General features: G+C 28.5%; 6 protein-coding genes across 14 annotated transcripts; 3 read left to right on the forward strand and 3 right to left on the reverse strand.

Annotated features, from left to right (window-relative positions):
* Positions 1 to 14477: 14477 nt before the first annotated feature.
* Positions 14478 to 15571, forward strand: LOC123296613 (pathogenicity cluster 5 protein d-like). Its single transcript, XM_044878160.1, has 2 exons — positions 14478 to 14553; positions 15329 to 15571. The coding sequence occupies exons 1-2, from the start codon at positions 14523 to 14525 to the stop codon at positions 15481 to 15483; spliced, it is 186 nt and encodes a 61-aa protein (XP_044734095.1). The 5' UTR covers positions 14478 to 14522; the 3' UTR covers positions 15484 to 15571.
* A 21517-nt stretch (positions 15572 to 37088) lies between these two features.
* On the forward strand, positions 37089 to 173176 carry LOC123296983 (probable G-protein coupled receptor Mth-like 1). 2 transcript variants are annotated; one of them, XM_044878721.1, is made up of 6 exons: positions 37089 to 38153; positions 57483 to 57561; positions 124910 to 125094; positions 155576 to 155714; positions 169942 to 170128; positions 172184 to 173176. In XM_044878721.1, the coding sequence occupies exons 1-6, from the start codon at positions 37112 to 37114 to the stop codon at positions 172373 to 172375; spliced, it is 1824 nt and encodes a 607-aa protein (XP_044734656.1). In that variant the 5' UTR covers positions 37089 to 37111; the 3' UTR covers positions 172376 to 173176. The 2 variants fall into 2 exon arrangements, with proteins under 2 accessions (XP_044734656.1, XP_044734657.1); XM_044878722.1 differs by having other exon boundaries at positions 169957 to 170128.
* On the forward strand, positions 40227 to 41440 carry LOC123296984 (succinate--CoA ligase [ADP/GDP-forming] subunit alpha, mitochondrial-like). The gene has a single exon (XM_044878723.1). It carries the CDS (start codon positions 40339 to 40341, stop codon positions 41359 to 41361), a length of 1023 nt encoding a protein of 340 aa, XP_044734658.1. The 5' UTR covers positions 40227 to 40338; the 3' UTR covers positions 41362 to 41440.
* Positions 173177 to 181954: 8778 nt separating the features above from the next.
* Positions 181955 to 186454, reverse strand: LOC123294865 (protein MTO1 homolog, mitochondrial). Its single transcript, XM_044876043.1, has 8 exons — positions 186171 to 186454; positions 185955 to 186073; positions 185596 to 185788; positions 185249 to 185538; positions 184171 to 184474; positions 183448 to 183946; positions 182252 to 182537; positions 181955 to 182094 (listed from the first exon to the last, which is right to left on the reverse strand). The coding sequence occupies exons 1-8, from the start codon at positions 186361 to 186363 to the stop codon at positions 181993 to 181995; spliced, it is 1986 nt and encodes a 661-aa protein (XP_044731978.1). The 5' UTR covers positions 186364 to 186454; the 3' UTR covers positions 181955 to 181992.
* Positions 186455 to 187137: 683 nt separating this feature from the next.
* LOC123295167 lies at positions 187138 to 190008 on the reverse strand. 5 transcript variants are annotated; one of them, XM_044876407.1, is made up of 3 exons: positions 189828 to 190008; positions 188670 to 188706; positions 187138 to 187732 (listed from the first exon to the last, which is right to left on the reverse strand). In XM_044876407.1, exons 1-3 carry the CDS (start codon positions 189880 to 189882, stop codon positions 187165 to 187167), a joined length of 660 nt encoding a protein of 219 aa, XP_044732342.1. In that variant the 5' UTR covers positions 189883 to 190008; the 3' UTR covers positions 187138 to 187164. The 5 variants fall into 5 exon arrangements, with proteins under 5 accessions (XP_044732342.1, XP_044732341.1, XP_044732343.1 ...); XM_044876406.1 differs by having other exon boundaries at positions 187138 to 187738; positions 189828 to 190004; XM_044876408.1 differs by lacking the exons at positions 188670 to 188706; positions 189828 to 190008 and adding an exon at positions 188550 to 188599.
* A 6620-nt stretch (positions 190009 to 196628) lies between these two features.
* On the reverse strand, positions 196629 to 423338 carry LOC123295290 (protein-tyrosine sulfotransferase). 4 transcript variants are annotated; one of them, XM_044876580.1, is made up of 7 exons: positions 423320 to 423338; positions 402147 to 402174; positions 342674 to 343025; positions 306701 to 306831; positions 203692 to 203995; positions 202255 to 202508; positions 196629 to 198653 (listed from the first exon to the last, which is right to left on the reverse strand). In XM_044876580.1, exons 3-7 carry the CDS (start codon positions 342827 to 342829, stop codon positions 198314 to 198316), a joined length of 1185 nt encoding a protein of 394 aa, XP_044732515.1. In that variant the 5' UTR covers positions 342830 to 343025; positions 402147 to 402174; positions 423320 to 423338; the 3' UTR covers positions 196629 to 198313. The 4 variants fall into 4 exon arrangements, with proteins under 4 accessions (XP_044732515.1, XP_044732513.1, XP_044732514.1 ...); XM_044876578.1 differs by lacking the exon at positions 423320 to 423338 and having other exon boundaries at positions 402147 to 402186; XM_044876579.1 differs by lacking the exons at positions 402147 to 402174; positions 423320 to 423338 and adding an exon at positions 370799 to 370851.
* Between the last annotated feature and the right edge of the window lie 153378 nt (positions 423339 to 576716).

The following is a 576716-nucleotide window of genomic DNA, read 5'->3' on the forward strand; positions in this document are numbered from 1 at the left end:
CGCCCAACTGATGAAATCGTTGTAAATATCAGACATGCCATTTGAGCCATAATAAATGGCCACAATATGGTAGTCCTGAATTATAAAACAGAAAGATTGATCAAATTTCCATCATTATAGCGTATGTTTTGACGATTTATATAATCACGACTTTATATTTTGCTCAATACTTCCTTTTCTCAGACCTTTACAAAAATGTGCTTGTTTTTTGTTAAATTGCTAAGGAAAATATCAAAGATATATCCGATTTTTATCACTTTCCCCTATAAAAACCTTTTTTATTGATATCAATTGAAATTTATACCTAAAACATTTCTTGAAAGGCATCTCTTTTTGTTTTCCAAAGTCTTAAACTTTGATAATAGGATAATATTTCAAATTCAAAACTTTCCTAATAAATCTCACTTTCTAGCAGAAACTTTCTTTAAAACATAGACAGAAAATAACATCAAAATTCCCTGAAGGGAATTAAAAAACTAAATTGGTTTTGATATATTGGAATAAAAAGTAATGGTATAGACATGTACTGTTCCTTCGGGATATTCGCAGAAAATAGTAAACAGTAAACACATCTTTTGGCATTATTACTATATGCTTGCAATATTCGCTCCGAGCGTGAATTTCGTTTCCATGACAACGATACACTACTTTAATTATAGAATTAATGGATGCATATATAATTGTGTGGATTGCATTGAAAACTTACATTTAAAATTTAATATTCTTGTTTCACAAATTTAAATAAATAATTACGATAATTAACATTTGAAAAATAATATTTGTACAATTTGATTTCTTATTTTCACAATTTTTAATGCATTAAGTTTAATTAATTAGTGTTTTTCAATCATTTTAATTTGACAGTTTCTATATCATTAACATGTAAATAATTGCAAATTAGTCATAACAGCCCACTTTATCTCCAAAATTTTTCACTTAAAGCGCTGGCATCGATTTTATTATCCCCACCATGACTACGCACACAACGAATACATATATATTGTACATGTGCTTGCAAGAGCTCTAGTATCATTGACCTCATTTTCTTCGTTCGTTCGTCAAAGTTTTTTCCACTCTTGTGAAAATTCTTCTCTTGTCAATAATAATAATGATGAGGATTTTTCATCAGTATAAATTTTTTTTTATTACTGTTTTGTTTCAAAAGCTTTTAAAAAGTTTCGTTTAATTTATTTTACATTTTTTTCAATTTTCTTGACATAAAAAAGGCGTGTGCCTTTCGCAAACGAAATAGTATTGAAATATAATTTTTATTGTTTTAACTCTCCGGAAAAACAAGTATCGTGTTATAAGTTTGAACGCTCTATGTGACTGTCTATATGCAGTTTAATTCTGAAATGGGTTTCACGATTTTTTATTTATTTTTGAAGCCGTGCGGCTTGGAACGATTTGAAACCAATTATGTTTGATTAAACTCTGATCAACCCTGGAAGATCTCATGCTGTCTTTATCAATGCTTGGGTTGCGGTTATTTATTGCTTTCTGTTTCATCAGCAAGGTTTGTTGAATATTACAGAATTTAAAATGGAGCGATCTTTTCCAATATGCAGGTAGCATTCTTTTTGTGGCCTATATTTGTTTTAAAGAGTAAAATATATGTACATTTATATTGCTAATTAAATAATGTATTGCTTCTCTTTTATTTCCTTGCGCTTCCACCATAAAAATAAAATAGGGCAAAACTCTTACTTTTCGTTATATGCTTGCACTTGTATGCCAGTGATGTTTTCTTCGAAAGTAGGTTAGAAAAAAAGTAGTTTCCGCTTTTATATTTACTTTATGGAAAATTAATTTAGACCAAATCTGTCGAAAAGTGCATTCATTCTGGAAATACCTTAACAGATGAAATAATATTTTCCTAATACCGGTTCTTAGACCATTAAATTCCAATTTACGTTCATATTGTTAATAAAAAAAGGCTTATTAAAATATTTTAATTAAAAATGCATGAAATTAATATAAAAGTCAAATTACTAAAATACAAAATATTTAATTTATTGAGTTATTTAATTTATTTCTATTTATTGAGTAACTTTAAAAGTAACCCTCTATAGCTAGTGTAAGTATTAAGTAAATTAATACTATAAAAGGTATTAATTATAGCAAATTATATGATACAGAGATATAAATTGTTCTCCATCCCCATTTTATCGCATATGATATTAATAAAGAAGCCACAAAATATACTGAATTTAATATAAGCAAAAATAATTACCTAAATACAAAAAAATTAGGTGAAATTTAATATATGAACGCGTAAATTAATATCTATTCAGAAACCTCTGAAATTATCAAAGGTGAAAGTGTAAAGACTCTGAATGATTATAATTGTTTAGTTCTATAAAAATATAAATCGTATTTATATATTATACATACAGCACCTGGATGACCGAGCTTTGCCCCACAAACTCCCTGAATACTAAATTTAATGAAAGTTGTTGGAGTCGGAAACGGCTCCAACGGCTCGTTTTCAAAGGTAGGCACAATTGTGCTTATCGTAGGATTAATTTGGAAAACGCAGATTCATTAGTTGAGAATAAGACAAAAATTTTAATATAAAGTAAATTTTGGCCAGCAAAATTTGTTTTTCAACAAAATACGTTTAGAATGATCGATTTCATACTTTGTATTTATCTTTTTTTCAAAATGATTTACAAAGCATTTGTAGTTTCTACCAAAAACTTTTACTCAAGGTTTTCGTTTAATTTCCTCAAGTTCGAATAGAATTCATAATCGAAATTGGAAACGAAAATAATAAATAATATTATACGCTCACTTATTTAATAACTATCTTGAATATGGATAAACCATTATAATTTATGAGGCCCAAGGACCATTATTGTATTACATAATCTTATTAATTTAGAATGTATTCACTCAACTAAGCCCACAATCTTGATTATAATCTATTAAGCTTACCTAAAAGCATATCATTATGTAAATAAGTATACCATCCTATCTTTAATTGGACTATTATCTACTGTATTAGGATTGCATTGTCTTATTCTTTTAATAGAACGATTATCACTTGCCTAAATATTAAACGGAATTTCTGTTTAATCTGGCAAGTATAGTTGAAAAATTTGTTCAAAGCTCCACAAGTTTGTGAGGAATAACTTTTAGAAATATAGTGATGTATAAATTAAAATGAAATTATGAGAAATAAATAAAAGAAATCACAGGGAATCAACTAAAGTGTACAATAGATAAAGTAAAGTAATTACAGCAGGTAATTATAATGAGAGCGACCGAAAATTTAAAGATAACTTTAAAAACTTTCCATGTTATAAAGAAAACTACTTCGTCACCGTTCACTTCTTCGTCACTGTGTGCTATGGCAAAATAAATTCGGAAATTTTCGTTGATAGACATTATATATTTGCCAAATTGTGATTGTAAATCAGTTATATTAAAAATCTCATTTAGTTTAAAACCTAAAGCACAGTGTTCATACAACCCCCAAAAAACAATAAAATACAGAAACACTAATCCAAACATATATACAACAACTTATTTTATATTCATTCATCCACGACAATAATCATGTAATGAATGTTTATTATTGCACTAGAAAGAAAATACCCATTGAAAAATTAATGATACAATCAATTCTTTTTCTTTATTAAATACAAATCTTTTACATTTACACGCACTACTGCGCAAATATATCCCGTTTTCGATTATGATCTCCAATGATTAGAGATTTTGGGGCTCGAAAACTGCGATTTATCTGTTATTGAGTTTCATTTTGTAATTTATATGTTAGAGCTATAGTTGAATTTGTTTTTCAAACATTTCCTATCTTAAGAAACCAATTTTTTTTATGCTTAGATATTTTCATCATCATTATTAGCTTATGGATGTTTAATCAAGTTTCGGACTTACGCCAGTATCGAAGTGACTTTCTTCCCTTACGCAGATAACATAATTGTGGCGATCTAGAAATACTGGCGGCTATAGAGGCCTCAATTATAGGGCGGCTAACCGTATGATAGCGAATGTTGAGAGGCAATCACATTTATATATCAATCACAAAAGAGTATCTATAAGAGTATCTATCCTCTTACTTCCTCAGTGGATATAGTGTATGCTATAAACAAACACATAATTTAAAATATAAACAATAGGTACCTGTAAAACGGTGATGTTTACGAAAAAATGTTTCAAACAAAAGTTGTTTATTTTTTTAAAAAGAAACATTTTTTACATTTAAACTTTTGTTGTATCTCTTTTGAAGCTAACACGCGAACACGCAATAAAAGTTTCTGCTGGATATCTCCTTTCTTTGTTTTTGAGTTTTCGTGTCGACAGATAGACAGTCAGGCAAACGGACTGACAACCAAAAATGGATAAGTTATTCTAATCCAATTATGAGAGAAATTATAAACCAATCGTATTTGAAGTGTAGCGTTTCAAAGGAGGTAAAATTCAAAAATGAAAAATTTCTATTTTTAACTTCGATTTTGATGAAAATTGATAAATATCTTATTATTCAATTAAAATTTCATTAATATTTTTTAAATAGATTTTATAGTTTTTGAGATATTTTCTACCAAATGACATCGTATATTCAAGAAAATACTCTGAGCTATAAATCTGTGTCCAATTACATTTTACCAGAGTCACAACACAACTTGAGACATGAAGAATTTTTTCGCATCATTGACAACAAAATCTATATGTATCTACATAAAAATATTGTCATCTGATTCTGAAATGCATTTTAATACTTCTTATACACTTAAAGCACTCAAAAGAGCTACCATATTATGTAGTTATTGTAACTACTGTGCATTGTGCAGTATTATAAAAATATACAAAGGATTTCTATCAAGCTTTTCTCATTTCATGTACCAAAACATAGAGAAATATCAGTTAGTTACCATGACAACGTGTACAATAATTGTAGTGATCGTGGTGAATACAAGGAGGATTTACTTCTAGTATAGTGTATGTAGTCGAAGAAACGAAATACTAAAAAAGGTCAAAGTTCGAAAAATTTGAATAGTAAGTCGGATTTGAATGCAGTTTTTCGCATTCGATTCGTTAGAGCATCTGGAAATTTTGTGTGACTTACATTGATTTATAAGAAAAAAATATGCATTAAATTAACCGTAAATATACTAAATTCACAATTCGGTTAATAGTGATGAAAATTATTCCAAACTTGTTACTCGGAAGCTCCCAGGTACCTGGTGCCCGATTCTGTCGCGATATTCGTGTTCATAGACCTCAAAAACCCTCGAGTAATGAATTTGAACCGATTATATAACGATTTTCCCGAAAACTCTTGATACCGTTTACCCTGGGTACCCGGCACCTCGGAGACAATTTGTGACACAATATTCGTGTTTAGTTAAGTTAGTTAGGTTAATTTAAAATGCAATTATAAAATGCATATTATTTATGCAAATTTCATATTTTTAATTTACTATAAATCAATTTTGGCCACAAAATTTTCTGACGCTTTAAAGAATCGAATACCGAAAACCGTATTCAAATCTGATTAACTGTTCAAATTTTTCGAACTTTGTTGCATCGTTTCTGCGACTAATGGTATGTGTATAGTAGTTAACTGTTATCGTAGGTGGAGAGAGAAAATATTTGGTTTTAGAATTTTTAACGGGTACCGTCAAACAATGGTACAAGAGTTGATTATCGGTGGTTCGATTTTCTAAGCATGAGGGCTAGCAAAGTCAATAGATAATTTCTTTAAATTTCTAGTATAATTTTTGAGAGACGGTATTTTTAAGATCTAAAACTTTATCGAAATTTATAATTAGTAGAAAAACATTAATAGTTTAGTAAAAAACGAGAACATTTATCGATATTTTTTCTTATTGGATTTATTTTTTATACCATCTCAGAAAAATGAATATATTAACATATATAGGCAATTTTTTATACATATATGTAGAACTATAACTAAAAAATTATTAAAATTCATTAAAATCATTTGTATTAGAAAGAAATTAGACAATAAAAAATGTTTCACAGTAATCATTTTTATTAGATTTTTATTCAATGCTCTCAGGAAAAGCAATAAAATAAACATATAACATGAAACTTTTCTCCTCAGTCCTGAAAATTGGAAAAATTGTACTAATTCTTCACCATTCCAAGCTTTAAATAACGTGTTTTAAAAACCTGGAAATGAGGATGGTAAAACTAGATAAATTCTTTGAAGAAAATGATACGCTAGCACTTCTTTCCCATTCAAATTGTTTAATAACGTGTTTTAAAAACTCGGAAATGAGGATGGTAGAACTAGATAAATTCTATCAATGAAATTTTTTTAGATTATGAATTATGATACGTTAATTAGGATTTGCATTAATTGAAGATTTAGGTAAGACTATGCGTATACGACACTCACTTGACCTCCCCCTCCTAAATTTTCAAAACTGATTTAGACTTACTCCAACTTCATTTAAAAGAAAATCAAGCTTTTTATCCGAAATTTTCTTGGCGCTCGTACATCCTATGCTTATTTAAGTTTATGGATGTTTACGGCTTCACATTAAGCAATAACTGATTCTAAGGGACGGATAAACCCATGTCGGGGCCCATAGGCTATACAACTGTACAATACAATGATCCGCCAGTGCTCATCCGACAAATTTTGGTTCGAAAGGAATGTGCCTAAGGTACCCTAAAAAACTTCTACTAATAATATTCCCAATTTGATAATCTGTCCACTGTTAACGTTCGTTTTGACTTTTGAGAGAGAATGAGACACTGATTTTTCATTTTAAAATCTGACAAATAATTATGGGCGTAACCTATGATTAATCGTCTATTATAGAGGAATTAAAATCTATTTATTTATTTAAATCAAAATTTATTTAAATAAAAAGTAGGATGTATGTATTTACAACAAAAAAATCTTACAATATAAATAAGCAATACACCAAAATTCTACTTAATTTAAATTACTTTTAAATGGATCTCACACTTCACCTCTCTCTTGCTATGCTATGCACATGAATTTAATATAAATATTTTGAATTATAAAATATTCAAAATTAAATTAATGATTATTTATTTAAATGAAGATCCATTTTCATACTAAATATTTATTAATAAAATAATAATATTTAAAAATTTCTACGCATTTATTGGAACTATGTTTGTTATTAGACAAGGAAATTTATAACACAAAAAACGTTAAAACGTGGATCGAGATACGGGTTTTTGAATTAGGTTCTCGAAGCTATTTATAAACTTTTTGAACATTGCAAATTATGGGGAGATAATTTTCCTTGTTTGTGAATTAAAAAATGAATGATTTAAGTAAATAATCATTACTTAATTTAATCATTTTTTGTACAATTTGTAAAGTAAAAAATTTTGAATTTTTTCAAAATAAAAAATATTTTGTATTTTTAGATCTGTTTCAAGTAAAAAAGTACTTTTATGATTTTTTCTCTCGCCGCTTAGTTTTCGAAATAAAAATTATTTAAAAATTAAAAATGCAATACACGCTTTTCATTTAAGAAAAATGTGTTATTTTTTCAATCTCTGAGAGAATTCGCTTAGCTAACGCAGCTCCTGCACTACGAATTTTTTTTTGAGTAAGGGAGAGTGTCTTTCAAGAAAACAACCTGTAACCCGGGATGAAACATTTCCAAATTAAATGTACTATTTTAAGCAAATAAAGTTATAAGTTTCTCCGTTGGACTTGCTCCTATAGAGTTGATGGATTCATGGTTTCGAACCTAACTTGTCTGTTTGTAGATTTCTGCAGGTGCAAATAGGGGTAGTATAGAGATCGCCCTCCATACGGATAAATGGAATCAGTAGTACGGATAAGTGTGGTCCAATAAGTGCGATCATTTTTCGAACAATAATAGTTAAATTTTGAATATAACCTGTGTTTTTTTCTTGCTAACATGAAAACACACAACTTTGTTTTCTAAATGCTCTATAATGTACACGATAATATGATAAAAAATAAACTATGAAATTGTTATGCCTATTGTTTCACGATATTTTAATGGATATTATATAGGTGAACGTGATTCACGAAAAAATTCAGAACTAATTTTTTTTTTTTTTGAAAAAAAAAGATAATGTATCAACTATTGTAATGAAAGAAAAGTATATTTTTAAGAGAATACAAAATTCGAAAATAAAAAATGTTCTCATACCTTTGAAGAATTATTCAAGATTTTTTGAATTTTACTTAAAAATTGCAAATGTTTGGGGAAAAATACATTGAATAAAATTTGTTAAGCATAAAATTTTCAATCGATTTGTATATTTTGATTGTGCCCAATCTTTCGCATTTTCGGAAAAATCACTATTTAAATAAATATATACGAAGCATTCATAGTTATATTTGTATAAGCCGGAAAAGACTATATATTCATATCGATTGAAAATTTTGAGCTCTCCAATTGTGAAATTGAGTATTTTTTCTCCAAAATACATAGTTTTTGAATGAATCTTAATAACCAGAGGAAAAACGCGGAAAATTATATTTTAATATCAATTTTTCCGAAAATGCGATATAATTGAAATATATATATCGGTTGGAAATTTTATGCTTAACAACTTTTATTCAAAGTACAGAAAATTGTACATTGATGTAGATTTTTCAAGGAATATGAAAGGTAAGAAAAAGTTTATATATACAAATCGATCGGAAATTGTACCCCAGATAACACCGCCTATTTTTTCTCTAAAATGCATTGTTTTCGAGTAAATTGAAAAAAATTGTGGAAAATCGTTGATTTTTTCGAAATCAACCTTTTTTTTTGTGTGAATATTTTTATTCTACCGATAAAAAGCTAAAAATTGACATAGGTTGCATTCCTGTACCCAAAACTTCAGTAAATTTCACCTAACTTGATGGGAATACTAGTAAAATGCACACCACAACTTAGTCACAAAATAGTTTTGTGACATTCAATGCTAACAATGTTTTTTCCCTCAAAAACTGTAAGCCCGATTGAGTGCATGAAAAACCGATACAATAAAATTAATTATAAAATCGGAGGTGAGCTGAGTTTGACATAAAAATAAAATGATAAACTTTTGTGTCATCATTGGCATTGCTTTTTAAAATATTAGGTATATTAATCGTGAAAATTCACTTTGAAAATCATATTTGCAACCGACACTGCTAAATTAATACATTTTTTAAAATGAAGTTACTGTCGATGTTTATGATTGTTGGTAAGTTATTGATTTACATACTTAAAAAAAAGGCTAATTTTTTTATTAAATATTCTGTTTGCTGTTGCAGTTGTTTTAATTTCTAGTGTAATGTTCAGTGGAGTTGCCGGCACCCATAATTCTGGAGGAGACAAAGGACAAAAAGATGGCAGTGGCTCAGGTGACAATTATCTTATCCAGAATTCAGGGACTAATAGTTTTAACGGTGGAAGTGATTGAATAGGTCAAGAAAAAATTAAAAATAATGTATAACAGTTTAGTTTTCAATGTTGTAAGCTTTGAATAAAAGCAAATTCATTAATAAGATTTAATTGGATAAGTTATTTAAAAACCTCAAATTTACCCAATTTCTATTCTTTTACTATAATGCAGTTTTCTTGGAATGAAAATGTCAAATATATATAAAAACAAGTGAAAACAAAGAATTGATTGAGTTAATTGTTGAAATACCATGTATATACTGTGTTGATTACACTGTCACATTACACATACATGCATGTCACACATATATATTATATAACTGATATGCCCATATAATACTATACAATTTGCGCATAATTTGCGCTCTCACGGGTAAACAGTGGCGTTTACGAAAAAATGTTTCAAACAAAAGTTGTTTATTTTTTTATAAGAAACATTTTCACATTTAAACTTTTGTTCTATCTCTAACGATTTACAAGATGGATACTACGGACCCAAGACCCAATTGACCTATGTTGCTCATTTACGAACTTGACCTCACTTTTTACATCCTCAGCACGCTAAATTTCAGCTGGATATATGTCTCTTCTTTTTTTAGTAATCGTGATGACAGACGGACAGACGACAAACAGACAGACAGACAAGTGAAAATGGACTAATTAGATGATTCTATGAACACCTATACCAAAATTTTGGTCATAGCATCAATATTTTTAAGCGTTACAAACTTGGGACTAAACTTAATATACTATGTATATTTCATATATACATGGTGTAACAATTTAAATATCCTTTGCCCATTCAGAGTTAAAACAATAAAAACTTGGCAAAAGATGTTCTTCGATTAGATCTGGTGAACCACTGAAAAAAAGACCTTATACACGGTAAGAAATGCATGGCGTTTATTACAATGTTGGTATGGTATAGGGACGAATACTCAAAAAATATCTGATAATACTCAATAATAATTCTGAATGGCCATCTTTTCTGATAAACTTAATTCTCATCTTTTTTGATATACTCAATGAATTATGACTATTTGCATAAATTTTAGCTGTGTAAAACAATCTCTTCAAGTGTTATGGAAGGGGAATAAGTGAGATCAAGAGAGGTGGAGGCTATAAAGCGGTGGTATTTACTTTTAAGCTCAGTGAAGCGGGTGGTTATCAAGCTAGTATATTATAAATATGAAAGTAAGTATTATAAATGTGTTAAATAACACATGAGTTATAAATTATAAGGATATATTAAAAAAAATTCAAAAATTAAATTTGATCTAACAGTTAAAAATAGTAAATGTAAAAAATACATGGCCATCTCTTCTGATATACTCAATGAATTATGAGTATTTTATTAAAAAAAATTTAAACTCTACATTTATTTTACCTGCGTCTTTACCAATTTTTAGTATTTATGTAAATTTCGATCAATAATTTTCTCATAAACACGAAAGTCTTCATATCTCTTTCAGGGCTGAGCGATTTTTCAGACTTGATTTTTTCGAACAGCCAAATGACATCTTTAATCAATTCGGCTCGAGCATTTAAAGTTGAACGATACTTGACACCTTATGACCGTGCTCGAAAATCGAGAAAGAATAATCTAATTTCTATGTCATATCCCGATTTCTTCAGCTCAGGCTGCAACAGACGGGCACCCATTCGGCACTTGTACTTTCAGCGTTTTATCATATCGTCCAGAAAAAAACTTTTTTAGATTTTGTTGTCAGCGGAAGAGCTACTATAACACATGATGACTTTGCCACGTAGAGCTGTTAAATTGTTTTAGATCCACTGTTAACTATAATTGTGAAAATTGCCAGGCACATTATTTTATGCATAACACAAATAGGTATCTATATACATGTCTAGTCATTTTAATAGTTCCGTACCGAAAAGAATAATTGCTGCCATTGGCGTATTTTGTAATATTTCTTCGTGAGAATATTAAACAATGTTCTCCGAATGCCATAGTTTAATGTACCATTAGTTTTAATAAAGCTAGTTTACGAATTTATTCCCCACCCCTCTCCCATTCAAGATGGTTACTCACAGTTATTAAACATATTGTGCGATCATCATTTACAAAACCGCCAATATCTTCGAAATCGCATGGAAGTGAAACGGAAACCAAAATTTTTGCCTTTTTGCTAAAGAAAAATTAGTTAAAAATATTATTGAAATCTATGAGAACATCGAATTCTTAAACTAACTTCTAAACATACAAGTCACAAAAAGTTAGATAAAAGAATTTTTCTAGAAAACTTTACATTCTTTAATTCGATAATAAAACTATTATTCCTAAAAATAGGAGCTGAAAATCCATGCTGAAAATTCCCACAGAATATGGATTATATCAAATATCACAAAAAAGAGTCAAATAATAAATTTAAATAATTCATCAACAAAAAATTTCGAAGTTTTCCTTTGTTTAAAAACAAATAATAAAATACTTTCAAGCGATAGTGAGTCTCGCGACGAGTATGTAGAAGCAAATAAGAATAAAGTACAATTTTTTTTTGAGTAAATATCACAAAAATAGAAGTATATTGTGTTGGACTACGAAGCCCTCTATTCGATTCTCACTTTGCCGATTTTTTTCTAGTTAATTCGTCGAGGTTGCTGACTTTCAAAAATCAATTGTATAGTGATGTTTCCATTTCATTGATGATAGAGAATTGTTTGGTGTTTTACTTGGTCTGATTTTTGATAATTAAAAACCATTTTTAGGTCAAATTAATAGGTTAAACTTAACATACCTACAGTGCTTATAATTATGGAACCATTACGGATGACTACTACTTTCAAAATAAAAATATCTTATTCTCTCTAGATTTTTATTAAATTTTTATTACAGAAATAAAATTTAATTTTAGAAAGATATTTGCATTCAATCTTTGAGTAATAAATTCGCTTAACAAAAAGGTTTCGAACTAAAGTTGCCAGAATTTTTATAAGGAACAACTACTATCCTTTTTTTCGAGTTAGGATACCAGTATTCTTTTACAAAACGGACCATAAGGTGGAAAATATTATTTTGGTAATGTCAAATTACTACATAAATTTAACTTTACTAATATGACATTCCCAAAATTGTGTTCCCCTCCATAGTTTCCGACTTTGTTAAAGACTATCGGAACCACATAATAACTTGATTTAAAAGAAAAGGTTTGTTAACTGTGGCGGATTAAACAGCCTGCCTGAATAGAATAGGGGCCCTGGGTGATTAAGGAAGAGTAAAAAATAATGTTGGGAAGGCAAATTGTAATTTTTATGAGAAAACCTGCACACGCGGGGTCACAAAGATGATGATGAAGACTAAAAAAAAATCAGCCAGGGTAACCGGAGAATTGCACTGTCTGTTACATAGGTTAAAGGAACAAACTAAGTGAACTATCATAACTAATAAGAGACAAAGAACAATTTTTATTCGAAACATTTTTTAGAAAAATTTTAATACTTACACGGGAGAAAAATTTAATATTTGACAGCTGGCAAAGCAAAAATTGATTTGAGAAAAATCGCGATTAAGATTTTGAGAATTTTCGGATCAAGTGTTTGGCTGATTTTCGCCTGGCAAATGTTTGATCCTTCTTAAGCGATGGCTTTCAAACGGGAATATGCAAAGTATGTGCTCCATTGAATTGCGCACGGTTGTGTTTCTATAAAAGGCACGATATAAAGATAAAAATTGACAATAATAATTTTTATGCCACTTGTTTCAATGAATAATTTCATGAATAAATTTTAATAAACGTGATCTTTATTCATGACCTATAATCACGATATAATTTTGGTTCTATATTTAATTTTTTTTTTACAGAAAACAAGATAATGTTGTAAACTATAGTAATCGAAACGGAGGAAAAGTTTTTTGTACCTTCCCTCAAAATTTGGACAGAAACAAACAATTTTTGTTTGAAACATTTTTCTTTACTCAATACATTTGCCACAATTTTATACCTAGAAAAAATTAAAAAAAAAAAAACATGTACTTACAATAGATCATGGATAGAAGAATAATTTAAAAAAATGTACAAATGAAACCAGCTTTTGCCCACTGCTTCGCTTGTGATAATAATTCATTTCAATAGAATCCATAAATGATTCTTGTCGTGAATCATTGATTCATTTACAGATCGTGCTTTTACTTCACTTATCCCCTCCATAAACATCCACTCGCAATATAGACACAATGACATTTAGTCAGGCCACTAAATATCAACTTCAACTGCCATTCCCTAGGGAAATAATGCGGCCTTTGGGCGTGGAGCTCGCTGGGCACCCTAATAAAATGAATTAAAAAAATGATACAGTCAAATTTTGTCCCAAACCATGAGCACATATATGAATTTTACATTTCTAACTTAAAAAATAATCAAAAACTTTCACTCCCTACTTTACCTCCTTGAAGAATGCATTTTTTGAAAATCCTACTGTAAGCTTTTGTTATGAACCATGAGCTCTTATATATCTTTTTTTATATTTTTAACTTCAAAGTTTCATACAAACAAATTCTTATTTTCATCCCTTAGGAGATGAATTTCCAAAAATTCCTTCTTATTGCATACTTACGTCATTTATGGAACGTTTGTTCTAAATTTCATTCCCAAAATTCTAGACTCAGCGGTTTCAGATGTGCGTTGATCGATCAGTCAGATCGAGATGCACTCTATGACATCCCATTCTATGATCGCATTTTGATACATGGAGTGTCGATATACTCAATTCTAAATTCAGCTATGTGCACCGTGTTTTTTTTTCTTCAAAAAATGAAGGCACATTGTGTTTATTATCCCGTTTTATTGGCGGTCGGTAAAAATGATTTTTCATTTATTATTCGAGTCAACTAAGGCTGGGAACACATTATAACAATTTCTAATACGAAATTCTTGCAAGAATAATGCTTACGAAAACAAATTTTACTTTCTTATACGAAATTCTTATCATGTTTTACCAGCCTAAATGTGGGATTGAGCTAGACATAAAAATACAATGATAAACTTTTGTGGCATTATTGGCTGGATTTTTTAAAATACTATATTAATCGGGAAAATGTATTTAGAAAATCATACTTAACAACACTGCTTCTAAGTAACTTGTGATTCAAATACAACTTTTAAAATGAAGTTATTGTCGATATTTATGATTGTTGGTAAGTTGCTTATATTATACTATTGCTTTACATGTAAAATATATAAAAACTAGAGTGATACCCACTCGCTTCGCTGGGTTTAAATGTAAATATTGATAAAGATTGCTCTCACTTATCCCCTTTCCATAACACTCGAAATAATGGAAAGGATTGTTTTACACAGGTAAAATATATGTATGGTTTTATATTTTTTTAAATGTATAAATGTCGTAATTATTCATTGAGTATATCAGAAAAGATGGCCGTGAAATATTTTATATTGACTATTTTAACAGAAATCTGTAATTTATGGCAATGCCAAATGACTACTTTTACAGAAATCTGCAATTTGTGGTAAGGTCAAATTAACTTTAATTAAAAAATTTTTTTTTTTTTAAATTATTAATATATCTTTATAAACTATATCTCATGTGTTATTCTGAAGTATGAGCTTTATTGCTGTATAATTTCATTAAAAACCATTCGCTAGTTTTAGCGTGAAAGCGTAACAAACAAACAAACATGCTTACTTTCGCATTTATAATATATAGAGATTATGGCTTTCCCATAAGAGCAAATATAAATTTACGGTAACTCATTTTCTGAATAACTTACATAATTTTCAGAAAATCTAACAAAGAAAGACAATCAAAGGAAAGATTATTTAGATTTCGAAATTTTAAAAGATTGATTCCAAATCAGACCATCCCTAATTTACATACATAAACTCTTGTTTTACAAGATTTTCAATTGGAAATATTGGTATAAGATCTAAATACTTTTTTGTTTGTTGCAGCTGCTTTAATCTTTGGAATTATGTCCAACGGAGTTGTTGCTACTCTTGGAGGTGGTGGTGGTGGAGGTGGTAGTGGAGCTGATAACGATAACGGTAGTACCGGTTCCAATTCTGCCAACTTGAACTCAGGAAATAGCAATAACATTAGCAATTGAATAGATCAAAGAGAGATTGAAAACGGTATTTAACCGTTTAGATTTCAATGTTTTGAGCTTTCATAAAAATAAATTCAATATAAAATTATTTTGATTGATTTAAAAACCTGAAATTTCCCTAACAATATTTCCATTCTTTTACTGTCAGCAGCTATTGAGATGTGTATTTCAAATAAATAGGATAATTTTTATTCTATTTTGGGCTAAATAAATGAAGAGATCTATGCGGTCGCTAATGACTTACCCGTTAAAAGCGACCTTAAATAAAATAAGTAAAAAAAAAATGAAGATAACAATTAATAAAAAAATGCAAATAAATCGAGCACTAAATTTTACATACTAAACCGGCGTTGAAAATTCATCCTAAAAGTAGTGGAAATCGAAGGCCTTGAATTTCAATCATATGAAATTCAAAGTCATTTTAAAGGCCATCACTTAGTACAAATCTGTATCAGACACTAAAACATTCGTAATAAAACTTTTTTCTAAAATCATCATTTTTCGAACAGGTGACTTTTAGGCTCCGATCTGCTTTACATACCCTGTATACCGGGTACAATTAATTTTATTAATACTATAGTTTGATACAATTAATAAGCCGGAAAAAAGTGTCGAGAGTGGAAAAGTGTGGAAACAGCATGGATTAAAATGAAACTATTTGTAACGTGTTTATAGAACCCCAAGAAACATTCAGCCAACTTAACCTAGTCATAAGGGGTATAGGGTTCCAGCGGGGTGCAAATTTTTTTGAAATGCTTATTTTGGCTAAATATTTATTTATGAATCCGATGTCAGATTCGCACCATTGCACCATGGCACCATTTTCGGAAAACTTGGCAGTACTCTTGTTATCAGACATTGGATTTGTAATAAGGGAACAAAAATACCCCTTAGAGCACAGTTTAGACGATAAATATTTAGTTTGCCGTTTTTGTACCAAAGAAAAAGAAATTCTTTACCAAAAATTGCACGATTTTCGAAATTGCATGAAAACGTGATAGAATCTGTGTAATCGGATACGTATTCAGCAACCAAAAATACCTGCTATATGACAATTTTAAGCCAAAATAAGATTTTCAAAAAAATTTGGGCTGCATATTCTCCTCGCTCGAGCCCTATGCCCCGTTATGAGTAGGTTAAATTGACTGAGTGTTTCTTGGGGTCTAAGGTGCTGTAGTAAATATAAAAACAATTAAACACTTGTAGTTTAAAATAGAAACTGACATTTCAGCAATAAAAACCAATTCAATATCGATTGTGGTTTCCTCGCAAATGGATCTAACTTTCTAATTTCTAATGGAAATCTAACAATGTTTTGAAGCATTGAATATGCCTCTAAACTTATTGAATAAAGCCTGTATACCAGAAATCAATATTATTTTTCAAAAATTGCCGAATTAGAGCCAATTTGTAAATTTAAACAAGTGTAAACTTTGGAGTTAATATTGATTTGTCTATAGGTACGTTCCCAAGCAAATCCAGAACTAAAAGAGTTAGTTAAACTCCATGTCTATTTTTTAGTATTTTGCATATTGTATTCTGTTTAGAGTTTTCAAAGCCCATAAATTAATATTCGATAAAAATTAATTAAAAATATATAAATGTTTAAATTTTTTTTTGTAACATATTAAAAATATTATTTTATGCAACACAGTAGGAAATCAAAAAATTTAAATTACCGGAAACATTGAAAGATCTTTCCCTTAATAAATTACATGTTCCCCTAAATTATTATTATCGAACAGCCATACATTATTATTTGAAATAAACTATGTATACTCAATACTGTATTTACGAATCACGTCTCCTACATGCGTAAATATACGTACGTACATCTTTGTATGAAATACTTTTTTTTATACCATGTATATGAAATATACCAAGGTATACTATGTTTAGTCTCAAGTTTGTAACGCTTAAAAATATTGATGCTATGAACAAAATTTTGATATGGGTGTTCATAAAATCACCTAATTAGTCCATTTCCGGTTGTCTGTCTGTCTGTCTCTCGTCTGTCCGTCTGTCATCACGATAACTCAAAAACGAAAAGAGATATCAAAAAGCGAGGTCGAGTTCTTAAATGAGCAACATAGGTCAATTGGGTCTTGTAAACCATTAGAGATAGAACAAAAGTGTAAATAAAAAAAACTGTTCCTTATAAAAAAATTAACAACTTTTGTGTGAAACATTTTTTCGTAAACATCACTGTTTACTAGTGAGAGCGCAAATTATGCGCAAATTGTAAAGTATGTATTATACGGGGGTATATCAGTTATAAATGGGTGAAATGTATGTATGTGGAATGTGACAGAGTGATCAACACTGTCTATACATGGTATTTCAACAATTAATTCAGTCAATTGTTTGTTTTAACTTGTTTCTGTATACAAATAAATCGATTTTCATGCTTGCAATAATTATTGCTTAATCCCCTTTTAATAAAAAAATATATTTACATATAGAAAATATGATTGAAAGAAAGTATTTAGAATATACTACAGTAAAAGACATATTTGAGATCGTCGTTTATATCGAAGTCTTCATTTTAGAGGTGCTGAGCTCTAAATTTTCCAAATTTATGAAAAATATACCTTAAATGTTAAATCTGCAATTACTGCCAGGCAAGTTAATAAAAAAATTTTATTTTTTGATATTTTGTAGGTATTTAGTCATACTTTGACCTAAGGGGGCTCATTTTGGTCGCTAACTCCGTCAATTGTCTGCGGCGATCCATCAATTTTCAAAAACAAACAGGCAGGGACGCGTTTCTATTATTAAAACAAATTCGAAAAAAATATCATTAATAAAAGTGGAGGGGGAGAGTCGGAAATAAAATCAGTAAAAATTTAGAAAAATTGCATTTTCTTTTATCCTCGCCGAAGTACGGCTTTTCCATTTCCTATATTAACGACGTTGTTTTATCTACAAATAATGTACGTTACGAGGAGGAACTGTAGAAAGTGGTCCACAAACAACAAGTGAGAAATTGGAAATTTTTTTAAAAGTTGATCTTATAATGTTACAAATTGTTGCTATGCTCTATCTAGCTACAAAAATAACAAACCACAAAAATCGCTTTTCCTGGAGTTAAATGCGGGCGAAAATTCCGTGCCTTCAGCTAGGGAATTAAGAAAAAAATTATTTTTATTTCTTAATACGTACATGTCAGCTGCGATCTTTTTTTATCGGGGACAAAATAATTTGGCCCACTTTTTTGGCCTTTATTATCTATATAATTCAAAATGCTACATTTATGTGGCAGTATATAAGTTTTACTGCTGTTGGGAAATAACGTTCAATATGTCAGCTCTTCTATGGGCATTATAACGACTTTACTAATTGTATTCAAACACAATTTTTGATTTTACTTTTGCAAACTTCCAATCATCATAGTAATTTACGAAAGTATGATTTTTATTATGATTATTATAATTATAAAAATCCTAAAATTATGTATTTGTTATTTTAATCGAATTGTCCTCATTTTGTTGCAAATGAGAATAATAGAAATATATCAATATATTAACATAATAATAAATACTAAACATCTCATCATTATACAGTTAAACTTATTTAAACATCCAAAAATTAAATCATGATATAATAATTAATAATGGACAACTATGCCAAGTTTCATTAAATTCTGAATGCAAAGTCTATTACCGATAGTACTACCTTAACTAATTTAAGGATTTTTTTTAAGTTCGGGGAGATTGCCCGATTATTGAAATAAATAAATATGTTTACTTCAAAAGTAGACATATTTAACATAGGTGTTACGGAAAAAACGGTTGATGGATGATTTGTGTTCATAGATTTCTCCAAAACTAGTCGGTGGAAATAAAAAAAACTATTTAAATTAACGTTAAAACCTTAGTTATTTAGGTTTCGATATTTCGAAAACCAAGGCAGATATCGAACATTTTTATTCTTAGTTTTCGTCTACAATCATGAAGTTATTACAAAATTCATCATCAAAGTTGAAAATAAGGTACAAATAATTTCAACCAAAAGTCTAAATTTGTCTTGGCGCACGTACTACCTTAAGAACATTTCAGACATAATTTGTAGCTCTAAAGCAAAGATACGGATACGCATCCACAGATCTTGACACTAATTCATACCCGTATTCTTGGATCTACATTTTTACGGTTAAATTCGTCGGAAAATCACTAGTAGAGTGGTGCAAAAATTGCATGTTTTGAATGTGTCTAAATGTTATGTACATGATTTCGGGTGTTTTTACAACGTAATCATTGTTGTAATTTTTCATTAATCCATTTTTAAAGATATTTAACTATATTTTTATACAATAACAACATTTATTGTATAAAATATCATTATTATAAATAAAATATAATATGATATAATATAATATTATAATACATATATTAAATGTATTCTAATTTATAATAATATTATGGTATTATTATATTCATTCAATTCGAACAGCTGGCCTATTTAAATAAATACATCTCTTGTGCTGACTGACACTCTAAGCAAAAATAAATATATTATAAATATTTTTATTCAGCACAAGCATCATATTAATAATATACAGTGAATCCCGTGCATATAGTTTATCTAAGAAATTTGCTGACAAAGAAACATTTTTCTATATTATACTTATTAGGTATAAAGCCAGCGTACGTTTTTTGGAAATGTTTGTAGCAAGTAAAAAGTTTATGTAGGTCTAGTCCCAGTCCCTTTTCTCACAGAAATTGCCATCGTTGTCTCAACCATCACATCACTAAACTTTTACATACTGCTTTAGTGAACTGTGGTTATTGATTTTATGTAATTTTATAAGGAATTTTTAAACTTTGTATATATGAAATATATATCAAGGTATACTAATTTTAATCCAAGGTATACTAAGTTTGTAACGCTTAGAAATATTGATGATACGAATTAAATTTTGGTATAGGTTTTCATCAAATCACCTTATAAATCCATTTCTGGTTGTCTGCACGTCTGTCATCATTATGATAACTCAAAAACGAAAAAAGATATCAAGCTAAAGTTTTCACAGGACCCAAAAGTAAGTTTGAGCTCGTAAATGAGCAACATAGGGTTTTGTGTCTGTAGGAATCATCTGTAGTAAATCGTTATAGTTAGAATAAAAGTTTAAAGGTAAAAAATGTTCCTTATACAAAAATAAACATTTTTCTGTAAACATAACTGTTTACTCACGTGTGCGCAAATTCGGCAAAACTTAAAAACTATGAAAGAAGAGAAAATTTTCTGGTAGCTTTAACTAGTGGTCTTGTGAAAGTTGTGAAAATTTTAGAAAATGCTTTCGAAAACCAAATAATGCAAGCACTGGCATTCAACACTTTCTATACAGCGTATTTCAACAATTAACTCAATCAATTGTTTGTTTTCACGTGTTTTTTAAGTAATATTAAACTTTAGTTCAATGTCTAATATTTTTCTTTAATAAAGTTTTACTTGTTTTTTATCATTTCTTCAAGTTTACATGTTTTTTCATTTCTTTATTTGAAGAAAGTAGAAAGACTTAAGGGGGAATTTAATGACTTGGTGAAAACAGACTCTAGCACTACAAATGTAAGTCCATAGTAAATAGCTTTCGACATAGTCTATCAACTTTTATTGATTTCACGACTAACCAATACAACGCAACGTGATAGTTCGATAAACCGGTTTCGCTGTAATGTCATAAAAGTTTTATATTAAAATTTTTATCATTTTTAACAAATCTTTAAGAGTAGGTACTGATTTCATCAAAAATATAATAATATGAGACTAAACTTGATAGATATAATTTCTAAAATTTTTTTGAACTAAATCATATTATGTTGAACAAGTTTTAATATTTACAGAATTTTTGCAAAAAATTTTAGGTAATTTTTTTTTCTTTTTATGATTATATTGAAGAAATAAATTGAGCGTGAAATCCAAACAATATATCGTAATAAGATATCGAATTCCATAGTGGAATATTTTAATAAAAAAATAATTTTTTTTATTGAAATATTTAAAAATTGATGATGGAATTTAATATTTTATGATTGATATAATAATAACCTACACAATTTAGGACATGCAGGAGCAAAAATTCATATAAATAAATAAGACGAAAAAAAGTTTAGAATAACTAAATATTTGTAAATGTTATTTTTGGTTGGATGTAGGGCAAGTTGTCCTATAATGATCCCCTTAAAAAAAATATATAATTTATAGCCAAACTATTCGAGATTTGTCTAACGTCGAAATATTTTTGGTTTCTTTATTCAAGTGTTGCAACATTGGCATGCCAATTTCTTTTGATTTGCTCAAATTTTTAGAACTATTCAATATTTCTCAAAAAGCGTCGTTTTACTGACCTTACTGACCTTATTCTTACTGAAGAATAGGTGGATAAAATGACTTATAAAATCATCTATATCAACACATTCAAGACCCGCGGGCCCGCCACACTATGAGGTGTCATTTTACTTATTAAAATTTTACACACAAAATAGGGATCATTTTAACGTATATAAAGGAGATCATTTTATCCGTAACGACATATTTGAATATCAATAAAAAAACTGACCTTAAAATTTATTATACGTCTATCAAAATGTGTTATAACACATCTTGTAAACCGTTAGAGATTGAACAAAAGTTTAAATGTAAAAAAATTTTCCTTATAAATAAACAACTTTTGTTTGAAACACATTTTAATAAACGTAACTGTTTACCCTTGAGAACACAAATTAGTCGCAAATTATATAGTATGTAATGTATTGTATGGGAATATCAGTTAAGTGTGTCTGACATGCATGCAGATATGTATATTTGGCTATCTTTCTTTACTTATATGACCTAAAAACAAACGATTGCGTAATCAACACTATCTTTACATGGTATTTCAACAATTAACTTAGTCAATTGTTTGTTTTCACTTGTTAGTAGTATTAATTACTAAAAAATTTATTACCATTTATCCGTAAATTATTCCCTGGTCACAGTGTCTAAAATCACAATCTGTATAAAAAATTATTATTATTTTTTTCAAAAATTAAAAAAAATAAAACAATAATATTACAAAATTATGGTAGTTTAATGACTTATATTTCTATCAACAAAGTTGAAATCTCATAAAAATACAGGTGTTTTATATTTTAAAATTTATTCAACTAGAAAAAATTTTTGTTTACTGTTCAAAATTGTGATTTAAAAAAAAAAAAAAAAAAAAAAACTCTTATATTATTAGATAATTTTTTTTTATTGAAGTGTCAAAAACATTAACATGTTCGTATATGAATGTCATAAGATGTTTTGGTAATAAAATTATAAAAATCTATGTATAAATGAAATATTTATGAATTATAAATGTCCATATTGGTGGCTCCTTCCACATTATTTCGTTGCGTTGCGTTGATTCCAATATTGTATTTATTTATTTTTTTGGTGAAGTTGGTAAATGTGAAAGCATTTTTATTGGAAATAAAAAAGCTATGAAATATCTTTTTTGGAACTTGGTCGTAATAAAAATATTTTGATATTTAATCAGATATATTTCTTATCCTAGAGTACAATAAAAAAATTTTTAATTTTAAGACTAAAATACAAAAGTAATTTTGAGGTTTTAGAAAAACGATTTTTCTTTGTATATTCTGGGAAATTATATACTCCTTCTGCTTACAAAGGAAGCTATAAATTGATCTTGTACGAAGAAGCAATATATTATTTTCTAATGTTTTACAAATTTTTAAAATTATGAAAAATTTACGACTTTGATGATTCAAATTCAAAACATCATTTTTTTAGGAAAACGTTTTTGAGTGTTTCATAGAACTCAGTTAATATTGAAAGATGTAGAAAATTATGATATGTCGACGATTAAACGCATACATTTCTCGAGGAAAACATTTGAAAGTGTTTCGTAGAAATTTAGTAAATTGAATTTTAAGGAAAATGTATTTAAATAAGCAAAAAGCGAAGATAGCAAAACGCATTTTGTATAACAGTTTATAAATACAAATGATATTTTTTGAATAAAATTTGTTCAATTTAATAAAATGAATATTAATTTTAATACAAACATTCGTAGGTGTCATTAAAAACGAATGAAAATTAATTCAGGACCGCATTAACAATGAGGCCAACGTAACAAACAAGGTACTTAAAGATTAGGTCACTAAAGATAATCCGCCGTAAAAAGTTAAATTTTCTCAGAAGTGGGATTTTTATGCCTCTTTGAATATATACTCTCTACCCTCTCATCTAAATGAAATGAAGAAGTTTTTCTGCAGAACGGTATACCTATGTTATAGGACAGCAATTCTTATAGCAACACTTGGGCGTCAGCAGCTCTCTGACAACATATACATAATACCAATAAATATTAGTTCAAAAAATATTTTATAGGCTGATATTGCTCAGAGTAAAGTTATTATAAAATATTATTTTTTTTTAATTTAATGCAATTATTTTCTTCCTTTCAGTTCAGCTAGATACAAAAGTGTGTTTTTTAGTGTTTTAAACTATTATTTATTTTGTGTTTTTTAGTTTTTTAGTACAAATATGGTGGGAGCGCATGTGTCTATTTTGAGATATGAAAATCGTTAATCCTGAAAATCCTGATCAGTGTAATCAAATAAACTTATTAAACTATTGTATTGTCATCTGTCCTTGATAAGTATGTCAAACTTCGAGTAAATCCGACGTTTACAAGGGGGTCAAAATCATGTTTAAAGTTTCCGTTACATACTAACATACAAACATACTAACATACGTATGAAGCTAATAAAAGCGTGTTAAAAATACTCAACGTGACATCATTTTACAATACTATAATAAGTAGCAGCAGCTATAGGTTGTTCCGTTTGCATGTTGTTGCTCTGGTAACAGTGAATTTTTATGTCTTTGAGAAGTCATTAATTCACAAATTATAACAAAATTTTTTGGTACTACTCTAGCCCAGTTCTTAGGGCTTAGCATAATTGTGCCACACACCGATTTATAGAAGTATATGCCGATGCACACTGGGGCTAAAAGCTTTAATCCGGCACTGTATGTGATTTATAAATTCTCTATAAATTTTTATATCCTCATTTTATTAATAGTAACGAAACATTGATACTAAGCAGATGAATACAAATTTTATACAAAATGACTTAACGTACCATAAGTGTAATCTATTCGTTTCTAGACATACCATAGATTTATTCAAACGTAAAATATATAATAGCTATTTACAAATTATAAAAAAAATTATATAAGTGAGAAACTTTTAATCAAATTTATATATCCGAACTTACTAGTTTTATGGATTGCCATAAAAATCGTTTCCTCTTGCAATTTATATTTAATTTTTAATTAGTTACATTTTCCTGGAAATATTACAAAACTTGTTTATCGTATTTTAAGTATATACTACACTTTAAAGAAAAAAAATATTAATCAATATTTTGCGTTTCAAGTATTTTTGGAACATACCTCTTTCAAGGACTAACCAAAATCTACACTAAACAGACACATAGGATTAAGGTGCTACTCCAATATACTCTCAAGTCTCAAAGTTTTGTCATACCAATCAAAAATTCAAGACCGTTTTTTAAAGAAAAAAAAAAGAAAATAGCATTTTAAATTAGAAAGTTGATCCTCATAAAAAAAACTAACAATTTTTGTTTAAAAGATTTTTTCGAAAAACGTTAGCTTTTGGAGGAAATAACTAAAGAATATGTCATTAATGCATTGAATCGAAAGAAAATACGCTTTAAGTTTATCGACAATTGTAGGTCAAAGTCATGGACACAGGAGAGTCCTTGACAACTTTCGGCTACAGCATTTTTTCGTTGTTAGCATGTTTTCTTTCGATTAAATCCAATAATGACATATTTTAAGTCGTATTTCCTCCGAAAGCGGACGATTTTGGAAAAAATAGTTTAGACACAAAATTTTGATTATGAGTATTAACTTTTTAATTCAAAGTGTTATTCAATTCTTACTGTTAAGGATCTAAATAGGACATTAAAAACCCGGAAGAACTATGCTCAATCTGATGTCAGAACATTATCATCAAACCTCCATCAAACTCAGCAACTTTTGTAAAAGATATTTTTTAATTGGTTAACTACAAAACGAGCTATTAGCCATTATAGATCGAGCACCATGTATATTTCATACGGGCTATTAGCCATTGTAGATGGAACACCCTGTATATTTCATACGGGCTATTAGCCATTATAGATTAAACATCCTGTATTCAGCCACACCCTGTATATTTCATATGTACAGGATATAAAAATGAAAAGTACGGCCGACTTTTATAAGCTGTTCACATATGAATAGCAAACAATTGAAAACAAACAATTGTCTGAGTTAATTGTTGAAATATCATACATAGACAGTGTTGATTACTCTATCACATTACACATACATACATGTCACACATACATAACTGATATTCCCATATAATACATACTATACAATTTACGCCTAATTTGTGCCCTCAGGGGTTAACAGTGATGTTTACGAAAAAATGTTTCACACAAAAATTGTTTATTTTTTTATAAGAAACATTTTTTACATTTAAACATTTGTTCTATCTCTAACGGTTTGCAAGATGGGTCCTATGGACCCAAGACCCAATTGACCTATGTTGCTTATTTACGAACTCGACCCCCCTTTCGTCCTGAGTATGCTGTAAAAATTTCTGTTTAATATCTCTTTTCGTTTTTGAGTAATCGTGATGACAGACGGAAAGACAGACAACCGTGACTAATTAGGTGATTTTATGAACACATATACCAAAATTTTGTTCATAGTATCAATATTTTTAAGCGTTAAAAATTTGGGACTAAACTTAGTATACCTTGCATATTACATATATGCATGGTATAATTAGCAACTAATAAATCTCATATAATTTAGACAATGGCCAATAATATTCATTATTATTTCTTATTTCTTTTATTTTAAAATTAATATTCATTTTATGAAATCAACAAATGTCAAAATGTCTATCAATTTTTCATATAAATAAATTTAATTTATGTAAATTGATCACCACAAAACCAACACATTTGTAAGCTTGTTAAAATTTTCAAATAATCATAATAGATATTGCCTGTCGCCTATTCATATATTTGTCACTATAGAATATAGATGATATTTATGCCTTCATTAGTGCTCGAAAAAAAATTTTATGTTCTATAAATCACGTGTTTCTCTAATGATATCCGTTTGACATAAAATGTGTATTCCGTATAATGTAAATGTTACATATGTCGAAAAATTTAGACCAATAACAACTATCTATTGAACATTAACAGCGTCAGCAATCCTAACCAAAAATATTTTCTTATTAAGATAATTGCATTGGACTCATGCGTACTTTTAATATGAGAACCAGGTACAGTTTTTGAAATTTATAGGACTTATAGATCTTGCGTAATATTGAAACGAAAGGCCATGGAAATGGGTGGAGGAAAAGGCATTTGAGACTAATAAAATTATAAGGCATACCGTTGTCAAAGGCCATGGCCGACATGTTTTCTATCCAGAATTAATCATAAGAAAATAACTTTTTTACACAGATAAAATTATAATATCATGGCATTAAGGGGATACGAACGCCAGGGCAATTTTGGATAAAATGCTTGATTATTATTTATATGAAGTTGGACTAAGTCTAAATCAATTCTGAAAATCTTAGAGGGATTGCCCGATTATTTAAATAAATAAATGACTTCAAAAGTAGGCATATTTAACATTGGCCCTATGGAAAACGGTATATAGATTATATGCTTTCATAGATTTCTCCAAAACTTGTCGATGGAAATTAAAAAAAAAAACTATTTTAATTTAAAGTTAAAAAATTAATTAATTATTGAAAACCAACAAAACCCGTTGTACTCAACTAATTAAGGATGTTCAATTCAAATTCGGTTCATCCGTTTAGTAACGATGCTACAGACAGACACACAGATAAATACGTCAAACTTATAACACCTCTCTTTTTCTGTCGGACCATTGTTCAGAATAAAAGGAATTCCAGAATATACATTTTTGGGCATTCATATTGTAACATTTTCGGTAAGTCTATGTATGAGATGCTTGCTTCGGCTACCAGGAAAGTATATGAATATCTTTACAAGTAACTTACGACAATTTACCTACAACTTAAGGAAAAATCGACAGATAAAATGAAACAAAACATAATTAAGTTATGGTGGAAGCGACGGGAATTATCAATAACGTGACATATAGATATCTTCAATTCATTTATCTGCGCTTCCACCAAAATAACGCTCCCGTATAAAGTAGAACAAAGTTGAGACTATTAATATGGCCAAATAGATTTTTGTGAAGCAAATACTCTCTTTTTAACCGACTTCAAAAAAGGAGAAGGTTCTCAATTCGACTGTATTTTGTTTTTATGTTTGTTTCCTGTTTTTTAAGTTTTTTTTCTTAATTTTTTCTACATAATTTCTGAGAGAGGAATCTAGCACGTAAAAGTGTGGGACTACTTGTATAATAGTATCCAAACCTGCGGTAACAGATCGTTTAAAAAAAAGAAAAATCTAAGTTCACGCTTGATTAAAGTTTTATAAATATTAAAAGGTCATTTGCCAATAATTATTATACACGTTTCAAACTAACTAATAATAATAACAATAATTTTGAATGATTGTAATCATTTCTTTCAACTGAAAAATGAAACATTTATAACTTTTATTATGTTTTCCTTGTGTTGTTTTTAAAAATGTTACAAAGTAAACAACACTTTTTGTTGTCACTAAAAACAAATCGTTATCCAGATTATTTACAATAGTTATTTTTGTTTGTAAACTAATGTATTTCAATGATTATATTCGTATATTATTCTGGTTCTTCTAAAAGGTTTTAAGGATATCAGATTTTTTTCCCTAAAAATAGTTGGGAAATATTTCTGGTATTCGTAAGAGCACACTTTAATGTTTAATGTTAATGTTACTGTTTCCATGTCCAAAATCACCATTTTACTGCTCAAGGCGAATATTCGTACATAATATTGATACGTTGAGATTGTCCCATGCAATTAGAGTCAGGATTGTAACATATTTGTATTAATATATTGTAAAAGAGATATTATTTACCTGAGATGCTTGTATCCTAAAACGGTTGTTGTTTATCTTCAGATTTATTTTTATTAAGGAAAATTCCTTACAAAAAATAAACAACTTTTGCTTGAAACATTTTTTCGTAAACATCACTGCTTACCGGTGAAAGTAAAAATTAGGCGCAAATTATATAGAATGAATTATATGGGAATACTCTTTAAAGGTAACATCGAGTTCGTAAAATGCCAAAATTGGCAAGTACAGATTATTTAAACATTTAATTCCATTGGTATAGTTTTGCATTTCTTGATTTTCAATTTATTCATTTATAATAATTTGTTCTGAACTGTTGATTTTGTCCTTCGCTTTTCATGAGTTCATTCAATAAATTGGCATATATAGGACTCTAAAAATATGTTTTTACTGACAACTTTATTAAAAAAAATTATATTAATAAATAAAATACACTAATAATATAAATTTTATTGCAATTTTATATTATTATATTAAACATATAATAGTCGGCGCCATTGTAATTGGTACAGAGAGTTTGTACAATAACTATAAAAACTACAGAACAATATTACATCATTTTAGATATTTTTAGAGATTTTCTGGAAGATAATTTGAATATTCTCTTTGCTATTCAATTTTTCTGGCACAAAAATACGAACGTTCGATAAGTCTTGCAAAAACTAAACTATTTATTAGTAATTAATTTTCAAAATAAAGTTTCTAATAAAATCTATCTACTTGTGATACGCGTTCAAACTACGATTTAAATATCATCAGATGACTCACGCTATAACATTTAAGAACTTGACATCAGTAACAAACCTTCGCACTTTCAGCGGGTTCTAGATTAATGATGACAATATCGAGGCTATAAGATGGGTAGTCCATTACGATCGTTAGATAGGTACAAACGTCATCGTTTTGAAAGTACAAACTCCCCAGAAGCGAGGTTGATTCAGTTTTTCCAGGTTAGAGGTGCATTAAGGAAAACAAAACTTTGTGTATCAGGTAGCATTGGCAGTCTTTTGCGTGTTTAATTTTAATACAGTGTCTTAGTCAGACATTTCAAAATCTACTTGAGCACTTCCATTTCAAAAGTTGTGGAAAAAGCCAAGTCTTTTATTTTTATTTAATATCTGAGTATGATATGTTTGTTAAATCTTAATATTGACCGACCTTACCAATCTTACAGTTTCGCTGTTATTTTTAGCAATCGCTCCCCAGAAAAGCCAGGAGACTTTTAATCAATAATTAATATTATCATCAAGGTAATATATACATACTGCTTTAAAATTCTTGAACGATAAATCTTTCTTCAGCATTTCTGAAGTTTTCTATAAACGAATTTGAGGGACAAAACACATCATAACTTATTTCACTTTTTTGTCCACATGTTCTTGTTGTTGACTTTGAAAATTTGTTTGCTTTTTGTATAAAATTAAAAAAAATTATTTGTAAAAAGTCAAATAAAATAAATTTAATTTATATTTTCCTGTAAATAAATTTAATTTTTCTTATTTGCGTAAGTAACTTAAATATAATATATTATTTATTACAAATAATTATTTCATAATAGTAAAATTTTAATTTTCATATTTTATTGATATTTAAACTTTATTATTTATTGATTTGTTTTGAAAATAAGTGCATATTATTATAGTTCGAGAATCAATTACTTGAAAGTTAATTATTTCGCCTCTAGCTATTAATATATCTGTGAAATGTTGGGGAAAATCTCAATAATGTATCCAATTTGTGCCGAATATTTTATTTATTGTATAAGGAATAACTATGTTTCTGAAATTTTGTTTGTTGAACTATTTTTTCAAAGAATTTGATCAAAATGATAATTAAAACTATTTTCAGAGTCGAAAAAGGGCATTGAAGGTACCAACGCCAATTTATTTCAGTTCAAAATAATTATATTAGTAACAAATGGGTACCAAGCTTGGCCCAAGAAGAATGAGGCAAATTTTTCGATTTTTTGCAATTTTTTTAAGGAACCCCTTTGAAAAAATCGAGAAAATCGAGAAAAAAATTTTGTTCTGGAATTTGATGAAACTCAGCGGATGGGGTAATTTTGATCCAAAAAGTATAAAAATCGGGTTAATTTAATGATTGAATGTAGAGTTTCTGAGATATCGCAATAATTGTATCGATTTTAGTCCATATTTCAAAAACTATTCGACCAGTCAATAATTGCACCCGATTTTTGTACTTTTTGGGTCAAAATTACCCTATATACTGAGTTTTATCGAAATTGAAGATTAAAAAAAATTTTCGATTTTTTGCAATATTTTTAAAGGTTTGAAAGGGTTACCCCTTTGAAAAAATCGGGAAAAAAAATTTGGGTTGGAATTTGATGAAACTCAGCGGATGGGGTAATTTTGATCCAAAAAGTATAAAAATCGGGTTAATTTAATGATTGAATGTAGAGTTTCTGAGATATCGCAATATTTGTATCGATTTTAGTCCGTATTTCAAAAACAATTCGAACAGTCAATAATTGCACCCGATTTTTGTACTTTTTGAAAAAATTGAGAAAATCGGGAAAAAAATTTTGTTTTAGAATTTGAAGAAACTCAGTGGATGGGAAAATTTTGATCCAAAAAGTATAAAATTCAGATTAATTTAATGATTGGACCTGTAGAAAGTTACAATATCAGCGAGTATCATGGGTAACAGTTCACCACCGAAAAATTAAAATCCATAAAATTGTGAACAAAAGGGAGGAGGGCTATAACATGATAGTCTTTGTTTTAAAAATTGCCCAGCAAATCTGGCGGGTATCTGCTTGTAATAATACATAGCTACTTACATAAAATCAGAAATATCAGAAATAGCGAAATAAAATTTTTTATGTTTTGTAGAATAATAAATTGAAAATAGCATTGCATTGTGGTCATTTTGATAGTTTGGTGGATGTTTTCTATGATTGATCTATGTTCAAAACGCATTTAAATAAATAAATAGAATATTAAAATATTAATTTCCAGATTATTTTCATTCCTTTGATTTGACATAATAATTATTTAATTATGACGTAAATATCAATCATTAGCATTTATATTTTTTTGAACACTTCGAGATATACTGCTCGCTGACATTGTAACTTTCTATATGTTCAATCATTAAATTATCCTGATTTGTATACTTTTTGGATCAAAATTACCCCCACCAACGAGTTTCATCAAATTTCAAAAGAAAATTTTCATTTGCGTTTTTCTTCACTTTTTCAAAGAGGTACAGCTTAAAAAAATTGCAAAAAATCAAAAAATTTTTTTTATTTCCGAATTCGATAAAACTCAGTATATAAGGTAATTTTGACCCAAAAAGTACAAAAATCGGGTGCATTTGTTGACTGGTTGGATAGTTTTTGAGATACGGACTAAAATCAATCCAAATATTGCGATATCTCAGAAAATCTGCATCCAATCATTAAAGTAACCTGATTTTTATACTTTTTGGATCAAAATTACTCCATCCACCGAGTTTCATCAAATTCCAAAACAAAATTTTTTTCCCGATTTTCTCGATTTTTTTAAAGGGGTACCCCTTAAAAAAAATGCAAAAAATTGAAAAATTTTTTTTATCTCCAATTTCGATAAAACTCAGTATATAAGGTAATTTTGACCCAAAAAGTACAAAAATCGGGTGCATTTGTTGACTGGTCGAATAGTATATGAGATATAGACTAAAATCCTTAAATGAACCTGAATTTTGTACTTTTTGGATCAAAATTACTCCATTCACCGAGTTTCATTAAATTCCAAAACCAAATTTTTTTTCCGATTTTCTCGATTTTTTCAAAGGGCTTGTACCCCTTAAAAAAGCTTCCATTCTTATATATATAGATTATTACAAAGACGAGTACATTATTCGTACTTGATTAACATCTAACCTTAAAAAGATAAAAAACTTAAGCCTTCTGTATAAGTTTTTATAATAAATAAGATTAAGACCTCAAAATACGTCATAAAAAATTTTATATTGATTTTCGGGGTGAAAACTATAAACTTTTACCAGATACTTAACAAAAAAAATCCAAAAGAAAGATTATTACTCAATCTGATCACAATCAAATTTTTGCAAACAAATCAAATGTTTGTGATTAATAAATATATCAAATAACCATCAAATTAGTGTACAGACTTAAATAAATAAAGAGATGAGATACAAATTAAACAAAGATCGATGAAGTAGTTAATAGTTTGTTTTTACATAAAAGAGACATAATAATGCTTTTTTTTTTATTAATATTTTGTTCTTTACAAAAAAAATTGGTTTCATACTTATTTTATTATTATAGATCTACCAGAGCAATTTAATTTCAATTTCATTGTAAAAATGTTCGTAAGGAAACGTATTTGAACTTTCTAAGATTTTGCTGGGACAAAAGTGAGTTTAAAATTTATGAAATATTGTAGATGCTGGCAAAAATGCATAATAAGGTATTTGATAGATTACCTAGGTGCTCTAGGTTAGGTAAGGTTAGAGTGGCTGTCCTGGGGTGAGACACACTTAGACCATAGGGTCCATTGTGATACCGTAAAAGGGTTGGCCCATCCTCGGCCACTATTCCATGAACCATTTGAAGCTGTTTAAGAACAGCAGGAGGGCTTTGACGTCGACTGACTTTATGTCGGAGAGGTCGTCAAAGAGAGGCTGGTCAAGTAAGTCCATCTCCTCATGACATGAGCTGGGCAGTGACAGAGAAGATGAGACATTGTCTCCTCCTCTTCACCACTGTGACAGCTCCTGAAGTAGTCGTGATACAATGCCAGGCCTAAGCGTTCAGCAATCTTGCCACCCAGCCAGTGTCCTGTGATAGCCACAACATATTTGCGAACAGAGGCCCTTAGAAGTGATATAAGAACTTCGGAACGCCTGCGATTGTACTCAGACCATATCTGTCTTGTAGTACCACAAGTACGTTCTACCCTCCATCTAAAATTGGCATTTTTCAGGATATCCTCCATCAGGAGCAACTTGCAGTTCGCAAATGAAACTCCCGGATATTTATTGATGCTTGTGTCCGGCAGCATTGTGCCATTTCTGGCAAGCTCGTTGGCTTCACAATTTCCTGGAATGTCCATACGAATAAGCTAGCCCCATAAAATAATCTATTTTTCTTTACTAATTAAAAAAAGACCAATAACATCTTCATCAGCCCGAATTTAAATTAATATTTTTTAAAAATTACCGGTGTCACAATAGTTATTTACGCTACAAGTGGAGTAAGAACATTATTAAAATACGTATGTGAAATTTGCATAAATAGCACGAGTTTGCCAATCACAGAAGTTCGTTAATAATGATACGTAATTTTATCGTCCATAATTTTAGAAGCACACTATATATCCATATTTCATAGTAATGTCATAAACTAGTTTTTGCAATCAGGTTAAGTGGTTATAACTCGGAATTATTTTTAATCATAAATTCAAATGATTTTAATACATAGTATACTTGTTTAAAACACAATATGCTATAAAAACATGACCTATGTTCATATTTAATATGTTATCATTGAATTAAAAATTATTCTTTTAATGGATTTTATTATGTGCTGATAACAATTGATTCACATCAATCAAAAAGAAATACACACTTAATATTGTATAATAATTATTATTCATATTCTATACCTCTATGTACATTTTATCAATTTAATTACTCAGACCTCATTAAGCATGTATGAGCATGACAATAATGTTTGATTTAAAAGCTTTATAGGCAGGCTTTTACTCAAAGAATTAAAATTAAAATTTCAGCATAGGTATCCGTGCAAATTTTTAAGAAAAAAGTCATTGAAAATTTAAAATACATTGGCTCATATGGAGGAATCTCAAAAAACGACATATTTTGAAAGTTTCTGATAATTTTCACTTGGAATGAATGAAAACAAATAGAAAAAAACTTTTAAATAGAAATAAACATATAAGCAATGACATAGAAAAGAAAAAACCAAGTGTCTCCGTCCATATAAGGGATGTAAGAGCAGAGTAGATTCAGAGTGGAAATATTTTTATCTTATTTTCAACTTTGATGATAATTTTGTTACAACTTCATGAATGTAGACGAAAAATAAGAATACAATTTTGTGCCTTGGTTTTCAAAATATCAAAAGCTAAATATTTAAACAAAATTTTCAATTTTCGATATTTTGAAAATTATATATAAAAATAAGTAAAGCGAACAAAGTTAATTATTTAAAGCTGCTACACAGAAGTCATTGTTATCGAATATTCCACACCAAATCATAATTTAACATAAAATTGCATTCATTTAAAATTGTATACATCTATTTTTAATTATGATGATTTCTATTAAATATTTAAGACCCCAATTATTATTACAATTTTAATAATTGAATTTAGTTCATTCACTTGATAAAATAAAAACAATGTTTTATCGATGTTAATGTTTTTATTAAAATTCATGCATCTTTTAACTAAACTGCTTTTATCAAACAAGAAAACTGTATTAAAATTATTTTTGTATCAATATGAGAAATCAATAAATTACATAACATTGTAATCGCGTGGTGTAACAATAATTAATTTTTCGTGGGTTGACAAAATTGCAATTTTTGCTTTCATGATTATTATTATACCATGTATATATGAATATACCAAAGTATATTGTCTTTAGTGCCAAGTTTGTAACGCCTAAAATATTGATGCCTATTTAGTCGATTTCCGGTTCTCTGTCTGTCCACCTGTGGACACAGTAACTCAGTAAAAACGAAAAAAGATATCAAGCTGAAATTCTTATAGCACGCTAAGGCGTAAAAAGTGAGATCATGGTCGTAAATGAACCACATAGGTCAATTGGGTCTTGGGTCCGTAGCACTCATCTTGTAAACCGTTAGAGATAAAGAAGTTTAAATGTAAAAAATGTACCTTATAAAAAAATTGACAACTTTTGTAAGAAACATTATTCTGTAAACATCAATGTTTACTCGTGAGAGCGCAAATTGTAAGAAAAAAAGATACTCTTATCACTTTGTTAGTAAGATTGGCTATTTTTCTTTACTTACATGAAGTAAAAGTCAAACTGCGTAATCACCACTGTTTAAACATGGTATTTCAACAATTATCTCAGTCAATTGTTTGTTTTAATTTGTCTTATTATTACTTTAGCTAAATTAATAAGGTAGAATTTATGTTTATGACTTCATTTAAGAAATTATCAAATTTCAGTTTATAGAATTCGCGCGGTTGACCATTGTCCAATATAGTTGACGTGGACTAAATAATTTATTGTGATTGTTTGGAAATGCCTAGTCGTTTTATATTTCAATTCAATTCTGTTTTTTCAAGTTTTTTTTAAAACCATAACGACTCTTACAAAAATTGCATTTTCACTGCTCGGTACTAAGAAGATGTTTCACTCGCATCTAAATGTTTCCCCATTTCATACAAAAAAATATTGAATTAGAGACCTTTGCTGATTGATGAAATCATTATCGAGGGAAATAAATGTGGATGTTAAGAATAACACTAACTATTGAAAATATTATCCTAAGCCCTTAGATTCTAAATTAGCTCTACTTTACTTCTATGTATATACCAAATCGAGAAAGTTCTTTGAAAATATCGTCATTATTGAAATAACGGCTTGATTGGAATTACAAATGGGATTTTTAAGCGATAAATTTCATTTTTTTTATTAGATAAAATAAGATTTGTAAGTAAAAAATGAGTTCAAATTAATCCATTGACAAACTGGAGGCATGGCACCAAATAATATTTTGTTCTCGTAACTAAACGTCATATTCGAGATTATCTACGAATTTATTATATTGAAATGGTTGATCTATAAAGAAAGGTAAGAAATACACAAGAAGAACAGATGATAGTTTTTGTATACATTCAGACATACACATGTGAGTAGAGTAGTATATGTGAATTAAAATGGAGTGGGGAGCATTCAACCTAACTACCTTCTTTCACATGAATACACACTATTGTAGCCAAACAATCTCTCATATATACAAACAAAATGCCACTATAGTATCTAAAAACAAGTTCTTGGACACATAATACACATACTTACTTATTGCAAGTAGAGGTAGACTAGAGTCACTAGTAGAGTACTCAGTCATATCACCAGAGAATCTCTTCTATTTAGTTTAGTTACTGAATAGCTTTTGATGACCACTAAACCATAGTTTACTTTCATGGCAGAGACTACGGCGTTTGTTGTGAACAGAGCATAGTTAAAGTTTACAACCGGCACAAATCATGAATATGAATTCAACTACGATTGTTTTTTAAAAACAGACATTTAAGTTTATGCAATTGACATTTAAGTTGGTGCGATTGTGTTTTGTTTTTTTTTTTAACTTGACATTTAAGTTTGTGCGATTGTTTTTTTGTTTAAAAATGATTTAAGCAGTGTGTTTTTATAAAAAACGGTGTCAGTGTGTATTGCATGTGTTTTTAATGCGGTGTATGTATGCATCTCTGCGGATGACAGAGACTCAATAAGAGATAAAATATTCAAACACGTGGTTTTTATGTTGTTATTACTTTTATAAACTTTAAAATATGACAAAAATAATGCAAGAATTATATCAATTAAAATATTTTCCATTATTAATATTATTTTTAATAATTAATCAATGTGAAACTGTTACAAAAACTACAAAAACAATAGCGATATCACGATGCTGTCATCGTGGTGAAATTACCAAAATTTTCGATAACGATTTACAGTGTATACAAAATATCGACAGTGAATGGAAACCTCGTATTTATTCGAAACGAAAACAAGCGTCATTATCACGTACACCATCGAGTTGGACTATTGTGGAAGCTAGTCGTCCTGATTGTGGATTTTATAATGCAACAGTTGTAAAATCCGATAATTATGTATTTTTAGAGAGTGGAAATATTTTTTATAATGATGTGAAAATACCACGGGATCGGTTTTGTATTGAAAATGATGCTGCGTTAATATGTTTAGAAGATGCGATAATGCCTCAAAATATTTACGCTGGTTCAGATCAGCATACACAAGAAGTACGAGTGAAGAAATGCTGTGGTCAGGGAGGAATTTATAGCCCATCGAAAAAAAGTTGCATCGTGCATACGTCACATGAAGCTATTACACTAGATTCGAAACAAAATGTTTCCTACCAAATGATTGGAGGTTTTCCAATTTGTCCCAACGATTCAGTCGGTTTTGTAAAACATGGTCAAGTGAATTTATTTGACCTAATGCCAGATGGAAGCTTTCACGGTAAAATTGGTTCTACAATCCTTCAAACCGGTTTATATTGTGTGGAATATTTTTTGGATATTGATGATACAAAAATTCCACATATTTTAGCATGTCCGGATTTATCCGCGGAATATAGTAGTGAGTCAAGTGATTGGAGCTTAAAATTATATGCGATTGGTTTAATTATTTCAGTGATATTTTTAATTGCTACGTTAGCTACCGGTTTCTTGTTACCTTCTAGTCATCATGTGTTACACTGGCGGTGTCAAACTAATTATGTGACGTGTTTGTTAATTGGTGATTTTTGTTTAGCTGTTACAAAATTAGCTGGACATAAATTAGTTGGTACTGCTTGTCTAACAATTGGTAAGATTTATTCATTTATTCATTATAATATTTATTAGATTTATTTATAATTATGAAAATCGATTTCAGTATAAAAACCCAATAGAATTTATAAAAAATGCATAATCGTTCAACTTAAACTTATATTATATTTGAGATATGAACCGAAATTTTTAAAACGTGTGTGAATTAAGGTAGTACTATCGGTAATAGACTTTGCATTCAGAATTTAATGAAACTTGGTATAGTTGTCCATTATTATATCATAATATTAACCAGTTAAATTGTTAGAGGCCTTCAGAGAACTGAAAATCTGAACGTCCAGTTTATGTGTATTAAAATAAAATCTGTGATTTCCCATAAGGATCAATGTTTAAATATCTTCAAAATATCTTTTTTTCAGTTCTCTGAAGGTCCCTAAAAATTTAACTGGTTAATTATGATATAATAATGAACTACTATGCCAAGTTTCATTAAATTCTGAATGCAAAGTCTATTACCGATAGTACTACCTTAAGAACTTCTATCATGGTTTCATTCAAAAAATCAAACATTAAAATAAGTTTTTGATTTCGGTTTTAACTTTTATTTAGTTTTATCGAGAAGGGCTAGGTTTCTCAACATGTGGGATAGATGGAATGTTCTGTATTTTTGAAGGGTGCAATAAATTATTCGTGGTTGAGTGGATACATAATATATGGATAAAATTTTTATGGATTTTATGAAAGTAATAAAAATCTGTTTTTATCCCTTTTGTCAGTAATAAAATTATTTCCGAAAAATGTACCCTCATGCATAATTTCTATTATTGTAATTATTGTGATTTGCTTTCTCTTTTCACAATAAGTAAGTGAAGAAATTTTTTATATGAACTTTTTTGGAAATATTTATAATTTTAAATCTATGTCATATTTTATACTTTTTGCTATTAAATATTATTTTTTTTATATAAACAGTTTTTAACAATTAATAATTGAGGCTTAGAATCAAAAAAATCTGTAACTACTCTTCAGAACTTGATAAAAGATGTTCAATGATTATTTTAAGATTTTCAAAAGCTCAAAAATTGACATTGTGATGTCAATTTTTCGCTAGCTATCACTTTTAATTCCGGAACCAGGACTCCACATTCTTGAAACCTGTTTGAGCTAGGTTAATTTTGATCACAAATTTGAAAAGAATGACCCAAATTTAGTAGGCTTACATACTTGGTTTATCAAAATTGGATAAAATTTGGATGTGATAGAGCAAAATAAATTTTTTTGGATTCTGATGACGTCATAAAGTTAAAAAATTCGATTTTTTGATAGCACAAGCAAATTTGATCCGATCTTATTGGAATTTTTTTTGAAATCCACTAATTTTGGGTCATTATTTTCATCTGCGTTGTCAATTTTTCGGTACCTATCACTAATGGGCTTAATTCCGGGACCAGGACTCCAAATTCTTGAAATCTATTATAGCAAGGTTAATTTTGATCACAAATTTGAAAAGAATGACCCAAATTTAGTAGGATTACATACTTGGTTTATCAAAATTGGATAAAATTTGGATGTGATAGAGCAAAATTAATTTTTTTGGATTTTGATGACGTCATAAAGTTAAAAAATTCGATTTTTTTGATAGCAAAAGCAAATTTGATCCGATCTTATTGGAATTTTTTTTGAAACCCACTAATTTTGGGTCATTATTTTCATCTGCGTTGTCAATTTTTCGATAGCTATCACTAATGGGCTTAATTCCGGGACCAGGACTCCACATTTTTGAAACCTATTAGAGCTAGGTTAATTTTGATCTCAAATTTGAAAAGTATGACCCAGATTTAGTGGGATTACATACTTGGTTTATCAAAATTGAATAAAATTTGGATGTGATAGAGCAAAATTAAATTTTTTGGATTCTGATGACGTCATAAAGTTAAAAAATTCGATTTTTTTTTTGATAACACAGGCAAATTTGTTTCGATCTTATTGGAATTTTTTACTTTTTGAAGTCGGTCTTTTTTTTTGTTAAAAGTTTTTTTTTCCGAACAGTTGGCCTTGTTTGAGGTGACAGAAAATTTGTTTTCCATTTGAAATATTTTTTAATGGTGATAATATTTTTGACACTTTTTTCGTCTCAAAAATTGGACTCGATGGTTTGTGACCCATGATTAGTACTAAAAAATTTAAATTGTCGTGCTTGAACTGTGATGAAAATTCTCTAAATGGCACAAAAAATCTGTAAACGATTATTGACAAGTCCATATTTCAAAAATTTTCGTAATTATTCAACGTCATGTTCTGGAAGTGTTGGTGGAAGTCCTGCGTACAATAAAACTCGACCACAATTAAAAACTTGTAATTTCACAAAAGTTCTTGTACAAGGTTTCACCGGTAAACAAGGTACATTTCATGCTAAAGAATGTATGGAGTTTGGTACGGATATTGTGGGTGGTGTCACCCCAAAAAAAGGTGGTCAAACACATTTAGGCAAGCCAGTATTTAATACAATCAAAGAGGCAAAAGATGCTACAAAAGCTAACGCATCTTTAGTATTTGTTCCACCCGCATTAGCTGCATGCGCTGTATGTGAAGCAATTGAAGCTGGTATCGAATTAATTGTGATCATAACCGAAGGTATTCCTCAACAAGATATGTCAAAATTACGTACACACTTAGTGGCGCAAGATAAAACACGTGTACTTGGACCAAACTCACCGGGATTAATATCAGTTTTATCACCTTGTAAAATGGGTATTATTCCATCTCAAATTGTGAAAAAAGGGAAAGTAGGAATTATTTCCAGATCGGGTACATTAACTTATGAAGCTATAATGCAAACTACAGTAACGGGTCTGGGTCAAACTTATTGTTGGGGTATAGGAGGCGATCCATTTAATGGAACAAATTTTATCGACTGTTTGGATGCCTTGTTAACCGATGACGATACGGAAGCGATTATATTAATTGGTGAAATCGGTGGCCAGGACGAAGAATGTGCAGCTGAATATTTGAAAGAACATAATGTGGGTCGATGTGCTAAGCCAGTCGTTTGTTTTATTGCGGGTAGTACAGCGCCAGAAGGTCGACGTATGGGACATGCGGGGGCATTGATTTCTGGAGGTAAAGGTAAAGCTGCTGATAAAAAGAAAGCTTTAGCTGATGCTGGATGCATCGTTGTTGATTCTCCGGCTGAAATGGGTTGTACTTTGCTCTGGGAAATGAAACGTTTAGGTATTGCAAAATAAGCAAAATCATAAATCAAATGCGAATCATTTTGAGTTAATGTTTATCTAGTTTTATGTGACCTAGTTTCATAAAATTGTAAATGAAAATGCTCCAAATAATAAATAAAACTTTTGAGATAAAACCATTTAAAAAATCTTTGCTTCTTTGCAAAGAAATTTTACTGATAATTTGAGAATTATCAAAAACACTCCACTTCAATAAAATTTGATACTTTGATAAAAAACTAAAACTTTTCTGAAGTTTTGTTTATGCTAAATTTTTTATTTTTTATTAATATTTTCTGAAATATCCTAAATTTTATGTCTTTCTATTATTTCAAATTCTTAATTTTTTACGAGAAATCTGAAAATGTAATTTCCAAATTTCAAAATGGTTTTACGATGTTTTGTGTGTCCTAAATATATTGCAGTTTTCTTTTACCCTGTTACTATTTTTTGGTTATCTTCTTTGCAAATTGGTGATTATTTCTCACGGCACATGTTTTGTATGTATGCGTTGGTGATTATGATTGAATTACATACACCAGTCGTTATTTTAGCTTTTAATAGAGACCTGTGTTGCAAAATAATGTAGTCGTGAGCAAGGAAATTGTGTCACCAAGTAGGTATCTACCAATGTCTTAGATTATTCTTATACGCATTCACTAACTGCTTAAAAGCAGATATACGTGTGATATTTAGATTATGAAATTCGCTGATAAACGTAATTTTATTATATTTAAAGAATCACTTTCTTTGTTCTTGAATAATACGTCTAATAATAATTAATATATTTTTCTTCAAACGAGTCTAATTAAAATTCACTAAATATTCAATTTGTTATCAAAAAAATGTATTAATTTGATAACTGGTGTTTTTTTGATTATTTTTATTGAATAGAAAGAATTCTAAGCCGATTTCTTTTTATGAAATATAAATACAATGCCTTAATTTATTTAATATATATTTAATTAAAGAATAATGTAATTATTGTTTGAAGATCTCTGTTTAATGAATTATGATGTGTTTAACTGACTTCAGCAAATTTTTTATTTATATTATACCAAGCGATTAAAAAGTCTAAAAGACCTTTTTTTAAACCTTATACACTTAATTGTTAAGGCTTTCTTTTTTCTTATTCTACATAGATTCTGAAATTCGACTACAACCCATTAACCATCTTGATAATACAAATTTTGGGAAAACCTTGTAAAAACTTGACAAAGGGCGTTACCCAAGTTGAAAACGTTAATTTTGACGATTGAATCCATGTTTTGTCAACATTGATTTCTCGACTATTTCCAAAAGAAAATATTAGAAAAAAGCAATCAGTAATTTTTTTGGATTTTTTTAATATTTAAGGCCCTTGAAATCGCTTTTTCAGTAGAAAACAGAACTTAACAATACAAATTTCTGATAACTAACATATCTTCTGATATTCAAAAATTAATTGTTTTTGACGAGATATATTTGAGCGCAAACTTTTTGATCGCACTGTATAATGAATACTTAATTCAGTTTTAATATTATATTATTTTATTTTAATTGATTATTTACACGTTAATTGACCTCTTCAACTTGTACAATATAGAAGATCTATTATTATTATTATTCCGACTGATCATTTATTAATTAGTTCAAAGTATTTATTAAATTTAAATAATTATTATATTTAATGCATTTTTAACGACCACACACAAATCATTAACAATTGTCGTCAATTTGTCATTTTTTTCATTTTAATTACAATGCAATACTTTTATTACGTCTCTAGCTTAACCCTTTTTGATTTGTATTGGCTGAAATATCGGTTATTCTCTATTACGTATAGACAATCACAACTCAGATTATTACGAAGACGAAACTATATTCAAAACACTTTACAAGAACTTAGTTACACAGACTTACAGCATTTCCCAAAGATTAACATTACAAGTCCATAATTGATCAAGAAATTATATTGTAAATTGTAACTCGTATTATTAGTTCTCTCTTAATTTATTTGTTATAATTTTTTAACTGTGCTCCATAAGACATGTTGATATAAGGTAACCTTATCTTTTCCATTATCATTTTTTTATAATTTTTTTTAGAAGCCGCAGAAAATATTTCCAAAATATAAGGTTTAGTTGACTTCTAATCATACTCCTAAACGTAAAATGAATCCTTTCTTGGGTTAAAATTACTTGTTACCTCAATTTCAGAACAAAAACTTGTTTGTGATTTTTTCGGGTTTTTTCTAGGAGGTCGGTACGGTAGGTTTCTTTAAGGTGTTTCGATAACAAAAAACTGAAATTATGTGTGTCAATTAATAAGTATTTAATATGCCCTCTGTATAAATTTCAAGTAGATTGTCTGTAATAGTACAAGATCCGAATTAAGGTCGACCTTCACCTATCTGCTTACCGAATGAAAGTTATTTTTTATGGAATGTAAAATATTTACAAATATCCCTGTTGTGGGTTGCCTTAAAAAATATGGTCCAGACAACTTTTAATAAAAATATCAAAACTGGGAAAGCTTGTAAACATTATTTTTTGACTGATTTTGTGGACAATCATATAGCACCGTATTTGCAATAAAATTATCTTTATTTATATATGCGAGTCAATGAATTAACAGATGAACGTAATTACTATTCACAACCTGTATAAATGCGATTAAAGTGAACGAAAAAAGGCAGACAACATAGCTGCTGCATATTCTTTATGGCTTTTACTTTCGAGTAGATCAAAATTCGTAAGATTTGCAAGTCAGTGAAAAATTTCTAAAAATTTTACTCTTGATATTTTCACTAAAAGTAGTCTGGACCACATTTTTTTAGGCAACCCATTGCAGGGATATTTGTTAACATTTTATATTTCATATAAAATAACTTTCATCCGGTAAACAGATGGGTGAAGGTCGATCCTAATTGGGATCTTAGACTATAAGGTTTACGATAAATTAATTATTATTAAAACTTTTACATGGTGGTATATGAAGAAGTCGTAATAAATGTTGGTTTTTTTAGTCAATAAGTGCTTTTAAAAATGTTACCATTTACATAAAAAACTTTTATCAATATTCCTAAAGCTTTAAAATCATACCAAAATTTAGAACTGTGCATAAAAATGAAAAACTTTTTTTGATAAAACACTGACTTTGCTAGTTAATTTCTCCTAAATCGTACAGAGAATGGATATTAATTTTTCACAAAAGACATTTAAAAGGATGATTAATTGGTAAATAAAATTTCAAATTTTTTTGATCATTTTCATTTTTTTGGTATCGAAATACCTTTAGAGGAATAAACTTCTTAGGGAATTGTAGAATATCGAGCAATAATAAATTTTGATAATAACTTTGAACAGTAAACATTCAAAAGTCGGGCTGATTTGATGGTTGGAAAGATAATTTTTGAAGAATCGGCGTAAATTCCAAACGTATCTTGGTTCTACGAGCGATTAAAATCTCCAAAATCCAAATATTAAAATTTTGTACGTTTACGGATTAAATCCTAAAACATCGGGTGGAAGTGCACCCTAAAGATCACGAAAAATTTGTTTCTGAATTAGATTAAAATCAATTTTAAGGGTTGGTAATTAGTACCCTAAAACGTGATCATACGAAGAAAACAAAATTTAAAAAAAATTTCAAAAAATTAGTTTGTCCAAAAACTTATCTTTCACTGTTTGAAAAGTATGATAAAATTACATTGGAAAATTGAAAAAGGGACCACCCTGTTCTAATAGAACAACTTGATTAATTTATGTCAAATTTTTTTTCCACTTTAAAGAAAAAATTTAACTACAAAAATTTGGCAACAACTTTCATCCTAAAAATATGAAATCTTATATATTTTATACAAAAACTATTGAAATAATCTTTCTATATAAAAAATAAAAATGTTTATTGATTTCTTGGAAATTATCCCAACATTTAAAAAAAAATTGAAAATGAAATTAATTTATATGCCTCGTGTGCGTATATTACGCCGTATAACAACTTAAACAACTTATTAAATAAAAGAATATTTAGTTTTATTGGAACCGGAATCATAAATTTATTATTATGTAATTTTAAATTTTTTTAGTTTTATATTTCGAATATTTTATAGATATTAAAATTAAAAGGTATTTATTTAATAGTTAAAAAAAACCCATAGTCATAGCTGATATAAAAAAAATGGTTTTTTTAATAAAATATTTAATTCATGGCGATGACCATACAGGATGGCCGCTGAATATTCGTAAAAGAAACAAAGCGAAATTTCTATTCTTTTTGTCCACCATTTGGAGTATTATAAAGATAAGTTGGTAATAACGAAAAGCTCCAAATGTGACTCGGCTGTAAAATTTACGAGTAGAAATATTTGCATATTCCGTATGACATTTTTTTTCTTGTCCTTGGTATTTAAAGTAAGGATGGCAAAACTGAACTTCAATATCGCTATATCGATATTCCGTATATACTACCGGTAAGTTCAGCGCTGGATGTCGATGCTTTTATTATTATTAATGCTATTCAAATCCGATATTTCTTAAACAATGTCGATATTTGCTATCCGTAATAAAAAATAAGTCATTGACCACATATTATCTAAAAACAAAGTTTCATTTTACAACTTTCGACATTTGTAGAAATTTTTAAAATTTTATTTTCATAAAATGGATATTCGAGCCGTGCCTGAAAACTCCCTCCAAAATTCCTCATAGCCTCGATAGTGGTTACAACTTTGGAGAGGATCTATCGCATTTGTCGATATTCGTTTGTGTTTGAGGGTAAATATGTCTAAAATTATTGGAGATGTTTGAAATGCACTTTTTATCGTTATTTTTATAAATAGAAAAAGGAGAAAATGAAGTGCTACTTATCTTTCGAGTTGTACCTCATTTTATTTAAAACAAATTTTATATTAGTATTTTTAAATTGCGCCGTAAATTTCAAGATAAGGACACTCAAATTTTACACTTCAGGAGCTGGGTGGAATAAGGGCGTAGATGTTCTGATGCCCTTTTTACTCCGATTGTTTATGTGTTTTTTATGCTAAACGTCTCAATCCTCCAAATGACAGAACAAAGGGATCATAGGCTATCTGTATCAGATATCTTGAGATATCTCAAACACGCATCTATTTAACAATACTATTAGAGAGGGAGCAAATTGTTCGAAAACAACTTTTGTTTGAAACATTTAGTCAAAAATTCCAAGGATGTGTCAAGGGATTTAGTCACAAATCCGAAAGAGTACGCAAAATTCGTGTTGCCTTTAACTTCAAAGGGGATTTTTGTAATGTTTCAATCGCAAAAATTAATATATTTTAAGGAGCTTATATTTGTTGGCCGACTACAATCTGTAAATCATTTTATTTAAACATCCTGTATATCTTTCCAATATTTCCTAAACACCTTGTAAATATTAGGTACAGTGTCGTCTTGTTAAAACATTTAGTGAAAACAGGATATAATATATTATTTCTCAATATTATAAAATAAAAATACACACAAGTACACTAATCGTCTTAAATGTATGTATTATATCTCTACATATATTTAATGACGTCTTGTAAAGTGAAAGTTGTAATAATATTTTAAAGAGATGAAGATTTTTTTTAAATTAATATAGTAAAAATACCATTCATACAAAGTGTATTTTGAATGTAGGTGGCATAAAAGATAATAATTATATGGTTTTTTCTTTTTTATTATTCTTTAAACGATTCTTAAAAATATTTTTTTATTCGTACAATAATGATGTTATATTGTCGAACCCGGACATACATTTTGTTTTACTTTGCGTATTTTTACATACTGCAGTGAGGATATTAGGCCGAAATAGTACTGCTTATTGGAACGGAAATTATGAAAAATTATATTCTTCAAAATAAATAAAAGTTTTTCGATATTTTTTTTTTTTTTTTAGGCAAATATTTTGCTAAATTTTGAGGCATTCGATCACTATTACCTGGATTATTTTTGAAGTAAGAGGCCATCCATAAATAACATCACGAAAACTATATGATTTTTTGACCCTTCCTCCCTGGTGTGAAGTCAATTTTTTTTTAATATATAAAAAAAATTAAATTAAAACAGCTATTGAACAATTTTTTATACCTCGTATTTATGAAATATATACCAAGGTACTACCTATACTTATTTTGGTCCCAAGTTTGTAACGCTTAAAAATACTGATGAAACAAACAAAATTTTGGTATATGCATAAAATCACTTAATTAGTCCATTTTCGTTTGCCCGTCCGTTATTACGATAACCCAAAAACGAAAAAAGATATCAAGCTGAAATTTTATAGCATGCTCAAGACGTAAAAAGTGAGTTTGAGTTCGTAAATGAGCATCATAGGTCAATTGGGTCTTGGGTTCGTAGGAATCATCTTGTAAACCGTTATAAATAGAACAAAAGATTTTAAATGTAAAAAATGTTCCTTATAAAAAAATATGCTACTTTTGAAACATTTTTTATTAACACCACTGTTTAGCCGTGACGGCGCCAATTAGGAAAGACTTTGTTTTCCATTTTCTCCAAAAGTTTAAAAGATAGGAAGTTGAAAATTTGCAGGTAGCTTCAACTAGTGGTCTTGTGAAAACACTGACATTCAACAATTTTTACACAGAGGTATTTCTGGAAATTGTTTGTTATTTACTTAAGGTGCCCCTTCCAGCCACCATCTTATTATCATTAACGGAGAATGTCTTAAGGGGAGCACAGCTTATTTTGTTTTGTTACTTATCTGTTTATAATACCAGTGAATTTAATTAAAGATATTTTTCGAGGAATTTGTTCAAAATAGGAAGCGGATATTTCAACTTTTCGAATCTAATTAAAAGACGAACAATGCATACAAATTACGTAAGAATTACACAAAACTTAATTTGTAATTATATTTTAATCTGAAGATAATCTTAAGAAAATAGAGTTATAATAAAAATATTCTTTCACTTCCAATTAAAACACAAAACCTTGATAAGATTTTTAATATTCTATCACAGAAGCAAGGACATTTTATAAATAACATTAATTATAATATTTCTGACAAGGTCGATCTGTCCATATGTAATATTTTTGAGTGTAAAAAGAGAAACACAAGAATTTTTATTTATTAATAAGACCATATTATTTACAATTTTACACGTTTAATTTTACACTTCTTACCTGACCTAAAAATATTCAACATTAAAAAGAATTTTATTAAATTATATTTTTTGATAAATCAATTAATTTTTTTTTTTTTATTAAAAGATAATTAACATTTTTTTGTTCAATAAAAGTTTCATAACAATTTTGTTTTATTGATAGCTCAGCAAGACTAAAGTTAATAATCATTTTTACCTTATTTCTAATTCATTTCTTCTGCGAAATTTTGTTTGAGTAAAAAAGTATTACAAATCACTCTTACTCTAAGAGATAGAACAAAAGTCTAAATTTAAACAAGTGTCAACAAGTAATTTACTGAGTTAATTATACCCCATAAGAAAATTGCAAAAAATCGAAATTTTTTTTGCGTTCGATATCGATAAAATACATTATATAAGATAACTTTATCCCAAAAAATCCAAAAATCGGATTTATATAATGGTTGGATGGATGGCTTTTGAGATATAGTCCAAAATTGCACACAAAGAGCGATTTTCTCAGAAACTATGCATCCAATCGATACATTAATCCGATTTTTGTATTTTTTGGGTCAAAATTACCTTATATACAGAGTTTTATCGAAATTGAAAACAAAAAACCGATTTTTTCGATTTTTTCTTGCACACAAAGAGCGATTTTCTCAGAAACTGTGCATCCAATCGATACATTAATCCGATTTTTGTATTTACCTCAAAGATAGTGCTTATTTAATGATTGGATGCGTGGTTTTAATTTAAATTTTAATTAAAATTTTTTTTTTTTAATTTCCACCGATTAGTTTTGGAGAAATCTTTGAGAACATATTATCCATCTACCGTTTTCCCAAAAGACCAATGTTAAATATGCCTACATTTGAAATCTTTTAATTTAAATAATCGGGAAACCCCCGCCCGTAAAATTTTCAAAATTGATTGAGGCTAAGTCCAACTTCATATAAACAAAATCAAGTCTTTATCCAAAATTGCCCTGGCGCTCGTACATCTTTAATAAACAACTTTTGTTAGAAATATTCTTTTGTAAACATCATAGTTTACCCATTTTGAGGGCGAAAATTAGGACAAAACTTTCTTGTCCATTTTCTTCAAAACCATAAAAGATATTGAGCAGATAGTTTCAACAAGTGGTATTGTGAATGATTCTCGAATACCAAAGGAAAATACTTTAGAAATTTTCGGAAATTGTTTTTTAAACCTTCTTCTAATTTATTAAAAATAATGCAAACTCTGACATTCAACACTTTCTTTACAAGATATTTCAACAATTAACTCAGTCAATTGTTTATTTTACTTGTTTATATTACCTACCCATTATAAAAGAAATTAAGAGTAAATATAAGGCAATTTTAAATAAAACATTTAGTTAAATTATCAATATTTTATTTAAATATAATAATTACTAATTATTAACGAACATAAACAAATATATGAATATATAGATTGTAAATATAAGTATATGTAAAATTTTCTCTTTTCTGTAATACAGCTGCTTGTCCTACTTTGAGAACATACAATTTTTTTTTTTTATTATGAACATACAAAGAAAGACAAATTCATAAAATGGTGTAATAATTAATTATTTATAGTCATATTAAAATAATATGGATTTCTTACATTCTAATTAATTAATTAAAGTAAATTTATTAAGATAATATTGTGTGTTATTAAGACGGTTCTGTACACATTTTCCAATGGTGTGAAATCATTATTTGATTGGCGTGAAACTTTATAATTTTTTTAAGACTCCTCTTAAATACTCATTGGGGGGAAAAATATTTATAAAGAAAAGCGAATTTCCAAATTAGAATGGTTAAAGTTACATTTGAATTTCAAGCACTGCGATTATACTCTTTACTCTATCGATTTGTTCAAGTGCGAGCTTTGGTTGCCGTACCCGAAAAAACTAAAAAATTGGCGATGATCTTCAAAATCGATTCAGTTTAGAAAAGACATGACATATAAACAATTACCATGGAAATGAATGGTCAAATAAACCTGGCTCCATTCAGTTCGAAAAGTGAAATGGTAAAATAATTCAGTAATTCAAAACAATAATTCAAAAGAACAAAGTCAACTCAAATATTTCAATTAAAATATTTCCAAAAATTTGTACCAAAAAACGATAGCTCTCTAAGTATTCTTTCATCTCATCCATCCTTGACCATCACTTTGATATTGATTTAAGAAGGAATGTTTTAAGTTTAAAGCGTTTATCTGTGCGTCTGTGTGTTTCTCAGTGGCATCGTAGCCCCTAAACGGTCGAACAGACTCGATTGAGAACATTTTCTAGCAAAATTCCAAAAATCTTTTTACAAGGAATAATTCGCATTTGTCGGGAGTTTTTTGTTTCTAGTGACATTAGCGGGCATATTTCCACCGTGTACCTTGGAGTCGGTATGATTGTAAACATATGTTCTTATGAACGTTTTCTATAAAATTGGCTCAAGAATTTGCTCTTCTTTTTTTTCTCATTTATTTAGGAAACACTCTGTATTATAAGAGACAGAATTTGTAGAACTTGACAATGACATAGACCAGCAAATATGTAACTAATGTACAATTTCCATGAAATCAAAGGTATATATAAATACTAGCTGTGAACTACCCGCTTTGCTGGGCAACATTCCCACTTTCACCCCTCCCTCCATATTCCATATCATTTTCTAGGTTACTATCTATCACCTTACTAAATTTCATCAAAATCCGTTCAGCCGTTTAGGCATGATAGAGCAAAACTCTCAGCAAAAACCATAAAAAAATCACTAACTCAATTCAGTTTTCTGTCTACTTCCCACCCCCTAAGTACGATGACGTGATCATTTTGATCTTATATCCGTTTTTAGGTAACCATCTATTACCTTACTAAATTTCATCAAAATCTGTTCAGCCGTTTAGACGTGAAAGAGCAAAAGTCCCAACAAAAACGACTAAAAATCACTAACTCAATTTAGTTATCTGCCTACTGCCTACCCCCTAAGAACGATATCGTGATTATTTATTATAGCCTATGACCATTTCTAGGTTATCATCTATCACCATACCAAATTTCATCAAAATCCGTTCAGCCGTTTAGGCGTGAAAGAGTAACAGACAGACAGACAGACAGACAGACAGAGTTACTTTCGCATTTATAATATTAGTATGGATTACAATGATTTTTTTTTTTTGATAGTTGAACATTAAAACAAACCTATGTTTAGGTACCTCTAACTAGTGCTATGACCTTCATAATATAATAAATAATAATGAACTGTGAAGTTATGTGCATAATAATTTATACAAAGGCGTTGTTTTGTGTCCCACTTGACAAACGAACGACTCACATCGTTAAACAAGAACCAACTCGACAATAATAATTTAATTTATGGGCTATTTGAAAAATTAGTCACTGTGGATGCAAAACAATGCGTGATATAAGTGCTCTAGCAAGAAATTATGAAAATCATTCCACAAGAAGCTTTTTGCGTGATATTTCCTCAGAAAAATTTTGGGGCTAAAATTTACCTTTATGCAACATTTTTTTAGGTATGTTTAAAATTTATTTCAAAACAGGTAGATTTCCAAAATGATATCATTAAAAAATACTTCTTTTTATCCGACTGTCAAGGAGTATGTTGTATGTGATGTTTGTAAATTTCTTTGTTACTTCTTATCTTCGAAACGGCTCGATGGGTTTCGATAGTTCCCCAAGTCTTTATATTTAGGTGTTTGAAAAATAAACGGCGGATTTTTGGCGCGAAATAGTAATACGTTAATATGTAAAAAAAACCACCAAATCTATCGAGTAGAGTATCAAAATAAAGCAAATTAAACTAGCAGATAACCGCCCGCTTCTTGGACAATTTCTCCATTAAAAACAAAGACTATCACGTTATAGCCCTCACTTATTCTGCCTTTTGTTCACAATTTTATAGATTTTAATTTTTTGGTGGGGAACTTTTACCTTTTTTGAAAATGAAGTTTTGCCCATGATGCTCGCTGACATTGTAACTCTCTATAGGCCCAATCATTAAATTAACCTGATTTTTATACTTTTTGGGCCAAAATTATCCCATCCACTGAGTTTCATCAAATTCCAAAACAAATTTTTTTGTGATTCTCTCGATTTTTTCAAAGGTACGTACCCCTAAAAAAAATTGCAAAAATAGAGAATTTTTTTTATCTCCAATTTCGATAAAACTCATGCATTTGATGACTGGTCGAATAGTTTTTTAGATACTGACTAAAATTAGTCAAATGCATATGCAAAAATATTGCGATATCTCAGAAACTCGGCATCCAATCATTAAATTAATCTGATTTTAATTCTTTTCGGATCAAAATTACCTCATCCACCGATTTTCATCAGATTCCAAAACAAAAATTTTATTAGCGTTTTTCTTGATTTTTTGCAAAAAATTGCAAAAAATCGAGTTTGTTTTCGACCTTAAATTATATTCCTATGTCAAAATTTGCTTACTAAATGGACGTTTGTTTAGTTATTACTTTCTTTTTTACTTAAAGAAATTATTTTCTCCAATTTATTGCCTAATTACTATTTACGATAGCTCTAATATTTAAGATTTTAACGTGCTACTTGCTTTCTATGTTCAAAATATTTGAATTATCAATATATTATTACTATAGTAAACGGCACGATATAAAAATAAAAAGTAGACTATAATAATTTGTGTGTCTGGTTTCACGATATTTTAATGAATATTATATTTATTTACATGCACAATCAATAATCATTGCACAAGGCGAGAACAGTTTTTTAAATATTATTTTCGTGAAAACTCTTTTTGAATTAAATCATTTTTAACACTGTTAAATTAAGTTATATAAATATAATTTTTAAAATGAAGAACTTAACGTGTCTAATTATTGGTAAGTTTATGATATAAAAAAGTATCATCTGCTGCTTTTTTTTTCAAATATCCAAAATAAAGCCTAAAAATTTCAAAAAATGCTTTTTGTTGTTGTAGTTATTTTAATTATTGGAATACTGTTCAATGAAGTTAAATGTCATTTAATAGATTTCTCTCAAAATAATAAGATTAATTTCATTTCTGAGAATAATAATCATTCCAATAATATTTACCAGAATTCGGGGAAAATAAATGGATGATTACGTTAAAAAAAAAATAACAAAAGTATTTAATAATTTATAGTTTAAAGTATTTTTATCTTTCCTTGGCAAAAATAAATTTATTATTGAGATCCTTTTGAATAATTTAAAATCCTCAAATTTTTCCTTGAAATATTTAATAAATTTTTTAGGAAATTTATAATATAAGTAAAATGAATACTCATATTCTGTTTGTTGCAGCAATTTTAATTTTTGGAACAATGTTCAATATAGTTAAATGTAGATTTTGGGGAGGGGCTATTGCTCAAAGCAATGGTGCTACAAGTATTGCAATGACAGATAGTAACGGTAACAATTATGCTTATCAAAATTCAGGAAGAAGAAATTAAAAACAGTTTTTTATGTGGTAAATGTTCTAAGTTGATTAATAAAAAATTATTTAGATAATTTGGAATTATTTAAAATCCTCTAAATATTCCGATAATATTTTTTATGCTTTTAGATACTATTTTCAAACTTTCTGATTGAAAATGGAGCTATTGGTGTTGTGTCGATGCGGGGATTTGCTTAAAGTTGTTTTTTGAATACTTATTAAATCTTATATACCGAATTTAGTAACTATTACCACCGAAAATTAATTTTTTTGGCTATAAGCTTACATTCTTTTTGTGATAACAGCTACCGATTCTGAATCCATAGAGTATATCAACTCCATACGGTATTTAAATTCCTTAAAGTAGGTTAAACTCTATAAAAATTACAAACAAATTCGAAAATTTTTGGATTATTAATAACATATGCCCAGGCCATAGTCGAACCAGAAGAAATTAGGAAACTCAGCGCTAGGCAGATCCTGGGTTTCAGTACATCAGTTGGTTATAATAGCCACTGAAAAGCGTAGCGGGGATAGAGTACAAGGGTCTATTTGGCTAGGTGCTCTGAACCATTGCTTCGAGGCCCAATGCTCGAGCATGGCCCGCTAACCTCCATACCCATACTCATACCCAATAACATTTGTGAAATTTATAAAAGCTAAAAATCCGACGACAAATGCTGTTTTGTCCTTGTAGCTTTCGCCAGACTAAACCGATTTTTTCGAAACATAGCTTAGAACACTCTCCAGTAAATTATCTTTCAAACAGAAACAATTATCAAAATCGCTTCATTCGTTTAGGAGCTACGATGCATAGAAGACAGACACATAAAATAAACGGTCAAACTAATAACAACCCACTTTTTGTGTCGGGGGTTAAAAGTAAGCAAGTATCACATGAGTATCTAACATCGGTATCTCACATAAAAAAAAATGAAAAATTAAAAACATAACTTTGACTATATTCGGAGAAGCTGCTAATGGACATCACGAGATTCTTACAAAGTTTTTCTCTTGCTTTAAGATGTTTTAAAAAAAAATCTGAAATTTTGCAGTTAATTTTATTCAAGTTCATAAAACAAAAATTGGACGAAATCTGAGTCTGATTACTACTATTTCGATTGTTCTAGTTATATTTTCAAAATATATTAATTATTTTTTTCATACCAAATGCACGATATAAAGATAAAAAATAATCTATAATAATTTAATGTGTGCACACATTAATCGTCATGGACGATTAATAATCACGACTCAGGTCGGAAAAAGCCATTCATTTTGAAAATTGTACTTAACAATACTGGTAAAGAAGTATAAAATATAATTTTTTTGTTGAGTAAAATATAATTTTTCTAATGAATAAATTGTTATCAATGTTTCTGATTTTTGGTAAGTGATATAAATCATGTGTTTCAAACACCTGAAATAAGGCCTAAAAATTACACAACAAATATTCTATTTATTTTAGACATTTTGATTTTTGGAAATAGTTTTATTGAAGTTAGATGTCAGTTTTGGCCGCCTGCATCACCTTGGCCGATATGGGGTATCACCCAAACCAATGAAATTAATTTTATTACAAAGGTAAATAACAATTCTGGTAATATTTATCAGAATTCAGGAGACCTAAAGGGATTGGAAAATTAAACAACTTTATAGTTTGAATAATTTATTTTTTTAAATGAAAATAAATTTATTTATAGAGAATCTTTTGAATTATTTAAAATCCTTAAGTTTTCCTTGAATTATTATTTAATATTTTCCTAATCACTAGTTTGATATGTTTATTGAGCTTATATAAAATGAAATGTAAAATATAAATATAAAATGAAGATAAAAAGATGAACACAATAGGGTATTCTTATCGTTAGTCAAAAATGACTTATGAAATTTGAAAAAAGCTAAAATTTATGTAAAAATATACTTTAATATATTCTGATTTTGAATCATAAAAGCATATTTTTCTTTTATAATATTAAAATAAAAAATCGTAATTTTTAAACTGTAAATCACGTGACCTAAAACGCGGGCGAACCCTGATGTGATGTCATATCGGTATGAACCATAGACCATCAGTTAGTTCAATGTAGACAGCTGGGTATCATATACTCATAGGTAATAAATATTTGTATTTATTATAATTAGTTGTCTATGAATATATCTGTCAAACTTATCTGTGTTATTTCGTATAATGATACCGATATTACGTCACCAAATTGAATGACCGCTTTTTTAACAGTTTAAAAAAAGGATAAAGTTTAATTTAAGTTTTGGGCAAGAAAGCGTGTGTACTTTTCCCAAATAAATTTTTGGTGGTTTTTTTATTAGCAAAATCAACATTTTGAAGTGCTTTTCAAAAATAGTAGAATACCCTATTGAAGAGTAATAAAATCAATCGTCTAGAAGGCCCTTTAAAACAATATTTAAAACACATTTAAAAAATCTTATTATATTATTAAAAAAATATTCATAATTTATGTGAATGCGTACCATTTATATTAAATCTTTTTTTCATTTAAATAGAAGGTTGATGACATTTGCGTTTTATTCAGTATATTTATTAAGTAGCACATACTTAATTATTAAAATAATACTTCCTTGCTTACTTAAACTTAAGTACATATTACTTTTAATGTACCGAATTTGTATGTGTAATATTATTAAAAACGTCTTTTGAATGCGCGAAGGCGTTCTATCATAACTTATATTATATTTTTGTTGATTGAATCAACTAACAACTTCTAAATTATTACAAATTTCATAATAAAGTAATTTTTTTATTTTAATTTCTTTGGAACTAGAGTTTGTCTTTTATCTAGATTAAATTTGTCAATTTTAATTTGCAGCGGTAATATGTATTTATATAATTCGTTAGTTTTAAGTAGGAAATCCGATTCACAGTGGAGAGTATTTATAACAAATTTCTGGTCAAAAGTCAGAAAACTAAACTTTTTTCTTTTGCATTGAAAAACAAAACTCCAAACACAAACTGTATGACGATTAATGTGGCACATTCATAGGATTGTATGGATGCATATATAATTGAATGGGTTGCATTTATGACTTACATTGAAAATTTAATATTATTGTCTCACAAATTTAAATGAATAATTATGCTAATTTACATTTGAAAAATAATATTTGTGCAATTTGATTTCTTATTTTCACAATTTTTAATGCATTAAGTTTAATTAATTAGTGTTTTTCAATAATTTTAATTTGATATTTTCAATAATATTAACATGTAAAGAATTGCAAATTAGTCATAACAGCCTCCTTTATCGCCAAAATTTTTCACTGGAAGCGCTGATATCGTTTTTATTGTCCCTAATATGACTACGCACACAACGAATAAAATTCATGATAATTACATCAAAAACGATGAAAAACATGGTAGTATATGACAAGCGATTTCCAAATGATATGACAACAAGCGATTTCCATAAAGTTGAGAAAAATAATTTTACATTTTTCTGTTGTATGCGTAGACATAAGATTATCCCTAAAGTAAAACCAATTTTCCCGGTTTTTTAATTTTAGTAATCTAATTTTTTAAATTTTTGTTACAGCATCCGTTATGCATTTCTTCTTCTTGGCTGCTTTTTTCTGGCTGAATACAATGTGCTTTAATATTTGGTGGACATTCCGGTAAGTTTTTAACTTGATATCTTATTTATTTTTGGAAAAAACTATTTCAATTTTATGTAACCTACAAACTTTTAAATTATTTTACAAATATTTTTATTAAAACTCTAAAAATATTGTTTAATATAATAAGAATTTTAGAATTTTAATAGAATTTTTAAATAAATAAAGAATATATTATTTATATTTTATTAAAATGACTTTAGTAAATTTTTATCTAAAAAAAATTAAATTTCATAAATTTCTGAGTGTGTCAACAAATAATAATATTTATTTTAATTATTTAAATAAATATTATTTTTTATATATTTTTACATTGGAATTAATTATTAATAATAATATTTGTTTATTTTAAGAAATTAAGAAGAAATTCAGTATTTGAAAATATTTTAAAATTACATAAACAAATTCCTATAGAAATTTTTTTAATGCATAATTTTAAACCAGTAACTAATTGAAAAAATTACTGGGTGACGGGGAAATTATCATTGGCACGTTCACGTTATTCCTTAAGCTAAATTGTGTTAATAAGTTTAATTACTCCAGTAGTTATTCAACTAATTTGTTGGGATGACCGTGCCAGGTCTTTATCAAGTGAATCTTCGGCAAAAAAAGCATTTTTAAAAAATAATTAAGAGTTTTAAATCCATTTATGTTGATTCTGCTATTTTTAGATTTAAACTTACGGATCAAAATAATATACCTCCAGATATGTAAACAATGTTTACCAAATTTCATAAAAATATGTTGAATCATAACACGGAAATTCTTAAGAGTTTATCATTGTGTCTTTTGCAGACGAAGCGTTTTACAAACATATGATAGTTTAAACTTTTCTTCATTCAATTTACTAATTATTTTCGTACTTTTGTATAGTGTTTATTGCAGATATTATTAGATATTTCGATTCAATATTTGAAATTACGTTGCTCACTATATAGACACTAAAAAATTCTAGTTGATTTTATGTCAACATATTATATTACGCCAATAATATATGTTGACATAAATTTTTTTATTATTTAAATAATAATTATTTTTTAAATAAATTTTTCTAATTAATTTTTTTTAATATTTTAAACATTATTTTACTTTGGTTACAAAAAATATGAGTCAGTATTTGAAGAAGAAAAGAAAATTGAAATATTAAATACAATTGTTTAATTTGACCCTGAAGGAAAGTTTTCTTATCACTTTAAAGAATGTTAACATTATCATCGGTTCACTTTCATTCAATTTTTTTTTACGATTTTTATAAGAAAAACAAATTTTAATAATTTTTTTGTAAATAATTAATTTTTTGAAATGGATTATTTTTCAAACATTTTATTACGAAAATTTTTTTTTCGGATACTTTTTAATTGAATGCTTATTTAACAGCTTATTGGGGAATTGTTTACGTTGTAAATTTTTATGCACTAATATTTATTTTCGACCAATTATAATTGATTGATTTATAATGCCTATTGTTTGGACAGTTTCGATTATTTATTAAAGTTATTAAACATTACAAAAATAATAAATTAAATTGACAATGAATGCAAATTAAATGAGTATTAGTCTAAGAGCTGTTTCGATAAGGTTGATTGGTTCGCTATAGCGGTTGTCTGCGTGAATACGCTTAAACCCATAGGCACAATACGGCAGTTCTACACTTATTTTGAGAAGCCGAATTGAATCCAGGCGGTATAAAAGCTTGCATTATATATATTCAAAGAAATTTTAGGAATGAACTATAAACAGTTACCTGGAATGCCAGTAAATATGAGTTTATGAAATTTCAAAATGGACGAAAGATAAATAAATTCAATTTCACTTCCTGTATCTGGGGATAGGACAGATAGCCTCTCCTAGGAATTAGATTGAGAAATAAAATTTTTGTGTAGGAGTCAAAATCATATATACCTATTGAATCTTTTTGGCAGAAATTGCAGACAATTATTTCAGAACGAGGCCATGCTTTTGTTGTTTTATTTTGTATCAAATAGGAGTGTAGAAAAAGTTAACCTTAGGATGTAGTGTTGGTTAAATCGAGTTTAGAAAAATACTCAAAATTAGGCAGTGGAACTTAATATAGCTCTAAGACTATGATTCGCGTTAGACTATAATAAGTTTGAACTTATATCAATTTAAAAGGTTAATTAATTTTAGAATCTTTCTTTATTATTCTAATAAATAAACATTTATCATTATTAAACGTAATCATTGATAAATAAAAATATAAATTTAAATAAATTCACTTTGTTTGTGCATTTATTGGATTCCGTATCAAAAAGTTTCGCTTTTATCACATTATTTATCCAATATTCCACTTAACACCCAACCAAGAAGAGAACAGTTCAGTACCCACACCGTTTTGTACCTAACCGTTTCACCTATAACTTATAATGCGCGGCATACCTCTTTGCCTCCCGTGCTTTCAAAGTGGAAATTTCTTAAAGCAAGCGAATCCATAGTTTCTTGGAAAAATCAATAATCTTAATAAGCAGAATTTTCACATTGGAATTAAAAATAGTATTCATTAATCGTATTTACGTGCACAAAAATTAATCGCTTGCGATCGTTTATGAAATGGAAGTTTAAATGGATAATATTTTTTGGAAAAGAACATTGTCGTTACCGCGAATATGCGTTCATTAAGATAAATTAATTCATTTTTTAAAAGATGACTTCATTTTTTGAATGTTTTTATGACGTATAGCAAACACGATAAATTTATTTGAATTTTTTTGAAATTTTTAATACTTTTCTTAGCCAAAATTATCTGAAGCCGACGAGTTTGCTAGAAATGGCACACCAGCATCAATAAATATCAAGTTGCTCCTCAAAGAGGATATCTTAAGAAGGGCCAATCTTAGATAGAGGGAGGAACGTACTTGAGGTACTACAAGACGGATATGGTCTGAGTACAATCGTAGGCGTTCCGAAGATCTTATATCACTTTCAAGGGCATCCTGGGCCTGGAAGTGTATCACGACTACTGCAGGAGCTGTCACAGTGGTGAGGAGGAGGAGACAATGTCTCATCTTCTCTGTCACTGCCCAGGTCTTGTCGTGAGGAGATGAACTTACTTGAGCCAGCCTCTCTTTGACGACCTCTCCGACCTAAAGTCCGTCGACGTCAAAGCTCTCCTGCTGTTCTTAAACAGCTCCAAATGGTTTATGGAGTAGTGGCCGAAGATGTGCCAAACCTTTTTCGGTATCACAACGGATCCCATGGTCTAAATGTGTCCCACACTACGACAGCCACTCTAACTTAACCTATCCTAGCCAAAATTCAGAAAGTCTATCCATTAAGCTTCCATCTTAACTCCGTTTTTAAATTAATTAAATAAATTATTACATATTAAATTCTTATTTTTTATTTTGATTTTATTTCGAACCACTGTCATGTTGCACAAGTTGAATGCACTCTTAATCGATTTTCCATTTTATTTAGTGAAGTGCATATAAAAGCCAATATTCATTCCTATTGTTTGAAATAATCAAACAATTCGTCATTCATTATAATGTTTAAACTTTGTTTTATTTTTGAAAATATTATTATGATAAAGACATAATTCATCATCACCTTTTCAATAATACATGTGTGCTGTATGTGCCTGGCTGCGTTGCCTTGTTTTGTTGATTGATGATAAGTATGCACAAATATATGATGGATGCTTCGCTGCTTGAAATAATAAAATCATTTATTATTCATATTTCTAAATATCTATGTCATATTTCATAACTATTTGTAATATATATTCGAAAATTAATATATTTAAGAAAAGTATATAGGGTGTCATTGAAATTCATGTAGAATTCATAAAAATTGTCTCTTAGTGGATAAAAATAAAGAAGAAATAATAATGTTAACGAAGAAGACTCTTAAAAATAAATTTTATTGCAAATAAGTATGCATTGAAGAAGGTTGATTTACCTAAAATACAGCGAAAGAAGGAAGTTTCCATCTTTTATCAATCATTGTCTCACTGGGCATTTAGGAATAGAATCGGCAAATCACTTTGTTATTTTTCGACTACTTTCGTGTAATACAATTTAAACGGTAAACTTTTCTTCTTTTTTTTACCATTTGCCAATCTCTTAGCTTTTTTCAGACATTCGAAATTATTTCTTTTGTTCTACAATTGGAGATCATTAAGGTTACATTCTCCTATAGCATCAAACGCCTAAATCCAAGGCTCTGATCTGATTAAATAATTTAATTGAAATTCAAGTCTATTCAACCGTAGTGTGCTCAATTGGTTAAAGCGTTATCAATTTCAAACTAATTGAAGAACTGAAATTATCAGCGCAAAGGTGGGTAAAACACATATATGGTATCTAACCTAATTCTAATCGTCCACTGAAATTTTGAATGAGTTCATAATTGTTTGACTGATAACTTACCAAACTTCTGGAATTTGCATGTTGTATTTGACCATCTGAACAGATAGTCGATCTGACAGCTATCGATGGATGGATCACTGAATCCGGAATTATGAGGTAGGTGATGCAAAGAGGCCCTCGTGCTACCTCTTAGCAGTAATTATTAGTTTGAATGTGAAATTTATACTTTTATTATTAGGAAATCGTAGCTGTTTTGTAGAAACAATAATCATGAGCAAATCGCAATATTTTTGATAACCCGTTTGGAATAGACGAGTTTCATTGATCTTTGTTATGCAGAAAACGGTTCAATTAAACGATGGGATTTCTGTATCTTCAACTCTATTTAATGCACGGCTGAATTTAAACTGTAAATAAACATCGATGCCTTCCGCTGTCTACGATGAAAAATGGCTCGCTTTTGTTGAACAACTTTTTTGACATTTGCTTTAAAAAAGAAAGAAATGCTTAGCGTTTGACACTCTTTATATATATTCCATTAGTGAATCTTTAAGTTTATATCAATAATTGATGAACTAATTTTGTTTTCATAACTAGAACAAAGTTATTAAGAGGAACAAAAAGTAAAACTGATGTGTTTTACAAAACGAATCTTCAGTTTTTTTTTATTCGTCATCAATACTAAATTGATATCTAATGATTGACTAAGCGTTTTCAATTTCAAGTATGAAAACATTTCGATAATAAAAATGTTATTTTAACAAGAGAAATGTTTAAGTTATTTTAATTTAAAAAAAATTGGTAAAAAAAGTTTCGCGAAAAGTAACAGATCTCTGGTGTTTATACTTTTTTGAAAAGACTTCCGTCGCATGTTATAACAAAGAACAGTTCTCATAAAATTCGCACTTGAAACATAGCTAAGAACACTCTTCATTAAATTAATTTTCAAACAAAACCAAAAATATAAAAATCGGTTCAACCGTTTAGGCGTTACGATCCTACAGACAGACAGACACATACACACTTAGCGGTCAAACTTATAACACCCCTTTTTTTAGTTCCGTAGTTAACGAGAAAATTAGTGTGTCCAATTTTTATAAGAGATTTAACTCTTGATCCCAAAGATGCAAAAATCTGTTTCGTATGATGTGATTGTAGGCGAAGTTTTCGCGGTATCTTCCAAAATCAACCCTTTTGAAGATCTATTTCAGGCAACTTCTATGATTTTCTAAAAAATTTAGGGAAAGTATGATAAATTTTAATGGATAATTGATAATCATTTGAAAGTTTTTTCTGGAGATCAATATGTTCTTTTTGAGGTGGTAACCGAATATTTTATAGATCGGGAGTATATTGTTGTAATTAAGAGTTGGTTTGGTTGAGTTTGTCGACTATAGAGGAGTTGGTTGGTTTCTGAAGTTTTTAGTCTTTGCGTTCAAAAAATGGTACACAATCATAGAAATTTTTTTCGGTCTATTTTTTTCTAAATCCGTTTCAAGTACGTGGATATTCGTATTTTTGGAAAATTATTCGTAATCCAAAATACAGCGTTTAATACCAGCGTTTTTTGAAAAATGCGTTTGTATACGTAAAGTAGTTCGATTCTCAGAGACGCTTCTTTATTCCATTGTACAAAAAAACCGTATATTTTAAAGTTTTCCGAACAATAGATCTTGCTAGTTTTATTATTATAAAAATTAACCTAATTATCTAGTTAAGTTTAAATTAACCTAAATCAGTGTGAATTTTTTCATATAAAAAAAGTTAAAATAAAAACTACACGAAAAAAACAGTCAAAATTAACAGTTATTTATATTTTAAATATTCTTATAAAATTAATTATTATAAAAGTAAATTGAATTTGGTGTAAATTGCACCGGATATTAATCAATTTTTGTTGGATATTTAAATAATAACTTTTGTATGTAATGAAATAAAAACAATCGTCAGAGTCCACACGCAAATATTGCTAAGTCATGGTTTTCTAATTGAAGAAATAAAATGAATTTTTATTTATTTTTGATATGGTGCTAATATTACATTGAGTCGATAATCTAATCAATGAAATAAGACAAGTTAACATTTATTACGCAAGAATTGATTTTGGAAGGTCATCCCTTTATTACTCGGAACTTTTCTCCTGCTCTTTTAGCAAAAAGTCTATTGTGATTTTTTCATAAAGTTTTCCGTTTTCGAGATATTAACAGTTTAATGTTTGGAAAAATTTTAAAAAGTCCATTTTAAAAGCTGAAGAACGGGGCTAAAATTAGATTACAGAGCAAATCAAAATCCTAAAATAATGTTTGAACATCCTTAAATAAAGTTCTGAAGAGTAATTACAGGTTACTTCATTCTAAAGTTGTTTTTTTTTCGATTCTTAAAAGATGTTTAATTCCCATTAATACCAATGTCTAACAAGAGGTAGCTTTACTTGGTTCAAAAACTGACATTTGACTGTTTCTGTGTAGGGAGGGGGTATACAAAAATTATGATAGTCTGGCTACATCCGGAATATTAATCCATAAGTTTTTCTGATCAATTGACAAAATACGGTTCCCATATTTTTCACACTCAACTCCATCCACTACCTGCACTATGTTTGTTTAAAAAACAATAATTTCTTCCTTTAATTTAGTACTGACTAAATTTTACTAAATATTTTCTACAGGTCAATTCGTTGTGTGCATAGTCGTGGTAGGGGACAATAAAATCGATGCCAGCGCTTCCAGTGAAAAATTTTGGCGTCAAAGCAGGCTGTAATGACTAATTTGCAATTCTTTACATGAAAATGTTATAGTGAATGTCAAATTAAAATTATTGAAAAACATTAGTTAATTAAACTTAATGCATAAAAAATTGTGAAAATAAGAAATCAAATTGCACAAATATTATTTTTGTGTAAATTATCATTAATTATTTATTTAAATTTGTGAGACAATAATATTAAATTTTCAATGTAAGTCATAAATGCAATCCATTCAATTATATATGCATTCATACAATTCTATAATTAAAGTAGTGTATCGTTACCATGGAAACGCCTCCAATAAAACTCGCACACGATGCGAATAGAAGCTAGTTGCTGTTATATTGCGTGAGTCTTGTCGACATGTTAAGGGTCTCCAGAAAATAGTATTCTGTCAAAATGTCTGAAACATTACTTCTTGGAGATTATTACTGGACTCAAAACTCTATGGCCCCAGAACTCAAAAGTCGAATAGTTTGCGAGATATAAGTTAAATTTTGGAAGTTCTCGAGATATTTGCTAAGAACGATTTGTCCCTATTTGATTTGTTTTCCTAATGCTATTAGTTCTTGTTTGCTATCAGATTCATATTCAAATCTGCAAAATTCAACATAAGAAAATCTTTTTCACAAGGTTATATTTAAACGTATATAGTTTCTTTTACATCAATTAAAATTAGTTCAAGAAAATAACCTTCAACAAAATTATAAAATGCTTCTTTTTTTTTTATATATTATTTATTCGTAGAAACCACAAGATTATATAAAAAAAATATTCATCGTACGTTTCAAGTTTCCTAATAAACAGATTTAATTAATTTAATACTTACATGACATTGATAAAGAAACGCATTGATGTTCATCAGAACATGTAGTGACTTACCAACTAACAATAATTATACGTAATGCTTTAAAGTTAAAAATATGTATTCCATATTTGCATATCAACAAAGATCAAGTGTTAAGGTAGTACGATCACCAAAAAGGCAAGTCTACACTTGTGGTTGAAATTATTTGTACCTTATTTTCAACTTTGATTATGAACTTTGTAAAAACTTCATAGTAGACGAAAAATAAGAATAAATGTTTTCGATATCTGCCTTGGTTTTCGAAATATCGAAAGCTATATAATTATACACAATTTTCGCTTTTTTGAAAATTACTCCAGATTTCGAATAATTTTATTTATACTTTTCGGTTTAAATTGTCAAGTCATAATTCATCATCAAAATTGAAAATATATATTTGTTTAAATTTCTGTCTTTACTACCGTGCTCATACATGCTTAATTAGTCGGGCAAAACGGATTTTTTTGAAAACATATAACCCATCTATTGTTTTACCATAAGACCAGTGCTATGCTTACATTTTAAGTCCTTTATTTATTTAAATAATTGGGCCACCCCCATAAAATTTTCCGGCTTAGTCCAACTTCATATAAAAAATCAAGTCTTTTATCTAAAATTGCACTTGGTGCTTGTACCTCCTTAAGACATTTCAATGTTAATTATTGTATTTTTATAGAGTTGTTTAACATTAAGGATTTTAATCATAAAACGTACAGATATTTTAATTAATAAAGCGATTGAATTTCATTCCATTTTTATTAAAGGGGCGTTTTCGAGTGAACTACCTTTAACAATTAAATAAACAAAACAATAGATTAATATTTTAGAATTGAAATACTAGATCGTGTGAAAATTTATAAATAATTTCTCATAACAAATAATATCTCGAGAAGATAAATATCTTGAAGCAAATACAATAGCTAATAAAAATATAATTAAATACATAAATTTTGTGCATGTATATGAAATATACCAAGGTATACTAAGTTTAGTCCCAAGTTGGTAACGCTTAAAAATATTGATACTATGAACAAAATTTTGGTAAAGGTGTTCATAAATTAACCTAAAACGAGTCCATTTACAGCTGTCTGTCTGCCTGTCGCCTGATCAAATCGATTATCACGATAACTCAAAAACGAAAAGAGATATTAAGCTGAAATTTATAGCGTGCTGAGGACGTAAACAGTGAGGCCGAGTTCGTAAATGACCAACAGAGGTCAATTGGGTCTTGTGTCCGTAGGACTCATCTTGTAAACCTTTTGGGATAGAACAAAAGTTTAAATGTAAAAAATGTTCCTTATAAAAAATGAACAACTTTTGTTTGAAACATTTTTTCGTAAACATCACTGTTTACCCGTGAGAGCGGAAATTATGCGCAAGTTGTATAGTACGTATTATATGGGAATATTAGTTATACATGTGTGACATGTATGTATGCGTAATAAGACAGAGTAATCAACACTGTCTATACATGGTATTTCAACAATTAACTCAGTCAATTGTTAGTTTTCACTTGTTTTTTTTTCTAAAACGCATAGAAATTTTTTTTGCCTTAGTATATTGAACAAAATTAAGTATGGAATGTTAATTTTTTTTATGTATTTAATGCATTTTTTGTTTTTTTTTTTTATTTCTTGGTTATAAATTAATAAATAATTATTTTTATATATTGTTTAAATTATGTCAGTATGCTGTGATTATGAATAATGAGAATTATTAAATTAATTTTATATGAAAAAAGTAGGTTATTTGGTTTTTTAAGAAGATGATGATTAATTTTTTTAAATGGTAAAAAGAATGATGAAGATTAACTTTCAGTAATAATTATCGAGTTTGTTTTTTTACCAAGTATTAATTTTTAAGTATGTTTTTTTTTTATGTGATTAAAATTTAATTGATATCTGCATACCGTTAAAATAACTTTCTCATCTTTTTGAGTGGTGAATTATCTGAAAGAGAGAATTAATAAATTTTTGGTGTTTTTTATTAGCAAAATCAACATTTTTTCAAATATAGTAGAATACCCTATTATCAAATTTAATTTCGAACTACACCTACGCATATGATCATTGTCAAAAATACATTCTTTTATCATTAAAAAAAAAATTTTATTTGAAAAGAATATTAACCTGAAATAAAAATAATTAAATATTGTATATAAATAAAAAATTTTAAAAATTTATTTCATACTATACAGATTTATGTGTGTTAAATCAGTATTCAGAACGCATGGTGTGCAGTGACCTCATAATATCTTAAGTACACAAGCAAAGTACTTATTATTACTTTTAAAATATTAATTCATCACTTAAATATTACGACCTTATTGTCATCCATAGTCAATTATTCAAATCTTTACAATTCAAACTCCTATTCATAGCTAAAATATACTTTATTTATTTTTAATTAGTAATTTAATATTAGATATAGTCAATTCAGTAATAACATCATATTATTTTATGATGAATTATCGGATTCGAAAGCGTATTTTATGATCCAGGACATAGATTTGTTTTTTATTTTAATAAAAACTGCACAGTTAATTCATTTAGAATCGGTTTCATTGTACATTAATAAAACAATCTCAGAAACTTTATCTAAAACCTTTTTTTATTCGTTTTTGAAATAGAGGGCGCAGAAGATGGTGCGCTCAGCTAGCTAAACGTACCTTAGTGCAGGATCAATATTTATAAATATAAGATATTAAATAATTATTTAAGTAGTATTTAATGAATAATTAAATAAAAAACCGCATAATCGACTGAGATAGACGACTGACCCTGTCTGTTATACGGTTCTTTTACATAATTATTCATTGAATACTACTTAAATAATTATTTAATACCTTATATTTATAAAAACTGACCCAGCCTAAGTACGTTAAGACCTGAACACTTTATTTTATAATAAATTTAAATAGGATTGAAGGCAAAAAAAAAATCGGTAGGTCGTCGATAATTACTGAGATATTTTCTAAGATTCCATACGAAAAAGCTATTTTTGATCGATTTCAGACATTTTTGTAACAAGAGAGTCTTAGAAACATGGACAGACTATGTTTTTAATCGCAGACATTAAACTAAAATAGTCTAAAATACTCTTCAAAAGTTTAAAATATTAATGAAGCAATTATAATTTGATATGCCATTAAACACTTCATCAATGCAAATGCAACTCCATGACTCCGTTATTTTAATGAACTAATCTTAAATATTTAACACAAGCAAGTGTTTCTATAATTTCATTAATAAATTTAATGACTAATATTAAGTAGTAGTTTTAGTGTAATCTTTAAAATACTTCAATCCAAAATTTGATAATATACTTGAAAACTGTACAAAATTTTATTATTGTAATGGAGTTTTACAACTTTGAAACAAAATATTTATTTATTAAGCGGAATTACATATCATTATGCAATTTTTAAATTTATTCAAAGTACAATGTCCGATGCACGATGTCTCTTGCGTAACCTCATAAATAAAGTTTTCAAAGGGATGTTTATAAGTTTGAAATAGTGAAAATAGTGACTAATTGCACTATTTGCTAGTGAGATACATATACTTCTCACTAGCAAATAGTGATGAATAGTCAGTCACTACATAATAGTGATTTGGTATATTTTTCACTATGACGTTTTTAGGGAAAATCTTTTTTGATATAAAATTTTTTTAAATGTTAAATAAATACAAAATTTTTTTGAAAGTTCTAATCGGAAAGGGATAAATTGTAGATTTGATCACAAATATTTTCGACCGGTAATTGAAGCAAATATTTTGCTTAGCTAAAATTTTACAAAAATAAGAAAAATTGCATTGTTATTAATAAAATAAGAAAATAAAACAAAAAAACATTAACAACATCCGTTTCTGTCGATGCATGGCGGCACATGTGAAACACCTGTCAACAGTATGTAATTTACAAATTGCCACCGCTGACTGAGTGACTTGTTTTGATATTTATTATTGGAATATATGATAAATTACAAAAGTAATTCTCTCTTCTCTAGTTCATGTCTTTTATGTTAGTTATCTAATCATTTTTTAATCGACAAATATCAAAACCAGATTTTATGATCGTAAAATGAAATAATGTTTTTTTACTTTACTTTACTGTACATATATACACACAAATTGGGCAGTTGAATGAAATGACTTGTCGAAAAATTAGGTAAAACTCCGGAAAAGGACCTTAATTTAAAGTAATATAAAAGTGTTGATTTAAAGTTAGTTTTTATAAAATTTATGAAATACCCAGAGTCAATAAAAATCCATGAGTCGGATTTCATTAGAATATTTCTGATTTTTTCTCATTTTTCAGTTTACGAGTTTTTATCCCACAAAAATTGTTTGAAATTTACTTCGAAGTGTTAGTTTTGATTTTCTATCGTTATGGCTCATCCCGTTTTTATAGTTGATAATTATCTTTAAAAAAGTATTACTTGCTCCCGTGGTGTGTATACTATTTTGCTTCCCGATGGAAGCGGAAATCAACAACTTTAGTTGACACTTTTTGGACTAAAATAAGCTCCATTTGAATGCAGCCTATTTGTCTCACTTATTCTAGGAAAACTTAAAATGTTATGGGGAATACATCTAGAAAAAAAAGTAAAAAATGCTAACTGTAACACTTTAAAACCCTATTTTTATTTTAGTGTGTTATGAAAAAAAAAATTAAAAGCCACAGGTACACTTGATATCACAAAAGGTAATTTCTTTTGTATACCTTACCTTGTTTGTTAATTCTCATATTTAATTACAGTTCGTGTTATACGCATCCACATTCGTTCGTAGTCGGTCGTTACCTATAATTTAATACCTTTTAAAAAGTAGACTATTTTTTGAAGAACTAAAGAGTTAGTAAGTAGTGTAGACATGCAGACAGACTATAAGTAAAATTTATATGCATCATAATCAACTTGAGAGTCTCTGTTTAACTTACTCTGTTAAACGGACATACAGAGAGACTGACTTGAATCGACTTGTGTGTGTATATTATTATCGGTGAGATGTGAAGTTTTTAATGTGGGTCACCTGTCAGACAAGTAAAAATGACTGACTTCGTGAAGCAGTTACCATGTGTTTCAGTATAAATGAAACAGTTAATATATCCGGATTACAACCTACGATTTTGTAACCAACTACCTTTGATCCAAGAGAAAATGAACAAGGAAATTGTATTTTGGATAAAATAGTGACATATCTGTTTTGAAGCGGGGCTAAAATGTATTCGAATATTGACTAAGATGAGGGGCAATTTGCCAGTAAATTGTGTGAATAACATATCGGAAGATCTTTATCTAATTTGTTGTTTTTTATTTGTGCCTTAATCTTATTTAATTTCCAATCGTTTGCCATAGAATTCATGCAGTAAACGTTGCAACACAAAATCGTAGCTGGTTCGGAAAACAAACACTCTTTCGGTATATTAGTTACGTGAAAATATCTCAAATTTGGCTTCATCTTGCAAAATTAATATATTTTGAAGCTCACTCTAAAGCAAAATCGAGAAACTGTGGTAGCCTTATCTGTAATCATTTTGCGCTCAATATCTTCTGCAGTTTAAGTTCAATTCTGGAATATTTATTAAAATTTTTGGTACTCATCTCTTTCTCCTTTTGGATTTTCTCCTCTAATAACTCCGAAGAAAACTCCGTTTATTTCATTAAATTCATAACTGTTAAAGGGAGAAAACTTCGTGGCGGAAGGCATTAGTCCAGCTTCGCAATTCCTCATTAGATGTTCCTGTCGATTCGTTTTGTCCTTCCACAATTGTGAATATCTCTGCCTTGCAATCTTGTTATTGTACTTTTATCTTAATCTTACTCGTTAGCAAGACCTTAAAGCCTTTGAAAACCAGGACTCATGTGTAACTGTAACAAATACATAGATATAGTTTTTGCTCATTTTCAGTGTATTGAACTTAGTCAATGGCAAAATTACTTCTGGATTTAATAAGAAAAAAACTTTCTTTCATTTGGCGGAGGTTGGGGAGAGGAAATAATACAAAAATTACTTTCATTGTATGAAGGAACGGAAAGGTTAAAAAGAGAACGGGCTTGGTACCTATTTTTGAATTAAAATAATATCTGTTTAAAAAAATTGGTATTATTTTAATTTTTGGATTAAAAAAATTACCGCTCCCTACGTAAGGACACCATGTGAAGATACTAGAAGTGTTTGAAGCTATGATAATTGATACTTGCTTCTTTCACAGAAACCATTGCTGTTCAAAAACAGCAATGTTTTTCAATCAATTTTTTACTAAACACACTGTATAAAAATAATTATAGTAGTAAAGTTAACAAAAGTTAATGTTAGCACAAAATACACTTGAAGTACGAAGAAGCAATGAGTGAATAAACTGCATCTAAGTAAAGAAGAACAAACAATCATCACTTAAGGCACTTACTTATAGGTATACCTTCTTAGCCCGTATCATTATTATTATTAAAGTAAACTTGTTTCTATAGTTTTTTTATTGAATCGATTGGATTCACGATGAACGTACAACGTGCACCGCAATTGACCTAACATTGAACGTTCGGCCCAGTCAACTAGTTATAATATTGTTGAATCATTATAGTAATATTTTTATAAATATTTTTAGATCCTATTATATTTTAGATCCTTTTTTAACAGCTTACAAATGTGTAAACAAAAGATTAATTTAAAAAAATGAGTTGGTTTTAATAATATATGTGATGGTCATCTTTTGTCTGTGAATATGAATAAATTTTTTTAATGGTGTTCATTTCTTGGAATTGAAAGTTTATTTTTTATTTTTTGATGAGGATTATAGAGCATTGTTGATTGGCGATGAAAGATAAAGGGTAGATAATAGGATTAGTCAATTATTGGGGTTAATCTTAAATTAGTTTTGGTCGTAAACATCACCATATTTAGCTGAAATTGTAAATAAATCTTTTACTTAATTGATGTTATTCGCTAATTTTCCTAATCAGTTTGGAAAAGAAATTTGTTTTCGCAAGAGAAAATTGAAAAGCCTTCAAAATAATTTTAAAGGATGTAATACGCGATTCATGAGAAAAATTATTGGGCTAAATTTTTTTAGTTCCGTTGTGTCCCCTTAGACTAAGCAAGTAGACTATCATGAAAATTATAATTATAAAAATATTATATTCGACTGATAATATTCGAGAGATACTGCAGTTTATGAAAACCTACTTCGACAGTATTTAAATAACAATATTCAAAAAACTAAAAATACGAAAGTTTTTGGTTTTATATTGCTGTAGCTTGCCTGATGAAGTTGGAAAATAAAAGGCCAACGAAACGTTGCAAATTTTGAAAATATTACATACAGATTATTTATTTCAAGTTTCCTAGAGTTAACTTTTATTGTTTGTAACATAAATAAGATTCAGAATATAAATTGTTTATTTTTGAACTTTTCATTATCTTTTTTTGTGGTATTTTACTTTTTAAAAGTCTAGCCTCACTGACGGCAATCAGAAATTCATTGGCTTCAATGAGGCTGGTATTTGACATGACAGAATTCATTCATTTTCTCATCACAGAACCCATCGATATCATACTGTTAAATTATCAGGTCAATATTGTGACTAGGAGAAGATGTCTTATAATGATCCCTATAAGAAAAAATGTAATTTATAGCCAAACTATTCAAGATATGTAGAACGAAATTTTTGGTTTCTTTATTCAAGTGTTGCATGCCAATTTCTTTTAAATTGTTCAAATTTTTAGAACTATTCAATATTTTAAAAGGGCTTGTTTACTAACCTTGTAAAAATGTGTGGGTAAAATGATCCCATTGAATTGTTTACCAAACAGTTGGCCACATGATGGGTCGATCATTTTACCTATGGCAATTTTACACAATAAATAGGGATCATTTTATCGTATATGAAGGGGATCATTTTACACGTAACGTCATATTTGATTATCGTCATAAAAACTTACCTTAAAATTTATTATACGCCTATCAAAATGTGTTTTAATATTATTAAAAGTCAACAGAAGCCAAGAATAAAACAACTAATGGACGAAAACTAACACAAATAAGAAAATTTCGTTGAAATTTATCTTACCATCGATCATAAGCAGTAAAATTAATATTTTTCCTACGAATCACAAAATAGCTTATACATCGCCATAAGTCTTTGTTGATCGATTCATTTGATCACTTGGAAACCATCTATTGATAAATATGGTAGGTGGCTTTAATGGTTAGCTTAAAACAACGAGGGATCATTATAGAGAACTTCTCCTACAAACAAAGCATTCTTAATCCTAATTTTTAATCTAATCTTGAAGTGTTAACTCTAATCATATTCCGTTTAATTTTATATTAAATAATAAACTATTTCCGAGATGACGATTATTGAGAGGTCGTAATCAACACTGCCTCTAAAACACACAACAATAAAAAAAAATAAAAGAAATCACAAAAAAAAAACTTGAATACAGTTTCCATATCCGTTTGCTTGTTCTAAATATAGGACAGACATAAAAAAGCAATAGCCTTTTAAACATTTGAATAATGCAAGAAATATGAATTATTGTAATATGTTTAGTACTAACATAACAATAATACAAGTAACTTACTTACTGCTGGTTGGTAATATAATATAATAAGTAATTTGAATGAACAAAGAGGTTATGTTATAAATTATACTCACAAAAGAAAGTAGACTATTGGTCTTATAATAATAATAAACAATAATTCGTTTTTTATTTTTAATATCTTTTATTATATTATTTATTATTATGAATTACATTGTTATAAGGAGACTTAATAGTTTATATACTTAACGTGAATTGTATATAGCTTTAAAATTGCCTTACAAATATTAGCTGATCCTGAATTCGAAGGGAAACATGTAAAGGGATATGGAAAGTTCGAGATGATTGTGTTTCTATTTATTTTTAGAAACTTGTGGCCGCGGTAGTACAAAGAGACCACTGAATCATCAAGAAGAATTTGATCTGCATAGCCACTGGAGCTATCACAGGAAACTGTAATAAAAATAATGCCGAGGAGGAGCATAAATGACAATTTCAGCTTGCATAAATGCATTGGCAATAAGCATAAATCACAAGCTTTACATGCTTCAATGCGAAACTTTAAGAGTGTTTACTGAGTTTATTAATATAAAGCAAAACAATGGGCCTCGAACCTCCACATAAGTGGCTCTTCTGATCTTACTTCAATCTAATCTAACCTGGCTGATCTTGCGAATTAAATCTTAAACTTTCAAGCCTTGCGCTGCCTTTTTCATACTCTATGATCTTTTTCCAGCATACTATACTGTGGCTTGATTTGTTTTATTATTCATTTGAAGAGTTTGTTTTTAACTATGTGAGCGAGCTTAGAGTTTAGTATCCAAAAAAACTAAAAATTGGCGATGATCTTCAAAATCGATACAATTTGGAAAAGGCATGACATATAATTTTAACATATGAATAATTACTATCTAAAAGTCAACTCAAATATTTCAATTTCAATTAAAATATTTCCAAAAATTTGTTCCAAAAAATGATGGCTCTCAAAGTATCCTTTTCATCTCATATGATGTCCTCGACCATCACTTTGATATTGGCATATTGGCTAAAGTAGGAGTGTTTTAAGCTTAAAGTGTTTATCTGAGCGTCCGTGTGTTTCTCAGTGACATAGTAGCCCTTAAACGGTCGAACCGGCTTGATTGAGAATATTTTATAGCTAAGTTTTCAAAAATCGGTTTACAAAAAATAAATCGCATTTGTCGGGGATTTTGAAATTGTGTAAATTTCACTTGTTTATTTCGACTATATAATTGTATTATTAGAATTAACATTTTATCACCTCCAATCTCCTTAATAAATATAATATTTTATTATTATTATATATTATTATTATATTATAATAAATTTAACTTTAAATAAAATAAAATAAAAAAGAGAATTGACTGCATATTATAAAATTTTTTTTTTTAAATTTTCTTTTCTTTTTTTTAATGATTATTATTTCAATTTTTTGTTTCTGAGATTTATGACTATTGTGTTTGTTTTTATGTATGTTAAGAGTTTCTTAATTTTATTTTCATTGCGCACAGTAAAGTCATATTTATGTTTATTTATTGTGTACATATTATAATCATAAATAAATAATAATTCATTCCATTTTAATAAATATTTAGGTTAATTTTGTAATTGGTTATGCTTCCATACTATTATTATATTATTATATATTTTTTAGAAATTACTAATCAATTTTCTATCAATATGTATAATTATATTTTAACAGCATGTATGGTATATACACTATTTATTGATTTTTTAGTGTGTTATTTATATATGCTGGCTGTAGGTATTTAGATTGATTTCAGTATTGAACCGTAATAATTATTAATTATGATTTAATTGAGTTTGGCTTGGTAAGAATTTAAATATTTAGCACATATATTTTTATCGAAATAAGATATTTAAATCGGAAAAATATTTTATTAATACCCACAGAAAAAAGTGTGTGAATTTTAATACGCTGTAAAAAAAATTCCACCAATATATCCAAGTTATCTATCGAATCGCTTCGATGGGATAATTTTGATTCAAAAAGTATAAAAATCAGGTTAATTTAATGAATGGATGTAGAGTTTCTGAAATATTGCAATATTTAGATCGATTTTGATCCGTATCACAAAAACTATTCGACCAGTCATCAAATGCACCCGATTTTTGTACTTTTTGGATCAAAATTCCCTTATATACTGAGTTTTATCGAAATTGGCGATAAAGAAAATTTCTCAATTTTTTGCAATTTTTTAAGGGGTACGTTCCTTTTTGAAAAAATCGAAAAAAACTTTTGTTTTAGAATTTGATGAAACTCGGTGGATGGGGTAATTTTGATCCAAAAAATATAAAAATCAGGTTAATTTAATGATTGGATACAGAGTTTCTGAGATATCGCAATATTTGGATGGATTTCTTTATTACACCGTTTCCACATATCGAAAATTTTGTATACTATAATATTCCGATTTGTTTGTTCGTACGTGTAAATGTATATCTAATATTTATTTTAAAAGTGTTAAAACAATACATAATATTTATCCTATTCAATCTATACATATTTACACAAAAAGTATTTTGCTAAAAATATTTTTATAAAATGCAAAATTTTTGTTTGTGAACGACATATGTTCACATACCGTTAATTTAATGTTACACTTCTATAATTTTTGTTGTTGTCTACACATGCCTGTTTTTGCATACAAAATAATGTTTGTGTATTTTAGTTGCCCTATTATTTTCCCAACCCTCTTGCAAAATATTCAAACGCCCTATATTATATATATTAAATGTATATTTGATAAATAGTTAAACAATAGGTTTCAAAAATCAAACCGTTTTTAATGCAACTCAAACTTGACCCTATAAATGTCTTAAGTTACAACGTGAAAGTATTTATTTATAAGATCTTTGAATGAACTAAAAAGTAAAAGATTTATGTCGGGTTTTCTGATCTTTTTATGCTAATTATCATTTTTATGAGACACATTGCTCGCACGTGGGAGCTGAATGTCCTTGATGGGTTGAATCGAATTATCATCTGACTCATGTGTCTGGCTGATGTAAACACAGACATCCATACCTGGAAATAAAAAAAAATTACAAGCCTGAATTGTTATTACACATTAAGTGATTCTTAAAATATTAAGTCTTGCGTCTTGGGACAAATTGCTTATCTCTTCTGTTGAATTTAGTTTTCCGAACTATACACTATTTTGATTTGTTGTTGTTTACTTATTTCGCAAGTACATATCTTACCTGTATAATACGACAAGTTACGACGCTACTTCCTCCGCTGACGATGTCGGACTTTGTCTCTTTCGTTTTACATTGAACTGGATACTTATATAAAACCCGAGAGACAATATCTGGGAAGGGATTTTTTAATATGTATTTGGAACAAATAAAATATATAAAATTTTAAATATCCCCGAAAATTTTGAGAAACCAAATAAACAAATATTAACAATTTTATAAGGTTTTCAGAAGTTCTTCTGAAATATAAATAGCTCTTAAAATTGTTGAGGCGCTAAACTTGTTTAGAAGTCACAATTAAGTTTTTAAAAAGATGAAGAACGAAGAAAAGAATGCTAATTTACGGTAACTTCTAAAAAATTTGCATAATTTTCAAACAATCTTTTTAAAAATTTTATTTACTTCTTACAGGTTATGACCAATTTTAAATTTTTAGTTTTTAATGGCGTTTTTTTTTTTTTTTTTTGTACCGGCCTAACAATCTTAATGTGCGAATGACCTGAACTGATTAATTTCTTTTAATATTGGATACGGAATGCTAAATAAAATATCTGGTGCCATATGTTTGTAAAACATTTACTTAAAAAATTTTTTACAAAAATATTTATTAATGTACATTTTTTAGCTTTTAAAATATGAATAATTCTAATAAAATGAATTATTTTTTAAAACCATTCTAAATTAGTTCTTTCTTTTTGCCATGTGCACTCATCATATAAAGTAAATTCATTTTTCTTTAAAATTATAGGGCTGATAGTCATATTTCACAACACCAGCTGCCCGGGAGTATTAGAAGGAATCAATATTCTATTACATTATTGGTGATGTATTTCTTTTAAATAACTCAGACTTTAGAAATATGAAAAATAAAAATTAGAAAGATTTGAGATATGTAATATCTTTGGATCATTTGGCATATTAAATTAAACAGTTTCTTTGTCCTTCTCACAAGATGGACAAAACTATATGCCATAACTATGTCATTTTTTAATTAACTACTTAACCGATTTTAAAAACTATTTCAACTATAATAAGTTACAATGCAGAGTTTCAGAGATATCACAATGTTCGGTTCGATTTTAGCCCGTATTTGAAAAACTATTCGACCAGTCGTCTAATGCACCTGATTGTACTTTTTGGGCCAAAATTACCGTATATACAAAGTTTTATCAAAATTGGAGATACAAAAAATTTCTCGATTTTTTGCAATTTTTTTAAGGGCTCGAGAAAAATGCAAAAAAATTTTTGTTTTGGAATTTGATGAAACTCTTTGGTAAATCTTATCTTTTTGAATAAATTTTCAAGGGCAACCATTCAAATTTTATCGCTTAGTCATGATATAAAAATAAATTTTCCTATTTTCCTGTATTATTTTTCGAAACCGTTTATAATTTCAAACCATCAAATATTTTACGACTGTATTCAATCATAAATACGAGTCGTTAATAAGTCAGATGCATACACAATGTATTAGAAATTATTAATTATTTTTAGCTAAAGTAAAAGATAAACAACTTAAGTATTATTTCATTACGAAATGAAACCTGTCGAAAAACGCACGCTGTTTTTTTAATCAAAGTTTTCTTTATGAAAATTACATGCACCAAATAAAAACAAAAACCTAATTTACATTATAAATTATCTGGCTTAAATATGGAAAAAGATCAGAATCGAAAGTTGTATAACAAAGTAGGATTTAAAAATGTATTGACGCGTAAGGGTGTCACTCTTCCATGCATGAGGAGCGTTACCACAAGATATATTAATAAAAAAATAAATAAATATCAATTAAATTTGACATTACCATAAATTACAGATTTCTGTAAAAGTAGTCATTTGACATTACCATAAATTACAGATTTCTGTAAAAATAGTCAATATAAAATATTTCACGACCATCTTTTCTGATATACTCAATGAATAATTACGACTATTATACATTTAAAAAAATAGAAAACCATACATATATTTTACCTGTGTAAAACAATCCTTACCATTATTTCGAGTGTTATTAAAAGGGGATAAGCTTGTTTCGCCAAGGCAGCGAATTTTCATAAAATATGTATTAATGATTATGTTTATAAGAGTTTTCATTAAGAAAATTTAAATTACCGTAACGAAGAAAGTCAATATAAGTAATCAATATCCAAGAAGTATTTTTATATTATTTATGTCAATAATATTATATTAAAATAATATTGTAATTTTAAGTTTATAATTAATAAATTGAGAATTTTAATTAGAAATAAGTTTATTACATAACATACTAATAAAATAATCAACTCAATTGTAAGTAAGTGTTTTTATTAAATATATTAATTTACTTAGTAAACACGCCGAATAAATAATCCTTTTATTAATCGCGGATAGTAAATATTGTTCATTATCATTGGACAAACCTTGTTTCAATAAAATTTACAAACATTTCCAGGTAAAATAACTAATACAAGTTATGCATAATTTTATACATTTCTATTATTATCTAATTTTGTTTTTCTTTTCTTTTCAGGTAAGTTTTTATTAATATTCAACATCATTTTAAAGGGAAGTTACTGTAAGTAAGTTTACATTTTTCCATGTTTTTATTAATTTGATTTCATGTACCACTGTTCGTTTCAAATTTGTAATTAACGTTCAACTAACTTTCCGATGAGGTAAATTTCATATCGACTTCGTTGAGGTGCTGATAGAAGCATATTAACGGCAATATGATCTGAAAAGAATTATTATTACTTATTATTGTTGTTTACATCTAATCATGCACACAATATTTACATCATGGTCTTTTCGACTAATTTTGATATATAATATGTTACACATTCGTAAACTAAATTGACAAATATCTTGCCTAGTAATCTTAGTTAAAGAGAATTGAAAAAAATACACTCGAACCAGGACTCGAACCCGGACCTCTTGGATTCATGTCAAGTGCCCTACCAATTAGGCTATTCGAGTTCTAGACACGAATGCAATTTTTTCAACTCAATGAATTTTTAATTTGTTTATCCACTTATTTATTTATTATTATTACTTATTATTGTTGTTAACTGAAAAGAATTATTTAACATTCGGTCGAGCCGTTTCGAATATTTTTTTTTTTATTCTTTTAAATTTTTTATAATGCTGGGAAGTTAATCGTGTGGTTCTACCCATTAGTTCTAGTTTTACCCACTTTTTGTTCACTCAGGTAACTGATGCCTTTAAAAGTTACCTAAAACAAAATCTGAATTTTTTGTCTGAAATTGAAGTGTGTGTTTTTAAATTTGTCTTTAATATTTATAATGAGTATATTTTAAAATAGATATATGAATAAACTGTTTCTAATCTTTTTGGCGCCATTATATATTTTATAGGAAAAGATTAAAAGATTTACCTATATATTCTGAACTCTTTACAATTTTACATATTAGTTATGGTCTTGCATCACTGTAAAAAATTCCATTATCCTTTATTTTTAGTTCTTTTATGTTGCAACTGTAAAAAAATGGGTACTAGCCATCAATCAATCAATATTGTTTGAAAAGAAAAAACAGGTAACATTTTTTTACAATTTCTAAGACTTTTTTTGCTAACGCTGAGTGCAATTCAGCCTAAGCTGTTGAAAAAATCAACCTATCATGTACTTAATAATGAAGGGAGTAATTTTGTATCCCTGTAAATGCGTAAATGTGCTATTTATGTGCCTATCTTTTACTTTTCGTGAAATTCCAAATATTTAAGGTAGTACTATCGGTAATACACTTTGCTTTCAGAATTTAATGAAAGGCGTAGTTGTTCATTATTATATCATAATTAACCAGTTAAATTTTTAGGGGTCTTCAGAGAACTGAAAATCTGAACGTCCAGTTTTGTGAAATAAAATAAAATCTGTGATTTCCCATAAGGATCAATGTTAAAAAATATTATTTTTTCAGTTCTCAGATGGCCCCTAAAAATGTATCTGGTTAATTATGGTATAATAATGTACAACTATGGCAAGTTTCATTAAATTCTGAATGCAAAGTCTATTACCGATAGTACTACATAGCATATACTGCTTGCCTCTTTGATCAAATCTTAATTCACCTTTAGATTTAACGTTTAATGTTTATTCATTAAACGTCTTCGAGAAATATTTGTTGCATATGAGTTTTTAATTTAGTATTATATAAATGTTATTATAAGATGTTTATTTAGTATCATTGTCTGTTATCATTAACCGATGTACGATGCGAAGTAAAAAGTTATGTTTATCATCGTAATATTTAAAAATGGTAACGTAAATACATATCAGACATACTAGTATTTATTATATATGTGTACAATGTAAATAAATATTTAAACTTTAATGTAAATATTAGATATGAAATATGTGTTAGTCTAAGTAGTATAAAAATATTATAGGTATGTATTATATTAAAATTCACATAGCCTGGGCCTATAGCCTAAAATTCAATAAATAGCAAAATGTTATCTATTGTTGCAAAAATCAGTTTCCCGTACATAGAGAAAAACAATCTGATTTTATCCTAAATAAATTGCGATTTTAACACGAAAAAAAGATCGCGGTCGCGAGACCCATTTTAGGAACGTTGAGTTCCTTTACATCCAAAACTAGTTATGCATATACATAATATGTGTAACTAGTTTGGGATATAAATAGTACAAAGATGCAAAATGGATAATAAGATACAAACACACAAAGAATCTCTCACACCGTGACGTAATGATTTCTGTCAGTTTGCTGTTCGTGGTTAGTCGCGTTAAGGAACTTCATTTCAAAAAAAAGGATCAAAATATTAAAAATATTTACTGTTTTTAGCCGCGGGTACCGCACCGCGGAATTCTGCTCGGGTCCAGCTTGTGATAACTAATTCAGGAAAACTTTATCCCTGGTTAGATGCAAGGATTTTCAAATATAATTTTTGAGTGGGTGGGAAATTGGATAATATCTTCTGTTTTCGGATCGAACAAAGTAATTTAATTAAAATATACTGCCCTGCTCTTGAGATGGTACAGTATGTTTACTAATAAAATAAATAAAATATATATTCATATTATATATACAATAATATTTATCTATTATGATTATTTTAGTTCAGTCAGATAATGTTTGTGGTTTTATATAATCAATTCTTGATTTGTATGTGATTCGATTGTCCGTATACGTTCGTAGAGTAATTTAATTTTATAACCCCCGCATTATTTCATAACAAATAATATTCAATTCAATTTATATTTTTTTAGACAATCATATAATTTTTTTTATACCATGTATATGAAATATACAAAGGTATACAAAGTTTTGTCCCAAGTTTGTAACGCTTAAAAATACTGATGCTATGAACAAAATTTTGGTCTGTCGTCTGTCTGTCCGTCTGTCATCACGATTACTCAAAAATGAAAAGAGATATCTAGCTGAAATTTTTCTAGCGTGCTGAGGACGTAAAAAGTGAGGTCAAGTTCGTATATGAGTAACATAGGTCCTTTAGGTCTTGAGTCCGTTGGACCCATCTTGTAATTCGTTAGAGATAGAACAAAAGTTTAAATATACAAAAATGTTCCTTATAAAAAAATTAACAACTTTTTTTGAAACATTTTTTCGTAAACGTCACTGTTTACCCGTGAGAGCGCAAATTGTATAGTATTATGGGTATATCAATTATATGTATATGTGTGACATGTATGTATGTGTAATGTGACAGTATAATCAACACTTTCTATTCATAGTCTTTCAACAATTAATTCAGTCAATTGTTTGTTTTCACTTGTTTTATACTAAATGTGATATAATTCAATTATTTATTCGTCGATCCTTTTTATTGGTTTCATTTTGGAATAATTTTGTTTATTTTTTAAATTAAAATATTTTTGTTCCATATTGCATCATCTTCTTCTGTATTGGAATAAATTTTTAGGATACATAAATATCGTGATAAAATTTAAATTGATTTTATTTATTGTACAGTTGCAAATCAGTTTTAAGGAAGTTGAACTTTGATGTGTAGGAATGTGAAATATGTTTCTCTAGAATTACTAAGTCCTCGTAGTTTTTTTGTATAATATTTTAATTAAGATATCGCAATATTTGGATGAATTTTAGTCCGTATCTCAAAAACTATTCGACCAGTCATCAAATGCACCCGATTTTTGTACTTTTTGGGCTAAAATTACCTTATATACTTAATTTTATCAAAATTGGAGATACAAAAAATTTCTCGAACTTTTGTAATTTTTTTAAGGGGTACCCCTTTGATAAAATCGAGAAATTCGCAAAAAATATATTGTTTTGAAATTTGATGAAACTCGATGGATGGGGTAATTTTGATCCAAGAAGTTTAAAAATCAGGTTAATTTATTGATTAGGAGCAGAGTTTTTGAGATATCGCAATATTTGGATGAATTTTAGTCCGTATTTCAAAAACTATTCGACCAGTCATCAAATGCACCCGATTTTTGTACTTGTTGGGCTAAAATTATCTTATATACTTAATTTTATCAAAATTGGAGATACAAAAAATTTCTCGATTTTTTTCAATTTTCTTAAGGGGTACCCCTTTGATAAAATGGAGAAAATCGCCAAAAAAAATTTGCTTTGGAATTTAATGAAACTCGGTTAATGGTGTATTTTTGATCTTAAAAGTTTAAAAATCAACTTGATTTAATGATTGGACCTATAGTAATTTACAATATTTAACATTTTTTTACATTTAGCAAAAAGTTAGAGTTCCCCACCAACAAATTAAAATCCATAAAATTGTGAACAAAAGGGTGGATAAGTGAGGGCTATAACGTGATAGTATAAAGAAGAAATTGCCCAGCAATGCGGGCGGTTATCTGCTAATGTTTTAATAAATCTTTGAGTTTATTTTGTGTCCAAGTTTGAAAGGATTACCACCCATAAAACTTACAAATATTAGTATTAGAATACTCCCTCTTTGGTTTATAGTTAAACAATATACTAAGAAATAATGTGTACACCATATAACTTCCATGTAGGCTTATAAATTAGCCCAAATGAACATTTATATTGAAATTTAGCATAAAAGTTTTTTTTCCATATCGCTAGGACCAAGAAGGTTCAAAAATGGTTGTGCACAACTAGACACTTGTAGATGCGCGTAAAGGAGTCACGCTAAACCTTTGGAAAATGAATACTTTGGTGTTAAAAAATAATGTTTCCTTTGAAAACTCAACGCTAATTTGATCGATAATCGGAACTTAATAAAAACCGTTCAAACCGTTCAATTTCTGGATTTGTTCTGATTACTGGAATCGTATGAATTAGAATTCTTGCTTTACCAAATTAGAATAGTTGCTTTAGGTTGTACAAGGAAGTTAAAACCAAAATAATTGTTAAAAACAAGAAGTTATCTAACATAGTTTATTTTTTTATCTCACATCACATTAAAGAATATATATTGTGGATAAAAAATTGTTATGTAAATAAAAATTCTTTCTAAAAACGTTAATGATTATTAAGTCTAGCTCTACTCTATGAGTAAAATAAATATTTACCTAAACCTTTTTAGGGTTTGAATGGTAAACATATGGAAGTTATAAACAATTTATAATAAATGTTTATCATTATAATAAATTTTTTTATCACGTGTTCAATGTTTATAATATTTTATATACAATAAACATTTCGCAAGACAACAAAATCTACTAGGTGTCACACAAAAAATGTTACACATAAGAGCATGTCAAAAATGTTACAAATATTATAAAATCACAAGTGAAAACAAACAATTGACTGAGTTAATTGTTGAAATACCATGTATTGACAGTGTTGATTACTCTTTCACATTACACATACATACATGCCACACGTATATATAACTGATATATCCATATAATACATACTTTACAATTTGCGCTTTCACGAGTAAACAGTGATGTTTACGAACAAATGTTATTTAAATAAAATCAAAAGTTGTTTATTTTATACAAGGAACATTTTTTACATTTAAACTTTTGTTCTATCTCTAACGGTTTACATAATGGGTCCTACGGACCCAAGACCCAATTGACCTATGTTGCTTATTTTCGAACTTGGCCTTATTTTTTACGTCCTCAGCACGCTATAAATTTCAGCTTGATATCTCTTTTCGTTTTTGAGTAATCGTGATGACAGGCGGGCAGGCAGACGACAGACAGACAGACAACCGGAAATGGATTACTACGTGATTTTATGAACACTATACCAAAATTTTTTTCGCAGCATCAATATTTCTAAGCGCTACAAACTTGGGACTAAACTTAATATACTATGTTTATTTCATATATACATGGTTTAAAAAGATTATAAAATAGTTTTAGTTTAAAAATAAATTAGCAAGAATTTCGAAAAAAGATTATCAATCAAAAATCCCACAAATCAAGTTATCGCGAAAATGATCTTTTCCTGCTTTTTGTCAATGATGTTATTTCATTCAGTTTTTCATTTTCTTTGCTCGTTTTAAATTTCCATACCTAGGTTCTTGTCAACCAAGCGTAAGAATGGAAAGTTTGGACTTCGGATCAGGTAAAAAAACTTAGCTGACATTTTATGCGTCGTGGGAAGTAATAGTGCCAAAAATTTGTCTAAGCGCAGTTTTTATGCATTCTTTAAACACTCAACTTCTCTTTAAAAAAACCCACCAATTATAGATTCTACGAAACAAGTCAGACCAATTTTAGTGGGACATCTTGTATAAATCGTAAAATCAATTATTTAATTAAATAAATCAATTATCAAATCTTAGATTAAATAGAAAGAACAGTATTTTATAATTTTTACAGACTGCAATTTTTTGATAGATATTATGTGTAAGAAAATACTAGTTGAAAAATTAACAATATACATGCGCTCAATATACAAACAAGTTAACATTGTTACTAAAATTTAAATGACTAGGGCAGAGGACATTCGATGTTCAAGAAAATTATTTTTATTATTATTATTAAATTACAAAGTGTTTTGTAATTTATGAATATTGATTTTTGAAATTCATCACTATCGACCGTTATGTTGAATTGAAGTTTACCGATGATGAGCGAGCTTATCGTACAAATTAACACTTACTTTATACCGGCTGACCCATCTTAAACATTCTAAGTAAACATTTTTAATCGAAAGTCTTTTGAAAATCAAAGTTCATTAGCGGTAAGAGATAAAAAGATTAAATTGAAAAGTTTTTCCTTACAAAATAAGAAACATATTTTGTAGGAATCATTTTTTCGTCAACTTTATAATATCGATGGAAATCGAATACAAAAATTTATCGATACTAGATTTCCATTTAGCATACGATTTCTACGAAATTTAATTAATGTATAAAAAAATTCCCTGACCAAAGTTGATGGTTTTTTTTTTGGAAATAAATGTTCCAAAAACTCTTCGTAGAAGATATTTTCAGATGGATTGTTTAAAATGAACAACCAGTATTAGTTATAATGGAATTTCTTTCTATTACCAATTTACCCGTGGGGTATACATTCTCAATAGTAATTTATAGTAAGCTTATCAATATACCGTTTTACCGACAGTTTGATGATCTGAGAGAAAAAGGGAGAAGTTTGTTTTATGGAAGGTGAAGTGATTTTTGACCTCTAAAATTTCTGTAAATACCTTATGATTATTATAATCTTCATTTACAACTTGTAATACGTTTGATTTAACTTACAAAGAATCGCAATAATTTCGTTTTAAAACAATTGTGTATGTAAACTTGATTGGTTTCAGTATGTGCAGAGTGCTTAAACAATTAAACATGCCACTTTCTTGTGATAAATAAAACTCCAAATTTTTATCCAAGTTAATGGGTCTTTAAATTAGTTTACAAGAAACATATAGCGAATATCAGCGGAGAAAAATAATTTTGCTGGTTGGAAATGATTCGGGCGCCAAACCAATCTTGGATCTTGCGAGGTTGGATCGACTGGATACTTCATGTAACACTGTGTTTTCTTATGTGTGTTCATAGCATGAAAATTTTAAAAAAATTTAATGAAAAGAAAACTGGAAAATTTTATGAAATTCTGAAAATTTAAATAACATAGTTAACCTTGATTTTTGTCACTTTTAAAACTTAAATCTAAACGATTAATTCGACAACAGTAAATGTTTTTCTTTCCTAAATCATTCAAAATTATTTAAACTTTTGTATTATTATAAATTTTTTTAAATTTCGCTACTAATATCTTAGACACATATACATCCTTAGATATTTTAATACATAACATAACCTCATTTTAAGTATTATATATAGAGAGATTTTATTAAATAAGTCAAAACTATTTGAACTTATTTTTACACTTATTGTTCAATGTAAAAAAGAGCAAAAGCTTTGGCAAGTTAGTTTCGAAAATCACTGGTTTTATCGTTATATACTTGGACTAAACGGTCACTATAAGACATCCCTTTCGAACACAACTGTTTTTTCTTTTAGTAATTTTCATCTAACATGTATAAATTATTCTTCGACTAAAACTGACACCGGATATCTCACATTAACAGTTTCCATAAAATAAATATGATTAAATAAAAATAATAGTAATTTCATCAGTATCAAGTATTAACTAAAGTTATAATATTACATGTTAATGTTATATTATTTATAAAGTGTTAATAACAAATAAATATGTTTATAATTATTATTAAAAATTAAATACACATTAATATAATTATTACTTATACGATTGCACAATTATTCATGTGTGAATGTGTACATCGAGTACAGTACGGTATATAAAAATATAAAGTTAATATTATAAGACCTCTATATTCATTGAGGTGCACATAAGAAGGTCTTTAAATCGCTTGAAATCGCCTTTGAATTAAATCTGAGTGGCCATCACCGCATGCTGTTATTTGATTATAGGGCTATTAAAAATTCTTGGATAGCTTAAGAATGGGCATGGGCAAACGTGGCTCAGTTTCTCATTACTATATGAGAAACTGAGATAGGTAGACGAGTCGTATACCCGTAAAATGATATACAATAAAGTTTATGGCACCCAATAAAGTTATAACAATGTTGGTTTTGACTTAAAATAACTCGCCCATGCCTGCTTTAAAACTTGTTCTTCCACAAGTGGAAAATTTTCACATAATCGTAGACTTAAAGACACCTGGGAAAAATTTCCATTCCTGTAGCACAACCGGCACTCCGACAATTATAATTTCCACTATATGTAATAAAATTATCCTTGCACTTACTGTTCTTCGTATTGCCAAAACAAAACAATATTTGCCACACCATAATTTCTGGAAGTGCCTTCTTCAACTAACTTCACATTATTTCATTGTAGCTTGAATATAGATGTGAATAATTATTGTTACGCTTATTATAATTATAAACGGAAATCATAGTAATACGAAACTTTATACAAACATTTTTTTATTTTAATTGTACTTGGAAACTAGAAGAAGGAAAACATATACCTACATAGTCAAAATGTTTATACTTGATTGCACATTTTTTTATAATATATTTTTTACAAAACTTTTTTAATTAATATTTAATTAAAATGTCATGATGATGAATATATTAAAAATATAAAAATAAATTATAAGATTTCGTTGCAGATTAACTAATTTTTTATGTTAGAAATAATTAAGACAGTTTAACTGACTCATTAAATTTTATAGAAATGCCTATTTTGAAGTAAGGTATTGAAAATTGAAAATTTTTATTAGTTACTTTAACCACGACTTCGTACCTACGATAAAAAAGTCAATGTTATTGCGCAAATTTTTGCAGATTTTAGATTGATATTTAATATTAATATATTTATTTGTTTCAAAAATACATAGAAAGTACCTCTTTAACAAACAAACGAGAAGCATAGAAACGTACAAACTTTACAAATTGTGCTTTTTTGTATGTTTTGCGCAAAATATCGATCAAGTTTCGAAGTTTTCTAATTACACCAGTCGCCCTATTAGCTCAGTTGGGTAAGGTGTAACCAATTCCGTCCGTTGTATGCTTAGGGTAACGGGTTCGATTCCCGCCGTCGCAACAAAATTAATGTAATTAATGTAAGGAGGTGCACTCAGCTTCTGAAATTTAGGAGCTGATAAATGCAATTATCAGCGGAAAGGTGGTAAAAAACGTATATGGTATTACAATGGGCTCTATAACCTAAATGTGTCCTTCGTGGGCAGCCAATCGAACCTAATTACACCAATTTTGTGACTTGAAAAGTATACATTCGTTATTTATTTTTTATTTCTTCAATTTCTTCACTTCTTTACTTTTTAGTTAAATTTAAAAAAATTAGTCCAAAGCATCTAAAATGAGCCTATTTCCAAACAAAAAGTCGTTTTATTAATAAATTCAAAACCGACTCATAACTTACTTTTCGAAATTTCCTTGTTATTAAAACAACTGATTATAATTATATTAAAAATATACAAGTCTGACTTTATAATATTAATTATAAAATGTAAATTGATATTAACCAGACAATCATTAATTTTAATTTTATATTTTTAAAATATATATTTATATATATAATTTTGTTTTAGAATGATATTATCAAAACATACTTATAACAAAACGTACGGAAATTAAATACATTTCGTCGATTCCAACCAAAAATAACGTTTGTGGATACTACCTTTAGAGACCAGTTCAATAAATTTCTATATAAGTATCTATATGAATCATTTAATTGTCTGTTTGCGTAATACCTAGTAATGTTTGAAAAAATTGGACTTAACAATTCGTGATATGATAAAATGTATTACAAGCACTAATTGATAAATTTCAAATTTTATGTTTAATAAAATAAAAACGCAGTGATAAACTTTTTATTTTAATTTTCGGGATAAGACCAATAGTTTCCTGCCGGCAAATAAAAAAAATAATTTTAAAACTATTTTAGACATTTTTGACGTCATACATTTCAAAATCATCTATTTTATTTTCTTTTTTATGAAATATATTTTGGCATCATTCAAAATTAATATATTAATTGCGTGGTTGGTGTGTTAACAAGCAAACTTAAAGAGGAGGCAATGTTTTACTCGAAAAAATATATATTTATAGTCTTTAAATTGTCTCTTATAAGTTGAAAACAATGATTATTATAAGCTAAATATGTTTCGGATATAACAGATTAATTATATCAAATATAATATATTTGATTTCTCAACACAATTTTTTGAAATTTGCATTGCGGTCAACTTTATTTTAAATAAGGGAAAACAATTTATGCTATTCTGATTGAAAGTTTTCAAGAAACCAATGCTTTCTTTCTTTTAAAATAAGGGAAATGCCCTTGGGTTTCGCTGGAAAAACTTTTATTATCGTTGGGCACAAGCCAACAACATAATGGCACAAGTATTTTCCTTAATATTACTATTCAAAATCGACAGACATCCATTTCTATGCCTACTCTTTCAAGCTAAATTTTCAATCAGTCCCCAGTTGGCGGAGAAATCGGTGAACATACATAAGAATTGGTTCACAAATGAAAATTTAGTGGGGGGAAATCAATCATCCCCTATTTGCCTACCTTCAGAACGGAATTTTTTTTGTTAAATGTATATGGTATCGACTTCGAAAATACCCTTCCCAACAAAAAAAAAAAAAACAATTATTGATATCGGACTACTCTATAAATGGCGTGATCACACAATGGAATATACGATTTGACTTGAAAAGCTCCTTCTTTTTTGTCGATTAACAATAAAAAACTTTCGATATCTTCAAAGAAGTACAAAGAGGGAAGGTCATAACAAGGTGTTTCTACAATTTAGCCCTAAATCCAAAAATTCAATATGAAAACTTTCAACGATATGAAAATTTTCAATATCGCTACATACCCAATTCTTCTTCAAAAGGAAAGTGTACGATTTTATTAAAAAGAAAAAGAACAGAGTTAATAAAAAGTTGCTAGGTGTTCCACTTTTTGGAGGGTTTCATTTTTTAAACGTCTTCCAACAATTTTATATTTTTAGATATGAAAGTACAGTACTTTTATTTCTAGAAATAAAAATATATCCAAAAAATTTGAACTAAAAATAAAAATACAAACAGAACAAAAATTTTTCAATGTCACTTTGTTCATATTTAACATACCAAAACGTTTACCAAACGTCATTATACAAAACAACTTCATGAACTTTTAATTGCAAAGAATGTTTATTTGACTTTTACAAAACTAAATATTTTTATAAATAAAATTTCATATGGAAAGAAAATTTGTGCATGAACTTTACTGGCCTCTTATACTAAAGAAATTCCTATTCAACGGCCAACTTTATGAAAACAGTACCTACCTAAAGTCGTATTTCATATTAATAATTTTGAAATGTTGGTATTAGATATTTCGATTTTATTAGTGAAATTATCGATCTACATTCTACAAAATACAAAATTACAGGCGATTACGTATGAGTAAATTTGAAAGTATGTTTAATAACATTAAAAAGCATTTAAAGAAAAGAGCCGTGTTTTGCTGGTTTTCGCAAAACACGGCTCTTGAGGCTCTTGAGGGATGGAGCTGCTCGAGCAGCTCCATCCCTAACAATTTAAACACCTTTCAAAAAATTATAAATTTTAAAAATTTGTTATGAAAGGTATTTGAATCATAGGTTTTTGTTTTATAGCGTTTTCAAAACTGAACACCTCTCTTAGCGTGTTTGCTTTCGATAAAATGCAATAATGACATATTTTTAAGCCGAATTTCCTTCGAAAACTGACGATTTTCGAAAAAAATTAATGAAAAATATTTGTTTTTTTATGAAGATCAACTTTCTAATTTAAAGTGTGAGTCTAACTCTTACCGTTTATGATCTAAATTGACTATTAAAGAAACCCGAACAACTAGGTCCAATCTGATGTCAGAACAGGATGTTCCTTATCAAACTCTGCAACTTTTTATTTTTTGATTGGTTAACTACAAAACGAGCTATTGGACATTATCGATTAAAATGACCCACCTTCTATAAATTTTAACGATGGTCATTTTTTACATTTATTAGGTAGGATCGATGATAATTTGAAGAAATGTTTCCCTTTATTTTCTTCGGCAATTCGCTAAAATTCAAATATACAAAATCGAGTAACTTTGTTTTTATACTAACGTTGAAATGTATGCTCGCATAAATGATAAACGTACATATCGAGTTGAAAAACATAATTATCTTAATTATTTAAACAAATACCTATATTGATTATTAATAAATCTTATATTAAGTAAGATAGTCATTGTGATGATCCATCCAACCAAAGATTCGCTGATCAAATCCCAACTAATTATATATGTGTATGATTTTATAAAATAATTTCACATTAATTATTAAGAATTAGATTTAGTAACTTAAGCTCGTAGGTTGATTACTGTAGTAATAATGCCTACTGAAGGAATCAGTATAATCAGTATAATCATATTATTCATTAATTTGATTTTATAAAAATCTTAGCATAACACAGGAAATAATTTTTAATAATCTTTTATCTAACGCTCACATAAAATTATTAAAGATGATAGATATCGTTTGTTATTCCTTATATAATTGTCTATACTCATGAACAAAGCGGTTTACCCACTTGAATAATAAATAATGTAATAGAAGTAATAATACCCACAGAAATTTTAGTAAATAAATAAAAATATGTCCGAATGTTTTTATTGAATTAATTACGAAATAGATAACCCGTTCATAAATTGATTAAAATTTTTGTGAAAAAAAAAACAATTTCTTAAATTTTTAACCCCCGAAAAAAATCTTTAATGGCTATCAAAAAAATCCTTTAATGACTATATGCTAATTAAATTTTTATGTTCATCTAATTTCTGTTCGTTAGAATTTCGAGAAGACGGTCGAATTCTGCCCAAAGGTCTTTTTTAACCCCCGAACTAAAAAAGGGGTGTTATAAGTTTGACCGCTGTGTGTGTGTCTGTGTGTTTGTCTGTCTGTGACATCGTAGTGCCTAAACGGATGATCCAATTTTAATTTTTTTGGTTTTATTTGAAAGGTAATTTAACGAGGAGTGTTCTTAGTTACTTGCGGGCTTAGAGTTTTGTACCCGAAAAAACTAAAAAATTGGCGATGATCTTCAAAATCAAGTCAGTTTGGAAAAGGCATGACATATAATTTTAACATATAAATAATTACTATGGAAATGAATTGTCAAATAATCCTGACTCAATTCATTTCGAAAAGTGGTAAAATAATTAGGTAATTCAAAACAATAATCTATGTTATTCTAATTATTGATGTTTGTCTAATTTTCAGGGACGCTACCTTGTTTCGTAAAATGTTATACCTGCTTATTAGATAGAACAACTACAAAAAAAGTAGTAATTGCGGTGCAATTAAAAATTTTTGGGATCCGCTAAAGAAACCGCTACTTTTTTTTCAAATATTTGTCCCAAATAAAAAATATTTCGGATACTTTATATATGATATAATAAAAACCACCACTGCGTACTGTAATGATTCACTGAACGTTGCACATCGCATTCAACCGAACAATATAATTGTCTATATGATAATTTAATTTTATTTGATTTTAATAACCATTTAATGAATTTATTACTTAATAAGGAACTTAAAAAACAGTTTTACATATATGAGTCATCCATCGATTTATGAGAAAAAAAATTATATAAACGTTTATTATTTATATTATAATGCGCGGCTTATACGCACAAATATGGCTTAAAATCATATACCATTTAAGTACTGATTTCTATACAAAACAATACTGAATATAGTATCTATTTAAAAACTTCGTTAGGTGTTTGATAATTAATTCGCAAAGATTCCATATTGCATTTAATGGCTTTTTTTAAACACATTGTTCAAACAAAAGGCGCTTGAAACTCCTTATAAGGGACTCCGTAAAAAATCATATCTGGATAATTATACCATGTATATGAAATATACCAAGGTATACTAAATTTAATCCCAAGCTTGTAACGCTTAAAAATATTGATACTATGATCAAACTTTTGGTATAGGTGTTCATAAAATCATCTAATTAGTCCCTTTCCGGTTGTCTGTCTGTCGTCTGTCCGTCTGTCATCACGATTACTCAAAAACGAAAAGAGATAGCAAGCTGAAATTTTTATACCGTTGCTTAGGACGTAAAATGTGAGGTCGAGTTCGTAAATGAGCATCATAGGTCAATTGGGTCTTGTAAACCATTAGAGATAGAACAAAAGTTTAAATGTTCCTTATAAAAAAATAAACAATTTTTGTTTGAAAAATTTTTTTTGTAACATTTAACCTGTGTTTTGTAACACTGTTTACCCGTGAGAGTGCAATTTATCCGCAAATTTTATAGTATGTATTATATGGGAATATCAGTTATATATGTGTGATATGTATGTATGTGTAATGTGACAGAGTAATCAACACTGTCTATACATGGTATTTCAACAATTAACTCAGTCAATTGTTTATATTCAATTTAAATTCACCACTCCTGCAAAAAAAAAAAAAAATGAAACTAGAATTATAAAAAGCCTTCAATTACCTTAGCCAATGATTTTTATCCGACTCACTATACCATAGTGAGAAGAATAGCAAGATATTCAAAATTTTTGTGGTATCACTTTACGAATTATGTAGAGTAAACACAAAAATCCAATTCATTTGGCCAGAAAATTTTCGGCACGCCGCAAAAAAATTGCTTCAGATGAACAGACTTACCCTTCAAGAAAATTGTAACAAATCTGGGAAAATTCTTAATAGTATATACAGGTGGGCCATTTTAATCCATGCACCTAAATATCTCGTTTTGCAGATAACCAATCAAAAAATTACTTAGTTGTTTGATGGGGAACATCATGTTCTAACATCAGATTGGACTTAGTTCTTCGGGTTTCTTTAATAGCCAATTTAAAAACGGTGCAGATGGATACTAATTTTTTTTAAACATCAATTTCTAGAAAATAATATCTAACTGGATTTTTATAATAAAAAAAAACGAGACAAAATCTTTTTGATTTGCATGAAATAAATTGGGGCGTAATTAGTATCAAAATTTTTATATACATATTTTGTTTTAAATAATTCTTCACAAATAGCGTCTTAAAATATAATTTTTTTAAGTAACGATACCAAAATATTTTCCTATTTTTGGCCAATCATGGATGATTTACTTAATTTAGGAAGAGGAAAGAAATAACTTGAATTATTGCGTTTTCAAAATTTTGGTTCTAGATTTTTGTAAACGGGTATTTATTTTTATAATATATATAAATTTTCATGCAAATATAAAAACTAAATGAATATATTATTGTTTTTGTGCCGCATTATAAGTAGGCATGTGTCATGCTAAAAATTTTATTATTCCATGTAAATTATATTTAATCATTCCACCAACATCAGCAACTATACCCTTTACACCTTGGTAAGGTGACGTTTGCTTGCATATTATTATAGTATGTATTTAGGTAATGAAAATATGATCGTATTGTAAACAATACACAAATTAATACATATACATATTCTTTATGTACCGACAGCAACATATAAAGTTTTTGAATATTATAATACTTAAGACCCAGATCTGCACTTATGAATTTTTATTTTGCATTTTTTTTGGGGGATGCAGTTCTGATGACATTTAAGTCACAAAGCACTTTTATTAGGCATTTTTTTCGGGGATGCACTTCTGATGACGTTTTATTTTTTATGACGTAATAAGAAATACGCATATACAGGTGACTGTTTTAAGTTGACATATGCTTGAAACCTGAAAAATATGTTTTATCGATAATAATGCTTCAAGGTAAAAATGTTGGGTGTGAACGCGCATATCTTACGCAATTATTAAACTTTGCCTAGGTTTTCAAGCTCAGTCTACTCCGTAACTGGTAATCGATAAACGGGCTGAAAAGAAAAGTGGTTTGTTTTTTGAAAAGACCACTGTTTTTTCAAATTGTATGAATGTTTCAAGCAAAAAATGTATGCTTATTTATAAAGAACAACTTTCTAATTTAAAGCGTTCATCTTATGTTTGTCAGTAATGAATCAGAGTGAGGTTAAGTTTCAATACTTTTCGTTGGAACATTTTCCTCGATTTTACTGGGTATTTTTTCTATTATATTGTAATTTTTCTAATTTTAAACTAATTTTATTTTCTCTTTGCAGGTGAGTAATCAGTTCAGGGCGTCAAGTCTGTTTGAAGTACTGTTATCGTAAGTAAGCACATATATATTAAGGTGATACTGAAAAACTGCACATTATAAAAAATTCCGATACTTAAGCGCGCTTTTTTGTTTGAGATTCACTCGATACGAGGCAAGACAAATTTTATATGAATATTATACTGATCTCAAAAATTTACCGAAATTATCAGCATCTTTCGTGGATTTAAATTTTCTCATGACGAACTGTTTGGTTTGAGATACAAGAGTCGCGAATTTTTTGTTTAATTCGTATATGAGATGAGATTGAGTTGAGATCAATACAAATATCGATCTCGTGTAATGTTCTAGGTCGCATCACAATCTTCAATAGGCTAACTTTTTATTTCATACGCAATTTTCAAACAAATATAATATAATCAAGAATAAAATGCATCGGCCCAGAATATTAAAAAAATATTCTTAAATAAATAATAGTATTATCAGTTTCTTATTTTATCATTTATGTATAAATTACACCAAAAATCAATAACATTAGAAAATTTTTACTGTTCATAGATGGTACAATATTCAATGCATTAATATAACAATAACATACAATTTTATCACGTTTACGAAGACACTGTTATAATAATGTTTACTATTTTGATGAAAAAAATAATACAAAAACATTATTTTATTTTTTTAATAAAATTCTTATAAAAATAATATTTTAATACCAAACATGAAGTGAATTGGATATTTATAAATAAATAAAAATAAATATTACATATCCTCGATTACATAAATATTTTGCAATGTCTTACAATACATTTTTATATTGTATTGCATAAATTTTTCATGACTTCCCATTTTAAGAAAATAAATGAAATTTGTTTTCAGCTATCGATTTTATATTTTTCAACAGTATTTATTAATTCAGAGAAAAAGCCTATCAGTAGATATTAATTTATTTTATTATTGATAATTATCTAGAAGATTTTTACAAAACAATAACAAATTTCTAATAGATGAAAATTTTATTTCATATCTAATCAAAGGAAAAGTCTCATTGTTTTAATTTTTAAGTTATCACAATTTATAAATCTATATTCAAAACTTCCTTGTTCATGCTCTGAATTAATTACATTTTTTGAAGGTTAAGAAGCTAGAAAATTATCCTTTTTTGCTATCAAACTTTACGGTATCACGATGTAAAAACTCGATTTTATTTAAATTTTCTGCATTTTTCTCATTGTTATTAAGTTGAATATCTCAAAATAAAATCCATGAATCAAAGTTTTAATCCCATAATTAGAATCCTACCTGAAAAAACTACACAGTAAACTACGACTTCATACCATTTTTCATACCACTTCATACCACTACGACTTCATACCCCAAGAAATAATTTTTGATTTCAATCTCCTTAAAAAATTATGCTGGCTTAATCGTATGACCTTTAAAATGGGATTTAGGAAAAAAATGTCCCAGAAAAATTGACCGAAAAAAATTTCTGCAATAGTATCCCATTTTTGTCCCTGATGGGATAAAAATTTCAAAACCCAACCAACTCCTCTATAGTCGACAAACCAACTTCAATAATACTCCGGGTCTATAAAATTTTCGGTCTATTTTTGCCGATAACCTTAAAATTATTTGTATATTTATTTCATTCATCGATATTATTTTTAATTATTATTTTTAATTAATTCCAATCAGTATAAAACTTGTTTAGAATATTTACAAAAAAAAAAAATATTTTTTTATGGATTAAAAATTGAAGAGGATGTGATATGATGATGATCTGTGGTTGCGTGGTCGAAGAAATTAATATCCAATAGCAAACCAATATTTATTGAAACAAACACCTACCAACCAAATTCTTCAATAATATTTTATTAATGAAATATCTTTTAGAGAAATTCAGTAGGTGTACATATTTAACTATTCAATACTTGTATATTGAGATAAAGAAATAATAATTTCTTAATTAATATTTTTATGATAATAAATTAATACATTTTATATCTTTCAATGGGAAAATAAATAACTAATTATCGTCAAGTATAAATATAGAACCAAACTTAGTTTGGTTATTGAAAAAACAACATTTTGATCCGTAAATGCCGTTGGCCTTACATTCTTTTGCATAAAGTAGCTACAGTTAAAAAATAATTTCGTGCGTGTTTCGAAACAGATGAAATTTGGGGTAAAATTTTAAGATATTGGAGAAATATGAGGTGTCAGCTTATAAGGTGAGAGATTACTTAAACGACAAGACGAACAGAAAATCTTTAAATCCAAAAAACATTTTTTTTATATAAACAGATTTTTGCATACAATTAAATAGGTTATATATTATTTCTGTTCTTGCTTGAACTTTTTTTAATTATTTTTTAAGATTTCGGTATTTTACGATACTGGATATGATCCAAGCTTTTTGTTAAATTAATTTATAAAAAAATAGCTTTCTAAAACAGCTGTCACTACTGCCTTGGATCAATTCCGGTTCAATGTGTGTTCCTTTGTGATGGTTAATTCCGCTCAAGCTTTATATTATTTTAAGTTTCGGGTTGTTGCGACTTGTTAATTACGGCTTAATTATTTAAAGTCTTACTTTAGAGGATCATCTTTCTCATATTATGTTATTTAATAATTTCGTTGCATTTTAAGTTTAAAATGTGACAAAAACCAAGGTTATACATGGGTCTGAACGGACAATAAAAATCAATATACTATACTTTTTACCAGTGAATAATTACTACTTTAATGAGAATTTCGTAAAATTTTCTGTGGTAAATGAACATCCTTAAATCAGTTTGATATATTCAAATTACATATTCGTTGTGTGCGTAGTCATAGTAGGACCAATAATATCGATGCCAGCGCTTCCAGCTATTTTGGCGTTAAAGGAGGCTGTTATGATTAATTTGCAATTTTTTACATCTAAATGTTATAGTGAATGTCAAATTAAAATTATTGAAAAACACTAATTAATTTAAATTTAATGCATAAATGTAAATCATAAATGCAATCCATACAATGTCTCGTTACCATGAAAACATCTCCAATAAAACTCACACACGGTGCGAATAAGTCATTTGACTATTATTTAAAAACTTGTGACCAAAAACTAAAACTAGTTTTGAATATAATTCCAAGGTTATTTTTATATTCTTATCCAAGAATTAACTTTTATTTATTTTTAAAAAAAACATGTTCATGTTGTAAAAAACGCATTTTGAACATACTTATATATAAAACTAAAAAACTTTTACTTTCTTAAAAGAAAGGAAGTGAAAGCTGTGCTGTTGGTTGTTAGGTCAAACACAAACCAATTATTTAGTATTATAGCCTGAGCCGGATTCATAGTATTTTATAGGTATATATGTAACAATCCCACGTGGTTAATAAACGAGTTGAAGGTCACCACCACCGTATATAAAACATTCCTACCAATGAAATAAACACGTGTATATTAATAAATTTTATTTATTTGATGTTAAATTATTTAAGTTTATATGAGCATGAAAAAAAATAAAAGTATTTATTTACACATCTGGTCTCGTGGGTGTGATTCAACAGAAATTAGAAATTGGCTTTTGATATTTAAGGTGGAATGCAGTTTAACAACGTTTTATTTGATAAGATATCAACTAAGAAATAACATAGGAAAAGAAATATAAAATTTGATTTTATTTGTCTTGGGTGAAAAACGAATGATGAATTTTTTTGCGGGGATCAATGAAATTTAATTTCAACAATTAAATCCATTAATTATTTGTTTTCATTTGTTATAACATGTATAGAAAATATACCAAGGTAAGTATACCTCAAGTTTGTACTGCTTAAAAATATGGATGCTATGAACAAAATTTTGGTATAGGTGATCATAAAATCACCTAATTAGTCCATTTCCGGTTGTCTGTCTGCCTGTCGTCTGTCTATCTGTCCGTCAGTCATCACGATTACTCAAAAACGAAAAGAGATATCATGCTGGAATTTTTATAGCTTGCTGAGGACGTAAAAAGTGAAGTCGAGTTCGTAAATTAGCAACATAGGTCAATTGGGTCTTGGATCCGTAGGACTCATCTTGTAAACCGTTAGAGATAGAACAAAAGTTTAAATGTAAAATGTTCCTTATAAAAAAATAAACAACTTTTGTTTGAAACTTTTTTTCGTAAACATCACTGTTTACCATTGAGAGCGCATATTATGCGCAAATTGTGTAGTATATATTTTATGGGTGTCTCAGTTATATGTTTGTGACATGTATGTGTATGTATAATGTGACAGAGTAATCAGTACTGTCTATACATGGTATTTCAACAGTTAACTTCAGTCAATTGTTTGTTTTCACTTGTTTTAAATTGAGTTTATTATAAATATAAGCATGTTGTTAACGTGATATTGCGGTTAAAAATATCTTTTAGAAAATCTAAATCCATAATATATGACCTACATTTCTATTTAAACTAATATTGTCATTAAAATTATACATACAATCGATCATTAAATTACATTCCTTTGTTTAGTTTCAGTGTTACGAAAAATAAAAGTTACTCTAGTTAGGGAATCAGAATGCTGTTTTAATTTCACAAATATAAAAAAAAAGTAGCTCGACCCCTGTAGAATTCCGCAGTGAGGCACCCATGGTTAAAACAAGTGAAAACAAACAATTGACTTAGACAGTGTTGATTACTCTGTCACATTACACATACATACATGTCACACACATATAACTGATATACCCATATTATACATACGATACAATTTGGGCTGTCACGGGTAATCAGAGATGATTACGAAAAAATGTTTCAAACAAAGTTGTTTATTTTTTTATTAGGAACATTTTTTACATTAAACATTTTCGTTCTATCTCTAACGGTTTACAAGATGGATCCTACGGACCGAAGACCCAATTGATCTATGTTGCTCATTTAAAACTTGACCTCACTTTTTACGTCCTCAGCATGCTATAAAAATTTCAGCTTGATATCTCTTTTCGTTTTTGAGTAATCGTGATGACAGACAGACATACGATAGACAGACAGACAACCGGAAATGAACTAATAAGGTGATTTTATGAACACCTATACCAAAATTTTTTGCTTAGCATCAATATTTTTAAGCGTTACAAACTTGGGACTAAACTTAGTATACCTTGGTATATTTCATATACATGGTATAATAAACAACATCTAAATTTTGAAAACAAGCGTAATAATCTTAAAAGAACATAATATTTTGATTAGTGTAGGATTATGTAAGTCATATATTTGGATTATATGGATATCATTTTAAACTTAACGACTGCTGTGAACGAACACAATATTGTTTGTTCGGTCGCATGTTGCGAGCTGTCATGCTTGATTTACTTTAATTAAATTCTTCTTTCTTTTTTTTTTTCAATTACCATATCATCATTATTATATTAAGATGTTATAATATCTGTTTATCGCCGTATATATACAGAGTGGATCATTTTAATCGATAAGTTGAAAAATAATGTTGGGTTAAAATACACCAAAACTTTTCAAACAAATTTGGACTCAAATATGAACCTATTTTAAATGTCTTTAATTTTACCATCACCTTCAAAAGACACTTCGAACTCTTTATCGATAAGATTCAGAAGAGAATTTTTAATTAGAGAGTTATTTAATATAAGAAAACAAAATATGTTTTAGTTGAAGCTGTATAAAAAATTGTTGAATGTCAGTTGCATTATTTTTTATAAATTAGAAGAGTTTAAAAAACCGACACACTTTTTTATTTTCGAAAATTTCGAGAATGTTAAGCAACACCACTTGCTACCTGCAATTTTAAACTCCCTATCTTTAATAGTTTTGAAGAAAATGAACACCAGAGTTTTGTTCTAATTTGCACCTTCATGGGTAAACAGTGATGTTTACTAAAAATATTTCAAACAAAAGTTGATTATTTTTTTGGAAAGAACAATTTTTACGTTTGAACTTTTGATTTATCTCTAACGGTTTAAAGACGCAATTGACCTATGTTGTTCATTAACGAAAGTCAAACTTACTTGTTAAAACTTGAGCATGCTATAATAATTTCAGCCAGATATCTCTCTTGATTTTGAGTTATCTTGCCGTCAGACCGATGGGTAAGCGAAAGGGCGGATAAACGGCAATATGCTAATTAGGTGATTTTATGAACATCTATTCCAAAATTTTGTTCGTAGCATTAATATTTTTAAGCAATACATACTTGGGACTAAAACTAGTTTACCTTGTTTGGACAGTCATGGGGACTGTCGACAAAAGTAAAAACTTAAAAATTGGAGTAACAGTGTTTTCTTGAATTTTTAAATTATTTATAGCACGAATAATTAATATGAAAATTGAAATTATTATACCATGTATATATGAAATATACATAGTATTATAAGTTTAGTCCCAAGTTTGTAACGCCTAAAAATATTGATGCTACAAAAAAAAAATGGTATAGGTGTTCATAAAATCACCTAATTAATCCATTTCCGGTTGTCCGTCCGTCCGTCCGTCCGTCCGTCTGTGGTCACGATTACTCAAAAACGAAAAGAGATATCAAGCTGAAATTTTTACAGCGTGCTTAGGACGTAAAAAGTGAGGTCAAGTTCGTAAATGAGCAACATAGATCAATTGGGTCTTCGGTCCGTAGGATCCATCTTGTTAATCGTTAGAGATAGAACGAAAATGTTTAAATGTAAAAAATGTTCCTTATAAAAAAATAAACAACTTTTGTTTGAAACATTTTTTTGTAAACATCACTGTTTACCCACGAGGGCGTTAATTAGGTACAAATTTTATAGTATGTATTAATATAGGAATATCAAAGTGAATATCTTTTGTTATTTACATGACGTCAAAAAAAAACAAACGATTGCGCATCAACACTTGCGCATTATATGAGAATATCAGTTAAATATGTTAGATATGTATGTATGTGAAATGTGACAGAGTTATCAACACTGCCTATACATGGTATTTCAACAATTAACTCAGTCAATTGTTTGTTTTCACTTGTTTACATTATAAAATGGATCTAAAAAAATATTATTATAGAAATATCGACTATTTTTGAGTTTGTGGCTATAAACAAGCGGAAGCTAAATTCTAATATACAGGCCGTTTTTGTACCATCTAGGGATACCAATATCACTAGTATGATAGAATACATGAGTTAAGCAATGCATCTAAGTGAGAGGTATTATATACATGTGTTGAGCATGTAGTTGTAAGAATACAGATACGATACGACAGATCTTCTGTTGTGTGCATGCAGAGAGTGGGAGTTTTGTTGAATACAAATATTATTAATTGGTATAAACATGTATATAATACCTCTCACTTAGATGCATTGCTTAACGCATGTATTCTGTCATACTAGTGATATTGGTATCCCTAGATGGTACAAAAACGGATTGGATAAAAGATACAATGGGTTTTAAAAACTATTATAAACAATAAAAAGGCGACAAAACACAATGTTCTGAACTCTGTCTCCCATCTAACTTTACTCAGTGTTGTTTAACTTCAGTGAACGGCCGTAAACCGGTGTTTTTGTCGTGGATATTCACAGGGTATGTGTGCCTCCTCCGAGATAACGATCCAAATCATGGTAATCACCAAACTAAAATTTTATCCTTTTCTGAAAAACGTATTATAATAAAATAATAAGGAATTATAAAGAATTTCACTTTAAGTTAAAAGATCAATCAACGTATCTAATCAAAGATGTCGCTTTGAACCCAACAATTGATGTTTTCAACGTATGGATTAAAGTGGTCTGCCTGTATATGACCATACGATATAAGCAACTTAATGTAATTATGTCAGACCCTGTCTAAAAATAATTCCAAAGAAATTACTATCATTTTATAAGGATTCTTTACCAACTATACAAATATGTTTTTTTGAGACATATTCAGATCGTCATTTCTAGACGATCCGGAAAAGTTATTCATTGATTACTAGAGGGTATTTTTTTCGCCGGAAGGGAGTATAGATTGCTGGCTCATATCACGTAAAATTGACTTATAAACTACCGTGAATTGAATATTTGTAAAATTTGATGAACGGCATTAATTTTCTATTCCCATAATTTTCACTCGACGCGGTTTTAAAACAATTCATGCTTACAACTGGTACAGAAAAAGAAAAATTTATATTAGAATATTTATTAATATTAGTTTTTTGAAATAATAACAAAATTTTGTTCGAAATATTTTTCTGTAAAAATAAATTCTATGAAAAAATGTTTCTACCAATGGGGTTTGTAATTTAATTAAAAAAAAAAAAAGGTTTTAGTATTAAATTTCTAGTATCTCTTACCACAGAATTAGAACGGAGTTCAAATAAATAAATTATATTACCAACAATTAGCAGTAAATTTTTCATTTTGAAAATGATACCTACTTGTAAGTAGTAAAACTTTGGTTAGTCGTGTTTAAAGTGATTTTTAAATTTTCACATTTTATATATATACTTTAAAAATTCCTCGTGCTTGTATCGTGATGAGTGGTTTTGAATGTTTATCACGTTTGATATTCATTACAAAATCGTGAAATTAATCGTATACCACATACTTCAATTCGTTTTTTATTTTTATATCATAATAGACAGGGCCAATCGTAAATCCTTGTCTATTATGCGGTTTTGTTCCATATTTATTCATTAAATATTATTTAAATAATTATTTAAAACCTTAATATTTATAAATATTGACCCAGAACTAAAGTACGTTAAGCTGAGCGCAACACCTTCTGCACCCTCTATTTCAAAAACGGTTTAACCTACAAAAAAAAAGTTTCAGGCAAAATTTGTAGAAAGTTTTATCTTCTACAACCTTTATTATAAATGCTAATACGATTGAAGGCAAAAGAAACGAGATATTTACAAAAAACTGATTTTCGAGACCTTTGACCTTTGAATATTTAACGACGCGAACGCGTGATCATTTGTGACTTTTTAGACAACATTTGTACTGTGAAAATAAAGGTTTGTACAAACAATTAGCTTATTCCTTTAGATTTCGAGGTGAAATCCTAAGATGATTAGAGTAGAACATAAGCTATTTTTTACCCCCTTGTGCCTTGTATAAATTAATACCAATAATAATAATTATAATAATGGGGGTTTAACCTCCGTTTTTGTGACGCATGCCTAATCACAGAGGCCACCCATATCATTATTTGTTAATCTTTATTAATTAATACCAATAATCATTTTATACAAATAAATAACTTAATGTCTGTATCAATAACAATTTTTTTGGAATAATAGAGACAGTTTTAAGTGTTATAAGCTGTCGGTCTAATTCCTACTCAGGAAAAAAACAAGAAATTTCATAATACTGTCCATATATGTAATACGTAAACATATATGGTCAGTTCCTATAAGTGGAAGGCGTTCGGACTAAGTGAAACAGATAGTGTATCGTTCTCTCACTCTTCCGATCGCATTTGTCAGCTCTGCGCATGTAATACATATTTTAGAGAATTCTCAAGCATGCGCAGTATAGATAAAATGTCTCGAACGAGAGAGAAAACAAATATTGTCGGCACCGTAATGTTTGGACATTCTTTCCCGTACCAACTGCCCATATAGGAGTATATTACATATATGATACTGTCTCGATTGCCACCCTGATCAACTCAGAGTTTCTCAAAATATTTAATAATAACTTGTAACCCTTGATTTCTTATCAAACTCACACTAACACAGAATTGTACAATTTGAATATCTTAATAAGTCAGATAAGGCTCTTTATTACTCATAAATAATTCCTACTTTATATAATGATTGAATAATAGTTCTCAGTTCAAATAAATTTTTGCATGAGGCTACGAACCAAACAAATTCGCAATTTTTCAAAATATTTTAAAATTAATAAACGGTCCGAAACATTGGACAAGACTTTATTATATTATAAAATTGATATATTATTCTTGTAATATTTTTATTGAAAGCCGCCAATTGTAAGAATTATTTAAGAACAAGTAATGAGGAACAGGCTTAGGTATATATTGGATTTAATATAATACTTAGAAGGATGTAGTTTGGTAAGGGTGAAGTTAAGCAAAGATACCAAGCTACAAAAATTACTTAAAAAGACATTTGAAAAAATATTTGTTCAATTTTGGATATGGTTGATTTAACCACTTTTGACGATTCAATCCCCCCCCCCCCAGCTCCACAGCTCCAGTGGGAGGGGTCCCAGAGGGGAGTTCTATCAATTCTAGGTCCTTGTTGATATAAACCTTGATACGAAGTTTCACTGCTGTCCTCTCAGCCTCTCCCTAGAAAATCCCATTTTCGTGTATTTGGAAAGGTTTTCTCTAGGGCGTGACCACTATTTTTGGAATCAGGCCAAAGCGCGTATTTCCGTTAAAACCCCTATATCGATTTTTTTTTCGATCGCAATACTTTATTATATTTATAATATAACAAAGTAAGAAATATAATTAAATAGCAACATATATAAATTTTAGATTGGCAATAAATAAAATTCTAGGAAATTTATTTTATTCAATATTTATGAATGTAATATTTATTAAACCGGAAGTAATATTCCAGATTGTGTGAAAAATATTAAAACATTTGGAAATTAAAAAAAATATATATATAATAAAAAATATACAAATCGTTAAAAATATATAAATTACAATATTGGAAACAAGGGCAGAATACTAATATCATTTGCGTATAATTTATTGATTCATGATTATTTTTGTGAAAAATTAAAATTTTACTCAAAAATTATCAAATAACCTTAAATTGTTATTTTTAAGTTAGCGGTATATAATGGCGATTTTATATCTGTTTACATTATAATATGTCATCTAACGGAACTGATTGATCTGTTTTCTTCTGGTCATTTTGTTGGTTAATAATGAAAGCAAAATAGTTTTTTCCTAGTCTAATACAGGTACTTTAAGATTCTTGGAATGTCACGTCGTATGCAAAAAGTGACATTTTTTTCAATTGACAATAATTGAATGGTTCATGAAATTATAATGTCAATAAAATGTTTCAGGGAATACAGAGAATAATCCTTAATTTTTCATTTGCGGCTACACTCTCGCGTTAATTCAATGAATTTTGAATCAAGTTGCCGATCTTTTTTACCGGTTTTGAAAATAAAAACTTGGATTGCCTTTACATACCTTGGTCTTTATCGCCACTTGTAACATACATGAATTAATTATAAATAGAAGTCCATCATTGGAAAAATTTTATTTTTTTGATTTTTACTTTAAGTTTCATGGAGTTTCACGTGGTATGCCAAAAAAGCATCTTTCTAGCATTTAAAAAAAAAAAGTAGATGTTGGTCTTTGTCCCCTATCCATAAGAAGGAGGTATCAAGTAAGCTTTTAAAATTTTTCGAAGAAGTCAGTTAAAGTTAAGTTGACTTTATTATCTTGCGCGTCGAATGTAAAACATCCCATCATTCTGGTGTGGACATAAGTGAAAAGTATAGTTTAAGAGGTGTTTTTCCCATTTTTGAGATGTTGCGATGTAGATATTAAAAAAAATTATAGCTCATACAATATTCTGATGAATAAGCTGTTACTATAATCATATGAAATTTCTTTAAAATCCGCCCAGGAGTTTTTGCTCTGAAATCGTAACAAACAAACAAAGAAAAATTCAAATAAATAATAAATTCATGATATAAAAATAAAAAATGAATTAAAGTATGTAGTATACGATTTATTTCACGATTTTGTAATGAATACCTATCATACGTGATAAACATTCAAAACCACTCATCACGATACAAGCACGAGGAATTTTTAAAGTATATATATAAAATGTGAAAATTCATTTTGAAAATCACTTTAAACACGACTAACCAAAGTTTTACTACTTACAAGTGTAGGTACTTATCATTTTCAAAATGAAAAATTTACTGCTAATTGTTGGTAAGTTAACAATATATTTTATTTATTTGAACTCCGCTCTAAAATAAGTAATCAGCATTTTAAATAACTTCTTTATATTACAGCTATTTTAATTTTTATTAATTTGTTCAATGAAGTTGAGTTGAAGGCATCTCCATTCTACCCGTCAAACGTCAAAGATAATACTGAATTTCTTGATATTTTAACCGTGAAATCATGATTTGGACAATAATTTCCAATGCTTTCTGGTGCTTTATAAATAAAGTGAATTGATATTACGATTTTTTTTAATTTAACACCTCAATCTTTCCATACTTATCTATTATCTATTTATCATGTTTATTAACTTTGTTATTTATCATGTTTACTAAAGTCTGTATTGTTTCAAATTAAGGCATTTCGATCCTGCAGACACTCATGAACTCAAAGCTATATGTGTGTGAAACATGATAAGTATTGCAGCGAATTTTTTTAGGTGTTAGATGGTATATTTATTATACCTACTAAATAATGTTTGTGTTTTATTTCGGTATTAAAGATCGAAGAAATGGAAGAAAAAAAAACATTGAAAAATGATTACGAATGCCGAAAAGCGTAAACCGTGTAGTGGTGGTGTATGCAGAATTACATTTCTAAAGAGATGAAACTGTTTCTCAATTTCCTCCGTTTTTATACCATGTATATATGAAATATACATAGTATATTAAGTGTAGTCCCAAGTTTGTAACGCTTAACAAGTGAAAACAAACAATTGACTTAATGTATAGACAGTGTTGATTACTCTATCACATTACTCATACATACTTGTCACACATACATAACTGATAATCCCATATTAATGCATAGTATAAAATTTTCATCTAATGTGTGCCCTCGTGAGTAAACAGTGATGTTTACAAAAAAATATTTCAAACAAAAGTTGTTTATTTTTTGATAAAGAACGTTTTTTAAATTTAAACTCTTGTTCTATCTCTAACGGTTTACAAGATAGGTTCTATGGACCCAAGACCCAATTGAACTAATGTTGCTCATTGAGATCTCGACCTCACTTTTTATGTCCTGAGTGCGCTGTAAAAATTTCAGCTTGATATGTTTTTTGGTTTTTGAGTTATCGTGTTGACAGACGGACGGACGGAAAACCAAAAATGGACTGCTAGAAAGATTTTTTCAATTTCATAATTCTCAGTTTATTTTATAATTTTGAGCTGAGAATTATAAATTTTCTTCAAACAAAGTTACTATCGATTCGAAAAATAAATTGTTCAAATAAACACTACAATTGTATAAAAATTAATTAAGATAAGCAAAACATATCGTTTAATTAAAATTTATTTAACGAGATAAAAAAATATTTTAACTGAATCACTTTAAATGCAGGAAATATATTATAGAAACTTTTTCTATTCTGTTAAGTACTTAACACAATCATTAATAAAATAAAATTTATATTTTTTTATGAAATTATTGTAATATAATTGAAGGGTAAATAATTTAATCGAATTTTTTTGCATCATTTTTCAAGTTGTATCTGTTTTGAACTTAAGTGGTTTTAATTTTATAGTGCATTTAGTTACTGACCTAATTTCATTTTAATCTCATACGAAAAAGTTCTTTTATTATTATTCAAAATTAATTAAAATAAAGCAATCACATTTATTATTTAATTAATTGTTTTTTGTAAGTGGTAACTGCTGCACAAGTTTCAAGTATTTTTAAAGAAAAAAAATTGATTAGCAGAAATGAACTCTACAGTGCAAAAATCAATGGCGGTAGTACAAAAACAAGTACAAAAAAAACCTATTAAATCATTGAATATAAAATGGATTACTCTTTAGAAAATAGTATTCGCTTCGCTTAACAATTCCAACCTTGAAAAATCATCCGCATAATCCTCATAATCCTTGACCACGCTTCCTCTTTTCCTACTTTTATCTCCTCAACACTGCGTTGAATCCCTTTAACCCTGTAATCGCGCCTCTGTGGTAAACAAATCAAGGCCCTAGATTGCCTTACATATATTTAAGTCAGGCCAGATATTAAACTTAAAAAGTAAAAAGAAATTATGTCCATTGGAGAAATGGTACTTAAAATTACACGAACCGACAGACAGAGAGGCGGGTGGGTAGATAATGGATGTATATTAAACTATTTTATTCATAGTTTTGATCGAATAAAATAAAAAAATAAAATTTGAAATAAATATTCAGCTAAATTAAAAATAAAATGGCAATAAAAAGGATGGTGTAGTTATTTTTAGATAAATTTAATAAATATGACATGTTATAGCATTTCTAACAAATTATCGAATCAAATTCAATACTGCATGGTTAGATATTTTAAATTCATAGGGGGAGGAATTCATTCAAAATTATTATTATTTTGTTTTTCGGGCAATATTACACTCAAAAGAATAATAATTTTCAAACTCGATACTATTATAATTTTACTATAAAAAAATACCAATTTAAATATTTAGATTTAATTAGAATGAAAAATTTAAGTGTCCAAAAATATGCATACTTATTTTAAGGTCGTAACAAGTCGATGATTTATCAAGAATTTAAATAAATTAGCTAAAATCGTGGGCTTGAAATGAATATTTAAAAAACTTATCTAACCTGGAAGTAAAAGTTTTAAATATCGCTTGTGAATTTATAAAAATTTTCACATATTTAAAAAAAAAAAAATTCAGTTCCAATAAAAAGTATATAAATTTTTTTATATACCGCATGTGTAACGAATCATTAGATATACATATTTAATTAAACTGGTATTTATTTGTGATTTAATAATTTGTAGTTATGATAACAATACCTAATCTTTATAAACACACCCTGTTTTTTTTCTGTATGTCACGAAGCTCTTGTTGACTTGAACATATTTATGTGTTTATCTAAATATAAAATACTATAAAATTGAAATTAATGTGTTTAACATAATATATGGTCACATGAAAAATAATCATTTAGAAATATTATTTAGAACATGATCAGAGCCTAGCTTCTTGCTTCGGCAATATACATATAATTAGAAAATGACAAAAAATATATGTCAAATATACATTATATTATATACAGATTATGTCTTCAAAAATTCGATATTGGTGCCGTCTGTAACATTTGACATATAATTGAGTAAAGACAGTTTTTGATTGATTAAATTAGGCAACTTAACATGTCTTGGAAAAATAAATTTGTTTTTGTCAAAATAAGAATAATTTTATCTTTCTAGATTGAATAGCAGCAGGTGGGATAAGGCAAATATATTCTTCTTTTATTGGTGCTCAAAAAACTTAAAATTCAAATTCAAAAAAAATCGAACAACCCTTTCCTCAGTTTTTGTTCAAAATCTCGGTCAGAAAATTTCTCAATTTCTTCAAAACTTGGCTGAAAGGAGTCCATTTTCAATTTTCTCCGTTTTTATGCCAGCATATAAGTGTAAATATCGATCTACACATTTCAGTGATCCGATTGAATTTATTTTATGTTGAAATACTAGAAGAGTACTGAGAAGCCGTTATGGTAAATTTTATTATTAATAATTTTTCAGAGTAATGTATCACGAGGCATTAATGATGTCAACAATTAGACGGAAATATCATTCTAAATTTTCCGAAAATAATTTTCGTATTGAATTTTTCAATTTTCCAATTGTTACAATGTGATAAATTTGTACATTTGAATCCTTGATACAACGGTTTTTTCTCATTCATAACTAATGTGATTTTAAAAACTATAATGATGTTTAAATTTTCTAGCCAATTTAATGCTTTATGTACTCAAGTAATGTACTGTAAAATTGTTGCACTAACAATGTATCTATTAATTTTTTTGATATTAAATTAAAAATATATTAGCCTATGCGAAAAAATTATAAGCTTCTTATAAGAAAATTAATGATTTTCCTGTGTTGTAAAATAATTTTTTACAATTACTAAAAACACCACTCAAAAACAAAAAATATCATTTGTTTATGCCTATTTGAAAACAATTACACAATTTAACAAAATTTTACACGCGATTTAATTAGTAAACTGTTAATTACTTAAAGTTTGTTAATTAAATATACTAATTAATATGCTTTTATTTTGTCACAAATAGATTAGTCAACGTACAAATATGTTAATTAAATTTAGTTTTGTTTTTTAATTTGTTTAATAGCTATGATTCTTTTGGCTTTGTCCTTTAAAACATGAATATTATTTTATTTTTAAAATATAAGTGAAATTTACAAAATTTAAAAAACCCCCAATATATTTTTCGCGCACGGAACCCTAAACTCGCATTTGAAATATATCTAAGATCCCTTTCCATTAAATTACCTGTTTCGTTAGAGCCTTCTTCAAACTAAACCCTCATTTGAAACATAGCTAAGAACGCTCTGCATTAAATTACTTTTCAAACGGAACAAAAAAAAAGGACTCGCGTCAACAATTCAGTAATATTTAGTAGCGTGATGAGAGATTTGATCACGCCTTCTGCACACACGTCAAATATTTCGTGCATTAAATATTCTTTAGTTTTGTAAATCATAACTTTTACATATTTTTATATAAATTTATTTTTTAATGCACTAGCTAATTAAAAATTGTTTGATTACGTAATTATTGAATGATATTTGAATAATTAAATTCATTTTAACTAATTTCACTATATTTCTGTTACATTTTTTAAATTTACTGAGTACGACTTATATTTAACTAGCGAAAGTACAACAAAAATTTTTTTACACCTTTACTCTTGTAATAAGAGAAATTTTCATAATTTCGGAAGAATTTGAAAAAATAAATATTTAAAAAAACTGTAGACAGTAGATAAAATAATATGAAAATAGAAAAAGTTTCAACCACATAATCCATTTCAAAAATAAGCTATTTATGTTTTAAATCGAGCGAGAGCAAAATGCTCATAACACGAATGCTGACTGGTTATCTATTCGTAATCATTAATCATTCTTTTTTACGGAATCCTCAAATTCGTCAAATCTAATTGTCATACGGTAGATTAAATTTAAAAGCATTTATTATTCATAACTTAAAATTTTTAACTCCCTCCAAAAAACATTGAAATAATACCAAGAAAAAAAAATTTTGTTTGAAATATGTTTACGTTGAAAAATTAAATCCAACAATTCCATTTCCTGTGGTAGTAGGAACATCAAAAAAATTATACTTATGAGCTGTATTAATTTTTTTAGAAAAAAAATTGCAGATACATTCACAAAAAATTATTTTACATTAAAAATTAACAATTAGTGTAAACAAATAAAAAAAACTTTCCGCGATTTGTCGTCTCAAACATTTTCACATCAAAGACACGCGGACAAAAAACATTTTTTTAAATATATAAAATTTTTATTTTAAAATTATAAGTAGGTAAGTTACAAAACAGGAAAACATTTATATTAGACGAGTCATTTTAGATCAAAAAAGGCTAAAATGAAGAGTTTTTATGTACCTCAACCTATCGGGCCAGTATTTTTTTTAAATGTTCAGGAAGGTCCATATATCAAAATTTACATCCAACTTCTTGCCGCTAGAAAGTTTGGCCATTGCTATGGGCCAAAAAAGCCCATTATTATAATAGGTAATTTTTGAAAATTTTAATACCTTGAATATATTCAACAAAATGGGCAAGAAACGTACATGTGGGGTTTACGGGATCGCTGATCATTATTCTGAAATCAGGGGTAATGGGGTAATTCACCCTGCTGGTCCAAATTGAATATTTACAAAAAATTGCATTGCTAGGTCAACGAAGGGCGAAAAACCCTAAGAAAGGGAGTATATCCCCATTATAACTTCGGAACCGTGATCAGTGACCTCAAAAACTCCCGAGTATACTTTTTTGGCCCATTTTATCGAATATTTACTGAATCCTGCTGTTTTGGACCAGTGGAGCGAATAACCCAAGAAGAGGGGAGTACATCTTCATTCTAACTTTGGAATCGTGCTCAGTGAGCCCAAAAACCCCTGAGTATACTTTTTTGATCCTTTTTGTTTAATATTTACAGAATATTGCAATTTTGGACCAATGAGGTAAATTACCTCGAGAGGGGGAGATTATATCGAAACTCTGATTTCGGAATATGGATCAGGGACCCGAAAACCCCCGAGTATACGTTTCTGACCTATATTTTCAAGGTTTTAAAATTTTCAAAAATCATCTCTAAAATGGATTCTAATGATTAGCCTATTGGGCCCATAGCAAAAACCAAAACTTTCTAGCGGCAAAAAGTTAGATGTAGATTCCGATATATGGACCTTCCTGTTCATTTAAAAAAAAAAAAAACTAGCTCGATAGGTTGAGGTACAAAAAAATTATCTATGAAATGCTAAAATGACACGACTATATGTTGTTTGTTAAGTCTTAAGTATATAAAATAGCTTACTTAAGAATTGTTGACGTTATTATACAATGTAATAAACAAATGGCGCGGTGCGGCGCAGATGTTTGGCGCCCATTCTACTGATTAATTACAATAAATTAGCCAAATAAATTGATAAATCACTTGACATAGCATAATTATTATAATTTAAATAGTCTTAATTTAAGTAGGTAAATTTGACAGGGAAACTCATAAATTTTACCTGTGTGTTACAAAAATTTTTTTTTTAAATGAATGAATGAAATAGAATAAAAATTTAAATCAAAAATATTTTTAAAGGGCAAGCTTTTTTTTATCCTTAAAAGTAGAAAATAGGAGTCACTCATACATGACTATTAGTAAAAGCGTGAAGCGCTCTATTATAATTTTAATTGGACACACCTAATAGGCCAAATATTATGATTTGAACAGTTTTTACTTGGGACACAAAATTGTACCAACATAATTTTTTTTAAAAATTAATTGAAAGTTTTTGTACAAACAAATATTTTTATCAATTCTTGGTAAAAAAAATTCAGCAAACAAAAGATATATTTTTTAAGAAAAAAATTTCATAAACAAAACTCTTAAACTGTCAAGATTAAGGCGTTAACGTACAGAATTGATTATGGCTCAAACAAATCATAAAAAATATACATTCTTTAAAATACTTTGAGGTGTGTAAATGGATAATTACTTTTATTACCTGTTGTGTTTTGCTGTAAAAATTTGCTTACAAAAATGTTAACAAAAGAAATAATATTTACCCACTCAAAAAAATTTTTTGTCAACGTTTAAAAATTTTAACATACCTACTCTTGGAGTCTTGGAGAGATGATAATAAACTTTGAAGGGTACTTGAACTTTTTATGGAATTTAGTGAGGAAAAAATAAGTTTTATATGTAGGTGTATACTGTATCGGCCTCACGATTTTGAAAGTGTTGAAAATATTTTAAAAGTATCATAAACCACTAATCGTTTAATTACTTGACATGCTTTATCCCTTTGCCCAGCTGGAGTTTACAAGCCTTCGTATAAGAACACCTAATCAAATAATTTATTATAACAGAAGCCCGTGCTACGAAAACCGTCACAGATTCGTCGAAATTACTTAAGAAGAAGTTGTATTGCACAAAATTTCCTTGAATAAAGTGCAAGGGGTGCAATTGAAAATTTTAAAACTCACCTATTATTTTAAAATTAAATTTATCATATTATTTAATATTTAAGGTTGTTATAGCGATTATAAATTACATGATCAAAACTAATTTATTAAAATTACGCAATTAGTAATTAGACAAGTGTAATTACTAATATTATATGATATATGTTTATGCAGATAAAATTACAATTACTAAAACCATATTCTTATAACATAAGATTCAGTCGAGCAACATATAACTTTTACACCTCAGTGATTACCCCATTTAAGCTCATTGAACTAACTAAACAATTTCTTTGTTATTTCTTATAAAAATTTATTCTACAAGGCTACAACGATTCAATCCTTGAAAGATTAGTTCATAAAATCTTTCATAGACAACATACATAAAGCATTAAAATTTTAAGTCATTTTGTTATTTAAAAAAACTGCTAAAACTATCCCAACTTTCAAGATTGATACTGCGTTCAAGATGTAGCAATAAGAACTAATAAGAATTTTAGAAATTTCTTTTGAAATATATTCTAAGATACTGTAATTTTTATACCATATATAAGTAATATACAAGGTATACTAAGTTAAGTCCCAAATTTGTAATGCTTAAAAATATTGATGCTACCAACAAAACTTTAATAGGTGTTTATAAAATCATCTAATTAGTTCATTTTTGGTTGTCTGTCCGCCCGCCCGTCCGCCTGTAAACACGATAACTCAAAAACGAAAAAATTTTTCAAGTTGAAATTTTAGCGCGTATTCAGGGACGTAACAAGTGAGGTCGAGTTCGTAAATGAGCAACATAGGTCCATTGGGTCTTGTAAACCGTTAGAGATAAAACAAAAGTTAAAATGTTAAAAATGTTTCTTATAAAAAATATTCAAACTTTTGTTTGAAACATTTTTTCGTAAACATCACTGTTTACCCGTGAAGGTGCAAATTAGGCGCAAATTGTATGGTATGTTTTATATGGGAATATCAGTTATGTATGTGTAATGTGATAAGAATCATCAACACTGTCTATACATGGTATTTCAACAATTAACTCAGTCAATTGTTTGTTTTCACTTGTTAAAAGTAAATTTTCTTCTTCTTATATTTGTGACAGTAATACATAATTACTTAACTGTTATATCATAATATTATATAAAAGTAACAGTATTAGAAATGATCTTTCTTCTGGCTAAAAAAACAATAAAAAATATACATTTTTTCTCCTGAAGTTCAACCTCAATTACACATACTAAACATATTTGTGGTCGGAATATATTGTACATTACTTGAATAAAAAAATAACATTTTTTTACAGAACAATATTAAAATATTAAATTTTTTTTATATAGTCATCAATTTTAAAATCTTTACCGCATGGAATATAATAAAACATGCGTGTTTATAATATGTGTTCGGTTTTAAAAACCGATAGCACGAAAGTTTTTTTTTCTAGTATTTAGTAAGTGTAAAAGTATATATTATTATAATTATCGTGGATTGTCACACGCTCGTCATAATTATATTTACAGCATCACATATTCTAATGTATTTTCGATTTTTATAGCTAAAATTGAGAAAAAATTATTTTCAATTTGTAAATTGATTTTTTTCTTTATTAGACGGTGTTAAGCATCTTATTCTGTTTTCACATTTTATAGAAATTCACAAGTTTTATCAAAATTCTTCTCTAGTCTCATTTCGTTTACCTAGGAAATTTGATAGAAAAACCTTTGTTTTTTCTACCCCTTGCGAATAGGAAACTTCTTGATGGAAAATGGAAAAATATTCACATATACAGCTACATCTATTAATTCAACCATTAGTCAAAATGGAACTAGAGAAAAAAATATTGATCTTCGCTAAAAGCTTCATACTGTAAAAGCGAAGGTTTAAGACAGTCTAATGGATACCATCGATTCTAAGATTAGAGTTTACACAAATTCTAAGATGGAGTGATCTCAGGACTTAAAATTTATGTAAATACTGCTTCCAAAACTCTTCAACTTAACCTTAACTGTATTTCCCAAAGAGTTTGTATACATAGAGAATGCAAGGGATCTGCTCGCCTGTAAGTAGATGCGATAAGTTGTCGCATGTCGATAAGCCGTAGTCATATGTCATAATCATATGATGCATTTTGTGTTTCTCCAATAATGTAAACAATATGTAGCAAACGACATATAGATTAGACAAGGGCACAGGAAAACTCACTGTCAGTCTTCTCTCTCATTCATCATATCGCAAGTTTTAGGATCTGACGTTCTCTACTTGTATAAACTCTTTGACATTTCTCGTCTTTAAATTCTTGATAATCTGTATACGTTTATGGGTTTTTTTTCTAGCTATCGTTTGAATAGGCTTAAGATATTTAAAAAAATACGTTAATACATATTATATTGCAATATAATATACCTACTTGAATGTGATAAAAAAATAAATAAATACAGGTGTTATTTCTTAACAAGTTGATGATGAGGCTTAATTACATGTGTTAAGTATAATTACTTCAAGGTCAAATTAAAATGTAATCTATTTTAAAAGTTAATTTTTTGATGTAATATATCAAAATTTTGATGTGATTATATCTTTTTAGGCGGTAACTATATGGGATGTTGTGTGAAAACTTATTAAGAAATCTTTAAATACACTAAAAAATGATAGATTAGTTTTGAGTACTTTATTGTGAAATTTACATTAATAAAACATTCTATTTAATGTTTTGCTGGCATGCAATTTAGTTTTATAATTGTTGTACTGATGAGCTTTATGCATTACTTTTATTAGTTTTACTAGTTAATACTTTTTCAATAAAATGCTTAATATTAACCTATTAAGGCCTTAATAGGGGTAGTACCAAGGCAATTTTAGATTTAGGGTTGAAATTATTTGTACCTTATTTTCAACTTTGATGATGAATTTTGTTATGAATTGAACTTCATGAATGAAGACGAAAAATAAGAATAAAATTTTTCGATAACTGTCTTGGTTTTCGAAATATAGAGAGCTAAATAATTAAACAAAATTTTCGATTTTCGATAATTTAAAAATTACTCCTGATATCGAAAAATTTTACTCTTACTTTTTGTCTTATACTGCCAAGTTATAACATAATTCATCACCAAAATTGAAAATTTGTATTTTTTTTTTAAATTTGTGACCTCACTACCATGTCTGTTTAACTTTAATTTACATGGTTTTTTTCTTCCATTGACTAGTTTTGGAGAAATCCATGGAAACATATCATCCATCTACCATTATTTAAAATTTCCTTGGGACTCGTATATCCTTAACATGTGAGTTACGGCAACGTTGGTTGGATCACTGATATTTGTCTCTGTTACAATTATTTCGTCCTTTACCGTTCCTCTCATTGTATTATGTATTACATTACCCCAGCTACCTTCCACAAATTCTACCTTCCAAGTTTTCACTAATTCTAATTGAAATATTTTTGCGTTGTGCTACTTAGAAATGTATTTAAAATTCGAATTTTTTAATCTTATCTATCTACATAAGAATAAATATATTTTATCCAACTTAGATCATTTTTGTTCTCGCTTTTTGGCTACCAAATTTAATAATTCAAATTTTCCAACAGCCACAATAAAAGATTAGGAAAGGTTTTGAGCGTATGCATGTTAGTTTTTTTGGACCTCGTTAGAGTTTTTGTCATTGGACTACGTCTTAGAGTATGGTATTAAAAGGATCTGTTTGATTGGACATTCAACATCTCATAACATTAATTTCCAAATTTTTATAAATTGGAAAATGAAGATTGAAATTGTTGGTGATGTTTCATTTAAGGATTTGCTATTCGATATTTATATGTGTCTGATTTCAGGACATAGTTTTTTATCCTATGAACAGAGACAGCTTTGCTGAATATTTGTTGATATCAACTGCTTGTTATATCTTAATAAGTTATATCGATGTCGAATTTTTTGATTATTTTAATTAATTATTATTTTTAATCAGAATTTACTAAATTGCAAATATCTGAAATATTTTAAATATATATTTTTTTATTATAAATCTACTTACATTGAAATAAATATAAAAGACAACATTCTTATTAAAATTACTTTTGCTTAATAATATATTTACATATAATATGCATATGTCTGAAATTATGCCTTAAGAAATTATTAACATATTTTTAGAAAATATATTATATATCGTAATAATATATTAAAACTAATACATAGTTTGTGAATTTTATTTGAAAAATAATTATTACTAAAAAGGTATTCACGCGACCTTCATGCTAAAAATCTATTAAAAATGGCAAGGTTGAATTCACAAATAAAAATTTTTCTCATAACCCTATAAAACCACTAATTTTATCATTACAGATTGTTAGTATTTTAATAAACTAATAATGTAATTTTAAATAACTTACTTGAAGAAAATTACCATCGCCACTCTAAAAATTGAAATAGAAATTTTATGATATCTTTAAGCTTTTATTGAAAGTTTGTATTAATTTTGATTTTGTCCAATAAATCAAAGTACCTGAATGACCGAGCTTTGCTAGTTATTTATTTTAAACAAAATCTCGCTAGATCGATTTTTCGCACCCGAAACCCCCTGCATACTAAATTTCATGAAAATCGTTGGACCCGTTTCCAAGAGAAAACGACGTTTTCTTAAAATAAAAACTTGCTAGATCAATTTTTCGCCAATAAAACCTCTGCATATTAATCGCGTGTTGCTCAACAACTTCATCTACCGAAACCTTTAGTGTTTCAGTGTCAGTAAGACAGTTAGTTTCTCAATTAAAAAGAAGCCATATACTTAATTTATAAACCTTTCCCAATGAATGTGAAACGGTTGGCAAACTAGGGCTCGATTTATTAGCTTTGACCAAGAGGGGCAAGGCTGGTAAGGTATTTAAAAGGGTTAGCAAGCCAAAGACTCGTAAACCAACGCTAGTTCAACCCCATTTATATCGTCGGGCTTGGCAGATCGTATATGGAAATGTGCTTTTATGCTCTTACCCTACGAGCTTACTCACTGTTAAAGACTCTGTGTGACATCATAGGTCAGAGACCCACACGATTATGATTGGTAATGACCGTATCTCTAAATGATTTCTACTTAGAGATACTGCAATCTATAATAATTTGCTCCTCAACAAATAAATATATTTAATTGAAGTAATTTGAAATTCCAAGTACAAAAATATTATTGTTATTATAATATTAAATATATGAAAGTAAAAATTATACCTATTTATTATTAAATACCTCCAATAATGTTATTAAAATAATTATAACTAATTGTAAAGATTTTTATCTTCATCGCTGAATATTAAATTTTATAGAATATTTAAAACAAATGAATCTATAATACTTATTATTCTTTAAAAAAAAGAAGTTTTTCAAATCGTTGTTCATCATCTTTTTTTTTTTAGTAATTATATAATTAAAATTCCATACGAAGTGATAACATCAATTCTAATAATATCAATAGTTTAAATTATGGAAAACACTTTAATTTAATAACAGGCAACAGAGCAACTGAGTTATTTTGCTCGACCGTGAAAACTGATTGCATAATTATGTCTTATGAAATGTGAAAATTTAATTTATTTTATGAAATTTTCTTTTTCTCGGTTCAAGAATATTCATTCTGGATTTCAAATTCACCCTGGATTTCATGAAAGCTAATTTCAACGAAATATGCTCTCTTTTTTAACCCCCGAACAAAAAAAAAGGGGTATTATAAGTTTGACCGCCATGTGCGTCTGTCTGTCTGTCTGTGTCATCCTAGCCCCTAAACGGATGAACCGATTTTGATTTTTTTGTTTTTGTTTGAAAGGTAATTTAATGGAATGTCTTCTTAGCTATGTTTCAAGTGCGAATTTAGAGTTCCGTACCCAAAAAACTACAAAATGGCGATGATCTTCCAAATCTACTCAGTTTGGAAAATTTGTCGGGGTTATTTTAAATTTTGTAAATTTCACTTGTAACATAATGTCTTGTCTCTTCTGGTAAATAACTCGTAGAGTCTTCCTACATAAAAATATTGCAAACAAAGCTTGTTGAGTGGAAAGAAGGAATAAGAATGCCATCTTAGCTTTCCCATTTTTCATTGAGTTTCTTACAATGCTAATGAAAAACCGCAAAAGTAAAATTGAAAACCTAATGAAAAAACGATTAACCGCTAGAGTTTATCATCCATCTAATTTTTTCAGTCACATTTGTTCATTTTTGGAAAAATGTTTCAAACGAAAAGTGTTGTTTTTTTTTCAAAGAACTCATTTTAATTTCAAGTATGTTCTTTAGGTCTTAGTACTTTTGAACCTGAGCTGAATTTAAAAAAGTTAAAGTTCTAAGTTAAAAAGGCATGTTTTTTAAACTTTACATTTTTTAAACTTTGAATAATTGCATTCGTTTAAAAGACAAACGCAGTCACTATTTATCAAATACCATATGCATTAAGCGGCATATTTATTTAATAAACAGCACTCGATTTATCAAATAAATTGTCCAATATTTTGTACCAAGAAACTTTAACATCGAACAAAACATTCTTTAAGAAATTTTTTTGTTCAATATAAGAAAAAAAAAACTTAAAACCATGTTAAATGATATAGAAAGTTTATTTTAAAATCATAGACCATTAATTATGACTTTTAAGTAATATAATTTAAGATTTATATTTATAAAACTTCCGATAGAAGCTATTGTTTTCGTCTCGAAAATAGAAATAAGAAAATGTAACTAAAAATTTTAAACATATGTTCAAAAAAGATTGTTTCTCAAAATTCGTCGGTTATAAGAACAATTATGGTCGGTATAACCGATGGTAGTTATCGGTATAAGCTATGTGTACATATTTTATATTAAAGTAAAAGTATTTGTGTATATGTTGATCGTTGTTGCAGACTAATTCCAACGACAATTGGTCACTATAACCGATATATAAGTAATAAGGTTTAATATAAAGTTTATAAGACTTAAAATTTAACTGAAAAGTATGTACATGTAATAAAAATGTGTATGCATGCGTTCGTCGTTATAGCCCATATGTCGGCAGCTTGACAAATACGTTACACTCGAAAAATAAATGTTATCGAGACAAATCTTTCAAACGAAAAATATTAATTTCAAAGGCACACATTATACGGATATTGCATTTGATATAAGTGTTCAGGTTCAATCAAAACCTCACTCTGGTTTATAATTGGCAAACATTAGACGAAAACTTTAAGCTAGAAAGTTGTTCTTAAATAGTTGTAGAAAATAGATTTTACAATAATTTATCAATGATTTAATACCGAAATCAGAAAGTAATTGGTCCAACCTTTAAAGCGCATATCGACAAAGACTTGTAAATTTTTTTGAATACCGTAAGTAATTTAATGTAGTACATTGCTACTAGGTTAGTTACTTATTATATTATATATCATATTCCACCGGAAGTATTCAAAATTGTTTTTGTTACTCAGTTAGTTGTTGTCGTTATTGTTGACAAGTCTTGTGTGTAATATATCTAACTTCCTTCTATTTTTTTTTACCTTTAAGTTAAATACTCATTTATTTTTCCAACTTGCCATGTCACTTTACTAACTAAAACTAACTTAATGTGTGTGTATTAGAATTCCGTTTCAATTTTTAAATTCTATTGTTTTAATGCAATAGAGAACTTAATTAATTTTTTTTAACCAAAAATTCATATATAAATGAAATAATAATTCATCTAAAGTATATTTAAGTAACGCTTTAAAAATTGATAATATTAATTATTAATAAAAAAAATATACGTTAGTAACGTATGTACACACGTTGAGGCAGCGAGCCAATCAGAATTACGCTAAAATCACATGTTTCAGCAATTACGTTATAATATATTGAAAACAAGTTTAGAAACAAACCTTTGTCATTCTGCATGTTATTTTATTATTTCTCCGTGCGGTGGCGTTGCTAAAAACGATGTATTGACGTCACTGGCGTTTTAATTTATATATATAAATTTATAAAGAACATCCAAGTTTTTCTATTCAAGTAAGAAAGGGTTCTACAGAAAAGTTAAAGAAAATCACTCTTGGCAATTCAAAATCCCTGGCTAACTGATAATTTTTAAAATTATACTGAAATGTCAGAATGGTTACTGTATCCGAACACTCGTTTTTCGTTCACAAATCAAAATAGACAGAAATATACGTTTTTTGAGATCCGCCTTGTGAAAAGTATGTTGGATGGGCCTTAAAAAGTGTATTTAAAATCTTCCAGTGACCCTGTATATTTGAAATTTATCAAGTCATTAGTTTATAACGCTTTAAAAGTATATTGATGCTACAACCAAACTTTTGGTATAGGTGTTCATAAAATCATCTAATGCACATCCTTACTTAAAGCAAACTCTGTTGTTTGTTTATTTAGAATCAGCAATTCGACAATCCCAGCAATCAGCAACACAGCAATCCCATTCGAAATGGACTTGGATGTATTACATAACAATCTTCCTAAACACTACATTCCCCAAGTATCTGTTTAACAGCCACAGGGTTCAGTGTTGGGCTTAAAGTTAGTTTCTTTTCCTCTGCTATCCTCGAGATTAGAATTTTGAACAATGAAATTTTAAAATACGTAGATCATGAATTGAATTTTTTCCCTGTTTGAAAATGAGGAAAGGAATCAAACAATTTTTACGTTTACGTTTCATATATAAATATTTTTAATGTTGGCGGACTATATCTTTTCTAATTCTCTATGCTGCGATGATGTTATATTGATATTGTTTACAGTTGACAACTTACTACGATACCATCATTGATGCAGTTTCTTCTCAAACTTAACATTAATATTTATTAAGTAACTGTTCTTATTTTTTAATTAATACTTAACAAAACAACTGATATTGTTCATAAAAATCATAAATACTTACTTTATAACTTAACTTGTTTTGTATTTATTAAATTAACAGTAATTTTTTATATTTTTATTCATTTTATATTCTTCAAAAAACTGTTTTTGTTCTGCAAGAAGTTGATCTAAGCGAGGATAGGACATCGATCAATAATATTCTGTATTGATTTGATTTTGTAAAACTGGATTGATGGGAAAATATCATATTGATTATTTTCTTTGTAAAAAATTTCCGTTAGCCATTCTTCTTATAAATTCTAATTTTGTTCTTTGCTTTGTTACAGTGATTTACGTCCAGCTAGTTTAGAAAAAGGACAAGAAGCATGTCGTCTACGTTTATATGAAATTTACGCATGGGGTGTTCCATTATTAATTGCTGGAACTGGTGCCATTGTAAATAGACTTCCGGAAGAGGAAGGATATAATTTTCTAAGACCACGCTTTGGTGAAAAAGATTGCTGGTTCTATGGTAAGTCTCGTTATTAAAGCTATTAAATGAACAGGCAAGATTTGTGTGATAATAATTGCATTTAGAAAATTGCCTTCTATACTTTTAGATAGATATTTGCCTTTAATATTATTAAATCTAGTATCTTCTAAATTGAGATTCATCGCTCTACGCTCTACGAACCACTATGTTTACAAATAAAATATTCCATTACAAATATCAAAATCTTTTTTGTTTATCGTAAACGTACGAAGATAATGAGCATACAGTCTACAAGATTTCTAAGAAAACATTTCGGTTACACCTCCATACTGCACTATATTTTACAGCGATTGCAACTGTTGATTGGAATTTGTTAATGAAAACACCTTTATTCATCTGGCTGCATAGAAAATTGACATTTAAAAGCCGGTTTTAAAGAGTAAAAAATATGTTTTTATCAACAATCTCATAATTTTTTAATTCAAGTGCTAAAACTTTCTAAAACTACAATTTATTATTTTTTCTATGCTGTTATTTAAGATTGATTTTTTCTTTTAAGTTAATAAATAATTGAACAGCTAATTTAATAAGAATTTCATATTTTGCAAGGTCGGAATTGTTCATATTATCTCCATTATTAATAAAATTCTTCTTATTAGATTGTTCAATCATTTTTTTATTGTAGTTGTTGAATTTCAAGGACATATATGTATAATATAACAAAATATAGAAAGATCATTTTCTGATATCTGTAAGCTTGCCTTTCAGAATTTTTCTGGTATATAGAAAGTTACGTCGCATCTCGAGAAATGAATTCCTTAGGCCAAATAGAAAAAAAAATTTAAAAATTTTTTATTTGAGCCTTCTTTTAAGAATTACAATCAAATAATAGTACAAGATCCGAATTAAGGTCGACCTTCACCCATCTGTTTACCGAATGAAAGTTATTTTTTATGAAATGTAAAATTTTTACAAATATCCCTGTTGTGGGTTGTCCTAAAAAATATGGTCCAGACAACTTTTAATAAAATATCAAAACTTGGAAAGCTTGTAAATTTTATTTTTTGACTGATATTTTGTGGACAATCATATACCACCGTATTTGCAATAAAATTATCTTTATTTATATATGTGAGGAAATGAATTAACAGATGAACGTAATTACTATTCACAACTTGTATAAATGCGAAAATAGTGAACGAAAAGAGGCAGACAGCATAGCTGCTGCATATTCTTTATGGCTTTTACTTTCGAGTAGATCAAAATTCGTTAGATGTGAAAGTCAGTGAAAAATTTCTAAAAATTTTACTCTTGATATTTTCACTAAAAGTAGTCTGGACCACTTTTTTTTAGGCAACCCATTGCAGGGATATTTGTTAACATTTTATATTTCATAAAAAATAACTTTCATCCGGTTAACAGATCGGTGAAGGTCGATCCTAATTGGGATCTTAGACTATAATGCAAAAATTGTTTTAAATAAAATATTTTTAAATTAATTAAAAAAATGGAAATTTTCATAACAAATAAAGTAGTAGAAAATAAATTTTACTGTAATTTTTCATTGTATTTCTTATCTGTTTGTTAAATTTCACAGATTCATTAATCCTTTGAAATAATTATCAAAATTTGCAATTTTGTATTTTAGAAATTATGCGTGTTTATATGAAACTTAACAAATCTTAGCAGGATAATAAATTGTAATAGACTTTTTTTTCTACAACCATTCGTAAAATTAAAAACGATAATTAACGAAGCCGTATCACGTTAAAGGTACATCGTCATCATTATTGATATTCTCGATATAATTCCCAAGAGATGCGTCATGATTATGGCATGTATAGATTCTTTCATAACAAAACAAATTGATAACGCTTGAGATCTTTGAGATGAAACTCCACCCCATGAAGTTTCACCTTCTCAATCAATGATATCAATCAATTCAATTTTATGAAAATAGAATACACAATTTCTAGTGGACTTTCTCCTCAGATAAATATTACCCCAGAATTACTCTCACCCTCTCTCTCAAGAACAGACTTTTCATACCTTAGTGCCAATCGAAATTTTTAATATACTCTTCAAGGACTGTCAGAATCCGTAATTTAAGTTGAACCTATTTTCATAAGGATTGTGCGATGTCCTTTCTTACTATTATTACATCCTTAAATTTAAATTATTCCATTCTATTTCTTTGTGATTTTAAATAAATATCTTATAGAAAAAAATCAATAAATACGTATCAATAATTTTGTTTATTAAATAATAATAATAATAATATTGTTATAATTAACATAAATATAAATTTTAATTATTAATTGACATTAAAAGGCACTATAATTTCCATTCCGTACTGTGTCAATTATGATTTTTTATGCCTATTTGCCAGAAGAAACTCCATCTTCTAATCCAGAAATTTCATCAATAGATCTACGATACCTTATTCCTTCGGAAACGGAAGATTCTATAATACTTGCACCCACCACATCCACTTCTGATTTTTTATCCACGGGGATTAGTAATTCAACAATTAAAACAACTGAAATATTAATTTTAATTCCATTTAAATTTAGCATTTTTGTTTCATAATTTTGAGAAAGAAATGGGATTTTTGTGTGAAAAAGTAACAAATTTCCATCCATCCATCCCAACTTTGACGATTATAACGTATATCAGATTAAGTCATTCAAAACCCATGTCAACAGAAAGCGTGTTTTTTCAGTTGCTGGAAGCTTTGTTACAAAAGCAAGGAATAGGCGACTTTACGATCGTTCATTGAATGCGATTGTGTTTTTAAGATTCCACGTCTATTCCAAGTCTAGCTAGTAATATTGTGTTTTTGTTACTACAATATGCCATTAGTTCGATTTAAATCTAAGCATATTATAACTATCACGAGTATGACAGAGTATATGCGTTAAGCAATGTATCTAAGTAAGAGGTATTATAGATGTTATATGAAATTGCAAAAGTGACTTTTATCGTGGCTGCGATGTCTTTTAAGCTATACAACAGTCTGTTCTCTGCCTGTAGAGAGTGAGGATCAACACATATATATAATACCTCTCACTTTAATACATTGCTTAACGCATGTATTCTGTCATACTCGTGATATTTATATCCCTAGATGTAAATTGAACTAGTGGTATATCAAAAATACAATAATCAGTCATTTTTTGTTAATTACTTTTTAAAGTACTTCCAGCATAAATGCATTTGTGGATAGATTTGACCTATTTCTTTTTCACATACTCAGAATAATGTTAGCTGTGAGATCCCAAAGTTACGGGATTTTTGGTCGTTTAGTCCTCCCTTTTACGATATTAAAAAATTCGCTCGACAGAATTGAAAAAAAAAGTAAGAAAGTTGAAAGGAATGTTTTTAGAATAATATATAAAAAATAAATTTTAGATATTAATTTTCGTTTTCGAGGCATAATGATCTCGTGTTTTAAACGGTCAAAATTACAACTTTGGGATTTACTAGTAAGCCCTAATAATTTCTTGAATTTTTTTTTTTAATTCTGTCGAAAAAAACGAAAAAAAATTTACACTAGCTTTAGCATAAGTACTGCAAAGCAGCATATGAGCATATTTTTCGTTGCTTTAATAAGAAATTATAGTGTTTGCTAGAGTGAAATAAATTTGTATCAAATACAAAGATCAAATACAAAGATAGATTCACGAGCTTTTACGGATTCCTTACTTGTTTCTGGCTGATTATTGGCGGGCTGTGTATCAGTATCACTCTCTATATAATCTGTTTCAGTTTCACTGATTGTATCTTGTCTTTCAATTTCACGTACTTCTTCAATAGGTGCTGATTGAACACTTTGGAATGTAATTTCCAAAATTAAAATAGCTGTAATAATAATGAAAAGTAAAAATAATTTTCTATAGAGAGTGTTATATTACTTTCTTTTCTATAGTTTGAGAAAATTCTTATTTTAAGGAAATATGTTTCAAAAACAATTTTTTACAAATGTGGCAGAAAAAAATACAAAATTTAAAAACTTACCCGCAAATAAGAACATTGTTAATTTATTCATTTTGGATTTTTTTTGTTAAATATAGTCTTTACTACTCACAATATGAAACACTAGATACTTTGGAAACGAAATTTTCACTTAATATATATTAAAAAATTTCATTGAATTTATGTCACGACCACTTTAATTTAGATAAAAATTAAAAATTTTGTTAATAATATCAATTTAAAAAGGCAGTAAAAATATTGAGCAATCGAAAATCGTAAAAATGATGAAATATAAAATATAAGTTATGAAAACCAATTGAAATTGCACTTGAATAAAAAAAAAAGCCCAACCACAAAAGGCATACAACTTTTTGATCGAAAGATTTTTGTCTGATTGGTTTTTATATCTCAATTATTTTTTACAATTCAAATAAAGAATCCGGGATGAAAACTTGTTGATTTGTTACACTCGAATAACAGTAGATTTCGCCTCTGTTGAAAAAGTGCGTTGGATTAGTAATTTCAGATTGAATTAATGTACAGTTTCTTTTCCCAACTGGCAACTCGAAAACAATAACACAATCGATTTTGTGTTTAGTATTGAAATGTCTTTGGCGACTCGATGAGTAAATACACAACTATCTTATGGAGTTTAGGCTTCACAATCTTTGAAAATTTTACACTGGTTGGAGAATAGAGTTAATAAAATAGTTTTTGGAAAAAAAAGCATCGAACGCACCTTTCTGTTTAATCATATGCTTGCAATTCCTGCCAGGCAAGTTAAATTTAAATAAAAAAAATTTTTTAACAGAAAGAAAACCGACTTTAAAAGATAAACTTTTCCAAAACAAATTAATATGCACTAAAAAGTAAAAAAATTGCGATAATATAATGTAGTTTAAATTATTGTTATTTTTGGAGTCGGTGTCAGTCAAGGAAACAACTCTGACAGAACACATTAGCTTGGCTGACATCGACTCCAAAAATAACAATAATTTAACATTATATTATCGTTATTTTTTTACTTTTTAGTGCATATTAATTTGTTTTGGAAAAGTTATCTTTTGTAGTCGGTTTTCTTTTTGTTAAAAGTTTTTATTATTTTGTGATTTTTAATGAATCTGAAGTACAAAAACTAATTTTTCACTAAAAAAAAGAATCATCGAAATCAGTTGGCGTGAAACTGAGTTATTCGTCCTCTTGTCGTGCATACTTAATGGAGCTTTAAAATAGATAAAAAATCATCAAAATCGGTTCACCCAGTCAAAAGTTCTGAGGTAAAACACATACAAAAAGATACAGTCGAATTGATTACTTCCTCCTTTTTTGTTTGAAGTCGGTTAAAAATATAAAAAACCACCGACAAATGTTGCGGGTATGAAACCCTAAACTTGACTTTAAGCATTGCTAAAGAACACTGTTCATTAAATTAACTTGTTACAAATTGTTGGCAAACTAATTATAATTAATTAATTAGTAATAAAGTATGCAACAATAATGTAAAATATCAAACTTTAAATCTGTCTGTGACGGTACATATTGTATTGAAAAGTTTACTCTGTCTGCGACTGTACCTTATTGTTTTTCAACTTTAGTTCTTTTTATTGCCACCAGTCGGTACACAAAAAACGCAGCTAACTAGATTCATGTTTAAGAACTACCTCTTTGAAATTCGAACTGGCACAGCAACAACATGTTGGAATAATTAATCTAAATTATTTATTCCATCATGCCTTCACTTTATTTTTTAACACATCTTTAGTGTGTGGCAATATAATTAAATTTATTAAATTTTAATATTTCTTTTTTTAATTCTTAATAAGAATTTATATTTATTTGCAATACGACAATGTTATCAAATATTTTGTGAAATGTCGTTTCTTTGAAAGACGCACAGTTTGAAGAGTGAAATAGACACTCTTCAATTATTTAAAATTGTGTAATTTAATATTGGTTTTTTCTACCTGTGTTTTTGTGACTTTTCGAATCTCATATGTGGGCACAGCCCCTTAAAAATGTAAATTAGGGAGCTGGATTCACAGTGATCGCAAGCTACATACAGGAAACTTTTATTTTTAATTATATATTTTATATATAAGTTAATTTTTTTTCTAAATTCAAATCGTAAGATATTTTTTCCAAAACTTTGTATTTTGGTTTTAATTTCAACATGTAAAATTCATGTAAGTGTAAAAACAAGGCTGATGCCTTGTGAATTTATATTTTTCTAAAGTATGTATACTCAAACAATTATATTTTTTTTTTTGAATTAATCAAATAAACAAACTTTATAGTTTTTGGTATTTTAAACGTAGACTTTTTTTTTTGTATTGTTAATACTTTCTGGGGGGTAATCGCCTTCGGCGTTATCTTTGGGCCTAGCACGCACTTTGATCTGTTTCGGTTTTATTTTCAGACCGGGATGTTTCCCTTTAGCGACACTGTTTAATATTTCTTTTCTTTTTTTTGGATATCGTAAATATTAATCCGAGTGTTCTGGGGGGTGCGAGGAATTTTGGCTGAGGCTTACTTCTTGTTCTCGACGCAAGTCGAGAAACAATTAAGTATTTAATTTGGGAAGAGTAAAAATACGTTTCTTTTTTTTTCTAATTACCTCACCAAAACATTAATTCCCGCATCACTTGGTAGCGAGAGCGTTAACTACCAATTTCGTTTACACTTGGTAGCGAGCGTATCACTTTGTTAGCAGAGCTCCGCGAGCTACGATTTTCGTACATTTGGTAATGAGCGTAACACTTTTTTAGTTTTTTGCGTTATATCTGGTTACGTTACTTTAAAGAATCTACGTTTAATTTTCTCTAAAATTTTTTTGACTAGTAAAGTTTTCTTGTATGTAGTTTGTGGAATCACGTAAGTTGAATATTTTCGTATATAAATTTGAAATTTTGAAAATTAAAAAAAAAAAATTTTTTTTACATAATATTGGATATTTATTAAAATAATATCTAATATTTTTTTTTGGTATTTGTTCAAGGAATTGACATTATAAATCCAATTATATAACATTGACTAGTTTGAATTAATTAGATTTTGTTTTTGTTTTTTTACACATTTTATGTAATCTTAAAATATATTGCTATTTTGATTACCTTTATTGGTCTACTATTTAAGTTGTAAATCCAAATTTTATTTCATAGTTTTTTTTTGTATGTTTCTTTATTGGCTATTTTTTAAAAAAAAAAAAAACTTTTTTTTTTATTTACATGAATATTTATTTTGAAACAAGTTCATATTTCATCAAAATTAATTCAAACGTTTGTAATTTTTACTTTGTTGAACTTTACTAATTTCTTTTTTTGTTTTCGTTTCGTTAATTTTTTTTTTGAGGAAATCAAATAAAAGGGAAAAATGTCGTCTGACGACGAAGATTTTCGTGGTTTTCCAAAACCTGTTAAAGACGAAAAATACAACAACAAAAGAATACAAACGGATTTTAATATGCTCGACAAAGATGTTCAAGTATCAGTTCAACAAAAGGATGAGACAATACAATGTTTAATAGATCCGGTACCATCAACGTCGTGTGAAACTATGCAAGCAACAAAATATATTCATGTGGATCATTTAACACACATTATTTCATCACTAAATACCAAGATAAGTAAAGAGAAATCTCAAGATTTTAAATTTAGATTTGAATCTCTTACAAATAACATTAAAATTTTAGATTTATTTGATACAGGTTCAATTATTAATTTTATTATCGAAACCAATAATATTGTTTCATTAAGTTTAGTTGATGAAAATTCTCTTATTAAATTTTTAATTACAAAATGTAATTCAAATACAAAACACTTTTGGTCAAAGCAAATTTCAAATAATAAAACTTGGACTTATATTTCAAACATTTTATTATCTGAGTATATATCTCCTGCACAATTGCAAATTGCAATTGATAGATACATTAGAAGAAGACAACTTCCAAATGAAAAGTTTTCTGATTTCGTAACTGATATTTTGAAATACTCGCAAATACTAATGCCTAAAGAGGACATTAAAATAGTTATACAAATTATATTTGCCCATGTTAATCAGAAAACCTTTAATTTGATTAAATTGCTTCCAATTCCTGAAACTTTAGTTTCTTTAAATTCTTTTGTAAGAAATTTACAAGAAATAATAACAAGAAAAAATTCATTTAATAAATTTAACTTGTATCAAAATAGAAGACAAAATAGTGTTAATGATCAAAATTCTAGTCTGGTTAATATTGAACAAAATGTTCAAAATGTTCAAAATGTTAAGGATCTTAAGCCTGAAACTACAGGGCAAAATGATAAAAAAGCTTCTGTTCAGATAGCAAAATCAAATTTAAATAGAAGTAAATCTATATTTTGTGTTTATTGTAAACGATCAGGACACAAAATTCAACAATGTATAAAATTAGCCAATAGAGACACATCAAGTTCAAAAAACTTGAACCATGCCACACACTAGGTTCTTCAAAAAATGCATCTTCGATGCCCTTAATTTATGTTTCTGTGAACAATATTAAAATATTATCTCTTTTAGATTCGGGATCAACTATAAATGTGATTTCTAGAAAAATGTTTAGTAAATTAAAAATTAAGAAAGTTATTTATGAAGATGAAAAAATTACTGTTACATTACCGGGATCAAATTATGTAGCTATGAAGAAGAAGGTTACGTTACATGTCAAGATTAGTAATTTCAGCTGGAATTTAGAATTTTACTTAATGGAAAAATCCATTTTTGATATGATTATTGGAGCACCGTCTCTCAACAAATGTGGTATGATTTTAGATATTAGTAATAACAAAGTATTTTTTAATTCATTTAGAAATATTGAAATTCCTTTTGAAAAAAATTGCACACAATTTTTCGTTAATATTATTTGTGAATTACCACTAAATTTGTCAGAAAAGGATAAAGAATTTATGGATTCATTATATAAAAAGTATAAGTCAGTATTTTCTGAAATTCCTGGGAGAGCAAAAAATTATGAATATCATATTAAACTTAAAGATGATACACCAGTTTATAAAACTGCATATTTTTTACCAAAAGATAAATCTTTACTCTTAAAGCAACATTTGGATGAGCTTTTGAAATTAAATATTATAGTTCCTAGCCAGTCTAGTTATGCATCTCCTGTGTTTTTTGTTAAAAAACAGGATGGTTTTCGCATGGTAGCTGACTATAGGTTCGTTAATAAAAAAATTGTGTTTGATCCGATTTCAAATGTATCGATCAATCACGTATTTTCTAGTCTAGGAGGCGCAAAAGTGTTTTCTACCTTGGATATGTCAAAGAGCTACTACCAGTGTAGCTTGAGTAAAGAGAGCAGAGATATTACTGCTATTAATACGCAATGGGGACAATTTTCTTTTGTTTGTTGTCCGTTTGGACTTAATATTAGTTCTCAATGCTTATATCGTTTTCTAATTAAAGAATTTAACGATTTGTTGAATGTGTGTATCTTAATTTATTACGATGATATTATAGTTTTTTCAAGCTCTATTGATGATCATAAAATTCATTTAAACCAGGTATTAAGTAAATTTAAAAAACTTAATTTAACTTTAAATCCAAATAAAAATAAATTTTTTATGGCACGTCTAAAAATTCTTGGCCATATTATATCATCAGAAGGTAGACGTCCTAATCCTGACAAAATTAGTGCTATTTGTGACATGCCAATTCCAAAAAATATAAAGGAATTGCAAAAATTTATCGGAATGGCAGCGTTTTTTGCTCGCTATATTGAGCATTTTAGTTCTATTGTTGCACCTTTGAATGAATTAAAAAAGAAAAATGTTCAATTTAAAATAACTGATGTACATGTCGAAGCTATTTCTAAATTAAAAAGAGCTTTAACATCTGCACCAATTTTGAAATTTCCTATTTTTGACGATAAATATCCCTTTGTTGTGAGAACGGATGCGTCATCTGTTGGCCTAGGAGCCGTTTTATTACAAAATATTAATGGGAATTTACACCCAATTGAATATTGTTCTAGAAAATTAAATCCCGCTGAAATGAGATATTCCGCTTATGAGTTAGAGCTTTTAGCTGTAATTTTTTCATTAAATACTTTTAGTGACTACCTTGTCGATAGACATTTTTTCTTAGAAACCGATAACAATGCTTTAGTGTATCTTTTTAATTCACCACAAAAATTTAACAAACTTTCGAGATGGATTTTGACACTGTCAAAATTCAATTTTACACCGAAACATATTAAGGGCATAGATAATACTGCAGCAGATTGTTTATATAGATTGTTTTCGAATGGTAATTTCTCTACAAATAATTTTTTATTAAAAAATGAAAATGGTAGTAATTATTCGGGTGAAGATCCATCTTTAATTGACAATAATAATTTGGTCAAGGATGAATCTTTACAAAACGACCCGGTTTTTCTATTAAATACTTTAGTTACTGAACCTCAGGGTTTTCTTTCAATTAAGCTTGCACAAGAGAATTGTAATCAGTGTAAATTCATAATGGATCAATTAAAAAATGGCCATAATGTTAATAACTTTTCACTTAAAGACGGTCTTTTGCTGCGCGAAGTTGGACGGAATAAATTGAAACGAATAGTTCTACCAGATTCAATGCTTGAATATGTCATTAAATATTATCATAATTCTTTATATGGTCAGCATGGTGCTGTAACTAAAACGTATAGAGAAATTGCCAAGAGATTTTATCATAATTTATTATATAAAAAAGTTGTAGAATTTATTAAGAATTGTACAGTTTGTCAACAATTTAAACCTTATAATAAAAATACCAATGTGCACACAAAGTCAACGGTTCCCACTGGTATTTGGGATAAACTTTACATAGACTTTATCGGTCCTTTAATTCCATCTTTGGATGGTGGAATGAAATATATTTTAGTTATTCTTGATTCATTTAGTAAATTTGCTATTACATACTCTACACGTAGGGCAACAGCGGAAGTAGTTCTTAAATTTCTTCATAAAACCTTTATGCAATTTGGTTACCCTGCATGTGTTGTTAGTGATAATGCCAAATGTTTTGTGGCTCAAAAATACAAAAATTTTTTATTCAATCATGGTGTTAGAGCAGCTTATATTTCAAGTTATCACGCATGTGCTAATATGTCCGAGAGATTAAATAGAAATTTAAAAATTAATATGGCGTGTATTATAAAGCAATATGCCTTGGAGCATAAAGCTTGGACTAAAGTTTTACCATATTTTACTTTTCAATATAACAATAGTTACCATACTTCTATTGGAACTTCTCCAGTCGAAATTTTTTTTAAACGACGTTTAAATAACACCTTGGATTTAGGGCTAGAAACTTATAATTATTTTACGGCAGATAAACCACCAACACATGAAGAGGTTAAACAAGCATTAGTTAAAATGAATCAAATTATAAATAAACGTAAAGCTAATACTGTAGATGTTAAATACAGGGTGGATCAGATGGTCTGTGTGAAGCTTCCTAAGTATCGTGCGACCTTTGATACTGACAGTAAATTTCAGCCTAGATATTCAGGTCCAAAAAGAATTTTACGTTTTACTGGACCAGTGTCGGTCGAGCTTTTTGACGAGAATGATAATACTTTATCTCGTGTGCATGTTAGTCACCTGAAGCCCTATCAACCACAAATAGTGCAAAATTAATTTTTTTTTTTTTTTTCTTCTCTCCTCTCTCCGCTTTATTCTCTTTTTCTTTATTCTTCGAATTTTTTTAGGGCGGGGGAGTGTTACAAATTGTTGGCAAACTAATTATAATTAATTAATTAGTAATAAAGTATGCAACAATAATGTAAAATATCAAACTTTAAATCTGTCTGTGACGGTACATATTGTATTGAAAAGTTTACTCTGTCTGCGACTGTACCTTATTGTTTTTCAACTTTAGTTCTTTTTATTGCCACCAGTCGGTACACAAAAAACGCAGCTAACTAGATTCATGTTTAAGAACTACCTCTTTGAAATTCGAACTGGCACAGCAACAACATGTTGGAATAATTAATCTAAATTATTTATTCCATCATGCCTTCACTTTATTTTTTAACACACCTTTAGTGTGTGGCAATATAATTAAATTTATTAAATTTTAATATTTCTTTTTTTAATTCTTAATAAGAATTTATATTTATTTGCAATACGACAATGTTATCAAATATTTTGTGAAATGTCGTTTCTTTGAAAGACGCACAGTTTGAAGAGTGAAATAGACACTCTTCAATTATTTAAAATTGTGTAATTTAATATTGGTTATTTCTACCTGTGTTTTTGTGACTTTTCGAATCTCATATGTGGGCACAGCCCCTTAAAAATGTAAATTAGGGAGCTGGATTCACAGTGATCGCAAGCTACATACAGGAAACTTTTATTTTTAATTATATATTTTATATATAAGTTAATTTTTTTTCTAAATTCAAATCGTAAGATATTTTTTCCAAAACTTTGTATTTTGGTTTTAATTTCAACATGTAAAATTCATGTAAGTGTAAAAACAAGGCTGATGCCTTGTGAATTTATATTTTTCTAAAGTATGTATACTCAAACAATTATATTTTTTTTTTTGAATTAATCAAATAAACAAACTTTATAGTTTTTGGTATTTTAAACGTAGACTTTTTTTTTTGTATTGTTAATACTTTCTGGGGGGTAATCGCCTTCGGCGTTATCTTTGGGCCTAGCACGCACTTTGATCTGTTTCGGTTTTATTTTCAGACCGGGATGTTTCCCTTTAGCGACACTGTTTAATATTTCTTTTCTTTTTTTTGGATATCGTAAATATTAATCCGAGTGTTCTGGGGGGTGCGAGGAATTTTGGCTGAGGCTTACTTCTTGTTCTCGACGCAAGTCGAGAAACAATTAAGTATTTAATTTGGGAAGAGTAAAAATACGTTTCTTTTTTTTTCTAATTACCTCACCAAAACATTAATTCCCGCATCAAACTTCTCCAAACAGAACCGATTTTGAAGATCTCGTCTATTTTAGTTGTTTCGGCTAAGAAATCATAAAATCACACTTGAAACATAGCAAACAACAATCTTCATGAAATTACCTTTCAACTTAAACAAAAAAGTTCAAATTGGTTCATTCATTTAGGAGCTACGATGCCGAAAACACAAAGCGAGTAGGCTGAGTTTTAAGTTCTTGTTTCGGTTAAGTATCTTAAAAAATGTGACACATCACTCTGTATGACTGTGTAAAATTTCAAATCGATATTCTCATAAATAACGAAAATATGAAGATGTCTTCATCTTAAATGCGACACACTATAGAAAAATATTTGTCATTGATATTTGCTAATTGTCATTTGCTTGATATTTTCTTGTCCATCTGCTCAAATAATTACCTTAGTTGTCTTGAACTTATTAAAATTTTTTCTCGTGAATTAAAAATCAAATTTAATTGTTTATGCAGTAAAATAGACAATTTACTATAATAATTGCACGTAGGCAGACTCATTTCATAGATAGCATACAGATGTAGTAAATTATTATAAATATTCACTTATATTTTAGTAGTCAGTCACACCCATTAATTTTACATTAAGTTTAATAACATTTTACAAAAGCTAAATAAATAAATTAAATTCTAAAACATTTAAAAATCATTTTAAAATTATTTCTATTTATAAAATTTTTATTAAAAATTATGTGTAAAAGAACGCTACCAACGTCATAAAAAATGTATACATTATATCCCTAGATAATTACGAATAAGATTTTGTATTTCGAATTTGTCAAAAATATATGGATTTATAAATTATTTATATCACTGACTGACTCATCACGAAATCTCCGAAGCTATCGGTCCGATTAACTTCAAATTTCGCATACTTACCTCTTTCGTGACATAGACGTCCACTAATTTCTATCCCAACGGTCGTAAAAGAGGGAACTTTTATGCCAACATTTAAAATTCAAGGACAAGTATACCACAGGATACTCTTATGGCCAATCCTAATGAACAGCTTTCGTTTCTGCAGTTATACTTTCTTGGTGAAGATAAGCTTGAACGAGACATTCGTTGTGGAATTTCCCCAGGCGTTAAGCCAGAATTGGTAAACCAATTACAACAGATGCTTCATAAACATAACCGGTAAATTATCGATTTCAAGACCGCTATAGATTCAGTTACTAAAGACCAAAAGGAGTTCAAAGTTGTTATCAATGCTGATAAAAAGCCCTCTGGATAACTCAAAGGTCGTTACAATACCCCTCAATCTAAAGAAGTTGCTGTCCTTATTGTCGGACCAGATTTCGAAAAAAGAGATATCATCATCTACTGTAGAGGCAATAAATTGATACGAATTAGCAAGACGCATCGTGCTTACGACACTCTTCAATAGACTTTGATGTTTTTCCGTGGAGAAGATGGTTATTACTTAAATATTCCAAAATGTGATGCTAATACAAAGGACTCTCATCAATAAGACAGTCTCTGCTTCAGAATTCTATAGTTATATTGGAACGTCGTGGAGAAAACAATTATGTGATGCTCTTTTTGGTCGATGTTCTTAGTTTTATGGTGGCAATTTTTTCGTGATGTAGACCTACTGGGGATCCCGCCACAATAAATAACGTGAACGTATCCCAATACACAGTATCTCATGGATGATGTGGAAATCTGTGTATTCAATAACTGGCACTATATTTTCTTATTTAAAATTTGAAAAATTTACAATAAATATCAAATCGAAATTAAACACTTCGTTAATAAAAGAAGTATAAATTCACATCCAAATGGTTAGTGTGCAGAGCAAAGCAGGCGGGAATCGGCTAGTATTATTATAAACTAGAAACATCTTCTATACAGGATATTTCAACAATTAACTTAGCCAATTGTTTGTTTTCACTTATTTGTTTATTAGATTATTATAAATTTTACATAACGTGTTATATTTTTAAAAAGACTTTTAATAATTTTGACATCCAAATTAATTAAATAATGACAATATTTTTTTTTGCATTTCAATTTGTATCATTTGCCACTATGGTAGGCAAGTTGATTTTAATCGAAGACAACCGCTCTAAGTTTCAGGAGTGATTGTCATATTTTCATTCGAGTCATCATCATTCTCCTGGATAGATCTGCGTTCTCTTAACAATTCCACACGAGCTACATCAGGATCAGGCATTAGACTGAAATTTTCTTCAATAGGTGCAGAGTTAACACTTGTTGTAAATGTAATTCCAAATATTAAAAGAGCTGTAATAATTATAATAGTTAGATATTTGCTTTTAAATGAAGTGATACAATTTTCTTTTATTTTTTTCATTTTCCTTTAGGAACTGTATAAAATAAGCTACAAGTGAACTATTCGCCTTTTTTTATTTTTAAATTTAATTAATTCTGCTCTCTCAAATTACTTTACAAATGATACCCGTTAACATTTTAGGATAAGTTTATTGGTATGGATATTCGATATTCAAATTTATTCAAATTTTCGGCGTACCTTATACACCTCAAAGATCACTCCATTAAATAAAAATTTCAAAATTGCGTTTATTTAAAAAAAAAATTTTAAATACCAAGAAAACTTGACATGCTTTTAAACAATTATTTTTTTCTGTTATGTTATCGATACGTTAAAAATAAAAATTCTTAAACTTACCAGAAATTAAAAATATTGTTTTATTCATTTTGAATAGTATTTGAATATGCTTTTACGGTTAGCGGTGCTGAGATTAGAATTTTCTCATTTTTATACTTAAAAATTGAATCGAATATATGTCATGACCATGTAAATGAAGAGATAACGTTTAAAAAAATTAATACTTGGTAGTCCCATCAAAGTAGAAATTTTCTGAAGTTTTGTGTACACAAATGCCACCTATGCCAATTTTTAAGAAGCTTTCTATCTGTACAATAAAAATTTTCATTAGGGCAGAAAAAATTTTGAATAAAAAATACTTTTTATGGACAAGATTTTATTGTACTAAAAAGTAGGAAATAATTTTTTATGAATCATCCAAACATAGCTTGAGGCGCTCAATGTATAATATCAACATTGATTCGGAGCATCTCAGTGTATGTATGTAACTAATTTTTGTGCGGGGGGAATCCTATAACTCAATTTTTCTCATAATAGTCATGTATGAGTGACTCCTAAAAAAAATTATTTGCTACTGTTTAGTACAATAAAAGCTTGGTCCTAAAAAGTATTTTATATTTAAATTTTCAAATTAAGACTTAATAAGGATTTATATAAAATATGGTGGAAGCGATCGGTTGAAGATAACTGCTTCAAAATTGCAAGATTCCACCCGGACAAACATAAATACATACATTGCAAGTTGAATAAAAGTTTGTAATAACAAAAAAAAAAAAGAGCGATCAAAGATTTTTCACGTTTTTTCACAATTTTTTGCAAATTTAATGGAAAACTAAGCATTTTAGGGATTCAGTACAAATTATCGAGTGTAAAATTTTCGATCGATTTGTATGTAATAACTTACTTATCTATCATCATGATTTCTGATAAATTTACATCTACTTGCAAATTTCCGCGTTATTGGTTTTTTTTTTTTAATTTTTCTTAAAAACTGTGCATTTTAGGAGAAAAATACTTCAAATACAATTTTTTCAAGCATGAAACTTTAAATCTATATCTGTATATTTTGACTGTTTCAAATTTTTCTCATTTCCTGAAAAATTGATACCTTTTTTTTCGCAAATGAAGATTTTTATTCTACAGGTAAAAAGTTAAAAATTGGCCTTTGCTGTACCCAAAACTCCAATTAATCATATCAAATTTCACCTAACTTGATGGGACTAAGATATATAATTTTAAAAATTAATTACATTAGGCAATTAGAAACCATAAAAGTGATGCAACTCAAGTTAAGGTCGTCTTAGATAAAATAAATAAGCGTACTGAAAGAAAAGTTTTTTCTAAAGTAATCAATGTTAAGAAAAAAAGAGGGTCATTGTAAAGGAATCGATTGTATCGTAAATTATTGTTATTACCTGAAATTAAAAACAGCAATTTCGAATCATAAACCAGATTACCTCAATGTTTTCGATGGCAGTTTTGTCCAACCCTTTGTAACATAATTCAAAAATCCATTTTTATTTTGGAGAGCTATTCATTTTATATTTATTATTATAAAATATTTTTAATGTTTTAAAATAATACTTTAAAAAAGAAAAATCCGGATGATTGATATGTACGTTATGCTATAATGGGCTTAATGTTTAGTGTAAAATTTTGGCATAAATTCATAATAATATGTATGTTTCGTTTTTTTACTTCAGCTTTTAAATATAAATATTAATTTTATAATAATATTTAAATTATTTCCTTATTTATTATTAAAGATCCACTATATCCCTATATATTATACATGCGAAAGTAAGCACGTTTGTTTGTTTGTTTGTTTGTTACGCTTTCACGCTAAAAGTAGCGAATGGTTCTTAATGAAATTGTACAGCTATATAGCTCATACTCAGAATAACACATGAGATATCATTTATAAAGATATATTAATTTTTAAAAAAAATTTTTAATTAATTTGTTTGACATTACCATAAATTACAGATTTCTGTAAAAGTAGTCATTTGACATTACCATAAATTACAGATTTCTGTAAAAATAGTCAATATAAAATATTTCACGGCCATCTTTTCTGATATATTCAATGAATAATTACGACTATTATACATTTAAAAAAATAGAAAACCATACATGTATTTTACCTGTGTAAAACAATCCTTACTAATAGTTCGAGTGTTATAGAACGGGAATAAGCGGTAGCACTTTATCAACCTTTACTTTTAAACCCAGCGAAGCGGGTGGGTATCACTCTTGTGTTGTCTAATTATTATTTTAATTTTAAAACGGTTGAAAATACTCACTTTTTCTAAAATTATCCACAACGTGTTATAATAAATTAGCGGATTTTTATAGGCAATTTGGAAGTTTCTAGTTGTTAACTTCCCAGTATAGGAAGTTATTGTAACGGATCCGATTTTTGAAATCGAAATTTTCAATGTATCTTTATGTTTCATGGTAAAGTTTGAATATTGCTGCCATAGTGACTGCTTGACGATATTAATGATTTTCTCAATAATGACCTGACCTTTCTGGAATTTTTCCAAACATTAAACTGTTAATAACTGAAAAACGGCGAAATTTAGGAGAAAATCGCTGGGAGGTTTTTTGACGTAAAATTACCTAGAAGTGGCTTTATTTAGTTCCAAAAATTGATATTTAACTGTTTCTATGAGAGGGAAGGAATATACAAAATTTGGCAACATTCGGGCAAGAATCAGTAATACACACTCAACTCTGTCTCGCGTCGCGCCTGCTCTATGAGTTATTAATGGAAAGTATATAACGGTTTGTAGAAAAATTAATTTAAACGATTACTCTTATATTTATTATTCTATCCATAACCATAAAAACAATTTAAAATTCTGACGATCCAAAATAATAAAAGTACTACGAGTTGTACGTATATATTATGTTATGTCATCACGCAAATTTATTGCATGGGATTTTTAAAAAAATACATGTGCGTGTATTTAATATTTAAAAAAAAAAAAACATATAAGCATTTAATTTTTGTAAAAAATTTCTCGGTATTTTAAATTACTTCAATTATTAAAAAAAAAATATGTCAACAAACATTTTCGTCAAAAATACGTTGACCGGAAATAAGTTATTATTTTTAAGAACAACCATAATCATTGTTGGATTTCGCACACAAAATAGTCGATCGTATATTGATTTATATTGTTGCTCTAGTGTCATAGTCTGGATCAGAATGGCAGTACTATCAATATATAAAACAAAATATAGTATAAAACAAAATCGCTTCCCGCTGTCTGTACTATCATTAAAACTACGCAACGGATTTTGATGGGGGTTTTTTCTAATAGATAGAGTGATTAATGCATCGATTAAACTCAAATATTGACAAGATATACAACCAGCTTCATTGTCTTCATCTATTTTTATCCTTGGGGAGGTGGAAAAGTAGAGCGAGAAAGTGGGGATGAATAATCGAATATTTTCAAATATACCCAAGTGGGGTTTCAAATAAAAGAGCATGACATGTACATTACAAAAATGTAACCCCTGCGCAAAAGGATGTGGGGAGAGGGGTGAAAGTGGGAATATTGCCCAGCAAAGCGGGTAGTTCTCGGCTAGTTATGTATAAACCGCGAGTATATATATAACTTCAGAAAGAGATAAAATGTACGTCAAGGCAACTTGGAAGTAATTTTTGTCGGGAGAAAGGGTGACTTTTTGCTGTTGTAAACAAGAGTACCTTATTTTCAACTTTGAAGATGACTTTTGTTACTTGTTGAACTTTATGAATGTAGACGAAAAGTAAGAATACAATTTTTCGATATCTGCCTAAATTTTCGAAATATTGAATTTTAAATAATTAAACAAAATTTTCAATTTTGAAAATTACTCCAGTTATCGAAAAATTGTATTCTTACTTTTCGTCTTATATTGTCAAGTTAACATAATTCTCCGTCAAAATATATATTTTTTAAATTTGTGTCCCCACTACCGTGCTCATACATCCTTAATTAGTCGGGCACAACAGATTATTAACGTTTTAACTTTTAATTTAAATAGTTTTTTTTTTATTTCCACCGACAAGTATTGGAGAAATCTATGAAAACATATCATCCATCTACCGCTTTCCCATAAGACCAATATGCACTTTTAAAGTCATTTATTTATTTAAATAATCGGATAATTCCCCTAAAATTTTCAGAATTGATGATTTACATTTAGTCCAATTTCATTTTTTTTTTTATAAATCAAGCTTTTTTCCAAAATATCCCTAGCACTCGTACATCCTTAATTAATGTTTATTTAAAAAAGAATGAGAACTTATTCCAAATCGCACACTTCCCTGCTGTACCCTGTATAATAATGTTTATATTTAAAATAGCAAATATCACAAAAATAAATAATATTATTATAAACAATTTTGCTACTTAATTCCATTCCATCCATATAAAATAATATACAAACATTTCATTTCTGATATTGTACTGTACTGGTTTGCTGATATGTGTTTAGAATATTGAATTATTCCGCATTCCAACATTTCACTCAAGTTTAAATAAAAATACTTACTTTACTCAATAAATTATCTGCATTTATACATCTGAGAGACTGGCTGGCTACTGTTTTATATGAAATTATATGAACATTTATTTAATACTAGATTGATAACCGCCCGCTTCAGTGGGCTTAAAAGTAAAAAACCACCGCTTTATAGCCTCCAGCCTCTCTTGATATACCCAGTTTTCAATTTTGTTAAACATTAAATAGTCATAATTCCTTGAGTATATCAGAATAGTTGGCCATGATTTGTTTGACATTTACTATTTTAAATTTTTACAAAATTTTTTAATTTGTGGTTCAAAATGATAATCATAGATCTTCTCCATCTATAATCATCATTTTGAACTATAAATTAAAGATTTCTGTAAAGAATTTAAAAAACGGTAAATGTCAGATTAAATTTAATTTTTTTTTTTTTAGTATCTATATCTTCATAATTTTTAGCTCATGTGTTATTCTGATATATCAGTTATATTGCTGTACAGTTTCATTAAAAACCATTCGCTAGTTTTTGCGTGAAAGCGTAACAAACAAACAAACATCCTTACTTTCACATTTATAATATACTAGCTTGATTACTGCCCGCTTCACTAGGCTTAAAAATAAAAAACCACCGCTTTATAGCTTCCACCCTCTCTTGATATACACAGTTTTCAATTTTGTTAAATGTAAAATAGTCATAATTTATTGAGTATATCAGAATAGCTAGCCATGATTTGTTTCACATTTACTAATTTAAATGTTTACAGAATTTTTTTATTTATGGTTCAAAATGATAATCATAGATCTCCTCCTTTTAGATTTCTGTAAAAATTAAAAAAATGGTAAATGTCAAATTAAATTTATTTTTTTTAATTTATCTTTATAAATTGTAGTTCATGTGTTACTCTGATATATCAGCTATATTGCTGTACAGTTTCATTAAAAACCATTTGCTAGTTTTAGAACAAACAAACAAACAAATATGATTACTTTCACATTTATGGTATATAGGGATAGGGATTGGGATCACTTTAAATTATATATTGTTGTTAAGGTCGGCTATGATAAGGCTTGACTAATTCTTATCCACAATTTTCGTTTGAGAAACAATTTGGGAAATCCAAACATAATGCTGCAAAGATCTAGAGAAAAGGAGTATTTTTCTATACATTGCAAATCTATGAAATATACTCAATTAATATAAGTTTAAAGATATGATTTGAGGCATCGAAAATAGATGGGCCAAACACTATGAAATTGAATTTCCCGCTTGAAATATTTTCAAACCATGATTGCAAAATATATGAATTGCTAAGGTTTCCCAAAGTATTGTTTCAAGAAATCAATTTATTACTTTAATATTACAGTGGGGTAGAGCGGACTGATCTGAAGAAGTTTTTAAATCTTATAATCAAAGTCAAAGTCACTTGTTATAATTAGAGTTCTATTTATTTAATTTTCCAAATATTCTTTACCATTTTTTTCCCAAATTTAATATTTAATTTTGTCAAATGCAATGAAATATGTCAATTAGAGTGTCACTTTAAATCTGAGTTGTCGTGTTGTGACAGTCAAGAGGGACTTCACACTCGCTAAAGTTATTATATGGGGAAGAAACGATCAGCGGAGTATTAGTTTCTTCTTTTTATATTTTTACTTAGGTAATATTTGAAAAATTTAAGACCACAAAAATACCTTGTAAATTTAATAAGTTGTTGACCAGAAGCTATGTGGTTTTACCAAAAATAAAATAAAATATTATTTGTTTAATTTTATTCTTATTTTAAGAGTTATATAAATGAAAAAATTTAATTTCAATTCGTATCAAGTTTCATAATAACTACTGAAAAACCTTCCATTTTAGATTAAATTAATTGAAATTTCGTAAAGGATACATCTATTGGCAAGGTCTTACAAATAAAATAATTTTTAATAAAAACAAAGTTATTAAAACTGATTAATGAAATAGCATTTCGAATTTCGACATTCAAATCACCTGAGTTTAACAAGGCTTTTTCTTCTGTCTACTATGTTAATTAAATTTTATTTCACTAAATATATAAAAATTTAAATAAAAATACTTTACCAATTTTAAAACGGACATAGACAAAATTATTATATAATTTTAAATTTAAATTTAATGTTAAAAAGCGTGGAGTGCTGTATATCTGTAAGGAAGACTGATATTATAAGATGAATACTGAATGAAGTATAGTATCCTCGTTTTTAAAATTATTTCAATATTTTTCTGGCCACGTGGAAGTTCCCCGTTGGGCCAACGGTCGAAAAAACGAAGAAGTAGGCCGGTCGGGTCAAAATATCCGAATATTGAATTATCAATTTAAGTGCTCGATTATTGAATTCCCAATTCAAATTTCATTGAATTGCGTATAGAAGCTCATTTCAGAGTCAAAAAAGGAAACAAATACGTCCAAAGTTTTAAGTACGTGGCCGCTTAATTATTTGCTAAGCGAAATCGTTTACCTTTTTTGCACGGCCGAAACTTGTATGAGATTCCGGTGGGTTTTCAACTTCTTTTATTTGCTATAAACCCTATTTAAATAATGATACGGATATCCAAGGCATCGCTAATATAGGCAAAAATATGATCAATATATCCTTTTTCAAATCTACCTTATTTTAATGATTTTTTTTATCTTATTAATATTCAATTTTCACCCAATCTTTACATATATTGCAAATTTCAGCTCTCCATTAAATTTCAACTACAAAATTTGATTTAATTTTCAAATAAAAAATTTATGCCCAACGGACAAACAACCAGATAAACTGGCAAGAAAGCGAGCTAGTAAAAATGCAGTAATGATAATAATCAAATAAAAAATCAAGTTTGATCTTTTTAATCGAGATAGAGAATTTTTCCAATCTGTTTTCTTCTAAAAACTGAAACATCCTTAAAACTTAAAACTTCCCTGTCAAGGTCGTTCAAGCGGAAATGTTTTGTACACTATTTTTATAGCATATTCAAGAAGCGTAATATGTGCGGTGTAAAAAAAAGGTTGGGTGAATATCTTGTAATTAATTTAAATTATCCTTAGGGTGTACAACTTGAGCTTGCTAGCGACTTTGTGATACAACAAATGCTCTACAGTACCCATATAAATATTTATTCAATAAGAAATATAATTTTAATGAAGTTTTTGTAAAATAACCTTCATCAATCAAAATCTGAATGAATAAAATATTAATTTAATTTTTCTGTAAAAAAATTAATATTATTTTATATACAATTGCATACATCCATTGCTTCTTCATCTGACTATACATTACAGATAGACCGTAAACTCATTATAAGGTGAAATTTCATTCTTTTTGTCTTTGGTTCTTTGTGTGGAGTATTTATAAATTTAATTTTATTCTTAATTAACAATGGTGTTAATGGTGGAAAATCAACGCCAATTTTTTAGTTTTTTCGAGAACGGAACTCTAAGCTTGCTTTTGAAACATAGCTAAGAATACTCTCCGTTAAATTACCTTTCAAATGAAACCAAAATAAAATCGGTTCATCCGTTTAGGCGCTAAATCCCTCAGACAGACAAACACACAGACACACACATATAGCGGTCAAACTTATAACACCCCCTTTTTAAATTCGGGGTTAAAAAGGAATCATAGAGATTTTGCTTCATTATGAACTCACGGTCTAAGTACACACATGAATAAAATATAATTACTTAATATTACAAAGAGTAGTAAATAATGTATGTAATATCTTTTTATATTGAAAGAATTAATAAATAATATTAATAATAAGGAAAAGTTATAATATAATTTGTTTATTTTTTTTATTAAAATATAATAATAATAATAATAATAATGATAATAATACACATTAATTATTTATTTATTTGTTATATATGTTTTTAATATTTATGTTTTATACTGGATTCAATTGAATTAAACCGACATGTGTAAGTAAGATATACATAACGCGTGTTTACTGTAAAATCCTTATATATTATAAATGTGAAAGTAAGGATGTTTGTTTGTTTGATACTATACAGTAATATAGATCATACATCAGAATAACACATGAGCTATAATTCATAAAGATATATTAAAAAAATAAAATAATTAAATTTAATCTGGCATTTTTTTTACAGAAATCTTTAATATATGGTTCAAAATGATGATTATAGATTAAACGGATCTATGATCATCATTTTGTACCATAAATTAAAGAATTCTGTAAAAATTTAAAATAGTAAATGTCAAACAATTCAGAGCACCTTTTCTAATATACCCTTGATTTTTGTTTACATTTCTAATTAATTTATCCAATCGCGAATCATTCGCTAATTGGCAACGTTTAATTAATTTTAAGCTATACATTCTTCAACATCCCTACTCCATAAATTTAATTTTATCCATTTAATTTTTAATTAATACGCGAAACATTTTATAGCATTTTATTTCTATTTTTTTGTTTGTTTTAATATCATGCATCCGGTATAAATTATATTATTCTACAATGTTGTTCTAGTGTTTCTGAACATAATCTTCTTCTTATTAAAACCACTTCACTGATGTATGTATATGTTACCGGCAGTTTTATAAGAACGCATCCTGTAGAATTGTTAAAGCGCTAGGTATTCAATAAAATGGCTAAGACGTTTAGGCATTCTTTAAAATATTATTTGTTTTTGGTACGAGTTGGAAACTTTTTCGAGAGTTCATTTTAAGGTATATTGTGAACTTTAGTCTCGCCATCTATGAATGAATTATACGAAATTATCAGAAATCTTAGTCGTTAATGAATGTGTGAGTAAAACTTAATATGCATATGTTATAAAAACGTTTTCGAGAGTTTTTTTTTTTAATTTCAACTACAATATAAAAATTCGCAAACGCGAGAAAGTTTTTTAAGTAGAAATAAAAAATGCTTTAATTTATTTATTACAATAATCTAGTTTTTTTTAAAGAAGTTAGTTTAATCTAGTTTTTTTTTTAAAAGGACTTCTATATGCAAAAATAAAAACAGCTGGCTGTCAAAATTATTTCATTAGGCTATGTAAAAGTAACAAGGACCCAACTGTAATTTCCACATTCATTTTCAAGAAACACAAACGAAACACAAGCGAGAAAAAAAATTTTTTTTTTTTGAAGAATAAAATTTGTTATTCTTTAAAATGTTAAAAACTGATATAGTTTCGTGAAAAACTGATATAATTTTTTTTTCTAATGCAATATTCCTCAAGCTGAATTTCGAATAATTCTTTCTTGATTGAACTTAAATAGGAATTAAGTAGGTACATCTTGCACTGAGAGGTGTTACATTAGCTAACTTTAAAAATAAAAATAAATCGAATTAAAATTACAGCTACACTAAGATGATTGAAAATCTTTTGTTTTAATTATTAGAATAATATCTGGAGTGGCTATAGAACTGCAATACTGCCTGTCAATTATATTTTTTGTTTTTTAAAAGGACATGGGAAATGATTTTTTTTTCAATGCTTTCAAATGCACCCTGGTAAACTCAATGAACGCAATCGTTTTCAGTTACCAGAAATACTTCCTAATTTCAATAGAAAAAGAATTATCAAAAATCCAGACGTTTTCTACTCTTATACCATTTAAATTGAGTTTGAAATAAATTTTGCCACCTAAAATAAAGTTTATTTTCTAACCCCAACCCTTTCTTTCATTTCTAACCCCACTCTACATGGTCTCTTGATTGCATATCATAGCCAACTATCTTAGCAAAGTATCTTATAATTCTATGAAAACTGTTTTCCACTTTACATGGAACAACACGGTATTATATAAAATAACTAGCAATTCCATAAAATGCCTATTTTATATACATTACCGGTAACATATAGCGAATAAAAAATTTGATCGTATCGATAACCACACTATGGCGAATGAATACTTACTTTACTCCTCCATGCTGTTGTTGCATTAGTAATAATTACATCTCTGTTTTTACATTGTTTAAACAACATGTTGCATATTTAATTTAAATAAATTTAATTTATTTACTAAAAAAATCTTAAGTAATATATTATTCTAGGAAATTGTTATTACGTGTTCTATGCATTTTAATTAATTGCAATTTTTTGTTGTTCTGTTCTTAATAAAAATGTTAAAATATGTAAAAAAAATTATAACAATTTTTTCCATATTGATTTATTCTTATTGGTATGTTATATCGTTTATATTTTAGAGCTATTTGCATCCCGGGCCCTTGCAGGAAATTCTAAGCTTGACGACAGTGAAGTTGTCACAACACTGCGCAATTAATCATTTTATTTTGATTAATTGTTCTGGTCTTGGCCAAACACATTTTCATGTCTATTCTATACTTTAGGCAAGTTTTATAAACCCAGTCTGTGTTTGCCGACCATCACCCAAGCTTCAAACAAATATAAGGAATCAAAGTTATCGTTTGCCAGCCTTTGCCCAAGTTTCAACCAAAAATTAACCAACTTTTAGTTTGCCAATCCTCGCATGGGCAGGGCCGGATTTAAATTTCTGCCGCCCTGGGGCACTGAAGAAAATGCCGCCCTATGACTGAAATTTTATTTTAATAGTTTTGATATCTTATTTTTTAAGAATTAGAATAACTAATTAATTGCAGAAAAAAGAACCGGTTCATAACGAGCTGACCATCTGGTTGCAGATAAAGTTTTTAACGCAATTCTTTTTTCAGTATGAGACTGTAAGACTTCCCAGCGATGCGTCGATGCAGTAAAAAAGTTGTATAAAGTTTGTACTGTATGAAAGAATGACGCAGCTTCTGGGGCGCATTCTACTGCAACTGGGGCGCATTCAACTCCAACTAAATTCAAAGAATGAGCAGCACAAGAAGCATGTTCTGCAAGATATAATTTCATGAATTCTTGCCTGTAAGCCCGAATAAATCCCTGATACATTATTCGCGTTATCATATGACTGACTTCGACAACAGATAATACAGCAACTAGCAAATCTTCAGCTTTATGTCCAGAGTTCTCAATAAACATGAGAAAAAAAATTTTTGTAATTCTTCTTAAAAAACTATTTTAATTTATCAATTTCAGAAAAAAAAAGTATCAAATTTTATTTGTTCAAACCTTTATGGAAATAAATTAATTTTATTTTAATAGTTTTCACTTAAATTTAATATATTATAATATACAAAATTTTAATTTGATACATAATGCATAAATTATATTTCTTGAAAGATAAAATCTTTATTTAAAAGAATTAGTTAATTATATATTGTATAGAAAATGTTTTCTCACTTTCAAAATTTTGCCGCCCTAGAAAATTTGCCGCCCTGGGCACTAGCCCCGACAGCCCCTAGTGTAAATCCAGCACTGCGCATGGGCTTCAATCAAAACCAATAAACCAAGTTTTGCCAATATTTGTCCAAATCTTGTATAAAATAAATCAATCTGTGAGCAAATGATTGTCAGCGGAAACACATCTCGCATCTTGCGAAATAGGAAATTCAAATAAAATTCTTCTTCATTCAAACCAAATCTTAGGATTCTAGAAAGTCTGTTATAAATCTTAAAACTAGTGTATTAGAAGAATAAAATGATTTAGGGATGAAATTTTATCAAAGAAGTTTCCTAACACTTTTTGGATTCGGTGTTTGTAAGTAGCGTTTTTAATTATCCTTTGTGATTTTTAGAGTTTCTCGATAACGGTAGGTACTTCGCATTGAAAAGGAGTTACTTTCTTCATGGACTTGCATCCTATGTATCGTTATTCTTTTCTAAAGCTTTAGTTTTGGGCACCCCGGAATTTCCTTGAATAATATGTTCAAAGTGATATGATTAAACTCAGAACTTTCTGTTTTTTATTATCATAACAAAAATTATAATCTTTCTGTAGTAGTAATCTTATTTTTTTCTTAAGATTTTGAGTAATTTCATTAGTTTGAAAAAATAAAATGAGAAAAAAAATCATTTTAAAAACGTTGAATTTTTAAAATTACCTTACGTTAATTAAATTTAAAATCCCTCAACGGAAATGAACAGATAGGTTCACACAAACGGTAATAATATGTATTTAAGTATTTATTTTGTTTGTCTTTTTATTTAATATTATTGCCTTTTATTTACAAATAATAGTTCCGCTATTAATGCCGACTCACTCTTTTTCATATTACTTAATACTATAACTATATACCTACATAAAGAACCATTTACAATTGTAATATAATAAACATTAAATAATTTAAGTATTGTACTTCAATTGTTAACATGACACTAATTAAATAAAAATGATGTTAATTTATTGAAGTGATTGATGTGTCGAGTTATACAAGTCATTTTAACCTTTTACGTCATTAAGGAAAAATTGCGGCATATTAGATTTATAATTTTATGAGGATATTAAAATCGTTAAAAGTAACGTAAATGCAAGATCATTATGAACTAAGATCCGATTGTAGTAAACCGTCTTTACTGTATTCTGTATTGGTTTTTATAGAGATTAAATTGGCAAAGCATTATATTCCGGAAGTGTAGATTCTTTAAAGCCATACAGCGCAATTTATCGACTAATACAAATCTTTAACTGATGCAGAAAATTAAATTTATACTAAATCGTAAGACAGTTTTATATTAGGCAAATACTATATCGTTGTATTTTTAGAAAATATACCTCGGTTATTGTCAAAATTAAATTATTCCATTTTTTTTTTTATTTCAAGTTTTGTGTTAGAATTTTATTTGACGTAAAATTGTGACCACTAAAAAGTGATTAGCCGAACTGAATTCTATAAATCAACATACTGCTGCCTAGTGAAAATTTGGAAAATTAACAGAATTTTCGAAAAAGTAACCAGGGCAGGTAGGATATGAGTACTTATAACATATCCAAATTTCAAATCAATAAAGTAAAGGGTATAACATAGTCGCAGTGCTTGAAATTCAATTGTAACTTTAACCATTCATATCTGGAAAACCGCTTTTCTTTATAAATATTTGTTTCCACCAATGAATATTTTTGAGGAGTCTTGAAAAAATTAGAAAGTTTCATACCAATCAAATAATGATTTCACGCTGTTGAAAAATGTGTATAGAACCGTCTTAAAGTAAATACGATTGTAGGTGAACATTTCATAAAAATAAACAAAGTTTTGTAACAACAAATTTTTCAAACATCAAGAAAAATCTTTCCGTCTACTAGTCAACTAAACTCATCAAGAATTTCATAATAAATATCCATATTAAATAAAATAATAAAGAGATCAAAGTAAAATATTTCATAAAATAAATTTTTTTTTTTGTTAAAAAACACATTTAAAGTTTATTGATTGATGGATAGCTAGCTGGATAGATGTATCTATAAAAGTTACATTCGTTACATTTAGTGTATCACTTTTATTTCAAACTGATCTATTTATTTTTGTTGTATAAAATTCTCGAAGGTCATTTCCATTCAAAATTTTCAATAACTAAATTGTCTTGAAATATTTGTTTTGGTTCATTCTGCTACTATATTGATTATTCGGATATAAACATCAAAAATCCTTTAATGACTGTCAAAAAATCCTTTAATGACTATATGTAAATTAACTTTTTCTTCTAATTTCTGCCCGTTAGAATTTCGAGAAGAGAGTCGAATTCTGCTCAAAGGGTGTTATAAGTTTGACCGCTATGTGTGTGTGTGTCTGTCTGTGGCATTGTAACGCCTAAACGGATGAACCAGATGAAACTATTTTAATTTTTTTTTGTTTCATTTGAAAGGTAATTTAACGAAGAGTGTTCTTAGCTATGTATCATGTGCGACTTTAGAGTTTTGTACCCGATAAAACTTAAAAATTTGCGATGATCTTTAAAATCGATTCAATTTGGAAACGGTATGACATATAATTTTAACATATAAAATATGATTACTATGGAATTGAATGGTCAAATAAAAATGGCTCAATTCATTTCGAAAAGTGAAATGGTAAAATAATTAGGTAATTCAAAACAATAATTCCAAAGAACATAGTCAACTCAAATATTTCAATTTCAATTAAAATATTTCCAAAAATTTGTCCCAAAAAATGATAGCCCTCTAAGCATGCTTTTCATCTCATCTGATGTCCTTGACCATCACTTTGATATTGATTAAAGCAGGATTGTTATAACTTTAAAGTGTTTATCTGTGCGTCTGTGTGTTTCTCACTGACATCGTAGCCCTTAAACGATCGAACCGACTTGATTGAGAACATTTTATAACTATAAGTTTCCAAAAATCGGTTTGCAAAAAATTAATCGCATTAGTCGGGGGTTTTTTAAATTTTGTAAATTTCACTTGTTTTTACATACGAATTACATAAACGGTGGAAGCGCAGTTAAACTGTACAATATAGTAAATCTTAGAATGTATCATGAATTTATTTGCGCCTCCACAATTTTTATTGGCCTGTAGTATTTAAAAGACATTCTTTATTTTTGCCCTAACATTATATTTATATAATATTATGAAAATTTATATTCTTATATTATTATTTTTCTTGTTTCAGGTGATATGGAAATCTTTACATACTTTTTTGGACCGATTGGTGTACTTCTTGCTATTAATCTTGTCTTATTTGGTTTAACGGCACGAGAACTAACATGTGGTTTATGGAAACGTGAAGTTGTCAAATCAAATACTGAGCGGTAAGATATTTTTAATTATTTTCTTCGACTTAACAAAGTAGTTTGGTCGAGAAATACAATATTTGCCATTTTGATAACTATGCAGATTTATGGATAAATTTTTTTTCTTTTTTGGGTATAAAATAATATAAAGCAAAATTTTTAATGACAGTTTTGCTTAGAATTCATTCCTATATCGATTCCCGTTGTAAGTCTAGCATAAATTTTTCCACCCCCGAGAAGAGGTATCTCTCACCCTCTGTGAACCCCTTGTGCCCAAAATTTTTGTTTTTAACTTAAGTAAGCTTTAAACAATGCAGTCGAACAGTTTTTATAAAGATTCATTAACTGATCCTGGATTCCGCAATTCTAAGATATTTATACATTACGACGGCTCCCTGTTATTAATGATCCTGCATAGTTATTTCGATTTGATTTTTGAAAAATTTCAAAAACTATTGGTAATCTGGAAAACCTTAAAAAGTGATTTTTTGAATTTATTTATAAAAATTTTAGTCATTTTTTCAAGATTTGTAATTATGTATTTTTTTTATAAAGTTTTAAGAGATGTTCGATTGCTTCTCTTTTACAGTTAACTTTCATGTCAGGGCAGGCTTATACTATAGAATGATCAAATATCCAGAAAATAACTGATATCATTTTTAATTTTTTACATTTTAAATTCATTGTTTCCGTTCAATTGTTATTGCAAATATGGATATCATCTAAACAAAGATAAAATAAATACATGTGGAGTGACGTCATAAGAAAAATAAGGCTATCTTTAAACTATATCAAAAATCAATTTTACTTTAAAAAATGCCTGATTTATTTATCTTTAAAAAGAATTTGAGATGTGATGACATTTCATAATATATTTTATAATACCATATTTTTATCACAAGCGTTTCTTATTGTATTTAAATTCACGTATTTATATGTAACAAAAATTTTTCAAAAGAAGCAGGAAGTAGATTTCTATGTATGTATCATGGTTTTATTGGAGCATTTCGAATAAAAATCAACAAAGTATATAAACTTTAACATCGTGTTATAACAAAATAGGTGTGAAATCTATTTTATCCGCCTGTAATATGTAAATTCCTATTCGCTCTGTAACAAAAGAACAAAAGCAACAAACAAAATGTCCATATTATTTTAATATTTATGAATGAATATGTCGTTGTTTGTTTGCTAATGAAAGCCAAAAATGTTTTTTAAATACAATTTAAATGTAAATACTTTTAAAAATGTTATGTGACCTCTTAAATTAGATACGTAGTCACGCATTAAATTTAGGGTAAAACAAAAATGCATTACCGGTATTTATCAATAACTAGAGTTATACCCACCAGCTTCGCTGGATTTAAAAATAAAGATTGATAAAGATCGCTCTCGCATATCCCCTTTCTTGTTTGGATTGTTTTACACAGGTAAAATATATGTATGGTTTTCTATTTTTTTAAATGTATAAAAGTCGTAATTATTCATTGAATATATCAGAAAAAATGGCCGTGAAAAATTTTATATTGACTATTTTTTTATGGTAATGTCAAATGACAACTTTGACAGAAATCTGTAATTTATGGTAATGTCAAATTAAATTTATTTTTTTATTACTATATCTTTATAAATTATATCTCATGTGTTATTCTGAAGTATGAGCTATATTGCTGTTCAGTTTCATTAAAAACCATTCGCTAGTTTTAGCGTGAAAGCGTAACAAACAAACAAACAAACAAACTTGCTTAATTTCGCATTTATAATATATAGAGATATTTGTATCATTCTAACATTATAAAAACTAAATGTATTTTGTATGCTTGTTTTTTTTTTTTTGAACGTTTGTGGCTGTATAGCTCAAAAAGGCACTTTTCTAGCTACTGAATAAATGTCCATAGGCACACTAATTTTTGTAACTATGTTCCTTATAGCACGATATTGGTTTGCTGGTTGGGAGTTTAAAAAAAACTTCAACAGACGGCAAAAACCAACATCTAGGTTACCTAGGAAACTAAAACTATTTCAATCGATTCAGGTTGCCATAAATTTTGAAAAAATTGGCAATAATCTTATAATTACTGTCAATTTGTATTTTTGGTATTGTATACCTATATCTAGTGTATATAATGACCTGCAGCATCATTTACTTCCATTCCTGATATCAGAAAACGGTTTACGTTCAAGTTGATTGTGCTATTCCATTCGATTTCGATACCCCTTGTTTTATTTATTATTACACTTAACAAAATAAGAAATAAAATGAATACTAGTAAGCACGAAAAATTGGCATTTCCTTGAGAAATAAAAATAGATGACCATTAACCCTGATACCCGCGGTACATAAAGAACAATTATTCATAAATAAATCTACATCATATTATTAGAAAGACTGACTACGCTACTTTTCGCTTAGCTTGAATAAAATCAAGTCAGTTGTTATTAAGGTAAGGTAATAATTAAAAATAAAAATAGAAGATTGTTAAATTAATGGACAAACAATTATCATTTTATGGTGGCTGGGGACTGCAATATACTTCCAATTCTCATGACAAAAATAATTAAATAAATTCTTTAGTTAAAGCAAAACTAAAGATCGGCCAATGACAATTATATATTTTTTAGTATTCCGTTTCATAGTATTGAGTTGAAAAAAGCTAACTAATGTATTAGTGATTATCAAGAAGAGGTAACGACAATGAAAGTATCAAATTTAATTCTTATCCAAAAGAGTTAATTCAGTTTTGTAAGTGCTGCCCTTTGATTGGTTGGCAACTAACAATGTAAACCAATAAACTTAAGCTTGATTGAGATAGCCTAATATCTGGATTCTTGGTACTTTAAAATATATAGGGCAGTCCAAGTTATAACAGTAGGGCTTCAGTTAACAGAATGATAATTTCTCAATACTTTTATAGCCGGGAAAGCCCGCTTTTCTAGATATAGAGTGTTGAAATTTTGGAAAAATATGACATTTCTGTTACTTAATCAAAACGGATGTCAAGGAAAATTGCATATTTGGCACACGGTATGAACTAAGGATTCTTTATAATTTAAAGCTATGGACATAAATTATGAAAATCAGTGGTAAAGATATGGGTGTTACAAATATAAAAATGTTATGGCACGTACAAGTCTCCCTCGATGTTTTTCGTGATTTATCACCATAAGCTTTAAGCCATGAAAGATCCTTAGATCATCATACTGTGTGTCAAAATTTCATTTTTTCATTTGTCTCAAAATTTCAATACCCCGTATATAGACAAGAAGGCTTTCCCGTTATATACCATTTGCTGAAATCCTGCTGTTATCATTAGGACCACCCTTTTTTACAAGGTAAAAGGTAAAAATGCTACTGCTAGCTTTTTTTTTCTTTTTATACTATGTAGTGAAACCTGAAGAAGTTATATTGAACGTTTCAGTGGTTTCATGAATCTCATATATCGCATCAAAATTTTGTCATGAAGAACTTTTTTCGATTGTAAAGAAAAATAACATTTCAAATTACTGAAATGTTACGTATTTCATTATACAAAATTGGGCTCATCTTGGGGGTAATTAACTGAAAATATAAATCACCATCAGTAAGTAAACATTCGAAGATCAGAACATTGACTCAGCCAGGAGTCAAAATGCTGAAAATAGTGGAACTTAGGCCGTCTACCTATCTAGTACGTATATTGGCTTCATCAACTTACATCTCCCAATAAATAGCATTCATGAAACTGCGTCTCTAAAACTACCAAACCACGCATCAGCTTACAAATTCATTGCACACTTGATGAATGCTGTGCTATAAATAATTACAAAAGAATTTTTCAACAACAAGAAAAAAAATCTGTAACATTTAAAATACTGATTTTAATGAATGAATTGAGAGAATAAGAATAAAGAAATAATATAAATGAATGAATTATTTTAAATGAACATAAATAATTATGATTTTATTTCAAGCAGAACAAAATTTAAATCTATACATACACAGGTACACCAGACAACATATCGAAGGAGAGAGGGGAGAACAAAACATTCATTGGTTTTATATAAAACTATAAGACGTTTTTTATATGAATAATACAAAAAAAAATTAAGAATAAAATCAAATGCATTAACAGGAAATGGATACAAAAAAAATATTTAAAAAAAAACTATATAGTCTAATTGTTTATTGAACCAAATGTAGTTTTTCGGTTGACAAGAATAAAAGAATTTTTGCTGGATTTTTATCATAAAAGAACTGAAGATGATCAAATTTAATAGTTTATAGTTTTACAAAGTGTTCTTGAAATGTTGAAAGAGAATTTGTATTAAATCTTGCCTAAAAAATTTGCAACTTGGAACGTCCCGAACTCTCTGTAAATACTAAATAACGTAAATCTCGTTATAATGTCGATAATTTTAATAAAATTCAGGCATATTAAAAAAAAATACTTTATGATTATCAAAGGGATCATATTTTCTTCAAAACTATACCTACCCAGTTTATAAACTATATCTTGTTGGGAGCTACATTCAAGCAGTCCAAGTTTACAATATCGCTTCTTTTATTATAATTTACTTCTTATATATATTTATATTTCTTTAGTTCTTACAAACTGCTTCCCCTTATTTCTCGGATTCCATTAACGAATGTCCTAAAGACCTAAACTATGTCTTATACTTGGTATTTTATTATTCGTGTGCGTAGTCATGGTAGGGTTCGCTTCCAGTGAAAAGGCCCAGTTTGGCGTTAAAGGAGGCTGTTATGACTAATTTGCAATTCTTTACATGTTAATATTATACAAAATGTCAAATTAAAATTATTGAAAAACACTAATTAATTAAACTTAATGCATTAAAAATTGTGAAAATAAGAAATCAAATTACACAAATATTATTTTTAACTGTAAATTATCATAGTTATTTATTTAAATTTGTGAGAGTATTTATTTGAATTTGTGTTATTAAATTTTCAATGTAAGTCATAAATGCAATCCATACAATTATACATGCATCCATACAATTCTATAATTAAAGTAGTGTATCGTTACCATGGAAACACCTCCAAAAAAACTCACGTACGGTGCGAATACGCTGATAATTAGTCTTCGTCTTAATTTGTCTTAATTCATTCCACTTTCAGTTTTTGCAAAACTTCCAGTACTTTTACAATAAGACAAACAAAGAGAAAAACAAGAATCGGCGATTATTAAAACAAGTTCCCATTCAGTTTATATAAAATGCAACTAAACATCCAGCAAGCAACATAGAATTTAATTTTTTTTCTAACAATTCTAAATGGCATGTTCACACTATTCATTCTGCTTGGACAATGAGACCTATGAGACTTAGTAACATTTTTGGGAATATATATTAAGATTTGCGGTTGAATTTTGAATATTTCTTTCCTTATTGAACTTAGGTAAGAATGAAATACGTCTTGCTTCTGGGGATACATCTTAACGGGATCTTAACGGAGGATGCACGCTAGTAAAGCAATCCAATTTCTGTCTAAATAATTTGAATACCTTTGAACTAAAATGATTTAAATACAGCTTTTTCAACAGCAAAACTATCCGGCAATTATAATTTATATTGCTAAAAAGACGAGAATTTTTTTAAAATTGCCTTAAAATTATTATAAAATCAGCTATTTTCGAAGTTTTTTTTCCAAAATGCAGTAAACGTAGTAGTCTCACAACTGCATTTAGATGTCTGGATTTTCAATAAGAAATTAAAAATCCCAAATTCAGCCTTAGTCTCTAATACAAGAGTATAATCATCTTGTAGTATGAACCTACCTTTATAATAATATATGTATACAATTTCTTTTTATATGGAGACTTCTTTTGATTATAAAATAGTGGAGTAATATGATAGAGACAAACAAACATATCACCAACATTGCTCGGTTCTTCTTCTTCTACTACTAAATACAAATGAGTATTATTTTTCTAAAAAAGAACGAACCTTTTGAATTTATATTTATTAAAAACATGTCTGTCTGTGTTGTTCCTGCCTCAGTTTTATCCACTATACTTTACTCGACTTTTTCTACGCTTATACAAAGAGGAATTATTTATATAAAAAAAAACAAGTCTACATGTGAATTAATCTCACGTATCATTTAATAGGATGTTGATTTAATATACATTATAATATGGGAAATTGTTGAATAATAATAAAGAGCGCATTCAGATTTTTTTTTTAATTTTAAATTCTATAGACCCGTATGTCGTTCAAAATCAGCTTTAGATGTACTTTTTTGAATTTAAAATCTACATTAGAAATAAAGAACTACATTCTTTTGTATAGTTTTAAAAAAATTACAGTTCCTGAGGAAGAATGTAGGAAACGTACTCAGAATATATTTATTATACTCTAATGTGTTTTATCGCGAGGAACATAAGTCTCAAACATTTTCATACGTTAAGAATATAAATATTTTTTCCATAAAGTGATTATCTCTAAGTCTTTGGGTATCAATATTTCAAAAACTATTATGTATCGAAAAATTCTACTCTTAATTTTCGTCTAATTTTTCTAAGTTCTAACACAATCCTCCATTAAAATTTGAAACGTAAGTCTCAAATATTTTCATTCACTGGTTTTCTTTTTTGGAAACGTCTTTAATAATAAGATTTGTGGTACTCTATAATTAAGTTTAAGCATAGTTCATCGAAATATTTTTGTTTGAATTTGATAAAAATTGTTGTTCCATTACATAAGCACATAACGGTGTATTTATTTTTACTACGTAAGAAAATACTAAAAATTTTCATTTTAATGTGTTAATTATGATTAATTAGTCGAAATAATAATAATAATTAAACTATCATTAATTAATCAATTTTAATAAATAAGTTGACATTTTATTTTATAATATTTTGTAAACAAATATATAATATTACATACGTCATAATTATTGTAGACTTATTATGATCATAGACAGAAAATACTCATTTAACAAGAATGTACCCATATAGTAAAATTGTTTGTTTTTTTTTCAATCTCTGGGGAAATTCGATTAGCTAACGCAGCACTTTTAATTAGAATTAGGTACTCCTTATAAAGAGGCAATCATTTTTCGTTTTCTGAAAACAATTTAGTTAAGAAATGAATTTAACGATCTACAACCTTTTATTTGTATAAAAAGAGTTATTTCATTCAATTTTTTTTAAAAGTAAGAAACAAAGGAAAACTTTAATTGTCAAAAATGGTTTTTATAAATAACTAATAACTTTACATTATGTTTGATTAAATCAGAATCATGCAAAGAAACATTTTTGGGTAAATCTGCATTCAATTTTTACCGAAACTATGCGGTTTTCAAAAAAATGAAATTTCAAACAAGAAATTTTAATAAGAAATAAGAAACTAATTTGAAGTGTTCTTCTATTTGTCATTATTTATAAATCAGAGTAAACTTTTAAATAAACCTGGAATCCTAGGCCGTAAAATGTATACCATAGGTCCAAAAATTTTTTATTTGAATCATTTTTCTGGATAAATCTTATTTTTCGAGTTTCGAATAGGTTATGATAAATTTTTTTTAAAAAACAGCCTATATGAAGAGCGTATATAGTGGTTTAGTTTTCTACTTGATGAATGTTTTCGTATTTTGCTTTTTACAAATAGATAGATATATTATTTACATAAATTAATATCAAGTTTTGTTCATTTCTATAAAATATTTTTCTGTGTATAAATATTTAATTTGTCTATAGATATATTAATATTTTTATAAAAATATTATTATTCCAATCACAATAATAAATATAAATGATTTTTATAATGTTTTAACCTTGTACGGTAATTATTATACATAATTATTGTGGATTGATTGTTCATATGCCTGCCTTCAAATATAAATGATTATATTTTGGTCTATTATATTATTAGGTAATTAGTTTTTGAACATATCTAAGAAAATTTTTGCTAATTAAGTTATTGATTTTAAAAATAATTACAGTCGATCCTGGATAAGCGAAAATTCAAGAGATAGAAGCCTCTTTTTCGGTATGGAGGTTTTTCATTTAACCTGTTTCTCACTCAAAGAAATACAGGAATCAATTTTGGCACTTATAGAAATTTTAGACAAAAACAATGTTAATTAATTTCACGAAATTGAAGGATGGGTCATGAAAAATTAAATACGCTCGACTGTCGCTTTTAGTGATATTAGCAAATCTTCTAGAGGTTTAGAGGTTCCTTTTTCTCACTTATAGAGATTTTAGAGGTTTAAAATAACAAGACCTGGCAATTACTCTAACTTGTAGAGTTTTCTCGCTTATCCAGGTTCACTTACCCAGGTTTGACTGTATTGTTGAAAATAATAAAAGATAAAAAGAAATGCTGTTCTGAAGTAAAGTAAAAAATGGCCAAGGTGTTTATTTCTTTCTCGAGTCAAAAAACATAATACTGTTGACCTATTATATTTTCTTGATCGAATTAAGTAATGCATGAAAATTGATTTTACCGCTGTATTTTTACAAAATTGTGGTTTGTTTAAAGGCATGTTGCGTCCGCATCAAAATTAGAAATTTAGGTACATAAATATAAAAAATAATAAACTTTTGAACAACGAAGGAATTGTATATAATGATGCTTTGAAATCAGAAAAGACATTCATACACCTTGAAAGAAAATATAGTGAAATCTCAACATGGCGTCAGTACAAAGACAATCTTGGAATTATATAAAATGTATTTTAGCAAAGATTTTTTCTATCTTCGTCGAGACATCGTCGGGCAAATTAAGACATATGCGGTTTCCCCATGTTTAATAAAAATGAGTTTCAAAGCCATTTATTTTTTTTTTATTCTTAGAAATCTGATAGATGTAAAAATGAGAAACTTTTCGGAAGAAAAATATTGAAAAAGAAATTTATATATTGTTCGTTTTAAAATATATGACTCCCTTGCGCTTTCATAAAATATACTTATTTTAAATATTCGAAGTTATAAGATTTGGTTATTTTTTATCGTGGTTATATATTTAATTTGTAAGTTAAAAGTAGTACCTTTGTCAACTAAAAATAAGCATGATTTTCTTAAAAATCAATACAGTTTATTATTCATCATTTTATATTATTATTACTAAAATTTCAATAAAAAAAATCGTTTATAATCAAAAAATTGTATTACAAATAAAGTTTTTTATACATTTTGTTCTTAATTACTGCACGATTATATTGTAAAGAGACCTTGAAATTCTTTTGATTCACTTCAGTAATTTGCAGACACGAAATGCATTGAAAATATTATTTTTTTATTTTATTTTATTCAATTCTTTGTAATTATATACATGATGTATGAACCAATCAAAAATAATTTTAAAAAGCTTTTTTTTTTATTTGATTTATCTCTCGCTTTTGTTCTGTATGATATGACTTTCTGGAATTTAAGAGAAAATAATTAACTTCCTACAGATATAGTTGCATTAAAAAATGTAATAAAACTCGTAAAAAATTTTACCCATCTTCAAAATTTGCCCAAAATATTTAACAATCATAGAAAAAATATTATTATTTACAAAATTATAAAGCAATATAACTTGGATTAACGTGATTTCTACCATTTTTTGCTTTAAAGTTTATGTGAGGCAGGTAAAATGGCAGAGAATGTCAATCTCTACAAAATTTGAAAATACGGTAATGACAAAAAGTGAAACTAAAATAATCGGCCAAGAATATGCATTTTAAAATTTTATCTGTTTATCTATTTGAAAGCTGGTGCTTTTCATGTGATCCCATTTCATTTTGGTCCAGTTCTGACAACTTCGGTAGGCATCCATGAGAAAACCATAAAAGTCTTGAATTTGCATTAAAAGTCTTAAGTATGCACGACGAATAACTCAATATCACGCCAACCGATTTCGATTATTCTTTTTTTAGTGACAAATTAGTTAGTGTACTTCAAATTCACTAAAAATCACAAATTAAAAAAAGCTTTTAACAAAAAGAAAACCGACTTCAAAAGAAAAACTTTTCCAAAACAAATTAATATGCACTAAAAAAAAAATAACGATAATATTATGTAGTTAAAATTATTGATATTTTTGGAGTCGGTGTTTCCTTGGCTGACACCGACTCCAACAGTAACAATAATTTTAACTATATTATATTATCGTTATTTTTTTACTTTTTAGTGCATATTAATTTATTTTGGAAAAGTTTTTCTTTTGAAGTAGGTTTTCTTTTTGTTAAAAGCTTCTTTTCTTTTTTTATATATCAAAAAATGGTGCAATCCACTAAGAATATATTATGGATATATTTATATATGCTTGCTTACTAACTTATATATGCTTGCTTACATGTATAGTAACTTAAAACAATACTGCTAAAAAAGCCTACTTGTGTCAGCCATATTGCCCGCTTGATGTCATTAGTCGTCAATACAGGGTACAAGCAAAACTTAATTTACCACTTTTAAGTAAAGATCGTGCAATTAACTTGCCGTCAGTGCAATTTATTTTACAAATTCAACTAATATCTCGTTTAGAAATCGAGAAATCATAAACTATTGAATTATTTATTATATTTAATATATGTGACTCCATGTCGTAGAAAATTGATATAAATACAATAAAGTATTAAAAGAAGATTGATTACTTCTTAAACAGGAAAAAAATGTTACTGGTACCAATAGGTATAGACGAACAGGACAGAAACAACTTGAGCCAGAGTCCGTCGATCCATCGATCCAAATGATACATTTTAAAACTGGTTGTTTAGTGACATTCCACATTGTTGATTGTATAAAGTTAATTATTATGAAAAACGATTATAAACTTTATAAGTACTTTTATAGAGCTATTTTTATAGACGATACTTATATGTATTTAATGTCCAATAATAATATCATCACTTTAGTTTTAGTAAATAGTTTTTGTAAAATTTTTATTATATTTTTATAAAAATAATAATAATGGGAAAATTTCTATTTTAAATGCAATATAATTATTTGTTGTTATTTGCTATTTCCGATGTCTATAAAAAGAACACGGTAATTAATTTAATAATTTTAATTCGGTGAAAATTTGGTACTCGATTTATGTATCAACTGTTGTCTGTTCGTTTCGGAGACTAATTTTAGTTGTATTCGATGCCATCCTAAGTAAAGTCATTTTTTATCATATTTCTTGGAAATAAAAATTTTTTCTTTGCTAAGGAAATATAAAATAAAAAAACTGCAAAAAAAAAGTACCAACTTTTGAATTAAACGCGCGAAAAACCATAGTTTATTTAACTATTAGACAAATATTTTTTTAGATATTTTTTTAAAATCAATCCGAGGAATCCCTCTTCAATATAGGATGTAGGGCGATATCTCAGTGACTATGCCGCACAAAAGAGTCCCCTAAAAAAGTGACCAAAGTGTCTATTTCCCATTTAACAATTAAAATAGATAAATAGTTAATAACCGTTGGCGCTGTTTTCTTTGTACATTGCGCTTGCATGTTGGTTTTAATTATTTTATATATATATATATATATATATATAATCATTTGTTATAACTGTGTAAGGGCACTATGAAGGATTTCATCTTATCATTACGAATCACATATTTTAAAACGGGAAATTTTTGAATATTTTTTTTAATTGAAGGGTATAGACAGATAACAAGAATAGAGGAAAATGATTTTGTTACATTAAAATAAAATATTTCACATATGTTACAAAAGCTTCTTATTTCCTATTTTATAAACTGCGCGCCTGATATACACCCTTTGTAGATTTTTTTTTTTTTTTTTTTCACCAAAGAAGCTAGATTTTTGCTATCAGTTACTGTTTAAACTATTCGATTTACATGTAAATGTTTCGAACAACACACAAGTTTTTTAGTTTTTTCGAAAATTTTCAAAATTTCCCAAAATTATTACAATTGGCGGCCGGAAAGCAATGTAAAGATTCTCAGCACAAAAAAATCAGCTTTACATCCCGTTTTGCCATTTTAGTTGTGTTTTTTTTGTAAGTTTTTACTGGCGTCTAAGTAGTCTCCTTAAATCATTATATAATATGAACATGTTCTTGTTTCTAAGAGCATTTTAATTAACAAAGTTAAGAAAGACAATCAATGTTGCTATTCATTTTATGAATACATTAAAGTACTAAACGACTGTTATTAATTAGGTCAAGGACACACCATATATATAAAACATTCACAGTTGATATTAATTAAACATTTTAATTGATATTAACAAATACGTGGAAATTTTAAAATCATTTTCATCCAGAAAATAAGTGTCATTATTTGTTTATAACAAATATTTAAATATTTACTTAGTTTTCTGTAGGGAAATTTCCAATTTACTAAATAGAATGTTTTTTTAGTTAAAAAACGGCAAGAAAATTTAAGGCATTGTGACCCTTATAACTTTAAACTAACATTCTGAAATTTCCTTTGCAATTTAAATATTTTTTATATTGTGTGATCCCATAAATTTTTCTCATAATTTACCACTCATCCTGTATTTGTCAAGTAATCCGTTCTTTATAAATATACAGCAGGCATGGGCAAGTTATTTTAAATCGAAGGCACCATTGTTATAACTTTATTGTGTGCCATAAACTTTAATGTGTGTCTCTTTGTTCAAGTCCGCATTTCTCATAGAGGAGGAAGCGAGCCGGGTATACGATTCTTCTACCTATCTCAGTTTCTCTAATAGTAATGAGGTAGGTAAAAAGAAACTGTTGCCTCTCTGTCTTACTCGTATTTTTGGTTGTCACTGGTTAGGTTATCACTGTCTTACTCGTATGTAAGTTACAGAAGTCGGAGGGAATTCTCTGCAAAACGGTTTCGTAGCCACATCACTATGAAAAAAGATCAAAATGAATTTTTTATCTTAATCTTCTTAAAAGCTATTTTTTAGATATAAAAGAGAAAATGTAGGAGACTTTCATTAATTATGCTCGCTAAAATTTTAATAAATATATGATGAGCTTATAGAGTACACAAAGAAGTATCATTTCTAGGAAAATTTTAAAATAATTACATGGAAAGTTTGAATTACACATAGTTCTGGACAATGTTTTTAAATAAGCGAATTTTTAAGAATTTAGTTTTTAATAATTATTATTATTAAATAGGCGTCTGCAAAATTTTTATGTTCAAAAACATAATGTAATTGACTTTAATTAATAAAACACTTTCATGAAACAATTATTTATCAATTTGGGAATAATTTACAAATTAAATTCATTCATTACAGTACAACAGTGTCTACAAATTCCGAATTTTAAGTTAACATTTTACCAGAACCATTCAAAATGTATTAAGGTAGTTCGCATGTGGAATAGATAATCTTCTATGGATAATGGATAATAATCTAAGTATTTTTTATGGACTTGACTTTAACAAGTGAACTACTAAACTGTAGATTTAAAAAATTCTACAAAAAAATGGCAAAACCTTTGACTGTAATCAAATGCAAAAAGGAGGGTAAAAATTAAAAAAAATCACTTTTTAAGAAAACTAATTTCAAAAATCATTGTGACAAACTTACACCCAAAAAAGAAAAGTTTTCCTAAATTTCTCTAAATAATTAAACTTCGTTGAATAGCCTGTCATTAAATATTCTCAAAGACACTCATTATATTTTTATACCATGCATATATGAAATATACATAGTATATTAAGTTTAGTCCCAAGTTTGTAACGCTTAAAAATAATGATGCTAGGAAAAAAATTTTGTCATAGGTGTTCATAAAATCACCTAGTTAGTCCATTTCCGGTTGTCCGTCCGTCCGTCCGTCCGTCTGTGGACACGATAACTCAAAAACGAAAAAAGATATCGAGCTGAAATTTTTACAGCGTACTCAGGACGTAAAAAATGAGGTCAAGTTCGTAAATGAGCATCATAGGTCAATTGGATCTTGGGTCCGTAGGACCCATCTTGTAAACCGTTAGAGATAGAACAAAAGTTTAAATGTAAAAAATGTTCCTTATCAAAAATTAAACAACTTTTGTTTGAAACATTTTTTCGTAAACATCACTGTTTACCCGCGAGGGCGCCAGTTAGGCGGAAATTTTATAATATGTACTATACTTGATTATCAGTTATGTATGCCACATGTTTGTATGTTTTATGTGATAAAGAAATCAACACTGACTATGCATGGTATTTCAACAATTAACTCAGTCAATTGTTTGTTTTCACTTGTTTTAATTTACTGTTTAACGATGTTTTACTGTACACATATACTTTTAATTATAATGATATTATAAAAAATACTTAAAAAATTGATTACCAAGATAACGTTGCACAGAACACTTATTTCCAGGGCCGCATTGGGTCGTGTCTGCTTAAAATTGGTGGTTGTTATGGGTGTATCATGGGGTGCGGATGTCTTATCGTGGGCAGCTGGTGGTCCAAAGGAATTATGGTATTTAACAGATATCATCAATACATTACAAGGATTGTTTATTTTCATTGTGATTGGGTGTCAACCTCAGGTATGTACTTTAATTTACATTAAAATAATTAGGTTTAATTATTACGGAACCCAAAGCTACGGGAAATAATAAACCATGCCAACTAAAATAGTTATCCAAAAAGAAAAGAATCCCGAACAAACCTTACGTAAAAACACTAACAGTCAAAATTTAATAAAATAAAAGTTAAAAGCACGGCTACGGAAAAGCTAAAAACAAGCATGAAATATAGAGGCAGATCAAAATCCTGATTAAAAAAGCCTTGGATTGAAAAACAATTTTTGTCGGAAGCCAAAAACATTCACGAGTACGAATGAAAGCCTGCGACTACAACTGTTTTTCACCCAAGACCCAATAAATTTTGATCTATATATATATATATTTTTTTTTGTATAATTTGTATAAAGTCCTTAAATACCTACCTTTAATTTGATACGAGACATAACACACTTAGCTTGAATTTTTTTAGTTTATATAGCTTTATGACGTAAGACGAGCATCATTTTTTAAATGCATAATGTAGTACACAGATACTCTTGAGAATCTTTCATTTCATTTCAAACACGATACATTTACTTTCAATTTTTCTATTTAAGTCCATAACTTTATAGCGAGCTTATTATTGTCGAATTAATAAATCTGCTTATGCACTATATTAAAATTTACAGCCGGAAATGGTTTTTTAAGGGTTCTTTGAATCCTGCATAAATCTTGCGTGAATATTTTGTTCTTACAAAAAATAGTTTTATAAAAACAAATAAGTTTTGTTTGAAAATAAATTTGATAATTCATTTCCAAATTATTATTAATTAACTTTTTTAATGAGAAAAGTTATGCTGCTTTAAATTTTCAAACAAATTAAAATAAAACAGATAAAAATAATGTAAATAAAATCAAATAATTAGTTTTTATTGAAAATTTTATAATTTTTATTATTCAATTTTTAATTGAAAAATACTTATGGCGACAGTCACGAATGTTTTTATTTCATTTTTTTTATTTCTTTTTGTTTCATAAAAGTATTTTATATTGTGTTTTTATAAATGAAAACTGTTATTTTATTTTTATTTTTTTTGCCTGACTCATAAAAAATCGCAGTTATTAATACACTCAGCGGCACAGAATTTTGCCGAAATAGAAAATTATCAAAAAGTTGACGTAATATTAGAAACCTGTATCTCCATGGAAAATAATCCGATAGATCCGATTTTGCCAATGCGTGAGTGTAGTATCAAACAACAAAAATTAACAATTCTTTTTTGTTAAATTTGCTCGAAACCGTTTTTCTAAAATCAAATTACCTCTAAAGTCTAAATAAATTAGATTTCCCTGCATGTTTAGTTTCTCATGTATTTGTTGGTTTTAACTTTCAGATAGAAAGTTATTATATCCGCCCCACAAATCGAAATCACAAATTTTATGGCATCTTTACGTTTTGAGCTGTCCAAAATACTTTTATACACTTTTAAAAAATGTATGTATATATTATGTATGTATATGTGTGTGTTTTGCCTGCAGTTTTTTTCCATTAGATTTCGTTTCCATTCCATTAGATCCTTTCCCTTTTTAGAGTCAACAAGTACTTCATCACTATTTTTTACCTTTTAACCTTCGTTCATTCACCTTCTGCCCCATTTGCCGGCGCCGTTACCCAAATTTTTTTTTCTCGCTGATCTGCGCCACCCTGAACTACGCGGTGCCTGTGTGCTTGTATAATCATTTATTCTCATAGACTCCCTATTCTTATTTTTGATACCGCAGACCCTTTTCTATTCTCATAGACCCCTTTCGAATCGACCACAGGGGGGCGATATAGACCACTTTAAGAATGACTTCTCTATTGGAATTTAAAAATTCAAGAAGTTCAGCTCGTGATCAAAATTTAGCGAGTTTAACTCTTAGTAGATTAACATACAATTTTATCAAAAGCATTGAATAATATAAATTTTGTTTTTAATTTCCCCTTGGACTTACTTAACACAGTTAAAATATTCGTATCGTTATCGATTTGACAAAAACGGAAACCACCTCTAATATACAAATAAATGATATCCCTTATTTTTTATATTGTTACAGGGTTGGGCCGCAATGAAACGTATGTGGTGTTTATTAAGTCGTAATGTATCCGGTGCAACAGGTAATGGTAATCATCATTCATCATCATCACATGGTCTACCATCTCTGGGGGATTCAATCACGAATCATACAATTACAAATACAACGAATGTTAGTTGTAAGTCATCGATGCCGCTAGAAACAAGTTGTTGATGTGCAAACAATACCAAAAGACTTTCATGTTTGTTTGTTTTTTTATAATTTGAGAAAAATAGCATTATCTTATGAAATTGGACGTCACGAAAGATTGGATGACGACGAGTGTCCAGTTAAGATCAAATGGTGTTGTAATAGGTAGTCTACGAGACTTAACTTTCAAGTGGAAGCAATGAAACAATCCCCACTACGTGTTAGTTAGTTTTTACAAGTATTATTTGATCAGGAAAGCTAATCAAAACCGACTTAATGATGAACTGATGAGTTTAGTCTCCGAAATCTGGGTGCGCATAAAGTCTGGAATAATGTACACAGCCTATAAAGTCCTTTAGCGGAGGTAGTTATGTTCAATATAAACAGATACTTTGACCACTCGCTAGACTACTATGACCTTACTTATCTTGTGGATTAAGTTAGGCTAGGTAAGAGTGGCTGTTCTGGGGTGGGACACATTTAGAATCCGTTGTAATATCGAAAAAGGGTTGGCCATTCCCGTCCGCACTCCATGAACCATTTGGAGCTGTTTTAGGACAGCAGCTTGCAGTTCGCAAACGGAACTCCCGGATGCCTCTTGATGCTTGTATCTGCTACTCACAATTTCATGGTATATCTCTGTGTCCCGGTACCCATACCAGGTTTACATTCATTTGTTCCGTCAGTTAATTTAAGCACGTACGGCAGTCCTGTGCTATCTTTGAGAGTAGTTGGATTAGTTGAGAGTCTAAATCGGTTAGTGTTAAACGGAGTGTTAGAAAAGTACCGAAACATATAAGAACAGATAGAATTTCGAATAAAATTTTTGCTAAATATGCTGAATTCTAAAAAAAAAATGTTTGGGTAGTACCTAGGTTTTTTATGTGAAATAATTTTCTAATAGTTTTCCTCTACCTCGTTGAAAGTCAAGGTCACTCTCAACTCAACGTCCATCATAAGTGAATTCTCACAGGAACTTGTAATGTCTCTACTTGTGAGTTGAATATCGGAAACTAGTCTACAGAATATTTGATCTCAAGTGGACTCTCATCTTAATATTGTGACGTAAAGATGTATGTAATCCATTGTCACATAAAATAATGTTTATAAATCGAAAGAATATTAATTTTTTTTTTTATTAAACGTGACAATTATTTTTTTTAGTATTTATTTTAACAATAAAAGAAGAATTAATTTGTAAAAATCTATGTGTTGTACAATAGAATTTTGTCCGTAACTGTTATTTTTTTTACAATAGAAATATTATTTTTTTACATAATTTTTTTCCGTTATTATACATCATAATACATATTTTTTCAATAAAAATATAAAATGGACTCATTCACTTTAAATTATATTTTTTATAGACCCTTTTAATATTTATAGATTAATTTTTAACTATAAATATTAATAAATAAAGAATATGTGAATTCCCTGTTATCTTCCTTGTTCAATTTATTTATTTTTTTTTAAATCAATATTTTTGCAAACGCAGATTTTTCTAAACTTAAAACCAATTGAAGATTACTAACATTCCTTCTTCTCGGCATCAATATATCGTATTTTTAATTTTACTGAATGAGTTCATTTAATTAAGTGAATAAATAGTTCTAATAATAGATTATTAACACTTGATTTAATAAAATTTTTTTTTTTTTTTTTTTTGTAATCTAAGTAGTACTTAAAATGTTTCAAAAAAGTATAAACTAAAAAATATACGTACAAATATCTTGCCTTTGGAACAACGAATTTCGAACAAATCGAACAAATATTTAATATATATTTTTGTAATATAAATAATATTTTTTTTCTCCATGTGATCTCCTTTCAATTTCTTATTTTCTAAAATGTAAACAAGATAGTTATTTTGATTGATGTCTCAAATTCTAGATTGACACTCTAGCCAAATATTTTTTGATGTCTACTCAAGCAGGTTTTATTTTACTTCGAATTGTCGAAAATTGAACTAAAATTATATTCTCCAGAATGATGCTCATTTTAAAGTATCTTTGTTATAATACTTGTTCCATGACACAATTTTTATAATTTTTTGTGCAGTCTTAATTTTAAGTTAAAACTGGAAATTTTAATAATTAATGTCTTACTGGTGCTGAATTATAAAATAGATATGTTTGAGACATCAAAATAACTTATCTTGTAAAAAACAAGTCATTATAAATGTCTGACTGTTACGTGACAAATAAGTGTGCTTCAATTAGCCTTTTTCCTCTGAAGATTAAAAAAGATCCGCAACACTAGGGGCGGGAGTACAAATATATCCTGCCATCTAGAGGATCTTTTTTTAATCTTCAGAGGAAAAAGGCTAATTTTATTTGAAAGAGACTAAATTTGTAGAAAAATTATCTCTCGTATTGCTTTTTTCTAATAGTTTTAGTTGAATGAGTTATTGTTGAATTATGGTAAAACATGCAAATGATTATAATTTATAAGATTAAAACTCATAAAACGTAAAAAAAAGTATAATACATAGTAAACAGATTGAAAAAACAATCTGCATTAGAAGAACAATATCTGTGGACATCGTAAATTCGTGTTTAATAACTCTCTATCCGACTTGAAGGACCAACAATAAAAAAAACAGTCAAACATTTATGAAAACTTGTTGATGAACAAAATTCTTGCAGCATGTTTATATTTTCTTTAAAAAATTCGTACATCAAATTAATTTTATCTGAATTTCGCTTTAATTTTCTTTTTTTATATAACCAAAAAAAATAATTAACTTTTTTTTGTAATTTAGGAAACTAGTCATGTTGTAAAAGCAATGTTTTTTTTTTTACATTTGTAATTTTGACAATAAAAAAAATGAACAAATATTTCACAGAGTTTGAAATAATAAATTATTGTCGAGTGTTTTAGTTGTGGCGTTTTTGAGACTGACGAAGTTTTTTTTTGTATTTTATTTGAAAGTATATCTCAGAAAATTGTATTTTTTTTTATTTTAAGTTGCTTTGAATCAAAGTGTTTGTATCATTTTTTAAATTTCGTTATTATTGTAATTTCTGGTCGATTTACATGATGAAATACGAAATCGGGTAATTTTCAAACAATAAATCGCACATTTTATGTAACTATTCATACTAAAACAGTTTGGCATTAATTAAAGCCATTACACACGAGGCAATTTTGATACGGCATCCAAAATTGAGTATCTAGTCGACTACCAGTCGGTAGTCACTATTGCCGACTTCTTTAAACATGAAAGATATTATATATCGTTTCAAATCGCAAAACTAATTCAAAAACGGTTCGCCCGTTTGCGCTATGCCTCAGACAGATACACAGATACGCAAGTTAAGTTTTTGCTGCTTAGTTTGTGGTCTCCAATGAATTAACATTCGTTGGATTTCAGCTGGGAAGCCATTGGTTAAGATTCTTTGGATCTAAAGGACTATGATCGCTTAGTATTGTGAAACGCAGTCTAATGTAACAATCTTTTGCATACTTCTCCGTATGAAGTATTAACTCTGTTGCCATATGGAAGAGTAAATCGTAAACATCGAAATGTGAATGGGCCATCTTGATTTGCCTTAATCAAATATTTGAAAGTACTCATATTACAATGCTATTAATAAATATCAAACTGAGATATACTCTATTAAACTTTTGTATTATTATTTAACGCAAAATCCTTGAATTTTAGTTAATATTATGTTACCATTAATTATTACTACTCTTAATTGTGTATAAATAAAAAAAAAAATTATGTTCCAATTCTTTTAATTAATTTACTTGCACTACTCTAAAAAGATAATGAAAAAGAGGCATTGATATTCACGGCTCCAAAATATTGAGCTTAACTCTACTGATTTAATTAACCAAAATAATAAACCAAAAAAAGAGAGTTTCTACTAATTCAATTCAATTCAATTTATTCATTCTTTTTTACGTAATACACAAAAATTGTACAGAACATGGCATAAAAAAAGAATCAGGAATTAAAGGAAGGGAGAACGTCTGTACAAACCTAATGGAAGGGAGAACGTCTGTACAAACCTAATTGTTGGCTTATACCATGCAAAATGTTGTATATCCTCTAGAACCCCCATTGCACTGTATACGTATAGTTTTGGAGTCGCAAATTGAGTGAATTTTACCATGAATTCCTCTAACTTAAAAGGCCTTAGAAAAATGCAACATTATATTTTAATTTACAGACGTTTTAGTCAATAAATCTGCGATTGTAGATAGGCAATTAATGTATTACTGATTATTATTTCTACTGAATGAATTTAAATACGTTGCTGAATTTACTTTAAAGCTTTTTAAATGGATATCATTTGTAATAATTAAGGAATGATTGAGTATCTCTATTTTTTATAAAAGTTTATGAAATGTCCTCACAGAAAGTTCGAAAAGTAGACAATTTTACTTAACGTGTTATCAGAACTATTGCAAAATCTATCTTTTTTCGACTTTGTGTTATAAATTTTGATTAGATGAAATAAAACCAGCAAATACTGATAACATGTATTTCTTATGGTCTGTCTCTACAAACAACTGAGAAATATATAAACAGTGGAAAACGATTATCGTTGAACAAGTTGGATGATAATCGTATAATCGTTTCTGGTAAAGTCTATACACAATTCCTCAAAGCGAAAGATTGAAACTGCGTAAATTATGCACAGGTTTGTCAAATTTTTGCAAATGAACATTTTTGGAATTGTTTATCCATGTAAAGTACCCAAAAAGTTAATCTAAATTAATTTTTTTTTCAACTGAAATTAAATCCCCTCAATGTTATTTTAAAAAGTAATATCATTTTCATTTGATAAATTTTTTGGATCACATTACATGGTAATTTAATCGTCGCAAAAATAAACTTACAAAAATTGATGTATTTCAATATTAACAATCGTGTGTGAGTTTTTAGAATAAGTAATGTTAAAACAATTGGAACTTATGAAAAAAATTTCGCCTTTGTGTACAATAAATTGTTTTTATTTTTTCTTCGTATTTTTATTTTTTCTAGTAATAAAAAAATGCTCTTATTATTTTTACAAAATATTTCGAATATTTTGAAATGTAATTTTGTAATATATTTGTATAAAAAAATAATGTTTACATAATAAATTTTACTTATTTTTGTAAGCAAAATCTTAATAAATAAATGTCTTATTTTATTTGAGTTAATTGTTTTATTTGAATGCATCATCACAATTTTATACAATCGTCACTCATTTTGAATAAATTTAAAGAATTTTTATTATTTTGTGAATTTATAGGCAAATTAGTATGAAGGTGAGTAAAAAGAAATACACAATGGATAAGTTTAATTAAAAAAAGGTCAGTAAAAGAAAAATAAATACTAAGTTTAAGAAAGAAAACAAGTTTATTAAAATAAGGTGAGTGAGTAAAAGGTATTTATATTATATTATTGATATGTATGATATGTCTAAAGTGGAGTAGTGGCTAGCCCAGTTGCCTCCCGTTGCAGAGTACTTCGGTTCGTATCTAGCATTGGTCCGAATTAATTTTTTAATTATACCGTTATTATACCGAGATAATGTCATTTTTTTAGATAATTGTTATGTGAACCAAAAGCGACAAATAAACAAGAGAGGAGTGTATATTTTATGCTATGTTAATTCCCACCCTCTTTCTATCTCCCTCTCTCTGACAGAAGAGTGATTTATGAAAGTGAGACTAACACATTTTTTTTTTTTTTTTTTTTTTGTAAAATAACATGTTCTCCTATTACAAAATCTTATAAAATTTCATTTAACAAGAATAAATTTTAGCGCATGTATGTTATAAAAAAAAGTGGGATATATATAACATGTTTTCCTATTACAAAATTTCAAATTTTTATCTTAACGAGCGATTTTTTAATTTTATAAATACAAATTTTAATATATTGTAATAGGAGAATATGAGTGAGATAAACTATAAGACATGTTCTCCTATTAAAAAGTTTCAAATTTTAGCATAACCAAGCCATTTTCAGCTCCGCGATCTTAGCACCTCATGTGCGGAATTTCGATTGACCAATTATACCATCTGAAAGGTCAGAAATTGGTCATAAAAGGTCAGTTGGTCTCATTAATTGGTCAGCATCAGAAAATTTTTTATTAAAGATTGAAAAAACTCCACCTATGCGCGATCGGGAAGCATTCGCTGATAATTGGTCAGCTAATATAAATTAATTAATTGGTCAGTTTAATTTTATATTCAAAAAATAATATAATTTCGAAAAAATTTTCAATTTTTTCAACATTTGTACTAGGAGAACATAAGTGGGAATTAGTAGTTCCTGATAAGGAGAAAGGTGAGTAAGTGTTTTCACCCCGAAAGTCTAAAATTTTATTTTGGCAGAAAGTTATTGGTCTGCCCACTAGAGGTCACACTCACCAAACACGGGTGTGCAGACCACTAACTTTCAGACTTACGAGGTGACAACAATTACCTTGCTATCAGGTACTACTTATTCCGTCCGTCCTTGATGTTCTCCTAGTAGAAATGTGAAAAAAATTGAAGTTTTTGAACGAAAAAAAACTAATTTTTTCATCATTTACTAGGCAAACATGCTGTGGTGGAAATTTGAAAAAAAATGAAAATAAAAATCAGATTTTGCTTAAAAGATTTAATGAACTTTTTTTTAATAAATGTCCTCACCTAGTTTCGAACCAAGGGACTATTTATTCGAAGTCAGATACGCTAACCATTATACCATTAGGGCTCTGTTATTCGTATTAATAAATAATTATATTCATATTTTCGACTTTCTTAAATTATAACAAAAAGTGAAACTCATTTTCGGAAAATTTTGAGTAGTATTATTACAAAAAAAAATGGCAAACGAAGTTTGAAATACTTACCTATCGTGAAGTTCGAAATACTCACCTATTTTTAACTGAAATAATATTGTATAGCTACAGAGAGATGGGGAAAAATAAAATAAAAACAGGGTTTGAGTTTTCAACTTTATTTAAATGAAATCAAAATACATAAAAACTATTTACGAATTACTTGCACATAATTCCATATAATTAATTTCATCTTAAAAAAATTTTTTTGCATCAACTTTTTTTTTACAAACCAAATACCACACAAAAATAAAATGAAAATCCAAAAAGAATATTACGTATTTACAATCCAACTTCTTTATCTCACCTATATTTTATAAGAATTTGTTTGTACCTTTACTAAAAAAAAATTAATTAGTTAATTAATAATTTTGTTCTGAAAGGAAAAATGGGATAGAATAAAATAAAACAAAATTTAAAATATATAACGATATTTATTTATTTATATTAATTTGAAAACGTTATCCCGAAAATTGATTTTTTATTATATAAAATAACCATTATTATTATTCATTCAAATTTTTTATAGGTGACATATGTACAAATATATATATAATACAAGTGAAAACAAACAATTGACTGAGTTAATTGTTGAAATACCATGCATAGTCAGTGTTGATTTATTTATCACATTACACATACAAACATGTGACACATACATAACTGATAATCAAGTATAGTACCTATTAAAAAATTTCCGCCTAATTGGCGCCCTCACGAGTAAACAGTGATGTTTATGAAAAAAAATTTTACATTTAAACTTTTGTTCTATCTCTAACGGTTTACAAGATGGGTCCTACGGACCCAAGACCCAATTCACCTATGATGCTCATTTACGAACTTGACCTCACTTTTTACGTCCTGAGTACGCTGTAAAAATTTCAGCTCGATATCTTTTTTCGTTTTTGAGTTATCGTGTCCACAGACGGACGGATGGACGGACGGACAACCGGAAATGGACTAATTAGGTGATTTTATGAACACCTATGACAAAATTTTTATACTAACATCATTATTTTTAAGCGTTACAAACTTGGGACTAAACTTAATATACTATGTATATTTCATATATACATGGTATAAAAAGAGTGAAAAATTTAAATAAAAGGAAAAATTCATTTTTTTAAAAGTAAAAATTTTATCCATTTTTTTTTTTTTTTTGATATGTACTACTATCAAATATACATGTATATTTGATAGTAGTACATATCAAAAAAAAAAAATTATAAAAAAAATATTTCCCCTACTCTGTCTGGTTTATAGTGAAGAGCTGTGCGTAAGTACTCACTGCCCTGATAAAACCATCCGGCTCAAAGCATGCGCGTTACGACAGAGACAACTTTTTTAATTTTTTTTAATATAAAATTAAACTGACCAATTATTTATATTAGCTGACCAATTATCAGCGAATGCTTCCCGATCGCGCATAGGTGGAGTTTTTTATTTTTTCTGCGAATGAGGTGCTAAACTTATTAATTGACCTTGAAAAACTTTAATCTTTAATAAAAAATTTTCAGATGCTGACCAATTAATGAGACCAACTGACCTTTTATGACCAATTTCTGACCTTTCAGATGGTATAATTGGTCAATCGAAATTCCGCACATGAGGTGCTAAGATCGCGGAGCTGCCATTTTCGTGCATATTTTTTAATATTTTGTAACAGGAGAACATGATTTTAAAAAGTGAGATATATATTTATGATTATTTAAATTCCCACCCCCTGAGAGAATAATGATTTATGACATATGTATAACTGACGTTATTTATAGCAAGAGGGCGGGTCCTATAGATTATTTAAACTATAAAAAGAGTGGAAAATTTTTAACATCAGGAATAATTCATTTAATTTAAAAGTAAAATGTTAAACAAAAACAGGATACGAACTAGCGTACCTTGATTTCATAAGCAAGTGCTGTACCCACACAGCCACCCGGCTTATGTAAAACTATATAATTAACTTAATACTTACCTTTTTCAGGAAAAATTCATTTAATTTAAAAGTAAAATGTTAACCAAACCAGGATACGAACTAGCGTACCTTGACTTCATAGGCAAGTGCTGTACCCAAACAGCCAACCGGCTTAAGTAAAACTATATAATTAAGTTAAAACTTACCTTTACTAAAAAATTAACTAATTGATAATTTTGTTCTGAAAGAAAAAATAGGATAGAAAATTAAAAAAATAAAACAAAATTTAAAATACATAACGATTTTTATTTATTTATAACAAAAAAAAGTTTTATATTTTCATGAAAAATCATATTGTATTGTATGTAAATCATATTTTCATAAAATAAATTAACAGAGATTCTTCTTTTCTTATTAAAGTTTTTATACAAAATTAGTAAAATTCTATCACTTCTATATAATAATAATAAAGAGTGTATCAAGATTAACGTCTGATTCGAACTTCTTGCGTTAATTTTGGAACACTCCTATTTACAATATATACTACTTTCTTATAAATACTACTAAACCATGGAGATATGAAGATAGCTAACGCTAGCCTGTAAGTGGATGCGATTATCGAAGCGAGAGAGAAGACTGCCAGTAAGTTCCCCCGTATCCTTGTCTAATACATATACTTAGTAATACATATAGTATATATGTACATATGATTATGACAAGGACACGGGGGGACTCACTGACAATCTCTTTCATTCATCTTATCGCATCCACTTACCAGTAGAAATTCTTCCTTGTTTAGGTATGGTATCTTCGGGTAATTTTAGCTATTTGTGGATATAAACAGCAGAAAAGAAACATTAATAACAAATAAATATTTTATTTGAAAATAAAACTTTCATTTAACAGTTTACAGCATTCAACGCATTTTTTTGTTTGACATATTTTAATAAACGTAATACCGTTGAAGGAGTTACACCTGGAATTCGACTCGCAGCTGCTATCTGCAAACAAAAAAATTTTAAATAACAAAATTGACAAATAATAAATACAATAAATACAGCGTGGTTTATGACCTTTTAAAGAAAAATTATTTTAAGCGAGATTTCAAGATCCATAAAATAAAAATAAAAAGCAAAGATTTAAAAGATCATTTCTTACCGTTTGAGGTTGAATTTGTAATAATTTCTCTTTTTCTTCAATCGATAAATTAAACGAATGATCGGCATAATCCAAATTCTCAGGAATAATCAGCTGTTCATCACGCCGAATTTCTTCAACTTCTTTAGCTTGTATGGTTGATGCATGCTCATATGAAGCTTCAATTTCAAGTCTGGTTGCAAGTGATTTATCTTCGGCAAATTGTTGTAATTCTGGTAGCTTTAATGCCTTGTATAATTTTTCAATTGTTACGTTGTCAGCAGGAATTGATACCATTTCAAAAGCACTAAAATAAGGTAATTTGGTGAGATGTAAACATTTCTTTACATTATGTTATTTATTAATTATAATGTTTACCCGATCAAGGTTTGAAACCTTCTTTAGTTCAAATGAAAAACCGCTACAACTTAAACTACTAATAAGAGCCTTCATACTCCGATTGGATTATGTATTATTAGGTTTTTAATATTGAAGTTTATCCAAATAGGATCAAAAAGTGGAGAAAATCTAGTTCGTTGGACTTTTACTCAAATAAAACTTTTTCTAATGAATTACCTAAAATCGATCCAAGGGATGTCTCTTGTATGAGATTTTGACTGATATCTCAGAAACTTAAATTAAATCATAAAATATACCCAATTTTCGTATTTTTCTTAAAGAATATAAAAAATCGCAAATAACTTTATGTTTTGGAATTCGGTAAAACTTGGAATTGAGAGTGATTTTTGAAAAATCGAATTCATTGGACGTTTGGTCGAGTATTTTCTATGGTATCGCTGGAAATTCAATTTGAAGCTATAAATTTCAGAATTTTAAGTAGTATCAACATTAATAGTCATCTAGTCGTCAAATGAACTGGATTTTTGTCCTTGTTAGGCTTTGTCTTCTTTAACACATTTATTCCAAAAACAGAGACAACAAAAAATGGGCTTTTTAAGCGTACCTATAAAATGAGATTTCGATAAAGTAAAAAAAGGTTGATTGTGATTTGGATAAAAATCATTCTGTCAGGTTATTAAAATCTATTTTAGACTCCAAAATTTTTGGATACTTCTTAGTTTTTCACAATAACTCACATAATTCCTGGTCTCTCGAAATTCCGAATTTTTCTATACGTACATAATTTTCATTTACAAAAGTTGCTTTTTTATTTATTTAATCTCTAACGTTTTCTTTCTAGTTTACCTCTGACTTACGTTTTTTGAAGAGTATTTTTTGATTGTGACAAATTTAATAAGTCCCTCCAATGATTCGTCGACATTTGAATACCTTTTAACAAATCTTTACCATTTTCTAATTTTACTTTAACTTCTTCCATTAAATCCATACGTTTTTTACTAACACAACCCACATTAAATCCATTTTCAGTTAATCTTAAATCAGCATTATCAGGTCGTAAGCTAAGACGAAATTCTGCACGACTTGTAAACATTCGATACGGTTCATTTGTACCTTGTGTTGTTAAATCATCAATTAAAACTCCAATATAGCCTTGAGTCCGATTTATAATTAATGGTGATTTATTTAATGCTTTTGCTCCTGCATTAGCACCGGCTACAATTCCTTGCGCTGCAGCTTCTTCATAGCCTGTTGTACCATTAATTTGCCCTGCTAAAAATAAACCTGATACTCTTTTAGTTTCTAGCGTTGGTCGTAATTCGCGAGGATCCACATAATCATACTCAACGCCATAACCTGTAATATACAAAAACTATTCATTCAAAAAAACACAAGACAGACATTTATTTTCGAAAATTTAAGATATCTTTGGATTATACAGTCATTAATAGTACATGACTTCTTCATTCAATTTACTTATAATTACAGCATGGTAAAAAGGCACGTTAAAAACTTGGAAAATCATGTAAATTAAAGACTAAAAAATCTGTATTTTGAAATTTTTGTCAATAACAACTTACCTGGTCGAAGTATTTCAACATTTTCTAAGCCATTAATGGATCTCACTAGTTGTACTTGTAATTCTTCGGGCAATGTACATGAAATTCCATTAGGGTAAATTACGTCACTATCCAATCCTTCAGGTTCAAGCCATATGGGATGTTCTCTACCACGAAAACGGAGAACTTTTGATTCAATTGACGGGCAGTATCTAGGACCATTGATCTCTTCCATAACGTGACGATTCAAGTGTAAATTTGATAAAACTATATTTTCAACTTGACTGTTTGTTCGTGTCATGAAACATGGAAGTTGATCTTCTGGCTAAAAAATTATCAATCATGTAGGTAAATAGATAGCCAAGTTGTTGATTTAATTAGTAACTTTCAGACTGCATTCATCGCTATTTTGATTTAAGTTGACAGAAATTTGGTATGGGAATATCAGTTACATATGTGTGACATGTATGTATGTGTAATATGACAGAGTAATCAACACTGTCTATATATGGTATTTCAACAATTAACTCAGTCAACTGTTTGTTTTCACTTGTTTCATGATTATTTTAACGCTCGTCAAAAAAAAATTCGTAAGCCATCGTTGTAACGTAATAATGTTAATTGAATAGTATACACTGTATTCAATTATTAATTAACATTATGACGTTATACGATCTTGAAAAGTTCTTTTAAAACTGTCTGTAACTTTCAAATTATCATGATTAAATAAAAAATAAAAACAGTTTTGTTATAAAACGTATATATGATCTTTCCAATTATGTTAAAATATAATAATAAATTTTTTTTTTAAATCCCAATTTCACAGCATATTCTAGAGAAGCTGAAAACTACGCTTTATTTATTTAAACAAAGCTTTTAAAAGGCATAAAATGATCAAATTTTGAGTCTCGAAACGTAAAAGATCCGTGGTTCATGGATTTACCATTCCCCCAACCCCTTAATGAGCATCATCAAGTTACAATGAAGTTATATCACGTTGCTTACTTTAATTTTTATAAAAAAACGATGAATAAAAATCTGATCTATCATCATGTCAATTCCTATAAAGTTCAAAAAACAATATAAAATAGAAAGTTACCTTTATCCAAACTTCTTTATTTAAAAACGAAAATGGTATTGGATATTCGTCTCCTAAGTGTTTTTCGCATACATTAAAATTAATTTTATCCGATTTTAAACGAGGTGGTGTACCAGTTTTTAATCGTCCCATTCGAAAACCAATACTAGACAACGTATTAGCCAATCCAATAGACGGTGCATCGCCAATTCTACCCGCTGGTCGAACATCTAATCCAATATTAATTTGTCCTTTCAAGAATGTACCCGTTGTAATCACTACAGTTTTACTTAATATTTTCGTTCCATTAACTAAAAAATACCTTAAATTATATCTAGAAATGTATTCCAATAAAAAAAATTGTATACTTAAAATAACTCCACAGCATTTTGAACATGAATCTGAGAGTCCCTCAACATACAAATCTTCAACAGGCGCTTCAATAATTTTTAAATTTGGGGTATTTTCAAATAAATCTTTCTGTAAATGATGCTTATATAATTTCCTATCGATTTGTGCTCTTAATCCCCACACAGCTGGACCTTTTCTTCGATTCAATACCTAAAAGATATTTTAATTCTTAAGTTATGAAGTATTTTGTTTTGTAGAGCGGAGATTAGTACGTTTTGCGCGTAAACTTTCAGTTTCAGTCAATAAGATAAAAACAATACTGTACTTATGGGCTAACAAAATGTAATTCTACTTACTGAATATTAAGAAAACTAACCTTGTATTGAACGCCAGATTTGTCACAAATTCGTCCACATACCCCATCTAAAGCATCAACTTCTTTCATTAAATGCCCTTTTCCAATACCACCAAATGAAGGGTTACAAGACATTTCACCTAAAGTAAATTAATTTTTATAAAGAAATTCATCTTCGAAAATTTGAAAACATGCATACATAAGCTTTGGGATAAGCTAAGTTATTTGCAAACTAACCAATAGTTTCCTTTTTGTGTGTAATTAAAAGGGTATCAGCCCCCATTCGAGCAGCAGCCGAGCAAGCTTCTGTACCAGCATGTCCACCACCAATAACCACTACATCAAAAACATGGGGACTAGGTAAAGTACTGAGAAATTTTGTATTTTTAATGCAGGGAATAAAGCTTTTACTAAAATTAACTATACTCATTTTGAGTTAATTTTCTAGGTTATATTTAATAAACAAACACATGCTTCATATATTTGACAACTTATTTTATGACGTTTAAAATCCAATTTGGGCTGTTTCCAAAGAAGCAACCAGTGTGACCATGTGTTCAATGCACAAAACAACACAAGCACAAATATATGCATGGAATTTTTTTTCGCATTTCATAACAAAATGACAAAAGTGAAATTAAAATCTTGATAAAATTTAAACTACTAATTAGACAAAGAGATCGGACATAGTATTTGACATCATATACTATGTTTGCCGTAAAAAAACTATGCTAAATAATTGTTTTGCTAGAAAGAAATACAAACAAATTTTTGATAGCTTATAAATTTTTTTTTTTAAAGTTATTCGAAAATATTTCTCTGCTGTTACATGAATGAGCTTATATAAAAGCAAAAAAAAAACAGAAAACAAAAAACAAAGAGAAACAAACAATTGACTGACTTAGTTGTTGAAATACTCTGTATAGAAAGCATTCAAAATCAGTGCTTGCATTATTTTTTATAAATTGGAAGAGTTTAAAAAACCAACGCAATTATGGCGGTCTTTCAGCCGGCATTTATTTTGTTTTCAAAGATTTCAAAAGTATTTTCTAGAAAATTTTTGTTTGTTTTTCGAGTTTTTCCCGAGTCAAATGCTTCGTTTCCTACAAGAGAAAATTAAAAATCAAGTCATATTAAATTAAGAATTTTATTAGTATAATTCAATTTTGACAAAAATATATCTAAAAAATTTACAATATTATTTCTAAATAATTTTAAAATAAATATTAGATTAAATATCTGCTCTCATCCAATCGATTTCCAATGATGAGACTCCACTTTGCTTATTCGGTAGATAAACACCTCCCGCTACTTGCAATCCTATACTTGTAATATGACTTTTGTCCAATGGTTCTGTATCATTCACGAATTTTCCCCGAAAATAAGGTTTAAATTTATCTAAATCTAAACGAACTGTTACAAATTCTTCATCCATAGGTGCTTCAAACGTTTGTTCATAATCAGGCGTGGTACTATTTTGACTTTTATGTTTAATAACAACTTTGTAGATGGAGGCAGACCCTTGTCCACGAACATTCAATGTAAGGGATTCGAATTTGCTCAAATCAAACATTGTTTCAGTTTTGACACCAGCAAAACAAGCTCCATTTGGTTGTGGGTTTAATAAAGAGAAAAATATGGCACGTTGAAATACTCGAGTTTTTTGTAAAACCATAACACCTTTCGATTTACCAACTTCTCGTACTGAATCGGATACTTCATACCAATCATTTAAATTGTCAACAGTTGTAAAATCAAATAATGTTGCATGTTTTGTTGATCGATCTTCTGGCGTGTAACTGTAACTGAAAAATTGTATTTAATTTTGTATGGCCAGACTTTCATCCAAGAAAGTATTTTTGTACAGGACTCAATAGTAACACACTAGGCTAGGATCGAAATGATATAATAAGAAATTTTTCGTTAAAAATAAAGACCATTTGTCATCTTGCTTCAATAATTATAAGAGTCACATTGCGATTTGAAAGAGTTGTTATATTCCTCTTCCGGGTACATGCTGGTCAAGAGGATTTAAAGTTATGGTAAATTGATACACAAAGCGACAGGAGACGAGCGACTAACGATTAGCAGCGACACCGCTAATTTCATTAATAATTATTTCAACAAAAAAATCGCTTATCGTCCGCCGCTTTGTGTGTATTTATCATTACTGTATCTCCTTGAGGTGTGTAGAAAATAGTCATCCAATAGCTTAGCAATTTTGGGATATAGCAAAGCTATTTGGGATACGAAAAAACTAAACTTGAAGTACGAAAAATTGAAGTACACTCGTATATCTCAAATCTCAATTACCCCCTTTTTTTGTGTTGTTAATGTAACCTACAAACTAGTTGCCAAAATGCTAATTAGCTGTCAATTTGACAGTCAATTTCAAAAATAATATTAGGTTAAGTTGGACCTTTTACATTTTTTTATTACTGTTACTGCATTTTTGCCACTTATTTCCAGCCATGAGCTTTTGTTTTAAAGCCCAAAAATTTAAGTTTTTAGTTTTACACAAACATTTATACATTTCAATTTTCAATTACCCACGATTAAAAATAAAATACATATCATTAATTAAAGTGGTACGATATTACGTAATAATATTCTTACTTGCTTTTCATGGTAAATAATAATGTCCGATAATAAAATGAACAATTTAAATAAATGAATAAATTATTTTTCGAATAAAAATAAAATGTTTTGGTTTAAATACTATATATAAACACTTACTTTGATTCATTTGCCAAAATTGGTTGCAACATACCACCTAAAATACAAATTAAATATGTACAACGATTCACCCACATTTTTGTAAACAATAAATTAACGAATTATTATTATTCTAGATACTAAAGGCAATTATTAAATCAAAGATAGAGTTGTCAGCACATATGAGTACTAATGTACTTTTAAATTATGTTTAAAGAGTACAGAAACTATCCCTTTATATATTAAAAGTGTTGGCTTCAAAAAATTTCCTAGAATATTATAACTTTTTTTTTTTAATCAAGGACGGTAAGTTATCAAACTGTGTTTTGCAGAAATTTAATCAACAGAAAATATTGTTTGTTTAAATTATTCTTTTGTTCAAGAGATTTATTCTTTTGTTTCTTCACTTTTTCGACAGCTGAATAGTATTAACTTCAATTAATTATTGTTTTCATTGAGTGTTTATACAAACAAACGACAAACTTAATCTTAAACAAGTGAAAACAAACAATTGACTGAGTTAATTGTTTTAATACCATGCATAGACAGTGTTGATTACTCTGTCACATTACACATACATACATGTCACACATACATCTAAAACATACTATAAAATTTACGCCTAATTTGCGCCCTCACGGATACACAGTGATGTTTAGGAAAAAATGTTTCAAACAAAAGTTGTTTATTTTTTGATAAGGAAGATTTTTTACATTTAAACTTTTGTTCTATCTTTAACGGTTTGTTAGTTGCTCATTTACGAACTTGACCTCACTTTTTACGTCCTGAGTACGCTGTAAAAATTTCAGCTTGATATCTTTTTTCGTTTCTGAGTTATCGTGTTGGCAGACAGACGGACAGACAACTGAAAATGGACTAATTAGGTGATTTTATAAACACCTATACCAAAATTTTGTTCATAGCATTAATATTTTTAAGTGTTCAAACTTGGGACTAAACTTAGTATACCATGCATATTACATATATGCATGGTATAATAATTTTTAACTCAAGAACCAGTAACCACTTTAATATATTTACTTAAAAATGATTCAATATTTGTGTTAAATCGTGTCAATCACCTTTTAAAATATTATATCTCTTATATAATCATTAGATTTTTAAAATAGAGTAAATTGAGCGACATTTTTAGTCTTCGATTAAAATGAATTTTACTACCTTCTTGTGAAGCATCAATTACCAATTTATCCATTGACAAATCTATTTTGTCCATATTAAATTTATAAAGTAAAATTTGAAAGTAGAACGAACGTTTCAGGATTGATTGCCTACTTTTTTTTTTTGTAAATCGTTTGCAATTTTTTCTATGCTTTGATTTTATTCAACTTGTAGTTTAACACTAATTTTAAAATAATAATAACAATGCAAACATTTCAAAAATCATTGTTTTGTTTTGATAAGCAAAAGCAAGATAAAATTCATGAATCATGAAAGAACAATAAATTACATAACCTAAATAAAAGTACGATCTTTGTATGTCAAAAGACGTTATGCTTATTGCATAGAAAAACGTATAGAAAATAAGACGGACACATGCGTCGAAATATAATATTTCTATGTAACTGACGGCACAACTTTAGTCACAGAAAGTTGAATCAGAATACTTATTTTTCGAATGTTCTTTTTGTATACACTATTTACACCTGGTGTAAGCAGAAAAGGATTGTCTTATAATACATTTGATAGAACTCTTCTTTTCTACTTACTCCGAGTGTAAAAACTAAAAAGTGTATGCAGAAGAAACAAGCATTTTATTATACAAAAAGTACAGATTTCAAAGAGTGAAATCCTCCCTTACTTTATACCCCTGTAATAAAATTTTTTGCCTTTTCGAATTTCCTTAGTTTTAATATTGGATATTTTAATAGTTGTAATTTAAGATTGAATGTCTAAGCATTGTCCTAACTCAGTTTATGGTTTCTGCCTTCTAATATTTTAGAATTTTTTGGGTGAGATTATTAGGTGCTCTTAAAATTATTTTCCAAATATGATGAAAGGCATGCAAAATCTTAAATGAACTCGAATTTACTTAGTTTTTCTCGAAAAAATTCCTCAAAAAAAGCAAATTTTTTTTTAAATTAATTTATTTTGCAGTTATTCAGTTAATATTATTTATTAATGTTAATTTACTTTGCACAACGTTTACCATCGCAACAATAATGTTCAAAGATTTACACAGGTGTTTGGTTTGATGAATAACAAACTATTCACTTATTCTAGTTATAAGAGATTATTGTCACCTTGGAAAGTTAGTAAGTTATGATAAGATATATCATTGTCAAAGTAAATTAACATTATTAAAATATATTAATCAACAAATGCAAAATCAATTTAATTATAAATATTTTAGGGTCGAAAATTAAAGTCTGTCTCCATATCTAATATGGCGACTGATTCACATTAGGCCTTAAGCATCAAATAACGTTTATTGTTAATAAACGAATATTGAAAATAAATAATGGTCGTGTATGAACGCCGCTTTAAAGCTATTAAGATAGAAGTTGCGTCACAATCAGGCTCTATTTTTCTTACTTTCCGATCATTAATTATTGCTCATCGTAAAGTCTAAGAATTGATTACCTGGAAAATAGACCTCGATGATTTTAAAATCCCTGGTATTATAAATTTGGAAATTATTAAGATAGTAGACGTTACAATTTTTTATTAAAATTGAACTGTAGGTACAAGGTAAATGAAAATGAAAAGTGCAAATGGAATTGGTACATTATTTTTAACACCACCAAATAAAGTTACTCTGCTAAATCCAACTCTGCTAAATAAAATGGTAATTACATCAATTGAGAGACGACTCCATATTTACATTGTCATAATAAATAATTAATTGAATAATTTGTGACAAAACGTGCCCTAGAAAAGTACATACGTTGAAATTGACATTAATAAAATATTTTTTTAAATCGTTTCGTGTTATCTAGTTCTATCGGGAACGGCTTTCTTAGTAATCCAGATAAAAAACTTATGTAAACACCTAATCAAATACACTTTTTGGAATTATTCTTAACTGAATAAACAAACTTTTTGAACTGTTGTGTAATACAGTTCATATTTTTTGTGATACAACGTGGGATAAAAAAAAAAAATTAAAAATACTTTTTTTTTAGAATGTAATAGTTTTTTCATTTATTTATTAAAACAGTCACAATAATTTGATATGGCAGCTAGAGCACCATTAATTAAATAATAAATCTGTTTTTACATAAAATTAAGAAGCAATTTAGCAATGATAAAAATTTACAGTTTTATACTTAGTATTAACTAAGTCTTGTTACGTCACTGCAGTTTTAGACGTAAAATATCTGTTAGCAACTCTTTTGTATTTGTAGAAAATCTTGTAGTAAATTTAACCGTATATTGAAAATAATTTTCTTAAACGCTGAGACCCTCTAGTATCTCGTTTGCAGATAGACGTATGTCAGCAAACAATGATTTTATTTAAATTTGTTATTAATTTGATCTGTAAATGACAACTGGTTGATATATCAATAATTTTCAATGTATAGACGCTACTCCTTCCTCTTCATTAAATAGGAATCACGCTAAAGTACGGTATCTCACAGGTAAATAATTAAATAAGTATTAAATATGATACACAAAAATAGCGCAAGAAAAATAACTTTTAGCTTGTACCGAGCCCCTCCCAGTGATTAGATAACGAAACTTTCAACCAAACAAAGACTTGAAAAGAACTCAAAGCCCATGATTTAAACATTTTGAGTTTGCGTAATCAGCAGACACAAGGCTTAATTATTACCAAATTAACGAAAAATAAAATTAAGACTCTGTAATCAAATTAAGTAAATTTTCTTCCCTAATTTCTATATTTTACAAAAAGCACCAAATTGAATACATTTTTTTAAAGAAAATGATTTAAATTAATCAGTGCTCGATGTTTTTTTTTTTTTTTTACAAAATATTCCCTCTAATTTTTTTTAAATTCATTCGAATTGTGTTTAAAAGAACAAACTTACAATGAAACAGATAAAAATATTAATTATGTATTTTATGTAATAAATTCATATTCGATATGTAAGGTTAAAGGGTCATGTGAAAACTGACGTAGTAGATGACGGGATTTATTTCACTACTTAAAAAATATTTATAAAAAATCCCCAAATTTTTTACATAATTTAAAATTAATATTTGTATCTGTCGTACCACAAATATCTGTCCTAAACCTAAATCGTTAGCCATGACTGACCTTTTTGTTCTTTACAAAGTCTAATGAGTTTGACATTTAGCGTGTCTTTGAAAATTTGAACGTCATCGTTAATTATTTGTCTATGATTGAGAAAGATAGTAAATTTTTACTGACTGAAAAAAAGCTGTATCATAAATCTGTTTTATCAAAAACGCGGTCTTCTTACGGGTGGTAAAAAGCATTGAAAGGGAAGTAAGAGATCGTTGGAAGATAAATCTCAGCATTCAAAATTATATATATTGATTTTTTTGATTTCCTAATTTACACATGTATGAGTTCAAATAATGTCATATATTAATACGTGATATTTTATAGGTCAATTGAAACCATATTACGTTGGACACATAATATTTCTCAAACTTGTCAGACTAGCTATCTAAATTTGGTACAAACATTCATGGTGCGTGCATACATTTTCCATAAGAAATTACTTAAAAATTAATTTTTATTTATAAATATTTTTTACTGACCATAAAATCAAATTAGGCTACAAATTTTTAATCGATGTTTTTTTTTTTTCATTTATTTTTTGTATAAAAATAGGTGTACTTTTTTATTTAAAAACATTTTATTAATAATGCTGCCAATTTTTAAAACAATATCCTCCTCTTGGCTTTTACCATTTTAGGAGGTAATATTGAGGAAAAAATACAAAATATTCAAATAAAATTTAAATTATAACAATTTTCTCCTACAATTACTTTTTTTTATAAATATAATTTTGATATTTTGCATTTAACTAGTATCATAGACTTACAAAGTACATTTTTAGAAGGCGAATTTAACTCAATATCCACCATGTTTAAACTCTTTTTAATAGAGTATCTATCGCATTTGAACTTTTTTTCAATGGCGAATTTCTATTACAATGATCATATGCTGTCACATTAGCAATCTATAAGTCTATAGACCATTTAAAAAAGAAATAAGCTAAAATAAAAATTTAAACAGATCAGTTTTTTTGACACAATTATATTAGGTAATTTGTTTTGATTGATTATAAATAAGATTTGTAAGGAATTACAATTATTCAAAATATGTATATTTCTGGATATCAGACATTTGTTTGTTGGTTAAAAAACATGGAGAAAGCGTATTTGTTTTATTTCTACTCATTTCAAAATTGGTCGTGTTTAGCAGATACAAATAGCGTATAAACACCTAAACCGCCATTTCTAAACATCTAGCATCCCGTATATCAAAAAATCTATTTTTGCTTACACAAAAAAAGATCAATAACACGAAAATATTCTTATCCAAAATTGTTATTACAGTTGGGGGACCGTTATGTGCAATACTTTTTAATCTAAGAGGTCCACCGACAGTAATAACGATTTTACTTACCATAACAATTTCAGACGATAATATTTACCCTGTCTAAAATACATAAATTTACCAACTAATATTATTTTCCGAAGCAATTTAAAATAACTTGTCTTAATATAATGGCTGAAATGATTTTGAAAGCAAAGTTTGTTTCAAATTTCGTGCTTTGAATGATGTATCGAATCGTTTATAATATTGGATAAGGTTTAGGAAGAATTAGTTTTATTAAAATCTCAGGTTGACGATTGTTATAGTCCATCAAAATTAGTTTATTAGTTCCGGAAAACGAGGCGTAAAATAAAGAATACTATTTGACAACATCGAATCGTTTGCCTATTTAAAACCGATCCGCATTGTAGCCCGATATGAAGCTAGAATGGTACTTTGCTTCTTTCTTCTGTGCTTGAAACGAAAATTGGTCCACCATTGTTTTTGTATAGAGTTGATCGAGTGCATAAATAATATTGACTGAAAAAAGGGTTATAGGCTATATCGGAAAATACACATATACTTCGAAGTTAAAGAAAAACATTGATGTAAGAGTATTACGCCAAACAGTGCCGCCTCTCTTAATGTGAAATATTGATGATTGGACACAAATTTCGTTTTTATTTATTCCCGGTACTTTTTGACAGAACAGTTAAAAACGTTAGAAAATGTTCCGTTTCTGAAGTACATTAAATCTAAAAACATTAAGATGACGAAGACACTTCATGCTTATACCTTCTTCGGAATTAATATTCAATATACCTCAGAAAAGTTTAAAAACATTCATTTCGAAATTTTCGAAAATAAATATTACGCCTTCTCCATTCCGTAAATGCGAAAAGAAATATTATGTGATATTCTACTACATATTACAACTAATTTTCAGAAGAATTTCACATAAGTAGGTACATTACGCTCTTTTTTTCCTAAAATCGTTTATAAATTTAGACAAATTTAAAATAATTTCAGTATCTATGAAAACCGATACTTCAATAACTGCATTTTGAAATTCTTCAAAGTTAAACTATTGTTAGAAAAAATACAATCATATACTTATTTGCGTAAACTTTTGAAATTCGAGTAACTTTTTATTTTGTTGAATGCTTGTAAATGAAAACTTTCTGAATTTATGGCACAGTTTAAAAACAATTCTAATTTTCATACAAATATTATTTCATAACTTGCTAATTGTCCAAATTTATAAACAAAAGAAATAACGGCCATTAAAATTTTGAAATACCATCGGGCATAAGACATTTTGTAATATTTTTTATTTTATAGATACATTTAATTTGTTTATAATTATCATTAAAAATGGAAAGTCTTTCATAAATTTGACTTAAATTAATAAGCATAGTACATTTTCTAAATACGGTGTACGTTCGATTTAAAAAATTCAAATTTTGATGATGGTTTTAAAAATAACTCTTCTATTTTATCATTTGTCGAAGTGGAAAAAGTTATGGTTTTCTATTTTTCATCTTGTGTAGAGAGTTATAAAATAATCAGAAGCGTGCTTGTTTAGTACTTGAACGCCTGTTATTAACGAATTACATCATGATACTTGAATCAGTGACAAGTAGTCAATTGATGAAGTAGAGCCAATTTAAATTGTAGACTTATTGATAAATGGTAATTGACCAGGTAGTCCAAAGTGGAACTACTGCAAACGGGTTCACCGGTGTTTATCTGATTTGAATTTAAATATTTTTATTGGTCTTTAAAAATTGTAGGTATAAGTATTGCCATCTGGCAGTCTAAATTAGAACTACTGAAATCGGGTCCACTTTCTGTTTTAATTAGTAGGAATTATTATCGTCACTTGGCGAGGTTGCAACTACATGTTATCAATTGCCAAATGCATAATTTTTAGTTTTAGCGTTGATGTTTAATAACTCAAAACATAAGTAAAATCAAAGTGGATATAAAAGGTATAAAATTAAAAATCTCTTATGCCCGATAATAAATCTAATTTTATTATAAGCTGCCTTACATTTTTTTTTTTAATTTATCTATTTAATATTCAATAATAACAGTTTTCATCTAGCAGCTTCATTCACTCGTCTTTCCATTTTTTTTTCTGTACACAACACTTAGGCATTACAAATATAATAAAAACAGGAAACAAGAAGTACTTAAAAAAATTTTTTTACATAATAATTTTTAGTTATTGTCCATTACATGAACAGTTTTTTTTATTTTTTTTCATTTTTGATTTTTCAAATTGAAGCTCATAAGTTTGTAATTTTTTTTACATTTTTTTTAAAGTAAATATTTTTTGGTCGCTAAAAGTAAATTTATTATTCTTTTTTATTAATAAATATCACGATTTTAAAACAATATAATTAATATTGTTAATTTTTTTAAATTTTAATTAACATTTAATAAGTTTTAATTAATTAACTATGTATTTTATATTACGCTTAGGATGTGTTTTTTATTTATTTTCATTTTATTATCACAAATTGAAATTAAGCATTACTTTTGATTACATTTTTTTTACATAATCGTGTGATTTTCTTATGTTAAAAAAGAAAGTGTCTCAATTAGATTCTTTAATGCTAATAAACCACTAAAAAAAACACAAAATTTTATTCAATCGTTTACTGCCATAAAAATGCATTTAAAATTTGCATTTGACGAAAATGCTCGAATAATGATAATCAATTGTTCTGTGGCCATGGCGTCAGTTGGCTGTGTAAAGAAATGCGCTGATATTTTGTATGATAATTGATAATAATTTAATGTGTTGTTATTCTGCTTATCGCTGATGTGCTGTTCCTGAATGCAATAATACTAGCATAATCGGACAAATTGTGGATTCAAATGCCAACTGATATAAATATGAGAAAAACTTCAAAGTTACGAGAAGGAATCTCGAACTATTTTATCTCAAAAAATACGTTTGTCCTTTGTGAAGATCACTTTGCTGTAAGTACCTATAAACATTATCTATTTAAAATATCTTTCACAATAAGTTTACATGATCAAGTACATATTTTTGGAATATAGTTGATATTTGGAGCTTATAGAAGCTAGTAAAATAAGTTGCCAATTCTTACCTTACGTTTTAGTTGGTATAATATAATGGGTTCATTAAAAAGAATTCGAGTGAAACCGTATTGCAAACCCTGCAAATTCGATTGGCATCATTACCTGCTTTGAAGGTAATTTTAAATTTATGTCATATAAACATATTAAGTGTAGCTCATTACTAAAGTTTACACGTTTAATTTACACAGCCGTATGACGTAATAACATGGCGACTACTATTTATTATTAAAAATACTGAAAATTTTGAATTGAATTTTAAAATTGATTTTGCTATTTTATGAACTAAACCTAATATTTTCCGTCCGTGGTACTAATCTGTGGTCCTAGCAACAAATGGCGTAGATAAGAGAAGTTGAATCTACTTAATGAATAAAAAAGGGAGGAAGCGTTGGGTGAAAAATAAATTAGATGATAACCAATAATATGAAATTGAACTATTAACGTTTTTATTTAAGCCATATTAGTATGGCAGCCGAAAAATAAATGTGCTTGTTCAGCAGAAATAGGCACATAATACGCTTTCGCTTTTATGTGGTCGCACAAAAATTTTTTGTGCCTAGCACAAAAGCTAGATACAAAAGCGCGTTCGTTCTTTTATGTTTTATAAAAGAGTGAAAGCACTATATATAACTAATTTTTTGATCGTTTGCAATTATTAACAATTTTGCGTCTTGCATATTTTTTATCGAGATTTCAAAACCAAACAAACACAGATAGGAAATATTTGGATTTTTGCTATTATTTTAACTAATTTTTTTAAATGAATTACGTTTTTAATAAATTTTATTGTCTTAATTGATTACAAAAAAAGACAGAAGATTGAAATGCCTTGAAAGAATTTAATCACACGAAATAGTAAAAAAATTATTTTCACTGTCACTTTTTCCTAGCCAATATTTTTTTAACGTCTTCAAAGATTTCTTTAAGTCACGTACAACATAATAGGTAAAAATTTTCAGAATCGTTTTTTTTAACACTCAACAATTAAACTGCACTCATAACAATTAAATATTTTTTTATCAGTTTGTGGTTTTTGGTTTTAATAAATACTTAGGTGTCATCCACCCTTATCATAATTATCTGCTCGTTGATCCAATGATGTGACCTTTAATTGATCAATAACGTCCTCTTCAAATTCATTTTGTGCTTTAAATAATTGACGTGCTTTCTCTTGCCATATATGTGCATTATCTTGTACACGTCGTGTATTATCTGCTACTTGGGAATCTGGTTCACCATAATTTGGAGGATTTGCATATGGATCGTAACCTAATACGGATAACATTGGTGCTATGTCGGCCATTTGATTTACTACATCGGTCGGTATCTTACCAACCCATTTTGATAGTGCTTCTAAGTTTACTGGTTTTATTACTTGATCTGAAGATCTTTCAACTCTGTAAAAAAAGAATAAAATATTAATACAAATTTATCCAGGGCAAAAAGGAATAAAAACTTTATATTATTTTATCTCGAAAATTTTTCCGCTTTGGCTAAAATTTAAACTCAAGCTCTGTCTTAGAGCTTTTATTAGCCACGGTTATCAACCTCTTTAATTCATTTCGATTTTTTTCTGGGACTATTCTGGATTTAATTTGGATAAATGTTTGGGAAAAGTAGTGGTTGCTATCTATCGTATGATTTCTTGGCAACCTGTCTCATTTATTTTATGATCTGTGAGTTGGATTTATTTAATAATAATTTTCATCCACAAACTTATGGATGTTCTTGTTGTAGATAAAGTTGAGGAATGAAATTTTTCCACTCACTCTCATTCGCCAAGACTCCTAGGCTAGTTAATATATTTATTCAATCCAGTAGCTAGCGTATTTGAGTGAAAAATTTCTAAATAGTACAATGAGATTTTAGCATTAGAGACGACATTAATTTTCGAGGAGATATAACTTTTCAATTAAATTTTACTATAAATTAGAACGAATAAAAGCAATGAAAGTTTTTAATATTTCATGAAAATTGCGTGATAGAGAACTATATATTATATCGAATAGTTTTTTTTTTTTTTTTTAAACTTTTTATTTTTCCTTAAAAATATAATAAAAATTCTTTTAATAAGAAACTTGTGAAAATTATCACGCTATAAAAATATATTTTCTTTTTTAAAAGAAGCAAAATCAATGATAAGGATCAAGTAGTGAGGTATGAGGAAAATATTTTTAGAGTGGAAAATTATAAGCTTGAAAAGTATTCTTCATCAAGTGCACTGTACATGAGTACCTTGTAATTAGTAAAATGTTTGTACTCATTAAAAAATGGTGTTTTTTTAAAACAACCTTTTAGTGGAGATTGAATTTTCCCAGGAAAGGTATACAATTATTTTTTCTTATTTTTAGTGATTAGGGGAAGATAGGTACATTTATTTCTAGCATAAAATTTAAAAAAATTACAAAATAATGGAAAAAAATTTCAAAAAAAATTTCATATTTTAAATCGTTAAATTGATATTTTTAAATGGTTAAATACTGAATTTCGTTACATATTTCTAATTAAAAATGTATGTTCCGAAAATTCGAAAGTTTTAAATGCAACAATATTTATTTTGGAGACCCCGGACAAGGTTATAAAACGGCCTGAAATAAGTAAGTGGGAGGAGCAAATGAATTAATCGCAGCGTTAGCTGTGGATTAAATGAGCAAGAAAACATCAATCCAAGAGAATGAACTACTCCCAAAAACAATATAGCAAGAATTTGGGATTATCATATTATCAAATGCATATGTTTTAGATCCAGATCCAGAAGCGATCTTAATTTTTTTTTGTAATCTTTAATATAATTAGACTACACTTATTCAAAGTTATCTCTAAAAGTATTGGGAAATCATTTTGACATGGGAAAACGGGTGCCCTTATAAAGGACTACGATAACAGGCTTAAAATAGATTTCAGCAGGCGTTCAATAAATTGATGGATATTAAGTAATTATAGGAAGCCACTCATTGATGTGGAATGATCTGGTCATTCCAAACTGGTGCTATTAAGCCTGTTTATGACTGCCATATTGACTGTTTGGCGTCATTTGTGATTTCCGCAATAGAACATCTTATAGGGCAAAATTATTCCATTATTTCGAGAACATTTTCATTATTTTAGTGTGTTATATAAAATTTTATTAGATTGATAAAATATAGTATTACGTGTTAATTATCAAATGAAGTTACTTAAATTAACTACAAACAGCTTGTAAATAAAATTATTTCATATACAATTTTTTAATTAAAAACTCAAACACCACCACTTTTTTTAATTGCATTTGTTCTATACTTGAGAAAATCTATTGTGCTGTATGTATTTATATATGGCAAGCAAACAGACGGATAGACAGACTGTAAGTATTCATTACGAAAATTACATATCAACAAACCAACTAGCACACAGTACACATTATTTCTAGCACCCAAACCAGGCAGTATCGTTTAATATATCGTCGGTGTCTAGTCACACGCTAGCGATATAATAAGTTTGTTTGAATTACTGTTTGGATTTTAATGATACGAACCGCGGACTGGTTAACGATACGAATTCCAGTTGGTAAAAGCTTTTCTTTATGGCAATCTACAAGTAGAATGTCCTCATAACCTGAACCATAAATATTTAAACAAAAACTATGGAACTATAAGTACAGATATGTCTGCTTGTTTGTTACTAATTTCATAAAAACTTACTTTTATAGTTCCGGCTTATGAATTAACGGTAAAGGGCGTTCAACGCGTGTATAATAATTTGAGCTTTACGCATTTGGTAAAGTTAAGAAGGTTAATAATAAAGTACACAAAGTATGCAGTGACAGATTTTAACAAAATTTTTGCAATCTTCACAGTTGAATGAAAATATGTATATTTATATCTCTCTTATAGCTTATTTCCATTATTAAAGAAATTGGACAAAAATTTGATGCTATCAAATTACTTGAAGGTTATTTCTTTGAACCAATTTCTTCGATAATGTCAACAAGGTAATATAGTTTAAAGGTACAATATGAACTATATTTGTGCTATTTTACACTTCGTAAATTTTCTAACTATGAAGAGTTATAACTAGTAATAAAGAAGCGAGTGTTTCACTCTTGAAAGATACTTTTCCACTAGGCTAACGTTTGAATATATACGATGGTAGTGTTTATTATTGTTCTTAATTTATATTTTTAGAGTAGATTACATAAATTGATAGAGAAATAAAAATGTACACTTTTTTCTTTGAATTTCTAGTGTAATTTACCTTACAGTTAAAATAGTTCTTATCGCTATTTAAAAAAGGAAATGATTATTAATTAATTTAAATGAAATTTTTCTCAAAGCTTACAATTTTTAAACTAAAGATTACGTCATATTATTATGGATAAGAGGGTGATTAATTATGTTTAATATATGACATTTTAATGAAAGTAATACTTATACATATTCATTTGCTGCCACCCCCCGGCCTGGCAATGATTAAAAAGAAATTTGAAAAAATTGAAACGATGTAGATGTATAGTTAAAATAAAACAAACAATCAAAAAGATTCGCTTTAGAGTGATAATTTCTTAAATACTTTTTCTAACAGCCATTAGGTATGGTATCTTAAATCCATAAAAATCCGCGTAGTTACACTAATTTTCGTAAGACATTCACGAACTTCGTTTAACAAAAATATTAAACTACTTATACTAATTTTCGTAAGAAATTCACGAAGCTCGTTTTAAAACTTCCGTTGTTTTCCTATTCTAATATATGCGTTTGTTTTGTTGCGGTTATAACTTTCTGATCATGTGAAAACAATTTCTATAAATACGAAAAAAAGTTTCTTAGCGTTTTCGACTTATTTTTATGTGTATAATATGGGGCTACATAAGTCTACTAATTGTTTTTGTAATACTCGGTATATAAATAACTGGCAGAGTTGATTTATCAGCAGCTTCTCTCTAGTATTATGATAATTTCATTATACAACTAAACAAGTCATCCTAGATAAAAATAAGAATGACATAAAAAGTATACTTACTTTGATAGTGATATACCATTTGGTTTATTAATAAATTCTTCATGATGTAAAACACTTTCATTCCATGGTATATCTAAGAATTTTAATATACGTGTCATCCATTCACGTGGATGTAATACTAATTTTTCATAATGTACACGTAAACAACGTTCTTCACCTAATGTATTACATTGTGCATTCATTAATTCAACGGCTTGATTCCATTTTGTTAGACATTGTCGATAACTTGTTAAATCAAATCCAGTTATTGTCACCTGTTCAACACAAATATATTATTATTATTGATAAAACTTTATAATTTACATATTTAATTAGTGCCTTTATCACAATGTACTGAGAAATGAGGGTAATAATTTTATGTAATATTAAAAAAAATTTATTTTAAAATAAAATTGAAAAGCATTGGCGTAGAAGAATTTGACAGCGTATTCTTTGACAGGAAGAAAGAAGTGATTAAAACGACTAGATTATTGTAGCGATTGACTGAAACTGAAGCTAGTCCCTTGCTGGATTCTAAACCACTAAATAGAGGAAATATTAAGTAGATGAACTAACCAAGCTCAGAGCAGAAAAGCGCAGTATGGACGTTTTAGATTTAAGACTTATTAGTGTTAACGACAAGTAAGGAAGATTATAGATTAAATTTAGAACATAGCTCGGAAAATGTAGCCTGAGTTAAACAAAGATGAAACAGTATACATCTTGTATGCATAATCGCCGGTGATATATCAGAACTATGCACTTAGAGTGAGCTTTTAAAAACAAAATATCCTAAAATAAAATAGTTTTCTAAGTGACTTTTTTAAGGCAGCAAACTAAGAGATAAAAATATGATAAACATTACACCAAGGTGAAATTTCCAAGAGAAGTGGCCTAAAATAATCCTTAGCCTTTTTGTAAAGATCTATAAAAAGACCTATTTAAGTTAAAATTTGAATAAATTCTAAAAATAATAAATTGTGTGTCGTTTTCAAGAGGAAGACAAGACGAATTGTAACACACATACGATGGGAAAACTACATCTAATAGGAGATAATCCTGATGACGAATTTGCTATTTTATCCATAAAAATGTAAAACTATACTTGATACCATGACAAAATTTGAAAGTGAAATTAAAATTAAAACGAAGAAGTTATAAGCAATCAAAGATTGCATTCAAAGATTACCCATCTCTTTTTAGCAAAACAAAGTATTATATGTAATGTATATGGCGATATCCATGTATGACGTCACTAGTGGGTATCTTCCGCTTTGTTTAATTAGAAATTTTAAAAGTTCACATCTAGCATACGAGTAAAGATTTTTAAAAACCAGCTTCACTTTTCTATTCGTGAAGTGAGAATTCCTTCATATGAAATGATAAAAAAAAAATTAAGTCCAATTCCCTATTGTGAACGAAGATTTTTTTAGTAATTTGATTTCAGAAAATACTCACTTGACGACTAATTATCGAATGTACAGTGGCTCGACCATCTCGAACCATAAAAATAAATTTTGCATTAGGAAATAAATCTATAACGTATGTTCCCATTTTGATTGTTAATGGATCTTTGTTACATAGACGAGGTGCAGGTTCACCATGCCTTGCTATTACTTCTAAACAAAAAGCTGCAATCGCTGAATCTAATACATCTTTTGATATACCAGCTTCTTTTAGCCGTAAACTTTCTTTATCCGATTTCATCCAGTGGGAACGCATTTGTAACACTCGAGGAATTACACGAGTTTCTTGACCACATCTGAAACAAAAAGAACATATATTTTATAATGGTATCGAAATTTTCCTCTAAAGTTTATTAAAAATATTATGATGCCAATTTGGAAGGCTAATTATTAATTTAATTGGAACAGTTTTTTTGGTTTTTAAGATAGTGAGAGGGAATAGTGGCGAAATTTTGATCTGCTGGATTTTAATGTTGGCATAACAACTAAATGCAAAGTGGTTAAAGAGAAACTTCCAAACTCTTTTGCTTTGGCTGTGAGTAGTGTGTTGACTATCGTCAAATTGTTTGGTAATAGCTGTGACAGCCAAGGATTCTCGACTGCCCAGACTGCGGTCTCAAATGAGATGTTATCTAATGCGTAGGAGCCTTCTCTGTGTGGTGAAATTTATTTTAACTTTGCTTATTATAAATTTTTCCATTTAGCATTATTAACCGAGAACTTTATTAACATTTAAATTATGTGTTTTAGTCTACTTTTAAATATTAACAAAGAGAGGTTTTCTTTGGGTAAATTCTGCTCGTCAATTTTCATAACTTTACAAAAATTTCCACTTGATTGCATCTAAATTGAATGATATAAAAGAATTGGATATTTGAGGAAAAAATAAAACCTTTGAGCATTTCTTTTGAACCTTATTGTACCATTCTTCAAAATTTTGTAAGCATAACGGGTGAACGACTTTTGCAGTATCAACAAATTTAATACTGTAATTCACTAAAAATTCGTAGATTGTTCTGCTAATACAATTGTTTCTGTAATCTATCACGAACAAACGATATTTACGTCAGAAAGTCACCATCAACTAAGGTAGATATCCACATACATGATATGAATCAAAGATAAAAGTCAGTATAGAGGAGAAAATTCATTGTTTTATAGGTATTTTGTTGTCATTGGGGGATGAAAGTGTATAGTAAATGCCTGTTATTACATACATATAAAAAGAAAGTGATAGGTTAAGGTACCAGAATAGTAGTAAAAATTAGCTATATTACACACACCCTTTCATCTCTACCTTATTCGAAAACAAGCTTCGAATATTAACGCATTATATAGAATGATTCGTAAGTAATGCGATGTATTTATAAAACATAGTATCTACCCCCTTGAGGACCCACAATAAAATTATTTTGCTAGATTTATAAAAATTATAATTAACAAGACCGGTTTCGATTGCTTTTGCAATCCTTTTCAGTAGCATTAAATCCTTAAATTTAAAATCAAAACAAAATACCAAAGTAAGATTAAAATAAAATATGTATATGCAACAACGCTCTTAAAGAAACAAAAATAGCGTCCTGTAACAAATTAATTGACTGCTTTCACCTGAAACAAACGTTAATGTTACTGAAGAGGATTGCCTAAGCAATCGAAACCGGTTAGCTGGTTAGTAATAATTTTTATAAATCTATCTAAATTTTTTTATTGCGGGTCTTGAAGGGGATATATTTTAAGAAAATACATAATCCAGCCCCAAGAAATGCTCATCTTAATTTGATAAATGTTTTTTTTTTTTTTTTGTAGTTTTTAACGCTATACGCCTCTAAAGCCCCGTAAATTTAAGGCAGTGAGTTGAAAGTTTGTATGTAAGTTGAAATTGTGTCAATAAATTCCCTCCTTTTGGTGGTATCAATTTCCCAGTTCCTTACCCCTTTTTATTTCAAAATATAATATTTTTTTCGTTTTTTTGTTTTTGCTCATTTTTAAAATCCAAATTCATTTAAGGCAGTTTCAAATTTGATGATTCAGTGTATTTGTATTAAATGTAGATTATTCAGATTTTGAATAATCTACATAAAAACATTAAAAATTAATTGATTTTTTACGGTTTTTTTGATTGAACACAGGATTTACGTATAAGCAAAATAAGGACTACGTAGGTAGTTTCAACGGATTTGTAGATAGTTATCAGTTCGTAATTTAAATAGTATGTATAAAGAGATTTTGCGACTTCTTTAGAAAAAATTCGCATTGAAGAAATCCAATTTTTATACTTTTATTATAATGTAAGCTGATCAATTTTATTCGATACGTGCAAATTAAAACCTACATAGTATAATTGAAAAAAGCGTAAAAGGTTTTTTTTTTGTGTAGGTACCATAGACCGATGAAACCTACAATATATCCTGGTTATAATAATAAACATACCCTAACCATACAAAAAACGTATGATATCATGTAATAAATGCTTAATTTAATACTACTTATATACCAGATATGTGGTAGTTTTGTATATGAACCCTTTATGTGGTTAAGATTGGTTTTTACACACATTTTCTACAATATGTGTCATCCTTCTTCCTAAACTAGGTACAGTAAACAGTCTCTAATATTCATCAAATTTTGTTTTTGTCGACTGTGATTACTTAACTAGTAAACTAAATATCAAAACTAAAGTCAAAACAAGTGAAAACAAACAATTGACTGCGTTAATTGTTGAAATACCATGTAGAGACAGTGTTGATTACTCTGTCACATTATAAATACATACATGTCACACAATACGAAATAGGAATTTGTTGGATGAGGCGGAAATTACTCAAAAAAGTTGTTATAAGTTTAACCCGTCTGTATATTTGTGTGTCTGACTGCGATATCGTAGGTTCTAAACGGATAAACCGATTTTGTAAACCGAATTAATGATGAAAACGCTCGAATAATGATAATGAATTGCTCTGTGGTCATGACGTCATTTAAATGTGTAAACAAAAATGCTGATATTTCGTATGATAATTATGAATGAAAACTTTTTTGTTAGAAATTTGAAGGTAATTTGGTTTTAGAGTAATTGTGACCCAAAAAGTAAGAATATCGATTTTATTTGAACGTGTTTTCGGGCTATGGCTTTATCAGTTCATTGAATTTTCAATTGGAACTCCTTGAAACTTATATCTCGAGAGTCATAATTTAGAAGAATTTTTGACAGTCAGGCAGGCGATATATTTTTCAATATACATTGAAGTGCGAAAGGTTTTACTGTAAAAAATAATTCCCTAACATTATTTTCGTAAATTTTAATTCATGAAAGAAATATTATCAATGAGTTTGTGTGATGTGTTTAACCAAAATAACCGAATACATTCGCGCGCCCATATATTAAAACCCTATTACTATTATTATTATTAAGAATGGAAAACTGGAAAATACTGAAAAGTACATAACACAATAGATTATAGAAGTCTTAACTACTATTTTACCTATATATATATATATATATATATATATATATATATATATATATATATATAATGTATATTATATGTTTTAAGGATTTAATGAGGATTTATTTTAAAATATTATGTTACAACAATATACAATACTAGTTAGTATTTAGTCATGGGTTCTAGATTCTAGATCAAAAGTTATATGTGTTTGTCCATTTTTGTGTTCAAAGAACAAGAAGAAACGTGATTTAGGTTGAAGGCTTTAATTATTAATGTGTATGAAACAAAAACCCACATAATAAATCGAATAACAGCATCATAATATAGTAAAGTTTCAGGTTGACACAGTGGCGTAGATCGCCTTGGAGGGGTCCTGTATCAACATTATTTGGGGGCCAAATGAAGAGAGATAATTTCTTACAAAAGAAATAAAATTGCTTGCATTAAATTAAAATTAATATTCATTGATTATAAGTTATCACTTCCTCTCTTCGGGTCATTAGCTAAAGTTCCATTCCAAAATATTACTAACAATTGAGATTAAATACTCTTTAAAAATATTACAAGTAATATAAGATATACAATTTTTTAACAAAGGATTTTATTACAACAAGGATACTGTTTTTAGAATAAAAAGACTTTATAAAAGTTTAAAATTAGGTTTTATGTTATTAAATTTCATCTCTAAAACATTAAATAAAATTATTATATATAAAAAATTATATGTATTAAACAAAAAAAAATTCGAAAAAAGTTTAGTAATTGGTCTGTAACAAGAATGTAATTATACATGAGTGTTTCAAGTAAATACATACCTACCTACCATGCATAATATTTAATATACTTTACATATTTTACAAATAATAATATTTTAACATAATTTGTATAGTAATCATCTTTTTTAATAAAAACATACAGGAAATATTTAATAAATTACGTACAACAAAAATGTCGTCTTTTTAACTTAGTTTATGGTTAGCAGAATTTTATTAGGGTATGGTTTTATTATAAATGTAGAGTATAATTTATGTAAAATTATAAACATTAGAGATCTGACATTTTTATCAAGGTTGAATATTTACTATACTTTGTTTCAGAATTTTGTGATCGGTTGATAAAAATTAATATAAAAGCTATGGAAGATATTACAAAATCGTCCAGAAACGTTCGTAGTTTTATTGGTGAAACTAGAAATACGTTTGTAGTTTTATTGGTGAATTTTCTTAGATCAACCGTGAAATTATAAATTAAACTTTTACACAAGCACGGATCCACACATCCCTCAAAAAAGGTGATGTGCTCATGATCGATATAGTGAATTCCTACAATAAGGAGATGTTCACAAAATATATAACGCACTGACCAAGATTTTTTCTACAGTGTATTTGTAAATTAATAAACCTGTAGAATGTTAGTTTGTCACACATATCACAGTGTCACATTTAGACTCTAAACTACTGAACCATAATTTTGATGAAATTTTTTAAATAATGAAAATAGATTAAATAATTTTATTTAGATTTTTTACTTAAATAATAAATTTAAGCTATCGTTTTTTTCCGTGAAAGCATTGATAATATCATAGATTTCCAGATGTTTTGGAAAGCAAACCTGAATAATCTTTCCTGTCCCATTGAGACACCCAAAGTCGGTATTTATTTATAATTGTTGATTGACTATCATTAATGAATCGCCGGTACATCTGATCTGAATATCGATATTCAAGTACAGTCAAATCTGGGTAAGTCAGAACTGGATAAGTGAAAAAACTATATAAGTGAGAGTAATAGCCAGGACCATCCATTTTAAGCTCCCAAAACCTCTATTAGCGAGAAACAGAAACCTCTGTAAGAGAGAGTAGTTTTTCCTTCATGGACCTCCGTAAGTGAGACTGCTACTTATCTATACCTCTATAAGCGATAGTTGAGCTTTATTTATTTATATTATTTAGGAGGAACTTTAGCTACAATAAAACATACATTCGTACTTGCTGTGACTTGTTATTGCTGCGTACCTCTATAAGAGAGAAACGCTACCCATGTACCTGCATTAGCGAGAAATTCGGGTTAGTGAGAAACCTCTATAAGCGAGAATGAGATTGTGCACCCTTGAACTCTCGCATATCCAGGTTTAACTGTATTTGACACCTACATTTGGTTCATTGATTCAACAAAATATTCACGAAAATTGAGAAATAGTTATCAAAAAGACCAACAATAAAAATGCTTCTGTTTTTTGAAATATTTAATTTATAGCAATTTATCTATTTACAATTGATCTAAAAAAATGAATTGAAAACAAACAAAAAAGTTTGAAATATATTAGAAAATGTTATAAACATTTTATTGAATAAAAATTTACGAATTACAAAGCTCCCATATTGAAACGTTACGCTATATATTATAACATACGAATTTCGTCCACGCACCAGTCAGTGATTGGGCCAACTTTTTATTTATTAAAGGGATGGGTATATCAATGATATAGTTAAAAAACTTTTACAAAAAATAAAATAAAAAGCAAACTTATTTATTCTTTATCTTTTTATAAAAAAATTTTACTTTTTTAAATAAAAATTTTATATCAATAATAAATGTTTTTGCTTTCTTTTTTCTTTTTTTTGATAACTTATTTGTTATTTATGGACGCATTATTATTTTTCTACAATAAAATATTATTGTATTCGACATCTTCGCGTGTACTAGTTGCTACCGTTAAGATCAGCCATTGATCCACCACTTACTGAAATAATGCTCACATAAAACAATATCATCAAGACAGACCTAGACTAGACGTTGTGATATATGTGAAGATTACTGTATGTTTTATAGCATACTGAGTGTGGGTCAGTCAAAAAGTCGTCACAAAGTAACAAAAGACGGGCAGAATTATCAAAAAACTTCAGATTTTCAGAATGAGAAAAAATTTCGTATTTATTCAGAACAGCAGTTTTTTTGTAAAAATGGAGAAAAAAGTAAAAATGCAGGTGGAGTTGTTGCTTTGTTTAGTTCGATAAGTTATGGCTTCATCTGTACCTCCGTGTTTGTTTATTCATTTATTGTATCATAATTTAAATCACCGTAAGCTGTTTCAAACGATGTATGTATATGTGATATTTAAATTTGAAAAAATTATCAAACTAATTGTAAACAATTAATTTACACATGAACAAATTCATATTAGTAAAAACAAAATGCGTTTATAACCGTTTTTAGCACCGCTCGCGGAAATCTTTACTTCATACAATTATTTCATCATTCATGCAATAACATTGCCTACATCTATAAATAAATAATATAATTTCAAAATACATGCAATATTATTGTATAAATGATACAAACTTTTTGTGAAAACTCAAAATTCAGTAGCATCCGATTTGGATGCTACGAATATTATATACTAGCTTGATACTCGCTCGCTTCACTGGGCTTAAAAGTAAAAACCACCGCTTTATAGCCTCCACCTCTTTTGATCTCACTTATCAACGTTCCATACATAACACTTGAAGAGGTTGTTTTACGCAGCTAAAAAATATGCAGTTTTCAATTTTTTAAATTATAAAATAGTCTTAATTCATTGAGTATATCAGAAAAGATGGCCATGAATTGTTTGACATTTACTATTTTAAAGATTTCTGTAAAAATTTAAAATAGTAAAAGTCAGGTTAACTTTATTTAAAAAAAATTTTTTTTTAGTATCTGATCTTTTTAATTTATAACTCGTGTGTTATTCTGATGTATGAGCTATATTGCTGTACAGTTTCATTAAAAATCATTCGCTAGTTTTTGCGTAGAAACGTAACAAACAAACAAACATCTTTACTTTCACATTTATAATATATAGGGATTTTATAATATTTATTTCGAATCTACTTTTAAACCAAGTTAAAAAATATTTTTTAAATACATTTCTTACATGAATATGAAATTTTTTATACATTACTTTTACATATTTTAATCAGGGTATATTTTATTTATTTATTGTAAAATAAATTTGATATTTTATTTATTTATTTTATTTAAATTCGCACCACATTTTAATTCATATAAATTCTCACCAAATGGCATATTCTTATTGGGAAATTCACGAATGACGTCATGCAGTTAATATGGTCGTCATAAACAGGCTTGTATCTTTAAAAGTTTAAACAGCAGTAGACTATGGAATTATTGGATCATTAAGAAGGTGTTCTATTACCAAATGAAGATATTAAAAAGGTTTCCAGCTTTTATAGATTTTCAAAACACTTTTTATAGATTTTATTTTATTAGCCCACATAAATACAATTCTAGAATTAAAGGTGCTGGTTGCCGAAAGACAAAATGCTATTCCCAATAATGCATACAAGTTTTCGTTTTTTTTCTCACTACTAGATGGCGGTCATATCACTTAATAAAATAAATAATTTAAATAAAAACATTTAAATGGTTTTAATTTTTAAAGAAAACGTGTATGTATTTTAAGAATATGCTATTTCCAATATCAAAAACGTTGTTACTCCCGAAACCATAATATACCCATATTTGCAAGTTCTTGTTGCCGTTAACACTTTGACTTGGATAGCTTTACAGATATCTTATAAAGACATTTCAATATAAAATATAATAAATATATAATAATATTTTATATTCCTGTTATTACAATTTATTTAGTGTTCTACAATAGTTTTGTAAATAGTTTTATATATATTATTGAAAATTTTATAACGAGATCATAAAACTTTGAGCATAGGAGAGAGTGATGTACCAGGCACCAAAATTTACAATCTATGTGTTTTAAAGCTTATTTATGGCACTTTTATTCCTATATATTGTTTAGTTTTTCGAGAATTAAATTAATAAACATCTATAACGATAACAAGTGATCCATTGAACAATATTATGCCCCATGGAACAAGATGTTCCATAATGTACATGGTACATAATGCACCATGAATCGACCACATAATAGTGCATCTAAAATCACTACAGTTAATCTTTAAAGTTCACTCTCATCATCATGAAAACTTTACTTTAACTTTATCCGTACCCTATATGCATCCTCTTCTTCAAACAACCAGCTACAGCTTCAATTATTATTAAATTAACTTTTTAAGGTATTTTTAATGACTCGTGGCATCTTTTACCTTGGTAACTCCGGTAATAAAAACAGAAATGCAATTTAAAACATCAAACACAATAGTTGATTTGTAAATGAAAATTGATAGTAACACATTTTTCTCGTTTATTCTCTCGGTTGTTTTCCTTCAAATAAGAAAACTTTAGTTTTCATTGACTTCTTTTAAAGACGCCGCCTGATCTTCTGACAAACTAGAGAGTGGTTGGTTGGAAAAATAAATCCTGGATTGATTCCTGGGTACCGCACTTTACCCTAATATAAGTATACCATGTATGTTATTACATTATATGTATTATAACATATTACATGATGTAATAAAAATTACTTTGTATATTGAAAAATATATTGTTACTACTATGTTTGAATTTAATATTATTACATATTAAAAAAAATGATATAAGCACATATTATCCGGCATTAAGTACAATTTAAACATCCGACGGTACAAAAATTCGCTCCCGGCTGAAATTTGGTAGGATTGATCATCGTATTTGAAATCTACAAAGTCCACATCGAACCGACATAACCGACAAATAGTAAGATTTATCATAAAATTAGTTCTGACAAAAATTGTAGATCAGATAATTAAATATAAAAATGTCTCAATAATTTTTTTCCTAAGAGCCACCGATTCTGATATATAACGATTCAAAAAGTTGGAAGAGTTGTAATCGTCATATGATTTTATCAATGGACATATAATTTTATGGCTTGCATTAAAAAATTAATAATATTTTCTAATAAATTTAAATCAGTAATTATGCGAATCAATAAAATTTTTCTGATCTCGGATCGATGTGGACCTTCACTTATATTTTTTTTTTAATTTGGCCAGATAAATATTTACTAGTAACTGGCTATCGTTGAAACCTCCCCATAACCCCTGCTCTTTTTCTTAACTAAAGGAAAGTTTAAGTAATTTTGAGACAGGCAAAAATTTAAATTTTATCAATTTAGATTATACATTTTTTAAATATATATAAGTGGCGTTATTTTAACCGATTCATCAAAAAATAATTAAATCGAGTTTTAGGCCATATGGTCATATGAACCTCTTTTGCATACACTATTGAATTACTCTGTATATAGAAAAATTTCTAGTTTTACTGGGCAATTTAATTAGTTTCAGAAAAAGTTCCTACTTGAATAACGATCTTTTAATAAACTCAGTATGAAGAAATTCAATCTAGTTTAAAAAAAAATTTTATTACTCCTATTTCACAATTTTTTATTGTAACCATAATTTGATAAGTTAAATTTAAACATTATCATAACAAGGCATGGTCATGACATAAATTCAAAAAATTTTTCGGTTATATTAACCATAAAAACTCATTTTAACTGTGAGTGATATTTCTAGTACTGCCACCAACAAGTATGATAAACATAATTTTAATAATGGAAAAATTATCGATGATCGTAATTGTTGGTAAGTTGATGATTTTAAAGACGTTTTTTTTTTCTAACAATATAAAAATTGAATACTAAATTTATTGCAGCATTAATAGTTTTTGGGATTACATTCAAAGAAGTTGTCTGCCAGAATATCAATTTATATCAAAACATGGCAGAAAAATTCTTGTCAAAAATTTTCGGTCAAAGCGCTCAAAAACCTAGTACTCAAGCATCAACAGTAGTTGTAACGCCTAGTGGTCAAATGCCTAGTACTCAAGCATCAACAGGATTTCAAACGCCTAGTGGTCAAATGCCTGTAGGAGTTCAAAGTGCCATAGATGAATTGAAGAAAAAGTTTAATTTGTGAGTCAACAAATCGTACAATGTTTTTCCAACTTGCATACTTTGTAATCGCAATTATAAACTAAACTTTTGAAAAATCAATATTTTCTTTTAATCCTACCAAAATCAGTGAATAGAGTAACAATGCCTGCGTACAAAAATAGTTTGAAACCATTTATAAAACATAATAGACAAAACAAAACCTTAATAAACAATAATAATTAAAAACCATTTCATTAAACTGTTTGATAATTTATTTATTACATGTTATTAAATCATTTTTTTGGACAGTTTCACATCTTTTGATCTTTTTATGATATCATTCAATTTTATAACAATTACATACAAAAGTTGTATACATACACACACGTTTATTTTTTATATAAAAAAAAACAACAACAATTTACTGTTACGCATTGTCAATTTAATTACAACAATATTTCCGGTCTATTGTTATAATTTGTTTCAATTCACTCATAATACAATGTGAACTTGAATAAATATTTATTCTGTTGATTAACTTCTATACCGAGTACAGTAAAAATAGTTCATTACCGAATTACATCAAACAAATGGGAATTTTTTCTGAGAGAAGTACGATTGAGTAATAACTAGATAGTAGCACCTTCGTGGGAGGTACCCCTTACAAATAAAATTCATAAAATAACAAATTTATCAATAAATTTCGAGTAATTACTTAGTGTGTCTTGATTAAATGTTAGTTATATGTATATCAAGGTATACTAAGTTTAGTCCCAAGTTTGTAACGCTTAAAAATATTGATGATACGAACAAAATTTTGGTAATAGGTGTTCATAAAATCACCTAATTAGTCCATTTTCGGTTGTCCATCCGTCTGTGAACACGATAAATCGGTAACGAAAGAGGATATCAAGTTGAAATTTTTACAACGTGCTCAGGACGTAAAAAGTGAGGTCGAGTTCGTAAATGAGCAACATAGGTCACTTGGGTCTTGGGTCTGTAGGACCCATCTTGTAAACAGTTAGAGATAAAACAAAAGTTTAAGTTTAAGAACTGTTTCTTAAAAAAAATAAACAACTTTTGTTTGAAACATTTTTCAAAAACATCACTGTTTCCCCGTGAGGGCGCATATTAGGTTCGAACGTTTTATAGTATGTATTATATGGGAATATCGGTTATGTATATGTGACTTGTATGTATGGCTGGCTATCTCTCTTTACTTACATGACGTGAAAAAACAAAACATTCCGTAATCAGCACTGTCTATACATGGTATTTCAACAATTAACTCAGTCAATTGTTTGTTTTCACTTGCTTTTTTGATATATTTTGGCACAATAAAGGCTAAGGTAGGCAGGTTACCTGGAGAGAGTTACGGGTTCCAAATAGTCTGAAATTGAACCACGTAGTTTATGAGCTTATTCTTGATAAAAATTTATGCATGGCCAAGAATGCAAAATGGAATAATCAGGTATTAATTCGTATACGAGGTTTGTTCAAAAATCTAAATTTTTCGAAAATCAAAGCTACCATAAACAGTTTTCACTGTAACTATGTTTGCTTTTATTAGAGTTAACTTTGCAACATTCATTTAGTTATTTGATATTTTTGATGGTGGGTAGAATTGTTTTTTGCAAACTAATAAAATTGTTGTTTCAATTTGCTCAAAAAATTTTAGTATTCAGTCAGTATTTAACTAGGTACAATATTCAATAGCGAAATTGCTTCACAGCGAAAAAAGATTACCTGAATTGATAACTGAAGATAGTGTTTGCCTATCGCAAGATAATATAAACGAGGTTTTGTAATGAGGTTCTTTCTTTAAGTTTTGTATATGTAGATGGGTGAAGATTGGGTACAATAAAATACGAGCAACACGCAATACTCCAGAATGACATATACAAATTTATTAATGACTCCATGACCAGGCCAACGTTTAATAAGTTCAATTAGTTATCATTTTTAAAATGAATTAGTCTGTATGAAATTTTATGATTGATTCAGAGTGTATGCTTGTACATGGTTTTTTAACTTGACATTTGCAAAAATATTAAAAAACAAGTCAGGTACATAAGAAACATACTTCCTCTTGAATCACTCTATCTATTAGAAAAAACTCATTAAAATCCGTTGCGTAGTTTTAAAGATCTAAGCATACATAGGGATTAAGAACAGTTACGAGTTACGAACTTCTAATTGTTCAGTAAAACGATTATGTTTAACCTAATTAAAAAAATAAATAGGACGAACACCAAAAGGAAATCATACCAATCAATTATTGACACAAAAACCTAACGAAAAAAAAAGAAACCCTAAAAATAATATGCGTAAACAAAACAGTAATATAAAAATTAAATTATCAAGAATACCAACAACTAGCCTTCTATATACAGACATAAAAAAACCAATAAAAAATATAGACCAACCAATATTTATTACAAAAATAAACATTTCTTTATTATTATTGATAGCGTGTAAACTGATACCTATACACCAAAATACAAAAAAAAAAAAAAAAAAAATAAAATAAAATCACTCAATCAACAACATGATTTATACGAAGGAAAAATAAACATAAAAAAAATAAAAAAAGATTTGTTTATCACATATCAATGTTTTTAAGAAGAAAAATAAAGAGTTACTCTCTCTACGAAATGTCGATGCACGAAAGAATGATTTCTACTACTTTTTCACATCAAAACACACTTTAATGGTGCGCTTGAATGGCCATTTTTTTTGGTATGTATTAGATTCATTGAATAGAATCAAATTTTATTAGGGTTTTGTATTTATTTCTACGATTAAAATAATAGATTCGTTAGAGCGTCAGGAAATTTTGTGATCTAAATTGATTTATAAGAAATTAAAAATGTGCAATTTGCATAAATAATATGCATTTTATAATTGCATTTTAAATTAACAGTTAATATACTAAATTCACAATTCGATTAATAGTGATGAAAATGATTCCAAACTCGTTACTCTGGGGTTTTTGGGAATATCGCGACAGAATCGATCTTCGAGATGCTTGGTGCCCACGGTACCCGAGGTACCGGTATCTTGTGCCTGATTATGCCGTAATATTAGTTTTTAGCGACCCTAAAATCCCCTGAGTAACCAGTTTGGAACGATTATATAACAATTTCCCGAAAACTCCAGGAGGACACCAATTGTGACGCGATATTCGTGTTCAGCGATCCCAAAAACCCCTGTGTAACAAGTTTGGAATCATTTTCATCACTATTAACCCAATTGTGAATTTAGTATATTTATGGTTAATTTAAATTGCAATTATAAAATGCATATTATTTATGAAAATTGAAAAACTAAATCCGTTATCATACTGTCGTGTTACGCAGTTTAGTTGCTCCCCTCTCTGCGAGCATCCAGTCACTCGCATCTCACCCAGGTGTTCTTGGTTGTTGAGTGTGCGATCTCCAATGAGTCAAATATCGGATCGGTTGCGTGTCGTGCATGGATCTTAAATTATAGTGATAGACCGCTTACTTTTTTACTTATTGATCATGTCATAAGACTCTACTACGTTCTTAAATATGCAATGATCAGTCTTTATTAATGGATATCGGGACCTTGAATTTTTTCGAAAATTCAGTGTAAATTTTGGGGCAATAAAAAGTAACGTATTAATTTTTTATGAAAAATTAATTTTTCTAACTATTCTCAATACAATTGACATCTATTAATTTGCTTTGGATGAAATATTGATGAAAAGGACTTAAAGAACTTGAGATTACAGAATCAGTGTTCAATTCTTTTGCTTTTCTATTCATACTTAACAGTTTATTCATATCTTTCGTTTTTGATGGTTGCTTTTCGATTTATCCTTGCCCAACATTCAAGAGAAGAAGTAGTAAAATTATCCTACTTGTTTGCTTGCTTTGGTATAGTTGTTATTATATTATGATGAACAGATGATATCTAAGGAACGATATTGATGATGATAGCGCGTAAAAAGCTATTCAGGCAAAAGTATACATACTTTGAGTAAGACGGAGTATATAGTAACATTTGATATATATGTAAGAGTTTACATAGAAAAGATGAATGTTTTTGAATGACGAAGGATTTTTAATATTAACTATGAAGTGGTTTTCTGTGCACTTATATACTTCGAAAACTTACTTTTGATTCTAGATATACTTTGTTCTGATACTAACCAAAGCGAAATACAAGATGAGTGAAAATTCATATAAAATTGAAAAAAATAAAAGCGTATTAAGACTTATAATGCAGAAAATATAGATAAAGGTGGAAATCTATATAAATAAAAATGAAAAGTTGTTCTTTAGTAAGACCATCTTAAAAATGGATGGATCGATTTCGGTGTTTTAAAATTTTCGTAATATTACTTTATTTTTCAAATGTTCATAACAGTCCTAGTGTGGTTTTAAAGAAACGGAAAGTTTTTTTGGAAAATTATCAAAATCGGTAATATTTATGGAATTTTTGTTTTTATGGAAATAATAATTAGAAAATTTGGGAAAAACTGAAAGTACTTTTTATAGGTTTTTTGTGATTCGAACGATAGATATCAGTATATTTGTTTTTGTTTTATTTGTCACAGCTGCTTAATCTTATTATTCTATTTCCTGGAAAAATTCAAAACGGTTTTTGAAGGGGAATTAATAGTATTTTCTGATGGCGTAAATTTTTTTATAAGAAAAAATTATTCACTAGTGGAAATATGACATAAACGTGACGTGTTGAAGCAATTTTGCGCTCCGATTCGTATTCAACAAGTCAAAAAACTTTCAAAAAGTAAACTCACGATGCTGGGACAAAATTTATGTTGACTATTGAAATTAAACATGTCACTCCATTTAAAAAAAAAATCGAACACACTAAAAACGACTCACGATTAATCGAATCAAGTGAATTTTTAACTTTCAGCTAAAAAAATTTAAAGTTTTCGGAATTTTAAACCCGAGATTATAATTTTAAGAAATCTTAAAAACAAATCATAATTTGACTTAAAAATTTATATTTTCGATAACCACATTTTTATTATTATAATGTGAATCTGTCAGATTCAAAGTGATTATTTCATTTTAAAAAAGCGATTTTTCTAATGATCGGTTTTAAATCGACATGTTTAATTAAAATTCCTTGCTTGTTTGAGATAGACATTAAGCTTGGGTTACAATTAATTATTTGGGTCAACCCTAGAAGCTCAGTTGGTTAAGGCGAAACTAACTCCGTTCGCGGTATGCCAAGGGTAGCGAGTTCGATTTCCACCGTCACAAAAATAATTAATTTAGTTAATAGTTGTGATGGGCTGGTGTAGTGCATGATAGATGCATGAAGGAGGTGCACTCATCCTCTGAAAATAATTTAAGAGCTGATTAATGAAATTAGTGGAAAAGGTGGTAGAACAGATTTATGGTATCACAATGGGTTCTATAGCCTAAATCTGTCCTTCGTGGACAGCCAATATAACCTAACCTAACCTACAATTATTTATAATTTGGACATGGATTTTTTATCCAATAAAATAGTGTCGGTATACCCAATTTTAACATAATGGAATAATTGGCATTACTTATTTTTAAAAAAGGGCATATTTTGCGTTGTGTAGTGTTTTTAAGATTTTTCAGAGCGTTCTGTACAATCTGACACAATAGACAGGTGGGTGGGCCACTCAGTAGTATCCATTATAATAACATTATAATACACTTACATAAAAAGGGACCATAGAATATAATATATGTATAATGAAAATCATTTCCTTCTCTATGAAGAAGAATAGTTATGCGGTATAGAAGAATACCACTTCAAATGTGTTCAAATAAAAAAGAGTTCAACAACAATATAATAAAATGAAAATAACCCTCCTTGACTCAAATCAACGCCAACACCATTTCAGAAGCACTCACCACTCATCTTTAAAATCATCCTGATAATGATGATTGTTGACAGTGAACGAGGAAAGAATATTAACCGACTGACTAACCGGAATATATCAGTCATTGCTTCTCTCTGCTATCTTTTAACACCTCTAAAGCCATCACTATCAAATCTTCTCTATAACTAAGCTGTTAAGATTGACTTTGGCTGATAGTAGAAATCGGTATAGTTCAAATGGAGAATTAGAGAAGTATTATACAGGATGTTCTTAAAACAAATTGCTTTGATTGATCGGCAAACTGCGGAGTTTTGACTTCATTATACCTAACATATTGGAATTATACGAGTTTATTATATACGGGATGAAGTATGTAAAATTTTAGATCAGACTTTGTACAGCAACCCGCTACGGATAAAGGCTAAAATTTTTGAAGTGAAAACTTCTTTAGCGACGTTGGGCACTTTTTGGTAGGGGTAAATGTTACGGGTTCGCGTCATCAACATGCAGTGCGCGCGTCGACACGCTTATAGCAGTATATCTGTAGCTATACAGCTGACGTATTGTGTAACACTAGTGCTACGTATATAAAAAGTACATTAAAGTTTATGTCGTTCTAATACGATTGCGCAATGAGACTTCTACAAAAGAATGTCATAACAGATGCCTTAATCCATCCCCTTAACCCAATAGGAATTTTTTGTATACATAGTTATACATATTAAAACAAAAATACACTGTGTAAGTTTACGGTAACTATTCAATTCATATTTTGTGGTGGGAAAAGTAGTCGGGCAAATGGTAGACTGCAGAAGTCGAACTATGAGAGAAATAACTTGGTCTTTCTACCTATGTGATGTCTGATGATATACCATCGTATATGATTTTCATATATTTAAGCCGTGGGCAATCGACATTATCAAACTACATAGACTTTCAGGCACATGCATAAACATGGCACATATTTTATTGAGGTAAAGGTTGTTTGTTCACTTTGCTATGGTAAATACGTTGATAATAACAATGATAACAATTGTAGCATATGAGTAGTAGAACACTGTATATGCAGTTCTTTATATTCTAGACAGACACTGTCTGTGGTGTTGTTATTACTTTGCTACTGGCGATTATACCGTATTCCTACAGGATGTTCTAATTTAAGTAGATAATCATATCTAAGAGATTGGTCATGAAAAAGTAATATGATTATAAGCAAAGTTAAAATGAAAGGAATATAGTATGGTATGTCACCTAAGACAAAAAAAAATGATTTTTGGGAAACTTAGCTATAAAATATTCTCAATCAAGTCGGTTCGAAGGTTTAGGGGCTACGATGCCACTGAGAAACACACAGACGCACAGATAAACACTTTAAACTTATAAGACTCCTTCTTAAATCAATATCAAAGTGATGGTCAAGGACATCAGATGAGATGAAAGGGATACTTCGAGAGCTATCATTTTTCGGGAAAATTTTTTGGAAATATTTTAAATGAAATATTTGAGTTGGCTTTGTTCTTTTGAATTATTATTTTGAATTGTCTAATTATTTTACCATTTCACTTTTCGAAATGAATTGAGCCAAGTTTATTTGACCATACATTTCCATTGTAATTATTATTTCTATTTTAAAATTATATGTCATAATCGCCAATTTTTTAGTTTTTCCGGGTACCGAACCCTAAGCTCGCACTTAAAACATAGCTAAGAACACTTTCCATTAAATTGTCTTTCAAATGAAACCAAAAAAATTAAAATCGGTTCATACGTTTAGGTGCTACAATGCCACAGACAGACACACACACATAGCGGTCCAACTTATAACACCCCCTTTTTTTCCGTTCGGGGGTAAAAAAATTTAAAATTTTACAATATTGTAACAATGGAAGTTATTAATAACTTCATTGAAAATATCATATTTTCTGTACATTCATGCGAGTTATTTCAATAAAGCAATTTTTTAAGCGTGAAATGGAATATCAGTGACATACATAGTGTATCTGAATAACGTATGTGCAATACTGAGTGTTAGGGAAAATATTTCAAAAAATTTAATATCTAATTGAACTACAAACAAGAAACGAACACAAATATTGAAATGTTTCCTATTTGAGAGATTATATCAGAAAGTGGTAGAGAAATTATGTTTTCACGCAGAAAAGTTATGGTGCATTCCAACGTTTTGAATAGGTACATCTGCGAACATTCTGTACATTTTATTCTAGTTACGAGTAATACACAACTAAAAAATTTATTTCACATACTCCTATTTTAAAATAATAGGACATTTTACAAAAAAAAAAAAAAAAATTCAATAAAAATATTTTTTTGTTTTATTCAAATAGATAACGGAGAGATATACTGATTATTCATCCTTCTCTAAATAGCTTTACTCTATTCATATTCAAGTTTATGTTTATATACAGGATGTTTAGAAAAATGTGACTAAAAATATTCGGATTTTACATTTGGTTTAGGACAAACAATAATTAGAATATTCAACAGTTGTTAGTCAGAAACAATATTCAAACTCAGTTTGAAAATGTATGCGCTACTAGCCTGATACCCGCCCGTTTCACTGGGCTTTAAAGTAAAAAACACCGCTTTATAGCCTCCACCTCTCGTGATGTGCACAGTTTTCAATTTTGTTAAATGTAAAGTAGTCATAATTCATTGAGTATATCAGAAAATTTTGCCATCAATAGTTTGACATTTATTATTTTAAATTTTTACAGAATTCTTTAATTTATGGTTCAAAATGATGATTATAGATCTGCCCCATCTATAATCACTAAAAGATATAGACCAAGTAAGTGTGTGGATTTGTCGATAAAAAAAACGTGATTGCCTCAACTTGGAACATTTTTGTACAGACAATCATTTTTTTCCATGAATAACCCTTTGAACTCTGCAATTTGGGATAGGTTTGATCAATATAACATCAAGACCAAGTAAATGTGTCATTTTTGAAATAAAAAATTACTTCTCTCTGTCTTGGCCATACGGACTCTAGGCAACTAGGGCACTTACTCGTTAAAAACGTAAATTCCATCATTCCTGATGGGTTTCATCAATAGAACAGATACCCTGGAAATTTTGTAGTGGCTTCTTGGACTATAATAGTTTGGTTTGAACTTCCTGTACGTCTAATATAAAAGAACAGTTTTGGTGTCTTACACTGCAAATTTTACTGATTTAATTCAAATAAATAATAAGGCCTAATAAAGAACGTCTAAAAATCTAAAATGGTTTATAGAAATCAGTCAAATAGCCTACCTATTGTTTAGCCTTCGCGTTTCCAAATGAAGGTCGTCTAAAGTTTTCAAAAGCATATTGTAAAAATATCATACTATTACGATAAAAGAAGGTTTTTAAAAAATATAATATGTTTAATCTTAATTTTTATTTCATGTGTAGAATTGAAAATAGTATAACTAGTGCACAATTTTGTAGCATGTTGTAGCACTCATAGTTTTTCATATGTGCCATGCAGTATAAAATATTTTTATTATATTTTATACATATAAAGAGACAAAAATCATCCATATATCTATTTGGGTGAATCACAGCAGTCACAGAGAAGAGAGTCATATTGAGTTGAAGCATTCATATATAATATTTCGATTGAATTGAATTGAATTGCAGTTTGGAATAATAATGGTTATTGTACTTACTGCATATAATATTACATATGGAAAATGAACTCGAAAATATTTTGAAGTCATTATTATTTTTAAAGTGTATATATGAAAGTATAAGTGGTTTTTTAGGCTGGTAGCAACGAACTAGAGATAGCAACGAATATGTGAATATAGACTGATTTATTAAATAGCCGATAAATAATTATAGAATATTTTAAATTACCAACATAAAAGTACTCATGTCTATCCTCATCGCTTCAACATTTTTATCTCTTCTGTGAAACAAGACAAAAAGGTGAAGATTTTCATCCAATTAAACTTTTCACCCCCTTCAAAAAATCGAGAAATTCCAAATTTGTTTTATAATTTGATGAAACTCAGTGGATGGGGTAATTTTGATCCAAAAAGTACAAAAATCATGTTAATTTAATGATTGAATGCAGAGATTCTGAGATAGCGCAATATTTGGATCGATTTAAGTCGGTATCTCAAAAACTATTCGACCAGTCAGCAAGTGCACCCAATTTTTGTACTTTTTGGGTCAAAATTACCTTATATACGGAGTTTTATCAAAATTGGAGATAAAAAATTTGTTGCTTTTTTTTTAAAGGGTACCCCCTTTGAAAAAATTGAGAAATTCAGGAAAAATATTTTTGTTTTGGAATTTGATGAAACTCAGTGGATGGGGTAATTTTGATCCAAAAAGTATAAAAATCGAGTTTATTTAATGATTGGATGCAGAGTTTCTGAGATATCGCAATATTTGGATTTGCAGTCAGCAAGTGCATCCGATTTTTGCATTTTTTGGGTCAAAATTACCTTATGAGTTTTATCAAAATTGGAGATAAAATAAATTTCTCGATTTTTTACAATTTTTTTAAGGGGTACCCCTTTGAAAAAATTGAGAAATTTGGGATAAATATTTTTGTTTTGGAATTTGATGAAACTCAGTGGATGGGGTAATTTTGATCCGAAAAGTATAAAAATCGGGTTAATTTAATGATTGGACCTATAGAAAGTTGCAATGTTAGCGAGTATCATGGGTAAAACTTCATTTTCAAAATAGTTAAGATTTCGACACCAAAAAATAAAAATACATAAAATTATGAACAAACGGGAGTATAAGTGAGGGCAAGCAATAACGTGATAGTCTTTGTTTATAAGGGAGAAATTGCCCAGCAAAACGGCCGGGTATATGCTAATTCAAGAATATAATTAGGTAGTTGCCTGGTGCCTAAAACTAGACTTGATACCATGACAAAATTTGAAAGTGAAATAAAAATTGATTAAAAAACGAAGAATTTATAAGCAATCAAAGATTGTTGCCCATCTCCTTTTAGCAAACAAAGTTTTATATGTATTTTACATGTGAGTATATCGGAATATATCGGACAATGATGTCACTAACTTATATCTTCCTCTTTGTTTAATTTGGAATTTTAAACGTTCATATTTTGCGTACTTCCAAAAATTTTCAAAAACCAACGTCACTTTTCTGAATGTGCAGTGAGAATTCTTTACTTGAAGTGATAAACAAAATATAGTCAACAATCCTATTTTTGAAACAACTTGTATATCATTGACTTGCAATTCAATGATTTACAATATCATATCTTCTAATTATAATTAATTTTAAACATAAAATTATACATATTTACCGAATTATAGAAACAAATGAAAATCATATGTAAGTATACGGATGAAAGATTTGTATAGGTGGGGATAATTGAATTGAATTGAATTTATACTTTACCTTATTATGATTATACGAGAATAGAGCAGAATAACATACTTTAAAACTTAGGGGTAGGTACTTTTCTTAAAATACATATAAAACAACATTTCAAGTATAAAGCCAGTAAGTCATTCGGTTATATATGTGGAGTTGTAAACAGAGTTCAAGAGTTGCTCTCAATTTGTTCACTTCACTCTCAAGTTAAATTGTTTGATAACTTCAATTTACTTTTCGTATTCGTGTAGTACTTACTTACAAATAATACTGTAATGGTCGCTTTACGCTATACAGAATGTTCGATTTACATCTAGGCATATAAATATCCCGAGTATAACAGAATACATGAGTTAAGCAAAACATTTAAGTGATAGGTATTTTATACATGTGTTGAAGCTTCGATATGCGTTGAGATAGTTGTAAGACGCTCGGAGAGTGGGAGTTTCTTAGATGAATAGATGAACTACAACAAATAAGCCTCGATACAAAACACGTTTGCAATTTCATATAACACCTATAATACCTCTTACTAAGATGCATTGCCTAACGCACGTGTTCTGTCATACTCGTAATATTTATATGCCTAGATGTAAATCGAACATTCTGTATATAAGTTATGATTTTAATGAAATAAATATATATATATATAGGGTATAATAATATCTCAGGACAGCGCTTAGCCGACTTTTCCGACGAAATTCGAAACTTTTTCAAGGCAAAGCAGGATAATTAGACCGTGAGACAGAAAGGGTGCTTTGTTAATTGATTAATACATACTAGAAACTTCGTGAGTGACTTCCTTTTGGCAAATCTACCAAACTTTTTCAAATGTAGTACGTTTTCAAATGAGCCTGAGAACGGCATATTTAAGCTATCGGTTAAACACGCGGCTGAGAGTTTGTCGAACACTTTGACCACTTGATAACTTTAATAGTTATTAAACAATTCATCAAAACTGAACTATGTACGTATTGAAAAACAAAAATACAATAGTACGGCATGTTCAAGGTGGTAGACAAGGTGCTGTATTTTTGTCGGACATTTTGACTGATATTTTTTGAAACATTCTGTAGGTATACATTGAATACACAACGAATGAATTGAAAGTTTAATTATTAATTTATTTTGGATTGTTGTAATTATAACGATTGTTTCAGTTGAAACTTTGGAAAATCTTATAATATAATATAATTAAATACTTATTGTAATTCAAATTGATGTATAAATGTAATAATATTACGTATTGTATTTTGTTGTTGCTAGTACAATGTAATATTTACAAATTACACGCTGCTCAATTTAGGAGTGATTCTAAATGATTGATGGATATAAAACATGATAAAAAAATAAACATTTCGACATAATGGATCACTACATACTATGATTATGTTGTCATATTTATTCTACTCTTATTATGTAGGTCAAAAAAATATCGAAGGAAAAAAAAATATTATCGACGAATTACACCCTCAATGTTTTCCTAAAGATCTCATATAGGCAAACGAAATTTAGTCCAGAGTTAATGATGATTGGTCTATTCTTACCTATCTGTTCATGTTACGTCGAAAAAGTTTCCCTAGAATTATTTCAATTTTATGGCGGTTTTACCGAGTCGCATTGGCGCATGGTCCCAGATTTACAGTTTCTGAAATCAAACGCTTGTGGGATTTTTAACGCAATAACTTGATGCTTCTTGGGTCAAACTTAAGCGTTTGTGCATAATATTAATGAGATCAAAGAGATACAAATTATTTTAATCCCCTGTCATATTAATTATTTCACATTTATCCTAAATTCGTTGAATTATGCTCTAATTTAGACAGTGTAGCAAACTAAATTATCAAAAGTTTTGTTACATTAATTACGCCATTCACTGCCAAACCCACTCGGTGATCTGGTCCACAAACTTGTGCAAGATCCCCACACATTGAAAAATTCGCTCGGCGAGTGAGTCTACAGATTATGAAACAGACAGACTAAAGTAGGTTGGCCAGTGAATACTGGGCGTTTAAATATTTCATTAATTATTGAACTTTGCGTTTAACTAATAAAATACTAAGAACCGTAATTGCAGAGGAATTTTCAATAAAAATCAATTTAGAAGTTTTAGTATTTCACAATAAAACAACATGTAGTATTTTTTTTTTGTTCACAAACAAATTTTAAATAAAAACAAGTGAAAACAAACAATTCACTGAGTTAATTGTTGAAATACCATGCAGTGTTGATTACTCATCACATCACATTGCACATACATATACAATTTATATAATACATACTATATAATTTACGCCTAATTTGCGCCGTCACGGGTAAACAGTGATGTTTACAAAAATATGTTTCAAACAAAAGTTGCTTATTTTTTGATAAGGAACATTTTTTACATTTCAACTTTTGTTCTATCTCTAACGGTTTACAAGATTGGTCCAACGGACCCATAGGTCTAGACCCAATTGACTTATGATGCTCATTTACGAAATCGACCTCACTTTTTACGTCCTGAGTACGCTGTAAAAATTTCAACTTGATCTTGATCTTATAAACACCTATACCAAAATTTTGTTCGTAGCATCAATATTTTGAGGCTTTACAAAGTTGGGACTAAACTTAGTATACCTTGCATATTACATATATGCAGGGTATAATAACAGAGAATAGAATAGTTTATTAAGTTTTTAGTATTAAATTTTTTATCCAACCATACATACATAACATTGTTGTTTTTAATACCAAAATGAATTTAAATTATATATAATTCACAACAAATTTAACTTTTTTTTAACGAAAAATAAAAAATAACAAAAACTATGTGTAAAAACAGAGGCGATAATGACTTTCATCGCGTAATTATATTAACAAACAATGTTTTTTTTAAATAGTTATTTGTTTCTGAGGGATGACCATTAAAAACTTTAAATTTCGAAATTATACATCAACATAAATTTTCATGTGGATAAAATTATAAAGTAGTAATTCGCTTTAGAAATATTCTTGAAGAATCACAATAAGGGGAACATCAGCACAATAAACGAATTGCAATCGATTCAGAGCACTAAAGAATGTTATAATATACTTAAACAGCCAAACAATTAAAGTTTTTGACCCAGTTTAAATCATAGCGCCAACAAGTGAAATTTACAAAATTAAAAAACCCCCGACAATTTCGATTTATTCCTTGTAAATCGATTTTTGGAAACTAAGCTATAAAATGTTCTCAATCCAGTTCGTTCGACTGTGTAGGGGCTACGATGTCACTGAGATACACACAGACGTACAGATAAACACTTTAAACTTAACACTCCTTCTTAAAACATGAAAAATGTAAAAGATACTTAGAGAGCTATCATTTTTTGGGATAAATTTTTGCAAATATTTTAATTGAAATTGAAACATTTGAGTTGACTTGGTTCTTTTGAATTATTGTTTTGAATTACCTAATTATTTTACCATTTCACTTTTCGAAATGAATTGAGTCAGGTTTATTTGACCATTCATTTCCATAGTAATTATTTATGTGTTTAAATTATGTCATGACTTTTCCAAACTGAATCGCTTTTGAAGATCATCGCAAATTTTTTAGTTCGGGTATGAAACCAAAAAAATTAAATCGATTCATCCGTTTAGGTGCTATGATGCCACAGACAGACAGGCACACACACAGACACACAAACATAACGGTCAAATCTTTAAAACCCCTTTTTTAAGTTCGGGGGTTAAAAATGACAAGATCACGGATGGTGATGTGTTGCCGAAAATTACTTGGATACGCGACCGTATACTCCACAAATCCGCCATTTTGTTTTGTTTTTTCAAACACCTATCTAAGAACACTAGGGTTCTTGAGACACATATAGTGATAGTTTAAATGTTGAAATCCATTAAGCCGTTTGGAAGATACGAGGTAATTAAGAAATTTACAAACAAATATACATACAATATACGCGCGAAAAAGCATTAACCACTCCTTGACAGTCGGGTAAAAGGACTCGAGACTTGTTTAATGAACTTAAAATTTTATCCACATTGTCCCAACTGAAAAAAAAAAAAAAACACTTCTCTTCCAGCGTGAATACTTCAAATTTAGAGTAATTTTTTAATTAAGGTTTCCAACCCTGACTAAACTAGTTTTCTTACACATATCCATTATGTGTTGAGCTGTTTAAAAAAATAAATTTATTTGTGAAAAAATTCATACCATCATCTCAACCCCTACGTTTTTCCCTCCCTAAATAAACCATTTTACATTACAAAACTTTTTTATGTTACAAAAACAAAACATTATATTGTTATTTTCTAAAAAAAAAAAAAAAAATACAAAACCATATCTCCCAAATGGCATGTTATTTTAATATATATGCAATGATATCATCGTATTTGTATATCGGGTTGCTGCTGTAGCATTATTTGTTGCGAAAAATATTATTAATGTATACAGGATGGCTCAGGTATTCAGATATAAACATTAAAGGACAGATGTACACAAGTGTTCTCAAAAGGTAATCAACACCGTATTTTTAATTTTTTCCTGTGAAGGAAATTACCTTGCGAACATGGCAATATTTTTAATTTTTTCCAGTGAAGGAAATTATCGTTTTGTCAAAAAAAAAAACTAATGTTTGGTAGAATATTATATTTCGAATCAATAAAAAAAAAGAAAATTATTCACCATTTAGTTTCTCTTAAATATCAAATAAAATATAACATCTGGAGTATTATTTTTAATGGAGGAGTGTCTGTGTTTATTCATCCTATTATATATGTGTATTCATTCCTTGTATTGTATTTCATAATAGTAGTCACACTGCAGTACCAGTGAAAAACTTGGTTGTAACCTATAGTTGTGTATATACCTATAACATGGGTAATTAGCTAATAATTAGTGACGGCAGTGTTGGGAAAGAACAACCTTAATTTTTCATAATCGTATGTATTTAAAAAAATTGCTTCATGTTTAACAATAAAATGTAACTATTGAAAGTACACAATAGTTCATTTGGTACTCTCTGTACACATTCCATGAACGTTCCCAAGTGAATGATTACTGTTAACATGGTTACATATTCTCGTAACATAGTGGTGAAATATTATTATATTTTGTTGCGTTATTTTTAAGTACTTTGTTCTGGGTAAGCACATATCTCTAACTACGTACCATATTTTTCGATGATGTATATATATACACATACCCAAACAGAAAAAATTTTCATAAACCGAATCGAGGGATGTTAAAAATATTTCAGGTTAGTGAAAGAATTTTTATGGTATTCAAAAATTTTGAACAGTTATTGATGTTTGTTATTCATAAAGAATTGTACAGAAAATGTCTAAAATATTAAAAGTAGAGTGAGGTAGCTGAAACTTTGACCCAATTGACCTGTTGCACATTTAAGAACTCGACCTCACTTTTTACGTCCTAAGCACACTATTAAAATTTCAGCTGGATATTTCTTTTTTTTGAGTAATCGTGCCCATAGACTGACAGACGGACAACCGGGAATGGACTATTTAGGTGATTTTATGAACACCTATATACCAAAATTTTGTTCTTAGTATCAATATTTTTAAGCGTTACAAACTTGGAACTAAACTTAGTATACCTTGGTATATTTCATATAAACATGGTATAAAAATATCTATGAAAAAAATTTTCTACTACTTTCCGCACAATTTCCCCTCAAATATTTTTAAAATTCCCCGTATTATTACCATAATGGAAATTGTAAATCCTCCTAAATAATACTAAATTCTATATGAAATAATCTTTAATGTGTTTTCAATAATACCTTTAATTATAATATTTCAAATATAATGACTATTACCCGTTTTTATCACATATTGATACAGATATTAGGTACACGGATATACAGATACATTACCGGATACATAAATCTAATGAATTACATTTTTAATAACGTATAATGTATACATAGCATAGGTAACTACACCTCATTCTATTATAGGTAATAAACATTTTATGTATAAAAGTAAATATCCACAACACCATTGAAATGGGTTATGGAATGGACATATATACTCAAATTACACGAGCAATATGAGTTTTGAATATATAAAAGTGTATACCACCTATCAGTGATATTATGTACATTTAGCTTAAAAGTACATGACATTTTTTTGTATACAGGTTGAATTTTATACAGATGAGTAAAAAGATATTTTATATTTGAAAGTACAAACGGATTGAAAACTAATATGATTCTGATAAGTTCAGTGGTATTCGCACCGTGTCTGAGTTTTATAGGAAGCGTTTCCATGGTAACGATGCATTACTTTAATTATAGAATTGTATGGATGCATATAAAATTGTAAGGATTGCATTTATGACTTACATTGAAAATTTAATATTATTGTGTCACTTTAAATAAATAATTATGATAATTTATAATTGGAAAATAATATTTGTGCAATTTGATTTCTTATTTTCACAATTTTTAATGCATTAAGTTTAATTAATTAGTGTTTTAATAATTTTAATCTGACATTTTCTATAAGATTAACATGTAAAGAACTGCAAATTAGTCATAACAGCCTCCTTTATCGCCAAAATTTTTCACCGGAAGAGAAAAAATTGTTCGTATTTTTACGAGAGATAAATCAGAAATGATAAACGATATTTGTTAAGGAACCCTAAAATTTGCCATGAACACAATGTTTGCATAATCTTCTTCAAATGCACGGGAAATGTTATATATTGTTTCTAGTTTTTATACCATGTATATATGAAATATATTAAGGTATACTAAGTTCAGTCCCAAGTTTTGTAACGCTTAAAAATATCGATGCTACGAACAAAATTCTGGTATAGGAGTTCAAAAAATCATTTAATTAGTCCATCTACGGTTGTCTGTTCGTTCCGTCCGTTCGTGGACACGGTAACTCAAAACAAAAAGAGATACTAAGCAGAAATTTTTACAACGTGCTCAGGACTGAAAAGTAAGGTTGAGTTCGTAAATGAACAACATAGGTCAATTGGATCTTGGTTCCGTAGAACCCATCTTGTAAACCGTCAGATAGAATAAAAATTTAAATGTAAAATGTTCTTTATAAAAAACAACTTTTGTTTGAAACATTTTTTCGTTAACATCACTGTTTACCCGTGAGAGCGCAAATTAGATTAGAAAACATTATACTATGTATTATATGGGTTATGTATATGCGACCCCACAGCTGTGTTATCCATTATACACGACTGTGACTACCTAAGAGTGGCTATGTTTCTTTACTTACATGGTATTTCAACAATTAACTCAGTCAATTGTTTGTTTTCACTTGTCTAATTTATCAAATATATAAAATTGACCAAGAAATAGGTAGTATGTATGTGTGCTCTTTGAATTTTCATGATTGCTCAGCTGTATAAAGATTTTTGTACTCTAGTAAATGTATGAGATACTTTAGATAGCTGGACAAAATACATACTCCAAACCATGAAAATATGTACTTTGTGCTTATATATACATCATATTTTATTATAAAATATATACATGTCACCGTATTATTATAAGAATTGCTAGTTTATAATAAATCTAGTAAGATTGTTAATTAACGATAGATTGAGAACAAAAAATAAAATTTACAATCTTACGTTTATATTTTCGGTAGTTTATAAACTTACAATGCTAACCAGTCCAAAAGTGCATGGAGAAATGGAAAGAGCGCGCTAGTTGACTAATAAACCGTTATTCTATTACAATCAAATAATAAATAAGCCGGCTAATTTTGTGCACGTTATATTAGTTCAGTGAAGAGATAAATAACCATAGCCATAATAAACAACAACATACCATAGAGTACCATAGTATTTTAGTGGACTTAAGGAAAATAATAAGTATGAAAGGACAAACGAAAACGTAATAAAAGTGTAATAAAACAAATATGTGATTTTAATTTAGGTGAGGTTCTAGGAAATCAACCATCTGATAAACAATGCCTTTATCCTAAAAATATGGCATAACTACCTGTTTTCTTCTTTACACCCCCCCCCCTCGATCAGCATTGCAAAATTTATGAACGACGTCTAAGTGACACTAGAATATGTTTATATTTTCAGATTATAAATTTGACTAGATTTATTATAAACTAACGATTCTTACAATAATTCGGTGATATAGATATAACACGCAAAACAACAAAACCTTTGCAAAATTTGAGTAGCTTAGTGTAAATATTTACAAACTATTTAGTAAAATAGTAAAACTATCTTCGTTGCATACTATATTTTACAAGGTGTTCGAAATATCTCTTCTACAAATTTTTATTCTATTTTATTGTTACTAAAAAATCAATCTAACTAGGTTTTATTTTTAGAAAACGTCGCGGTCGTTTTTCTCGGGAACCACTTCAACGTTTTTCATGAAATTTCGAATGTAGAAGATTTCGAGGGCGAAAAATCGATCTAGTTATGTTTCATTTTTAGAAAACGTCGTTTTACCTCGGAAACTTTAACCTCAGAAACGGTTCCAACGATTTTCATAAAATTTATTATGCAGGAAGTTTCGAAAACAAACAAAAAATAATGAGCAAAGCTCGGTCATCCAAGTACTCTACTTATTAATCCAGCAACAATTATTGGCTGTATCATTTGTCAATTTTGCAATGCAGAAGAATATCGCCAATTTAGGATTAGGAACGTTATGACTTATAAAAGACTAATTACGAAAATCTATCATTTGCTGATCTGCTTTGACGTCTAAGGTATATAGATGCCACTTGCCATATCGAAATAAATTAATGAAAGAAGTCTAGAAATACGACGACCAATATTTGGCAGGTAAAGCTATTGGAATATAAAATTTGTTTATGTATTTTGATTTATATCATTCCCGAGATTCTAATATATTTATTCAATGTATAATACTATAAAATTTCAGTCTACATACTCTCAAACATTTTCAGTTGTGACAGGAAATTAAAAGTTGATTCTAATACATATACTAAATCATTTTATATTAAAATATATTATAAATCAATACGATAGACATGTTATAGTGTGAAATATTTTACGAAAAGAGAATCCAAGTTTTATTATAATACACTGGTGTGGCAGAGAAAAGTGCGATTTTGAAAACACTTAAAACAAATCTCATCCATAGGGGATCGGACTTTTATCACTTCGGAGGGAGAATTCTCATTTCACGAACAGAAAAATGAAGTTGGTTTTTAAAAATATTTACTATTATGCAAGATATGAACGTTTAAAATTCCTAATTAAACAAAGAGGAAGATACTTACTAGTGACGTCATACGTGGGTATCGCCATAGAGATGAAATACAAGACTTTGTTTTGCTAAAAGGGGATGGGTAATATTTGATTGCTTATAACTTCTTGCTTTTTTAATCAATTTCATTTAATTTCATTTTCAAATTTTGTCATGGTTTTATGATCTAGTTTTACATTTTTAAGGATAATATGGCCAATTCGACATCAGAATTATCCCCTATTATTTAAAATGATCTCTTTACCCCAATAATCCAAATAAAACACCATTTAAGAAAATCAAACAAAGAAGAAAATGGTGTTTTTAAGAAAATTGTATTATGCTCTAAAGAAAGTTCGGTTAATAGTAAATTTAGTTTAATTTACTTGCATTCTAAGTTTTAACTCCAGGATAATCACGTCCGTCATACCGTAGATACTCATGCAGATACGTTTTGAAGTCATTTACCGTATAGTTGCCAGATTTGAACTACTTCTAGTTGGATCCGATCATTAAGTGTGCCTTTTCATTGTTACGATAAAACGATTTCCCACTTTATCCTTAAGTATCCATCTCCCCATCAAGACTCAATGAATGGTAGGAAAATCTTGATAGCCAAAAAAAAACATGACCTACAGATTTTCAATAAAATTTCCGTAATTAACAATATTGAATTAAAAATACGATACAATTTGCTTAAAAAAATTTAAAAAAAAGTGTGAAAGTTGTGAAAGTTATCAGAAGTTAAAGAAAATAGAGATAATTTAAAGTAAGTACAATGTAATTTTTATGTGTTTCAAAATCGAGCATTTTTCTGTTCCCCCTTTTATATCCTAAAAGAATTATGATTATTAACATACCAAATATATGCAATACAAAATATATAACGACCCAAATATTTGTGGTTGTACAGGATGTCCGCTCTAGGTATTGGTTAAACAATAATAAAACCTACATTCGCACTCATTTAATCGTCTAAATTTAGATATGTCGTTATTATAATGTCTTAATATACTCAAGCTCTGGTTAGGAGTGTGGTTTTTATTTTATTGGTGGTTTATGAAAAAACAAATCGGCTTTATTAAAATATATTTCTTATATACCGAGAGTTCATAAAATATCGAAGAGATAATTTCAATTTAAAAATGTTGATATATTTTTGAGTTGCATCATTTAACCATAAAGTGAAAATAAATATTTTACGAATTGGTCCAAAAAGATAGGAGACTTAGAAAAGTCCAACTCGACCAATTTGCAAATTACAATTCTTACATAGATAAAAAAATTTCTTGAACAGGAATATTTATTATTTAATTAAGAGTTTGGAGAAAAAAAAAATTTGGAAAGAAATGTTTTCTGGTCTTAGCCAAATTTTTGTTTTCTTCTTAATTTTCGTAATCTAAGAAAACCATTTTTCTGTGTTTTTTGATCATAAAATTCATTCAACAAACAAATAGTTGACAACATCCCAGCTGATTCGAAAACTGGCAGAATTTTGTGTATGGTTAGCCACGAAGAAAACTTATCAACACCATCTGAAACAAAAGCGAGAAATTGGGGCATCGCTTCTCTGTATCTTACGGTCTATTACCAAAATTATGCTTGTCAATGAATATTTCTGCAAACCTACAATTAAATGGTCCATTTTGACAGTTTGATTCTACGATAATATCTACTATTAAGGTTCGTTTACTAATCAACAATCCAGAAAATTATAGATGTACTAGATAATTGTTACGCTTTATTTAATTAGAATATTTGATTTGTCTGACTATATGGTGTGTATGCAAACTCATAGTTGAAATAATGCAATTCACACCGTCCGTGAGTTTTATTGTAGGCGTTTCCATAGTAACGATACACTATTTTAGTTATAGAATTGTATGGATGCATATAAAATTTTATGGATTGCATTTATGATTTACATTGAAAATTTAATGCATTAAGTTTAATTAATTAATGTTTTTTCAATAATTTTAATTTGACATTTTCTATAACATTAACATGTAAAGAATTGCAAATTAGTCATAACAACTTCCTTTATCGCCAAAATTTTTCGCTGGAAGCGCTGGCATCGTTTTTATTTTTATAGTCCCTACCATGACTACGCACACAACGAATAGAAATAAGCGGCCGTATTCTGTATTGATTTCAATATTTCTGCGTTATGTAGATGCTACGCAAAGATATTACGGTAACATCCTGTAAACAAGTGATATAAAAGACCAACAAAAAATTATTTGTGTATTCTCTTCTCAAAATATAAGAATTTCTACGAGAAATAATTTTCATAAATATTTTTCGGTTCAATAACAAAAAATAAAATATATCGTGTAATATAATACGTGATTTGTTTATAAAAATAAATTAAATATTTATTTAACCATATATATTATTCAAACAATCATAGTAATAATAATTTATATATGTTTGGATTAAAAAACTATAAAAAAATATTTTTATACGATCAACCAATCATAAAATATTTTTATAAATATCGTATATTGAAAAACAAAGATTTACTTAATCCAGTTTATTGAAAAAAATTCTAGATAGACCGGATCCAAAATAAACGGATATTTGCAAGATAAGTATTTTTAATGCGTTAGGTGATTAGCAAGTAACTTATTAAATAAAGATTTATTGTTTTAAAATGAATATGTTAAGAGATTTATTTTTAATAAAGTCAAAAAAGTAGATTTTTCTAGCCGAAAAACCATTTTACTTTGCGAAAATCGAAGAATTAAAATAGAACTACGATAATAAGCTTAAGTTGGGATTCACCATGTACCTATATATGAAATATATCAAGGTATACTAAGAAAGTTTAGTCGCAAGTTTGTAACGCTTAAAGATATCGATGCCACGAACTTTTGTAAAGGTGTTCATAAAATCACCTAATTAGTCAATTTCCGGTTGTCCTTCTGCCTGTCTGCCTGTCTGTAAACACGATTATTCAAAAACGAAAAGAGATATCAAGTTGAAATTTGTATAGCTTGCTCACGACGTAAAAAGTGAGGTTGAGTTCGTAAATGAGTAACATAGGTCAAGGTCTTGGGTCCGTAGGACCCATCATGTTAGTCTTTAGAGATAGAATATTTTTACATTTTAACAAAAATTGAAATGTAAAAAATATTCCCTATAAACATTTGTTTATAACAACTTTTGTTTGATACATTTTTTCGTAAACACCACTGTTTACCCGCGAGGGCGCAAATTAGTTTAGAAACATTATATAGTATGTATATACACGTACCTATTATCTATATTTTAAATTTATACGTTACATATATTATGGATGTGTCTGTTTGTTTATCTTTCTTTACTTACATGACGAAATTATTTGGTGAATTTTTTTTAAATAAAAGGAATAGTCGAAGATCCCAATTAAGATCGACCTTCACCCATCTGTTTACCGAATGAAAGTTAATTTTTATGAAAAATAAAATGTTAACAAAATCCCTGTAATGGGTTGTCTAAAAAATGTGGTCAAGACTACTTTTAGCGAAAATATCAGTAATAAAATTTTTTGAAATTTTTCACTGACTTGCATATCTAATGAATTTTGATTAGCTCGAAAGTAAAAACCAAAAAGAATATGCAGCAGCTATGTTGTCTGTTTCTTTTCGTTCACTATTATCGCATTTATATAGGTTGTGGATAGAAATTACGTTCATCTGTTAATTCATTGACTCGCATACCTAAATAAAGGTAATTTTATTGCAAATACGGTGCTATATGATTGTCCACAAAATATCAGTCAAAAAATAAAGTTTACAAGCTTTCCAAGTTTTGATATTTTTATTAAAAGTTGTCTTGACCATATTTTTTAGGCAACCCACTACAGGGATATTTGTAAATATTTTACATTTCATAAAAAATGAATTTTATTCGGTAAACAGATGAGTGAAGGTCGATCTTAATTCGGATCTTGTACTAGAAATTTAGATTCTAAATTTTAATGCTAAAAATGTACAGATTTCTATTTGGTGAGCTACATAAATTATTTAAAAAAAAACATGAATTAAAACAAAATCATGTATTTTTATTATATAAATTTTGTTTCGAACAGCAAACATTTTTAAAATAAATTAAAAGTTTATATAAAACCAATATTAAAATCATGTATAGGTATATATATGACGTGTGAAACGTATACGAATAACAAAACCAAATAAAGTTAATAAAATAATATATTAAAACATGTTATGTTATGTAACCCAGTATGTAAACTACAATTTATTTATGTAATTAACTATAAAATGTTGGCTTGACTCGTTTAAACTTAATTTGTGTTATTTACTCGTTCAAAATATGTAGATGAACTTTATGAAATTGTTTCATTTTAAACAAAAAAATATAAACAATTTTGTACGATAAATAATTCAGAAATGAATTTTTTTTACTGGTAAATATACGCCCTTAAATGAGCTGGCGGAACAAATGAATGTAAACCTGGTATAGGTACCGGGACATAGGGACTTTCCAGGAAATTGCGAAACCGACGAGCTTGCCAGAAATGGCACAATGCTGCCGGATACAAGCATCAGTAAATATCCGGAAATTCCATTTGCGAACTGCAAGTTGCTCCTCAAACAGGATATCTTAGATGGAGGGGGGAACGTACTTGTGGTACTACAAGACAGATATGGTCTGAGTACAATCACAGGCGTTTCGAAGATCTTATATCACTTCCAAGGCATGCTGAACGCCAGGGCCTGGCAGTGTATCACGACTACGGCAGGAGCTGTCACAGTGGTGAGGAGGAGAAGACAATGTCACATCTTCTCTGTCATTGCCCAGCTCTTGTCATGAGGAGACGTACTTGAGACAGCATCTCTTTGCCGACTTCTTCGACCTGGAGTCCGTCGACGTCAAAGCTCTCCTGCTGTTCTTAAATAGCTCTAAATGATTCATGGAGTAGTGGCCGGGGATGGGCCAACCCTTTTTCGATATCACAACGGACCGTATGTCTAAGTGTGTCCCACCCCAGGAGAACCACTCTTACCTTACCTAACCTACTGGTAAATAATTTTATTGATAACACACATAGATGGCTTCGCTAAGAATAGATTCAATAATAGTGGAGAAAAGAGCAGTTTAATCTATCTACGCATTTAGTAACATAATATACTGTAACTAAATTTGGCCTATTCTCAATACGCAGTTTGTAGCCAGTTATTGAACGATATTCTGTCTGATAGTGTCTTTGTCAAAAATGGAGTATCGATGGAGTAGCTTATTTGAAATTGTTCAGGCTTTCAATTTATTTTTGTAATAGTTATTGCAATTGGAAAAAACCAACTCATGAATAACCCCTATTAGAATTTTGTAGATTTATTCAAGGTCTATAAAATCATATGACAGAAATTCGAGGGTTAAATTTTATTTTGTATTCTTGTATAACTCTTTAAAATTACATACAAGAAGCACATCCATAAAGATGGGTGCTGTTACCATGTTTGAACTTCGATCCCGTATTTTAAAAACGTTATATTTGTAGAATTTTATGTCTTAAGAGGCTTTTCATTAAAATGTCATAAACTCTTATATTCCATAATTTTAGAAAAATTTTCACCTAAACCGATGTTTTTCGTAAATTTGGCACATCAGAGTTCTTTGATTAACTCATATAGAATCTTTCATTCGTCTCTCATCAATTTCAAACTCAAAATACTAAGATCTCTCAAAATGTCAAGATAATTCTTAATATTTGATATTCGATTTCTTCGACTATTTGTAAATAAAAGAGTTAATAATTTGTTGGCGTCGGGTTAAACTTTATACAACAAATAAAAAATTCATTACAGAAGATGGTATTATTTATAATATGCACATACAAGCAAAGTTGGTTTTGATACAGAAAAGGAAAATTTATATTCGAAGTGATATTGTTGTATTAAACATACGGAAAATAACAACTGAAAAAAATACGATAAATAAATTTCAGGAGCTTTTGTTAAACAAGACTATATTTTTTTTATGGTATGGTGTGTGTGTATGTTTAAATAAAAAATATATATGTATATTTATTTAAATTTGAATAAATTTTTAGGAGTATTTTATTTGATTGAAATATATACTTTTTTGTGGCTTTGTTCGTCTTTCATAATCTATATATATAAAAAGAGAGTGTTTGTTTGTATGTCCCCGATTTTCCCTAAAACTAACCATTGACCTTCGGTAGGGGATTATGTCATTGGGTAGCCCTTAGGCTCCCATTGTGAATAAGGGAGTTTGGTGGGGGTGGAATTAAAAATGATCTAGAAATTCATAGAAAATAGATTAAAAAAATAGTTCTAATAGTACAATAGGCCCCACTGTCAATAGTACAATTTTCACTAGATGGCGCTACTGGCGCAAATGTCTTTCGATTTTTCTCGAAAATTCTGGAATGTTCCATGGGTTTCTATCGAATTTTCTAGAATTTTCTCGAACATTCTGGAATGTTCTATGGATTTCTATCGAATTTTCTAGAACTTTCTCGAATATTCTCGAATGTTGTATGGATTTTTATTGAATTTTATCAAACTTTCTCGAACAATCTGGAATGTTCCATGGGTTTCTGTCGAATTTTCTAGAATTTTCTCGAACATTCTGGAATGTTCTATGGATTTCTATCGAATTTTCTAGAATTTTCTCGAACATTCTGGAATGTTCTATGAATTTCTATCGAATTTTCTAGAACTTTCTCGAATATTCTCGAATGTTGTATGGATTTTTATTGAATTTTATCAAACTTTCTCGAACAATCTGGAATGTTCCATGGGTTTCTGTCGAATTTTCTCGAACATTCTGGAATGTTCTATGGATTTCTATCGAATTTTCTAGAATTTTCTCGAACATTCTGGAATGTTCTATGAATTTCTATCGAATTTTGTAGAACTTTCTCGAATATTCTGGAATGTTCCATGGGTTTCTATCGATCTTTCCCTTACTTTTCCGTACACACAGAGAGTGTAGACATAATATTGGGATCGGCCAAAAAAATCTTACTGTTCCGTACACACAGAGAGAATTAAAAAAAAAGTCTTTCATTTAACAATTTTGATATTTAAATGTGCAAAAACAACCCAGCGAAGCGGGTTTAACAGCTAGTATATATACTGAAAAATTTAGGCAGTGTTGAATAATTTTCTTAAAGTATGTTCAAACCGATTACTTTTCATTAATTTAAGATAAAACCACCAGTAATTTTTTCACTTTTTAATTTTTTTTTACGTGACCAAAAACAAGGCCTTAATCGATTACTTGTGAAGGATGACAAAGACTTCTCGGAAAACATACGGACTACTATTTTTTTCTTTACAAAACATTACATAATATTCTAAATAATGATTTTTCTCTAATATAACTATCTAAAATTTATCAAAACGAAAGCAACCCGTAATAAGCGGATGTAACCAATTTTTTTCGTATAAGCTAAATTTCGTATAAGTTACTGCCAATCCAACTGGATATGCAAGATACAGAAAAAATATGGGTCAATTGAAGAACAGTTTCTTTAAGAATATACTTCTCCGTATGTATATGCTCAGTGCTATAATGTGTTGAGATTGAAAAAGCTGTTAAAAGGATCATGTATGAGGGACTTCGATTTCTAAGTACACTTCCACTTATATGAAGTAAATATAAAAATTAAGTTTTATAATAAAAATGTGTAATTTTTTTAACGTATATAGCAGTGCGAAACGTTTGTGTGTTTTGTTTACACAAACATACAAATAGAAGAAAGACGCGAAGAAACACACAATTGGTGAATAGAAATGATAGTAAATGATAGCTTTGAATGGAAACTTTAAGACTATATTCTTTCGAATTTAAAATGTGGCTGTATGGTTTTTATTAGTTTTTAAACTTATTGCCTTTTAAAAGTCGAATTCAAAATCAATTTTTGTCGGGAATTGAATTTGATTTCTATGTCCCACATATTTTTTATGTATTACAACAAATTTCCATTTTCTATTAAAATAGAATAAAAAAATAACGTTCAGAGAATGTTGTTTGAAAAACTTATCAGAAGTCATGGAAAATAATTTATAAATTAATACATTTTTATAAAACTGGTTTAATTAGAAAAGAAGGAAGTGAAAAAACACTTTTTTATTTGTTTTAGGTCTTGAGGCTCATTGTAAGTTTTTTCCGTTGAGATACGTTAATTAAATACAAATATAAATTTTTACTGAATCATATAAATTTTTACTTCAAACATATTGAATCATTTAAGGTAAACTTGAAATGAATGAGAGTTTAGTAAATTAATATTTCAAATAAACTAACATATTCAGAGAAAGGTAAACTTTATTAGAACCCTTAATTGAAATCTAAAATGAAATGACAAATATTATTGGAAAAAACGATTTTCTCTTCTAATATAATATTCACAATATCATTTATTACACTGCTGTTTGTAAATGAATAAATAATTTTTCATTAGTAATTTAAATATGAAATATTTAATAACTTTCCTTTTTTTTCTATTCACGAAACGAGTTTATTAAATAGAGTACAAAATGCTTTATGATTGGAAAAAAGGGTAGGATATGTCTGTTGAATAAATTTGAAATAAGTGGAATAAGAAATTAAAAATTTTTTTAATACGAAATACTTTATAATAATAGGACCTAAAAAGTCAGAATATAAAATTTATGTATCAGGAGTACCTATCAAAGAAATTTTTCAAATTTTGAAAAAACCATAAATTTATCAAGAAATAAAATTTTTAAATGTTTGAAAAATTATAAAAAGGTATTATGGAGTTTAAAAATATAAGGACTCGAAACCTCAACAAATAAATTAGTCGATTAATAATTTACTTTATCTACACGTCCTTGAGATAAGAGAACTACCAAGCCTACTCATTTTACTTGGAGATAATACCGCCCACATTTTCATTACACCCAGCGTATTTTCAACGAATTAAATTAGCTAAATTACTGTCCAAATCTAAACTAATAACAAGTTATTATAGTGACTTTTTTAGTTTTCTCAATAACTTTTGACAAATTATAACTACCGTTATATTTTCACATTTTAGATGCGTAGATAAAGTTTAATAAAATAAAATACTTAATTTAAAAAAAAAAAATACTGTAATTTTGTTTTGTAGTTTTGAAATTAAACAGATTGTTTTCATTATAATTAAAAACTCCTCCGCTATGCCATTGAAAATCCCACCCCCTCCATAGGCACTGTTCATGACCGTCCACAGATACCACCTTTGAGATAAGACACATCATGCAAGACGAGTGATTCTCAAAGTTGGATCTAGATCGGGAGACCCCTTGTTGAGGCTATTTTTAGCCCATTTTTTAAATGTGTTTTCACAAAATGATGGGATAATGGGCAAATTGTTATGATACTGATATTATTTCAAAAATAGAAATTTTGAAACACCAATTTTCCGATAATTTTTGAATGTTTTTCAAATTTCGATCTTTGTATAAACAGGTAATGCATTTTGTTAAAATATATCCCCTTAAGGACCCACAATAAAATTATAGTGGGTCCTTAAGGGGATATATTTTAACAAAATGCATAATTCAGCCCACAGAAATGCTCATCTTAATTTGAATAAACAGGTAATAGTAGACTAGAGCAAAAACATGCTTTTCTAAAAAGTTATTATCAAAAAAATCGAGATTTTATGGTTCGTCAAAAAATTTAAAACTTTAGGATTATTTTCTTAATAATTATCATAAAAACTTAAAATAAACTGAATTATTTGAGGAGGAAAGCATGAAACGAAATGAATGGAAATTCAGAATCAAAGTCCGACTTAGCACCAGATTAGACCAATTTTTTTAAACTAAAGTGTACATATTTCATAGATACCTACTACTTCATGTAGTATCAACTCATTCGATGGATATTTATTTATTCATACAAGGAATAAGGAACGCAGGAACGAAAACGAACGCAGGATAGATATATTGTAATGTACAGTGTTTTTATACGTTTGGTGTAACGTAAAATATTTAAAGGATTTTTTTTTATTATTTTGTACGCGCTGTTTCTTTTTCGATACAAATTTATATGACATACGGAAAAAAGGGTAGCAAAAAAAAAAAATATATATACTTACGCCTTTTCAGTTCTTCTATGTGATTTAAGCATTATTTATGAGATCATCCTTATATATAGACAATCTACACGAGGCGGATCAGTATATCAAAGACGTGTGGGTGGTAAGGATAAAAAAGTGTGTACATTAAACAAAATTTGGTTTGGGAAATATTTAATTATAAAAACATGTTTTTGGTGTCTTTAAAAAATGCTATCATGTAACATTCGTTGGTAAAAATTAGCTTCGGCAAACAAGCAGGCACTAAAAGTAAGCAGACACTAAAAGTTAAAATGAAGGGTGTAAAAACTTTTACACATTAAACGCATTTGAAAAAATTAAAATTTTAAAAAAGACCTGCGTTTCCTTATTTACCTACTACAAAAATTTGTTTTTTGGAGATATGGTCTTATAACGGCAGTAAATGATTTACCAAGCCTGACGGAATGAAGCTTAAGCAAGCATGAGTTTACCCAACCTTAGATTACCAGTCTTGGTCCAAGCCTTAACCAAAGTTAATTAATCGAGCCTTTTGTCGAATCATTGTATAAGGCTAATAAATCAAGTTTGCCAAACTCTTCCGCCGTGTAGAAAAACAAAATAACGGCTTAATTAATTAGAAGTTTTGGACTAGGTGCTACCATGCTACACGTAGACAGCCAAGAATAGTTTCGAAAAAAGGACTCAGAGAAAACATTCCAACAAAAAATAGTAAAATATTTTCCATGCCCAAACAAAATCCTACTAATTATTTGTCTGAGTGGCATGAGATATTTTAAGTGCATGCTCGATGTGTAAAAACCATGATAAGTATGTGAGTTTATAAAAACGGTACGATCAACTCTCAGGATGTATAAAAATGTTTTGTTTTTATTTTCATTTTTCAAATAAAGATAGTTAATGTTCGTTTTATTATGGTCGGAAAAATGTAAAAACATGTGCTTTTATGTAAAATGTTAATAATAACATGTAGTATATAACTGAGCTTTATATTAAAGTTTAAAAAAAAAGAAAGGCAACTATTTTTAATATGTAAGGTAGTATATTCGAACTTGAAACATTGCGATAAAACTAATGAATGAACTGATTTTCGGGATCTTTGACCTTGAGTATCTAAGGACGCGAACGCGTGATCATATGTGACTTTTGAGACAACATTTGTACCATCAAAATAAAGGTTTGTACAAAAATTCAGCTTATTCCGTTAGATTCCGAGGTGAAATTCTAATATGATTGGAGTAAAAAGTTACGAAACTTGAATAGTAATGACATTAAAAATAATCCACCAAAACATAAATGATGATGGTTTTATGATTCCATTTGTTTTGGGTACAACCTACCATAACGTATATTAGACGTAGCTTGTTGCTTTAAAATATGTTATTGTTGTTTAGAAAGTTCAAATATTATTATTATACGTTACTATAACTATATAACAATTCTATAATACTTACAGAATATAGAAGAGCAACGAATAACACAGACTGACTCCTCAACATAACGTCGAATTCATGAATGTGTTCTGTGTTTGTTTCTAAAACTCTTTTGTTGCGGTAAAATTGTATGCATTTGTGGTATATAAATTAAGTTTGCATATATACTTGGTATGTATCACAGTACGGGATTATTATACAGGGTAATTTTTAAAGTAGTACGGTTGACCGGAGCTAGTTGAGCAATGGGGCGAGTTGGTCAATATCGCTGAAACTACGTATCGTCACACCATCATAGAATAACTAGCAATGAACCAGTAAACAACAAGAGGTGTTTGTTGATTTTAACGGTCAAAAGTAAAAGAAATTCTGAATTAAAAAATTATAAAATAATTGTTTGACAAGTCGCGTAAATGCTGCTGCCAAAGAATATGACGTGAAAGTATGACTTAAAAAACTATCTACTTCGAATGGCGAGGATATTTTATAGATATTAACCAGATGTTCGTCGTCGTATAATAATTCAAATATACGAATACATTTATGATTGATTTATAATAGGGTACTTTTCTAAGGTTAATTTATTTACTTCGAATTCTGCTCAACTGGCCCCATACGCTAGCTCAATAATGAGGTAAGTTGTGCAGCTAAGACTATCGTTACTTAAAGCTAGTTTTCTCGAAAATAAGAAAAGATATCGAAAATTTTCTAGAAGGCATTTTCTAAAGGAAGGAATGGGCTATCTATTGATAAATATGATTACTCGTTTAGAAGCTACTACTCTGAAAGCCAAAACCTGCTTAACTAACCCCGGTTATTCTCCCGATTTTTAGGGAGAATGAAAATACAGTATTCCGTTTTATTATCCTTGGATGCCTTCCACTGATAAACTTCTTTTTAAAACAATATTGCATATTTTTGGCAGCGAATGTTTGATCTTTGCGGTAAATTTTTTTCCCTAGGCGTCAATTTTGTGTAACGCTTACCTAACCCGGCTTATCAAATAGCATCAACTTGAAGGCTTATGTAACAATTTTAAATATGATAATTTATTTAAACTATTATAAATTAAGTAAATCTTATCTTATATATTTAAACGAGCAATTCTTGTATATATATATATATATATATATAACGATCTTGGAAATGGCTCCAACGATTTTCATGAAAATGAGTATGTAGGGGTTTTTTGGGGCGATAAGCGGATCTAACAAGGTTTCATTTTAAAAAAACGTCGTTTTATTCGTTTTTTTCATGAAAAACTGAAACATGCATCGCAAAATATGACTCTTCCTGACATCTATTGGTGTATATCGTAGTTAATGAAATACAATGCAAATTATAACTCTTCCTGACATCTATTGGTGTATATCGTAGTTAATGAAATAAAATACATTACCGGGACATTCAAATTGGTATTTGTGTGGAGACATTTAAAACGGTCTTCTATTAGTGATAAAATTTGTGTCTTTTTAAGAATTCCGAGCAAAGCTCGGTCATCCAGATATTATGGTTTTTAAATGTGCATTTGTTATTTATCATAATTAAAACATTGCCTTACAAGACACTTTACACTTTAGCAAACAAATTACGTTAAATTGTATTGAATACCTGCAGCTTATAAAAATTTTCTTAAATAAATGGTTCCTGGTAAAAAATGTAATTTGTTTTAAGGATATAACAAAATCTATTGTACTTACAAATAAGAAGAAAGTGGAATTAGAAATATCTAAATATCTTCATACATACCTAGAAAATAGAAGAGAACAGAATTAAAAATAACGTTTTCAAAAAGAGAAAAAAAAATTTATTTTGATATTTTTAAAAGGCTATATAAAAACGTACACTCTTTGTCAGTATTAATGTACACTGTGTAACAAAATTTGTTTTCATGGTGGCATTTTTTTGATAATTTTTCTGGTTTGTAAAAAAGTAGACAATTTTTTAGAAAAGTATAGCTGGAGATTAGATCACAAAGTAGCGTCGGGCCGAACCGATCAGTCATGAGACCAGTTTATTGGAAATAATCGAATGGAATTTTTTGGTACCAGTGTATTGGAAATAATAATAATAATAATAATAATGATCATAATCTTTATTCAAATAAAGCAATTTTACATCGTATTGAATGTCAGCAAAAAAAAAATCATTATCATTCAAAAGTTTGCAAATATGGTCAGCATCAAACATATGTTTAAAGCAAGAAACGATCCAATATTTGTTTAATAGTTTATAGGAAAAACCATGAAAAACCACAAACGAAACATAATATAAAAAATATATTACATATGTTAATGTTAATTTGTTCCCTACTTCGGTGATAAGATATCTACACGAAAAGTGCCCATAATTTCAATTACATTACCACTTATCCCTTTTGTTTCGATTTAAAAGCAAATCATTATCGTGACACCATTTCCATTACATTGTTAATAGCCTTCCTAAGGTCACTTAGTTTTTTAAATTTTTTATTATATTGTAATCGCGGAGAGCCTTAAATGAAAAAATACTTAAAGTGTATATAGAAACAAATTTAATCACATGGAAAAGTTGGACTAAGAATATTAAATCAGAACATTACAGTTAATCCAGTTGTACTTTTCGCGTCTTTACGTCTTACGTAAAGAGGCCTTGCGTATTTTAACGTTATGTACAATTAGTTTTTAACAAAATAATAGACTAACATATTAAACGATAACAATTAATAAAATTTGCCGTTTTTAGTATATTGATCGGTTTACAATTAATTATTCGGTTTTTTAAGTAATTATTTATTAGGGGTTATAGATCTATCTAGATAATAATAATTTACAGTTACTGAAGAAGTGATTCAATTTGTTGATATACTCTTCGTTTTGGACGTGATAAAAAACTTTTTTTGTAGAAATTTTGTGTTTTATTTAAAAAAAGAAACACACTTAGATTAAAGGGGGGAGGCGAGATTTCTAATGTGCTAATTCTAGATTCATTAGAAGTAAAAACCCATATTTATGTTTGTCACATGCTTCATTTAACTGTAGCGTCACGACAGTTAATTTTCGATGTCAATATGCAAAAAGGAAAGAAAAACTTCATACATATAAGTTACGTAACTCGTAAAACACCTTGTAAATATTTTTTGTAGAAAGATATTATACAGATGGATGGATAATAAATGAGCCTCAGGACATTTAAAATTGTAAACTTTATGCTACGAAAAACCATATCATTGTTGTCTGTCATCCTTCGTATAATAATAATAATAATAATAATCATAATACTTCATGTAACCTAGCCTTTTATTAAATTTCCATTATACATATTTCTTGGAAAATGTGTGGGAAGATTAAAAATAAATAGGGTTAGAAAAATTTAAAATTTTCCGTGATAAAAATTTTTTTCATTTCCTTCTTAATAAATGTAAAATTAATACTGCTGTATTATAAATGAAAATGTTTTCGAATTCACAAATTTAAAGATACCATAACGTTAAGAATATGAGCGGAAATTTTTTCCTAGAAATGTTTTTTTCCTAGATCCATGAAAATGCTGTTGGATTGACATGAAGCCCAGAAAATTTTAAGCGCAATTTTTCAATTTAGGAATATAAAATTTTGCTTTTGAATGTCTCGAATAACGAACATTCGGCCCGAAAATAAATAATTTTTGGACAGAATGTCTAAAAAATTTCTAGTAAATAATACTTATCGATATTTTGTTACTAGTAGTTTTCTGATACTCAAACAAAAAACCAATTGTAATTTAAAAAGAAAAGGAATATTGTTGCACAACAAAGCTCTAATGGCTGTATAACTTTAAACCAAAAGAGAGGTCCAAAACAAGAACTTTTGTTAAAAAATTATTTCTTAAATCATTTTTAATAACTCTCTCATCCCTATGGAATAAACTTATAGAAAATAAATGGAAGAAACAAAAATTTATATGAAAAAGACTGTGTCTAAGTGATTTTCGATTTTTCTTCAAATGAACTGACATGTTTTTTATTATGTGCAAAAAGATATAGTCAACACACAATTCGGAGCAGAGAATGGATGATGAACGATAATCAATCTTATATAAAACCGGAAAATTATACAGCTCTATTTCCCTCTCTGCTATCGAATAGAAAAAAAAAGCAAAGTTTGTTTTTTATTATTAAAAACCTGAACTTTTTTCTAATACATATTTTATATGTAATGTGTTTTTTCTAGAAACTTTGTGAAAAATTATTATTCAATTATGCGTTACTAAAGTGTTAAAAATATTCACATTTAATTACATTTTATATCAGATTGGAATGAAAATAATTTTTATTTTGACATTTCGATGTATAGTCGGAAAAGTTCGATAAGTGAATATTGAATTTATTCAAACTTTACAGGTTCAGTATTTTTTAATACAAAATTCAGTACTTAAACAGTTTTTAACGGCAAAACTGAAATTTTTTATAAGAGTGATAATATTTCGTAAGCCTGTAGATTCTTTGCCTATTCAGGCCGAAAACGAGGATAAGGTTAATAAATATATCCAGCTCTTTTTAGCCGATTCTTCATTAATACCAATGTAAGGACATTCTAATTTCTAGATGACGTTCCAGAGCCGACCCCCGACGTCGTTGTATACCGGCGTCACATTGAGATGGTCTGTTTCCTTTTTTCTGTGAATTCATAAACTAAGAGAACTAATATATTATAGAAGCAAACAATTTCGAAAGAAGTTTGGCTAACCGAGATAAAGCTGGTTAAGTGCGGCAGCTCCGTGCGACTACCTGCTCTAGGATGCTTCTGAAAGTATATAATACATAGGTTGGAAAACAGTTGAGAATTGATCTAGTGCGAGGTTGAGTTTAACGTCCTTACCCTCAACAAATTTTTCAATCTCTTAGTGAACCTTTTACAGAGCTAAGAGTCAAACTTTTAAGACTTACGGAAAGCATGTAGCTTACGCTCACTTTCCTCTGCTTTGGAAAAAATGTGTTTTTCCTCTGAACTGTGTTCTTGAGGTCTCATAAATGACCTGGAAAAGGCGATGCAAATGAAAATTGAGAAAATAATGAGCTTCACTGAAAGCTTCAAAGTTGGAAATTCTTACAGGTGAGATTTTAATGGAGGTTAACAAGTTCTTCAATATAGGGCAACACAAAGGCCGTTGCGCCTTCGAATATGTGTCAGTATTGTTGACCAAACTATAAAAAATTGATTTTAATATCCTCTAGAAACGGAATCCTTACAACCACACTCACATACACCATTAAAAGCAACAGCACAAGTTATAATATTGATTCCCACATTTACACTACAATCCCAGTTTTCAAAAGCAAAACGACAACGCCGAACAAAACGAACAGACAGACAAACAGACAGACCTGAACAGAGAGTTATTAACGAACAAACATACAAACAACATTCTCTACTATAGTCGTTATGTATGTAGTAGTTGGAGAATTGACCTCGCGTTTATTCCCGATGGAGGAGAACATCTTTCTCACACATACCTATATCTATATAGATTGCCTTAACTACAAAACTCTCATGAGAATTCTCACCATTTTCCTTCTTTCTTAACATCCATACATATATCGTAGTGGTTGGTGACTACCCAATGTAATGTCAATTTAAGATTTTCCATTTTCCACTTAACCTTATTTATTATAGTAAATAAGGGGAAAAATATCGGAATTAAATGTTTATGGATATATACAGAATGTTACTCATTCTGATTCATTGAATTTATCAAATGGAAAAATTAAGTTGGTTAAGGCGTAACACATTTCGTCCGCGGTAAGCATAGGGTAGCGGGTTCGATTCCCGCCGCCGCGATAAAATTAATTTAATCAATAGTTATGATGGGCTGTTTTAGTGCATGTTATATATGCAAGCAAGGAGGTGCACTCAGCCTCTGAAATTGAGGAGCTGATAAATGACATTATCAGAGGAAAAGGTGGTAAAACACATATATGGTATCACAAACTATAGCCTGAGTGTGTCCTTCGTGGACAGCCAATATAATCTACCCAATCAGTCGATTTATTTGTAACTGAATGAGATAGAATTTAAAATAGCAGATGTGTCGTCCACTTGAATCATGACGATGGATTGACCAAAAAGTAATAGGTTTCAAAAAATATGTCCATTAAGATCAGAGTTATCGAAAATCGTATTTTACGAACTTTATGATGTCACCAAAAGCCAGTTTGGATCTACAAAACAACTTCAAACGCCAAATACGCCAACACGGGTATCGAAGGATTTTCAATTTAATCTCAGAAATAGTTTGTAAGGATGTGAAAATGCGAAAGTAAGGATGTTTGTTTGTTTGTTTGTTAAGCTTTCAAGCTAAAACTAGCGAATGATTTTTAATGAAACTGTACAGCAATATATCTCATACTTAGGAAAAACACATGAGCTATAATTTATGGTTCAAAATGATGATTATAGATGGAGCAGATCTATAATAATCATTTTGAACAATAAATTAAAGTATTCGGTAAAAATTTAAAATAGTAAATGTCAAACCATGCATGGATAACTTTTCTAATATACTCAATGTAGTATGACTATTTTACATTTAAGAAAATTGAAAACTGTGCACATCAAGAGAGGTGGAGGCTATAAAGAGGTGTTTTTAACTTTTAAGCCCAGTGAAACAAGCGGGTATCAAGCTAGTTCTAAAATAAAGGCACATATTATGGGTAATAAAAAGTATACGTATTGTAGTAAATGATTGCTCAGAGGGACTCAATTTTACCTTCTGTTTCTAACATTATTTTATTCATCAAAATTTATAACTATAACCAAAAGTGAAGGCCACCCTATAATATTTGTGCATTAAAGAAAAAAGATGGTGAAATTGTGAAAATTAATAGAATGTTCATCATATTATTATTATATAAAAACTTGAACGGGAAAATGTTTTATTTTTTATAATCAAATGATTATCAGATATAAATTTTATTTTTATGTTTTTTTATTATTTTACTTTTCTTACATCATTTTTATCCAATAAATACACACTGAGAAATCCATCGCAATAACACGATTCATCAAAAACGTTTAAATAATAGAAGATTATCAGAGATTTTTTTGTTCTTATCTATATTTTTATATCTTTTTGTACCTAACCACCAAAAAAATTTTTTATCGAGAAGTAATTAAATTTTAATATATAATATTTAAGTTATTCGAAGTAAACTTTTTTTATAATTTAACTATCGATTAAATCCTGCTTTTCACGGAAAATTATTTAATCGACAATTAAGTGAAAAAACCGTATAATAGACAAAAAAAAGTTTCAGACAAAATTTTTAGAAAATTTATCCTCTCCAACTTTAATAATAAATGTTAATACGATTGAAGAAACTAGATATTCATAAAAAACTTATTTTCGAGACCTTTGACTTTGAATATCTAACGACACGAACGCGTGATCATATGTGACTTTTGAGACAACATTTTTTACTCAAAAAAAGGTTAGTACAAAAATTCAGCTTATTCCGTTATATTCCGATGTTGACCACTTATTTTGACTAAGATGATCAGGTTATATAATAAATTAAGTGGGACCCAAGTGGAGATTGTATAATATCAAATTAGCACTTTAATCAAAAACCAATGCGCAAAAAACCAACTTATTTCACTACCAAGAATTACAATTTATCTCCCTTAAGATTTCATATAACCCTATCGAAACCACTTTTTTGGTACACATTCGTCGAGTTTAAAATAAAACCACCTAGAGTTACTTCAGAGTCTAAACGATTACCTGAATCTAAACGAAGCGACTTAAAATTTATTAACTGAAGATAACCAAAGCAAAACATCCCACCAATCGATACATTATTAGTTATTGTCAACTTACAGATGGTAATTTGGTGGCTATAAGAAACTTTGCAAATTTATAATTAATATAGTCATAATTTATTTTTTCTCTACCTTTAAATTATTGTAATTTATACTTGTGAGGAATAATGAAATTATATATTTATTTAAATTTAACATTATATTAATTAAATTGATCTCATATCTAAACGCGAGTACAATATGAATAAATGAGTAACAGAGAAATTTATTAGTTTGTTTAATAATAGATTGATATATTCGGTACCACATAAATTAAATTTTAATAATGATATTATATATCATATCGTCAATTATAGAATCATTAAAATATATAAATGGCAAACCATGAAATTGAGTTTTTTAGTCGTATATGTACGTGCAAGTAAGACAATATTATAATAAAGATTCGAATTAAAGTCGACCTTCACCCATCAGTTTAGCGCCTGAAAGTTATTTTTTATGAAATGTAAAATATTTACAAATATTTCTGTAGTGGTTGCCTAAAAAAATATGGTCAAGAAATTTTTTAATAAAAATATCAAAACTTGGAAAGCTTGTAAACTTTATTTTTTTACTGATATCTTGTGGACAATCATATAGCATCGTATTTACAAAAAAATTATCTTTTTTTAGAAATGCGAGTCCATGAAATTGCAGATGAACGTAATTACTAATCACAACCTGTGTAAATGCGATAATAGTGAACGAAGAGAGGCAGTCAACATAGCTGCTACATATTCTTTATGGATTTTACTTTCGAGAAGATCAAAATTCGTTAGATATGCAAGTCAGTGAAAAATTTCAAAAAATTTTACTCTTGATATTTTCACTAAAAGTAGTCTTGACCACATTTTTTTAAAAAACCTATTGCAGGGATATTTGTTAACATTTTAAATTTCATAAAAAATAACTTTCATTCGGTAAACAGATGGGTGAAGGTAGATCCTAATTGGGATCTTAGATTATTATATAAGTATTTTAATCAAGTTTATATTTCAGCTTTAAGGAAGTCCTTTGGCCGCCAATGTTAATTTAAAAATATTAGATTATAAGGAAAAATAATTTTGTATAATGGTTTAAGTCTTTATTTATCGTATAGTGAAGTTTCGATCACTCGATACTTGACCGTGTAAATTTTTGTGATAAAATTTTTCGAAAATGTTAACATTTGCTATACTTTAATTTTTGAGAAATCAAATACTTATTTTATTGAATCAATTTACTTCCAGCCAGTCAAAAGACTACCTTATGGTAAAGGCTAAAAAACAGCAAACATATTTTCAATTGCCACCAGTTCCCATTTTCCAGGCTTAGTCAATTTCTCATAGTTATTTATTTTATTTTTCACAGAAATATTTTGGCGGGGTTATTTTTGTAAAGATATCATTGGAGGAACCTATATTTTGGGGACATTTTGAACAAAAATGTTTTTTTTTCGAGATATCTTCAAAGGGAATAATATTACGGGATTATTTTTTATATAGCCCAATCACCCAAGAAATATTAATAACAAAATTATTGTTTTGATTTTCGTTCGATAGGTTTGGTTAGAGTGGCTGTCCTGGGGTGGGACACACTTAGACTTTAGGGTCCGTTGTGATACTGAAAAAGAGTTGGCCCATTTCCGGCCACTACTCCATGAACCATTTGGAGCTGTTTAAGAACAGCAGGAGAGCCTTGACGTCGGCGGACTTTAGGTCGGAGAGGTCGTCAAAGAGAGGCTGACTCAAGTAAGTGAATTTCCTCGTGGCAAGAGCTGGGCAGTGACAGAGAAGACGAGACATTATCTCCTCCTCCTCCCAACTGTGACAGCTCCTGTAGTAGTCGTGATACACTACCAGGCCCAGGCGTTCAATATGCTTGCCTCCTAAACAGTGTATAATAGCCGCAATAACTTTGCTAACAGAGGCCCTTGGAAGTGATATAAGATTTTCGGAACGCCTACGGTTGTATTCAGGCCATATCTGTCTTGTAGTACCACAAGTACATTTTCGTTCGTTACTAATTGTTAATAGTTTAGACTAGACAAATATGAATTAGTGCACTTGCATCTTTACTTGCAACGTTTAATGAATACATTTGTTCAATATTAGTATAAAATACATACTGCATTATATTATAGATTTAACCACATAAAATATACTACAGATTAAACTGACACACAAGAGTTTATGAAAATGATTATAGTGTGAGAAGCAAACTGAATCGAACACTGAACATTGAACAGTGTCGACCGATCTATGTTTGATGATGAACATAAACCAATTATTTGATTGAAATGGATTAATTATTATGAAACAATGAATTTTGTACATAGAACAACAACTATCTATTACTAGTATACAATGAATGAAATGATACCTAAATGTATGTCTCTAATATTCCATCTAGTATCATTTTATCTACTAAATTTAATCGGGAATATTTACTAACTAAATTGAAACAATTAATTATTGCTAAATTTTATGAAAACTTTGCTTATCTATAGCATAATAAAATTTATAGTTACATACATTATTGAAAAAATAACAGCATAAAAGATTGGAAAAATTATAAATTAGAGTAAACTACGCATTTTTTAAAACTTTTCTGAAAGCAGAACTATCCTTTATTTCTTCTCGTTTTACTTGGAAAAAACCAAATATCTTTACATGAAAATGTAGAATAAAAAAACCTTTTAGTGTAAGAGATCTTCACCCATCTGATAGCCAGATTAGACATACTTTTTATCATATTTTATTGATTTATAACGTCTATGAAAGATTATCTATCAAAAAGTGTTCATGGTCATTTTTAGTTAAATTAATTTTAATCAATTTTTTTTGCCGATACTTTTATTTTTGTAATTAAATATTCTTTCCTCTGATACCAATTTCGATTGGTAAACAGATCGGTTCATACTGTACGAACATAGTTACACCGATCTATTAGCCAATCGAAATTGATACCAGAAGAAAGATTATTTAATTACGAAAATAATGACATAGGCTTAGCTGCAAAAAACCGTTCATTGGCAAAATTGATTAAAACTAACTTCTCATATAAGCATGTTTATAAACCGATAAAATTTCTTAAAAATATCTTACATCTGATTATCAGATGGATGAAGGTCGTTATCAAACAAAAGTTACTTAAATTTTAAATATTCAGTACCTTCCAAATATTGAAAGAATGTTCTCCTAACCTATGAGCGTCATAATTCAATTTATTCACTCTCTAGGACTATCCCATTTTTTTTATCACCATTTTGATCAACGTGTGATACTTATAAGAATGCATATTTTACTGTATTTTTCCAAGATAAAATCCGTTGCAACTTCGAGTTAGAATTTTCAATTCTGTACACCAAAATTGCAATTTTCATGATGCCGTGTGATAGACTTAGATAATAATAGATAGTCAGTTTCCCGACAACATGAGTTTTACACAATAGGGGATAATCGAAAGTATGATCGAAACTTCGCTATACGATTTTCAAAATATCATAGATAAAGACTTAAACTATTATAAAAAAATTATTTTCCTTGTAATCTAATATTTCCAAATTTTTGTCAAATATTACAAAAATTCAAAATATTTTTTTTCCGAAGATTAGAAGAATTTAGCTCATAATGAATGATTGACGTATTTCAACATTTTATTAAAATTTATCCTTTTTATATAATCAATATCTTATTTTTCATATAGGTAAATGTAATAATGATATAACTATGGAATAATTACTTGATAAGAAAATGATCCTTTCATTACCATACAGGACCAATTCAAATGATTAATATCTTATATATTTAAACGAGCAATTCTTGTATATATATATATATATATCAACGATCTTGGAAATGGCTCCAACGATTTTCATGAAAATGAGTATGTAGGGGTTTTTTGGGGCGATAAGTCGATCTAACAAGGTTTCATTTATTCGTTTTTTCATGAAAAACTGAAACATACATCGCAAAATATGACTTTTCCTGACATCTATTGGTGTATATCGTAGTTAATGAAATACAATGCAAATTATAACTCTTCCTGACATCTATTGGTGTATATCGTAGTTAATGATTCAAATTGGTATTTGTGTGGAGACATTTAAAACGGTCTTCTATTAGTGATAAAATTTGTGTCTTTTTAAGAATACCGAGCAAAGCGAATACCGATATATTTAAACGAGCAATTCTTGTATATATATATATATATCAACGATCTTGGAAATGGCTCCAACGATTTTTATGAAAATGAGTATGCAGGGGTTTTTTGGGGCGAAAAGTCGATCTAGCAAGGTTTCATTTTTAAAAAACGTCGTTTTATCCGTCTTTTCATGAAAAACTGAAACCGGCAATGCAAATTATAACTCTTCCTGACATCTATTGGTGTATATCGTAGTTAATGAAATACAATGCAAATTATAACTCTTCCTGACATCTATTGGTGTATATCGTAGTTAATGATTCAAATTGGTATTTGTGTGGAGACATTTAAAACGGTCTTCTATTAGTGATAAAATTTGTGTCTTTTTAAGAATACCGAGCAAAGCTCGGTCATCCAGATATTATTAATTAATTTACTAACACATTTACATAGGTTATTAGAGATTAAATAATACCTATAGAGATTAATAGGTATTAATTATATAATATACAACATATACAATTACAACGGATATAATATATATTGCATTTACACAGGAATTAGTAGCTATCTATGATTAAAGACATTAATAAAGAGCAATTATTAAATGGATTAATGCGACAATTAGAACATTACGATTCCTTAAATTAATATTAACGATAGTAGGCACATAATATGACCCAATCATTACAAATATTCGGAAATTAATAAACAAAGTAAAAGCGCAAGTAAAAAGTAAATATCGTGTGCATGATTAAATGTAAACAACAACAATAAGTAATAAAAGTAAAAGCATTTTAAAAACAAAAAACATTATTAAATTGTATCAAATTTAGTCCTGGTTCATAGACAGAAGTGCTGGAGTACAACAATAAAATTATTTAGAACAAGTAAAAATAAATAATTGACTAAGTTAATTGATGAAATACCCTATATAGACAGTGTTAAATATCGCTTGAAGTAAGTAGTAGATCGCCTTTATATTAACGTCTAATCGTTCAGGCACTATGAGAATTTTAAGAAATATTTCAATACTCCTTTAGCTAAATAAGATAAGTCAAAACTTGCTCAGATACAGAACTAAACGAACTCGCAGCTAATTAGTTTAAGCTAATGTTTTCGACGCTTATATATACACTCACCATTATCGGCATTTTACGGGCTGCTATCGGACTATATTTAATATTTTCAAACGACGTAAAAATTCCTTTTCCTCCTAATACCATCCTAATACGATTCTGAAGTATAAATTCAAATAAAATTATAACCGCGTGAAATAAAACTTAAAATATTATATTACTATCTTCAAAGCATAATATGTTTAAATCGGGTATAAATGTAACCAGGATTAATTAATTACACTTGGAGATTCAAATGAAAATTAGATTTCCGAGGTTATCCTATAAACAGACATGAAACAGTTTCTAAGAAAAGAGAAAAGATACACATTTGAACTAGCACAAGTGAAATTTCAAACTTTTCATATCCTCGGTTAAAGGACAATGACAAAAACTATATAATTTAAGAGTTTTAAACTTAAAATCAAAAATATATTATTTGTAATGGGTCAAACATGGAGTTCGTTGTCTTTAACATAGTTACATTTTACGCATTTTACGCATAGTTATGGACATAGCTGTTTTACACCACAGATTTTTGCACATTATTTGACAGTTGAAATGAGTTTATCTGATTTTGTAGGTCAATGTCTTTCTCTTCTATATAATACAAAAAAGTAATTTGGATCAAAAGTATAGTTAGGAGGCTTGCACTCTTACCCGATTATGTTTAGTTTGTCTTTTAAAATCTGTATTCATTCCCAACGTTATATGAATTGTTACGAAATAGGGAATCGGGCTAAATTTTTTATCATTTCAGATAGAATTCTCACTTCACGAAAACAAAAGTGAAGTTGGTTTTTAAAAATATTTACTAGTATGCAAAATATGAACGTTTAAAATTCCTTATTAAACAAAGACGAAGACACCTACCCACTACTGACGTCATTTGTGGGTATCACCATTGAGATTGCATATAAAATTTTGTTTTGCTAAAAGGAGATGGGAACTTTTGAATACAATCTTTGATTGCTTATAACTTCTTCCTTTTTTAATCACATTTAATTTCACTTTCAAATTTTTTCATGGTATCAAGTCTAGTTTTACATTTTTAAGGGTAATATGGCCAATTAGACATCAGTATTATCCCATACTTTATGTATATTTTACTGAGAATATTTGAGTGAATAATGTTGAGTGATTAAAAGCCCAGTGGTAAATATTAAATAAAATCACCGAATTATATGAATACACATTAATTTAATTAACATTTAAACGCGTTTAAATTAAAGATTTCAAGAGCTTTCTGCTATTTATGCACATTAACCTACAATCATTCATTCATATATACGCATATGTTATAATTAAAAATATAATTTTTGTCAACATATATAAATTATAATTGTAAGTGCTATTATTGTGGTATATATGCCATACAATTATGTATTGTTCAATAAATTTCAATAATTATGCCAATTATAAAATACAAAAATTGTATCATAACTAGCTGCCTGGCTGTAACAGCAAGCACAAATATATAACTAGGTGTAATAAAATATATCGTTGAAGCATTTATGTATTATTACATTGATATATACGACAATGTGCAAATGAAAAACTACATTCTGTCAGGTTGGATACAGAGTTTGGTTGGAGAGGTGGGATTTTGTGAATTTATTGTGAACGATGGTGAACGCAAAAAATGTTACTAACTGTAATAATAAATAATTTACAAGATGTACAAAGAAGTCATTTAAACATATTAATAATACGATTCCTATTCTGCTTTGTCATTAGAATTTGCTAACTTCGTGTTCAAAAAAACATGTTAACATGTCCAGTCCAGAAAACTAATAATTTTGGTTCAAATATCTTTTCGCAGTTGAGCGTGAATTTTTCCTGGTCATTTGAACTTATTGACTCGATGAATTCAAGTGATTTAGACAAGTGAAAAAGAACGAACTATTGGAATATTCTAGAGTGTTCTGGTAGTAGAAATTTCGATATTATTTATACCATTAAACATGCCATATATTTTAACACGAGCAACGCCGAGTTTGGCTGCTAGTACCTAATAAAGAATGAAGAAAGTTTCTTAACGCCTAAAAAGTCTGCTGCGGTGTTTTTTTATTGGACATAAAATCATTTTACCTAGTTTATTTCCTATTTTTAAACGAGCAAATTTCTTAATTATATGAATAATATCACCACAGTTATTATTCATATGTACATATATACAAAGTATTTGTTATCGCATGGAACTTTATGACATTAGAATGACCGGTATATTATTAATTGTTATTTCTATTTTAATTAAGGGTAACTTCTAGTACATGCGGTATAAACAATCGCAACATGGTTGAATAGGAAACCTCATATGCATCATACAATACACAAAAACCACTACAAATAATTTTTTCATTCTAAAAATTCAAACGACTTCCGTAAACATTAAACGAAAATTAAAATACAGGATTGTTTTTTTTTTTTACAATATTATGATATTAATGTTTTAATATGATTTTGGTCATGCGTTTGCCGCGGCAGGCGTAAAAAGTTCGTCAATAACTCGTCGAATATTGTATTTGAAGTGTCTAATCGTCTCTGGTTTATCGACGTAGACAAGTGACTTTACATATCATCAAAGGAAATAATCTAAAATGGACATATCGTACGATTTGGAGGTCCATTTACAGGTATCTTACGTGAAATTAATAAAAAATTTCAATAATTTTCATAAAAATAAAAAATTTCAGTAACCTGTTAGCATAATGCAAAAATCTGCTGTCAAATCGGTTAGCAAACAAAACAGTGTTGCCAACTCAAAGATGTGAGCCTATAAAAGAAAGACACCTTTACATAGTATAAAAATATTTTAAAATAAAAAATCCTGAAAGGTAGTGTATATTTTTTCAATTTATTTTATCAAAGTTCGAAAATTCAGAAAATGTCAACTTTTGCTGAGTTGTCGTGAACAAATACTGATTTTACGAAAAGGGTCATAGCCGGAATTTATAGGGAGCTCGTAATACTTTTAATTAAGAAAAGCTTAAAATTAAAGAAAAATTTATTGAGAACGAAATTCTAACAAGAATTTCAAATAATTGAATAACTGAAACTTAAGAAAACGTCCTTCCGATACCATGAACAATTGAATTTTGAAGGTGCTTTACAATTGAAATCCACTTTATTCATCCCGTCAAGTGTCTGAATTTTGAGTTTTTCAAAATGATTTGTAATTCAATTATTTGAATTGTACTAAACGAATACATATTAATTTTTAAATTGGCACGGAATTAAAACTTTCTAGAGCAACTGAAAGATTACTCCCAAGCTATAAATTTTCGTAAAGGGAAAGGTTTTTAGGTCCGACTGTGACATTAGCTCCTCAAATTTCTCAACAAATATGGAGGGCCACAACCTACTCTACTAATTTGTATTGGGAAATTTTCAACCATACTAGATCATCAGATTCCTAAAGAATAAACAAAAAGCTGTTGATTTTTGAACCAGTGATCAAAATTTCTCTTTTTGAGAAATACGATAACATCCACAGAGGCTTCAAAATCATAAAAAATTCTTTTTTTAGAAAAATAGGAATAAAAAATAATCAGATTGAAGAAATTTGCGACTGAGTGTAATTAGTTTAACTGTGTTCTCGAACGTTTATTCGTTTCATTTTATTCTCAAATATATTTCATCAAATTACATAAAACATAATATGAAAGTATTTCGAATATAGAATAAAGGTTACAATTATTATATTTGATTGCGTTTTATTGCGGAATAACTTCACTTTATGTATAGATGTACTATAAAAGATGACTGTTTAAAAAGTTTCCACCCTTGTATTTCGGAGACGTATTAGAAAATCATAAAACGCAAAAACATTTACCGACTAATTTTTGTTTTTTATAAGGGGACGTCTTCCGCGTCAAACAATGGCCAACTTGGTGTTTTTAAATGAAATTTTAAAAACAATAAGCTAAAAAGCTTCCTAATGAATCCCAATTTTTGATAGCATATTTTACGGATTTCAAGACTTAAAAATGTCATTGGAAAACAAGTGAAAACAAACAATTGACTGAGTAAATTGTTGAAATACCATATATAGACAGTGTTGATTACACATTATTGTCACATTACACATACATAAAACATAATATACATGCTACACATATATAACTGATATTTCCATGGTATACAATTTGCGCATAATTTGCTCTCACGGGTAAAAAGTGATGTTTATGAAAAAATGTTTTAAACAAAAGTTGTTTATTTTTTTATAAGAAAAATTTTTTACTTCTAAAATTTTTGTTTATTTTTGTTGTTTATGATGGGAAACATTTTTTACATTAAAATTTTTTTTCTATCTCTAACGATTTACAAGATGGGGCCTACGGACCCAAGACCCAATTGACCTATGTTGCTCATTTACGAACTTGACTTCACTTTTTGCGTCCTGAGCACGCTATAAAAATTTCAGCTTGATATTTCTTTTCGTTTTTGAGTAATCGTAATGAAATACGGAAAGACAGACGACAAACAGACGACAGACGCCTATACCAAAATGTTGTTCATAGTATCAATATTTTTAAGTGTTACAAAATTGGAACTAAACTTAGTATACCTTGTATATTACATATACATGGTATAAAATTTGTGGTTTGAGGTTGTTTTTCGATAAAAAATATGTAAGAAAATTATTATTTTGAGAATTAGTTGTTTAAAAATTTTCTTGGTGGAAAGTTTTAAGCTTGACAATTCCTTATAAATAAAATAAAAGAAACTAGATAATATATTTCCATTCCTCCTAAAAATGAATCGTGCATTACAGTTTTTTGTCTTTTCATTCCGTTTTTCAAAGATATGGAGTGGAAACTTTTTAAGAAATCAACCTGTAGACTCTAACTGTGCTTATGTGTTATTTTTAGTAATTAATTCCACCATTTATTACATTTATTTCTGTTTTATAATTTAACAACACGTATGTACGTACATATGTATTATGTATAGGTACCTATAATTATTTTATAACTTAATAAATATAACAATTTTATATTGTTATAAATAAAATATTGATTTTAATTAATATAAAATATTTATTCCTATAATGCAAGTTAATAAATAATCAATTATAATAAATATTGTATATTTATGTTAGATTTCATAAACTTTAAGTGCGTCTAAGTGCATTTGAGAAAATGTAGAGTTGTTTTCTCATTTGTTTTAACATTTACATTGTACTAGCTACGAACCGTGATGTTACCGGCGATTAATTAAAAGAGATTTTGAGAGTTTTTATCGTAAATGTGTAAAATAATCAAAACCTTTTTGAGAAAAATGCGCTTAAAATCTATTTCACAAACTTTTACACGGATCCTGTATGCTATTCCATAGGAACTGTGGATTTTTTCGGGGAAAAAATTAGTATATGTCTTCTCCTGACCCCTAAACTAACGTGAAAGAGTAACATCCATCAGATATCAGAAATTGATATCTGATGGATGTCAGGTGTCAGATATCAGAAAATCTGAAAACTTTGTCTTACCTTCAACGTGTTAGTGACAGATGAAAATTATGATAGTTTTAGTTAAATGACTTTCATGTTTGCTATCATAAGATAGTATGCTTTTGTGGGGGCAGGGGGTGATAAAAAATCGTTAAAATTGATGAATGGCATCTTAAAACAGGTTTACCCATTAATCTAACAGTGGAAATCGATAGGCACAAAGCAAAGGCGTTACGTTTCAAATTTTTGTGACATCAAATAAATTCAATATACCACGACAAAGTTTTACTCAAAAAATTACACTCAGGCGAAAGTGCATGAGCTCGAACACGCAGTGTTCTCTTTTATGTGGGGCCGCCCGTAGTAATTACTGTCCTGGTTAATACGCCAATAGAGAGACAAATGAGAGGAAATTTGATTTATCTGTTAAACATATTTATCTATTTAAGGTGGTTGTCTTTGTAGAATATTGTAAAAATAGTGTACTATATCATACAGTAGTATGGTATGTACGTATAGGTATGCTAAGCACACTCAAATAAGTATTAATTTTAACATGCTTTTAACTCAACTGTCCATTTATCACGTATTCTGTATGATAATAGCATGATAATAAACATCTGTAATTCTGTATATAATATCTAGACATCTCTCTTACACTACTTATACTCTAAATATAATTGTTTCTGTCAACAAAACTTTGAGTAATTATATCTCAAGAATGAAACTGTCAATAGTTTTGGTTTTTTTTTTTTTAAACTCACATTCACAAATTCATGAATGTTCAGTTAATTTTTTGAAAATATCTTAAATCTACTTTTTTTCTAGAAAAAAAAAACTTGTTAAAAACACAACAAAACACAACCTTTCCTATGATCTCTATGTTAAATGTCCGACCTTTAATTGTATTTAACTCGAGTTATAGAGACGGTCAATCGACTTCAAATTTTTTTTGTTAATGTATTATTATATTCTTAATAAGTATACACAAATTTAGAATTTTCTGTCGATATGCCCATAGCAAGGCAACAACCTTAAACGTTGAATGAAAAGTATTGTTAGATACAGTATATATTTGCGTTTTTACTCCAGCTTTAGCTGAGTACTATCTTCCCAAGTGTTGTCTTTAAAAATGGTACATTCTCCTGGTAAGGAGGCGTATATTACTCACCTTACATAACAACAAAAAGTAAAATATAAATAGAAAGTATCTGATATTAAAATAAATAAAAAATAACATACATATTTAACAACAATCGATGTTATAGCAGCTCATCTTTTTAAAAAAAAAAAAATATTTCTTTATCATAAAGAAAAAATATAAATGATTGTTATTTATTATAAATTTATGTGAGAAAAGTGCGATGTCATTGCTTTTGTTTGAATGAATAATAAAAACGAATATAAAATGAAGAAAAAAAAATATATGTGAAAAAAAAAACATATTCGGTTCGTGATGACAACAATACTTGTAAATAGGATGATCTGAAATAAGGACAATCTCATTGTCCCAGAATGGAGCTTAGTAAAGGAACTTGCACAAATTATATGTTTTCTATACATTTCGGTCAAATTTTGGGGAATGATAGTTTCAGTCATTCTATATAAAAGTTCCCATGATCACAAGTCATGAAAATGACAGGATTTTAAGTTATCGCTAAATTAAAATTGGAAAATGTACTCATTTATATAAAAAAAGACATAAATCTGAAATTTTCATAGCGTGCTCAGGACGTAAAAACTGAGGTCAAGTTCGTAAATGAGCAACATAGGTGAACTGGGTCTCGATTTTTAAAAAACTCGGTATATAAGGTAATTTTTACCCAAAAAATACAAAAATCTGGTTTATGTATCGATTGGATGCATAGTTTCTGAGAAAATCGCTCTTTGTGTCCAATTTTGGATTATAGTTTCAAATACGATTTACTTGCTATTGAAAAGCTAGCCAGTGTTAAATTTCCTTTCAAAAGAGTACACTGAGTCACTTTATACAAAAAAAAAAGGAGATTCTATAAAAACAAATTTTTTTTTTGAATTATTTTTCATAATATGATGACAACAATACTTTTTTTTTGACATATAGAACAAATTTTTGTTCACAAACAGACAGATAGACACATAGAAGATAGAGCATCAGAAGCTGTTCACTTACTCATCATATTATTATTGTTTACCTATAGAAATGTGTTATAGATATGATGATGTACATAAGATAAACTTACTTAACTTCACATACACTACCACCTATACCTTATCTGAAAAGTAAACACCGAAATTGTTATTCAATTCATAACATATCGTAAAGGTAAAAGTGTATTCAACAACAATAGATCATTGTATTGAAAGTATTATTATTCTTAGAAGAAAAAAGTATGTGCTTTTTTTTAACCGACTTCAAACAAAAAAGGAAGAGGTTATCAATTCGACTGTATTTTTTTATGTGTGTTACCTCAGAACCTTCGACTCTGTGAACCGATTTTGACTTTATCTATTTAAAAGCTGGTGCTTCCCGTGTGGCCCCATTTAATTTTGGTCTAGTTTTGGCAACGGCCTCCATGAGAAAACCATAAAAGTTTTAAATTTGCATTAAGTATGTACAACAAGAGGACGAATAACTCAATATCACGCCAACCGATTTCGAAGAATCTTTTTTTAGTGACAAATTAGTTAGTGTACTTCAGATTTACTAAAAATCACAAAATAAAAAAAATTTTAACAAAAAGAAAACCGACTTCAAAAGAAAACTTTTTCAAAACAAATTAATATGCACTAAAAAGTAAAAATATAACGATAATATAATGTAGTTAAAATTATTGTTATTTTTGGAGTTGGTGTCAGTCAAGGAAACATCTCTGATAGAACAGTTTGCTACATTAGCTTGGCTGACACCGACTCCAAAAATAACAATAATTTTAACTACATTATATTATCGTTGTTTTTTACTTTTTAGTGCAAATTAATTTGTTTTGGAAATGTTTTTCTTTTGTAGTCAGTTTTCTTTTTGTTTTTTTTATTATATTTTACGGTTCTGTAGAATAAATTTCCGACGTAAAAAATATGTTTGCAATTTTTTTTTTTGTATCTTTCGAATATTTGGGTTTATATTATTTGCATATGCTTAATATAAAATAACTTGTCACATACATCTGATTTGCTGCACGATACTGTGGTAATAATAAATCTAGCACTACTGCATGTGAGAAAGAGTGAAATTGGATATGCACTCGGTGATATTGGACAACTGCATATCTTAAGGTAGTTGTCTTGCTATTATATTTTCAAAAAGTTTTGGATTCTATGCATGGTAAGAGTAGATCAGCTTGTAGTGAAATGTATAAATATTCTATCATAGTTGTTTCTGTTACAACACACAATACTCTACTAAAGTTGTCTCTGTTAAACTTGTCTTAATGTATGATTATTTTTAAATTTCCTTGAAATTATGTGGTGAATACTTTTCAATTTTTATACGCTTATTATTCGTTGTGTGCGTAGTCATGGTGGGGATAATAAAATCGATGCCAGCGCTTTAAGTGAAAAATTTTGGAGATAAAGTGGGCTGTTATGACTAATTTGCAATTATTTACATGTTAATGATATAGAAACTGTCAAATTAAAATTATTGAAAAACACTAATTAATTAAACTTAATGCATTAAAAATTGTGAAAATAAGAAATCAAATTGTACAAATATTATTTTTCAAATGTTAATTATCGTAATTATTTATTTAAATTTGTGAAACAAGAATATTAAATTTTAAATGTAAGTTTTCAATGCAATCCACACAATTATATATGCATCCATTAATTCTATAATTAAAGTAGTGTATCGTTGTCATGGAAACGAAATTCACGCTCGGAGCGAATACCATGTATATATGAAATATACATAGTATATTAAGTTTAGTCCCAAGTTTGTAACGCTTAAAAATATTGATGCTACGAAAAAAATTTTGGTATAGGTGTTCATAGAATAATCTAATTAATCCATTTTCGGTTGTCCGTCCGTCCGTCTGTGAGCACGATAACTTAAAAACGAAAAAAGATATCAAGCTAAAATTTTTACAGCGCACACAAACCGTTAGAAATAGAACAAAAGTTTAAATGTACAAAATGTTCATAATCAAAAAATAAACAACTTTTGTTTGAAACATTTTTTTATAAACATCACTGTTTACTCATGAGGGCACACATTAGATGCAAATTTTATAGTATGTATTAATATGGGATAATCAGTTATGTATGTGTGACATATATAGGTATATGTGTATTGTGATAGAGTAATCAACACTGTCTATACATGGTATTTCAACAATTAAATCAGTCAATTGTTTGTTATCACTTGTTTTAAACAAATAATTCTAGTAGATATCAATTTTTCATAAAAATGGTGATATTTATAGTAAGGAAAAAAAATTATAAAACATTTTCCAGTCTTCTATCATGCTTTACGTGTTAAATATGTCAATTTTAAAGGCAATAATCTCATTAAGTGTGTGGTAAGACGCTTGGTGTGAATAATTACCTATTTTTCAAGTTTTATAAGCTAGATTCAATCAATATTGAACATAGCTGGGTTATCACCTATGAATACCTTTTAAAACGGTGATCGATGAACCTTTAACTAATTCATTGTTTTTTTTGATACACGATTGGCGGAATAGATAGAATGTATAAATATTTATTTATAAGGTAGCATGGTGATAGTAGTTAACAATTTGTTTTGTTGAATAGCATTCATACGTAAGAATTGTAACAATAACAAGAAGAAAAAAAATTGATATAATAAAAGAAACATTTTTTTATTTATGTATCTGGAGAACTGCTCACTCAATTCATTGTAGATCGAACAATTCATCAGGTTACGGCACCATAATATGGCAGCCAATAGAAAGTATACTGCAGCCAGACTAGCTTTGGATTTTACAATCTAACGTTTTCGATTACCTAATTAAATGTTACTTCTTTCTTATTTATTAAAATTTTAATCGTGTTAATTTTATTTTAATTCTCACTCTAAAATCGATCTCTAAACGGCGGGTAAAATCGTAAGTGTAGTTTTAATTTTTAACTGAAATATTTAATATTTACTTTCAATTTTAAATTAAATTTATTAAATCATTTTAAATGGTTTGGTTATATTTTATGTATTATGGTTATATATTAGAAATTATTATGTGTTTCGAAATTTATTATTTCAGAATTTAAAAATAATATCTATATGTACCAAGTGCATCAGAATAAATGGTAAATATTCGAGAAGCTCATAGGGTATACAAAAACGAGCATTTTGGCATGATAAATACGAGCAGGGAATTGGCTTCTTAGTACAGACATAAGCACTTTTTTAATAATTTGTACAAATTCTATCTCTTAGTCTTGAAAAAAATTTTGGAACAAAAGTTTTAATCTATCTTTTACGATTTTCGAATAATTTGCCATACCCATGAATATTCAGTGCGAAGCTAAACCAATTTTTAAAGTTCTGAGGTCTGTAGCTACTTATAATTGCTTGTTTTGGCATACCGTATTACCCCCTGGATCTTGACAATTTTTCTGAAACACTCTTAGTGGTGTAATAATCTTTAGAGTTACTGTCATTTGTCAGTTATTTTCATGAGATTTCTATATAATTTGTAAAATTTCATATTCATAATTTGCAGAATTCAAACTGATTATTTACAGCACATCTGAATAAATAAAAAAAAACTAAAGAAGATAGATTTTTACTAAATGCGAGAAATTTTTTTGCAATAAGGTAGTACGAGGCAAGTTTAGACTTGTAGATGAAATTATTAGTATCTTATTTTCAATTTTGTTGATGAATTTTGTTATAACTTCATGAACATAATAGTAAAATTTTTCGACACCCCCCCCCCCCCCTTAAAAATCCCCCTCCCCAATAAAATTTTCAGAATTATCTTAGACATAAACCAACTTCATATAAAAAAAAATATTGTCCTAGCGCTCATACATGCTTAACTTGCGTAATGTAATTTAACATTATTCCGAATCTTTTGCATGATTTTAACTACTTTAGATTAATAAATACAATAAATTAAAAAAATGATACATAAGGTTTTATACCTTCAAAATTTTTTAAGCTCCTTGTACAAACGTTAGAAATTACAAGTAGGTTTTATATGATATATTAATAATATGGTTTTTGATGGTAGTCGACAGAGTATAGAGGTTTCACAGTTTTATGTATATTTATTTTTAGAAACCTAATCTTCGTGTTTTGTTCCTGTGGGTATACGTACAATATCATGTATACACCAACCAGAATAAGAACAGATACACAAACCAACACAACCAACACAGAACTTTTATGTCAAGGGAATATTATTTTAATTAATGTAAGCGTAAGATTATTATTATTATTTTAAAAACATTTCTTTGTTTCTGTATTTCATCATGCTCGTATCTATCTCAGAATTACGTTACTTTACACCAAACAGCATATATTTATACTTTTTACCCATGTCAAACATTAAATTTTTATAAAATAGCCGTTAGCTACTCTAACCAGTTAAAGCTGTAAATAAAATTAATTTGAATAGAAAATGCATTAGCATTGTTGTTATATCTTGTATTTTATTTTTGTTTAAATATTTTATTGAAATTTCAAAAAAAGGGTTTGTTCTTGATTTATCACAAAGGTTTTTGTCTTGAGTTACCACAAATAGAATAGTTCTACTTTTATTCCGATAATATTCGTGGAAACTAAGAAGAATAGTTTATTTTGAGTGTAAAAATTTCTGCCCTTATTCAATTACTCGAAAAATCTAGTGGATAAAAGTTGGTATTTCTCAATTTATTCCTAATTAAAAGCAAAAACCATTATAATAGAGTGAATAAGTCTGGTAAGAGTGACCATAGTAGAAAAGTTGGAAAACAGCACCGATTTTAAGAAAACATTCTGTAAAGTTTTTATAGTACCCCAAGGAACATTCAACCAACTTATCCTAGTTATAGTGTGACACAGATCTGTCTCATATACCGAAAATGATGCCATTTTTTACTGGAAATTCCACTTCTTGGTAGAAAAACGGCAAACCAACTATTTATCGTCCAAACTGTGCTTTAAGGGATGTTTATGTGCTTTGGGGGATCTATATAACATAGATTTTGTCATGTCTTCCGATAATCGTGTCATTTTTGGCATAGAATTTTACTTGTTTTGTGCAAAAACTGTACAAATAACACACTATGAAATTTCCGGAAAAAAATTACATGATTTTCGGAATACGATAGAATCTATGTAGGTAGTCTGGCATCAGATTCGCATTCGGCGACTAAAAATACCTTAGGTGAGAATTTTAAGCCAAAATAAGCATTTCAACAAAAAATTTGACTATATATGCACTCCGCTGGTATCCTGTGCCCCTCTATAACCCCAATCGAACATCGTCCCAAGATGGACAATATTCTGCCCTCCTGCACGGTAATTTGATGACAGGGTGGTCAATTTAAATAACTTTTTGAATCGAAATACGCCTCTGTCTCTTTAAATTGTGCTACATGTTTGTGGGGTCAATTTACCTTAATATCTTGCATTTGGTGTCGGTATCTTTACTGTATTTTATTATAAATAGTAATACAGGTTGGCTGATAAGTCCCCGGTCTGACACATAGATGGCGTCGCTAGTATTAAATGCATATTATTTTTATATAGTACCAACCTTCAAATGATTCGTGTCAAAATTTGACGTCTGTAAGTCAATTAGTTTGTGAGATAGAGCGTCTTTTGTGAAGCAACTTTTGTTATTGTGAAAAAAATGGAAAAAATGGAATTTCGTGTTTTGATAAAATACTGTTTTCTGAAGGGAAAAAATACAGAGTCCGGAAACTCATTATCAAGCCAAGTTTTTGCTTCCACTGTATTTTTTCCCTTCAGAAAACAGTATTTTATCAAAACACGAAATTCCTTTTTTTCCATTTTTTTCACAATAACAAAAGTTGCTTCACAAAAGACGCTCTATCTCACAAACTAATTGACTTACAGACGTCAAATTTTGACACGAATCATTTGAAGGTTGGTACTATATAAAAATAATATGCATTTAATACTAGCGACGCCATCTATGTGTCAGACCGGGGACTTATCAGCCAACCTATTATTATTTTACCGTTTATACCGTCACGTATCATAAAAATCCACTCAATATGTTTGTTATACTTAAGACAACTTAACTAGATAGTTTGGCATAGATATCTCCTTAAAGTTCTAAGTTTTTCAAAGTTTTTTACAGTTACAAAATTGAAAATACTCCTTATATCATATAAAAATATTTGAATAATGATTAAAAGTAAATCCTTTAATGGAGTACATCGCGTCTATAATCTTTTAACAAGTAAAGACAGGTGGATTAGAAGTAAAAAAAAAAACTTTCCTAACTAAACTAAGAGTGTAAGAGAATCTAACCTAGTTTTTTTGTACATCACAAGTATGTTAAAATAACAAACTTTTGTACAATGTTATTTAATTAAAATATTTGTATATAAAAAAAGTTCACCATATAGTTTTTATATAAAATAAAAAAAGAACTTTTTTTTTTAGAATTAGAAGATTTTCATTAGAAATTTACCTTTCGGGTGGATAATGTTGTTATCCTCCGCATACACAACGTTGAGTTTACTAGTATGTAAGTAACTTTGATATAATCCAATGAAACTTCAAAGTATTTTTATGTTAAACAGAATAAAATAAAGTATAGGATGGCCGTTAGTCAATTCTCGTACAAAAAGAGTCTTCTAACGAATTTCAATCTAAGATAAAACTCAAAATTTACTACAACGTTTTAAATAGTTTTTCTTCTTCAAAATATGAAATTGATATTACCTAAGGAAATTTTTCCAATTATATATAACGATACCTACCTTGTTTCTAATTACTAATTTGAATTTTTTGTTATAGATCTAGATATACAGTCAAACCTGGATAAGCGAGAGTTCAAGGGAGCACAATCTCATTCACGCTTATAGAGGTTTCTACTAACCCGAGTTTCTCGCTAATGCAGTACAATGGGTAGAGTTTCTCTCTTATAGAGGTACGCAGCAATAATAATATGTCACAGCAAGTAAGAATGTAGTAAATATGTAATATGATTGTAGCTATTGTAGCTATAGTTCCTCCTAAATAAAGTAAATAAATAAAGCTCAAATGTCACTTATAGAGGTATAAATAAGTTGCAGTCTCACTTACGGAGGTCCATGAGGGAAAAACGACTCTCTCTTACAGAGGTTTCTGTTTCTCGCTAATAGAGGTTTTGGGAGCTTAAAATGACGAGTCCTGGCTATTACTCTCACTTATAGACTTTTCTCACTTATCCAGTTCTCACTTACCCAGGTTTGACTGTACATATTAAGACCTGGAATAAGGTCCACAATTGAAATACACAGAGATTTTTCAATCTTAAAATAAATTTCAAATAGTTTACATTTTCTGTGTGACAAAAATATGAATTATTTTGTAAACAGATTCCAGTTCAGAATCTAATATTAGGCGATTGGTATTGATATTTTTTTTCATCACATCAGATAAAGTCTCACTTCACGAATAGAAAAGTGAAACGTTGGTTTTTAAAAATCTTTACTAATATACAAGAAATGAACGTTTAAAATTCCTAATTAAACAAAAAGGAAGTGACGTCATACGTGGGTATTGCCATAGAGATTACATATAAAACTTTGTTTTGCTAAAAAAATGGGCAAACTATGAATGCAATCTTTGATTGCTTATAACTTCTTCGTTTTTTAATCAATTTTAATTTCACATTCGACGTGAGGATTATCCTCTATTCGACCTTTTTCAGTTTCATTTAGAGTTATTTTTTGAAGGACTACATTTTACTAATCATTTAGTTTGGTCTAAAAATGATACATTAATTACAGTCAGGATAGAGGTTTCCATAGTGCGGATATGTCGCGGGTGCGACATCAAGTTCCTATTTATAAATACCACAGGATAAAAATGTAGCTCCTGAATGAATAATTCCATTAATATTGCCTTTTATTTTGAAAATATGCATTGCCATATTGCGTCTAAATGATATCCAGAATATGGGATAATCTTGATGTCGAATTGGCCATATTACCCACAAAATTGTAAAACTAGACTTGGTACCACTACAAAATTTGAAGTGAAATTAAAATTAATTAAAAAACTAAGAAGTTATTTGAAAGTATTCAAAGGTTGCCCATCTTCTTTTAGTAAACCAAGTTGTATATGTAATCTCTAAGGCGATACCCATGTATGACGACACTAGTGGGTAGTGTTTAATTAATAATTTTTCACGTTCATATCTTGCATACCAGTAAAAATTTAACCAACTTCACTCTCCTGCACGTCCAGTGAGAATTCTTCACCTGAAGTGATAAAAAAAAATTTTTTCAGGTCAATTATGAACCCCAGTCTATTATGCGGTTTTTTTCCATAATTATTCATTAAATATTCCTTTTTTTTTTAAAAGAAAATTTTATCCTCTACAACTTTTATAATAAATGCTAATACGATTGAACGCAAAAGAAACGAGATATTTATAAAAAACTGTTTTTTGATACCTTTGACCTTGAATATCTAATGACGCCAACGCGTTATCATTTGTGACTTTTGAGACAACATTCGAACTATTAAAATAAAGGTTTGTACAAAAAATTAGCTTATTCCGTTAGATTCCGAGGTTGATTACTTATTTTGACTAAGATGATCGGGTTAAATAGCTGTTAAACTAAGTGAGGAGGGCCACCCGTTATGAAAGAGCTATACAAACTAAGTTTACAATAACTAACTCTGTGACGAAGTGAGGAACGATGTTTTGTATACCATGAATTCTAAGTACATTATTATGTGCTACTTGTATTCTTACCGGCGAAATGTGTGGATTATGGGTATTTACGTTTTTTTTTTTTTTTAAATCATAGCTCGTTGTGTTTTTACTTTTAATACTACATACTTTTGTTTAAATAAACTATTTTCAAAACATAGCAGCATTGTTGGAGATAACTAATACTATTTTAAACTAATTTTGGTTCTTAGTAAAACAAAGAATGTAATATACATTAAATAAATTTATTATTTTTAATATTATCCGGTAAAATTACAAAAAGATACAATTTTTACAAACAAGTACGTACGTCGTGTCAAATTTTAGAGATATACGAAATTTGCAACAAAAAAAAAAAATGAAACTTATCCAAAATTTTAACTTTATACGATAATATTATGTAATGGTACGAGAGCTGGCAGTTTTTAAGAGAGAATATTTGATATTTCTCTTTTATTGAAATTAAGGGGGGATCCCTTCGAGGGGGTGGAAAAGTTTATGTTAAAAATGATAACGGGAATCGATGGAAGGATGAATTCGAAGCAAAAAAAGTCATGAATTGTTGGCGGTTGAAATTCAGAGAATTTAACGTCAAATAATTGCAAAATTTGAAGTTTTTTGAAGTAGATGGTACACTTTTTGAAATACTATGAAAGACCATTAAAATTTTCAAGTCATTTGAATGAAAATTGACGTAGTTATCATGAAAATAAAGTTTTTCGTACCTTTCTTTTTATGTTATATTCAGCCCAAAAACTGATGAATTTACCACGGGACCTAAAATGAATGCATGCCGCTTTTCAATTTACTTAATTTAGGTACTGCGAACATGCTCAAAAAGTTCTAGCAGTTTCGAAAAATACAAAAAAAAATGTTTTTGTCGTAGTGGAAAATATTTATTCAAAAGAAAATTAAATTACACTTTAATAAGATTTTTCCAAGCTTAATTTGAAACAAAGTACACGAAACGAAAGCTTGAACATAAAATCACTATGAATAACTTACTATAATTCGTTTTTGACAAAAATATTAAATTTTGTTTGTAAATAATTAATTAATAATAATTTGTGTGCGTAGGATGTTTTAGTTTTAAATATTCCTCATTCTACCATAAACATAATCTTTTTAATTAATTAATAAAATACCTTTGAATGGTAATAATAATTTTTAATATTATTATTATTATAAAATATTAATTTTAAATTCTTTGTCTTTGTAGGTATGTTACGTCTATGATGAGATAGATTATATCAAAATAAATTATTAATTCTATTTGAACTCAACAAAAGAAATATATCATATATGAAAAGTTATTATTAGAGATAGATTGTAGATACAAGGTGTTTGGGGACTCCCAAAGTTGTATAAAGTTTTAATCTGTATGACATTGTTTTGTTAAAAGTTTCTGAAAAAATATAACATCTTTCTAAGTTTATAATAACTGTTTTAATAGCTTTCAAATCTTGTTAAAAAATATTTACTGTTTATTAATACTATTTTAAAGAAAATAAGATGATATTTGAAAAAATTTAACGTAGTTTGGCCATTATAGTTAAGTTTATAAAATCATGCGCATATATAAAGGGACAATATTCATGAAAACAATCATGTTACTGTACATAATATTGAGGCGTAATATATATACATATATCCACTACATACAAACATCTGCACATTTACAAACTTTTTTTTTCTACTAAAAAAATCGATAAAAAAATATTTTAACTCTAAATTTTCTGCATCCAATCATTAAATTAACCTGATTTTTATACTTTTTGGATCAAAATAACCCCATCCACCAAGTTTCATCAAATTCCAAAACAAAAACTTTTTTGCGATTTTCTCGATTTTTTCAAAGGGGTTCCCCTTAAAAAAATTGCAAAAAATCGAAAAATTTTGGTTATCCCCAATTTCGATAAAACTCAGTATATAAGGTTATTTTGACCCAAAAAGTTCAAAAATCGGGTGCATTTGATGACAGGTCGAATAGTTTTTGAGATACGGACTAAAATCAACCCGAATATTACGTTATCTCAAAAACTTTGCATCCAATCAAATTTATGCTCACTTACGTTACTCAAGGAGCGTGTGTACAAAATATCAGGCTTCTAGACGAAGCGGTTTCAGCTGTACATTGATCGATCAGTCAGCTTCCATTCTTATATATATATAGATTATTTTGTAAGATTCCCAAGAACGATTTGATAAACACGAACCTATCTCTTTTTTATACTTTATGGGCCAGGTATATGCTAATTAGCACTTTAATTATAAGTGACTTACTTTAAAACCAATTCAAAATATTTCAATTGTTTTTTTGACAATATATATGCACTTAGATTAAACACAATATTAAAGTTTCATTAAAGTTTTAAGAAAAGTTGGTTTACGGCCAGACTACTTTGCTAAAGATAATATTTGGTCCGCATTTAGGTACCATAAAATAACAAAGCCAGTTAACAAATGTAATTGCCTCACGTATGAGAAACAAGATTTCGAAAAGCATTCTACTTACATAAATGAACTTATTTCAATTTTTCAAAATTACGCACCTGAAACAACACAATAAAATTATTAGTAAAATCCAAAATATTAAAAAAAAAAAAATAAATAAATAAAAAGGTTAGTCAATAAAAAGGCAAAGTTCACCGAATTACATTCGCCATTTCTAGAATTAAAAAACTTGTTAAAAACACAGCCTCGTCTATGCTCTTCATGTTAATTATCCGAACTTTAATTAAATTTATCTCGAGTTATAGACGTATAAGAAGATAAAGAATATTCTAACCATGTGCCCATAGCGAAAAATTTGTACTTAACTACCTCAAAGAAATCACTATGGTTCTCCCATCGTCAACTTTACTCTGAAATGAAGTCATACACATTCGTAAACACTTTGTATTTGTACTATAACTCACATCTCTAGATAGCATCCATTCATTCTTCAACGTTAATACAACACACACATATAGCGTACAATCTAAATTGAAAATGATTGAAATTAATGATTAATATTAAATGCTATTATATTTATTACATTAAAAATAAATTTTGGGATTTAATAATTCCTCTTTGCTCTCTTATTACACACCCGTCATATTTCTTGTTATTCGATAAGAGGATTATATGTAATATAAGAAGAGATATTATTTTAATACTTAATAATAATTTAGGAAAGGCAAGTCACGTGCATGGCGTTTGCTCGTGGGTAGGTTACATTCTTAGTGAATATGGTTGTCTCGATAATCGAGACTCGCATTGGAAGCAGCATTAGACACACGTTATTATAATGCTGTTTTGTTTTTCGAATCATAGTAATGTTCTATTAAATGAATATGTTACGAGAAAAGTCGATTGTTAGTAAGAGTTGACTTTTCCTAGCCAGAATAAAGTAACTAAAAACATGAGTAACAGTTGATTAAAAATGAGAAAACACACTTTTCCTATAATGTTCGAATATTCTATTTCTCCGTAAATAATTGCTAAAAGAAAGGTGAGGGACGCCTAACAGTCTAAGATCCTAATTTTGATCGACCTTCACCCAGCTGTTTACCGAATGAAAGTTATTTTTTATGAAATATAAAATTGTAACAAATATCCCTGCAATGGGTTGCCTAAAAAAATGTGGTCAAGACTACTTTTAGTAAAATTTTTTGAAATTTTTCACTGACTTGCATATGTAACGAATTTTAATCTACTCGAAAGTAAAATGCCATAAAGAATGTCTCTTCTCGTTCACTATTATCGCATTTATACAGATTGTGAATAGTAATTACGTTCATCTGTTATTACTTTGACTCGCATATCTAAATAAAGATAATTTTATTGTAAATACGGTATATGATTGTCCACAAAATATCAATCAAAAAATAAAGTTTACAAGCTTTCCAAGTTTTGATAATTTTATTAAAAGGGATATTTGTAAATATTTTACATTTCATAAAAAATAACTTTCATTCGGTAAACAGATGGGTGAAGGTCGACCTTAATTCGAATCTTGTACTATAATATAGAAAAGATTTACTAAAAGTGCAAAGGTTTTGTTTTTCGAAAATAACTCATCCAATATACGTATAATAATACGAACTGAAGCGACATATTAGATGTATTCGTTGATATGTAATATTAATATATAATGATAAATGATCAATTAAATCCACTAGTCGTCATAGACAGACGCTTAAAACTAAAAATTTTAACTAGCAATCTACTAAGTTTTTTTAAATTTTGATTTTAAATAAATTATATTCCAGAATTTTTACCATTCCAAAATAAAAAACTACCCATAAATCTCAAAAGGTTTTCACATATAAATCGTCATAAAAACCACACCAAATTTACCAAACTTTCTACACAACTGACATGAATCAAGTAAGTTACGACTAACTATTACCTACAACAGTCACATCTTAGGAAATAATATAAAATGACCATCAATTTAGTAACAAAATTTATGTATGTGGTATTTAACCTTCATATCATTTGTGAGTCTCATATGTATAACTTCAATGATTGTTCGATGCCTGAAGTATGATTTTCTTCTTTGAAACTCTTCCGTGAAATTTCCCTAAAATTAACACTTATAGTCAAGTGATAGCAGCATACTTTTTCAACAAACATTATCTAGTTAGTTATTACGAATCATAAACGAAAATTTTTATAAGAAAAATTTTTAATACTTTTCAATGGAGTGATGCCAGCAGCTATCAATTCAAATTACGCTCCGTTTCTACTCATTACCGAACTAGGAAACAGTTATGTTTTTTGTATTGTTGTACGAACTTGAAGACCACATTGGATGATCGAATTTTTAAATGGGGTGACTACGGTCTGTTTGAAAAATTCGGAATCTGTCTAAAAGATATCTCTCCGATAAAGGAAAACCCAAAATCCGATACAGTGATTAGTTTTGGACAAAAATTATTTATATTAGTTTTAGGTGTCAATTTTGAGTACATATTCGGTGTGGTACTGAAGTCGTGTGAGTGCGACCCCTGTAGTCCAACTTCCCAGAGGGGGAAAAACATTTAAAAAAAAGTCTTGTAAGCCTTCATAGATTATTCTTCGAACATGTACTGGAACGTTTATTATCTCCATAGATAAATAATGGATTTTATCCACTTTTCAGATTTTGTTTATTCAGTTTTTTCCAGTTTTTTTTTTATTACCATTATGAAACGGCATAACTAATACTGCTGAAAACTCTTTCAGTTCTTAAATACGCGATGACGCGTCGAATAAGCCCAGTCACGTAGATAATCGAGGCGAAAGAATCCGAACGACACGCACACACACAGACATTACATTGGAAAGCTTTGATTCGGATATTGCGGCCTTAAAACCGTGGAAATATGTAAAACTGGAGATTTTCAAAATCGGCCCCATTACATTAACTTCCTCTGGTAAGTAAAAAACAAAAATTAATGCAAATGAAGATGATCTTAGAATTTGATCATTACCATGCATTGATGAACATCCCTTATAAAAATTTAAGATGAATTATTCTAAAATTATAGAAACTTTGAATTCAATAATGTACTGTTTATTTTTCGACGAGTGTTTTGCCTCCTATTTTAAATAATTTACGATACCAAATACTGACTGTTGGTATAGTATCAACATCATCTTCAAAGTGAAATAAACGTAATGAAACTGAACAAATTTTAACCATTTCTCTAAAGATGTAACATTATCCAAACCATACAGCTTTTATTATAAAACCATATTGTTTAGGTATATTATACGTATGAGTCACGTCTTCCAGAAATGGAATACCCATAATATTAAGGTGAGTAGTATATAATATTGACTCGTTGTGTATTATGTCCTTGCTACCAGTGCCGCATTAAGAATTTAGGCAACTTAGGTGGCCGCCTAGAGTCCTTCAAGGTAACGCAATTGCCTTGAGCTATATGAGGGTAAATTATGGATTTAGGAAAAAAAGGAGGGAAAAAACTTTCTGCAATAGTGTTCCATTTTTTAATGCAAGCACTAGAAAAGAAACTTCAGAACCCAAGAACTTCTCTCTAGTAGACAAACTCAATCCAATCAACTCGTAATTACAACAATACTCCGGGTCTATTAAATTTTCGGTCAATTGTTTCTGGTTCTCTTTTTGCCGATTGCCATTTCATTATGGTGAAATTAAGTTGTACCAGCGAACAATCTTTTTCAAAATTATTAAATTTAAAATTTTTTTCAGTGTTACTAAAGTCGGTTAAACTCGTTAATACTAACGAGTATTGAAATAGATCTATTAAAAGACTTGGACAGTAATGTAGTCCATAGACAAATTTTCAAAGAGAAAATACAAAGTTCCTATTTGAATAAAGAATAAAATATTTTTATGAAATCGAAATTATATTATGAAGTTTAATTTATATTTTGTATAAAAAATTTCCCAATTTTAAATTTATAAGCATTTCAATTCCCTTAAGTGGATCTCCACAAAAAATCCGCCTACGGACAACAACAGTTGTAAATGCGGCACTGCTTGATGCATGAAAAATATTTTTTTTTTTTTTTTGGTAAATTTTTGTACGGTATGTGTAAAATAAATCCATGAAATAATATTTAAACTAATCTTTGAAATTACATAAGAGGCCTTTGTCCTGATATCAATTTCAATGTATCTTTCGTTAAAATTTGAAAATGTGCGAGAATAGATGACAAGATCTGAAATCAATATTAAAATCGATTGATAAACATCAAAGATGTTGTAAGCAATTTAATAATTTTTTCTTAATCTTTCAAAACAACTGTTGATATGTAATCTCTATGGCAATTGCAGGTTATGACGTCACCAAGTGTTATTTTCCTTATTTTCTACTTATACATTTAAGTCCTTCATATTTTTGCAGTTATTGATGTTATCCAAAAATTGATTAGACACGATGTTTTGGCTCGATAACAAACTCAATGAATAATTACTATTTTACACTTTTTTTTTTTAAATTGAAAGCTGCACATATATTTTATCTGTGTAAAAAATTAATATCCATATTTCGGGTTTTATGGAAGAGGGATAAGTGAGAACAAGGGAGGTGAAGGCTATAATGCGGTGGTCTTTACCAGTATAGGTTTTAAACCCATCGAAGCGGATGGGCATCAAACTAGTCTATTATAATTTGTACTAATTTGTATATATCAAATAAATAAATATTATACTAAATACATAATCCCTATCCCTATTTCGGAGGTTATGGAAGAAGGATAAGTGAGAACAAGGGAGGTGACGGCTACAGCGGTGGTCTTTACTAGTCTACGTTTTAAATCCATCGAAGCGGGTGGGCATCAAACTAGTCTATTATATCTATTATACAATTTTAGTTAAATTTCACCATCATCAACTAAGCGATCAGAATAAGTGAGCCAATTATGATGAAAAAATTATGTTTATTAAAAAATATAAACGATTTTTTATAAATATGGTTTTGCGTCCTTTTGAAGCATTAAATAAAGTTTTGAAACATTCAGTATCACTTTACATACGTGTGTGTCCTCAGATCCTCACCCACAATAACATAACATTTCTTTTCTTAGATCCATCTTTATTTTTGGTGTGACTGAATGAACAACAGAGAATAAAATAGAATACGTGACATATATCATGCTGAATACGTTTACATTTATCATTTTCATCATTATTATTGTTATTATACTTATTTCTCTCTACCTCCTCTCTATCTTTATACTGCAAATGTGCTACGTTTCTTACTTAGTAGTACCTTCAATGTAGGTACTCAGAATATGATACGGGTTGTTCTACAAACAAATGAAAAATATGAGTTTGATTTCAATGCGACATCTTTTGTACATTCTAGTTCATTCTATTAAGAATAGAACGTCTTTTAGTCAATGTTTAGCCTATGTAAAATGCTCTAAAGTTTTAGAAGCATTTAAAAGAAATCAAGCGGAAGGAAACTGAGAGTGTCAGATCTACATGGAAATCATAATTAGGACCAGGAAGAAATAAAGTATTTAATGTGTTAATCCAGATTATAAACTATCTGTTTGCCAAATTTCATCCCAATCAGTACAACATAATTTCACCATGATTGGTAAAGACCCACAAACAATACTATAATTTAAAATTCTCAAGATCCTGGAAAGTTCTTAGTATCATCATATATAATTGAACAGGATTCTGAGAATCTATATATATTATAAATGTGAAAGTAAGGATGCTGTTTGTTTGTTTGTTACGCTTTCACGCAAAAACAACTGAATGGATTTGAATGAAACTTGACCATAATACAGCTCATACATCAGAAGAACACGTGAGCTATAATTTATAAAGATATAAATAACAAAAATTATACTTATTCTTTTAACATTTCATAAAACAGGGTGAAGGACATAAAATTTATGGACATCTGTTCAACCAAGGTTATTAGACATACTTCTTACACTTAAAAAATTGAAAACTGTATTTATGGCCGAAATGTCGTAGTAAATAAATCATATAATCAATGGAAAATTTCTTTGCTTGTAGAACTACCTATACACTACTATACCGCTATTCTTCGCATATGTGTGACACACACCCCATTATTATCCGTTTATATCAACCGTCTTAATACACACTTATTTTAAGGGTTGACGTAAAAGTTTTGGATGTGAAAAACTATCATAATAAAATGTTCACAGGGAAGACTGCATGTGGCTTGCTTACGCGTCGGAATACCACCTGACTTATTCGTGTACGCACCGGATGAAAAATAAAAAAATTTTGTGTATCAAAAAGCAGTTGTAGTCTGGGCTAAATCCTCCATTGAGCATGATTAATTCTTGCATGGAAAAGCAGAATCCCGTTAAAAACCGGGTAACCCACCGACAACCTGCACTTTTGCGATCAGGCGTATGTTTTAAGCGGGATCTAGCAAAAATTTTCCATGCGAAAGTAGAAAATAAATTCAAAGCAGAAATTATCTATCACATCTATGGTTTTTTGTACTTCTCCAAAATCGTTGAATTCGCAAAGAAGGCAATCCTAAATTTTATATGACCAATAAACGTATGGTAAGAAGCTAAACAGAAAGTGGTGATTATTAATACGATGATAGGTTAAAATGAATGGAATTAAGCACACCAACACCACACATATCTGAAGATTGAAGAATATGAGAGGTAAGGAAGGAATATATATTTTCTAAAACCACAATATTATGTGATACATTTTAATGTAGATAGTGATTCATCATACAGCAGTCATTGCATACATAAAAACATTAATTGAGAATGATATTATACATTAAAAAGAAAAATTGGGTGTACATGCCCTTGAACCAAAAAATAGCATTATAGTCGAAGCGCTAGCTACAAAATGTAGTTCATCAATGCAATCTCCAATACGAAATCATGGAGATGATACAAATAGAGAACGAAAGTAAAATAATTTCCACCAATTCTCTCCACGAATGGCAAATCGCCTTGCCTATATATCGTCAATATACGCCAATCAAAAATTGTTAAAATAGACGAGGTGGGGACATATTACAGAAAGAGAATCTCTATGTGCGAAATACTTTTCCAAATTTTATTAAAGAGATTTTTTTTAGATTTAGTGGTTATCAAAGGCAGTTGGGTCAAACACAAGCAAAATATTAAGAAATCTTCAATACTTTAAATAAGTAATTAAAAGCCTAATGCACACACTGCTAAAATTGAAGACAATTTACCACGCCTAATAGTATAGGAGCTCGCAACGTTTTCGAGAAATAATTTTAGTATGGCTGATTTTTTTGATATGTTGTTCTTCTTGCTCTTTCAGTTAGAGCTTGGGCCATCTGGCTGGCGGTAGTGGTTGCATTTAGTACTGCGCAGTCTAAATGTACAGGTACAGGTAATAATCCTAAATTTTAAAAGTATTTTTGTATGTCTGTAATTTTAATATTATGTTATTTAAGTATACAAAAACCTAAACAGAAATTTTTACAAAATGGACCTATTAGGACTTTTTTTTCATTGTTTATTTTTAACGAATTTTTCTATAAAAAAAAAATCCGTTGGGATAAGAATTCTGTAAAATCCGTTCTTAGTAGGAGTCTATGTCACGAAAGAGGTAAGTATGCGAAATTTGAAGATCGGACAAATAGCTTCAGAGATTTCGTGATGAGTCAGTCAGTGGTAAATCGCTTATATATTCTGTTGGGATATGAATTCCGTAAAATCCGTTCTTAGTGGACGTTTATGTCACGAAAGAGGAAAGTATGCGAAATTTGAAATTAATCGGACAGACAGTCGGAGATTTCATGATGAGTCAATCAGTGGTAGATCGCTTATATACATATATAGAGAGATTAATTTACAGAATAAAATTTTTAATTTCTGTTAAAAAAGTGATCATTTTATTATGTTTTAAAGGGTATTGTCCGATCAACCTTATGTTAAAAGATTGAGGAAAAATTATTAAATTATAAAATAAAAATAAAAATCTACTTAGAAAAACTTTGTTTGTATTTCACAGGAGTTGATTGAAAAACAATATTTTAACTATAATTTTTCATTTGATTGTCCATAGAGTTTCCCATTAACAGCGAGTTATTTATTTCGGTTAACTTTTTTAAGAAAAGTCCTACAAACATTAGCTTTTACATAATATAATATCCTTTTACAAAATTGATATTTTAAAAGATAATTATTATTCTTATTCTAATTTTGTTCTAAATACGAAAAAATCTCTAGAAAAACCATTTGAATTCAAGTATAATGAATTTGTTATATAAAATACTGATAGTACTAAAGTATTTCTCTCATATTATACAGATATTTAAATTGTTTGTAATTTATTTAAATCAGTTTTTACAGACAATTGGCAAATTATACAGCCTGCCTCCGTCATTCAGAGTGTTTTATGCTACTTACTGCATACAATCATAAACTTAAGGTAGTTCCTCCGCGACCGTCCAGTCAAAAAGTTTTGGACTAATACTATCATTCAGTGCATTAACTGTGCTATGACTATTATACATATACCATATATTATTTTCACAAGACTGTAGTTACACACTAATTTATCTCCTATACGTATACAAACACACACTATGATATATACGTTTACCATTAGTTTCTATATCCTCTCCACAAAAAAATATCGCTAAAACGAGTTATTTATTTAAGTTTTTTATCGAAACTATATATAATTTTTATTTTTTTTAATATATTTTCTAAATATAGTATTCTACATTATATTAGTTTTTCATAGAGATGGTGAACGTCATTCATTGATTAATAAATATAATATTTGTAAATTTGTGTATTTTTATACACTTCTCCCATGTACACGTACAAATTGCGTCACTTTTAATTGCTAATATCTCATGTATGGCATGGTAAATCATCTTCTAATTTTAACAGGATGTGTATTATGAATTAAATATTTTATATTCTGAGTTTTGAGAAATTCTTGGAATATCACTTTCGTGTAGGTACTACCTTAAATGTGTATAAAAAAAAGTAATGTTCAAAAGATTACACTGTTAAATTGTGAATAATTTGCATAGAAATGAACACATATTAGGTACAGAGCACATACATATTATATGTATCATATTTATCAATGCAAATTTGGTTTTATTCTTTATTCTTTTTATTCTTTATTTTGTTTTACTACTCTACACATTCGTATTTAAAATCTAATGTATTTATACTGTTAATGATTTAGGTACTTTAAAGTTTAATTAAAGTTCGAACATTTTAATATCGTTCAATTTTAACTTCAATTTTCACGAAACTTCAACTTATTCGTTAACCTATATTCATGAGCAATAAATTTTAATAATTAATTTTTCAGAAGTAGTTTTTTTTTTTATATCGAAAAAAATACTGTTTGTTACGCCTGATTACATTCCATTATCTACCTGGAAATTTGAAATACGTTGTAACATTATAATTTCGTCTTTTCCAAAGTTTTATTAGAATTTTTCCAAGCCAAGGAGATTTTTTATCGGAATATAATATATTACTGCCACTTTTAAATAGATGAATTTGATTAAGGGCCGAATAGTAAATTCTACTGAAATTAGAAGCAAGTTAGGCATTTATAAAGATCATTGGCTTCTTAAAACAATAATTTTACTTCAATATCATGAAATTCTACGCAATAGTATGTCTTCTAATATCGCTGTAGTCATTCCTTTTACAATCACTCTGGTTATATTGTTGCAAATTTATTACACCGAGTGTAAGAAAAGTTCTTGAACAGCGACCAAACTGAGAAATAATTGTTATCGGGCAAAAATTCCATATACAATTTATAGATGTAACTGAGTTGTATGTTCTGACCTTCAGGATTTGACTTCTAAAGTCCTGGAAAGTGAACTCTAATGCTTGGAAGACTGGTAAGAGATGGGATAAAACTATTTTTGTTCGAAACATTTTCTCGTTGCTTCGACAGAAATGGACTTTGCAATTTTATCTACTAATGTGGAAACAAATTTTGCATTGAAATTCTCATAAAAGAAATTTTTTTATATTATATTTTATTTCCTGAGCCAGCTTTTCCGCCGGTCCGCGAGTTCTTCCTTATTCCTTTATCAAATTCCATAATTTATCCCTCATTTTAAATCTTATCGTCCCGACTAATGAAGAAAAATAGACCCACAGTTTAAAAATGTAAGAACTACACCGATTTGGTGAGTAATACGATATTTCACACACCTAGTTTTCAATATTATGAAAGGGTAGGGAAGAGCGCAATATATTTTAAAATTACCAATATCAAAATGTTAATCTTTCATCCATTCTAGCTCTTTTGCATAATATCAAAGCTCGTAACTATCTTCAAGCTAGAATAATTACACCAGATATTGCAAAACTGAGTTAAGCTTGATTAACTAAGTTTACAAGTACACAAAACAAAACTGGTCGTTGTTTATAACACCTCACTTTTTTGTTAGGCGATTAAAAAAAGTCCATGCATATAAAATTTTCTCATTCAGTTTCTACTAAAACTACATATTATTTCTAATAAAAACAGAATATTAAAACAGTAACATAAAACGTTTAATTTTAAAAGTATAAGAACTGGTGTATTTTATTTAAGTATGAAATTAAAACCTCACTTATTTTAATTGCATATAAAAAATCTGAACTAATTTCTTGTATACAATTTTATTTACATATTCAAATAAATTAATCTTTGTCTCTTAAAAGCATTAAACAAGAATTTAAGTGCAATAGTTAAATATAGAATGGCGTACAAAATTATTAATACACTAGCTGTACCCTGCCACGCTTCGATGTGACACTAAATTTGTTAAGTTAGATTGAAAGGGGAAATTATAATATGAAAATATATCTATACAAGGCCCGGTATGTTTTCATGATTTCGGGACAAACATTACAAACAATATGCATAAATGATATAACTAAAAGTACTGAATATATTCGTTAAAAGTAATAAAAACCGCAAAGAAATGTGTAGCCATGTTTCAATAAATCATAATTTACTTTTTAAATTTAATGACTTGACGAAAATAATAGTCAAGATAATATAGGTGTATAATAAGTCCGACAATATAAGTAAATATTTTAATGGCAATTAATTATTTTTAATAATATCTAAAAGTGAATAATTATCATCAAGGCATTCGCATATATTAATATTCTGATGAGCTATAAGAATCAAAAAATCATTTAAAAGATATTTTGTTGGTGATTTTCACTATTTTTATACCATGTATATGAAATATACAATGTATATAAGTTTAGTCCCAAGTTTGTAACGCCTAAAAATTTTGATGCTACAAACAAAATTTTGGTATAGCTGTTCATAAAATCACCTAATTAGTCCATCTTCGATTGTCTGTCCGTCTGTCTGTCAACACGATAGCTCAAAAACGAAAAAAGATATCAAGCTAAAATTGTTATATGGTGCTCAGGACATAAAAGTGAGGTCGAGCTTGTAAATGAGCAACATAGGTCAATTGGGTCTTGGGTCCGTAGGACCCATTTTGTAAACCGTTAGAGATAGAACAAAAGTTTAAATATAAAAAATATTTCTTATAAGAAAATAAACAACTTTTGCTCGAAACATTTTTTCGTAAAAATCACTGTTTACCCGTGAGAGAGCAAATTAAATAGTTTGTATTATATGGGAATCAGTTTGGCGTGTATGTTTGTCTATCTTTCTTCTGATATGACGTAAAAAAACAAACGATTGCGTAAACAACACTGTCTTTGCATGGTATTTCAACAATTAACTCAGTCAATTGTTTGTATTCAATTGTTTCAGTTTAATTATGATAACCCTAAAATAGGGGATCGGACTAAATTTTTTTATCACTTTCGATGAAAAAACTCTCACTGCACGATAAGAAAAGTGAACTTGGTTTTTAATAATTTTTACTAGAATGCGAAATATGAACGTTTAAAATTCCTAATTAAACAAAGAGGTAAATACCCACTAGTGACGTCATACGTGGATATCGCCATAGAGATTACATATAATAGTTTTTTTTTTTTTTTTTAATATTATACTGCGTGTACGTGTAATAATTTGTTTTGTTAAAAGGAGAGGAGCAACGTGTGAATGCAATCTTTGATTGCTTATAATTTCTTCGTTTTTTAATCAATTTTAATTTCACATTCAACTTTTATCATGTTATCAAGTCTAGTTTTACATTTTTATGGGTAATATGGCCAATTCGAAATCAGGATTATTTCCAAGATATTTTTTGACCAATTTTAAAAGAAAACATTTAGAGAACATAAAGAAAAATTTAGACAATAAACGGTATTAATAATGCAACACATAAAAAAAAAAATTTAAATTTTTACCTTTAAAATAGGACCTCGAAATTACTAAATTACTTTTTGAAATTATTCATTATTCATCTATATTACCCTGCCTATATATTAATTTAACATAAAATATAATATATAAAGTTTACAATGAGTCATCATAAAAAATAAAATAAAATATTACTTAAGTTAGTTAGAAAGAATTGTATTACTTTATTGTTTTCAAGTTATAATCTAAACGTGTTATGCATTTATAAATATTTTTTAAGTAATGAAATTTTTGCTTAAATGCGTAATATGATTTCTGATGACTTTCTTTTTAATAACAGATTAATATCATTCATTCATTTCATGATTTATTGTAATAGGATTGTTTTAAGTCGCAGAAACAAAACACTAAAAATGGTCATGGTCAAAGTGCGAAAAATTTGAATAGTTAGTCGCACAAATTAGATGTAATCTGCATTTCGGTCAGACTTTTTCAAATTTTGGCAAATGAAAGTTTAAGTCATTTTAAAGAAAAGTTCCCATGGTCACAAGTCAGGAAAATGATAGGATTTCATGTTATAGCTAAATAACATATGTTACTACAAATGCAGATTACATATAATTTGTGCGAGGTCCTTTTGTGACCTAAATTGATTTATAAGATTAACAATTTAAATTAACCTTAAATATACAATTTAGAGTTCAGCGACCCCAAAAACCCCCGTGCAGCAACTTTGGAATCAATTTCTACACTACTTACCGAATAAACTAACTTAACTAAAGGACGTATGAGCATGACAACAATGTTTGATTTAAAGGCTCAAAATTTGTTTGTAGGTAGTCTTTTACTCAAAGAATATGTGGTTAAAATTTCAGCTTAGGTATCCGTGCAAATTTTTAAGAAAAAAGTCATTAAAAATCGATATAAAATACATTGGCTCTTATGGAGGAATCTCAAAAAACGACATATTTTGGAAGTTTTTGATAATTTTCATTTGGAATGAATGAAAACAAATTAAAAAAAAACTTTTTAATAGAAAGTAAACATATTAGCAATGAATTAGAAAAGAAAAAAACTAAGTGTCACCGTCCATATAAGGGATGTAAGAGCAGGGTAGATTAAGGGTTGAAATTATTTTTATCTTATTTTCAACTTTGATGATGAATTTGTTATAACTTCATTAATGTAGACGAAAAATAAGAATAAAATTCTTCGATATGTGTCTTGGTTTTCGAAATATCGAAAGCTAAATAATTAAACAAAATTTTCAATTTTCGATGTTTTGAAAATTAAGCCAGATATCGAAAAATTGTATTCTTACTTTTCGTCTTATATCGTCAAGTAATAATATAAATTTATCATCAAAATTGAAAATATCTATTTTTAAATTTGTGCCCCCACTACCATGCTCATACATCCCCTGGCGCTTTGACGAATCGAATGCCGAAAACCGCATTCAAATCCAACTTGCTGTTCGAATGTTTCAAACTTCATTGCTTCGTTTCTGCGACTGTTTATCAATTTTAACATTATCTTTGACAATTTCAGAAAAAAGTTCAGGAAAACTTTTGTAAATGTAAAATCAATTTTGATAAAAAATTGAACTACTTAATTTTGCAATACATTTAAGTGGACCGTCGAGAATTCCAACACCACCAGCAAATACCAAATATAATCGTTTTAGTAAAGTAACATTTCTACTTATTTACTTAAGAGTCGTTTTTAAATTGAAAAATACATAAACAATTGTAATCTATTGATTGAAGTCAGGAAGTCATTGAAATATCTCATCAACAGTAAAACGGATGTTGATATTAAATTCAATTCAATTCTATGTAACGTCATATTATTGGAGGTAAGCAATTTTAAATAAAAAAGTAAATAAATAAAAATAAACCTCAGGTAAACATATTTTATCAGTTTATTGATTTTAAATTAATATTCAATTTAATTGATTCGTTTTACTAACTACCAATACAAATTGTATTTAGTTGTAAAAAAAAGGTTTTAATCAAAAACGCATTTTCTTAATGAATAGGCATCAATTAACATTTAATTACCAAGATGGATGTGAAATAAAACATGTCTTCACAATCAAAATTCAATTTGTAAAGAGGTATGGATACTCTCTTTAATCTGACCGCTGAGTCCGTTTTCCTAGCCGATTGAGTTACAAACCTGGGACTAAACATAGTATACCTTGATATATATAACATATTTCCCACATGGTATAAAAAGTGGGAAATAAAGGACTTCACTAGTCATTTTTATCTCTAACTTTATATAGAGAATGGACCTTAGTTTAAAAAATAATTCAATTTTACCAAATTAAAACTAAACAAATTTAAATAATGCCAATTTGAATCGTATAAAAAATGATCGTTTAATTGATACCAATATCCAATATTTTTACGAAATGGAAAAACGAATACGTTATGTTTTAAATGATCAATTAAAATTCGTAAAAGTATAATCGTGGTATAACTTCGAATATTTAATAATCGAACATATACATACATACTGCATACATCGATTTCAATAAATTTTAAAAGCTCCATATTTTTACGAACAATTTTTTTAATATAAGTTGAATTTATGCATCATATTGAATTTTAATATACTGCACAGCGTTAGCTTTCACATGATATATATTGGTTAAAAGCTAGAGAGTAGTTAGTTACTAAAACTATTCATTACTTAGGTAAAAAAAAATTCAAATTAATTGGGATAAATTTATTATAGAACTACGTATTTCCTAACCAGAGTGAGTATAGATTGTATATTGAAAACCTATTCCAATTATTTTTAAAGCACAAAATAACAGGACAGTAAAGTGAAGCTTAATATTTATGGTAAATGGAAAAGAAAAGAACAAGAATTTTGACCTAACGAACAATTTCGATCTACCGAATAGTTACTTCGAGTTGAAAAATTTAACTAGCTCATAGCCACGCCAATAAAATAGAATACGATAATTTCGAAACAATTTGAGAAACAGTATGATGTTTTAATTGATAGTTTACAAGAAGACACATTTGGATTCCTTTTTTCTTCGGATCCTTCTATTCGAAATGGAGGCTGTGAGGGAAAAACATGAACAATTTATCGAAAAAATTCGCCTGGTATTATTCAAGACTTACTTGACCATGAGCAGACCTTATGTTAATATTCTTTTGAGCGTCATGGCCAACAATAAACTGAACCAGTTTAAGAACCTATCAATCTTTAAGAAACCCCGAAAGTTATCAAAATTATCCTCTGTCTCTATAATTATATACCTTTTCCGCCGTGTTTGATTCTTTCGGTTGTTTTAGTGGACCATTTTCACAAAATTCGCAAGGGTTGTTCATTCGGTAAGGGCTAGGGATAAAACTAGGAACAAAGAGTTTTTGAATTTCAACATAGCGAAGTATTTAGAATTAGACTGGAATTCAACTAACTCAAATTTGATTAATTACATTCCTATGGAATTCCTATGGAAGCCCCAATTTACCTTATTAGTTATCTGAAGCAATAACATCTAGTCAAGATAGTAAGTAATCACTTGAAGTTGATTTGTTTACTAATTCTACTTGTGCCTTCTACTGTCGTTATCATTTATTGGCCTTACTCTCTTAGGAAAAAGATATTTTCTTGTTTCCTATAGAAAGCATTTTAATAAACAACATGTATACTCACTTTATGGATATTAACAACATTGCTGGTATATATAGAGAAAATACGGTTGGTTGAATTAAAAGTAATGTTTGTTAAAAGGTCCATTTCGAACTGACCATAGATATTCTATTGTAATCAATGATTCAATTCCCATTATATATATTGTCTATCCTGTCTATCCTGTTATCATACCGTACAAAACACTTAGCGAAGTAAACCTCAATTTTATGTATTTTTAATTACGTTATATGGAGGTAGTGGAGGCTAGAAGAGTAGTAGTTAGTAAAAGCATATATATATACTATTGGTTTATCAATCATTAAATTGGAAATGTATGGTTTTTTACTACTAAAATATACAACAGACGAATAACATTAATCCAGTATATTTACGAAAATCGAAAAGGGGTGACCCAAAAGTTTGTGACATTAGATTTTTTGTATTCATTCATTCAATAGGGGAGTTGTTTGGAACCCAAGATATGGGAGAAAACGCAAAAAAAGTTATTTTTCGAATACGCAAAATCAGATTTAAGGTTTACAAACAACCCTCTATCGAATAAATGAATAAAAAATTAGACTGTCACAAATTTTTTGGTCAGTTCGAAACTGCACTGGACTATATAGAGTCTTTCAACATCAAACAGCAATCTGGGTTTTCATAGATTTCTACAATATAGTCGGTGGAAATTAAAAAAAACTATTCAAATTTAAAGTTAAAACTTTAATAAATCATTGTAAACAAAAAAAACCCGTTGTGCCCGATTTATTAAGGATGTATGAGCATGGTAGTGGAGACACAAATTTAAAAAAATATATATTTTCAATTTTGATTGCGAATTATGTATAACTTGAAAATATAAGACGAAAAGTAAGAATACAATTTTTCGATATCTGGAGTAATTTTCAAAATATCGAAAATTGAAAATTTTTATTAAATTATTTAGCTTTGAATATTTCGAAAAACAAGGCAGATATCGAAAAATATAATTATTATTTTTCATCTATACTTATGAAGTTATAACAAAACTCATCACCAAAGGCGCTCGTACTATCTAAAATATTGAACACTAATAGAATTCACTCTCACGAAGCACCAGTCAAACTGATAACGTACTTAAGCAGTGGTTATTATTATTATTTATTGGCAGATTTTTATACATCTGCGCAGAATCATTAACAATATTCAATTATTGTTTTGAAGCTTCGTAAACCACGGCTATTTAATTTCGCACAGATTAACATCTGACGTAAGAAAAATCTTTTAATCTTGTGTACATTGGTAATAAATTATTTTCGGACATATGTTTTTTGAACTATTTTTGAACTTTTTTGCTTATATTGAGCTAGAGAACACGTTTCTAAATTAGTGCGATGGACTTTTAAAACACTCTGTATTAAAATGTTTCATCGAAAAAGGGAAATATTTTCCGTTGAGAATATAGGAATCACGTAGCATTTTAGTTTTGAACGTAAACATTGGTATGATGAACTAAGCAAGCACTCGTGTATTATAGTTATAATCTAACCCAATAAAAAATAAATTGGTTCTGTACGCTATTTAAAATCATATACTAAAAATATTTTATCTTAAAGAGAATTTAGATTAGAAACTTAAAAAGCTTTCAATATAAAACAGTCAATCTACTACTACTACTATCAACACTTTACTTACAAAACGATACATTTACTTAATTTTTTCTAATGTTTTTTTAATGGTTTAAGAGCTGAGTGGCTTTTTTGAGTACATATTTGAGGCACATTGAAAATATTAAAGTTAAGATAACTTGCGAATGTGTAAGTTAAGATAACTTGCGAGTGTGTAAGTTAAGATAACTTGCGAATGTGTAGATGGTGAAATCGACAACCTGGCTAGGTGGTTGGGGGGCGTTAGTGATCTATGCAATTTTTAATTTGAAATTTTTCCTATGTAAAAAATGTTCTTGAGGCACTTTGAAACCTACACCATTTTAAAGTCTATTATTCAACCATACGAAATATCATCGAATGGCATGATTTGGTGGGAGCTAAAGTAGTCTGGCAGGTGATTTTAATTTGGAATTTTTCCTATGCAAAAAATTTTCTTGAGGCACTTTGAAACCTACACCATTTTAAAGTCTAATATTCATTCATACGAAATATCAAACTCTGCAAGTTTTGTTCAAGTTATTTTTTTATTGGTGAACTACAAACCGAGATATTTAGGTGTATAGATTAAAATGGCTCACCCAGTATATCAACACACTACAATATATAATCTAATAAGAAATTAATGTATCTAATTTTATAAGTAATTTAATTAACACATTAACTTTATATTTTATTTACTTTTTAATTTACAACAAAATTTGATTAACATGAGTTATACATTGTTTACATCATATTATAATTATTTACTTTTTTGACGATGCGCTATGATGAGGGCGCTACTTTTATCATAATTATTTGAAAGATAATAATTTTGTATAAATATGATTATCACAAGTGTATACTAATTAAAATAAACTTTTTGACACAAATATTAAGGTGGTTCACCTCTTATAATGTTTGTTCTCGAAGAACAAGTTCAAGCATTATTATTTTAACAAATAATTATATTATTATTACTAATCATACTAATCAGCATTCGTATTAGTATTTAGTACTGCTTTAAAAATTGAATGTATAGGGTGTTATTTAGTAACATGAGTCTACTGACTGACAATTTACATGCTGGACCATAGCATATGGTTTTATACTATACCATATTCCAGTTTTAAACATAACGTTAAATGAGGAGGTAAAAGTTTTAATTCGCAAACTGATGTACCTTGAATCTAACAATTTAATATACCATTGATACATGTTAATATATGTAACAGGTTGGCTGATAAGTCCCCGGTCTGACACATAAATGGCGTCGCTAGTATTAAATGCATATTATTTTTATATAGTACCAACCTTCAAATGATTCGTGTCAAAATTTGACGTCTGTAAGTCAATTAGTTTGTGAGATAGAGCGTCTTTTGTGAAGCAACTTTTGTTATTGTGAAAAAAATGGAAAAAATGGAATTTCGTGTTTTGATAAAATACTGTTTTCTGAAGGGAAAAAATACAGAGTCCGGAAACTCATTATCAAGCCAAGTTTTTGCTTCCACTGTATTTTTTCCCTTCAGAAAACAGTATTTTATCAAAACACGAAATTCCATTTTTTTCACAATAACAAAAGTTGCTTCACAAAAGACGCTCTATCTCACAAACTAATTGACTTACAGACGTCAAATTTTGACACGAATCATTTGAAGGTTGGTACTATATAAAAATAATATGCATTTAATACTAGCGACGCCATTTATGTGTCAGACCGGGGACTTATCAGCCAACCTATTATATGGATTAAATTTTACAATTATAAAGTATTAGTTGGGAAAAAGAAGTTTCTTTCAGCCCTAATCATTAAAAATACCAGTCCAAGTTGATTCTGGGCGCTCAGAGTATAGTAGATGCCTGTAAGAAAAACACGTAGGGTTTCCTATCACATACTATCATGCTGATAGTGGTTTTTAGAGAGAATTATAGCGGGTAAGTGTTCAGAATAAAAAATGTTAAATGTCAGCAGTTCAGACTGTATCTTCAGGTTCAGTCGTTGGTGGTGATCTTGGGTACAATAAGGTGTGTTTTTAACAGTACATTACATAGACAAATATTAATAAGAGCGACACAAGCGTATCTCCTGAGGCTTACACGAACTATTTTGAAGTTAGTAAGATAATCTTTTTTGACTGTTCCATGTATACCTTACATAGCCGAGATATTATAATATCAGCCTCTTATTCTAAAGATTGCTGGTTCAAATCTTAGTAAATCTAGAAAATTTTTACGAAATGACATTTTCAAATATTTTAATTCTTGTAACCCTTAATAGTATCGCTAGCTACGGTTGTTTCCAATTATTATCATATTGCATTGTGTTTTAAGGGACATGCCGAACTTCTTTTTTTTTTTTGAATATGTACACTATGTGTCACAAAAATCGCACGGATTTACATCTTTCTATAAATATATAGGAGACTTTCTATAGATATAGATAGTCACTCATCACGATATCTCTGGAACTATAAGACCTAGAGACTTGAAATTTGGCAGGAATATTCCTTTTGCCAATTAGAGGTCAGCTAAGAACGGATTTTACGAAATTCCACCCACAAAGGGGGTTGCGGGGGTGTTCATGAATAAAAATTCATATTTTTCAATTATGGCTTTTAATAGTTCAAAACTTGGTCAGCATGTTTTAAATTACATTTAGAAATTTTTTTAACCTTCGGAGGGTAGAAAGGTGTAGCGAGAAAGTGGGAAGGAAATATCGAATATTTACAAATATACCTAAGTGGGGTATCAAACAAAAGAGCATGACGTGTACATTACAAAACTGTTATCCAACGCAAGGAAATGTGGAGGGAGGGGTGCAAGTGGGGATGTTGCCCAGCAAAGCGGGTAGTTCTCAGCTAGTGAAGATATAAACTAAAATGTGCATATTTTGTAACACAGAAATACATGGTTTACTTTTTCCTAATGGTTTAGTAATTATTAATTTTATCAAGTGATCATAGTGCCCGACAAATTTCCTGCGTTTTCTCAAAACGATAACTAAAATATGACGTCATCATGCTCATTTAAAAACTCAAGCCTTTTCGAAAAAAATCTTGGAGGGAAGTTTCATAGATTCGTCAGAAGGAATTCACTCATGAAGTTTCATGTATGTACCATCGCTACTGTTCGGAAATGCAAACAGACATAAATTAGTATCTTTCTTATACACTTTGATTAATGTATATGGACTCTCTTATTGATTTACTATGGGAATGATTTAAAAAACAAATTGTATGTTTAATACAATTTGTAGTTATGTACAACATGTTTCTGTAAACAAAATAAGATTTACAAATATAATTAAATTAATTTTGTATAACGAATATTTACTTATTCTACCAATACGAATTCAAAGTGTATATACATTGTAACAGTACATGTTTATATGACTACGAAACAATGAATTTAAACATGTAGCTAGCTAGTAGCGTAAAGGGTATATGTATATTTCATACATGTATACGTGTATACCTACTGTATCTACTCGGCACTTAGATACAGACAAAAACATACACGTTCTTCATGTAACGAGACGTGTAAAACTTTATTAAATTATATTACCTTATATTATATTAATATAACTTATTAGTTGAACTAACGAATATTATTTAAGTAAATATGAGAACAGAACGGGACTGCTACAAATATTACATACATACTATGGCTTAAATTTTAACTTATTATTATTTAAATACAGTAGCTTCAAAAACTATTTAGCTTATAATTCGATGCTGTAGAATTAAGAAAAATCGTGTTTAGTTGCAGTAAATAAATCCCTTTATCCTGAATTGTCATCCGAGAGTTCCATTTGGGAACTGCAAGTTGCTCCCCAAAGAGGATACCTTAAAAAAGGCCAATCTTAGATGTAGGGAAGAACGCTTTTGTGGAATTTTTGTGGAATTTCAAGACTGATATGATCTGGGTATAAGGTAGGCGTTCCAAAGATCTAATATCACTTTCATGGGCTTCTATTAGCAAAATTGTTGCGGATACTACACGACATTGGTTAGGCATGCTGAACGCCTGGACCTGACAGTGTATCATGACTACTACAGGAACTGTCATAGTGAAGAGGAAGAAGAAACGATGTTTCATCTTCTCTGTCACTGTCGGCTCTTACCACGAGGAGGTAGACTCACTGGAGCCAGCCTCCCTTTGATGATCGTTCCGACCTGAAGTCCGTTGACAATAAAGCACTCCTGCCGTCCCTAATAAGCTCCAAATGGTTCATGAAGTAGTGGCCGGGGATGAGTCAAGCCATTTTGGTGTCACAACGGACCCTATGGACTAAGTAAGTACCACCTCAGGACAGCCACTCTAATCTAACCTAACCTAACATCATGTCTATTTATTTACTATCCCACTCAGGGATGGATCGTCATTTTGGGAGGTCCTGAGCTCTTACTACTTAGGACTAATACTACTTAATTAGACAGGAGCCTGTCCAAATACTCAAGTGCCATTTAAAATCGCAATTTATGGAAAGAAAGGATATTGACGATTAAAATATTCTTTCCATATATTTGGATCAATACGAATCGAGTCGAATATAAGCCAAGACTCCATCTGACCTTAAGTTTAGCCGGGACATTTTCGATTTTTTTTTTCAAGTGGAATGGCTACCTTTTCTGATATACTCAATGAATTATGACTACTTTACAATTTAAAAAATAAAACTGTGCATTTCTTTTAGCTGCGTAAAACAATCCCTTCAAGTGCTATGGAGCGTTGATAAGTGAGATCAAAAGAGTTGGATACTATAAAGCGATGGTTTTTACCTCTAAGCCAGTGAAGCGGGCGAGTATCAAGCTAGTAAACAATAAAACAAGCAGTTGCTATTGTTTTTTCACCTCGTTTTGTATAATTCTATGTTATGTTATGTTTTGGTTTTAGTATTATATTTTCTTTCAAAAGATTAGTATTACTTGTCTCAAAACTAACATATATATACACTATATATACATATAAAAGTTGTCATAATTATTTTTATAATACGAGCTATAATATGTACCATGTATATGATATAATAAAACACATATGAGAAAGATTATTTAATTAAATCCATGTCAAAAAATAACACAACAAAACCAAAAAACCACAAACACAAATAATAATAGATCATGCATGCATGCATGCAATAATGAATGTTGTTACTAACTTTATTTTTATAATAAACATGAAAAGTTTTATTTTATTTGTATCAAATTCAATTGAAAAAAAAAATGTAAAGCGTGTAATGTTAAAATTATTTATTATTTATAAATGATTTTAACGAAGCACTGAAGTTCGAAAATTAGAACAATAAGATCGAAAGTTTGAATGCGACTTTTGCATTCGAATCATTGAAGCGCCAGAAAATTTTGTGACCTAAATTGATTTATAAGAAATTAAAAATATACAATTTGCATAAATAATATGCATTTTATAATAATTGACCGTAAACTTACTAAATTCACAATTCGGTTAATATTGATGAAAATGATTCCAAAGTTAATACTCGGTGGTATTTGAGGTCGCTGAACACGAATATCGGGACAGAATCGGGTACAGGTACCAGGTGCCCGAGTTCAGCGACCTAAAAAACCCCCTAGTAATGAGTTTGGACTGACTATTTTACGAATATCCCGAAACATTCAAGAGCTGACGGGCATACCGTTCACCCTGGGCTCCAGAAACCGCTTAGTAACAACCTTGAAATCATTTTCATCATTATTAACCGGATTGCGAATTTCGTAAATTTACTGTCAATTTAAAGTGCAATTATAAAATGGATAAAATTATGCAAATTGCATTATTTATTTTTTATAAATCAATTTAGGTCACAAAGTTTCCTGACGCTCAAACGAATCGAATGCAGAAAAGCGCATTCAAATCCCGAAAGTAGGTTAATTCTGTCCCACCCTATGAGGGTAAATCGAAAAAGTAATCAAAAAATTCGCATGAATATGGTTTTGTAAAGTGCACTCGGGCAAACATTTTCCACTGGCTCCCTTAAAAAGCTACTGACGAGCAGTCGATTCCTCGGTCCAATGATTGACCCCTTGATTTCCTACAGTAATGATGGACCCCGTTGTAACTTGGGACAATAAGACGAAAATCAAAAGTAAATTTTTTCGATATTTCCCACAGTTTTACGTAATATCCTGCCTGTAGCCTGAAGACTTGGAGGCAATCACTATTTGTGTGAATTGTATTTGTTCTAATACAATTCACACAAATGATTTTATAAAAAATAATATAAAAAAATTTGTGAACAAAAACTGAAAAACATAACAAACTTTAGGGAAGCTTAACATTCGCCATCATCGAGATCAAAACCATCGGGATGAGAAGAGGCGGGGGATCCAACCGAGTACGTGAAAGTTAAAGCGAGCGATATTTGGCCTATGTATTACTCAAATTTTGTAGGCTTCAACGAATGATAAAAATTTAGGAGCCCTGGGAAAATTAATTATTTGAGTTAATTTATTTTAAAAAAATCAATATTTGTAAATGTTTTATCATTTGACGTTTTCATATAAATTTCAGCAAAAACAGGGTTTAATATTTTAAGATTTTTAAATTTTGGAAAGAATGCTGTAAAATCTTACGGAAAATAATTCTTGGTCAAATCTTCTAAGCAATTTGGGAAATGTTAGTTTTTAAGGAGTAGAATACTCACACGGTAGTTAGCTACCTTTTATGGCCCCACACATTTTTCTTAAATTCTAGGTAAAATATCTAGAAAAATGTGAACTTTGAGTTTTCTAGCTACTACAAACAAAACCAGTTTTTTTTTTGTTACTTACCCTAAGGATTCTTCGTAGTATTTTGATTTTAGATGTTTGGCTCAAAATTAAGATCCACATACTACCTCATTATAATTCTATTGTTGTCATCGAATCGTAATAATAATAACGATGTCATTGTATAAATTTTCAAACAGATTATATTTTATTTTATAATATAATATCTTGTATTCTATATGTTTATCATCGCATCAGATATTTTCAAACATAATGTCAACAACAGAAAATGTCTTAAAGCTAGCTACACAAATATCAAACTATAATATAATAGAACTTAAAGGGTCACTATCAGACAACAGCGGTTACGTGTGTTACGACTCACGATAATACATAGTAATATAGTATGCCAGTGGTGGTATGGGTTAGTTTAGAGAGATAAGGTTACTAGTTCAATACGTGATTTCAATTACATTATTATAGTAAAATCAATGTTAAAATTATTTGATAGAACTGAGCGATAAAACCGTATTTTTGCAAACTACTTATTTTACACAAATCTTTCTACGAAGAATGTGAATTTGAATGAATGCATTTTTTTAGAAAGAATGAAAGCATTTCTCTTGTTTTTTGAATTTTTTTTTTAAATTAAATTATTTTGGGGCTAAAATTTCGAGACTAAGTACATTATATATATTTGAAAATTGCTACCTAACAAGGTATCATTCAATTAAATTTTGTTTTAAGTTCACGTCTTTATGTCTTTTAGAAGGCGCATTATTCAATTAAATTTGATGTTAAACAGCTTAAAACTAGTGGGAAATTATGATAATTAGTCACCTTCGTCGGGGTAAAAAATAAAAAAAACCCTGTAGGTATTTTAATTATTGCAAGTGACTTTGAATCTGAAGTTAGAGTCTAAAACTAAAACTACGCTGAAAGGATTTTTTTACCGTCAAATTTGTTCGTATTCTAAGCAGTTTTCACCCAGTTTTCTTTGAATTTCATAATGTTTTGTTGAAAATTAAAATTTAACAGGATTACATTTATTTTTTCTTTAAATTTCTACAATGAAGCCAGTTAAAGCAAACAATTGCCTGAGTCAATTGTTGAAATACCATGTATAGTATTATGTCACGTAAATAAAAAAAGATCCAACTTTAAATAGACACACACACATAACTGATATTCCCATATTAATACATTCTATAAAATTTGCACCTAATTAGTGCCCTCGTGGGTAAACAAATGATGTTTACAAAAAAATGTTTTTAAACAAAAGTTGTTTATTCTTTTATAAGGAACATCCCAAGACCCAATTGACTTATATTGCTCATTTACGAACTTAACCTCACTTTTTACTAGTACGCTATAAAAATTTCATCTTGGAATCTCTTTTCCTTTTTGAGTAATCGTGTTGACAGATAGACGGACAGACAGACAACCGGAAATGGGCTAATTAGGTGACTCTATGAACACTTATATATACTAGGTGTATCAGAGGTTCGGTGGACTGGTGCAGGAGAAATTTCCAAAAAAAACTTCACCATAATGTACTCAGGGGGGACAACTCATTTCGGAGGTGTTGCAATCGTAATCAGCAATCGGTTAAAATCTAAAATAATTGGTTCTGTTTATGACTCCGATCGCATTATTATGATAAAATTAAATACAAAACCCGTGTCTACTAATATTATTCAAATATATGCACCTACCGCTGACAGTTCTAAGCAGGAAAGTGATATCTTCTACAACAGGCTCGAAAATATAATTGCTCTAACAAATAACCGTGATTGTACTGTTGTGATGGGTGACTTCAATGCAAAAATCGGAAAAGGTGAAGATAGACCAGCGATCGGACCATATGGACTTGGCAAAAGAAATTTAAGAGGTGATACTCTAGCTGAATTTTGCAACGCCCATGAACTTATTGTTATGAATACTTGGTTTGAACAACCTGTAAGAAGACTATACACATGGAAGGCTCCTGGCGATACACCAAATAAAATAATCAGGAACCAGATCGACTACATATTAATCAGCAGTAGATATAGGAACGCCATAAAAAATACTAAAACGCTACCTGGAGCTGATATTAATTCGGATCACACTCTCTTGAGTGCCAGAATGGAGATTAAATTCAAAATAACTAAAATGAGTCTCAAAAACAATAAAAAAGTTAATTTGGAAAAATTGTGCGATGTAAATTGGAGTGATGTTTTCCAAAGTAATCTTAAGAAATATAATCAGAATATTAGCGATGAATCGAATTTAAATGAAAGACTAATGTCTTTTATTACAAAAATCAAATCCGCTGCTGAGGAAGTGTTAGTCGACCAAAAAATCGAAAAGAAAAAAGAATGGATGACCGAAGAGATATTAACCCTAATGAAAGAAAGAAGATCACTCAAAAATAACGCTACCCAATATAAACTCAAGAACAAACAAATCAAAAACAAAATAAAGAAAGCAAAACAAGCATGGCTAGATGAAAAATGCAACAATATAGATATGTATGGAAAACTTAATAATCCACATAAATTGCATAAGGAAATTAAGAGCATGTGTGGAATATCACGTACACATGTAAAAGGCAATTTAAGGAATAAAGATGGCAAGATCTTAACTGAAAACGTGGAAATTGTCAATAGATGGCAAGAATATGTTGAACACACCTTCAAAGATCAAACGCGTCATGCTTTGCTGGTGGAAAATACCACTAACTCTCCATATCTACCAATATTGTTAGAAGAAGTTGAAAAAGCAGTTGAAGAACTTGGAGTGCGTAAAGCCTGTGGAGAAGATGGAGTTTTTGGTGAATATTTAAAGTGTTTGGATTCAAGTAGCATGCGTGAACTTCAAAATTTATGTAATGAAATGTATCAGACAGAAGATGTTCCTAAAATACTACTTGAATCAAACTTTATTTTATTGCCAAAGAAAATTAACGCTAACGAATGTTCGGACTACAGAACTATCAGTTTGACATCCAATATAACTAAAGTTTTCTTAAAAATCGTGTTACGAAGGATAAATACGAGCTTACAAGCTGAAATAGGACCGACTCAGATGGGTTTTAAAAAAGGAGTGGGTACTCGTGAAGCCATTTTCTGTTTAAACATTTTAGTGGAGCGCGCCATCGAAAACAATTTACGAGTATTTGCTTGCTTTATAGACTATGAGAAGGCATTCGACAACGTCTCACACGATATTCTTTTTAATATTCTTAGCCGATTATGTAATGATAAAAAAATAATTAACATCTTAAAAAAATTATATTGGTGTCAAACAGCTCAAGTTACAACTGGGTGTGGCAACACTAAGGATATCAGAATTGAAAAAGGTGTTCGCCAGGGATGTGTTCTTTCTCCAATATTTTTCAATGTTTATGCCGAGTACATCATCAACGAGGCTATAGAAAAATTGGATATTGGTGTTAAATTTAACGGAGTTCGAGTGAATAATCTGAGATACGCAGACGACACAGTATTATTGAGTTCTAGTGAAGTAGAATTGCAAACTCTCATTTCCAAGGTGGCTGCAGTTAGCGAACAGTATGGCTTAAAACTTAACATTAAAAAAACATCGTGTATGGTATTTAGTAAAGATCCTGTGCAGCTTAACGTAAATATTGTTTACAAAAACAATAAAATAATCCAACCAAACCAAACCAGTTACTTGGGGAAAATTATTACCTACAATAATGATCAGTTGTTTGAAATTAAAAAACGAATTGCAATTGCTAAAACCAATTTTATGAAATTAAAAACTTATCTAACTAATCGACATATAAATTTCAATAACAGATTTAAAATGCTAAAAACATATATATGGTCCGCTTTACTCTATTCTTGTGAAACATGGGTGCTTAAATATGTCAGTGAAAAAAGACTAGCCGCGTTCGAAACATGGTGTGTTAGACGTATGTTAAAAATAAAGTGGACTGATATGTTAACAAATGAAGAAATTTTTGCTCGTGTAAATTACAAAAGGTGTTTAGTGACGGAAATTAAAAAACGAATTGTGGGTTTTTTCGGTCATATATGTCGTGGCGAACAATTTGATCTCGAAAAGCTAATTTTATTTGGAAAATTGGAAGGCTGGAGTTCAAGAGGAAGAAAAAGAACAACATGGCTTTCTACAATTAAAAGATTCACAAATATCACCAACATTTATGAATTAAAAGAGACAGCCATGGATAGAGACAAGTGGAAAAATGTGGTCTCCAACATCCTGTAAAGGATAAGGAACTTTTATATATATATATATATGAACACTTATAACAAATTTTTTTCCGTAGCATATATATTTTTAAGTGTTACATACTTGGGACTAAACTTAATATAGTATGTATATTCCATGACTATTTTTGTGAATATATTATTATTTTCTTTGTTTTGAAGTATTTTCTTTGATTTTAATTGAATAATTAACAAACAATTGAAGACCTTAGAATCAATTTTTAAGGAAAAATTCATAGAATTGGTGTATTGAAAATTTTGACATACTTAAGGCTTGCAAAGAGCAAGCTGTAGTTGGCATCTGGACGATATTTTGTACTAAAATATTGAAGCTAAAAAATACTTCTCTTATTGGAAGACCCCATAGTGTGTTAGATCTTTGAAATAATATCAATAATAATAATAACATATGATATAATATTGGTAATAATATTTGATCTCTTACCTGACCTCAGGATGTGCATCAAGCATAGCCCGCATTAATGTTGTACCAGAACGTGGACAGCCACCAATAAATATCAACGGCATATGTCGATTATACATATATACCTTCTTATCAGCACCAATTACATATTTCTGGAACAATACAAATACAAATACAGAAACCATTCAATAATTATTGTAACATTCTCTGATCTGTTTGGTTACATTGTTCAATCAAACAATTATGTTATTAATTATATGTTAATATAATATTATAATATAATGTAGTCATCATAGTTAATTATGGTATTTAGCTTTAATAAATATAGTCTGGTCATAGTACAAGATCGGAATTAAGGTCAACCTTCACCCATCTGTTTACCGAATGAAAGTTTTTTTTATCAAATGTAAAATATTTACAAATATCCCTGTGGTGGATTGTCTAAAAAAATATGGTCAAGACAACTTTTAATAAAAATATCAAAGTTTGGAAAGCTTGTAAACTTTATTTTTTTACTGATATTTTGTGGACAATCATATATATATATATATATATATCTTTATTTGACATAAATCAAAATATAGCAAAAACCGTATTTGCAAAAAATTTCATTCAAAGTTTGTCTTTCAAAAATTTCACTAAAAGTCTTGACCACATTTTTTTAGGCAACCCATTGGAATGATATTTGTTAATATTTTATATTTCATAAAATATAACTTTCATTCGGTAAACAGATTGGTGAAAGTCGATCCTAATTGCGATCTTAGACTATCAATATTATAAGGAAAAATATTAAGAATTTAAGAAAATTTATTAACTTTAGAAATGTTAAGAAAATTTGAAAAATAGGGGATTTTTTTTTCTTTTATATCGATAAAAATCATATTGCAAGGATAATTTTCACCCAAAAATACATAAAACGGGCTACCTTCGAGGTTTGAGCGAGTACTTTTTCAAATTTCGGATAAAATCGTTTACGAGGGGTGATATTTTGGAGCAATTACCACGAAAACTTATTTCAAATCCATTTGCTAGAGTAAGACAATCATGATCAATTTATTCACACAAAAATTTTTATCGTATGGACGTCAAGTCGTCAAGTGTAAATATTTGCGCAATAATATCATGAGTATTCAATAATTGCTGGTTTTAACACCGGCAAGTATTCAACAAAACACAAATATATAACTGAATTGTACCTGGAAATTGAGACCATAATATCAATAATTTTAATTATAATCAATTTTAGGATTTAAATAGTGTTAAACAATAATATTTGTTTCTATTGCATAATCAACTGATAATAAAACTATTAAAAAATTCATTTTCAAAAATATAATAAAACCTTGATTTTTATTATTACACCAAGAAAGTAGGTATAATTATACTACAAAAATGTTTTACAAATAAAATGGCATAATATTTAGCAATTTCAAATGTCAAAAACAAATTTAAAAAAATAAATCATAATTAATTATATTGAACTACATAATTTTTTTTAATTAAAGCGAAAACAAAATTAAAAAAATTTAGAACTAATTAAAAATTCAAGGAAATTAAAACAATCTAACAATAAAAAAAATTTATAATTATAGAAAAATAAATACAACAATACACAAGATGGAGGAGTGATATCAACTATGAAGAAAGTATAGAAAAAATTTTTTTTGTATAGCGTTAAAAAGTGAAGTAATAAAATTTCAAAAGAAAATCTTTAAATAATATGTGACGTTGGATGATGTGTACTTCTAAGTTCAAAAAATTTGAGTCAAACAAAATTTGAGGGGTAAAAGCTGTTGTCAAGCCTAATAGACCTTTTCACTGATTCACTTTTGTGTTTCTCGCAGCTGTCAAGAAAAACTACCAAATAAATGGTTAATGGGCATTTATGACAAAAAAAAGCTGTTTGATAAAGATAGCCGATAGAAAATATTAAATAATATTAATATTATTAATAATTAATTTTTTACTGGAATTCTTTTTGGACACATACTATCTGAAAAAAACCAAGTTATACTAGGAACAGAGGTGTAAAAAAATATGGTATTATTAATCCTAGCACTATAATATAGAGATGATACAAAAGGGCGCAATAAAATTTTTTTGCGCAAACGTATGTTGGGATGTTGGAAAAATCGATCTAGCTGGGTTTCATTTTTAGAAAATGTCATTTTATCCGTGTTTTCAGGAAAAATTGACACTTGGCAAAACATGACCCTTCCTGATATTGATTGGCGACGAAATAAAGTACATTGCCGGGATATTCAAATTATTATTTGTGTAGAGACATTTTAAATGGTTCTTATATTAGTGATAAAATTTGTGCCTTTTTAACTCAAAAAATACCGAGTAAAGCTCGGTCATCCAGGTACTAGTTCTTTAAGATCGTTTCAATTTTTAAAACATTTAAGCATACAAAAGTGGTTGTAATAACAAAACATAAGTTGTAGAACCAAAATGAGAATTTGAATGAGAGAAAAATTCAAAAGCATTTTCTTTTCTCCATAACACAACATTCCCTTAACGATATTCCATTTACAATGACAATGGATTTTGTCTTTTTATGATCATGATGATGATGATACCCTACGCTAACAATATCCCTTACCACCTTCTTTCGCTAAAGACATCACTTTTTCATTTTTATATGTGTGAGAATCGTAGTGGGTGATATTGTAAATGTATGGAATTTAAATAATGATTTAGATTAAATAAAGTATAAACAATAAAATTTGTATAACGAGGGGTTATTTTAACAGCTTAAATGTTTTTTTTTTCATATAGAAAAGTGGAAAAAAAATTGTACTTCGAGTGTGGTACATCGGGTATTGTAATAAAGGTTCAGTATAAGATCTGAGCCTGTTAATGAAGTTTGAAACTTTTGTTGAAAAATTTTATTATTTAATGAGCAATGAAAATTACAAAAATTAAAAGACTTGGAAAGACAGATATGGTCTGAGTACAATCGTAGGCGTTCCGAAGATCTTATATCACTTCCCAGGGCCTCTATTAACAAATTTGCTGCGGCTATTACAGGACACTTGTTGGGCGGAAGGGATGCTGAACGCCTGGGCCAGGTAGTGTATCATGACTACTGCAGGAGCTGTCACAGTGGTGAGAAGGAGTAGATAATGTCTTTCTTCTCTGTCACTGCTCAGCTCTTGCTATGAGAAGATGGCTTACTCGAGCCAGCCTCTCTTTGACGACCTCTCCGACCTCCAGTCCGTCGACGTCAAGCACTCCTGGTGTTCTTAAACAGCTCCAAATGGTTCATAGAGTAGTGGCCAGAGATGGGCCAACCCTTTTTTGGTATCACAACGGACCCTATGGTCTAAGTGTGCCCATCCCAGGACAGTCACTCTAACCTAAACTAACCTAACTTAAAACCTTCGAGTAAAATACTCTGCAGATATTACCAATTATGACAATATACTTTTCATACAGTCAAATAGCCTATTGTTCGTTTATAGTTCTTCACTAAATTGTTGGATCTAGTTTTTGAATTGTGATTTGCAGTCTCTTCAAGAGCATAAACTTATTTCTTTACGAAACAACCTCAAAGGACCTTCAATCCTTATTATTTGTTACAAACACAAAAGCAATCGAGGTCTATTGTTTCCGAGCCCGATTTCTGGATGTAATTTTTTAAATATTATACGGCTGTTGGATAATGTTCATCAAGTAAACTCAGTGTCACAAAAAATGCACGGATTACATAAAATACTATATGAAATCCGTCCAAATTATTAACGCTAGATTATCCATTTCATACGGATCACTAGAAAGAAAAAACGATCCCTTATGTTTCGAACTTAAGACCATAAGTAAAAAAAATGTTACGCATTTTCTCTGAAATATTCTTTTGTCTAAATATTATACACGGATAGAAGCAGATGAAAATATACTAACGGAAAAATCCTTAATCTTATATGACAAAGTTAATGGAAAACTATTTTTTTCGTTTTCAAAAAAACACAGAAAATACTTAAGTAGAATTATTTATTTTTTTATGTCAAGTATTTTCGTAGAAAGAAATTCTTACGAACATTTTCTTTAATTAAAGTATTATACAGTGGAAAAATGATTGTAGATTTTCATTTTGTACATTTTCCTTTCTTTTGGTATAAGCTTTGTATTTTTTTTAACAAGGTGTGGTTAATTGTATAGCAGCTTTGATTATACACAAATTTTCGAAAAAAAAACAACATTTTTCGAAAGTTATCTGTAAATTTACTCCACTTAAAGCTACAATTTCTTTGCAGTGATATAGAACATCAATAGAACATCAGAGGTTAAGTTTACGCAGTCGCTACGGAAATTTTAACGATAGAAACGGTGTGTACTACTAAGGTCACTCAAAGGGGTGTTTGATAAATAAAGGGGTTAATTAATTAACTCAAGTAGAATTAATTGTTTGAAGCTTATTTCAAATTTTGAAAACAAGTTCTATTTTTAGCAGATGATAATGATTTTCTGTTCGCGACAAAATTATATCTACATTATAGGGAAAAAAATGTAGTCCAAATTTTTTTTAAATTCTTGAATTTTTTTTTTAATTTTGTAGTATTTTTGATACTATTTTAGATGTCGCAAAAAGAACCTTCAAATGAGAAAAAGCAAAACCAAGATCACGATTTAATTATCTTTGTCCTGCAGACTAAAAGAAATTCACAGCTCATAGAAAATGAGCTTATAACCTTGAAATGGTTGAACAAAACAAATGGAAATAAATAAAGAGAAAATAGGATTATTATGTAAAAATGACTATTTTTTTTAAACTACTTGTTCTATTTTCCGAAAAAGTCCACGTATTTCCATATAATTCGACAAACATATGTTTTGTATAATAAACATATTTTTTTTGAACATTGGTCAAGAAGCAATTATCCCTCTTTATTGAATTCCCTAGAAATGTGTACAAATTTACAGTCTGAATATGAAAACGGAGGTTTTATTTTTTCTGTGTATATATACAAATATATATTTTGTATACTGTATTTGTATAGGGTTCCAAAAACCAAAGTATTAAAATATCAGAGTGAAAAGATATAATTCTAAGGAGAAAGTTCCATTAAATATTTTAGATCCGATGTAATTTAGCGAAATAAGAGCTTATTTTTATAAGAAGGAAATTTATAGAAAATGAAAATTACTTATTAAAAACTATCATTTTTTCTCAATTGTGAGTACTTTAAGAATTATATTAAGAAAATTTACCAGAATAATGAATTCTACATTCGACAGATTTTTACTGTTTAGACTAAATTGATTACATTTACCTTTAAAACCAGGTATCAAACGACAGCGAGAAATTCTTTGTAAAGCCACGAATATGTCTCGAATATTTACAGTAAAATTGTTGGTTTAGTTATATTTTTGCGTTTTGCATCTAAATTAACCTAATTTAACTCAATTCTAAAATAATTTTTTTTCGTTTTATCGCAATTTTTGCGAGACACGCCTCATAAAAATAATTTATAAACAGTTAACTTACTTGATCTGAAGAAATAATAGAACATGTTATTAATTACTTTATATACAAAAATATTAAAGAAAATTTTAGAAAATGACTTTCGTTCTACAATACTCAACGTATTGTTAAAATTTTCATCAATTATAAAGAATAAGAAACTTTTTGGTATTATAAAATTGTATCATGTTACGTTAATTAACACAGAAGTTTAAAGATTGTATAATAGAGTTATGAACAATTAAAAATTGTTCAGATAATATTTTTAATATATTTTCTTACACTTTTAATAAAATCAACTTCAATACTTAATTGAAGAAAAAAGTTGAATCTTTTCATAACTTCAATTTTGGTGATCATAACTTCAGGTTAAACTCAGTTCAACTATTAATCGGAGCGCCAGATCACTTTTCATAATCGATGGATAACTATGGTTGCACTTGAAATTTTTTTACACAAACCTATTTTAAAGTCTTTATTTTTGAAAGTTCTTAACTTAAACGTTTTTTTTTTTTGGGTGGAATTCATTTTTTTTAAATTTTCCATTGTAAGTAAAAAACATTGTCATTTTCGAGTTATTTACATAGTTTATTGTTTAGGAAAAAGCAAAAATATCCGGTTACAAGGCTAAAAAGCAATTGAAACTACTTACTAGACAAGTATTTGACAGAGAGTACTGGCATAATAGTTGGCGTCATATACTATTTGTCATAATAACTCCATGCTAAATTCATATTTTACAGAAACAGATACAAGCAAATATTTGATGGTTTTTATCTTGGTTGTTTTTTTATAGTTACTCGAAAAATAATTTTTCTCTGCTGTTTGGTACATGAATCAGCTTTTATTCAAGCAAAACACAAAAGAAATCATCGATATTCCCTATTATTAACTTATTCATTATGATATGATTATACACGGTAATTCATGGCGTTTATTACAATGCTGTTTGGCGTTATTTACAATACAGTATTGTAAATAACGCCATATACCATACCAAAATTGTAATAAACGCCATGCATTTGTTACTGTGTAATGTCGGTATATTTTCAAATCTTCTTAAAACGCTTGTTTCCTTGTAATATTTTTTTCACTCACAACTGATTACTTGAAAATGAACTTTATACAACTTGAACTTTATACTTACCAACGAGGGTAAGATTTTGTTTAAAAAGTATCAAGTTTTGAAATTTATTCTAATAATATTCGGTAAAAATATGTTAATGAAAAAAGTATCAAAAAAAAAAAAAAAAAAATGTAGGTAAAGCAGATTATTTGCAAACAAAAGGTGAATGTACGTAAACTGCAGAGTGTTTGTGAAGTGATATGAAAAATTCTTTACAAAGAAAAATATTTACTAAAAGTCTAAAAATTAAATTATTTGGTATACAAACACAGCAAAAATGCGTTAAGAATAAATTTATTCCCACGATAATAAATTTATTATATAGGAAGGAAAAGTACATTTTTGTTTATTTTTAGCATAGGTAAAACTTTAGCAGGTGGGTGGTGAATGTTTATTTATAAAGAAAATAAAAAAAAAATACAAAAAATATTTAAATAAATTTAACCAAATATTTTTTTTTGTTATCATGTGCACGCCCACCTACATTTTTCTTTAAAAATTATAAAAATTAATTTGAGAATTAATTTTTCGAAATATCCTACGGTTAAATAAGAAAAGTCATGCTTCATCTTATTCTCAGAAGATTCTTACATAGCATATTACTGAAACGTTTTTTACCCGACAGTCAAGGAGTGGTTATGTTTTTCGCGCGTATATTCTGTGTATTCGATCGAGGGATTTCGACGATTTAAGTTATCGTTATATGCATCTAAAAAACCCAAGTGTCTTTAGATAGCTGTTTTAAAACTGAAGACAAAATGGCGGATTTTTGGAATAAAATAGTATTACGTTTATAAAAAAAAAATTGACTAAGCCTATTGAGCTAAGTATCAAAATAAAGGAAATTAAAAGCAGATTCCAAAAATATACCAGCATAAGTTATTTGTTTGAAAATAGGGAATAATAAATTGTTTTAAAAAATGTAAAAAGAGAGTTTTTTAGTGCCGGGACACTAATAATCTTTCCAATAATGGATCCGAACTGTTAAAGTCACTACGTAAAATACTGAACGACGGGTTTTTAATTTCTTTAATTATTTAATTCATTTTTCATATTAAAAAAATACGAGCATTAGCAACTTTCGGTAAAGGACTTGATTTTTTTGAATATCTCTATATATTATAAATGCGAAAGTTAGCATGTTTGTTTGTTACGCTTTCACGCTAAAACTAGCGTTTTTAATGAAACTGCTCAGCAATATATATTTCAGAATAACACATGAGACCTGGTTTTTGAAAAACTGAAAATTAAAAAAAATCTTCCATTTACCCTTAAAATTTTAAGAAATTTGATCTATCTGTATGCACATCACAAAATTATCAACAATCAAATCTAATTTCCCCAAACCAAATTTTAAAAAAAAAATGCAATTTTCGTCTCGAGACACAAAAGACTATAAAATTAATATAACCGATAAGATAGTGAAATATTATTGATTTTCACATGAAAAACTTTCGTTTAAAGCTTCATGTATTTTATAAAATAGCGTAGATATGAATGATACATACATACATGTGAACAAATATTCGTATACCTACACAATACGTATGGAAAATTGGATGAATTTTATTCAAGAGTAATTTAATGGTTATTAAACTTTTATGATTTATAAGTAAATAACCCAGGTGTGTTTTTGTTTTTGTTTAAATTTAAGAAAACTAAATCCAATTTTATTACCAAGCTTCTATTTGATGGTATAAAAATGTCTAAAATCAATATTAATTTAAAAATAAAAAGTTTTTTTGTTTTAATAAAATGAGTGGAAGAGTAAAGTAAAGTGGAAGGCATATCATGAGATGAATTATGTAATAAAAATTATGTTTATGTGAAAATAAAATCCTTTTTCTCAATAAAAATAAAAGAGAAAGTTACTTTTTAGAAGATTTTCAAGTAGTATGTTTGAAAATAACTTATATAAAAAAAATTGATATTATTTATGAAGAATTTATAATATACTAGATTGATACCCGCCTGCTTCACTGGGCTTAAAAGTAAAAGCCACCGCTTTATAGCTTTCACCCTCTCTTGATATACAAAGTTTTCAATTTTGTTAAAAATAGTCATAATTCATTGAGTATATCAGAATAGTTGGCCATGATTTGTTTGACATTTACTATTTTAAATTTTTACAGAATTCTTTAATTTATAGTTCAAAATGATGATTATAGATGGACCAGATAAAGATTCATCAATAAACTTCGAAAAAAATTATTTATAGCATTACTACCCCTTGCGAGATTTTTTAATTGATATCCTTACTTGCGAGATTTTTTAAACAGAATACAAAGTCTATGTAATTTTAATTTAACGAATATATTTAATATCTACGCATTATAAAAATTACCCAACCAAGTGCTAATCGGACTCATACACTTATTTATAAAATCTCGAAAACATATAAAAAATGAGTCGCTTTTACAAATAAAAATTCCTTATTCACGCCGTGTGTGAGTTTTATTGGAGGCGTTTCCATGGTAACGATACACTACTTGAATTATAGAATTGTATGGATGCATATATAATTGTATGGATTGCATTTATGACTTACATTGAAAATTTTATATTATTGCCTCACAAATTTAAATAAATAATTATGATAACTTACATTCGAAAAATAATATTTGTGCAATTTGATTTCTTATTTTCACAATTTTAAGTTTAATTAATGCACAATGCATTAAGTTTAATTAATTAGTGTTTTTCACTAATTTTAATTTGACATTTTCTATGACATTTACATGTAAAGAATTGCAAATTAGCCATAACAGCCTCCTTTATCGCCAAAATTTTTCACTGGAAGCGCTGGCATCTATTTTATTGTCCCTACCATGACTACGCACACAACGAATAGCAAAATCTCATTAAAAAACTAGAGAGAATTATATAGTGGGTAATATTATGCATTTACCTATACATGTGCAATCGTCATACCTGATTGCTCAACGTCGAAAGTTTATACATACAATGTTGATCATTATAATATGAATAGTTTTACTACATAACCTATTTTTATTATAAAATAAATTACTTGACTCTATTAAAGACAAGTTATAAAGCTTCAACTGACGCGAATAACATTAAAAATTCCCACAAGAGTAAAAAGCAAATACTAAAACTTTTATAATAATCGACAACTTGGTAAACATAATTTGTTAATTATAAAAGGTAATCATAATATGATTTGGATTGGAAAAAATATCCAAACCGGTCTCGAATGAGAACGTTCCGTATCAATCATTGCATTCCAGTCTCAGTATTTTCAAAATTATTTAAACTTCTCCAACTTTATACAAGAAAAAATCAAGCATTTAATCCAAAATTGTACAGGGGCTCGTACATCCTTTCAAGCTTTTTTTCATTTAAGTTTTGTTCTTTTGTCAAAATATTTTATTCTCATACAACTTACACATATTCTACGTTCTTTTCACCTCTCTGCCTCGTCGAGAAGTTTCCTTATTTTTAGAATTTGAAACATTTTAAAATAATCATTATTCCTTTTTTATAAATATTCCCATCAATGTCGCATAGGATAGGATTTAACTTTAAATATCAAATCGAATTTCTAAATATAAACTTAAACCACATTATAAAAAAAAAAATACCAAATTTAAATTAACTTCCAAATTTATAATCCAAATAATTATATGTTTTAACTTTACATATATGCATAGTAAACCACACATAATAACTAATAAGCTATTAAAACAGGTTAAACATAGAATATGTACATATAATATTTTGTGTCATAATATGCACATAATAACTACATATTGTTATTTTAGTTAAAACTTTATATATATTTTATACCTTATTAACATGATGATAACAATGCTAGGATAGGTACAATGAGTACTAAGTGTACTGACAATGTACTAATACTAAGTACATTACACTATAGGATGATTTGCTACAAAGCTTCCGTTATAATACTTCGAAAAAATCGTAAAAGTACGTACTAGCTGATTAATAACGCGCTTATACTAACTTCAATTTTAACCGACAATGTGATAAAATCTTAGAAGTCAAATTTAACCTACTTGTTCGATTAATTATAACGATAAGGGTTCGATTATCTTGAAAATTTGGACACATGTCAATTATTGTATTGGGAGCGATAACAATACAATGAGTAAGAAATGCATAGCGTTTACTACAATGCTGTGATGTTATAGAGACAGATGCATATGGTATCTCTGTAAGCGTAAGTAATACAACAGTATTGAATATTCCACTATAAGCAGTATGGGCCTGGCGCCAATACAGCATTTACTCGTCCGCCATAACTATTACTAATGTTGCCATTTCCTCAATACAGTATACGATATAGCGTTTCACCTCGTAGGTACTGACATAGTGATATCCACAAAAAAAATTCTTATCGAGTATTATTTTCACCCGGATCATTAGGATCGATATTCTTATCTTTAATACATTAATAATATTGTCTTGAAATATTAGTTGTAATTTCGACGGCTAGATGTTGTAGTCGCTATAGTATCCGCTACGCATGCGGAAGGTAGTCTAAAATACATAAATTAATAAATTGTTTAAATTCTATTTTGTAATCCAAAGAGTACAAAATTTGTAACTTAGCGAGACTGGGAAAACTAAAAAAACAGGCTTTACCTATTGTTTTAAAAAGAGGATAATAATTTTGATTGTAATGTAAAATTCAAAGCGTGTGGTGGTCCCTACCTGTCAAAACAGGTAGTTTAAAGAATTGATGTAGTGATTTCTTTGTTTTTTCAACTATATAAGGCGTTTATTTAAAAGCGAAAATTAAATAAATTAGTTTGTTTTGATGATGCAAAAAATCTGTTTTTTAAGCACAAATATTAGATTTACATATCTTAGCAGATTCTGATTCTTTGCGAAAAGTTACTTTACTTTGGAAAATCTTGAGAGTCAAATTTTGAGATTGTAATTTTTACCACAGATTTATATTTTTAATCGAAAAATAATTAACAACCCGAGTAGAAATTCAAATCAGGCAGGCCGGAAGTTGACCCTGGCCGGGTCCGGTCGCAATACGGCAGTTACTACATGGGAAATTGGATTTAAGACGGATCAGGGCCGGATGAATAAAAAGTAATTAAGAATTTTCAGTCAGGATCGGATCAAAATAACTATAGTGGAATCCTAGTAAGAAGATCTTGATTTGAATTCATCCGGGCCGGATCTATTTGACTGAATGAAGCCTTAAATGTGCAATTCTGATCAATTTTTGGTCAGGCTAGCCTGAGTAAAGTCGGAATAAGAAAAACCTTACATGGTTTCATCCGGCCCTGGTCATGTAGTTGTATTAGAGCCTTAACTAGATTATTCTTTTCCGAATTTGATCAGGACGGCCTGAGTATAATCTTAATAAGAAAATCCTGATTTGAATTCATCCGGGCCGGATCTATTTGACTGAATGAAGCCTTAAATGTGCAATTCTGATCAATTTTTGGTCAGGCTAGCCTGAGTAAAGTCGGAATAAGAAAAACGTTACATGGTTTCATCCGGCCCTGGTCATGTAGTTGAATTAGAGCCTTAACTAGATTATTCTTTTCCGAATTTGATCAGGACGGCCTGAGTATGATCTTAATAAGAAAATCCTGATTTGAATTCATCCGGGCCGGATCTATTTGACTGAATGAAGCCTTAAATGTGCCATTCTGATTAATTTTTAGTGAGGTTAGCCTGAGTAAAGTCGGAATAAGAAATACACAAAATATACAAAAACATACAAAAAAAATTTAATGCTTATATTTAATTATAATGACATAACTTAATAACAAAGTATGCTATGATATTAAATGTCAAAGTCAACATAATACAATATTTTTTTGCGAGTGTTTCATGTATGAAGTAAAGGAATTACATACAATTTTTCTTTTTGATTTGTACTTAAGTCAATACAAATCATTTTTTTCTCAATGTTAGTTAATGAACAAGTGATAATATTGGAATCTCTTCTAGTCACATTCCACATATTTAATGATTCTGATGAACATGGATAGTTGTAAATTGGTTTTCTCTTTTTTAGTATTTGCCCAGTAATTGTAATATTATTGTCACCTAAAGAAGTATAAATATTATCAATTTGTAATATAAGCAAAATTGAATCTTGTCCTTTTTGGATAGATTATATTTTGGAAATAACAAACATGTGACTGTCTCAAGTGTTACAAATCTTAACCGAATTTGATCCAGCCCACCACTTCTCAGCATGATGTCATTTCAGAAAAATTGGATCAATTTTTGATCAGTCGAGAACTAATCCGGGACGGATAAAAATACCTCTATCAGGGCCGTAAAAGCATAGTCGATGCGGGCCGGATGAGTGTACCAGCTCCGACCCGGATGAGTGTACCAGCTCTGGCCCGGAGCGACTCAAGCGTTACACAACTTGTCCGAATCTGATCAGATTTTCCACATCCAAGCCGGATAGAACCTACGGCCAATTGGATCAGACCCGGATTAAAATTTCTACTCGGGAAAATTATCATAAGGTACCGAGAATTGACACCCAAGAACAAAAAATTTAAAACAAAATTTAATTTTGTTCCGGCAAAGGATAAGAACGTGCTACCCAAACAGTCTTCTTATTAAAAAAATAAATACTGTATTTGCATTTGTCTTAAATCAGAGACGATGCGTGCTTTAGCGTTTTACGACATTCTCTTCCGTTTTACAAATATTAGAGTGGGAAGTTTTTAAAAAATCAAACAGTAAATGTACATGTAAGATACTTGTGATAACAATAATTAGTGCATTTATTATTAGTGTGACTTGTAAAACTGATGTTTATGTCTTGTTATAATTTTAATCCTCTAGATAGTAACATTTCAAAGCTAGGATTTTATTTACATTTCATTACTAAAATATACAATTTCACCTAATAAACCCATAATGAGATGGCTGTGAACACTAAAAATAGACTAGTTCAACGAGATTGTATTCATTAACTAGCAGTTACATACATTCATACATTCTTACATACCCTATTTCCTTCCTTAAAGTTAGAGAATTTTCATAAAAATAAGTGAAAACAAACAATTGACTGAGTTAATTGTTGAAATACCATATACAGACAGTGTTGATTACTCTGTCGCATTACACATAGATACATGTCACACATATATATCTGATATTCCTATATAATACATACGATACAATTTGCGCATAATTTGGGCTCCTTACGGGTAAACAATAATGTTTACGAAAAAATGTTTTAAACAAAAGTTGTTTATTTTTTTATAAGGAACATTTTTTACATTTAAACTTTTGTTCTATCTCTAACAGTTTACAAGACTCAATTGACCTATGTTGCTCATTTACTAACTCGACCTCACGTGCACTATAAAATTTCAGCTTGATATCTCTTTTCGTTTTTGAGTTATCATGATGACAGACGAACAGACAGACAGACAGACAACTGAAACAGGCTAATTAGATGATTTTATGAACACCTATACCAAAATTTTGTAGTATAAATATTTTTCAACGTTACAAACTTGGGACTAAACTTAGTATACTTTGGAATATTTCATATACATGGTATAAAAAGTGGTACAGTATACTTTTGTCTCAAACAATGAGCACGTATAACAATTTTTACATTTCTTACGTCATTTAAGGAATTTTTGTGCAAAATGTCAGTCAATCAGCCAGTCAATTTCTTCTTTTATGTACATAGATTGTTGTATATTGCAGTATGAAATAACACATCCATTTTGAGCTTATTGTATATACTACTGTTGTTTGGATATGTATTCCAAGTATACGAGATGGTTATTAGACAAGAAAATGTACAGAAAAACTGATCTTTTTGAAAAATTATTTTACTAATTGATTCAGATCATCAGCATACGAAAGCGAGCAGTTGTTGAAAGTGAATTTATATTTAAAAAGCATACTTCGAGTTGTATTCTTAATTTGGTGTACCCTAGAACAACGTTCTGGGTCGAATTTTCTGCTTGATTTATATCCTATCGATAAATGATACACAAACTTCAACTACATTCGCAGATAATAGCGTGCCCTTTCTTTCCAATAATTTGGTTCCAACTGTAGCTTCGTAGAAATCGAATCATAAAAGATGACCTGCTTTAGAGTATCTTTTGTTAGATTATTGCAAAGTGGTTTTTGCAACCCGTTTCTCATTTTTTTAAAACTTGGCCAAAGCGATAGATTTTATTTTTGATAGTGTCCGACCGAAACAGGACGTTCTTTCTAGGTTACCCAAAATTTTTAAATGTAAAAAAATGTATTGTTTACCTACTAAAATTTGACTTATACAGAAAGTAAACACGTGAGAAATGAAATAAAAAATAATTGAAGTACCTATGTGAAAAATAATTTTTTTTTATTTTTTAATTAACAAAACATATTAAGGACTACTAGAAACAAAAATTCGTCAATGGGCCGGCGAACTCAGCTGATGATAACGCGAACCACAAACTCATCCGAAATCAGTCGAAACGCCGCACGAGAATACATGAACACGTTTCAGGAACTGTGGTCGAAACTAGACTCTTTTTGACTAAATTTGGCGAAATCGAACCTTCAGTCGGTCATTAGTTTTTGATTTCTGATTCTAAAATAAGAAAATTTAGACTTTAAATTAGATATAAGTGATCCTGACCCGATCATATTTAGAGTGATCTTGATCCAATCAAGAGAACTACTTTTTCACAAGGCAATGTAAAATTATTGCAAATACAAATTTAAGTTTTCTTCGAAATTTGTGAGCATGTTCCAATCGTCACCACACTACTTTAAATCAAGAAATATAACCTTCAAGAAATAGAAATGGATATAGAAACTTGTATATAAAATGTTTCGATATAAAAACCGAATATAATTTTTGATTGAAGCCAATTTATTTCTAAATCAATTCGTTTGTAACTTTGTTTTATGAGAAACAAATGATGTTTAACAATTTAGCATTACGCTCACAAACAGTTCATTCGTTTTAAGTTATGCTGTTCGTGTGATATGTATAAGTATGGTACGTACATACAGATTTCCCTAAAATGTAAAAACTTATAATAAATATATATTTTATACAGTTGTAAACTAAAACTGTTAAATTATTGTTAAAGTTTACTTTCGTAAAGTATTTTAGTTCTTTTTTGCCACAGGGCGGTCGATCATGTGAATGAATGTTTGAATTTGGTTTGGTTGGTTCAGTATATAAAATACAAATATTTTGGATAAAATATGTGATAAACTTTATTGAATATAGGTAGAGTGTATGTACATTGTACCTACTACTACCTCCCGTCATAAATTTTCTATAAAAGCAAACATTTATATGTTCGTTTTTGCATAGTATGTGCATATATTTTTAGGAAATATGAAATATTCAAAATACGTTTTAAAACTTTATAAAGTGTAAATATTCGGGAACAGTAGTAACGGCCAGTACTGAGAAGTAAACGTTGTAGTTAGTGAAATGAATAGATCTATACGAAGAAACAGTAGCTGAAAAAAAACCCTTCTTTTTCTATGTGCAGACGGCTTTAGAGACTTGCGAGTGCATGTATGTATTACATAAAATGTGGCCGTTTTTTTCCGAAAAAAATAGAAGAAATAACAATATTGAAAATAATTTCGAAAAATTTTCGTGTGCAATCATTTAAATTTCTAAAGGATAACAAATGACGTATACGTTTCGAAAAATAAGACATGACAATAATACAAAGGTAATAAAAAAAACTGGTAATCAAAAGAGCTCCATCACTAAAGTCATATTTCCCACTCATTTAACGTTTTTCATTATTAGATTCTTTTTATTGAAATAAAAATAGAGAAAAATATATTTTTCAAGGTTTTTTTTTTTGAGGGCTGGAAAGTTGATACCCCCAAAAGACATATCCTCGACACTAACTCAACTGGTACATCGATTTTCACCTGCTTGTTTAGTTTGGTGGGGTTTTGGAGTAGTGCCAAGCATGTAATATACATAAGAGAAAAGGGGGTCTGAGAATTAGTTACCCCAAAAAGTATATAATTGACACTGACCCAAGCAACACACCTTTCAAACCTCTTGTTTAATTTTGACAGGCTGTAAAATAAGACTCCTTATATTAGTCTGGCTGAACATCGATCTGTTTTGAGTATAACCGTATATACCGAATTTCAGTTCATTTGAACGAAAGAAGGGTTTTGGGCAAGCCCAAACGTTCGGGAAACAAATAATACAGTCAAACCTGGTTAAGAGAGAGTTGAAGGGACCGTGAATTTTTTCGCTTAGAAAAGTTTCTCACTAATTCGTTTCTGGCTAATAGAGGTACAGGAGAGGTCTGCCTTACTTAGATTTATGTTTCTCACTTATAGAGGTCAAAGTCCGGGACCTGTGAAATAGTCTCACATATAGAGTTTTCTCGCTTACCTAGTTCTCTCTTAATCAGGCTTGACTGTCTACAATATACAGTCAAACCTGAGTATCTGACTGGTATCATGAAACTAATTTATCACACTCCCACCCTTCTACGTTGACTTTCGTAACATTGTAGAAGTCTATACTTTCGGGGGAAATATGAATAAAAATAAAAGAACAAAAAGTAAATAGAAACACGTATTCTTATATACATGTAGTAATTGAACCAAACACCATATATTCGGCATTCACCGCTAACCCAAACAAGAGCATACACAACATTATATTCGTACAACACCGTTTTCCAAATTGAGTTTAATGTAACTTGATGGGTTTTTAAAACTAGGTCAAAACTTTTTCCACTATACAGTCTGTTGTGTATATTCTAAGCAAATATTCATATGTATACCTTTAATCAGACATCATGTATGTATTTACGAATATGTACACGTGATGTTTATCATACTTTCGATGGAAATAAAAAATAAATAGTATATAAGATTTTTCATTTTGAAAAATGTAGTTAGCTTTTTTGATAAATATAAATGATTTCCTTTTTTATAATATCAATTTAATAAAAATTTAAGCATTGCGTTCGATTTCTCTTATCGAAACGTGTCGTGTTTCATACTTCGCAGTATCTTAAGAGCGTACACAATTAGAGAAAAAAAAGATAATATAAAAGTTTAAATGATTTTAAACGATATAAGAAAAAAAAGTATTTCAAAAAACATTTATCCGAAACTGTTAGAACTTCTTGAGCCTGTTGCCAGTAACTAAATAAAGTTAATTGGAAAGCGGCAAGCATTAATTTTAGTTGGTAAATTCATCAGTTTTTGTACTGAATAAAACATGAAAAGAAAAGTCCGATAAATTTTCTTTTTATCATAACTCCGTCAATTTTTATGCAAATGACTTAAACCTTTTTTCATTTTCAAGATTGTGTACAGTACTTTTAAAAGTGTACAATATACTTTTTTCAAAAAACGTCAAATTTTTCTATTATTTGACGTTCAATATTCCGAATTTCAATAGCCAATAACTCGGAAAGTATTGACTTTTCGAAATATTTTTTATGACACTTTTTGTTAAGAATTCATTCCTACATCGATTCCATTTGTCATTTTCACCATATATTTTTCCACCCCCGAGAAGGGGTGGGTCTCACTTCCTGTGCAAGATCGCACAAATTTTTGCTTTTAACTTTTTTAAGTGCGCTTTAAACAATGAAATCGCACAGTTTTTATAAGATTCATTGCTCTTGGATTCCGAGGTATAAATCTTACGGCTATCTACTATAAAAATACTAAATAATCTACAATTATTTAGTATTTTTCAGGTGGGTCTCTTGATCTTATAGTTGGTGATTTTTTTCTTTGAAGTTCGTGAAAGGCAATATTCACTGGCAACATTAACTGAATTAAACTATATATAATATCAAATAATTGACATTGAATTGTTAAAGGTCTAAGAAGGTTTGGAACACAGAGTCATTTTTTTACCACCTATATCATTTCAACGAACAAAAAGGAGTATAAAAAACAATTAAAAGCCCAACAGTAATGTAGGTAGCGACTTATGAAAGCTGAACCAAAAAACAAACAAACGTGATGAGATTACAGAGATTGAGATGGTTAAGCCATTTTGATTTCGCTTACATAGAGCGTCGAAAAAAGTGCTGATTAGTAGACGTACTGAACAAAAAAAGAGAGATAGGCTCAGAACCACCTGGATAAAGTCAGTGGAAAACTATTTTCGAAAACTGAGAATTGGAACTGCAAACGAGTAGCCGAAGAAGCGATGGAGGCAGATCTTCTAGGGCAATATCAAATCAAAATTCAACTAATGGTTTTGATATTCAATGAATATCAAACTCTCATATGGTAAATATCACTAAAGTTTTAAGAACCATTAAAAAAGAATAAATATTTTAACAAAATGACATAAATTTACAATTTAAAATGAAATTATACGAAAACTATTTTCCATTAAAAATATACCCAAATAAGTTAAAAGTTTATTGGAAATATATCAATATTTTTTTTTAAACACAGCTAATTCTCTCTTTAAATCGACATAGTCTAATTGTCTATTCAAAAAATATCTATAAAAGCTATTAGAGTTATTGTTATTTTCCAATACATTAAGCATCAACTTTTTTTTTACAATTGATTTACAATTTTTATTATTCATAAATTCAAAAAATCATAATATTTATAAATAAATATGATGAATATTCGATTAGTTACAGTCGAATAAGGTTTGTGTTTCCTGGGTACATTGATTTTTATAGTCAATTTGTGGATTCTCCGCTCATTCGAATGGTTATAAATTTAATTGGAATCCCGTGGAAAAAACAATTAAAAATGTAGGTTCGTTTATTCAAATATACTAGTCCGATACCCGCCCTTTTCATTGGGCTTAAAAGTAAAAAATACCGATTTATAGCCTCCACCTCTCTTGATGTGCACAGTTTTCAATTTTCTTAAATGTCAAATAGTCATAATTCATTGAGTATACCAGAAAAGTTGGCCATGAATAGTTTGCCATTAACTATTTTAAATTTTTACAGAATACCTTAATTTATGTTATTTAGATCTGCTCCATCTATAATCATCATTTTGAACAATAAATTACAGATTTCTGTAAAAATGTAAAATAGTAAATCAATCAGATTAAATTTTATTTTTGTATTTTTCTCAAATATATCTTTATAAATTATAGCTCATGTGTTATTCAGAAGTATGAGCTATATTGCTGTAGAGTTTCATTACAAACCATTCGCTAATTTTAGCGTGAGAGCGAAACAAACAAACAATCATCCTTACTTTCGCATTTATAATATATAGAGAAGATAGAGATGTCATTGAGTGCTTACATAAAAATTTTGTCAGTTATGCATTAACATTGTCTATATTTTTCAATATACAGGGAGGTGTAGAAAAGTGTACGAATTTAAAAATGTTGCAAAACAAAGTGCCATGAGCTTTTCAAATTATTTTTGTATCACCTTAAACAGCTAAGAAATAAGAGTTTAAAAAAATTAAGGATAAAATTAATGATTTAAACTAGTTGTGTTAATTTTTTAAGTAAACTCAGTAAATTAAGTGAATGTGGTTTCTGTATATATTCAAAAAAGGTAATGAGTGCCTACGCTTGTACATCATTTTGCAAGTGTGTTTTATGTCATAGCACTGCCAATGGGGGATTTGAACCACTTTTTGTTAGATCCGTTCTTCCAATGGCTTTACAGAGAAAAACATGACCTACCTACTACTTTATCATAAAATTTTCTTAACCAATGTCAATATTGATTTGACTGATTGACACAATAAATTTTCATCAGTAAATTTTAAATACTTTTTATGTAATTTATATAATAGTGGTAAAACACTAATTTGGAAAAATCGATGGGTTTTTTTTTACCATGATTTCAAAATCGATCACTACCTTGCCTTTAGTCCGTGCATGGGGAGATTTTTCTAACCTTCAGTTTACTTGCTCGATTCTTCACCCAACGTTTACGATCAATCAGGATTGTTATTGGTTGCTGTCGAATTAAGGTTTCTGGATGTATATTCTCGTAGATATATAATTTTTATATATAATTCTCACGAAAGAGGATTAATTATTTTTAAGTGGCTATTAACAATCATCATTATACTTTATTACAAATGCCATAATCAGCTTTTGGTGATACAAATAATTGTACATCCATTTTAATATTACTACCACTACAATTTGATAGCGCATCAAAGTATTATTATTTTAAATATCTCATTACAGTAATAAATCATACTAGATGGATATATATTTGATATTTGAATACAACCATCTAAATATGTAATTTACACAGTGTTTTAAGATGAAAATATCGACCAAGCTTGTTACAGAATTTTATGACATGTTGCGAATTGTCTCATTTCTCGATACAAAACTTTCTTAAAAGTTTTTTTAATAAAAATAAATACTCAATAAGAATGAAATTTGAGCCAATTAAACGAGATAATTTTGATTGAGGTTCCTTCTGATTGATATTCAAGGATCTTCTTAAAGTATGCTCGGAAGCTTGCGCACCATTTTGATGCCCTATATTAAAAAGTCATAGACCTCTCTCACTTCTTCAATTTACAACGACTTTTGACAAGGTAATTATTTTTTTAGCGATCTTTTCACTGCCTTTTCCAGATCATTGAAATATTTTAGAAAATTTGCTTTACAATGCCAGACATTGACCCAGCAAATATTCACACTTTTTTGAGATTTTTCAACAATTCACTCAGTCAATTGTTTTTTTTTTCACTTCTTTTATCTTATTAAAGCAAGATGAAATTCCTCTGGAACCTGAGACTGGTTGTCCTAATTGTTTTAATTTGTTGCATATTCACGAAAAAGTTGCGAAAATTGCTGATTTTAACCAATTTAGGAAATATTTTTGCATATCCTTGCAGAAATATAATTTATAATTGCCATACAGTTTTGCTGTTGCTCTAGATATTATTCGAATGATTAAAACAGACAGAAATTTAGTTTCTTTATTAGCGACCATCCTGCATTGTCTAATCGATCTCAAATGCAAGACGTATTTCACCCCAATCTATGTTCAACAAGTAAAATAATGTCCAAAATTGAATTGGCATAAAAGCGTCTCTCAAAAACTTTAATAGTTCTCACCCCAAAATAGATACCATGCTTAATAAAGCGTTATTTATTTTTGCTAAAGTAATTACCATCAACCCTGAAACATTCTGTATATAAAGTCACAATAGTGTAAATGATAAACGTTCTATACCTACCTAGTAATACTCTCTAAACGTTCTCTCTAAAACTTAGATATGAATGCTGCTGGCAATGCTTTCGTAAAATTGCTTATTACGTGATTATTATTGTAGAATAGGTATTATGAACGACTTATTTAACCAAATATTATTCATATTATTATATGAAATAATAATATATGTATATGGATGGATATAATCAGTTTTGAAACAAGATTATGTATACGGATAATATTTATGGAGTTGTAGATAACTAGCCATAGATAGCTAAGGAAAACTTTATACTTTATAGAGAGAAAATGAACGGTCTGGGCGGTTAGTAGTAATTATTATCTTTTTGATTGTGTAAGCAGTTAAATTTTGGTTAGTTCAAAGTGTATATCTAAAAAAAAAAAATTGTATGTATGTATTATAATCTCAGTATGCAAATTTTGTATCTAATTTTTGTAATCCTAGAAATGTTATAAATTGTAAAGTTTGACTTTTAGCTTCACCGAATTGTATTAATTTTTTAAACACATGCTGTATGTTAGATAAGATTAAACAAGAGCAATTTAACTTATTATACGACATTATTTATACGATTTCCATTTATAGAGAAAGTTTCGATTATTCAACAGTAGAAATTTAATAAATTTTTTATCTCTATTTCAAGTTTCTTTTATCTATTCAGAGGGTTCAACATTCAAAAACCAAAAAAATTATAGCGCAGAAGCTGCGTTACCTAAACGAATTCCCTCAGAGAGAGAATTTTCTACTTTGCGCATAATTTATATTCGTTTATTTGATGGTAATTTTTAAACCTCCGAACTAAAAAAAAGAGTGTTAAAGTTTGACCGCTATGTGTGTGTGTCTGTCTGTGGCATCGTAGCGAGTAAAAGATTAGGGTTATATACCCGAAAAAACTAAAAAATTTGCGATGATCTTCAAAAACAATTCATTCAGTTTGGAAAAGGCATGAAATATAATTTTAACATATTAATAATTACTATGGAAATGAATGATCAAATAAACCTGGCTCAATTCATTTCGAGAAGTGAAATGGTAAAGTAATTAGGTAATTCAAAACAACAAAATCAACTCAAATATTTCAATTTTAATTAAAATATTTCCAAAAAGTGTTCCCAAAAAATTATAGGTCTCTAAGTATCCTTTTCATTTCGTCTGATGTCCTTGACCATCACTTTGATATTGATTTAAGAAGGGGTGTTTTAAGTTTAAAATGTTTATATGTATACTTCTATGTGTTTCTCAGTGGCATCGTAGCCCCTAAACGGTCAAACCGACTTGATTGAGAACATTTTATAGCTAAATTTCCAGAAATCGGTTTACAAGAATTGAATCGCATTTGTCGGGGGTTTCTTAAATTTTGTAAATTATTACTTGTTACTGTTACATAAAATATTTATTTGAGCGAGTAAATATTTTTAATGCATTTTTCAGAATACATACGGTATATAGTATATCGTATTGCATAATATCATAATATATTTGTGTGTTAAGTTCGTCGGACACATTTAAATCCGATTAAGTTTAAATAAATAGTAACTAGTATATAGTTATAGATAGTATAAAACGAACAAGAGAACTTCGAACGATTCGATGAGTTTCTACTATGTGTTGACTGAGACTGGTAGAAAATAGTTTTCACTTCATGAATCGTAACCAGAATCTATTATATTGAGGGGATAGAGTGAGTAGTATATGGTATGAACAAGCATATAACGATTCTAAATAATATACAATTTGTTCATTCTACTGTTGTCTTTTATATAGACAATTATTATTTGCCTTTATCGAAAATTACTACACACAGTTTATAGTAATTGAATTTCAAATGCATGCTACAGTAGTCTCGATAATTGGAATACTTGATCACCGGAAACGTCCAGTAATCGAAATTTTTTTCCCTGTACGAGTTTTTCACTCCACTATCCTCCAATAACTCAAAAATGATCTAGTTTGTTTGAATAGGGAATATTCATGTAATTTTTTTATATTTTTAATTCATTGTTTACACCGTTATAACAAAGAAAAAAATGTAAATACTGTTTAAAAATGCGTTAAGTGCAAAAAAATATTTAAAATAATTTTGAGATGTCAAACGCAGTCTTTTGGCGCTCGCTGTTGATGACGTATTAATATGTGACTTGCCAATTGGTGACAGTTCAATGTATAATTTATACTTTACAAAAATGAATTTGCAACACAGAATTTACACTCGTTATTATTAAGTTTTCTAATAAAAAGTCGTAGAGTAATATAACTCAATGTAATACCATACATAATATAAGTAATTGATACCATACAGTATGTCAACGAATTTGATAAGCCAATACTATGACGTTATGTCCGTTTCAAAATTTGAATTTCCGTTTTAGAAATTTTGATTTTCCCTCACTGAATTTGCACTTTTATTTAAAATATAATTTCGAAGATGTAGAGTCTTCATTTTACGCTTATTTTAAATATTTTATATGTATAATAATTATTAGATAAAAACACGTTTTTTTATATTTAAAAATGGAATACATTTTTTTTTTGGAATACGAGGTTTTTATTATACGAAGTCGACGATAAGAGGTCAAAGAATTGCATCACCTGATTGTCTACAATTATAGATCTGATATGGACACAACATTCAAAATACTGTCAGAAAATGTATCATTCAGATTTTGACAATCTGCAGCAGTAGTTTTAGTAGCATTATAGTATGAAATATTATAGTCCGGTATTCAAAGAAAAATTTTACCGACAGTTTGAAACATTTGGAAAAACTTTATTTCTAAATTTCCATGTAGATCTAGAAACGGCTCCGGCACCTAATAAAGCTGGAACAAACTATTTTTTAAATTTGGCTTTTTTATGACGGTTCTGATTTCATTTATGGCGATCAATTTTATTGAAAAATAGATATATTTTCATTTTTTAAGTTGAAAAATTGTTTTTATCGGTTATAAGCGGGCTAAAAAATTAATTATTTTCAAATTTTTTTTAATTACCAAAAAGAGTACAAATAAATTTTTGAGACCAATTAAATGATCCTAAAAGAATTCAACTCTTTAAATAAACGTGTGAATTAATTTTTAAATAAATTAATTAGAAAGAAAATAGTTATTATTTTTCAACGGAAACAGGCTCATTTTGCTAGGTCTCCAAAAAAACTATTATTTCCCATAGTGAAAAACATTTCCCAAGAGTAAAGAACATTTTTTTGAAGTTTTTTACAATTTAATTGTTAATAACAATTAAATTTCTCTTCTATAAAAATGATATGTTGCAGTTTATTTTATAACGATAAATTTGGGGTTTATTTGAGTACTCTATGATCTGGACTAAAATCAGAATAAAATGTTTACTCTTTTTTTATATATTGTTAAATAAACAAACGAAGCCGATGTCTGATGGAAGCAAAACCATTTTTCCCGAATTCCTGACAAAATTTTTGAATAAAATACATTTGTTATCTAATTTTTTTATGACGGAAAATTTTAATTAGGTAGGTATATGAGCATAGGATACCGGACTAATATTAGAACACCAGCCGTTGTGTTGGCAGTGTTAAGTATTCCTTTCTTCTTCAACTAATTCAGCTTTTTAGTAAAATGGTACACAGAAAGTGTATGTACAATGCAGAATGTGGTGGTGTGGTCGTTTATAATAGTTATGAGTAGATTTTGGTGTTGAATATATTAAGTTTCTCCTGCTGCCTTTTGTTCCTAATTTTCAATAATTATGACTATGATGATTTTATTCCCATTTTACATACACATGAGCCAGAATTTGTCACATATATATAGTGGATATGGATAATTATATTTTAACCACAATAATTAATGTGAATATTGTCATTTCAATATTACCTTTGTAGAATATTCTCGAAATTATATTGTCTAGAGAAATTGTGTTAGAACTTAGATAATATCGTATTCAATAAATAATTCATAAGCATATTGTGAAAGACCTAAATATTGCGACTTAATGAAATAGATTACGTTCGTTCCATGTGTGTGTTTCATATTATATGTGAATATTCATTTCAAAGCACAAAAAATATCTATAATCATTAAATAATGAACAACAAGGCATCTTATATGTTATTTTTCTAATATTTTTCCCTGGTTACCCGATATCTTCCTAATTCCTTTATCAATTTTCATGTTTTAACCCCTCATTTTAAAGCTTATCATGCAGGCTTATAACGAAAAATAGATACACGGTCTATTAACAAAAAATAGACTCACGGTAAAAAATGTACCGCTAAGGAAAAAACAGTTTAGAAAAATAATATTAAAACTTAATTTTGTTACTCACTAATATTCCTTTTCTAGCATGTTTTAGCCACGGATATCGAACTGCGAAAAAACATGTTTGTCACAACTGAATCTTTTATAGATTCGAAAAACTTCTAGAAACTTTACGTGTGTCAAAAATATTTTTTCTTCATGAATTTTCTCGGAATTTTTAGTAGGCTGAGTTTAAAGTTCAGATTTCAGTTCAATAAATTAAAAAATGTGACCTATCACCCTGTAAATCTGTCTAAAATTTCAAATCGATATTCCTATAAACAACGAAAATAGGATGGTGTCTTCATCCTAAATGCGACACATTGATATTTTTTTTTTTTTGCTTTGTCTGACGTAGCTTCTGTTTGACAGATTTTCGGAACATTCTTTATTCATATTTTTTAAATAAATCGAATGAAAGTTGGATAATGAAAATAATTCAGAGCTTGGTAGTCTAATTTATAAATTGAAGGCCATTGTACCTCTTTTTAAAATATTTTACTTATTAAAACTAACCCCATAAAAATCTTGTGAAAAACAAGCTTTTTATAGTAGTTTTATTATAATATGCAAAAAAGATACATCACAAGGATAGATTGTAGAAAAGCTAATTGTATGCAGGTTATTTAAAAATGAACATCAAGGGAATTTTCTTTATTCTTTTTTTTTTTTTAATTAATGTTGAATTTTAAATATTTCAACCTAAAGAGAAAATTTATGTATATTTACGTTGTAACTGCTGTTTGAGTGTTGTAGCATGTATAGCCGACGTTATAAGTAGGTACACTGTACCATCCATTGTAGGTGTAAGGATAGAGATTAACAACTTCAATGTGTAAAAGGGTCACCAACGAATTCAAATGACAACACCATCCTTTTTCTTTAAATTTCCATATTGTATGTCAATTTTAAGGTAGTTTGAGTGATAAGGAATCATCCATTAATTACGTCAAACGTTAAGGGTGACGGGTCCAAGAAATGTGACATTATGTGACATGGATAAGAGGGAGAGACAAAAGCTTTGTGACGGCCCCTAAGAGTAAACGCACTTGTAGTGAAATAATAATAGACTTAAGACGTATACTTTTACCCGAAATCCAAAAATTAAGAAGTTATGTGCACTATTATCTCGCCAAAGACAATAGTCAAAAGGAATAAACTTAATAGTTTTTATGGTGACATTTGATTGTTTATGTTTCAAATCGTAATATTAAGATTAATTCAATGGCTACGTTTATAAATCAAAAATATGCCGATATTTACTTTATTTACGGATATTATGACGCAAATGCAAGAGTTTATTTTAAGGTCGAGACGGTCAATTGACTTCAAATTTAGACGGTAATTGTATTATAATAAGCACGGCAACTACCTTAAATAAAAAAACTTTTAAAAAAATAATTTATACAAAAAATTTTTTCTTAACTTTTTAAAAGCCTTCTGTTGAAATTTATCACTAACTTTGGAAATATTTTACTGAGAAGAATGTGATTATATAACTTTGCAATAAAAATATTTACATTATTTGCGTGTTCTAGTTAGGTTATCGGCGTTGTATGTAGTTTGGTGAGGGTTTTACAATTTTTAAAACCAAACCCTGACTTATGGTCTATCTCTATATTATATACATATGATAATGGTACCGTTTTAAAAAAAATTGCAAAAAATCGAAAAATTTTTGTTATTTCCAATTTCGACAAAACTCAGTATATAAGGTAATTTTGACCCAAAAAGTACAAAAATCGGGTGCATTTGTTGACTGATCGAATAGTTTCTGAGATACGGGCTTAAATTGATCCAAATATTGCGATATCTCAGAAGCTCTGCATCCAATACTAAATTAACCCGATTTTTATACTTTTTGGATCAAAATTACCCCATCCACCGAGCTTCATCAAATTCCGAAACAAAATTGTTTTTTGCGTTTTTCTCGATTTTTTCAAAGGGGAACCCCTTAAAATAAATGTCAAAAATCGAAAAAATTTTGTTATCTCCAATTTCGATAAAACTCAGTATATAAGGTAATTTTGACCCAAAAAGTACAAAAAATCGGGTGCTTTTGTTGACTGATCGAATAGTTTTTGAGATACGGACTAAAATCGATCCAAATATTGCGATATCTCAGAAACTCTCTTTTTTCAAAGGACAAAAAATCTAAAAATTGTTTAATCTTCAATTTCGATAAAACTCAGTATATTGGAGTAATTTTGACCCAAAAAGTACAAATATCGGGTGTATTAATTTTTTAATATTGTCAATTGGGCCTCTTGGGGGATGAATTTCCAAAAATCCTTCTTAGTGCTCACTTACGTTACTTAAGTAACGTATGGAATCTAAGAAATTTCAGGCATCTAGACTGAGCGGTTTCAGCTGTGCGTTGATCGATCAGTCAGCTTCCATTCTTTTAAATTATAACGTCCAAATAAACACTTAAAGTTTCTTAATTACAAATAAATACTTATTATTTTCTTAATTTGTTTTTCATTATTTTACAAATGTACTTAGAAAATACCATGAAGTAATGTAATGTAAATACTCTTCTCAGTTGAGGATAAAATAGAAAATTGAATTTCTCTTTTATAGCAATACATAGAAATGAGAAAAGCTATTATCATTTAGATGAAACAATTTATTAATGTAATTTGAATAACATATATACGTTTAGCAAATAATAACAGATAAAATAGAAATTGTGAAAATGATTTTTGTACGGTGAAGAAACATCGAATTGTCCAGTTTTCCTTTATTCTAAAGGTATAATCACATGGTATTATTCATTATTTCTTTCTAAGATTAAAAAGAATGGCCGATGTTGAGTTTCCTAACTTAAAGAAAACTCCACAAAAAGAAATATAATGGTATATTATTGGCTGAACGCACGCTACGATGATAGGTTAGGTTAGGTTATATTGGCTGCCCACGAAGCCCACACTTATGCTATAGAGCCCATTGTGATACCATATATGTTTTTTTACCACCTTTTCGCTGATAATTTCATTTATCAGCTCCTCAATTTCAGAGGCTGAGTGCACCTCCTTCATGCACATACCATGCACTACACCAGCCCATCACAACTATTATTTAAATTAATTTTGTTGCGACTGTGAGAATCGAACCCGCTACCCTAAGCATACCGCGGACAGAATTGGTTACGCCTTAACCAACAATAGGGCGACACGCTACGATGATACACATGACTTATCGTACCTGGAGTGCTTTCAGTTTCCTCGAACTTTAGCACAATGATGTAAATTATTTGCTCATAAGGATGATTAACCTTCCCGTAAAAGTCTATACACAGTTCTTACAAAATTGTTATTTCAGTAGAATAAGTGAACAATTTGAACCGTGAAAGAGCCTTCCGTTACTTGTTTATGATACCCTTATTGGGTTTCATAACGAATTTTATGGTCTAAGACAGCCACCATAATTCAACCTGACCTAAATTAAGTTAAATAGGCAAAACAAATACACGCTAAAAACATGATTTTTACAGTTTTTGACTCAAAATTATTGTATGTAATGAGTAAATAGAAAAAGAGACAATAAGATTTCTCTCTTTGAAAAAAAAGGGGTTCATTTGGCAATCGAGCGATTATTATACGAAAGCTAATATGAATAAACAGAAAGTCTATATGAAGCTCTATATTTTGGTAAAATTGTTAGCGGGTTTTCGAGAATTATTTATCAATCAAGTGTTCAAATAAACTGGATTTTAAGATTTTTTTGGTTTTCACCCCTCATCAGAGACACAAATACCTTTGAGTATACTTTTAAATGTACCGATAAAATTATAAAAATTACGTACGTATCATAGTACAACAAAATTAATGCATAGTTTGTTTGTAATTTGTAAAAAACTGATTAAAACCTCTAACTACCTTCCAAAAATGGACGCTGGGTGCGCCCCTGGGAGGACTTTTTTTACGAAGTTTTTACAACCTTATAAAACTGTGGAAAATTTCAAACATTAATTTTTTTTCTTTTACATAGTTAGATTACAGTGATATTCCTGACTTTGTGTGTGTGACCACTTTGTTATTAAAAATGATGGATACAAATGCAATATAACAAATTCTAGTCAATGGCACAATCCATGCGAGGAATATAATAAACATCAAGAAACATCTAACCTTTTCTGTATATTATTGAATGCATTGCAGTGTGAATATGAGCATTACAATGTACAAATTTTCAATTTCATTTCATTTTCGAGATAAATTTAAAAGATCAAAAATTCACCTAAAACAACTTACTTACAAACCTACATTATTAAATTGTATTTCATTGTATTGTGATTTTATCTTATACAATCCTCTTGTTTTATTTGAAATAAAACAAGAGAAAAAAAAAACAGTTCCTAACATAATTGAAAATTTTCGTGAAAGGAAAAACACAATGTTATAAAAAATAAAATATAAAAAGTTAAATCAAATTATGTCAAGTGGTTCTTGTTTGTATTGTAAGTGTATTAAATCTTTATGTGGATGAGTCCTCGTCCGTCTGTCTAACCCTCCATTGAGTGTTGATTTTCTTAAGGGTGTAAAAAACAATGGAAACAAACCAACGAGGGTATGCAAATATCACAATTGTTTAAAGCCAAAAAGTTATTACAAAAGCTGTACCAATTTTAATTTAAAATTTACTATGCTTTATAAAAATTCGATACAAATTTATTCATAGGATTTACGAAGATTGCGTTATAGTGCAGTGCGTGTTTACAAATAATGGTTTTAGTTGAATAACAAACAGGAATACCTCCGGATATTTGACGCCCATGGGCTCAAACAATGTTGTGGCTTTTCCATAACAAACTACAGACACAATAATCCATACAAAATTTAAAAAAAAAAAAACTATTTCTAATCCTTTTATCTTCCCAAAAGAGTATTGCACCCTTGTAGTTGAGGTAAAGATTTTAACACATGTATGGAAATTTGTCTTATTATGATGCTCATTTTTTATTTAAGAATAATTCCTTAGATATGGCCGTAATTTTGATAGCCGAAGCACTGTTGAACAAAATATTTTTGGCAAGAGTCTTTTTGGAAAAGATTATTTATCATAGCAAGAGTATATCACATGCTTTTTAAAAATTTGATTCCATTCATAAAATATATGCAACATAAAATAATTGATTTGCAGTTCGATAATAATTTTGCTGATCAAGGAAATAACAAAATAAGTAAATACGAAGTAATAGGTTCAATGACTTTATTAGTATGCTGCTTGTTATGACGTGTTTAGAAACTTATTATCCGATAATAGCCTCTTAATCCGTCAGCACTCGTGTCAATCGTTCGATAATCCCCAATTAAATATTCTTTAACTTTGTAAATCATAACCTCTGCATAATTTTATATAAGCACTATAGCTAATTAAAAATAGTTTGATTCCAGCCCAAAATTCAAGCCCAAAAATGGGGGGAGCAAGCCACTGCCCCTAAGATTTTCAGAAATAAGCCTTCTATTAAAAATTGCTCTGGCGCTCGTACATCCTTAACAATTTAAAAAATACATTAATTAGAATTGATTCAAATAATAGAACGAACGAAAAAGGATGCACATTTTTTTTAAAATTTATTTGACAATTATCTTAAATGAAAGTACATGTTCACGTCTCCTTCTCCACACTCAGTCCTGCGTCAAAGCGTTTTTGTTCTAATTTTAAAAGTACAAATAGTATAACCACACGGATACAGCCGCAATCCAAACAACTAGGAATAGCAAAACACATTTTAAAAAAAATGACAACGTGTATAAATCAACCTTAATAAAAATATTTTTCCAAGATAAAATTTTAAATTTATGTATCAAAAACAACATGAATAATAAAATAATTACTATACACAGTTTTTGGAGAATTTATCAACATCTCAAATATTATAACCTCGTACTAGAATAATGCTATTGCTAGTCAAAAACGGTCCAACGTATAAAAAAAGTTTTCAGGCAAACAGTATTTCAGAAATACGTACCTTAGTGCAGGGTCAATATTTATAAATATAAGGTATTAAATAATTATTTAAATAGTATTTAATCGATAATTAAGTGAAAAAAACCACATAATAGACAGGGTCAATCGTGAATCCTAGTCTATCATGCGGTTTTTTTCCATAATTAGTCATTAAATACTACTTAAATAATTATTTTATATCTTATATTTATAAATATAAAGCACCCGGAAGTAAAGCACGTTGAGCTGAGCGCAAAACATTCTGTGCCCTCTATTTCAAAAACGATTCAACATACAAAAAAAGTTTCAGGCAAAATTTGTAGAAAATTTTATCTTCTACAACTTTTATAATAAATGCTAATACAAGAAGGCAAAAGAAACGAGATATTAACAAAAAACTAATTTTCAAGACCATTGACCTTAAATATCTAACGACGCGAACGCGTGATCATTTGTGACTTTTGAGTCAACATTTGTACTTTCAAAATAAAGGTTTGTACAAAAAATTAGCTTATTCCGTTAGATTCCGAGATTGTTCGCTTATTTTGATTAAGATGATGATCGGGTTAGGAGTTTTACAACATTTTTTGGTAAATTTATTTATTCATCCGCAAAAAAATACGGTAATCTGTAAGATCTTTAAGTTGAATTGATAATAATGAGAACATTGAAATTTAAATTATACTGATTTCATTTTAAAAGAAATGAATTTTTGTTTTTTTTAATTCTTTACTAGCGACCCGCCCCGGCTTCGCACGGGTGCAATGCTGATACTAAATACACTACAGAAAAACTGTGAACGTTGTATATAAAAACATAGCGGCCCGCTCTGGCTTTACACGGGTATAAAATATATAGCCTATGTGATTAAAATCGATCCAGTAGTTTTGATTTATTCATTACTGCCCGTGGCCCGCACGCGTTAAATTTGGAGTAAAACTCGTAGGGTTCAGCCTGCGTTTGCAATGTATGCGGAAAAAATGTAATTATTTACGACATCACATTAGAAACCTCAAAAATAGCAGTACTTCTCCACTATTTAATGGATGTTATTATACATATAAACCTTCCTCTTGAATCACTCTATCTATTAAAAAAAACCGCATCAAAATCCGTTGCGTAGTTTCAAAGATTTAAGCATACAACGGGACATAGGGACAGAGAAAGCGACTTTGTTTTATACTATGTAGTGATATTTATATTATAACATATCTGTCAGGTAAACCTCATATTAACTGAGACAATATTTTAGTTTGACTTATGTAATTTACCGTTTAATTTTTTATGTACTCTGCACGAGGTTAATGTCGGGATAGTTCCTAACAAAGTAAGCCATAGCTGCATACCTTCCCCTTCCTTTCCCTTTCCCTATCCCTTTTAATGACATGTTCTGTACAATATCGTATTGTTTAAAAAAAGAATGAATAACTTGAATTAAATGGAATTGAATCTTAACTCGTAATTTTGTATGTTGTTCTTTAAGTGTGTTCAATATTCATTCTTTTTGAGTCCATTTTTCACAAGGCTTTGCGATTTTCACTTTGTTTTCATCACAGCCACTATCAAACCAACTAAAGCGATCGTCTTGTTTTTTTGCTCGCTATCTCTCAAAGATTTACCTTTCCGAGTTACCTGTGCAGGTTTATTTGACAGGTATATCGTACCGTGTGTGGATTTTTCTAGTATATAAATTCTACTGAACTGGGAAATCTCTCGACTAAACTGGGAAATATTTTAATAAGAAATACTCTTGTTAGGTAAACCAAATAACAAATTGTCTACTGTACAATATTTGATCTGTACCCATAACTAAAATTGCTGTGGTAAACCTAAATTAAATTCAAACAATGAGAATACCCACCACACATAAATACATTCATAAAAAACCACAAATACTGCTGTTTTTACACCTTTATTCTGCTGATTTAAAAAAAAATTATTTTTTCATAAATATAAAGACGACGACTATTAATATATAATTTTTTTAATTAGACACAAATTTATGTACATAATTATTTTAAATAAAAATTTAAAAATTAAAATTATACCCACCCACCATATTAAAATATTATAAAAGAACATGTTTTTTCATTACTTTCATTAATTATTATTCATTGTTTAAAATGGAAAATATTTAGTGGGAAATATGGAAATTAGATTCTCAACGAGTATAATATATTATCATACGATTAAGAAACTTGTTTATCAGAAAACTAGCTGTGAACTACCCGCTTTGCTGGGCAACATCCCCACTTGCACCCCTCCCTCCACATTTCCTTGCGTGGGATAACAGTTTTGTAATGTACACGTCATGCCCTTTTATTTGATACCCCACTTAGGTATATTTGTAAAAATTCGATAATTCCTTCCCACTTTCTCGCTACACCTTTCTACCCTCTGAAGGTTAAAATTAGATAAAAACAATAGATCTTTGAAGCTGGTTGTATATCGTGTCAATATTTGAGCTTAATCTATGCACAACTTTTTTATTTTTTGAAGCATATCCCTTTCAACCCCTATTTCAACCCCTTACTCTACTATAATATGGATGTATTATACATAAAAACCTTCCTCTTGAACCACTCTATCTATTAAAAAACCGCATCAAAATCCGTTGCGTAGTTTCAAAGATTTAAGCGTACAAAGGGACATAGGGACAGAAAAAGCGACTTTGTTTTATACTATGTAGTGATTATTTCTACTAAGTATCTAACACCTTTTCACTACAAAATTTTCAAAGTCCAGGACTTCCCTTCTAGGAAACTTGGAAAATTTTTCACAGCAAGGTATAAGTTCAAATAAATATATACATATAAGCGAAATTCCACTGATTCATCACGAGATCTCTGAAATTATCATCCGATTGACTTAAAATTTAGTAAAGTAATTCATTTCACTCACTAAGAACGAGTTTTTGGAAATTTTACTCCTAAAAGGGTGAAAAAGGTGGTGAAGTTTTGTATATGGAAATCCCATGTAAATAACTTTAGACAAATACAGATCAACGTTTACTAAAATGTCAATGTTACTAAGACTTTTCCAATTTCTTGTGGTTTATAATATTTACAAAAGAGTGTTCTAACTACCCTTCTCATAAGCAGCGGTAAGTTAGGAATGATTCTTTCTGAAATTGAAAATCTGAAACTATATTTAATCGCTTTACCAAAAATTTGAAACATTATAAAACTTTATACATATATTTTTAGTCGGTAGAAAAGTCGAGAAAAAAACAGCTGATGATAGAAACGCGGATTTTTTTTCAAATTTCTAAAGGAAACTCATAATAAAAGAATTCCTTAGAAAATCAAATATTATAGAATTAATACATATTTGATTCGGAAATACTAATGGTTACGGTTCTGTAAAATATCAAAATATATTCTAAATTTTTTTTTCGTCTCCTGAGCGGATTTTCTTTTACAAATTTCTAAAGGAAACTCAGAATAAAAGATTTTCTTAAAAAATCAAATATTATAGAATGAATATATTTGATTCATAAATACTAATAGTTACGGTTCTGTAAAATATAAAAATATCTACTAAATTTTTTTTTACTAAAACACACTGTATTTTTCACGTATTGTATCTGGTATTTGCAATATAAACTTATACGCAAGAAAACTTGATTTTTCTAAGCAAACAAAGCAATTTCATTAAGAATTATAGAATGTTTCCAGCAAAAGCAAAGTGTGAAATCAAAAGTGTAAATTACGAACCTCGGAAGTAGCCATTCTTGGATGATATTTCAATTTACTTTTTGAGTAATGAACCTTAAGCAATAAGAAGATTACTTTAAAGAATGAAAAGGAATTATAAGCCTTAATCTAAAATAAATGTAAGTATCTGCCTGACTGTTGGAATATTTTGGAAAAGTGTATGTACGCAATTTAACCGAAAGGAAGAATGATAAAACTAGCTTTCGTGAGAAAGAAAACTTGTTTATAACTGAGGGTCGAGTGCTTCCTACCATTTTTTTACGATCTAAAAGACAAATATAACATAGAACTTACCTCATTTGTAATCATTCCACCATTATAAAAACTTTTCTCTGTACAAATATATCCTAGTAAATATAATAGTAGTCCCATCATGGTGAATAATAATCCCAATAAAAATAGGGATCGTCTTGCCCCAGCTGCTCGTGGTACCAGTTTTATGAAACTCATTTTTCTAGGGCTGTTTGTTGTGGAGTTTATATTAACTGATTTGCTATCACAATTCACCGACTCACTATCAAATAAAGTTTTTTTATCCTCCCTTGGGCTATTTTTGTTTGATGATAACAACTGAATTTCAGCATAGCCTTTCTTTTTTATGACCGCCACACTGTCAATTTTTGAATTTCTTTAGGCCATGTAAACCCTGTAAACAAAAAAACAAAAATATTAAAATAGAAATTGGCAGAAGATTATAACATAAAGTCTTTTTGATCAAAATTTACATTGACGATAATGAATGAAAGGAATTATTAAGTAACCTTTTTGCAAGTTGGTTTTAATAAGTAGGTAATCATTTGAAAAATAGGTTAAAAATTACTATGGTTACCAAAGTTTGCAAAAGTACTTAAAAGTAATAATTTATTCGGCTACATTTCAGTCAAAAATCAAACAACAAAAATTCAACTGCGTGCCATGATTTGGGCGGTTAGCCATGGCCTTGTCTCTCTGGCCTTAATTTTTAAATATTATGTCATTTCACAGAAATAAAATCTCTATTTCAACGATATTAAGCCAGAAAATTGCAAGCCAAAACCAAGACCTAACCAAATCTTCAATATTTCACTTTTATTTTAAAATCTTACACAACTGAAATCTTACTCATCTCACTCATCACCAATATACTTAGAAGGACAACCTCCTTTGCCCGCCATACACATATAAAATGAAAGTTTCCAACAATCATTTTGTAACCAAAATACCACAAAAACCGCATAAAACAGAAATGATTGATATACAATTTGAACATACTTTTAATAAATCAAAAATCTTTTACCAAAAATCATTTTAATTAAATTTCAGCCCATGTTGGAGTAAAATTATTATACATTGAATAATCGTCGTATATACAGGATGTTCAAGAAAACCTACATGAACTGAATCGTTATAAATACGTGAATTCGATAAAAAATTTATCTCATAAATTCCGTATAACTTTCGCTAAAGGTTAATACATAAGTGACTATGTTCATGTTAACTCAGCGATGCAGAGTTTGAGTATGTAAAATTTTAATCTGCCATAAAAACTATAATTTTGAAAAAATAATAATGAATATCGATAATTTATCGTTCAATATCGTTCTAATATCTTTCGAATATCATCATCAATCTCCATCGACGATGATATTAGATCAATTAAAGTTGTTAAAAGAAAGAAAAAATAGAAATAAACTAAATTTGAGAAATTGGTTTTAAGCTCAGGTGCCATCTCTTGCTTTGCAAAAATTTCGAGAGATTGTTACAGCTTTTAATTTTTAATTGTTCCAATAGCATAAAATTTATTTCGATATTTAAAAATGGGGCACCGTCCCCTTATACTCTAATAATTACAGTGGTATTTGAATTCAGTTTTTGGTTAGCTAGACAAGAAAATCGCAACACGTCTATAATATAGTTATTGTTTGGTTCTTTTTCCTGCCAGTTTTATAAAGTACCAAATCAATACACTGTAGTTTTTTTTTTAGATACTCTGTATGAAAGTTAAAATTTCTTGAAAACAATGTTGATTATATTATTGGACAATATGTATCTGACAAATTAACGAAATTTGATATAAATTTGTCCGAAAATTGATACTACAAATTTTAATATAAAATTTTAACATCAAAGTTTACATTGTAACATATGTGACGATGGTTTTCATTGTAATTATATATTTAGAAAACACAGCTGAGCGAAATACCACAAACAGTATGTTATCCCGACCGAAACACTTAAATTATAAATTTCTGTATGAATGCGAATTACTCGTACAATTTCTAAAAGTGATAAAGAACTTGCACTCGCGTAAACAAGACTAAATTTAACCGATGTTCTGGGATAATGAAATTTCGATTTTCAAGATTTTTTTTAAATGACCCTCCCGATATTTAATATAAAATGCATCCTTTAGTTTTGTAGACTAACCATTTAGAAGGTAGGATTGTAACCACTAAAAAAACATTACAATTGCTTTAATTAGCATCCATAAGTTTTTTGGATCGCTGAATTCAAATATAATTTCAATACTTTCGTTTTGTTTTTTCGTACTTAAAAGGGATATCCCGCTAAAACAAAAAGAAAATTTAAAAATAACGGAAAATTGGTAAATATTTTGGCTCCATTTGGAGGTATGCTTCCTTAAATACGAAAAAGCTTTAACTTATTTTCAGCAATTTTTATGTTTTTAGGGGGTAGCAATAGAATTAGTAAATGATTATACATTTATTTAGACCATATTTGATTGGAAACCAACCAAGCCGTTTAAAAAACCAAATAAATTCGAAATAAATTTTACCATTCGCCAGGTGATAAGTTCAACTAACTCTTTTTAGAGGCACTTTTCGAAACAGAACGCCATTATTCAACTCAGTGTTAGAAAAATTTCTTTTCAAAATTAGAGTTTTCATCCATGCTTAGACCATTATTTTATGCCCAGTATTTTATATTAAACGATACAGAACATTAAATGTTTTTTTTTTTTTTTGTATTTTTTAAATAAATTTTTTATGCTATAAATAAATACAGGGTTATTCACGTAATTCGACACGATAGATTAAGGCGAAACTGCTTGGTTTAAAGAAAATTTTTATTTTTTGATAAATACAGGCTTATTGGCTGTACATTTTAAAATATTATTTTCGCAATATACATTCTGAAAACGTTTGTTATCCATGGTAAAGTAAAATAGTTATCTCTAGGAAAGTTGATGGTATTTGAAAAAGAATTACATTTTACATGTTGTTGACATAAAAATACGGAATGTTCTATTTAAGTTTAACAAGTTATTACCGTTTAAAACTTGTAATTCTTTAGTCATAATTTTAGGCTATCCTGTATAGGTAATTCAGTTATTCATAATGGCGAAAAAAAATTCAATCAAAAGTTAGTAGACACCAGTCACTCTGGTAGCTCAGTTGGTTAAGGCGTAACCAATTTCGTCCGCGGTATGCCCAGGGCAGCGGGTTCTTAGTTGTGATGGGCTGGTGAAATGCATGGTTTATGAATGAAGGAGGTGCACTGAGCCTCTGAAAATGAGGAACTGATAAATGAAATTATTAGTGGAAAAGGTGGTAAAACACATATATGGTATCACAATGGGCTCTATAGCTTAAGTGTGTCCTTCGTGGACAGCCAATATAACCTAATCTAACCTAGTAGATAACAAGTTAAATTTGATTTGAAAAAAGAATATGAACCTTGAGAATTTATACGTTAAAGTAACTACTAAATTTTCAGGAAATACAGAATATTTAAAAAAACCGCAAACATTAAAAGAGATTAACCTTAATAAAATTAACTTTTATTTGAGCGACCAATAAGTTTCCATCTAGTTTAGCCCTTCTTGGTTTAGCCAAAACCAAATTTTCTTAAAATCAAGCAGTTTAGCCTTAATAGTTCTTGTTGACTAACGTGAATAACTCTGTATATACAAGTAATGAAACATACATTAATTTAAAATTAAATGCGTGTATAAAATAAATGTATTGTTGAATATAATAAAAATTCGACAAACAAAACAAAAATTATTTTTAAAGTTACAGAATATATTTTGTAATTATGAAAAAATACAATAAAATGAGCTAAAAACATTATCGTATGTAGAAAATGCAGTGATACATACACTTACCCACCCGTGTTGACAATTTTTTTTTAAAGAAATAATTTTTTGTATTTGTTTATGAAGTAGAAATGTAATTTATTTCAAATATTCTAAAGATTATTTTTATATATTAAATAAAAATTTATGTTTTGGATGATATTTTATATAACGGTGGAGAATTATTCATTAATTTATGTTAGTTTACGCTCAATTTATTCTCTTGTTAGATCTCTTCTCGATTCTTTGAGATGTATTCTGTTTGATTATTACAGCGCGGAGCATTGTTATTAATAAAACTACAATCCTTTCATCAAGGGCTAAGCCTCAAAAAATCCGTTTAAGGTTGATCGGACAGGACAGTGTACTGCAATTTTACAGTACTTTCACTTTTAATTTTTTTAAACCAGATATTCAAATACACAGCTCATAGAATGTTAAATGCCTCATAAAAGTAGCAAATTTGTTTTGTCCGAAATTTTTTTGTAAAGTTAATAAATTCGACGGAAATCGAATGCAAAAATTATTATTCTATTGATATTCGCTATTGATAAATGGTAAGTAATCAGGTGACCTAAATTGGAACTACTGAAAAAGCGGTCCACATCCTGTTTAATGGTACAAATTTTTATCGCCAGTTGGCGGAATTTATCTGTATTGAATTTGAAAAATATTGTAAGTACAAGTATTGCTATCTGGTAGTCTAAATGGTAACTACTGAATTCGGATCTTCTTCTTATTTGAATTAGTACGAATTATTATAGCCAGTTGGCGAGTTGCAACTCCCAGTTATCAATTGGCAGTGTTATTATTTCATGCACTGAAAGTTTTCAGAGAATTAGGTAAAAGGAAGTACTTAATGGATAAAATACACTACCAAGTTTCGAATTTGTTACCTCTCTGGAGTATACTTATCTAGGACAAATAATTTCTCCCACTGATATGATGTCCAAGGAAGTCGACAAACGAATAGCAAGTGGTTGGAGAACGTTCTGATCACTTAAGGAAATAATGAGGAGCAAAACACTAAGCCGCAGAATTTAAAAAAAAATTCGACACGTGTATTCTTCCTTGCGTTACGTATAGGTGTGAGTCTTGGGCACTCACTGAAAAGCATCGCCTGAAAGTAATAAGATGCCAACGAGCTATGGAGAGAAGTATGTTTGGAGTAAAGCTCAAAGACAGAATCAGAAAATCTGAAATAAGAAACAAAACAAAACTAGCCGATATTCTCCACGTATTGATCACCAAAAATGGGGTTGGACCGGCCATATGCTACGGTGTAATAAAAATAAGTGGAGCAAACAGGCTATTTTATGGTACCCAAGAGACAGCAAAAGAAGGGTCGCCCAGTAAGAAGATGGAAAGATGAAATACGCCTCACTTTGGGACCTTATTGAACAAAGGTTGCAGGAGACAGAACACAGTGGAGACAGTTCGAGGAGGCCTATGCCAAAAGGCACACCTAATTGAGAGATACTATATAAACTTTTAAGAAGAAAGTAACCTACAATTCGGAAAAGAAAGGCTATTATTATTATTAACCCCTCTGATTGTAAAATGCAATCTGTTTGCTCGAACACTTTCTACTCGCATAATGTTCTCTGACAATAATTTTTTCATTTTTTTACAATAAATGCGCTGTGTCCGTTGGTAAACACACATCATATTTAATAAGTTTGATATGTCAGTATATTGAATCTGTATACGCTGTATTTCCGTTCAAATCTATTCAATATACTTACCTTCACCTTGTTGTGTATTATTTTTATTATTTTTCAGAATTTTTAAAAAATATATAAAAAAGTAACACGAAAAAAAAAAGAATAGAAAAATCTCATCACGCTTTATGATTTTCTTGCATCGTTTGATACAATTTTATACCTATGAGATGTATACAATAATGTAAACACTTACTCAGTAAGAATACCAAGTGTCTTAAAAAAAGAGACCTCGTATATTACGAACTTGCACGCGTTAAACTATAAGTTACATTGAAATGTAAGTAGGGAAAAGTGCTATATAATGATCCCTCAGGATAAAATGTTTCCTCGTTGTTTTAAGTGAACCATTAAAGCCATCTGGTAAATTTATGGATAACGTGATGTCATCAAATTTTTCGTTCGAGAAAGACTTGTGGCGATGTTAAGCATATTTTGTGTTTCGTAAGTAAAATATTAATTTTACTGCTTATGATCTACGGTAAGACAATTAACGTAAAATTTATTATTTTGTGTTAGTTTTCGCTGACTGTTTGTTTTACTCTGGGCTTCTGTTAACTTTTCAGTTCATTTTGATAGACGTAAAATAAATTTCAAGGTAAGTTTTTATGATGATATTCAAATATGTCGTTACGCATAAAATGATCCCTTTTATATACCTACGTTAACATGATCCCCATTTTGCAAGCAAAATTAGAATAGGTAAAATGATCGCCCATCATGTGGCCACATTTTGAAGACACTTTGTACAATGTACATAAATTTTTAAAAGCATACACATCACATCACATCATGATAGGTTGTTAACGGTAACTGTAAAAATGTACTCAAAATATCATCAGTGATATAATAATTTTATATAACAACTTAATAGCAATATCACATGTATTACTTGAAAACTATTTTAAAGTTATAGAAATATATAACGTAAGTAAAACCTCTTAAGTTTGTACACAATACGAGTATGAGGTGGGTTGAATGCATATGCTTTTTAAGATGTATAAAATTTAATGTAAATTATTATGGAACAGATTTATCATCACACATCTTATTCATGTAACTTAAAACAAAAAGATGCTATACTGCAGTATGCTGCTGTAATTGCTACAGAAGCAGTTGCTGTAATTGCTACGGAAAATTATCCTTAAAGCTGGTTTTGAGAATAGCTTCCTGTGTTTTTCAGCTCAATAAACCAAACTTTTTCTATAGAAATAATTGTTTGGTGTGTTTATTGACTTTTGCATTTTGCATTGCATTTTTTTCATTGGCTTCAGAAAATTATCCGAAAAAAGGTCTACATGGTTCAAAGCGGAACTGTTTGGTTTAAGCCCCGGCGCCATTGTGGCTTTAAATCGTAAAGTAAATAAAAAAGAATCAATTAATTTCTAAGAGATTTTATAAACGTCAAAATAGTTTAAAATGCTAAAGTAACCCGAAATTTAAGATATTATTGATAAACTTCTTTATGATACAGAAATCTGTAATTTACGGTAATGTCAAATTAAATTAATTTTTTTTAATATCTTTATAAATTATATCTCATGTGTTATTCTGAAGTATTAGCTATATTGCTGTATAGTTTCATTAAAAATCATTCACTAGTTTTAGCGTGAAAGCGTAACAAACAAACAAACAAACATGCTTACTTTCGCATTTATAATATATAAAGATTTCATTCCATTTTAGTATCATTTGACGAAGAGAAGAATATTCTGACCATTTGTTCCAACAATAAATAATTTTGGTACAAACCCAATATAAATGAATGGAATCATTTGTTTAACTAAACAAAAGAAATAAATATATAAAATATACGAATTTCGATTATTTTGAGAATAATATCCGATAGTAAATCAAATCAAGTTAAAATAACAATAATAATAATAGTATTTTAATAAAATTTGTTTTCAAATCATAACATTATTACTATAATACCTACAGAGTGATTTCAAGAAGTTTTCATTCCAATATTTCAAAAATGGAATAGAAAATAAAAAACGAGGAAAGAAGTATCTGCTCATTTCAGGAGGAATAAAATACATCATTTAGGTTTTCTATACGGGAACGTTATGGTAAAATGCGGGTCGACTCTGTTTTTTTTTAAATAGAACTTCATATTTTTCTAGCAGATTATTATTCTTTGTTGCAAAAGAAGGACTTTTGTGGGAATTTTTTCCCTAGATCCCAACTTTTGATACTTGATTTTTTAGATATTGAGATAAAAAAGCTTTAACCATTACATACTCAAAATAATAAATTTTTTACACACTTTTATTTTTTTTCGAAAAACAAATAGCTTTTTTACGAAATTCTTTTTTTATAGTTTTTAGCAATAATAAACCGTAAAATCAGCCAAAAGCGAGCTGAAAATTGAGGTCTACAAAAAAAAAGTTTCAAATAAAAGTTGATTTCTTTTCGACAATTAATAAGACACTGCTAAGAAAACTATGTAGTTCCAATTAAAAAAGATACATGTTACATGAAAACGTTCTTTTATCAAAAAAACTAAATACATACTGCATTTTCATTACCCTTGAAAAAGAGCACATATACATGCTTCTTACATTTTTTGTGTTTCTTTCCGTTTTCGAAATATGAGAGTGAAAACTTTAAAAAAAATCATTCTGTATACGTTTTATGTTCAATAAAACAAAATAATATTCCCAAGAGAAATTTAATAAAAAAAAAACCATACACAAACCTAAATATAAGTAATACGATGGAATACATATGAAATATAAATTATATATTTTTGACGGGTAAAATTTAATAAAATAATATTACGTAATATTTTAGGATTCCACCAAAATAATTTTTCTTTTTACATCCTTGAATAAAGTAAATAAACGTTTGTAATTAGGAGAAATATTTCCACGGATACATCATTTTTATCCAGAATTCAATTTAACGTAAAATAAGCCCTATTTTGACGGTATTACTATATTAGTAAAGGAACCAGATATAAAAATACAATGTAAAAAACCAAAAGAATGTATAATCGACAATTAACAATAATACCAAAAATACAATGATCAAATGTTTATAATTACATGCTATAATCTCAGTGGTTTAGTTACATAAGATAATCACATATTTATAGTCCTTGGTCTCTATATATATTTAAGCTTTATAAAATTAAACCTGTTCAAAAAAACAACGTGTAACAGATATAACGTTACCAACTAAACAAACGTTTACGTTATTTTATGACATCTTGCATCATACAAACGATGCATTACTGTGGATTCAATTTCATATGAATTGTATGCATTTTTATTTTGGGCATACTACGTCAAAAGTTTGTTTTAATTCGAATAAGTTAAAGAAAAAAGTTAAAAGTGTCCCAAGTGGATTTTAATCATTGAAAAGACACATATCCGAGAATAGGCGCTAAATTTAGGCGTGTGCTCGAAACTAATTCAATGTATAAAAGTTGTTTGAATCTGATAAAATTATTTTGCCATGATTTTCAGGAAAAATAGTATTATACCATGTATATGAAATATACCAAGGTATACTCAGTTTAGTCCCTAGTTTGTAACGCTTAAAAATATCCATACTATTTTTGGTATAGGTGTTCATAAAATCACCTAATTGTCTGTCTGTCTGTCGTCTGTCCGTCTGTCATCACGATAACTCAAAAACGAAAGAGATATCAAGCTGAAATTTTTATAGCGTGCTTAGGACGTAAAAAGTGAGGTCGAGTTTGTAAATGAGAAACATAGGTCAATTGGGCCTTGGGTCCGTAGGAACCATTTTGTAAACCGTTAGAGATAAAACAATGTTTAAATGTAAAATATGTTTCTCATTAAAAAATAAACAACTTTTGTTTGAAACATTTTTCACAACACAACATCACTGTTTACCCGTGAGATAGCGAACTATGCGCAAATTGTATAGTATGAATTATATGGGAATATCAGTTATATATGTGTGACATATATGTATGTGTAATGTGGTAGCGTTATCAACACTGTTTATACATGGTATTTCAACAATTAACTCAGACAATTGTTAGTTTTCACTTGTTTTATCATAATTTATATTCTAGATTCGAAAATACTATATGGAATGTAAAAATTATATATATAATTTTTTTCTTTGCTATAAATTTTGTATACATTTCAAAAGTATCCACCCTTAAGAACTCTTGACTTGATGTGATTGTTTTGAGTGTTCAAAAATGGTACCAAGATAATTTTAGATTTCCTCCATTCACCCCGAGTAACATTTACTTGGTAATTTCAAATGGCACTCTCAACCTTGCTTACCTATATATCAAAGTTGAAAGGGCATAAAATTCTCTATTTAACCATGATAAAAAATTGAAATTGAACGATTGGTTCTTAAGATATACAACATAAAAAAAGGAAGGTAGCCAACCTATTTTCTTTTATCTTTAGAAACTTAGTTTTTAACTCCAATTCCTATTCTTTGAGACATTGTGTCCGTTACAACCTGTATTATTTAGATATAAAACAGAATAAATAAATATATTTTGTATAATGACCATATCAGGAAATACAGAATGCAATTTGTAAATAAACATACTATAGAATTAGTACAGTATAGAGTATAGACTAGAGAGAGGATATGTTGTTTATTTAAAATGATATAAAAGTGATTATATTATATATTTTGTTTCTATTATATCAGATTTAGTTTGAAAATGTAGATACATATTTATATGTTTGTTTGTTCATATTTGTAATTTCATATGTGCATGGATGATTTTTATTCATGTAATAACTCAGCCAAATAATTAGCTTTTAATATCAAATGTTTACTGGCGATAAAAATATAAAATGTTTATTATAACTCTATTTACAGATTATAATAGACAACTATTCGGAATTATCATGGAAATAGGCAATGCAGTCATCGAAATAACAAGAGGAATATACGGTAGAGAGACAGCAAAAACCAAAGGGTACACGCTATAAACCAGAAATGCGGTGTTCTGATTTTTCGAGAACAACACACATTTCTAAATTCAAGTACTCAAACTAAGCCATTCAAAACAAATTTTGCAAGACATCTTTTTTGTTAAATACACGGTAAGAAATGCATGATGTTTACTACAATGCTGAACTGAAAAAAAATTCTTTATACCAACCGATATGAGGTTGTCTCAACCTCCTCGCGAGATCATATATGGCGAATGGTACCACGAATGTGATACAACTACCGTAAGGAATTAGTGGTGAAATAGACACAAACGCATGAGTTGTTTGTATGAAAGTAATATACTGTCTAACAAATTTTAAATATTGTTGTTTTGAAATGCAGCATAGTTTTAAACAATCTTTTTTTGATTGGTTCTACCACTTATAAATATTATAACAAAATACTAATGAACAAGTAAAAAAATTAAAGGTTTATACCTGCTAATCTAGGATTATTTTAAAAAAAATTGATTTCTTCAAATCGGATTTGCACCAGCGACATATGCATTACTATTGATTTTATTGTCCTAAGTCTACAGCTAAACCAACTGCGCTGTCGATGCTTGTTACATATATACTGAAAAATATTGTTAATTTTATAAAAATGATCCCTATATGTTTATTTCAAACTCTCTGTTAACTGGTAACAACAATCTTAATGAAGTTGGCTCAATCACATATAGACTAGACATGATAGATATGTGATCATATTAACCAAATACTCGATTTAAAGCAAACTTAAAGAAATTTTCTTTAGTAATGATTTTGTTTATTTACCTTCAGTGATTTTGTATCAATGAATTCATATTTAAAATTCAACCCGATTCTATTGTAAATAAAATAGAATTCAATACTTGCATTTATTTAACTAGCGTTGCGTATTCGAAAATTTGGATGAAAAATCCCAAATTTTAAACGATAATTTTACAAAGGACCACTTATAAATTGTTAAAAATTTCTGTTTAATAAATATGAACAATTTTAACATATCTGCTGGCATACATTACATTTGATATAAATGTAATATAAACATCAAGGTGGGAATTTTCGGTGGGACGATAGATTTTTCAAAATAAATTCGAAGTTATATTGCTTTTTTTATAATGAATTTCATATCCCACCAGACTAGAGAATGTTTAAATATGGAATTTAATTGGTTTTTATGTCAGCATATTACTGACTGTATTCCAAATTGAGTGTCATTTGATCTGAATAAAATGATTAACTCTTGTACTAATAACAGAGAGAGTATTGTTATAAAAATTAAAACTATTATTTTTTTACCTTTATCTATTTAATTTCACAAATCTCTTATAATGCCTTGTAGCTGTATAGCTTTATCCATGATTATTATTAAATAACATACCTATAGACGGATGAAAAAATAAGTAGACTATACACGGCGTTCGGTTATTGACTGCAGATCGTTGGCTTACAGATTAAGGTCATAAAGACGAAGGAAAATGTTATTTACCAATTTTGGATCTGAGGCCTAGTTTGCGAGATAATTAACAAAATAAATTAATAAAATAGTAAATAGCTTTATCGAAGTTATTATTGTCACTTGCAAAGTATTTTAATCCTACAAGATGCTTGCAAAACTACTTTTCTTGTAATTTTCTTTATCACCAGGCAGGTAGAAAATGTCACCAAAATGACCTGTCTTTTTTAGAATATTTATTTTTAATACTAAACAATACCCTTCATAAATTTCAACTTGCCTCAAACATATTTTTTGTATTTATTTGCAAGGTACTTTTGTAAGCATCTTGCAGGGTTAAAATCCCTCACAAATGCTTGTTTATTTTCTTCATTTTTCATCATTTCAGTTTATTTTGAAAAAAAATTACAAGTTGGCACAATAATATTTTTGGTAACAAAAAGTTTTATATGTTTGATAATATAGGTGCACTAAAGATTCCGCTACCCATCAGCCAGGTGTGCATTTTTGTTCTAGGATATTATGAGGGAGGTATCTGGAGAACTTAGAGAATGAGTCAAACATCAATCCAAAAGTGTCTACCACTTCTCTTACTAATTATGCTAAACCACTATTTACAAAAAATGAAACACGAAAAGGGGCTAAGGTTATACGTTAAAAATACCTTACTAGTGTATTACCAATCTATATTTTGTAGGATTGGTTTTTACGTGCCCGAAATACCAGTTTTTTTTACCTAAAGCACTGAATAAAATATTTATGTTGAATTTTTAAAAAAAATTTTTTATCTATTTAAAGTTTTCAAAGAAATTAGACACAAATGAGCAGCCAACTTTTATGGAAAAATTATATTCGAAAATTTTTTTTTTCCTTCAAATATAAATTTCATTCTAATACTCATAAATTTGAGATAAATTGCATTTTACTTAGTTCTCATGTGGACTATTAAAAGATATGGAACAATAGAGAGAATACATAATTTTGTATGCCAAACAATTGTAGAATATATAATTTATTAACAAACTTTGTCGCCAATGTCACAAACATTTATTTAATACTATGGGTATGGTATGTTGGTGTGGTCGTAATGTAATTTTAGTTTTACTTCATCAACCTAACAAACTGGCTTGTGAATACATATTGATCCATGGTGTAGAAATATAAGGTATGTTATTTTGAATTAAGGCAAGCGGTTTTTCAAAAAAGTATTCCTGATGGTATAAGATCCCATAACAGAAAAAGGCATTCACCGAACACTTGAAAATTATAAAGCGAAAATAGCTAAAAAGTTTATCACGCCCGCTAGCCTTATAAAAAGTTGTTCTTGTTATTTTTTTAAAACTCTTTGAATTTAGCAACAAAAAAGATTTTTTTTTCCAAAACACCTGCTGAAATTTACAAAATTTGTAGTAAATAATGAGCCATTTAAAAAAAAAATAACAGTCCATTTCCGATTGTCCGTCTGTCTGTCCGTCAATAAACACGATAACTCAAAAACGAAAAGATATCAAGCTGAAATTTTTATAGCGAGCTCAGCGCGTAAAAAATGATGCTAAGTTCGTAAATGAGCAACATAGGTCAATTGTGTCTCGTCCGTAGGATGTATCTTGAATGCCTCATCTTGAAAGAAATTTTTACATCGCGCTCCGGACAAAAAAGTGAGGTCGAGCACGTAAATGGGTAACATAGGTCCGTTAGAGAAAAAACAGATGGTGTTTCACTCCGACGTGATACGAAAAATTCCGGCACCCTAAAAATTAAAAATTGCAACTTCCCAAGTATCGAAAATCCAGATGTATGGTATTTTATTGTAATCTGCATTCTTCGATGTTTATTTTGAAGAATTTAATTTAAAATAAAGTACACAGAAATTACTTATTTGACAAAAGTACAGAGGAAAAAGATAGAGAATGGAAAATATGTGTTGCATAGAAATATACAGAACAACATACCTTATATCGCTATTTGCACCATGCGTGAGTTTTATTGGAGGCGTTTCCATGGTAACGGTACACTACTTTAATTATAGAATTGTATGGATGCATATATAATTATATGGATTGCATTTATGACGTACATTGAAAATTTAATATTATTGTCTCACAAATTTAAATAAATAATTATGATAATTTACATTTGAAAACTAATATTTGTGCAATTGGATTTCTTATTTTCAAAATTTTTAATGAATTAGGCTTAATTAATTAGTGTTTTTCAATAATTTTAATTTGACATTTTCTGTAACATAAACATGTTAAGAACTGCAAAATACTCATAATAGCCTCCTTTATCGCCAAAATTTTTCACTGGAAGCGCTGGCATCGATTTTATTGTCCCTACCATGACTACGCACCCAACGAATATCATGCATGGTGTAGAGTGTTGGTTTTTTTGTATTTTCAAAACATTTCACTACTTCATTCAGTTTTCTCGTCCATTGGTCACAACACATTTTATGTATTGAAAATGTAAAACAATTGATATGCATGCAGTTGTAATTAATTTAACAGTGTATTGAATTCAACTAAAACAGGCGATAAAAACTAGTGAAAACAACAATAGTTTACTTTAACAATTATTCGAACTCAGTTGGGGATGTTTTCGCAATATATCTATGAAAATTGAGTGTTCGAATTTATTGAAATAGTCGACATGACTTAACAAAAGTGTTGACATAATATAATGTGAAAAGGGGGCATTATAAAAGCATCCATCCATCAATGATTCGTAAGGTTGTATTCTGTCCCGACGAGAAGTATATCCAGGCGAAATCGAGTCGTCGTCTAGAACGAGAAATGCATTATCTTCTGGAATTTTAACTACTATGCAGCTCTTCGCTACTAAGCCTGATATAGTGCTCCAGGATATCTCATCCAAGACTATGTACGTCATCGAGTTCTCTGCGCCCACAGAAACGAACATAGTCTCGAAGGAGGAGCAAAACGGGCTAAATATCTTGATCTCTTACAAGAACTACGGCAACTACACCCTGGCTACTCAGTCAAAATGGTTGTCCTCATTTTCGGTTGCCTTGGCGGAACTCATCTTCGCCATCTTATCTCTGCCATATAGAATGCTGTCATCATAGGCACCCTTCGTACATTGAGATTACATCAGACTGTCTTCAAGTAACAGCCCTTGAAGTTTCTTTTATTTTTCTTTCAGTAGGTTCCACATCACTGCGGTGCAGGGACGGAGCCTGTTCGACCAGGACATCAGACAGACTAACGTACCCCCGACTCGGAAAACAGACGAACCAACGGACGTCGCGTGGACTGACGAACATACTGACTACATGGTCACAAGTCAGTGAACTTTCTTCAAAAGACGTAGCTGCCTTGCGAAGATGAAATTTTATCGGCAATAGATTGAAATCCTGGTGGTATGGAAAAACAGTACAATTAATATTTAACATTGAAAAAGGTTTTATTTTATGAAAAAAACAATAAACGTACAATTTTAAACAATTTTATTTTTAAAGAAAAAACGGGTGGAATATTGGTTACAATTTATTTTCAATTTAGCTTTAAGAAAATATCAAAGAAAAAAAATGAATTTTTTTAAATGTAACTAAATCTGATTATAAATACAATTTTAAATACAATGAATATCTTTCTTATTTTAATATAAATTTAAATTGCAAATTTATGCCATAAATTTATTTTCGACATATTGGTTTTTAAATGAACCAATTATAGAATTCTAAATACTCATTCGTAAAGTTGAGAGAAATAAAATAATTTCCGATATGACAAAAGTTTTTAGCTCACCACGAAGTTACAAACTATTTTTTTTAAAGTTTTTTAAGCAAACTTGAAAAATGGAAGAAAATAAATGAATATTATTATAATATAGATTTAGCTTAGCCGCGAATGTATACTGAAAGCGACGAGCAGTAAGTAGATGCATGTGGGCAGATTTGTCACTGTGCGATATAAAATTATATTCGAACCAAAGATTTTTCAATCAATGATCATAATTGTAAAATGATTTGTTGCTAATCGCGGGTTACTCTTCGGCCGTTCCTTTGAGCGTGAATTCTTAACTAGTCGTTATATATGCAGTAAGTTTTAGTACATCAGACATCTTACTTTTTTATATGTGGAATACATGTTACACAGTAAATACAAATATTATATTTAACATTCCTTCCAAATCTTTAATTATAAATGTGCCAGAGATATTATCTATAGTACGACATCTGGTCTCGTTTTCGAGATTTTATTATAAGGCGGCTGAATTTTAAATATTCCTTTACTTATTAAACTTAGATAGAACTGACTGAAGTAAACCCCTTAAAAAATTTGCAAAAAATCGAAATAAATTTTTAATCTTCAATTTCGATAAAACTCCAAACTTTCGATAAACTAGTATATAAGGAAATTTTGACCCAAAAAGTACAAAAATCGGGTGTATTTGATGACTGATCAAATAGCTTTTGAGATACGGACTAAAATCGATCCAAATATTGCGATATTTCAGAAATTCTGCATCCAATCATTAAATTAACCTGATTTTTTTACTTTTCGGATCAAAATTACCCAATCAACTTTCATCATAATCGTAAATTGCAATTTTACGGGCAAACATTGTTAGTTTCTAACTATGAAAATAAAAGCGTAAGATTATAAATCTAATTGTGAGTTCACAACACAATCTGACTCGATTTATTATAAAGTACGATTCTTAAAATAATCAGCAGACTTATAATACGAAAACTAGAAAAATAAGAAGATTAATTCAATATGATAGGCTAATACTCAGATTGTAGGTCACAGATAAAATTATTTTAATAGCTTGGATAGTAGTAGTAATTTTTATACCTTGTATACATGTAAATTACAAGGTATACTAATATAAGTTTAGTCCCAAGTTTTTAACGTTCAAAAATATTGATGCTACCAACAAAATTTGGGTATAGGCGTTCATAAAGTCACCTAATTAGTCTATTTTCGGTTGTCCGTCCGTCCGTCTGAGAAAACGATAGTGAGGTCGAGTTCGTATTAACAAACAAAAACAAGTGAAAACAAACAATTGACTGAGTTAATTGTTGAAACACCATGTATAGACAGTGTTGATGACTCTTATAACATTACATATTCATTCATGACAAACATACATATCTGATATTCCCATATAATACATACTATACAATTTGCGCCCTCACGGGTAAACAGTGATGTTTACGAAAAAATGTTTCAACCAAAAGTTGTTTATTTTTTTATAAGGAACATTTTAAATTTTGCTCATTTAGCAACATAGGTCAATTGGGTCTTGGGTCCTACGTGTAAGCCGTTAGAGATAGAACAAAAGTTTAGATGTTCCTCATAAAAAAATAAACAACTGTTGTTTGAAACGTTTTTTCGTAAACATTACTGTTTACCTGTGAGGGTGCAAATTAGGCGAAAATTGTATAGTATGTATTATATGAGAATATACATACAGTTATGTATGTATGAGATGTATAGGTATATGGGTAATGTGATAGAGTAATCAACACTGTCTATACATGGTATTTCAACAATTAATTCAGTCAATTGTCTGTTTTCACTTGTTTTTATATTACAAATAGATTGGTACTGTCAGTCAGTACTCAGTAGACTAATGCATTGAATATGATTCTTAATCTCCATTTGTATGATATGTATTTCGAGGAAAATATATGAATAATATCATGTTGTCATTTTCATTTATATAAAGACTTTTTCATTTATTTTATAAACAAGATTATTAATTCTTCTTCCTTTTATTTTTTCTCTCAATAGAGACTTTTTTCATCAATTTTTGTTCAGAAAATCTTTGATCATATTTTTTTCATTTTTAATAATAATTATATTGAAAATGTTTATTGAGTGGGTTGCATAAAACTGTAAAATACAATAAATATTAGATACAATTTTCCATATAATTCCATAATTCTAGTAGTTGTTTCTTGAAATGGTGCAAATTTTGAATGCAGTATCGGTATTTTTAGTTTTTTTTCGTACTGAGAATTTTGGAGCGTATATCATGATGGCAAGTTAATGAACAGTGATTAAATAAAAAATAATTTAAAAAAAGGGCATCTCGATATCGAAAGCAGTTTTTGAATGATGACAAGTTACGTTTTTCACTTACATATGTATATTTTTGGTCCTTTTTCCGAAAATATACACAAATATGCACTGTATCGAAAGTTAAATGGGGAAGAGTGGATGCCTGTTATAAATTCGTTTCATGACTCTCTGGTCATTTGAGATCCCCACTTTTCCACCTGGTGCTCAACTGATGTAAGGTTATTCACTAGGAGCGGATCGATGTCATAAAAACGGAGGCTGAATTCAACAATTTAGAGGGGTCTCCACTTAAAATTTCAGTACAAGCTCCTCAAATGAAGACTTGAAAATCGATATGAATATTAGTTTAGTGACTAATGAGAAGTTGACGCCCCCAAAACAGGTAGACACTCTCTTTTTTAACTATTTTTAACACTTCGGCGCATACCTTTCTTTTCAAGTCGTAAAGTGTATGTATAACAAAATCAAAGCCTGTCCAGCTATGTTGTAGAAGAGTAGTCGTATTTAAAAATTTTTTTTTTTTTGAATTTTATGGCACTCAATATAAAATATATTATTTATATACATTAACACTGTTGTGCACCTACTTATATTAAATTGTTCAAACATTTCATCCAATTTTCCAATTTGATATTAAAATATGGTGTCTAGGTACTGTACTGTTTACCGGCTCTGCTTGTGAAAATTGATTAAATTTTGTTTCATTACAATTTTTTGTATAAAAAAAAAGTTGATCATGAGAGAGTTGGATTTATCTGATAAAGGTTCCGTTATAAAATAGTGATATAAGATAATTGCGATGATAGGTAAACATATTTTTTATATTTTTTGCAATACACGTTTCCAGTTTTGTAAACACACATAATATTAATATTAATTTTTATTAAAATAGTCTAATGAGGCAATAAAAATTTTCATATTTTCTCGAATTCTATGGACAAATTTCTATTCATTCTAAGAATACCTAAATATTTAGTCGAAAGAGGAAGTGAGGTATTTTTGTGCAAATTTTCAGCCATATTTTTACAAATTTCAGGCTAATTCTAACTTAAAATTCTAATGTGTTGTTATAACTGATACATGCATTTATGTGGTTAGTCCATTTTCGGTTGTCTGTCCATCTGTCTGCCAACACGATAACTCAAAAACGAAAAAAGATATCAAGCGTACTCAGGACGTAAAAAGTGAGCTCGAGTTCGTAAATGAGCAACATAGGTCAGTTAGGTCTTGGGTGCGTATGATTCATCTTGTAAACCGTTAGAGATAGAACAAAAGTTTAAATGTAAAAAATCTTACTTATAAAAAAAAACTCTTTTGTTTGTAACATTTTTTCGTAAACATCACTGTTTACCCGTTGTATAGTATGTATTATATGGGAATATCAGTGATGTATGTATGTGTAATGTAATAGTTTAATCAACACTGCCTATGCATGGTATTTCAACAGTTAACTCAGTCAATTGTTTGTTTTCACTTGTATTAAACCAAATTTTTTTTCAACAACTCAATTTTAGGGGGTGAACTTAAACAAGCAGTGAAAGTTAAGATAAACCAGTTAAAGGATCCTGTGGCGTTTCATAGTTGCAGACCTGTGTCATCCATAAAAACTTGATCACAGATAACACGATACAAATTTGTACAAATTGGAAAATGATTATATGAAGTACAATATTTTATCTCCTAAATATTCTAAAATTAGCACAAAATAAATAAATACATTTACATCTCTCTATCTATTTAAAAAAAACAACCCTCTAATTCATCTCCTGTATAAAATGACAATTTAAACATACCAATTTATTTAGCATTTCCTCTGTTCTATGTAGTATGAAAATAATATGTATGTAATAAAACACGGAAAACATACATGCATCAAATAATTTGATAATTTAGTAATACATTTTCATGTTACAATTGTTTTTGATTAGTAATGTCAATAATAGAATGTTATAAAATATAATTTAATTAAAATACAACTTCAGTTTATTTTAAAAATTTTATTATTTATTTTATACTATTTTTGACATCAGTTGTGTCTCACGTTCGTTTGGTGCAGGTAAATACTAAATACGCTAATATATCTTTGGTTTGAGGTAGTGTAAATATTTAAACATTTTAATGTCGACGAGACACTTAGGCACAGACAAAGAATAATTATATAAACAAAAAATTTTTTGTGTTATTTGGGGAGTTATATATAGAATTGGATTGTATAAAATTCGTTTATCACAATATATAGAGGTGCTTTTAATAGGTAAAACTTAACACTGGACAACTCCCTCTAATTTGGCAAAAAGCCTTTTTGCCCGTCATACAATCGAAAAAATAAATTATGGCGTAAATTCGCCAATAGAACCTGTAAAAATTAGAAACTCTCTCTTATTACAATAATTTCTGTAAAATCGTACAGCAGTGGAATTGTTTATTTTGATTATACAGAACATATTATATTATTCTCTCTACTAATTTATTACCGTTTATACTACCGGCGCCTAAAGTCTATAGGTATACTAAAGTCAATAAGGTATAAGATCAATATAATTAAATCGTTAACTAATGGTTGGCAAATCAGCTTATTGTAACATAGCATTTTGATCGAGTTACATGATAAGCCGAATTTAAATGTATAAAATTTGTGTTCCAATTTTATGCAATAACTAGAGTGATACCCACCCGCTTCGCTGGATTTAAAAGGAAAGATTGATAAGGATTGCTATCGCTTATCTCCTTTCTATAACACTCGAAATAATGGTAAGGATTGTTTTAAACAGGTAAAATATATGTATGGTTTTCTATTTTTTTTTAAATGTATGATAGTCGTAATTATTCATTGAGTCTATCAGCAAAGATGGCCGTGAAATATTTCATATTGACTATTTTTACAGAAATCTGTAATTTATGGTAATGCCAAATTAAATTATTTTTAAATTTTTTATTTATTTTTTATTAATACATCTTTATTAATTATATCTCATGTGTTATTCTGATGTATGAGCTATATTGCTGTATTGCTATAGTAAGTAAAAGAGATGGACACAGGCGAATGTCCTATATTATCTGTTTAAGTGGCATATCCTCCGAAAGCTGAAGTTTTCGAAAAAAAGTTTTTTATAATAATTGATATTTTTTGTTTGAGGATCAACTTTCTAATTGAAAATGTTATCCTATCTCTTTCCGTTTATGATCTAAATTGGCTATTAAAGAAACCCGAAGAACTAGGTTCAATCTGATTTCAAGACATGATGTACCCCATCAAACTCTGCAACTTTTGTTCTTTTTTGATTGGTCTGAGAACTCTGCAATTTCTTTTTGATTGGTTAACTACAAAATGAGATATTTAGGTGTATAGATTAAAATAGCCCACCCTGTATATAGAAGCAGTGTTTATTACAACAGCTTTTTAATCCCCGGCCAAATTTTCAATAAACAATCATTTTTTTAGGTTTTAAAACTAAGACTATTTGACTCACACTTGATGAAAATCTTACTTAAGATAAATAAAGCTTTAACATTCTGTATCTTGGTAGTAAATTATTTTCGGGCATGTTTTGAAGTGAACTTTTTTGGTCTTTGGAATGAATTGGAGAACACGCATATAAAATAATGCCAAGGAAATTTCCAAACACTCTGTAAACATGAAATCATACACATGCCCCCCATATACAACATGTAATAATAAAATTTTGAACAAATATTTTATTATAGAAAATAAAATTTTATATAATAAAATACAAATCAATTAACAATTACTACTGTTTTTAGTATAAATACAACTTTATAGTCGAGATAATATAGTACATATATATGGTACACGTTTCATCAAAAAATTAGAACCAACCCAAAAAAATCAAATAATTGTAGTAGCTCGGTGATGTTATATCTAAAGGCGGGCATTGGAAATGTTATGTGGTAAAAGTGCCTTGTTTTCCAAGGATTCCGTGTATTAAATAATACCCGGAATTAAGCTGTGAGTGATCATATTTTCAAGACTAAAAATTTTAAAACCTATGCGTTTAAGGTAGTATGGGTCATCAACAGACCATCTTTTTTTTCAAAATTTTAAATAGCATACAAAATTTAATACACACATTACCATAATTTATCATAATAATAAAACTGATTTTATAACAATTAATAATACATAAAATTCTATTAAAAAAATAAATAGTATTTTGACCATTAATTTGATTAGTTATTGTAGTTATAATTCATTTATTATCGACATATTATACTCTAGAAATCTTCTGTATCATAATGAAAATAATAGATTTGGCAACGTTACAACGGTTTAAAGCGCCGAGTTATGGTTCTTTAAAATTTTCGGAATCGATTGTTTATTTTATGAAAATAATTTTTTGTGACATATTAATTAAACTTGCCAACCGATGTCAACGACAACTGTTAATGCTTTTTAAAGTTATCATACTCATAATGAAACATACGAAAAATTACAATTCGAATTATGATTAATCGTTAATATTTTCGTTTATATATAAGTTCTTTAAACTTTAGCTTCTTTTTTTGGTGTATTATTATATGAACACAGTTTTTTGGAAATATGAGAATTTTAGACTTGTATAAAGAATAACGCACGGGATCCCATTGAGTCAATGTATAAACTACGATTTTTAATTTTCAATAATAAGGCATCCTCAAACTTATTTAGGTGCTTATCTTTAATATAATAAAAGGCTAACTGTTCTAAGTTTACCTCTATATTTTACCCATACTACCTTAATACACGACTAAAACCACAACTTGAACACTTTCGGGGTATTTCTAGCATGGTATTTGCAGTGTCTATTCTATAGCTATGGTAAAATTGTTTTTCGGCAGAATTAAACGAGAAATTAAATTTAACAACTTAAAAACAGGATAATTATGCCTGTACTGTTGTAGTAATATCACTTAGAATCGTTCAAATTTGGCGTTTCTTTTGACACAGAGTACTTACATACATGCATAATATAAAATGATAATAAATATTTAAATATAATTATATTTTAATATGAGTGAAAATTATATTTAAATTTATAAATAATTATTATTGCCACCACCACCATATAAAATATTATGATGGAAATATGTTAAATATTTTCAATTCCAGTGAATGAATTGAATATTATTTAAATGAAAATTAAATTAAAAGTCTATTTACATATGACATACATAAACATTGTTTAGTAATTTGAAACTTCGTACACTCATTTATAGAATTATTTTCCAAACATGGCTCTAAATATAAATTTTATACGATTTCCTTTTATTTTAATTTGTTGAAAATTTTTGATATACTTTATATACATATACACTATAATTTGTGGAAAAAGGAAATTAGAGAAATATTGTATGGTTTCATTATTGCATTGTTTCTTAAAAGTTATTTATTATAATTAAAAATCAACCAAAAATTAATTTGTAACTCGCTCCGAAACCGAAATTCGATTTTTGTTCTTTCTACGTTCTGTTTCTACCGTAAGTTTAAATCAAAATTGAAGTTTGCAACAAATAGACTTCATAAAATGAAGTACATAATGTTTAAGAGATAAGTTTTTTTCTGAATGAATAATACTGTTTTTAGGGGATGAACGGAACTCACGAAGAACTTTCCAGAATTTCATTTTTCAGCCAGCCAAGTTTAAAAAATTGTTTGATATAAAAAGGGAGATTCAGATTCATAGCTGAATAAGAAATAGAAAAATACCTTAAATTGAAAAGTGGTTTTTTGTAAAGCAATCAACATTTACGTTGGAAAAGATATTATATGTAGAATATTTACAATCAATTTTTATCGTATTGTTTTTTCGGAAAAATTACTTTATATGACTATTCATCTACTTTATATTTGATGTTCAAATTTATGGCCGAGCCTTTTTATTTCCAAATCTTTAAATTATTTTAAAATTCAATTTTGGAAAGTTATATATTTTATAGTTTATAAATAACGAAAAACTGATTTTAAAACTCTAATATAATCTATGTAGATATTACTATATTATGACATTATTTTTCAAACAATAAATATCAGGGCATTATCGTAAGTCAAAAATAAATTATGAAATTTGAAAAAAGTTAAAATTTATGTAAAAATATACTTAAATATTCTGATTTTGAGTCATAAAAGCATATTTTTCTTTTATAATATTAAAATTAAAAATCGTAATTTTTAAACTGTATATCACGTGACCCAAAACGCGGGCGAACCCTGATGTGATGTCATATCGGTATGAACCATAGATCATCAGTTAGTTCAATGTAGACAGCTGGGTATAATATATCCATTATAGTAAATATGTATATTTATTATAATTAATTGTCTATGAATATATCTGTCAAACTTATCTGTGTTATTTCGTATAATAATATCGATATTACGTCACCAAATTGGATGCCCGCGTTTTGACAGCTTAAAAAAAGGTTAAAATTTAATTTAAGTTTTTGGCAAAGTGTGTGTATTTTTCCGAAATAAATTTTTGGTGGCCTTTTATTAGCAAAATCAACATTTTGAAGTACTTTTTCAAAAATAGTAGAATACCCTATTTATTATTATTCACACTGTACATATCACAGCCTCTTTATTACAATTTAAATAAAAATTAAATTACATAATATTTTCTATTTTTTTATCAATACCTATAAAATAATATTTAATTAGTAATTAAACAAACTGCACATCGTGATATTTGATACAAATGACTGTATAAATTAATTAAAATATTCAAAAAAATAATTATTAATTGTTTAATATTTTTTACTTGACTAATTGGTTTAAAATAATTATAATTAAATAATTTATGACACTATCGTATTACAATTGAATTGTAAATCACATTCATAATCACAAAAACATAATAATTATTTATTAAATAACGAAGTCGTCGTATTAGCTTAGCGGTATGCTTAGGGTAGCGGGTTTGATTCCCGCCGTCGCAACAAAATTAATTTAACTAATAGCTGTGATGGGCTGGTGTAGTGAATGGTATATGCATGAAGGAAGTGCACTCAGCCTCTGAAATTGAGGAGCTGATAAATGAAATTATCAACGGAAAGGTGGTCATACACATATATGGTATCACAATGGACTCTATAGCCTTAGTGTGTCCTTCGTGGACAGCCAATATAACCTAACAAAACCTATATAACGAAGAAAATTGGAGAATTCATTTTTCACAAAATATAAATATAAGGTATTGTTTTAAAGACCCAAATAAAAATTACAAGTGTGCTATTATTATCTTTATATTTATATAATAATTTTTGAAATCGATTAAGAAATGAACTTAAAAATGATGGATATTGTATATATTTGCATACAAATTTTCAACCCCTATTTCACCACTTTAAAGGATGAATTTCGAAAAATTATTTCTTAAATAACACCTTCATACTTCATAAAATCAATATCCTCTCGAAATTGCAAACTTACATCTTTAGTGATTTAGACTGTGATCAGTCTAGTCGGGACATTGCCTTTTTCCATCTTTTGTATGTTGACAACTGATCATTTTCTGTGATCACTTTCAGTTTCATTGATCAATCCCACAGAGTAGATTAGTGAAATCACTGTGACGATCAATATGTTATCTAACTTCACTGTAAACAAAGAAATTGAAACTGGGGTGATTGTACTTTCCTTTTTTAAAAGGCATTCAACGAGTTTTAATTAAATAAAAGATTTATATAATTTTACTTAAACGATGACTAATAAGTATAAATCATGCAACCAAATTAACATTTTTTTGCGTTATTCTCAAGGTAAATTTAAAATTTAAAAATGAAACAAATATGAAATTTTATAATAAAACTGTTCGTGATTTAAAATATATTATATATCGTGATCTACAACTAAGTACAAATAAACGTTATAAATATAATTTAATATTATTATCCAATTAATTTAATTTAATTGCTTTTTTTTACTTGATCTGTTGAAATACACCCAAAACTTTTCAATACATTTGTATTTAAGTAAATTTTTATTGTACATTTCCGAACCTAAGCCACAACTAATTTTAACTTGACATTTTCTTTAACATTAACATGTAAAAAACTGCAAATTAGTCATAGCAGCCTCCTTTATCGCCAAAATTTTTCACTGGAAGGGCTGCATCGATTTTATTGTCCCTACCATGACTACCCACACAACGAATTACTAAATATCCTATGTCGACGCTAATAATGGAAGCAAGTATTATAAGTATAAAGTGTAAACTTCTTGCAGCTAAAAATTCCTTCCAAATTGAATTAAGAGGGTTGAAAATTAATTTGTGAATTGAGTTTTGATAAGCAGGTTCCTTTTGGAAATATGATTTTAGTGAAAGAAAACTGGTACATACGAATTTTTATCAACATACAGCCAGTCAATCGTTTTGTGAAGACTAAAGTAGATTCTTAATTTTTCAAGAAGTTTACATAAGGGATTTAAACTTTGTGTAAATTCTCTACTTGTCAATTACAAAAATAAATGAATAAAGAAAATACTAATCAGATTAAATTAGTATTCAATAATAAAACTTGTATAAATATTACTAAAAGAAATTATATGCATTACATTTTCTATATCTCTATATATTATAAATTCGAAAGTAAGCATGTTTGTTTGTTTGTTTGTTACGCTTTCACGCTAAAACTGGCGAATGGTTTTTAATGAAACTGTACAGCAATATAATTTGACATTACCATAAGTTACAGATTTCTCTAAAGTAGTCATTTGACATTGCCATAAATTACAGATTTCTGTAAAAATAGTCAATATGAAATATTTCAAGGTCATCTTTGCTGATAGACTCAATGAATAATAACGACTTTAATACTATTAAAAAAAATTGAAAACCATACATATAATTTACCTGTGTAAAACAGTCCTTACCATTATTTCGAGTGTTATAGAAAGGGGATAAGCGAGAGCAATCTTAATCAATCTTTACTTTTAAACCCAGCGAAGCGGGTGGGTATCACTCTAGTCATCTATACTTTTACTTACGAAATGAAAATAATACAAATGTTTTCACAGAACTTTTCATAATTTTTTTTTTTTTTTCAACTAAGAAAAGTTTTAAGTAAGAATTTTATACTGTCTCATAATTCTAGAAAGAAATAAGAAGTAAAAAAATTTGTTATTTTTTTATATAAACTTTCTTCTTCACCCAACTGAAATAAAAATTAATATAGTAAATGTATAATATTGCAGTAAGTACGTAACCAGTTGGGTTTTGTTTTTATATTTGTAATCATGAAAAACGTAGAAAACTTTCATTGTTTCAATAAATTATTTTTAAATTAAAACTCTGTGGTAATAATAACTCTGATTTTATGAATACATTTTTACTCGAGGATTCGAAGTATAGAAGTAGTTAGTTTAAAATGCTTGTGACACTTCTTTGATTAAAGATTTTTATAACAGGTTGGCTGATAAGTCCCCGGTCTGACACATAGATGGCGTCGCTAGTATTAAATGCATATTATTTTTATATAGTACCAACCTTCAAATGATTCGTGTCAAAATTTGACGTCTGTAAGTCAATTAGTTTGTGAGATAGAGCGTCTTTTGTGAAGCAACTTTTGTTATTGTGAAAAAATGGAAAAAATGGAATTTCGTGTTTTGATAAAATACTGTTTTCTGAAGGGAAAAAATACAGAGTCCGGAAACTCATTATCAAGCCAAGTTTTTGCTTCCACTGTATTTTTTCCCTTCAGAAAACAGTATTTTATCAAAACACGAAATTCCTTTTTTTCCATTTTTTTCACAATAACAAAAGTTGCTTCACAAAAGACGCTCTATCTCACAAACTAATTGACTTACAGACGTCAAATTTTGACACGAATCATTTGAAGGTTGGTACTATATAAAAATAATATGCATTTAATACTAGCGACGCCATCTATGTGTCAGACCGGGGACTTATCAGCCAACCTATTATGCGCTATAATTTTAATTATTTTCTAGAATAAGGAAATCGTACTAGTATCTACTGTGAATTAAGTAGAATTGGTGAATATTTAGTTATTACCTTGTAGTTTTTGCCATTTTAACAAATATTAAGTATGTCAGCTTCCAGGAAATAAGCCGATGTATGACCGATGTAGGTTTACTTTTAAGAACGTTTTAACTTATAAGAAACAATTTTAACAAACTACCCCGTACTTTTAGACGACAAAGTTACTGAATTATAAATACCTGAATCGAAGATATTTTTCTTTATACTAAATTTGCAGAGTTCGCAATGTTTTGTTTACCTGTAACAAAAAAAGAAGAAATTAACATTCAGTTAGTAATGATATGTGTTGGTAGGCAAAATTGTTTATTCAAGGAGAAAAAAATTGATATTTCGATTGAAATTTCAAAATCCAAAATTTTGTCTATCGTTTCGTACAAGGATCCTTGTACGCACTTCGAAGTGCGAAATAAGAATCGCTCACAATACACAAAAGTTTAAAGTCGGAAACTTCAACATTTTCTGCAGCATATTAAGAGGATAAGACAAATAGAACTACAAAATGATTAAACTGGATCAGTTTAAAACTCAAAAATGATATTCAAGCAAACAAAAACATAATTTTGAGATATGCAATTTTATGAATAAAATAATTACTTTGTCAAATTCCCATAGCTCTCATAATTTGCATATTAAAAATCAGAAATGTAAAAGATAACGTACTATGTGCAGCAACTAGCTGTTATTATGATAAACATTCCTCAACTAATTAGAATTGAAACAAGTGAAAACAAACAATTGACTGAGTTAATTGTTGAAATACCATGCATAGACAGTGTTAATTACTCTATCAGATTACACATACATACATGTCACACATACATAACTGATATTCCCATATAATACATAATATACAATTTACGCCTAATTTGCGCCCTTACAGGTAAACAGTGATGTTTACGAAAAAATGTTTCAGACAAAAGTTATTTATTTTTTGATAAGGAACATTTTTTACATTTAAACTTTTGTTCTATCTCTAACGGTTTACAAGATCTGTCCAACGGACCCAAGATTCAATTGACCTACGTTGCTCATTTACGAAATCGACCTCACTGTTTACGTCCTGAGTACATTGTAAAAATCAGCTTGATATCTTTTCGTTTTTAAGTTATCGTGTCTACAGACGGGCAGACGGACAACCGAAAATAGACTAATTACCAAAATTTTGTTTCTAGCATCAATATTTTTAAGCGTTACAAACTTGGGACTAAACTTAGTATACTTTGCATGTAACATATATGCAAGTATAATAATTATCACCTAGTAAATAGAAGTACCGAAGTTTCTAAACAATTGTTATCCATAAATATTATATTCACCAACAATATAAATTTTCACGTAAAAGCAATTTATTTTATTTATCATCAGATGTGTGGTTTACGATGTACTGTTAGTTTAGGTTAATTTTTTTTTTCAATATTTATTATATTATTTTTAATAAATTATGCAACAATGTTTTCTGTTACAATTTTTTATTTTGTTATTTTGTTAAATTATTATTGTTGTACGTTTAAACATTTGTATAAAATATTCGTGATATGAATTTTTAATATTCAAAACAAAATGGTGATATATATAAAATGGAAGTTTATAACATACATTTTATCGTAAAGGGAAATTAATGTATTTTTGGAGTTATTGTAACAGCTTTACTATACTTAATATGAGCTTAAGTATAGAAAAGTTGGTAATTCTATTTAAAATTCTTTAACAATGTTTAACACTTTGCATTATATTATAAACTTTGAGACTTTATTATGAATAATTTGCATTTTACAATGTGTACAGTGATGTAAAATATGTTGCGAAAACACGTAAGCTAAAATCTCAAATCTAGGAAACTGTTAAATTTTCCCATAATCCAGAAATATTAATAATAATGGGTTTCAACCTTCGTTTCACTGACATATACGCCTATAACAGAGGCCTTTATGTTTTCTTCATCACGAACTACTATTTTCCTCAGATTTACGATTTTGGTCGATAGTCCAATATCTCTCAAGAAAGTATGGTAGCAATGCCTATACGTGAGTGTAAGGCGATTGCGAAAATGTATTGTAAAGATATGGAAAGAAAGGGAAATTTATAGTATGTGTTTTATTAAAATTCTTTGAACATGGTGAAAATCCCTTTTAACACACATTAGTTTTTTGTAAGAAACTTTAAAATCATTCGGCAAGGTATAAAAGATGGTGAAAATATACGAACATAACAGAATATCTTATAATGTTTTAGAACTTTCGAGAAACTTTAATAATATGACAAAATATTCCCAGAAAATTTTGAAACTATTGAAATATTCTTGAGTTTATAAGAGAAGATAAAATAAATACCTAGCGTCACTATTAAAAAGAATAATTTGAGTAATATTGAAACAGGCTGGTAAACCAGTTAGTATTGAACATTATGGCTCTTACTAGCATAAAATTGGCAACTGAAATCTTTATCATGATATCAGTTACCTTTTCTTTATCAAATCCTTGAGCTGAATTGTTCAATCGGTATGAAATCTATAGTTTAAGTAATGGTTGCAGTCGCTTTTGAAGACAAGATTTGTTTTAAAGACGAGATTATAGTATGTTTTGTTGTATTATATTTCGTAGCGGACAAGTAATAGCTTTTTTTATCTGGAGTTATGTTTTGTTGTCTCGAAATTTAACTAATTTAAGAATAGTTTTCATGTTCTCGATAACGACATAATACTTTGAGATGATGATATATCTACTCTTTGATTATAACCACATCTTATAAAACGATAATAATGCAAAAGCAACCAAGGCAAAAGTTTCAAACAATCTTCTTAACTTATTTATGAAAATTAAAATGTCTAACGAATCCTTTTCGCTTATCTTATACAAGTTATGAAAATCGATTTAATTGGTTTAAATACTAAAAAGCCTTATTTATTCTTAACATAATTTTGGTTTCAAAATCAATGAACTTTATAAATATCTAGGTTAAATATAGGGTGCTCATTCAATTTATATCAGAGATCAAGAGTATTTTTAAGTGGGGTGAATCTCTGTACCATTTCATTCATAGAACATTTGCGATTATTTCACCGGGGAACAATAAAAACTAAGGCATCTTTTAATTGAAGCGTGATATAGGATTTATGTAACTTACAAAAATTACATTAATAATTGACGATTTTAAATTTGACCGCCATGTGTGTGTGTGTCTGTACGTGGCATCGTAGCGCCTAAACGGATTTTAATTTCTTTTGGTTTCGTTTGAAAGGTAATTTAATGGAGTTGATTTCAGTTATTTTCCTGTCACAGATTTATCAGTAGGATCATCATATTTCTCTAATTAATTTACTCTTGTTCAAATTTGTAAAAATAAGGCCGTAGAAACTACTCGCGAGGAGGAAGTATGTCTCAGTTTTCATGTCAATTCTTGCCCCACGCTCTGGAGCGTGTAATAAAAAAGGCCTCGATTTCACCTGAGCTATTTTATTACGCACGCCAAAAATTTCTAACGCCGCTTTTATAACATCGTTTTGTTTAGTAACCATATGCATACCAAATTTCGATTCAATTGGGGATTACTGGAGATGGCCAAACGAGATACATCAGACAGTTCCAAAATCCCATAAATATAGCGTTCTAGTCATATTAAAACGGTTTTGATAACAGACCACCTCTAACTACGTTGAACTTCTGTACGGTAAAGTTCATAATTGTTGAAATCCCATGTATAGACAGTGTTGATGACTGTTATCACATTACACATACATTCATGTCCCGCATATATAACTGACATTCTCATATAATAAATATTATACAATTTGTGTCCTCACAGGTAAACAGTATTGTTTACGAAAAAATGTTTCAAACAAAAGTTGTTAATTTTTTTATAAGGATATTACATTAAAGCTTTTGTAGTACCTCTAACGGTTAACAAAATGGGTCCTACGGACCCGAGACCCAATTGACCTATATTGTTCATTTACGAACTCACTTTGTACGTCTTGAGTACGCTGTAAAAATTTCAGCTTGATATCATTTTTCGTTTTTGAGTTATCGTGTTCACAGACGGACGGACGGACAACCGAAAATGAACTAATTAGATGATTCTATGAACACCTATTCCTAAATTTTTTTCGTATCATCAATATTTCTAAGCGCTACATATTTGGGACTAAACATAGTAAACCTTGTATATTACATATATACATGGTATAAAAATACGTAAGATATATTTTATTTGGGTTGGGATACTCAGTATATTGATTCAAATTAAGAACGTAGTAAGTACTTGAACGAGATTTATATTTTCCGTATTTTCCTACATATTATATTGACTTGTTGTTGTTGTTGTTGTTGTTGTATGTACTATGTTTGTTTGCATGTAATTTATAGACAAAGAAGCCAATAATCATTGTTTATTTGTTATAATGAGAAATAAAAATGCGAATGATGTTTTCACACTTCTAGGTATTATTATCATTATTATGTTTTGTTTGTATTTTTATACTTCACGAAAATATGTTTCGTATATACTAGATTGATACCCGCCCGCTCCACTGGCCTTAAATGTAAAAACCACCGCTTTATGGCCTCCACCCTCTCTTGATATACATAGTTTCCAATTTTTTTTAATGTAAATGTTTTAAATGTCATAATTTATTTTGTTTATTAATAATTTTTACAGAATTCTTTAATTTATGGTTCAAAATTATGATCATAGATCTGCTCCATTTATAATCATCATTTTAAACCATAAAGTAAATTATAGTTCATGTGTTATTCTGATATATAAGTTATATTGCTGTACAGTTTCAATAAAAACCATTCGATAATTTTAGCGTGAAAGCGTAACAAACAAACAAACAAACAAACAAAGATGCTTACTTTCACATTTATAATATATAAGGATTTTATTCTAATAATGTACTCACAAACTCAAGATATTTAACGTATATGAAATATTTATTAAAATATAACTAATCACATATTTGTACGAATAATGTTTCAAAGAAATTTATTTTAAGATAATGAAACCAAATTAATGAGAGAACAGTGGCATCAAATGTTAGAGATATCTGCAGAGCGCATTAATGTCAATACAAAACTGAAAGTTCTTGACAAATTTTTTATGGATTAGTGTTTTTAAATCGACTTGAAAAAGAGCCGAGAGAATTTGGTATACAAAGACTTTTGCTTAATAGTCTCTCGCGATTTAAAATGTAAAATCTTTATTTTTTTACCCTTTGTACTTATTCATTTTACTTCAGATAGATCTCTTTCCTATTCTTTCATCCTTTTAGAATATGTAAAAATTTTCATGAATTTAGCATACTGAAAATGAAAAGACCATTTCACATTCCGTATACCTAAAACGTCGAACAAGCGTACATACCACAAAATATTGCAGAATTTAAGTGATCTAACTTTAATGTGCATCAAATTCAAAAATTGTCCGACAAAATTTTTTTTAACAAAGGCATTGGATATTCGACCTTCTGTATTTAAAACATTTTTATAGATAAAATGAAAAAATTATTTAAATTAATAAGCAAAAATTATCCAACATTCTTCCAAAAAGCTATAAAAAGATAATTTTACTATACAACAGGTTAAAGGAAACAAGAAGCTTATAATATTTAAGTTAAAGGATACTACCTTGGCTTTCTTGTTATCAACAACAACATAATTGCAGTGAACAGCTTAACATTTTACTTAACAACCAACACAACCCATATTTTGATGTAAATGATGAACTAACTATATAAAGTTAGTACAAAATTCGCTTCGCAATAGCTGCATAAACAAAGCGAATTCATATTTAATAAAATCAAATTGTTGAGAAACTATAAAAATTACTTATTATAATTAACGAAGGCCTTTCGTATATAAGATACGTCAGTTCGAAAAAATGTTCAGATGATAGCTTGTAATTAAACTTTCGTTCTACATCCTTTTTTATACATTTTCTTCACTTTGGCATTATTAATAAAAAAATTGATTCACATTTATTCTAAATTCTCTTTTTCTACATTCGCTTTAGCTTCTAAGCGAACCTTTTTCTATATCATACGGTTTTACTTCAGACGCTGCCCATATGACCCGTATACAAGTCCTACTTAGCTCGGTAAAACTATTATCTTAAATTTTTTTGGGTGTATATTACGGTTTTTTGCCCCCCTGGCCGAATTTTTCTACCTTTTTTAGCTATCGCCATTTTAACGACCTGGTGACTTAATGGAGAATGGTGCATAATTGATCAAATGTGAAAATACTTTCTCAATTATTCAAAATGTAAAAACAAAATTAAAAGAAAGCAATAATTAATCTTCTGGCGGTTGATATCCAGTTGTGATTTGCTAGATGATGAATTAGAGGAAATATTATAAAGCTCCTTTTTTAATCCCAAAACAATTCGTTCATTGTGTTTGTGAAAAGTATTTAGCTTTCAAAAATACTTGTTTGGAAATACTTGAATCGGAAACCACTTTAAATATCCCTTTCACTGAACCAAAAAAAATTTCGACAACATTATTCATTCAGCGAATAACAATGGTCCAAAATTTATATATTAAAATGTGTAAGTTGGAATTTTTCGGGATTAAATTCATCTCTCTTTTATTTGTCAAAAACATGTTTGTACGAACAAAACTTGTTCGATAGGAATAAAATCAAAATATAAGACTTATTTAATTGTTTAAAATTTAAATAGCTCATTTCCCTCGAAGACGAAAATCGTTAACAACGCCTTCACTCTTTATGCATGCATATAAACACCTCTACCAGTATGATTTTGTGTATGTTATTAAAGTTTATGACAGATAGCGTCAGCGTGTATACCTTTGGGAGATACATTATATAAGTCTACGGATGTACCAAGTGAAAACACAGTATATTTCTTGTAACTCAACTTTAATTAAAACAAAGTTTATGTGAAGAAGAACTTACTTCTCATGAAAATTTTAGTATTAGACAATCGTCAAACTGAGATATTGTAATAAGTATCATTTTAATATTCATGTACCATGTGGCTCTCAAAAATACATTCTAGATAATAGCATATAAAACGATTGGATCAAAAGTATGAACAGAAACTTTCATGGATCAAAGAAGGTGAAATTAATCACGGACACAGCGATTTCAAGAGCAATATATTCACCGATCAGCTCGTTAAATAAGGTCTTGTTAGATAAAAATAAAGAAAGAAAAATGGAAAATTGGTTAAACGGATTTTCATGATTTTGAGGTACAAAGCTTAAAATTTAAGTCAAAGTTAAAGGATTATTGGATTATATGACAATTAGAAAACTCCCAATTTATACCGATTTTCCGGCAGCACTCCAGACCATCCTGTCCCGATCTTGATATATTATAAATGTGAAATTTTGTGAGGATGTAAGGATGTATCCAACTGATTATTACTGCTTACCCATTCTGATCTTGATCCTAATATTTTACAAATGTGAAATTTTGTGAGGGATATGGATAGATATATGAAACTGATTATAACTGCTTATAAGAAACTACTGAATGGATTTGAATGAAACTCTACAATAACATAGCTCATACTTTAGAATAACAAAGGAGCTATAATTTATAAAGATATACTTTTTTTTTAAATTTAATTTAGTAACTGCGACATCTATGAACATCAACAAGATACAATTCATGGCCATCTGTTCTGATATAGTCACTTAATAATGACTAATAAGTTTAAAAAAATTGAAAAATTTACATATATTTTACCTGAGTAAAACCATCTCTATTTCAAATGTTATGGAAAAGGAATAAGTGAGAGCAAGAGAGGTAGCGAAGCGAGTGGATATCAAGCTAGTAGCATATAAAACGAGTGTATCAAAAGTAAGGACAGAAGCTTCCATAGATCAAAGAATGTGGAGCAACAAAAATTAAAGGTTTAAGCGATTTTGTGCACGAAGCAGAAAATTTCAGTCAAATATTATGACATAATTAATGCCATCTTGTCATAATTACAGGAGCACAATGGATTACATAATCGACTTAAAGGATCACGTTTTATCACACCGAGCTATTAAACCTAACCTCTCGTGAAATCTAAAAAACATCACACTTTAGACTTTGCAAAATGTTAACTTAAATAGCTTTGCCAGTGAGTTTTATATCACTATATAACAACAACAAAATATGTTCTGACAGTAAAAATGAATTAAAAAATATACCATTAAAATCAAACGCGGTACATACTTTCACAATAATTTAATTGTTTAACGATTTTCAATTGGTATTAAAAAAAATACGTGATACATTTTTGCAAATAAAATAAAAAATTGAAATAAAATAAATCGTAAAATTTACATTTGAATTATTTATTTGTTTACATTATATAAAAGAAGTATTAAATGAATATATTTATTAATATAATTGTATTTAATTACGTGCTATGAACATTGCTGTTGAAAAGCTAGTGAGTTGAGTCTGTTGTTAGTTACAACCAACTTATGTTCTTACAAAGTATGATGAGTATTATAATAGCTGGGTTAGCTACCTTATAATTTAAAACAAAGCTCCTTTTCAAAGTGAGTTTATGCAACCAGAGGATACAAAAGTTATCTTCTTCTTATTATTATAAGAAAGCTGCTGTACCAAGTACTTTAGTACCAAGCCCCTTAAATGGATGGATTGATTTCAATCCGATTTTCTATCATTTGAAGCATGAACCTCAGCCTCAGATGCTTCTTATTTGTATCTGATTAAAATTAATTTTTTAATTTTTTTAAAATATATCTTTATAAATTATAGTTCATGTGTTATTCTGATATATCAGCTATCTTGCTGTACAGTTTCATTAAAAACCATTTGCTAGATTTAACGTGAAAGTGTAACAAACAAACAAACATGCTTACTTTCACATTTATAATATATAGGGATGATTACTTATATCAAAATATATGTGTATATTCTTCTCAGCGCTCCGTTATTATCAGATACAAATAAGAAACATCATAGATCTGATGATCATTGATCTCATCCATCTATAATCATCATTTTCAACCATAAATTAAAGAATTCTGTAAAAATTTAAAAAAGTACCTAAATGTCAAACAAATCATGGCCAAAACTATTCTGATATACTTTCCAATAAATCTTATCACAATTTTCTTTGAATTTTTAGAAGTTAATATTATCAGTAAAGCTATGAAACAAAATAAAAATTAGCCATTAAGTTTAAAAAAAATTCACATTATACCCACACTAGGTAGAAATTATACAAGAGGCCCGATTTTGATTTCTGGTATAAGGTTTGGAGCATCAATTTTTGAGTAAAAGTAATCTAATTAAAATAATCTTTATTCTTATTGAAATAAACATCTTTGTTTAAATTGTATACATTTTTGTAGAATGATCAGTTTTGCGATACCCTGTAGTACAAAAAAATATAATAATCAAATATATACAAACCACGCAAATTTTAATAAATACTTCTTGAATAACAAACATGATCATCACGTCATCTGTATGTAAATCAATTCTTTCATCTACATGAAGAAATATATTACACCGATTCTAGTAACGCGACCGCGTGGTAACACGTTTCTCACCTATACTGTATCTACTTCTCATCTTAAAGGGAATGTTTTCTTACCGAAAACAAATAAATCTTTAGTTAAGCATAATGTAACTATGAAAAAGATGCATGTAAATTTTGCGACCCAAAAGTGGAATTCTGAAGCAATTTCTTGAATGAAAACCTAATAGTTGAATAATAATCTCTAAAAATTCATGAATAAAATTAATTGATGTATTTATTCAATCAATTGCTGGACAATATACTTTGAGGCGATTGTCAATTTATTATTTATTTATTATTTTAATTTCCGCGTCAAATTTTGCAACGTGCCCTTATAGTATATACAGAAAATATCAAAATGATTATGTTTATTTAAGGTTTAAACATTCGAAAATTATAACGCCGACAACATATTTCACATGCGTCATAGCAGCACCATACTTACCTTAAAATTTAACTTTCAATATGATAAAATAATACTCTTCCTTATAAAAGAATTACTTTATACAGGAGCGATTCACTTTAATCGTACCAGACATTTATCTTCGAAAGTTTCGTTATTTGGAGGAAAAAATTCATCCCCGCTATCAACTCATGGGTTTTGTGAATCAATACGACAGTTTCTATGTTTTAAATGAAATCTCATATTTTTTAGTAGATTCTGGATAAAAAATATGAGACTATTGTTTGAAAAATTGGTTTCGTAGGTTGAAATTTTTTTAAATCTTTTATATGAAAAAAGTAACTAATTCAAAAATTTTGGACGAATTTTCTTTTAGAATGCTAAACCTATCTGTTCCTTGTAAATTTTAGAGAAAACTAACAACCGTAATAAAATTTTGAATTCTAGGTCATTTGAAAAGCCAAGTCCCAGTTCTTTTATACCTAAACGGTTATAAATGGTATGTGTATAATAAATACACTATATAAAAGTGTCAAAATAATGATAAACACACTCTTAAAAAAGAAAACAAAATCTATTAAAGCTTTCTGTATACTATCAGAAAAACCAGCCCATATTTTCACATTGATACTGTTCGAAGTATAATAATTTACAAAACACATATGGGGAGGTATTATGAAGGTCTAAATAGACCATTTAGTAAGTAACAGATTGGCGTAGTTTAACAAGTCTTGATCATATTTTCTTTTTTTATTATGTTGTTGTAACGGAAGCAATATTAACAAATAATCAAATTTTTGATTTGTGATAAAGACCAAAGTTTTTGATTCGAGGTTATTTCTGAGTGTGTATGAATACTTTTTTTTATATGGAAAAATATAATATCGTTTCAAAACGGTGTCCCCGGAGCGGTCTTTTGAGCTTGCTGAACAGCCAGAAGTTACACGGTGCCAGATCAGGTGAATACGGTGGTTGCAGAACGAAATGGGTAAAGTGTTTGACGAAATGATCACGAATTAAGAGTGCAGTATGGTGCATTATCGTGGTGCAAAACCATGAATTGTCTTTCCACAATTCCGGCCTTTTTAGGCGGATAACGCAAATGACGCATAACGTTTAATTAATATTCCTTGTTGACTGTTTGGTCGGGCGGAAGGAATTCATAATGCACAACAAACGCGCGCAGTTTAAATTCAAATGTTACCTTATTTTTTGGACAAAGTATTATCTGCAGAAAGTCGATCCTCAATTTTATTGTGAGAAAAGTTTTCCCAATCGACCACAGACGAAAGACAAATTTAATAAATGACGAAAGTTAAATTGGTTTTGTGATTTCCAATGGAAGGAAGACAAAATCAAAGAAAGTAACAATTTTCAGTTAAATATTTGCATTTACATTTCAAAAGAAGAAATTTATTTATATGGAGTAAATAAAACGTAGGATCGTATATGTTTTTGTATGCGTGATGATGATTCTTGGAAAATTCAAACTAAATATTTACTCCCCACAATGTCTGTACATACTATTTTTAAGAAAACGAGAGGTTATGCAGGATATTTCACGTGGATGTGTGGGGGTAAATGTCTTCGTCGAAAACTATTTTCCATTGATTCTAGATGAACATACAATAATTTATAGGGCTCGCTAACTAATGTTTCGCAAAATCTTGATTTGGCATTAACTTTTATACAGCTGTAAGATTGCTTCTAATGGTTTATGGAGTAGTAGTTAGGCTACACCCGTGACTTTGAATTCATGTGGTCAGATCGGTGTATTCAACGACATATAGCTATCCTTAAAGGAGAGCAGAAAAGTGTACCAATTTTAAAAAGAATAAAGTTAAATCTGTGCTGCTAAAGGATTGAAATTAGGACTTGTAACCGGTAATTTTCCAGATGTTTCTTCCAATCGAAGATATGAAAGAGAATACCGCGACATCTTAAAAAACATGGCCATAATGTGTTGCTAAAATCTCATGATTGCCATAATGAGATTCAGGACTAAAATATTAACAATATACATATTTTACACTGAGTAAAGAAAAATAATTTTTCTATAATAACTAAGCAGTTCACTCGTAAATTTACCTTCAATTTATCTTAAATGTGTTTCCTAAATGTGTCTCTATCTTACAGTCTTCTAGCTTCCGTGTATCAACTTTATACGAATTCTAATTGTTTCTCAGGTTCATTTTTAGATTTCATTCTGTTTTACTCCCTATATCAGTACATTAATCGACCTATTTTTTAATCGATTATCTATTAGATTAATTTTTAATTCGATAAAATTAAAATGTTTATTAGATTAATATCGATTAAAATATTAATCATAATCGTCATTCATCAAATAATCGTGAATTTGATAAAACTGATAAAATCATTTTTTAACAACAAGAAAAATAAGTGCATGTGGCTTCTTAGGTAAAATTCAGGCATCAAATTTCTTTGCAAGTAATGCTTGTTACTATAAATTCGATGCCAGAGTACGTCATAGCTTTTTTCGGGACGGGACTAAGTATGAGATCCAATTATGATCAGTAATGAAAAATATGGTCAAGCCAGACGTAAAAAAACCAAGATTAATTTCTGATTAAACTAAGACCGGGTATGGACCTCGTGATAAATTATTGTGGATGGGTTATTCATATTTCACTAATAGATCTCTTTCACGAATTGAAATTTTTGACAACTACTTTCAATTTTAATCAACATTTACTAGAAAAAAAACAACTTTATAATAATAAACTTTCTCGATATTTTCTATCGTTAACAAACTAATATATATAATCTTCCAACATAAATCTTAATCCATTTAGAAGCATAATAACAGATCTTGTACGGGAATAATGATAGTTTTTGAAAATCATAATGATCCATTGTATTCAAATTAAAACATCTATAAATATTGTTCACAGTACATTAATAATAGAATTATTATAATAAAATGTTATGTAATAATTTTTACAATCAATTGTCTCGCTGTTGTGTTGCCGTGCAAGTTTTTGATGATAAATATGATTTCAAAAGAATACACACATCATAGTTTTCCTATTGTGTCTATTAGCAGCATCTAAAATAACATTTTTAGATTAAATAGATTTATTATTTTTAATAAATAGATATTAAAATAATAAAATAAACGGATTATTTTTATAAAATATTCTCATTGTAATTATTTTACATTGTACGTATTATTTTATAAATATTTCCATTAAAAGTATTAAACAAAATTTATGATCTTTTAAAATGAATTAGTTAAATGTTATCATAATTCAAGTGTTTCAAAGATTCATTATTATAAATAATTCCAATTTTCCCATATAGCTTACTATAACAATCAACTTTCAAAATACCAATAAAAAAATGGTAGAAAAAAATTATTGAAAGATTTAGAACTTTCTAGAATAATTAAGGCTCAAATACAGTCTCAAAATTGTATCCGGGTCCTAAAAAGGCTCAATTTTTGCGTTTAAATTTGTATCTTTTGATTCACATCGAGGAATTTTTATTAAATCTCCGTTAAAAAGATATTAAATATTTATTCTCTTTTTTGGTGCGGAATCCTAAACAAAATAATAAAATTAGATGTTATCTGATGAAGTATAAGATATTATGTGAAATACTTTCGCTTTGATAATGAGTGTATACATATTTGATTAGAGGAAAGTTTCGTTTCTAAAATACACAATGGCAAGTAAAAAAATTTCGCACATTTAACATTAACAACGACCTATTCAATATTAATGAAAAAATATGTGGGACGGAAATTCCATTATAAAATTATATACTCGCGATAAAATATGATGAAGTTATTATTCCAAGAAATGTTGCTATAACAGAAAATTTGCAAGATTGTTTTTATTTTTTATGTAATGTGTGCCGATATAATTTAATATATTTCACAAATGATATAATTAGCATAATGACCAGAATCTTGGAGCCTTAAAGCATCAAGTTAATCAATATGATCAATTAATAGCCGGAGAGCTGATGATAAACTTAGAGATCTTATTTTACCATTAATATACCTAATCCAAAAATAAAAATTCAGACTAATTCGTTTCAAATTATCACCTGACTCTCCCAAATATATTTTTTTTATATTATACGCAAAAAATATCCTTTAGGAATTCTTAAATTTGTATAGCATATTTATTTATTAATATTGCTAAAACGTCAAGGATTTTTATTCTTTACCTGGCAAAAATAAAAATTTTAAATGAGTACGACAAAAAGTAGGAATAGATATATATTTACGAACTCGACCTCACTTTTTACATCCTGAGTGCGCTGTAAAAATTTCAGCTTGATATCTTTTCTCGTTTTTGAGTTATAGTATCCACAGACGGACGGACGGAAAACCGGAAATGGACTAATTAGGTGATTTTGAACAACTATACCAAAATTTTGTTCATGGTATCAATATTTTTAAGCGTTACAAACTTGGGACTAAACTTAGTATACCTTACATATTACATATATGCATGGTATAATAAAAAGAAAATGTTTTGAAAAAAGACAGAAGAAAAGAATATGTTTGAAAATCGATAAAAATTCCCAGCAAACAATTATATCTAAAAATCAAGTTTTTTTTATGGTTTTGTCATTTTGAGAAAATTGTTTATATGTTATCTGTTACAAAATAAAATATGAATTTTCAAAGTCGTTTTATGTGAAAATACAAAGTGAAAATACGTATAAATTTTCTTTTTTCTATAATGTGAAGTATCTAAGATGTATATTTCTAGAATTTATCTTGAAATTATTTTGTTGTAATGCCTTTATGAGAGAGAGTTCCATGATATCATCAAATTTTTATCTTGAATATTTTTATTTCAGATTTATGTCTTACAATTTTTTATTTGTTTGTGTAACGATATTTCTTTTACTGATAACGTTTGACTGATTATAAAAATAAAGAATAGGGTATTCTACTATTTTTAAAGAAGTACCTCAAATTGTTGATTTTGCTAATAAAAAGCCACAAAAAATTTATTTCGGAAAAATACACACGCATTCTTGCCAAAAACTAAAATTAAATTTTAAACCTTTTTTAAACTGTCAAATACGCGCGAGCATCCAATTTGATGACGTAATATCGGTATCATTATACGAAATAACACAAATAAGTTTGACATATTCATAGACATCTGATTATAATAAATATATATATATACATATTATCTATGGATATATTATACCCAGCTGTCTACACTGAACTTACTGGTGGTTTATGCGTCATACCGATATGACATCACAGCAATGCTTGCCCGCGGTTTAGGTCACGTGAAATACAGTTTAAAAATTGCGATTTTTAATTTTAAAATTGTAAATGAAAAATGTGCTTCTATGACTTGAAATCAGAATATTTAAGTATGTTTTTACATAAATTTTAACTTTTTTCAAATTTCATAATTTATTTTTGACTAACGACAATACCCTATTATAGAAAATATCTCGTTTATTGGTAAGCAAATAAAAAAAATTCTCTGCCCATCAGCTGTCATTTATTACATCTCTAAAATCTTGAGTGTGCTATAATTAACGTAAGCCAACCGACTTTTCCCTCAATTCCTCGATACTGAAACGGTTTGTTCCTTGTCCCAGAAATTTTTAATTTAGAAGAAAGCTGACAATTATTAAACGCCAGTAAACATTATGGCCTACAAAAAAAGTCAATTTTATCGAATGTTCTTTTATAGAACACGTTATTTTTGCCCTTAAAATGAACTTTGTCCATTATTCCGGCAAGCTACATAAAAAATTCTGCTCATAATGAATGCGAGAGAGCTTGTTAAAACAAAAATAGGGCTTATGCAAATAAATAACTCAAAAAATTGCACATAAAGCTACATAAAAAATTCTGCTCATAATGAATGCGAGAGAGCTTGTTAAAACAAAAATAGGGCTTATGCAAATAAATAACTCAAAAAATTGCACATAAAGCTACATAAAAAATTCTGCTCATAATGAATGCGAGAGAGCTTGTTAAAACAAAAATAGGGCTTATGCAAATAAATAACTCAAAAAATTGCACATAAAGCACATATTGGATGTTTTTTGTATCAAAATTATGAAAAAACTATTCATGAAATAAATTTTTTTTTTTTTTTTTTTTTGTGTAAATAGGTACACATCTCGTGGTGCACCATCAGTGAATGTATTGTGTAACGGTGGGTGTTTTCATATCATGCACTAACCGAGAAATATTTTACATATAAACAAATATATGGAAAAACAAGTGATCACAAACAATTGACTGAGTTATTTGTTGACATACCATATAAAGACAGTGTTGATTACAAAATCGTTGTTTTTTTTTACGATATGTTAGAATATATAACAAGACTGTGGCGCCACACACACATTCTAATCTAATTTGCGTCCTCACGGGTAAAGTGATGTTTACGAAAAAGTGTTAAAAACAAAAGTTGTTAGGTTTTATTTAATGAACCTTTTTTCACATATAAACTTTTGTTCTATCTCTAACGTTTTACGGATCAAAGACCCAATTGACCTATCTTAAATGAACTAGACCTGACTTTTTACGCCGTATGTTTTTAAGTTATCGTATTCACAGACAGACAGATGAACGGACAATCGGAAATGGATCTTATGAACACCGATACCAAAATTTTGTTCGTAGCACCAATATTTTTAAACATTACAAACTTTGGATTAAACATAGTATACCTTGATATACTTCATATATACCTACATAAATGGTATAAAAAGAAATAAATGAACAAATTATTAAAACGCATTGTGGACTGTTTTTTAACAGGATGCGTCAGCAAGAAAGAAAGCATTTAATAAATGTATAAATGTTGTACTTGGTGTCATTGTAAATGAAATTTTTCTTTATAAAGAAAAAACAAGTCCAGCAGTTTACATAGCGACTTTAACAGTTGAGACCCATTAAAATCACACCGGTTCAAATGTTCCCAACTATGCCCTCTTAAGGTTAAGTCAAATCGATTGACGTAAGAATCAACAAAATCGTTCCACGGGTTTGATCTTTAGTGTGTCACATAGGAACGCACATACATATTTTTTTTTCAGAATATGGCATCTGGTGGTCGCCCTCTTTAATATCACTCGCAAGGTTAAGTCAATTCGATTGACATAAGAATCATCAAAATAAACAGATAAAGACATTACGACTCCTTCGCGTCGCGCAGTCGGGTAAAAAAATAGTTCAGATTTGCCTACAAAAAACCGTTATAAAAAAATTGATTAAATTAAAAATAGCCATTTTTAATTAAGTTTTCGATAGGCAAGCTTTCCTAGGCGTGCTTATCAATCAATAAAATTTTATAAAATGTATGTCTCATCAGAAGGGTGAAGCTCGACCTTATACCGCCTCGATTTATTTCAAGGTAGTTACGAAAACCTGACGCCTACTTGTATTCTGGTTTACTAAAAACAAACTAGCTCTGTGTAGCAAGCTATATTCAAATAGAAATGAAAAATTAGGTTGATTTATTTTTTACATACAATTATTTTACATACAATTTGTTATGTTTTAGGGGAAATACCAACTGTTGTTTTGAATTACTTCATGTAAAGCTCGTTCAAAACGAAATGAGAACGAATAAGAGAGAGTATAGATATATTATACAAGTGAACATACATTCTTTCAAATCTCCTCTCTCTCGAACAGTTTCATTTCGTTTTGAACGACCTATACCTCCATGTTCTATCTGGTTCAAAAAATTGAACATATTTTTTTCACAATATACCAATTTTAAAAGAAAATTTGATTGTTTTCTATAAGGAGTTTCGTTTCTTTAAGGTGTAAACTTGCCAATTATATCGCCTACATCAGCAATTTTTAGAATTTTTTTTAAAAATATTTCTAGCCTACTCCTATAATTTTCATTCACGTTTGCTTCAAAATAAAACGACTCATAATTTGTTTTCCTTAAATCTAGCATCATTCATAAGTCAATAAACTGAAAGTGCTCGATAAATCGCATATGGGTTAGTTGTTTAGCTGAAACTTAAAACCGATTTAGAAAAAGTTCCGAATTTGATATATGTTGTGTTAATACCCTGGCTTTACCAAAAATATGTAATAATCCATACGTCATTTACCAGTTTTGCATCTTTTATCGATAGTTATGAAAGGCATCAAGATAAAATTTGTGTAAAATATTGAAATAATCATTAAATCGTTATTTTTCGAAGCAAACATGATTAAAAATTATAGGACTAAGCTATAAACTTTTATTGGAGGTATTCTAACAATTGATGTCAGTGGTGTGTTGATTCAAGTCCGAAAAATAGCTCGGAACTGATCTACGAATTGTGAAAATAATAAATTAATCTTCTATGCACGTACCGTATAGAAATTGTAGAAGGTTTTTGCATTAAATTTTCTATTAAATAAAATATCGATTCCAAATCTATTTAAAATTCAAGCTATAATATTTTATTTCTACGACAATATTTAATTGAATACATTCTTATACAAAGTGTAGCAAGAGATAATTTCAGTTAGATTCAAAATTCAGATCAAGGTCAATAAAAAATAATAACGCTTGAAAGTAATGGGTATTAAAATATTATGTTGATGCAAAACTTTCTTAAGGGAGCTCGGTGTTTGGAAATTTTTCATATATATTTTCTCAGTGTTTTTGACAAGAAAATGATATTTAGCTTGGTAGAATTAGACAAGGTATGCTCGATGGAGGACAAGATTTGGTTCAGTTCGCTCACGTACCCAGTCAACGCAATCTTAGCTTGTTCTCGCTTCCTGATTCAAATGTTGCAAAAAACGTGATTACGTTTGTGTGGATAATCCTTGTGTGAAAAATCGTTCCTTACAATGAATGAATAATTAATAATTAATAAACTTTTTCCGCCTCAGAATGTCCCCATCCTACTTTTACCTGCATAAGAGCATACCTTGTCTATTTCTACCATGATATTTAGTTAGAGGTACACAAAATGTTTTAATTTTCGCAACCATGGACACCAGTATATAATAACCAAGTTCATGCTGCTACTCTGACGCAAATACAACTAATATGCTACACCCAGTACATAATACGATATGAAAACTACAGTATTCCAGAGAGGGAGAGGTGATGATGACACCAGATACAGCAAAACGAATATTTTATAATATACAATATGCCATACAATTGTCTCGCCAATCAATAATGTTATACAATTGGCGAATGTATTCCATAATAATTAGAATATTCTTCAGTATTGTCTTTATTAAATAAACACAATATAATATTATACCAACCGACCGATATATGTATACATTTTTTATTCTTTAATATAAAATGAAATCATTTTAATTAAATTTTTTTATTGATATCAATTATTATTAAATATTACATCATCATTGTATAAGAATAGATGACGTATAATTAATTAAATACATATTATTTTAATTAGTCTTTAACATAGTTTCAATTTAGTATCCGTGGGCTATAACAAATATGCGTTTTTTTCTATCAAAAAGTCTATCAACACAACATTATAAAATTCACTAAAAATTTATTTTAAAACATTTTTCAAATGAATAGGAAATTAAATTTCCATATTTTAATTAAAAGTAACTTTCTTTCTTTGCTTGTAGAACCACCTATATGTCCTGTATGGACTAACAGATAGAGACGTGTTCTGCTCGTGATCTGTAGTCCTTCCAATGTTGTTGTCATTGTGTAAAGGAGTTCATTAGTTTAGGCGTGATTGTGTAACACACAGACAGACAAACAGAGTAATTTCCGGGTTTATAATATTAGTAAGGATTAGTAATATATTTATTACATAATATATGGCTAAATGTATTGGCAATTACATTATTTAATAAAAACTCCAATCTTAACATCACTTACATTATTATATACAGATGTCCATGAATTGTATCTCCTTCACCCTAATTTTTGAAATGTCAAAACAAAAATATGATTTTTTAATTTCTTTTTTTCAGTCCTTAGGCAAGACCTAGTCATCCGCCCACTTCAATTTTCACTTTTTAGGTGACGTATATTATATTGGGAAAAGGGCGGACATATTAAATATCACGAGCAGATTTTCACTTTCGCCCTAGCATACTCCACCCCTCCATCAGTGATTCCCCCAAAACGGTTCCCCCCACACACTTTACATAATGACAACAACATTGGAAGGACTGGAAGGACTACAGATCACGAGCAGAACACTTCTCTATCTTTTAGTGCAGTATATTAATACTGATTGAAAATAGATCTTTGATAATTATAATAAGGTATACATTCAATAACCGCTAATTATTATAAATACAAATTTATCTACTAAATAGTAGTATTTAAATTTTATCCTTGTTAGATAGATCCATCATGTTTTCATTTATATTTTAACAAACATGTTCATATATTATTTAAACGTACAATGATATCCTTAGGATAAATTTGTAATTTGGAATATTTGTTGTACATGAATGTATTTGGATGTATTTGTTGTTAATTATTACAACGAGAACAACTTTAATATCATTAAAATTTGATGATTATATTTGTTATATGAACAATTATATTGAATATTTAATGTACACTGTTCGATGTCCAAAAAACTGTATATGTTCTTATAAAGAACTTCGATAAGTCTACGAACTAACGACTTCAACAAATATACAAGTATTCAGCCTTAGTAGGTACTATCATTTTTAGAAGTATAATTTGAGAAAATTTCTAAAGAACTATATGGACTTATTTTGACATTTGTGTAATTATTCATTTGTTTTTGTACAGAAAATTTAAACATTTGAATGTGAACAATTATTGCACAGTTTTGGCCTTAAATTATAATATTTATAATACTTATAATTTTTAATACGCTTTATTAGCTTTTTAGTACCTACGTGACGGAATCTTTGAACGTCATTTTTGCCCACTTCCAAAATTCTTCATCGATTCGTAAAATATTGAACGATAAGACATTTTACCGCTTTAGTGTGGTAATTGACCACTTTATTTCCATTAAACTACGTCTGAAAATCAATCTAGTATGCTTCAAGCAATCAAATGTTTCAAAAAAACACTGAATGTTTTAAAAAGAGTTACCAAGTTTTTCAATGGGTTCATTTAAAATAATTAATTCAATAACTAAAATCTAGTATGTTTGTTTGAAATGGGGTTTGAAGTAGGTTTGATATGTCTATAGCCTATAGACATAGTTAAAACAAAAAAATGAATTACAAAAAAAATTATAAACATTTGGTCGATTTGAGTTAATTTCGTAATTAATTTTTTAAGATTATTTGATGTATTTTTCAAAACTCTGCTTATGGTACATACGAAACATAGACATTCGACTTGAAATTTCAAGCTAACGTCAAGATAAAAATAATTATTATCAATTTTTCATCAAAGGAGCCTATTTACAGAATCGGAAAAGTAAAAATTAAAAATTCAATTCTCAATTTTTACAAGAAACACATATTGTAAATGTTACAACCGTTCGTTTGGCTCTAAAATTAAGTTTTAAAAATACAAAATGTACTTAAGCATATTATTGCACATTTGAAATTTAATAGCCTTTATCCACACATCTATATACATAATGTTGGAATGTCTGTATAAAGTTGTCTAATACAATTTCAAATATACATTAAAAAAATACAGAAAACATATAATGTTTTGTCTTTCTCCGTCAATGCAAAAAGGAATAGTACAAGATCCGAATTAAGGTCGACCTTCACCCATCTGTTTACCGAATGAAAGTTATTTTTTATGAAATGTAAAATATTTACAAATATCCCTGTTGTGAGTTGCCCTAAAAAATATGGTCCAGACAACTTTTAATAAAAATATCAAAACTTGGAAAGCTTGTAAATTTTATTTTCTGACTGATATTTTGTGGACAATCATATAGCACCGTATTTGCAATAAAATTATCTTTATTTATATATGTGAGGCAATGAATTAACAGATGAACGTAATTACTATTCACAACTTGTATAAATGCGAAAATAGTGAACGAAAAGAGGCAGACAGCATAGCTGCTGCATATTCTTTATGGCTTTTACTTTCGAGTAGATCAAAATTCGTTAGATATGAAAGTTAGTGAAAAATTTCTAAAAATTTTACTCTTGATATTTTCACTAAAAGTAGTCTGGACCACATTTTTTTAGGCAACCCATTGCAGGGATATTTGTTAACATTTTATATTTCATAAAAAATAACTTTCATCCGGTAAACAGATGGGTGAAAGTCGATCCTAATTGGGATCTTAGACTAAACACTTTTGAATTATATTTTAAAAAAAATTAATTTCTACTTCAATCAAAAATAACTTAAATTTGAAGTATGCTTTGAAATGAATATACCGTGTGTTCTACACGTGATGAAAGCGCTTACGATATAAAATTTTTAAAACAATAACTCTGGCTATTTTTTTTTTAATGCAGCAAATTAAACTTTCAAGCATGGAATAATTTAATTATGTAATTTTTTTTACAGGATCGCCCTACCGAAGATGACCTTGCGGTGTTAACTTGTCGTCTCTTTAAAATCTGCGGAGTCGTCGAGTATAGTCGAAAATGTCAGTAATCGTTAGCAAACATACCTTATGTAGGAGTTACTGTGAATGTGGCTAATGCATAATTTGAACCACTTTTGATAAATTTCTTAGAAAGGTCTTTACGGGGAAATAATAAATAGAATTATCGAGTGAAACATGAACTGACGATAAAAAAAACTCAAAGGTTGAATGACTGAGTTGGTCGTCAGTAAAATATCGATTTAATGACCAAGTAGTCGAAGGAGCTAAGGAGTACGACTTGCCGTTTGGAACTGGGAATATAGCTATTTGTAGCACTTTGACAACAAAATATAATTGTATCGATTGGGTTGCAGTTTCCTTTGATGAAGAACACACGAATATCATGATAGTTCTTTACAAATATCCGATTGTAATCACATATCTACCACCTTCTGGCCACCATGTAAATTTATCTATCAACAAGTGAAAACAAACAATTGACTAATTGAAGTTAATTGTTGAAATACCCTTTATAGACAGTACTGATAACGCAATCGCTTTTTACGTCATGTAAGCAAAGAAAGATAGCCACTCTTACAAACAAAGTAATAGAGAAGTAATTTTCTTCTCACTTCTTCAAATGTTAATAAACAAACACATGCATACAGACACTAGGATGTAATAAATCCTTATATTTTATAAAAATTAATTTTGAGTTTTGTTATCTACCTATTTCCAAGTCCAATGTTTCAGTGAATATACGGTATATTATTATATTCACAATATGTAGAATTCCATTGTATAGCCAAGCATTATGTAAACATCGAAACGTAGCATGTTAAGAGAGAAAGGCTGTTAGGTATTTATGTTATTTATCTGTGCCATACTTCGAACAAACACAAAACACGTTCGATATACGATGTCATTTCATTTACCTTTGTGTAAGAAAAATGTTTGACAATAGACGTAATATAAATAGAGAATAGATCATCTATACTGCACGAGAGACAAAACTGCGGAGAAAAGTGTTGGCTTCACCAAAGAATGTTCATATATTTGATGGCCTATCTGTATGAGCAGCATGTGTGGGCGTGTATCAGTGATATACATAAAATGTTTTTTCTATTGAAGGAAAAAAAATTTATATTACATTCAGTTTTCTCTGAAATATAAACAAAAAACACGTTGTTTTCTTTTGTTTTTCCGCCTTCTTTCATTTATTTTTTATTTATTACGCCACCAAACATTTTCTTAAAATATTTATTTTAAATTTTTTATCAATTTAATAAGTGTTCAAAATTGTCTATCAATTTTTTCCCGTTTTACAGATTAGAACGAACAGCTTTGTGTGTTGCTTAAGCCAAAGTTCGAAGTATCGTGACTCGGGGCGTTTGTCTCACTTCGTGTGATAAAATACGATATATTATTTTTTGTTCTTATACTAAATTATTGTGGCTTCATAAATCAAATAATTAACACTTCTCCTAACGTAGCGGATAATAAAAGTAAATGTTTCTGGTTGATGAACAATATAATCCAACTCCCTTATGTTCTATGATTGTAACAAAAATACCTTAGAAATGCCAATAATATCAGAAATCGTTCATTTTTCTCAGATTCTGATTAAAATCATTATTAATTGGAACCAAATAATCCGAATCGGCAAGAATCATCTTTAGGCTTCAATTTAAAAGACTCAGGAAAGCGTGTTCAAATAATTCTCTTTGACGGCGACTGAAACTCCTTTCAGGTTTTCAAGATTTCCTCACTTGATCCTGATTTTCATAATATTCGAACACGCCCAGATTAAAGATTGGCAAATAATCCTTAATGTGATGGGGCATATAATCGTATCACCCAGAGTTTGTCAAGCCATACGCCATAGAAAACTTCAAAACTTTGGTTTAATACTTAAGATATCTTAAATAATATTTCCACCAATTTATGGAGGCAAGGATCACTACAACACACTGGTGGAAAAAAAGCCTTTTATTCCAGGCCAATCTTTCAACTGGTAAATGCAATTTCAGTCCAGTTTTTTTTATTTGGCGCATGAAACATATACTATGCCTTCTTAAGTAGTCAGCGTGGTTTCAGTTTAATTTTTGAACTGTGGGAATTATTACCTTAAGTTTGATTTATCTAGAATGTTCGATGTAAACTTGTTTATTTCACACATAATTCACTTCACAATTTTATCGTGTCATATATCAAATTGTTTATGTTTACAATAGAACACTGCATTCTCTGCAGAGTTATTTTAAACAAATTCTAATTTATTTTACGAAAAACAGAAGACAGAAGTGTAAACATGAAAGCCAAACAATAGAGGTAAATTTTCACAAAATTTGATAACAAAAGAAGAACAAAAAATTTATTCTTAAGTGGTTTTATAATACCTATACACAAAAAGTGTCATAGTTCTTATAAGAAGGACATATGCCAAAGTCGTTGAATATATTATTGCATGTAAACATTGTTTTTATACCATGTATATGAAATATACCAAGGTATATTAACTTTAGTCCCAAGTTTGTGTTTTTGTCTGTCGTCTGTGAGTCTGTCATCACGATTATTCAAAAACGAAAAGATATATCAAGCTGAAATTCAAAACATCACTGCTTACCCGTGAGAGCGCATATTATGCGCAAATTGTAGTATTATATGGGTATATCAGTTATATGTGTGTGTCATGTATGTATGTGTAATGTGTAATGTGAGAGTAATCAACATTATCTATATATGGTATTTCAACAATTAACTCTGTCAATTGTTTTCACTTGTTTTATTTACAAATGTAAATCTATGGATATTGTAAATTTACTTTTTTTACATTTAAGGGTTTGTAGCACAACACACACAAGAAACAGGCAGATTGCATTTGATCTAAGCATCTATTCTTAAAAATATTGTGGTGATATTTATTCTCGTTAGAATTCAATGAGGAATATTTTTGAAAATATAAAATTTTGTTTCTAAAAAATTTTCTAATCATTAGATTTTTCGAAACGTTGGAAATAATACTACGAAAAACGAGTATTTCAATACGAAACAATATTTTAAACAGTTCAGTGAATTAGATTCACAGTTACGACGACAACGATAAAAATATCGTTCCGATAAAATTCGTTTTATGTAAACAGGCCCTTAGACCAAGTCAAAACCAAATATGTCGGTTTTTATATTAAAGAATGATATAGAGAACCAAATAAATATTCTGATGACATGATATATTATTATTATTATCATTTTTTGCTGGTAAATATTTGATTACGAATATGAAATATTAATAAGTTTATGTCACATTAAATATTAATCAAATAATAATGGTGTATTCTGAAGAAAAAAAAAATTACATTCATTGAAATAATATTATTATTGATTTGATACAACAATGTCAAAACGGAAATACAAATATTTTTTTTCTCAAAATATTTTTGATCAACCGAAGAAGTCGTCAAAAATGACGAGTCAAAAATGAGAAATTTTTTTAATATTTTCTGTACATATAATTATTTTATATTTTTACAAAACGTATTTTATTATATCATTCATATATACATACGCGCTTTGCTGTACAACATCCCCACTTTCACCCCGCTCCCCATTTCCCTTTCCCAAAGGATTAAAGTTTTTTAATGTACACGTCATGTTCTTTTATTTGTTTTATTTGATAACCCACTTGGGTATATTTGAAAATATTCCACGATTCATCCCCACTTTTTAGCTCCACCTTCCAAAAATAGATAAAAACAAGCCTTGAAGCTGTTGTCAATATTTGAGCTTAAATGATGTTTATTACTCTACTATATCATACATGTATTATAGATAAAAACCTTCCTCTTGAATCATTCAATTAGAAAAACTCACATCAAAATTCGTTGCATAGTTTTAAAGATCTAAGCATATATAAGGATTGGGGATAGACAGGCGGATTGAAGCGAATTTGTTTTATACTATGTATTCGTTAGCTTCACGAATATCAAAATGGCAAGACGGCTGAGTTTCGGATATTTCTTTCTTTATTCAACTTAAGTAGGGATGGGGTACGTCTCGCATCTCAGAGCGGTATTTTCTTTAATTATAAAAATAAATCATATTAAAATTCTAACCAAACTTCGAGGAAAATGTTGTTTATAAGAAGAATATTAGGCGCGGTGCTGGCAACGAAAGTACCTGCTTCTCACTAACAGAGGTTAGATCCTAAGTGGCCTAGCGGTCAAGGCGATAATTGACCATTTATCTACATAAACAAAGATAGAATCCAGGCAGCGGCATTGTGAACAATTATAATTAATGGGGGCGGTAGAATTGATCAAAGTGTCGTCGCGTCGCCTGGATAACAACGAAGTTATAATTAACCATTACTAAGTTATAATTAACCAACCCCATTATAATTATAATTTATAATTATTATTAACAGAGGTTTTACAATATTAAACTGGATCCCGATTTTTAAAGTAACATTTCTAGTGCACACAAGTGTTAAACTATTATAAAAATGTTTTTTCGTTACCCATTATACTTTCTAAAAACATTATTTATATTACGTTATCTTTAAAATTAGACTTGCACACAAAACACATAAAATTACAAAAATAAAATGTAATACCAAACAGATTTAGAATATCATAATTATATTGTTTTCAACTCATTATATCTATTTTTATTTACACTTTTACACACATAAAAAGACTAACATTTAGTAAAATAGTTATATTATGTGCGATCATATAATAATATTATAATAAACATTAAGCATGCTTTAACCATTAATTTAATTATATTTAGGCGCGGTGAGTAGAAAATCGTGCATACATATTACTTTCCGTATTTTTATGTTCAAAGTTTTTCAAAGACACGTGTGTTTTATTTATTTATTTTTGTGTGTCTTATAATCAAATAACCTTAAGGGGGTATTATTGTATTCTGGAAGCCTAAACTGTAGACACATTTCAAACTTAGATTTCAAGAAAAATTAAAAACATTTTTGAAGCCATTTTTCATATAATATTTAGTGATATTTTTTAAATATAATAAAATAATTCAAGTAAAAAAATTAAAAATGCTTTGAATTACAGGCCGGCCGCGGCCGGTGAAGTGGGACCTACAAAAAAAAAACACGGCTTATTGTATGCCTATTTTCGTCTTCCTAAATAAAGTTGATTCATCATCAGAGTTGAAAATAAGATAAAAATAATTTCAACCCTCAATCTACCCTACTCGTACATCCCTTACTTGGATGGGGGACTTGGTTTTTTTTTTCTATATCATTGCTAATATTGTTTTTTGTTTTGTTTTTGTTTTTTTTTTTCATTCGTTTCAAATGAATCACAAACTTTCAAAATATATTGTTTTTTGAGATTTCGATTTAAAATATGTTCGGTTACCAACCCTAAAATTTTAACAACAGATTCTTTGAGTAAGCATACATCCTTAAATCTAATTCGGGTTTAAACGATGGGTTCACACTAAGGAGCAAAAATATACTAAGTTTAGTCCCATTATATCATGTATTTGAAATATACCAAGGTATACTAAGTTTGGTCCCAAGTTTGTAACGCTTAAAAATATTGATGCTATGACAAAATTTTGGTTCACCAAAGTTCATAAAATCACCTAATTAGTTTATTCTCGGTTGTCTGCTGTCTGCGTCTGTCCGTCTGTCATCACGATTACTCAAAAACGAAACGAGATATCAAGCTGAAATTTTTAAAGCGTGTTTAGAACGTAAAAAGTGAGGTCGAGTTCGTAAGTGAGCAACATAGGTCAATTGGGCCTTGTAAACCGTTAGAGATAGAACAAAAGTATAAATAGAAACAATTTTCCTCATAAAAAATCAACAACTTTTGTTTGAAACATTTTTCGTAAACATCACTGTTTACCCGTGTGAGCGTAAATTATGCGCAAATTATATCGTATGTATTATATGAGAATATCAGTTATATATGTGTGACATGAATGTATGTGTAATATGACAGTGTAATCAACCCTGTCTATACATGGTATTTCAACAATTAACTCAGTCAATTGTTTGTTTTCACTAGTTGAAAATTATTTTCAAGTTTAGATTATTGTACATACTTTTTATAAACTGCACTAATAGGCATATATATTCGATATCATATGATGGTTTGTACTTTGTAGTGAATGTGCGAATATGTGTACCAATAATAATGGTATGAATATAAATATTGATGAATCAGCATTCATAAATAAATCAATGCGTATCAAAAACATGATCATACTTAATCGACAGACAACAACTAACTCTATTTTATGTAAAATAGGTATAAAAATATTTGCATACACTAATATTTTGCATCACAAATAAATGTTCTGTATGTAATAATATTATGAATGAGAGAACATTGAATATGAACATTTGTTTGTGTATAATAGGGTAACAAACTTTAAATTGGACAGTCAAACTTTATCGAAGTACCCACAGACGAATATTCTTCTGAAATTTAAAGAATGGAACATAGATACATTAGATAAATGTCACAAGCACGGATCTAGAAAGGGGCAATATGAAAATCGCCCAAAATGTTAAAGAAGTTAACAATATTTTAGGGAATTAGCAAATAATTTTCCATATTTAGTTCATAAGGAAGTAAAAAAACTCGAGACTGTATGTTAAACCCTTCTTGTAATTAATAGATTTTATTCTGTTTTAGGAAAAAATAAAGTTAAATATTTTTCAAAGCTTAATAAAAAGTTGAGATAGTAAATTTTCACAAGTAAAAGACCTTTTTCACATTTTTTTTTTATTTTTTAATTGAAAGTAAATATCTTGATAATTGGGCTAATTTTCGAACGAATGGAATGAGCTAAGGATCCGGAAATACACGAAGATTTAAGAATGACGCTGTGACGTCAGTTGAGTTTTATTAATTATCATAAATATACAAATTTTTCGTTTTTAGTGAAGTTTAACTGTATCATACTGTAACTTATTCCATGTATTAATAAATTGTTTGCGAGTTGGTAAAACCAAAACATATATATCTCACATATATGGCATGCTATGTGTATTGAATATATTATGTCAATATTGTGTATACTTATAGTATACACACACGTATATTTCGTATCGTAGTCTAACAGGTGATGGCAAAAATAATTTATCAATTTTAATATACGACATTCCTTAGTCGGTGTTTAATAGATGCGCAAAATTCGTCAAAATATGAGCTTTGACTATTTTCCTACCTTGATTGACCAACATAATTTATCATACATGAGAGTGGACGATGGGATAGAGACTTGTTCTGCTCGTGATCTGTAGTCCTGTCAATTTTGTTGTCATTATGTAAAAAGGATGTGGGGAGAACCTTTTTCGGTAATGGCGGATGAAATCACTGATGCGCGGGTGGAGGATGCGAAGATTAAAGTGAAAATTTGTTCGTGATATGTAATATGTCCGCCGTTTTTCGAATATCACTTACGTCACCTAAGAATTGAAAATTGAAGTGGGCGGATGACTAGAGCAGGAGTTTGCCTAAGGACTGAAAAAAAGATATTAAACAATTCATATTTTTTGTCTAGACATTTCATTAATTAGGGTGAAGGAGATACAATTTATGGACTTTCAAAGCAATGAAACAGTTTTTATGAAGATTCATTGACTGACCTTTGATTCCAAGGTAAGAATCTTATGGCTCTCCACTAATAGTAATTTAAAAGAAGCTTCCAAGATTTTTTTGATAATTTTTAGATTTCTTTATTATCCCAACAATCTTATTCTTTGTGAATGTGAGAAATGATTTCCTTAAACGCTTCTGTGCTTTGCTTCGTTTCTACCCCCCCCCCCTAAGAAGCTCGCCTTAGTATCATTGTTTACTTATCTAAGCAGCTATGCCAGAAACCAAATTATAAAAAAATCAAATTAATTTTAATTAATTTTTACATTTTCACTGCCTGTCTTTCGTCGATTCGTGTTTCGTTTAGTCTGTTGTTTATTTCTCGAGCGACAATTCAGAAATCTCAAAGACGTTACGATAAATGCCATCTTCTCGCTACCGGTTCTAGCTGTCACTGACTTGTGGTTAAGTTTTTTTAATCTCGTTTTTCTATACTCTCCTAGACTATACAATATATCGCACAGATGTATAAAATTTTTCAATATCGATGTATGTATGTAATCATATCACAGAAAATAAATGTATTTCAATTTATTCTGAGGTAAATTTACGCACTGGTATGCATTATTTAATTGACTCTATCGTTCAGTACCAACACTACGTACGCTACACAGTGTTTAAATAAATATTTGATACCGATTTCAAATGAATAAAACGCGGGATGATTTTCAATTAATATTATTAATTGAAATGCATTTTATATTATAAATACGAAAGTAAGCATGTTTGTTTGTTTGTTTGTTACACTTTCACGCTAAAACTAGCGAATGAAATGAAAATGTACAGCAATAAAGCTCATACTTCAGAATAACACATGAGATATAATTTATAAAGATATATATTAATAGAAAAAGTAAAAAAAATTGAAAATTTAATTTGACATTACCATAAATTACAGATTTCCGTAAAAATAGTCAATATAAAATATTTCACGGCCATCTTTTCTTTTTCTGATTTTTTCAAAGGGGTGGGTTTCCCTTAAAAAATTGCAAAAAATCAGAAATTTTTTTTTATCTCCGATTTCGATAAAACTTAGTATATAAGGTAATTTTGATCCAAAAAGTACAAAAATCGGGTTCATTTGTTTACTGGTCGAATATTTCTTGAGACACGGACTAAAATCAATTCAAATATTGCAATATCTCAGAAACTCTGCATCCAATCATTAAATTAACCTGATTTTTATACTTTTTGAATCAAAATTGCCCCATCCACCGAGTTTCATCAAATTTCATAACAAAATTTTTGTTTGCGATTTTCCCGAATTGAGGTTGTCAATTTTTTTTCAGTTCATGTAAACATAGCTTTACTTTTCAAATTTGCATTATCGCAAAGTGTTCGATTACCCCAATGACTTTTAGTTTCTGAAATTCAACGGCATTTTACTTTTTTTTTCAAATAATTTTTCATATTTTATCAAATTTTGGAAAAAAAACTTTGTAAGGCCATTGATATTGTTTTTTTTTTTTTTTTTGGACTCACCTAGGCGATATTATTGCCCATCCAAAGTCTATAAACAAAAGAAAACACATGAATTAAATAAAATTTTAAACATGGAAATTATCTTTTAATTTTGAAAGCTTTTACAGTTCTTAAGCAGTAAGTCAATACTAGATGTAGAACTTAATTGATATTTGCCCAATATTAATTCAACAAGCTCAATTTTCAAAACATAATCAAATAGACATTTTGATTGCAAGAGAAATAATGTTTGGTAAATGTGTTCTATCAACAAATAGAATACGCAAGTAGTCATTAAATATTAGCTTAAAGGCCATACGACCAAAACCATTTATACATTTATATAAATACATATATGTACAAATATGTACCGCAAATCATTTACAAACATTTACATGTGTATGTGTGTTACATAATTTCTAAAGGTTAATTCACAAGTGTAAGTTAAATACTTTATAGGATTTAAAAGGATTAGTAATTACAACACACCCTAACCAATCCTTTCTTGATCAGATTTCTTGGTATAAGACGTCCTTTGTATGTGATATTGTAATAACAGTTATCTTAACCGATAATTAATAAAATCTCATAGGCTATTTGACAGTAAGAACAAGTGAAAACGAGCAATTGACTGAGTAAATTGTTAAAATACCATATACAGACTGTGTTGATTACACTATCACAGTACACATACATACAGGTCACACATATATAACTGATATTCCCATATAATATACTATAATACTATACAGTTTGCGCTCTCACGGATAAACTGTGATGTTTACGAAAAATATTTAAAATAAAAGTTGTTTATTTTTTGATAAGGAACATTTTTTTAATTTAAATTTTTGTTCTATCTGTATAGGTTTACAAGATGGGTCTTACGGACCCAAGACCCAATTGACCTATGTTGCTCATTTACGAAGTCGACCTCACTTTTTACATCCTCAGCACGCTAAAATTTTAGCTTGATATCTTTTTTCGTTTTTGATGGTCGTGATGACAGGCGGACAGACAGACAACCGGAAATGGACTAATAGGTGATTTTATGAACTTCTATACCAAAATTTTGTTCATAGCATCAATATTTTTAAGCGTTACAAACTTGGGACTAAACTTAGTATACTTTCATCGTAAAAATCATTTTTAAATTACCTTAAAATAATTAAAGAGAATCCTTAGGCAATGACAAATTCTTTAAGAATATTTCGCGAAATGAATAACAAATTAAATACTTTAGTCCAAAAAATGTAATGTATTATATTAAATATGCAAATATAAAATTAATAAAATAAAGAATCTCTCTTAATTATTTTATGAAAAATGACTTTTTTTCCCACTAAACATGCAATTTTGTCATTAGCAGTGAGTAGACGATGATATATAAAAATAATATTAAAATTGTTTCATATCATATTCATAAAATCATTAGTGTGTGGTATAATTTTTAAATGTCAAATTTTAAATATAAATATGAATATATTACCCTATCCGTTCAGAATTATTAGGTATATATCATTCATCGTTAATGATTACCATCATATATCAATAATATACAAGCACAGCATTGCATTACATTACATATCTATAAACATATATACATATCAATTAACATATGCTTATGTGAAATACTTAAAGTAAGTGATTGATGAATGTTTTAACAATAATTAAAGTGTATTACACCATTATTTATATTTGTCAAATGCTTGGAAATATTTTTTGAATAATTAATGAAATCATCCAATCTTCTTTATTAGGAAATAATAAGTTTGATTACATACAGATTTTAATAATAATCAGCAATCTAATAAATAAAATCAAAAACCCGACTGCGTTAAATAATAAAATCCGAAAAAAAAGAAACAAGTTCAGTAGTTTACATAGCGGTTATAACTTTATTGGGAACATCGGTGTACATTTTAATGGGCCACGACTGTTAAAGTCGCTATGTTAACTACTGGGCTTGTATTTTTTTTTTTTTTTTAATTTAATAAAGGGCGTAAATTTGACAGGTTGTTGTCACGGTTATATCAATTAAGGGTATTTTTAGATTTGTAAGCAGGAAATGACCAAATAGTTTATTCATGCGCGAACGAAAAAGTTTCTACTAAACGTAAAAAACATCATTCGAAACTTTAAAAAAATTAAAAAACAAAAAAATTTATATGAGCATTTCTGTGGACCGTAATATGCAAAATATTGCTCGCAAAAAAAAATCGTAAAATCGTTTGAAATCTAATTAAAAATCTCAAGTACTAGATAACTGCAACAAACTGCTAAGAAAAATCACCGTCATTCAATCATAATTTCCGATAAAATTTGACATAATATAATAAATTCTAATTTTATTTAGCCTTGAAGTTATAAAGTTATAAAGATTTGATTACATTCTCGCCACCTAGAGGTCAAATCCAAAATTATGAGAACAATCATTTTTATGAGAAAGGAACTTAATATGAGAAATGAAATAATAAATATATTTGAAGTCATGGAAATAATATATAAAAATCGTGTCGAATAATATTGCTATTTATTGCTTTAAAAAGAGAAAGTGCACTCAAATTTTAAGTTATCTACACGGTAAGAAATTTACTGTAGATATCAATATGTTATTATCAGTGTGAACGTCATACTGTATACTGTATTGAGGGAATAGTAACATTATTATCATTAGTTATGCCCATACTGGTTGGTGATACCCACCATACTTCTGATGGATGCTTTATTCAATACTGTTATATTACTTATGTCAATATAGATAGTATATGTATCTGTCCCTATACCAAACCAGCATTGTTGTAAACGACATGCATTTTTTACCGGGTATGTTTATTTGAATATAGAGGTTTTAAATTGTAATTTACAAAAAATGTTAGATCAAAATAGTTTTGCGTCAACATGTATCAGAAACCAGATGGGCCCCGTGATCTTCGTTTCACCAACAATTTATTTAACTATAAATTTTGAACACCGATTATGAATCGTAATTAATCTAATTCATTAATAATTATACGATGCGTAGCCCCACTTACTCCACCGGCTTAATACAAACTTTAGTTTCATGTCTTGTTCATACAAACGGTCTGCGGCCTGGCTTGGACCTCGACCCTTGGGCCATTTTTAACCCTTTCATACTAACGAACAATTCATTTTTTAACTTTTTTATAATTTGTTCATAAATAACAAACTTCGATCTTATAAAACAAAAGTTCAAATTCAAACAACGAACCCTTTGGCATTAAACCACATTGTCAAAGTCAACTATTTGTAAAAGTGAATATCTATCAGAACTATACAGATGTAAAATTTATATATAAATACAATTTTGAAAGAAATTGGAAAATATATATTATCATTTTCCTCAATATATCTTCCTTTACAAACTTCTTTAACGCTTTTACTCCTTACTATGAAGTAGGCAGGTATATATAGTAAGTATATTAAAATTTTATAATATACAAATTCCAAGATCATATAGATAGATGAATTCAAAGAATTTTACATCATCAAATAAACTGACTGTGTTTATGTGAGTATTTTCGAATTAATCCAAGTGAAAATTTGTAAAATGTAATTAAAAAGTTAAAGAAGTGAGGAAGCTGAGAGCTAACATGAAGAAAATATTTACAAAATTTTAAAAGAAAGAAGAATGATATACTTTCAATTTGAACGAATAAGTAAATAAAAGGAATTTAAAATTTTTATAAGATACCGTTTCAAAATTATACTCTCATTTTAAAAGAAATACTGGTTGCGAAAAAAAAATCGTCTTGACATAGTAGCAAGTAAATATTTTCTTGATATAAGAATATCAATATCAAGAATTGAAGTAAACATTTAAAAATATTTACTTCAATTCAGTGGGTAATTTTTACAGTGTCATTTCTAAATTTTATAAATTCTAAATTTTATTTTAAAAAAAATTTACACTTTCTTTGTGACAAAAAAAAAGATTACAAGATTTATATCTCACTCAGAGATATGATATCACATTTTATGGCTGGTTTAGCCCCCGAGCGTATTCTGCTATTTGATACTTGCCTCCTCGGCTTGCAGCAATCTTGTACCAGATCTATTTGATTTTCATTTTAATAGCGATATCCCTTTTCTTATTTTCACTATCACTTGTTTAGCCTTACCAAATATCTATTTACGTGTTTATACGCACGGGTATACATTTTCGACATGGCATAGAAAATAATCAATGGATAAAACATCGTACGGAGGATTCTATAAGCCATATGGACCCTTCTTTTGAAATCAGTTTTATTCGAGTAATACTTCCAAATATTCGAAATTTTCTACGAAAATTTGGTGAAAAATGAAATCGACTTCTGTTCAGGTGCGGAAAAAAAACTTTTGAGAAAATGTTCTTTTTGTTTTCAATGCGATGAAAGTAAGAAATTGTTTTCATTTTGGGTGGAATGGCAACTTTGGCTGTTTGAAACTGGGAGTTATATGGTGTACAGTGTACAACCCTGTTAAATTTGTAGAACCAATTTATACTGAATTTGCAACCAAGGTACCTATATTTTGGCAACTCTTCTAAGACGAAGAATTGGGAGGTAGTTCTTTTTGAACGAAAATTGTGATAGTAGTACTTCAATGTCTAATGAGTTGACTGTTATATCCCTGTTAAAAATTATTGGTGGAGAATGGAATAAAGGAATCGTTAAGCAAGAAACATCCAAATCCTTTACTCTTTCAAGCACAAGAATATTTCGGTTTAATCGTTGTTATTTATTTACAAAATAAAAACAAGCCCGTACTATATAAGCACACTAAAATTCTTTTTACTTTGATTAAAGTCATAAATAATTAAAAAAACATTTTCGTTCCATTCATTCTACCAATGAAATAACATTATAAAACTTTTCGAAACAGCATTGAAAAACAGAAAAGCAAATGTTATTTTATTTACATATTTGTGGTTAAAAATAACATTGTAAATAATAATAGAAATAACAACAAATCATAATTTTGTACTACTAGTTAGTAGAGCACGCCATATTAGAAAATATTATTCATATTTTTGGTGAACATAAAATTTTATTATTGCCTATAGCATACATATTCTCTTCCATAAAGCCTAAAAAATATTTATTTTAGTAGTATATAAAGTCCTTAAAATCTATTATATATAAATATTCAAAAATGTTATTTTATATTATTTATCACAACATATTTGTTATAATAATTCTCTATTGTATACATTCTTTAATGGATATCAATTGTACAGTGTGTTTAAGTCAACTCGAAAATTTGTGCCAAGTTGAAGTCCGCGTGACAAGCAGTAAAATTTATGCAAAAAATGACAATCGAGCAAAAAGTTTCGTTGACACAAATTTGGAAAAGTCAATACTTTCCGAGCTATTGGCAATTGAAATTCGGAGTATTTAACGTCAAATAATTGAAAAATTTGGCGTTTTTTGAAACAAAGTATATCTTACACTTTTTAAAGTACTATAAAAGACCTTGAAAACTAGATTTCAAATCATTTGCATGAAAATTGAGTTATAATGAAAACAAAGTTTCTCGAACTTTTCTTTTTATTCTGTACAAAAACTGATGAATTTACCACGGGAACTAAAATTATTGATTACCGTTTTCCAATTAACTTTATTTAGGCACTGGCAATATGATCAACAAGTTTTAGTAATAAATATATTTTTGGAAATATTGCAATTTAAAATTTTCAAGATTTTAAAGATTTCAAAATTTTTGTTGTTTACACAATTAATCAAAAAATTAAAAATTTTGCAATCGACTGTTTAATTCTCTTAAAATATTAGGACCTTAAAGTTCCGATCATGAAATTTATTTTACTATTAGATAAATCGCTTTTCGTCAAGCATTTTCTCTGATATTGCCCGAAATCTTATATGAAAGCCCTATACTTTAGAAATTAAATCTTTATCGTTATCTCGAGAACTACTCACTTGGTCGTCAAATGTCCTGTAAAAATTTAGGATTAACAAAGTGTAGTTCATCAACAAAAAACACTGAAACACTCAATGCAGGATAATCACAAACAATCTGTCTTTGAAAAAATAAAACCTCAAGATGAAAAAATGTATATACGCAATACGCTTGTATTTTAACAGGTTGGCTGATAAGTCCCCGGTCTGACACATAAATGGCGTCGCTAGTATTAAATGCATATTATTTTTATATAGTACCAACCTTCAAATGATTCGTGTCAAAATTTGACGTCTGTAAGTCAATTAGTTTGTGAGATAGAGCGTCTTTTGTGAAGCAACTTTTGTTATTGTGAAAAAAATGGAAAAAATGGAATTTCGTGTTTTGATAAAATACTGTTTTCTGAAGGGAAAAAATACAGAGTCCGGAAACTCATTATCAAGCCAAGTTTTTGCTTCCACTGTATTTTTTCCCTTCAGAAAACAGTATTTTATCAAAACACGAAATTCCTTTTTTTCCATTTTTTTCACAATAACAAAAGTTGCTTCACAAAAGACGCTCTATCTCACAAACTAATTGACTTACAGACGTCAAATTTTGACACGAATCATTTGAAGGTTGGTACTATATAAAAATAATATGCATTTAATACTCGCGACGCCATTTATGTGTCAGACCGGGGACTTATCAGCCAACCTATTATGACTTAATATTTTATAAACTAACAAAGAATTCCTTGGAGAATAACCCATACAACGAATAAAAATCATGAACTAAAAAAAAAACACAAAAAATAAACTTATCAATTCTTGACAATTGCCAAAAGTAACACAGCACATACCTAACGCACGAGAAACCTAAAGTATAAACTTATTATTAAAAGTTGTAAACTTAACTATTAAAAAGTTTGAAATCATATCGTGCGTAGAATGTGAAAATAATTTCCATCCCTACATTTAACAGAAGGGTACATTTAACAGAAATCAAAAATATAATTTCTTGATATAAAAACAATAGACTAATTCTAATGTTAATAGTTTTATATCAAGAGCCAGGCCCTACACACGAAATTAGAAATAAAAACCGATATTACTTTGAGAGTCACGTTATTTTTTCATAAGATCACAATGATGACTTAAATTTCTTGAATTTGTACCACAACCTTCAAGTATCGTTAAGATCAAAGCACATTCACAACTGATGAGAAATAGAGGAACTTTAAAATTAGAAAGTTGTTTTTTTTAAAAAAAAAGTATATTATGTACAAAACATTATTTTGTAAATCGAATCTAGAATCGTCAGAAATTGAATATAAAAATATGGAAAATATAAAAATTTAACGGTAAAATAAATATTTTTTACGGTACCAAAAATATATAAAAAAACATTAAAACGTTTTTATAACTCTGAAATTGTATCGTTCCTATTTAAAAATAAAACAAAGCAATTTAAATAAATATTAGTGAAAAAGCAATGAATTTATTAGTTTTGAAAAAAAAGTTCATATTATTATCCGACTACGGCGAGGGTTATGATTTTGACCGGTATGTATGCAGGTATGTATGTTCATTTGCTCTTCCTTAACTTTAAAACTACTTATCATAATTTGACAAATGAGGTATCATTGAAAGCTTCTTGATCGTCTGCTAGTTATAGTTCTTGCAAGTATTATAGCTTCAGTTTCCTCTAACATCTTTTTGAACAACTCTGTATATAAAACCTGAGAATTTCTTAAAGAGAGAGAAAACCTATTGTTTGGATTAAAGAAAATATTTTTAACGAAATGACAAAATTTGCATATATATAAAATTTATTATCTATTATAAAGAACCATAAAATAAATTTGTCGTTAATAGATATTTTAAATGTGTCCCCTCGTTTTGGGATAGCAATTCTATATACGCCTATATGCTTCTACGTATAGAAAAACGAGTGTACTACCTTAAAACCTAACAAAGATTCTTATTTTTAGTGTTTTATTTTACAAGATTATATTTTTACTGCAAAATTTAATGTAGTTGCTCCGCAATATATTAAGAAATTAACTAAAACTTGTACAATAAGTAATTAAATGCACAATACAAACTATGTTAAAATTTGAAGGCGATTAAGCACACCGAGCATGATATAATTGCGATTAAAATTGACATATTTTACACATAAAGCATGAGAGAAGCGGGCAGGAAAATATAAATAAGAATTTTTCTTTGCTTAGTAGAAATATCTTTATGAATAACTGAACTATATACATGCTCTACTAGAACTATATACATGATGTTAGAAAAGTATCGAAACAGCAGAATAACTCGCTTTATGAAAAAAATTTTAATGAATATAAAAGTAGATTTTTTTTATGTCAGCCTGAGTACTTTTCCAAGGTGTCCAACGGAAAAGTCGGGCCTGGTTACCACTATTGACTACACCATGTATTAAAAACAATTTAAAAAAATTGGAAATTATTCACCACATAGTTTCTATATAGTTTATATGACAATATAGTTTATATAGTTTCAATGACAAATTAAAAATAATGAGCTGTAGTAGAGTATTGTGACTGTAACAGAAACAATTATAGTAGAGTAAACTACTTATCACACATTGAATATAGTGTGTGAAACCTCCGCAGATAAAGTTTTCAGGTTGCTGTCTATGGACATTAGCCCATATATTATATTACAATAATTACCATCAAAATGTGAAGTCTTTTGGGCGTCTTTAACTTGAGATAAATTTAATTAAAGTCTGGATAAAATAGAGAGAAAAGTTGACGTTGTTTTTAACAAGTTTTTTAATGAATTACAAAAACAAAATAATTTACCGCTTCATTATTGAGAGATATAATAACGCAAAGGTAATCACTTCTATTGTTAAACAGAAATGACTGTATTAAAAGTATTGGTGGATGAAAAGAGATATCTATATTAATAAAATTTTAAACAGCTCTTGATGCACAATATATTGTATGAGAAATAATTGCGTGATATTGTAAAGTTAATTTTTTAACTATTTTTTACTAGGAGCACGTAATTGGTTTATATGCATGTAAATCAAAACCATTTTACTGAAATATCATAAACTACAAACTCATTTACTCTTACCGTGCATATTATTGCACTTTCCCAAAACTTTTTGGCATAATTGTAGCGAAACAACGTCCTTAATATAAGAATGTACATATAAATAAAATATGATGTCCCGATGTAGAGTTTGTTTGAAGCTATATTTATGTAGGTAATAATAATAGTAAACCTTTTTTCCATAGTGGTTACGTTATGCACATTCTGGTTGTATACTTCTAGTTTTATTTGTACCATTCATTACAAGTACACAGTACTTACTTGTGTATGAACTCATTAATTTATTATTTTCCGGTTTTTCATTCATTTTATTATCAATTTATTTATTTTCCTTTTTCACTTCCTGTATTCAAGTAAGCCTGCTTATGTGTGCAGAATATAGTCCTACAATGTTATATTTAATTTATTGTAAAAATTAAGGATTCAGTTTCGTGAGATAATCTTAAAACAAGCATAAAAACTGTGTATTTTTTTGAAATTTTTAATTAATATTAAATTATTACGCCCAGAAAAATAATTGTTTAAAATGAATAAGTCACAGAGAAATAGAGAATGAAACAACTAGAATCAATCTTTGATCATTCGTTGGTCGTCTTTCTTTATTCGGACTTCTTCAGAAAACTAAAATATTGCGAAAGAATCTTAAGATGAAAGTAATTTCTTGATTTAGAGTGTTTTACCTGAATATTTAAAGTATTCTTGTAATTTTATGAAAATCTTTAGACGTCGAAGAAGTTCCAATAACGAAACGTCCAAGGGAGGATCAAATATTGATTTTAGTCAGCCTTTTTGCATGGCAATTCAACAGCGATACCTCTGATCTACCAGGCAGGTTGAATAACTATAATTTTTATTGTTTCGTTTCGACGACGAGTCTTCAATGATTTTCCTCAACCCAAAAAACAAGTGGCCTAGGCACCTGAACAATTTTCACTTAAAAAACACAAGACAAATATATATGAAAAATGACTATTAATCAAACTTGAAAAATTATAAATTTTGTTAATTCATCATTACTAAGCCCTAAGGTTTCTGAACCATCGCTTCTTTCTTCCTCTTCTTTCAACCGGATGTAACAAGCGTTATATACGTTCTGAGAAGAAAAGCCACTGGATAATAATAATCTATTTTTAAAAACCAAGTAACCAGGGAGAGACCAAGGTGACTCGAAACAAAATTTCATCTCAGTGTAACTTATAAAATTTCATTATAACGTGGGAGATAATTTGGTTCTACCTCATCAAGGAAAAATAGTTCCAGAAAATTTGCCCGTAGACCATTTACCATAGCAACCATACAGAGTTTTTGGTTTTTTTGTTTCGGATTCATTGCCAATTTTATTATTGATAGTTCGAAATTTTTTTTTCAGAATTTGATTCTGGATTGTGTCTTCTTAGGATGGTTAAAACTCCCCAAATTTTTAAACGAATGCGGAGGTTGGTGGTGATGGATGTTCCTCAAGGTCTGAGGATTACGAAGAAAAAAAGAATTTTTTAAATCGGTTCTGCCTGACAGCTTTTCAAAATTTACAGTATTTTTCGGTTTATTTACTCGACTAATTACCTTAGTATATACAACTTTCCCGGATAACGTCAGGTAACTACAACGCATATACTTGATATTTACAAACAAAAACTAACCAATACGAGAACGTTCTCTTTATACAAACAATGTTCGAACGTTATAATACACATTGAACACAATAATTACATTCTATTTATTTTCTTTTAAAGCTTGGGGGTAGTTTTTATTCCAACATTTATTAAAAAGAAAACAAAAACCGGATACTCTTTTTTTCTCAATTTACTCTTTTATTGTGTAAACATAATATTTTACCATCAATATTGAAAAATTTCAATATAAAAAAAAAACTCGACCTTCTTATTAAGGAACATGTATTTTTTTTGTACAAACTATAAGGGATGATTTTTTTTAAAATAAGCGAGGTTGATAATTATTTTAAACTAGCAAATACCCGCCCGCTTCACTTATCCTCCCTTTTGTTCACAATTTTATAGATTTTAGTTTTGCGGTGGTTAACTTTTTTTGAAAATGAAGATTTGCCTTGCCCATGATACTCGCTGACATTGTAACTTTCTATAGGTCCAATCATTAAATTGATTCACCTGATTTTTATACTTTTTGGATCAAAATTATCCCATCCAACGAGTTTCATCATATTCCAAAACAAAATTTTTTGCGTTTTTCTCGATTTTTCAAAGGGTACGTACCCCTTTTCAAAAAATCGAACAATTTTTTTAAACTCCAATTTCGTTAAAACTGAGTACATAAAGTAATCTTTACCCAAATATTGCGATATCTCAGAATCATTCAATCATTAAATTTACCTGATTTTTATACTTTTTGGATGAAAATTTAAATACCCACCCGTTTCGCTGCCATCAACTATTTCCGCTTTCGTACACAATTTCCTTGGTTTTATTTTTTGTAACGATATCTTATTTTGTTTTAAACAAACACACCCGTTGTTTGTGGCTTTTGTAAGAAAAGTTTTGTTTTCATTTTTTGATAAAACCGTGTGAAATATGTAATAATCCTGTTGCTACTTACAGATTTTGTATCAGTTTTTGTATCTTTTAATGATAGTATAAAGGGCGTCCAGATCCACTTGACGCAACAAAAAAATCTATTAAATCGTTACTTTTTTCGAAATAAATGTGAATGACAATTATTGAAATTTTAGCAATTGATCAGAGTCCCGAACCTTTTTCCCGCAAGGCAATCTAATACATTAAAAGTAGTATTTACTTTAACTAAAACCACAAAAAGAAAATTTTTCTGAAAACCAACAGGGAGGGAACGGCCCCCTGAATGCTTATCAAAATTGTATTCTAAATTCGTCCATTAATCATGAGGTAAACATAACAATGCAAATACATTGGTATTGTTTGAGTAATACGTTTATATCCTTAATCCTTAATCCCGAGGGCTATCCAATAACAATATATTATTTAATTGAGTGCAACTGGTTAATTAATTGACAGGAATTATTAAAACAATTTCTGAATATACAGGGTGTCCCGTTATTCGATGGCCATAACTTAAAGGCGTACTCTTTTGACAATAGTCGAATGTGCCTTATATATACTTTTATACAAAGCCCTATAGTTAAGGAATTATGTGCACTATTAAATTTCACCAATAAAATAACGACATTGTTGTGCAAAGTAATTTAATGTTTTATTAATTAAAAGTTTTTGTTCGTACACTACTGGGATTATTTTCGATCATATTAAAAATAGCCTCGTAGGAAAGTTCTTTCTGGACGGAAAAGTTTTTTTACCTAAAGACCATGCACATTTAAAAGCACTTGTTTGTTAAAAATTCTTCGATCAGGAAACCGTCGCTGATATTTTCGCACTGACGCTTTTGTATTTCCGTCACAATATCCGAAAAATAAAGTAAATATCGAGTTATATTCTTGGGTTGTAAACGTAGCCATTAAAATTACAACTTAAAAATAAAAGAACACAAAAAAACTATTATCTTTGGGTACATAATAGTGCACATAACTCTTTAACTATTGCATTTTGGACAAAAGTATATACAACACTGCCAACTTAAAATTTTCCAAAGAATACGCTCTTAAGCTATGGCCATTGAATCACGAGTCATCCTGTATGTGTGCCATTAAATATTTAGGAGTTTAAGTTATAAGTTATCTACAGACAGAAGGTTTAAATCAAATAATTATCAATACAAGCATTTTTCATTGTACGGTTTAAGCTGGATCTTGTTTATAATTATAGTTTTCAATTTTTTAGCGATTTTATGAATTCTTACTTTAAATAAAATCTATTAAAATTTAGGGAATGCTTTATGGGAAAACGACCAGTCAAACAAAAAAAAAGTTAAATTAGTTTATATTTATCGCAGTTATTATGATATACAAATTCAGACGGTTGCTTCGACTTGGAAATGAATTTGAATACACAAAATTTCATAACATTATCTCTCATTTGTGGTAAAAATTAAATTAAAGGAAGTGACAAAATCTTTTATTTGCCAAATTTACGAAAATTCAAAAATAATTTAATGTTAAATTCGACAAAAAAACAAAAAACAATTGTGCATATATTGAATCAGGTGAATGTTCATACCATAATAGAAATATTAATTTAAGGTCAAAAAATATAATATTTAAGTGAAGGATAACTTAGACATGTAATTGATAACACTATATGCAATAATTTTTATATTAAAAATAAAAATCTTCATGACAACGAAATTGCGGAGGTTGTGAAATTAAATACTACATACTCTCCTATAAAACAATTATTTGGACTAGAGTCAATTGTAGAACTTGATTGTCAATTTAGAACAGTTAGAAATATCAGAGCATTTTGTCAACGTCGTGTAAAAATGCAAAAATTTTTTTATCCGTCTCTCAATAAACTTTTAATGTTCTACTCCCCGTAAATCCGAAACAATAAAACATCACTTAAAGTGAATTATTTGAAAACTTTGCGATACTTTAATGTTTAACACAAAGGAACATTAATTTCAAATATCTTTATAACCAATATAATTTTATATTCTTCTAGCAACGCAAGGAAAATTTCGTTACTTTGTTTGTCGGAGAAAATGATTTTTGCTTTTTAATTCAATTGTCGCATTATTACACTCCATAAATTTTCAGAGTTAAAATTTGTCAGGTTTCTCACAAAAAAAGCTAAGCTTATAGAATTTTGTAAAGGAAAAATTTGTAAGACACGACCTAGATAACACATTTCGGAATTTTCTGGAATAATCGTCAAATACTACGCTTAACCTTCGACCACCAATCATTTAAATTTTTTATGCTGGTTTGTGCAGCCTATTTAAAATTTCATATCATTTAAATTTGATTATTATTGAATTAATTTGTATACCCTATAAATGAAATGTATCAGAGTATAGTAACTAATTCCCAGACACAAAATCAGGTCTGATGGATTCGTTTGTGACATCGTAGCTCCTAAACGAGCTTCTTTGATAGGTTATTTAACCGAATTTGTTGTTAGGTATGCCATTTTATCTTATAGTCAACACCATGCACAACTTAGAGTATTTCAACAATTATCTCAGTCAATTGTTTATTTTCGCTTGTTTATTTAATATTGCACAATTGATATAACGAATTCTTTTTAGTAAAATTATTTAATTAAAGTACCTGGAATGTAAATTTTTATTTTAACATTAAATCTAATTAAAAGTTATAAAAAATTCATATTAAATACAAAATTTTAACATTATTGTTTTTTTTGATAATACTAGAACATTCATAAAATTATTATTATAAATGTTCAAGTATTATAAAAAAAAAAAAAACTTTTTTTATGAAAAATATATTTTTTATGTAATAATCACTACAAAATTCGATATTATTTTATGATTCAACATTTATTTTTGTGATACCAATGTTTCCAATGTTTTTTGTAATACCAATAGTGTTTCAAAAAAGATTTTTCTCTCTCTCAAGGATTACCAAAACGAAGCAAATCATCAACGGTTTGTAGAAAGGAAAATCCATTATTAAATAACTTACTTAACCCATGGAAACACGTTTTAACAGGTTGACATTTTTTATCTGCCCTACCAGTATATCATCATAGAAACTTTTTTTTTTTTAGAAAATAATGAGAAAGAAATCATTAGTTTAAATAATATACATCACATTTATCCAAAACTGTATTTAACAGCAAAACCCCCTATAATAATAAATTCATCAATATTTTTGTTTTACAATAAAAGCAGCTACATTTATATTTATACTCTTTTTAAAATAAAATTGAAGGTAATTTCAATTAGTTAATCAATTTCTTTCAATTGATTGATTTATCCCATTATTGTGACCAACCACATCCTAGTATATATAACCTTGATATCTAAAAATAAAAATAACTTTTTTCTTGTAATTCACTGTCGTTGTATAATGAAACTCTGCTTCCCACGACAATAACTTTTATTTAATTTAGAAAGTAAAGTACATTGTTCAAAATATTATTTCAATTCAAAAGTCTTACAAATATTTTATAATTGTAAAAAATATAATATTTCCTAAAATTTTAACTTTGGATTGTGAATATTGCATTTCGCACCGTGCATGATTTTTATTTCAGACGTTTCCATGGTAACGTTACGCTACTTAATATAATTTTGTGGATGGACATATAAGTCTATGGTTTGTATATATGGTTTACATTAAAAATTTAATTGAATCTAATAAATTTAAATCAGTTATTACGTTAAATTACGTTTAAAAAATATTATTTATGCAATTTTGTCTTTAATTTTCACAATGTCGAATGCAACAAGTTTTATCTGACATTTAGTATAGCAATTGTGTGAACTGTTACGAACGAATTAGAGAGAGCGCAACGGATCGGATATGCGGGGCAGGAAGTCACATTGAGTCAAGACAAGTTCGTACGAGTATTTAAACATCTATCTTGATAAGTATTTGTTTGTAGTTGCTTTATATCAATTTAATTGTGCTATGATTGAGAAATAGAGAAGATAAGAGAACAATTTGAGCATTCGTTTAGTAAAAACCAATAGTTTGCGTACAGTATTTATTATTATCTATTTGTCAGTCTAGTTTCGCACTAGCCAAGAAACACAAAGACTCGTTGATCGATCTGATTGTAATGGTTATATTTCTTTAATAAATAAATTCAATTAATTTATAATTCACATTATTTCCAAATATATTATTATTTTTGACAAAAATATTGCAAGGAAATGTCATTTCTAGATCCAATTTAGAGACGATAAACCTTCAAATTTAAAATTTTAAAACCATTTATTTATATAATTAATTGTTGCTGGTATTGTAGCCAATCTTGAACAAAACGTTTGGTGGCTTTTAAGATTGTGGTAATGTCGGCCAGAAATCGACCTTCTGTGTGGCATTGTTTTATTTAGGTGTCACCTAAAAAACATTGGTTTCTATTGTCATCAGGTATTCATTTAATTTTAGCTTAATATATTTGTAACATAAATTATTTACTTGGTCTAAACTTGGTTAGCAGTTTTGTCAAAAGTATCGCAATGGTAATCTAGCTGATGGCCCATTCATTTTTTTTGCATAACTGTTTTGTAAAACAACTGATTCGGCAATCCATCTACGACAAATACATAAAAAATTGTTCTACATAAACAACTTTTACCAAACAAAAATAAACCACTAGGTTTTCAACTAAAATATCTATTAAAACAGATTGAATTTCATACAATAATAATCTTTCACAAAGATTAAAATAAATGGAATCCTTGACTGATGTCTACATGATACTTATTACAAATAATAATAATAAACTTCAACTTGTATCTATAAAAATAGCAATTTTATATTTCTAAGTTTAGCATTGAATTAGATAAAATTATATTAATCACATAATATGTACACTCAGCTCAGAGTCAGCAGAGTCTGAGAGGTAGGAGGTATAGGCAGAATAGGTAAGTATTCTGTCGTATATGGCAATAACAAATCTCATAGAACGATAAATACATTCACTTTGATATATCAAGTTTATTGCAGCAATAACTAACACTAACATCACTCTAAAAGCTAAACATAGTAACATAATAATATGTGTCTATGCTGCATATTACATATTATTATAAAGTCTCGTTTACATAACAAGCTCAATAGAATTTAAAGTTTAAAAACTATGAAAACATGTCCCGCTTTTATCATGTTTCACGGAATATTATGCAAAAGTATAGAGCTAGTATCACATTCCTAAAATAATTGTATGTATATTGTTAACTCAATTCATTTATGCTTTATAACTCCAATATTTTAGATATATTACAATTGCCAAACTTCCACACTTCTGGATAATATATTATTTAAATATGATGTAAATGAATAATAGTTAAAAAAATGTTAAAAAGCACGCTTTTTTAAATAGTTGAGCTAAAAAGTAAAAAATAATTCAGTTTCAAAACATAAGTGAAAACAATTAACTGACTTAATTGTTGAAATACCCTGTATAGAAAATGTTTAATATCAGAGATATTTCTTTTTGTTTAAAACATTATTTCGTTAATATCAGTGTTTACCCGTGAGAGCGCAAATTAGGCGCAACTTATATAGTATGTGTTATATGGGAATATCAGTTATGTATGTGTGACATGTATGTATGTGTGATGTGACAGTGTAATCAATACAGTCTATACATGGAATTTTAACAATTAACGCAGTCAATTGTTTGTTTTCACTTGTTTTTTTTTTTCATAAATTAGAAGAGTTTTTAAAACCACAAATCACACAATTATGCCATTTATTTGGTTTTCGAAAATTTCGTCAGTATTTTTTAGAATTTTTATACTCTAATACTATTGAATGTTTCACAAGACCTCAGATTGAATGTTTCCAAGAATGTTTCACAAGACTACTGGTTGAAGCTAACTGCAAATTTTCAAAGTAGACAAACCGTCAAAGTCTAATGTCTTAGATCGCTCGACCACTTAGGCTCTAACAAAAATAAGTAGTAAATATCAAGGTCAAAATCTCTGAATAGCTAAAAACTAACTAACAAATCTGTTGTGTAAACAATACTTATTAATTGTACAATAATGTACCAAGTACATAAAATATTAACTATATATCACTTACATAACATTAATTACATAAATGTGTAGTAGTATATAATAGATATATGCATATCGTTGTAATAATTAATTATGTAAGACCTTATGTTGGTATCACAACAAGTAAGTAATTGTAATTCTGATAATTAATTGTAAGCAAAATTTATTTTAATTACAATATTATAATATTATATTTGAATGAAATTTTATGACTGCATATTACTTTAAATATCAAGTCAAATTATCATATTAAATTACTTCAAAATATGAGTACACAACAAATACACCCATTAAGTCCATATTCTTAAGGGAATATTCTGGTGTAGGTCTTAATTAAAGGCATTTTTGAAATTAAGATTATAAAAAAATGAAAAACATTTTTTCCATACGATAGTTATTGACATGTTAAAAATATATAAGTAGTAGTAAAACAATTGTAAAAAAAAAAAAAAAAAAAAAAATCGAATTATAGGTGTCGGTGAAGTGTGGGCTACGAAAAAACACTTTGGTTGACACAATTCTAGCCCTTGTAATGATTTGAAATAAAAAAATTTGAAAAACACTTAATTAGTAAAGACTCGGCTACCGCCTGGGTGATAACCAAAAAAAAGACAAAATGACGTCGAAAAAAAAGGTTCAGGCGATAGAAAGATTTACAAAGAATACCCCCACCAAATTTCAAGGCAATGGGTCAAGTAGAACTTAAGATATCATATCAACCACCTCGAAAAGTGTAATTTCAAAAAAAACGCTTTTGGAGGAGGGGGGTTCAAGATAATTAATTATTTTGCACATTATAAAAAGAAATTATTTTGAGTGTTCATTTTGCCCGCTTAAAAAAATCCCATGGCTATTATTAAAATTGCTTATTTCGAGAGTAGAAAAAAAATGCAGTTTATAAACGTATGCATTCAGTAAAAATTTGTATATAAACAAACTGAAAAAAAATCTCACGTAAAGGGAAAGGGGGGTCTCAACAAATCTCACGTAGGAGAAAGGGAGAGAAGTGGTCTACATTGAATGTAAAAAATTTTCACTTAATTTATGGATATTCCCTAGAGTAACTCGGATAATAATATTGTTTCAAATTTCTAGACCTTAAGAGATTCATAAAATAACGGACTACTAGTACGATAATATTAATAATGTTTCACCCTAACGAAGAATTTGGAGACAAAAACCCCAAACCCCTTGCATAAGAATATTTGTTTCCCGTTGAGATGGCTTTAGAGATGTTAAATTGACTAAAAATGTCTGCCACTAATAAGACGTTTCACTTATAGACATAAAGTAGCCTATTTACAAAGAGCCAAGCAAACATTTCTTTATATTTAAACCTTTTTATGGCAGTTTGATTCTTCGAATTTTTTATATTTAATTACTCAAAAATAGACAACCTACAGTTTCTACTACTCTTTTTCAGAGAAAATATTATGACGAAGAACTGCCTGGGCCAACAACTGTTGCAATAACCGGGCATACCAGAAAGACTTAGCCACAGCTAAATTCAGACATTTAGAAAAGCGAGTACTTTTACTATTTTATCAGTGGGTAATATTACAAAATATAATACAAAATATAAAATTTAATATATTAAAATTTTACACGTGTCCGTAAGGCATCAGTTTTTTTTTACTAATACAAATTATTTTTGATTATCTTAATATTCTATTAAAAAAAAAAAAAAAAAAAAAAAAAAAAGAATCGAATCTATTAATTGTATTAATAAATTATCAATTTATCCTGAAGTGGTGATTGATTGAACGAATAATATTATTGAGTTGTATTTAAACATATTTATTGTATATGTACAAGCCAAGCCAATACAATGATCAACGAACCAAACATCCATTCTATATTCATCCATCTGCACCAGAGTAAGGTCAGTTAAATTGAACTTTCGAATAAATTATAAATCATTTGGTAGTCATTTTATATAGATGTGGTGTTGTCGCTTTATTCAAGAGTCAATCACAATATATTGGAGGTTTCTTTGAATTTTGAAACTCCATTTTTCGATTTTTTTTGCATGTGTTCTATCAGTGCATGGTTTTATCTAGTGTTACATGTCTTTGTTTGTAGCACAATTCTATATATTTCATTGTTGTAGACATAATCGACTCAATACGGTAAGTTGTCTGATGTCGAATTTGCCATATTACTCAGAAAGATGTAAAACTAGACTTGATGATACCATGACAAAATTTGAAAGTGAAACTAATATTGATTAAAAAACGAAGTTATAAGCATTCAAAGATTGTTGCCCATTTCCTTTTAGCAAAACAAAATGTTATATGTATTTTATGTATACTGAATCACTGTCTATTCACTTTTATTTAGTAAAAATAAAAATAATGATTTGTTTATGTTTTTAAAATTTATATCTAATATGAATATAAAGAGTGGGGGAAAAAAGTATTCTATAAGACGCGAAAAAAAATCACCAATTCTCAACAACATAACAGATATCCTTCTACAATAATTTTGAAACTCGGTGTATTATATATGTTCTATTTGTAAACTTGTTGTGATGCAAATATAATTTTGGGTAGTTGAATAGAATAGGTTGAGTTAAGTTATTGTAAGTCAATACATATTCAATATGTATCTTAGTTAACTCTGTTGAGAATCATTTGACCGATTACTTAATATAAACACAAAGTCAATAAGTAAATGAATATACATATTATTATGATTACGAAACCATGCATGATGACGTTATTTGATGGGTAATCGACATATTTATTGCTTGATTTTATATAACTGATATAATTTGTTACAAACAAATATGTGTTCATGGACAAAGTTTTTATGCTTATAGGCAAGAAATTACTTTTGTTATTATTTAAAACGTGTCTTCGAGATAAATTTTTTTATAATGAATAATAAACGTGGGTTGACAATAAAAAAAATCAATTTTTATAATTTTTTATCTAAGCGATTAAAATTTATTAACACGAAACAAATTTTATTTATTGCTTTACAAAACGATTACCACGGAATTAATAAGGAGCCGGCGGTTAAACCTATTGTTATTTTGGGAAAATATATTTAAGTTTCTCCAAGCCTACAATGCGATTTCTGATAAGATTTATTTAAACAATATTATTTTCAATCAGTTACACCTATAGTTACAAGAGCAGCTAAATCGACCGCAGCGCTTTTAACTAATAAAAGCTATTTTAATAAAATATGACTAATTTGCAATGGCGTGAATGTAAATACAATAGTCAAATTAAAATTATTTAAAATATTAATGAATTAAACTTGCATTAGAAATAGTGAAAATAAGAGAAGAAATAATTGCATAAATAATATTTTTTAAATGTATAAATGAACATAAATAATTACTTATTTAAATTTATTACAAAATAGTATTAAATTTTCAAAATAAAACATATATAATTATGTTTTATATGGACATATAAGTCTATCAATTGTAAACATATATACAATCGATAGACTTATATGTCCATACAGTTTCTCTTTTTTCTTTCCCTTTCAAAAAACTAATTATCAAGAATCATTAGTGATTGAAACCTAAATAGCAAACCTTAAAATTATTTCATTACTTATTATTTAAATATGAACTGTTACCTAAGTATTTAATGCGCCACACAAAACCAAATAATCCAATATTTACCTGAAACAAAAATTTAATTTAGTAAAATTTTAACTAAAGATAAAATAAACAACTGTAAGAAATAAATCATTTGGTCGAATAATCGACTCCACGAAAGTAGATTTTTATGGGAGCCACTGGAAAATGTTTGACTGAGTGTACAAAGTCATATTCATGCGAACGTAGGCATTTCCGATTTACCTCTAAAGAGTGGGACAGAAGAACTTTACTTCCGGCCACCATATTCTCTTTAATTTACATTTAGAAAAAAATATTGTTTCTTAATAATTTCTTTACTTCAATCACCCGTAACCATTAAACCGTCCATGATAATATTGTAAGATAATAAAATGGAAGTGATAAAGATAAGCTTGTTCCAATTGATCCTGGTCAGGATACAAGAATAAAATTAAATTATTGTATTGCCATCGGATCTTGATATGTGTGTAAATTTAATCGTACAAGTAAGAAAGAAAATTAGAAGTAAGTTAAAAACGACTTCTAAAATTTTATATATAAAAATGACAAAAATACACTTCTACCGCTTTTTTAAGGGAACACGTACCGAATAAAATGATCTGGCAACCCTGAGTATGTGTATTTAGACATGCATGATTGATGTATTAAAAACCACGCAACTCGTTATATTTTAATGAAATGTAATAAGTTTGATTGTTTATTCAAAAGTGTATAATTAACATAAATTTATTAAAATAGATTTATTTTAAAATAATGTTTTAATGGTTGATTTAAAATATATTATCACAACAAATATGATTATTTGTCTTGTTATAAATTCAATCAGGTCATTAAAAAAAAATTACATATGTTTATAAATATAATAAATATATATATTATCTAGGCACAAATCCAAATTTATCCAGGCAAACACTTATTTGTCTGTTAGTCATACCAAATAAGATTGATTAATAATAATATCAAATGAGAACAAATTACAATAATATACAAAATAATTGATAATAAGCAAAAGAGTTCTGCCTTTCAAGTTGATATAATCCCAGGGCCAGTATTTAAGCTACTCATTTTATCAAAAAAACATCCAATTTGAGAATGGATTTAAAACCTTATCAATTCTTGCTTTTGTTACAAGAATAAGGAAAGTCCGCTATGAAGTGAGAAGCAGTAATTTCCAGACAAGGCGAGATAACTGTCAAGAATCGAGGTGTAATTAAAATTATTTTTCGCTATGATGATTACTGGCCTTTTTCTGAAGTTTTTTCTCTATATCTGTTTTTCAAAATGTCCGTTCTGGGACAATCTACAAATAATTTGATTCCTACAAATGGAGGCGCTACTTATATAATAAGATACAAAAAATAATGGTCATATGCTTGGGTGTTAATGATGCTAGAGTTGAGGATACACGAGATTAAGTCAACAGACGAAGAGATAGCCGTGATTCTAGTTGTATAATAGCCATTTGACATTACTATAAATTACAGATTTCAGTAAAAATTGTCTATATATATATATATATATATTTCACGGCCATCTTCTCTGATATACTCAATGAATAATTAATATTATACATACATTTAAAAAAATAGAAAACCATACATATATTTTACCTGTGTAAAACAATCTTTACCATTATTTCGAGTGTTATAGAAAGGGGATAAGCGAAAGCAATCTTTACTATTAAACCCAGCGAAGCTGTTGGGTATCACTCTAGTCATTAATACAAATGACTAGTAAATATGAAATTATTTGACTAAATTTGTCGAATGCCTACAATGCATATTTTCTTGTACTTATACAATGGTTTTTTACAGTTGTCAATCATATTCCATAATAATTTTATTGAATTCATTTAAATATATGAACACACATTTGTATACCCTGTATATATGAAATATATACCTAGGTATATTAATTTTAGTGCCAAGTTTGAAACGTTTAGAAATATTGAAGATACTCGAACAGATATATTTGTTCATAAAATCACCTAATTAATCCAATTAGTCCATTTCCGTTTCACCGTCTGTATACCCGAACACGTTTCATACACCGAAAGTGTATACTGTACTCAAGACGAAGAGTGAAGTTAGGGGAAAATTGGGTCTTGGCTCCATAGGACCCATGTTGAAAACCATTAGAAATAATTTTAAATATAAAAAATGTTTCTTATAAAAAAAATTAAACTTTTGTTTAGAACATTTTTTCGTAAACATTATTGTTTATCGCGCATTAGGGAAAAACTTTAGTTTTTCTACAAAACTATAAAAAATAGAAAGTTGAAAATTAGGGGTAACTTCAACCAGTGGATTTGTAAAAGGTAATTCTCAAAAAACTCTTCTCGAAAAAAAAAAACTAGGAAATACTTTTTTGAAAACCAAAACAAATGGGGCTATAATTGTACTGGTTATTTTAACTTTTTCAATTAATTAAAAATAATGCAAGCACTGACATTCAAAATTTTAATCATTATCATTTAATAATAATCATTTAATCTTTCTATAATCAGATTATTTTAACAATTAACTCAGTCAATTGTTGTTTTAACTAGTTATTTTTACGTTTCTAATGTAATTACATAGTTATTATTTAATAATAATCATTTAATCTTTCTATAATCAGATTATTTTAACAATTAACTCAGTCAATTATTGTTTTAACTAGTTATTTTTACGTTTCTAATGTAATTACATAGTTTTATGTAACACATATATAGTGACTTAGTGAGTGACTTGTGATTTATAATGTAAAATATAAAACACTTTACACATTACATTATAATTCTAGTTTATGCAACAAGACATAATAATTGTGTTCCATATATCATTTAATTGATAACAAATTTATATAACCACTCATTTATTATTATATAATACTTGATTGATACCCGCCCGCTTCACTGGGTTTAAAAGTAAAAACCACCGCTCTATAGCCTCCACCCTCTCTTGATATACACAGTGTTTTCAATTTTGTTAAATGTAAAATAGTCATATAATTCATTGAGTATATCAGAATAGTTGGCAATGATTTGTTTGACATTTACTATTTTAAATTTTTACAGAATTCTTTAATTTATGGTTCAAAATTATGATCATAGATCTGGTCCATCTACAATCATTATTTTGAACCATAAATTAAAGATTTTTGTAAAAACTTAAAAAATGGTAAATGTCAAATTTAATTTAATTTTTTAATTTTTGCTTATTTTTTTTAAATATATCTTTATAAAATATAGTTCTTGTGTTATTCTGATATATCAGCATTCTGATATTCTGATATATGATATTGCTATACAGTTTCATTAAAGACCAGTCGCTAGTTTTAGCGTGAAAGCGTAACATACAAACAAATATGCTTACCTTCACATTTATAATATACTAGCTGGGAACTACCCGCTTTGCTGGGCAACATCCCCACTTGCACCCCTCCCTCCACATTTCCTTGCGTTGGATAACAGTTTTGTAATGTACACGTCATGCTCTTTTATTTGATACCCAACTTAGGTATATTTGTAAATATTCGATATTTCCTTCCCACTTTCTCGCTACACCTTTCTACCCTCCGAAGGTTAAAAAAATTTCTAAATGTAATTTAAAACATTCTGACCAAGTTTTGAACTATTAAAAGCCATAATTGAAAAATATGAATTTTTTATTCATGAACACCCCCGCAACCCCCCTTGTGGGTGGAATTTCGTAAAATCCGTTCTTAGCTGACCTCTACTTGGCAAAAGGAATATTCCTGCCAAATTTCAAGTCTCTAGGTCTTATAGTTCCAGAGATATCGTGATGAGTGACTATCTATATCTATAGAAAGTCTCCTATATATTTATAGAAGATAGGGATGTACTACAAATGGAAACCCATATGGAATTTATTTTCAATAAGTATTACAGGTATGTTTTGCTTAAAATTGTTTGATGAGTGTGTAATAGTTTTTAGTGTGTAAAAATGTTTTTAACCTTTTAAAGATTTTATTTTCAAAGTAAGAGTTATCTATCTCTTTAAAAAAATTTTCCTTATTAAAATCAATTTCACAACTACTAAAAAGTTTTGAAAATCAAATACATATTTTATTGGCAAATAAATTCGTTTTTATCACACACTATAACACATAATTAAGAACACACAAACTAAAACTTATTTTTCAAGTTAAACTACATTTTCAACGATAATTAATGATATATAATATATGATGCCATTTCTATCTTAACATAAAACTTTGTTAGTGCCAACATGTTACGAATATAACAAAAACTAAATATTTGAAAATTAACCTTCGTATTTACTTATGAGAACCATTTTCAATTTATATAATTCATTATGCGTTCGTTATATACCTATACATGCATGTACACACATACAAAGTAATGTAGGAACATGTAAACAGAGACGTGCCGCCGTCCAATCTCTTTTTAAAAATGTTTGAAGAATTAAAACTTGCATAGTTACAAATTATCAATCAGCAAAGTTTATTGCATCGAATTATATTATATATTAAGCAGGAAAATAATCCATTTAAGGATGTACGAGCGCCAGGACAATTTTTAATAAAAAGCTTGATTTTTCTTATATATGAAAAATTTTAGGCGGGGTTGTCTGATTATTTCAATAAATAAATGACTTCAAAAGTAGGCATATTTAACATTGGTCTCATCGGAAAACGAGAGATAGATAACATGTTTTCATAGATTTCTCCAAAACTAGTCGGTGGGAGTTTATAAAAAGCTATTTAAATTTAAACCTTAATAATTTACTGAAAAAAGAACCCGTTGTGTCCGACTAATTAAAGATATATGAGCCCGGTATTGGGGACACAAATTTTAAAAATATATATTTACAATTTTGTTGGTGAATTATGTTATAACTTGACAATATATGACGAAAAGTAAGAATACAATTTTTCGATATCTGGAGTAGCTTTCAAAATATCGAAAATAGAAAATTTTGTTTATTTATTTAGCTTTCCATATTTCGAAAATCTTCATGAAGTTATAACAAAATTCATCATCAAAGTTGAAAATAACATACAAATAATTTTAACCACAAGTCTAAAGTTGCCTTGGCGCTACCTTAAAAATGCCAAATTTTTAATTATTTTTCTTTCCATATTATCGAATCTATATCCAACTTTGTCCAACTCCATGTTCAACTTTTCTGTATGTCTTGTATAGTTTAATCCAAGCTTTACAAATTGGAGATTCTATACTGTTTCGAAATTTATAACTTGCACTATTCATTTACCTTCTCGGTATGCACACATGTAGTCACCTTGTCCTGAGATGCTTCACTCTCGAGTACAAACTAAAATAAAAATCTTACAAAAATGAGGCTGTATATATCTATTATCACCTCAGTCCCTGGTTGCCGTAAGACAGTCAGGTTCGAATTACCATAATAAAGTTCCCAATACGTCTCTGTATATAACTAAGATGGTTTAATTAGAAAATTATGTAGTATAAATACTTTTGTATAGTAAATGTATAATATATAAATTTTATCTTGATAAATTATTTAAAACTATTGAAATTTACACTCACATATAAAGTAAAGCAGTTAGTAGCTAGCAGCAATCAGCAAGCAAGCGCACACACAATTAAGAGTTCTTTGAAATAATTTATTTATTGAATGTTAAGATATTTAAATTATAAATGATCTATGAGCATCAATTTCTAAAGTATTTATCATTTAAGAAGATAGATATGATGATACACATGTTATGTGTTTCACAGATTTTCTATCTTACATTTTCAAACGTAATGAATCAATTGAATGAATGTACGGGGTGATTCAATTTCAGTTTTCTAAGTATGCAACTCTATAAATTAGAATACTGTGAATACTTACGCTTAATCGTCCGAGGAAGCGAAAAATTCACATCATTGAGCAAACATGGGAGGAAACTGTAAGCATTATAGGGTATGACTCTATTATTACTCGAAATGTACGGAAGGGATGATTGGACAGACGAACTCGACCTTTAAAAAAGGTCGGGAGTCTTTTATCATTGAATAAACCCGGACAAGGTGACTTTCCTGCCTGTAAAATTGATGGGAGTTTTTCTCTCGAGGTTTCATGAGCTAGGACTCTTTCTTTTTAAAGTGTGCAGGAAACATTCAAAAATATCCGAAAATTGGGAAGTTATTGTTTTTAACCCGATACTGTTTTTAGCGTCGATCGCTTCCAAGCATGTCGAAATCGATATTAAAATAAAATAGATAAAAGACTCCAGACCTTTTTTGAAAGTCGAGTCCGTCTGTCCCATCACCTAAGTCCAATCTGTACACTACGGGGAACAAGTACATACCAAGAAAATCAGAAGGTAAAAATTGCCATATTTATTATAGATCTATTACTGTATTGATAATATATCTACCAGCCGCTGATAGCTTCAGTGGCATGTCTTCAATTTCAAGAAAAACTGAATGTATCACCCTATAATTGTGAAGGAGCTGCATAAATTAATTTTAAGTGCTTTATAAAGTTCATTTACCCCCAACTTTATATACACATTTTCTCAAAAACAAAAATAGAAAAAAAAACTTTGAAACAAACCAGATCATAGATAAATAAATGTATGTTAAAGTTCTGTTACTGTTTAGAGTAGGATTAAACTAAACTTTTATTATATATAAATGGAATATTTTAATTTTTGTAAGTAACTTTAATAATAATAATAACAATAATACAGTCAAAACCAGTTATAACAACATTAACGACCGTATGAATCGGGTATTATCGTTTGTCAAAAATAAATTATGAAATTTGAAAAATGTTAAAATTTAAGTAATTCTTAAATATTCTGATTTTGAGTCATAAAAGCACATTTTTCTTTTATAAAATTAAAATTTAAAATTGTAATTTTTAAACTGTATATCACGTGGCCTAAAACGCGGGCAAGCCCTGATGTGAGATCATATCGGTATGAACCATAGACTATCAATTAATTCAAAGTAGACAGCTGGGTATGATATATCCAAAGATAATCAATATTTATATATTTATTATAATTAGTTGTCTATGAATATATCTGTCAAACTTGTCTGTATTATTTCGTAAAATGATACCGATATTACGTCACCAAATTGGATGCCCGCGTTCTTGACAGTTTAAAAAAGGTTTAAAATTTAATTCAAGTTTTTGGCAAGAAAGCGTGTGTATTTTTCCGAAATAAATTTTTTGTGGCTTTTTATTAGCAAAATCAACATTTTGAAGTACTTTTTCAAAAATAGTAGAATACTCTATTACGGTCGACGACTAGATTTTAATACTAGGTTTTCAATATTACGTTTTTAATATTCTGATTATGAAGTTTTTATGGTATAAATAAATAAACATTAATTTTTTCATAAAAATCTCAAAAGATTCGACACACCAAATATGAAACCTTCAAAATGGACCGTTATCGGACCCATGTTCATTATGAACTTGTAATATTTCGAAATTCCTTAAGCTAGGAACATTCATTCTGTCCACCGAACTTACGGTTAAAATTAAAATTATTGCCATGATGTCGTCTTTGCTTGTATGGTTGTTTATGAGCTAATTTAAACCTCTCGCAATTTCGACGGGTCAAAAATTTCACGTTGGTTTTCGAAGCAGCGATCACAGATGAACCAATTTATAAACTTTTATTCATCACTAACGTTATTCACTACCAATTTCAAATGTTATAAGGTATATACTAAGGGAATACCATTTTACGAGACTATTGTGCAACTAGGCAGGTATCCAATCTCATCGGATGCTAGATTATTTCTAGCTAACTGAATGGGTGTGCGTCTACCCGTGTTTACACTCGTTTACTTTTTATCCGAGATTTTGCACTTTGGCACCAACATTCTTACAATTTTATTTAAATAATACACCAGTAATAATCGTCAAAATAATAGATGTCGTTATAACCTATTTTGACTGTAATATTAATAATCATAAGAATAACGTATAATAGAAACTATTTTTAAGATAAACACTTAAAACCACACAAATGTTAAATGTTAATTGAAATGTTTATCATAAAGTAAATTAGATATTTACTTATTTACATATTATAGTAGAAGTTAATTTAAACTTATATATTTAGTCAGTCATCTTGATATTAAATTTAATTTTGAGTATAAAATAGTTAAGTAGTTCTCCAATATTTTATATAATAAATAACATTCAAAAAGCTCTTCAAAATCTATGTGTTTTTGTATACAGGGGTGGGGCAGAAAAACCAGTAATAGACTTTGCATTCAGAATTTAATGAAACTTGACATAGTTGTCCATTATTATATCATAATTAACCAGCTAAATTTTTAGGGACCTTCAGAGAACTAAAAAAAAGATATTTTAAAGATATTTCAACATTGATCCTCATGGGAAATCGCAGATATAATTTATTTCACAAAACTGGACGTTCAGATTTTCAGTTCTCTGAAGGCCCCTAAAAATTTAACTGGTTAATTATGATATAATAATGGACAACTATGCCAAGTTTCATTAAATTCTGAATGCGAAATCTATTAAAGATAGTACTACCTTAAACTAGATAGAAATCTTTTATGAATAAAAATTTATCTTCGTACCTTACTATACAAACTATTAGACCATATTAGAATAGCTTCTTCGGTGGAGAGTTCTTGTTGTAGGGAATTTTCTGCATTAGCTTTAGAAAAATTATCTTTTTCATTTTTTAGGCACTGAGCACGCAGTCAAAATTTCAGCTTGATATCTTTTTCGTTTCTGAGCTACGTTATCGACGATTGGCGGATAGACAGACAGACAGACGGGCAGACAACCGAGAATGGACTAATTAAGTGATTTTATGAACACCAATAGCAAAATTTTGTTCATACCATCAATATTTTTAAGCGTTACGAACTTAGGACTAAAAGTTCTGCATTATTTTTAGGAAAATTACCTTTTACTGCCAAATGACGATGTACATTTAAAAAAACACTTGTTTATTAGAAATTCTTCGATCAGGAAACCGACGCTGATATCCCCGCAGTGATGCTCCGTTACAATAACCGTAAATAAAGTGAATATCAGTATATTATTGATTTGTAAACGTAGCTATTAAATTCATCTTAAAATTATTACTTTAAAAATAAAAAACATAAACAAACATATATCTGGTCTGAGAGTTTACTCCTCTTGGCTATTATCGTTGGGGACATAATAGTGCACATAGCTGCTCGAGTTTTAGACTAAAGTTTATAAACCACTTTCGACTTAAATTTGTCCAAAGAACGCGATTTTTGAGCTAAATTCATCAAGTCATGGAACACTCTGTATAATCCTTATGAATATAGCATGAAAAAGTCGCAAAAAGGCGCTAAATTCGGTTCTGCACGCATGAAATAGTGCACACAGTATATATAATATGCATAACAATATAGTATATACGTATACAACAATGCATGCATAATAATACATGCATAACAATACTTAAAATTTAATATTCAATTACTCGAAATGTACTTCTATACAATATGGAAATCCCATTTAAAGAATTTATATTGTACTTATATGTTATAGAGGTGTTAACTTTTCATATGTTACCTCGAAAGCATCAAGATGGTAAATCATGCGATTAAATGCAAAATTGCGTCTAATTTAGATTCAATTCATATTTTATACCAGCAGATCCTAAGAAAAGTTTTAAATCGATTTAATCGCGTAGTCCCTTCAGGGCAATGATGGAATTTATCATCTAAATGGTTTCGAGGCATTGTATTTTATCGTGACACTGTTTTTTTATAGATATAACATTTCCTAGCAGTTAAAAATTGTAATTTACTGTCGCTATTTCATTTTTTTTATTTTTTTTTTTATTACTTTATACACAAGGATAAATTTACTTTAATCCTGGTTAATAACACAGATTATAATAATTTTATAGTAGCATAAACAATTTATAATTACCAGTCCGAAAATTTGATAGATATAAATATAGTAAATGAAAATTAAATTCTTAACTGATAACAGTAGATTTTCACCTTCAATTATGTTCCTACTTTCAGATATACAACCGCTTTGCTAAACCCCTTACCCCTTAAAAAACTTGCCAAAATTCGAGAAATTTTATTATTTCCAATTTCGATAAAACTGAGTATTTAAGGTAATTTTGGTCCAAAAAGTACAAAAATCGGGTGCATTTGATGACTGATCAAATAGTTTTTGAGATTTTGAGACGGGCTAAAATCGATCAAAATATTGCGATATCTCAGAAACTCTGCATCCAATCATTAAATTAACCTGATTTTTAGACTTTTTGGATCAAAATTACCCCATCCACCGTGTTTCTTCAAATTCCAAAACAAAAATATTTTTTGCGTTTTTCTCGATTTTTTCAAAGGGCCCCCTTAAAAAAATTGCCAAAAATCGAAAAATTTTTGCTATCTCCAATTTCGATAAAACTTAGTATATAAGGTAATTTTGACCCAAAAAGTACAAAAATCGAATGAATTTGATGACTGGTCGAATAGTTTTTGAGGTACGGACTAAAATCGATCCAAATATTGCGATACTCTGCATCCAATCATATTATCCTCATTTTAAGACTTTTTGAATCAAAATTATCTTTAAAAATTATTCAAATTTCTATCTTCAGTGGTTTTGCATTCAACTTTTCCTGCTGGTTTGAACTTTCAAGTACATAGTTTCAAAATCAGGGCTTCAAACATTTCGTACAACGATTAAAAATTCTTTTCAGATTTTCGATTTATAAAGAAGCAATCATATCATACCGCATAAGCATTCATATATTAAAAAAACCTCGGTAACATTATAACATACGTTGAACTATATTTGTCTATAAAATTATTAACATGCAGTTCCCATATACAAAATCCCCTGTGTGTTCAAAATTTCAGGCTTCTAGACCCAGCGATTTCAGCTGTGCGTTGATCGATCAGACAGCTTCCATTCTATATATACAAGGAAAATGATATCTACTAACCAAAAAAATAAAAATTCTAATTTTAGAAATAAATAAACTTTTCAAACATACCTACGATTAAGTCACAAATGTATCATCCCAAATGAATCATCCAGTACCTCGAAACGTAGATACCTGTATTACCTTTGACACGGAACATACATATTTATTTATACATGTCATTCGAACAACATATTATATATTATATAATTTTAGGGTTGGTTCAAACATAAAATTTTCAATTTAAATCACGTATTTATAATATTTTAATTAAAATACATGTATATAGAGCTCTCTATATAAAGCTCAATGTTTGCTCTATAAAGGATACTCTTTATACATAATAATAATACATAAATAATTCGACCCAAAATTATCTTTATTTTACATATTAATAAAATACGTCATCTGTTTATTAAAATTATTTTGAATAATAATAATAGAAGGTGATGGAATAAATAAATATTTGTATCGGGAATCGATTCAATTGCAGTTCATCCAATTCGTTATCACATTGGCCTGCAATACAAAAGATAAATTGTTGTTGAAAAATTCCGAAATCGATTTAATTTGAATGAGTAGTTTAGTGAGCTATAGACTTTTATGAAACAGTAAAGCTCCATTGACTAGCGTCACGTCTATACCAGGTAGACGGTTGTTCTGTTTAAATTCCTTAATTAAATTGATTATTGCATGATAATAGCAAAAAATTTTTTGTCTATTTAGGAAGTCTCATAATTATTCGAAATAAATAGTAGTAATATTTGCCGTCAGATCTTGTCATTAAATAAAGAAACTAACAATTTTTATCTTAGACATTCTTTCGAAAAAAGATTAGCTTTAGGAGGAAATGCTACTTGCGAAAAATATGACGTTATTGCATTTAATCAAAAGAAAGTACGATGATTGTAGGTCAAGGTCATAATATCCTATATTCCCCTTGACAACTTTTGGCTAAAGCATTTTCCCGAAGTTTGGGTTCTTTCTTTCGATTAAATGCAATATTGACATGTTTTTAAGTCGCATTTCCTTCGAAAGCTGACGATTTTCGACAAAATAGTTTCGCTGAAAAATGTTATTTTTTTTTTTTTTGAGGATCAACTTTCTAATTTAAAGTGTTATTCTATCTCTTACTGTTTAGGATATAAATTGGTTATTAAAAAAATTAGAAGAAATAGATTCATTCTCATGTCAGAACGAACTCACAACAAAACAAACTATTAGCGATTATAGATTCAAATGGTCCAACGCTGTAATAGTGCCCAAAAAATATGTTGACATTGTATTTATTTTGAAAATTCTTTATTTATTCTTCCAAATCAATTTCATCCCCTCCCGATGCAATGCACTTATGCCAACGAATTTTCCAATCTTCGGAACACTGGTTGTAGTCACTTTCCGGGATTGCCTTCAGTTCCGTCTTCGCTGCGGCTTGAATCATCTCCGCGTATCAAATCGGTGTACCCGAAGCGGTCTTTTAAGCTTGCTGAACAACCAGAAGTCACACGGCGCCAGATCAGGTGAATACGGTGGTAGCGGAACGATATCGTGGTGTAAAAACCATGAATTGTCTTTCCACAATTCTGGCCTTTTTAGGTGGATAGCGTTACGTAAATGACGGATAACGTTCCAATAATATTCCTTGTTGACTGTTTGGCCGGGCGGAAGGAATTCATAATGCATAACGCGCGCAATTTAAATTCAAATGTCACCTTATTTTTTGGACACAATATTATACTCTTAAGTATTTCCCTAATTTCGTTGTTGTGTGTTGTTCGCTTTGGTGTGGAGCCTTAGCGTAACGTAAGTAAGTACCGCTGCCGTTGGAATATGTTTTGTAATTTCAATACTTTTTTTTAACTTTATGCAAAGAAAGATAAAGAAAGAAACTAATCATATCAAAAACTATTAGTGAAATCAACTAAATTTTGATGAATTCAATTCATGAATCAGAATTATTCAGTCCGACATTAGAGACATAACATCCACCTCACAACAAACAACAAACTATTGCCAAAAATATTTGTATGAAAATATATTAAGCTTTTGAAATTAATAAATTTTTCCAAGTAAAATGTATGTATTCAACATTTTTGATATCAAACAAAAAAGAGAAACAAATTGAAATGAAATATTACATTTTTCGAAAAATATGTATGTGGGGAATTTAATTTTAGTCAGTCAATTTCTAAAATTACATTTTCACAACGATATAGGAAATGCTATATTTAGATTATTACATTTTGAAAATATTCAAATGAGATATTTTTCAATTTATTAAAATTTTACAAAGTTATTTTTTGACAATGATATGATATCAGCAGTTGATGGTAATTCAACAATTAAGTAATTCTATTTAAGAACCATCACCATACCTTACCGATCAATTAAGAGAGAAATTAATTAATTAAAAATATACTAAATAACTTATCCTGTTGTGAGGATGGCTATATTATTTAGTGTATTTTTAATTAATAATTACTCTCCTATGTGCGTAGTCATGGTAGGGACAATAAAATCGATGCCAGCGCTTCCATTGAAAAGGCCCAGGTTGGCGTTAAATGAGGCTGTTATGACTAATTTCCAATTCTTTGCATGTTAATATTAATATCTGGATGACCGAGCTTTGCTCGGTATTCTTAAAAAGACACAAATTTTATCACTAATAGAAGACCGTTTTAAATGTCTCCACACAAATACCAATTTGAATGTCCCGGTAATGTATTTTATTACATTAACTACGATATACACCAATAGATGTCAGGAAGAGTTATAATTTGCATTGTATTTCATTAACTACGATATACACCAATAGATGTCAGGAAGAGTTATAATTTGCATTGCCGGTTTCAGTTTTTCATGAAAAAACGAATAAAACAACGTTTTTTTAAAATGAAACCTTGTTAGATCGACTTATCGCCCCAAAAAACCCCTACATACTCATTTTCATGAAAATCGTTGGAGCCATTTCCAAGATCGTTAATATATATATATATATATATATATATATATATATATATATATATATATATATATATATATACAAGAATTGCTCGTTTAAATATATAAGATAGAAAATGTCAAATTAAAATTATTGAAAAACACTAATTAATTAAACTTAATTCATTAAAAATTTTGAAAATAAGAAATCAAATTGCACAAATATTATTTTTCAAATGTTAATTATCATAATTATTTATTTAAATTTGTGAGACAATAATATTAAATTTTCAATGTAAGTCATAAATGCAATCCATACAATTAATTATATATGCATCCATACAATTCTATAATTAGTGTATCGTTACCATAGAAACGCCTTCAATATAACTCACACACGGTGCGAATAATATGTTTCGTTAATTATAGCATACCAAAAATTCGGATGATTATCTACTAATTTATTTTTTCACAAAAATGCAAGACTTTCCTCGCAGATTTAGAGAATACGCAGATTTAGAGAAGAACCAATCTCCAATTCAGACAGATGAAGAGGCGATTTCCAGAAATTTCGAAATATTATTAGACTCGATTAACTAATACTATATCTTTATGGAGCTAATTTTGATGAGGTATTTTCTCAAAAACCTCTCAAAAATACGTATCTTGATTTCTTCTCAATACCTTACATAATAGGTTGGCTGATAAGTCCCCGGTCTGACACATAGATGGCGTCGCTAGTATTAAATGCATATTATTTTTATATAGTACCAACCTTCAAATGATTCGTGTCAAAATTTGACGTCTGTAAGTCAATTAGTTTGTGAGATAGAGCGTCTTTTGTGAAGCAACTTTTGTTATTGTGAAAAAAATGGAAAAAAAGGAATTTCGTGTTTTGATAAAATACTGTTTTCTGAAGGGAAAAAATACAGTGGAAGCAAAAACTTGGCTTGATAATGAGTTTCCGGACTCTGTATTTTTTCCCTTCAGAAAACAGTATTTTATCAAAACACGAAATTCCATTTTTTCCATTTTTTTCACAATAACAAAAGTTGCTTCACAAAAGACGCTCTATCTCACAAACTAATTGACTTACAGACGTCAAATTTTGACACGAATCATTTGAAGGTTGGTACTATATAAAAATAATATGCATTTAATACTAGCGACGCCATCTATGTGTCAGACCGGGGACTTATCAGCCAACCTGTTAATAGTAAATATTTTGAAAATTAGAATAAATTACCAAATTTATATTATGAAACATTTTAACCCATTATATTTTGAAATCCATGACCCATAGGTCACTATTTAAAACAATTGTTTTATTTAGGTCATCACTCTTTTATTGAATTCAAAACAATTTATTTGTATAGTTTTACAAAACTACGAGAACAAATACTACGAGAACTAATATCGTTCGTTAATAGAAAAAGTACCACACGCATTGCAACTAACTAATTCTAACATCTATTTTTGTTCAAATAATTTATTTAAACATTTTGTTTTTTTTAAATAAATACTTTTAGTATTAAAAATAAAATTGAAAATAAAAAAATGATTTCAATAAAAATATATTGGTTTATAAAATAAATAAAATTAGTGCATTTAAAACGGTTGCCAATTTCCTGTCAAATTAAAACAATTAATATTCTAAATTTATTAAAACCTAGTTTAAAAAAATTTAGAATTGTAGTTTAATTTTTATAAACTACGAAATTTTTTTATTTAAATTACAAAAAGATAGATTATTGGGGAAAATTATAAGCCAATTAGCTGTAAAAGATTCTCTTTATTAAAATAATCGAGTTCCCGAAATGACAATTTTACTGCCAGGCGGAAAGTTATTTATAGAATTAGTATAATATAATTATTTATCAGTTTTTGTAATTCATACAGATTTAAGTCAGATTAGGTCCAGAGGTCTTTGGAGGTCCAAGAAAGAAGAAACGAATAATACCTAATGTATGCGAGATGGTGGTAACCATGGATCTACATTGTCTACATATCTAAGAAATTAGATTTTTGTGTGGTTTGTAGCGTTCTTTATCCTTAATATTCTTAAAAATTTGATTAATCATATGCTTATGCCTAGGACAAAAACGTCCTTGACCAAGGTAAGTATATATAGCTCAAGAAAAACAAAAATCTATCCTATTGTTGAATTTTTTCATTCTTGATACTTCTAAAATTTTTTTAAATTCCATAATATTCCACGGTCATTTAATTCCTCAATATAAATCAAAATTTTTCCGATTTGTGACTACTCTGATCATATTATAACCATAAATGTACCACCATAAATAGTATTACATTTTGCACGCATGTTCATTCTATAAAATGTCGAATTGCTAGAGGATATAAAAATTTTAGTTTGGAAGGCAATGAATATAAAAAATAAACTATACATTATTTATTATTTTATATTTAATAATTTCAATATACACATCTGTTAAAATAATCACGATTAAAAACATTTTGTCAGATTTGACATATGTAAAGCATATGTAAATTATATATATTTTAATAATATCTAGAGTGATCGATCGATCATACCCTGTCTTCGCTCCAAAAGATTAAAATTTTGAATATTTTATAAGTAATACTAATATGATCCAAGATTATGTAAAAATAAGCAATTTGTTTAATTTTGACATCAAAACTGTTACAATGTTATAAAATAAAAGGGCATTGGTCTTGAGATAATCTAAGCAATTTGTTTAATTTTGACATAAAAACATATTATAAAAGAAAATTAGTCTTGAGATGATTTTAATGATTCCGTATCAAAAAATAAAATTGACAATTTGGTAACTGTGTAAGCTACACATGTTTTCAAAAATCTACCAAGCAAAAAATTTCGGCATAGAAACAGAAAATTGCGCATTCAACCTAGGAACTTTAAACTGAAAGCGTAAACAAATCTTTGCATTGAAGGCTTGAATTCAAAATGACTTTGTTCTTCTCGTTTTCTACAGAGAGGCTGAAATTCTTATTAGCTAAAATAAGAATTCAGCAGATATTGAGAAAAACACCTAACAATAATGGTTTACGAAAGCTCAATACGTAAAAATTTAAGTCTAAGCACCCTTAGTCTTTTCCAATAACATAAAAACTCAAATTTAGTTTTTAAAACGTGACTTTCTGATCTTTAAAAATTGATTATCATATTTAATTTGAAAAGTTTCGAAAATTCATTTAAAATCAATTTGTTAGTTAAATAAATTTATGTAATAAGGTCTCGATATGAAGCAACACTAAATATAGTAAAAATTCGATAAAGCAGAAACAGAGACTGTATATAAATGATTCCATATAATGTACCCAATATTTTTCATAGTTAACAAAAAATGATAAGATAAAATTACTTGCCAATCACATTCATATTAATTTCATCCTAGCCAATCTCTTAGAGATTTCTGCCCCATAAACACAGGATGGAACAAATTATAACAGGCAACATTAAAAAAGCGACAATTTATCAATATACTTATATCCGGGAAATAGCTCTTTTGTAGATGAGTTAAATTGAAGTTTTGAAAGAAAAAGGCTATTTTTGTGAATACTGCCAAAACGCCTTAAAAAAAATTGGGAAATACGACAGTATGAACCTAAGCATTTTTCAAGATTTAAGGGTTATGGCGATAAGTTACGAAAACCGATGGTAGAGATATGAGTGCAAATACAATTACATTACACAATACCACGAGTTATAGACATTGTGACTCAAATTTCCAATTTTTCTAAACAGCCATTTTGGTAATATTCACAATAATATCTTTTTTTAAATTTCAAAATTTGTATCTAGAAAAGAACGCTTTCTCGAAAGTAAAAATAACTTTCCACCAGTTTCTTTTACTACTGAAATTCAAACTAGAATTAGAAAACATAAAAAGTTGAATGCGAAATTCATATTTAATAATCTACGGGTCCCCAAAAATCTTTTATATTTATCAAGAGTAAAAATAATGATAAAAACAGTGTTATATTTTTTTTTTTCTTAAATAACAAATTTCAAATTAAAACAAACATGAAATTATGTCATTGATATAAAATTGCTGCGTACATTCTCTTAATAAAAGTGACATATTTACTGACACATATATAGACTCACACATATATACAAATCAGATTTTAAAATAGGGAAAATATTTTAAAATTTGTATGACTTAACAAAAATTACTTGATCGTTTAAACAATTATGTCCACGGTATTTATCGTTGCAGCTACCAGCTCAATGGGAATAAATTCAATTATTACATGTTATTACTCACTTCTCTGTAAATTCGTATCATTTTATATTTTATGTCCGATACACAAGATGTCCTGCAACAATCTCTAATAACAATGATTATGATAGCGATAGGACCTGAATCATTAACACTTAAGGTAAGACCTAAGCCTTCTATGCCCCCTTTTAGTGCAATTTCTGAAAACTTTAGATTTGCTGTTGGCAGAAATTTCTTCTAGTACTTAATAAAATCTGCTAGGGCCAAAAAAAGCCAAATTATTGTATCAGTTACAACAGTAGGGACAGGATGTATCAAAATTATCTTCAGGAACTTTTCCAACGACAAATGAATTCAAACTTCTGCTTTCATCATCTGGTATATCCCTAATATGCTCCCCCCCCCCTTGAATACAATTTCGAAGGAGCTGAGGATTCCAATCCGCAATAATTTCTTAGAGTGACAAAATCTGTTAGATCAAAAAAATTCAATCAATGACAACAGTACGGTCAGGATGTAAATGTTTCCTTTTTTGAAACATTTACAAATTTCCGAATTTCCGAATGAACTTAAAGATGGATTCCCAATTGCTACCTTAGCCAAACACAGTCTAAGAATATAGCTTCGATTGTATCAACTTAATCCGTCTTTCGTCTAGTGAACAGGATAATTTGGTCGGCATCTCTCTTATTTTTGAAAAGTCATCAGACATTTTAACCTTACGGAAATTCATCTGACATTGAATAACACTGACTGCTTTACTGAATTATCAGGCTATTTAATCACTAGAAAAATTCGTAAATAATCCTCGAGCAAAATATTGACGCCTAAACGTCTCGAAATGCTTATTTATCTTCTTTTTTATTCATATCATCATCTCACGATGTATTCAAATTCTTCGCGTCTATCAAATCCAAGTCAAAACTTCTCTTCTCGTCTAACAAAAATTTCGATACAACTAATCCACGGGACATCACGGGTTTTATAAATGATAAACACATACTGGAATTTTCGTGAGTGGCTTCCAAAAGAAAAGACGAGTCTACAAAACTTTCCTCTACGATATTTTTTGTAAGGGCTGCGTTTTCAAATGAAAATGATGACGCCATATTTGAATTATCGTTTTGAAAAAACACAGCAGGGAGATTGTCGGACACTATGACCACATGATTACATTAATTATTATTAAGCAATTCAGCGAAAGTAAACCATGTACGCATGACAAATTCTCTGCTGCGTTTTTTCAGAACGATAACTCAAATATGACTTCATCATGCTCCTTTGAAAATGCAGCCTTTTCGAAAAAAAAATCGTAGTTTGGTAGACTCATCAAAAGGAAGCCACTCACGAAATTTCAATTATGTATTTATCATTTTAAACAAAAAAAACCGTGTAATCCCACGGTCTATAATTATAAACCAAAAATATAATTGAATAATTGCGTTTAAAGGCTTCCTAATTTTTTTATCAGCGAAATTTAGAATCAAATGTAATTGAGACATTCTGTAAACGACTAGGAGTTCATACACGATTGTGTGTACTTAAATGATTCACACTTTTTCCATTCTTTCAGCTTTTAATTCAATTAGAAAGCTTCATAAGTTAATTAGATTATTTATGATCATACTCAGGAGTTGCGTTTTCATCATAATAAACGTAAATAATTAAATACTTTAAGGTCATGAATATTTATTATAATTGAGAAAAAAATTAATGAAATTTTTATTCAAAATATTTCGTTCTTTTTAAAATTTCTGTACCTAATGTAAAAAAGAATATCTTTTGAATTCCTTAAAATAAAAAAAATAAGCTAATTAAACAATGTATTCCAAGTAACTACCTTAAATAAAATCAGATAGAGGAAATAACAATCAGGTCCATAATACTGATTCAAGCCTCCCTGGTGGACATGGTTGAACATTGAATCAACCTTGGAAACCAAGATTGATATAGTCTTGTATTACAATACAACGAACTATATATAACAGCGTTTAAAACTTGAATTTCAGACATTGACCCAAATCCTAATTTCCAATAGTCAACGGAGCATGAGTGCAAGATAAAAAAAAAAGGTTAATTTCAACCGCAAGATGAGTTTTATAGTTGATATATATGAAAAATTATAAATATGATGTAGTTTCTAATAGTTTAGTTTACTAATCAATTTTTAGATTTATTCAAATTAGGGGAAGAGAAGTTAAGAATGGTTTCCACCTTACTCAATCCTTTTATCTTGCTCTCTTTTTCTCCGCGTAGAATATAAAGGAAATTATCACAAACAAGATTTGAACCAGAAGCCTTCCAATTTACAGCAACCTTAGTTGGAGTTTCCTTACTCACATCGAAATTCTCTATAATAATCACAGCATCAAAAAATTATGAATTAACAGGAAACTTGTCTCAGAAGCATGACTTGGTCAGGACTTTATTTATTAGCCTTGGGCAAGAGTTGTTAGACCAAATCTTCACAAAACAAGGATGCCTAACGTCATTTATATCGAAAAGCTTCTCATTTCTCATTCGGGACACACGATAAATTAGAACAGTGGCAAAAAGACTTCTAACATTTCTTAATTTATAATCATCATGGAAAGTTTGGTCTCTCGTTACAACCGATACATAACGAAACTTAATAATATTGATCAAAGTTCTAGAATTTTGATTATTTTCTCGCATTGCTTCAAAGTTTAGTAACATGGCATTCATTTTGAAATCATATTCCATTATTTTAATATCAAAACAGGATTTGCAACTAGCATGGGCCAAAATGATAAAATTTCATTTTTTTAAATAATATAAATTTTGACAAACATATATAATTTATTCATTTTAAATGCGGAAATAATCGAATGATTTATTAATTAAACAATAATTAATTTAAGACCGGAAATAATATACAAATACTTAATATTTAATTTAATCATCACATATTCAAGATAAAGACTCAGTAAAAAATATTTTTTTATGGTAATAATATTTATTAATTTAAATCGTATAATATAAAATTTATATTTTGAATTTTATATAAATCTATACTTAATTATATCAACACATGAGAAATCAATAAAATTAAAAAAATTAATTTTGAATTTTAATATCTTTGAGATGTTTATATGTCTGTTGCTTAATTATTTCTTTTGTCGTTGCTTTTTATAATAGATGAAGTTTGTTAGTAACAAAAAGTAACAAAAAAGCGATCCAATTGCTTGCTACTCAAATATCATAAAGAAATTTGTTAATTTAAAATTCTACAGATGATTTTAAATCAAACCCTTTATCTCATCTTGGGAATTTCTTCATGAGTAATTCTATCAATAAAAATAGAATGTGGTTTTTACCTTATAAATAAATATAATCATACGATATCAAGAACTTGTTGATATTGGCATTCATTAAAAAAATTTATTATTTATTGCAAAATACAATTTTATCTCGAACTTAATCAAAATGATCTTTCGGTAATCCAACATTATCATTAAAATGAATCGCGTACTCCGAAATTTATTTATAAAAATGAGATCAGCAATGATCAAGTCATATTGAGCGGACGTCAATAAAAAACGGACATTCATTGTTTTACTTGGATCGTTTTGATATGGTTCCTGTGACAGCTTGCGGAATGGACGATGTATTACAGCTGTTAATTGGAAAGAAAATCGCAAGGGATAAAAAATAAATTTGATAAATGTTTTTCCAATAATAAAATAAATTTTCTCATAAAAATCAGAAAGATTAATTTTCTTGCTCTATTAAAATCAAATAACATCACTCTTTCAAATAAGTGTTATAACATTTAAATCTATGATTTTAAATTTTATGAGGCTCCAACTACTATTAATAATCTAAACCAGTAAAAACTGATTTTATATAAACAATTTCTAAACCACAGAACATTAAAAATAGAAAATTATAAATATATGCACTAATAAGAAAAATTTGTAATACTTAATAAATAATTTGGATCCATTTTCTGTGCCCCAAACTTACTGTGTTAGATACCTACCATAATTTGGTGACACAGTTAGTAAAAACATTTTGCAATTAATCCAAATCAAAACGATCGATCTTTCATAATTTCACGAAAAGATACTAGCATACCTACTTAATATTAATTTTTTCAAATTTTACAAACCCAAGTGTACCGATGTTGAATCATCTAATTTGCATTATAGGTACAGTAAACTCCAAAATATGTTACATAGGAGGTGATATTTGTGTTGTCTTCCCTCGCCTTACCCGACTTCTCTAAAAACCCGTTTCGTATATCCAAGTCAAAAGCAATACGAGATACCCAGGTAAGTACATAATGACGAACAAAATTAGTCTCGGTCTGGCAAATTTTCAAGACCAAAACGACGATGAATATAGTACCACTTCGACAATATCAATACCAAGACCAAACCCATATCTAAGACCCAATCTATATCGTTTCTCTATCTACATCCATAGACATATATGTGAACCGGCTAAGTGGCCGAGCGGGTATAGGCGCAATCGTCCTTAACCGCTTGAATGCTTAGACGGAGATGTTGCGAGTTCAAATCTAGGCAGCGGCAGTCTGAGCTATTTAAATAAATGGAGCGGTAAATTGATCACACTATCGTCGCTTGGACAAGATCAAACCCCCATAAAATTGGCGGTCCAATTTAAAAATATTGAATTTGAATTCGGTGAAAATTAAGAGCTCTTTAGGTACAAATTAGGAGCGCTAACGAAAAATAAGCTTGCATTTTTAATTTTTCATTATTTGGTCCTGACCAAAAATTATTACATTGATCTTGGTCTCATTTATCACTCGTGATTAGTGAGCCCAAGATGATAAGTGAGACTTATATGTATATTTCTAAAAATTCATCACGGATGCCATCCTGTTATGGAAATAATATATGAATCGATCTTCGTATTTAGAGAACATACTTTTCAAGCATTATGTATACGCATAATTTATCAATAAAAATACAAAAATATCTCTTTCAAATACATTGTTTCTTTCTGCGCGTTAAACATAAAATTTTATAGGGCATAGTTAACGACATAACGATGAAAAATATTCAAAGAATGAAGTATTTTATGATATATACTTAGATTCGTACATTTATTTCACACTAATTTATGGTAATTTGAATGAAATTATTATACACTTAAAAAAACATTTTTCCTGGTATTAAATTTATTTTAAACTAAGTGGAGGAGAGTTCGTGTTCTTGTTGAAAACGAAATAGGAAAAAAAACTTAAATATTTAACAAATAAGCATATGCTTCAAAAAATTACTAATAACGCATTAAAGTAAAAAAATACAAAAAAAAATTATTTATTTTACTTTGTACACTTGAAAGTAAAATTAATGGCTGGGAGTATTTCAAGTTTTTTAATTTGTTTTGTCTAGAGCAGGCATGGGCAAATGGTGACTAAGAGAAGTCCCTCAGAATTCTGTAACTAAATAACGAGTAAGACAGTGACAACTTAACCAGTGTCAATCAAAAATACGAGTAAGACAGAGAGACAACATTTTTTTTCTACCTGTCTCATTACTATTAGAGAAACTGAGATAGATAGAAGAGTCGTATACCCGCCTCGCTTCCTCCTCTATGAGCAATGCGAACTTGGATAAAGAGCCATACAATAAAGTTTATGGCACACAATAAAATTGTAAAAATGGTGACTTCGACTAAAATTAAGTCGCCCATGCCTGGTCTAGAGGATTTCATAAATAATATTGCCTAATAAAACCGTACCCCGGCAAAAAATGCGTCTACCCCACATTAAAAGGGCGAGATCCACAATTTTAATATTTTGTATTGAAAAAATCATCGCAGTCAATATGTCCATCAGAAACAGAAAATAACTTTCTTTTTGTATTAGAAATATAGTTGTATTTTATATATTTTTTCTCTAGCCTGTTTTTCTGTCACATCGAGAGATCTTCCTTATTCCTTTATCAATTTCCATAATTTAACCCTTATTTGAAAGCTTATCGTGCTGACTAATCACGAAAAATAGACTCGCGGCCTAAAAATGTACCACTTAGGGAAAAACAGGTTAAAGAAATTGTTGTTATGTTAAGATTTAATTTTGTTCAGTATGTAATTCGTATATCATATCTGTACTAAAATTGCCTATAAATAAAAAGAAAGTAAATTACTGTTGATATTTATCACTTACTCTACCTAACCTAATCTACTACCTTATAATATTAAAATTATCTTACAGTTATGCTAAAACTAAGTACTTAATACTTAATTTTCGTTATATATATGATTGCAGGCTGTTAGAAAACATATCCTTTTTTATTAGATTTTAAGTTACCTTCCAAAAACTGTGTCCTCAATTATCTCATTCAGGGCAAACCTTCCAAAAACAAAACATGACCTGCTCCCGAGAGGTATAGGAAATTATCAAGGCATTAGACTTTCTTGGCAACTACCTGGCTTCGAAAGGCAAACAGTCCACTACTTGTAGACATATTTTATTGATAGTAAGTCTTAGTCATCGACACCTACGTAAGACGGTACTACGTAAGAAGCTTAGAATACCCATAGTTCATCTCCAAAACTCATCTCGCAAAAGATGAAGTTCAGAATACTCCGCTCAAATATTCCGCACCGGACATCATATAGGCCTAATAGATATATACCTTAAGGACCTCAAGATACATTCTTTTTACAACGCTTATTAACACAAACACTCGTTATTCGAGATTCGCCTTTTTTGCTATTTAATTAAAAAAGTTTTTTTTTATAGTGTCAGAAGGTAAGCAGTCAATGATTAATCTTTCAATGATTAATACGACTCATCGGATTTTTCTTAGTTTAGCACCACAAAACGTAAAAATTCAAAATATTTACTACACTTAGCCAAGTTATACTTACTTATTAGTAATTACGAATAATTATTGATTCATGGATTATAAAATCAGATGAAGTTGAAATTTTATGGGTTTTTTTTTAACACCCTGGAATACCGTTATTCATCCCTTTCCTCTAAGCACATAAACATTAAGCACCAGCTGTTTTAAGAAATATATTACAACTCGATATCATTTAAATGGCAAATACCTAAAGTTTTGTAGTGGGGTGAGTCGAGTTCATGTAATTTACATACTATTTGCTCGTTAACCAACCTGTAGATCACCAGAATTTAAGATGATTATGCAAAACCACTTTTTACAATTTGTTTTTAAATATCTAATAAGTATTGAAATTCCTGAATAATCAAGATTAAACATTTGTTTCAAATCATAATCAGCTTAAGATTAAAAAAAAAAACTTTTATATCAACGTCAAAGTAAAATTCTCAAATTCGTGAACACAACATTAGCTGAATACTCATGTCATTAAACTCGTTGTTATGTAAAACAAAATGCAACACTTCCTGGTGTGAAATAAAAAACTTATCAAAATATTTACAAAAATTTAAAATTCATCTTTAATGCTTCTTGAGAAAAAAACAAGTGTACTTTTCTTTGTTCTTACAGAAAGAAATTCACAGAAGATGCGTACTTTTAAATCTACCGCGTTTTTTTCTCTTATTTACATTTCGTCACAGTAATAACACTATCTGTCAAATTAATATAAACCAAAAGATTACACAAAATCATTATCACATCTCTCAACTAGTAATTAAATGCTTGTGTTGAGAGTTCAAGGCTAAAATAAAAAAATAATATAACCTCTCTCATTGCATTCAAACAACTAAACACCGGTAAAAAGTTTATCGATAAAATTATTTACTTTTTAATACATAAAATAGAATCTTACCTATGAAAAAAAATTCCACATCATTTGAAATAACAGGTTACACTTTTTTTTTTTTAATTCAAAACACAGAAAAGTCTTTATGCACTTTTTATTTCACTATTAAAAGTACTATTTATTTTTAGAAAATCATGCACATAAAAAAATCTCAATCAACAACTGTTTCTATTAGATACATTCAAAACAAATCTAAGTCATTTGTCAAACGAAATAAAAATTTTTAATTAAAACTGTCAATTTACAAATCGTTAACACAAGTAATAAAACTTTTCCACTTAATGTAAATAAACAAAAAACATTTTAATGTTAAACACGCGTGTTTAGAAGGGAAAAAATCGTCAATTTAACAAAGTTTGTGTATATGACAATGTGATTATTTTTAATCGGTACGGTGTGTTACTACATCACCGTAAGAATTTCAACTAAAACATACTCTCAGAGAATATTTTAGACATACTATACTACATACAACGGACTTACTACTTCTCGACCTCAACCATAGTCGAATGAAGTGAATGCTCGCGCACATCTAAAATAACCATTGAAAAGTCCGTCTTCCGATTATTATTTGTATTTATGTATGTCTATAGACAACGCGGATAGAGAGACTCCATTTATTTAAAAAAAAAAAAATGTTGTTGTGTTTTGTATATTAAATTGAATCATATGCGAATTGTACCGAACATTTTAACCGGCATTACTTCGATATTTTTCGTTATTTTTTTTTATTAAATTTTTATACATATTTTATAATAATGAAATTGATAAAATAATTATTAAATAGAATAAATAATGATACTTTTTTTTTTTTTTTTTTAAATTAGAATCAATTTGATGAAGATAAATTAAACAGTGAAAACAAACAATTAACTGAGTAAATTGTTGAAAAGCCATGTATAGACAATGTCGATTACTCTGTCACATTACACATACATACATTTCACACACATATATGTGATATACTCATATAATACTACAATTTGCGCATAATATGCGCTCTCACGGGTAAACAGTGATGTTTATGAAAAAATGTTGGATACAAAAGTTGTTTATTTTTTTATAAGGAACATTTTTTACATTTAAACTTTTGTTCTATCTCTAACGGTTTACAAGAAGAGTCTTACGGACCCAAGACCCAATTGACCTATGTTGCTCATTTACGAACTCGACTTCACTTTTTACGTTCTCAGGACGCTATAAAATAATTTCAACTTGATATCTCTTTTTGTTTTTGAGTAATCGTGATGGCAGACGGACAGACAGACGACAGGCAGACAGATAATTGGAAATGGACTAATTAGGTGGTTTTAATGAACAACTATACCAAAATTTTGTTCATAGTATCAATATTTTTAAGTGTTAAAAACTTGGGACTGAACTTAGTATACCTTGGTATATTTCATATACATGGTATATAAATGTATTTTTGTATGCTAATTAATTATTGCCGGTAAAATAGATAGATACATTATAATTAAAGTACTCGTACCACTCTTAATTATAGCACCGGAGCCGTGGACGAGAAAGGGCATGAATATTTTATTATACGTTAATTCAAGTGTGGAAAACATTCACGACCATTTCCCCTAACCCAGCTCTAGTACTATTAAGTAAATAACAATAAATTATATTATGGACCACGTGGATAAATAATAATAATGAGACATCATTATTTATTAGTCATCAAATAAATTCATTTCAGTTTCAATTATATATTTTGTTCAGAACAAACGGAATCAAGAAGTAGCACTGTTTAATTATTTAAGCATTGTTTAAGAGTTTCAAAAATAAAAATAAACAATTTAATTAATCAAAAACCTGACTGCGTTAAATCAAATCTGAAAAGAAAAAAACAAATGCAGTAGTTTACATAGCTACTTTAACAGTCGGGGCTCATTATTGCGAAGATTTTAGCCAGTCTAAGTTTTAATGGGCCCCGACTTTTAAATTGTTTATTTTATTTTAGACTTTTTAGTGTCTCAGCACTAAAAAAACCCTATTATTATACTATATAAAACTTTTTTAACCAATTTATTATTTCCAATTAATTTTAAACATATAACTTGTATATATTTTTGTAATCCCCTTTAACTTCTTGTTTTCGATATCGTACAACTCGATACGGTTGGTTAATTTTTCATGAACCCTGAGCCCCCCCCCCCTTGAATCCGCGCCTGTTTGCGTAAGGAACATTTTTTGTCTCTTGAATGTTTTTTCCTTATTTCATGCGGCTTAACCAATGAATGTATTTCATGCAATGAAACTTTTTGAAACACATTTTAATATGTGTCGCATGCGAGTTTTTGGCTGCAGTAGTTTCTAACTGATTTGCAAACTTAAATTAATGTCGAGTGAAGAAGGGGCGGGGGGGGGGCTTTATAAATTATGTTCCGGCCTACTTTTACTAACTCATTAACTCAACGCATCCTATTATTCACTATCCATTCTGTGTTAAAACGAATGTTAAATATTAGTCCACCTATCTTTCTACGGAGCCCTAAAAAAAATTAAAGAAGAGTCAAATATGTTTTTTAGATAGTTTTTATTTTTTTAAAATAAAACCATTGAAAAGTAATTCTGAAAGAGAAATTTTTTTGATACTGTTTATTTGATTTGCTGATTATATTAAATATAGAATTTACTTTCGCTATTACATGAATAAAAATCAATTAATTTTATTGAAGTGCTTACTTTACTATTGAAATTATTTACATACCTATCTAAAAAAATCAAAAGTATGTAATTAACATACTTTGATTGTTTTCTTTTTACCGATCAAATAGAAAATAATTTAGGATTCAACAATGAACTAAAAAATTGATGAAACTCGGTGGGTGGGGTAATTTTGATCCAAAAAGAATAAAAATCAGGTTATTTTAATGATTGGATGCAGAATTTCTGAGATATGGCATTATTTTAATCGATTTTAGGTCGTATCTCAAAAACTATTCGACCAGTCAACAAATGCACCCGATTTTTGAACTTTTTGGGTCAAAATTACCTTATACACTGAGTTTTATCGAAATTGGAGATACAAAAAATCCATATCATAATTTGTATTCCGAATCGTCGGGAAGCATCCTTCTCTAGATACGAAGTGTTAAAATTTTGGGGAAAAAGGATATTATTATGGATTTTGTTCCATAACCTAATTTTGACACAGCATAAGCTAATTTGTCACACAGAATAAGTTGAGGACCCTTCGGAGGATGAGTAATTGAATTATATACTTATATTATTCGTTGTTTATCCATGATTAGTAAATTGGCTCCTTGAATAAAAAAATAAAGAGAAACATTTCATAAAATAAAAGATTAAAGACACTAGTTTTAGCAATATCCCGGCATCATTAGTGATCTAACAATTATGATAGCGCCGGATCTTTCTCAATTTATAAAGAGAGTATAAAATGTTATTTTATTTCACTATGATGAAATGATCATTAGATTCCATCACATAAAGGTATACCTATTAAATAATTTTAACTAATGTCTGCTAATATTGACCTCTCTTTTATATTAATTTCATCATCATATGTTTCATCAAAAACTGGTTTGTAATATATTTTTTGCACACATTTGTAACATGTGTGATTTAAACAGGGAGTTTGTTAAAAACCATAGGTGAAATTAACAAAAATGTAAAAATCATTTTAGAATGCTATGAAATTTCGATCAAAGATTCCTTTAAGATCGTCAAGAGTAATAAGCTAAGTCAAGATAAATGCCATGCATGATTTTGTTAAGGCGGTTGTCTCCGTACAATATTGTAAAAATGTTGTGTACTATATGAACAACATCTTTCGTACACAGGGTAAGTTGACATAGGCTTGAAACTCGATAAATAAACTTTAGTGAAGAAAATTCTTCAAACGAAAAATGTTAGTTTCAAAGGCACACATCTTATACCGGCATCGAATTCGATCTAACTTTTCAGGTTCAATTAAAACCTCACTCTTTTTAATCAATAACAACTTTTTAATTTACAATGTTCATTTTTCGCTTACCAGTAATGGAGTAAAGTGAGCTTTTCATTAATCTTGAAAACCTAAGTTAATTTTAATGATACGTAAGATATGCGTCTACACATCCAATATTTTTCGCTTGAAGCATTTATTTCTAGTTTCATGCATATATCAACTTTAAAAGACACTCTGACATAGTCAAATAAAGTATTCTTTTTAACTCAAATTTGCATACTAAAAACGCGATATATTCTCGTAGTCAATCATCTGTATTCTCGTATTAAAGTCTGTATTATAATAATTTCTCTCTTCAACTACTTATACTCTAAATATAAATGTTTCTGTTCAACAATATTTAATAACTGAGTAATGACATCTCAAAAATAAAATGGTTAATTTCTTTTCTTCAAAATAGCGAGACAACAGCCTGAATTATCGTTATTCTTGTTAATCAAGATGATTTTATTAACCATCTTTATTTCACAGTTATAATTAAGTTTACGCTTGATTTTAATCGACTTCCTCAAGTTCTACTATAATCCTGCATCTTCAAAATTTGATACGATTGAGCAAATACTTTAAGTCCTTATTGTTTTTTAATACTTGCAGAAACTCTAACTTATGTCTATGTAATACCATATCTGTAATACTTTTCAAACTTTCAATATTAAAAAGTAAGTACATAATATAAATAAATTTATCATTATATAGTTATTATTATGAAACAAGATATACACAAATTAACTTGATAATATTAAAATAACAGTTATAGTTAATATTATTATTACTTACATATTATCAAAATATGTAATTAACTGGTAATTTAGACAATTATAACTTACTTATTTTAATGTATAATTATTTTAATTATATAATTAATTGTCTATCATATTTCTAATGCCCGATATCCCTTTTTTGTTAAGTGAATTGGAATATATTGACTGCATTCATTGGAAAAGCGGATTATAAGCGGTCGCATCATACTTTATAGTCTAAGATCCCGACCTGAGTCGATCTATCCTCATCGAATTTTCTTATGAAAGCAGCATTTTATACACGGTATGCATAATTATAGCGCCATAGTCATAAGTGCTCATTTAACCATTAGCCTCTTATTATAATACTAGCAGATACCCACCCACTTTGCTGGAAAATTTCTCCTTTTTAAAACAAAGACTATCACATTATAGCCCTCAATTATCCTTCCTTTTGTTCACATTTTTATGGATTTTAACTTTTCGGTGGGGAACACTAACCTTTTTTGAAAATAAGTTTTGCCCATGATCCTCGCTGTTGTAACTTTCTATAGGTCCAATCATTAAATCAACCCGATTGTTATACTTTTTGGACCAAAGTTACTCCATCCACTGAATTTCATCAAATTCCAAAACAAAAATTTTAAATAATAAAACTAAACCGACATTATTGAAATAGTTTTGTAAATAATATCATTAGTATTTATATTTGCAAAGAAAAAATTTAGTCAGAGAGTAAACGTAAACATTAAACGATTTTATTATATAGTTCTTTTCTTTTCTTACAATAAATTTTTAGGTATATTTTGGAATTCTACTTGGAATTCTAGGTGCTATTCATTATTTACGTACGCATTTTGGGGGAAGAGAGGGTTTAAAAAATCTATTCAGGTGCTTATGTGGAGCAAGGGAGGGGGGGGGAGGTAAACCCATTCTTACGTAAAATTTTTGTTGAAATTTAATATTAGAAATAATGTATGTATATTGCGAACCAAGTCTTTCTAAGTCTAAGTGCTAAAGAATAAAAATCTTTAATTTACGTCAAACTGTGAGTTTGAGTTTAACTGATCCTTTTCTAACAACGTTTTATTATTCGGCAAAACAAAATTGAATCTTACGTAAGATGGGAGAGGACAGGGCCGGATTAACAAGTAGGCAGAATAGGCAGTTGCCTGGGGCCCCCGATTTTAGGGGGCCCCCGAAAAATGAAAAAGACTTCTAAAATTTTCTTACAAACATAAAATTCTAGAGAGTGAAAGAAAAATATAATCAGAACTTGTAATATTTGGGGTTGCGCAGGGACAAATAGGACACAACTAAACAACGTACAGGATAATTTAGAAATTTAATTAAGAATTAATATACATAGAAAAATGTTCGTATTAAAGTTCATCAATATTCATGAAATAAAATCACATCAGTGTTCATACTAAATTAACGCATGTAATACAGTTTAGATACGCTGCTATACAACAACCTATTGGAATTATGCAACCTATTAGGCTTATGGAACTCTATTTTGACTGCTATGCGTTCAGTGAGTAAGTCATTGCAAAGTGAAAAAGCAGATTTGCAAACGTGTGCTTTTTTGTACGGATCGTTAGAAGAGAGTTTAGTTTCATTCCGTGAAAAGTTCAATGATTTCGAGGAAAAAACAAAACAATTATTACCTGGTGTAGGTTATACAGAAATCGTAAAACGTACTCGTCGTAGAAAAAAACAACCTAATGACGGAAATGCTCCAGAAGTAGAATTTTCGCCTCGCGATGATTTTAGGACAAAAGGTTTCCTCGAAATCATCGACAATCTTCACAGTGAAATCAAACGACGTGCAAAAGTGTATATGGAAGTTTCAGAGAGATTTGCATTTCTCATCAACTTTTCTCTAAGTGATGGAGACCTCCACGAAGCTATAAATAACTTAGTTCGTTTTTATTCTAGAGATTTGGAAGAATTTTTTATTGAAATGAAACAATTCCAAAGTTACGTGAACTCCAGATACACTGATGCACAAAAAACTCATAGTCATTTGTATAAGATTCTAATGGAAGATCAATTAGCCGATGTATTTCCTAACACAGAAATAGCTCTTCGGATTTTTTTAACATTAATGATCACAAATTGTTCTGCCGAACGATCCTTCTCGCAATTAAAAAGAATCAAAGCTGCTGAAAGAGCTACAACGCGACAAGAGCGACTCGAGATGTTAGGTATACTTTGCATTGAGTCAGATTTATTGAACAAAATCGATACTGATGATATAATTGATGAATTTGCCGAAAACAAATGTAGAAAACGACATGTTTAAAATGTAGATAGTAATTTTATTGATATTATTACATTGGGACAATAAAATTTTTATGAAAGATAAAAGTTTGTATTTTTTAATCGAAAAAAGAAGGGAACGGACGTGAAAAAAAGGGCCCCCAAATTGATGGTTGCCTAGGGCCCCGTTGAGGGTTAATCCGGCCCTGGGAGAGGATGAGGGGTTTGAGAAATCTTATATGTGCTTACGTGGGGGGGGGGTATTTTTTAACACACATTTACACCGTATCATAGGATACGGTGTAAATATATATTGCTATATGATACTAATAGCAAAAAGGAGTGTTGCAGCCATTGGCCGCATTTTTCTATAAATGAGACTGCCAAAATGAAGGGAGTTGACAAAAATTGTTTACAGAAAGTCTCATGATGATGAAATTAATAACTTCTAAGCTTTCCAGAGATTCAAAATGACTTCAATTAATTGCTTGAATATTTCCGTTACCATATTCAAAAAATATTTACTTTGATCCGATTTTAAAAATTCAAAAACTTTTTGGATACACGAAAAACTTTGTAGAACATTTTTCTTGTGCATTCTATTTACATACACACACACACACACGATTATAATAACTTCCTCTGGGAAGTTAAAAAAAGTATTCAACCCCCGGCCAGTATGTTAGATACCCTTGGCGAGGGTAGGTTAAAAGCCTCGGCTTCACACATACACCATGAAATTCAATTATCTGTCCTATTCACATTGGTATGTTTGTTGAATCTTAAACTAAAAATACATTTTGTGACTAAAGTATGTAGATAAAATAATTAGTTATTTAAATGAATGTTTTTATATAATTATGTTAATTACTTGCGGTTTTAATTTTTTTTTAAATATTATTTGTTAGATATTTGTTAAATTATCAATTGCATCCTTTCCACGTTAGCTAAATATGTACATCAGGTTAATTAAATAATATAAATAAAAAAGAATCCCATTGAATATAATTAAATTTTAGTTTTTCCAGTTCAATAGGCATAAAAACGAAAGTTTGTTTATTCAATTAAAACATTTAATTTTAATTTCATTTAATATTTAAATTAAATGATATTTAAGATGTTGTTTGTCACAAAATCGCCGACATTTTTTGTAACTCGATCTTGGATTTTCATTTCAATCCTAGCGTTTGATCAATAAAGAAGCGCTCAATTTGTGCATCAAATACGACTGTCAAAGTTGGAATATACCATGTTACTAGCTTGAAAAATTTTAACATTGATAGGCCTGCACAAAAGTTTTGTTTAACATTTAACCGATATTTTGATCACAACAAAGTTTTTATATCTAACAATAAGTTTCAAACTAAAGTACAGTTTACGTTGGTACGGTGAATTGATTTTTACCATGTACATATGTAATATATTAAGGTATACTAAATTTAGTTCTTAGTTTGTAGGGCTTAAATGCCACGAACAAAATTTTGGTATAGACGTTCATAAAATCACCTAAAGAGTCAGGTTCGCTTTCAGTTTGTCTGTCTGTTTGTCTGTGATCACGATTACTCAAAAAAAAAGCGTATTATCAAGCTAAAATCTGTAGTGCGCTTAGAAAGTAGCTTGCTTAGGACGTAAAAAGTGAGTTTGAGTTCGTTAATAACAACATAAAAAAGTTTAAATCTAAATAACGTTCCGTATAATAAAATAAACAACTCTTGTTTGAAAATTTTTTTTCGTAAACATCACTGGTTTTTCATCAGGGTGCAAATCTGGTTAGAACATTATATAGCATGTATTATATGAGAATATCAGTTATATGTGTGTGACACCACAGTCGTGTTATATATACACGATTGTGGCTAGCAATATGAGTGACTGTCTTTCCTTACATGACGTAATCAATCTGTCTGTGTATTTCAACAATTAACTCAGTCAATTGTTTGTTTTCACTTGCTATTTCAAATTTTAAAATGTAAATAATTCTGGTCGAAAGACCTTACATAAAGAACGAATCGATTGACCTTAGGATAATTAATTTTTGAAAAAACATAAAAACAGTTTTCATACATTGTTTTTACCTCTTTTATAATAAAATTAAAATAAAACATGTGAAAACACACAATTGACTGAGTTAATTGTTGAAATACCATGTATGGACAGTATTGATTACTCTGTCACATTACACATGCATACATGTTACACATATATAACTGATACTCCCATATAATACATAATATACAATTTGCGCATAATTTGCGCTCTCTTATTAATGTTTACGAAAAAATGTTTCAAACAAAAGTTGTTTATTTTTTTATAAGGAACATTGTTTACATTTAAACTTTTGTTCTATCTCTAACAGTTTACAAGATGGGTCCTACGGACACAAGACTCAATTGACCCTATGTTGCTCATTTACGAACTCGACCTCACTTTTTACGTTCTAAGTACGCTATAAAAATTTCAGCTTAATATTTCTTTTCGTTTTTGAGTAATCTTGACGACAGATGGACGGACAACCGAAAATGGACTAATTAGATAATTCTATGAACACCTATACCAAATTTTTTTTCGTAGCATCAATGTTTTTAAGCTTTACAAACTTGGGACTAAGCTAAATATACTATGTAAATTTCATATATACATGGTATAATAACTTATAAAATCTGTTAACTTAAAGTATTTTATTTTATAATACAGACAAAAGAAAGAGGAAAATCATTTCACCTTTCTTAAATTTCTTTTCCTCGCATAATAATAATAATAAGCTTTTTTTGTCGGAACAGAGACAGAGCAACAATCTACGGAGAGAAGAATGGTTAATAATAAGGTATACATACAGGTATATATACCGTATATCACATTGACTAGAAGGATATATACGACATATACGAAACCATACCAAAAATATCATATAAACTGAACATTGTAATCATATCCACGCTCGTTCAGAACAAATTATGTTCAGCATGAATGATTTTGTTCATATATGTATACAATGCATAGTGGAGCATAAAGCTCTTTTTAAAATTTACACATACATTCAAACAGATTTAGACTTGTTTGTAGTGGTAAAAAAGGAATTTTCGATAATGTCTTAAATGTCTAGTCTAACCAAATAATATATGAAAGTAAAACATTTAGAGTTTCAATTTTAATTAATTTCAGCTACAAGTGAAATTTGGACTTCGCACAAATTAGATGTAATCTGCATTTCTGTCAAACTTTTCCAAATTTTGGCAAATGATAGTTTAAGTCATCCTAAAGAAAAGTTCCCATGGCCACAAGTCATGAAAATAACAGGATTTCATGTTATAGCTAAATTCAAGTTGGAAAATGTACTTATTTGTATAATATATGCCTATGTGTGTATAGGCAAATACATATACAGATACGTATAACTACATGCGTACGTGTGTTTTTTAATATAAGGGTGTTGTTTTTTAATTCTTGTTTTTTTGAAGAATATGTTACGAAATTCAAAAAAGAAGCGGTGTTAAATGTTCAGTGGATCAATAATATGAATTGTTAAGAGCAATATTTTCAGCTATGACACGTACCTGATTTTTGACAATTAAATTACAATAATTTTTTTGATATAAATGAGTACATTTTCCAATTTTAATTTAGCGATAACTTGAAGTCCTGTTATTTTCATGACTTGTGACCAGGGGAACTTTTATTCAGACTAACTTAAACTATCATTCGCCAATATTTGAAAAAGTTTGACCGCAATGCAGATTATATATAACTTGTGCGAGGTCTTTTGCAAAATTTTAAAAATCCCCTAAAAATTTTCGGGTACGGAACCCTAAACTCGTACTTGAAACTTATCTATGAACACTCTCTATTAAATTATTTTTTTCCTTAAAGACTCTTCCAAGTTGAGCCGATTTTGAAGATCAAAGCCAATTTTTTAGTTTTTTCTGTTTAGGTGCTACGATGCCACAGACAGACAGACACACATACATAGCGGTCAAACTTATAACACTCCTTCAGAAGCATTTTTCCAATCGAAAATTAATCATGCCCAATGACGAATTTTGCCGGGTCTAATAAGACTTTCTGAATTTTACTTTTTGATACCAACATATAACAATAAGTACATGAAATAATATGGAATGCCGTCATATTATATAAGAAAGACAAAAAAGGATTTTCAAAGGAAGAATGAATGACTTCGAATACAAGTATTAGCAACACAGTACTGAGAGTACAGTACGATACGTGTATATCAAGTACTTGCTACTTATTTTGCTGTTTATCATGTGAATGTCAACCAACCCAAAAAGACATTCTTATCATTATCGTTTGCGTTCGTCATATATGATTCAACACAGACTTTTATATATTTATTAGAGTTAAAGACTGACATACATACATAATAACATAGAATGAGACTAACTCGAATAGCAAAGTAGCACATTTGTATTTAGTCAAAATGACTTTACAAGACTTAACAAAGTGTTTGTTGTGTGTTCATTCATTGACTAAGTTTTGTAGTAAAAGTACTTATTATATTGCATTATAATATACACTACAATATGCATACAATAGAAAATCTTTATAGAGGAAATCTAGGATTTATGTCACTTTTTAACCCTCCGAACTAAAAAAAGGGGTGTTATAAGTTAGACCGCTGTGTGTGTGTATGTCTGTGTGTTTGTCTGTCTGTGGCATCGTAGCGCCTGAATTAATGAACCGATTTTAATTTTTTTGGTTTCATTTGAAAGGTAATTTAACGGAGAGTTTTCTTAGCTATGTTTCAAGTGCGGCAAATGCATGACATATAAATAATTACTATGGAAATGAATGGTCACATAAACCTGGTTCAATTCATTTTGAAAAGTGAAATAATTAGGTAATTTAAAATAATAATTCAAAAGAACAAAGTCAACTCAAATATTTAAATTTCAATTAAAATATTTCCAAAATGGGTCCCAAAAAATGATAGCTCTCTAAGTATCCTTTTTATCTCATCTTATGGCCTTGACCATTACTTTGATATTGATTTCAGAAAGAGTGTTATAAGTTTGAAGTGTTTGTCTGTGCGTCTGTGTGTTTTGCAGTGGCAGAACATTTTATAGCAAAGTTTTCAAAAATCGGTTTACAAGGAACAAATCGCATTTGTAGGGGGTTTTTAAAATTTTGTAAATTTCACTTGTTCAAACTGTGTAAGTGAAAATTTTATACAAAGAATTCGTGAAAATTTACTTGAATAATTACTTATGAAAATTTACTTATTATTATTTAATTCTTTATGAACTCAAAAATATTGGTTTCATAATTTAATGGATTTTTAGTTTTTGTGCGGAACCTTAATTTCTTTGAAAATAAAATATAGCTAACGTTACTTGCTGATGATGCAGCATTCGATAAGTGAAAGAACTTTTAAAATCGATTAAGTAGTGAACTCAAATTTTATATATATTTTCATACAAACTTGCATCCTCTATTTCACCCTTTTAGAGGATAAATTTACAGTATAAAATCAATATTTTCTCAAAATTCCCTATCATTTGCGATTCAGGCTGGGCGTCAATGTATCAGTCGCGACCATGTTTTTCCCCCTCCAGATTATTTTCCCAATCTGAAATATTTCTAATTTTAAATAATATACAAAAAGAATCATCAAAATCGCAGCTGTCATTGAAGACTCCCGACTAAAAACATTCATTGATGAGACTATTGATTGAATTTAGTTTTGTTATTTCCTCTATATCCTCTTCAGATTCATTTAAGGAATTGTATACAACATTACATGTACTACACCACGTAAAGTTGAATTGTATAAAGCTATTTCTTAGAAAAACCACCAACCTCCAAAGAACCACTTTACTTTAAATATCTTCTATTATTATTCAACAGCAGCATACTATATAATATTTTACCCCATATGTATGTGTATGTAACTGTGATGCATATATTAAAATATATTCTTTAGCTTGCTTGAATCGTTGCGAATATTTCACACTTTCAGAGAATGAGACGGCAATGACATTCTTATTTGATATAATAAATAATAGGTAATAATATACCGGTAATATTCATATATTTAAACGATTTCAATTCAACGTTCTGTTGTTATATAATACTAGAGTGATACTCACCCACTTTGCTGGGTTTAAAAGTAAAGATTGATAAAGATTGCTCTCGCTTATCCCCATTCTATAACACTCGAAATAATGGTAAGGATTGTTTTACACAGGTAAAACATATGTATGGTTTTATAGTCGTAATTATTCATTGACTATATCAGAAAAGATGGCCATGAAATATTTTAGATTGACCATTTTTACAAAAATCTGTAATTTATGGTAATGTCAAATGATAACTTTTACAAAAATCTGTAATTTATGGTAATGTCAAATTAAATTAATTTTTAAATTTTTTTTGTTTTTTTATTAATATATATCTCATGAGTTATTCTGATATATCAGATATATTGCTGTACAATTTCATTAAAAACCATTCGCTAGTTCTAGCGTGAAAGCGTAACAAACAAACATGCTTACTTTCGCATTTATAATATATAGAGATTAAAGTATGAATGATTTGAAATATAAACTATCTAAGACCAATAACAGTTCTTAGAAAAAACTGGATTTTTAGTTGAAAATTAGTGTCCGACCGAAACTGGAATTTCTAACGAAACCGGTATTATTTTTTATACTTAAACGGATAGTTAACACGTGTTAAATCAAATAAAAACAAGTGAAAACAAACAATTGACTGAGTTAATTGTTGAAATACCATATATAGACTGTGTTGGTTACACCGTCTATACAAATACATACATATCACACATACATATCTGATATTCCCATATTAATACATACTATAAAATTTGCACCTAATTACCGCCCTCGTGGGTAAACAGTGATGTTTACAAGAAAACGTATCAAACAAAAGTTGTTTATTTGTTTATAAGGAATTTTTTTTACACTTGAACTTTTGTTCTATCTCTAACGTTTGCATGACCTAAATGACCTATGTCGGTCATTTACGAACTCCACCTTACTTTTTACGTCCTCAGCATCAATATTTTTAAACGTTACAAATTTGGAACTAAACTTAGTACACCTTAGGATATTTCATTCATATACTAGGTATAACAATAATTGAAATATCTGAAAAATAAATATTAATAAATTCTTAAAATTTTAAACAATATTTATTGAATAACTATTTTATTATTGAATAAAAAACAATCCAATGAATAAATAATAAATAAACAAAAATCATGATTTTTTTTTATCACAAATATTAATTTATTCAATTGATAGATATTTATTGAAATATATAAAATAATATTATTTTATTATTATTTGGTATATATAAAATATAAAACAATATATCATATAATTGCATAAATATTTAGAATAATAATAATCATAACAATAATAATTATAAATAAAATTATTATTAAATTTCAATAGAGTTTTCTACATACATGAGTTTTGCTATTCTATGCGCTTTATATATTTTGTATGCTGTGTGTTACGTTGCGTTGGAGTCATGCTGCACTTCATTAAAATGGTAATTTTTGTGGTTAACACAAACAAAATATTATCAAATAAATTGTTATCATTACAATAACTAACTATAAAACACATTTTATGTAATAATAAGTTTGATGTGGTAATTAAATATTCGTTGCTGTTAAAATTATAATTATTAATTATAAGCAAAACTTCATTTCCAAAATTGAACGGATCAAAGTAGGCAGTTTAAAAAAAATCCGCTTCCTCCATTGTAGGTGGATATGTATCATGCAAAAGTATCGTGAAGGTTTAATAATTTAAAATATCAAAAAAAAATCGGAACGCCTCATCTACTTCAAATGCCTATTTTTCGGTTCATTCTTGATATTAAGCGCCTCAAGCGTTTACCAATAGTCGGGTATGACTCGGGTTACTCATAGATAGCAAGCTTTACAATAAAAGCTTGTCCCTTAAAATCCCCCTAAAAGTCCCTTTTATAAAATTTTTAATTTAAGGCTAAAAACAAGTTAAAACAAACACTTGACTGTGTTAATTGACGAAATACCATGCATAGACAGTGTTGATTACTCTATCACATTACACATACATACATGTCACACATATATAACTAATATAACTGATATTCCCATATAATACATACTATACAATTTACCCCTAATTTGCTGCCTCACATTTACGAAAAAAATGTAGCAAACAAAAGTTGTTTTATTTTTTATAAAAAACATTTTTTACATTTAAAATTTTGTTCTATCTCTAACGGATTACAAGATCCAAGACCCAATTGACCTATGTTGCTCATTTACGAACTCAATCTCACTTTTTACGTATTTAATACGCTGTAAAAATTTCAGCATGATCCTTTTTCGTTTTTGCGTTATCGTGTTGACAAAATCGTGTTGAGTTGTCGTGTGCATGCAAAATTTCAGCTCAATCGGAAACCGGGAAGTGGATCAAATTTGACTTGCAAGACAGACAACGGGACAGGTGAAACTAAATAAAAGCTTGTAAAAATTGCAAAAATCTGAGGCGGAAAAAATTCATTTTTCATTAGGTACTAAATTCAAGAATTGTTCACACAAACGTATTCACGTTTTTTTACAACATTTGAATGCGGAAGCGGGAACAAGCTAAGCTGAACCAAAAATCGTCCTCCATTGAACATATCTTATCTAATTCTACTTTGCATTATACTATGTATTATTCCATCCTTTTTTTACCCTCACGAGTACTGCATAATTCCTCACGGGTGGAGCTAGTTGTACATAAAACAATGATATAGTAATAGTGAAACTTTAATGAATTTTATATGCAATTATTATTACTAAAAACAGTGATACACAATCAAATTTGACCTGCATATTTTGAATACTATTACTATTTATTTACATTGCAATTTTATATGTGATTTTATCATATTAATAATGTACTTCTGGTAATCATTTTCATGTTATTTTTAAAAGCAAAAAAATTCATGAATAAAACATAATAATTTGATTAATTTAATTAGCTTATAATCGTTTTAACATGATATAACTATTAACTGAGTGTTCTAAGTAAAGATTTCTCTCTTTTTATAGGAAGTGAATTTTCCAGCTATCATTTCTATGTCAGATAAATATAAATAGACTAGCCTGATACCCGCCCATTTCACTGTGCTTAAAAGTGAAAAACACCGCTTTAAAGCCTCCACCACTCTTGATGTGCACAGTTTTCAATTTTGTTAAATATAAAATAATAATAATTCAATGAGTATATCAGAAAAGTTTGCCATGAATGGTTTGACATTTAATATTTTAAATTACAGAATATTTTAATTCATGATTTTGAACCATAAATTACAGATTTCTGTAAAAATTTATAATAGTAAATGTCAGATTAAATTTTGTTTTTTTAATTTTTTTTTAAAAATCTATCGATATAAATTATAGCTCATGTGTTATTCTGAAGTATGAGCTATATTGCTGTACAGTTTCATTAAAATCCATTCGCTAGTTTTTGCGTGAAAGCGTAACAAACAAACAAGCAAACAAACATGCTTACTTTCACATTTATAATATATATATATTGATATTGACAGGGATTTTAAAACATAGTTATTACTAGTTACGACAAAATTTTTCATTCTGGCAACAATAGACTATTAATCTACATTCAGATTTTGAAAAAACTTTTATAATGAAAAAAATAACAATTGGGATTTTGAAAAAAAAAATTAAAATTAATGGGGCGGTTAACTGATCAGACTGTCGCCGCTAGGATAAGAACAAAGTAACAGACTTCACCCACACCATAAATTTAATTGCACATTCGGATGTAGTTTAAAATAAATAAAGATTAAAAAAATAATGACGTTAGTGGTCTCTGTTAGAGTGTATTCTGAGAAACGAATGGTAAACCCTATTATTATTTCTATTTCATTTGAGTTTCAGGTGGATGTATGCAATTTGATTATGCTATATAAGGTAATAAAAGTATAAGGGAATGTACAAGAAAAAAAATAAATATTATATCAATTGAGTATTGAAAACAAAATAGTTTAAAACCAAACAAATATACAATATTTGACGTAATTGTTTGTTTAGTCGATAAAAACCAAGATGGATATATCGCAAAACCTAGTTAAAATAGTTGTAGATATTTGTAACTGAATCTTTTACTAAAGCTTCTCATAGACGTTCAATATATTAATATTATTTAGTCAATTTTTGTTGTTTCTTTTTGATTCGCCTATTGCCCAGACGCCGTTCAAACCGTTCAGTCCAGTACAACCTCTACATGCCGGTTCACGAAAAAATTCAAACGAAGGAAACTGTGGAAACATACACTGTTTGAAACATATAATTTATTTGAGTTAAATCAAATAAACAAAAGATTTCATCTGAAAATGTTGGGTGTTTTCTGACCATACTTTGATTACAAATATATTCTAAAAAGGTCCCAAAACTTTCGTGTTTTGAGAAGAAACCAAGAAAAGAGTTGCGTGTGTTTTTGAACTTTTTATTGAAATTGTGCCATCATATAGTATACAAGAAAGCTTCTGTTGAAGTAGTTGATTTCCTCTTGAGAACGAAAAATCCCACGGGAATGAAATATAATCCAAATAAAAGTAGAAACAAGTGAAATTTACAAAATTAAAAAAACCTCGGACAAATTTTTCGAGTACGAAACCCTAAACTGGCACTTGAAACATATATAAGAACACTCTCCATTAAATTACCTTTTTCCTTAACGCATTTTAAAGATCGTCGCCAAATTTTTTGTTTTTTCGAATACGCAACCCTAATCGCACTTGAAACACAGCTAAGAACACGCTTCGGTAAATTACCTTTCAAACGAAAGCAAAAAAATTAAAATCGGTGCATCCGTTTAGGCGATACGATGCCACAGACAGACAGAGATACACACAGACAGGCACCCACGCATAGCGGTCAAACTTATAACACCCCCTTTTTTAGTTCGGGGGTTTAAAACAATGCTTTCTTATTTTCTTTCTTATTCTTTATTTTTGTAATTTAAATTAAGTTACCAAGTTTGATTTTGCATGTCATTTTTACCCTCCGAACAAAAAGGGGTGTTATAAGTTTGACCGCTATGTGGGTCTGTCTGTGACATCGTAGCGCCTAAATGGATGAACCTATTTGGATTTTTTTTGTTTCGTTTGAAAGGTAATTTAATGGGGAGTGTTCTAAGCTATGTTTCAAACACGAATTTAAGGTTCCGTACCCGAAAAATTTATCGGGGGTTTTTAAAATTTTGTAAATTAAATGCTTTATAATAACAAAAAAATAATATGTATCGATTAAATACTTTTGATTATTTTTAAAACACTCACAAACTTTGATTATTTTATCTAAAGTTTTTAATATTGAAAACAAATTTTCGAAATTTTTTTATTTTTGAAGTTTTGGTGTTTTGGAGTTAAATATTCGTGCCATACACATTACAAAATCAAATACTAAACACGACATGAAACAAGTGAAAACAAACAATTGACTGAGTTAATTGTTGAAATACCATGTATAGTGTTGATTCACATCCCTACAATCTACATACATGTCACTCATACATAACTGATATTCCCATATAAAACATACTATAAAATTTGCGCCTATTTTGCGCCCTCACGGGTAAACAGCTTAATATACCTTGATTATATATTACATATATACACGATATAAAAACATAAAATGTGTATATGGGCTTCTCTAGAAATAAGCTATTTAAAACTTGTAAGTATTTCATTTACAAACTATGTCAAAGAAATATTTCCTAGTTATAATTTCAAGACTGTCATATAAGAAGCAGCTTATGATGGAAGATATTAAGAATCTTATACATATATAAAGTTTCTTCCTATTGTTTTACATAAGTTTGCACAAATGTTCTAGTTTTTCTTCATTCTGTTTCATAATGAAAACCAAACATTATAAGGACTTATATACTAGTTTAGTTTAGTTTAGTTTAGTTTTTCATTTTTTATTTAGTTGGTACTTATGTTTCTGTACAATAAGAGAATCATCGTCATTACTAATTAAAAAAGAATACAACTATTTAATAAATAATAGCTTGAGAAATATAATATTCATTTCAACTCTCTAGATGCCATTTCATAATTTATACATTGCAAAACTTTACAAAATATGGAATATTCATGAAATTTAAATTTGGTTCAAATATTTTTTTTCCGTATCTTTATTGGCTGGACAATTCAACTAAATCATTATTTTAGTAATTAATTAATTATTAATTACTTAAAATTAATTAATAAAAGTACAAATTCAGTGACAAAAATTCAAAATTTCATTTTGTTTTTAAACAGACGTGACATTATACTACTTGGCTTGTCAAATTTGTTGACATACTGTATGGCATTAATTACTTATATTTGGTATGGTATTACATTAATTTCTATTATTCTACGGCTTTTTATTAGAAAACTTAATGATAACGAGTGTAAATTCTATGTTGTAAATTCAAATTTTTTTAAAGTGTAAATTATATATTGAACGGTCACCAATTGACTTATCACGTACTCACGTACTTATACGTAATCAACAGAAAGCGCCAAAGAACTGCGTTTAAATATCTCAAAATTATGATGTATTTTAAATATTTTTTTACACTTAATTACAGCATTTTAAACAGTATTTATTTTTTTTACTTTGTTATAACGGTGTAAACAATGAATTAAAAATATAAAAAAAATACATGAATATTTCCTATTCTTACAAGCCGTTTGTTCAACTTAAATGTATTCATGTTCAAACAGATGAATAAATACTATTAAAAACAAAAAAAATACTTTGGACAATTTTTTCAAGAAATTTATTTTATAGAAGGGTAGAAAAAGGTAAAAGATTAAGCCCTTCTTCTTTAGAATTGCTATATAAAGAAATTAATCGAACAGAAAAGTACTATCTTCCATTTATTATTTAACAAAAAATTTTTCTGGAATAAATTTTTTTAAAACGTAAAACAATAAAATATATCAAAAAAATCATAAAATCCTGCGAAGTGCGAAGAGCAAAAACTGAAATGAAAAACAAATGAAAATAATCAATTGGCTTAATTTAACTATCAACAATTGAGTTAATTGTTGAAACACCCTAAATAGAAAATGTTGAATATCAGTGCTTTCATTATTTTTTTATAAATTAGAAGACTCTAAAAAACCAACATAATTATGGTGAACTCTTTTTGACGAGGGTATATTTTTCAGTCTTCCAGGTGCACCCACTTCAATAAAAGTTTGATCTTAAGTCTCATTACAAAAAGTTGTATATAAATAAATAATATTACTAATAAAGAAATAACTAAGTTCCAAGAAACAACTATTTTGAATTTAATGTGACATGAAGAGAAAACTTGAAGCGAAAACTTTAAAAGCTTCCTGATATTTATTTAATACTTTTTTTGTTTTATATATGCAAGCGAGCAAAAAAAAAATCCCCATTTACTTAATGAAGAAAATTTTTTTTATATGTTGTTTTATTTATGTTTGTTTATAAAAGAAAATTTCTTCTTGTTTTTATTGCAAATTATATTACGAAAATGATTAATGAAGTGAAAATTATGTGTATATACGAATAGATATGTACAGGGGGGCACCCCAAAAAATTAAAAGTATAGCAAAACAGTTTTAAAAAGATCTTGGGAAACACCGATATGTTTTTACGTCGCCATTTTTGGTGACAATCCGATTTATGCAACTCCAACTGTTTGTCCAGAATGACAGCAAGGTGCGTCCACTGGAGCAATGTTTAGTGTTGCCAGTTTATAAATAAACATATATAAATTGGTTTTTTTGAAGTAAATCTAGAAGTGTAGTGGTAAGATTTATGCGAAGGAACTATATGTAGGCAACTATCTCCCTATTATGTCACCTGACAGCAAATACCAGTCAGAAAGTGTTACGACACGCTATGTCAAACACTATTAATGTTGTTTACATGTTAATAGAACGAAGCAGGTTACTTGATTCATTGTCATACAAAAAAAAAATTGTTTTTTTAGAACTTTCTTAGACAAAAATGATTATTTGGAGGGTTTAAAAGGCGTTATGTCATTCAATATGTCATGACAGTATAAAGCGTTATCAAAGTAAATTTTACTGGGTTTTGAAAATAATACATAATGCAAATAGTGTTTTTCTTTAAGAATAATACTTTTTTGGTGTAAATCAGATATTAAGGTAACGTATGAACCAATTTTTCAAGGACAAAAGCCGATTAAAGACGAAGCCTAGACGAAGATTCGAATTGTTCTAATCAAGTGTTTACATTCTAAAATTGCAAACTGCTTATTTAATTTCTTTGTTGCCGAATAAAAATTTATTTGCTAACCTGTGATGTAGCCCAATGTTTTCGTTTATGAGATCCAAACAAACTAATCTTAACGAATCAATAGCACTCATATATTCGCTCGAGCTAAAAAGGTAGCTCTGACCAAGTTCTACGTTGTATAAATAATGGTGCAAGTAGGCTTAGTGGACCATCTTGTACAAAGTTGTTTCTATCCTTGTCTATTATATTTTTTGTCTAATATAAACATAAGTTTTCCGTTTTTGCAGTCAATTTAATATTAGAACATTAATCATTATATAATAATAATATAATAAAAGGTTAATCATTTTGGAACGTTAATTGTGAAGGTTTTATACTTTATATGACAAACAATTTTGTTTTTTACACGTCATAGTTTAAATTATATACTATATTGATTGACATGATTATGTGACAAGCAAAAAATATCGACCTAATTTCATTAGCACGAATCCTGTACTTAAAGTTGTTTTTATCGGTTTCGTCATTTTTAAATGAGCACCTAAATATACTTAAAATCATTGTCAGCAGTCGTGGATGAATTTTTTCTCAGTAACCAGAGGGGTAAAAATCTTGACCGTACTTCGGGATAGTACCGAGATAATATATTTTTCTCACCTCACACGTACTTTGTTTTGGAGAAAATGCGTTTTTGATCCCCTGTTTTAGCATTTGCAACGACCTTTCACACGATAAATTCATATGTATTTTCTGGAAAAAAGATTTTTGGAGTAAATCCTAAGGAAGTTACAATTTTTACATAATAAAACATCATTAGTGGGAAAATCACTAATGACGTCAAATACTCAAAATGGCAGTGAAAATCGGGCATTTGAACAATATTTCATATCAGTTACTATATATCAAATTCTAAATATCTAAATGTATTTATCCAACACCTGCTGAACCCAGTTTAAGCTTGTTATTGTAGTTCTGAGTTTAAAGTTCAAAGTCCTGGATACTTGTGTACTGCCCATCTTAACTCACGAATGTCAAACTAATGCCTATACAAATATTGATCTAAATAACTACATACAAGCCTTAGAAGTCAGTAGCGTTCAACACTGACTATTCGTAAAAATGATAAAATACGCTGTACTGAAATTCGTAAAAAGACTCTGGCTAAAGATGTCGTAAAGATCCTCAAGTTGAGATGGATGGGACATATAGCCCGGATTCTTATTCGGGCTATGACAACACGTACAACATGCTGGACACCGTATGATTGATGCCGTAGTAAGGGTCGTCCAGTGAAACGTTGGCGCGGCGAACTTAATAATTTTGCAGGTGGTCAGTGGGCGAGACCAGCTCTGAATAGGATACAACGGCGTCTGATGAAAGAGGCCTTTGCCCAAACTTGGGATTTTTAGGCATTATTATTAACATTATTATTGTCGTAGTTCTTTTTTAATGCAAAGATTATTGCATTAAATAAAAGATCATTGTATACAATTTCGAACCGTAAAAGTCAATTAAAATGTTCCTTGCTTATTATGGGACATTAGTAAGAACATAGTTATATGAAAATATTCGCCATTTATAGTCAAAACTATAATGAATTCAATATATAATAAATAGGTACATTATAATTGTAATAGCTTTCATTTATATACAAGATAGCATAGTTATGTACTACAAATACAGACAGACATGACGATATAATGTAATAAACGAGACGACTGACTGTTCTTAGAAGTCGTCTTCATATACAAGAACTAGGTGTTGTAAACGATATGAAATTATATCAATTCCTTTGTCATTCAATGACGTGTTGTGTCACAAAGACATATCAGAATCAATACAATTCCAAGAATGACAGACGTATTGAATACGTTTAATACTAAGATTGTGTGGTTGGATGGGTGGTGTATTGGGAACAGTCGTCTTCGATAACAATTTGCTTGAACACAATACTATTGTAAAGAATACAATTTTTTTTTTATTACAAATTTTATTTTGTTAGAGATAGTGTCTTAAATTTCAAAATCCTTGTTGACCTTATCCTCAGTTGTATTTTCTGTACATTTGAATATTCATTCTTTTCTTGAATGCGTCAGTTTGTACCATTTTCCGATGTTGGGCAAGTCTTAAGTTATCGAACGGTTTTTTCTTCGTATCTCTATACATACTACAGAATGTTTTCAGAACTTTTGTTGTACATTTGCCCACTACTCATTATCAATATCATCCTGATTGCAATTAATAAAATTAATGGTTATCCGTAGAAGTCTTGCGCCCATTTAATTTTAAGCTTGTCTGAATTCTTTAAGAGTGGTAGGGTCCGATCTAGCTTAGCCGTCCCAGGAAAAAATAATTTTTGCCACCCTTAGCATTCATATCCTATACAGGGTTTCTTTTTTAAGTTGACATATTCTTGAAATTGGATAAATAAAATTATTCGATCAAAATGATTCAACGAGTTGCCTGGTGATGATGTTTTTTTCTTATCAAAAATGCTGGATAGAGTAAAAGCTGGGAAATGATTTACTTATTGTTTAGCATATCGTTCACTTCTCGAGTCTTTCGCCTCTCGCAACATCACTATTCGCACCGTTCGTGAGTTTTAATGGAGCGTTTCCATGGTAACGATACACTACTTTAATTATAGAATTGTATGGATGCACATATAATTGTAGTATGGATTGCATTTATGACTTACAGTGAAATTTAATTTTATTGTCACACAAATTTAAATAAATAATTATAAATAAAAATAATATTTGTGTAATTTGATTTTCTTATTTTCACAATTTTTAATGCATTAAGTTTAATTAATTAGAGTTTTAATAATTGCAAATTAGTCCAAACAGTCTATTTTATCGACAAAATTTTTCACTGGATGCGCTGGCATCGATTTTATTATCCCTACTATGACTATGCACACAACGAATAGATAATAAACCCTATATAACTACCAAGTATATAAAATTCTGTAATCTGCTCAGCTTGTAAATCCTTTTCTGCCTGACTTTATGTCGCTTAAAAAACTTAAATATGTATTTTGTTTATTTTTCGTTTAAATGTATTATCTCTATGTATATGACAGGCAAGTTATTCTTATCCTTTTTATATAGAGCACATACGTAAGCCCTTCTTAAGGTATATATTTTACAGTATACGTATATGGAGCCATGTCGAGTAACCTTTGAACATAAAAGTAGGTATATTTAAAGATACTAAAAACATCTTCTACATATAAATTATATGCTAAGAACACTATAGAGATTTTCATAATTGAATTTACTTTTCTCAAACAAGGTTTGTTTGCAATATTTACGATGAATAAAATCAAATATCTTGAAAATTAAATACGACAGTTTACCTGAGTGTATATGATGATGATCAAGTTTTTTTGGTGATGAAAATGTTCTGGAAAGGATTTATCAAAATATCTAAAACATATTAATTATTTGCTTGGAAGTTTATTGACTAGATTCTTTTAAAAGTAAAAATTCATTTCTAAAATGTTGAGATGCATATTTAGTTTTCACAAAAATTGTTGGTTTTTTGAAATTGGAATATCATAGTTCACATATAGCACAAAATATAATATCATGAAAATAAAAAAAATTAATGCATCTCTGAAATTTTCCAAAGTTGTTTATTAGGTTGTAAAAATTTAAAAGTCTCGTAAAAAAAGTCGACTTTTCAGGGGCTTACCTAACCAGTATTTTTTTGGAAGGTAGTTGGGGGTTTTAATCTGTTTTTATAAATTATGAAAAATAAGATTTTGCCGTAACTATTTAGTTAACATAAAAATGCATCGCATAAAATATGAATTTGCTAATTGCTTTTTAACCTTCATGAGACCTTCCATGATTATTTCAAGGTCAAACTTTAATAGATTTTATTAGCCTTGGAAACTTTTTAAAAAAAACTGCTTCTCCGGAAGTTCTTGAACTATTCTGTTACTTTTTAATACACTCGATTAAAATGTATACTATTACGAATAAATCTCACTTAACTACTTTTTCGTTTTTTCTATTTTCTTCATTTTAAAATGAAGACAAAATTATTAAAATATAACATGAATTCATCCATAACATTTACTATATACCTTCTTAATAGGTAAGTAAATATTTATTAAACATTATGAGTTTTAACAGCACCAAGTAGCAACCAACCGAGTCAAATAAGGCTGGTAAGTATCGTATTTTATTTTTCAATTCTTACTAACTAAAGTTATCTTGGTATTTAAAATCTATCCATAGTAGGTAAAACCATCATGTATACCCAGGATAATTGTATATTATGTTACCTTTATAACATACACAGACTTCATTAATTATTGAGCATGAAAAATCATTTCTAATTTAAAATTTATAAGTGAATTAATGTGTCCATTTTCAAAGATTCACGTTGATGAAAATATAATTCAGCTGTTATGTGTAAATCATAAAGTATATCTTAAGTACAGGTATAATACTTAAGCACCAGTCTGCGCTCTACCAATCATAATGGCACAATTTTGATATCTGATCACAATTAAATTTGTTATTCGAAGGTATCCCTGTACAGCTGATATGTTGGCGAAAACCATCTGTTGAAATCCACACATAATCGTATATATTTATACCTACCCTTGTAAAATCAGGTACCTATATTCAAGCCAATTTCTTGAAAACCACCGTTTGAAACAGATTTTAACTTGTGCATTCGTTATTAGCCAGGTTATAATTAACTTTTCATGAAAATTGATTCTAATTTTTTGTTATGACTGTCGAAAAATGGTTAAGTTTTTTGCGCGTATCTTGTATGTATGTATGTTTTTGTAAATTTCTTTATAACGTCGTATGTTCCAAACGGCTCGATTGATTTCGACAGTTAAGGTATCGTTATACTTGTCTCAAAAACTCAAGACTCCTTAGATAGATATCAAAATAAAGGAACTTAAAAGAGGATTACAAAAATATATAAATAATATGTTTCAATTTCTTAGAAATTCTAGCAGAAATTTTTTTTTTTCGTTTTCTCGATTTTTTCAAATTTTTGTCTCTCCAATTTCGATAAAATTAGGTAATTTTTTTTACAGTATTTAAGGTAATTTTGACCCATAAAATACAAGAATCGGGTGCATTTGTTGACTTGTTGACTTCCAATGGCGTTCATATGGCTGTGCGTACACTATTGAGTTGATTCTCCTCGTGTATAAGGCACGTTTAATTTACAAGATTTGCGAAACTTGACGCATTTTAGTTTTTCATGAAAAATTTATAAAATCTCTGTATATGAGTATCCCTGTAATAATACTAATAATAATGTAAATGTATGAAAATTTTCATTTTACTTACAGTTAATAATAATTAATAAAGGCATTAAAGTATAATGTATTACCTGGTGAATGTTGTATTATATGCTTGTATGGATATGTGTCTGGAGATATTAACTATGCTTGTATGTGCTTGCTCTATAGTCCAGTTCACAAGTGCTATTTTTTAGAATTCCAGTTCCCCTTCTCCGAAAATTATTACTATGGTGTCATTCATCAATGCGAATTACATCTAGAAATATTAAAAAAATTCCAGGTTAAAAATGGTAATTTATAAACAATTAATTAAAAAACTAAGGAGTTTGATTTTTGCAAAAAATAATACATTTCCTAAAAACATTACTACTCCCGGAACTCTATTACGCCATATTTATCATTCTATTTTGGACGATTCGCTCAATAAAACAAAACACATGTTTAAAACTATTAAATGTGAATTTAAGACTTAATAAAATTTAGGTACTTTTAGGATACCCAACTTTTCTTTTTTTTCTCAACACCTTCTAAGGTCGCTTGGGTTTTTAAACAAAATATTACAATACCTCAAGTATCTTAATCCATTGAGCCGTTTGGAAGATATGATGTAACAAAGAACTTTACAAACAAATATACATACATATAAGAGCCGCGTGAAAAACATACCCAATCCTTGATAGTCGGGTAAAAAAAATTTGTTTATTTTATGAATATTGATAGTTGAGTCCCAGGAATACAACTTCTTTTAGGAAATTTCCTGCTATTTAAAAAACTTTTATCCAATTTTCCATTTCTGTAGTTTTTGATATATTTGCATAAAAGAAAACCCTCCTTTTTTTATTAATTAATTGTTTAATATTTGCAATTTCTAGATGAATTGAATAATACCATAATCATAATTAATCTGAGAAGACGAACTGGAATTCTTAGAAATGGTACTTGTGAACTAGACTACCACGAAGGATATATCTACAAGTTAAATTTTAACATCATTAACAGGTTTAAATATCAAAAGGATATATGTTTAGTTCGCACATTAAAAAGTTGAATACTTACATACCTACACTGGGTAAATAGATGTAGGTACTGGCTTAAATAAGGTTGATAATATATTTTACCCAGGTGTGCAATTATTTTATGCCACTGCTGTTACATTCATTGTAGCTAATAAAATAATCTGTGGTAGGTAATACTTTTGAAGACCATGATGTTACTTTTTGTTTTGTTTCAGTAGTTACTGGCACTGAATTTTTGGTTTGCTTCAGAGACAAAACAGTTTTTTTCAATTTCCTTAAAACTGTATTGCACAAATTTTAGATGGGTGTGAAACATTCTTTGATTGGCGCGACACTTTTTAATTTAAAAAAAAGTCCTCTGCGATTATACCATTTACTCTATTGATTTGAAATTGGGATATGCTATTTATAAATTTCTATTTTTCACTCGGTGTTGTGGAATAAGAAAAATTTCTGTAGTCTCAGGGCAGGTAAAAATACTCTTTCATTAAAATTGTGAAAGAAAAATTGCCAAATTGAAGAATTAAACGTAAAATTATAAATCTCTAAACATAAATCATAAATGTTTCGTTAAATTCATGTTTTCAATTTTTAAGGTAAAAACAATATCCTTCTATCAGAAAGTCAATAAATTTTAGCTTTTTTGAAGAGTAAATAGTTTTTTTGGGTTTATATGGAATTAATTAAATGTTATTTATAGAGTTCTCCTTTAAGGATTTTGTGGAATAAATCACTTTTGTTTATAATTGAAATGAAAAAGCATTTAAAAAACAACAAATTATGCCTGAGGATATATTTTACAAAACTTGTTTTTTACTTACCTACATAATGAGATCACCAAATTCTCTACAAATTTGGTTTGTTGTAATTGTCTGATCGATTCGTCTGCGGCATAGGTCATTACAAGTACCTAGTTAATGAGTTATTAAAATTAACAAATGGACATTCATTCTGCTGTTAAACTTTTAAAAATATCTACTAGATGGTGCTATAAGCTAACAATGTAGCTGTTATATCAACAAGTAGTATATAAAAATAATAAAAATACAGTGAACCTTATAACGACGTTCATAATAGGTTTTTTCGAATAAAGTTTACTCTATTTGAATATATTATAAAACTAGAGTTACATGGAAAAGTTTTTGATGGTCAAAAACAACATTAGAACTATTCCACTTGAATTGAAGAATCTTTAAATTTTGTACTAAACATATTGATTACGAAGGTAAAGTGCGAAGTGGGATGAAGATGTTTGAGGGCAATACATCGAAAAAGCTGCTGCTATGGCCTAAGATCAGATTAAAAAATTTAATTAAAGTAGTACAAATAGGCAAATAAGAGTAGTAGAAAGGTGTACGATCATTTTCTTCAAATTCTTTTTTACCACACAAAAAATTTTGAACTTGGATTGTGTTTTTAAATAAACAAATTACATCGTGTTTTTAAGTTAATATTGTTTAAGTAAACGGTATCGGAAATCAATAGTTCATATTTTCCTTTCGTCTATCACGCCTTTTCTGAAATTCTTTCAGATATAGGGACATAGTATAGCGACGATCCGACAAGAAGTGGTTCGAATGTTGCGGCATATGAAGATTATCTTCAAACTCACATGTAAAAAAATGAAGTTATAAGGAATTGAAAGAAATTTTATGAATTTTAATTTACTTAAATCTTATATATTTATAAGAGCATTTATAAGTAAAGAGATAAATGAAAAAATTAATCGAAAATCTTGATACATCGATTTCAAAATCAGACATTTCTGTGCCCTATCATTTAGAATTCGAATAACGCTCTTAAAAAAACTAGAAAGAATTTAATTTGTAAAAGTATGAGAAGGAAGTCATTTTCTAAAAATACCTCTTTTATATAAATAATTTTATATTGTCGCCATAGACAGTTTTTGCTGTATTTATGTATAAAGTACAAATTTAATTAAATAATTTACGATTTTATTTGAAGAATTAAATTTATTTTATTCCCTTTCTGTGTTGTAGTTTTTCCGCGTAGTACTTTTTCAAAAGCCTACTGTATTTTACTGTTATAAAATTGTACATTGTGGCTTATTTAATATTTCCGGTTCCTATATGAAAAAATAAAGAAGGAGAAAGAAGGAAAGCAGAAAATTAAAGGATTATTTTTTTGTTTTAATAATTAAATAATTTTTCGTTTATAATTTAGATGTGTTTTTGAGGTTTGTTTTACAAAAAATGTTTCCCAACATTTGTTCTCTTAGTTCAATTTTTTTATATTGTAAACATTTCATATTCAGTAGTCCGCTTGGTACAATTTGGTTTGACCTTTTGTGTTTTTATCCACTCAGGAGTTGCCACTTTATCATGAAAGTGAATAGAGTTTTATTCAGATATTGATTTTGCGAAATTTGACTTATGCGGTAATCAGACACGCATATATCATTTACTCAGAAAAATAACAAGAAATTATTTCATATAGGAAGATTTTCACTTTCAATTAACCAGAATATACTGTTTTGATGTTTAAAAGCGAAGGCAAGCGCATAAGCAATTGACTTACGAGAGATTGATTGTGCGATAATGATTGTTAATAATTTAAGTCGTAAGGCATCAATGAATAATAAATTTGAAATCAAAAATTTCACATGCTGAAACGATTTTGGCAAAATTACAAAAAATATTTTGTTTCATATCCTCCACCAATACCATTGAAATTAAATAATAGCTTAAGAAATTAAACTATTACACCTTTTATCTTTACTTTTTCTCTCAATCTACTTATATTAAAATTATTGTAAAAAAATTTTTTCTTTTATATAAAAACATTAGAAAATGTGCAGAAATGTTTTAAATATTCCTTAAAGCAATTTTTTATTTTGCTTGAAATTGAAAAATGTACGAGTTAGTGTTTTACCAGAATGAATTCATGCAAAATTAAAATAATTATTATATCTATGTATACAGAATGTTCGATTTACAACTGGGCATATAAATATCACGAGTATGACAGAGTACATGCGTTAAGCAATGCATCTAAGTAAGAGGTATTATAGGTGTTCTATGAAATTGCAAAAGTGACTTGTATCGTGGCTTATCTGTTGTACTTCATCTATTCAACTAAGAAACTCCTACTCTCCAAACGTCTTACAACTATTGTAAGAATACATGTATTCTGTCATACTCGTGATATTAATATGCCTAGATGTAAATCGAACATTCTGTAGATTATGAATCTGCATCTTCGTATCTTAGACGATACAAAGCATATACCGGGTGGTCATTCAAGAATCAACAAATGCCAATCTGTATACTATTAAATATATTTCATAACTCTCCATTCTACATGAATGGGAGCGACGAAAGATAAGCCATCTCAGAATATTTTGTTCAATACAGCAGTATTGCTCAAAATTATGTTAATTCTCGCAAGTAAATGTTATCAAGTTGGCATATACATCCATATGTTATCTAAGAAAAATTCTTACAAACGTTTTCTCTCGATTTACAACAAAGTAATTTGGGAATACTATTTTAAAGGAGTACAACTCTCTAGAGCAAATAATAATATATATAAAGGATTTTAAAAGAATCGCAATGTACTAAAGATAGCAAAGACAATATCGACGCGAATTTATTTATTTATGTTCAAAGAAGTTATTCACAACACAATTCGTGTAAAAAATGATAGGAAGTTTACAAAATCCTCATTCATGATAAAATCATCATATTTCTTGAATACCAAACTTGTATTTGACATTCCTCTAAACGGCAAACAAAAAAAGAATTATAATAATTACTCTAAAAAAGAATTATAATAAGTCGGTTTCATTATTATAGGCATTAAAGGTTGGCGATCTAAGAAAGTTCGAAGCAGATAATTCATAGTAAGTTGACATCATCTTTGCACACAGATGTTTCATAATAATTCTATTCACATTTCAAATGATTTAAAAGTCCAATCACGTTAAACAAAATTTTCAAATAAATTATAAATATTTTTATAGTTTATAATAATAAAGGGAAACAGAATAGAAAACATAAAGACATGTAACTTCCATATTTTTACCTAAAACCTTTCTATATGAAAATATATGGACTCTTTATGAACCATCCTTTACTAAACACATAAATAAAATTTATAAAAATGTTATTAAAATTCAGTATATATAGAACACAAACGGCAAACCATTCATTCATTTTTAATGTTTATTTAGGTTTTTCATTTTGAGTTGAAAAAACTGTATACTGAAAGAATAATATATTTTATAAAATATATATCTGTAATAAATATTTACAAGGTGGCTAAAAAGTAATCTTTCGAAAAATGTTTTATAACGAAAAAATTCTACCTACCCCACACTCCCTATATCCGCACCGTGCGCGAGTTTTACTCTAGGCGTTTCCATGGTAACGATACACTAATTTAATTATAGAATTGTATGGATGCATATATAATTGTATGGATTGCATTTATGACTTACATTGAAAATTTAATATTATTGTCTCACAAATTTAAATAAATAATTATGATAATTTACATTTGAAAAATAATATTTGTGCAATTTGATTTCTTTTCTTCGCAATTTTTAATGCATTAAGTTTAATTAATTAGTGTTTTTCAATAATTTTAATTTGACATTTTCTTTAACATTAACATGTAAAGAATTACAAATTAGTCATAACAGCCTCCTTTAACGCCAAAAGCGCTGGCATCGTTTTTATTGTCCTTACCATGACTACGCACACAACGAATACGCAGTATAAACTTTTTAAGGTATTCCCAGCATGATATCACTTGAAGAATTTTTGGTCGTTTAGATCGCGAGATATTCAGATGAAAAATGAGCAATTTCGAGGGTCAAAGCCTGCAAAACTGACTGTCCTCTCAGCTATTTCTTACGACATTTCAAAATTATCTCGACATAATTGAAAAAGTAGGAAAGTTGAAAGGAATGTCTTTAGAATAAAAAAAACCAAAAATAGCACCACGTCGTTTTGTTTTCGAGGTATTAATTTTGATTTAAATTGTCAAAATTGGGAACTTAGGCATTAATAATCTGGTGTTTTAAACGATCAAAATTTCTGAGATTTTTGGGATTTAATATTAAGCATTATTAAATTCTTAAACTTAATTTCTCATTAAATTCTGTCGAAAAGTAGGTTTTACCATAGTTTTAGCCTAGGAACTGCAAATACCATGCTGGTAATACCCTACGGATTAGGACGTCATTGTAACGGACTGACAATGATCTTTTAAACAATCCAATTACAAACGTCTGCGGCACATCCGTTTTACACAGGCAGATTTAAGGAAATTCTGTTGCATGTAGTCCGTATGAAAGGATGACAGTTTAATGATGAATACGGACATTATATGATTAAGTTAGCTCACGCTCTCACTTATTAAACCAATACTGTGTTGATATAATAATCAAAACATAATTTCACCATTTTCAGATGTAAGAACAAGTCCTTACAATGCCATTGTTAGATATATATTGACGACCTAGCAATTTATTTGGCGCATTTAGTGGATATGATACGATAAAAATGTGAATATAGCAAATATAACGATTATTGAATTGACGATTTGTTTAAGTTCAAACATATGTCTGTTTTGTTTAAGTTCAAACATATGTCTGCTTGTGTATTTACGTTAGACCTTTTTGATATTCCTATGCCTAAAAGCCAATAGATTATAACACACACACACACACACACACACACACACACACACTTTTATTTTAGCGTAATATATAGCGACAAGTATTATGAATAGTCAAGAAATCCTTACAATCTAAAAGTAACGATAGGTGTCGTGGGACACCCGGTAGGAACTATGCTCCTATCGTATCATCATATATTATAAAAGTAGCGCTTATTTTTTTACTCAGATTGGCTTTGATATTTTTGTTGGTTTGAATGATTACTCAATATTTTTAAAAATATTCAGGGAAAAATGAAATCAATTTGCTATCAAAAACGAGCGAAAACAAACAACTGACGGAGTTAATTGTTTAAATACCATGTATAGGCAGTGTTGATTACACTGTCACATTACACATACATACATGTCACACACACATAAATGATATGTCCATGTAATACAAACTATATAATATACGTCCTCACGGGTAAACAGTGATGTTTCCGAAAAAATGTTTCAAATGTAAAATTGGGACACATCAGAAATTGGGATTGCCGTCAAAAAGAAGAATAAAGAAGTAGTTCTTAAGTGGAGAAGAAAATTCAATGATGAAAAACATTAGCCTTATAAAGACCCTTTTCTTAAGTTGTGAATAATGCGCTTTATTTTTTCATTATAAGCAGAAGCGCTATGCGTTGCATCTAGGAAGAGTAAAGGATTTCACAATTTCTATATTAATAAATTTCCACCATTTTTTACACTTTTAATATATTAATAGTACTTGTAACGACATTATGAATTATGAACTTGCATAAGTATTTTTTAAATAATTATTATTCTATAAAATGTTAGAACATGAATGCATTAAATAATGAAATATGAAAAAAATCTCTGGTATATACGTTTAAAAAAATCGTAAACAATGTGAAAATGCAATGGTTCCGACATTTACAGTAATTATTTTTAAATTAAAAAATATTTTTCTAAACAAATTGAATATTTGAAAAAAGTATATAATAACTAAACATATTTATATTATATAAATATAATAACTAAACATATTTACAATACATTAGGAATTTTCATAATCTATATATATATATATATATAAGAATGGAAGCTGACTGATCGATCAACGCACAGCTGAAACCGCTGGATCTACAAGCCTGAAATTTGTACACACGTTCCTTAAGTAACGTAAGTGAGCTCTAAAAAAGGATTTTTGGAACTTCATCCACTAAGGGGTTCAAAAGGGGATGTGAATTTTGTATATGGGAACTGCATGTTAATAATTTAATAGACAAATATAGATCAACGCATGTTACAAAAGGAAACAAATTTTTTTTTTATAATTTGATGAAACTCGGTGGATGGGGTAATTTTGATCCAAAAAGTATAAAAATCAGGTTAATTTTATGATTGGACCTATAGAAATTTACAATGTCAGCATTAGGTACGAAATATAGACCGGAAATTTGATCTGGCCAGCAACGCCACCCAACGATTTAAATTTTTTTAATTTTGTCCTTTATTTCAATACAAACTTAATTGTGTTGAATAAAAGTTAAGAACTTTGTCATAAATTTGAAACGAATATTAAAATAGTCTGAGAATTGTATCTTTTATAAACTTTGTTTAAAAGACGCATCTCTCTGTTAAATACATATATAACAATTTGGGAGTGTCCGTTCGAAACGAATTCAATCGAATAGTATGAATTTTCGAATATAGTTTTAATATTTCCGAATACTTCAAATTCTTAAGAACAATTATAATATTTTCAATTTTTTGCTAGTAATTCTCCTATAATTACCCTATATAAATAAAGATGGTAAAGTCTCTGCAAGGTATCTTAGGTTTTGTGCATGTTTGGACAGTCCCCTCTAAATTAACACCGCCCCCTTTAAATACACCGAATATAAGAAGCCTATAAGTTATTCAACGATGCTCACAACCACAAATATACACGTCTAATGTATATTTTTGTCGTATTTTTGTCAGTACCAATAAAAGAACATCGAAAGCCAATTCTCAACGTTGCATGCATCAGCGTCGAATAATTTACTGACCGATGTACTTTTACTTTATTCTAGAAATTATAGAAAATTCTATTCTGAATTAACTGACAATTAACAGTTCGAAGAAAATTAAACAAGTAAATCAAAGAAATTATTAACTGAAGTTTTATGAAAAACTACCAAATAAGCTTTATTTCTTTGTAGAAATCCTCAATAATAACATGGATTATGTTATTTAAAAAAAATACTTAATAGAAAAATACGTATTCTCTAAATGTAAAAAGAATAAATAAATACAATGATTGAATTTTCACAAAATATTTTTATTTATCGACAAAAAACTTTTTTTAGAAATACCTTCACACTAATCATCCTTATGAAAAACTTTTTTTCTTTTTTTCTGTTTCTACTTACCCGTGTTGATCGTTTATTTTATTTATTGAAAACACACATTTTTATATTTTTATACAAAGCTTTTGAATAAAGACTTAAAGAACTACACTACAGTAGGTACTTTTTGTGTGTGTATAAAGTTCCCATTAGCGTTTTATTCTTTTATTCATTTATTATTATTTTTGCTTGGTTATGGTTGTAAGATGATGATTCCTTCATAAACTTTTTATTAGATTTCTCTTTAGTTTTTCCCATTTTCGTTTGGTTGTGTTGTAAAAACTTTTGTACAAAACACTTCTTTAATATTTTATAGTTTCACATGAAGAAGAAATATAAATGGAAATTAAATCGAAAGAGAAGATTTTTATGTACGAAAATCAAAAGTTTGTTTTTATTTTTATAGAAAAAAAACACCAACTGAGAACAGAGAAATTATTTGAAAAAAACTAATAAATAAATTTTCCAACTAAAAAAGGTGAACTTTGAATTATGTATGGTTGATTTCTCTTTTATTATAACAAATTCGTAATTTTACTTCTTAAATTGGTAAAAATGTGTAAAAATCAGTGGTGTATTTAACGTTATGATATTCAAAGATGCTTATTCCACACTATACTCTTGCCATGTGCCTATTTGTTTCTTGCCTGCCTAATTTTAGAAGCTGTTTGGACAATTTTGCGGGTAACAGTAACCTTTATTCGGTCTAATGCTTTCTCAATTTTAACCAGATTAATCACTGACTAAAAATTTAGACAAAATAAAAATAATATTTCGCGAATATTTAAAGTTAAGCATGGAAAACCGAAGATGGAACATTATCTACTATGCTTTCTCCAAAATAAGTTAAGAAAGTGATTAATAGATTTCTTTAAAAAAACCCACCGTAAAAGCAATTTTTTTTAAACTCATTCGTAAGGGATAAAATATACTTATCGTAGAATTAGGAGTAGCCTACAAACTGATACTTACAACTTTTAATGAAGGTTACGGATTAATAATTGCTGTGGTGAAGAGCATTACTGAAATGTAAACACACAAAATTTAGGGGCACAATTTTTTTTATGTTTTGTAAGTGGCGGCGTAAGTGGACATCGAATGCCTAAAGGGCAATATTAAAGGCCAGAAGAGTTATAAAAAGAAGACTTTATAGAGACATATGAATTAAAGCAAAATTTTTTGCCGAGTTTATAAAAATGTCTCTGAAGGTTATAGCCTGTATTGTCTTAAACTCCTAGACAAAGAGACAATAACAAAGTTTTCAACCTTTATGTTTCCTTTTCTAAGACTTGTAGAGTTAATGGGTGTTCATCTCTATTCCTATCTCTATCCCTATCCCTACATATTATAAATGTGAAAGTAAGCATGCTTGTTTGTTTGTTTGCACGCTTTCACGCTAAAACTAGTACAGCAATATAGCTTATTTATCAGAATAACGCATGAACTATATATAAAGATATATTAAAAAAAATTAAAATAAAGAAAATAAAATTTAATCTGATATTTACTATTTTAAATTTTTACAGAAATCTGTAATTCATGGTTCAAAATGATGATTATAGATGGAGCAAATAGTAAATGTCAAACAAATCATGGCCAACTATTCTGATATACTCAATGAATTATGACTATTTTACATTTAACAAAATCGAAAACTGTACACACCAAGAGAAGTGGAGGCTGTAAAGCGGCGTTTCTTACTTTTAAGCCCAGTGAAACGAGCGGGTATCAATCTAGTAAAACTATATTTATTTTACAATGTTCGCAGTATTTTATCTATGGTTCGTTATTGTGTCTCTGGTTACAAAATAAATGGTATAGATAAATGGTATATTTACCAACGTTGAATATTTTAAATGAATATTATATAGAAATGTGTAAATGTAATAAATATTTAAATTATGACAAATGGAAATTTAAATCCAATTAAATTATTAATACGCTCAATAATAAATTATTGTTTATGATAAAATTATCACCATTTTAGTGTAAAAGTTGATAATTTGAATTTTATTAACCATTTTGTTACTCTGTACATAAATAAATATAAATTTTATTATTACCTTGAGGCTTTATAACGACTGTCTGAGTAAAATCTAAAAATTTGTCTTTCATATAAAGAAGGTACAATAGATTTAGATCTTTTCGAACCTATAATTTTTAAGACATTTTGTAATCTCTTTTCAAAAGGTAAGATAAAGTTGTGTTGAAAAGGTTTCGAGTGGGACATGTTTAGGACATAAGACCCGTTCTAATTCCCGAATTCTTGACTCATTTCACAAAGATCCATTACTCCTCGAATCTTTTGGAGGTGTTCGAGAATATTGAAGCTTAGTGAGTCAGTTTGTATGTATCAGGAACTGGGAAATCTCAAAGCAAACAATATATATTTCTAACTATATCTCTAACTATGTTATCTCCTGCAATAGTCGTAATGTAATATTACCGAATGGCCTAATTGCCCCTTAATAGCAGATAATGTTTTCGAAACACATCTCATTGTACCTTGATTATATTTTTCCTTACTCTACAAATATTTCTGAATGAATTTGAATGAAACTCTACAGGAATATAGCTCATACAACAGAATAACACATGAGCTATAATTTATAAAGATAAATAAAAAAAAAAAATTAAACAACTTTTTTTCCCCACTAAAAATACATTTTACTGCGCCGTCTGTGAGCAATCTGTGTAAAACTATTCCTACTTTTCGAGTGTTATAAAAGGGGGATATTTGAGAGTAAGGGAGGTGAAGGCTATAACGCGGTGTTCCTTACCAGTCTTTACTTTTAATCGAAGCGGGCGGGTATCAAGCTATAAACTAATAAATTTCACACTGTTTTTGGAATCGGCTCAGTAGTCGTGCGATCTAAATCATCTTTAGAACGTTCGGCTATTGACTGGGAGGTTGCGGGTTTGAATCCATGCAGCGGCAGTGTGAGTAACTATAATTAATGGAGCGATAAAATTGATCACACTGTCGTAGCTTGGATAAGAACGAAGTAACCGACTCCAACTACATCATAAATATTTAATAGTATTTTGGATGTAGTTTTAAATTAAATAAATAAAGATTAAAATAATAATGATGTGGGTGGCCTATGTTATAGAAAGATATCTGAAAAACGGAGGTTAAACTTCCTTATTATTATTATTACTGCTTTTTTGGATTTCTGGAAGGAAGTTGAAATTTAGACCACGAAATGATTGGGAATGACTAGAATGAAATTTCTAGAATATATCTCCAGTACCTATAAAATACCGCACTATTTGGCTCACCCAAATTCGCATTCCGTTCTCACTAGTTTAGAAAATATCATCGAAAAGTTCTTCTAAAAGTTAATATGGATCATTCAAGATATGAATATGAAAAATTTGATCTATTTGCTAAATACGTTTTGTCACTTATCTATTTTTATCCATCTAAAAGTACCATAAAAATCTAATAAATCTCAAAGATATCTTGCCTTAATAGACAAAGTCGTTATTACTATGATTGAAAATATTTGTGTTTTACATTCTAATAAAATATATTACATGTTTTTTATACCTTAAATTTTATGTATAAATAAACCCAATCACAAAATAAGAGGGAATTCGAATTCGTATGAACGACGAACATTGTGTGACATGTCGATATCAATAGATAAAATGGATAGTACTCTTTTACGATACAAAAATAAACAATATATAATCAATGTGTCTAGTTACACGCTAGCGATTATACTTGGTGATATAAAATGAATAAATATCGTGGTCTTAGTCTGAGGATTTTAAAATGTTTCGAAATTAATTTTTTCTGTGGCTGATTTTACCGTGCCATATTTCAGATTTTCCAAAATATTTTACGGACATTAGATAATGACATTTTTACATAATTCGATACACACATCCCCTATATCCCTATATATGTTATAAATGCGAAAGTAAGAATGTTTGTTTGTTTGTTTGGTTTTTTGTTATGCTTTCACGTAAAAACTAGTCAATGGATTTGAATGAAACTTGACAATAACATAGCTCATACATCAGAATAAACAACTGAAAGCTGATTACATGATATATATACTTTTATCTGTGTAAAACACTCGAAGAAGTGTAATTTTGATTATTGCAAATGAGATGTTCACAGGCAGTTAACTGACAGCGAAAATAGTTATAGGGTTCTCATTGCTTACCCATCGAATACAGGAGCTCTTAAAATGAATGAGATAATAAATTAGAAAATTATACATGATTTAAACGATTTTTTCGTAAACATCACTGTTTACTCGTGAGAGCGCAAATTATGCGGAAATTGTATAGTATGTATTATATGGGAATATCAGTTATATATGTGTGACATGTATTTATGTGTAATGTGACAGATAATAAACACTGTCTATATATGGTATTTCAACAATTAACTCGGTCAATTGTTTGTTTTCAGTTTTTTTCACTCAGTCAATTTTTTCTAAAGATCATAAAATAATTAAAAGTTAACACTTTTTTTGGGAACTTTATATGAACACTATAAATACCATCATATAATCTGAAATGGTTTTCAGAAACTAGTCAAATACCATATATTATTTGACTGATTTACCGAATCAGTCAAAGAACGAATATCCTTTGCTTTTGCTTATATTCACGTAACGAAATTTAGAAAAAATTAAAAAACACGATATCTAATAAATAGACATATCTTTTAAAAATACCAATGTGGATCGGATAAACAGAGATGATGAATAACTGAGTCATGTCTTTCACATCAAAACATTTACAAAAACCTTTCAATATCCTCTTGAATCCTGCTGTCTACTTGTTTTATGCTAGAGTTACTAGCAAGTTGGCCTGCCTATATACCTATCTATCTAATGTTTATCTATTTCTATATAGTTGTTACTAACAGTCTATGTAAGTTAGTGAGTGGTGCACAAACTGACTTTGTTTAGTTCGATATGCTTTTATCTATCAACTTTTATTTGATATCTGCCAATGTCAACAGTCAACCAGTTAAAAAGAAAATACCTATACTTCTATATGGTTCGTGTGCCAATTTCACAAAAAAGAAATACAAAACATACATTTACTAACCTATACTATATATAAGGTATACTACTTAAAACTATATGAGTTAAATAAACTACTCCTCTTTGGTAAATCTACTTCAGAGTTATATAACCAACTAATTACCTCCTAAAATAATTTGGATAGAAATTGTGAAAATTAGAACTAATAGGTGTTCGTAGTTCGTCATATTCATATGTAAAATAAAAACTCGTGCACTGTCGTCGCTTGGATAAGAACGAAGTAGCGGACTTCACCCATATCATAAATTTAATTGTTTACGGATCCAGATTAAATAAGATTAAAAAATAATGATGTGAGTGGCTTCTGTTATAGACGTATATGCCTGAGTAATGGAGGTTAAATCCATTATTATTATAAAAACCCGAGAGCACAAAATCTCCGTAATTAGGATCATTTCTTCTCGTCATTAGACGCTTCTTATTGTTTAATATTTTCTATTAAAATGAGACTTTTATTTTTTATGTTTTTCACAACTGTCAAACAACTTCACAACAATGAAATATTCGACATAAAATAGGGAGAGAAAGCTTCGTTAGTTGATACCTCCAAAAAACACTTTTTTGAGATAAGGCCAATCTTCATATCGAATTTCAACCCTCTAGCTCTATTTAGAAGGGCTGTGGAGATAAACTGTACTAAAAAATGGTCGAAATCGATTATTTCTCACAGCAGCTGAAATCAAGCGACACTTTAATAGCATTGTAAACCACTTTAAATATCGAATTTCTGATTGAAAATGTACGAAATTTCAGAATACGTATTTTTAAAATAACTCCTTCAATGTTACAGATCATTAAATAATGCTACCTACATACAAAAACGACAGGAAAAAAAAGCGCCCACCCATTGTGGTAGAAACACAAGTAAAAATTACAAAACAAAAAACAAAAACCAGTTCAAATTCGAGCTACGATGCCACACACGCACACTCACACACAACGATCAAACTTATATGCTTCTGCGCCGAGGGCTAAAAATTGATCAATGAAAATAATTTATGACCAGAAAACGTTCCTCCATCTGAGCTATGAGTATGGTGAAATCATACTTTAGCGGCTTAAGTTTTTGGAGACATATACTTAAACTAAAATCATGTACCATGTACCAAAAATATAAAAAGTCATGCATTTGACAAAGTTATTCTACGTTAAAATGTGCCCCTAACCTTTGGTTATACAAAGGAATTCTGGAAAAATTAGTACCATGTAAGATTTTTGCCTGTCTCCTAACTGCATTTATTATCTTTTCTAATTATTTTGTGCCTGTCTCCTATCGGGTTTTATTGGTACAAATAGCATAGATGGACATCATTCTCCGTACACGCTCTACATGCTACAAACTAAGATTAAAAAACAAAGTAAATTAGGATCCAAAACTCTAGTGTTCAAAATTATTAAAAGATAAAACTTGCAAAACATTTTTACATGCACAATTAATAATAAAATAAACGAAACACAAAATTTATATTCGAAAATATTTTCTTTGTATTTAACTTATTTGAATAATACTATAACCTTTTTGACACAAATAGTCAAGGAGTTACATAAAGGAATTCTTATTATCGAAAAGTATTAAATCTCGTTTACCCCAAAGTAGTTAATCTAGAATATCAAATTGTTTCAGTGACATAAGAATTCCTAATAACAATGCCAAGTATTCAACAATCAAATTGATAAAAAATTAGCCTTGTTCAGATAACCGAGTGTTCAAATAGAAAGAGAAAAATACTCAGTGCTGTAATCATAAAATCGGTATATATTCGTTACAGTGTCACGAAATTTTGAGACCTAATGATACCAAACTTGTTATCGGGGCTTTTGGTGTCGTTGTCTTCTGTCGCGTTTCTATCGCAATCTTTGAGCTCAGCGACCTCAAAAACCGCCGCGTAACAAGTTTGGAATCATTTTCATCACATTAACCGAACTTTGAATTTAGTACCTATATTTACGGTTAAATTAAAATGCATATAATATATGCAAATTGCATATTTTTAATTTCTTATAGATCAATTTTAGTCACAACATTTCCTGACGCTCTAACAAATCGAATGGCTGAAAACCACATTCAAATTCGACTCTCTGTTCAAATATTTCAAACATTATTGCTTCGTTTTTGCGACTAATAAGCTGAACGTAAATAAACAGTAAAAAGCACATAGTTATAAACTAAATGTCTCCAAGCTATTTGTTCGATCTTCAACAAACATAAGCGATTCACCACCTTATCCGTTCAAACTAAAATTCGAATTTTCACTGCAGAAAATTACAGCAAACTTGAAATAAAAAAAACCTTAATTTTCAAGATCTTAGGTAAAATCATAACTTCGCCCAACTGAAATGGGATAATTAGTTTGAGTAACCACCCAGACTGGAAAAAGAGAGATTAGTTCTTGAAAATTATAACTTAAATTATTGCCTTTGTGTCTTAGTTGAGTCGCTTAGTCTAGTTTGTCTTATTTTTGAATATACATAGTTCTCAGACTATCAAACTACAGATTGCCATTATTTCCGGTCGTATGTATGCAGTTGATAAATTGATTACACTTTTGTTTTTATAAACAATTTATTTTTATTTTCCTTGGAAATGTGGAAAAAAGTAATATCGATTAGTTGTGATTTTTTTCCTTTTGCTATGCAACGAAAATCTAATAAAAGAAATGTCATTTATTTAAATGTCAATATTCTTTATTTATTTATTTACTTATATCTTGTAATATTCTACTTTTTGAGTTTTATAAGTCAGGGTACGGCATAATGAAATGTCTATTGTCATAACAGTTATGTATTTATAAAAAAAATAATAACATCCAGACGCCAACATCATATTATAATTAAATAAATAATATCAAAAATAAACACAAAAATATATAGAAAGATTTTGATATTAATATGTTATGTGAGTAGTATTTCTGAAAAACTAGCCCAATTATATCAAGTTACCCTAAGAACTATTGAAAATTCTTCTTAAATAATTGAATCTGAAAAAAAATCGGAATCACTATTTGTCAGACTGAAAATAACATAAACTTAAAAAAAAATGAACGTTTATCATGCGAACTTCATATTTTGAATATTTTTGCTTGCAAGGTTGTTCCGAGTACCGAGATATTTTCATCAGCACCAGAAAAGGAGTAGAATCTTAGTTTCTTGTTTGGAACTGATCAAATAATTTCTTGATTTAATAGCAATACTAATTTCTGTTTTCTATGGCTTTTATTGAAAGGCAGACGTTTTTGAGCTTGAAGTAGTTGAAACCTCTGAAGGTTTTCCATAGGTTTCAGAGGAGGTTTTCTATATAAGTAATTATTCACCGAAGAAATACCAATAATCACCGTAGTGATATTTCTCCGATCACGAACAATCAGCGGCTTCGTTACATTGATTTGAAATAATTTTAAGCTGTATAAAATATAACTACAAAATACAGGCAAAATTCTTCATAAGACCATCGAAACAAGCGAGTAGCAGCTAGTACGTACAGACTATCAAAAATTTACGAACTCTCTACATACCAGATAATAAAAACAAACTTTAGTCAGAACAAATTAATTAACAAATAAATCAAATTAATCGGATGATAAGTTCTTGAGAAAAAGTTGAAGAAACTTTATCCCATCTACACAATTTCTGATCTATATAAATACATTTTCTAATAAGATCAAATTCTTAAAAAGACAAGGAAAAGTAAATGTCGTTCTTTCTCTTTCCAACTAAAGATCCCCCTTTGCCTAACTTCTTAAAAAAATATAATTTTATAAAGTTTACCGTTAGAAATTAAAATTATATTTTTTGAATTATAAATATTATATTCAACAATTTAAACAGGCGGTTGTGGATATGATCGTTATTGACTTGAACAATAACTTTTTGAAATTAGTGTGTTCATTCATTCAAGTTAAAGTGTATTTTATTATTTTTAAATTTAGTAACATTACAAATCTGGTTTTTTTATAAAACTCCAAAAATTGACAACATTCATCTATTTTAAATATTAGAGTCGGGCGTAATAAGAGAAAATTAGTTGCATCATTACAAGTTTTAAGTTCGACTGAAACAAAGCCAAATAGTTTTTCCTTAGAAAATAGTTTTTTTGAAAGCCTGCAACTGGTACTATTTAATTATCCAGTTGCTTAAATCGTACCACTGGATAAAAGACAGTAAGCTTTTTATTAGAGTATTTATTTTTGTTTTTACTTGCTTTTTACTTAAGGATACTGAAATAGCAACGGTAAAATTAAGTGATGAAATGTATATGAAGGTATATGAAATGTATATCAAGGTATACTAATTTTAGTCCCAAGATTTGAAACGCTTAAAAATATTGACAATACGAACAATATTTTGGTATATGTGTTCTTAAAATCACTGAATTAGTCCATTTTCGTTTGTCCGTCCGTCCGCCTGTTCGCCCGCCAACACGATAACACACTGAAAAAGAATAGAGATATCATGCTGAAATTTTTAAAGTTTGCTCAAGATGTTATAAGTGATTTTGAGGTCGTAAATGAGTAACAGAGGTCAATTGGGTGTCAAGCATTGACATTCAACACTACACAGGGTATTTCAACAATTAACTCAGTCGTTAAAATTTGTTTTAATAAAAATCAGCAATTGTTTTGAAGAAACAGAGAAATAAACAAAGCTTTAAAACAAAAGTTTTTGTTAAATACCGTACATTACGTAAATTTATCTGAAATTATTCATTATTTGTGCCTTTACTATACAATAAAAAAGTTTGCGTGGCATTCTACTAAAAAGAATTTTTTCGCCGATACATTTTTAATGGATTGGATTTCAAAATTGTCGACTGTCGCATGCAGTCACTGGGGTATTGTTTGGTGTTGTCAATCGTATACAAAAAGACTATTTTATGGAAAATCTAGAAATGGTAAGATATACAGTATAGCGAACTATACTTCGAGTTACTTAAGGATGTACGAGCACCAGGGCAATTTTGGATGAAAGGATTGATTTTTTTTATAAGAAGTTGGACTAAGTCTAAATCAATTCTGAAAGCTTTAGGCAGGGGGTGTGCCATTATATAAATAAATAAATGACTTCAAAAGTAAGCATACTTAACATTGATGTTATGGGAAAACTATAGATGGATGATATTTTATTCATAGATTTTTCCAAAAATAGACGATGAATATTTAAAAAAAAAAGTATTTAAATTAAAGTTAAAACCTTAATGAATTACTGAAAACAAAATAAACCTGTTGTACCCGAATAACTTGACATTATAAGAATAAAATTTTTCCATATCTGGACTAATTTTCAATACATTGAAAAATTTTAATCATATTTTTTGTCTACATTTATGAATTTATGACGAAATTCATCATGAAAGTCGAAAATAAGGTACAAATAATTTCAACCACAAGTCTAAACTTGTCTTGGCGCTCGTACTATCTTAAACATGCCCGAAAATTTAAATGTTATGGATGGAATGCATTATTTTTGCAGGACATACTAATGGACATACAAATAACTACATTTGTTAGACATCTACCGCTATATACATTAAAAAAAATAGATTTTCGATGTAATATAATCTTTCTGTCATAAAGTTGAAAAAAAAAATTTAACTTTTATATAAAAATTTTACATAAATAAAATTATTCAACAAAAATATTTTAACAGGAACTGCTGCTGTTTTGTTAAACACAAATCATATTACATAAAAATATAACAAAAAAATTTTACCTCAAACTTAATTCAACTCGCTTTTAATATCCTGTCACTAATTTCAAAAAAATTTTCATCGAATGCAGTGAAGAAACTTGATAACTTGGTATCATTACTTATTCATAATAATAAAAAATTTTAAAATAGGATTTGACTAAAATAAAGATAATTTGAATAAATATACAGAAAATAATATTATAAAAATTTTTATAGCCATGCATGTGATAAGATTGTGCCAATAAAGGTTTTGAACACTTTGATGTAATTCGATAAATTTGCCACATTACACATCAAACTATAAAACAAGATTTAATACCATACCAGAACATGAAAATTAAATTATAATTGAAATTTACAAAATATGAAAAGCCCCCGAGAAATTTTTCGTGTATGGAACCCTAAAGTCGCACTTGAAACGTATATTAGACCACTCTCTATTAAAGTACCTTTTTCCTTCTCCAAACTGAACCGATTTTGAGGATCATCGCTTTTTTTTAGTTGTTTCGGGTCCGGAACCCTAAACTCGTACTTGAAATACGGCTAAAAACACTCCTCATTAAATTATTTTTCAAACGAAACCAAAAACATTCCAATCGCCTCATCCGTTTAGGCGCTACGATGCCACAGACAGGCAGACACACATAGCGTTCAAATTAATAAAACCCTTTTTTTTTGTTGGGGGGTTCAAACTGGATTAAATGAAAAGAAGCTATTCAGTTTCAAAATATATTTTTCGTTTTCTTGAAATCATCGTTTTCTTGGGGGGTTCAAACTGGATTAAATGAAAAGAAGCTATTCAGTTTCAAAATATATTTTTCGTTTTTATTTCTTCGAAATGGAGCTTTAATTGACATTGCTATGATTCACAGCAGTAACGTTTTAAACGTTCATATTTTGAGTAATGTTCAAGATTTTCAAAAAACCAACTTCACTGTCCTATCCATCACGCAAAAATTCTTCACCGAAAGTGATACATAAAGTTTATTATCATGTTCTCTATTGTTGCAAAAATGGGTACTTAAAAAGTCAAATTAAAAAGGTCCGGCCAAAAAAAAAAGCAAATGATTAAAAATCAAACAATATCATTGTTTGTTGTTTGTTGTTCTATCTACAAAGAATAAACAATCGTTGTAAAGCGAAAATTACTGAATTTTTCGTAAAAGAGGTGATGACCTTTGGTTTTCCACCAAGTATGAACTAATTCCAATTAAATCAGCTTTCAAATAAACCAAAGTAATTTGAGTTCACAAATCAAACGGATAAATTTTTGGAATTATTCAATATAATATAATTTTGGTGGAAGCGTCGGGCACATATATATTTGTATCAAAAGGATATGTTCAATTGCTCAATACACTGATATACCCTTTTACGAATATAAACATGTTTCATCCGGACAAACATACATACATAAATAAAAGCTTGTAAAAATATCTAATGATACCAAAGTAAGTTATGTGGATTAACTGTGTGGTTTTTCTAATGGGAAAAACGGTTCAGTTTGAGTTGCAATCATGTACCTATACAATGGCAATTAGATTTTATAAGTTTACTAAAAAATCTTGGCTTTCTATTTGTTACATGTTAATCTCTCTTTAAAAAGTTCTTCTATTACTAGCCATAGCGTTTGATTGACTTTTTACACTCATAATGCACGAAAAACTTGTATTTGTCTCGATTTTTGGTACGATATTACGGAAAAATGACTACCTATTATGTGCATTATAATATGTCAAACAAATAACACTCTGTGTAGTTGTTAGGTTGGAGTGGATATAAAAATACAAAGCTCACAAGTACCAAGCACAGTTGTTCTGTTTTGTAGGATAAAATTTTTTTAAATTTATTCATAACTTGTCTGTCAGAACAGAAAAGAATGTTTATCTATCTTAAATATCTTTTCTTGTCTTTCCATTTTTTTTTATACATGTTTTATTATTTTCCACCATAAATTTATTTGCATTGAAAATTTTTTCCGAACGAAGATATTGTTGTTGTGAAAATTATTCCATTATTTAAACATATTTTCTTTTTGTATTATAAAATTTATTTATTATATCAGTGTCAAATTGTCTTTCATTTGACGTGGACATGTATTGTCATTGTTTTATCTAATAGCTGTGTTTTTTTTTTTATTCCAGTATATAGCACATGAATTACTTGAACATTGATTCTGAGAAGCTCGAATGAAGCATTTAAAATAATAGAAATTGTTATTTTTAGAAATATTTCTCAATATCACTTCGTTTTCCATTCTTTCCCCAAATTTAGCTTTTTCGTCAAGAATTAATTTCAAATCGATTTAATTTATGCAATTTCTGTGAGAACAGATTTAAATCCGAAATCCTTATTAGATCTTGTGCATAAAGAGAGCCGAGAATAAATCGAATATAAAACGGAATATTTCGATAGTTACTATTTTCTTTCAGATCCCTATTTTATTGTGGGTTGGATGAAAAAATCCATGGCTATTAAAAAATATTCATATTTTATTAAAACTATATTAAAGTGGATGTATTGCTCGTAGTTTCATGGCATGACAACGACATGGAAGGGAGTATTGAAATTAAAACTGCAGAAATGAAGACCTTGATACAAAAACGATGCTCTTATGCTTAAAACAATTATAATGATTCGTTTATAAAAGTTTGGCTTAAAATATTTAAAAAAAAAAAAACAGAAATTAGTAATAATGAGCTATTACAATTTTATCTAATAATGATGTAAAAACCTATTAATTAGATATTTGAATTATTACAAATGTTTTATTTCACGAGAAGTGTACTCATTTAATGTTATTATGCATAATCAAATTCAATTTTCTAGATAAATGATTATTAATTATAATAATATCAAATTTACTAATGCTCAAATTCCATAAATTATCTCTGTAGTTTATGCTCGTCTATTATTTATAAATAATAGCTCCAGTATACAGTGACGTTCAGTAAAGCAAATTAGAAAAATAGTCGGAATACCTGTTTATCGATCACATCATGTGAGTAAGTTTGAACAGAATTATAAACAAAGTAGAATATTTTATAAGAAATATATCACACAGAGAATTTTATTTTTACGGACGGTAACAATCCCTATATTGTAGCTGCTACTATCTCATATGGTTACTAACAACTATCTGGAGATTTTAATTGACATAATCATTATATGTTAATTCCCACAATGAAGATTGTACAGTTTATTATCTAGATGGTAATCTTTACCATCAGAGGTAGTTAAAATTATCAATCGTAAAAACTACACAGGAAATATAAAAAACTAAATTTTTTCGAGTTGTCAGTCAAAATATAATAACATAACATAAATTTATTAAATAGCACCACTCCAGCATTAATCGAATAATTTTTTACATTTTGGAAAGGGTTTTTTTAACAATTCTATCATTATGTAGGACTTACACTTCATACTTATAATATACAGACTATTGCAAAAAACAGTTAAATTAATATTATTTAAATATTTTACATAAAAGTGAGTACTGAAAGAAGTCCAAGCTGGAGCCTTTAATTTTCAACTGATCTTTCTCAAACTCGGTACATAGGTTCAGTTTCTTCATAATTCAAGATGATTTTTTCAAGGGTACTTTTTTCTAATCCAAAACAGGATTTTTGAGGTTTTCTCAAAAACGGCTCTGACGATTTCGATTAAGCTTGGCACAAGGTTAGACGTTAAGGTGTTCCTAGGATTGGAGTAAGCCACATATCCGGGAAAATTCGAGAAGGCCCACACCCTAGGGAAAACCTTTCCAAATATAGGAAAATGGGATTTTCTAGGGAGGGGCTGAGGGGACAGCAGTGAAACTTCGTATCAGGGTTTATATCAACAAGGTCCTAGGTTTGATATAACTCCCCTCTGGGACCCCTCTCCCTGGAGCCGCGGAGCTGGAAGGGATAAAATCGTCAAAAGTGGTCAAATCAACCCTACTCTACCTTAAATTGATCAAATATTATTTAAAATGTCTTTTTAAGTATCTTTCATAACTTGGTAATCTTTGTTTAGCCTCACCCTTACCAAACTGCATCCTTCTAAATATTATATTAAATCCAATAAATACCTAATGTTAATCCTGCCTGTTAATCATTACCGTATGATTCCAAGAATAATTATTAATATCAAATACAAGAATAATTTATCAATTTTATAATATAATGAATTCTAGTCCCATATTTCTGACCATTTATTTAAAATGTAGTTATTTAATTAAAAATGAATTATTTTTTCCATTTATTAGCCAAAAACAAAACACAAAACACAATTGATAGTAAAATATTAATATTTTGTTGTATTAATAAATTATAATTTTCAAAAAACATTTTACAAAATATAATAATAACTTCTGAAAATAAATGATTACTAAGCGACATAGTTTAGTCCTATATTACAGATTTACAATGTACATACATCATCACTATATCATGTTTTATATGTAATATGTAAAATATATGAAATTATATTTTATATAAATAATTAATAATTAATTATAAAATACACATATGGGATACTTTATTTGCCATCATCTCTATCTCTACATATTATAAATGCGAAAGTAAGCATGTTTGTTTGTTTGTTTGTTTGTAACGCTTTCATGCTAAAACTAGCGAATGGTTTTTAATGAAACTGCACAGCAATATAGCTCATATTTCAGATTAACACATGAGTTATAACTTATAAAAATATATTAATAAATTAATTTAATTTGACATTACCATAAAAAACAGATTTCTGTATAAATAGTCTTTTGACATTACCATAAATTACAGATTTCTGTAAAAGTAGTCATTTGACATTACCATAAATAACAGATTTCTGTAAAAATAGTCAATATAAAATATTTCACGGCCATCTTTTCTGATATACTCAATAAATAATTACCATTATACATTTAAAAATTAGAAAACCATATATATATTTTACCTGTGTAAAATAATCCATACCATTATTTCGAGTGTTATAGAAAAAGGATAAGCAATCTTTATCAATTTTTACTTTTAAATCCAGCGAAGCGGGTGCGTATCACTCAAGTATTATATAAACGTTTACGCTAGGCCAATTCAGATTGTGTGTAAAGAAACGAATAGACCTTTTTCACTTTTTTTTTTTTAAATTAAAGTAAATGTCTTGATAAATGGGCTAATTCCACCCCCCCCCCCCGATTTTTTTGGAGCCATATGACCGAGAAAACAGACAATGAAAATCATTAAAATTCAAATTGCCGAAAACGATCAGAAAACCATCTTACGGACCCAAGACCCAATTGAAATATGTTGCTCATTTACGAACTTGACCTTATTTTTTACGTCCTCAACATAAAAATTTCAAGTCGATATCTCTTTTCGTTTTTGAATAATTGTGATGACAGACGGACAGACGACAGACAGGCAACCGGAAATGGACTAATTAGGCGATTTTATGAACACCTATACCAAAATATTGGCAAACGTTAAATATTTTTAAGCGTTACAAACTTGAGACTAAACTTAGTATACCTTATTATATTTAATATACATGGTATAATAGTATATTTCATATACATGGTATAAAAATATAGACAATATTATTACACAAAGGATTATTGTGTGAAAACTCATATCAGTAATATAATGGAAATATATAGAATTCATAAATATTTTCGCCTGCGGGTTTATTTAAATACACAGGATATAATATTAATTTATAATTAAACTTAAAATATAATTTAATTATATTTGTAATTATATAATTAAATTCAATATAATATTAGTTTATTTATATTCTGAAAAAAAAAAAAAACATTTTTAACCCAAGCGCAGTAATAGTTAAGTTATTTTTAATGTTGTCTTTTGAATAATTTTCGGGTATTTTACAAACCTCGATTCTATGAAAGTTATAGAAAGTTCCCTTTTGTTTTAAACAAATCAGCATTGTATTATTTAAAGAAAATATTTTTGATTCTTTTTGAGGGTTGTAAAAAAATGTAAAAAGAAAATCTATTATACAAGTTTTGCCGAAGAAAAGATAATAATCAGCTACGCTTCTTACGCATTGGAATAGAAAGTTTTTTTGGGAATATAAGTGACTCAGGGAAAAAAATTTGCTTCTCTTTAAATTACCAGAAATAAAACAAATAATTCATTTTCCTCTCAGGTATAATAAAATTTCACCCTCTCTAATAAAAAAATTGTTAACTAAAATAATATAAAATTTAACTATTTCGATCCACATTCATACGTTTATAACTGTATTACTGATAACATATGAATTTATGTATTATTTATTCTTGATTGATTTTCTTCGATTGGAAATATCGTAATGAAAATTTTTACTTCGTTTTGATTGAATGTTGTTAAATCGTATAAATAAGTATTTTAACAAAATTTACCGAGTCACTATAAATGAATTACTGTTACGATATCTGTAAAGAAAGAACTGTAATCAGGTATCAGTTTTTTGAATAAGCTGGGGAGTAGACTTGAGATTTTTACGTTGAGATATGATATATAGAGTGCGCAAGAGAACAGTGAAAGTGTCCGCAGGTAGGAAAGAGATCGGAGCCGAGATACCATATCGTTTCCTCTAAAGTGACCTCATTATTTGATACGAGAGATTCGATAGATTGGAGAATCATTCTCTCTCTTATCTGCAGACACTCTTACTTATTATTAGAATAGGAACTCGCGCAATTTATTCTTAAAACGAAAATTGGGAAAGGGAAACAGTTTTCGTTAGAAAATTGAAGGTAAGTGTTTGACAGAAGACATTATCAGCTTTTGAATGATCCCCGGTAAATGTGTGGTCATCATTGCAGTTGATGCAATAGTTTAAAGTAAAAAGTGTCAATTATGATTTGCTTTGACAGTTATAACTTGCTCAAAAAAGCTCGTACAAGAACGCTAGATAATTTAATTTTTAGAAAGTTTTCGCTATGATTATAACGTAAAATAATTTTTGCACTTAGCGTCCAATTTTTAATATTTTAAGAATAAGTGGAACAATTTTTCACTTCCTTTCAACCATTGACGCAAAGCGATCGGGGATGATATAAATTGCCGAACTATAATTTATAAAAATTCATCGAAGATACATATATCGGAAATTACATTCATTTTTTTTTTTTTATTATTATCTCTGGATGATTTTCTGTGCTACACAAAGTTTTGAAGAGTATTTGACTAAAAGACTTTTGCTTTTATTTTCCAATTATCTCATTAAAGGAACAATCTATGCATGTTTGCAAAATCATATCTTCTAAGCGGTCGTTCAATATTTGTTCCGCCATACTTTAGGAATTTTTTTCCTTGAGCTGGGAGTATACGTTTTATATAATGCGCAAAAATTTACAATGATCCAGTAAATCAGTAAATAGTATAGTAAGTATATCGAATCTCATATACCTTATATGTGTGTTTATTTAGCTTCAATCGAAAACAATTTGTAATCAGAGTTTCTATATCTGTAGTATATATGTTGTTTTGTGTTCTGTATTTTTATTGAAAAAATCATAAAAGAAAACAATATTTATTTATATTTTTATTTTTATTAAATAAAGATGGTAGATATTGTGTTTACTTACAAGGTGATCCAAGTTATAACAGCAGGGCTTTATGTGGTACAGAGAATAATGTCTAGTAACGTTAAAGTTACAATAATGTCAATTTCTCTATACACGGGATACGGCGAAAGAGTCCTTTTCTAGACACAAAGTTTGAAATTTTATACAAGACGTAGATAGACATACCTATCAATATAATTATTGCCAAAACTGATTGCTAAAAAAATTGAAAATTTGGCACACAATATCCCAAGTACTGCATATCGTTATTGTTTTTGCACCCAGATCTCTACTGTTGGTTTTCGCAATTTACCATTATAAGTCATCAATCAGATAGGATCTTAAGCTCATATTATAAAATATCCAATTTTTCTAAGCAGATATTTTGGTAATATTCGCAAAAATATTCTTTTTATTCCCAAATTTCAACACCCTGTATCTAGAAAAGACTATAAGTGTTTTCCCGACTATAAGTGTACTTAGATTGTCCTTATTTTAACGTTATCTACCATTTAACGAAGTCCTGCTGTTATTGCTTGAACCAGCCTGTATAAGTACCAATATTTTTGTTTATTTTGTTTAGATGTTTATTTTATTATTATTGGTTCTGAGGTAAAATTGATTTTTAGAGTGAAGTCAAAGGTAAGTACCTATGTATTTTGATAAAATTTCATAAAATCGAAAATAAATATAAAATACAAATGTTTTGTTGTAAATCCTTTTATACCTTTGGCTACAGATTTTAAAAACTCCATTCTTATCTATCAATAAAGCTAAGCCAGAAAATGTTTTTCAGTGAGTCGTAAGTAAACTATTTAGTACGCACTACCTTATTTGTCACTAAAAAAATAATAATCGAAATCAGTTGGCGTGATATTGGGTTTTTCTTCCTATTTTCATGCATTCTTAAGACTTTTATGATTCTCTCATTGATGCCGTTGCCAGAACCGAACCAAAATGAAATGGGACCACAAAAAAACATCAGCTTTTAAATAGATAAAGAATCATCAAAATCGGTTCACCTAGTCGAAAGTTCTGAGGCAACACACATTAAAAAAAAAATACAGTCGAATTGATAACCTCCTCTGTTTTTGTTTGAAGTCGGTTAAAAATTAACTAGACATCTTTTTCGTTGAAGAGAATAGATACGTTTTCTCCGTGAATATGTCATTAAATAAAAACGATTTTTTCCGTCTATAATATTTCTATAGTTCACTAAAAACAACATAAAGGGTAGATTTGCTTTGTCTCTGCATATAACATTTGTATTTAAACTTCTCTGTTTATGACACCATAAAATACTTTTGGTTGATTGATTTCGAAATGAAAAAGTATGTTTTTGGTATTGAATTTTTTTTTTATACGTTTGAAGTTAAATGTTCAAATCAAAATTATGTTAAAATATTTAATAAAAGTTAAAAGAGAAATTAAAACAAATCCAAAGGGAATTGAAATTCATTTGTTTATATTATCAAAGAGAAATGATCATTATTAACGGGTTAATAACTTTGTTCTGAAGTTTTTGGTACACTTATAAGTAAAATCAATGAAATGAATGTTTTCACTATAAATATTTTGTAAGCCAATAGCCATGATTCAATAAATAAATAAACTGGTATGTGATTTAGTAAATAACCAATCATAGTAAACTCTCCTACTTGATAAAAATTAAAAATTAAGTTCAATTCTTTTTTTGTTTTGTAGGGGGCTTATCGTAATCAAATTTGTATAATGAAAAAATGAACTGTCTATACTCGAATACTTATACGAATTTTTATCGGTTAAATTATCTGTAGTTGAAGAGTCTGAATTATCTGAACTTGAAGAGTCTGTACTGTAATCTCTCGGTGTAGCACACTTCTAGAACTGTGACGTATCTTCTATTGCATATATTTTACTTGTAATTGTTGCTGTACAGTCTAGCAAATTCTAGAACTGTCACGCATGCTCTATTGCATATATTTTACTTGTATATGTTTTCTATCTCGGTTTAAGTAATATAAAACGATATTGTTTTTTTTTTTTTTAGAATTGTCTAGAGATTATTTATATTGTCGGGTTAATTGTTAACACCACAGTTTTATAGTTATGATAGTACTGATATTTATCTTAAGAGACCTAGACACATATACCTAGAAGTGAATCAAATTTCTAAGAAAATACTTATTTCGGTGAAAGTCCCAACTATTTTAAGTTATTATCCCAACTATCCTTTAATTTTTTGGTTAAAATAAGAAGTTTCACCTTAAATAAACGAAAAGTAATATTATTATCTATTACATCTACAGAGGTATGAGATAAGCAAAATATCTAAGACATTTAGAAACCACAAAATTTCTAATTGACTTCTTTGGTAAAAACTGTAAACACTTTAAGGGCGACACACAAATTTCCACTTTAAAAAATGGTAGTATCTATGCAGTTTTGATTCATGATTTGAGTTAAAGCTTGATCTTTAACAACTTAGAACTTAGAGCAGAATTTTTCACGAATTTATAATACAAAAATTGTTTCTTCGGTGAAAGAATTAAGTCCAATTTTGTTTGTTTATTAAACTGGTTTATGGGAGAGTAAACTATATATGGTCTGCTCTTAGAAAAGTTGGCTATTTGTTAGCAGGAGGCATATTTGAACTTTTCAAATGAGAAATTTTTGTTTTATCCAAAATTCATTTAATATACAAAACAATTTTCCAAGTCAAATTATTATTTACATTATAAATGCGAATATAATATACAGGTGAATTTTAATTCCTATAAAAATATAACAAAAGAAGTGTTACAAAATATTTTCAAAATATAATTTATTTTGAGTTATTTTAAAGCAAGTTGTGGAATTCAATGTTGTTTCTTTTTATTTTACCAAAATTTTATTTTATTAATAATTTGTTGATAAAAATGTAAATAATTTCACAAACTAAGATTGTATTTTGTCCAAACCGTTTTACATTACAGCTTCCAAAAGTTTTAGTAAAATCATCATTTAAATTTTTATCCATATATATTATAAATGTGAAAAAATTTAAAATAGCAAATGTCAAACAAATCATGGCCAGCTATTCTGCAGGGTTCAAAAATATCCGATAATTATTATAAATATCAAAATATCGGATATTTTTGATATATATCCGATATATATCCGATTTATATCAAAATTTTGAAACAAACAAATGAAATCAAAACATAAAATATTCTTCTAGATCAGGCCAAATCAATTAAAAATAATATTTTTATAAATAAAAATCAACTTTAAAACAGAAAACAATTTTATAAATTGTTATCAGTCAATGGTCATACCTACACTTAGGAAACAAAACAATAAACATTACAAATAATAACTCTAGAGTATAATCAGTCTTTTAATTATCAAATCAGTCATCAGTCATTCGTAATAAACTGTTAATTATCAAAAAAAAAAAAAATGTCGTTTCATAATTGTGCTTGGTTTGACTGCAAGGAAGATAAAGCTAGAATCATCTTCCGATTCTGAATCTTACTTAAACTTACTCTTAAGTAACGAACTTTTTCTGACACGATACGATTTGAGCTAAGTATTATTAGGTTTTAACTCTACTCCAATGCCATCAAAATTTGGGAAGTAGAAATACGGTAACAAACAACAAAAATTACTAAATAATATTAAATTTTTTTAAATCATATTTGTATTGATATATATCATAAAAATTCACGTGATATATATCGGATATATATCATGATATATATCCTCGAACCCTGCTCGAAACCTAATAGAGCTAGGTTAATTTTGACCAAAAATTTGAAAAGTATGGCCCAAATTTAGTAGGATTACATACTTGGTTTATTAAAATTGGATAAAATTTGCATGTGATAGAGCCAAATTAAATTTTTTGGATTTTGATGACGTCATAAAGTTCAAATATTCGATTTTTTGATAACATAGCAATTGTTATCCGATCTTCTTGGAATTTTTTTTGAAACCAACTAATTTTGGGTCATTCTTTACAGCTGTGATGTCAGTTTTTTGCTAGCTATCACATATGTGCCTAATTCCAGGACCAGACCTCCACAATCTTGAAACCTAATAGAGCTAGATTAATTTTGACCGTAAATTTGAAAAGTATGGCCCAAATTTAGTAGGATTATATGCTTGGTTTATCAAAATTGGATAAAATTCGGATGTGATAGAGCAAAATTAAATTTTTTGGATTCTGATGACGTCATAAAGTTCAAAAATTCGATTTTTTTGATAACACAGGCAATTTTTATCCGATGTTCTTGGAATTTTTTTTTGATACCAACTAATTTTGGGTCATTCTTTTCAGCTGTGATGTCAGTTTTTCGCTAGCTATCACATATGTGCTTAATTCCGGAACCAGGCGTCCACATTCTTGAAATCTTAAAGAGCTAAGGTAATTTTAACCATAAATTTGAAAAGTATGGTCCAAATTTAGTAGGATTACATACTTGGTTTATCAAAATTGGATAAAATTTGGATGTGATAGAGCAAAATTAAATTTTTTGGATTCTGATGACGTCATAAAGTTCAAAAATTCGATTTTTTTGATAACACAGGCAATTTTTATCCGATCTGGTTGGAATTTTTTTTGAAACCAACTAATTTTGGGTCATTCTTTTTAGCTGTGATGTCAGTTTTTCTCTAGCTATCACATGTGTGTCTACTTGCAGGACCAGACCTCCACAATCTTGAAACCTAATAGAGCTAGATTAATTTTGACCATAAATTTGAAAAGTATGGCCCAAATTTAGTAGGATTACATACTTGGTTTATCAAAATCGGATAAAATTTGGATGTGATAGAGCAAAATTAAATTTTTTGGATTCTGATGACGTCATAAAGTTCAATAATTCGATTTTTTTGATAACACGGATATATATCGGATATATAGCATGATATATATCCATTGATATATATCCTCAAACCCTGATTCTGATATACTCAATGAATTATGACTACTTTATATTTAACAAAATTGAAAACTGTGTATATCATATACATATCATGGGCGGATGCTATAAAGCGGTGGTTTTTATATTTAACCCAGTAAAGCGCGTGGGTATCAATCTATTGAGTTTATAATAAGACAAACAGTAAAAAAATAGTAAATGAAAAATATATGAATATTATCTTAACTTTTAAGGATAACAATATTTGAAATAATCTACGAATGACATTTAAATATCTATAAAAAATAATCATCTATAACAGAAACAAATGCAACGGAATAATAACAACAACTGAAATGTAAATAATACAATAATTGAAGAGAATTTTATAAATAATAAATTTCAAATTCAATAAATAACTAATTTGTAATGTGGTTTTATATTTTATATATCTATAATTTACTTATTATGTGTATGTAAGTATAGCCTTGATCGAAAATTCTAAAAATTGTTTTTACCACAAATCCAATAAAGAATTTCATTCATTCATAACATTCTGTATTAGATCATTCATATTCTACAGAATGTTCCAGAATGAAAAATGTTTATTAATAACTATTTTGAAAATCTCCAGTTTTACATATTTCCGCGGTTTCAAGGCCGCAATATCCGAATCAAAACTTTTCAATGTGATGTCTGTGTGTGTACGTATGTTTGTTCGGATTCTTTCGCTTCGATTTTCTCGCGAACCAGCTATGACATTTACACGTGACTGAGCTTATTCGACGCATAATCCCGTATTTACGAACTTTTTAGCTTAATTAGTTGAGCCGTTTTTTAATGTTAATAAAAAACTGGAAAAACTGAATAAACAGAACCTGAAAAGTGGATAAAACACATCATTTATCTATGGAGATAATGATCGTTCCAGCATATGCTACGAAGTTAGTCGTGTGGACTACAGTGGTTGCACTCATATGTACCGCCAATTTATTTTTAATAATTTTATGACTAAGTTTATTATAATAAAAATGAAAGATTCTTGTTCGAAGAGAAAGATGAAACTAATTATAATAGTCTCATAAGATAAATGATAGATAGAGATAATGGAACTGTAGCACAAATTTTGGATTATGCTTCGTAACTGTGCAATAATCGTATATGGCTAGTCGAGATGAAAATCTATATAGATAATATTGCTGCATTAGCAACGGGAATGGAGGCCCATATTATATATTCCAAAATATTGACAACCAATATTAAAGGAACAAAATTTTATTGAAATTTCAAACAGCAGTATCTCGATCGAATTTGAAACCACAATAGGTTATAGGTTAGTTGTACTTTCTAGTTTAAAAATCTATCTTTTAAAATAGGAAAATAGAATATGAACGGCATTCTTATGTATAATCACCAATTTCTGCGTCATTATTTATCGATTTTGAAAGGAACCTCTTCAGTCTGCCTCATAATTGTTGAATCATAAATGGTTCGGTAGTTCTTAAGATATGGACTAATACTTATAAATGGAATTGTATATTACGTACAAAGGCTATGTAAAAATTAAATAAATGAAAATATAAACTGACTTACCGTAAATAACTTAGAACGCTGGTTCTTAGACCAATATATTAACTGTAACAAATGATGATACACTGGAACCACATTAGGTTTGAAAGTTTGATGAAAGCTGATAGATGACCTCTCAAACCATCATTGCACGCACGTACACATAAATAAGTGTAACAGAATTTAAAAAAACTTTTTTGTTGCACAGGTAGACACACAGACTTGTTGATAGGTGATTTATCATCATACTAAATTGAAATTTCGAATTAATCTATTTTTATTAGCATTTTAGTAATGGTGTGTGGTGCATGTGATTGAAATGTTATGTTCGAAAAAAATTTTAACGAGCATTCAACATTGATGTGATAAAAATGAATATTGATAGAGAAAATATTAAAGTTTTGGGTATTTAAAAAAAAAAAGCATTTTTAACAATAAGAGGCCGTCAGCCCAGAATGAAACGAAATTACCATGATTCTTACTTTGTCTTACTTTGTGAGGATTGATAAAAGTAGGTTAGGTTAGGTTACGTTATATTGGCTGCCCACGAAGGACACACTTAGGCCTTAGAGCCCATTGTGATACCATATATGTGTTTTACCACCTTTCCGCAGATAATTTCATATATCAGCTCCTCAATTTCAGAGGCTGAGTGCACCTCCTTCATGCATATACAATGCACTACACTTACCTTACTTACCTTGTTATTGTACTTACCTTTGTCTATCCTGAAATTGCCAAGGACAAACAAAAAGTCATAATTATTTCGCTTTATTATGGGCTCACGGTCGGTAAAGTCCACAAATATATTTTATTATAAACATGAATAGACACATTGAATGACATAATAAATGAAATATACACCATGAAATTTTCTTATTATAAAGGTTTTTTTCGATAACATTTTCCAGAAAGTTAATCCTTGTTTCTGGAAAAGTCTTATTATGCTAAACCATAATTATGTTTTGTCAAATGAGATTATAAATTAAAATAAATAATAATTAAAAAAAAAAAAAAAAAAAATTAAAAAAAAAAAAAAAAAATATAATTTTGTAGCCATATGAACTAAAAGGTAAAAAATTATTTGTATAAGTTCAAAAAAAAAAGAGTGTTTAAGAAAATAACCATTTCATCGTAAAAAAGGTAGGGTGTTAGATTTTAATTATTTTAAATATTTAATTGATAGATATTGGTAAAGATCCTGATCAGGTAATCAGACAAATTATTTTATTGTTATCGTTCTTTGATTTTTTGAAGTGTCCGAAGTTTCAGTTCAATATTTCAATATTTCAATTCAATTTTGAAGTGGGTGAAAATCACATTCAAAGGTTCCATTACATAGACACATGCGAAGCTCATAAAATCGTGTTAAAATGATAGATTCAAGAAGTTTTATAAGAATATTTTTATATGAGTGGATTTTAGTGAATAAAGTTTTTGAATTATTTAACTTTTCAGTAATTAAAACAAAAATAAAACAGTATCGACGTTATCATTTTCAATAATCTGAATAATTTCTTTAATATCTCCAACAATGTACAACACACAAATGGCCAGTATAATTTTATAAATATCTGTTGATAATATAAATATCTTCTTACTAAAATTATTGGATATTTTGGAGACTGAATAAAGATACAAATTTATCAAATTATTTATGATACACGTGGGATTTTCTTTAATGAAAATTCTTATTATAAAATATCCAACAGAAAGGCTAAATACAATAAGAATGATATTGTAGATTTCTACAATATGAAATTACGAGATGTAAAACCCGTTACAAAATTCAGACTCGGTTTTACGATCTTCAAAGTTTCCAATTGGACTGAATTTTACTGTGTCGTTTTTAGTATTTTCCACAAAATTTTATGAATTACCTGTGGCAGAAAATAGAGAAAAAATTGAAAATTAAGAGTAGTTGTTTCAAACTTAAAAGTGCCTTCTGCATTTGCTCTCGCAACATTTTAAGAAGCATGTTTTTGAGAAAGTAAGAAACCATAGTAATTTACAAAATTCTCAAAAATATGCATGAACTGTAAACTATTATCATTATTTTTTCTACGCCCGTAGTTATAACAAGTTATCATAGTAAATTTTTTAATTTCCATTTTCCTCAATAAGTCATGATAAATTTTAAATAAGAGTTATCATTTATTTTCACATTTTAGAGGCGACGATAAAGTTTTGGACGATACTTCTGCGATTGTCCAACTCGTCCTACGGGCTCGTTGTGCAAATTTTGCAGGCGTTCGTTAATAAATTAACCCACTAGTATCGTAAACAACTAGTAATTCCACAAACCATTGATGTTTTGCTAAGATTTAAGCCTGTTTAAATCTGCCATATTGTCTACTTGACGTCATTAATGATTTTTCCAATAGATTCACCAGATTTAATATCATTTCCTTGATAATTCAATTTTCTTAAAAGGTTTCTTGTAAAGTATAATATTTGCTTTCAACGTATTCTACATCGAATGCTCAACAAATCTGTTCATAGAAATATGACTAGTAGAAATATGCAATATAACTAAATAATCGTTATCTATGTTTTTACACCTACCGAAGAGAAATTACTTGAGAAAACTACACACTTGGTAGGTATAAGTGAGTGTAGATAAAACAGATATAAATTTCCTATTTAAGACAAAATTTAATATGCCTTTAAAATTTCAAGCTTATTATTATGAATATATTGGTTATGATTAATGTGAATTATTGTTGGTATACCGATAATATTTACACGGCGCTTAAAAAATAATGTGTTAAAAAGCTAAACAATCCGATTTGATTTTTACTATCATTATTAATATCCTATAAATTCAGCCAGTAACAGTTCACTTACATAGAGGATATATATTATCATAGTGTGGAGGAGTGACTTAAACGCAAAATTACTACAAACGAGAAAACTGTATTTGGCAATTTATATAATATAAAATTCAAACACTTACGGTCTCTATCCTCACATTTAATAATCTAATATTCCACTTTATTTCACTATTTTTTTTAATAAGCCGTTACTTTATAAATTGCCAAAACATTTTTTTTGATAATAATTTTGTGTTTAGGCCACTCTTCCACACTGTGATAATACACTCTGTGTAAGTGGTCTGTTATTGGATGAATTATGAATGTATGGTTTTTTTTTATTAGATGATTTGGTTAATTATATTTTAAGCATCAGATCAGTTTTTAGAAATTAAGTCTCAGATCCAAATTTGGCCCAAAGCTTTTTCTGTCCTTTTTTCATCTTATCCAGAATGTGCAGTGGTTTGCAGTTAATTAAAGAACACCGTGTGTATGAAATACATATATAAGGCATAATAAATTTAGCACCAAGTTTGTAACGCTAAAAAATACAAATTTTGTGTAAGTGTTCATTCAATCACTTAATTAGTCCATTTCTGTTAGTCCACTCATCCGTCCAGCTATCTGCCTGTCTACAGGATCACTCGAAAACAAAAAGAGATATCGAACGGACTTTCTTTTGCGTGCTCAAGTCGTTAAAAGTGAGTTTGAGTTCGTAAATAAAATCATTATTAAATAAATATTCCTTGATTTAACGGCCAAAATAAATATATATCATTTGGATATCTTACACCGTTTTGTTATTACAATTAAAAAATGTATAGCGCTTATCGGACCATTCTTTAGTTTCTTATAAAATAGCAAATAATTTTTTGTTTAAAATGTTTTGGATTGCATAAAACACTGATTTATTTATTATAACTGATCCTTCACTTTCCAGCTTCATTTATTGGCCAATATATTTTTGAAACTCTTGTAATTCATTTTAAATATAGAATGAAAATTATTATTTACGATAGGGGATGTTTTAGATATTACATAGACGCCATAAATCTTAAATTTCTTGTAATAATAATATTATATTATGTTTATATATATAAATATAAAACATAGTTACCGCACACAATACCGCGACATTTTGATGTTTTTAGAGGGCAAAATAATGTACAAATAACTGTGTACAACAACAACAATGTACCTTGTAACGTAATATAAGTTACATGTACAAGTAATAAAATTGTTGTCAAAACTTGATAACCGTTTTTGGGTTGGTTTTCAAATATAAATTTATGTTCTTAGATTATAATTAATATTTGTTAATAATATTGTTGTTAATAATAACCCTTTTAAAGATGAAAAACTATTTCTTACAATTTAGAAACAGTGTGTAAGAAATAATGGGCCTTTGTTATTGCATCAAAATTCGTTCGTTATCGAGCCACAACATCGTGTGAAACCAATTTTTGGATAACATATATAACTATGAAAATATTAAGGATTTAAATGTACAAATAGGAAAAGAGGAAAACAACACTTTGTGACGTCAAAAGTTGTTTTGTAAAACGGGTATCTAGGAGACGCATAAATAATACATTGTTATTCTTTTTCCTAAACGAACAATATAATTACCATATTTCTATATTTATCTAAGCGAATCAGAAGGAATTTTAACTCACCGAATTACACCGAAAATGGAAGTTTTCATCTTAAAACATGTAGGCCCGAGTAATGCCCGAGTAAGATCAAACTTGTCGAGTAACTTTATGTTGGTTTCCTCTTTATTTACGATTGACACACAAATATGACACAAAAAGCCTATAGAGGATTATCACTTAATAGTTGATTTTAAGTTTCCTAAAGTAACCTAATTTTGCACATAAAACCATTTTGAAAGTGTAGATAGTTATTGAAGATAAAAGTATGTCTTTAAAAAACTTTCAGGTTGCGTAACTATAAAGTACAGAAAAAATTTTTAAACCAAAACTCTTGAAATGTTCACCTGGAAGGCGATTTTTTTAAACACCTTGAATTTGACTTTGATCTTAGAGTAATGTGCCCTTTCACTTTGATCTTGTGAAAAGAGATAGAGGAATATTTTAAATTAGAAAGTTCGTTCCTTAAAAAAATAAAAATCTTTTGCTCGAAACATTTTTTCAAAAATCGAATACAATAGTAAATAGTTTGACCATTAATTTTCTTAGTTTATAGCGAAACTCCCCAATTTTTACATTACATTTATGCCTAAGTTACTCGGTTCTTGAAAAAAGTATCAAACAAAAGGTGTTTTTTTTAATGTAAAGAAACAATTTTCAAATTTAAATGGGCTCTTTTAATTCCTATCAGAGACTAAGATAACTTAGATGATGCTTGGGTACCTTTTAAAGAAGTTACTTTATACGATTTTCTCCATGATTGATTAAATATCGTGTAGCTTACAAAGCTGTCACCTTTCTCGTCAAGAATAAAAAAAAAAACTAAATAATTTTTTTTTCTGTTCTCACGGTATATGATTTAATTGCTTTTTTATGTTATTGAGCAGTATTATTCGAAGTATAAAGCCAACTCTTATCTGCAAGGACACTTAACAAATAATGGCCTTTGTATCTATTGTAACACATATACATATATGAATTACTGCAATATAATATAATATAATATTGATGTCAAATCTTGTGTATATAAATTGAATTGACATGCATTCAGAATTATAATCATTCATCGTACGTAGTAGCTTGTAGTTCGTAGTTTTACATATAAAATATTATTTGTAGCAACTAACATTCGATTTGATTCGATGTATATGATGTTGACAACATCGAACTATTATTCCATACATCTATATATGAAAAAATAAATAATAAACAAAATTGACAGTATCTATTAAAATAAATAGATTGTCGAATGTCATTTAACTACATATGTCATTCATAGCAGGCATTCTACAGGTTGGTCTGTAAAAATTAGTCAATATTCAAATGCTCTTTTATCAACTTATACTCATCTATATGTCTAAAAATGTTATTTTCGTTTGTGTATTGCCTATGGACTCAAAAAGTCTGCATCGATTGACCTTCAATTTGTACACGATATACAACCTGCTTCGAAGATGGCTTTTATCTATATTTAATCCCGTGGGAAAAGGGAACAGTGGAATGGGGTGTTAGTGAGGATGAAAATTTATTTAAAAATACATATTTTATAAAAAAAAATATATTTGTAATAGGCTTTTCTTGGGTATATTAAAATTAATTTCGAGAAAATTAAAAAAAGGTCAGAAAATTAGTTAATATCCGTATTTTTGTAACCACACTGAATATTTAATGCATTATGTGATAATCTGATATCTAATATATGTAACAAAATACTATAAATTTTACTATATTGCGTCAATCCATGAAAAATCCATTTTCTGCTTTCTAAGTTGATGGCCTTTTGTTTACGATATTCTATGGTGTTTTTATATATATTTTTTTAAAGACTACATACATGATTGATTTATTCTTTTGTTTTTAAAAAGAGCTTATATCAGTTTATTGGTAAGACAAATGTTATTTTAAAAATCAATAAAATTAAATGTTTAACTTACGGTTATGTTATAGAGAAGCCTAAATTCAATCCAAATTGTAAGCCCGCATTGTGTGTTTCTGCAAAAAAAAAAAAAAGAAAGTTAATTAAAATCATCAAACTTTAAGATAATTTAAATTGCAATATCAGTTTTTATTTTTTAATTATTGCCAGGAAAAACTGACTTTGTATTCACATATAATCTTGTCTATAAAAATTTATTAAAATTTTTTCTTTTTGTAATAAATAAATCAAATTGTTTAAAAAAAAAAGTTTTTACTTCCCTGTATAAGATATATCTTTATTACTTTTCCAGGAAATAAAAAAGTTCTGAACATAACTTTTGTGTCATGTCAATAAATTGTTTTATATAAATATTCTAAATATGATAAGTAGGCCTTTAATAAAACTGAAATTGAATTTGTGAGAAACATTTTTTTTTTATTAAAAATATTACTTTTGTATCAATTCGACATCTTTAATACCTGTAATTTTCTATATGTAGGTGAATCAAATACGCATAAAACAATAAATTATTCTGATTGATTGTTTGTGTAACTTTTTGTGTTTATTTTTTGGTTTGTGTGCTTGGAGCTTTGTGTTCTGACTATAGCAGTTTGCAATTTAAGCGCAAATCTGGAATTCCATAGGAGGTTGACTCGGCATATTCTGACAATTTTAAGCTTAAATACGGAACCAACTACAATCTCTAGTACACTGTAGTAGACTCAAGTATAGCGTAGTAGACTTAGCGTCAGGAACAAAGTGGCATTAGATCCAGAAAAATGATTTACATAAGAGGATAACAATAAATTATATAGTTCATTTGACGACTAAATGAATAGTTATGAATATACCATTGAAAACCTGCCTTAAATATACTCAAACACCCCAAATCTTCCCAATTCATTTGATGAAAATTGATTTTGGATCGGTTTTTTGCAATTCTCGGATCGATTTTAGGCAATTTCTTCAGAGATATTTGTCAGATGATTTCGAAATATCTTTGGTCAGTGGATTCTTGTAATCACCCTGATATGGAAGGTGTCGAAACCAAATTTCATTTGAGCCAGATATATTTGGTAAGTGGATTTGTATAGTCTTCATGACATGGAAAGGTTTCGAACCAGATTTTTCATAAATTTTAGAATATCAACATCTGTCTCTGTATGTCAAATTCTCCATGTATAAGTTAGGTGAGATAAGGTTACATTAGCTGTCCGCGAAGGACACACTTAGGCTAAAGAACTCATTGTGATGCCGTATGTGTTTTACCACCTTTTCCGCTGATAATTTCAGCTCCTCAATTATTTTCAGAGGCTAAGTGAACCCATTTCATGCATATACCATGCACTAAACCAGCCCATCTCAACTATTAATTAAATTAATTTTTGTTGTGACGGCGGGAATCGAACCCGCTACCCCAGGCATACCACGAACAGATCTACATGTATAACAAAAAACATAGGTTAAATTTGTTGTAAATACGTACTTTAAAGAGGTTTTACTATATTTTGTTTATATGTACAACAAATTATTGTTATTTATCACAATAGAACATAAAATATACATATGTTTTTGTTTTATAACAAGTACAAGTTATACAAGTACTCTACAATAAAACAACCATAGAGCTAGACATAAACATAAATACATCATTTAATAGTGAACGCTATACTAATTTTATACGACATATAAAACTTCTGTTTTAACACATCTGTTCTAGTATTCTGGATTAAGGAAAATACATTTAGAAAATAAATATAAAGAAGGGGTAAGTCATGTAAAATTATAATTACTATTTACTCCAGCTTTCCTTCAGCCAGCCCTTTGTCAAAAGATAAAACTTTTGCTTATATTTTATAAAAAAGTTATGACTATCTCAGATTGTAGCTGTGTATTACTGTTAAATATTGTACCAAGTACCTAATTCCATAATTGTAACTATTTAATAGTTTACTTTATACACAAGTAAAATTAAGCTCGCATTTGAAACTTATCTTAGCACTCTCCATTAAATGGCCATTTTCTTTAAAGCCTTTTAGTAACTGAACCGATTCGGAAGATCATCGCCAATTTTCGGGTACGGAACTAAATTTGTACTTGAAACATAGCTAAGAACACTCTCCATTAAATAACTTTCAAACAAACCAAAGAAATCAAATCCGATTCATCGATTCATTCGTTTAAGCGCTACGATGCCACAGAATGACACACACACGTAGCGGTCAAACTTATACCTCACTTTTTTTTAGTTCGGGGGCTAAAAACTAGCAGTTATCGCCTTTGGTTACAATTGCATGAGTATTATTTTTATGGTGCAGAACCCTAATTTTTTTTTAAATAAGTTTAACCCATCTTTCGGGGATAGCGAAAATCTTTCCATAGTGCTCACTTGCAGTGTGAAATAAACTCACATGCAAAATTTTCACGTTTTCATCCGCAGGAGTTTGGGCTGTGTGTTAATATGTTAATATATTAGTTATAGTTTTTTATTCTGAATGAATGAATGAATTTATTATTTATTCTTTTTTATAAATAGGCAGATCACTTCAAAATTCAATCCTAAGAAGTGGATTGTGCAAAATAGCATATAAAAAATTGGAAAAATAGGGTTTTATTAAATAAATAGGAAGTGCTTTTAACCCAAGTTAAATGGCTTTCCCAATTCTACATCCCGAAAATTTTACTTTAAATCTGAACAGGACATAACAATTTTACCACTATTTAGCAATGATTTTGGACGAATATGATTCAAAACTCAAACTACAATGGCTATTGTTTACTCTATGCGCTAAATATATATATATATATATATATATATATATATATATATATATATATATATATATATATATATATATATATATTTAGCGCATAGAGTATTCATATTTCTATTAAAAATAACAATCACTCTCCTGTTTGCTTGCAGTTGGTAAGTAAATTTATACGAATAAAATCTCGTTGATAACAATATCCGTCAAAAATCCGAACTGTCATCAAGATGCGACAGTCGTCCCTATTTATTTGAAAGTTGTTACTTTAGTGAACAAAATATTAATAAATAAATAATGATGTAACCCAAGAAAGCATCTGATGATTATAGTAGGAAAATTAATCATAATCCTAAGATCCGAAGATCCAAAGATAATGTAAAAAACTTAATTTTGAATTATTTTTAATGGTTTGGCTCTTTAAATAATTTGTTATATATTTATCCTTTGTATTCAATTGTTTATTTATATACCAAAATGTATTATATAAATATATATTATATATTGTTAAATATATATTATTATATACCCGTTACTATATATTCCTGTTATATATGAGAGTAATATACTTTATAACCTCAATATCTAATAAAATACTTTACAAAAATATCTTTCCTGTATAAACGGTTTTCTGGTATAGCATCTTTATACATTTATGCATACATATTACTTTCAAAAGTTTCCACCCTTATTATATTTCGAAAACCAAAGAAAAACGGAAAGACACGTATTGTTCAGCTTATTTTAATGGGAACGTAAATATATTGTTTGAAAAGTTTTTTCCTGGAGCTCCATTTTTGCCACTTGATTTCAGGTATTTTCAAGGTAAAAAGTTTCCACCGACAAAATTATTGAACAAAAAATTCTCAAAATAGTAGTAGAAATTTTTTTACAGATTTTTATAACTGATTAAGATTAATTTTTCCTACATAATTATTTCTTTACTATTCCTACTGTTTTAAATATAAAATACCGTAAAATCCGGTAATGAGGCCTGGGGACAAAAAATTTCAAATAATTATTTTTTGGAGCGAAAAACATGAATCTACTACAAAATACATGTAATTTCATTTAGAATAGGTAAGATTGGCTGTTCTGGGGTGGGACACACTTAGACCATGGGGTCCGTTGTGATACCGAAAAAGGGTTGGTCCATCCCCGCCCACTACTCCATGAACCATTTTGAGCTGTTTAAGAACAGCAGGAGTGCTTTGACGTTAACAGACTTTTTATGTTTCATTTAACAGACACAAAGGTGATTGCTGTTTGACCATGAAGAAGTCCCCGTTTGAAAAAACTAAATATCGTATCTTCGTTCCATCTAAAAACTGACCCGATATCTACATGCTTTCACGTTTTATGATATTATATTCCGTTTTCGAAACATACGAAGGGTTAAACTTTTTACAAAATCATTCTGTATAGATTGTAATGTATAATATTACGTTATGAAATATTTACCGTGCAATATTTTTATTGAATAATTTTGAAAAGTACTATACACTGAATGTATATAATATGATTTTCAAGTCACTTGCCAATAATAATGCCTATATTGTTTTACCAAAAAAAAAAAAAAAAACCGAAATATGGTCTGTCAAAAATGACAGCCCATATTATTTTTTGCATATATTTAAAGGTCAGACAGATCTTTAAGAATATATCATTAAACGTATTTTTCAAAAATTCGAATTATTTTCGGTTATACAGCGAATTTTCTGGTAACGAAATTTGAATTGACCGCTATATACTGCGAGCTTCTTTAAAACGCGTTTTTCTTGAAACTACATTTTTGGAGGTGGGTGACATGATATCTCATAAGTTCTGCTCGACCGATTTCTTTGAAATTTGGTGGGAATCTTCCTTATAAATCATAAATTTCAATTTTATGTATTTAAAAAACATTCGAGAATGTAAAAAAGGGATAAAAATAATTTTTTTTTTTTGCATTTCAACGCCATTTTGCGACGAGGTCATAAATAGTTAAGCATTTTCAAAATTTTTTCGATTCAGATCACTACCATGGCTGGTTGTGTCAACCAGGGTACCGTATTTTATTTAGATCCCACTTCAACGGCCTGTAATGCGAAGAATTTTTAATTTTTTTTTTTTTTTACAATTTTCATTTTGTATTTTTAAATAGTCAATAAATATCATAAGAAAAAATGGCTACATAAATTTTGCATTATAGTCTGTTCCCATCGATCCCACCATAACTGAAATTTCTATTTTCACAATTGCTAATCTTATCATGCTTGAATCCTCGACTAATAAAGAGAGGTGTTATAAGTTTAACGTGTCTGTGTATCTGTGTCTGTTTCGGCATCGTAGCTCCTAAACAGCTGTTGATTTTTTGTTTGTTTGAAAGGAAATTCGATCGAGAGTGTTTAGCTATGTTTCAAATGTGGGTTACGAGTTCTGTACCTGAAGTATCTAGAAAAGGGGCGATAATCTTTAAAAGGGTGAGTATATATTATTGAAACTAAGCTAAGCGTTTAGAGGCAACGTTTCCACAAACGAATCGATCAGGCATGATTTTATGTCGGAAGTTTCTTTTAATTAATTTAATGTTATTACGAGTATCATTTTTGTTCGTGATTTTTGGTATTTTAAAGTCTCTCAATATGTTTTAGTGATATTATTTGAAATAGTTTCTCAGCTCACCTGTATGTAAAAAAATAATATGAAATTTATAGTGTTTTAAAAAGATTATTTAAATATTATGTGCATATAGATAGATAGATATAGATTGTATAAGGAGCATTTTATACTATCTTACTTCTTTTTATACTACACATGCATAACGTATTGAAATAGTTTAGTTTGGGTACCTATACGTTTATACAACATAGGTCACGTTCAAATCATTTTTCAATTTTTTATACCCATCTTTGTATAAAAAACATGATTTTTATACCATGTATATATGAAATATACATAGTATAATAAGTTTCGTCCCAAGTTTGTAACGCTTAAAAATATTGATGCTACGAACAAAATTTTGGTATAGGTGTTCATAGAATCACCTAATTAATCCATTTCCGGTTGCCCGTCCGTCCGTTCGTCCGTCCGTCCGTCCGTCCGTCTGTGGACACGATAACTCAAAAACGAAAAAAGATATCGATCTGAAATTTTTACAGCGTACTCAGGACGTAAAAAGTCAGGTCAAGTTCGTAAATGAGCATCACAGGTCAATTGGGTCTTGGGTCCGTAGGACCCATCTTGTAAACCGTTAGAGATAGAACAAAAGTTTAAATGTAAAAAATGTTGCTTATAAAAAAATAAAAAACTTTTGTTTGAAACATTTTTTTGTAAACATCACTGTTTACCCACGAGGGCGTTAATTAGGTGCAAATTTTATAGTATGTATTAATATAGGAATATCAAAGTGAATATCTTTTGTTATTTACGTGACGTCAAAAAACAAACGATTGCGCATCAACACTTGCGCATTATATGAGAATATCAGTTAAATATGTCAGATATGCATGTATGTGAAATGTGACAGAGTTATCAACACTGCCTATACATGGTATTTCAACAATTAACTCAGTCAATTGTTTGTTTTCACTTGTTTAATATGGTAATGTGTAGTACCTCGGATCATTTACACTTTCAATCATTCGTAGTCTCTTGAAAGATTGTATTATTTGTGACATAGCTACTGTATGAAGTTTGCAACCTCGGATCGAACGCCATAATAATAAGTTTGCTTAATTTTACAATAGTTTGCTCCTTTCCATGCAGGTGTAATGCATGTGTAAAAATTAAATCTTGTTCACTTCGATCCATTAAAAAATTCAGTTGAGGTTGTATTCACATAGAAGAGGGTGATTATAAGAGAAATTTGTAGCTAATAAATTTGTAGAAATTTGCGCAATGAATTGTAAAAACTGTATAGTGAAGAGTGCGCTTTCAGCTTCAATCGTCATTATGTCTTCGTATCATGGTTTACAAGTTTAAAAAAAAAATATTTTTCATCAATGGCTAAGAATATTTTAATTTTCAAATACATAGAGTGTAGGAATACTAGTGTTATTTCATACCATTGTTTTATTTACAATAATGGCTTTAACAATAAACGAAAAATTATGATCCTGGCACCAAGATTTTGTCTGTATAGAAATAATTCTGCAACTTGCAAAAAAGATTGAATACCCTATACAATAATGTAACATATATATATATATATATATATATATATATATATATATATATATATATATATATATATATATATATATATATATATATATATATATATATTTATATAAGAATAATGTAACATCTGTATATATAAAAGAATTCAAGCTGACTGATCGATCAACGCACAGCTCAAACCGCTGGGTCTAGAAACCTGAAATTTTGTACACACGTTCCTTGTATGATGCAAGTAAGCACTGAGAAGTGATTTTGGAATTTGATGAAACTTGGTGGATAGGGTAATTTTGATCCCAAAAGTATAAAAATCAGGTTAATTTAATGAATGGATGCAGAGTTTCTGAGATATCGCAATATTTGGATCGATTTTAGTCCGTATCTCAAAAACTATTCGACCAGTCGTCAAATGCACCCGATTTTTGTACTTTTTGGGTCAAAATTACCTTATATACTGAGTTTTATCAAAATTGGAGATACAAAAAATTTCTCGATTTTTTGTAATTTTTTTAAGGGGTAGTACGCTTTAGAAAAAACGGACAAAATGTGTTTCGGAATTTGATGAAATTCGGTGGGTAAGGTAATTTTAGCATATTATCAAAAAAAGGAGTGACACTTCAAAGTCGTTTGAAAATTTTTATCAGGGCAGTGACCAGAAACCTTTCATTTAATAATTTTCTAGAAAACTTAAATTAAAAAATGGCATCTTACTGTGTCGAACATTTTTGTGCGTACAGTTGAATTACCGTACCAAATAGTTGAATTTTATTAAAAATATATTTATAATTGAGCTAAATTGAGATAAACAAATCCAGTTAAAATTTTCACGAAGGTATTTGAACAAAATGAAATAATAATGGTTAAAAATTTATTTTTCAAATATAATTTAATCATTTTGATGGTATATTAAAAATGACTTTATACAACAAATCCATGCCAAATATACATTATATAAATGTTCTCTGACCTCAATATATAAACATCTATATATAAACCAAATTAAGAATGGGGTAATTTTGATCCAAAAAGTTTAAAAATCAGGTTAATTTAATGAATGGATGCAGAGTTTCTGAGATATCGCAATATTTGGATCGATTTTAGTCCGTATCTCAACAACTATTCGACCAGTCGTCAAATGCACCCGATTTTTGTACTTTTTGGGTCAAAATTACCTCATATACTGAGTTTTATCAAAATTGGAGATACAAAAAATTTCTTGATTTTTTGTAATTTTTTTAAGGGGTAAAAAAATCGCGAAAAATCGAAAAAAAAATCGAGAAAAACGCAAAACAAATTTTGTTTTGGAATTTGATAAAACTCGGTGGGTGGGGTAATTTTGATCCAAAAATCAGGTTATTTTAATGATAGGACCTATAGAAAGTTACAATGTCAGCGAGTATCATGGGCAAAACTTCATTTTGAAAAAAGTTAGAGTTCTCCACCAAAAAATTAAAATCCATAAAATTGTGAACAAAAGAGTGGATATGTGAGGACTATAACCTAATAGTCTAAAGGAGAAATTGTCCAGCAAAGCGGGCGGGTATCTGCTAGTACTCTATATAATGTAAAAGAAAATTCAATGCACTTCAATTTGAAAAAGAGATTTTCTTCCACTTTTTTTTTTTAACTTGATATGGTTATTAAGATCTGAATAACGATAATCCTCATATAATTTCGTAATGTAATATACAAGTATCAAAATATTACACTGAAGTACATATGGTGTTTTGGCGTTAGTATTTTTATACCATGTATGTATGAAAAAATATATCAAGGTAAACTAGGTTAGGTTAGCTTAGGTTATATTGGCTGCCCACGAAGGACACACGTGGGCTTTAGAGCCCATTGTGATACCATTTTTGTGCTTCACCACCTTTCCGCAGATAATTTCATTATCAGCTCCTCAATTTCAGAGGCTGAGTGCACCTCCTTCATGCATATACCATGCACTAAACCAGCCCATCAAAATTATTAATTAAAATTATTTAATTATTTTGTTGCAACGGCGGGAATCAAACCCGCTACGCTACGCCATAACCAACTGAGCTAATAGGGCGAAGGTAAACTAAGTTAAGTAAAGAAGGTAAAATTTCTACCCGCTGGGGGACAAAAAAAAAAGGTTTAACAGAAATTTTATTGCTGTTTTAAATTGTCGATAATTTTACTAATGAATATTTTTTTTAAATAAATTAATATCCGGGAGCTAAGGAATTAATTTAAAAGGATTATTTTTATATTTTAATATACTTTTCTGGATATGACATATGTTTTAAAAATATCCTTTACGTGCTTTTTAACAAATAATTTTTTATATGAAATACAAAAAAAAAAAAAAAAAATGAATAAATAAAACAAACAAAACCATATACCCTTAAATTTATTTCATCAAAATCATAAATCGAATATTATAAACTCATTATTTGTTAACATTAAAAAATAATATGGGTAAGTAGATAAATAAATATTCTGCTGACATATTTAATCTCGTCGAAAAATGTACATAAAAATCCGTTGCCTTGTGTGGCTAGTGGGAGTTTTATTCTAGTCTCGTTTCATTATATCAAAAGGTTTTTAGTTCTGGTCAGGAATAAAAAACTTGTTGCGTTAACAGGTGAAAATTTTAAAAATCTACATAGCAAATCTTTTTAAGAAAAAACAGTAAATTTTGTGCAATGTTACATTTAAACAAAAATTATGAAATTTGGACATTTACGGCGAGAGCGTTGGACAATTTCAGTTTTTAAAACACGTGAAAACAAACAATTGACTCAGTTAATTGTTGAAATACCATGCATAGACAGTATTGATTACTCTATCACATTACACATACATACATGTCATACATACATAACTAATATTCCCATACAATATATACTATACAATTTACGCCTAATTTGCGCCCTCACGGGTAAACAGTGATGTTTACGAAAAAAAGTTTCAAACAAAAATTGGTTATTTTTTAGAATTAAACATTTGTTATATCTCTAACGGTTTACAAGACACAGCTTAATATCTTTTTTCGTTTTTGAGTTATCGAGTTTACAGACGGACGGACGGACAACCGAAAATCGATAAATTAGGTGATTTTATAAACACCTATACCAAAATTTTGTTCGAAGCATCCATATTTTTAAGCGTTACAAACTTGGGACTAAACTTTGTATACCTTGTATATTAAATAGCTCTGCTATTTTTTAAGATCTGAGTCAATTTTTGACTATTATATTGATTCCTTGACATCATTAGTAATTTTCCCAATAAAAAAAACTCCTCATAAACCAGGAAAAGATCAACTTTAGAAGATTGCAATTTTTTTCGGAATAACTCCATTGTTTCTTCTATTTTGTAAATATGCCATAGATAAGAATTGCAACATGCTTCTTTTCATATTTAAAATCATCCTGTTCAAAAACAATGCTATATTAGAAAATGTAGCGGCTTATTAACTTGACAGGAATATTCATTTTTCATTTATTTGTAACAATTTTTTGATTATACTGGAAAAAAAAAGGAATGACACCCATATATCTTTTTATACAATATACACAATACATATTTTATTGGTTATATTTCTCTATATATACTACAAACAAAAAATGTGGACCCTATTTATAACATAACAACAAATATACAGAATATGTCAGGTAAATTTATTTTTTATTTCGTAATTATTTTCTAAACATAAATTAAAATATCTTATTGAAAGAAAAAGCAACAAAAGATTTTGAAAAATTATTTGAAATTTTTTAGAAACTAAAAACTATTTTAATTTTGTAAAAGTTTTATACAATAACAAAATTTGTATACAAACTGTTTTAAAATCATTTTCCTTAGTTAAACCATGAGTGTGAGAGAGTATATATACATTAAATAATGTGTATAAGGAAGATATTCACATGCATCCAAGGAGACACTAATAGTATCTTTCTTATACGCCTTGCTTAATGTAAATGTACTCTGCCACACTCATTGATGTACTACGGGAAATGATTTAAAAAACACACAGTACAATCATTCTTAATAGAATTATTAAGTTTAAATACAAAATTTGGTATTCCAAACTAACAACCATTTCAAATGGACATCGGAATCGATCCCCCTACTATAAAATTGGTAATACATCACATGTTTGATTTAAAATTTAATTGCTTGCTTGTAATTATATAATTATTATAGTAAAAGTCAAATAAAAATTATTGAATAATAACAATATACTTATTATTGTGAAATTAGAGAAAAATTGCATAGTTAATATTGTTTTTAATGTAACTTTACATAGTTTCGTTGCGATTTCGTTGAATTTGTAAGAAAATAGTATTAAACTTTAAATGTTAATGGTAAATACAAGCCATAGACATCCATAGAATTTTATTAACAAAGTAGTGTGTCATTAAAATGGAAACTCCTGAAAAAAAATTATGCAAGCTCCGTTTTTTTTTTAAATTTTAAATTACCCACGATATTTCGGTACTCAATAACGTCGCGAAACGAACTTAACTTTGTAATGAATAACATAATAATGTATCGATACACCTTATGCTACTCCAAAGAGTGATCAAGATCAATCCTGTAGGGCCATGAGTAAAGGACCCTGAAATATTAGATAATACCGTAAAATGTTTTTTGGATCATTCTGATTAAAAGCTACGAATATATTATAGTTATAGTACATGATTAAGAAAAAGAATTTCAATGAAACTTTTTCCAACCTTCCCCAAAATGTTTTTCATATCGTTCTGAGAAAAGCTCTCACGACCACAAAATGTTTTAACGAGTACTTTTCGAGCTACGCGCTTTATAAGTATAATGTATGTGTAGCTTTGATTGCCCATAGCTCAAAAACTAACTGTTAGAAATTGACCATGAGAGCTCTTGATTAGAACGATTCAAAGAACATTTTGGGGGCGGTTTTAAAAAGTTTCACAGAAAGGAATTTTCCTAGTCCTATAGGAACTATAAATATATGTGTATCTATGATCCTCAGTCTAAAATTGCTTGTTAAAAAATTTTGTGGCCGTAGGAGTTTTTGATCAGAACAATCTGATGAACATTTTGGGCCCGATTGAAAAAGTTTCATAGAAAGCCATTTTCCAAGTCATATCGCCCGTAGCTCGAAAATAACTTAAAAATTTTTATGGTCGTGAAAGCTTTTGATCAGAATTATCCAAGGAACATTTTAGGGTGGAAAAAAAAAGTTTCACAGAAAACCATTTTCCAATCTTATATTGCGGGGTTCTTTAATTTTTTTCTAACAAGTAAAATTGTTCGTCCTTGACAAAACAATATTTTCCGGTATGACTATGACATTCTGTATAATAAATATATATGAAATATATGTAACAGTATACATGAAATATCAACAGTAAATATATACAGAGAGAGGTATGTTGTATGTACACCATTGTTAAACATTAAACCTTCCTGAAAAACAAAAAAACAAAAAAATATATAGAAAAAATAACAACATGTTTGTAAATGAAAAATTTATATGTTCTTTTTGTTTATTTGAAATACATATATTTTGATATTTATGTGTTTTTTCATGTTTGTATCGTATTCTATATCGTCTTGTGTTTTGATTTACTTTACTTTTTAGTATTTATGTAATAATAACAATAATCATAATAATAATAATAATAATGATAACAATATATACATTGACGTAACAGATAAGAAAATCTACCTCATAAAGGAAAAGCGAAAGAAATTTAAAAGATAGATTCCTTAAGATGGTCAGATTTAAAGTAATTTGCGCTAGTTTATCCTACTACTATTATAATTGTGAATGTTTGTTATACGCAAAAATTGCTGAACGGATTTTGATGAAACTTCACAGTATTGTAGTTTTCTAGCTTGTTACCTTCCCGCTTGACTGGATTTAAAAGTAAAAACCATCACTTTATAGCCTGCACCTCTCTTGATTTCACTTAACCCCTTTCATAACACGCGAAAGGATTGTTTTACACAGCTAAAATATATACATACTTTTCAGGTGTAAAATAGTCATAATTCATTGAGTATACCAGAAAAGAAGGCCATTAATTGTTTGACATTTATTATTTTAATTTTTACTGAAATCTTTATTTTTTGGGTTCAAAATTATTATCAAAGATAGAGCAGTCACATTAAATTTAATTTTTTATGTTTTTTTTTTTTTTAAATATATCTTTATAAATTATAGTTCATGTGTTATCCTGATGTATGAGCCATATTTTTGAACAGTTTCATTCATATCCAATCGGTAGTTTTTGCGTGAAAGCGCAACAAACAAACATGCTAACGCTCACATTTATAATAAATAGGGATTAATCAGAATAGGACATAGGGTATAATTTATCTTGGCATGATCTCGCTGAACGAAGTTAAAACGATAAAACCGACAATACGAGAAACACTAATTAAATCATTCTATAGCCTATCTGAGCAATAGCTTAAGATGGTTAATAGTAAGTAACATAAATAATCGATTTGATGATACGCTCCTGTTTTGTGTTTAATAAATACATACAAACAAATAGATCTACTTTTTTATAATAAATTTAATATAAAAATATACCGAAAATACACAGAACAAATAACTTTTTTCCGCCTACCTTCAAGGTTGAAAAAGGAGATTTATGGTTCTACTTTGATTTCAAAACCTCAAATAAAAATTGTTATTTATTATTTATAATTTATCAATTCAAAATATAAATATATATGTATATACTTTTTTGGATTTCCCAATAGATTTTACCTGTTTTATCACGATTATTTCAAAAATTATAATCTAATATCTAATATCACTGAGAAAGGACGATATTGAGATAGCTGCGGATTTAATTTCTGGGCCTGAGAAACTTTTAACTGGCTAGTCGTAAATTGATGATTATTTACTACCTTCTTTCGTAATCTAATACGAAGATAATCGACTCTCCAGTAATGTCGACTTTTGTATGAAACTCAGCAAAGTAAATTTTTGAATTATAACTAATAAGCCTTAATTTTATATTTATTATCTGAGAAATTTAGTTCTTAAGTCTTGTTTAGTTGTTATGTTCTGAAAGTTGTTATATTCTGAAATAATATTAGCACTAGCATGTGAAAGAATGAAAAGCGATGAAGAATGATTGAGTTAAGAATTAAAGTGCGTGTTTTGTATAAATATTCTATTTCATTTTTGTTTTATTACCACATAAACTACACAAAATTATTATATTTATGAAATAATCTTATTTATGACTGAAAGACAAATTACTATAATCAAGTAAATGGTTTTTTTTTATAGACTTACAAATATTGTGGCGTAAAATGAAAGAGCCATAAACAATTTCTGATAGTCCAAAAAATAATTAAATCTTCTTCTGGTCCCCTAATAACTTGAGTTAAATGGAATCATTTTAATGCCACTATATTTCCTGATGGTTTTAATGTATGAAATCAAAGGCATTAGTTAGTTCTGATTTTTGATGTCGAAAGAAATGTGATGAATTATAAAATTGTGTCCTTATAAACATAAGTGAGGTACGTAAATAAGGGCTGATTGACCAGCCCTGTTCAAACGTTAAACTGACTGATTGTCATAACTGTTATCTATTTGCAATATACAAGCTATATAACAATTTTCAGCTTTAATAAATTCATTTAAATACAACGGAAATCATAAATGAATCTTATTTATTTATTGTTCATAAACAGGGGCTGACTGACCAGCCCTGTTCTATCGTTTAACTGACTGACTGTCATAACTGTTATCTATATGAAATATACATGCTGTATCACAATTTTCAGCTTTAATAAATTGATTTTAATATCACGGAAATCATTAAAGAATCTGATGTATTTATTGTTCATAAATAAGGGCTGACAGATCAGCCCTGTTCTATCACCTAACTGACTGACAATCATAACTGTTATTTATATGCAATATACAATCTGTATAACAATTTCAGCTTTAGTAAATTCAATGAATTGTTTTTGGCCGGGCTCTACCATTATTACAAATCAGCTAAACATTACTCTCTCATAAATTGAATACTATTTTGATATTCTATAGTGGTAATCAACACACTTTCATATTCACTTGACATTTTCTACATAGAACATAGAACATGATAATAGAACAAAACATTTCATTCTATCTACTCTATCTAGTAAAATAAAAAAATAAATAATATAAAAGACATGGACATGTGTTGAATATGTTGACACAAATAAAAACAAAATAACATAAATAATGATTACGACAACAACGAATGATGGGAGCGAAAATTGTTCTAGTAGGTTAACAAGTTTTTCTTTTCAAGAAAAATATGAACAATCATCATCATTATTTTAATAGTAAAAAGTATAACTCTTGTTCTTATTAAAAGACCGCTCCGAAAGTGAATTATTCTAGGAAATGGCACGTAAAAAATCCATAAACACTAACTTTCTGCCGCGTGGTAAACAAGCTCCAGAGTCCGATATGCAGTGTTTTCTCTCCTAAGACATATTATAGGGTAAAGCGGCCATTTTTGAGATAGATGGAAAATAAGTTCCTTAACGACCGTAATGTTACGTAATGCTAGCATATACAAATCCCTCCTTCCCTTCCCAAATAATATAAATCAAACAATGTGGGAGAAATGTCTGATAACAGCACGTAACGTTTGTGCGATAGTTATTTGGTAAGGAGCGAAAATTTTTCGCAATTTTTACTAATTTTATTTCTCTCTTTTCTTCTATCTCGAAAACGGTAACTCTGTCTTATGAGAGAGAATTTTCTACAACATATACCTGAAATTTTTTTCCGTAAATATAACAGTTTTCGAGATATCGGCCAAAAACCTATTTTTCATGTATATATATCATTATAACTCGCTTTCCCCCCTCTTCTGCGCCTTATTACGGTTTTAAGCTAGATGCCAAACCCTCTTTTTTGTTTAGTTTTTATCCTGTCCCCCAAAAGTCCATAAAACCATAAAAGGGTCTTTTTTCGTCTTAAATGATCGGCCTAAACAACTTACATGATAGTTCGTATTTAAGGTAAGTTGTTACAAAAAATTCACCTTTTGTTCTGATTCATGTATCAATTTTATTTTCTAATTTCAATTTAAGTATATCCACTTTTCACATAGATATTTAAGCGAAGTGTTTCTATATCATGTATATTTCAAAATTTACGTGGTTCAATGAATAGAATAGACTGTATAGAAGCGTATAGTAGAGTAGAAGCATGAAGAAGAGTGAATTGGAAGTGCCTGTGTTTATGTAATATATATATGTGAAGTATGATGAGAATGAATGGTGTGTTATTATTGTAGTGTCGTCGACTACAACAAGTTGTATCTAGAATTTCGTGCTAAATAACTAAATAGTTTTCGTTTATAGTTAAACCTTATTTATTTCACACTTCGTACTTAGCTTTTGTTAAAGGTAATAGATTTCATATAGAAGTTTATACAGAAATGCAAATTTTTCTTAGAATAAAGTTTTCAAAGGATTTTACCGATTTGGTTCCCTGACCGTAGATCAGAGCACTATAGACATTGAATTAACGCTACAATTGATCCTTGAGATATCTGAAACTTAAAAGGTATAATACTTTAGGTAAAGGTGAAATTTAGGTAAAATAGTAAAAATCAAATGAAAAAAAATTATGTTGAAACAGCTATTTGAACAACAGCCGCAATTGGTGGAAAATTGAGCTTCTCTAGTAAATAGAGATGATAATCTATTATTTCTCTCAGAAGGAGATTAACGCTGTTGCCTCCCTACATTGTAAAAAAGTTTTGGATCATATGCGCGGTAATAGTATAGCATGCTTGTCATCAAACGTGTTATTTTTAACCATACGGTACGCAACTATTTTTCGTACAATTTATAGTGTATAAAGTGTTGTTTTCAATTTTCAATCTGTTTATATAGATATCTCTTTTATACTACCAATACTATAAGTAAAGTCGTTTCTGTTCAACAATAAAATTGATTTACTTTGCGTTATTATACATCAACAATGAAATAGTCAATAATTTTTTTGTTTAACGCATGTAACTGTATCCTTTATATCCTTAATAAGTATCTAAAAAATTTAAAATTTTCTTTCTCTATGCGCATAGCAACGAGACAATAATAATAATAATATTACCCTTGATCAGCCCACTTATTGGGTAAAGGCCTCTCCCAATGAAACCCATGAGTTTCTACTTTTAAATTTTGTAGACCGTCGTACACCTGTATAATTAATAAGTTCGACACACGCCATTTTGTTTTGAGTCGCTCTCTTTTTCAAGTTGACAGCGATTGTCTCTTATTCGTGCTACGTTCCCAGCCAAACGCCATTTTAGTTTTTTTAATTGTTAAGGTCACATCTTTTTTTCTCGTTTTAGAACAAGGAGGTTCTGGGAAGAGTAAAATATCTTCATTGATAGATTCATATGGTTTCCCAGCGTTTTCACAAATAAAGCTTTTCTAATTTCACTGTTATGTATTTAGGTCTTGTTTATAAATCAAGTTTGACTGTATAATAAACGAATGCATATAATATTTCGTGAATTGTAGATGAACAAGGATATTGTCTGATTTACTGGATATGACATGAATAAAACCCCCTATTGTGAGCTGTATTTTCTGTATATCATGATGTACCTACAGGATCGTATTTTATGTTCCTTTTCGCGCGTATTATATTATCTTTTTTATAAAAAAAATTTGATATTTATAAGATTTTCTTCATTACAAACACATTTTATATTTGGGTATAGATATAGAGATATTACCCACATATATCTTTTTTTATCCAGTTTCTATAATATAAAAAAAATATATATCTACTATTTGCGAGAGATATGTGTATATCTTATATAAATAAACTAAAAATCGGTATTCAAAGGTGGACATATAATGAATCAACTATATTGATTTTCGAAGCTCGATTATTATCTAACTTTTGTAAATCTACAAAAAGATAAAATAAAAGCTTATAATCAAGTTAATCCAGATTATAAAATGCTTATATCACATGAGTTTTAATTTTAAACCTGGCTTACGCCATAAATTGCGAACAGAATGTTTATTTAAGAAATTTTATTTATTCATATATTTTTATTTGTTATGATACATTTATAACTTCGATTCGAACGTTCGACCAGTTTGTAATTTCATAAAGAATAACAAACACAATAAATATTTGTTATATCTTTTATTTTAAATAAACAAAACAAATGTCCATATTGTACGAGTATTGCATGCTTCAGGACAAAACACAAGTATTTTACGAGACTGTAGAAAGAATCATTCATAAAAACAAGATATTAATCAAACATTTTCAATAATAATTAATCAGTCAATCTTCTGATTACTTTGAGACTTTGTATATGTCATTTATGTCTTTACAGGGCGTTATTTTTCAAGGATCTCGGAAAATTTGATTTTATTTTAATCTTTAATATGTTGATCAATTGACACTCAGTTTCACAGAGGGAAAATGATTTTTCATTTGTCATCTCATTTCTTTTTGTTCCGAGAATACGTACTTTAAGCGGGTCCGAGAATACGTACTTTAATTGGATCTTTTTATAATTTAAAATAAGTATGCATTTTTTTTCATATTTGGATAAATTGAGGAAAAACTGAACTTAAACATCGCGTCGGATTTTAAAAGAACTTAAATTTGTTTATGGTAATAGAAATTATATTTTGTTACAATTCATGTTCAAATAAGTTAAAATTATTCATGCATATAACTGTATGAATATATGTACTTGATGAATTTTATTGACGCCAACATTTCAAAAAACAAAGTTCCTTTTTAAAGCACACAGTTTAATTTAAGTAGTTGGATCTTTTAATTCCGATTTAAAATAATATTTAGGAAAAATATAAATTCGAATCAATTAAATTGTACTATTAGGCTCGAAAACACACTTTAAAGTTCAAAAAGTGGCCCTCGATAAAACACGTCAAGTTTTTTTTTTAAATAGCATACTAAATATAACTGGGCAACACAATTGAAAGCAATACTCAGTACTCATTCATTCGAATTTTTGCCCAGTTTACCTGCATATCATAGCATATCCAGGAACGCAACTACATCTGGAAAGTTAAACTTAACTTTACGAAAATTTGTCTAATCAACCTATTAAATTTTCTGGCATTTTGACCGTTAAACTGACCGTAAATGCAATGAACTATAGTTGGAAGCAGAACACTAACTATCAAATATGTAATTATAATGCACCAAAAACACTGGAGCACCTCCGTCCATCTTCACATGCCCGATCCACAAACCCTATAGACAAGCCGTCATTCAAAAATATATGAATAATGATTAACGAAAATAAATTGAACGACATTTACTACTTTATATGTGGAGCACTAAAATTGAGAAGCATTTTTCAAGAAGGGTAGCAAATTTAGATAGAATCTACCAGCTTTAAATCATATCTAAAGATATTAATTAAAAAACACTAATTCTCGCTATTTTATTTTAATTTCTGTACACAGAATTTTATATTGTTTATTTTATTAGGTTTAACGTATGCCAAACTCTATAAGCTTTATTGCAATATAGATATATTTTGATTTTTTTTTTAAATTTTATTCATGCATGTTTGGTACTACAATGTTAAAGTAAGTAAATACTAGCCGTCTTCCGTGGGTAAAAGCTTAGCTTTGAAGGAAGCACCTACATTGGATAAGAAGACGTAAGTTTTGAATATACGTCATTTGTAAAAATATCTACTGAAATATTTACTATTTTACTTAGTTCTCCATGCCAGTCCCCGCTTAAATATTTACAATTTCCTCTGAAACATACAGTAGATCATATCAATATAAGCAGCAAATATTTCAATCCGTTTGGGGATTCAAATTCTTGTTTGTTGAGTTTCAAAGGTAATTTATTTACAATATCTAATACGATTGGGTTTGGAATTTTGAAACAAGGAGAAAATATCAATACATCATGTGGCAACATTACTTACATAGAGATAGTTCAACCATATAGATATCTATAGTAGTAAATTTATAGGCTAACAATAAGTAATATAATGTTTTTAATTTACATAAATCAACTTTTTAAGAAGAATATGTAATTTATAAAGGTATAGGTATTCTATCTATATTCTAGACGAATGGTTTGATGGATATTTGGCGTTAAATTGGGTTTTCCCATTTGATTTTTGAAGAAGTAATAGATAGGTATAAGATTTTTGAAACTTGATAGATATTTATATTGAATACAGAAATATTCAATTTATTATCTCTGCATATAAATAATAAAATAGGCGAGTGTTTGGATTTAATGAAACTTATAATATTTTATGTGAAATTGATAACAAAAACTATAGCAACACGATTTAAGGTATTTCGATACTGTAAAAATTAAAATGATACCAAATATTTGAAATTTTATTTATTAATTAAACATCCGTCTTTTGGGAAAAATTCATATCGATTCTCAGTATCTTTTATGACAAATAAACTATCAAAGTCAATGTTTTTATCAAAAGATCGTCATATTTCTTTTAAGCCGTACATACAATCGATATGAATTTGTCACAAAATACCTATACAAGGGTGATTAATTAATAAAATTAATTTCAAATTTTTGTTATCATTTTTATTTCAACTCTTTATGGCATATCGATAACGTAAAATGAAAATTATTTGAAATTATATTTATCAATTCATTTGAAATTTACTAAAATTTAGAAAGATATCATTGTTTTTCTGTGATAAAGATACGCTTCTGAGAACAAAATTGAGACATTTTAATATAGCACGATAATCGAAATGAAATATGGCAATCAATTTGCCATTTTTAGACTCCCTTAAAAAATTGTCTTTGGTACGGTGTAATAAAATCTAAAACTGGAAAGAAATTAGATAATAAAACCATAATATCATCAAAAAAATGTAAAATAAATGTGTTTTTTATTAACGAATTAATGTGTAATTTGAATATAAATGAGAATGCTTTTCATTTTATCATTATAAAATAAATTTTTATAATTCATATATTTATTTGTATTTATTTACTTTGTCTGTTATAATACGACAAATACTACCTATACGTAGAGATTAAATAAAAGAATAAATGTTTTTTATATTTATTATATAGAGTGTTTCATTATTAATAAGATAACTGTTCATTTATAAACCCTTTGCTATGAGTACAATAGTCTATAAACTTCTCAAATAATACACCACAGGTCAACTTTTGATAACGTGTAATGTTTGAAGAGAAGGCTTCAAGTCACAAAACATGTAAATAAATCTCTAAAGTGTGCCAAACATGAAAACCTTGTGCCTTATTAGGGCTGCCTTTAAAATAATTTTAAATTCGAGTATCTGATAGAACTAGAACTAGATTTTATCTGTTATTGAAGTACATTCACGATTTATTTCATCTGTAAATTTATAAATTTTGCCGCCAGACAAGGGTGGCAGTCTCTTGTCTTGTCTCGACTATAGTCAAAGCTTTCTATCGTTTTGCCTGGTCTTTTTTCTGTCATGAAATTCTTTCTATTTTCTTCTAGCCCTTGGCTACGTTTCTATAGTATAAAATCTTTTAAGTATTCAATAAAAGTAATAAATAATAATATTTGATCTTTTTATCCGTTTTACAAGAAATCGCAGTAAAAACTAGAATAATGTTAAAATTCTGGCGCAAAAAATAGCAGTTTATAATTAGTACATTTTATGAACAACAATTAGAAAATCTATCGTTTCTCTCTCGAATAGTTATCGTCTGTCTGTCTATTGGCAAGACGAATGGTTATCGAAAATCAGGATTCTTAGTCTCTCGTTGCCGTGTTATCGTATGGTTTTTTGTTTTTCCGGTCTCTCGCAGCACCGCGACCATAAATGCATGATTTTTATCAATTTAATGATGTGAAAGACATCGTCAACTTTCGATTTGGAAATGTATAAATTGATGTATACGAGAAACGAAACTTTTGATAAAAGCGCAGGATCATACCCGTTATTTAAATTTAACAGCGTAATTCTATTGAAATAATGACTAGACAGAAATAGTATTCTGAATCTTATAAATCCTTTCAAAAACATAGTACAAAAAAATTCAAAATTGATCAAACAACCTATACCAGTAGTTATCCTTTCCACTACAACATAAAATATAATCACAAAACAAAAGGTATGTTATATGATATATAAAAAAAAAGTATACAAACAATGGAGCAGAAGAAAAAAACGGAAAATCCTTAAAATATTATTTTTCTTATATTCCTTTAGTTCTGCTGAATGTTTGAAGAGAGCCAACCAATGCTGTTGTTATATGCTTCTAATATAAAACAAAGCGAATAATATATAAGTGAAAGAGATATTATATTTTGAAGTTGAAAAAAAAGTCAAGACGAGTACAGATAGGTTGTTTTTTTATTATTTAAAGAGTAGCCTAGGCACTTGTGTATACCAACAGAGAAAAACGGATCTTCTGTCTATGCGGGCAAACAAATATATATATTCATATACAGAGTGAAAGGGAAATATTTAGTCAAACTGAGTTTTGTACAAGGTTTAATGGTTTATTGAACCTCTTAGCTTGCGACGTTTCCCACACAGTTAAAAGACATATTAGAACATACAAATTTTCTAATTTCCATTTCCTAGGTTGGTAATTGAGGTAGTATGGCTAAATATTTTATAGTCAATGATAATTGCAAGCACACAGAAGCTTCAAAAAGTCACAAAAAAACCTTGAAATCACAAACAACATTACAACCAGCACAAAAAATATTACCATCAAAGACAAACTAGCTTTTACTTTATTACTTGATATAACTGTAACTTTATCAAAAATTAAAAAACAATCATATTTGATGAATGGAAATTTAAAAATTATAATCCTAAAATACATTTATTAGTTTCCTTACATTCTGTAAAAATAATATAAGAACATTTATTATAAAAATCTCAGTTGTATTGAAGTGTGCAAAGGTTGGCAACATCAACAGCGTGTTTCAGTTTTATGATAAAAAAAAAAAAACAACTAAAAAAGACCTTATTATGTGAAATATTATCATAAAAATAATGAATGTTTCTCTCAAATTGAAGAGGTCGATGAACAATTCAGCCCGGTAGCAATTATGTTTTGCGGAAGGTGAACAAATTTTGCGTGGGGCAGGAAGTATAACTCTCAAGCGGAAAATCATATGAAATAATCCTACAGAATCTTGCAGCCACGAAATGGAAAACATGTACAAACTTTTTGTAGCAATTGAAACTTTCACACCCGGAACAGCAGTGTGCGAATAATCTTTTCGGTCTTGACACGACTCAAAGCAAAAAAGATCTCACTCCTAGCCCCTAAGTTGCTACAGGGCTGGAACAATTAACGTAATTCAATTCTAATACATGCAAATTTATATTAATAAAAGAATCAGTATTGAGATATACTTTTTTATTTTTATTGGCGTACGGATCCTTGAAAAAAAATCTCAAAAACAATATTCGCGAAAATATATTCGGGTAAAATTTTATAATACAAGCCTTAAAAAAGGCAATTCGATATCACACATTTGACAATAATAATTGATAGATATCAGAAATATCATGTTATATTCTAAAATGTTTAAAAAGTATCAACTCATTCGTCTCAATATTTTAGAAACACTCTACCTAAAAAGTTTATGGCATAGGCATTATTTGAGTGTAATATACCGAATCCTTTTTACTATTTTGAATAGAGCATTTTTTGTAAAGTTTTCTAGAACAATGGTAAAAATATTCAACAAATTTTATATTGTTTCTGTCTTTTTACTGTTTTTATTCAAATATTTTATAGTTTTCGAAATAAACGAAAATTTTTCAAAGCACACTGCGGTACGGTTAAAAAATCAATTTCATTGGTACCAAATTTGCTTGTATGAAGAAGATGAAAGGATTACAGAATTTTGAATTAATTATGAACTTTAGGTGGGTGTTATTGATTCCAATAATTCCGACCCAATCCCGCCCACTCCCCTGGGATTGAAAGTAAAGACCACCGCTTTATAGTCTCCACTTCTTTTGTTCTCACTTATCCCCCATCCATAACACTCGAAATAGGGTAGGGATTGTTTTACACAGGTATATGCAGGTTTCAATTTTTTTGGAATGTTATAGTCTTGATTCATTGGGTGTATCAGAAAAGGTGGCCATGAATTGTATCTAGTTCAAAATTTTTGCAGAAATATTTAAGTTATTGTTCAAAATAATGCTAATAGATGGCGAAGTGAATTAGCATAAGCTACATTTAATTTTTTAATTTATTTTTTTAAATATATCTTTATAAATTTTAATGTATGAGCTATATTATTGTAAGTTTTATTCAAATCCATTCATTAGTTTTTGCGTGAAAGAGTAACAAACACACAAACAAACAAGCGAACAAACATCCCTACTTTGACATTAATAATATATATAGGGATGTTTTAAAATTAAAAAATTTACATTCCATCTTACTTTTTTTTTTTAACCAGCTTACATCCACCGATTATATTTTGAAATACAACTGAAAAATACTCATTATACTTCATCGTAATCTTTTTTCAAAATTTCAAGAAAGAAGGGTCGTATATATATATATATATATATATATATATATATATATATATATATATATATATATATATATATATATATATATATATATATATATATATATAAGTACAAGTATTAGTCGAATATTTAAGAAAAACTAATGATCTGTGAAAATAAAAATTATTGTTATTATCTATGTAATATATATTTTCAAAAACATATATTATTGTTAACTATGCAATTTTTTATGGATTAAAAAAAATAAAAGAACTACTAACTATTTATTGTTTATAGTCTTATCGATCTACAGATTCGGTAAAGATTCAATAAACAAGTTTAAGTATACCATTATATTCAATTTGTATTCAGCAAGACTGAAAATAGTGATAATTTCAATTGGTATACATAGCATTAATAGTAAAAATAAATGTGCATTTGCTGTTTGCTGTGATACCACTCTATGACGTCATCGTTGATAATGCGAATTATGCATGATATTGATCTTTGTTGAAGACATTATCATCGTTACTATAGAACAAAGTATGTAATAAGGAACACAAACTTCGTTTTTTATGTCAAAATACTACCCTTAATTGTTTTAAAAATTGGACGTTAATGGTAATAGTACCATTTAGTAAATAGTATAGCTCTTTAGTATCTTACCTTACTAAACTACGTAAATTCTGCGTCATTGTTTTACAACAACGATTTAACTGAATTAAATTTTAGTATAAGAACAAAATGATTTTTCGATCGGCTTACAGTTTGAAAAAGCTTACCTGAAATAAAAACGTTACAAAAACGTTTTGATAAAAGCCATGGCAAGTTTGAATGTCTTTTTCATTATTGGCACAGTCAAGAATTGGTTCTCATCTAGAATTCCTTACCAACAGACATAAAATCAATATCACACATGTAATCAAGGCCTTCTAGAGGGACTATTTTTAACTTTTAAAAATTCCTACAATAAATTTTATATTAGAAAATACTAGCTGCCCCGACAGACTTAATTCTATTGGTTTTCTGGTTTGCAGTACAGTAGTCTTATCACTAAAAAACGATCCATCTTGAATTTATTATGGGCCTTAACGAAAAAATGGGAACAACAATTAGCTGAATTGGGAGAGCCGCTCTCGAATTTACCAATTAGAACTTTCAAGTGTTCTACGAAATGATATTATCAATATTCCTTACTTTTTCGTAGGTATATTCAGTATTTTTGTGTACGAACCATAAAAAATATGTACGTGTGGTCAAATAGTACCAAGAAGTAATCGATTTGGCATAAAATACATAAAATTTATGCTACAGTAATATTTTAAGATTTCCTTTTTATGTTGAATATCCTAAAAAACACTGTCATTTAAATCATACATTTTGCCATAAGCTATAAATGTTGATATATATTCTTTTCAAAATATGTTTCATTCTTTTAAGTATTGCTTGTGGCTTTTGATCTTTTATTATTTCAGTTCATAGCTGGTAGCTGTTCAATCACTAACAGTTTTCATTCGTATGGGAAAAAATGTGCAAAATTTATTTTAAATATCTATAAGAGGTTTGCAAAATTTTACAAATCACTTATTTGAACTTTCTCAGAGTAAATCTTACCCATAGTTATAAAAAATATTATGTCTACATTTTGACTTCGATAAATCAGAGTAAAAAAAATAAATTTAACAAATCCAAAAAACCAACTTCGTTAAATAATAACTAAAAGAAAAAAACCAGTCCAGTAGTCTACATAGCGACTTTATTATTAGGGACCCTTTAAAAATTCAGACCACCTTCCCAATAATTGATTCTGACGGTTAAAATTTCTATGTAGACTACTGGATTTTTTTTCTTTTCAGTTTTTATTTAACGAAGACGGGTTTTTTGATTTATTAATTAAATACCGTCCACTTTCATTTTCAGCTAATGTATGAATGTTTGGTTCTTTGTTTGAATCAAATGCGTGGGCCGATTTAGATGGTTCTTACGTCGAATCTTGAAATGCCATGTCTTTAGTGACACTCACAAGGCTAAGTGTCTAGAGAGCCAGAAAAGAACAACAGTCATTTTCTCGAATTCTTTGACATTTTTTAAGTATTTTTATAGATTTTGATCGATTCAGTTATAGGTTTGCAGTAAGTAAAGAGAATGACTTTACATTTTTCATATTTTTACTGCAATCAGCTAATTTCTTTTAACTACGAGGCACATTGAGAATTTCAGATAAAGAAGTTTTACCATGGTATTCAAAGTTTCCACGTGTAAATATCTATAAAATCAAATGACCCATAAGTTTTATTTTACAATAAACATTTCATTCTACTTTCGAAAACAAAAGCTTAAACACATTAACCCAAAAAAATAATTATTTTATCGAATTATTGATAAAAACTTACCATTTGATTATGTTTACTCTAAAACAGTTATTAAATTATAAGGATTAAATAAATTCAATTAAATTTCATGTCTATTGTAAACGAATGAAATAAAAATTCAATTAAAAATATATTTAAACACTCAACAGACAACCATCACAACTGGTAATTATTGTTTCATGACGAACATTTTCCATTTTACTTTTATTTTATAAAAGTGAATGTCTGTGTGACTAAAATGTTAAATTATTTTATTTATTGAATTAGAAAAATTTATATAATTATTATGTTTGCATGGTTAATCTTAAACTTTAATTAAAATATCATTAAAATCATTCTTAATTTTATTATATTGTCATTATGTTTTTTTACAATCAATTACACTCAAAATTAAAATGACGACGCATTTTTTCTTACGTACATAATTGTTTTTACCCCATGGACTCAATGCGTTAGATATATCGAATGTTCGATTTACAACTAGGCATGTAAATCGGTGTTTTGTAAATTTTATTCAATATTGTGAATACAGAATGTTTGATTTACATCTAGGCATATAAATATCACGAGTATGACAGAATACATACGTTAAGTAATGCATCTAAGTGAGAGATATTATATAAATGTGTAGAAGCTTCGATATGCGTTGAGATAGTTGTAAGACGCTTAGAGACTGGGAGTTTCTTAGTTGAATAGATGACCTACAACAGATAAGCCACGATACAAGTCACTGTTTCAATTTCATATAACATCTATAATACCCCTTACTTAGATGCATTGCTTAACGCATGTACTCTGTCATACTCATTATATTTATATGCTTAGATGTAAATCAAACATTCTGTATTCACAATATTGAATAAAATTTACAAAACACCGAAATACTCATAGTATTTTAAAATTTCTATAAAGGTTGTTCCTTTTACCAATGTTTCTACACTCACATGATTCAACGGTGTCGTACGAAATCAACCAGTGGGCTGATTTCATCAAAAACATCTGGAATGTAATCTCATAAATCGGCATCAAATTAAAAAACCTGCATGCTTCTCAAATACATTTATGAGTAGTTAGCCAAGACCAAAACTTGACTTCCTTCAGCTTTAGCACTTGTACCATACTGTTACTCCAACACATTGACCTTGCTTTCACATATGTTGAAAACATTATATATGTTCCTCCAGTTTTTGTTGATTAATGGCCATTCCAAATAAATACCCTTAATGTCTTGTTGTCCCTAATGAACTACCATACCGGAAAAAAAATTTTGTAAACACCATCGAGCCATCATAACTAGCTTGTTGAAGATCTTCTCCTGCCCGTAATTTCGATCTTATCAACGCTATTTTTTTTAAAATATGATACGTTTATTTATTTGTTTAATTATTTATTTGGTTATATGTGACAACGTCATAATAAAAAAAGAAATAATTTAATAAAACCTTGTTTCCATTTATTTATAACAATTAAAAAGGATAGTCTTGAGGTAGAAACGCAATGTGACACAAAAATTGCTTACCCACGTAATATCTAAAAAGTCTAAGATCTCAGAGTGGAATATTCAAAATTCTGGTAAACTTAATCGGTATTTTATTCAAGTATTATTATAAATATTTTGTAAATTAAATATGAATTTGGCACACAAACTGTTTCAACAGTATTAAGTTGTAACATAAACTTTGTACACAATTATATTATTATATTCATATCCTAAATAGCTTTGAAGTTATGAGGGTGAGGGTATGCTACCAGTGTAGATAGCAAGTCACTCGTTAAGTCAGTTGGAATCAGGCATATTTCGTTTAACTTTGCACGGTTATTTTTTCATTATTTTAAACATCTATTCGATTTTTGGAAACTTAGCTATAAAATGTTCTCAATCAAGTCGGTTCGACCGCTTAAGGGCTACGATGTCACTGAGAAACACACAAACGCACAGATAAACACTTTAAACTTATAACACTCCTTCCTTATTCAACATCAAAGGGATGGTCAAGGACACCAGATAAGATGAAAAGGATACTTAGAGAGCTATCAATTTTTGGGACATATTTCTGGAAATATTTAATTGAAATTGAAATATTTGAGTTGACTTTGTTCTTTTGAATTACATAATTATTTTACCATTTCACTTTTCGAAATGAATTGAACCAGGTTTATTTGACCATTCATTTCCAAAATAATTATTTATATGTTAAAATTATACGTCATGCCTTTTCCAAACGTTGACTGTATATAACCCAATCGAAGTACGCACTTTCAACTTTTTTAATGTAGCTGAAAAGTATTTATCATCCCTTACTGCTTTGCTTCGAGGATGAAAATGGAAATATTGTAATTAGGGTTTAATTCCTAGAAAGTAGAAATATATTGAAATATACAAAGAATTTTAAAAAAAGATTAATTTTAATTAAAAAAAAAGTAGTGTAGTAGACATATTTTGGCATATATAATTATTGTGGCTTTCTTGCCTTAGACATTATTTTGGTGAATATATTTAAAATCTACTCAAACAATGCATATTATAACTATGAAAACGGTAACATATTGAAAATATTACCTATAACCAACAGCAATGAAGCATTAAAACTAAATTGGTTAACCAATAAACTTTTACAATTTAACTACAGTTTAACTGTACTTTGTGTATCCCTATATATATTATAAATGTGAAAGTAAGGATATTTGTTTGTTTGATTGTTACGCTTTCACGCAAACACTAGCGAATGGATTTGAATGAAACTGTATAGAAATATAGCAAATACATCAGAATAACACATAAACTATAATTCATAAAGATATATCAAAAAAAAATAATTAAAAAATTAAATTTATTCAGACATTTTACTACTCCATCTATGATAATCGTTTTAAACTATAAATTAAATATTTCTGTAAGAATTTATAATAGTAAATGTCAAACAATCCATGGCCTTCTTTTCTGATATACTCAATGAATTATGACTATTTTACATTTAAGAAAATTAAAAATTGTACAAATATTTTAGCTGTATAAAGCAATTTCTTCGAGTTTTAAAGATGAGGAATAAGTGGAATCAAGAGAGGTAGAGGTATCAAGAGAGGTATAAAGCGATGGTTTTTACTTTTAAATCCAGTGAAGCGGGCGGGTATCAAGCTAGTATATATATATATATACCTATACATACATATGATTACAATATAGTTTTACGAAATATGATATTATTTTGTTATAACTATGGAGATGCAACTAGATTTTATAAATTCATTTTATAAATCACTATGCAAATAATAATAATAGTAATACTAATGAAAGGGTATAATAATAAGAAAGTAATTAAAACGATTTGAGAAATACAGAGAAATGTTATTGAATTTTCAATTAAGTTTTCCACATCGTATATAAATTTCATTCTATACGTAAATTACTTTATTAATGTAGTAAAACAATTCATTTATTTTCTGCTATTTACAGGTTTCTATTTTCTAAGAAACGAAAGTATACTTTGACTACAGTTATTATCACATACCATTCCAATCCAACATCTTGTTAGTAGGCAGGTGTTTCGAAAACTCTCTTACATCTTTCACCTCTTTCCCCGAAGCAGCATTCTGTCCTGTTATGATGCTTTAAGAATAGGAAATATTTATAGAATAAAGTTAGAAACTTATTAACTTTTTCCTATGAGATTCCTAGAAAATAATGTTAAGAATGCAATCAGAGAAACTTTCGAAGCTGAGTTAATAATTCCCTACTCCGTGCGTACGCCCGACGCTCATTTACCAAATTTTCTCAATCAACTTAACCATACTTGCGCTAAGCTTGAGGATAGATTTTCTGATTGTTTCGAGCACGTACTTAAAGCTATGTGCCACAAATTAAAATGTTTTATAACGGACTTATTCGTGTACGCTACGAGGCATCGCAAAGCAAAATAAAAATCTCAAAGCTTTTGGGAGGCTGTGGTACTCTATCATAGTTGGTTATTATCAGTAATTAAGAAAAGGAATGTAAAATAATACCGAGTAACATAGACATAATTGCAATACTATATATTATTTACTAGCATATACTCGCCCATTTCGCTGGCAAATTTCAGGCTGCGCGTTAGGTTTAGACTGTGCGTTGATTCATCAGTCAGTCAGTCATTAAGGACATAGCATTTTATATATATATATAGAAGCGATTGCAGGTTGTACTACCTTGCTTATACAGATTCGTCTTTAGATCGGACGTTGCATAGATCCAGTTTTCTCTATAACGATTGGCGATAACGGATGGGCCCTATAATTTCTATTTTATCACGGAAACTGCTAAGTATTTTTTAAATGTTTTCTAGTATCATGATATTGGCTCAACCATAATTTTTTTTAAATGATATTTTACTATTAAATTGTAGAAAAGTTAAATTGCTGAATTTTTAATAATTATTTTTAATAAGTATTCTCGATGCATAATTAAAAAAATTTTAAAATTTTAATTATAACTTTTTTAAACATGAAAATTATCATATAGATTGCGGTGCTTGAATATCCAATGCTATTTGTTTTCGTTGAGCTTACAAATATTGGTGAACGAAATTCTAAAAAAGAATTAATAAAAAAGACAAGAACTGCATCTAATAATTTGTTTATCCGCATTAATGATACAGGTTTTTTAGCGTTTCCCAGGGTATACATCAGGTTCCAAACGATTTTAAGCAAAAAAAACGAAATGTTAAAATATAATATCATAAATGAGAATTTTCACTAAATTTTCATACTTACTGTAATTTAAAATAAAAGAATCGGATCCAAAATAATTTTGGACTTGAAAATAGTGTAGGAAATGTGGGAGACGTTAAGAAATTAGAGGTATTCATTTATGATTTTTTTCTAGAATGGCCATTCAAATAAAGTTAATATCGAAGCGCTTAGATGAAATATTGAACAAATTGATGAATTAACAATTTAACAATAAGAAAAGTGTAATATAAAACTATAGTTATATGGACTGGTCTGTCTACATTTTTATGGACAAAGCCAAGACACAGCAAACCAATACATGTTAAAAGTCGGAAATTTTCCGTAGAATTCAAAGAACTATTTTTTTACACTTTTACAGTAGGGATCACTTTGACAATAGCGACCAAAGTTGGTTAAAAAACAGTTTTTTTAGTTTTTTTTTTTAAGTGCGCTTGTACCAAAAAAGTTTCGTGCAAAAAATGAGTAACTTTTTATTTGGTATCGATCTAACCCAGCCTGATGTCAAAAATTATTAACAAAACAATTTATTGAAAAAAAAGCTGTTAAAAATCGCTTTTTTTTTAAACGGCCGTATCTCTTTGAAAAATATAAATTTTTATATCTTATATCTTAGTACACACAAGAAGAGCTTTTTTGCAAATTTGAAAAATATTGAACGAATGTACGTACATTCATTTGATAGAAACACAATTGTAATGTCGTTAAAAATCCAAAACATAATGATTTTGGAAGCGAAAATTGATTTTCAGGGGTTGCGTAAGTGAGAAAATTTAGGATAATTTCTTAGCAGATATTTGCTTGTAGTTTTAATTTAGAGATGTTTTTTCAACGATAATTCTAGTCAGAAATTAATTTTTTTGAAATAATATAATAAAATAATAATTTAGTTTATTTTAGAGCATATAGTTACTAGCTACCGATTTAAAATTAATAATTGAATTCGAATGAATGAATTCAACAATTTAATAAAAATTAAATAAATTTATTTATAAACAAATGAATATTTTTATTTGGTGGGTAGAGGGTAGGTAGTGCAATGACTACCAGAGTACATAAACAACCGAATGTTTACGAACAATTAGTGGTTTTGTTTAATTTATAATATAAATGTTAAATTTTAGTTGAAATCATTGAGATATTATATCAAGATATATCTACAAGCGAATTTTAATAAATCATTTTCAATGTTAGCCTGTTTATCACGGAAACTGAACGAAGTGAAATCTCTATGATGCTTTTTGTCTAGCATTTGGAGGGTAGAGGAATATAAGTTTGGTAATCAAGAAAAATGAAGCTTAAAACGTGACTCGGGTGTCGAATTTATGAAAGTCGAATTTTTGATTTTCAAATTTTGGCTATATTTTCTTTCCTGATGTTTATGTTAAAAGAAACTCAGTAGTTACATTATGCGTAGAAACAAATGGAAGTTATAAAATAGAAAAATTGAATTCCATTTTATAAAAATTATTTTCTAAAAAATTAAGGTTCATCACCAAAAACTAAAACCCATGAAATTGTGAACAAAAGAGAAGACGGGTGAAGTGAGGTTTAGAGGGCGGTAGTCTTGATTTTTAAAGTTGAAATTGCCCAGCAAATACGACATCCATTGACTGTTAGGTGATATGAAGTCACCGAGTCAGTTTGTTTAAAATGTGGATTACTCCATACCTATGGTCTCCAATTTTTTCCCAATAATATTTTTGCTTTTGAAGTTTGCATAATTGTGTAAATTCAGCTATAAAGTACTCAAATTTTTTCACGCTTAATCTGTATTTCAATTAATACAGATTAAGCGTGAATGTATAAAGGCAGCATTTTGTAGAGTGTCGGACAAAAGTCGCTAGTGATGGAGAGTCAATACACTTCTTATTATCATAAGAAAAAAGATGGTATTCACCAATTTTAAGCTGTTGGGGAAGTTTTTGGACACAGAATTTAAAAAGAGCATGTCCCTTAATATCGACCCTACTCAGTTTCGATACTCTACCTAACCAAACCAAATATATTATTATACCTAAAAACTAAAACTTTTTTATTATCAGGTTATGTAATCAAATTATTTTTCGTTTTTAATTCTAGTATTTCTATGATATTCTTAATTTGGTCTATATATAGATGTTTATATATTGAGGTCAGAGAACATTTATATAATGTATATTTGGCATGGATTTGTTGTATAAAGTCATTTTTAATATACCATCAAAATGATTAAATTATATTTGAAAAATAAATTTTAAACCATTATTATTTCACTTTGCTCAAATACCTTCGTGAAAATTTTAACTGGATTTGTTTATCTCAATTTAGCTCAATTATAAATATATTTAAATAACATTCAACTATTTGGTACGGTGATTCAACTGTAAGCACAAAAAATGTTCGACACAGTAAGATGCCATTTTTTAATTTAAGTTTTCTAGAAAATTATTAAATGAAAGGGTTCTGGTCACTGCCCTGATAAAAATTTTCAAACGACTTTGAAGTGCCACTCCTTTTTCTGATAATATGCTAAAATTACCTCACCCATCGAATTTCATCAAATTCCGAAACACATTTTGTCCGTTTTTTCTAAAGTTTTTTCGATAAAACTCAGTTAATAAGGTAATTTTGACCCAAAAAGTAAAAAAATCAGGTGCATTTGTTTACTGGTCGAAAAGTTTTTGAGATACGGACTAAAATCGATCCAAATATTGCGATAACTCAGAAACTGCATTCAATCATTATATTTTCTTGATTTTTATACTTTTTGGATTAAAAATACCCCCCACCCACTAAGTTTCATCAAATTCCAAAACAAAAATTTTTTACACGATTTTCTCGATTTTTTCAAAGTAAAAAATCTTTTATTATGATTTTTTTTTTAACAATCTTTAAAAATAAATCAAATTTCTTTCTTCAGTGGCATTATCCTCAACTCTCCTTACCAGTTACTTTAAGTAGGTATATAGCTTCGAAACCATTGCTTCAAATATTTCGAATATCGATTAAATACAGCTTCAGATTTTCCATTTATAAAGAAGCATTCATATCATACCACTTGGGAGAAGAATGATTATTTTTTGAATATTGTAAATATTGTATATTAAAAAAACCTTGGTAACATGAAAACATACGTTGATCTATATTTGTCTATACAATATTAACATGCAGTTAGTTCTCATATACAAAATTCACATCCCCTTTTGAGCCGCTTAGTGCTCACTTACATTACTTAAGGAACGTGTGTACAAAATTTCAGGCTCCTAGACCCAGCGGGTTCAGCTGTGCGTTGATCGATCAGTCAGCTTCCATTGTTATATATATAGATTATATTTAATATAATAAGTACTTAGTTTTCATTTCAATACGCACCCTCTATCATACTTTTGAAAACTATTTGCTATGTCTGTAGAATTTTTCAAAAAACATGCGATTAATTCTACTATTAATTTCGGAAAACGCATTAAAAATATGTTTGTTTCATGAGGCCTACACTGCAATGATAAGCAAATAAATTCAGATTTTCGTTCCAATGATCAAACGAATATTTATACAAATAATAAATAATTAAATCTATAATATTTTTATACACCAAAAATATTTAAAATAATTATTAAATCATATATTTTATTTATGTTTGTATAATTAATAGTTGTTATTAGTCTATAAAATACAATATTATTTATTGTTGTTATAAATAAATTACTTCATAATTAAATTTAATTCATATAATATTAATTAACACAACATCAAATAAATTGATTTATTTTACATTACAGACTGTTTCAAAATTGAGTGGCATTATATAAGATTTCTAATAATAAGTTCATTCACAATATATTGATTTCATAAATATATTGTTTTTTCGATCTTCATAGAAACCACATGTGAATAGTCAACTAGTTGTAAAATGGTTTTATTTTGGAGTGTCCTTCCATAAACTACAGACTTTTAGAGATCCATTCGCTTGGAAGCGAGAACATTGACAGCGAAAGGACCTCCTTAATTCAATAAAATAAGTATTTAAATTCTTAAAAATGAAAGTCCCTACAGCAATGAAATATTTTTTCAAATCACAATTTTTACTTGCTGTCTTAAGAACAAATTTTTCTGCTAGTACTTTTTTTCTGTTTATTATTCATTCCTAAATAAATTTCACTGTAACATTTCACTGAATATTTTGAAAAACTAATTTTCAGTCTTTTTCACTCCATCTAATCGATAGCTGGTATAATAATTCAAGAAAAGTTGGTAGGATGATACTTTCTCATAAGATTCTAAACGTTAAAATTTTTGAAAATTTTGTCACCAAAATTTACACATTAAGGTATGATCGAAATTTCATGATAGATAAAAACTATTATAAAAAAATTATTTTTCCTTTAATCTAATATTTTTTAATTAACATGGTAGATCAAAGGACCTCCTTAAACATATAAGATTTTTTGTTTAACTTTAAATTTGATTTTCTTGTATGAAATAAAAATAAATGATTTATTTATGTAAAATGGTTTTGAAAACCTTGGAGAGTTACAAGAAATGAAATATGCAATTTATTGATATTCCTGTAAATAAATGAATGAATGATTGTGTATACCAGTAAAAAGTTGTGTTGAATTTTATTGTAGTTTGTTATATGAATCCTCATTTATCCTTCATCGTTTTTTTTTGTATAAGACACGAAACTCGTTGTTTGTAACTATCCCAAAGGATACCTTCTCTATACCATAACAGAGCCTGTCACTATTTGTTTATACAGGAAATAGAATAGAGCTAAATTACCTACTCAAATGTAAAAAGAAATCGTAAAACATTGAAGAAACTGCTCACATAAATACGATGACTATTTAAACACGATAGTAACGTCCTTCCACAAAACAAAACTCTATGACATAAATTAATGTAGTTGCTAAAAAATATTAATTGTATGGCTTAATAGGCTCATTACAAAGTCAGTCAAAATTCTGTGATAAAGAAAGAGGATTGAAAGGAAAGTTCGTCAATAACGAAAATTGAGGTTCCAATCATTAAATATGTCTGTTTTATGCCGGTTTTTTTGTCTATAGTGAATTTATGTTTGAAAAAATACATGAAACGATATGATAAGTGTATTGTGTCGTTCCATGTTTATGAACACATGAAATATTTGCGTAAAAAGAGGGAGGGAAGGAGCGGGGAGTCAGCAATCCAGATTGATTTTGATTGATTCAGTGGTGTGCAAAATTTTTTTTAGTTTAGACAGTAATTGATAGCAAAAATTTTGCTTTTTGCGCTTTTGTTTATTCAATTTGAACAAAAATGGTCTTTATAGTAAAGCAAACACTTTTAATGGATTTATTGGAAAATACTTATGTTTTGAAAAGTCTTGATTTCACAGGAAAAATTATACTATAATAACAATTTTGATACGAAAAAACAACGTTCGATTTGTGAAAAAATGTTTCGAAGAAAAAACTTTTTTAATCATTAAAAGATTTCTAATCAAAAGTGTTCATCTATCGATTGTCAGTTGTGGAGTAGAGTGAGTTTTTCATTGAGCTTGAAAAACTAAATCAAATTTTATGCGTTAGATGTGCGCCTACACACCCAATTTTTCGTTTGAAGCATTTTATCGATAAAAGTTATTTTTCGAGTTTCAAGCATATTTCAACTTAAAGAAGCACCTTGTATAACAGATATACATATAAAATTCATGAAACTATAGCATGCAACTATGTACGAAGTATTACGATTTATTTAAAACTTTTTACCTATCTATTTTATTTCATTCATTCATATATTATAGCGAACATGAAAAACTTTGTCGTTACCTTTTCTATGAATATGGAAGAATCATCGGGAAATAATATGTATACGAAGGCAATTTCTCATTATAATGCAATGTTTTTACAAAACTGACAAAAAAAAAAAAAACTTTCACACCTTCTCCATACAAAAACCTGAAAGCTATAGGACAGTCTGGAATAGAGAGATTGATTTGGAAAAGTTAAGATATAAATACGATATTTGCGTTATTTCAAAGTTTACCTTTATTGATCGCATAAAATTTCGCATTAGTAACTATCTATATTTTGAGTACCTTTATTAAAAGGACAGACTGTAGCGGTTATTTTATTTTTATACCATGTATATGAAATATACCAAGGTATACTAAGTTTAGTCCCAAGTTTGTAAAGCTTAAAAATATAGATACTATGAAGAAAATTTTGGTATGGGTGTTCATAAAATCACCTAATTATACACTAATCACCTGTCGTCTGTCCGCCTGTAATCACGATAACTCAAAAATGAAAAGAGATATTAAGCTGAAATTTTTATATCGAGTACGTAAAAAGTGAGGTCGAGTTCGTAGAGAAGAGCAGCATAGGTCAATTTAGTCTTGGGTCTGTAGGATCCATCTTGTAAACCGTTAGATATAGAACAAAAGTTTAAATGTTTGTATAAAAAAAAATATACAACTTTTGTTTGAAACATTTTTTCGTAAACATCACTGTTTACCATTGAGAGTGCATATTATGCGCAAATTGTAGTATTAAATAGGTATATGAGTTATATATGTGTGACATGTATGTATGTGTAATGTGACAAAGTAATCAACACTGTCTATACATGGTATTTCCACAATTAACTCAGTCAATTGTTTGTTTTCACTTGTTTTTATTAAATTAGTTGAATAAAGATAATTATACAAAACAGCCTACTCGACAGTAAAATCTGAGTAATTTAATTGTTAAGGAAAACTATTTTGGTTGTTCCTATGTATAGGAAGATTTTTGAGATGCTTGTATTTTACCTACGCGACATTAGAATCTCTAGAAGTATAGAAATAAATGAAAGAAGAAGAAAATCTGTCCCATGATATTTTTGTACTGTGAATATAGCAAAATGTAGTATTTCTATTCGCATTTATTTCAATCGAAGTTAGGAAACTGGTTAATAACAATATTAATGTTAGCAAATAAACACTTCTTTTTAACACATCATTCTTGTTTTTCCAATGTTTTTTCAGGGACAATAAGAATTTTCATCAAACTTTTTAGGATAGTTTGTTTCTTTGTCTACTGATACTTTTTGTTTGCTTGAAAATGTACGAAAATCTAGTTTATTGAATAACACGTTCCTGAAATGTTAACCGAAACTGTTTCGGTATAACGTTTTTCGTATAGTATTTGAGGCAGCTTTTCAGATGAAAAAACCGAAAAATACAAATTAATTTTTATTTCGAAAATTGACGAAAGTTTCAAGAAGTTAACAATCGGACTTGAATAATTTGTTAAATGACCATTTTTTTCTTGAGCTTTTCGATCAATATTCTCAAATACCAAATTTGAAATTTTTGATTTTGTAAATTATTTCAAATAAAAATTCTTTTTAACATTGGATGTTATCCTATGAATATTGAGAATAAGATAAAAAGGAGAAATTTTGTATATATTTTTGTACTGTACAAACTCAACGTTAATTTAACATCTTGATTTGAATGAATAAAACATATTTTTCAAATTGCATACGAGTTACTTTAATATTTGTACTACTTCTAAATAATTTAATAAAACTCATTACATTTTATCCTTTATGTATGTAATAACGATAATTCGTATATAAATTAGGTAAATTTTATACGAAGTTTTGGTACAAATACACTACGGCTCATCAAAATGGCATTTGGGCTATGCAGAATTTTACAAGTCAGGAATAATAATAGTTTGTCAAGGAGCCATTCCTCACAGAAAATAATTAATAGGTATGAGCAAAGAATATAAGATACTAGCTGGGAACTACCCGCTTTGCTGGGCAACATCCCCACTTGCACCCCTCCCTCCACATTTCCTTGCGTTGGATAACAGTTTTGTAATGTACACGCCATGCTCTTTTATTTGATACCCCACTTAGGTATATTTGTAAATATTAGATATTTCCTTCCCACTTTCTCGCTACACCTTTCTACCCTCCGAAGGTTAAAAAAATTTCTAAATGTAATTTAAAACATTCTGAGCAAGTTTTGAACTATTAAAAGCCATAATTGAAAAATATGAATTTTTTATTCATGAACACCCCCGCAACCCCCCTTGTGGGTGGAATTTCGTAAAATCCGTTCTTAGCTGACCTCTACTTGGCAAAAGGAATATTCCTGCCAAATTTCAATTCTCTAGGTCTTATAGTTTCAGAGATATCGTGATGAGTGACTATCTATCTATATCTATAGAAAGTCTCCTATATATATAAGATAAGAGAATGTCTAGTATACAGGCACGAATGCCATCTGGCAATTTGTGTCCTGTAAATACTATACTGTATTTACAACAGAGGTCCTTAGATCAAAACTACGCTCCGCTAACAGAATTATTTTTAAACAAAATGATGAAGATGAAGAGCGTTTATGATGAACGCAGTCACAGGAGTCGTTGAAGTTCGTATACTCTTTTTTAATATTGCCAGTAATGGGAGCCTACTCCTCCATCCCATGAATCCATCCCACTCTTCCCACTCTTCAAAAATCCCACTCTTTGTGTATGAAATTGTACAAATGATGCATTTTTTCACATTTTTGAAGCCTTAGTTTGGCAAAGCACACTTGATTCTTAACTCTCGGCCATTACAGTGCCTTTCTCACGTCTCAGAATCATAAACTCTCAAAAGTGGCAAAAAATCCGCCAATAAATCCAATATCATATTGATTGATGTTATCTTTATAAGAAAATCATACTCGTGAGGCAAATATTGGCATAAGTTGAATAAAATTCCAAGTAAGATTGGCGAGATTAAAATACTTTTCAGCTTCGTAGGAGACAGAACCAAGAAAATTAATGACGGTTTAGTGTGAACATGTGATTTTAAATAGTTAAACTTTTGTATTCTATGTAAAAGCAAAAAACAGATTATTTTTAGGGAGAATGATAATACAGTATTTTGTTTTTCGATGGGATCGTTTTCAGGATCAAACATGGGACAACTTTGTTTATTTAAATGAAACTGCATACATATATTTTTTAGAGCAATTCTTGTTCTTTGATGCAGAAAAGAGGTGAAAGGGAGAAAATTGTTTATAAAATCAACCCCTTATAATTGTGATGGACCACACGGCGCTTGCATCAAGTTTGATATCAGAGAACAGAATAGCAGAAGTAGATGAACAAATTACTTTTATGTAAGTATGTATATATATGATAATGTTTAATAATAAAATTTGATGAACCTGAAATTAAGAAAATAAAAATTGTATTTTACATTTAAACTGAATAGTAGAGGGTTGGTTATATAATACCTACCATACATTTAAATTATGCTATGAATTTTATGTTACTTTGTTTTATGAGTTATGTACTATATACTTAGGTAGTACCGTGATGCTTCATGTCATGGTGTTTCTACATGTTGTATTATCAATGTTAAATAAACCCTTTATTTTTTGGAGAATTTAATGATAAATTTTTAATCATTATTTTTTTTTTTCAGGACAACATAAAAAAGCAACCTAATTTTCCAAGGCAACATTGAGTAGTCTAACGAACAGCACGATAATTTCTCGATTTCTTGAAAACTAATATTGTATTTATAAAAATAAATATTGATCATTATCCAATTTATTTAAAATCTACTGGAATCGAAGATATGTTAATATTTTTAGAGCTTAGTTATCGACTTCAACCTTATTATATTTATGCAAATATTATTATGAGAAGAGTGATAATTTTTACTTGAACGAGTGGGAAGCTTTTGATATAACTAATATTCATTTCCAAGATGATGTAGATCCATATAAAGAGAAATTTCAAAGAAATTTTGTATATAAATAGCTTTTCGCATTATAACGATTCTTTTTAAATATAGGAAGATTTTTTTTTTCTAAAATATACGTTTGCCGTTCTCATTACTAAACTACGATTTTACCATGGCAACTGTAACATTAACCCTGGTACAGGATTAAAATATAATATATTGCAAAATATAAATAGATAGTTTTTATCCGTATTTATACTTAGTAACACTTACATGCTTTATACAATTTAATTGTTTTTTACCAGCATTTTCAATTATAAAAGGAAATTGAAGGAAAAATATTAATTTTACTGTGTTAGTTTTCGCCAGGTGGTTGTTTTACTCTTGGCTTCTGGTGACTTTTAATAATATTTTAACACATTTTGATTGGGGTATAGTAAATTTTAAGGACAGTTTTTATGACGATAATCAAATATGTCGTTACGAGTAAAATGATCCCCTTGATATACATTAAAATGATCCTAATTTTTTGTGTAAAATTATAATACCTAAAATGATCCCCTGACATATGGCGGGTAATCGTTGATGTAACGCAAAAGAAAAATTCATATTTTACATGAACTGTTTGGTAAAAATGCAACACTTGAATAACGCAACCAAAAATTTCTCGACGGTATAAATATCTCGAATAGTTTGGCTATAAATTACGTTTTTTCTTACGTGGATCATTATAGGACATCTTCCCCTACATTCGTTAACTTTACACATCTTCCCCTCATTTCCACACATTTCTTTGGCTAGGTTGACGGTTTAAAACTGACACGAGTTGGTGATCTTACATACTGCCGTATTCCAATATACCTATACGTTTTGTTTTCAAATAGTTACTAAATATTTTGCTTTGTTATATTTCTTGTTATGGATTTCTGAAGAAAAAATATTTATAAAAAAAATAATATTGTATTGCCCAGTACTCAACGTTATTGAATCACCCTATACTTTTTTTTTCTATTTCTTCATTTATAATATTACGATTATTATCCTTTTTTTAAATGAACATGGTATTAAATTGAATGTGTGTGTGTGTACCTTAAAAATTGGTATATATGAATAAAGCTCTTAAAATAATTGAAAAATCTGTTGGTTCCAATCTTTTTAAACGACTCACTTACTTATATATGGACCAAAACAATTTCTGATTCTATTATTTTTGTTGATTTTATGTTTACTGATCTTATTTAGTTGGGATTGCTTCACTATTGTTTCAATTATATTTATAACAAATAATGCAGGATTTTATTAAAGGTTTCCATATTTTGAGCTGGGCAAAAATCTATTGTTTGATAGCCGATTTGATAGCAGACAGTTGCTTTGTGTTTCATTTGATTGCCATTTCATAAAGAACAATCCATTAATTGCATCATATGTTAAGGGGGGGGAGGCGGTCAACGAAATGTGACCGTCTGTGACAAGGGGTAGCACGCTAGAGCAATACTGGAAAATTGTAGATATTTTTTTCAAATTAATGGTTCTGTTCAATCACACGACCAAAATCATATTAAAACATTATTGCCATAAATTGATATTTCCAATAAAGCCAATTTCATTGAATGAAAAATATTTTTCTTTGCTTTATTTTAATATAAATGTATCGATGAATAAGAGAATAAGTGAAATAACTCAACAAAATCTCAAAAAACCTCAAAAAAATAATATTTGAACTTAAAAATAAATTTTTATTTTTTTTTATGACCATTTCGGGCTATATCTACTTCTCGGGTCCATTTCAGTGAGTTTCTTAGAAATTATTTGTCAAATGAATTGTTTTTTCGTAGAAAACAAGACAGTTACTTTAAATGTTTTGAAAATCTATCCAATATCTTTGTTCAAAAATTTCCTCCTAAGGAAGTTAAAATTCATTGTGTTGACAGTCAAGCTGAATTTCTAAAAAATCACGGTGTAGTCACGGGTTGTTCAAAATCAATCAAAAAAATTACAAAATAATAGCCTATAGTGTAATAGTTCAAAAAATTTCACTCCGAATTATATTCGAATTAGACACCAAATCTTCACCAAACTTTCGACAGGAATCACTCCTCGATAAATTCTATCTAACAGCCACACAATACTGAATACATGGGTTGATCGTTGTCTCTCAAATCTCGCATCACCATAGATGAGAGATTGGAAACACGCAGGGAAAAGTGTGATAAATTATCCGGAGTAGTTGGCAATCATTGGAGAATTTTGAAAGTTATTGTGGTCACTCTGTTTTTAATTAATCTTTTCTGGATAGGTTTTTTCTGTTTTTGTTATTCAGTAAAACTCTTGAAATGAAAATTATTCATTACTAGATAATGAACTAATTCCATGTATGTGGAATTATATATAAATCTAGGTATATTTTTATTTGTTTTCATATTCACAACGATGATGATAATTAAAAAAACAAAGAAAGAAGAATTGAAAAAAATAATAATAATTAGAAAAAAAAAGTAAAACAACTATAAATTGTAGATTACCATACACCACAAGAACAATAACATACCTACATACAATAAGTACGTGAATTTAATGAATAACTACGTGCTGTTAAATAAATTTGTACGTGCAAGAAGAGAGAAGATTTTATTTTCTGATTCTATACAATAGAATTTAAAAAATTGTGAAAAGAAGAAGTGTTTCCAATTTTTTTTAATTGATGTGAACTGCTCATGGCATCCTTGGTTACTACAGTTTAAGTTTGTTGGCATGTTTTCACTATAAAAATTTTAAATCGATTGGCCGTTTCTAAGTCGAGATAAATTCAATTAAAATTCGGATATGAGGAGCATAGGAAAGGTTGCGTTTTGTTGTGTTTTTAACAAGTTTTTTAACTCTAGAAAAAAAGAGAAAGTTTGTTTTTAGTAACAAAAAAAAAAAACCCAAATTAATGACCGCTTCATTCTTGAGGTAGAAGTACTCAAAGTTATTAAAATGTATTGTTACAGAAACAATTATATTTAAACTATAAGTAGTGTAAGAGAGATGTCTATTATACACAGAATCACAGATGTCTATTATTATTATTCTTCATACAGAATACATACATCAGGTACGTTACAATGAATACTATATTTGAGTATCTATGTGTACTAAGCAAGTTTATATATCCATACTATTGCTGTCTGATGTAGTATACAACATTTGTACAATATTGTACGGAAACAACAGCCTTAAAAACCCGGAGATAGTCAAATATTGAAATCTCAAATTTAAAATTTATCGATATCATTACGAACAGCGTGGACAATAGTTGGGAAAAAGATCAAGTGTCCAACAGGTTACTATAACATTTTTGGGTATTTATGTCACAACGAAATCAGTTTACAAAGAATTAGATGTTCAAAAGAGATATTTATTTTGAAAACTCAAGTGAAACTCACTTAAGTGAAAGCGGAAAATAAAAAGAAAAAAAATCATCTTTCTCATAGAACTAAAAAAATATACTTGTTCCATAACTTTTATTTGTTGCATCTTCTTTAGAGTAGTGAATAACTATTCCGACTCTTAGATACAAGATCTCTGATCCGAAATCGAACCTCCGGTTAAACAAATAAAACTTTATTGAAATCATGAACGAAAAGACCATATCTTTTTAATTGACCATATTTAATGTTAAAAAAGCTGATTTCAATAAACGAATTACTTTATTAAGAACAGATATAGATATATTTAACAAAATTTAACCTTTACAGAATAAACTTGCAAAATACAAAATATCGTAAGACTATTTAAACAAATAAATATTATATCTGCAAATGTCAAGATACGTCGATAAAAATCAACTTGTTAAAAAAAAATGTTAATCTAAATAAATTTATTGACAAGTTAATCTATACATAAATATAAATATAATACTGATATATATGGAATTACTTTTCAAAACAACTGTAAACAAAATTATATGTAGGTATTTGCATGTATAAGAGCAGCTTGTATATGTTACCGGTAATGTAAAATTGTTAATTGGAAAGAGCATATTATGAAAATTTGCTTAATATATGCTACTGAACCGATTGAATTAAAATTTCTTACTAAACGATAAATAAGGGTCTGATATCTATAAATATATAGGAGACTTTCTATAGATATAGATAGATAGATAGATAGTCACTCATCACGATATCTCTGGAACTATAAGACCTAGAGACTTGAAATTTGGGAGGAATATTCCTTTTGCCAAGTAGAGGTCAGCTAAGAACGGATTTTACGAAATTCCACCCACAAGGGGGGTTGCGGGGGTGTTCATGAATAAAAAATTCATATTTTTCAATTATGGCTTTTAATAGTTCAAAACTTGGTCAGAATGTTTTAAATTACATTTAGAAATTTTTTTAACCTTCGGAGGGTAGAAAGGTGTAGCGAGAAAGTGGGAAGGAAATATCGAATATTTACAAATATACCTAAGTGGGGTATCAAATAAAAGAGCATGACGTGTACATTACAAAACTGTTATCCAACGCAAGGAAATGTGGAGGGAGGGGTGCAAGTGGGGATGTTGCCCAGCAAAGCGGGCGGGTAACAGCTAGTTGATAATATATGAGACAGTTCAAATCATGTGATACACTTTGATTAGCTCAAATAGAGCACTGGTTTTCATAAAAAGTCACTACCCCATCGGAGCTGCAATATATAACAGTTATAGTACAAGTATATTTTTTGAGCTCTACGAGAACGATGATTTTTTCCATTTATTTTCCGCTTTCACTAAATTATAAATTTTTATTTCGTCGATATTTTCGAATTTTATTACGAAATCGGTGTCGAGTTTTCAATATATTCTCTAATTCTTTGTAAACTGATTTCGTTGTGACATAAATACTCAGAAATGTTATAGCAACTAGTTTGGCACTTCTCCTCTTGTGCATAAAATTTGTAGATTTTTTGATTGCTTAACTAACAAAAAGTATCTAGATATTCTATGGAAAAAATTATTATGCACATTTCCGGTAACAAATACATACATAGATGGAATAAAGTATGAGTATGCGGGTTATAAATAAGAGATAAAAGAAAAGAATTAAATTTTTTTCTATTCATATAGAGGTAAGCTTATTACTGTTATTTAAGCACAGCAAATTTATACAGGCAGATTTTATTCGAAAAAAAGAGTAAGAATTAGCTGCAATATAGTAGTTCATTTTGTAACGAAAGCTGGCAACTGTTTGACCACGAAGAAGTCCCCGTATAAAAAAAGTTAAATAATGTATTTTTATTCCTTCTATAAATGATCCGATACATGTTTTTGCGTTTAATAATTTTCCAACCCCCTTTCAAAATCTAAAGGTGGGTACTTTTAAAAAATCAGCCTTTACATACCTACCCAAATTGTTTTTTTTTTTTTTTTGTTTTTTTTGTCACAATTTTATGTTTTATCATTTACAAAAATTGGGTTGTGAAAGTTATCAGAATTTAAGAAAACAGAGATAATTAAAAGTAAGTACAATGCAATTTTTATGATGTGTCATAATAAATATCCTTATCAAACCAAACGTTATGTACTCACTTATTGGGTTGACTAGTAAATCAGAAGTATGTCTTTTTTGAACTAATTATTTCATACAGCAAAAACTAAAGCTATAAAATTAAATTCTTTAAAGAATCCAACAAGTATTTGACTTCTAAAGGAACTGTGAATGAAAGGAACATGATTCCTACCGGGTGTTCCACTACACCTCTTGATCCTTTTTTATGATGACCTACCTAAATTTTAAAAACTTCATTTTAAGATTCCGGATATAGTTTTTAAATCGAGTCCCGAAGCATGATAAAGCGGTGTGGTAAGATCTTACAGCTTTGACGAATATTAAACCCAGATACTTAACGCAAGCTCTTAATTGAATTATTTCTATAATCAACGAATTCATTTCCAATCCGTATATGCTGTAGGTAGGTATAATATATATTTTTAATTATTTTTATCTTTTCACTCTAAAAAAATTATATATAACACCAGACAATATCAATGTATTAGATAGGTTTTGTGTCATGAGTATAAAAAATTAAATATTACCGAGTCTTCATTAGATCTACTTTCATACGCAATAAACAAAGTCACTTACACGTATTAGTCCAAATCTCAAAAACTACTGAACTGATTTTGATGAATTATGGAAGAACCTCAAGAGTATACTCTTTCAAACAACAAACAAACATTTGAAAATACGTCCACAATTAGCAGAGAAATCGGTGAACGTACATTAAAAAAAAACAATATACAGGGTGCTACTTTAGTTGACTACGTATGGAAAAATTTTTTATTATAAGGTTTACGAAAAACAATTATTCTTTATAAAAATCTCTGCATTCGAAAACATTAATATTCAGCTATTCACTTTTTACATCGAATATACAGGGTGCCACAAATTGAGAAAGTTTGATAAGAATGTTAATAGTCGTTAAGAAATGTGAACCATTTTGAACAGATAAAAAAAGAAACGGTTCAATAAATCACTCCCGAAATTTATTGGAGTGTATTTAAAGAATTTAAGAGAATACGTGGCCGAGCGATCTAAGGCGTTAGAGTTTGACCGTTCGTCTATTTAAACTTAGCTGAATGCGGGTTCGCATTCAGGCAGCGACAGTTGTTCACACTATAAGTAATTGGGTTGGTAGAATTGATCACATTGTCTTCGCTTGGATAAGAACGAAGTAACCGACTCCACTCACAGCAAAATTGTAATTGTAAATATGGATGTAGTTACAATAAACAAAGATTAACCAATAATGATGTAGGAGGCGTTCTGTTATAGGCGTATTTGTCAGAGTAACGGAGGTTAAACCGCATCATTATTATTTTTATTATTATTACTATTATTATTATTTAAAGAACTTTGTAAAAGAACAATTAATGTATGGAACAAGAAGGTGCATACGTTGAGGCGAGAACGCACTGAAGGGAACTGTTCAGTAATGAAGTGTTAATGATGGGAATGTTTGACCACTTCAATTTAAAATGAAATTTTGCATATCCTACTAATAAAACACGTTATCCGCTATCCAAATTAAAGTAAAAAGTAACAACTTTCAAATTTAAAATTCCGATCTAAATGCCACTGTCAATTGGGATCACATATTGGAATATGGCTTCCAACATGTGATGGAAAAAAAACCCTGAAAAAATTGAAAACACTGTATCTAAAATAAAATTCATATTTTTTTGTTATTTCTATACATTTTCAAAACCTTTCAAAATTAATCAACAATCATTCCCATGTGTTTATTGTTCATGATTGCTTTTATATTTGATCCTATATCTCTCTCTCCTTCTGATCTGTTCAAATGGAAAATATAAAGGTTATATTACATTCAATTACATTACCATTTTATGTAATAAATTTTTAATGCTTCATATCATCGGCAACACAACATTTTTTAGAGCTCATACCTACAAGTGTAAAATTCTACGTTACAATTTATACATAAAAAATTTATAGTTTAAAATATGGAAATATTTAATAATAATATAATTATTGTGTGTTTTATTTCACATTGTCAAAATTTTGGGAAAAGTTTCAAAACAAAAGCTTCTAAAAATATAGCTCTATAACGGTATGTGCTTACTGAGAGCTATCGGATTTACCACAGGACCATCAGTTGAGCTAACTTATAAAGCCGGATTACTGATTTTGTACAAAATTAAATATTTGCATAAAAGTCAACAAAACTGTTCCAAACATACGCATGTGGGGCGCAGTCTTATTTTTACATGTTATACTAATGTGGTGTTTACAATTAACCCGACAATATAAATAATCTCTATACAAGTCTAAAAAGAAACAAACAATATCATTTTATGTTATTTAAACAGAGATAGAAAACATATAAAAGTAAAATATATTCAATAGAACAGACGTGACAGTTCTAGAATTAGCTAGACTGTACAGTAACAATTACAAGTAAAATATATTCAATAGAACAGACGTGACAGTTCTAGAATTAGCTAGACTGTACAGTAACAATTACAAGTAAAATATATGCAATAGAACATACGTGACAGTTCTAGAATTTGCTAGACTGTACGGCAACAATTGATTGTAACTATATAAACAGAGCACAGTAGGCGATACGGTCATATTACAATACAGACTCTTCAAGTTCACAAAGTACTTATTTCACTAACTTCGATTCATATTTTTTTAACATAAAGTTTACTTGGTTTCATTGAATTAACAATTTATTGTTTATTAACAAATAGAATTATTTGCGCCACTAAATTCGTTACTAATGATATTGACATATTAGAAACACATTCCATGGTATTTCAGCAAAATGCGAGCGTTTTCTTTCATTTTCCTTTATTTGTAACATCTTTAGCTGAAGTATAAGTTTAATTACTTTATTATCGTTATACATATAAATGAACCTTAATAAAAGCAAATATTAAAATATGAAATGATGAAATTTATATTTGTTCGATTTCGAATATAACATGAGTCATGTACGATGCATATGTTAATAATGTTTGACTTTCATTTTTTATTTAACATTAGACGATTCTACTAAATCATATTTATGGATAATTTTATCCCTGGCTAAAAATTGGCAGAAAAGCAGAGAAATACAAAAGGAAGTAAAAGTATTGGCGAATACCAATATATTACTTACGGCTAAGAAATAAGTTTAGCTCTTCATGTATTATTTTCTAAATTTCTATACGATATCGTAACTCAATTAAAATTTTCCATTTATGAAATATAATTATAATCAATTATTTGTTTTATTAGTATGAAACTATTCTTGTATATTTATTTATTAAAACGTTCAAAATTAAATTAAGTCAAGTGGAAGTCTATTGTATAGGTATTCAACCTATACATGTTTAATCAGTATTGAATACAAGTGCTGTAACGAATCAATGCATATTGTCAGGTAATAAATAAATAAAAGCCCACATTTTCGCCAATCAAACTTACGAGACTTATATGATAATGGAGTACGTTATGATTCGATTAAAAATATTTTTAAATATAGGCTTTCTGGGATAGATAGAGGCTTACTGGCTGTATATTCTTAAAATATTTTCGCAATATACAGGATGTCTGTTCATTAAGGTTTTCGAAATATTCTGTATTTTCTGAAAATTTTGTGACAAATAGATGTAGTCCGAATTTTCAAAAAAAAAAATTTCGATTTTGCAGTTTCTAAAAGTATAATATCTTAGTAATTTTCTCTGAAAATTTGAAGTTAATCCGACAAATATTTTTCGAGTTATTAGATAATTAGCAAAGGGTTCTCGGACACTCTTGAACGTTCGAAAGCAGGTTGCTAGCAGCAGCTGCAAACGATCGGCAGATAAGTGGGCTAACAACACTCGAGAAGGTAGATGCTATGTGGACAACAGCAAATAGTTCTCCATTAAATTATCATAGAACCACCTATGGATATTGTATTCAAAATGTCGGCCACCTTACTCTAAGCACAAACATATCCTCTTTTTAAAGTTTTTAGAAACCTTTGGCATTTCTGGGTTTAACAATAATCCGTATATATATTTACATTCTCGTATGGCACATCACTAAAGTAAGTAGGTATCTAGAACCAATTATAATATTCCAGGAATACAATTCCATTTTCTTGTTTGAAACTACTAATAAATACGCAATAAAAAGTTAATATTACAAATATTTATCAAGTACTTTTAGCTAGTAAAAGTTTTGCAACAGACAAGTACTCAACGAAAGAAAAGTTTATTTCTATAGAAGTACAAAGCACACCTTTGCTAGAATATGCCAATAAAAACAACATATTTTTGTATCGAAATAGATGCTTTAAATCATGTCGAATTCAAGCTGTGGTGTTTTTTATTCAACAATTAATCGACATATGCAATTTTCATCGTTTCTTTTTTTTCGTACCAAAATAAAATTTTAACTTTTTGCTTGTACACCCTTTATTAAAGTTTTTTTTAGTAATAAAACATGTGTATATTAAAAAGTTTCAATAAATTTCCGATTTGATTTCATGCAACTACAACATCTCAACTATATGTCGAATGAAGTGCCATTATCTTTTAAGTTAATTTTGGTTGATTTCATTTCATATCCATAATATGTCGATTTTCAATTAGAACTTAATAAATTTCCATACTATCAAATTACAAATATTAAATTGCACTTTACAGGTTAATGTAACCATGTAAATATGTTTGTGAACATTATTAGTTATTATGTAGATGATACGCAAATAAATTAAAGGCATTGGTAAAATGTTTTAGTACGGTGAGTTGGAAAGAAAGTGTTTAGCTCTAAGAGTAGAAGTTAATATGCTCTCATACGAAATTCGATATATGCCAATCGCCACCGAGAACTTCAATCTAACAAAAAGACCTTTATGAACATTAACTTAAAGCTCTTTCTTAACATTAGCTTATTTTCAACTCTCTTGTTCAATTTGGAGGAGCTTTTGAGTTCGCAGACAAGATTTTTCGACACAAAAAAGTAGGCAAACGTTTAGGAGTTGGGGTTGAAAGAAGCTTCTTTACACTAGTTTCCAGTGTCGAATCCTCTTCTAGAGTCATATATCTTTCTCGTTACTCACGCTGTAAAATATGTATGTGTACATACGTACACATCAAGCTTGCTTCACTAAACATATTTGATATGAATATTCATATTATTAGCTGGAAAACATATGTGTATTTCTGCCATTATTATTACGATTATAATCAAAAGTAGGGAATTTTGCACCTTATTCTCATAAAATTTTTTAGTAATATATTTTTTCTTCACTCTTACCTATCTGTCGGCCAAAACAAGGCTTAAAGATTGGAATCAAATATTTGTGCTTTTATGTTTTCTATACATGTTTTCTATACTAAGCTTTCAAAAGCTCTCAAATTCATGCTCTTAAAAGTATGAAAACAAGAAAATAATTTCATCTGAAATTGTTATGATAAGTAAAATCGTCATTATAGTCGGGGAATCTCTTAGATTAAAATAATGTAAGTAATGGTCTTCCAGTTGTTGTTTATGCAAATTTTCGATAATTATAACAGTGTTAACCGACCCTAATTATTTCAACTTGTATTCCTTTTAAAGTACTTCAATTTGAAGACTCGCGACAACAAAATGGGTGGAGTAAGTTCATTGATCATGTCAATAATACTAAAATTAATATATAAAGATGTATTTGAATCTACAATGACAATAATATCTACACATACCTACTTCAATCGTATTTTATGTATATTAATCGTAGTATAGCTACAGGAAATACATATATGTATATCAACATGCATTGATATCATATATTCCTTTGGAGATGATCTCTAGCATCATATTAGCATTATACGTAACTAATTCACTTTAAATTAAAATTCTATTCAGATATTACTCCAAGCAAATAAGACATTTTGTTATTTAAATTCTGAAACGAGCAGTTTCTCAAGAAAATAACATAAAGAAATAATTGTAGGTACCTGTAAATTTTGTATATACAAAGTAGTTCTCAAAAAAAAGTTTTTTTTTTTTCATAAATATGTTAAATACGATCAAAATTGCATAAATTTTAGGCAAAAAAATATAAGCTACAATAAGGGCTTAAGAACCTTTATGAAAGTTGCCATAACTCCGTAACTATTGGGTTTTGGGCAAAATAATATCAGGCACTATTGACTTAAAATTGTCCAAAGAATTCGCTTTTAAACTATGGTCATGGAGTCCTTAGAAAACACCTTATACATGTGCAGTTTTTCAGGGATTTGCCGCTTACCAACATACCTGTTATGTACTCCAATAGTCTCCTTTGCATCAAATCATCTGTTTATTTTATCAATTTATACTATTCCCTATGTAAGCTTCTAGTTCTACTCAAGATAGTGTTCAAAATTATAATTATTTCATTTTATTTTAACCGTTTAATCTCTTATCTCTTATCTGAAAAGTGCATTAGGTCATTGAGTTGTCGTAAATATATTAAACTGTTTATTTATTTCATCATGTATGTATGATAAATTTCAGTTGGCATTTGATACTTTATGTTCAAATAATTCGAATAACAACTATTAAACGTAAAGTATAGGAATTTAAACAAATATATATATTTCTCTGAAACATGTATAACTTTATGATTGCTTTAGGGATTTATTTTATTACCAGACAAATTCTGATATATGTTCAAGTTCCAAGTAATAAGTAATATATTAAATCATATTTGTAAAATACAGTTATATTACTAACATGATTTCGAGAAATGTTTATTATTACAAAATTGTAATGTTTCTTAGATTTTTCTTTCAGTAAATAGCAAGAATATGTTAGCTGTTATCCCATCACTTGGCTGAATTATTCTATTTTTTATTTTGTAGAATTTATGTAGTTGAATTTTGAAGATTTGAGAAAGGGCATATCTGCGTATGAAGTGGCAAGAGAGGAAATTTTTCTTGCTTTCCATGATCTTAATACATATTATAGTTTTGCAGTAATATCAGAATCGCAATATGGTACGATAACGTATACTCAATGTCACAAAAAATGCTCGTTTTAAAACATTCTAAGTGTTACTATTATAACATAACATATGATGCGTACGCTTAGAATGTTTTAACTGTGGCACTTTTTCTGACAGTGAGGTACATTAAATTATGCATCCAATATTATTTACATTTGTAATTACGCGCCTTAAGATGATATTCGTAGTTCTTTTGTGTGTTTTCAAAATGTTTTATTCTTAATATATCGTGAGGCTATAACGAGTCTCATCTGTCATTCGGAAGATTGAAAAAGGTAAGGTTGATGATTCAGAAAAAGGTGTATTGTTGGTTGAATTTTTTGAAATCAAGTTTTTCGATTTTCGGGTTTTTCGACGAGAATTGGTAACAATTTTCTAATAGATTTCAAAAAATCTTTGAGAATTTAAAAAAATTAACACACGAGCCACAATTAGAAAATAATTTATTTTTATTGCAAATCTTACCTTTTTTAGTCCAATAACTAAGACCAACTACTTCAGTATGAACATTAAACTGAAACAATTAAAAAACCATTTCACCAAATAACAGACAAATAGAATCATAATACTTCACTATGAGCACCCGGTCTATAAATCTATATAATAAATAAAAACTTTAAATATGTTTTCATGCCTGATTGTATACCCTTAGAACAAACAAGGGTTTTGAAAAATTAAAAATGAACATTAAACTTTAACAATTCAAAAACAATTTCTTTTTTATGGCGTATACTTTTCATATTTAAAGCAAGATAATAACAATGCAAATGACGTTTTTACAGCACCGTAACACGAAAAGAAAAAAAAAACTTTATGTTTAAAACAATACCAGAAAATTGTCTAAAATGCAAATAGATTGTATTATTTGAAAAGAAAAACAAAACGCAAAATTTTTATTACATACCATTAACCATTAAGAAGTATATTCAACTTGTATGATGCAGTACTTATATCGGACGAACATAAATAACAAAAATTACTGTTTTTTTTACCTCTATACACACATGTAATACAGAAGTTACTAAAATCTATACAGAACAAGTGCAAAGAAACAATTGACTGAGTAAATCGTTGAAATACCATGTATAGACAGTGTTGATGAGTTTATCACATTACACATACATACATATCACACATACATAACTGATATTCCCATATAATACATACTATACAATTTGCGCTTAATTTGCACCCTCACGGGTCAACAGTGATGTTAACGAAAAAATGTTTCAAATAAAAGTTGTATATTTATTTATAAGGAACATTTTTTATATTGAAACTTTAGTTTTATCTCTGGCGGTTTTCAAGATTCCTACGGACACAAGATTGACCTATGTTGCACATTTACGAATTCCACCTCACTTTTTACGTCCTGAGTACCTACGCTGTGAAAATTTCACCTTGATATCTTTTTTCGTTTTTGAGTTATCGTGTTGACAGGCGGACGGACGAACGGGTGTACAACCGAAAATGGACTTATTAGGTGATTTTATGAACACCTATACCAAAATTTTGTTGGTAACATCAATATTTTCAAGCGTTACAAACTTGGGACTAAACTTAGTATACCTTGCATATTACATATACACATGGTTTAAAAACCTAAGATTTTTGTTTAATCCCTAAAAAATTTAAATGTGTGTCTGTCTTTGGCATCGTAGTGCCTGAACGGATGAGACTGAATGAGGAGTGTTCTTAGGTATGTTTCAAGTGCGAGTTTTGGGTTCCATACCCGGAAAAACTAAAAAATAGGCGATGATCCTCAAAATTGATTCAGTTTGGAGAAGGCTATATGAAAAATTGACTATTTTTGATCTTGGTGTTCAAAACTTTATGTAGTACCATGTTAATAGGTTGCTATCAGTTTTTGAGAGTTTCTTTCCACTGTATACTCAAGACAACGTGGCATATAGACAAAATTTGGGATTAGTAATATATTATTTAAATTCCAGAAATTAAAGTCCAGAAATTTTCATATAGAGGTTGTGTGGTGCTTACATCAATTTTTTTTTTGTTCTTTTTCTTTCATATATAAAACAACATGTACAGTTCCCATCACATAAACAATAGGAAAAACTTTATGTTCATTATTATTAACCCCAACTAAACAGAAAAGAAAATGGTTTCTATAATATTTTTCTTACATATATTATTATTACATTTAAATTATATTCATGTTCTTATTTTTTTATTTTACTCGGTTGTTTTGTTAATTTATTAGTAAAAAATATAACAAAAAAAACCAACATCTAATGTTCTTATTTAATATTTCTTTTTATTTATATGGGATGTTTTTCTGAAAACGTAAATATAAAAGAAATTTAAAAGTATTTAACCTCAGAATATAATCTCTATATGTTATAAATGCGAAAGTAAGCATGTTTGTTTGTTTGTTTGTTTGTGTGTTTGTTTCGCTTTCACGCTAAAACGAGAGAATGGTTTTTAATGAAACTGTACAGCAATATAGCTCATACTTCAGAATAACACATGAGATATAATTTATAAAGATATATTAATAAAAAAAAGAAGGTTAAGAATTAATTTAATTTGATGTTACCATAAATTACAGATTTCTGTAAAAGTAGTCATTTGACATTACCATAAATTATAGATTTATGTAAAAATATATTAACTATTTTAAAAGAAAAAAAAGAAAATCATACATATATTTTACCTTTGTAAAATCATCCTTACCATTATTTCAAGTGTTATAGAAAGGGGATAAGCAAGAGCAATCTTTATCAATCTTTACTTTTAAACCCAGCGAAGCGGGTGGGTATCACTCTAGTAACTGTATATTAACAACTATGCGTTTGATTTACTTATGGTTATTTAAATTAACCAAACAAAACTTATTTTCGCACTCTTGTGGCTCATATCTGTAGGATATAAAGTATCTTTGGGACATGCAAACGCTAATAGGCTTCACTAAATCTAAAAGAAAGTCCGTACGAGTGTGGACACCTAGAGACGCCTCATTTTCTTTCAGGAAAGAATGTCGTATTATGTGTGGGAAAGAGTATTTGCAGACACCAAATGAGTAAGCCACTTAATATTAGAAGAAATTCTTACGATTATTATAAAATATTCAGAAAAATTATATCATTTAAAAGAAAAAAAAAAAAAAAAATTGCACTTGTTCCCTATCGTTAGAAAAACACGTGCTATTCTATCTTGCACGAAAGAGTTGCGCGTTCTTCAATCTTTTCTCAAGTATTACAACGCAAAATTCTTTTCATATATTTACGTAAAATTTATGCAACATTTAAAAGTTACAGAAATATAGGAGTCATTGTATTAGAATCACAAACTTGTATTCACTTTTTGTCATTACCAAAGTTTGCAAGAATCGAGTTTTTAATTTGGGAAAATCATTCATCTTAGTTAGGGTTTTATATACCTTATTAACCTATTGTTGTTTAGTACATCGCAAGTTATCTAAGTAATAACATTTCTAATTAGGTAATAAATATTTTTGGATGAACTCAGTCAAAGACCTTTAGTTAATTAAGAAACGAAAATTAAATTACTATCACTAGGAATATAAGAACATCTTTTACAACAACAAAAAAGAATACATCTTTTTCCTAAACAAAATGAACAGGTGTTAAGACAGAAAGAAATTAAAATGAATACAAATTACAATATTACTAATTAAATTAAACATTGGATATAATTGTGTAAGAACATTCATTCCATACCATGATACAAAAGCATTAGGTATGCTGTTCTAAGTAACTTGTATTGGCATTTAACGAATAGGTTTTGTCATAATTGATCATAATATATTAATTATTCAAAAAATGATACAAAGGAAATACCATTTTTAAAATGTAAGATAATTTTTTTGTTCAAAATGTAAATTTTCTTTTAGAAAGAAAAAACATTTGTTTATATGTATCAAAAATTATAAACGGTCTTCAATACGACCGCATGAAAACGCATGTCAAACGTCTTTTATGTAAGCACATAGACACTACTCCTTGCATCTTTAGACACCGTTTTTGAACTTTCTCAAGTCTCTCTCCCCATTGGACTAAGTTTAAGACTAATTTGAGCTCAATACAAAAACAATACAGTTGGTTAAAAAGGTATTTGATTAATACTTTTCGAGAAATTAGCGCAAGAGACTCATATTCAAAATGTATAGAATTACCAATCTCTTACCTTGAAAATCATTTGAAAAATTTGAACCTAACATTAACAAAAACTTTATTTTACACTTATTTACACTAATAAAAACTACACCACTGTAAGATTTATAAATCTAGATGGCGATACAATCTTGATCTTCTTGATATTTTTAAAGATATCATCATTTTTAATATTGAACTTTCACAAGTGGGCACGCCATTATGTTTTAAGATAAGGGTCATAAATAATTATTTTGTGATGGTTCTCTATGGTACTTAATAGCGAAATTCGTCTAATAAAGTTGTTATGGAATAAAATCGAAGAACAAAATCGATAAACTTGGCAAGTGGAAGCCAGTTATCAGGGCCAAGTGGAAGCCAGTTAACAATTTTGAATAACATGAAGCTGAGAAAAACGCATTTAAAGAAAAAAAACTATGCGAATAATTACGAATAACTCAATACAAAATACGAAATTTGTTTTTTTCGGAATTTTTAGGGTAATATTCTAAAGTAATTTTATCTTCCAGATCGTTTGTTAAATCTAACTTAAAATGATTTTACCAAACAAAATAAGAATTGGAATAATCCACAGTATATAAAATTGGTGAAGCTGAGAATAAATTATACATTTAAAATTCTGCGAATTCATCTTTGATACAATCATGCCTTAGAATGTTTTACATTGGTAGATGACTTTCATATAAAAGCGTGCTGAAACTTGGAATAGGTAAATACTCTTTGTGAAATCTTCATTGTGGTTATTCAAGTACTCAATAACATACCTTATGACATTATATTGTGATACATATAGAATAGTACATAACAATGGTTCGTGTACTATTTAATTATAATAAATTTTAATTTCAGCTGAAAGATTCATTTTCTACATATACGAATCTTTCTAGACTATCTGCTTTAACACATACTAAAACTAGGTAAAGATAGAAGCAATATTAGAACATTTAATATAAAAACACATTAAATTTCTACATTAAAAACATCGTTTTTGTATTTTGTTTTACTATCTATAGATAGTATCTAATACTACAGACAAAAGAGTCAAATATTCACCTTAAGCTCGAAAATTACAAGAATAAGATGGAAATTTGGTTATAGGTAGCTGATAGGATGTAAAACAATAACTTTAATGACTTAATGAAAAGTTTTAATGAAAATTTTCTCACAAGTATACTAAAAAGTTCATTTTAACTATTAAAAAAGTTTCATACAAACATTGAATGTGTCACAATTCTGCACATTTTTATTTTTTACTCAACGTTTGTATAACGGACACATTTTATAGTTCGTGAAAAGGTTACCAAAATACAGCTGCAATAGACGTCAGAAATATGATAATTCACGGAGTTTTGATGAAAATAAACGTACCTTCTAACTTCTTGAGAGACAAAAAACTTTATTCAATGAGCCATAGCTTGAAAAGTATTATATTTATTGAACCGAAAATTAATTGATCTTTTCGCATAATTTTTGAGATAAAAATCTCTATTGTCTGTGCTATAAGTACTTATCACAGAAAAAGTGGATATATAAATTTAATTTATATGGTGTAGATTTTATTTGCAGTTTTATTTTCACATAAATATAAATAAATAAATAAATAAAGTTATTTCTTTTCAAGATTTAAATTTTTATAAATAGAATTTTAAACGCGATTATTAAAATTATTATTGCAGAACATTTCAATAGCTTATTTACTTATAACGTATTATACAGCAAACTCAAAAATTGGATGTATTCAAATTTTGTTGCTAATTCCCATTGTCTAAAAAAATCGCTCTAAATAAACGCTTCTTGATAATTCAGGGGTGTTCTATAAAATTTTACCGTGTAAATAGAAGAAATTTTGTCCCTAAAAAAATTTACCATTGAAATGCACACGTTTATTTAGGCATAATAAAATTTTATTCCTATATTAAGTTATTAAAATACATATCTCACCCCTTTAAGTGATGATATCTTTTTTGATAATGGCTTTCTTCCACTCATGTGGTAACATCTTTTTGGATAAAATGTTTCCCATTTTATTTTACAACTTTGTATTACAGCGTAAACTTTTTTAGCTCTTCTTTTTACTGTCATGAATAACACATAACAGTTTTATAAGTTCTAAAAGTTCGAGAGGCTATTGCAAACATTGATATTTCATTATTGATTATGAATGTTGATTTTTTGTAGTTCATAGGCTATGGAGTAAGGCTGTGGCAAGTTTCAGAATGATGTAGAAAGCACTGCTGCTATGGATTCGGCATTTAATAACTACCCACCTGGCGAGTTTCAATAAATTAAGAACTCGAATGTTAAGACCATAAAGGGTGAAATAATAAAAGTATTTTTTAAGTAAATTATTGTTATAGACTTGTATTATTAACTTCGAATCTACACAAAATTATACCTATTTCTAGAAAATCATTTCTTCTTATAATCAGGAAACAAACGAACAAAAGCTCATCTGGATTATTTCCCATATTATGACCAAATTTTGTATACTAGAGAGTTTTGTGTTAACAAAACCATAAATGTATATTGAGCCATACCGTATCGTACCAATTCAATTTATTTTATAGACACTCATTTATACAGAAGGGTTCGTAAATATCGACGAAGGTTGAAAATATTTCTGTTGCTAAATGTTAAAGAAAGAATGTATCACTATTGGAAATTTTATTTTATCTTGACAAAAAAATATTTCTAGTTAAAGGCTAGCTAGCTGGCACGACAAATCAAATAGTATATTAAGAGAGATTATTTGAAAGTGTGACATCTAGACTGAATAGAGATGGTGTTGGCTTTGGAAATGTGATTACTCTTTTCGAAGTAAATTATTTAGAGTTCTGCTTAAAATGTGTTAAAGTAAGAATTATGTGTCTGACAATTGGGAAGAGAAACACAATTAGTGTTACAAATAATGCGGAAAGATAAATCCATGTCGAA

This window comes from Chrysoperla carnea, chromosome 3 (genome assembly GCF_905475395.1).
Source record: "Chrysoperla carnea chromosome 3, inChrCarn1.1, whole genome shotgun sequence".
NCBI classification, from domain to species: domain Eukaryota; kingdom Metazoa; phylum Arthropoda; class Insecta; order Neuroptera; family Chrysopidae; genus Chrysoperla; species Chrysoperla carnea.

Bases quoted from the DNA above. Each gene is read 5' to 3' on its own strand.
- LOC123296613 (XM_044878160.1), top strand. From the start codon at position 14,523: ATGAAGTTATTGTCGATATTTATGATTGTTG. The intron at 14,554-15,328 runs GTAAGTTGCTTA...TGTTTGTTGCAG, and splicing joins GTCGATATTTATGATTGTTG to CTGCTTTAATCTTTGGAATT.
- LOC123296983 (XM_044878721.1), top strand. From the start codon at position 37,112: ATGACAAAAATAATGCAAGAATTATATCAATTAAAATATTTTCCATTA. The intron at 155,715-169,941 runs GTAAGATATTTT...AACGTTGCACAG, and splicing joins GTCAAATCAAATACTGAGCG to AACACTTATTTCCAGGGCCG. The intron at 170,129-172,183 runs GTATGTACTTTA...ATATTGTTACAG, and splicing joins TGATTGGGTGTCAACCTCAG to GGTTGGGCCGCAATGAAACG.
- LOC123296984 (XM_044878723.1), top strand. From the start codon at position 40,339: ATGGCACAAAAAATCTGTAAACGATTATTGACAAGTCCATATTTCAAA.
- LOC123294865 (XM_044876043.1), bottom strand. From the start codon at position 186,363: ATGAGTATAGTTAATTTTAGTAAAAGCTTTATTCCCTGCATTAAAAAT. The intron at 185,539-185,595 runs GTATACAATTTT...GGTATTTTTTAG, and splicing joins ATGCTGTGGAGTTATTTTAA to TTAATGGAACGAAAATATTA. The intron at 183,947-184,170 runs GTAAGTTGTTAT...TGTATATTACAG, and splicing joins TGTTGAAATACTTCGACCAG to GTTATGGCGTTGAGTATGAT.
- LOC123295167 (XM_044876406.1), bottom strand. From the start codon at position 189,882: ATGGACAAAATAGATTTGTCAATGGATAAATTGGTAATTGATGCTTCA. The intron at 188,707-189,827 runs GTAGTAAAATTC...TTTGTATTTTAG, and splicing joins AATTGATGCTTCACAAGAAG to GTGGTATGTTGCAACCAATT. The intron at 187,739-188,669 runs GTAAGTGTTTAT...ACAATTTTTCAG, and splicing joins ATTTTGGCAAATGAATCAAA to TTACAGTTACACGCCAGAAG.
- LOC123295290 (XM_044876580.1), bottom strand. From the start codon at position 342,829: ATGAGTTTCATAAAACTGGTACCACGAGCAGCTGGGGCAAGACGATCC. The intron at 202,509-203,691 runs GTGAGTATTTTC...TGTGTTGAACAG, and splicing joins ATTCGATAATTAGTCGTCAA to GTGACAATAACTGGATTTGA. The intron at 198,654-202,254 runs GTAAGTATACTT...CTTTTTTTACAG, and splicing joins AATGGTATATCACTATCAAA to AGTTGAAAGATCTTCAGATC.